Below are 518,800 nucleotides of genomic sequence, written 5' to 3'. Positions count from 1 at the left end.
ACTGAGTATTGTTAGTCAGCACTCTATCACTGTGACAAAGTACCTGAAATGAACAACTTACTATATGATGAGGAAATATTTTGGTTTGTGGTTTCAGGAGTTTCTGTCCATCGTTGCTTGACCCTACTGTTTTGACTCAGTGATAACACAGTCCATCATGGCAGAAACACATAGTGAAGATCTGTTCACTTCCTGGTGGCTGGGAACCAAAGAGAGACAGGAAGAGGCTAGAGTCACAGTATCCCCTGTTCCAGTGACCTAGCTGCTTCTCACAAGCCACACAAATTCCTGAAGTTTCTACCACCTCCCGATAGTATTGGTGACTGATGATCAGACCTTCAGCATTTGGGGACACTTATAAAACCACAGCATGGTGTTTGTTGCTCTGTGCTGAGCACAAGACCTTTGGGGTGTCTTTCAGCATGTGATAATTTTAGTTGTTAAGATTAGAAGTTCTTGGGGCTGGAGAAATGGCTCAGTGGTTAAGAGCACTGGCTGCTCTTTCAAAAGACCCAGGTTCAATTCCCAGCACCCACATGGCAGCTCATAACTTTCCATAACTTCTATTCCAGGGGATCTGACACCCTCACACAGACATGCATGCAGGAAAAACATTGATGTACATAAAATACAAATAAATAAATAAATAAATAAATAAATAAATAAATAAATAAAGACTAGAAGTTCTCAACAAACAGAAATGAAAGTGAACTTGACCAAATCTGGATGGTCTTTACAGCAGGTGACTTTTTTAAAATATTTATTTATTTATTATGTGTACAGTATTCTGCCTGCATGTATGCCTGCACACCAGAAGAGGGCGCCAGATCTCATTACAGATGATTGTGAGCCACCATGTGGTTGCTGGGAATTGAACTCAGGACCTCTGGAAGAGCAGCCAGGGCTCTTAACCTCTGAGCCATCTTTCCAGCCCCAGCAGGTGACTTTTACAGCATTAAGAAAGAGCATCTGTGGGCACAGGTAGGCAGAGAGGCTGCCGACCCCATCCTCTCCTATTGCTCACTTCTTACAAGCACACACAATAGTTGTCCAACCTGGACTCTGTGCTCAAGAAAACTGCAATACCTTATCCAAACAGGGACAGACTTATCCCTGCGCTTGTGCATTTTACATAGAGCATTGGGGAGAATAGTCTTGTTCTAATTAGGGTAGGGCTTTCAACAGAGGTCACGTGTTTATAAGGCATCTGGATATAAACTGATTAGCCTCAGGTGTGAGGCTGCAAAATGATGTCTCCTGAGTAACCCAAGGAGAAGGAAGGGCATAATGTGTATGCTTGGTCCATCCTGGGGTTGACATCTGCCACTGTCCTGGTATCTGGGCCTCCCACTCATTTTGTTAAAGTTCAACAGGACAGTGTTCCCTAAACTCTAGGATCCCACTCTGGTAAGAAGAAGGAGGAGGAGGAGGAGGAGGAGGAGGAGGAGGAGGAGGAGGAGGAGGAGGAGGAGGAGGAGGAGAAGGAGAAGAAGAAGAAGAAGAAGAAGAAGAAGAAGAAGAAGAAGAAGAAGAAGAAGAAGAAGAAGAAGAACCCACCAGTGTCCACAGTGAGAATCCTCCAGTCTTCTCTGCCTCCCTGTACACACACCAGAGCAGACCTGAAATGCCACATGCACATCTCAGGAAGCGAAAGCCCAGTAACTGATAAGCCTCTTGCTGCATCCTCTGCCAGTGGCTCTGGCTCTTCAATGTGCATGGACCACACTCATCTTCAGTTTGCACCTTCAGGATTATACACTACAAACCCAAGAGTGACTTCCTCATCTTAAGATTTGATTCTTGCCCAGGAAGGAGGAGTTTGAGCTTTTTATTTCCATATTCGAGGCAGAGGTTTAAAAGAAAATATTTTATGATTGTATTTGGTTTTGTTTTACAGCACAAGAGCTAGCTTCCCATATTCTCCCCCTGTGCCATTAAATGCTTCATTTTTCATGTTTGATTTATGAACCTGACTCACTGAATGTTGAAGAAACAGTCACTTGACATTTATTTCCCAGCATAGAACAGCTGAGCTTAGAAGACTTGGAAAGGCTATTCTGTATAAGAAGAAAGAAAACATGTACCATTGTGAATAGTACTAAATGACTGCCTGGCATGATATAACAGAATCCCAGGTTCATGACTCTGTGCCAGGTTGGGATAGAGAGAGTTATACACATTGAGTGAGTTTCCAATCCTTTAGACTTGTTCAAGTTCAAATCTCTTAGGGCCAAACGAAAGCATTCAATTTAGAGACTCCGGCAATGACAACTTAGAGTGCCTGCCATCTCTTGGGAATTGAGTTGATTGTCCAGCATAGAAAAGAGTATGTCTGTCCTGGCCAAAGGTATATATGGGAAGACGAGCCATCAGGAATTCTGGACCACACACATCAGCATGGTGTCCTATCCTATGGAGAAGTCAGAAATGAGAATGGAGTGCCCAAGAGGGGCGGAATTGGGAAGGTTTTGGTTGAGATGTCAGGTGACGTCATTCTGGAGATGTAATATGACAGCTGACACACAGAGAAATCATTCTGTTAGGGGCAGAGTTCAAAGTGAAAGAGCTGTATGAGGAAGAGCACTCATAGCATCCAAGCAGGGGAAAGGATGCCAACGTGGGTAGAGCAAGGATAGCACAGTGTGGGGATAGTGTAGGAGCCCACCAGGTAGGGAGAGCCCAGGAGAACAGCACCAGTGTGAGCAGAGCAGAAGAGAACACGGTGGGTGGGTAGAACAAGAAGAGTGCTGTTGGGAGAGCTGAGAAGAGCACTAGTATGGTACTAAGAGGAGCACTCCATTGTGAGCAAGGTGGAGCTCTGCAATATGGGTAGAGTGAGAAGGGGGAATGCCAGTGTGGGTACAGTGAGGACGGGAGCACCAGTGTGGGTACAGGGAGGACGGGAGCACCAGTGTGGGTACAGGGAGGACGGGAGCACCAGTGTGGGTACAATCAGTGAGGATGGGAGCACCAGTGTGTGTACAGTGAGGATGGGAGCACCAGTGTGGGTACAGTGAGGACGGGAGCACCAGCGTGTGTACAGTGAGGATGGGAGCACCAGTATGGGTACAGAGAGGACGGGAGCACCAGTGTGTGTACAGTGAGGACGGGAGCACCAGTGTGGGTACAGTGAGGATGGGCCATCGATTTGAGGAGTGAGGGGAGCGTGGGGAGCATCTGCACAAACAGATGTTTAAAACAGTGTCACTCATATGGGCCTTTGGGATTGGCTGATCAATTATGTTTCCTGAGCTGGGGGATGGATAAGAAGCCTACTTGGTTTTGTTTGATCTACATATACAGGAAACCTCTAGAATAAATTTTCTAAAAGCCTGGGTTGTGTTGCAATAACAGGGAATCACAGCTCATCAACCAATTTCCACATCTGAGTCAATTCCCAGATTAAAAACCCTTTGAATGAAGGGAAAGCCAAGTTCTCCTGAGGAAAGACCATGCTACAGAATAAAAGAGTTACTGTTAACCTTTCTCCTATTCTCCCCCATAAGGATCTGTGGCCTTTTACTAGGGAAACTGTGCATTGAAGAAAAGGAGATAATATTTAGGGAGGGAACTTTTGGATACTGGTTCTTAACTGGAAGTGATCTGGGCGATCCCAGAAAGCATTGTGAGTCTCCAGGTAAAGTAGGGGCTTATGGAGTCCAGTTGGTTGATGGAGCTTTGGCTAGCTTCTCACTCACAGTGGAGCCAATGGGACCTTCAACTCATGTGGTTATTTCCCTAGTTCTAGAATGTATAATTAGGATAGATACTTAGAAGGTGACAGAATCCCTGCATTGGTTCCCTGACCTGTTGAAGGCTTGTTATGGTTGGAAAAGCCAAATAGACGCCTTTGGTGTTACCTTTAATGGGTAAAATAGCGAACCCAAACCACCACCTCATCCCTGAAGGGATTAGAGAAATTAGCACCACCATTAAGGACTTAGGGGTGATAGTTCTCACCACATCTCCCTTTACTTCTCCTATTTGCCCTGTGTAGAAGCCAGATGGATCAAGGAGAATGATAGTTGACTATCCACAAACTTAACCAAGTAGCGAGTCCGGTTGCAGCTGCTGTGCCAGATGTGGTTTCTTTACTTGAGCAGATGAATACTTCTCCTGGTATTGGTATATGACCATTTTTCTGGCAAATGCTCTTTTTTCCCCTGTACTTTTCATAAGGACCACCAGAAGCAATTTGCTTTCAGCTGGCAGGGCCAGCAGTATAACTTATAGTTTTCCCTCAAGGGTATATTAATTCTTCAGCCCTGTGTCATAACTTAGTTTGAAGGGATCTTGATCACTTGTCTCCTCCACAAGGTATTACACTGGCCCACTATATTGATGGGAAATAAATCCAACCCAAATTCAAGGACCTTCTACCTCAATGACATTCTTAGGAATCCAGTGGTGTGGAGCATGCAGAGATATTCCTTCCAAGGTGAAGGATAAATTACTGCACCTGGCCCCTCCCACCATCAAGAAAGAAGCGCATTGCTTGGTGGGACTATTTGGATTCTGGAGGCAGCACATTCCTCACTTGGGTGTGTTACCCCGGCCCATATACTAAGGGGTCTGAAAAAGGAGAAGGATCTTCAACAGGTCCAGGTTGCTGTGCAGACTGCTCTGTCACTTGGGCCATCTGATCCAGCAGGCCCAATGGTACCAATGGTACTTGAGGTGCCAGTGGCAGACAAGGATGCTATTTGCAGCATGGGTGGGTCCCCACAGATAGACCACAGCAGAGGCCCTTAGAATTTGGAGCAAAACCTTACTGTCATCTACAGGCAATTATTTTCATTTTGAGAGACAGCTCTTGTGCATTAGTGGAAATCAAATCTTTGGCAATGGGCTACCAGGTTATCATTTGACCTGACACCCTTTATGAGCAGTATTATCTGACCCACCAACCCATCAAGTTGAACATGCACAGCAGCAATCTATAATCCAGGATTATTTCCATGAATCTGCATGAGAAGGGAGAAGGCAGAGAAAATATCACGTTCCTTTCTTGCCCAGAAAAGAATGCTGACATCAGCTCTGCTCCCACTGGTGATAACATTTGCTTTCTTTTCTGAAATGCAAAGTCTAAATTGGGCTTTTCAGTGGCAAACTAAAAGACCCAGGAGGGCAGTCATGTTCTCAGTGCTCACATTTGCTGCAGGCTGGCACAGGGATGGAGCCAGCTGGCCATACCTCTGGGGAAGTCCATGAGGTCAAGAGGATACCAAACATGTCTATAGACCATTAATTAAGATGCAGTGCCCTTGTTTCTGGACATTATCCCCCTACTAAAGTCATTCACACAGCAAAGGCTTGAGGTTACTAATTAACCCAAGTAAAACATCATCAGGGTGGTAAATCCAGAAGGAGCAGTCTGGCTGGCCTCTTTTATGACAGTTAATAAAAAACAGTGTCTGATCATACTGTCCACAAGAATCTCATACAACGCCAGTCAACATTTCAATGCCACCCTTCATTAACATAGAAAACAAAACGCTAAAGTTTAGACGAAAGCCCAAAACACTCTAGCACCTACCTACCTAGAGTCTAGGTAAACAAAGCAATCTGGAGCAATAAGAACAATGGTGGAGGTTTTACCAGACCTGATTTCAAGTTACACTACAAAATGACAGAGGGGGGAGCAAACACATAGATCCAGGGAATAGGATGGAGGACCCAGAATGAAGCCTGCATAGCAACTGTCTCCTGGTTTTGTTGTTGTTGTTGTTGGCTTTTTTGGTTTTTGGTTTGTTTATTTTGTTTTTTATGAAAATACCAGAAACATACACTGGAGAAAAGACAGCCCCTAAAACAAATAGCGTTGGACAAACTGTATTATCCACACACTAAAGAATGAAACTAGATAATGACTTCAAATGTGTCCCTCACTCTGTCCACAAGTCAACTCAACATGGGTCAAAGACCCTGATGTCAGACCTGAAACTTACAGGAAAACATAGAGAAAACATTTCAGCATGTGGGCATATGCAAGGAATTCCTGAAAAAGACTAGTGGCTCAGGAAATAGAACTCGATTGACAAATGGTATTGCATGAAATTAACAAGCTTTGGCATAGCAAAGGAAAAAAGGGAGTGAAGAAAAAGCCCGAAGGAGAAAAAATCTTTGCTCTCTTTACATCTGGTAGAGGATTGATGTATAGAATTTATAAACAACTTTCAAAGCCAAACAACTCATTCAATAAATAAGCTAATGAAATAGACAGATGGTTCTCAAAGGATAAATACTAATGACTAATAAAGGAAAAAAATGTTCAGCACCTTACCTATCTGTAGCTGAAAGTTTTCCTGTGTCCTGCCCAGCCCTGAGGTCCCACAGCTGCTTATAAAATAGTCATTCAGAGGCTTAATACTAATTGCAAATTATATGGCCTATAGCCCAGGCTTCTTACTAGCTAGTTCTTCTAACTTAAGTCAACCCATAACTACTAATCCATATATTGCCACATGTTCTGTGGCTTTATCTGCGGCCCATTACATGTTGCTCCTTGGACAGCAGTTTGGCATCTCTCCCCACTCTCCTTTTCTCCTCTCACTATCTCTCCTGGATTTTCCTGCCTGGCTCCATCCTGCGCTGCCATAGGCCCATGCAGCTTTATTTTTTAGCCAATGGAAGTAACACATATTCACAGAGTACCAAAAGACATCTCATAACACTATCATTAAAGGAAAAAACCCACAAATGCTGGAGGGGATTGGGATAAAAAATAGAAAGCAAAATGCAGTAAATACAATATGGGCATACAAACTATCTAGGTAAATATCAGTTCTAATAATAGCTGTGTATCGATTAGAAAGTATTTATATCGTGTGTGTGTGTGTGTGTGTGTGTGTGTGTGTGTGTGTGTGTGTTAGCTTTTCCACCTTGGCCTTTAAAAGCAGAGTTAAATATTATTCTCTCTCTGGTTCAAAGAAATGATCGATTATTTGGTCCCTAGAAACATCAGTCCTGTTTAAAGGGCCCTCGGTACTAAGAATAGAGGGGAAACTTGTGTGTCATTTGATCACACCATGATGAAGGAGAAGAATTTTGGAGACAAATGATGAGAGCAAGAAAAGAGGGTGTTAATTCACCAATTCATCTCGCTTTAGGGACACCACAAGATATTAATACCTGGCAGGCCCCATATTCATAGTCCTCCCTTCTGCCCTGTCTCTACCCGTCTTGGTCATATTTTCTCTGTAGAACAAGATCAGGACTCTCCCAGAGCTTGTGGGAACCAAGAAGAGTGTGAACTTATACACTGTATGAGATTTTATTCCATTTCCATGTGAGAGTCCCACCTGGCTCACTTAGAGTGCTGTGAGATTCAAAATACTCCTTACAGAATGACTTCAAATGTGTCCACACTCTTTGGTATTCCCTTTAGCTTATGTATGGCAATTCCCATTTCCATGACCTTAAGTTCAATTTAATGACTCACTTCTAATTAATAAAATGTGACAGAACTGACAATTAGAGAGTGTGATATAAGTCATCAGAGGCATTAAGGTTTCCTCCTTGCTTCCTCTTGAATAGTTCAGCCTTGAAGAAGCCAGTTACCATGTTGTGAAGACACTCAAGCAGATTTGTGAAGATTTCTGTTGGAAGGGGGGAATCTTCTGCCAACAGCCAATAAGCAACTGAGACCTTCTGCTAATGGCTACAAAAATCAAAATTTCAGCTGATTGCAACCTTTCACAGTCTCAATGCTATTTTAAAGTCCAAAGTCTCCACAGAGACTCAAGACAATCTCTTAACTATAACCTCCTATAAAATCAAAACTAAAATTACATATTCCCAAAACACAATGGCCCAGGATATACATTACCACTCTAAAATAATAGAGGTATAGTGAGAAAACTTGACCAAGGCAAGTGTTTAAGTTGGAAGCTCCGCCCCTGCCTCACTCTTCCCCCATTCCAAACCCCGCTCCCTCTCAGAAAGTCCACCAAGCTACAGCTCTTCCCACGGAGCTACTTAAGACCACTCCTACAGGGTATTTAAACTTCCTCTTAGAGAGCATCCACATGGCTTTTCCTGTCTCCTCTCCCTGTCTCACCTCTGGGGGCTGGGAAAAAAATCACCCCCGAGAATGTTTTGCCCAATAAACTTGGTCTGTTATTCTTAATTTGGTTTGATTTGGCTTACTGCATCAATGGACTTAATATGAGGGGTACAGAAACCTTTCAGCAAGACCGAAACCCAAAGGGCAAACTCCAAATTCTGTAGCTGTCTTGACCTTTCCAGTTTTGCTCCCTGCAACATAGTTTCTTGGGCTGGTTCCACTCACTATAAGCAAATATCCTTAGCAAATATCTAAAATCTCTCCTTAGCAACTATATCATGGCCCTGGCACCGCTAACATCTTGGGGGGCGCCACAACAATCCAGGCTTCACTTTCACAACTTCATGCTGTGGCCTCTCAGAGCTTCTTGCCCTCTCAGGGCCTTCTGCCACCTACTGCCTAGCCTCAGAAGCTCTCCTTAACCACAGAGGAAGACTCCACTTCCCATGAAGTATCCCTTATAACTCGGAGCCACATGGATGACACTGCCAGGTCTGCTGCCTGCTTTGGGACAGAGCCTGGCCCCTTTGGATCACATTTGCAGCCACTTGTCTTTGTTGTTGCTTTCTGGGGACAGAAAATTTCCTAGGCCTTTTTCTTTCACCAGTTGCCGGATTAGCCAGAGGCAGTTTTGCCTCAGGGTGCCCCTCCCTTCATCCCAAGGCAGAGCAGATCTTCTTAGCTCTTTCAGCACAAGTCTCGCTCCAACATTAACTTCCCGCTGTTTTTTCTCTCTTCAAACCATACATTTTGTACTTCTTTTTGCCCCACTTGCTCTTTTTCATTGTAGACCTGCAGAAGACTTATTACTAATAATCAAGTGACAGAGTCAATATTAGGTTGTCTTCAGATCTCCTCTACCAAAGGATCAATCCATTACTTTTAGCCTCAGGCAAATTCTCAGGACAAGGACAGAAAGCAGCCACATTCTTGGCCAAAATATCACAAGCACTGTCTCTACCCAAGTGACTAATATTAGTCCACCATTCTGAAACCTCTTGAGCTGGGCCTCCACCATCCAAATCACTCTCAGCACTACCATCTTCCCAGCTCCTCTAGGATGGCCCATGAATCTCAGCTTATCTTCAGTGTTCATCTGCTTTTCTGGTTCAAAGTTTTCTACATTCATCCAAAAAACATGATCAGGTCTGTCATAGCAATAACTCACTTCTTGGTAACAACTTCTGTCTTAATTACTTTGCAGTTTCAGTGACAAAATACTATGGCCAAGGCAACTTGTAGCCAGAAGTTTCTCCAGTCCAGCCTGGCCCTGCAGGCTGGACAAATCTCTCCCACCCACGGTTCTGCAGCCACTTATAAAATGATTACTCAAGGCAGACAGAGGTGGCACATGCCTTTAATCCCAGCACTTGAGGCCAGCCTGGGCTACAGAGTGAGTTCCAGGAAAGGCACAAAGCTACACAGAGAAATCCTGTCTCAAAAAACATATATATAGTCAAAGTCTAATATTAATTACAAATTATATGTGATGGTAAGTGGTGCTGGTGGTGGTGCTGGTTACCACGTGAAAGGGTCATGGTCACAACAGAACCTAATGTTAGTTTTAGAGCTTTATTAGGAGGGAAAGGCAGGGGGAAGAAAGAGAAGAGAGCCAGGCCTGAGGGGAGGGAGCAGAGCAGAGAGCAGGGATCAGAGAGGGAACAGAGAGAGAGCAGAGAGAGAGAGGGTGGGGGTCCATGTCCAGCTTTTTAAGGTGGGTACACAGTCGTCAGCGCCTGCTGATGATGTAAGACACAAGAACCTGAGCTGCACATGTGCGGGAATGAGGGCAGGATCCTAACAGTATGGCCTATGGCTCAGGCTCATTATGAACTAGCTCTTATAACTTAATTCAATCCATTTCTATTAATCTATGTTTTGCCACATGGCTTCATGGTTTAACAGTACTTTCACATCTTTCTTCTCATGGCAGCTGCTCACAGCATCTCTCCCTCACTCTCCTTTCTTCTCCTGTATCTTCAGTTTGACTGTACCACTTAAGCTTATTCTGCCTCGCCATTGGCCAAACAGCTTGCTTTATCAACCAATCAGAGCAACACATATTCACAGCATACAGAAAGACATCCCACAGTAGCAACTTATATAAAAGAAAGAATTTAAGTGGGCTTACAGTTTCAGAGAGTTAGAGTCCAGGATGGCAAAACAAAGGCATGGCCACTGAGAGTCCACATCTTGATCCATAACCATGGTGCAGAGAGAGACACTGGGAATGAAAGAAGGCTTCTGAAGCTTCAAAGTCTGCCTTGAAGACATACCTCCTCTAACAAGGCCACACCTTTCCAAACAGTTCCACCAATGGTGACCAAGTGTTTAAACATATGAGCCCATGGGGACCAGTCATATTCAAACCACCACAGATTCCCTTGGGTAACTGGGAAATGATACTTTGTGCAGCCTGTCACTAGATAAGCCAATGAAGAGAGATAGAATTGAACATTTAACATGTGTTGGCTCTCTAGGAAACCAGAAGACTGTCCTTTCAAATCTGCCTTCCCCTGGGACAGTTCCAGCTAGTTTATTTTATGTGGAGTCAGAGCAAAGGCAATTAGTAATTCTGAAGTTTACAGCTGTCCCTCTGGTCAAATGGGCATCCTTGTTTCTGAGATTCATTGTGTCTGTTCTCTTGCTGTCGCCTCCAACATTTACCCTCATTATCATCTGTGTATAGTAGAAGGATTTGTGTCACCAAAGTCCACTGAGTCCCTCTTCCTTCTGAGTTTCTTTTTCAGCTACATCTAAGTTAAAGGTTAACTCAGAACAAACCATTATCAGTATCTACTTGCTAGGATATTTACGACATGTATGTGCAGGTTTATAATTTGACATATGAATGTGTTCTTATAGAATATAACATGACCGTATCTGTGCCCCATCATTTGCTTAAGAACACTTGTCCCACTTTCCTGCCTTCTCCTTCTCTCTTGTGTCCTGTGTACCCTAATCAACCACTGCTACAAACTCAGAGAGCCCATCATACCCTCCTCTGGCCTCCCATTTCTGTTGCTGCCTTCTACTCTTTATGGTTTGCATGTTTTTCACAACACAAATCCTGCACACTAATTTTTCATCGCCTCTTCAATCTGAACTGTGTGCCTCACTCAAACCAAAGAAATCTAATTCCAGCAAAGCTGCAAATTGGCCCTCTTGCATATTCTTCTGCCTTTCCTCTCCCACTTTGAGTCTTGTACAGATGTTCTCATTTTAGCTGCCCCTGTTCTTCCCTCCCTTCTCTTTAAGGTTCATCGGCTTCCTCCCCATCCTACCCTCAGATTCTCCCAACTGTCCAAAAGCTATGATTTTTTCCACTTTCATCTTTAAAATCATCTGTTGTTGTATTGCCCACACATCTGTTCTATTTTCATGCTGTTTCCTAAAATATAGAGCCCCTTTCTCTTTTTTAAGATGCTCTTTGTGCCCAACATAGTGTGATGGGTGCATCTAGCGCTGGGTAAGCATTGGTCAATGTTTCTGATTCTGTAATGGTCACAATCAGAAGAACCAAAATTGCAGCAAGTAACCATGAAGCAAAATAAAGTGTAAGTATTGTGTTCGCTTAGCCTCTGCAGTAACACTGCCCCCGAGTCTGCTGCATACCAGCTGAGTCATCAAAGGCGTCTAATCAACCTCAGAGCCTTGGGAATAATGACTGTGCCTGCCTCATAGAGCTGGAATGGAGATAAAATGTGTTCAGTCACGTGAGATTCTTCCTGTTTGCAAGTGCTCAAACCATATTAGCTGTTACCATTGGCTGGGTCATGAATTTGAAATCCCAGGGTGTATGTGGTGCAAAGACACACATGCAGGCAAAACACCCATACACACAAAAATAAAAAAAAACATTTTTGAAAAATTAAAACCACATGAGATGATCAGTGTGTCTAAAGACCATTGCTTTTGCAAACACAACTTAGCAGTGTCCACACTGTTGAGGATCCTGAAGGATTTTATGTAGCTGTTTTAAGATGTACTTGAGGTTTATTGTAGTCAGATGTGGTAAGATGACAGACACGGAGCGTTTGAAAAAAGAAATTGTCACAACTCCCAAGAGGAGAACACAGTGCTGGGTAGCAGCCGAAGGAGCAGGAGGAGTATGGACAGAAGCCTTGATAGTTATAGTGGTAAAGGATGCTTAGGTGGGGATGTTCCTACTTCACCGGAAGTGAAACTGATGTTGGGATTTATAGTCATAGACTTTGTAACATGATTTCCATGTGCACTGGGAATGCAATGCATGTAATTGACCTTGGCTATTAGTTTGGTCCAGGATTTCAAGATGTCAAGTAACCAATTACAGAATATCAAGAATGATATATTAGTATTCCAAGAAAATTCTTCACTGTGGAGTCAGAAGAACAGGTAAGAGGCCCACCTGCACTCAGAACCTTCCCACACATCAGATCCCAAAGACCCACCCTGCTGCCACCCTTTCCCACCCCACTGCCTACCTCTCCACTGCCCTGCCACCTCCCCGACTTCAGGCAGATATCTGCTGCTCAGGTACAGGCCACACCAGTCTGAAGAACAGGTGCAGGCCATGCCAGCCAGAAAAACAGACCACACCAGCCAGAAGAACAGATAGGTGAACTTAAGCAGAGACCAGAGACCATACCAGCTGCCAAAACTCCAGACAGGCAGCCTACCCATGGACCTCCTCCAACCATCGCTAACCCCCACTTCCCTACTCATCACCATGTCCCACCCCCTAACTCAGGCAGAGACCCCATGCTGGGTCAAAGGCTAGCTGCCAGAAGTCCTGCCCCCAACTTGGATGAAGACTACCTGCTGGACCACAGGACACCAGCCACCAGAAATTCAGGCCACAAAGACCAGACACCAAAGAGGAAACAAACCAAGGAACAAAACACCCATCCAACAAAAACAAACTCAGAAATCGACACCTCGATCTACAATCACTCTGAACCCAGAAGCCTAGGCACCAGTGTAAGAACACAATCAGCAATAGTTAGGGCAGTGTGGCACCACGAGAGCCTAGCTATCCTACTACAAAAATCCCTGACTATTCCAACACAGCTGAAGCACGAGGAAACAACCTTAAAACCAACGTTGTGAAGATGACAGACGTCCTTAAGGAGGAAATTAATAAATCCCTTAAAGAAAGCTAAGAAAAAACAAACAAGTGAAAGAAATGAGTAAAATTGTTCAAGACTTGAAAATGGAAATAGAAGCAATAAAGAGAACACAAACTGAGGGAATTCTGGGAATGAAAAATCTAGGTAATTGAACAGGAACTAGAGATGCAAGCATCACCATCAGAATACAAGAAAAGGAAGAGAGAATCTCTGTAGCTAAAGTTTTGCCATGTCCCACCTGGCCCATGGTCAGGACAAATCTTTCCCACTCGCGTCCCCCAAGTAAACACACAGAGGCTTAAATTAATTAAAACTGTTCGGCCATTAGCTCAGGCTTACTACTGGCTAGCTCTTACACTTAAACTCAGCCCATTTCTGTTAATCTGTATGTCATGTTCCATGGCTTTACCTATTGTACCATTACATGCTGCTCCCTGGATGGCGGGCTGATGTCTCCTGACTCAGCCTTCCTCTTCCCAGAATTTCCTTATCTGCTTATCCCGCCTATACTTCCTGCCTGGCTACTAGCCAGTCAGTATTTTATTTATCAACCAATCAGAGCAACACATATTCATAGCGTACAGAAAGACATCCACAGTAAATCTCAGGCATTGAAGATACGATAGAAGACATAAATACATCAGTCAAAAAAATGTTAAGTCTAAAAAATTCCTAACACAAAGCATCCAGAAAATCTGGGACATTATGAAAATACCAAACTAAGAATAATAGAAATAGAAGGAGATGAATCCCAGCTCAAAGACCCAGAAAACATTTTAACAAAATCACAGAAGAAAAATTCCTAACCTAAAGAAGGGTATGCCTAGGTATATCCTTGTACTGTAAGGTACAAGAAGCTTACAGAATACCAAATAGATTGGACCAGAAAAGGAAGTCCCCTCATCACATAATAATCAAAACACCAAACATACAGAACAAAGAAAAATATTAAAAGCTTCAAGGAAAAAAGACAAAGTAACATATAAAGGCACACCTACTAGAATTTCACTCAGCTTCCCAACAGACACTAAAAGCCAGAAGGTCCTGAACAGATGTCTTGCAGACTCTAAGAGACTGTGGATATCAGCCTAGACTACTAGAGCCAGCAAAATTTTCAATCACCCTAGATGGAGAAAGCAAGCTTTTCTGTAAAAAGTCAAATTTAGACAATATCTATCCATAAATCCAGCCCTACAGAAGATACTAGAAGGAAAACTCTAACTCAAGAAGGTTAACTACACCCATGAAAACACAAGAAATAAATAATCTCATACCAGAAAAGCCAAAAGAAGGGAAACACACACAAACATACTACCACCGTCACCACCACCAACAACAACAAAATAACAGGAATAACAATCATTGGTCATTAATATCTGTCAATATTAATGAACTCAATTCCCCAATAAAAAGACACAGGATAAGAGGATGAATGAGAAAACAGAATCCATCCTTCTGCTGAATACAAGAAACATACCTCAACATCAAAGATAGGTATTACCTCAGAGTAGAGGGTTGGAAAAAGATTTTCCAAGTATCTTAGGGTTTCTATTGCTGTGAAGAGACACCATGACTATGGCAACTCTTATAAAGGAAAACATTTAATTGGGCCTGGCTTACAGTTTCAGAGGTTGAGTCCATTATTATTGCAGGACATGGCGACATGCAGGCAGACATGGTGCTGGAGAAGGAGCTGAGAGTTCTGCACCTTGATCTACAAGCAGTAGAAGGAGATTGTGTGCCACACTGGGTATACCTTGAGCATATGAGACCTCAAAACCCACCCCCACAATAACACACTTCCTCCAACAAGGCCACACCTACTCCAATAAGGCCACACCTCCTAATAGTGCCACTCCCTATGGGCCAAGCATTCAAACATATAAGTTTATGGGGGCCATTTCTATTCAAACCACCACACCAAGCAAATGGACCCAAGAAGCAAGCTGGTGTAGCTATTCTAATATCTAACAAAATAGATTTCAAACCAAAATTAATCAAAAGAGATGGGAAGGACACTTCATATTAATCAAAGGAAATATCCACCAAGATGACATTTCAATTCTTAACATCCATGCCCCAAACACCCATTTAAAAGATAAACATTACTAAAGTTTAAATAACATATCAAACCCTACACACTAATAGTGGGAGACTTCATTACCCCACACTCACCAATGAACAGGTTAGCTAGACAAAAACTAAATAGAGAAATAATTGAGCTAACGGAAGTTATGAACCAAATAATCCTAACAGATAGCTATAGAACACACAAACACAAAAGAATATACCTTCTTCTCAGCACCTCATGGAATATTATCCAAAATTGACCACATACTTGGTCACAAAGCAAATCTCAACAAATAAAAGAAAATTGAAATAATCCCTGTACCTATCAGAACACCATGGGTTATAGCTGGATTTCAGAAACAACAGAAAGCCTACAAACTCATGGAAAGTGAACTCTACTGAGTGACTACTGGGTCAAGGCAGAAATAAAAAAAGAAATTAACAACCTCCTAGAATTCAATGGCAATGAATATACAACATACCCAAACTTATGGGACACAACGAAAGTGGTGCTAAGAGGAAAGTTCATAGCACTAAGCACCTACATAAAGAAATTGCAGAGATCTCATACTAGCAACTTAACAACACACACCTAAAAGCTCTAGAACAAAAAGAAGCAAACACACCCAAGAGGAGTAGACAACAGGAAATAATCAAACTCTAGCTGAAATCAATAAAATAGAAACAAAGAGTTACTTCTTTAAGAAAATCAATAAGATAGACAAACCCTCATCCAAACTAACTAAAAGACAGAGAGAAAATATCCAAATTAACAAAATCATAAATGAAAAGGAGGACATAAAACAGACACCAAGGAAATCCAAAGAATTATTAGGTCATATTCGAAAAACCTGTAGTCCGAAAAATTGGAAAATCTAAAAGAAATGGACAATTTTCTCAGTAGATGACATTTACCAAAGTTAAATCAAGACCAGGTAAACAATTTAAATAGACCTATAACCCCTAAGGAAGTAGAGGCAGTCATTAAAATCTCCCAACCAAAAAAAAAAAAAAAAAAAAAAAAAAAAAAAAAAAAAAAAAAGCCCAGGGCTAGACAGTTTTAGCACAAAATTCTACCAGACTTTCAAAGAAGAACTAATGCCAGTATTCCTCAAATTATTCCACAAAATAGAAACAAAAACAACATCGCCAAATTCATTTTATGAGGACACAGTCACCCTAATACCCAAACCACACAAAAATTCAACAAAGAGAATTACAGACCAGTTTCCCTCATGAACATTGATGTAAAATATTCAAGAAAATACTCCCAAACCTAGTCCAAGAACACATCAAAAACATCACCCACCATGAGCAAGTAGGCTATGAACATCCCAGAGATGCAGGGATGGTTCAACATATGAAAATCTATGAATGTAATCCACCATATAAACAAACTGAAAGATAAAAAAAAAAACATATTATCATTTCATTAGATACTAGACAAGCCTTTGACAAAATCCACCAAGATAAAAAGTCTTGGAGAGATAGGGATCTAAGGGACATATCTAAACATTATAAGGCAATTTATAATCTTAAATTATAAGGCAATTTACAGTAAGCCTATAGTCAACATTAAATTATATGGAGAGAAATTCACAGCAATTCCACTAAAATCAAGACCAAGACAAGGCTGTTCGCTCTCTTCATACCTATTCAATATAATGCTTGAAGTTCTAGATAAAGAAATGAGACAACTAACAGAAATCAAGGGGATGTAAATTGGAAAGGAAGAAGTCAAAGTATCATTACTTTCAGATGATATGTTAGTATACATAAGCAACCCCAAAAATTCTATCAGGGAACTCCTGTAGTTGATAAACACCTTCAGCAAAGTGGCTGGATACAAGATTAACTAAAAAAAAAAAAAAAAAAAAAATCAGTAGCCCTCCTACATACAAATGACAAATAGCCTGAGAAAGAAATCAGAGAAACAACACCTTTCACAATAGTCACAAATAAGATAAAATGTCTTAGGGTGATTCTAACCAAACAAGTGAAAGACTTGTGTGACAATAACTTCAAGTCTTTAAAGAGAGAAATTCAAGAAGCTATTAGAAGATGGAAAGATCTCCCATGCTCATGGATCAGTAGGATTAACATAATAAAAAAATGGTCATCTTACCTAAAGCAATCTACAGATTCAATGCAATCCTCATCAAAATTCCAACACAGTTCTTTACAGACCTTAAAAGAACAATGCTCAACTTTGTATGAAAAACAAAAAATCCAGGAGCTAAAACAATCCTGGACAATAATAGATTTTTCGGAGGTATTACCATCCCTATTTCAAGCTGTACTACAGAGCAATAGTAATAAAAAACCACATGGTATTGCCATAAAACCAGACAGATTGATCAAGACCCAGACGTAAATCCACACACCAATGGACACCTGATTTTTTATAAAGAAACTAAAAATATACAATGAAAAAAGAAAGCATCTTCAATGAATGGTGCTGGTCTAATTGGAAATTGACATGTAGAAGAATGCAAATAGATCCATATCTATCACCCTTTACAAAACTCAAGTCCAACTATATGGACTTGGACTCAACATAAAACCAGATACACTGAATCTAGTAGAAGAGAAAGTGGGGAATACCCTTGAATGCACTGGCATGGGGACAGCTTCCTGAACAAAAACCAATATTGAAGGCACTAAGATCAACAACTAAAAAATAGGACCTCATGTATCTGAAAAGCTTCTGTAAGGCAAAGGACACCATCAATAGGACAAAGCAGCAGCTCACAGAATGGGAAAAGATCTTCACTAACCCCACATCTGGCAGAGGGCTAATATCCAAAATATATAAAGAACTCAAGAAACTAGACATCAACAAACCAAATAATTCAGTTTAAAAATGAGATATAGATCTAAACAGAGAATTCTCAACAGAGGAATTTCAAATAACCAAGAAACAAAGAAATGTTCATCTTTCTTAGCCATCAGGGAAATGCAAATCAAAATGACTTTGAGATTCCACCTTACACCTGTCAGAATGGCTAAGATCAAAAACACAAGTTATAGCTTGTGCTGGTGAGGATTTAGATCAAGGAGAACACTCTTCCATTGCTGGTGGGAGTGTAAACTTGTACAGTCACTCTGGAAATCAATATGGCAATTTCTCAGATAATTGGAGATAGATCTACCTCAAGACCCAGCTATACCATTCCTGGGCATACATCCAAAGGACACTCTATCCTACCACAAGGACACTTACTTGCTCAACTATGTTCATAGCAGATTTATTCATAATAGCCATAACCTGGAAACAACCTAGACATCCCTCAACTGAAGAATGGATAAAGAAAATGTGGTACATTTATACATATGGTATTATCCAGCTGTTAAAAGAAAAAATTACATCATGAAATTTTCCAGCAAATGGATGGAACTAGAAAAAAAATCATCCTGAGTGAGATAACTCAGACCTAGAAAGACAAACATGGTATGCATTCACTTATAGGTGGATATTAGCTGTCCAGTCTGTGAAGTAAATGTTAATCATACTACAATCCACAGACCCAGAGAAGCAAAGTAACAAGGAGGGCTGAAGGAGGGGCACATGGATCTCCCTGGGAAGGAGAAGTAGATTTTGTGGGTTGACTGGGGGCAGGCAGGGATGGGAACAGGGGGTATCAGGTGGGGTGGGAATGGAGGGAAAGATGACTGGAATTAGGGGGCATTGCAGGGAGAGGTAGAAACCTAATGTAATGGAAACTCCCTGGAATCTATGAGGGTGATCCTAGCAAAGTAATGGGGGATACACAGTCTGAACTGGCCATCTTCTATAGCCAGGCAAGGCTTTCAGCAGTGGAACTGAGACACCAACACATCCACAAAACCTTCACCCTACAATTTGTCATGCCTGCAAGATGTGCTAGGGTAAAAGTGGTACAGAACTTGTGGGAGTGGCCAACCAATGACTGGTCCAACTTGAGATCCATGCCACTAGAGGGAGCCCATGCCTGACACTTCCTGGATGGCCAGGAACCAGAGCTTGGACAGACCAGAGAAACAGGATAGAACCAAACATGACTGGTTAAAAAAAAAAAAAAAAAAAAAAAAAAAAGTCATTGAAATGATTTCTAATGATACTCTGCTATACTCGTACACCAGAGCCTAACATAATGTCATCAGAGAGGCTTCATCCAGTAACTGATGGGAGCAGATGTCAAGACCCATAGCCAAACATTAGGTGGAGCTTAGGGAATCCTTCAGAAGAGGGGGAAGAAGGATTGTAGGAGCCAGAGGGGTCCACAAGAAAATGGCCAACAGAATCAACTAACCAGGGTTTATAGGGGCTCACAGAGACTGAACCGACAATCAGGGAGCCTGTGTGGGGTTGAGCTATGTCCTCTGCATATATGTTATGGGTGTGTAGCTTGGTCTTCTTGTGGGGCCCCTAACAGTGTGAGTGGGGGTATCTCTGACTCTTTTGCCTGCTTTGGGGACCCTTTTCCTCCTACTGGGTTGCCTTTCCCAACGTTGATATGAGAGTATGTGCCTAGTCCCATTGTAATTTGTTTATGTCGTGTTTAGATGATATCCCTGCTCTCCTCTGAAAGAAAATAGAGAAGGAGTGGATCTGAGGGAGGGGGAGGTGGGGAGGAGGAACTGGAAGGAGAGGAGGGAGAAGAAAACGTGGTCAGGATGTAATATATGAGGGAAAAATAAACTAATAAATAGATGATTGATAGATGATAAATAGATGATAGATAGATAGATAGATAGATAGATAGATAGATAGATAGATAGATAGATAGATAGATAGATAGATAAAAATTCCTCACTGTGTGATGGTTCTTCAGTGACTCTTACTGCCAGTGATATTGTGTGTCTTGCTGCCTTGGTGTGGCCTTGCTGGGTCCTGGTTTTCTTTGGATCTCCAACTCTTCAGCCCATTTTGCTCTCTTCTCAGTCTCTGAGTCTGTGTTCACCATTCCTGAAGACAAGTGTGCTCAGCTTTGCACTATTCCTCTGCCTGTGTGGGCTGTTTCATATCCTAGACATCCTTGGAAAACAAGGAAGTTAAAGTTGTGTCATCATGACAAACCAAGGTAGAGCTGACTTCCCCGTGTCCCACACTGAACATTGTCACTTGTAGACACACGGGATCCTCGAAAACTTTCCGACTTAAAAAACACCATCATGAAACACAGCTCTAGTATAGGTGGGATCTTCTTCTGAGCCAGGTCTTGGTGACCACAGCCTGGGATCAGATTCAGAGTGCCCTCTGTCGTCTGCTATTAAGTGATTGCTGTCACTTTTGTAGTCACAGATCGAAACAATGACAGTCTAAATGAAAGCGCTTATCAAATACATTGCCAGAGACAATAGGTAGCTGGGCTCCAACTAAGTGGAGAAATCTCCTTTTTAAGATGCTGATGGTGTTTTTAACTTTGGGCTGGTATATTCCAAAGGTTTTAATGTGATAGATGAACAGGAGTAAGGTCAGACATAGACGTGAGCAATATGGGTATTTAGGAAACTAAAGGTAGCCCAAAATAATTCATCTCCTGATCTGCAACACTTCAACCATGAAGTTCTAATCCAGCAGTTCTCAACCTGTGGGTCGTAACCCCTTCGGGGGAGGGGTGTCACATATCAAATATCCTGCATATCAGATATTTACATTATGATTCATAGCAGAATCTCATGCCAAAATTACAATTATGAAGTAGCAACAAAATAATTTTGTGGTTGGGGGTCACCACAGCATGAAGAACTGCACTAAAGGGTCACAGCATTAGGAAGGTTGAGAACCACTGTTCTAACCAATCAACATTGTAGAATCTTCAGCATGGGTGTGGTTTTAGAGGAAGATTTCAGTTCATAAAAGCTTGTGGAGGATTTTATGAGGCTGCCTTGTGCTCCAAGATTCATTGTGTGCCCTGGTGAGATTACTTGTTCTTAAGACAGGACCCAACTACAGTCAATATTTATGTCCCTCTTCCAAGGGGATATCCATTTATATTCACACCCTGTTACTGCAGAATTGCAAGCAGCCCTGGGCTTTGAAGATGTACTTCCTCCCTTTTTCACTATTTGTAGGCTGGCCTTGTATCCTGGCGTGGCTTTCCATACTGTTCTTGGGGTGCTTCCTCCCCCGACCTCCTGCTTGAATGAACGTGAAGACCCTGATATACAGCCTCCTGTTCTGAATTTTGGGAGCTTTTTAAAAATAATCTTATTTTGTGTGTACACACTCACATGTTTGCAGGTGCCCATGTTTATTCATGCATGTGGCCGCTAGAGGACAGCCTGGAGTATTGTCCCTCGGACACCATCCACCTTAGTTTTGGAGACAGACTTCTCTCACTGGAATGGAGTCATGAATAAGGCAAGGCTGGATGGTTAGAGAGCCCCGAGGAGATCTGACTAAGCCTTTCCAGCACAGAAATTATATACGTGTACCACCATGCCTGGCTCTTCCTTAATGTGGGTTCTGGGGATCCGACTCAGGTCCTTATGCTAATGTAGCAAACACTTTATTGACTGAACTCCAGCCCACATCGATCTCTTTAACCAGAAAAATATAGTTCTGGATTTGTAAGTTTTGCTTTATTATTTTATTTTGAACCTTTTTTTTTTTTTTTTTAATTAGGAACAAAAGTCTCTTAGTAAGAACAATCCTTCCGGCTTTGATTGCTACTCCCTTTCACAGAGTTCTCCACCTGTTAAATACTTTAACATTTGTAGCCCTGGAGATGGGGGTGGGAGGGGGAGACTCCTCCTCTCCATAGGAACAGAGGATGCCCAGCACAAAATGGTTAGATATGGGAATTCTGGGCTTTTGATTTGGGGATTTTATGATGCAACAAAAGCATTAGAAATCATTCTTCAGGTTTTTTCATTGTGACTTTTTTCTGGACCCACAGTGACATGCAGTAGTTGACCATTGTTTCCAGTGCTAGGTAGTGGCAGGCTTCAGCTGCGGCTACCAGTAAAACTGTGAGAGGTAAACAGACAGTGCTCTGTGATGTGCTGTGTGAATTAACTAAGAAGGTCTATAAGTTTAGAGCATGAAGCGCATTTTGGGGCTTGCTGATTTTTGCAATTTACAATGAGACTCTCAGGATATAGACCCATCATTAATTCAAGAAGCATTGTGTGTTTAGGAAAATAGAATCATACGCAGTGACAGCCCCAGAATATGCATGATAGTAATTGTCTCCCTTTCACTCCCACTTCCCCTTTCCAAATTGGACATCCTATTATCCGCTTGGAAAACCACGCTGTTGGTCTTAGTGAAAAGGACAGAACAATGCCATGAGTGCTCACAACGTGCTCAGAAGGGTGGAACAAAACCCACCCAGGTTCCAGTGACAGTATCGATCCTAGACTGAAATGCGGCTGTATCTGGCTTCATTTGCCAGAGGGGAACGTGATCAGTTTCATTTTCTCTGTGACATTTATCAGTTTAGGGAGGGCCTGACAGAGGGAAGAGTATGAGCTACAGAGATGACAAGGTTAAGAAGCCAGGGGTCTGTTCTGAAGCATGGTGTTCAGTCGGTTGACACGTTTGGTTCAGCAATCAATCTTGACCTGGTTAGGCTTCAAGTGGGAGTAATTTCTGGAAGATTTAGCCTGCACCACAAAACGAGATAGGAGAATAAAGTGTCTGAAGCCAGTCTCCATATTTTGAGAAAAGATTCATAATTTAAAAATAGAATCCCAAGTGTCTTCAGCCAGGAAGTCATTTGATTAGATTCACACAGAAAGTATCAGCTAGCCACAGAAAGTATCATGGAGCCCAGACCCTTCTAGCCCTGTAGAGAGGAAATTGTCCTCACTGTGTATACCAAGGCCAAGAGACCCTTCAGCTAGAGGCCCTCCGTCCTGAGAAGCCAGGCTTGACATTTACACCTTATTTTTTCCTCTTATTGTCTTGCTCTGTTCTCAATGCCCAGCGAGTCCTTAGTCTCAGGAATAGAATGTCCACCAAGGAATCTTCCACAGACAGAGCCGTGCAGTTAGTGCATGACCCACCACATCCATCTCTGCTCATCCTGTGCTTCATCCCTGCACACTCTGACAGGTTGAGCTGCTTTTGCCCTTCCTAGACTGGTGATTCTGGGTTCTATAAGAAAGCAGGTTGAGCAAGGCACGAGGAACAAGCCAGTAAGCAGCACCCCTCCATGGCCTCTGCATTAGCTCCTGCCTCCAGGTTCCTGCCCCATTTGACTTGTGCCCTGACTTCCTATGACGATAAACAGTAATTTGGAAGCATAAGTCAAATAAACCCTTTCCTCCCCAAGTTGCTTTGGTCATGGTGTTTCATCACAGAATTGGAATACCTAACTTGGACAGAATTTGGTACCAGGAGTGGAGTACTGATGTGACAGACTTGATAATGTCTTTTGGGGAGGACTGTGGAAGGACTTTGGAACTTGGGCTGGGAAAGGCATTAAGTGTTCAAAGCTTACTGAGCTGTTCTGTGGAAGCTTGGCATGCTCAAAGCTTGGTGAGCTGTTTTGTGGGAGTCTGGAAGATAAGAATACTGAGAGCAGTGCCGATGATGGAAGTCTGGCTTGTGAAGTTCCAGAGGGACATTTGAGAGTCCATTAATGACTGTTATCAGGGCAATGTGTTATTTTATGTGAAGAATCTGTGGTTCTGGTCAGCTGAGACGGAAGAATCAGCTGTGATTAACAAGAGACTAGAACCACTAAAGTAAAAATTTTGTTTTTCTGGAACAATTGATGCTGGTTCTGGTGGTGATTAAGAAAAGACCAGCCCTGTTGAGGTGAAATCTTCTGGGAGGTATTTTCTCAGGGTCAACAAACAGAAGCTGTGTTCCGGGGCAGCGGAGATTATACCTCACGCTGGCAGCTCAACTTGGTAACGTAAAGGTCACCCAGGTGGTACTGGTTTTGAAGGTATAAAGGGGTCATGAGGAGCACCTGAGGCTCAGCATCGTGAGAGGCCAGGAGAGGCCATTGGTGAAGATGCAGCCTCAGAGGCAGTTGAAAGCCCAGGATTAAAGAGGTCATACAGAGAAGTTGAGGCTTGGCGTCATGAAGACCCCGCAGCTTTGGAGATGCCAGCACTCTGGGATGACTACCAAACCAGCAGCAGCCAGGGAGTGAAACCAGCTGGAGCCTAGAATACAAGCTGTGTGTGCTGTGGAGGAGAGGGCCAGCGACGTGACCCAAGCTCCTAGGAAGAACACTGCCGATCGTAAGTCAATCCCAGACATTGGACACTGAGTAGTTACACACTTTTGAAGTTTGGTTTTGCTTTGTTCAGATTGTGACTGTGTCCTGGTTCTTCTCTCTTGAAAGAAGAATGTATTTAACTTTTTTTTTTATTTTATTTTACAAGAGCCCACAGTTGAGTTTGAGCTTTTAAAGAGATTTTTGGAATTTTTACAAAGACTTTGGATTTTAAATGAGACAATATTTTAAAAAGACTGAATTTTTAAAGTGTTTGGAATTTTTAAAACTGTGGGGCTTTTAAATTTTGGAATGTTTATATTTTAATGTTGATCTGTGCTAGGGTGAGTGGTGAAGTGGAGGGCGCAGTACCGGACCCAAAGCCCCCGCTCCTTAAAAGCCCTCTGGTAGGTATCCACAGCCTCCTTAAAACCCCTCTAGAGGACCTCCTCAGCCCACCTGGACAGCACCTTCTTCAAAATCTTTGATGACTTCCTGTTTAGGGAGTCTCTTGAACTGCCCTGACCAACCTCTCAAAATGATGTTTCTCATGCCTGGCACTGGAGTTTTTGTTGAATAGTCTTTGGCTCTAAGGATGATGGCTAATTTTGTGCTATTAACTAGCCATTTTTATTTCTTCTTTTAGAACATGCTGTTCAAATATAAAACCCATTTAAAATTGGGTAAGTTGTGTTTTGACTTCTTATATATTCTGGATATATATTTGTATATTCTGGATATTAATCCTCTGTCAGATATATAGCTGGCAAAGATTCTCTCCCACTCTGTGGATTCTCTCCACTTTATTGTTTCCTTTACTGTACAGTAGCCTTTTAGTTTTTTGAAGTCCCACTTGTCAATTGTTGGTCTTAATTCCTGGACAAATGAAGTCTTATTCACAAAGTCTGTTTCTATACCTATATCATGTAGAGTGCTGCCTGTATCTTCTTCTAGCACTTTCAACATTTCAGGTTTCACATCAAGATTTCAAGCCATTCGGAATCAGTTCCATGCTGGGTGATGGATATGTGTCTTAATTCTTTCTTCTGCATGTGGACACCCAGTGCTCCCAGCATCGTTTGTTGTGGATGGTCTCTTGTCTCCAGTGTGTGTTTGCAGCATCTTTGTCAAATAGCAAGTGACTCTAATTGCACGTTCTCATTTAGGAGTCTTTTATTTTGTTCCATTGATCAACATGTCTGGTTTTGTGCTAGGACATTATTTTTATTTTTATTACTATGGCTCTGTCATATGTCTTGAAATCTAGAATGGTAATCCCTTCAGTATTTCTTTCTTTCTTTTCACGGGATTACATTTGGCCATCCAAGGTCTTTTGTGGGTCCATGTAAATTTTATGATGTTGTTTTTGATTTCTATGAAAAAATGTTGTGGGGATTTTGTTGGAGATTTTGTTGGCTCTCTAAATGGCTTTGGTATAATAATAGTTTTCACAGTGTTAATCCTACCAATTCGAAAGCATAGGAAGGTCTTTCCATTTCCTAGTGTCTACCTCAATGTCTTTCTTCAGATATTGAAATTATTCCATGCATAAGTTAGTGAGCTGCTTCTTTGTTCCTTCTCTAAACTCTTTGAATTCTTTAGTGAAGTTTGTGATTCTTTTAAATTTTGTATCTTAGGTTTCATCTAGGTAATTCTAATGGAGGAGCACTTCTGTAGGACTTGAAGGTTTGGGAGCACATACTATCTTGATCTTTCATAGTGTTAGTGTTTTTACAATGAGATATAGGTCTGCATACTTCTTTTTTGGTTCTGTGTCTTATGTGGACATGGCAAGTTTGGATGGAGCACTGAATATGCAGACTAGGTTAAGCCTGGATGTTGGGCATGGTGTGGATGGCATGCAGTCAGATGAACATAGGACTATGCTGACATTCAGGATTTGCATCCTGGCCCAAGCCTAGATGTTGGAGATGTGAGCAAGACTCACCAGTCTAGGCCTAGATACTTGATATGGGACTTGGGCTACATCTAAATAAAGGGTACATGGAGGATAGAATTAGGCAGACTCACCAGGCTAGGGTATCAACACAAGATGTATGGGACCAGGCTGAGTTTGGAGATTGGATTTAGAGTGGGAGAGATGAAGTCAGAGGTCATAGTGGGGCCTAGGCTGGCACACAGGATGTAAGTCCTGGCCCATGCCTAGAGATTGGGGATAGCACACATGGAGCTCACCAGATGAAGCTGGGGCACTGGATGTGGGACTCAGGCTAGAACTGAGGATGTGGAGCATGCACAGAAGATAGAATCAGATCATTTCACCTACCTATGTCCAAGATGTTTGAGTTCCAGCTGGGCTAGGAGGTTGAAGGTGGCATGGAAGGAGCGAGGTCAGGTGATCACAGGGGGCTTTAGGGTGGCCCATACATAGAATTTTTAAAAGTTGCTCTCAGATTAGAATGGTGGGTACCAGAGGCTGGAGAGGGTGAAGAGCAAGGAAGGATATGAAATGGCTGATCATTGGATAGATACCAAGTTATACTTCCATAAGGAATTGAGAAGTTCTGCTATGATATTTCACAGTTTAATGACTATAGATAGGATTGTTTATTATTGACATTAGAAGAGAAATTTTGTGAGGGTTTTTTCTTGCCATAAGTAACTTTTTGATAATATAGATGTCTTTAACCTGATTGCAGAAAGTATACACATATCCAACAACAATATGATACCCTGCTAATGCATATAGTTATCATTTTTATACATTAATTAAAAATTAACTTTAAAATAGGAAACAGAAGGGGTAAGAAGAGGGAGGGTAGTGAGATGCAGGAATATGCTCTAAGTATATTATATGCTTGCAATAATGGACTTATGTAACTGTATAGTAAAAATGTAAAATTTAAAAATAACCTTGTTAATGGGAGAAAGAAACAAGGAAGAAGTGGGTGAGGTGCTTGATTTGTATAATAAGGAAATAAGGCAGGACATTAAGACGGAGTCACCATGGAAGAACAATTTGGTTTGAAATGCAGTGCCAGGGCTTTGAGGAAGCACAGATATAGTTTAAGCAGAAATCATTTTCAGAGCATGGCAAGGTTTGAAGTCGAGTCATCCAGAGAGGTTTTGTAAAGAAAAATTGCTTTGCACAAAAAGTGATCTCTCCTATTTGATGTTCTCTTATGTAAGGATTTAAGTGTCTTTTGATGTTGACACCTGTAAAACTGTATTTCTTTGAATAAATGTGGCAGTGCCTATAGCCCCAGGTGTGTGAAATCCTACTTGTGTATCAATGATTATAAGCAGGGTGGCAGGCTGTGTGCAAAAGTCCATGTCCCCTAGGGAAATGTAATTGGCATGTCACTAAAGCTCATCGTGTATATGAATAATCCAGCAAGAATTAAGTTCAAAGTGATCCACGGGCCTCTCTATGTTTCACATGTGTGTAAACACGGGCTGTTTCTGCTAGTGTCATGTGTGTGTAAACACGGGCTGTTTCTGCTAGTGTCACGTGTGTGTAAACACGGGCTGTTTCTGCTAGTGTCACGTGTGTGTAAACACGGGCTGTTTCTGCTAGTTTCACGTGTGTGTAAACACGGGCTGTTTCTGCTAGTTTCACGTGTGTGTAAACACGGGCTGTTTCTGCTAGTGTCACGTGTGTGTAAACACGGGCTGTTTCTGCTAGTGTCCTCATCTGTAGCCACGCTCTTCACCCAGCTAGTGGCTCAAAGAGTAAATTAATAACTGGGAGTAAGGCCAGAGGGATGCTACTCCTTGTCTTTATTTTTTTCTATAAACCAATGGTGGAAATGTTCTTTAGAATATAATGTTAATAGAAAGGACCAGAATTCTTCTATATACTGGGTTCCAAGGGTTTCTTTCACTGGTGTAGCTCTGTTGGAACCTCTGTTTGCTATTGGAAAAGACTGGATTTTCAAGGAAACCTCTGGGTTCTATCAAATTCTAGGCTCGTATCTTCAAGTACTGTCCTAATTGTGAGAGAGAAAGTTGACACTGTCTGCTTCTGGGAAGGAAGAATTATGAATACACCCCTCCCCATAGGAACTGTAATTGCATTTAATGATAACACCAGCCAAAAATAAGACATGCAGGGAAGGAAGCTCTGAAAAGACAATTCAGTGGCGGACCATTTCTTAGAGGTCACTAACTTCTCCTGATGCACAACCCAGTCTTCTTGAATGTCTCTAAGCTTATTAACCTTTTGAGATTAAAAACTTTTCATGTTTACTAGAGAACGCTTAGCTTAAATACCGTCATTAGGAAATTGTGCCTTTGGGTAATCTTTTACAGTTTCATCAGAATTGGCCTCAGCTCTTCAATAGAAAGTACATTTTAAGTTAATTTATTAATTAGAATTTCATACATTAGTACTGTATTCACATCGTTTATGCTCCTCCACCGCCCCCCTGCAACTCCTTTCATGGCCCCCACCCCTCCCTATCAAATTTATGCCTTCTTTGTTAGTTATTATTTTTGCATATGTATACATACATGTATACGTATGTCCATTTAGAGTTGTTCATATGCATTTGTGTTTAGGGCTGACCACTTGAGATTGGATAACCTATCAAGGGGCTCGTCACTGGTGAAGCTGCTGCTCCTCCTCTCAGAAGCCATTCATTGCCCGTAGCTTTCCATCAAAGGGTGGTGGTGTGAGTTTCCTCCAATCCATACTGGCAAGTGAGCTGATGTAGTCACTGTGCAGATCTTGTTCAGCTGGCCAAATTGTTGAGATCTCATGGGTGCAGCTCCCCTCTCATATATAGAAGACATCATCTCACAGCAGATGCCCTGGTACCCCTGGCTCTTAGGACAGGTCCACCCCTCTTCTGCAATGTTCCCTGAACCTTAGGGGTAATGGTTGTGTTGCAGATGAATCAATTGGAGTTGATTGTCCTCTGCATTTTGACCAGTTATGGATTTTTGTAATGGCCTCTGTCTGCTACAAAAAGAAGCTTCTGTGATGAGAAGTGAGAGCTACATTTGTGGCTAGAAAGATAAGTAATTAGGATGCACTTAGGATTGTACTGGTTAAGGAAAACGGCAGTAGGAAGTTCTCCTTTAGAGGCTGTTACTCGGAAGTGATGGGTAATTGGCTAAGCTAACAGAACCAAGTATGAATTCCTTTCCCCTGGTGCTATGTGTCTGTGGACATATTAATTGCCTTTCTTTACTTCTGGTAAAACACAATGACCAAGGCAACTTAGAAAAGAAAGGGTTTAATTGGGCTGATGGTTGCAGAGAGTTGGAGTTCCAGAGTGGAGGCTGAACAGCAACTCTGCCAGAAGAGCAGCCGAGAGTTTAAACAGTTCCTCCAGCAAGGCCACAGCCCCTAATCCTTCCCAAACAGCCTCCAACTGAGGAGGAAGTACTCAGACACCAGAGACTTATGGGGGACAATTTAATCAAATTAGCATGATGGAGGTGCTCACATCTGAGTTTGGGCACCAGTGGAGTTCAAAAGAGGGGGTTGGACCCCTTGAAGTCGGAATTCTGAGCAGCTCTGCCTAACATGGGTGCTAGGAACCAAACTCGGGTCCTCACAAAGAGCAGTATATGCTCTCAACTGCTGAGCCATCTCTCCGATACCGAATTTATTGTTTGACTACTCAAACTTTTGCAGTTTCGTAGAAAATAATTAATTCTGCTTTACCATTAAATTTGACTTCCAAAGTTTATAAAAGACATTTATGATCTTCTCTGATTATAAGAGATTAGATGGTCATGCTGGTTACTTTTATGGTAACTTGAGACAAGCGAGAGTCATTTGGGAAGAGGAGCTCTCTATTGAAAACATGCCTCTATAAGATTGGCCTATAGGCAACTCTGTCAAGCATTTTCTTGATTAATGATTGATGGGAGGATGGGCTAGCCCTCTGTGGGTACCAACCCTGGGCAGGTGGTCCTGAGTTGAACAGGAAAGTAGACTGAGCAAGCCATGGAAAGCAAGCCAATAAGCAGCATTTTGTCATGACCTCTGCTTCAGTTCCTGCCTCCAGGTTCCTGCCTACCTGGGCTTCCCTCAATGGACTAGGACCCAGGATGTGTAAGTCAAATAAACCCTTTCCTTCCCAAGTTTCTTTTGGTCACGATATTTTATTAGAGCAATAGAAACCCTAACTAAGACAATGGCCATCAAGTATGTCATAGTGATTACCTTAGAGAGCGAATTACAGGCTATTTTAATTTTTTTTCTCTTGGGTAACAGCAAGAAATCTAGCAAGAAAACAAAACATTGTATTTTAAAATATTTCTTTAATAAGGAGTAAGAAGAGACATATTTGTCTTCCAGGGCTTTCAGAGAAAGTTAACATATATTTTTCTGGCATTTCTCACATATGTTCTAGATTGTTTATGAAAATTCCACACTAAGAGAGGGGAAAGATAAAAAGAAGCTGTGGGGAGACGTACAAAATGTTTTATCTTTGAGTACGAAAGGCCTGAAGTTGTCTTAAGTTGGGCTGGATAACTATTTGACCAACTAAGGTCAAAAGCCATGTACTACCAAAACAAAACAACCAAAAAAAAAAAAGACAATTTAAAATATTTTATTAAATCAACTTCTACTCCATGTCAGTGTAAGATTGGCCCACAGTCTTGGGGTCAGAAACAGAAGATGACCTGTTTCCTCTCTATCTTGGTGAAACTTAAGTGATACAGATAACACTGCTGGTGTTCAGTTGACATTATCTTGTGAAATTAAGGAAGGCTGACAGGGGGTGATACGTGAACAGATATTAAAAATCTTTCTTCTTCTTGGTTGTATAGCTCACGTGTGTAATGGCTCTGAACCTCTGCTCAGCTTTGACAGGGAAGTGGTGTTCTGGTTTGGCTCAGTGATGTTTACGTGCCTCACAGCTGTGAGGCACAGCAGGCAAAATGTCACAGTCTAAGGACAGTCTGTCACGAGGCAATGGACCATGGCCATCTGAGGTGCTGTCTGGTAGATTAGTGATTCATTGGAACAAATACTGAGTTTATTGATCTAAGGATAGGGTACACCAGACAGCAGCTATATTTTGAGCAAGAACGAGGAATTACACAGCATACACAGACCACAGAGAGAATTCAGGTTGTTGTCTCGGTGTAAGCAAGGGAGGGGCATTGGCAGCATTATTCTGCTAATGGCCTGCCGTTGTTAATAAAGGATGCTCCCTAAAACAACCAGGATGAGCAGATACATAAATGAAACCCACTACTATCCTTACTAAAAGGGTTTTTTAGCTAAATAGCAATTTGCTTCTAAGCAGTCAAAAGGTTCCATTTAAGGTTCATAATTGGAAAACATTTTATCAACCTAATGATGGGGAGGCTGCTGATTATGAGGAATGCCTGCACTTCCAACACAGCCTAATTGCATTCCATTTGGATGTATGTAGAAGGGAAACTCAGAAGGGTGCCCTGGAGTTCTTGATGGCATTTGTGTGAATGGCTCTCCTGGAGTTCGGCCTCAGATAAAGTGGATGGAGACAAAACCTGAGATGGGAGTGTAGATGCTGCACCCTACCACATCGGCTCCAACCATCAATGAGTGTCTGGAGCTTTTCGTTCCCAGCAAGCCAGCACACACACCTGGCATCGAACATTGTAAACACCCCAGCCTCAGAACTCCAGTGCTTGGGGAAGGCTTTGCAAAGCAGGAGAAAAGGGGCAAAAGATGGTCCCTGGAGAGATTTGATGTATGTACAAAAAATAAAAAAAACCCAAACTGAAATGAACATGAACGTTTCATCAAGCTCATGGTAATGTACAAACAGAATAATGAGATACACCAAAAGGAAAAGGGAAAACCAGCCCTTGTTTCCTGGAAGTAAACCATCCCAGACACCTTAGGACTCTCAGATGCTGTGTCCACGGCTGAGGGAAGAAATGCTAAGAAGGAATTGAAGTAGTGTTTAGGATCTGAATAACTGAGCTGATGAATATCTCAATCTTCAGCTCTACCCACACACATGAGAGAAAGGGAGTGGGGCAAGACATCTGCTTTTAAATAGAAATGGATACATTTAGTGTTATTTTTCTATCTTTTAAAAAACGTATTTTAATTGAAATAGAATTAAAACCCTTTAATTCTCCCTTTTCTCCTCCCAACCCCACCCCAACTACCCTCCCTTGAACCTCTCCCATGTCCCACCCCACTCTCAAGTTGATAGCCTCTTTTTCTTTGATTGTGTGACATATATGTGTGTATGCACAAATATATGTCAATACAGCCTGCCAAGTCCATATTTGTTAGTAGTGAGTATATAGTTTCAGAGCTGACCTCTCTGCATCAGACAGACAATAAAGGGGCTCATCCCTGTGACAGACTACTATCCTCCCAGCAGTCATTAGTTGCCTATCATTCTTTGTGTAGGAATGAGACCCTGTGAAATATTCCCCATCCCATGTTAACATCCCATTGGTACCACCGTTGTTCTGGTCTTGTTTATGCAGCCGTTTCTAGGTGAGACTGCTTCATATCATACATCCTGGTCGAACAATCTTTCCATCATCTCTCTTCTGTGAAGTTCCCTGAGCCGTAGATGCAGAAGCTGTGATACAGATGTTTCTCTTGAGGCTGAGCTCCCCCAGGATCTGTGGCTCTCTTTATTTGTGGCTCTCTCTGTGACAGTCTTTATTTGCTGTACAGACAGGTTTCTTTGATGAGGTGTAGTAGCTGCATTCACCTGTGGGTCTTAAGCATAAGATTTAGAATGTAGTCAGGAATGAGGGTGGTCTAGCAAAGTGGCAGTAGGTAGGTTCTTTTCTAAGGTCCACGACCTCACTAACCCCTGGAGGCTGGCTACATTTCTAGTCCCAGGGGTGATTTCCTTCCTATTGCGTGGGACTTGCATCCAGTTAGAAGACTGTCACCACTGACATGTGAGTACCACTTATTACACCTTGCCATTCTGGTAATTGTTATGGTTCATAGGTGTTGCAACTGAGTAGGACTGTTAATTACTTCCCTCCCTTAACAGCCGGCATAGTATTTTCTGGAACCATGGAAACTAGACCACAGAGGGAAAGGCTTTCAGATCAGACCCAGCTTGTATCATCCTACTCCTGTGTCCTAAGTGCCCAGCATCTACAGTGATAGGAGCAACCCTCCACCCCTGATAGGCAACCAGGGCTACATCTATAATCTGTATTGTTTGGGGAGTCATTTGGACTACCCTGAAGAACTCTTCCTTTCTCCTGCATGGTACTGGGGATTTTATTGGTCTATGGTTCTTGTAGGGAGCCTGTCAGCCTAAGTGGCTTAACTTCTTATACTATATATCATTTTAGATAAACATAAATATTATGATTCCTTAAGGCTTTACCAAACAATGTTGGTGTTATTTGTCCCTCATCCATCCTCCTCCTTCTGTATTGGCCTCCTTCCTTCCCGCAGTTGGAGCCCCCTCCTCATTATTCCATTACCCACTTCATGTCACCTTGTCCTGCTATTTCCCTCCCAAGCCCCTCCCCACCTATGGTCCCTTTATACTTTCCTGGTTTCTACAGTTACTCCATGTTGTATACTCACATCTGAGGATTTGGAGCTAGGGATGACAGATGAGAGAGAACATGCAGTGTTTGTCTTTCTAGGTCTGGGTTATCTCGCTCAATGTAATCTTTTCAAGATCCATCTACTCACTTGCAAATTTCATTTTTCCATACAGCTGAATAGTATCCCAATGTGTATATGTATCCCATTTTCATTATCCATTCATTTATTGAAGGACATTTATGTTGTTTCCACTTCATGGCTATTATGAAAGAGGTTGCTATGAACATTGTGGAGAAGTATCCATGGAGTAGGGTGTTGTCTTAGTTACTTTTCTATTACTGTGATAAAACATTATGACCAAGGAAACTTATAAAAAGAAAACATTTAATTGGGCTTATGGTTTCAGAGGTCAGAGTCCATGATGACAATGCAAAGGTCTGATGGCATGAACAGCTGAGAGCACACATCTTAATCCAAAAGTACAAGTCAGAGAGAGGCACACCAGGATTGAATCCGGTCTTTTGAAGCCTCAAAGCCAGTGACACACCTCTTCAAGGCCACATCTCCCATTCCTTTTCAAAAATTTGAGCCTATGGGGTCCATTCTCTTTCAAACCACCAAATTCCACTTCCTGGTTCCAGTAGGCTTTTAGCCATATCATAATGAAAAAAATACATTTAACCCAACTTCAAAAGTCTGCATAGTCTTTCACTGTCTTGACATCATTTTAGAGTTCAATGTCTCTTCTGAGACTCAAGACAATCTCTTAACTATAAGTTAGCTATAACTGTAAAAATCAAAAAGCAGATCACGTAATTCTAACACACAGTGGCACAGACTGTATGCTACCTTTCCAAAAGAGAGAATTAGGAGCACAGTGAGGAATCACTGGACCAAGCAAAACTGAAAACCAGCAGGGCAAACTCCAAATCCTGTAGATCCATGTCTGATGCCAAAGGGCTTAGACGGCTCAGCCCTTTAGCTACTGTGAGATCTCTCTCTCTCTCTCTCTCTCTCTCTCTCTCTCTCTCTCTCTCTTTCTCTGTATCTGTCTGTGTCTGTCTCTCTGTCTCTCTGTCTTTCTGTCTCTCTCTCTCTCTCTCTCTCTCTCTCTCTCTCTCTCTCTCTCTGTTTGTTGCAGTCCCTATGTGAGGTTCTCCTTACAGATATTGTGAGGGCTAAAGTTATGCTTTAAGTTTAAATTATTGTGCTTAAGAGATCTATGTCTTAGGTAGGGTTTCCATTGCTGTGAAGAGACACCATGACCACAGCAACTCTTATAAAGGAAAATATTTAAAGGGATGGCTTACAGTTCGGAGGTTTAGTCCATTGCCATTATGGTACGACATGGCAGCATTACAGCAGACATGGTGCTGGAGCTGACAGTCCTACCTCTTGATCAACAGGCATCAGAAAGTGAACTGAGACACTGGGCATGGCTTAAGCATATATGAGACCTCAAAACACGCCTCCACAGGGACACACTTCCTCCAACAAAGCCACAGCTCTTCAAAGTGTCACTCCCTATAAGCTTATGGGGGTTAATTACATTCAAACTGCCACAATCTACAAAACAAAAATGCCTCTACCCTGTAAGTCCCATTTGCCCAAGGACAGATAACATCCTAGAATTCTGGGAGCTATTATTCATGTAAGATAACAAGCCATGTGTTTTCACATCTGTACACAAGGTTGGTTGCCCCATCCGCATAAGGAGTGTTTTGATCACACATGGGCAGGAAGTACATAGGCAGGAGGTATGTAGGCAGGAAATACATCAGGATGTATGCTTGCCCCCAAGTGGACAAAGGCAGGAAGTATGCAGCCTTGTGGGTTTTACCTTTATAAGTACCTGACTAAACTTATGCCATTCTCTGGGAATCCCAGTCATGGACCTGACCAGTGTCCATTATCCTAGCCAGTATGATTGAAAACTAAGACAGGATGCTAGGCAGTGGTGGCACATGCCTTTAATCTCAGCACTCGGGAGGCAGAGCCAGGCAGATCTCTGTGAGTTTGAGGCCAGCCTGGTCTACAGAGTGAGATCCAAGATAGTCACCAAAGCTACACAGAGAAACCCTGTCTCTAAAAAATAAAAGAAAAAAAAAAGAAAAGAAAACTAAGACAGAAATTGATACCAGGAAATAGGCTATTGTTGTGACAGACTTGACCATGTGATTTTTTTTTTTGAACAAATATGAAAGACTTTGGGACTTTGGAGTAGAAAAGCAGTTAAGCACTATAAGCAGAGACTCTAGGCCTATAGGCTGAAGATGGATGCCCCAATGTTACAGAGAAACTTTGGATGACTGTCCAGGTAACCAGATATCTCTGTCATTTCTAGAATTACAAAAGTTGCTTGCCATGCACTTCCTGTTTACTCAGGTAATATTATATCCTTCTGGGGTCTTTGATGTAATTGAAGACTAGATAATTATAATTATAATTTTCCTTGGTGATGATGAAAGATAAATATAAAACTTTAGACTCACAAAAATAGGATAGATAGTAAAATATTTTCTTTAATTTTGCCAAATACAAATAGACTAGATATTGTAACTGTAATTTGTGCTTGATAACTGTTTTGTTATATGTAATTTTACTGTTAAAGTTAAAACCTTCCTTTTTGATTAGACAGAAAAAGGGAAGTGCTATGGGATTTCTTTCTGTATGCTGTGAATATGTGTTGCTCCCATTGGCTAATAGATAAAGCTGCATTGGCCTATGTCAGGGCAGGATGGAGCCAGGTGGGAAAATTCAAGAGAGATAGAGAGAGAAGAAAGGCAGAGTGGGAGGAGACACCAACTTGCCATCCAAAGAGCAACATGTAATGGGACACAGGTAAAGCCATGGAACACATGGCAATACATAGATTAATAGTAATGGGTTGCGTTAAGTTATATGAGCTAGCTAGCAAGAAGCCTGAGCCATAGGCCATACAGTTTGTAATTAATACTAAGCCTCTGAGTGATTATTTTATAAGCAGCTGTGGCACCACGAGGCAGGGTGGAACTGGAGAAACTTGTGACTATACTGGTGCCCCTTTTCTCCTCAAGATGTACAATTGTATTTTTTCCTTGCTCAGCTTGTTCTTTTTCATTCCCTTTCATTATTTGATCCTTTCCATTATAGATCTGCATAAGAGTGAACACTAAAAACTACAGGACAGTCAATACTAGGCTGTTTTGAGATTTCCTCTGCAAAAGCAATTAAGCCACAACCCTTCAATTTAGCCGCAGGCAAGTTTTCAGACAAGGGCAAAAACAGCCACATTCCTGGCCAAAATATAACAAGAATGGTCTCTAGGCCACATACAGATATTCTTCTCCTCTGAAACCTCTTGAGCCAGGCCCCCCAGTTCAAGTCACCCTCAGCACCACTGTCTTCCATGCTCCTACTGATATGGCCCATTAAGCACCATTTAAAGCATTCAACAGCTTTTCTAATACAAAATCCCAAAGTCTACATTCTTCCAAACAAAAGCATGGTTAGACCTATGACAGCAATACCCCAGTCCCTGGTACCAACTTCTGTCTTACTTAGGGTTTATTTTTTTAATGGGATATATAGTATAATTTATTTTATTCTTCTCCTTCCCATAGTATTAAATATTAAGAAGCTTTGTTTTGTTTTGTTTATATAACATTTTTATTTATTCTCTGGGAATTTTACATCATGCATACCAATCATACTTCTCAGTCCTTCCATGTCCATCCCCCAACACATGTGACCTCCCCCCCAAAAAAAAGTAAAAATAAAAATAAGAATAAAAAAAGAAAGAAAGTCCAATTTGTGCTATCAACATACTCACTGAAACATGGCCAGACTCTCAGTGGCTGCACTTTAAATAGAGCTGAGTCCTTCCCTTCCTGCACTCCTACCAGAGGCACACTTCAGCATCACCATAGCACTTCTTAAGAGTTCTCTTTGGTGGCTTCCTGTCTAGGTTGTTATTTGGGGGGGGCGGGGAGTGGGAGTGGGAGTGGGAGTAGGGATTATCACAGAAGCCTTCCACATCATTGATATCACAGTGAAAGCAGTCTCCTTGCTCTTCACAGTCAGCGGGAGCATAGACCATGAGCCTCCAGTTGGTTTCAGTAACAGCTCAGATCTCAAACATAACTCCTGGCTGCAGTGGGATCACAGACACAGACAACACCCTTGGGGGCAGCCTAGACCATGGATATCAATGTAGACCATGGCTACAGCAGGACCACAGACCCAGACATGGCCCTCAGTGGCATCACAGGCCTGGGTATCACCATGGGCTAAGATATCAGTACAGGCCACTCAGATCAGTATGGACCCCAGCAACAGCATGGCCCATGGACATCAATAGGGTTTAGGCTACAGTATAGTCCACAGACATCCACATGGCCTTTGGAGGTAACAGGGGCCATGGATATCAACAAAAACCCCAGCTGCAGCAGGACCTCAGACCTGGTCATGGCCCTCAGCAACAGTGTGAGCCCAGACATCACCATGGTCTCAAATGGTGACACAGACCCACAGACATCAGTATGATTTCAGGCTGCAGCATGGACGATGGACATCCACATAGCCTTCAGTGGTAGCACTGGTCATGGACATCAATACAGACCCAGACTGCAGTAGGACCAGAGACCCAGGAATAGACATCTGTTTGGCCCTCAGTGGTAACATGGACCACAAATATCAATATGGCCCCTGGTGAGAAATGGGCTCGACTTAGCAGTTTGGCAGTTCCACTGCGCCTTTCCCTTAGTTAGTGTTTCTCTTGCTGTGAAGGGAAGACACCATGACTCTTATAAAGGAAAACACTTAATTGGGGCTGGCTTAAAGTTCAGAGGTTTAATCCATTGTCATCTTGAATCATGGCAGCATGCTCACAGACATGGTGCTGGAGAGGTCACTGAAAGTTCTACATCCCAGATCTGAAGGCAGCAGGAAGAGATTGTGAGACACTGGGCCTAGCTCAAGCATCTGAAACCTCAAAGCCAGCCCCCAGTGACACACTTTCTCCAACAAGGCCACACCTACTCCAACAAGGCCACACCTCCTAATACTGTCATTCCCTATGAGTCTATGGGGGCCATTTTCTTTCAAACCACTATACCAAATAGATACTAAAACTCCAGTAAATGCTATCATTTCTTATATTGTCACCAAAGATGGAAAATTCTACGTGTGTGGTGAGGTGTGGTGATGGGATCAAACACAGGGTCTTGTGCACACTAAGTAAGCACTCTACCACAGCATTACATTTCCAGCCAAATCCCTCTGTAGACAAAATTCTAAATGGTCTTATTAAATAAGAAACACAGAGCCAAATACAAAGTTAAAAGCCCAAGAGATCAGAGCACTAGCGAATAGCCTTTAGCTTACCACTCGCTGCCTTCTTCCTGTGTCCTTTTTATTGCCTTTCTGATCTGCCTTATCATTGGCTCTAAAACCAACCACATGACTTCCTTGTCACTGCCTGTCTATACAGACCTCCAGGTCTCTATGGTTGGTACTAGGATTAAAGACATGTGTCACCATGCTTGTCTGTGTCCTTGAACACACAGAGACTCTGCCTGCCATGTGATCAGATTAAGAGCATGTGCTACCATTACCAGACTTCTGCTTAATGGCTATGACCTCTGATCTCCAGGCAGCTTTATTTATTAACATACAAATAAAATCACATTTCAGCACAAATAAAGTATCACTATATCCCTCCCTTAAAATTTCAGTACCTGCCATACAGCATGAATATCTGAGTCTGGATCCCCAACATTCATATAAAAATCAAGACACAAAGGCCTGTATCTATAATCCCAGTGGTTGGGAAGGGGAGACAGGGAGATCTCAGGAGCTTGCTGACCTGGCAGTCTAGACTAACCAGTGGGTCCAAGGTTCAGGGAGAGTCACTGTCTCAAAAAATAAGATGGAGAACAATTGAAGATACTGATGTTGACTTCTGACCTCCATATACAATACAGACATGCACACATGTGATATGCACACACATACACATGAACATGTACACACTGCTAAAAAATTAAATTCAGAGTAACTAGATAGCTAGAAAAACTATTTTGGTTTCAAACTGATATTACAGATAGCAATAAGAACCTCTATAGTTAGCTGAGTGTCATGACTTGAAAGACCTAACCCATCTAAATGTACAGTAGACACTGCAATCACGAAGCCCCATTCCTTATAATAAGCAACATTTCCTAGACCAGTGCATGGTCACCATAGACTTTTGCTTCACGTCTATTCCAAACAACCTCACCTCTAGAGGTTGCTCCCTAGAAGCTAAAAATGAGAAAGAAAAGGGAAAAAGAAAATGCTTAGAAGCAAGCACATTGACAGCAAGAAGCCACAGCTGATGCCTTGTCAGCTGAGGGAGAGGAACGAAAATTTAAAAGCAGAGTCAAGAATCCCATATGGTCCAGTAACTCCCAAAGGCTTCCCTGCCCATTTTGGTGACTGATGTTGAAAAAGATGATCTAGGGACCCTTACTTTCTACTACTAATGGCTCCTCCACTACCTTAGAAGCCCAGCTTTAGAAAGCCAGACAGTGACTTCTTCCTTTTCTCCCGCATGTCACTGATTCCCAAGTCACATCACTTCACTAAGATATGCATATGGAGGCTCTGATACCTGGCCACAGGGAACATTTCCCTAAATGTTTAACAGATAGTTTCTGACACTCCACTTTAACCACTTTTTTTTTCTTGGTTTTTCAAGACAGGGCTTCTCTGTGTAGCCTTGGCTGTCCTGGAACTCTGTAGTCCAGGCTAGCCTCAAACACACAGATCTGCCTGCCTCTGCCTCTCCAGGATTAAAGACATGTACCACCACTGCCCAGCTTACTTTTACCACTTTATTGAACAGCTGTACAAAGGACATTCTCTTAGTCTGTCTGCTGGGGACACATGGTAAGGGTTGTCTGGTATCCACCACATGTCAAATAACACAGGATCACCATTCTTTTTGAATGAAATTTTTAAGTCACATCAGTGTCATTATGAAAGTTTCCTATTTTACTTGAATGAAATAATGAAAGTAATTTAGAATTTGAACACTGAATTCAATAAAGAGATATCAACATTGGAGAGAGCACAAGCTGAAATGAAGATGTAATATCAGCATACCAATTAGAAAACTCAGGTGGGGGGTTTTATATGTAGAATGAATCAAGCAGAAGAAAGAGTATCATGACTCAAAGTTAAAGTAGAGGGTTAGACAAAATAAGCAAAGAAAATTTTTTAAAAATTAAGAGCAAAGTATAAAAACTTACTGGAAATATGGGATACAATCAAAAGGCTAAATCTCCAAATTATAGACAAAAAAATGAGAATACCAGGTCAATGTCATAGACCAGATCTTTAACAAGATCATAAACCAAAACTTCCCCAAACTAAGGAAAAGAATACCCATACAGATACAAGAAGCATAGACAAGACATTAAAAAAAAGAAAAGAAAAAAAAAAAAACCTCATGACATATCATAGACAAAACACTATACAGAAGCTGCAAAAGAAAAAAACATAAGTCACATATAAAAGAAAACTCATTAGAACAATACCTGATTTCTCTGAAAGCCAGAGGAGCCTGGAATAATGCACTCTAAGTTCTAAAAGTTCATGGCTGTAAACCTGGACTGTTACAACCAGCAAAACTATGGGCCATGGTTGAAGGAGAAAGAAAAACTTTCCATGATCCAAACAGCCTAAAAAAATCATATACAACAGCAAACAAAACTAAACAAAAACAACAAAACAAAAATGCTAAACAGAATGAAACCAATACTTCAAATTGAAGAGAGCTAAACAAATTAAACTATAATTTAATGAAAAACAAACCACAACTAAGAACACAGACCAGCAGAAAACATCAAAATGACTGCAACATATACACACTTTTCAATAATAACTCTAAGTATTAATGCTCTCAAATCTCCAATCAAAAGACACAGGCTAGTTAAATGAATTAAGAAATAATATCCTTCTATTTGATGTGTAAAAGAACACATTTAGCTTTTAAGACAAAGCACTACCTTAAAGTGAAAGGATGGAAAAAAGTATTCCAAGCAAATGAGATTAAGAAGCGAATAGTTGGGAGGCCCCCAGGCAGTGGAGCTGGGACCTGTCCATGGGCTGGCTTTTTGGAGCCTGGGGCCTATGCTAGAACATTTTGTTCAGCCTTGGTGTAGGGAGGAGGGGATTGGATCTGGCTGGGCTGACTCCCCAGGGGAGACCTTGCCCTGAGGAGGTGGGAATGGGGGGGGGATTGGGGGGAGGGCTGGGCGGTGGGAGGAGGGAGGATGGGGGAATCCGTGACTGATATGTGAAATTAAGTTAATTATAAAATAAAAATATATATTAAAAAAGAAAATAAAGAAGCAGTCATTGCCATCCTAATATCTGAAAAAAATAGACTCAAACTAAAACTAATCAGAAAAGACAAAGAAGGCACTTCATTCATTCTAATAAGAGATTAATTGACTAGGAAAATATCAGAACACTAAATATATATGCACCAAATTCTGGTGCACCCAATTTTATAAAAAGCATACTAATGGAATTTAAGATGCATGTTATTTAAACCCAATAATAGCAAGAGATTTCAATGCCTCACATTATCCAACAAATAGATCATTTGGACAAAAATTAGAGGAGCCTTAAAATTAAATGGCATCATATATCAAATGAAACTAACAGACATCTACAAGATAGTCCACCCAAACTCCAAAGAATATACATTCAACTAGGCAGCACATGGAAGCTCCTCTAAATAGATCACATATTGGGATACAATGCAAAACTTAACTTATAAAAAGAAGTTGAAATAATACCATGTGTTCTAGCTAATCATTATGCAATAAAAGTTAAAACTGACAACACACAAAACAACTCCAGCAAGTGTATAAACTCATGGAGATTAATAAACAGCTCGTTACTGAATGAGGAATGGGTCATAGAAGAAATAAAAAAGAAATCAAAATATTTCTGGAACTAAATAAAAATGAAAACACAAGACCACAAAACCTTCTAGGATACATTAAAAGCATTTCTAAGATGGAAGTTTATAGCCCTAAGTGCCTAAATTTAAAGAAATCAGAAGATCACAAATAATATAATGATGCAACTCAAGAATTTGGAAAAACAAAAACAAAATAAACACAGAACCAGTACATGGCAAGAAAAGATAAAAATCATAGCAAAAATTAATTAAATAGGAACAAAGAAAATACAAAGAATCAGTGATTTTAAGAGCTGGTTCATAGAGAAGGTGAGCAAGGCCAACAGACCCTTGACTCAACTAATCAAAAGAAAGAAAGGACCCAAATTAACAGGACCACAAATGAGCAAGGAAACATTACAACAGACAAAAAAGAAATACAAAATATCATGAAGTGTTGTAGAATATTATTTCAAGGTGTGTTACTTTTGTTTATGCTCTAGAATGTTTGTTTAATGATGCAAAGATGTATTTGATTAAATAAAATTCACCTGCAGTCAGGAGGCTGAGTTAGCAACTAGCTGGCAGGAAGTGGTAGGGAAGAGCCAGGTGAAAAAGGGTTTATAAGAAGTGTCGAGGAGAAGCACAAGGGCTTTTTGGAGCAAGGAGAGGAGGTGAGCTACTTGCTATTCAGCCTCTCTGAAGAGCAGAATTCCACATTATCCTTTGAATCTTGAGTTCTTTGGAGGGACAGAGGTTTAGTTAAGTTCTCTTTGTAACTTTGCAAGAGTTAAAGGCAGAGGGAACAGAATTCCTTCTGGCTATGGTCCTTGTGGCCTAACCACTGTTAGTAGGGGTGAAGTTGCAGTTGCTGATTCAAACAGCTGTGGTTTAAAAGGCAGAAACAATTTTAAAAAGGACAACAATTGGTGCCCCAAGTTGGGTGCCAGAATGTTGATGTTTGCTCTTTTGGGGGGGACCTGCTACCTAGCTCACACACAGAGGCTTAGTCTTAATTATGAATGCCCAGCCTTACCTTGTCTTAGTTTCTAGCCAGCTTTCCTTAAATTATCCTGTCTACCTTTTGCCTCTGGGCTTTTTTTGTTCTCTTACTTCTGTAAATCTTACTCTTACTCTGTGGCTTGCAGTGTAGCTGGGTGGCTGGCCCCTGGAGTCTTCCTCCTTCTCTGGCTCCTAGCTAGCTCTCTTCCCACAGTTTTCTCCTTCTATATATACTTTCTGCCTGCCAGCCCCTCCTTTCCTTTTTCCTGCCTTGCTATTGGCCGTTCAGAGCTTTATTAGACCATCAGGTGTTCTACACAGGTACAGTAACACAGCTTCACAGAGTTAAACAAATGCAATATAAACAAAAGTAACACACCTTAAAATAATATTCTACAACAATGAGGGAATACTTTCAAAAAACCCATACTCCATTAAGCAGGAAAATCTAAAAGAAATGGATGAATTTTTTGATGTATCCAAATTACCAAAGTTAAACTAAGAAGAGATCGACAACCCAAACAGATCCATGACAAAGGATCTATTTCCAACAGAATAAAGGCTATCTATGACAAACCCCCAGCAATCCAATTAATATCAGGAATGACACAAGGCTGCCTACTCTCCCTACTCCTTTTCAATATAGTGCTAGAGGCACTAGCTGGAGCAATAAGACAAAAGAAGTAATTAAAGGAATACAAATAGGAAAAGAATTCAATTATATCTATTTGCAGATGATATGATATTATGCATAAGAGATGCCAAATATTCCACCAGGAAACTTCTAGAAACAACAATTTCAGCAAAGTGACATGATAGAAAATCAACTTCCAAAACCCAGGAGCCTTTCTATACCTAAGAACAAACACACTGAGGAAGAGATCATGGGCACATTCTTATTTACAATAGCCTCAAAGACAAGAATAAAATATTTTAGAATAAGCCTAACTAAGGAAGTGAAAGACTTCTGCAATGAAAACTTCAAATCTCTGAAGAGATTAAGAAAGACACTAGAAAATGGAAAGATATACCATATTCATAGATTGGCAGAATTAATATTGTGAGAAAGACCATTCTACCAAAGACATTTACAGATTCTAGGTAATCACAATCAAAATACCTACAATGTTCTTCACAGAAATAGGGAAAAAAACTAAAATTTATATGAATCAGAAGAGACTTTGGAAAGCTAAAGCATTCTTGAGCAAAAAAAAAATACTAGAGGGATATCTATTCCACACCTCAAGATATATTATGGTACTATAGTAATAAAAACAATACAGTAATGAGTTCAAAAAATGGAATAACATAGAAGATCTAAAGTGGGAATATATAAGTTCAGCCACTTGATATTTAACAAAGAGGCAAATACCATACACTGGGGAGAAAAAAACAGCATCTACAACAAAATGTTGCTGAGAAAACTGCATATCCACATGCAGAAGAATGAAATTAGAACTATATCCATCACCCTGCATAAAAATTAGATCCAAGTGAATCAAAGATCCTAATTTGTAATCAGAAACATTAAAACTGCTAAGAGAAAAAAATAGGCAATTCCTTAAAGGATATAGGTATAGGAAAGGACTTTCTGAACACGACTCTATTTGCCAAGGAATTAAGGCCAACAATTAAAAACTGGGACCTCATATAACTAAAAAGCTAAGTACAGCTAAGGAAATAGTCAATCGAGTGAAGAAGAAACCTACAGAATGTTAAAGAATCTTTGCCAGCAATGATGGCTATTCTTGGTTGTCAATTTGACTACATCTGGAATCAACTAATAAAAATAAAAAATAAATAAATAAAAACAAATAGAGGAACACACCTGTGAGAGACTTTTGCTTAATCTGAAGTAGAAAGATCCACTTTCATTCTGGATCTTTAGAGTAGGAAGACACACCTTTAATCCAGACCTTTTGAGGTGGGAAGACCCATCTCTAATCTGGACCATACCTTCTGCTGGAATCCTATATAAGGACATGGAAGAAGGAAGCTTTTACTCTTTGCCTGATTACTCTTGCCTTGCTAGCAAGTCCATCCCTTCACTGGCATTAGAGCCTACTTCATCAGGATTCCAGTGTCTACTGAAGACCAGCTGAGACATCCAGCCTCATCAACTAGCAACTACTGGATTCTTGGAACTTCTATTCATAGGCAGCTATTGTTGGATTAGTTAGGTCACAGCCTGTAAGTGATTCTAATAAATCCCCTTTCTTTCTCTCTCTCTCTCTCTCTCTCTCTCTCTCTCTCTCTCTCTCTCTCTCTCTCTCTCTCTTTCTCTCTCTCTCTCTCTCTATATATATATAGATAGATAGATAGATAGATAGATAGATAGATAGATATAGATAGATAGATATAGATAGATAGATATAGATAGATAGATATAGATAGATAGATATAGATAGATATAAATATAGATATCTATATATATGTAGAGATTCTTTCTATAAGTTCTGTTACTCTGGAGAACCCTGACTAATATACTAGCTATACATCTGACAGAGGATTAAAATCCAAATTATAGCAAGAACTCAAAAAACAAAGAGTAAAGAAAATGAGTGATCCAATTTGTGGTAGTTTGAAAGAAAATGGCACCCATAGTCTCATAGGGAGTGGCCCTATTAGGAGGCGTAGCCTTGTTTGTGGAAGTGTGTCACTGGGGTTGAGCTTTGAGATTTCAGATGCTCAAGCTAGACCCAGTGTCTCAGAGTCTCTTCCTGCTGCCTTCAGATCCAGGATGTAGAACTTTCAGTGACCTCTCCAGTACCATGTTTGCCTGTGTGCTGCCATGCTTCCCTTCATAGATGACAATGAACTAAACCTCTGAACTGTAAGCCAGTCTCAATTAAACACTTCCCTTTATAAGAGTTGCTGTGGTCATGGTGTCTCTTCACAGTAATAGAAACCCTAACTAAGACATATGGCCTTGTAAGCACTTCATTTATTACTTGGTTCTAATACAGTAGCCCTATAGAGTGGGTAAGTACCCATTTTATAGATAGAAAATCAGAGACACAGAAGAGCTGATGTTCCCAAGACCACACAGAGATTAAAACATAGCCTGCCCCTAAGCCTCTGTTGGTAACACTTTACCACAGATTGGAAGCATAAGTGAAGGGTAGGTAAGGCAAAGGTGCTCTATTCGGTCTGATTAAAGAACAGAATGAGACTCAGTGCCTGTTCACTAGTTGTTTCTATGAGTCTTCAGAACATGAAGTCTGGCCTTGGGTAACAACACATCTTGTTACCTACCTACCTTCCTCAAGTTCATAGCATACATCCCTTGACCGTGTCAGGCCTGTCTATCATCTTCTAGCTTGACTCATGCAGAACAACACATAGACAGAGAAGAATTCAAAGGTTGAGGATGGAGGGATGTTCTGTGTACCGCTACTGTCTCGATTTCAAAGTTAACCCAAAATAATCCACCAAGGATAGCATTTTCTGTTGTTGCGTTTCTTCCTTCCCATCTATGTGTGTTTTCATTGTGATATGGGCAAAAATTGGCTACCCTCCAAATTCAAGCATCAGAGCCCCACTCTCCAAATACCTCCAAATGTGACTGTACTTGTAGATTGTATAAAGTTAAGATAAAATAAGTACAGAAGAGTGAGTCTTGACCCTATTTTATTTGTGTCAATATAAGAAAAATCAGGATAACAACCTCTGCACAGAGAAGACCCCATGAAAACCCAGGGACAGGATGGCCAGCCATCTATAAGCCAAGAGAATGTCAGAACTGAACACCATTAATACCTCTGTCTTGACTCTTAGCCTCCAATTTCTGTGATTTGAGATGAACCATGGATGGTACTCTGTTATGGCTGCCTCAGCAGCCTCACACGTTGATGGGATTTTTAATTCAGAGCCTTCAGTAAGAACTACCTGTAAGTCTCTATTGCTTAAGTTCATTGAGGAGATTACCTCAGAGATAGGGAGCAACTTAAGTTTCCTGTTAGGGAAGGCAGAAGTAAGAAAGACAGAGAGGTGGACATGACCCTCTGACACCTGAGAAGTGAGGAGGTTGGCTCCATCAAAGACTTCACCCTTATCACCTGTAAATTTCATGTCCAAGGATTATACTTGAATTGTCCCAGATCGCTGACATATAGATTCGGAGAAAGGAATTGTTTTATAGTCTGGCTACTGTCATGAATTCACAACACTTAATATTGCTGTCATGCCCAGTAGGACTAGAGTAGCACTTGAAGAAGGCCACACCCATAAAAGCAGCAATCCTCTAGCCTTGGAAATCCCTGGTGCATTTTGGAAGAATTTATCTCCCCCATACATACCAAGTGACTGGTCCTGGGTGAGTGGCAGAGCTTGACTTAACAAAAGCAAGCATTACACTTGTCTACTCCAAGTGCAAGGTGCTAGAAGGCAGCGTGGGTCCTGTCATCCCAGCTTTGGCTTCCTGACGCAGCTCACCAGACACCAGACCATGGAAGTGTCTTGGACAGTCCTAACAAAAACATTGCTGCAGGCTTCCCACATGCCCTATAGATGCTACCTCTTCCCTGAATACATTCTATTTTTGTTTATATTGACTAAAGTCCTTTTCTGTGGTTGACACCCACAGAGGCCTTGTTAGTGAAATGATTATAGTAGAATCAGATGCTGAAAGGTGAGATAGGAACAGCAAATGTATTACATGCAACACCATTCTTCTCAGGATGTCATAACCCATGTATTGAGATTTTTGAGCTATCTATTTCTTCACAGAATGGTTCATTATGCAAAGTTAAATTTATGCCTATTGATGAAAGTTAATGAATGAATTCATTCTTTTATGGATTTTAGTATTGCATCTAATAAATCTTTGCCTAGCTAAGGTCATAAAGATTTTCTTGTCCTATTTTCTTCTATAGTGTTTGTAGTATTGGGTTGTAATGATTAGAGACAAGGATACAGGTTCCCTATTTGCATATACAAATCTAATTGTACCAGCATCGTTCAGTGAAAAGTGACTTACCATTCTTGCACTGCCTTTGTACCTTTGTCCAATTGTGCTATGTGTATGTGTGTGGATTGGGTCTTGGTGCTCTAGTCTGTTCTATAAAACACTATGTCCATCTTTGCATCAGTCCCAGGTTATTTTGATCACTGTGATTTTACAATGAGAGCAACACAGACGGAGTGACTGTATGGGTACTTAAGGCATCATATTTGATCCCTGAATGCTTTAGTGTGAAAGTCTTAGCTTGCCATAGCAAAAAGAGTTGTTAGCAACCCTAGCATATCATTTATCATACAGTCCTTATCTAAATATTGTTAGTGTCTCTTAAACACCTACAGCTATTTTAAAAGTGTGATAGAGCTCTTATCAATATCACCGGCTTCCCTTTCAGAATGTGTTCCTGATTTTACTTCTAGCAATCTATCCTTCTAAGTATTAGAAGCTGTCACCGGAGCTGCTTGCCATACTCGGAGGTTATTTGAGTCAGGCCTGGATCTGTGCTCTCTTTGCCTTCCATTGTCCTAATCTTACTTGGTTTTGTTCACACTCCTCTTATCGCTCTTGTTCATCTTAATTAGAATGTTGAGGGTCCTGTCTTTTTCGTTGGTCTTTGCCAGGAATCAGGGTTTGGATAGAGCCTTCCTTCCATCTACTATGCTATTTTATTACTTTTGACTTTTGTCTTCTTTCATCCCTCTTCTTGATGCTGTTGGATTTATTTTGTTGATTTTTTTTTTTAAATGAGTCAAGTACATCCTTGGACCTTTTTTCGTCTATTTGGCAGTAAGGCACTCGCAGCTATAAATTTTGCTCCAAGCTGATATTTTTTGTGTTTACTCCTTGAAAACTGGTCATTTTTCTTTTGATTTCCTCTTTAATCCAAAGATTAGTAGCAGCTGGCTTTTTATGTCCAAGTAGGTAGGATTTGGGTCGTTTTAAAATAATTTATGTTTAATTTTATTTATTATTTATTGAAAATTTTTGGATTATGCTTATGAACTTGTATCACTTTCTTGGGGTCATTTTTATGGGTATTCTTGGACCTTTGGAAAGGATGTATTTTTCTCTTATTCAGTGGATGTAAGGTTCTTTAAGTATAAATGACATCACATTTGTTAAACATGTTTTCTATTCCTTTATATTCTTTTTCTCTCTCTGCTGAATAAGCTAATTGAAATATCAAGGAAGGCATGGTTATAACAGTAAATTTCACCAAATTTCCCTTGGCTTTGTAATGATTTTTGCTGTATCCATTCAGCTTCTGGAGTCTGGTGTGCAAAGGCAGTCTGTTCTGTTGCTTTAATAAATACCAGTTTTGTGGGTACAGTATGGCTGTCTGCATCCTGTTGAGTGCTTTTCACCCCTTCTCTTCATTTTCTATCTTGGGGTCTTTGTTTCACTTGTCTGTGGTTAGTTTTGAACCTTAATTATTCCTTTGAGAGGGGTATTATTCCTGTTTTAACATTTGCTGTTTTTTGTTGATCTGAACAAAGGGTTCTTGGGTCCTTGTTCTTTGCCTCTACCAGGTTATAACTGCCAGGGTTGCACACGAGAGGCTTAGGCCACTCTGATAGCTGTGTCTTGCTCCCCCTCTGTTTCCCCATGAAAGCATGAGTGTTTGTGCATGTGTGTGTGCATATGTATGTGCATGTGTTTATGTGTGTGCCTGTGTGTGTATGTATGTGTGTGTGTGTGTGTGTGTGTGTTCTATAGGAGAATGGTTAGAAGACAAGAAGAACCACATCAAATAAGGGTTGTCCCCATACATAGTTCTAGGACACTCCATAATTACCAAGTTTCATCATAAGCAACCCAAGTGGCTGTGACTCAGAGCCTTTCCATTCTCTCCCAGCCTTGTCATTATCACTGACAACCTGGAGTGGGTATCTAGGTATTTTCTCCAGCCCATGTATGGAAAATTCTTCCACTGGTTTTCTCTTCAAGAACTTCAATGGTTCTGATAGTCTTGGGATATATAGTAAGTTCGGGACCAGCATGTGATCTAGAAAACCCTGTCTCAAAAGATAAGAGTGAAACAGATTAGCTGCTAAGTTATTGTCTTTGTATCTATTATCTTTGTATCTACTTTGCTTCAGAAAGTAGCCATTAGGAGACACTGAGTCAGAGTGAGCAGGGGGATACAAGAGTTCCCCTAAAATGTCTCCTGTTCCTCCTCCCTTGGAGAGAACTTTTTAGTAAGACCTGCTTAGAATGTTGCCTTTGGAGGTGTGAGGCCTTCAAGTGTAGAGATCTAAATGGCAATATAGCAGTTTTACAATAAATTTAGCACCATTTAAAACAGATTAGGAGGCTTGGGTGTGCCTCGGTGAGTGGCAGGCTTGCTTAGCATGCCTGAAGTCCTGAGTTGGGTCTCCAGTACAATATGAATTAGGTATGCTGGTGGATGCCTGTCATCCCAGCATTCAGGCAGTAGAGGCAGGGGGATTAGACCTTCAAGATCATCTTTAGGTACACAGTAAGTGCAAGGCCAGCACGAGATACACAAGACCCTGTCTCAAAAAAATAAGAAACAAAGCAGATTCGCTAAGTTATTTTTCCCTGGAATTCAACGAGGTGTGTAGACACCAGTGTCTCCATTTTTAAAAAGAAGGATGTTAATTTCCAGGCTATACTTTGGTTTTGTACACAGTCTATTTTCAAAATGAGTTGAAAAGGCTGCTGGGAGCACTATGGTTTGGCAGACTGAGCACTTACACATCCCCTGGGAAATATTCCTATTCTGTGAGATGCCATCTGATTAAAAACGCGGGAGCTGTGAAATCGACGACGTGTTTGCCTGTTTCTATGTGCTTTCAGAAGGTGTGTGCTTATTGAGAAGGAAGACAAAATATAGTTCCATAAATGTGACAAGAAGGCCATAAAAGCCACCTGAAGCATTTGAAGATTTAAGGTCTAACTATTTCATTGATTGTGTAAAAGCAAAAAGCCTTGCTAAGTTGAGAAGTAATTGTCAATAATATGAGAAAATATTTTTTTCTACCTTGTATAAAACTAAAAAGAAGATAAATAGGAGGAGAGGAGAGTCAAAGATGAAGGAAAATTTATATGAGTGGGCTAGAATAAAGTAGACTTTTCTGAACCTTTTTTGTGTTGAAATATACATATGTGGTGTTTAAAACCATTTCTTACCTCCTTAGAGACACAGTCTCACTATGTTCCCAGATTCCAGACTCAAACAATCCTCCTGTCTCAATGTTGTGTGGCTATTTTCTCTAAATCAAACCATCTCTCTTTAAGACAAAGTAGCCAGGGGTGTGGTGGCTCATACCTTCAATTCCAGCACTCAGGAGGCAGAGACTGGCAGATCCCTGTGAGTTTGAGGCCAGTCTGGTCTACATAGTGAGTTCCAGGACAGCCAGAGCTACACAGAGAGACCCTGTCAAAGACCGAAAATCCTCAGTGAGTAAATGAAACCTGGAGGAGTTAGGAAGTAAAGAAGTGTCAGGACTCACTCCTGAAACTTCCGAGTGCCCAGGCCCCTCCCCCAAGGTTGTAGAAGAACAGTTAACAACTACTGGGAGATAGAGTCTCCAAGCAGCTGAATTTCCTACAGCTCAGGCAGGGCTCCAGCATGCAGCTTTTGTACGTTGTCACCTATGTTAGGGTGGGCTTTTTGGTGACACGGCTGCCTTTGAGTCATCTATGGTCCTGAAAGTAACGCCTCGCCTATACCCCTACAGGTTCTATCCCTGTAACCTCAGTAAACTCATCAGCTCCCTAACCTAGACTTGGCTAGAATTCCCTCTTTGGTATATCATTAGTCCTCTTATTTGGGACTACAAATAAAGAGATGTCTTCTCAACTCTCCTCATGGAAAGTTACACACCTAGCTTCCCGAGAAGCTACTGCCATGCCTAGCTAAACGTTTTTCAAGTGTGTGATTCTGTTACTGGTTTCACTGGCCATGTTGTATGACCATCACTACCATTTCCAAGTTGCTGCAGCACCACCACCAGGGACTCTGTACCTATCAAGCACTAACTTCTCAGTTTCCTCCTACCATCTCTAGGAACCTCTATGCTACTCTGACTCTGTGGATTCACCTATATACAGAAGCATTTCTGTGAACCAGAAACTAGTAAGGTGAGGTGGAGCCTGGTGAATAGATGCTCTTAACTGATGCACTGAGTTCTGTAGGCAGCAAAGTTTCAGAGCAAGAAGTGATACAGCCCGGAGCAGTACTCTAGGTGGCCTCGTCTGGTGGTGCTCTAGAAGAGTCAAACGAACATGGACCAATCTGGAAAACAGGAACTGCCTCTTTAAGAGGCTCTCACCTCTCTCTGCTCTCTCCTCCCTGGTTGCCTCACCTTCTCCCTCCCAAGGACATTGTGACCTTTACAAATTACTAATGGCTGGTGATCGGAACCAATGAGAGAGAAGGGAAGAAAACCAGAAGGGAGAAGAGAAGCCTGACCCAGAGCCCCAGTGTGTACTCCCACCTCTGGGGCCCCTCCCACCCCCTTGATGAGAGCGGTTTATCTGTGGTAGTTTGAATAAGAATGGCTCCCATAGTCTCATATACTTGAATTCTTACTCACCAGAGAATGGCACTATTTGAAAGGATTAGAAGGATTCAAAGGTACGGCCTTGTTGGAGGTAATGTGTCACTGCAAGTGGGCTCTGAGGTTTCAAAAATCCATGCCAAGCCCAGTCTCTCTCTCTCTCTCTCTCTCTCTCTCTCTCTCTCTCTCTCTCTCTCTCTCTCTGCTCATGGATCATGATGTAGCTTTCAGCTACTTCTCCAGCCAACTCTTGCCTGCTTTTATCTTCCCTGCCTTGATGATAATGATCTAAGCCTCTGAAACTGTAAGCAAGACTCCCACTAAATGCTTTCTTTTATGAGAGTTGCCTTGGTCATGGTGTCCCTTCTCAGCAATAGAACAGTGACTAAGACACTGTTCTATAAGCTTTGTCATTTTTTTTTATAGGTCCCTCCTTCTGTAGCTAGTACTGCCTCTGCCTCCTCTCTTCACCTGTCTCTCTACTTCCCTGTTGCCTTCATTTCCTGTGTGGGCCTTCTTTTCTCTCCAGGACATACAATTCTTTGTCCATCCCACGGAATGAACTTCATGGTACCAATGGCCACCCTTCACCCAAGAATACCCATACCATTTATGGGGACTGGTCCAGGATTTAAATCTCTCCCCACTGGGATCTGAAAGCTTCTACCTAAGGTCAGTACAATGACTGAAAATCAAGATGGAGGACTCAGAGATGGCTGTGATCCTCTGGTAGTTCATATAACCTTGTAGAGCTAGGGAACCCCCAGAACACAATTAGCATGGCCAGCTCCCTCAGTCAGAACCAAGCCCCATTTGGGGGGTGGGACTAGGAGGAGTAGGGTACCTAATCTTTGAATAACAAAGGGCTTTGTCCTCATACATCTAAACAGAGATTTCCTGCCTATAACAGGGGGAAACCACGGTGGGGTTATGCTGCCACTCCTAAAAACCGGCAGTGCAACCAACCCACCTTCCTCTAGGAAGTAGCCACACCCGCCAGGAAGGGGAGTTCTGATCCCAGCTCGAAAATATCTAGTTGATCTCTTTGTGAACACGATGCTTGGGCAGCTTTCTTCACAGAAGCTGGAGCAAGTCCATGAAAGACGCACTCTTTGTTGACTGACTCTCCCACCTGCCCTTTCTGTGACCCTTTTCTCGTGGCTCATTCCTCACTACCAGTCTCCCCTTTTCCAGATGCTTCTTTTTCACCTCAGCCATCACATGCTTTCCCAGCCTCACTCCTTTTCAACTTGACCAAAAGAATTCAGACATAAGGGATGATGTCATTCTAGTAGTTCAGCATTCTCACAGTCACTGGGGACATTTTCTATCTGATGGCCTTTCAGAATACAGACATTTATGTTTCCTAAATGAACACTTCGGGGGCCAGAAGAGATACGTTTCAGTCTTTCTCCAGGCAAACAACTATTAACTTAGGGTTAATCCAACTATTATTTCATGAAGCCTTTTCCTCAAGATATCAGATGGCAAACCTCTCATTTTAATGGAAGGTGCTTCCATAGATGTTGGGGCTTTAAGAGGAACTATGGAAGACTAGGGACCAGGGTCCTGTAGGCAGAAGCCTCATGGGCAGAAATGGGAGGAAACTGGAAGATGCTGGGAGCTGATCCATGGGTAAGAACCAAAACTCCACTATTAGGCCCCACACTTCCTTGGGACAGACTAGTCTGCACTAGTTGCTCCCTGCCATAGGCTGGACCTGCCCCTCTAGATGTCTAGAGAATGTGTATGGAGAAGGGTAGTCCCCACTCAAGATTTCTGTCTTAGTTACGGTTTCTATTGCTGTGATGAAACATCATGACCAAAGCAACTTACAGAGGAAAGGGTTTATCAGATTTACATTTCCACATCACTGTTCATCATTGAAGGAAGTCAGGACAGGAACTCAAACAAAGCAGGAACCTGATGCAGGAGGCAGGAGCTGATGCAGAGACCATGGAAGGTCTGCTTATGCACTGCTTATGGGCTTATTCCCCATGACTTGCTTGTCCTGTTTTCTTATAGAACCCAAAACCACCAGTGCAGGGATGGCCCCACCCACAATGGGCTGGAGCCTCCCCCATCAATTACTAATGAAGAAAATGCCTTACAGCCAGATCTTATGGAGACATATTCTCAATTGATGTTGCCTCCTGTCTTAGGGTTTCTATTGCTGCAATGAAATAACATGACCAAAAAGCAAGTTGGAGAGGAAAGTGTTTATTTGACTTACACTTCAGCATTGATGTTCATCACTGACAGAAGTCAGGGCAGGAACTCAAACAGAGCTGGATCCCAGAGGCAGAAGCTGATGCAGAGGTCATGGAGGATGCTGCTTACTGGCTTGCTCCAAGATGACCACTCAGCTGCCCCCTTAAACACTGGGCAGCATTAGATCCCCTGCTGTGGGATGTTCTGTATGGCAAATGTGTTGCTGATTGGTCAATAAATAAATCACTGATTGGCCAGTGGCCAGGCAGGAAGTATAGGCAGGACTAACAGAGAGGAGAATTGAGAGAACAGGAAGCTGGGTGAGAGAGACACTGCCAGCTGCCATCAGGACAAGGAAGATGTAAAGTACCGGTAAGCCACAAGCCACGTGGCAAGGTATAGATTTATAGAAATGGATTAATTTAAGCTGTAAGAAGAGTTAGCAAGAAGCTTGCCACGGCCATACAGTTTGTAACCAATATAAGTCTCTGTGTTTACTTGGTTGGGTCTGAGCAGCTGTGGGTCTGGCAGGTGAGAGAGATTTGTCCTGAGGTGGGCCAGGCAGGAAAACTCTAGCTACAAATGGTGCCCAACGTGGGGCAAGAGTTTCCACCTAAAAACTGAGAAAAAAGATTCTAAAACAGAGCTAAAAACAGTTTCTAATTGTCTCTCTCAAATGAGCGGCAGCTGCTGGCTTGAGCTACTGGTGGGTTCCTAGCGTGTGCGCTCGACCTGCAGTATGGCAGGAATGAGGCCTCTGCAAGTGGTACATTAAGCTGCATGGTGGATTTAGCCTTTGCTGGTACAAAACAAAAAAAGAGGTTTCTGGACTACACGCTGCTTGGATAAAAGCATAGACCCACGATAGCTCCCAGAGCTCGTGGTAAACCACCACCATGTTGGGAAGCTGAGGTGGGCGGAGCCAGCAGCCACAGCTGCTGCAGTTTAAAGCAATAGATTCACAATAAGACAGATTCAGATGTAATAGTTTACAATGTGTGTAAAATATACGTAGGCTTGAAAGAGACAAAAAAGGTGATATATACAGTTATATAAATACATAGTTTTAAAAAAATAAAGTCTTTAAAGAGACAGTAAAATTAATATAAAAAATAAGCCATGTAAGATGAATATTACACAGAGAATCTGGATTGTGTTGTCTTTGGGATTTTTAACTGCAGAAAAACATTTGATTACAAAAGCTGTTGAGTTATGCCAAAATGTATATTTTAAAGGTACCTTGACTTCAACATTTGGATGTAAGGATATGTTGCTTTGGAAAGAAGGCTCTGCTTTTGTTTCCACAGAAAGCCAGAGGCTATGGATTTGTTCCAGATTAAGATACATCAGGTTTGACCAGCCAAGACCCCCTGAAAGGTCTCCGATGACATCATGGCCCAGATGATCCAACATCCTGAATGGTTTGAAGGCAACTGGCTCAGATGATACACCCTCATGGACTATTCCATAATCCTAAAATTTCCTTTGTGTCCCCATAAGATACAGCGCCCCCCTCCAGCAGGAAGTAGTAGTAAGAGAAGCTACGCCCAAATTCCCAAATATACCAAGCTGACTTTGGAGATGTGTAAAGGTTAAAACCTTCCTTTTTAAGAAAAGAAAAGGGGAAGTGCTGTGGGATGTTCTGTATGGCAAATGTGTTGCTGATTGGTCAATAAATAAATCACTGATTGGCCAGTGGCCAGGCAGGAAGTATAGGCAGGACTAACAGAGAGGAGAATTGAGAGAACAGGAAGCTGGGTGAGAGAGACACTGCCAGCTGCCATCAGGACAAAGAAGATGTAAAGTACCGGTAAGCCACAAGCCACGTGGCAAGGTATAGATTTATAGAAATGGATTAATTTAAGCTGTAAGAAGAGTTAGCAAGAAGCCTGCCATGGCCATACAGTTTATAACCAATATAAGTCTCTGTGTTTACTTGGTTGGGTCTGAGCAGCTGTGGGTCTGGCAGGTGAGAGAGATTTGTCCTGAGGTGGGCCAGGCAGGAAAACTCTAGCTACAATCCCCAAAATCTTAAACAAAAGAGCATCATTTTTTTATGCCAGGAAGCCTGGCTACAATACACTCTGGGGGATGAGAAACAAACCCTCCTCCAAGGGGTCTAAATTATAATACCATCCTTCAACTGCAAAGGGTGCCTTACATGCACTCTACCTCTGGGATTACCCTCAATTAGAATTGCCAGTTAGATCCTGTTGTGCTAGCTGCTGTCTAAAAGATGAGTCTTTTTTTTTTTTAACAGTAATCCTTCCTTATCACATTCCCCATTTCTACCTTTGATTATCTCTCTCTTACTCTGGATGCTTCCTGGTCTCTGTATCCCATCTTAGCTCCTCTAGGATTGTGTTTTCCCTATCTTGGGAGCCCATTGTAGGCCTGTTTTAATGACTAGTTTTATGACAACACAAGCTAGAGTTATCAGAGTAGAGAAGCCTCAATTAAGAAAATGCCTCCATAAGATTGGGCTGTAGGCAAGCCTTTAGGGCAATTTCTTAATTAGTGATTGATGGAGAAGAGCCTATAAGAAAGCAGGCTAAGCAAGCCATGAGAAGTAAGTCATGACGAGCAAGCCAGTGACTAGCACCCCTCCATGGCCTTGTATTAGCTCCTGCCTCCAGGTTCCTGCTCTGTTTGAGTTCTTGTCCTGACTACTTTCAATGATGGACCATGAACATGAAAGCATAGAACAAATAAACCCTTTCCTCCCCAACTTACTTTTGGCCATGATGTTTCATCATAGCAATGGTAATCCAAACTAAGATAGGGCCCAACAAGATTTCTCCTAACCTCCCTCCTAAGGTAGTAGGATACTCCCTCTGCATGAGAACAAACCTCCCATGCAACTCAATCTCTTTGTAGGAGAGAGAAGACTTCTAAGTTTTCTCAGGTTGCCTACCTTAATTTGCAGACACGCACAAACTGATTGTGGATACAGGTTTTTAAACAGTTCCTCATCCCATGCTAAGCAGGAAGGATCTCAGGTTAGACTCTGGTAAAGTGTTGACCCGTCTGCTTTATACAGCTCAATCATCAGTGCAGACTGCCATCCGTCATCACCTTAGAAAGTTTGGAGAGATCAGAGCTAACATTCTGTCTCACAGCACTCTAGAAGGGAGGAAAATGCTTTCTGACTCTTGTTAGTCCCCATTCCCAATCATGGCCCAGTAGATAAGAATCTAAGCAGGTTGTAAGGGAGGCTGCTGCTTTGTGTCCAGCTAGTTGGCTCTGAACTCAAAAGCAAATTCCCTGCACAGTGTAAGCCACTGAGCTCAGTTGTCTAGAGAAGCGAGTATCTTTGGGCTATGGATACTATGGTGAATTGTCATGTGCTATTTAATCTATTGGAAAGCTGGTTCTAGAAATGGAATATGGTCCTCCCACTTCAGACTGAATATGTTTGTCACTCAAAGCTCCTGTCCTGGCTTAGGCTGACCCTCTGATTCTCACACACACAAAAAAGAGGACAACAAAACAGCACAAGAATAAAGTCAGAGTGCCCTTAATGACAGCTAAAAGGTAAATTACTTCCAATAGAAGCTAGTCTTGTTCATCCCATGACATAAAGATGTTCATAGTAAAAGCAGGTAATGAGATGTTCACCCACAGAGGAAACAGGGAGGGCTTTCCACACAGCAGTCTCTCAACCAGAGACTCTAGTAGTTTTAAGCGAGGTTTCTTTTCTGATTTGTGGAGGAGGTTGCAAGGATAGATTTGAGAACTTTCGTTGTTTCTGACCCTTCTCTTTGCCATTTGCACTCATTCAAAACCGAGAGCATGGCGAGGATGAACCAGCCTCTGCTGTACAGACCATAGAACAAAAGGCAGAAAGATCTGGAACATCAGTGTTGGAAACGAATTATCAAAAGCCATGGAGTAAAGAGGAGGCAAGCAGCTGGGCACAGTGGTGCACACCTTTAGTCCTAACATGTGGGAGGCAGAGTCAGGAAGATCTCTGTGAGTTTGAGGCCAGCCTGATCTACATAGTAAGTTCCAGGCTAGCCAAGGCTACACAGAGAGAAGCAAGCCTAATAGCCCCTGTAAGTCTCTCTCTGGTCTCAGGGAGAAAACATAAACAATTTAAAAGGGACACACAGAACCCTGTGAGGGGACACAAGGAGGAGGAGTTTGAATGAGAGTGTTCCCCGCAGTCTAGGGTATTGGAACACTTGGTCTCCAGTTGGTGGTGCGGCTGGAGGTTTAGGTGGTACAACCTTGCTAAAAAAGTGTGTCACTGGGGACAGGCTTTGAGAGTAAAAAGCCCTACCTACTTCCAGTTTGCCCTCTTGGCTTCAAGCTTGCATTTGAAGATGTGACCTGAACTTCCTGTTCCTGCCACCATGCCTGTCACTGCGGCTGGGTCCATCCCCCAACCCATTATGGACTCTTAACCTCAGGGACTATAAGCCCAAATAAGACCTTCCTTCTGTGAATTGCCTCGCTCATGGTGTTTTATCACAGTAACAGAAAAGTAAAAAGTCTCTCTGGAAAAGGTCCAACCCTACAAGTCTTGGTTTCCATAATTGGAAATGATATTAGAATGGGTAAAATAGCTTGAGTTCTGAGAGAATCCAGCCTTCTCTAACTCATTCCCTCCACCAGACTTCCAGAGGAAAATTGGAAGGTAGATTTTACCGATTTTCAGGGACGTCCTAAAACCCATCTGCTACTGGTATAGGTAGATACATTTACCTAAGGGCCAAAGCCTTTCCTTAAAAAACAGAAAGGGCAAATCCCTCCCAGATTCAGAATAACCAGAAGCATACGGAGTACAATGGACCAGCCTTCAAAGCAGAAGTCACTCAGGGAGTCTCTCATGCCCTGGGAATACAATTTGACCTTCCCGAGTAACCTGACATCCCCAGTCTTCTTGGAAGGGAGAGACAAGAAATAGACTCCTCAGAGCCAGAGGAGTCAAGGGCATCACAAGAAAACCCACAGAGTCAACTAACCTGGGCTCACAGGGGCTCAGAGAGACTGACCAACAACCAGGGAGCCTCCATGGGACTGACCTAGGCCCTCTGCATATATGTTACAGTTGTGTAGCTTGGTCTTCTTGAGGGGGTCCTAACAGTGGGAGCAAGGGCTGTCTCTGACTCTTTACCTGCTTTTGGGACCCTTTTCTTCATATGAGGTTGCCTCTTCCAACCTTAATATGAGGGGAGGTATCTAGTCTTACTGCAACTTGATATGCCATGTTTGGTTGATATCCATGGGAGGCCTGGCCTTTTCTGAAGAGAAACAGAGGAAGAGTGGACGGAGGGAGCAGAGGAGAGATGGAGAGGAGGACCTGGGAGGAGAAGAAGTAGGGGAAATTGTGGTCAGGTTGTAAAAAAAAAAAAATAACAATAAAAAGAAAAGAAATAGACTACACCAAAGTCTCACTAAACTGATGCTGGAGCCCTAATCCCCAGACAAAGTTACTACAAATAGTTTTGGTGCAGTTAAGGAGTACCCCACGGCCATGGAGATTTTTGTATGGCATGCCTTTCCTTTTGAGAGACCTGCTGAATGACCCTAAGACTACCCAGCTAGCATCCCATGTCATTCATCTGGCCAGACTCCAAATCCTCTCGGTTTTTCATACCAAGAGTCCCTGAGGGAAGAGTGCTGAGGCCTCTCCTCTTCTGTACTAGAGATCTGGTCCTGATTAAAGCCCTTGAGGATATCTCCTTCCTGTGTCTACCCTGGAAGGTCATTATCCTGTCATTCTATCTAGCTCTACAGCCTTCAAGGTAGCTATGATTCCTAGAGCAACCCAGTGGGCCAACTCACCTCTCACAATTTCTTTACCTTTTTGGCTAGATTGAGTCAAACCCAGGAGATCCATAAGCCTTCTAGGACTGATCTCACCTTGTAAGCTGGGAGTCTTTTTTGGCACACCCAGACTTTTTTCTTGCCTTGGAGCAATCCCTACTACCCTTACACTCCAATGGGATATTTCCAGATTGTGGATCTATCACTTTTACCCTGACTAAACTCAGGCCATTGTCTTCTAGAAGACCATTTTTCTGGTGGCTACCTCAGACATGGCCCAGAGAAGTGGCATGCCAAGTGTCCCCAACAGCTGTAGTATCTCCTTACAATAGGATCAGTTCAGGTCTAGGGATTGCAGGGAGAATAGAATGAACCACTTCAGAAAAGAGAAAGAGATTCATTAGAAAAGGCCTCTGTGTCTGGAGTAGAACATTTATGGTTGGTGGTTTTGTTTGTTTGTTTGTTTTGTTTTATTTTTTAGGAGGAGGGAAAGGGATTAAATGTTTTAGTGAAATAAAATCCAGGGTTAGAAGAATGAATAAGGAACACAGAATGGATTTTCCAAGAATATGACTCTACCACCACTTGGGAGAGAGCTTGAACTCAGACTCAACAAGGTCTGTTAGCTATCTTAAACGGGATCAGAGTTGTCCTGAATGTGGAGGCAAGGTCTGACAGCATCTTTTGGCATTATTTTACCATTGAAAATAGCCTCTCATAATATGTAATATGACATGCTATGTTCTAACTGCCCAGGTTCCCCAGCTGAGTGAGGAGATTAAGTTCCCAGTCATCAAACTCACAGGGTACACTTGTGTCCATGGACTATCTCTGGGCCATAACCCCAAGGGAATTATATTTCCCTCTTAGATTGTAAGTTAGAGAATGGCACCATCTCTTCCCCCGGTGAGATGGAACCCTGACTTAGCTCAGACTTGGCCTCCAGTGCCCACCACTATCAAAGAGCATGCCTGGTACATAGGAGGTGGCATTCACTGCTGAGAGAAAATGACGAAAGGCGCTTACACTCACTGATCTCTGATGTGAAAATTTTAAACATTCCCTCCACACTACAGGGCTCTGGTGTATGCTTCAGCCTGTTGCATGATGCCGTTCATCTCACTAAACAAGACACACTAATTATGACATTTGAAGAGTTCTCTTTATTAACCCCATCTCTTAATGTTTCCCATGAGGTGGTGATAGAAGACACATGGTGGCTGACCTCTGAACTTGAACTGGCTGGTGGGAGGTTTCTTAAGGTCTTGGATCAAACCAGTGGCCTTCCCCACGCTGCATACCTTACAGGGGCAAGGGCAGCAGAGAAACCATCAGCCTTGCTGCCTGCGGAGGAGGTTTGCCATGGTTTTATTGCCTGTTCTCCTTCTCTAATAAGGGCACGTCTTCCCCAGCTGATTGTCGACCATTGTCTCAACAGGAGTTACAGTTATTCTTACGGTTTCGCTCTTTATGTCACTGATGTTACCACAACAACTTAACATACTGTCATCAAGTTGCTGTCCTGCACCCCAGATCTACCCAGGCAACTAAGCTCTATCATAGCTCTCTGGGTTGTCCCAAGGGACCCAGCCTTAAGGGTCCTCCTTTCTCTGGTCAACACCCTAAAACACTGCCCTCTCTCGTCAGTAAGTAGCCAGAACAGTCATTGCCCCGTCCCTGACCACAGTTAGTGTTGATCTCTGAGAGGGGGAATGAAGGATAGTCAAGGGAAAACGGGCTGATCTTGAAAGACGTGCCCCTTGAAGAGGGGCTTCTCCTTGCTTTTAGGATTGTTTCCTCACACACATACACTCCCAGGACATTGTATCCTTTACAGGTTGCAAGCAGTACAAGTTTCTATTGGCCACCAGATGAGACCAATGAGGGACAAAGGGAGGCCAGAAAGAAGAAGTCCCAGGGAACCTAAACAAAGGCTGATCCAGGGCCCTGGGGTTTACTATACCTCTGGGACCGCTCCCATTCCCTTCATGGGAGCTGTTTGTCTATCCTAACGACTTTTGTCATGTTTATCACAACACACACACATACACACACACACACACACACACACACACACACACACGTGCACACACATGTACACGCACACAGGCACACACACACACATCTGCCCATGGCTGGCACTTTCTCTGTTCTCCACATCTGCAGGTCACGTGATCTCAGTCACTTTCATTTGTGGATGGCAGCCACTTTCACAGTCAACACCTGTGGCCTCTTCTCTTTGCCTGTCATTCCAGTTTCCTCCCAGCTTTTACTTTCCCTTCATGAGTCTTATTTCCGGGACACACGATCCTTTGTCTATCCTGTGGAATGAACTCAGTGGTACCCCTAGATAATCATCCTCATCCAAGACCCCCAGAGTAGTGGTTTAATGGGATGGATGGAGTTCTTGAGACCCATTGAGAAGTACTTTTTCAAATGCTCTGGCTAGGGTAAGGAGTGCTTCAGGTTCTACTAAAATGGAAACAAAGATTTAGGAGGCATTTAGAGAACACACAGGAGGAATCTAGAAAGAGGCCACATGACCCAGCAAAATTACCTTGAGGATGAGATATGGGTTGGGGCAATGATAAATGTTTATAGTCTCTGTAACGTGGGTGATTAAGTTTTAAAAGGCAACTTTAACACCATTTAAATTAAGTTTCTATTAAAAGTCGCAGAAATAGTCATTTAAGATATCAGCAAAGAGTATTAACAACAAAAACAATAAAGGCAGAATAGGATTGAAGTTCTGTTAGAAAAAAAAAATCCCCAATGGTTCAGAAGAAGAGAAAGCGAAGACTCCTTAAGAAGCCAATGTAGAATAACTGATGGTGCAGACACAGGGGGTGGGGAGTAAGTTGATGGACGTTCATGATGGAGGAGTGTGTGGTTATTTGTGATGACAGGAAACAAGGCATCATGGTTCGACTCGTGGAACTTAGATCCAGATGTTGGAATTCCTACTCTACTGTGTCCTACTCAGGACAGAGATTGACCTGTAGCTGATCAAGAGCCACAAAGGACCTAGGACCTGAGGACAGAACGTGCCATGTGCTGTGAGCACGGTACCCAGGAGGATAGGGAGACCTTTCCCTGCCTCTGGGTGCAGGTCTCTATGAACATCTATACGTATGATCAGAACTGCCGGACACGAGACTTGGAAAACACTTGAGCCTTTCACAGGCTGTAAAAGAGAGAAACAGGCTGTTCACTGACGTGATTTCTAAAGCTTTGTCATCTGAGAAGCTTCTCAGAATGTGGGGAAGCTTGACTCTTTGGAGGATTCCCCACTCTATCTCAGTCCCCATTCTTGGCCCTTAGGATATCTCCATTCCTAACTCATGTCTCCTCATAGAGAAGTCTACCCTTGATTAAGGACCTCCTCAGCTTATCTAATGACACCTAAGTCAGAAACTTGGCTACAGGTCTGGGGCCTCGTGTAGGGCGATGAGCAAGGGACTCATCATGGATCAGCTTCTTTCTATACTTCCCTGGTTTCTTGCTCCCTGCTAACCAATCCACTATTCAGGACCATTGCTGCATTTTTGTGTCTTGTTTACCTAGCCAAACTCCAACATGGTCTGCCTAGCTGGCCACTTCTGTGTGCTCCACCAGGATGGTAGAGAAGTCAAGACAGTGTATGCAGGGACACCTACCTCGGGTACCACTGCTCACTCCATGCCGAGAGCACCACGTTCCCTCTTCTCTTTGAAGGGAACTACTGACAGAGATTCTTTGCTGGATCATATAGAGTCATGTTCCTGTCTTAGGCCCATTGGTGCCTTTCCTAATCAAATTTAGACTTCACCTGGATCTATTCCTCAGCCTCTAGCCTACCTTGGGTGCTGTCTGATAACTCTGGACAACCTTCAGTAAAGACGGTGTTTGTCAATTAAACCCTTCCATCCACCCCTAGTAACTTCTCTTATTTACTTTTTATCCAGTACCCCAACCTGCCCCTTGGCTATCCATTTGCTCTTGGCTGTGCTATGTCAGTGATGAGCCCTCTCTCTCCCCCCCTCACAGTGGACACCCATGCCTATGGTAACAACCAAACAGCAATAATCTTCCTTAGGACATTAATGAGAATCACAGGATTTCCTTTTCTGTTTGTTTTAACACTCCTAATCTTTCCTGCCTACCCTTCCCCACCATGTGGACATCCCCACCATTTCCTAGACCCTCCAGCAGCCCCTCAGCACCCCATGTTCAACCCAGATGTCGTCTCTCTGTGGCTCTGGTCCCTCCTGAATGCCAACATGCGGTGAGGTTCATTGTCTCAAAGCTCAGACTCTTGGCATGCTACATCTCAGCCTTACTTCTTTGCTTCCTGAATGAAACAATGATCCCAACTGCACTAGGTTTTTTCTGGGGAGCCACCAACCAGCTCCCAAATGATGACAAGGAGACATCTTATTAGTTTTGAATGCTTGGCCTAGCTTAGGCTCATTTCTGGCTAGCTCTTTTAACTTAAATTAATCTGTTTCTCTTTATCTACCTTTTGCCTCAGGGCTTCTTACCTTTCTTACCTCTGTATATCTTGCTTTCACTGCTTCTTGTGTCTGGCTGGCTGGAGGCTGCCTGGCTGGCCCTAGACGTCTCCCTTTCTTTCTCCCTCATTCTCTCCTCCTTCTCCTCTCTTCTCTTGAGCCTAGATTCTTCCTCCTAATTATTCTCTGCCTGCCAGCCCTGCCTATCCCTCTTTTGCCTAGTTATTGACCATTCGGCTCTTTATTAGACCAATCAGGTGCCTTAGGTAGGCAAGGTGAAACAAACGCAACACATCTTTACATAATTAAACACGCATCCCTACATTGATAAACAAATGCAGCATAAACAAAGGCAACACACCTTTACACAGTTTAAGTAGTATTCCACAGCATAAACCAATGTAACACATCTTTGCCCAGTTAAAATAATATTCCACAACATCCAACATTTATCTTCATGGGCTGATCCTCCCCTGACCCTGAAACTGTCAATATATCTGCCCCTCAAGGATACTGATCTCAGTCTCGTCCATGTTGAGGGCTCCATGATTTCCCTTCCTGGACCTGTGCTCACCTTATACCATCTTCACCCATTCAGCCCTTTTCTATGTGGAGTGGGTCCTTCTCACTGGCTGTTCTCTTCTGTATTTGTATGACTTCCTCTTCCCAATTTCTCCCATCAAAGGCCTGACTCTGCTTATTTTCTAAGGTCAGACAAAATTCCGGGAGGTACGGCTGTAGACTCTTCCCCCATTTCTAAGCACGCAGGCCTCCCTGGAGATTCTCACCCTGGCCTCTCAGCACTGACTGTAGCCACGCCTTGCTCTCACTGAGACCTCAGCCTGCTTTCCCTGTCAGCCTCCTCCCCCTCCCCCCGGAGACACTCTGATGCTAGATAGACATACCAGCAGGTCCACCAGTATCAGGACATGTGGGGGAAAAAAATCTTCATTTCCACCATTCCTGTCCATTTCTCAGTGTCCCTCATCCATTTGCCAATTTCAGAAGACAAACATCTGAGTCGGGTTGCTTTCTACTTCAGCCCAGGCTTGGTCCAAGGTCCAATAGCACCCTCTGCTGGCTCACCTCAGAATTTCATGCTCACGGGTTAGTTCAGGTTGTCGCTGTGCCCAAATTCCACCTCTCAGCCACCTGTTCATTTGTCCTCCCCAGAGCAACATCTAAAATAAAGGTCCTGTGTTATTGAAGGTGCCAGGGCTGGTGTCTCCTTACATAAGCCAGTTTGCCTAACCTGTATGGGAGGCCCGAGGCAGTGGGTAGTGAAATCTACTCTAAAGGACAGTGCCTTACTGCATGGACAGTTGAAGTGTGCATACTATCTGGACCATAAAGCACCATAGAATCTGTTTCACCCAGCTCAGCCCATTCCTCCTCCACTCTGGCCACACTGTCCTTCTGTACTCTTTCTTGAATACAACAAGCCTTTAAAAAAAAAAAAGAAGAAGAAGAAAAGTTGTTTTTTTACATCTCGATTGTAGTTTCCCCTCCCTCCTCTCCTCCCAGTCCCTCCCCCCACTTCCCCTCTTCCCTACCCCCAACCCCTCTTCCTCTGTTCCTATTCAGAAAAGGGCAAGCTTCCCATGGATATCAACCCAAAAATGGCATATCAAGTTGCATTCTGGCTCCTACAATCCTTCCTCCCCCTCTACTGCAGGGTTCCCGAGCTCCTCCTGTTTGGCAGTGGGTCTCTGCATCTGCCTCCATCCATTTTGGGCAAAGCCTCTCTGATGATAATTGGGCTAGGCAATAATCTATGAGCAGAGCAGAATATCATTAGGAATCATTCCATTGACTTTGTGTGTGTGCCAGTCCTGTGTGGTTCTATCCTAGGTCTTTGGGATATCCCACTTCTGGGTCCTGGTACTCCAGGCAGACAAAAGCCTTTCTATACTGGGCTTCTGCTGTCCCTGGGTGTCCCCTCTGTGTGCAGTCTGAAGAGCTTACCTGCATAAGTGTGCTTGTCCACATGCACACTTGGATGTTTTTCAGGGATCTGGGCATTTAACTTTTCTCCCTCCCTGTAGCCTAGAACAGTATTTGGGGTATAGTAAATATTCAAATCTGTACCACCGGAACCAATGACCTAATGACATGGGCATATCAGGTGATAGAGTCCTGCCTTTGGCTCATCAATTACTCTACAGCAGTGGTTCTCGACCTTCCTAATTTTATACAGTTCCTCATGTAGTAGTGACCCCTCAACCATAAAATTATTTTTGTTGCTACTTCATAACTGTAATTTTGCTACTGTTAGGAATCATAATGTAAATATCTGATAGGCAGGATGGTCTTACTCAGGTGACCCCTCTGAAAGGATCATTTGACCCAAATAGGTCACAACCCACAGGCTGAGAACCACTGCTCTACAGTATTCTACTTATGATTATGCCAGTTTATCTACGCCTCATTTGAGGACATTTGACTTTCCCATTTGTTCACTCCTATAAATAAATTAGACCACATAACCTGGGATCCTCATGTCTGCATTCACATGTAAGAAATTAGTAAGACCAGGTTCTGGAATCAAGATCTATGCACATTTAAACTTTAGTGGAGAACATCAGATTGCTACTCCCGACAGCACCTTCAACTCATTGTGATTTTTAGACTATGGGAAATGCATGTAGTGAATACATTGAAGGGAATGAGCAATTGCTCAGCAGTGGAGAGTTCTTGCAGAGGACCAGAATTTGGTTCTTAGTTCCCATACTGGGTGGCTCACAACTGCCTGTAATTGTGACTCCAGGGAATCCAACCCCCTCTTCTAGCCTCATGGGCACCTTCACACACAAACACACACACACACACACACACACACACACACACACACACACACACACACACTTTTTTTTTTAAATAAATACATTGAGTTCCACCGCTCTGACTGGGACCTGAGCCTATGAAGCATTCTGGGATCTCACTAACATCTCAGGCGTGCAGGTGGGCCAGAGAAGAGCGAAGAACGCAGGAGAAATGATGTTCCAAGCAGGAAGCCTGCGCCACTGAGGCTTTCCCACCCAGGCCAAGCAGAGTTTAACCATGTGGGTGCAGTGATCAAAAAGATGTTGCAGAGGATTCAAAGAGGCCACAGAAAGCATGAGGGGAAGGCAGACAGGCCCCCAGATCGGGTCGGCTTTGTCAGTGGGAGGGAAGCTGTGGGGTTGCAGCTTCCGGCAGAGTGAGCGAGCCGGGCTCTGCAGCAAAGGGCAGCTTTGGAATTGGAGGTTCCTCCTCCGGAGAATGGAAAGAGCAAAATTGGTTTCTGTCGACGTGCCAGCTGCTCTAAGGATCAGAGGGGCCGTAAGTGGAGCCTCGCAGGCTGTGTGTGACTACAAGGAGGGTCGAGGTGTTTGTTACCAGTTAGCCGGGAGGGTCCTTTGTCCTGCCCGATTAGAAATCACGGGCCGGGAAGGAGAGGCCCTCAAGCCTGTTAAGGTAAGGTTCCATCCTCTCCGTTTGGGGCAGCTGTACCAGTGATAATAAGGGTGTGGTCGGCAGCACAACCGGTGGAGGCCTCCAGTCCGTGCCCTTCAGGTAGCAGGGCCTTAGCCTTACAGATGTCACAGCTCTTGTGTGGCCTAGGAAGTTGGGATCCCTCAACCCTCAACTGTGGCTGATGCTGCAGCCTCCAGCAGGCCAAGGTGACAGGAGTCCTCAGCCTCGGAAGCAGCCAGTTCTATAGCAGGTGTCGGCCTAGGAAGCTGGTATTCTTTTGCCTTTAACAATAGTCATTATTGTATGTTACTACACACACTCACGCTCACGTGCACCATATTTGATCACACACCTTTCCATTTTCACACACCTCTACACACTCATACATATTCTCTCATCACATACATAAGTACTCAGTTCACACTTGCACACTCATAGAAACACACAAAATCATGCACTAACATATACCAACACACTCTTGATGCTTAAATACTCATATACATCCACATCCTCACACAGTTGCACACACATAGCAACACAAACTTTTGCACATATTCATTCACATATTTACAATCACAATCCAATACCAACACACACAAGCACACTCACTTTTGTACGGTATTGCAGTTCCAAGCACCTAAACACACTCATGCACTTGGATCCATTCATATATCCATATTCAATCACACATTCACAAAATCACAGACATATACAAAACACTCGATACCACACACTATTACATACTCAATGCACATTAATGCCCATACACACCCATGCTCACTCACAATCTTACACACTCTCGCATGATAACACTCACACATGATAACACACAGAGCCACAAGCTCATAGCACTCTCAAAAACACAACTACTTTCACACTTACTAACTCAGATATCTACACGGTCATACTTACCCATGCTGAAACAGTCACGTTAATTCATACAATTATACACACATGTTGTCATGATCTCATACCTTCACATACTTTTTAGTACCTTGCACACTTATACAGCTACACATTCACATGTGCTAACACTCAGAGTCAAAAACTTGGACTCCTATTCACATAGATTCACATTCATACACTCTTCCTCCCATTACACGCTTTTGCACACTCACTCAAACATACTCTTGAACATTTTCATACACACACACACACACACACATACACGTTGACATTGACCCAGCCACACACAATCTCAATAACAGGCTCATGCGACCTCACAATTCCTCACACAATCATATAATTTTGCACACAGTTGTGCACTCTTGTACATTCACATGCACTTCCATACTCACACTTTTGCACACACACACAAGCAAATCTACAAATACACATTATTAATACAAAGTAATACCTGAATGTGACACACACACAAACACACTGACTCAGTCACATGAGTTTGTAGCTAGAGTTTTCTTGCCTGGCCCACAGTCAGGACAAATCTCTGTCACCCACCAGTCCCACAGCCGCTCAGACCCAACCAAGTAAACACAGAGACTTATATTGCTTACAAACTGTATGCCATGCCAGGCTTCTTGCTAACTGTTCTTACAGCTTAAATTAATCCATTTCTATAAATCTATACCTTGCCACGTGGCTTGTGGCTTACCAGCATCTTCACATCTTCACATGTCATTGTGGCGGCTGGCAGTGTCTCTCTCTCAGCCTTCCACTTCCCAGAATTCTTCTCCTCCTTGTCCCACCTATACTTCCTCCTGCCTGACTACTGGCCAATCAGTGTTTTATTTACTAACCAATCAGAGCAACACATTTGCCATACAGAGCATCCCACAGCACGAGTTCATACATGTCCAGACACTCATGTACACTAACAAACACTAGCTTTAACACTAACCTAGCTCTAACACTAATATTAGACTAGTCCAAACCCTAAAGCTAACTAAAAAGCAATCCCTAACCCTTATCTAAAGCTAAACCTTATTATATCCCTATCCATGACAATACCTTAGCTCTAATGAAAACATAAACCAAACAGATACCGAACTCTAACCCTAAATCTGTTTCCCCAGATCCAACCATAATCATAATGCTAACTTTAACTCTAATTCCTTAAACCTAACTCCATTTCTAACCATAATACTAATACTAGCACGAACACCTACTAAACTAATCCCAAGCCTCCTCCTAACTCTAACCCTAAACCTATAACTAGCTTGATGCTAAACTAGCCCTGACTTAATTCCTCACCCTGGCCCTGGTTCTCACCCTGCCCCTGACGCTGCTGAGGCCCTAACACTAAACCTATTCCTAGTACTGAACCTTCTCCTCACCTAACCTATCCTATCATAACCCTTACCACAGTCCTAACCCTTACCACGTTATACCTAAATCATAACCCTCTCTCTAACCCCCACCCAAATAGTAGACTAGCCTGAACCCAAACCCAAACCCAGATTTCATGTGCAAGTGGTAATCAATATAAAGTTAAAAGAATTTTTTAAGATTTATTTATTTATTATGTATAATGTATACAGTGTTCTGCCTGCATGCATGCCTGCCTGCCAGAAGAGGGCACCAGATCTCATTACAGATGGTTGTGAGCCACCAGGTGGTTGCTGGGAATTGAACTCAGGGCCTCTGGAAGAGCAGTCAGTGTTCTTAACTGCTGAGCCATCTCTCCAACCTTGAAGTTAAAAGATTTTGAGACCAAGGCCCCATGCTCATTGTGAGGCAGGGCCAAGAAGCTCAGTGCTCAGACATACAGGAAGCAGGAGGGCGGTGTGCTCCCCTGGCAAAACAGAAATGTTTGCTCCTGGGGTTTAAGATGGGACATAGAACCAAATGCATGCTAGATAATAAACACTGTCCATGAACTGTACCCCAGAGCCTTTGTGAGCTTTTTCTAATGAGTCATCAATCTTAGGGGAGGATGTTTAATATTCCAGTTTTCAAAACACACATGTAGATGAGAAGGGGCAAAGGGGCTTTGGTTAGCCCTTTTATATTTGTGGTGCTGAGAACGGAATTCAAGACCACATGAGCTAGCCCCATACCCACTAAGTTACACCCCAGTACTAGAGTATCATGGGTTTAAACATATGCAATAAAATTAAGACAGACTTAAAAGACATTATCTCCAAATAGATATGCACAAACATGTACATGTTTGTACAGATAAGCACACATAGAAGCTCACACATGCATATGTATACATATTTGCTTACAGAGTGAGATAGGCATACATGTGCTCTTGCGTGAACATGTGTGCATTTATATACACACAGGCACACAGTTCCACCTATGAATGAACACACATATACACATGCACACATATACATATTTTCACATGCTTGAAAGCACTTGTAAACATATGAACCTAGGCACTCACTTACTTACAAGCTCACATGTGCATACATGTACATATGTATAGATATACACATGGATATGTGTGCGCATACACACTCACATGCACCTATGTATATACTTATACATAAATGCATACTTAGGTTCCAAGGCATATATATGTGTACGAAATGCACCTAGACACACAGTACCTATAGGTAAACACATAAGGCCACACACATATACACACACATACATTCAAATATAGGCACACATATTCATATATATACACATGGACATACTTTTATGCAGTGGCACACATATGAACATGCAAATACACATGCATTCACCAGCATGGAGTACACAGAGACACATTTATATACACATATGTGCTCTTGTACTCCCAAGTTCATATGTGCAAATGCACTGTGCATAAGCACTCATTCACACTGTATATAAATGTGTGTGTGTGTGTGTGTGTGTGTATATATATATATATATTTGTGTGGGCTGACAAAAAGTCTCTTTACCCCTTGTCATCTACATGTGTATTTTGAAAATTGAAATATAAAACATCCTCCCCCTAAGGTAAATGTGTGTGTGTGTATATATATATATATATATATATATATATATATATATATATATGTGTGTGTGTGTGTGTGTGTGTGTGTGTGTGTATACACACATGCAGTTCACATACCAGCCCACATGGCTCCACACACAGGTTCATACTCACACATATACACATGTTCATGTGTGCATGCGTAAAGACATGGGAACTTACATGCATCCAAATCTACTCTGTATACCTATGAACACATATATCCAAAACTATGTACATTGGCATGTACACATATAAATGTCCACACTGGCAAACACAGAGATCCATATAGCTACTAACACCCATGTACACCCATGTGCATACACATCCATGTGCCCTAAACAAATACACACGCATGAGCAACATTGTAGTGCTGCTGCCGCGCACTTTCGGGTGGTGCCTGCAGAGCACAGAGAAACACCTATGAACAGGCCCTCGGTTCTATTCCCTAATTAACCAATCATAAAGCACCCGCATGAGGCCGGGGCTTCAGGTGCGAGTCAGACACCGTGACTGTAGCGGGAACCACAGGCGTCAGGGGAAATTGCTCCTGGACCTGGTTTTTGCCTCCAGGACTTGCTCAATCCCTGTCACACGTGTCACACTTCTATTTGTTGTGTGCATCCGACTCTGCGGCTTGGGTGGTCAGATGACGCTCTGATGGGCAGTTTAGGCCACGCAGTAACGTGGTTTTCCGTGGTCAAAGGTTGCATGTTCCAGGAAGGCCTAACAAGCAGGGGGGCCAGGGCTGTCTCCCAGAGGGGAAATAGTCCGCCTGACAGCGGGGTCTGACTCCAAAAGCCCCACGTGGCTCCACTGCGGTACCGAAGCTCCAGCAGAATCCCAATCTACTGATACCTTAAGCGCCATCAATTTTGCCTGATTTATGGCCCAAGTGACGCAGCCGGCTGCACAGGAGCGTGGGCTCGTGATCTGGGCCCCACTCAAAGGTGGCCGCTTTCCAGATTGTTTGCTATGTGGGCTGGAGTAACACACCCAGTGGGGTGTGTGCTGCTCGCGGGCCCACTAAACGCTGTGCATCTGTCTGAGTGGGAGGCCCTGGGTGCAACTCCACTATCTTAGAAGGAATCTCGGCAAAGCCCCACACCACTGGACTGCTAGAAATTCCACTGATACAGAAGGACCCTGAATCTTGTTTGCATTTTCTCTCATCCTCTCGTGCACGTGTGCTTTACCAACAAGTTCAGATTGGTTGTTTCCTGCTGTTCTCTTGGTCCAGTCAGAAAAATGTCATTAGGCTAATGGACCAGTGTGGTAACTTATGGGTCGAGTTGTCTGCTGTATTAACCAGGGTTCTCCTGCCACCCCGGGGTTCTCTAAGTGAACAGAGATGATAGGATGAATCTATATTCAGGGGATTAGACTGGCTTACAGGCTGCTGTCCAGACAGTTCAACAAAGGTTGTCTCACACTGGAAAGGCCAAGAATCTGGTATTGCTCAGGCCACAAGTCATCCCTATGCTCATGTGCACATACCCACTGTAGGTGGAGTCTTCTGTCTAGACCACAGACCAGCTCTGTCCCTCTAGCTGCTCCCCAAATAACCACAGAGACCCAATATTAATTGTAAATGCTCAGCCGATAGCTTAGGCTTGTTTTCAGCCAGCTCTTATAACTTAAATTAACCCATTTCTATTCATCCATGTGCTGCCCTGAGGCTTGTTTACCTCATGTACACACTTCCCATCCTGCTCACTCTGAGTCTCATGGCGTCTCCTCCCACTCCACCCTTCTTCTTCCCTGCGTTCTCTCTGCCCCAAACTCCTGCCTAGCAACTGGCCATTTAGCTTTCTTATTAAATCAGTCACAGTGACATATATTCACACAGTGTAAAGGAATATTCCACAACTCCCCACCACACACACACACACACACACACACACACACACACACACACACACAACAAAGCACACAGAGAGAACGTTTCCCTTCTAGAGGGCTGGGGCCTTTAAGTGTTCTTGTTGGCCTAGAATGAGCCCCCTTCCCTTCATTTTGGATCGGCTTAAACAAAGCAAGGGGAGCTACTGAGCCTGTGGCTTCAGATAAGCACGTGTTCGTGGTAGCACAGGGCAGGTCTCCTTCCCCTATTCTCGGATCAGTCAACTTAGACAAAAAAAGGGAGTTGATAGGTCCATGTCTTCAGCCCAACATGTTCAGGACTGGCTTGAACATATCTTTTTAGCCGGGACCAGTTGTCCAAAGAGGAGGGTCCCACTGGTGACAGAGCCTGCCAGGTCTTTGTGGTGGGTCAGGATGATGAGGAAGAAGTTCGCCATTTCTGTTATCTGTCTGTGGCACTTTCCCCATCTCTCTGCACCTAGGGATCTTTATACCTAGTCTCCCATTGCCCCTCTCAGAAGTCACCCTAACTGCCACCGGGGCCTTGGAACTCAGACCACTCTGACTGCTTCAAGCTGACAAAGGGGGTGATGTAGGGAGGGAAAACCGTTTCTCTGAGGAGGGTCAACCTAAGGGGCCATGATGAAAAGAGTTGATGACAGAGCATTTGGCGACAGTGTGCATCCTCGGAGCATGCTCTGGGGGGAAGTGACATCCGTAATGGGCAATTCGTTAGTATGGAACATTCTCTCTCCGGAAGGTTACTTCTCACCGCTGTACCATGTTCATGTAAGAATGTTCCATGGTTGGTATATATTTAGATATGACCTAGACACTAAAGAGGATGGGGCTGCTTTCCTTGGCTGCAGGTGAATGCTGCAGTATTGAGTTGAGACAAGGTCACGGCGTTCTGTATCTGGGCATCATTCTTCTTATCAAGAAGGAAATCACTAGTGAGCAATAGTTGTCTAAACAACATCTCTTGAGTCATATGTTCAAGAAGTGCAGTCCTTTTGACTGCTACAGAGACATTCGGATAAATTTAATCCTTGCTTACACTTTCCTGCTCAGTGTTTAAGACCACACAGGTGACCAAAATTAAACATTCCCAACCCTCCTTTTTTTTCCAGTCAAGGCCAGTTGAAGATCTGGTCCTCAGGAGTCCCTTGATCTTAGGAGGATACTCTAGCTCTTCTAGCCTCTCTTTATTTTGTTTTATTATTTTATGTTGTGTACTGGTGTTTTGCCTAAGTGTATGTCTGTACACTATGTCTGTGCCTGGTGTCAAGGAGGCCAGAAGAGGGCATCTAATCCCCTTGGAACTGGAGATACAGACAGTTGTGAGCTGCCATGTGGATGCTAGGATCCTCTGAACCCAGATCCTCTGAAAGAGCAGCCAGTGCTCGAACCCACCGAGTGCCCTCAGCCCCTCCTCTAACCTTTATTTTATCAGTTTTCCATCTCTGTGAGTGTAAGTCACAGGCCTTGCTTGACCGTGGCTTTGCTTGGAAGTGTAGAAAAATTCTTCCTATTCATAGACTGGACACTAGCTAAAGTCTACCCAGTGGGATCGCCTTGGGCTCCCTGAGCAATAGAACAGGCGCCTTAGTAGAGATAAAGGACATCTTGAGAGATGCCACACAGTTCCCTGAGTCCCCTTAGATGGCAAGGAGCAACATATTGTCCCTTTTCATCCCTCTGTCCACATGAGCATAGGCCTCAAAGTATGGTTATTGAACACTCAGGTCAGTTACATCAGGACGGTACTTTGAACTACTGTGTAGTATTTAGATAAAGCTTAAGTAAAAATCCAATTGTAAGTAAGCCTTGACTATACACATTTTGCTTTTTAGAAGTCAATAGTTATAACCAAGAGTAGATTAATAACTGATGAGACATCCCCTGATTTAAGTAGACGTTTGACATCAATGTATTCAACTTGGAACATAGAAATTTTAGTATCATATACATGATCTCCAAGTCTCGCCTTTTACACACCTTAAATAACTTACTCACACCGTCATAACTTGCATAAGCTTTTTAGTTTTCTTTCCCATCCCAGAAACATTTAGCCATCTTAATCTTCACGCACAAACCCATCTTTCCAAAAAAATATTCCATGTTTACATTCTTTTAACATCTTCTTGTACTAACTGTTTTAATGGCGTGAACAAAGGAATTTGTCATCTGTTGTGAGAATTTTCTCCCTGGAGGATACTATGCAATGTCAACCTCTCCCCATAAGGTCCCAGTGACAATCCAAAGCTCAGGTTCACTGAAGTTCACCCTGTGGGACCAATGGGTTTCCTAGATTTATTTACAGAGCATGGTAACCTGAGAGCAGCTGGGCTGGAAAGTCTTCCCAGCCTGGATGACAGCTTTCCCATCTCCACACAGGTCCCGTCCCTTCCTGCTCTTCCCCAAACTCCATACTCTAGTTCCTCCCCAAAGACCACGGGACTACATGGGGTTAGAGCAGGATTCCATAGACCTGGCTGGATTGAGCGGCTGGTTACTCAGGCGAAGGTTTGATCACGCTGCTCCCGCCTCTTTCTGTGAAGGAATGGCCAACAACAAGCCCGGCTGCTGATGAAGCAAACGTTGCTGAAGTCACGAAGATGGAAGCTGTTTGGCCCCTGAAATAGGGCTGTTGAACACCAACTGCATACATAGGATGAGATAACGGATCCATCTTACCTGTGTACAAACTGCTATGCCATGGAGCTTTCTAAGTCCCCAGGTAAACCACGTATAAAACCTAGAACGTTAGACATCTTGTCTGTGTGGACTTGTACTGGGTAGTTTCATGTCATCTGAGAGAAGGGAACTTAAATTGGGAAAATGCCTCCATAAAATCAAGCTGTAAGCAAGCAAGCCTATAGGGCAGTGATTCTCAACCTATGGATCATGACCCCAAGGGGGGTGGCTGAACGACCCTCTTGCAGGGGTCGCCTAAGGACATTGGAAAACACAGATGTTTACAATTACAGCCCATAACAGTGATGAAGTAGCAAAGAAAATAATTTTATAGTTGGGAGTCACCATAAAATGAGGAACTGTATTAAAGGGTCGCAGCATTAGGAAGGTTGAGAACCACAGCTATAGGGCATCTTCTTCATTAGTAATCAGTAATCCACACTGTTCATTGTGAGTGGGGCCACCTTGGACTGGGGGTCCTGGGTTCTATAAGCAAGAAAACTGAGAAAACCATGAGGAGCCAGCTTTGTGAATAAGCAGTACAGTCCATGGCCTCTGCATCAGCTCCTGCCTCCGGGTCCCTGCCTATCCGGATTCCCACTTTGGCGTTCCTCAGTGGACTCTGACTCTGGATATGTAAGTTATATAAACCCTTCCCTCCCAGAGTTGCTTTTGGTCATGGTGTTCATCTCAGCAACAGAAGCCCTGACTAAGACAGGCTTTGTGTGGTTCAGAGAATGACGGGCCCCAGCCATGTGTGGCTCTGCATGAGTGTAAGTAGCAGATAGGGACGAGCAGCATGTGCATGGCAACACACCTTCAAATCTATGTGCGATGACTAAGCTTGGTTGCCAACTTGGCTATATCTGGAATCAGCTAAAACCCACGCAGCTGGGCATGGCCGGTGAGGTCTTTACGTGGATCATTTGAAGTAGAAAGATGTACCCAAAATCTGGGCCACACCCTGTGGTATCAGCCCACATCACTGGACATGGAAGCACGTACCCGCTCCCCCTTCTACACCAGACAGCCAGGCTCAGTGGCAGAGAATTCTCTGCCCCTGCGTTTTGGGGCTGTTCAGGCCTCTCCCCGTCCTGGTCATGCTGTAAAGACATATCCTCTGAGGGTTGGATTCCATGAGCCAAAGCAGGGTAAAGGAACTGCAGGCTGAGGGAGTGTGTGAGGCCCCTCCCTGGGCAGTGTAGGCTAGGCCAGGAGTCAGGGCAGGAAAGCCCGTGGTGACAAGCAAGAGCAGACTCTCCCTGCACAAGTCCTGATGGAGGGCTTCGAAGACTCCCCCCATCCTGATGCTCAGCTTAGCCTTCCAGCTGTACTTCCACTCAGACCACCGAAGCAAAGGACCAGGAAATGCATGGCTTAAACTCTGACCCATTGCCTCCCATTTCCAGGCAGAAGCCCAGAATCAAACCCTGGGCAGGGCTTCTTTCCAGACACTGAGGGAAGGGTCTGTCAGAAGTGCAAAGGTCACCTGCCACTAGAACCCAGAAGAGGTCTGATTTCAGCCCTGCCACGCTACTTACTAGGCGCTGGATCTAAGCAGGCCATTTCCTCTTCTGGGCCTCAGTTTCTCAGTTGGAACAAATGGAGGCATCAACCCCAGAATCCCAATCCTGGCTGCTGTTGTCTTGCCGAATGCCCCTTCAACATCCTATCTTGCTTAGAAGTTGTATGTAAATTCAGAAACTTCACCTGGATTTCTGTCCCTTTCTGAGCAAGGATGCTCTTTTCCCTCAGAACAAAGATATGCTGGGACCCTTGAGCAGTATCAAATGTCTGTCTTGAAAATCTAAGTCTTGGATACAGCAGGTGTAGCTCTGGCAAGGTACCACACTTACCATGTGTGAGGTCCTGGATTCCAAGCTCAGCACCAACCGAGCAAGCAATCAAAACAAAAACAAACCGAGGTCTATGGGAAATACCTAGAGATGGGGCAGAATTCCAGAGCAAGCAAAGAAAAATGCAGGGTGGCCTTGCCTGAATCGTCAGGACGCGTTTTGGTGTGTTTCTGATGCTGGCCACCAGAGGGCAGAAGAGCTACATAGTTGTCCTGAGTGTTGAGGCAGGTTGTGGGATCCAGCACAGGATCATGGGAGCCACAGGCACCAGGAAAGCCAAGAGAATAGCTAGTGGCCATACAAGGATCAAGGAAGGTTTCTAGGAGTTGTTGAGTCGTGTTTTAAGGCAAGATTTGAGGTCTGAAGAGGACCTCCAGAGGGAGGGACAGCCTGATGTAGAGAGACAGGCAAGCTTGCACCAGAGGCAAAGCCTGGCCTGAGATTCTGACAGTCCTCAAGCCCGTATTCCAGACAAGTGCTAGAAGTTCACTTTGAATGGCCTTAAGGAAAAAAAAAAAAAAAAAAAAATACCCTCCCATGCCAGGCGGTGGTGGTGCACGCCTTTAATCCCAGCACTCGGGAGGCAGAGCCAGGTGGATCTCTGTGAGTTCGAGGCCAGCCTGGGCTACCAAGTGAGTTCCAGGAGAGGCACAAAGCTACACAGAGAAACCCTGTCTCGAAAAACCAAAAAAAAAAAAAAAACAAAAACAAAAACAAAAACAAAACAAAAAAAACAACTCCCTTGTAATTAAAAACCCAGGAGACACTTCAGGCCTGGCTACATCCAAGGCTTCCAGCTGTGACACTGTGACCCTGCCTTTTGGCTCTGACTCTGGCCCCATTCTCAGGCAATCTTCCTTCTCCTGTGACAGTATAGCCATCGGTAGGCAGCCATAAGCAGATGCCCAAACTGCCCAGCAGCCACCAGGGAGAGAGCCTCACTCTCAAGAATTCTACCAGACGTCCTGGGAGGTGCAGGGACTGTTACCCAGACATCCAGAAACTCCATGATGGCTACTCTTGATGATCTGTTCCAGACATCCAGAAACTCTTGGCTACTCTTGATGATCTGTTCTGTGTCCCAGCTGCCTATGAGAGGCAGACTCAGTCCCTAACTGAACCTGGAGGGGCAACAGTCCCCAAAAGAAAAACACAAGAGGGTGTCAGAAGGACCCACTGGTGCTGAGAAGGACCCACTTGGGACTGAAACCTGGTCCTCTCTTGTCCTAACTCTGTAGTTCTAAGCTGGCCTGTCATTACTTGCCTCAGTTTCCCTGGCTGGGAAGCTGACAGCAAAGAGGCACTAGGGTACATACAGAGGACCCACACAGCACCGGCACACAAAGGCCTCTGGACGGTGAGAATCTCCTTCCCACAGTTCCCTTCCGCAGGAAGTGCAGCAGCTCACGGCCCTTCACCGAGGGCAGCGCAGCTTTGAGAAGACACCCTCTGCACTTCTTCACCCTCGATTTGAGTGGTTTGTTTGTTTGTTTTGTTTTGTTTTGTTTTTCAAGGCAGGGCGTCTCTGTGTAGACCTGGCTGTCTTGAAACTCACTCTGTAGACCAGGCTGAGATCTATCTGCCTCTGCCTCCCAAGTGCTGGGATTAAAGTGTGCCACCACAGCCCAGCAAAGATTTGAGTGATTTTTTTAGAAAGGAGTGTAGATTTACAAGGTGGGCATAGACCCCATTATCCCTCATATTAAAAAAAAACAAAACAAAAATTCTCTTTACTGCATAGCTTGGGAGGCATTTTCAACATGACCACAACTACATTTCCCACTCCACCTGCTCTTTGCTGCATGATGGCAAATGGCAATAGTATTCCACCGAGCAGCAGGGCTTGGGTTCTCAGTCAGGGTGGCCCTGTGACCACAACACAAAGGACGTACCTTTCCAGCCTAGGTTATATTTAAGGACACACAGCTTCCACCTGGCTCTCTCACGACACTTACTCTTGGGACTCATAACACAGGAGTCAGGAGCGGGAGGTGTATCTCAGTTGGTAGAACACTTACCTAGCATGCATGAAGTCCTGGAGTTGATTCCCAGCACCACAATAAAAATAATTAATAAAAAATAAGCAAGTATTAACTAGGCTTGGTGGCACACAGCTTATTCCCAGCACTTAGGGGGCAGAGTCAGGCAGATCTCTGAGTTCTGGGTCAGCCTGGTCTACAAAGAGAGTTCCACTGCAGTCAGGGCTACATAGTGAGATCCTGTCTCAAAATTAAAAAAAAAAAAAAAAAAAAAAAAAAAGACCATCCTCAAGACCAGCCTGGGCTACATGAGACCTTGCCAAAGAAAAAAAAGATGGTGTGTGTGTGTGTGTGTGTGTGTGTGTGTGTGTGTGTGTGTGTGAAGGAAATTCAGATCTAGGACTTCTAGAACGTTCCAGAGCCTACACAGCCCACTTCTCTAGTGGGTCATGTGTCTTCTGTTTTATTTTTTTTTTAAGCAGCCAAAACTCAAGGATCTCTGAGGAAGAAGGCCTTCACTCCAGCAACATCAAGCCTCATGTTCAGGAGAGCACAGAGAAGCCCACACTGGATTCCAGGGGCCATGTCAGCGATCTAGGGATGCTAGCACTGTGATTCTGACTAGACCCTTTTCCCCGGCTACCAGCCGGGCTTTGCATTCAGTACATGCCCAATGTATGCACGTTATTCAGGATGAAATGACAACTTAGTCCCCAGCTGTCCTCCTCTGCTTTCTGTTGCTGTAGCAAACACCATGACCAGAAGCAACTTGGGGAGGAAAGGGTTAATTTCATATTACAGCATATAGTCCATCACTGAAGGAAATCAGAACAGCAACTCAAGGCAGGAACCTCGAGACAGGAGCTGATGCAGAGGCCATGGAGGGGTGCTGCTTACTGGCTTGCTCCCCATGGCTTACTCAGCCTGCTTTCTTATAGAACCCAAGACCACAGCCCAGGGATGGAACCACACAAAATGGACTGGGCTCTCCCACATCAAACATTAATCAGAAAAATTCCCCATAGACTTGTCAACTAGACAAATGTTGAGGTGTCCTCTTTCCAGATGACCTGAGCTTGTCAAGTCAACAAAAAACAAAAACAAAAACCCCAGCAGGCTGGCATTTGGCAGCGTCAGTAAGGATAGGTACAGGGGAAATTAACTAAATAATTAGACCTGCCCTTGGCTGTGACTGCAGAGGAAAGACTGTATAGGGGGAGGAAGTAAACCTCTCTAGAGCGGGAAAGTCGTGCTGGAAAAGAGGTGGGGGAGGGTGGAGAGGAAGGTCGGAGTCACCAGTGGACTGTGGGAGGAACAGGAGGGTCTTTGAAAGGAGACAGAGCTAGTGTGGCATCAGGTTCAAAATGGCCCTGTGGACCTGACCAGAAGAGCGTCATTCCGCCTTCTCTTCTGCCGTGCATGGCGGCCGCTCCCTCCTGCATGCTCTCTGGGGCCGTGGAGGTACCACTGAGTCAGGAAGGAGCCTCCCTACCAACAGTTCCAGCTCCTAAGATACGGATCATGAGGCAATCACTGTGTGTGAGAAGATATGGGGTATTCCAGTTGGCCAAGCTTGGGTCACGTGCCTACTCAGTGGTGCCAGGAACTAGCTTCAGGTCTCTGGAAGGGCTCCCACTGGCCCAGGGTCCTTTTCTGGAAGCAAGGAGAGGTCTGAGACAAAACACCGGAGTTGAGCTACCTGTGGCAAGGGGCTCTGCATCAGGCAGATTCCAGTGACTGTAAATGAGGGTGCCAGGACAGCCATAATGAAGTAGCATTGACTGGAGGCTTGACCAACACACATAGACTGTCTTAAAGCCCCAAAGGCTAGAGGTCAGTGGATCCCCACTTTCTTTGAACCTGCAGGCCATTCTTTCTGCCTCCCCCAGCATCTGTTCCTAGTCTGTGATCCTGGCATGCTTCGGTTTGTGGATACATGCCTTCCTGCCATCCCCTGATGACATGGCCAAACCCTGGTTTGTCTCCGTGTCTCTTACAAGGGCACACTGAATTAAGGATACCACTGGATGACTCCTTTTGACTTCCGTCACATATTCTACAATGGCTATGCCTCCAACTGAGATCACTTTCTATGATACCAAGGCTTAGAGCTCCATCAGCTACCTGCCACAGACTCCTTTTGGCAATGACCAGCACTGCCCCGTGGGAAGGGCCCCTGGGGCTGGGGTGAGGTGGTCCCTGTTGGCCAGGCACAGTTCTGAGACAGGACTCTAAATCATGTTCAGGCTAGTCTCAAACTCATAACCCTCCTGCTTCAGCCTCCAGAATGTTAAGATCACAGGCAAGTGGGCGCATTAGCTGTTATTATTTACTGTTTGGGCCACAGTAGACTTGAGAGTCCTTGTAAGAGGTAGCAGGACTCATCCCCAGTTCACAGACTGCCCATCCTTAATGGCTGCAAATATACCGAACAGAATTAACACCCCACAAAAAAAAAAAAAGAACATCCTGCCAAACCATCCATGACCACCTCACCATAGGGGAAGTTGAGGTCCAGCAAGGAAATTGCTCCAGTGTTAAATGGGAAATGATAAGGTGGTACTGTGGAGAAATATTTTGGAGTCTGACATACCTGGACTTGAACTCTGAATGACTCTGTGTCCATAGCTCTTCCTCTCGGAGACTTAGTCTCCGGTCTGTGAAGAGAGCCCTACCAGGCACGGTAGGGCACCTGCATGATTCCAACGTTAGGATGGGGCTGTGGCTCAGTGGGTAGGCTGCTCGCCTAGCACATGCAAGGTACTGAGTTCAGTCCTCAGCACTGTGCAAACTTAGCATGGTGGTATATATCTGTAATCCTAGCACTCAGGAGGTGGAGACAGGAGGGTCAGAAGTTCAAGATCTTAGGTAATTGAAGGCCAGCCTGGGCTACATGAGACCTTCGTGTATAAAAGTAAAATGCTAGTTGGTTGTTCTGGCACTCACTTTTCATCCCAACACTTGAGAGGCAGAGGCAGGCATAGTTCTGTAAGTTCAAGGCCAGCCAGGCCTATATAGCAAGCTCTGGGACAACCAGAGTTATGAGGTAAGATCCTGCCTCAAAAATCCATAAATTAAATAAATAAATAAAATGTCAGCCAGGGCTCCACAGGAAAGCCCTGTTTCAAAAAATAATAAATAATTAAAATTAATTTGTAAGCAAAAGAAAATCCCAGCATTCAGGAGGTGGAGGCAGGAGGATCCGGGGTTTAAAATCATCCTTGGCTACATAGTGAGTTCAAGACTGGCCTGAGATACTTGAAACCTTGTCTCAAAAACCAAGCACAAAAACAAAACTGGTGGTCTCTATAGCTGTCTGGATGCTGCTGTTGCTCTGTAAATGCTTACAATGTTAGTCCTGTGTCGTACCAATATCATGGAACATGGGTACACATTCTGGAGGGCCTGGAAGCCCCAGCCCTGCTCCTTTCTGAGGCTCTGACCCTGCCCAGCCATCTCCCATCTCAGCAGAGGCCCCAGAGTCCCCACCTGGCCCTGGGCTGTGGTCCCAACAGGAAATCAATGCCAGTGGCTGCGGTCCTCTTCCCCAGCACACAGAACTGTTTCACTGTAGAGATGTGCTACAGCCAGGACCTTGCCTGGGAGAGCCATGTGGTGGCAGCCGTGCTTGGCTGAGAGGCACATTCATTAGGGAGGCGGCTTCTATCGGGACTTCCAGAAGGACTAGGGAGCGGAAGGGAGCACGCTCCATCCTAGTAAAGCCAGCCTCGAGTGATGACAGCCAGCCTTCTCCTGGGCTTCCCGAGTGCCTCATGCTGCCCCCTCACAGACCTAATGACAAATGCCAGCTCAGCCAGCCTGGGAGATGGGTGTCATACAGCACCCTCACACTGTGCGGGTGGGCCGAGAGGCTAAAGAAGGCCTTGGTCAAGTGTGCTCAGGCAGTAAATGAAGTCAGGGACTCTCTAGCCCAGCCATTTACCCCTTTCCTGTGCACCTGTGGGTGGCATTGTGTGTTCACAGGATGGGTATGGTGGAAGGGCCCTCTACACCCACTGCTTCGTTTCCTCCCAGCTCTGTGCCATAGGACTATGCCCATGCTGCCAATGTGGGGTGCCTGCTCAGGGCCACTCAGGTGACCAAGGAATATTTTCTTTCTTTCTTTTTTTTTTTTAATTTATGTGCGTGTGGGTGTGTGTTTGTGTGTGTGAGTGTGAACGCATGCACAAGCACATGCGTGTGTGTATGTACACATGTGTGCAGGTGCCTTAGGAGGCCAGAAGAGGTTATTGGATCCTTCAGAACTGAAGTTACAAATGGCTGTGAGCCACCCATTACTGATACTGGAAGCAGAACTTGGGTCCACAGCAAGAACTCTTTAACCACTAGGCCGATGGACTGGCCCAAAAGCAGCCATTTCTATTTGGTGGTGGTGGTGGTGGTGTGTGCTTAAAATTTTTTAAGTTTTATAATTTATTTTTATTTTATGTACATTGGTGTTTTCCCTGTGCATTTGAGTGTGTAAGAGTGTTGGATCCCCTGAAACTAGAGTTACAGACAGGTGTAAGCTTCCATGTGAGTGCTGGGAACTGAACACAAGTCCTCTGAAAGAGCAGCCAATGTTCTTAACCACTGAGCCATCTGTCCAGCCATTAAAAAAAATTAATATGCACTTGTGTTTACCTGTGTGTGTGTGTGTGTGTGTGTGTGTGTGTGTGTGTTACAGCTGCTTGTGAAGGTTTGCCTAGAGCCACATAGCTCCTGAGTGTTCTCTCCCTGAGTATATGCATGTGCACTTCATGTGCAAGTGCCTGAATAGGCCAGAGGGGGGCGCCAGACCCTATGGAACTGGCATTTCAGGCTGTTGTGAGCTGCCTAAGGAGGATGCTCGGAACCAAACGGGAAAAGTAGCAAGAGCTCTTAAGCACTGAGGCACCTCACCAGCCCCATTTTGGTTTTGGAATTCCGAAACCTGACTCCAAGCCTGAGTGTTTGTGCCAGGATGGAATTCGAACTCAGGCAGGCTAGGCAAGTGAACTTCAACGGAGTAGCGCCCCGTTCACCTCCTCTGCTGCCCCAATGGCGGACGGTGTGCCCTCTTTGGGTCTCTGACTCATCTCTTGGGCCTATGAGGGAGTCTTTTTCATTCCCCAAGTCTAGAGTGGAGAGGAGGCTGGGACAGGCACAGGGAGGAAGAGGAGGCGGCTGTGGCCACTGCTATCAGCCTTTCTTTCTGGTAGGCTCCGACCACCTGTAGCACCCAGGTGTATCCTGAGAGCGCATGTGTTAAAGAGGCACTCGAGGGAGATGGGAGATGGCGCCGTTGGTAATACAGTTGGCTACACAAGCCTGAAGGCTGGAGTTCAATTCCCCAGAACCCACGTTAAAACAAACAAAACACCTAGTCCCTGTAATTCCAGCACTGGAGAAGCAGAGACCTGGGGCTGTGGGGCCACCAGCCTCGCCTACACAGTGAGGTCCAGGTCGATGAGAGACTCTGTCTCAAAACAAAAAGACTTGCAGGGAAACCGGCTGTGATTTGAAAGAAAATGGCCCCCAAGGGAGGGGCACTATTAGGAGGAGTGGCTTTCTTGGAATGGGTGTGGCCTTGTTGGAGGAAGTGTGTCACTGCAGAGGTGAGCTTTGAGGTCTCACATATTCTCAAGCCATATCCAGTGTCTCAGTTCAGTTCCTGTTACTTGCAAGTCAAGACATAGGACTCAGGGGCTGGAGAGGTGGCTCAGTGGTTAACAGCACTAGCTGCTCTTCCAGAGGACCCAGGTTCAATTCCCAGGGATCTGACACCTTCACATAGACATACACACATGCAAAACACCAATGCACATAAAGTAAAAATAATAAATAAGTTCATTTAAATAAGTTCACTAAATAAAGGTAAATAAGACGTAGGACTCGGCTACTTCTCCAGCGCCATGTCTACCTATACTCCACCATGTTGCACCATGATGATAATGGACTAAATCTCTGAAAATGTAAGACACCTCAATTATATGTTTTTCCTTTATAAGAGCTGCTATAGTCATGGTGTCTCTTCACAGAAACAGAAACAAGAGCGCTTCCTGGGGCTGGAGAGATGGCTCAATGGTTAAGAGCATTGACTGCTCTTCCAGAGAACTTGGATTTAATTTCCAGCACTCACATGACAGAGCACAACTGTCTATAACTCTGACACCTTCTTCTGGCCTCTGTGGGCACCCAAACACACATGCCCCCCAACACACACTCACACAGACAGGCACACATGACAACACAATAAGAAGCAAGCTGGGGAGCCTGGGGCGTAGCCAATGAACCACACAGGATTCAGTTGTGCTCTATTCCGATCCTCTTTGAGACAGGGTCTCAAGTAGCTCAAGGTGGCCTGGAACTCCTGAATCTCCTGTTTCCACTTCAGTGCTTTATTGGGTGTCAGAGATAAGACCCAGGTTTTGAGCATGATAGACCAGCACTCCACCAACACTCCCAGCCTCTCTACTCTGTTCTTAATTAACAAATCTTGTGAAGAGAACTCACCAGATCCAAAAGCTTAAGGATATTTTAGTCCTTTAATTAATTGATATAAAATTAAACAAGTTTTAAAAATTATAAAGATAATATGTGTTCCTGTGAAGACATGCAGGGAGGGGGATGGCATTTAATACTCTAATAACTTTCAGCTTCTCTCTCCCTCCCACTCCACTCCCTAGGGCTTCCCGGAGAAAAATACTCTCCTTGGGCACCAGCCCAGCTACTAAGGAGGTAAAGGTAGGAGGAGTATTTGAGCCTAGACATCCTGGGAGAGCCTGGGCAACATGGCAAGACCCCTATCTCAAAAAGAAAAAAGTGAAAAGAAAACGGTAGATAGATAGATAGATAGATAGATAGATAGATAGATAGATAGATAGACAGACAGGCAGACAGATATTAAAAAATAAATCAGTAAAGCAGGAATCAGTGTACCCATCTGTCGTCCCAGCATTGAGGAGGCTGAGATTGGCAGAGTGCTTGCCTAGCACACATAAGGCCCTGAGTTCAATCCCCAGCACTGCCTAAAACAGGCATGGTATTATATACCTGCCATCTTAGTACTTGGGGGTGGAGGCAGGAGAATTGGAAGTTCAAGGTCATCTGCTGCTACATAGTCCAGGTTAGCCTGGAGTACACGAGACCCTGTCTCCAAAACAAAGAGCCAAGTGTGTAGGCATACACCTTTAACTTCAAACTTGAGAGGCAGCAGCAGGCAGGTCTCTGTAAGCTTAAGGTCAACCTGGTCTACATAGCAAGTTCCAGGTCAGCCAGGACCACATAATGAGGTGCTGTCTCAAAAATAAAGCAAAACCACTCTCTGGGTGTCAATCGATTGCTCACTTTGAGCCTGGACACAGCAGGGTAGCAGACAGATGAATCCCTGCAGAATCAACTCTGGCCTTGACCGTGGCAGAAATGTTTCCAAGGCTAGGCCACACTCTCCCCTGTTGTTCCCCCAGTCCCTTCCAATGGTGTTTTTAGGACACAGGTGACAATTGAGAATGGAGTTCATTGTCTCAGTCATGGTCATCCAGGTTCAGCCTCTAAGCAACCATGCAGAAATGCTGGTTCCTAGGCTCTGATGTCCCCTACCCCTGCTTCTTGGAGAAGAGTCTGGAGCCTGGAGTTTCACACACCCACATACTCCAGTGCTTTTGAGAAGCATTGCTCAAAGTGTCCTGAGTGTGGGAGAATGAGGAGTCCAGGGGGAAGCTGAGACTTGGGGTGGTGAAAAAGCAGCCCCTGGAAGTTTCAAGAGATCAAGATGAAGCCTACCTTCCCCCCTAGGGTGGAGCGAGCCCAGGTGCCTCATCTAGCCTATTCCATGCCAGAATCTCCCCAAGGCTGGAGCCCCCAGGACTTCCCCCTCCTTCTCAAGATGTGCGATTAGCCCAGCCCAGCTTCCAGGTGAGCCCGGTGGCTTCTGTCAGTAGCTTCCTCCTCAAGTAGAACATTAATTAAATGTGAGAACAATAGTCCCAGAAGCCAAAGAAAATACAGTGATGAAGCCCATGGAAGGAAAGGGCTCTGCAGAGGCTGAAAGCCTTAACTGTAGGACCACGAGAAAGGCTGTCCCTCAGGCTGGAAAGATGGCTCAGCTGCTCTTGAAAAGGACCTGAGTTTGGTCCCCAGCACCCAGGTGTGTGGGTCACAGCTGCCTGTACAACTCCAGCTCTAGAGGACTCAACACCCTCTTCTGACCTCTGCAGTTATCTGTACACACACACACACACACACACACACACACACACACACCATTGAAAATAAAAAAAAAATCTTTTTTTTTTTTCTCTTGGTTTTTCAAGACAGGGTTTCTCTGTGTAGCTTTGGAGCCTGTTCTGGGTCTTGCTCTGTAGACCAGGCTGGCCTCGAACTCACAGAGATCCTCCTGTCTCTGCCTCCCAAGTGCTAGGATTAAAAGCATGTGCCACCAGTGCCTGGGAAAACAAATCGTAAGAACATAAAGAAAGCACTTTGGGGGCAGAAGTAGGTGAGGCTCTGTGAGTTCCAGGCCAGCTGGCCACATAGAACGACCCTGGCTACATCATGAAACCCTGTCTAAAAAGGAAGAAAAAGACTGTCACTCTGACATTGTCACTAGGACAAGTGACTCAAAACAGCTCACCTTGGTTGGGAAGGATGAATGTAGGGATGATTTGGGGATGTTGAGTCCAGGATTCTGGGAGAAGCCAGGCCATCATAGAAGTCTTTGAGAAGGCCCACCAGAGCAGCATAACCCAGGCCCCGTGGGAAAAGAAAGTCCAGACTACCTGCCTACTCAGCCCCATCCTCCCCCACTCCACTTTAATCTGGTGAACACCTATTTATTCCCCAAGGCCCATCCCCGAAGTCCCCACTTTTGAAAAGAAAATAGCTAACCCTAATTTCTTCACTTGATTTTCATGTCCTCAGCCTAAGCTCAGTCCTCTGCCTGCCTCAGCCAGACTTCTGGAAATGGTCCTGTGGCCCCTTTAACACACGTACTGGTGTCTCCCCAGACCTCTCCGATGGAAATCCGAGTCTGCATACAGAGCTGAGGACAGGGTGGGGGCATGCTGGGCATGAGGTGCAAGCGCTCAGAGGAAAGCTGGGTATGCCCCCTCCTCCACCCTGCAAGGCTGCGGCTTTCTCCTCTGCCAAGCAGCGAAGTTATCTAAATTAAACACAGCGTCGCTAACAAAGCAGCGGGAGTCATTACACACTCGGCTGCTTCCTGTCCAAGCCAAGAACTGAACCTGCCGCCAGGAGCAGGAGAGAGAGAACAACCAGTTTGATCCAGCCTCACCTTGTGGGACCAGAAGAAGCTACCACACTCTGGGGAGAGTCTGGCTACCTCATTCCTCCACCCTCCTGGAGCTGGGAAGGCTGCCTGCTTCCAGAGCACTTACACCCCCCATGGCCTGGCCTGGGCTCTCTCACTCCAGCTCCAGGCTCCACACCCTTAAGTCCTACTTGCACGGTGTCCCATCCCACTCTCTACACTTTTTTTTTTTTTGGTTTTTCGAGACAGGGTTTCTCTGTGTAGCTTTGCACCTTTCCTGGGACTCACTTGGTAGCCCAGGTTGGCCTCGAACTCACAGAGATCCACCTGGCTCTGCCTCCCGAGTGCTGGGATTAAAGGCGTGCGCCACCACCGCCCGGCAACTCTCTACACTTTAATATTCCTCCTGGTGACCTCGGTCACCAGAAGTAGGGTGGCCTCTCTCCCTACACACAGATACTGAGCCCTTACAGAAGGCTAGGCTCCATGTTCCTCTGGACCCTTAATGCCCTTGTCTCAAAAAAATAAATAGGGGGCATGGGAGTTGGAGAGATGGTTGAATGGTTAGAAGCACTGACTGAGGCTGGGCATGGTGGCGCACGCCTTTAATCCCGGCACTCAGGAGGCAGAGGTGGGCGGATCTCTGTGAGTTCAAGGCCAGCCTGGTCTACATAGTAAGTTCCGGGATAGCCAAAGCTGTTACAGAGAAACCTTGTCTCAAAAACAAAACAAAACAAAGCAAACGAACAAAAAGCACTGGCTGCTCTTCCAGAGGACCCAGGTTCAAATCCCAGCACCACATGGTAGCTCACAACTGTCTACAACTCCAGTTCCAAGGGATCTGACATTTTCTGGCCTCCAGAAATACTGCACACATGTGGTATACAGAAATACATGCAGCTAAAACACTCATACACACACACCTGATACCCTAATTGAAATATTCCTCCCAAGAGGGAGGGTGAGGCTCCTGAGACCCTAAAGGTAAACAAAACATCACATGTCTGGGAAAGCAGGAAGATTCTAGAAGGTCCCTGCCCAGCTCTACAACTGCTCAGTGAGGAGACTGAGCAGCAGAGCTGTGAGGAGATTCCCAGCCTGTGGGGCTGCCTGCCAGTGTGCAGAGAGCTGCTCATAGCTCTTGTAGGTTGTCACCCGTGCTGGGGCGGGCTCTTTGCTGACACAGCTACTTTTGACACATCCCTTTTTTTTTTTTTTTTTTTTTTTTTTTGGTTTTTCGAGACAGGGTTTCTCTGTGTAGCTTTGTGCCTTTCCTGGAACTCACTTGGTAGCCCAGGCCGGCCTCGAACTCACAGAGATCCGCCTGGCTCTGCCTCCCGAGTGCTGGGATTAAAGGCGTGTGCCACCACCGCCCGGCATCCCTGCTCCTTTTAAGAAACCCCTCACACATACTCCTGTTAGTGATGTCAACAAAGTCGTCGGCTCACCAAGTTGTACTTTGGTGTGATCATTGCCTTGATCTGTGGTGGGTTCCCTTTCTGGGGTGAATAGACATATGTGTTATGTCTCCCGGGAAAATTCTGTTACACAACACCCTCGTTTCAGATCCTGGCCTATAATGTATACGTGTGATGTATGTGTGCCCGTGTTGGGCAGCTTAGACCTGCTGTAACTCAAGCTCCAAGGGAGTTAACACCCTCTTCTGGCCTCCTTGGGCATCTACACACATGGAGCATATATTCACACAGACACGCCTAAATAATAATAACATTTTTAAAAAAACTATCAAATCATTCGATTATAGTGTTGTTTCTTTATTGTAATATGTGTGTGCGCACACACACACAAGTGTGTAGAGCCTTGGAGTCCAAAAGGGAGCACTGGATCCCGTGGAGCTGGAGTTACAGGCAGTTGTGAGCTATACGAGTGATAAGAACTGAACTCAGGGCCTCTGGAAAAGCAGCAGGTGCTCTTACCTACTTAGCCATCTCTCCAGCCCCGTTCTATCATAATGCTATTTAGTATGCAAATTGTATTGTTATACATAAAATGATTATTTTGAGACAGGTCTCACTGTGTAGTCTGGCTGGCATAGAACTCACTGTATTGACCAAGATGGCCTCAAGTTCACAGATTTCAGCTGCCTCTGCCTCCTGAATTTTGGGCTTAAAGGTGTTCACCACCAAACTCATCTAAAATATTTTGTGTTGTAGAATATTATTTTAAGATGTGTTACATTTGTTTATGCTGTGGAACATTTGCTTAATAATGCAAAGATGTGTTGCATTCTTTTATGTTGCATTTGTTTAGTTCTGTGAAGCTGTGTTACTTTGCCTGTCTAAAAAGCTGATTGGTCTAATAAGGAGCTGAACAGCCAATAGCTGGGCAGAGAAAGGATAGGCGGGATGTCAGGCAAAGAGAATAAATAGGAGAAAAAGAGCAAAGAGGAAGAAGGAACTAGAAAAGGAGGGTTCCAGGGGCCAGTCACTCAGCCACACAGCCAGACACGGCATAAGAAAAGAAAGGTATACAGAAATAGAGAAAGATAAAAGCCCAGAGGCAAAAGATAGGACAATATAAGTTAAGAAAAGCTGGCTAGAAACAAGTCAGGCATTCATAAGTAAGAATAAGACTCCGTGTGTGATTTCTTTGGGAGCTGGGTGGTGGGCCCCCCAAAGAGTAAAAAAGAGCAAAGAGACAAAAGAGTATAAAACAACCAACAACAATTTTTCTTTTAATAAATTTTTGAGACAGGTTTTCTCTGTATAGTGAGGGTTGTTGTGGAACTCATTCTATAGACCAGGCTGGCCTCAAACTCAGGGACCCACCTGTCTCTGCCTCCCGGGTGCTGGGATTAAAAGCATGCTTCACTACACCCTGCTCAATATAATTTTTTAATAGAATAACTTTTATTTGTTTTTGCAGTACTAGAACTCAATCCTAGCACATATTAGGCAAGTACTCTATCATGGAATCACACCCACAGAGCAAGGGAGTTTCTTTATTTGGGGCTGTCTAGGGTCCTCTGTGCATAAGTGATTATGTGTCTCTATGGAGTGTTCTTGTGGGTCTGTGGGTGTCACTGAGTCATCACATATGTCCTGCACATGTTTGGACTCCCGTGTGCAATTCCAGATGTGTTTACCTTGATATTTATGTTTGTGTGGATCCTTGTTTGTTCTTGCCCCTCTGGCTTGTGCCTCTGTGTCCTCAATGTCTAAGTTTTCACATGTGGATGCTCTTGACTGTCAACTAGACAGGGTTTAGAGTCGCCCCCTGGGTGTGTCTGTGAGGATGCTTCCAGAAAGGCTTGACTGAGGGGGGAAGACCTAGCCTGAATGTGAGCAGCACTTTCCTGCAGGCTGGGGTCTTCGACAGACTAGAGAGGAGGAAGAGAGTGTCACCCTCATTGTCCCTCTGCTTCCCGTGGACACAATGTGACCAGTGGCCTCATGCTCCCGACACCATGCCTTCCCACCATGGCAGACCACATCCCTCAAGTGGTAAGCAAAATAAACCCTCTCTTTCTTCAGAAGTTTTTGTCACAGCATCGAGGAAAGCAGTTAATATGGTGTGTTCGTCTCTGCAATACCGCTTCACCCACCGCCACACCTCGGGCGAGCATTCCATCCCATCCAGAGACACCAGCCTTTGTCTCTGGCACAGAACAGGCTGATGATGGCTGGGACTTGGCAGGCTGCTCCCCAGGCCCAGGAGGAAAAACGTGACTCATTTGCAAAAGTCTCCGTAAATCTCATCACGCCATCCTCCCTACCCTCCCCCCCACCCCGCCCCGTGGCAATAGTGAATCTATTTGTGACCTACCGGGATAGGAACTGAAAAATGACTCTTAGTAATTGCGGAGGTAGGGTGGGTCTGTCTGCATGAGGCCAGCCAGCATTTATTAAACTTTCTTTTTTTAATTTCTTTTAATTTCCCCCCACCTATTGAGCTCCAGAGGCTCATCAATCACAGGTGGGCCATGTGTATGCCATGTCCTCATCTTGCTGCCTGCTTAGCATCCAGCCACTCCCGTCCCTACCAAGAACAGACACCTTGCTAGCCCCATCCTCTGTGTCTAGGATAAGGCCAAGCTTATCTTCCTTCCCAGTCACAATTACATTCCCCCGCTGCAATCTAGTGGAGGGTCCAGGGCACATTTCTAGAGAGGGGTCTTCAAGTTCATTACCAGCGGGGCACCCAGAATGCCCTTGTGCCTGGCCTGTCCCTTTGGCCTTCAAAAGCCACTCTCCAGCCTTTGATAATCTGCTAAGCTGACCTTGCCAACGCTCCCTTCTCCTCACCACCACCCTGGTTTATTTGTTTTTGTTTTGTTTTGAGCCAGGGTCTGTATCCCAGGTTGGTTTCTACCTGTATTAGGTACTCATCCTGTTGCTATGGCAAAAGCCAATTAAAGGAGGAAAGGTTTCTCTCGGCTTACAATTTCAGGGTACAGTCCACCATTGTAGCTAGAGTTTTCCTGCCTGGCCCACGGTCAGGACAAATCTCTCTCACCCGCCAGTCCCACAGTCACTCAGACCCAACCAAGTAAACACACATATTACTTACAACCTGTATGGCTGTGGCAGGCTTCTTGCTAACGGTTCTTATATCTTAAATTAACCCATTTCTATAAATCTATACCTTGCCACATGGCTCGTGCTTACCAGTATCTTACATGTTGGTACTCATGGCGGTGGCTGGCAGCATCTCTCGACTCATCCTTCCTGTTCCCAGAATTCTCTTCTCTGCTTGTCCCGCCTATACTTCCTGCCTGGCTACTGGCCAATCAGCATTTTATTTATACAGAGCAATATACACAGCATACCATGGCAGAAAATCATGGTGGATGGAGTCAGAGGCGGTGGGTGGCTCAGCTGGTTTCTTCTTTTTAGGCAGTCTACAACCTCAGTCTATGGAATGGTTCCACCCATGTTCCGGGTGGGTCTTCCCATTTGATCTCATCTGTGTATAATCTGCATAACCTCTCATAGGCATGCCCAGATGCTTGTCTCTAGACCTTGTCAAGTTGGAAAAAAAAAATTTTTTTTTTTTTTGGAGACAAAAATCTCACTATGTCCTCTGGCTGGCCTGAAACTCAGTATGTAGACCAGGCTGGCCTTGAACTCACAGAAATTTACTTGGCCTCTGCCTCTCAGGTGCTGGAATTAGAGGCATGCACCACCACACCAGGCTCAAATGGGCAATATTAACCATCACCATAGCTAAACTGGCCTTCAATTTCTGAGCCTCCTCTCTCCAACTCTTGAGTGTTGGGATTGCAGGCATGAGCCCCCAGGCCCAGTTTCTGTGCTGCTGGGGACCACGCAGGGCCTTGTACATGCTAGACTAACAGTCTACCCACTAGGCTACATCCTAGCCCCTGGTTTCCCTGTAGGTTCTGTCAAGGGAAGACTGGAGAAGAAAGAGAAGTATTAATGTCCTAGCTTCCTCTTGGAGAAGTCTCTCAACTGGAGGCTGCGGTTCCTGCTAAGACCCTTTCAAGCAGCCCTCCTTTGTCTGGCTCTGGAAACTGCAGCCTGCCTCATCCTTGTAAGCTTAGGGCTTCAGCAACAATGGCTCACTTTCTCGCCTCCTTGAGACCATGCTCTGTCCATGTTTTTCTTTCTCGGTGCTAGGAATTAAGAACCTCTCTCACACTAAGACAGCAGCCTCTCACTCACTCACAGCAGCCCAGTAATTTTCTAAGCAGTCCTTTTATGAAATGATCCTCCAACTCTCCATTTGAGGAACCTTCTCTCTCCTGGAAGGATTTTGACTTTGAAGAGATGCCTTCTCTCTAGACCACAAACAGACACACTGTCATTGTTTTAATTAAAAAAAAAAAAAAAATACTCGCAACTGTAATTGTTTCTCGTGTCCAGTGGAAGTAAATTAGGAAGGCGTGTGCCATGCCAGATGCAGTCTATATTCCCTCCCTGCACTCAAGCAAGGTGCAATTTACTGTGCTCTTGGATCCAGGAGGAGTCCAAGGCCCAGCAAGGTGCCATTGCTTCCCCGAAATCTTAAAGCAAAGTAGTGGCCAACCAGGGAAACTGAGTCAGTGAGGTCCTGCTCTCTCCTGCAGCCCTGCCCTCTCTGTAGAGTCCTTCCTTCTCTGAGCATCCATCATGGCTGTCCTGAATTCATCTCTGGCTCCAAAAACAATAAAGGAAGATCCATTTGCTGTAACTAGATGGGCACCTGGAGTGCAGCACTCAGAAGCGCCCTGCCTTGGTCTTTAGCACAGCCAGACCCAAGATGCCCAGGTTGGGTGGTTCTGGCCCTCACCCGTTGTGGAATATTAATTTAAGATGTGTTACATTCGTTGATACTGTGGAATATTTGAATATTTGTTTGATGATGTAAAGACATGTTACGTTTGTTTGATTAAATAAAATTAACCTGGGGTCAGGAGGCTGAGTCAGCAACTAGCTGACAGGAAGTGGTAGGGAGGAACCATTTGTAGCTAGGGTTCTTAAGTAGGGGCAGAGCAGAAGGATGCCTTGTTTTTGGAGAGACAAGTGAGCTAGGAAAGGAGGTTAGCTACTTGCTCTTCAGCCTCTCTGAATGAGCAGAATTTCACCTCAACCTTTGCATCCTGAATTCTATAGAGAGAGAGATCTAGGTAAAGTTCCCTTTAGTGGCTGTGATAGAGCTGGTGCCTGAGGGAGCAGAATTATTCCCACCTGGCTACTGGGAGCTGCAGAGTTGCAATTGTCAATTTCGGGACAGCAGTTGCTTAAGGGGCAGCTACTGAATTTAATGAAAAACAACACTCACCTCTCTGTCCACCTGTGGGTGAGAGTTATGAGCAGCCATTCCTCCCGATTTCAGATTTCTCCCCTGGTATCTATGCCCTAGATTACAGGTGACTCTTGGCCACGTGCTGATGAAAGTGCCAGAAATAGTGAGGGCTAGGCAGACCTACCTGCAGGGAGACAATGAGTCTTCTGCCCTGGACTGGCTTCCGCGCCCTCCCACCTGCACACGGGACCCCTTTCTCTGGCTTTTCAATGCTGACCACCCCTCAGGTGTCCAGGCAGTCTCACCTTACACTTCAGCTGGACTGGACATTTCCTGTCTGTGGAGACATCTGCCCACACAGTAAGTCATCAGCTGTGCGTCTTGGCATGGAATTGTCCCCTGGTTGCTTCTGCTGGTGGTGTCTCATCTCTCCGCTGCCTTGTGAGTGTCTTATGGGCTGGGGCTGTCTCCCTTCCTCCTCATACTTCGTGCATCATTCACTCAGCCAGGAAAGCATTATCCTTCAAAGCTCTCTAGCCTCGCTTTGAGCACACGTAGATGAGGCCAGGGAAGACCTTTTGCAGTCACAGGCCTCAGGGTTAGGATGAGTCTTGGGACACTCACCTTCACCTTCACTTCTCTCCAGAGACCTAGCAGAGTACACTTCTCAAGCAGGACTCAGCTCTTCCTGCGGTGTAGATAGGTCCAAATGTGACTGATCTTGGTGCTCCTGTAACCAAGACAGAGAGCTCTGGAACCCCTGCCTGCCTCCTGGCGGCCTATTCTCTCAATGTCGGGGAAGTGGTGTGAAAAGTAACATGCAGCATGGTGAAGAAGCAAAGACTTGGTTTCCACCCAATGACCTTGAGCAGTTATCTGAACTCTAGATTTCAGAGTTTTCATCTGTTGTATAGGAATAACTGTAATATTCACATCATTCAATTTTTGTGAAAAACATAAAAACACATAGAAATAATGTAGGCACCAAGATGGCTCAGTGAGTAAAGATGCTTGCCACCGAGCGGAACAAGCTGAGTGCCATCTCTGGAACCCACATGATAGACAGAGAGAACCAGCTCCCTCCAATTGTCCTCTGACTTCCACATACATGTCGTGTCACACCCATGCCCACCTCCCTCCCCTGACACACATATTAAATGTAATTTAAAAATTGTTTTAAAGAATTTGAATGTAACAACAAATTAGTTGGTTGGGAAAAAAATGTATTATTACCAGTATGTGTTATCAAAATCCTCATGGGATAAAACAAGTCTGGGATGTGAAGTGACACAAGAGGTCCCAGGGACTCAGAGGCAGAGCTGCTGCTGAGCTAGGGGCCTCAGAGGGCCAGGAACTTCCTTGGTGGCATGCACCTTTCCCCTGCCTTCCCTGCTATGGCTCAGCTCTGGGATCCCTTCATTTCTTTAAGTTTCACCTGTTTGTCGTTGGGTTCTATATTAGTTACTTTTCTGTTGCTGTGATAAAACACAATTGTAGGCAGAGTTTCTCTGTGTCCTGCAGTCACTCCTAAATAACCACACAGAGACTTATTATTCATTATAAATGCTCTGCTGATAGCTTAGGCTTGATTTTTAGCTAGCTCTTATAAATTAACCCATTCCTACTAATCTATGTGTTGCCCCAAGGCTCCTTTACCTCATGTAATACTTCCCATCCTCTCTGCATCTCATGCATCTCCTCAGACTCCGCCCTTCTTCCCAGCACTCTCTCTGCCCCCAAAATCCTGCCTAGCCATCAGCCAATCAGCCTTGTCTTAACAATGAGAGCAACAGGTCTTCCTTGTAAAATGATTATTCTACAGCACACCATGACCAACGCAACTTGTAGAAGAGTTTGTTTCAGCTTACAGTTGCAGAGGGCTAGGAGTCCATCACAGCAGAGGAACATGGCAGCAAGCAGGAGGCGGAGTGCAGGAGAAGGAAGCTGAGAGTCTATGTCCTCAAATGAAAGTGCAAAGCAGAGAGAACAAGCTGGAAATATACCCTCAAAGCCCATCATCCCCAGTGATGCACTTCAAAGCTGCACCACTTAAGCCTTCCCAAGCAGCACCCTCACTGGGGACCAAGTGTTCACATGCCTTAACCTATAGGGGACATTTCTCATTCAAACCACCACAGGTTGCAAGTAGCAGAAATGGCAACTCAAACTGACTTGGGCAATAAGGAGCTAATTTACTAGCTCATATATCCCAAGAGTCGAACAGTACAGTCATACAAGGTTGTAGAAACACTTCTTGGTTCAGTTAACTTCACAGTAATATTAGCCACACCTAAAATCTTCTCATGAGATGGAAATAAATATACAAATAAAATAATTGTAAAAATAACGATTGGTATTCTGTCCTGATTTTATTTATTTTATTTTTATCTTATTATTTTTTGTCAATTTGAGATAAATCAGGGTCATCTAGTTTAATTTAAAATTTAAAAAAAAGGACTTTGGAGGGCTGGAGAGATGGTTCAGAGGTTAAGAGCACTGGCTGCTCTTCCAGAGGTCCTGAGTTCAGTTCCCAGCAACCACATGGTGGCTCATGACTATCTATAATAAGATCTGGTACCCTCTTCTGGTGGGCAAGCGTATATGCAGGCAGAACACTGTATATATAATAAATAAATCTTTAAAAAAAAAAAAAAAAACTTTTCTAGACTAGCCTGTAGGCAAATCTCTGGGGAATTTTCTTACTTAGTGATTGAAGTGGAAGAGCCCAGCCCTCTGGGGGTAGGGAGTGTCCCCCAGCATATGGTCTTGGGAGATATAAGAAAGTAGGCTCAGCTGGAGAGATGGCTCAGAGGTTAAGAGCACTGACTCCTCTTCCAGAGGTCCTGAGTTCAATTCCCAGCAACCACAGGATGGCTCACAACCATCTGTAATGAGATCTGATGTTCTCTTCTGGCCCGCAGGTATACATGCAGGTAGAACACTGTATGCATTATACATAATAAATAAATAAATCTTTAAAAAAAAAAAGTAGACTGAACAAAGCATAGGGAACAAGCCAATAAGCACCATTCCTTCACAATTTATGCTTCAGTTTCTGCCTCCAAGTTCCTGGCCTGTGATTTGGGTAAGCCAAATAGACCCTTTGCTCCCCAAGTTCCTCTTGGTCATAGTATCTTAATCATAGCAATAGAAACCCTAACTTAGGACATCCCGTAAGACCAGAGTGTGTAAAATACATAATTTCAGCAGAGATCTCAAGTGTGAGGCCAGTGAGATAGTTCATCAGATAAAGGTGCTTACTACCAAGCCTGACTACCTGGGTTTGATTCAGTAGCCCACATGGTGAAAGGGGAGAGCCAACTCTGGGTGGTCCTCTGACCTTCACACAAACATCACTCATACGTAAATATTTTTTAAAAAATTTATCTGGGTAAGGTGTCATACACCTCTAATCCTAGCACTCAGGAGACAGAGACAGGTAGATCCCTATGAATTTGAGGCTAGCCTGGTCTACAGAGTGAGTTGAAGGCCATGTATGGCTATCTAGAAAGATCTTATCTTAAAAAAATTAAATATTAGCCAGGCCAGGTGGCACATACCTTTAATCCCAGCACTAGGGAGGCAGAGGCAGGTGGATCTCTGTGAGTTCAAGGCTAGCCTGGTCTACAAAGTAAGTTACAGAACAGCCAGGGCTCTTAACACAGAGAAACTCTGTTACAAAAAACAAAAAGAAGGAAAAAAAATGGATAAATCTTAAGTATAAGCGTCTCATTGGCCCAGCTTGACCACAAATCTAACCTTGAACCAATCCTTGTAGCCAGAAAATTTGACACTCTCTGGTCAAGCCTTGGTCCCATGGCCTCCCCCAGGGTCAGGCCAGCCCCATCTCAAGACAGGCCCCATAGGAGGACAGGGCAGTGTTCCTTCTTAAGCAGGGTCCTTTAATAAGAGAAGTGAAGGCCAAGAGTTAGGCCAGACAAACATAAAACCATTGATATGAGGGGAAATAGAGCTTTAGTTCAAGCTTCTAAGAACTATTTGTGAATAAACAGAGAACATTTCCAACACCTTAGGCACTTACAAGTGAAGCTGGCTTTTCCTGTTGCCCTTGGTGTTTTTTCCTACAGTTGTCTGGATCCTTGGCACCTGCTTCCCTGGGACCGGAAACTCTGACTCTGCAGAGGTCCCAGTGCAGAGGAAGAGGCCTGTCCATAGCCGGGCGGTGGTGGCGCATGCCTTTAATCCCAGCACTCAGGAGGCAGAGGCCGGCGGATCTCTGTGAGTTCGAGGCCAGCCTGGGCTACCAAGTGAGTTCCAGGAAAGGCGCAAAGCTACACAGAGAAACCCTGTCTAGAAAAACAAAAAAAAAAAAAAAAAAAAAAAAAAAGAAAGAAAAAAGAAAAAAAGAGGCCTGTCCAGTCAGGACTGCAAACAGAGCCCAGCTCTGGCTGACTGTACTCGCCACATTTCCGTCACTGTGAGCACAATCCCCTCCAGAATCAACTTCAGAGACGAAAGAATGATTGCGGCTCATGGCTTCAGAGGGCTCCTGTCATGGTAGAAAAGGAAGAGCTTGGTAGTCACATCACAGTGGACAAGAAAGGAGAGAGAGGGAGGAAGGACAGACGAAGGGAGAGGTGGAAAGAGGAAGGGAGAGAGAGAGTGGGAAGGAGAGAGAGAGAAGAGATGAAAGGAGAGGGAGGGAGAGAGGAGAAGAGATGAAAGGAGAGGGAGGGAAGGAAGGAAGTAAAAGGGAGAAAGCAGGAAGATCTGGGTCCAAATATAACTTTCTTGCCTCTAGGGACCCACTTCTGCCAGCTTGGGCCCCACCAAGGATCCACAACTCACCAAAATAATGCCATTGTCGGGAGGACAAGCGATCAAAACTTGAACTGGCAGAGGATATTTTACTCTCAAACCAGAACACTGGCGTACCTTAAGAAGGGGTCTATTGGCCAGCCTTGGTGGCATGTGCCTTTATTCCCAGCACTTGGTGTAAGGATTCTGTATATGCATGCGTAGCTCAGGGTCTCATCTGGCCAGCCTAAAAGCACCCCCACGATCTCTCCACACTCTCTGTGTCTCTCTCTGCTCTCAGTCTCTCTCTGTCTCTCTCTTTCTCTGCATCTCTCTCTGTCCTATCCCCTCCTCTCTCTAATAAAGCCCATTCTAACTCTGGTAACCATGGCTCGTGACTCTTCTGCTCGTGACTATTCCACCGCCACTGCCGCCACCGCCACCAGCGCCTTACACCCTTTCACTTGGTAGGCAGAGGCAGGAGGTTCCCTGTGAGGTCTACACAGAGAATCCCAGGTTTGGCAAGAAGACCTAGTGAGGCTGTGTCTTAAACAGACAAAAAACAGGGACAGATTTATTGCTTAATGGGAAGACCAAGGGCCAACCTTAATACCAACTGGAAAGGCCAGCAGAGGTCCAGCTGGGCAGCAAGGTTCTAGTGCTATTGCTGCACATATTGCCTTCAAGAGCTCTGCCCAACAAAGCTGGCATCTCACCCTCAAGACCCTAGGAAGAGTGGGCTCTAAGCCAAGGAGGGGAGGTTCTTTCAAAACCAGGAGCAAGATACTGCCAATTGAGACAGCACAGCATCTACCCCAGATGCCCACATGGACTCTCACCGGGTGATAGAAAGGAGTGTTGGTTCTGGGGTGTGGGGTGTGGACGGCACTGAAGGTCTCATCAGCTTCGGGTAGGCCCTTCCTCCTCCATCTCCTGTCACCATGACTCATGGCTCAGTGTTAGCACACTCGTCCCTGCTCCCCCATTTCCAATATCCAGGATGCAGATACCACTTAGGTGAGGGCAAGCTCTAATTAGCTCGGAACATCAGGATCGAGCCCGCCGCGGCTGACAGCAAGATAAATACACCTAAATAGCCGAGTGATTGCAAGTTGGTTTTTTATTTTGTTCTAATAATAAGAAGCTACAGCATGGGTGGGGGGCTTGTTATCTCTGGCAGGCTTGATGGATGATGGGGTGTCTGGTTCACCAAGCAAGTGTAACTTCCTGGCAGCAAGACGTCTCACACCACCCCCGCCCCACTTCCGCCCTCATCAGAATTAGCATATGTCTTCTGGAGATAATCCGGCCTCAAATGTACACTTCAGACACAAGCCAGAGCTTCACCCCTTCTCCGCCATGAACCTGTAAGATTGTAGATTCTGTTACAAGACTTTCTGTTAAAAAAGTTTCTCTAGGGGCCAAGCCTTGTGGTGTACACCTTTGATCTCAGCATTTGAGAAGCAGAGTCCTGTGGATTCCTGTGAGTTTGAAGGCAACTCGGTCTACTTAAGAGTTCCAGGCCAGCCAGGGCTGCATAGTGTGACTTACATCTGGCCAGGGTCTCTTGGGGTAGGGTCCTCCTTTGAGATGACTGGAGTTTTCTGCGGATGAGCAGGTTCTCAGGACACCAGCTTGTGGCAGGAGCCCCTGGGGAAGGTGCTTGGGGCAAGGGCAGAGGCAGGCTGGACCGGGCAGAGCATGGGCAGCTCAGAAGTGGGCAGAGGACAGAACAAGGGGGAAACTGAGGCAGGACAGTTTCAAGAAGGAGCAGCTGTGCACTCATAACTCACCAGGCAGACCAGCTGAAGAGTATGTCAGATCAGCTCTCTCCCTGCTTTAAACTGTTCCGCTGACTGAATCCAAACTTATCTCCATGGCCACCAAGGCCCAGTGAGATCTGCCCCCTCCTATCTCCCCTTTCTCGTCTACCTGCTGATACCCCATGGGGACCCCAGGTACAGAACCCCGCCCGCAATGATGTGATCCCTTGCTAATAAAGGGATACAAGGGTGACCGAAACGAGACTGAAAAGTGTTCCTTTAGGGTGTTTTCAGCATCAGGGAGCTACAGCGCACCTCATCACGGCTTTCCAAAGGAAGGGGAGGGGCCGGGAAGAGAGGGAGAGGCATCTGAGTGGTGGGGTTACTACCGAAGCTGACTACTCTTTTTGGAGTTTTTTGGTTGGTTGGTTGGTTGGTTGGTTGGTTGGTTGGGCTTTTTTTTTTGTTTGTTTGTCTGTTTGTTTGGTTTTGGTTTTGGTTTTTGACACAGGGTTTCTTTATGTAGCCCTGATTGCCAAGGAACTCACTATGTAGAAAAGGTTAGCCTCAAACTCAGAGATTTGCCTGTCTCTGCTTCCCTAGTGCTGGAATTCAAGGCCTGCACCACCACGTCTGTCTGAAATTGACTGCTCTTGGCAGAATTCCTGAGATAGTTCTTATGGTCTTGGGCAGAAAGTATCTTCATTATTTTCATAGTAAAAGCAATTATAAAGAAAAGAACTGGCCGGGCCGCGGTGGTGCGTGCCTTTAATCCCAGCACTTAGGAGGCAGAGCCAGCCAGATCTCTGTGAGTTCGAGGCCAGCCTGGTCTACAGAGTGCGATCCAGGCACCAAAACTACACAGAAAGACCCCTAGAACTTGTTTGTTTTGATTTTTAAGACAGGGTCTCACTATGTAGCTCTGGTTGTCATGGAACTCACTATGTAGGGGCCAGACTGACCTTGAACTCAGAGATCCTCCTGCCTCTGCCTCCTCAGTGAAAACCATTCTAGGGCTGGAGAGATGGTTCAGTGGGTAAGAGCACTAACTGCTCTTCCAGAGAACCTGAGTTCTGTTACCGGCATCCACACAGTGGTTTATAACCATCTTGTCTGTAACTCCAGTTTTAGGGGATCCAGCACCCTCTTCTGGCTTCCAGAAAGGCACCAGGCATGTGCAAGGTGAACTTAAACGCAGGCAAAGCACTCCATCAAATATAAAAATCAATCAATCAATCAATAAGGACATTCCAGAGCTGGATGTGTTCGTCCGTACCTACCATCCCAGCCCCTGAGAGACTGAGACAAAAGGATCACTGTAATTGAGAGAAGTCTGGGCTACATGTTTCGTGTTTCCAAAAGTAAAATAAAAACTTTAAAGTAAGACAAGATAAACATTTTATTTGTGTGCATGTGTGTTTGCTTGTGTGAGTTTGTATGCCCCACATGCATGTTCTACTGTCAGAGGCCAGAAGAGAGCGCTGGACAACCTAGTATTAGGGTTATAAGTGATTGTAAGCCACCATGTGGGTGCTGGGAACTGAACAAAAGTCCTCTGGAAGAGCAGCCAGTGCTCTTAACCGCTGAGCCATCTCTCTAGACCCTGCCCCCAATTTTTTTTAAACAACCATTTTGTGGTTGATAAACCACATGTGTACACACACGTAGACACATACACCACCCACACATGCATTCATACATACCTAAAGAACACCCGTGATTTCTTTGTATTTTTTTCTTTTCTTTTTATTATTTATTTATTTTTGCATGGGGGAGAGTTCTGGCCCGAAAGTGGAAGTCAGAGAACAACTTGCTGGAGTCAGTTCTCTCCTTCCGTTGTGTGAGTGTAGGGGATTGAACTGAGGTCGGCAGGCTTAGCGGCAAGCACCTTTATCCACGGAGCCCTCTCACCAACCCTCTTCGCATTTATTTCTTAGGACAGTTTTTGACTCTATGATGATATTGGTATTGTTCATGGAAAAACACAATTCTCATCTCCAAGGAAATTAGAGACAGTTTATTCTGAGCTGACTTGACCGTGGCCCGGGGACACAGATTTAGGTCACTTCAAATTCCATGTTCTAATGGGGAAGCAGTTTCCCGAAAATTTTAATAGTTACAAAACAGAGAAAGGCAAATACATTGGTGGGAACAGGTGGGCTATAGCAAAGTGGGGAGAACTCTGCTAGAGGCCCTAGACACACCTGACAGCCTTCTTAGCCCTTTAATGGGTGGAGAAATTAGGGGTCTGTTCATATATTCCAAAGGATTTGTATCTGTTAGTCACAGGGTGTTAGGTCTGGCCTGGAGATGGGCAAGACTATTTATTTAGGGGACTAAAGCCGAGATAAATTGTAATTAGACCCTGGACCTGAAATGTTCCAACCTGTCCACATCACTTCAGTTCTACTGAGTCAATAAGCCTTTGCAGACACAGCTTCTTTTCCAGGAATTCTCATGCACAATATAAAAATCATAAAACAAAACAAATCATCAAAACACCCTACCACTGGGGCTAGAGAGGTGGCCCAATGATTAAGAGCATTTACCGCTCTTCCAAATGAGTTCACTTCCCAGCGGCCGTGCCAGGACCCACGACTACTTATAACCCCAGCTCCGGGTTGTTGGCCTCCGCGGGCACCCGCACACGCATGTGCATACCCCTGCACAATGAATCTGATTTAAAATAATAATAATAAATCTTGAAACAATCCTACCATCTACAAAATTAACAGGTAGGCCAAATGGAGCTGCTGCAGGCCCTTATGGCTGCTCAGGGTTGATAAAGAGTGTGCTATCTGCAAGAAGCCGATGGACCAGGGAGAGGAAAGGCTGGGGAAAGAGAGAGGTGGGGATTCTGGAAGCCAGCACTGCTCTAGTGTCTCATGCTGGTTTAGGCTCAACGGTTTAGAAAACAATGAAACCAACTCAGAAGGAAACAGGACCATTTTATTAAAAGTGGAGAGAAAATCAGGGCAACCTGGAGATCTCTACGAGGAAGGAGACGGCTCGGAGCAAGAGAGAAAGGCACAGTCGAAGTTCCGAGATATGTTCAGGCACCTGTGTGTGGAATGGAGGGATGAGGGGCAGAGGAAAAAGGAGAGGAAGAGGGAGGTGGGAAGGGAGAGAGACAGAGACCAGCAGAGACAGAGACAGAGAGAACACCCACCAGAGAGGAGAGGCCCAGTAAACATGGAAGAGAAAGGTGAGGTTTTAGCTAGAACTCAAAACAGCAGACAAGCCGGGCATGAAGGACTTGTGGGCAGCTGCAAGAAGGGCTTCCAGACTGCGTAAACAATAACAACTCCAGCCCTCCGGGGAGAGTCTTGCCCCACCCCAACCCCCCAGCATCGCTGGGTGCAGAGCTCTCCTGGCAGTAGTGGTCCAGTGGGGTTAACTCCTAGGACAAAGGACAAAAGCTTGTCTTTGCCACCTTATAACAATTTGAGTGGTTTTTAAATGGCCCATCTCCACAGGGGCCAGTAGTAGGACCCAGATTCTCTTCTTTTGATTGGAAATCACATAACAGAATTAAGGAAAATTAAACGAAGATAAAAGCGAAATCCACAAAGTAGCCATGTTTTCCCAGGAGGAAATGGCTTTTCCTTAATGCAGTTCCACAACGCCCAGTAGCTTCTTCTTCCCTTTCTTATGCTATTTGTAATCTCCTGCAGGGACAATTGTAAAGCTTCCTCTACCCTTTCTCAGGGCATTTCAAATTCTAAGAGGGGCAACTGTCTCATTGTCCTTTTTCTTCAGATTAGCATGTTCAACTGGGAAAACAAGAGGTGTGGCCCAAAGCTGATTATGAGGTGGAGGAGCCATCCTCAGGGACCTCCAGGCTTGCGGATTGTCAGACCACCACCTAAGGACATCCAGGTTTAGCATACCTGCAGAGGTGTGCTTTAGGGCTGTGGAGGTTAGAAATAGGGGCGCGTGTTTAACACTGAATAATCCCATTATTCACTTTCAAAAACTCAGCTACGTTAATCTGAGAATCAAGGACAACAGTCGTGTCCCTCACGTAGTTCAATGGGAGAGCCCTTGGCTTGGATCCTCAGGAGAAAGGGAGAAGAACAGAACACGTGGGCTCAGGACTTGCTGTGAAAATGCAGGATGTAAACCAAAGGGTACTCAGAGGAATGAAATCTGGCAGATGGATGTGTTTCACTTTGCAGAATTTGGAAAATTGAAATATGTATACCATACCATACTTATTCAGGATTTCAATGAGCAACTGCTCTGAGTTCTGAAAAAGTTGATTCTGTAATCACCTATTTGCTAGAAGTTATGGGCGTCATTGGTATACCTGAACAAATTAAAACTGACAATGCTCCAGCATATGTCTCTGATAAAATGAAACAGTTTTTTGCTTATTACAATATAAAGCATATTACAGGTATACCACATAATCCTACAGGCCAAGCAGTCATAGAAAGATCAAATCAAACTCTAAAGGATATGCTAAATAAACAGAAAGGGGTAACAAAAACCCCCAGAAATAGATTGCATAATGCTCTATTAACTTTGAATTTTCTCAGTGCTAATGAGAAAGGAACAACAGCTGCAGAGAGACATTGGATAATAGAAAAAACTACAGAATTAAATCAGCCTATATACTTTAAGGATGTGCTGACCTCAGAATGGAAACCAGGATATGTGTTACCTTGGGAATGAGGTTTTGCTTTTGTTTCTACAGGAGAAGATAAGCTGTAGGTACCATCAAAATTGATAAAGGTTCAAACTGAACAAGAGAGACTTCTTAATTAGAAGAGGTGATAGTTCATCAACCAACATGACTATCCAATTTAAACTAACTTATACCACTAACAAATGTTTTTCATTTAATCAGATATAATTTGCCAAAAGGGAACCTCCCCAAAGTTAGTCTTGGGGAAAGGTTTTTGTTTTGTCTTTCAGGAGAATGAAGGTTAAGGAATCTGAAGAACACTGGACAAATAAGACAACTGAAGAAAAGGGACAAATCATCTAGAAAAAATGTCCCAAGAAAAGGAGTAAATTGGCCTATTGGTATATCACCTATAAAATTTCATAAGTCTCCCTAAATGTTTGTTTCTGCTCTTCTCTACGGACACTTAACACAAATGGTCTTTTTGTAGTCCCAATTCAATTAAAAATTAAAGCTAGCATGGAGTTGGAGAATGGCTCTCTCCTTCTTTAAACCCAAGCGTGTTGTTAAAAGGAAAATGCAAAATCTGTATCATGCCAGAAGAAAGAGCCATCTTCAGATATGGGACAGAAGAAAACCAAAAAACTAAAGGACTATTCTATTGCCACTAATCTCAATTCTTTGGTTCTATTTTGATTCTTCAAACTTTTCTTAAGGTATGAATTTTATATCAAAATTTATAAGATTAATATATATATTTTAAACTTTGGTTATGATATTAATGGTCATATAGAGTACTAACTAATTCTAGAAAAAAGGCTTCATTTAGCTGCCTATACAAGTTTTTGTGTTGGAGTCTTTATCAGTTTTCTTCAGGGAGTCATGAGCAGGCCTAACAGCGAATTTGAAGTCTCCAGAAAGATGATGGGGCCCCACAACAATAATAATACCACTAAGCTGACAAACACCACCCAAAGATCAGCTTTGGACTACAAACTGCTCAGAACAGTTTTGAGATGGCTAGCTGAGATGATCCAGTTTCACAGACTACTTGAGCAAGGACTTGATATAAGCCCTGAACTTTGGCATTATGCAGAGATGGGACAACAAATGATATAGCTACCTCTCTGGGAACTCTAGCTGAAATCTAAGCATTCCCTCCCACCTCTGCCTTTTTGTCGATCTCCCTCCACAGGGCCCTGACTCTTACCTGTAAAGTGGGACTATCACTCCCAACCTTGGGTCTTCTTTCTCTTGCTGGTGACAAGGTGTAATAACATGACTGGGGGTGTGGAAATGCCCAGAAAGTTCTGGCCTCAGTCTACCAGGATCAGGAGTAACATTTAGATGCCTTTGTAATCCCTTGCCAGACTACTAGCATGCCCGAGGCATACACTAAATAATTATTTAGACCGGGGGATCCGCGTGTGAGGTTATCAATGGCTCAATGTCCTTCTGGGGGTGGCAGGACAGGGAGAGGTGGGGAGCACGGTCACCAGGAACACCATGGTGTTCTCAGCTGGCTGGGGTCAGGGAGATATATGGGACACTCATTTTTCAGAGAAGCCAATTTTGTTCTTTTTATTATTTATTTTTTTTTTTTATTAAACCTTTACTTCTTTAAGATGGGGGCGGGGCTTATAGGGTCACAGTCCTCACCGTGTAGAAGTCACAGGACAACCTTCTGGAATCCATTCAGGTGGTCAGCCGTGGTGGCAGGCACCCTTACTCACTGAGCCGTCTCTCGGGCCCCCAATTTCGTTCTTAACGTCTGGCTTTGATGTTTATTCAGATATTTTCAGGACCTTGTGAGAACTGAGCCAGATAGCCCCCCGTAAGCTGGTTGTAGCCATCGAGCCACTGTTGTGGAACTGGGTTCTGCCTTGCCCTCTCCCATTGCACAGAGGAGAAAACTGAGAGGGGAACTCGGCCAGTGACACAGTCAAGACCAGGTGCCGCTACCTCCTTTTTCCTGTCGCCCACACCCTGCATTGGTCTTGTCTCTGGGTGTCTGCGTGTGTGTGTGTGTGTGTGTGTGTGTGTGTGTGTGTGTGTGTGTGTGTGTGTTTGACTCTGAGTCCCCCTTTTCTTGCCCCCTTTCCATCCCCTTCTCCCAGGATGTCTGTCCCTCCCTTTGTTCCCTAGTCAGATGGTCTCTTAGTCAACAGACCTCCGGAGCTGGGTGCACCAACCTGCGCCAGACGCGCCTCCTCGCTCGGCCCCCTCCGGGTTTCCGGAAAGCGGGCGGGTCCCCCGGCTCTGCCGTCAGCGCCCTTGCCTTCGGTCTGCACCCCCTCCCCGCTGACCTCACGGGCCGGCGTCGCGAGCGCATATAAGCCACGACCCCTCGGAGGAGCGCGCAGTCAACGCGGGATCCTGGAGCTCTGCAAACTCAACCCGGCCAGTTTGCACTCTGCAGCTCAGCATCTCCTACTGCACAGCGGAGTCCCCACCTCGCAGGTAATGCCTCCGACCCTGGGACCCCGAACAGGTGTGTCCCCTCCACCCTCCCATCGCCTCCTCGGGGCGCACTGGTAGGGGCACCCGGAGCGCTGGATGGAAGAGGTCCAGCAACAGGTCCACGCCGGGACGGTCGGACCCTCCCCACAGTTCGAATGCGTACACTAACGTTAGAAGTAGAACCTTCGCTTTGGAATTAGGATGTGGGCGTCCAATGAGAGTCTTGGTTAACCTAGACACATGAGCCCAGGGTTGCACACAGAATTCGTGCAACGAGCCAGAATTTCAGCTCTGGAGTAAGGAAGGAGGTTGGCGGTGGAGGGCTGGGGTTAGAATGTAGACGGAAACTTGGGGACAGTTTTGGCCGCGATGACTTTAACTTTTCCGGCCAGCGCTACAACCTTGATGGGTACATGAGGTGGGTATCAATCCCAAACGCAGCGCTGCCTTCCCCAGCTTTGGATGTCGGGAACAGAGGGGTTTCCACCGCCTCCTGGTTTGGCTACCCTAGTGGACCATGAGAGTTGCGAGAGGCTCAGATGGACCAGATATGTGGCTGGTAATCCTGTTCTTGGAGGGGTGAGGGTGTGACCCCAGAGCACCACGGTGCATTCACTCTTGTTCCCACTGTCCTTGACTCTAGACGCCACGATGCCGGGCCCGTGGCTGCTGCTGGCTCTGGCTTTGATCTTCACCCTAACTGGTATCCGCGAATCCGGCGCCTTGCCGGAGGCAGCCCAGGAGGAGGGCGCAGTGACTCCCGGTCTGGGGAACGTCCTGATGTGGCCAGAACGTCGATCCTTGAGGAAAGACCTCCGGCGGGTGCGAGGGGACCTGGGTGCAGCCTTAGGTAAGTATAGGGGGAGGGGAGCTATGTGAGAGGGTTGGGGGAGCCGCCTTGATGCTCCTTCCAGACTTTAGTTCAGACGGGCTCAATAGCCACTTCCTGAACAGGGTGGAGAGGTGACCAGTCCTTGAGACCACAATAATTCTCAGTGCTAGAAATAATCAGAAGACAGACTTTCAGTAGATACAATTTCATATGGTCCCTATCCATGACAGTTTTAATTACTGTTTACTAAGTACTTGTATGTATCTCCTTGCCTATAAGGGCACGTTGCCATTTTGTATTGAAAATAGGTTCAGAGAACTGGAGTGGCTTATGGTCACCCAGCAGGGAAGCTGGGGCTGGAAGCCAGAGGCAGTGTCTTTGACCATCTGTGGGGGGTTGGGGGGTGGTCTATACAGCTTAGGGAGCAGACCGTGGGAGGGAGGGGCTCCTGGAAGTGCCGGAGTGGGTCACAGCCTGCAGGCAAGCGTCCCTAATGAAGGGACCAGGTTCTCCACACCGGCTTTTTCTTCTCTCCAGACTCCTGGATCTCGAAGCGCCAGCATCCAGGCAAAAGGGAGGAGGAAGAAGAAATTGAAGCTGAAGAGAGGGGGGACTTGGGAGAAGGGGGAGCCTGGAATCCCCACAAACGACAGCACCCCGGCCGCCGTGCCAACCAGGACAAGCATTCATGGGTAGACATGATGGAAGACAGTGACTGGGTGCCACGGTCCAGGTTGCCACATTTCTTTCTGGATTCCTGGTCCTTAGGTATTCCCCAAGTCAAGCGGCAGCACCCCGGCCGGAGATCTTTCCCCTGGTTGGAGTCCGATATCACCAAGAGGCAGCATCCAGGCCGGAGGTTCATAGATCCCAAGTTTCAAACAAGCTGGGAAGAAAAAGAGGGAGAGGGTGTCCCAATGCCTGAGAAACGCCAGCATCCTGGCAAGAGGGCAGTGGGTCACCCTTGTGAGCCCCAGGGGACTTGTGGCCAAACAGGCCTGCTCCAGCTCCTAGGTGACCTGAGCAGGGGCCAGGAGACCCTGGAGAAGCAAAGTCCACAGTTGGAAGCCTGGGACGGGGAGCCTCTGGAGGACTAAGCCCAGAGTCAGGTTTTAAATCTAGGATGACTGAGCCCTGTGTGCCCTACCCCATCTCCTTCACCTTTTCCCCTTAGGTATTAAACCAGAGCCCTCTGTACATAGCATCCACCCAACCCCCTTCCTTACCCACTTCAGGGATCCCAGTCAGGACGTTAAAGCCCTACTTGTCCCTGCAAACAAGAGGGGCTGATCTCATTGTCATTGTCCTTGTCCCCAACAGCCCCACCGTCTCACACCCCCTCAGCACTGATGGTTCTTCCACATCTTCTAAGGGACCTCCTCAGAAAGGGTGGAATTGAAAAGTTTGGGTGTTAAAGTCCGACTTCCATCTTCTGCCCCATGTGACAAGGCTGACCTGGTATAATTTCAGAACCCTCTCCCCCAAGGCTGGGGGCCCTGGGCAGTGTGGGGGATATTCAAACATGCCCTGGGTGAGGGGTGTCACATCTTGTATATACCCCTGCTCTTGTTAATCTCAACAACAATAAAATATATCCAGGTCATCTGTTGCTCCACTCTTTTATTTAGATGGAGGTTTTGCTTTGGGGGGCTTTAGGGGATGGTACTTACCTTGGTTCCTCTTAATTGAGGAAATCGGGACCCTCTTGCCTGTCCCCAGTCTCAGAACACCATGTTACTGTGGCAAAGGGTCTTTGATTGGCCTGGTGTGGTGGCTAGAGCCGATTTAGCTGGCTGCAGTGGAGCCTAGAGTCTACCGGAGTGGGGGAGGGGAGCGCATATTACTGTGACTAAAACTAGGGGACCTCTGGAGTCCTGGGAGGCAGGTTAGGAGGGGACAAATTGAAGTCACCTGACACCTTATCCATGAGCCCTGTCCCAGAACACGGGCTTGGGTCATGCCTCACAGTCCTCCTAGGACTTTACATAATTACTGAGTGAAGAAATTGGCTCTTGTGCAACCTTTAACTGAGGCCAACTTCTCTGTGGGTATATGTGGACATTTCCTTCAGCCTGAGACTGCCGCACACATCTTGCTCAGTAAAGGCTACTGTTAGAGGGCAGCCGCTCCACGTTTGGCAACTACATTTCCCAGCCTCCTTCATGGGTAGGACAGGGTCACGTGGTCATTTCTGACCAATGGGCTGTTACAACGCTTGAGTAGGACGTCCTCCTGAAGTCTTCCTGCCATGGTGGCCGAGGCTGCCCGTGTAGTGGCCAGAGGACGTGGTAGAAGGATTTGAGGGCCTGGTTTCACTTGATGGAAGTTAGACAAATCACCACGGCAGACTTAGGTGTGCAAGAAACAAACTTCATAAGTCACTGAGAGTCACTAAAGAGTGCTACCAGACTTAACCAACCGCGACAAACACAGCCTGCGTTTTCCCACCACACAAAAACTCTTCCCAACTTTTGTTCCCCGTCGAAGCCTCCTAGATCAGGGCCTGACCTGAAGAAGGTATTTGTTGAATATGCATCGCATGGAAGTTACAAGCTTCAAGTCACGTTTAGTTTCCTGACCCGACTTTCCACCAGTGAGAAAACAAGAGAACAGAAGAGCACAGCTTGGCATGGGAAACACGGTTCTGGGAAATGAGAAGGAAGGAGAAACTGGCTAAGCAGAGAAGCCTTCCTGGAAGGGGAGATCACTAAGCCCAAGTCTCAACAGATAAAAAGCTCCCGAGGCAAAAGGGTAGGGCATCAACCTGCGAGGGCTGTGGCGGAGACCATGTGTTCTGGGGGAGTATGTGAGATCGGAAATGTGTGGGAACCTCTCTCCCACTCTCTTCCAGCCCTGAGGGAATAAGCATCAGGTCTTCTGTCCAACCCTTTCAGGTTCAGCCCAGTTCCCACACAGAAGCTTTGAGCCCCTGGGTCTCGAGGATGACTCTGTGAGTGGCTAGTTTTGTCAACTTGACACAAGCTAGAGACATCTGAGAAGAGGGAGCCTCAGTTAAGAAAATGCCTCCAAAGGTGAGGCTCTAGGCAGGCAAGTCTGGAGCACATTTTCTTAATTAGTGATTGGTGGGGAAGGGTCCAGCCCATTGAGAGTGGGGCCACCCCTGGACACTGATGGTCCTGGGTTCTATAAGAAAGCAGGCTGAGCAGATGATAAGGAGCAAGCCAGTAAGCAGCACTCCATGGCCTCTGCATCAGCTCCTGCCTCCAGGTAACTGTTCTGTTTGAGTTTCTGCCTTGACTTCCCACAATGGACTATGACTCAGGATATATAAGTCAAATAAACAAGTTGCCTGTTTTTTTTGTTTTGTTTTGTTTTTTGGCTTTTTTTTTTTTTTTTTGGTTTTTCAAGACAGGGGTTCTCTGTGAAGCAGTTCTGACTGGTCCTGGAACTCACTCTGTAGACCAGGCTGGCCTTGAACTCACAGAGATCCACGTGCCTCTGCCTCTGAGTGCTGGGATTAAAGGTGTGTGCCACCAACCGCCCCGGCACAAGTTGCTTTTGATCAAGGTATTTCATCATAGCAATAGTAACACTAATTAAAACATGCTCATGGGGGATTGCTGCCACAGTCCTGACTGTGTGGTTTGGGAGAAGATTGTATAAGGACTTCAGGACTTTGGGCTAGAAAAGCCATGAGTGTTGAGAGCTCAGTGAGCTGTTCTTTAGCAGTTTAGAAAATAAGGATGTTGAGAGCAGCCAGGCACCTTTAATCCCAGCACTCAGAAGGCAGAGGCAGGTGGATCTCTGTGAGTTTGAGGCCAGCCTGGTCTACAGAGGGAGCTCCAGGACAGCCAAGGCTACACAGAGAAACCCTGTCTCAAAACAAACAAAAAGAATGTTGAGAACAATGCAGATGATGGAGACATGGTTTATGATGTTTCAGAGAGAAGCAAAGAGTCTATTGGGTCATTTGTGTGAAGACTACGTGGTGTCTGGTCAGCTGGGGCTGAAGAATCAGCCATGATTAACAAGAGACCAGAAACACTGAAGTGAAACTCTTGTTTTGCTGGGATAATTATACTGGTCAGCTGGAGCTGAGACGTGAGCAGTGATTAAGAGAAGACCAGCATCACTGAGGTGAAATCTTCTGGGAAATGTTTCCTGAGAGTCAGCTGTGTTCTAGAGGTGGCCTAGGCTGTACTTTGCACTGGCAGCTAGACTTGGCCATGTATAAGAGTCTCACAAGTGGCACTGGATTTGAAGGCCTGTAAGGGTCGTGGAGAGGCTCAGCGCTGTGAGAAGCCAGGAGAGATCATTGGTGAAGGTACAGCCTCAGTAGCATTTGAAGCCCCGGGATTGAAGGGGTCATGAAGAAAAGTCTAGGCTTGGCACCTTGAAGAGAGTCCAAGAGAGGCTACTTGTGAACGTGCAGCCCAGCTGCAATCTAAGACCCAAGCATTTTGAAAATACCAGTACCTTGGGATGGCCACCAAGAATAGCAGCAGCACTGGGGTGTAGCCTGCCTAAGCCTAGAAGACAAGCTGTAAGTGCGCTGTAGAGGGCAGAGCCAGAGAAGTGACCCAAGCCCCTTGGAGGAGCCTGGAAGATCGTGAGTTGATCCCAAATACTGGCCATTGAGGTTTTGGGGTTTTTTTAAATTTTGTTGAGACAGGGTTTCCTTGTGTATTCTTGACTGTCCTGGAACTTGCTCCGTAGACCAGGCTGGCCTTGAACTCAGAGATCTGCCTGCCGCTGCCTCCTGAGTGCAGGGATCAAAGTTGTGCACCACCACCGCCTGGCTGACATTGAGTTATTTACATTGCTGGAGTTGATTTTGCTTTGTTCAGATTGTGACTGTGCCCTGGTTCTTCCCTCTTGAAGAAAGTATTTATTTTTGATTTTACAGGAGCCCATGGTTTTTTAAACTTTTAAAATAGAGATATTAGAGTTTTACAAAGACTTTAGATGTAAAAACCGAGCTGTCCTGATACAGGGTGTGTATGCAGCAGCTTTCTGGTATATAAACCCCAACTTGTATAAAGAGTTAGCTGCTGCTGACAGCCTTCTGGCCAATTTCACGGTATGTGTGATTGATTGATTGATTCTGGTACTAGGCATTGAACTCAGGACCCTTCACATATAAGCACCTTACTTCTAAGCACTCTACTACTGAGCTACACCCCTGCCTAGCACAGGTTTTTTTGTTTTTTTGTTTTGGTGATGGCACACGTTTTTAATCCCAGCACTCAGGAGACAGAGGCAGGCCGGTCTCTGAAAAATCAAAAGGAAAAAAAAGAAAAAAAACAATAAGTCAAGGCTCTGGCTCAATGGGTAAGGAGCCTGATGAACAAGCATGAGGACTTGACTTTGATCTTTATGGAAAGGCTGGGCTCGCCTTAGTGCGTCTTAAGCCTAGTGCTTGGGGTGGGATTGTGAGCTGATAGGGAGATTGCAGGGGACTGGAGGGGCTTGCTGGCTGCCAGCCCAGCTGAAAAACGAGTCAGCTCCAAGTTCAGCTGAGAGACTCTGTCTCAAGGGAATAGGGATGGAGAAGGATAGAGTTGGACAGCTGACATCCCCCTCTGGGCTCTTCAGGTACATATGCCCACACATGTGCACACATGTGCACACACAGATATTTAAAAAATTCTGTGTACTACCCCAGACCTACTGAGTTAAAAAAAACTCTGAGCCAGCCGGGCAGTGGTGGTGCGCACCTTTAATCCCAGCACTCAGGAGGCAGAGCCCTAGCACAGTATTTTAAAAGTCCACTTATATTACAGCATATGTCAGTACTTCCATATATATATATATATATATATATATATATATATATAAAGAGTACTCTCTTGTGGTGATGGGTAGTCCCTCATAAAGTGTATCTACTTTAGGGCTGGGGATGTAGCTCAGTGGCAGAGCACTTGTCCAGCTTGCATGAAGCTGTTTCCAGCACTCCTCAGCACTCACACAAAAGCCATAGTGTGAAGTGGTGCATCCCTGTAGTCCCAGCCTGTGGGAGGGTGACAAAGAGGCTCCCTGAAGGCAGGAATTGGGTGCCAGCCTGGGTGCAAAGGTCCTGTAAAAAGACAAAAACAAATCACCAAACCAAATACATGAAGACTCGTGTGTGTGTGTGTGTGTGTGTGTGTGTGTGTGTGTGTGTCTGTCTGTCTGTCTGTCCACACACCCCTTTCTTTAACCCATTTTAAGTATACATTATTTTGTTTTGTTTTTTGCTTTATTGTTGTGGGTTTTTTTTTTGTTTTTGTTTTTGTTCTTGTTTTGTTTTGTTTTTCTTTATTTTTTTGGTTTTTCGAGATAAGGTTTCTATGTGTTGTTTTGGTGTCTGTCCTGGATTTTACTCTGTAGACCAGGCTGGCCTCTAACTCACAGAGATCTGCCTGGCTCTGCCTCCCAAGTGCTGGGATTAAAGGAGTGCACCACCACTGCCCGGCTTTGTTTTTTTTGTTTTTGTTTTTGTTTTTGTTTTTGTTTTTCAAGACAAGGTTTCTCTGTGTAGCTTTGGAGCCTGTCCTGAAACTCACTTTGTAGACCAAGCTGGCCTCGAACTCACAGAGATTCACTCACCTGCCTCTGCTTCCCGAGTGCTAGAATTAAAGACGTGTGCCACCACATCCAGCTTTATTGTTGTTTTTTAAAGACAGTCTCACTAAGTTGCCCAAGTGGACCTGCGTGTGTTTTTCCTACGTGTATGTCTGTGTACCATGTGCTTACCTGCATCCCACAGAAGTTAGAAGCGGGCATCAGGAACCAAATCTAGGTCCTCTGCAAGAGCAGCAAGTGCTCTTAACTGCTGAACTGTCTTCTCTAGCCTTAGTAACTTTTTGAATGGCTTTTCTAAGTGGAACAGTCACTGACTTGTCAATCATGCAACGTGAATACATTAAGGCCTCTAGACCTCTCCCCTTCTCTCCATTCCCATGGTGGCCCCTGAAGTGTGGCAGTATGGCTCCATCAGCCCCACTGCCAGTGCTACCCACTTCCCCTTGCTGCCCCTAAAAAAAAAAAAAAAAACATGACAAGCACCCTATTCCAAGGACAATAGTCAAATCACTCAGCAGACCTTAGTTGATCAGCACACATGCCCTGACCAATCAGAATGTCTAGATTCTGACTCTTTGCACCTGGAAGGCTCAGCAGTGGGAGAGTTGAGCACTGGCAGGCTGGGTTCCACTTCCTGCATGCTGGTTACCTTGCTCCACTCTAGTCCTAATGATCTGCCTGCTCCTCCTCAGCTGTCACCTCAGCCCGTCACTTTGTCAGAATGTGGCACTGCAGCCCTGAGGCCCTCTCCTTCCTCACAGTTATCACAGTCTATAATTACACCTGCCTGAGACTGGGTGTCCCCAGCACCAGTACTCAGACAAGGATTTGAACACAGTTTACATATATGGACATTGATCCCAGGAAGCAGTGGTCTGGAGTGGGGGACAGATACAGGGAAGGGAAGAATTCGGGCTGCATTGATGAACAGGTTGGCAGTGGGATTCCATCTTTTGGGGGACTCTTAGGAGACATGGACCACATCTTAGAGTTGTCCAGCTTGATAGGCTGAGGAGGTTGGGAATATGTTTCCCAGTTTCCTCCAGTCAGAGGCTGAGGGCTTCTCTCTGGTGATATCCTTCTGGCCACAGCCAGCTGGCCCTGAGAAGCTGCTTCAAGAAGGCCCATAGGTAGTCAGGCACACACACACACACACACACATCCCACCTCAGAGGGTACCAAATGGCCCTCCACTGGGCACACTGGCTTTCTCCTCTGACCTATGGTGCTAAGAAGCTACAGTGATCTGGGTGGGACCTGTGCAAGGCTCTTTCCAGCTTTCCTTTACACCCTCATGTAGTAGTTTAGACCTTGATGGTTTAAAATTCAATTGTGTGTGTGTGTGTGTGTGTGTGTGTGTGTGTGTGTGTGTAGGGGAGGGTGTGCATACCACTGCATGTTTGTAGAGGTCAGAGGACAATTTTCAGGAGCAGGTTCTCTCCTTCCATCATGTGGAGTTCGGGGATCAAACTCAGGTGGTCAGGCTTGGCAGCAAGTGCCTTTACCTGCTGAGCCATCTCACCAGCCCCCTTAGACCTCCAGTGTCCCCGAGACTCTATGTTAAAGGCACGGTCCCCACAGTGGTGCTGTAGAGAGATGGTAGAACCTTTACGAAATTATGCCCAGTCACAGGTCTTAGGTCATTGAGGGCATTGCCCTCCAAGAGGATTCTGGGTCCCAGGGCCGTCCTTCTCTCTCATTACTTCTTGAGCTTTGGGGTGCTCTATACCATGAGGCTGCCTTACCACAAGAGCAAAACCATTGAGGTTGAGGGATCATGGACCAGAACCCCCAAAACTAAGCTGAACAAACTTTTCTTCTTAAAAATGTATTATCTTGGGCGCTTTGTTACTATGAAAGAATGCTGCCTGATACCTCCTTTAGAAAGACAAATATGTGGCTCAGAGTGTCGATGTCACTTATAAAAGGCACAGCCTAAGGCCAGTGCAATGGCTCGCTGAAGAAGCTTGCTATCAAGCCTGATGACCTAAGTTTGATTCCAAGACCCGCATGGTGGAAGGAGGGGACTGACTTCCAAAAGTTGCCCTCTTACCATCATGGGCGCCTTGGCATGAGTGCATGAGCACACACACACACACACACACACACACACACACCCCAAAAAATGCAATTGATTTTAAAAAATCATAAAGGCACAGTCTAATTCTGTAAAACTTCAAGTACCAGAAGCACTTTAAAAATGTTTATTTTTGTATTACCTACATCTTTGCTTTGAGCTTCTGTGAGAAGCCAGCCTCTCCCATCCAGTGAAGCCACCACATCCTCTGATAGGTTCTGTAATTAATTCTTTCTGCAAACCTTGTTTCGATTAATTATTTGCAATCATGGCACCGATTTACTGAGAGACTCAGTTCCTGCTCCGGGCCTCTTGGGTGGCCCGAGAACACGGAGGGCTTCTTACCTGAAGGATGTCAGCAATTAGCGTCCATTTCGATTGCCGGGCATGAGCTGACTGCCCAGGAGAACATCAATTAGCTCACTGGCTAAATCGTGCTCAGAAGCACGGGTTACCAAGGGGACTGTGGTCAGTGCCAGGATTTAAGTGGTGCTTGTCTTCGGGGATCGTCTTTCCTGAATTGCGGCCACGTTCTGGGCCTGGTGATTATCGGCAGGCTGATTAGACCTCGTCCCACATGGAGAGTGACTTCCTAATCACCAGATGCTGACGAGAAGAGTGTCCAGGCACATGCAGGTACGCCCCATGTGACGTGCTGGAGGCTGGCATGGGTCCTACATTGCTGCTTTGAGCCTATGGCCCAGGAGTGGGGGGGCACAGGGCATACCCGTGACTCAGCTGGGCACCCTTGGGAAGAGTTCAAGGGGCTGGGGAGGCCCCAGGGGCACGGAACTCTGGGACCATTCCTGGAAGGTCGCAGATGCTGGCCTGGGAAGAACACTGTTCGCAGTGTCAGGCACTGGGCTCAAATCAGCCATGTGCCGTGTAAACAGAGGGGTGGTCAACCTCTAGCTGCGGGTTCTACTGTCATTCCTTCAGATTACATAATCTACAGGATGGAGGAGGGGTGCTTCAGTGGCAGAGCACTTGCCTAACAAGTATGAGGTTCCGATCCCATCCTTAGAATCACTAAATGAAGGGAAAAAGAAAAATACAAAGGATTATATCAGGGCTGAAGAGACGGCTCAGCGCTTAAAATGCTGCTCTTACAGAGGCCCCAAATAGGGTTCCCAGCTCCCAGGTCAAGCTGCTCACAACTGCCTGTAACTCCAGTTCCAGCGGGGATCTGATACCCTTTTCTGACCTCTAAGTGCACTGCACTCATACACACACACACACACACACACACACACACACACACACACACCTTACATCTATAATTAAAATAAAAAATCTTAAAAGAATGATTATATCACCTAGCGATGACTTTGTAGACATGATGTAGACGTGATGGTATCACAGTGATAAATCTTCCAGTGAGGCATACCTGGAGAGAGTCTCCACACCAATCACGCAGGACTGCAGTTACCACGTCAATGCTTACTGAGCTCTAGGCACTCCACAAAAAACTGAGGCACACTGGGCTGAGATGTAGGTCTGAGCAGTCTCCTCTCCAGGGGAGCAGCAGCTGCAGAGCTCTGGGTCTCCTGCTTTACGTGAACGCAGCAATTCCAGACTTTGCCCCAGGGCCCTTGGGGTTCCTGGATGTCTTCACTTTCCTTGTTTAGTGAGAGCCCAGGTTCCTTTCTATTCAACCAAAGCAAGACAGAAGGCTGGCGAAGCTGAAAGCAATCCCACCTTGTGCAAAGTCAGATATTCTAACAGGCTGTACAAATATAGACTGTGGTGATATATTGTGTACCCTCATAAAATTTGCCTGAAGATCAGAGACCAGAACAAGCCACTAGCTTAAACAGATGCCAGGCAGTGGTGGCACACACCTTTAACCCTAGCACTTGGGAGGCAGAGATCCATCTGGGTCTCTGTGAGTTCAAAGCTAACCTGGACTACATGAGATTGATTCAGTCTAGGAGAGAGACAGAGCCTGGCAGTGGTGGCACACACCTTTAATCCCAATACTTGGGAGTCACACACCTTTAATCCCAGCACTTGGATCTTATGCCTTTGCTACCAATATTTGGGAAGCACAGAAGCCATTAATCCCAACACTAGGAAGGAAGTGATATGGCTGGGTGGAGAAAGGTGTATAAGGTGTGAGGAACTAGAAGCCTTTTCGGCTGGACCCCTTTCGGCTGAGGACTCAGAGACATTCAGTCAGAGGATTCGTGGAGTTGGCGAGGTGAGAAGTGGCTGTAGCTTGTTCCTTTGTGTCTCTGATCTTTCAGCATTTGCCCCAATATCTGGCTCTGGGTTTTATTTATAAGACCTTTAGGAATTTGTGCAATAATAGACCAATGCCACTGTCCTAGGGTTTCTACCGCTATGAAGAGACACCATGACCACAGCAACTCATTTTTTTAAAATTTTTTTTTGTTTTGTTTTGTTTTGTTTTTTGAGACAGGGTTCATCTGTGTAGCTTTGGAGCCTGTCCTGGAACTCACTTTGTAGACCAGGCTGACCCCAAACTCACAGAGATTCGCCTGCCTCTGCCTCCCGAGTACTGGGATTAAAGGCGTGCGCCACCACTGCTCCGCTGACCACAGCAACTCTTATAAAGGAAAACATTTAATTGGGGTGGCTCTATTACAGTTCAGAGGTGTAGTCCATTATCATCGTGGTGTGACATGGCAGGGTGTAGGGACATGGTGCTGGAGAAGTAGCTGAGAGTCCTACATCTTGTAGGCAACAGGAAATGGTCTATCTCTCTGAATGTGGCTTGAGCATATATGAGACCTTGAGGCCCGTCTCCACAGTAACATGCTTACTCTAATAAGACCACACCTACTCCAACAAGGCCACACCTCCTAATAGTGCCACTCCCTTTGGGGGCCATTTTCTTTCAAACCACCGCAGCCAGTCTTGGTATCTTCATAAACATATATACTTTATGTTAATAGGTCAGGATTTATTTATTTTTAAAGTTTATTTGTTTTTATCTGTATGAGTGTTTGCGCATAAATGTATATGCACAACATGTGTGTCTGGTACCCTTGGAGGCCAGAAAAAGGTGTTGGATCCCCTGGAAATGGAGTTATAGGTGGTTGAGAACTGACATCCAGGAGCTCCTGAGCCATCGTTCCAGCCACATGGTCCTGGTTTATCCTTGTTGTAAAAGTTAAAATTCTAAGGGCTAGAGAAATGACTTGGCAGGTGAAGACACGTGCTGCCAAGCTGAGTTCAATCCCCAGGGCACACGTGGTAGAGGAGAGAACCGACTCTTGCCAGTTGTCATCTCACCTCACCGTGCTCACTGTGGCACACACGTGCCTCTGCTGGAACACACGAAAGTTTGAAGTTCTGGTTTGATTCCTAATGCGGGAAAGATCAATAGCTATCTCCCACATAATGAAACAGTCTTGAGGCCAGAAAGACCGAGAGCTGTGACATCCCTGTCTTAAGAACATGTGTTTGACATCCCCGGGGTTAGTCACTGTTCTAAGTATATTACAGTCTGTTCCCTGCCTTATAATGACATTTTAGTCCACAGTGGACTGAATCGATGGTGACAGTGGCCAGCATAGTCTTCAACATCCCATGTGTGCTTTGTCCAGACCAAATCTTTCTCCTGTGCTTGATTTAGGACAAAGGGTTCATCATAGCCCCAACATAAAATTTACATGGCCAATGTCACCAGTAAGAAACCTTGTCAACAGCTGACATGGAAATGGAATTAAAAAAAAAAAGATTAAGTGGGAGAGTCAATGAGATGGCTCAGCTAACAGTGCTTGCTACTAAGCCTGACCCCGAGTTCAGTCCCTGAAATGTTAGGAGAGAACCAGCTCCCACAAATTGTCCTCTGACCTCTACACAGGTGCTGTGGCACATGCCTCCCCAAAATAAATAAATACATGTAATAAAAATTTTAGTGATTAAGAGATTGGGGATGTGGCTCATTGAAAAAAATGCTTGCCCAACATGCATGAAGTTCCCAGCTCCACTCCCAGCACTACAAGATGAAAGGATTGATTAAGAACTGTGTGTGAGGGGCTGGAGAATTGGCTCAGCCGTTAAAAGTACTGGCTGTTCTTCCAGAGGTCCTGGGCCCAAGCTCCAGCACACACATACATGGTGCCTCACAACTGTTTGCAACTCCAGTTCCAGAGGGGTCTGATACTCTCTTCTGACTTCTGTGGCACTCTATTCATGTGGTCCACAACTTGCATGAGGCAAAACACCCAATATTACTATAAAATAAATTTTAAAAATAGGGTGTCTTTTTTTTCCTCTTAAATTTTTATTTAACATATATGGGCATTTTGCCTGTGCACCACATTCATGCAGTCCCCCAGAAACCAGAAGGCACTTGATCCATTGAGACTAGAGTTACACATGTTTGTGAGCTGCCATGTGGGTTCTGGGAACCAGCCCTGCATAATAGGGTGTCTTTTATTTATTCTTTGACAGTTTCAGATATGTGTATAGTGTATCTTGATCAGATTTACGCCCCCTAACAACCCCGTTTACCTCTCTCCAGACAACCCTAACACACCCCTCTCCTATCTTCATGTCCTCTCTTTTTTATTTGTAATTCACTGAATATAATTAGTAATGCCTGCTAGAACATTGGCTGATCTTGTTGGCTTGATGTTTTGTGGGAGGTGTAGCCACTGTGTATTCATGAGTGCAAGGGCTACGTCATGTCCAGAAGACACCATTTCACAGCTCTCCTCCCCAGCCTCAAGCTCTTAACATTCTTTCTTCTCCTATGATGTTCCCTGAGCCTTGGAAGGGGTAGAGGGAGTTGACATAGCTGTTCCATTTAGTAATGAACACACAATATTCACTTAGTCTCATCATTCTGACCGGTTATGAGTCTCTGCAGTAACTGCTAACCACTGCAGGAAGAAGCTTTTCTGCCCAAGGTTGAGGGCAGCACTCATCTATGGGTATAACTATAAACATTTAGAAGTCAGTTTGGCCGCATGTCCAATTAGCAAGAGTATACTTGTACGTTCCTCCCTAGGGCCTATGACTTCCCAAGCCATGGGTTTTGACCAGGTTTACAGTACTAGGCATGAATTTATTCCTGTGCAGCAGACCTCAAGTCCAATGCCAATGTAGTTGGCTACCCCTATAACCTTCACACCATCATTGCGCTAGGGGGCATTTCTTGCCTGGCAGGTTAGCGTTGTAGCATTCAAGGTCCCGCTTTGGATAAGACCACTGATGACTTTTTGCCCTCAGTGGCCTGCATAGATCCTTCTGGCACTATGAAAATTGGGTCACTTCCTTCCAGCTCGATTTCTGTATGTCCTGCAACCAAAGTGTGTCATGTCTGCAGCAACTGGGTCTTCCTTGACACTCTGTTGCACCTACGTTTGCTCTGGCTGGTTTAAACTGTTCAGAACTCCCTGTGCATTACACAGCACCTGCATGTATACATATAGTGAGCTGCAACAAGGGTGTCTGAGGCTTTGACATTATGACACACATTGTGTATTGAGAACTGTGTGATCCAGTTACCAAAACAAAAATTAAAAAGAAAAAAAAAAGAATCTCATGATGTTATTTCTTATTTAGGGTTTCACTATGTAGCCCTGACTGGATTGTAACTCCCTATGTAGACCAGGCTGGCCTCGAACTCCCAGATATTCTCCTGCCTCTGCTTCCCAACCATGCTCCTTTATCAGAATGTTTGAAGTTTCCAGTCATGTTGGGCTGGCTTTTTCCTCACACCCTGGGGTAGTCAGCCTCTGTGCTACCAGCTCCATATTTGCAGCTGGGACCAGTCAGAAGCCAGTCTGCCTACCCTCGACCCACACCCTGCTCCTGACCCCCATCACTGGGCTGTCTTTAGGGTGCCAGTGGGGTAGCAACTTCCTGGTCTTGGTCCCTCCACTTACAAAACGAGGACAGTAGAACCCGTGAAAGATAAGCTGAGTCAGGCACTTAGACATCAGTTGACTACCAGATGTGTAATGTTACAGGAACTGTCTGCTCAATGTGGTCAATTTGTGTTTAACGTTTGCTGGGCAAGGATTTTGAGCTTTCAACAAATTTTCAAATGAATATAGACTCAGGTCAAAAGTAATGGCTCGGGGGTCACAGGGGCTGCCGGAGGCTCTGGGCTGGCTGAGGATGCTATAATCAACAATGACCCATCTATGGGGCATATGTGAGGCAATGCTGCTCTGAGGGTCAGCGTGCCAGTGTCCTGCTCCTACGCAGCTATTTCTAGCTTCTTTACTGCTGCATCCAGGCCTGGATCCTTTTGACCCCCTGAGCTGTCCCCAGGCCTCGCGCTGACCACCTTGAGATCAGAGCGAGGAGAAGCAGTGACTCAGGGAACACCACAGCTATCAAGGAGAAGCGGCAGCTGAGGAACAGGTTCTCCCCGGGGCTAGCACTCGGCCACCCTGCCCCTGGGCTCCCTAGGCCAGCCCCAGGCCCTTGCCAAAGACACCAAGCAGCACCAACCTCTGTCATCCATGGGTCCCTCACCCTCTGGCCCTTCTTGTGGTATGATGCAAACAGTGATCTCGAAAAGGAGGGGCAGCTGGGGTTATACACTGCTCCAGAGCCTTGCATGCGTGATGCCAGTCAGCTGGCTCCACTTCCGGTCTGGGCTTGGTGTCTTTTCTACAGCCTTCCTCACTGGAAGAGACTTGGGGGGGGGGTGTAGGAGGGGTAGGAGATGAATATAATTTTTCTTGGGAATAGATTCATCCTGAAAGTCAACTCTGACCCCTATCATCCCTCAGTTGAACTCTCAGCACCTCAGGAAGGCCAAGTTTTTGCAAAGTCTTTTGTGACCTAGACCCATCTGTTGCCCTGTCTCAGCCTCCCTCACCCACAGGACTCTTCCTATTTCACTTGGAAAACCCCAGATTCACAATTATCACAGGACCTTCCTGTTGGGGAAGATTAGTTTAAGATGGGTTACATTTGTTTATGCTGTGGAATATTTGTTTGATGATGCAAAAATGTGTTGCATTTTTTTTATGTTGCATTTGTTTAACTCTGTAAAGCTGTGTTACTTTGCCTGCCTAAAACACCTGATTGGTCTAATAAAGAGCTGAACAGCCAATAGCAAGGCAGGAAAGAGAAATAGGTGGGGCTGGCAAGCAGAGAGAATAAATAGAAGAAATCTAGAAAAGAGAGGAAGAAGGAGAGAGGAAGATGTCAGGGGCCAGCCATCCATCCAGCAACAGGGTAAGAAGGAAAGAATATAGAATAAAGAAAGGTAAAAAGCCCAGTTGCAAAATGTAGTTAAAGAGAAATGGGATAATTTAAGTTAGAAAAGCTGGCTAGAAACAAGCCAAGCTAAGGCCGGGCATTCATAAATGAGAATAAGTTTGTGTATTTATTTGGGAGCTGGGAGGTGGGCCTCCAAAAGAGTAAAAAGAAAAAAAATCCAACTACAACCTCCTTCTCCAGGAAGCCCTCCCTAACTTCCTGCAATGGCACCAAGGCCTCCTCAGTATTCCCTGCAGCCACAGTTGGGGAGATCTGGGGTCAGAAGAACCCTTAAAGGGTGATTGAGAGCTGCACATCTCCAAGAGCGATCCAGCATCCCGTGGACACTAACAAGCTATCTATTCCCAGGCCCCATGTGGCAGAAGGAAGTAATTGAAAAAGAGGGCCCTAGAGGTTGAGAAGCTCAGAACTACTGCAGACCTGTGGAGCCCAGCTAGAGCTCGGAGTCTGCACGGCCCCAGTAAATCATCTGCCAGTGTTGGCTCCGCTCTTCGCGGCTCCAGGGTCTGGCCACCCCGTCTTCGGGGGGGCCTTCCGCTAATGGGGTTGAGGCAGGAAAGAATCACCTTCACCCCAGGTTCTTCTCCCACTTCCTGCACGACCAATTTCAGACTGTTGTTTTCTTTTATTGGCAAAGAAGCCGCTTGGGCACCTGCCTCATTTATTTCTCATCAGCCGCTCCTGGTCCCAATGCTGTCGAGCAGGAACCTGCTGGGTCGGAGAATCAAACCGCTGCTTGCCGGCAGGTTGTAAATTTTATGGGGCTCTTGCTAAGCACACAAAACTTGAGCTGGAAAAATACAACTTCTGCCTTCCCTTGCTCCTGTTGGGCTGTGGCTCAAAATGTAGTAAGCACCTCTGGGGACCAGATGTTCTCTGTGCCATCTTCGCCTCTGGTGGGAAGAGAACACTTGCCCTCCGCTGCTGGACTCCACTCGCCTGCCACACTCAGAAGTTCCTCTTGGTGCCTAGTCTGTTTCTTGCTGCCACTGGCTTCAAACTAGCCTGTGACATGGGCATTCGTCAGCCCCACTTTTGAGGTCTGGAAACTAGCACAGGCTAAGCACACAATAGGCACTTAATACATACGGATTTAGAAACTGGGTATGGGGGTGCCTGCTGGTAATCATAGCACTCAGGAGGAAGAACATGAGTTTGGGGTCAGCCTAGGCTACACAGTGAGACCCTTCTGAAAAACAAAACCCTAAGTCTATACACACACACACACACACACACACACACACACACACACACACACACTAGTATGTGGATGCATAAATGATATTAATTAAAATCAAAATTGATAATTGAAAGTGAACATTCATTTGGAAGATTTGTTGGGAGTAGGTGTACCCCACCTTGTGAAGCTTTCATGAGGGATTGTTGTTAATGCAGCAGCAGCTGAAACAAAAAACAAAAAAACCAGAAACATACCCGTATGTCCTCACTCTCCTGTTCCCCACTCCCTAGCAAAAACTCCCCCAGGGAGTGAAAACAGAGGGGAAGGGTAGGTCTTTGAATTATTTTGTAGTTGGAGACAAGGTCTCACTATGCAGTCCTGACTGTCCTGCAACTCACTATGTATACAAGGCTGGCTTTGAACTCACAAGAGAGCCACCTACCTCTGCCTTCCAAGTGCTGGAATTAAAAGCACCACTATGCTATGCCTGGCTTGAATTTTTTAAAAGTTTTTCTGCTTCTGCAGACACAAGAGACCTGTGACCTCATTGTGAACTTTTAGCAACTTTGGTGGGTGCAGGGTTCTCCACCCTACCCCGAACACACACCTGTAGGTTTGATTAGTCTTCCACGGTTTGTCGTATTTTTTTCCATCCTATTTGCATATCTACATCCAGCCAATTAGGGCCCAAGTGAGCCCCAGGGTGGGTGTGGGGTATCCATTTGAGCTTCAGAGCACAAGACAGCCCTGGACCTCATTGGAGGAGAAAAAGAAGCTAGGCTGTTTTTCAGTCTCTCAGAGACGGAAGCAACCACCATACTCGGTTTGTGGAAGGGAATTCGTTTCTGCAGCCCTTCCCAGACTCCAGACACGGAGACCCACTGCTTCAGAGGTCCGCTGCTCTGGCCTGCAAGAATTGTAACACTTCTCAGGGCTGTACCTGCTCAGCTAGTGTCTGTGATCCAATGCTGTCCAGCTGAGGGCTGGCTAACTTCTGCTACCTTCTGAGAGTGGCTGTGGCGGGAAGCAGCTCCCAGATGCAAGAGGGGTAGGATCAGGGAGAGTTCTTGGTGGAGCTTCCATAAAGGCTGAAGCACCTGCAGCAGAGGGATGGGGCTGGGGGGAGCTAGAGCAGGGAAGCAGACAGGAGCTGGGTACAAAGGAAACCGGTAAGAAAGGCCTATCCCCGCCACTGGGCCAGGGATGCTGTTAGAGCAGAGGTGGCCAGACCAATGCGGAGCCTGTAACTGCTTCTCTCTTTCTCCCCAACCCCTTAAGGGCTAAGGAAGCATCTTACCAAGGGGCCCTCCCCTTCTCTCCCTCCCTCCCTATCACTGTTTAATACTTTAAGTTTACTCGGCAATAAATTAATGTTGACTCATTCTAAAAAATTCCTAACATATATAGCTGCCTGAAGCCAAAACTAGACTCCCGCCTAGCCTCCCTCTGAACTTGACAATTTGGACAGGGCTGGCTGGCATCTGTCCGGAAGCATTGTGAGAGGTGACCACTAGAGGCGGAGGGAGCTGTGAAGTCATACAGGGGTGGTACCCTGTGATCACCGCCCCATGGTCATCCCTGCTCATCCCTGACTTGTGCAACATGCTGGAGGGACCCCAGGAAGCTTACCTGGAGTTGGAGCAGAAGAGGAAGGGGTTTGTCCTCTGGCCCCTCCCCTTGGTTGTGTCTGCTTCATGGAGATAGGCTGTCTGGCGCTTCCGGCAACGCTGGTGTGTGCCATGGCTCTCGGGACTTCAGAAAGTGTGGTTTTGAGTATGGAAGAGGCTTTGACGGTCGGTCGGGAGGGGTGAGGCCACAGACCAGGGGGCAAGCCAGCTAGAATGGAGGGCCTTGGTAGGCTCTGGGTTAAGGGCTGTCTCAAAATATTGGTGGCCTGCTACAGGCTTCACTCAAGGAAGGCTTGCGTGCAGCCGACCCTCTACTCTTCCCTGTAAGAGCAGCCTCCCCGGGTCCGGGATCTCCATATGGCCAAGCATCAGGATCACCGGTTGAAAAGGCAGTTAGCTCACGAGAAACCACTCGGCCTGTGCTGGCCACAGCAGTACAGTCTAGTGGCCAGTGGGGCAGACTGGCCAGGCCTCCTCCAGCAAGGACATGGTTGACGGTCTGCTGTGGCTGCTCTTCTTACAACTCTCCCAAACCTCTGGACTGTTCTAGAATAGGCAAGGCAACATCCTCCAGACCTCTGACCACACTTGGGCAAGCTCACAGGAGTATGGCCTGCACGCCTGTCTCTATTGTCTCTCACTCATGCTGCCTTCTCTTGCATATACTGTCCCAATACTTTCTATTAAATTAATTAATTACTGGGGGGGGGGGTGAGTGTGGAGGTCAGAGGACAACTTTAGGATGCTAGTCCTAGTCTTTCCATCTTGTTTGACACAGGGTCTCTTTGCCACTGCATAAGCCAGACTAGCTGGCCCAAGAGCTTGTGGCATTCTCTTATCTCTATTTATTTATTTAGTAAATGTTTATGGATATTTTGCCTGCATGTATGTCTGTCTGCAAACCATGTGCATCCTTGGTACCCAAGGAGGCCAGAAGAGGGTGTTGGATTCCCTGGAACTGGAATTAGAGACTGATGAGAGCTACCATGTGAGTGTTGGGGATTGAACCTGGGTCCCCTGGAAGAACATGTAGTGCTTTTAACCACTAAGCCATGTCTTCAGCCCCATCCCCAAGACTTGTAAATCCCCCTCTATACCTTGCCACTTCCCTTGGGTCCATAGCATGTCATTGTCCTTTTTCTTCACTGACAGAGGCCATCTGGATACTGCACAATTCATCCACACATCCTCCTGTGCATGGATGCTCTGGTTGCTGTAAATGCATCCTGGTGATGATGCCTGGTGGAGATAGGAAAGTTTTTCTGGGATGAAACAGAAGAGGAACCACTGGGGCCAGGTGTATGGGGCAGTGCTATAGTGTGAATCTGGAGTGTTCCCCAGAGATCCATGTGTTGAAGGGTTGCTTGGTCCCCAGATACTGGTCCTATCAGGAGGTGATGGAATCCATAAGATACTTTAGCTCTTTGGGTACATGCCCTCGAAGGGGATTGTGAGACATTAGTCTTTCCTTTCTCTCTTTTCCAGTCCCTAGATAAGAGGTAAACAGGCCTCCACCTCCGTACACACCAATGATGCATTATGCTGACCTCAGCCATGGACTGAAACTTCCAAAACTATATGCTGAAACAAACCTTTTCTCTTTTTAAGTTGTGTCTCGGGTGTATGGATGCAGTAGTTGAAAGCTGACTAACACAGCACTTAGTGTTTATGTGCACAAACACACATCAGGGATGAAACACAGGATCTCATGCATGCTAAGCAAGTGCTCTTCCACTGAATTATGCTCCCATCCCTAAAGTTTATAAATACTGTCCACTGCTCTATTACAGGTTGTATTTGATTTATACTCTTACCAATAACTCATGAAATTTGAGCCAGTTCACTTCTCCTGCACCATTTCCAACACTAGATAGTTTTATGCTGTGGAGGTATTTGCCTCAACCATGACCTTGGGCTATAGGGCCTGAAGGAGGCGGTGCTTCCTGCCATATGGGACCTCTTAAAAGGAGAGGGAGATGGGGTCACATGCTCCTTCTCTCTGTTCCTGCCTGTGAGGTGGATTCTCTCCAGGTCAGATCAGAGGACGATTTCAGCTGTCTTCTGTTCTGTATTTATGAGTGTATTTCCTCAATTTACCTTAATAAATTTCCCTAATACTTTTTAAACAGACTCCTGTGGATTTATCACTTAATTATGCCTTAATCTCCTACCCTACACCCCCACACCCCCACACCCCCACACACCTACCCTCAACCCACCACCACCCCCCGAGACAGGGTTTCTCTGTAACTGCCCTAGCTGAGTGTCTGTGCAAGGGTGTCAGAACCCCTGGAACTGGAGTTCTGGCAGTCTTGAGCTGCCATGTAGGTGCTGGGAATTGAACCTGGGTCCTCTGGAAGGGCAGCCAGTGCTTTTTTTTTTTAATTACATGTTTTTATTTTATATACCAACCACAATTTCCCCTCCCTCCTCTCCTCCCTTCCCCTCCCCTCCGACCCCCTCCCCCCACCTCCCTTCTACCCACTTGCTCATCCACTCCTCCTCCATCTCCATTCAGAAAGGGGCAGACCTCCCATAGATGTCTACAAAGCATGGCATATAAGTTGAGGCAGGACCAAGCTCCTCCCCACTGCATCAAGGTTGAGCGAGGCATCCCACCACAGGGAATAGGTTCCAAAAGGCCAGCTCACACGCCAGCGACAGGTCCTGGCTAGGGACCCCACTAATAGACCAAGCTACATAACTGTCACCCACATGCAGAAGGCCTAAGTCAGTCCCATGCAGGCTCCCTAGCTGTCGGTCTAGAGTCTATGAGCTCCCACTAGCTTGAGTCAGTTGTCTGGATTTCCCCATCATGATCGTGACCCCCACACACACTCATATAATCCCCCTCCCTCTCTTCAACTGGACTCTTCAGCGCTCTGCCCAGTGTTCACAGCCAATGCTCTTAACCGCTGGGCCCTCTCCAGCCCCCACCTTAATCTTTTTAAAAGTGACCTTTCTTACATACATTCTATCTAATTCAAAAGAAGCCTTGGAGCAGCTTTTACTCAAAGATATCCAAAGAAAGCATTCAAGAATGGTGACTAGATTGTGTATATCTTAGAGTCTGACTCCTTCGATTTAAAGTCTCACATCCACAAGAGCCCTGTGACCTTGGTACGTCCCTTCACCTCTCTGTGCAGTGGTTTCTTCATGGTATAATAAACAGGGCTGTGGTATTTGGCAACTGTATTCACCCCCTCCACTGTAATTCCAAGACTAGGTTTCCACTAGTTGCTACAAGCCAGCAACTGAGTGCCTGGGACTTGTAATGTAGGCCCCTTCTCCTGAGACTCAGGACCCTCTGTGGGCCTTACAGTTTCTTAGAAGCCCCACCTCCTTATTTAAAACATTTCCTGTCTGTATGAGTTTACTTTTGCTGCTATAACAAATTACCACACACTTGCTGGCTTTAAAACAACATAAATCTATTTGCTTATAGTTTTGGACACCAGAAGTTGCTTTGTACGGTTGCTAGGAACTCTAGTCTGGGTCCTCTGGAAGAGCAGCCTGTGCTGTTTTAACTGCTGAGCCATTTCTTCAGTCCTGGCTGGCTGTTTCTGAGACAGAGTCTCACAAAGTATCTCAGGCTAGCTTCAAACCCTTGATCTTCCTGCCTTGGCTGGGATTAACAGGCATGTGCCACCACACCCTGATCTGACTTAGAATTTAACTAGCTAGGTGTCCTGTATTTTTCTCTGTCAACTTTGGTACCCTTGGTGTAAGGCCTTCCCAGTTCTCCTCATGGGTATTTCTCCCAGTCAATCACAGCTAGCCCACACAGGTGTCTGCTTTTCAGAGGCAGCCCTGCTCACATGCAGTGAGAGGCATGGTCACACAGCAAGATCCAGTCTCGGTGCCTAGGACCAGGGAAGGACGTTTGTGGTCAGCACACAGACGCAGTAGACATCACCAGCTGGAACCCAGCCCACCAACTCCCAGTCTGGGCTCAGTCAGGCTCACTCCCTACACTTAGTAGGTGGTCCAGCCATTTGCTTGAAAGCCTATTTCTAGGACTGAGAAGGTAGACGGTTGCCATGGAGAGGTCCGGGATGAAAATAGTATGTGAGGGAGACTCACTTTTCACTATGTAGCCTGGCTAGCCTTTCATATTGTGCCTCACACGTGTTTTACCTACCACAAAACAAAGAACTTTTATTTATTTTTTTTTTAAAGATTTATTTATTTATTATGTACACAGCATGTATGACCAGAAGAGGGCACCAGATCTCATTACAGATGGTTGTGAGCCACCATGTGGTTGCTGGGAATCGAACTCAGGACCTCTGGAAGAGCAGTCAGTGCTCTTAACCTCTAAGCCATTTCTCCAGCCCACAAAGAACTTTTAAAGCTAACTTCACTGCCTATTTTTATCTCTTAGAGGCCCAAAGATCACGAGGGTCACATAAGAGGCCTCTGTCTGAGAGCCACTTGCTTGAAGGATGCCACCCTCCTCCACGTTGTTCAAGGTCTTTGTGGAAGGCCTTGAACCAATGTGAAACAGTCCTTTGGTGAAGATGTCTCCATCCCCCTCTCTGTGGTGCTTCTGGTCGGCCAAGGGTCTTCTTAGGGAGGTGAACTGTGGGTGTTCAGGTAGGGGGATGTCTCCCACCCTTCACATTTCCCTTCAAACAGAATGTCAGGGGGTTGGAATCAAGTGAGTACAAGTTAGAATAGGTAGAAAATTCTATTTTAAAATCATATTTACTTAAAATTATATTCATCTGGGCCTGGAGAGATGGCTCAGGAGCTAAGCACACTTTGCTTTTTTTTTCTTCCAGAGGACCTGAGTTTGGTTCTCAGCATCTATATCAGGTTGCTTACAACCTTCTGTAACTTCAGCTCCAGGGGAGCCAGGGTACCTGTACTATGTGCACATACCCAAATGCAGTCACAGACAACACGGTAATTTGAATGTAATTGGCCCCCATAATCTCATAGGGAGTGGCGCTGTTAGGAGGGTTGGCTTTGTTGGAGTATGTCTTTGTTGGAGGAAGTGTGTCACTGTGGGGGTGGGCTTTGACAGTTCCTATGCTCAGGATACCACCCAGTGTCTCAGCCAAGTTACTGTTGCCCGCGAGACGTAGGGCTCTCAGCTACTTCTCCAGCACAATGTCTACCTGCACACCGCCATGCTCCCCACCATGATGATAATGGTTTGAACCTCTGAACTGTAAGCCGACACCGCAGTTAAATGTTTTCCTTTATAAGAGTTGCTGTGGTCATGGTGTCTCTTCGCAGCAACAGAAACCCTAACTAAGACACACACCTACACGTGACTAAAAATAAAAATAAATGTTTAGAAAATGTATTTGAGATAAAGTCTCACTGTATAGCGGAACGAGCTGGTTTTGAACTCATGGCTGAGTCTCCTGACCCAGCTTCCCTAGAACCCAGAGTACAAGTGAGCTGCCACTCTCTACTTGCCCTCACTCACGTTTTCTCAGTCCATGCTTTCATGTTTCTGGGGATGGGTACCTCATTCCCTCAGGACAACCTTTCTAATTACAGCCCTGCTCTGCCAGAAATGGTTGGCTCTCTTTGGGTCCAGACCAGGTATTTTTGTTCTCTGGGGACATCCTATGGGCCTTTGCTGTGCCCTCTGGACCCCCAGACTCTGAGCTCCCTGCTCAGGAGCCTCTAAGATGCTTCTTTATAGGGCCTGGGGCTTCCGGGCCTCTGCTTGCCCATAGCCCATCTTTCGCCCAGGGCCCAGCACCCAGGGGCCCCATGAAGGCCAACCCACAGCAGACATCACCTCACTGTGCCTGAGTTCAGAGCCATCAGAGATAGCTGTACCCCCTAGAGAAAGCTGTGTCCACAGCAGAGAGCAGAAGGTTGAGCATGTCTACCAAAATACTGAGCACTCCTGTCTCAACTTAGGTTTCTCAACTTAGGCCCGAATTCTCTGGAAGGCTGTGGGTATAGCTTGGTTGTAAAGTACTTGCTTAGCAAGTGAAAGACCTGGGTTTGATATCCAACACTGTAAATAAAATAAAGTAAAAATAATAAATTATTAAATATATTAATTTTAAAGGGGAAAAACAAAAGAAAACAAATACAAGCTCAAATGAATAAAGAAAATGAATATATCTAACCTAGAATATCACACCTAGAATGGGGTTAAATTTTTGTTTGTTTGGTTTTTGTTTTTTCGAGACAGGGTTTCTCTGTGTAGCTTTGGAGGCTGTCCTGGAACTCGCTCTGTATCCCAGGCTGGCCTCGAACTCACAGTGATCCACCTGGCTCTGCCTCCTGAGTGCTGAGATTAAAGGCGTGTGCCACCACCGCCCGGTTGGGGTTAAATTTTTTTTTTTTTTTTTTTTAATTAATTGTTTTCAAGGGAGTAACAGGTAACTTGTAGATCTTGCAAAACTCTCAAGCCTGGAACCTCTGAGGCTTGTGAAAGGTGGAAAGAGGCTGAGGGATTCTCTCAGTAGCAGCGGGCTCTGATGGTGGCTGCTGAGGGAAGCTACACAAGGGAGTTCACAACCTCCCAGGTCCAGCTGTCTACCTTCCAGAACAATCCAAGCGGTTGACACCAGCATCAGAGCCCTCTTGGCACAGCACCAGAAGCCCTGACGGTCCCCGGCCGCTCTGCGCGCCCTCTGCTGGCACCTGGGAGTAGCCGCAGCTCTCTCGCTGGGGAAAACGAGACTGGGACTCTGAGCTAAGGGTGGGGAAGGCCAGTCAACTTACATAAACTGTGCTCCACGGTGCACATTAACACTCAACAAGAGGAAAGTATTTAAAGTAAGCGATCAGAAAACACGTGGGAAGCCACTAGGTCTAGCACTTGGGTGCAGGACTCAGGCAGAAGCGCTCCCAATTCTGGTCATCAGAAGTGTCACCCGGTCTCAAATAGAAACGGGCGGGAGGCAGCGGCCAGACAGCATGGAGGCGTGGAGGAGGCTTTAATTAAAGTGTTTAATGCACTCAGCAATCTTTCTATTTTTTTTTCCCAAGGCTGAAGTCTCACCCGTCCCCATCCAGAGTTCCACTAATGACAAGCAAGGGTCATTCATAACTTGTCAAGTTCAGCAAATAATTCCCGGGGCCAGCCCCTGTGCAAGCACAAAACAACAAAATGCAGGCTGAGAGGCGTGCAGAGATAAGAATAGCTCACTGTGCATCAGGCACCGTGGCCCTGCCTACATAGTTCAGTCCTCACTTGGGTCCTCACAGTCCCATATTAAAGGTGAGGAAGATATACCAGGTTCAATAACTCCCTCAAACATTCATAGCTGGAATGGCACTGGAGCGGCAAGGCTCTTTTTTTTTTTTTTTTTTTTTTTTTTTTTTTTTTTTTCCAGAAGTTTCTAGTTTCCTGGCCACAGATTTGTCTAGGAAATACACATTTGTCCTTGGGAAATCACAACCCATGAAGTACTACCTCTGGGAAGGGTCGGGGAGAATGGACACTGGAAATGGGTCTAGCCAGGTGAGGAGTGGGTAAGAGGACAGGGAGGGATTTGGAGGCAGAGAAGGGCTTGTGCAAAGACAGGGAGGTGGAGAACAGTCCATAAATGAGGAACTGTGTCGGCTGGAATGCAGCTCAGTGGTAGAGTACTGGCTGGCATTTCAAGGCCCCAGGTCTTAGCTCCAGTAGAGCAACACCAAACCAAACAAAAACACCAAGCAAAGGAAACAAAATGTAGCCTGGCAGAAATGTGTCTGGAATAGGCTCAGAGTGGTGTCCAATGGGAGCCTCCCAGTTCAAGTGTCCTACTTACTAGAAACAACCCAAGGCTTTCAGAACAAAGCACAGAGGCCTGGGTGATCCCTGTTTCCGTTCCCTCACAAGAGGGATATGGGTCTTACCCTATTCCTCACATCAGCTGGGGTCCATCCTGGAGCTGGGGACTCACCTACGGAGGGAGAGAGACTGCTTGGTAGAAGGTCTGTCTGGACAGGAAGACCAAGGCTCATGGAGAAGAAAGGGGTTCACAAGCCCCCCTCCTAACTGAGGAGCTATGAATAGTTGATGGCTCCTGGGGAAGCAGAGTCAGTTTTCTTTTTCTTTTTTCTTTTTTTTTTTTTTTTTTGGTTTTTTGAGACAGGGTTTTGCGTGTAGTTTTGCGCCTTTCCTGGAACTCACTTGGTAGCCCAGGCTGGCCTCAAACTCATAGAGATCCGCCTGGCTCTGCCTCCCAAGTACTGGGATTAAAGGCGTGCGCCACCACCGCCGGAATCAGTTTTCTTTAAGGGTTTGGCCACTGATAGGTCGACTATGCTCCAGTGTCTGGTCCCCACCCAGGAGCTTGTAGGCAGCACAAATTGGACTGAATGGATTATTTAAAAAAAAAAAAAAAAAAAAGCAACGAACAGAAAGAAGACATGAAGCTATAGGGGAGGAGATGCTGGTGTATCTAGGAAGCGTTAGGAGAGTAAGCAGGGTGACCATGACCAAGACACACTGTATGAAGCTGGGCACGGTGGCTTTACAAGGCCCCGGTGGCATATGTCTTTAACCCCAGCAGAGACAGGAGGCAGAGGCAGGCTGATCTCCATGAATTTGAGGCCAGCCTGGTCTACTTAGTGAGCTTCAGGCTAGCCAGGGCTACACATCAAGACCCTGTCTTAAATAGAAAAGAAAAGAAAAAGAAAGAAAGAAAGAAAGAAACTAAAATCATTGTATGAAATTATCAAACAGTTCATTAATAATATTTTCGAGGCCAGGCGGTGGTGGCGCACGCCTTTAATCCCAGCACTCAGGAGGCAGAGCCAGGCGGATCTCTGTGAGTTCGAGGCCAGCCTGGTCTACAGAGAGAGATCCAGGACAGACACCAAAACTACACAGAGAAACCCTGTCTCGAAAAGACCAAAATAATAATAATAATAATAATAATAATAATAATAATAATAATAATATAATAATAATAATATTTTTGAAAGAAAGAAGCAAAAAGGAGGTAATAAAAGTTATGAGTGTGTCCTAATTCTTATTAGAGAAAATCTGGACAGTAATATACATAGAAAAACCACCATGTGAAGAGATGGAGGAGGCTGCTACCCACAAGCCAAGGAGCCAGACTCAGAAGGACCCATCCTCTGGAAAGCAGTATTTTAAGTCCCTGAGCTTCAGCAGCTGGTGATGACTGACACACCACCCTTTGTGGTGTTTGGAAGGAGGTCAGTCTGTATTTCTCGGTGTTTGAATCTAGGCTGGTCTTGTGAGTTACTTTGGCCAGCAGAAATGATACTGTCATAGCTTAGAGCTCAGGTCTAAGGAATCTCATTTGCTTCTGCCTGCTATCTTTTTGTGAATAAGCCTGAGACTATGTTCTGGAACAGGCAAGAAAGAGTAGGAAATAAACCATTTGTTTCAGCTGGGGCCCTAAGCCTGCAAGAGTCTGCTGAGATTAGCAAAGGCCGTTGACTTCTCCAGAGCCTGTCAGGTCCTTTGGGGGTGCTGAACAGAGGAGGCTTGTGTCTGACTGAGGTGAGGCCAGTGAGGAGGGGCAGCAGGCAGGCTGCTGCAGCTGTCCCATAAGAGATGGCAGGGTGGCTGTTTTGCTGTGAGACTAGACATCATCCAGATCTATTCAGTGGCAGGACCTGCTGATGGATTGGAAGTAGGCATGAGCAGAGGAATCAAGATGTCCAAGGTTTCCACTCAGAGCATCTGGGTGGGCAGAGGTGCCCACAGACTCTACCAGCTGCAGGCCTAGCAGGCTTAGGCTAGGTTCTAGACAGAAAGAGATGTCTAGGTTCAGTTGAAGGCCCTGAGCCTTTACAGAACAGGACGGTGTGTCCTGCTGTGGCACATCGTGTATTGGCTGTTCAGTATGGTCATCACAGGAGAAGGAGGCTAATTTCAGGCCAGCAGTACAGCTACTTGGGGATGGGGCCTGGCTTTCCTTTGCTGGACACAGGCTGCTGACTGAAAATATGGGCTAGCCAAATCTCCTCAGCTTTTGAAACCTTGGCCATTTGAGTGTATCTTAAGTGGCTATATGTCACCCTCTGGTGGCTGGCATAGGTCTTCACACCCTTCTGATTATCCTGAACCCAGTCCTGCATTTGGATTGGGGTAACTGACCTGCCCAGAAAGCTTGTAAGCCTGGGAGATAGATGCCTCGCCACAACTTGGCTTGCTGAGTGGACCAGAGAGAGACAGTGAAACTGAATCTCAGCCGATCTATTGGTTGCACCTGGGGATGGAAGTCTGGATGAGGAGGCGGCTTGAGGGGCCTGTCCCATGTTTATCCTTTTGCACACTTTTTAATCTTTCTCACTTATCTTTTAAGCATTTATTTCTGCTTTCAGTACGTTTGAAAAATAAATATGGAAGAAACAAGCCATAGCCATTGTGAAGAGTAGGCCTCTCTCTGGCCTGGGCCTCTCAGACCCAGGGGCAATACTATCACAAGTGATGTTTCAAGCCAGAGACCCAGTGCGCACCCTTTAACTGACATTTATCTGGCAATTGGTTATGTGCTAAATACCCTTGCTATAAGAAAAATTCCTTATGTGGATGTGCCTGTGTTTATGTGTGCAGTTGTGTGTGTGTGTGTGTGTGTGTGTGTGTGTGTGTGTGTGTTTCGTGAGATTTTTTGATCACACTGTGAAACCTGATACTGTGTTGATAAAATCAACCTTGGATCAGGATATGAAGCCAGCAACTAGTTGACAGGAATTAGCCATAGAGAGGAAGGAGGAGCCAGGAATATGGATAGAGAGTCACACTGGAAGGAGTAGGGAGGGACTTGGAGTTTAGAGGTCTTTTTTGGTTTGGGATAGCTGGAGAGACACTCTCTTGCTGGATCTCTGGCCAAAAATGAAGGTTAGCTGGTTGGTTCTCAGTATCTCTGAGCTAGCAGGTTTTTACCCCAACATCTGACTCCTGAGTCTTTATTGGTAAATAGAACAATAGAGATTTAATTAAAACTATATTTGGCAGCATCAGCTGAACCAGAAGTCCTGCCAGGCTAACACACACACATACACACACACACACACACACACACACACACACACACACACACACACAAGTTTGCATAGGAAGGCTTGAGGTCAACGTTGGGTATCTTCCTTATTCACTATTGTCCACACTGTTTTTTGAGACAGAGTCTCTCACTGAACTGGAAGCTCACCAGTTTGGCTAGACTGGCTGTCCACTAAGCCCCTGTCTCTTCCTTTCCAGTAGGGAGAAGTAGGAGTGAGAACTTTCTCCACACACACTTTATTGTAGGCATGCCCCGCCACACCTGACTTTATGTGGGTGCCAGGGATCCAAACTCAGGTCCTCATGCTTGAGAGCCAAGCACTTTATTGGCTTAGCTACTTCCCGGCCCCTGTCCTTGCTGGTTGTTTGGTTGTCTGGTTGGTTTGAGACAGGGTCTAGTGTAGTTGGAGCTGAGCTCAATCTGTAGAATTGAGGCTGCACTTGAACATGGGATCTTCCTTCTTTCGCTTCCCAATTGCTTGCCACTTTTGACTTCTTCATCTTGCACTGAGAGCTCAAGGTCCCAATCCCTTGGACTGAGAAGTGTAAGATTTGCTGTTACCAATGACTGAGGGGTTAGACACTCTGAGCTGAGCTCTGCAACACTTTTGAGGACACCTAGGATTGAGGGTCCCAGCCCCCTGTGCCAGAGGCTTCTCCTTGACAACTCAATTTTCATCTGGGTGAAAAAGCCCCTCTCTGCTTATTTCCTGAGCCATACTGTGCAGCCCCCCTCTACTTCCCTTGGACACAACCTAGTCCAAGGCCCCATCGGCCTGTCCTGTAGACCAGGGCAAAGGATTTCTGTCATCAGTCATGTTTCCTTGTGCCATCAGCAGGATGTGCCAAACTCAACTCTCAGAACCACAGCATTAGGCAGAGGCCTGGGCCTGGTGTTGGGTACAGCTGCCCCCTTGGGAAGTTATGTGATGTGCTCAGTTTCCTCTGATGTAAGTTTACCCACACCACCATTTCCTCTTCAGCACCCCTCTTCTTAATACCCTGTCTATGCCTGGCCTATGGTTGATGCCCACAAGATGCTGACTAATATGGGAAGTCTCAGAAGTCAGGCCTTCACAGATGAAGGGATGTGCGCATTGGGAAAGCCTCAAAGCAAGATGACAGAGTTCTGCACTCACCAGCAGTGAGTCTTGGGCAAAGCATCTAACCTTTCCATTTGCAGCTTCTTCATAGCGTGGTACCTTATAAGAGTGTACTAAGATTAAATGAGTTAAGATGCATGCAGCCTGTCATGTACAACTCACTCAGTAAATATTAGTCCTTATTATTATTAAAAAGGAAATAGTATTGGTAGGAGGTGAGGGAGGGAATGGGAGGAGAGGAGAGGGGAAACTGGATTTGGGATGTAAAATAAATAAATTTAATTATTTAATAATAAAAATATGAAATTTCTATTAAAATTGAAAAAAAAGGAAGCAGTAAGAGAATTGTTCAAAGACCAAATAAGGAACACATTGTTTATAAACTCTAATGCACACATGCTGGTCTATTCCACTATCATTTTTTTATTTTTTATGTGTATGGGTGCTTTGCCTGCATGTATGTCTGTGTACCACATGCATTTCTGGTGTTCATGGATGTCAGAAGAGGGCATCAGATCTCATGGAACTGGAGTTACAGTTCGAACCCACAGTGTAGGTGCTGGAACCCTAACTGGCACCCTCTGGAAGGGCAACAAGTTTTTGTTGTTGTTGTTGTTGTTGTTGTTGTTTGGTTTTAGTTTTAGTTTTTGATTTTTTTGAAACAGGGTTTCTCTGTGTTGTAGCCCTGGCTGTCCTGAAACTTGCTCTATAGACCAGGCTGGCCTCCAACTCACAGAGATCTGCCTGCCTCTGCCCCCTGAGGATCAAGAGATTAAATTATATTATTAAATCATAGGATTAAAGGCATGCACCACCACTGCTGGGCTGCAACAAGTGCTCTTAATCACTGATCCATCTCTCCAGCCCCTGATTTTGTTTTTTGGAGACAGAATTTCAAGTAGCCCAGGCTGGCCTTGATCTCACTATATAACAGGGCTGTTCTTAAATTCCTGATCCTCCTTCCTGTTCCTCTCAAGAACTCAGATTGCAAGTGTGTCCTACCATGCCCAGAATGTCACTATCATTCTTAAAATATCAGTAGAAGGCTGAGGGTGCAGCTCATTACCTGCCTAATGCATGCAAAGATCCATTCCTAGCACTTGAGAACAGTAGTGGCCAACCCACTGACTTACATTCTGATTTACAAGCTGCCCAGCATGTTACCATTGCTTTTGAAGAAAATGAGGTGTGAGTGTGATGTTGGTTTTGTAAATGATGACAGGCTAAATCATGGTTGAATTAGAAGGTCATTCCCTGGCCTCAAATAGTCCTGCCTATCAGATTCTGCCTCATTCCGGGATTTGGTGGGGGGAGGGAGCACTCTGAAAGTGCCAACACAGAGGTTTGTGACAGGTAAAGTTAGGCTTGCCTCTGGCTTGATGGTAAGTCACCATCTTGGCAGAGTTCAACGTTATAGAGAAAGCAGGTTTGAGATGTGGCTCCGTGACACAGCATTTATCTAGCCTGTGTGAGACCCCGGGTTCCAACTCCAGCACTGGCAAACAATAAAGCCCCAAACCAAACACACAAAAATAGTCACCAATTTGGAAATAAAAAGAGACTGTCTGTCTTGGAGCCCACTTTACACGTGCATGTGGGAGAACGGAAGGACAGAAGGAAAGGGACACATTGAGAGTTTGAAAGTAAGGTTTTCTTGCAGTGGGAACTCGGGTCTGTGGAACCCCAGTTCTTTCCCTTTTCCCAGCAGTTGCCCCCTCCATACTCAATGCTGTCTCCAAGTTGGGAGCCCCACTGCATAAGTGTTGAGCTGGGGGCGGGGTACAGTGATCAGCTTAGGCCAGAGACCCACTGAGAGAGTCACTTCACTTTATCTGAACAAGGAGGTAGAGACTGTGACCACAGGTCACCTTCAGACAGTAATTCCCCAAGAGCCACAGCCATGATGGGCTGGGATGGTGGCAAGAGGGATGGAGGCCACCTTCTGGTTCCGAAGCCCTGGATCTTCCCTGAAGCCCCTGCTTCTGAAGCCCAGGTTACTGCAAAGTCTACATGGTGTGCTGGCTATAAAGCAAACAGACCTCAGTGATAGATAAGTCTGTTTCTACCCTGTGGTGGTTTCACGGTGCAGCTAGGTGCAGAGGCGACTGGTCTGCAACACTGTCTTTTGTAAATGCCACTTATTTTGCAGAGCTCTAGCTAATGCCATACCTTTTTTTGTTTTGTTTTTGGTTTTGCTTTTTTTTTTTTTTGGTTTTTCGATACAGGGTTTCTCTGTGTAGCTTTGGAGCCTGTCCTGAAACTCACTCTGTAGCACAGGCTGGCCTTGAACTCACAGAGATTCGCCTGCCTCTGCCTCCCGAGTGCTGGGATTAAAGGCGTGTGCCACCACCGCCTGGCTGTTTTTGCTTTTTGAGATGGGGTTTCGTGTATCCCAGATTGGCCTTGAACTTGCTATATAGTTGAAAATTATCTTCAACTTCTGGCCTCCATCCCTAGAGTACTGGGATTATAGGTATGGGAATATGGTGAAAACTGAACCCCAACCAGGACCAATCGGGTCAACTCCCAGTCCCTGACACTCCTTTTCAACCTCTCTACGCTCCTGTGGCTCTATCACATGTCTTTCTGTCTCTTCAGTGTGCTGAACATACTTTCAGTCCCTCACACTCAGAAACTTTAAAAACCTTTTTTTAAAAAACAAAATTTTGTGTGTGTTTTGCCTGCATGTATGTCTGTGCATCTTATGCGTGCAGTGTCCACGGAGGCCTGAAGAGGGCATCGGACATTCTAGAACTGCAATTACAGACAGTTGGTAGCAGACAAGCGGTTGCTCAAACTCGAGTCCTTTGGAAGAGCAGCCAGTACTATTAACCACTGATGCATCCTCAAAAATCCTCAGGGACTTTTTAATGGGCTCTAAATAAAGTTAACGTTGCAGGCAAATTATTTAAGAGTCTAAGCTTTGGTTTCTCCACCTATAGGGTGGGTGAAGGGCGAGTGGTAGGCTTCCAAAACCTGCTATACGTTGCTAGAACCTGAGAGAATTTCTCAGTCACAAAGCTCCGCCTCCTCCTCCTCCCGGGCCCACCCCATTGAGACTGCGCCTGCGCGGAAGCCTCTGCCTTCCAATTTCAGGCCACACAGTCTTGGTCCGCTCTGAGCGCTCGAGGACTCGGCGCTCGACCGCCGTGTGTCAGTCTGCCTTCCGGTTTCCCCCCAGGCGCGCCTGCCGAGCGCCGAGCCGCCGATAGCGATGGCTACCGCGAGTCTCTGAGGAATCCTGGAGGCCCAGAGTCGCGGCCGGAGGTCGAGAGTAGACTGCCGGCCGCGTTTCGGAAGCCTCAGGGCGTGAGAGACGGTGCCGGCCAGCTCGGAGCCGCCACCGAGAACGCGGCGGTGGCTGAGGTGGGTGTGACGTGTGGTTTGAGGCGACGAGGCGGTGGGGAAATGAGAGGTTCTGCGGGCCTCTGCGCGTCTCTGCCCCTACCGTGTTGCGTGGCGCCCGCAGAGTCGCGGTCCTGCGGGTGCACGTGGCCGTGCGGACCTCTGCGGTGCCCCTGGCTGGGTTCTTCACGCCAGTCGGGAGGCAAGGGTTTGCACGACTGGGCTTCTGGTTGCGGCATCGGTTTCGGTGGATTGTGGTGGCGCATAATTGACTTTATGTTAGAGTCTCTCACTTCGTCCACTCATGGAGCCCTATTAATGCTGTGCGCGCGCGCGCGCGCGTGTGTGTGTGTGTGTGTGTGTGTGTGTGTGTGTGTGTGTGTCAGACACCGCGCCAGACCGCTGAGCTCTGATGGTGATGGCGAAAATCACAGGCTCCCCCTCGCTGGCTGTGGTCTTGTATTATTTAGTCATTTCACAGGTATGCTGCCCACGGAACCCGAGGCAGCTGTTGTGAAGGCATCTTGGCCAGAGCCTGCCTTGAGTAAGGGGCGTTTCTCCAGGGTGAGATTTGAGCTGCTATGTGTGGCCAGGGTGGACGGGGGCGGCTTCTGTTTGACTTCTTGTTAGGGATGAGTGCAGGGCAGGAGGAGGAGGAAGCTGTCAACCCTCAGAGGATCCCGTCAGCCACTGCTTGGGGCGAGAACAGGTCGGACCTGACTGTTTCAGTGATGCCTCATGCCTTTCTGGGCAGACTCTGTATGTGAGTAGTCATCAGATTTATTTATTCACTTATTTTCGAGACAGGGTCTCACTAGGTAGCCATGTCTGGCTTGGAACTTGCCAAGTAATCCAGGCTGGCATCACACTTAGAGGCATCTCTCTGCTGCTTCTACCTCCCTGAGTGCTGGGATTAAAGGCGTGTGCTATCATGCTGGTCAGATTTCTTAATTTCTTAATCTAATTCTTAAGGGAAACAACAGGCCCCTGGGGTCCCATTTACTTATTTTCTGAGTTGCTGCCACCCTTCAGCTTTGAGGACTAGAGGGTGCCCTCCTCAGTGCCCTCTGCAGTCCGTCCAAAGCACCCCGCAAGTCTAGCTAAACAAACTCTCCCACTCTGTGCTGTGATTTGTGGCCCCAAGGTCTTGGAGACAGATTTCTTGGGTTTTGTCTTGGTCTAAGAATTTGAGAAACAGTTTGTTTTCATAAACTTGTACCAAACATTAACCTTGTTGTTACAAACTTGTACCTTTGTTGAACTGTGGGAAAAACAAAGAAACCTTTTGTTTGCTACTAATTTGTCTCAATCGACTTGTGTTTTTCTTAGATTCCTCCTGCTGAAGAGAGGAAATCTCATCGAAAGCCACAATGTCACTTCCGGATTATCCATTCACTGCCTGCTTAAGCTAACACTGCCAGAATCCTGCTCCCTTGGGAGGAATCAAGCTGACTTGGCATGAGGGTCCTGCCTTCCTGGGGTTGAGAGGAGCACAACTATGGCTTCTCTTGATGACCCAGGGGAAGTGAGGGAAGGCTTCCTGTGCCCTTTGTGCCTGAAGGACCTTCAGTCTTTCTATCAGCTTCAGTCACATTATGAAGAAGAACACTCAGAAGATCGTGATGTCAAAGGACAAATTAAAAGTAAGAGGCGAGGGTTTTGCTCATTTCATTTTATTAAAGAGACCTTACTTAATAGAGTAGATTTATAGGCTTCCACGTTCCCACTGGGTTAGGATGCTGATAATAATAGTTGCAAGCAGATATCCAGTACTCTCTGTTCTCTGCATTGTTGTTTCTCTTTGTGTATTTATTTACTTTTTTTTTTTTTTTTTAAGACAGAGTCCTCTATGTAGTCCTGGCTGCCCTGGAACTCAATATGTAGACCAGGCTAGCCTCAGAGATCTCTCTGCTTCTGCCTCCTGAGTGCTGGGGTTAAAGGTGTGTGCCACTGGGCCCGGCCCTTATTTATCTTATTTAATACACATGACAGCTATGCTACTGTGAGTTTCATTTTGTTGGCTAGGTTACCAGATTAAGAGAGGTTAGATAACCTACCCAAAGTCACCCAAATGGAGTAAGCCTGGCTTTAAGCTAATAAACATAGCCATTGTAATCTGTTGTCTCTTACTGGATTACTCAGATTATCTCACCCTCAGCCTGGGATGGTTTGGACAGGAATGCTTATCCTTTGCTATAAAAGTGGAGGCCCAGCTGGGCAATTGTGGTCCAGTCCTTTAATCCCAGTGCTTGGGAGGCAGAGGCAGGCAGATCTCCATAAATTTGAGGCCAGCTTGGTCTATAGTGAGTTCTAGCACAGCCAAGGCTACACAGAGAAACCCTGTCTCCAAACAAAACAAAACAATAACAGCAAAAAATAGAGGCCCAATACACACCATTTGCCTGTTACTAATTTAAGCCTTTCTGCCATCCCTCCTTCCTTGGCTAGACCCTGCCTTTTGCAGCTCAGTATTTTTCTGTGTAGCCATGGCTGTCCTGGAACTCACTCTGTAGACCAGGCTGGCCTTGAATTCAGAGATCTGCCTGCCTTTGCCTCCTGAGTGCTGGGATTAAATGTGTGTGCCACTGCTGTCTAGCATTTTTTTTTAAGCTTCCAGTTGTACAGAGAAATCTTCAAAGATAATTTTGACTGTACCTATTGTTCTAACCTCCAAATAAGTCTCTGCTCCTCTGGAGCTCACTTTTCTAGTGAGCTCTAAGTTTCATCTCTCATGTGGCAGCATTTCTGGAGATCACAAGAGTCAGAGTGTGGACACTTGATTTATAATCTGTACTGGGTGGAAAGAAGGGCTGAACCACCAGATGGTGTTTCTAGTGGACTCTGTTCTCCAGACATGTGACTCACATGCTTCTTATAATCAAATATTTGTCCCTGGACTTCCATACTCCATTTTTCAGTTCATTTAAAAAAAGAAAATGAGTCAGGTGGTGGTGGCGGCAAATGCCTTTAGTCCCAGTAATCCAAAAGTAGAGGCCGGTGGATCTCTGTGAGTTCAAGGCCAGCCTGGTCTACATAGTGAGTTTCAGGACAGCCAAAGCTACACAGAGAAACACTATCTCAAAAAACAAAAACAAACAAACAAAAAAATGCTGGGAATATCCAACATAACATTTGTTACAACTTGCATACAAGAACATGATGAAGTCAGACATTTTAGAATCCTCAGGGCTGTGATTGTCCAGGAAACTGCTGACTCCAGATGCTGAAGCAGAACTAGACTCTGCTAAAGGGAGTCCAGGAAAGGGTGGTGCTCTGTCATGTTGGCAGTTCCTGTCTGTCATATGCACTGTCATGTCACTACTCTCCAGCAACCCTACTGGAAGATGTGTGGTGTAATTTTATAGGTTAATGTGGCTCAGAGTTGACCAGTAATGTTTCCAAAGCCACAGCAATTGGCAGAAATAGGCCTGGATCCCAGATCTTCTGCCACAAGTCTTATGTAGCTTTTTCTGCAAGGCATCTCTGATGGTGAAAGACTCTTCTATTCTGATCACAGCATACTTTGCAACTTCCAGGAAAAATGAGGGGGCGGGGAGAAATCCCCAAACCAGATTATCTAAGCTTCCTGTGGACAACCAAAAGGTTTCAAAGAGCTTCCTATCTTGGCATTGCTGACCTCAGTCATACACCATGCTACTCAGAGGACTAGATGACTAGATAGGCCAGACTGTAGAAAAGTTAGAGGTGTCCTCAGACTTCCATGGTAACCTTTTACTTTTTAAATTTTTATTATTTTTATTTTATGGATATGGATGTTTTGCCTGTGTGTATGTCTATGCACTGCTTGTATGCCTGGTGCTCACAGAAGCTAGAAAAGAACACTGAATCCCCTGGAACTGGAGTTATGGGCAATTGCAAGCCCCCATGTGGATGCTGGGAATTGAACCCAGATCCTCTGAAGGGCAGCAAATTTCTTAACTTCTGAGCCATCTCTGCATCTCCTTACGGGAACTTTTCTTTCTTTCTTTTTTTTTTTTTAGATTTATTTATTTATTATGTATACAGCATGTATGACTGCAGGCCAGAAGAGGGCACCAAATCTTATTACAGATGGTTGTGAACTACCATGTGGTTGCTGGGAATTGAACTCAGGACCTCTGGAAGAGCAGCCAGTGCTCTTATCCTCTGAGCCATCTCTCCAGCCCCACAGGAACTTTTCTAATAGAGGAAAATGTTTAGACTGTTTAAAGAATGTTAGAGATGTGAATCTAGGAAATATACATAGCATGAAAATGTGTCATGGAAAGAAACTTAATAAAGATCCTCCAGGGCCGGGCGGTGGTGGCGCACGCCTTTAATCCCAGCACTCGGGAGGCAGAGCCAGGCGGATCTCTGTGAGTTCGAGGCCAGCCTGGGCTACTAAGTGAGTTCCAGGAAAGGCACAAAGCTACACAGAGAAACCCTGTCTTGAAAAACCAATAAATAAATAAATAAATATAAATAAATAAATAAATAAATAAATAAATAAATAAATGTCCTCCAGGATGGGCCTTCTGCAGAGTAGGGTATGGCTCATACAGCACTTGCCAGGCCCTGGCTTCCACACAGAAGGAAAAATACCCTCTTGTTTTTATTCCTTCTATTTCTACCTCAAAAGAACCAACATTCTTTTAACACTAGTAGTCATTTTGTTAAGATGAAATTCCTTTTTTTAATGTTTCTGATATAAACTTTTATTACATTTATTTATTTAGTGTATGTATTTATATATGTGGACACATATATACTATGGCAGTGTATGGAAATCAGAGGACAACTTACGATAATTGGTTCTCTCCTCATCCTATGTGGGTCCTGGAGATTGAACTCGGGCATTCAGGCTGTAAGCATTACCTGCTGAGCCATCTGGAAGGCCCCATTTGTTTTGTTCTGTTTTTAAACAAAGTTTCTTATAGTACCTAGGCTGGCCTCTAACGTAGTGGTGGATGTCCTTATACTGATCCACCTGCCTCCACTTAGAGATTCTTGGATTACAGGTATGTCTCACCGTGCCCTGGTTGGGTAGATTCTTAGGTTGCAGGTCTTCGTGCTTTAGTAGTCCTAGTGCTGGAGAGGCAGAGGTGGGAATGGAGCTTGCTGCAGGTTAGAAGCTGGCCTTTCAAAAAATCAAAAGAGGAAGTGAGAGAGAAAGGAAAGATTGACATAGAATTTTTTTCTTTAAAAGCATTTCATCTCTCCATTTGGTCTATTGATCCTTCAAAATTTTATGATGTTTATTTAATTTATTTTAAAATAAGGTCTCTCTGTGTAGCTCTGGCTAGCTTGGAACTCACTATGTAGACCAGGATGGCCTTGAACCCACAGATATCTGCCTGCCTCTGCCTTCTTAGTGCTGGGACCAAAGGTGTGTACTGTCATGCCCATAGGTATTATATTTGTAAACAATAAGAAATGGAACACTAAAATATTGTACATAGGTATCAGATTTCAAAGGCAGTTTTAAAAATTGCATTTATTCATTTATTTTTGTTTTGGTCCAGGGCATATGCGATGGCATGTATGTGGAGGTCAGAGGACAACTTAAGGGAATAAGTTCTCTCCCACCATGTGGGTCCTGGGGATCAAATACAGCTCTTCAGGTTTGGTAGCAAGTGCTTTTTACTTCCTGAGCTATCTCACTGGCCTCTTGGGGGCAGTTTTAAGCAGACAAGATCAACTCACCATTTTTGAAAAGTGGTATGTAGGTTTGAACCCTGGCCCTGGTCCAGCTGAGGTTAGCCCTTTTATAGTAGGCAGAGGAAAAGGTGGTTGAAAATTGATTGTAGCCTCTGGTTTGTTTTCAGAGATGTATGGATTAGTTAACTGGGCCCCTGAGAAGGCTGCCAGGCAAGTTTCTTTATCATCCAAAGTAGTTCAGTCTTGTTTGCAAAATGAAGAGGTGTGTTAGGCGTAGTAGCACACTTTTTTTTTTTTTTTTCTCCTGAGACAGGGTTTCTCTGTGTACTTTTTTTTGGTGCCTGCCCTGTATCTTGCTCTGTAGACCAGGCTGACTTTGAACTCACAGAGATCTGCCTGCCACCGCCACCTGGCTTGTAGCACACATCTTTAATCCCAGCACTTGAGTGACAGAGCTAGGTGGATATCTCTCTTCTAGTTCAAGGCAAAAGTGTTCTATGTAGCAAGTTCCAAGATAGTCAGGGCTATGTAGAGAGAGCCTGTCTCAGACAAACAAAAATCCACCATCCTGGTTCCCTCATTGAGTTTGATTTGGCTCCTTTTGTTTAGATGGACTATTAAACTTGGGAGTAAGTGCTAACTTAGCCTGTATGTTGGAAACATGAACAGCATTCTGCTGGTGGTGACTTCTGTGGGGTATAAGGTAATTAGGTGTTTCCCTCACTGCTGCATTTCTTTGGGGATCCAAATGTTCTTGTGCATTTTAAAATAAGGATGATTATTTTTATATAATCTTGGGCTCATTTGTGGTGTTTTTCATTTCTTCAAGGTCTTGTTCAGAAGGCTAGGAAAGCAAAGAACAAGTTGTTGAAACGCGAAGGGGATGATCGAGTGGAACCAGGGACCCAGGGATATGAATCATTCAGCTATGGAGGGGTTGATCCTTACATGTGGGAACCCCAGGAGCTTGGTAAGAAACTTCATTCATTCATTCAGTGCTTATGGGATAGCCACCCTGTTTTAGGTAATTTTGTTTTTCAGTTTTAAAATTTTATATCACAATCTCACAATCACACACATACACAATTTGATTATATTTTCCCTGTATTAGTCAGGTTCTCAAAAGAAACAGAACCGATAGAATATGGTCCTGGCAGTTCAATGGCTGTCTCAAGACTGAAAGGCTGGGAATATGGTAGTTGCTAGTCTCTGTAGTCACAATCTGGTGCTGTATCCTAGAGGATCCCTGGAGAGCTGCTGGTCTTCAGTCTGTGTTAGAATCCTGAAGAATTTGGATTTAGTACTGGCTGCAGCAGCAGGATAGATGAACTTGCCAACGGGAAGGAGGGCAAGCAGACTAAAAGCAAAGTTTCCTTCTTCCAGCCTTTCACATGGGCTGCCATCAGATTTAATACAGATCTTGTTTCAAATAATCTAATAAAGAAAGTCCCTCACAGGAGTCCTCAGCAGCTTGGATTTTAGTTGATTCAGATACAGACATGTTGACAAGCAAGGATTAGTCATCACATCCCCTTCTACCATCCTCTCTGCTCCCCTCCTCTCTCCCAATGAACCCCTTCTTCCCAACAAGTCATCTTCCTACTTGCATTGTTTGAGCTGATTGAGAAAGCTTCAGTAAACCCTAAGGGTTAAGCATTGTATTGGCCTTATGTCCTCACAAGGAGAGAAATGGAAGGGAAGGAGCTGAGATCTCTTTTAAGTTAGGCAGTGTGTTAAATGAGTTGTATGTGTGGTCTCCTTCAAGTGTCACTGTCCCTGCTGAGGATCAAACAGCTATGAAACTGCAGCAGGAGAATGTCATTCTGTTTTATCTCCTGTCAGCCTAGTCACAGACCCCATTGACAGATCTGTCTCCTTACAGGTTACCTGACAAGTGATAGGCACTGAGCATCTTACTTTTCTGATGTGCATAATTATGACTTCATCTGCTTAGTTACTTTAAACTGGAAGTGCTGGGGATAGAACCGAGGGCCCTGGCAAGTGTTATGCTACAGAGCTATATCCCCAGCTTTACTCTACTTCTTTTTCCCTTTTTTTTGAGATAGGTTCTTGCTATGTAACTTTGGCTGTCCTGGAACCCACTATGTAGACCAGACTGGCTTCAAACTCAGAGATCTGCCTGCCTCTGCCTCCTGAGTGCTGGGATTAAAGATGTTTTCCACTACACCCAGCTTCTACTCTACTTTTAAATTGATAAAAATAGTCTAAAATTTCTTTTTATGACTATTCAGTCTTGTGAATATACCAAACAGCCCCCCACAACAAAATCCAAACCATTGAATTAATATGCTTAGAATGACTTCTAATTTTTGTGTTTTTAAATTGAGACTGGTACTCTCTATGTAGCCTTGACTGTCATGGAACTCCCTTTGTAGAACAGGGTAGCCTTGAACTCAGAGAGATCTGCCTGCTTCTGCTTCTGCCTCTCAAATGCTGGGATTAACGACATGCAGGATTACTGTGCTTTAAATATTGAATTATATGTACAGAAATTACATGTCAGTAAAGCTGTTAACAAAAATATGCCACATTCGCTGAGCTAAAGTGTCTCATCTTACATATTCTGTAGCTGTGGATTGGATTGATAACAATCACTAATTTGTTTGCTGGAATTTAAAATTTTATTTATCCTTTCATTCAATGCTTATTGTGCATCTATGTGCCTCATCCATGCTGAGTCTGTGCTCTTGACACTGGGCTACAAACTCAGCCCAATAAATATTTTCTGTCCATAAAGTGGATAAGTAATGTTTCTTTCATAGTGGTTTACTTTACTTCCATATTCAAAACCCTTGTGAGATTGCCTGCTCCAACCACTACAACACCCACACATACACAGCATGCACACACAGACATACACATGCACATTTAAATAAAAGTAATAAAAATAAATCTTTAAAAAAAATACAGAGAAAACTAAGGCCCTAAGAAAGGAAGGGGTGTTTACCAGGGTCACTAATTGCCACTGGGGAAGGTGGCATTAAATCCTAGAACTGTGCTGTCCACTTCAGTAGCCACTAGCTGTATGTGGCTATTGAAATTTCAGTAATGAATCAAATAAAATGTAACTTCCATTTCCTCTATTACACACACTTCAGCTGTGCAATATCCCTCTGTGGTCAGTGGTCTCACTGTGAGTATACACAAACATTTTTATCACTGCAGGAGAAAATGCTTTACAAATAATGCCATTGTTACATGACTTTCTGGGGACCTGTAAAGGAAACACCTGTTCACTTCAAATAAGGAGGATGCAGACAGAACAAAGAAAGTTCCCACCAGTCCAGTTTGGTGAGATAAATGAGTTTATTAGGGTTATTTACAGGAACATGAGTGACTCATAGGCAGCTGCACCACTGAAAAACCCCAACTCCCCGCCCACAAAGCTACTGTTTTATTTTTAATTTTTAAAATGTATTTATTTTTTTAAATTTTGTGTGTCTGTGTGTGAGTATGTGCATATATGTATACAGTTGTCTGTGGGGTCCAGAAGAGGGTATCGTATTACCTGGAGCTGAAGTTATAGGTGGTTGTAAGCTATCTGATATGGGTGATGAGAACTGAACTTGGATCCTGCAAGAGCACTGTGTGTTCTTAACTGCTGAACCCTCTTTCTAGCCCTAAGTTCCTGTTTTCTATGTCTCTAAGTCTACAGCAGAGTGAATGCAAAGCTGGATCCAGAGCACTGTCTAGTATTGAAGCAGTAGTGGTGGCTATAGGCTCAGACCACATAAGGTACAGATAAAACTAGACGGATGAGGTACCATGTTTATGTGTATGGTGTCCCTGCTCTGATTAGGGATTCTGCTGATCTTAGCAAGCAGTGTCTAGCCATAGGAAGGATGACCTGTTTTGTTACAGTCAGGCACGCAGCAGCTTACTGCAAAAAGGACTTACTCTAGTCAGGATTCAGAGGTCTACTTCCATATTTGAGAAATATATCAGCAATTGTGAATTATATTAAAGCTAATAGAAGCATAAAGGAGAAATTTCAGACAAGTGAATTATAATACTTTGTGATGGCTTGTTTCCTAATTGCCATAGTCCTAATTGCTAGAGTGGTCACTGGGAAGAGCACTGAATACTGGCAAGGTCAGAGGGCAGCATTGGGAGCAGATACACTGAGGTCAGATACTACCTGCTAACATTTGTATTGGGACCATTTATGCTGGGTCTTAGATGCTAGACTGAGGAAGGCATCTGTTTAACTGTACTAAAGGCATATATAACCACTTACTCCCCCCCACTCCCCATTTTGAGAAGGGACTATTATTATTATTATTTGGTTTCTCAAGATAGTTTCTCTATGTAGCCCTGGCTGTTCTGGAACTCACTCTGTAGACCAGGCTAGCCTTTAACTCAGATCCACCAGCTTCTGCCTCCCAAGTGCTGGGATTAAAGGTGAGAGCCATCACTGCCTGGCTTTTGAGAAGGGATTGTTTTTGTTTTGATAAGAAGCTACATTATACTAAGTCACAAAGTAGCTAAGTAACTTGTCTAAGGTTACTTAGTATCTAGCAGAATTGAAATTTAAACTCAGACTAGCTCTAATAATGACCTCATCTGCTATGCTTTGTGACCTTTAAAGGTTTGGTAAGGCACTAAAATCTTGAATTTTTTTTAAATTTATTTATTTACTTTTTATTTATTATGTATACAGCATGTATGCCTGCAGACCAGAAGAGGGCACCAGATCTCATTACAGATGGTTGTGAGCCATCATGTGGTTGCTGGGAATTGAACTCAGGACCTCTGGAAGAATAGTCAGTGCTCTTAACCTCTGAGCCATCTCTCCAGCCCCAAATCTTGAATTTTTTTACTTGCTTTCCAGTTCATTGAGGATCTAGAGAGGCATCATGAGAATCTTTAACAATTCATTTATCTTCTCTTCCCTCTTAGGTGCTGTGAGAAGCCATCTTTCTGACTTTAAAAAACATCGTGCTGCAAGAATTGACCACTATGTTGTTGAAGTCAACAAATTAATAATCAGGTTGGAGAAGGTAAATTTTGTAGTTTTATTTTGCAAGTACAAATTTTGTAGGAATCTCAGTTTCTATAGTGTATGTTATGTGAGTGATGTATATCTGATACTGAGAGAGCTACAGAGGACAGGCTTGGCCAGGACTGGCCTTCCTAAAGTGAATGGCTCACACTGATAGACTTGCTGTGTGCCCACTCCCCCTTTCTGCCTTTCACCTCCACTTACTGCTTTAAAACTTCATTCTGGGGTTGTTCCAGGCGGTCACTCAGTGTGTAATGTCATTTGATAGCCAACAAGCAGTGTCCAGCTCTGAGTACTCAGTCAGGGCTAGGGCTAGTATGTGTTGTGGGGGCATCTTGGGTAACCTTTCTTGTCCTGTAGTGCTAGATTATGCCTGTGGCACTGCCATGATTATGTTGTGCGCTGACCCTAGATACACTTGCTATATATATCTGGATTGTGGGGGGGCATGTGGTAGCATTTGTAGGTATAGTCCCTTTTTTCATTTTTGTGGTGCTCTAGCAAGCACTCTTCCAACAACTAAGTCCCAGACCAGGAAAGTTCTTATAGGTATGGAGGTTTCTTCTGGATCTGAAATTAACATGTACCTTGTGAAATTGTTTGGATAACTGGGGTTGGGGCCGACCAGTGAGGCTTGAAAAATGCAAATGTGCATTGCCTGCTGAGTGTGAGTGGCAGGAGTGTGGAGCATGTCCCTTAACTGGTTAACTCTATTTGGCTTTGTGTTTTTCTGTTTAGCTCACTGCATTTGACAGAACAAATACTGAGACTTCAAAGATTAGAGGTAAGTCCAGACCTTTGCTCACAGTCATCCCATTTGGGCTTTCTCCCTGAGAACAACTTCAGAATGCTGAGCTGCTTTTTTCTTTTTTCCTTCCAAAGCAATAGAAAAGTCCGTGGTGCCTTGGGTCAATGACCAGGATGTCCCTTTCTGTCCAGACTGTGGGAATAAGTTCAGCATCCGGAACCGCCGTCACCACTGCCGCCTCTGTGGGTCTATCATGTGCAAGAAATGTATGGAGCTCATTGGCCTGCCCTTGGCAAGTAGGTGATGTGGCTGTGGGCCCTGGGCCCTCATCTCTTTTGGGACTAGTGATTGTGCCTAGGCCCTTGGGACCACTTGTTTAATTAATGGCCCACAGAATCTTCCTTCATCTATTTGTTGAGTTCATGAAGCCCACTACAGCCTAGACACTGTGCTAAGGCCCAAGGATATAGTGGCCTGTACAGCTGGTGTGCTTTTTTTTTTCCTTTTTTTTCAGAAAAGGGTGTTGGAGTCCCTGGAACTGGAGTTACAGATGGTTGTAAGCCACTATATGGGTTCTGGGAACTGAACCTGGGTCCTCTGCAAGAGCAGCAAGCACTTTTTAACCTATGATACATCTCGCCAGTCCAGAGATTTGTTGTTGTTGTTGTTCTTTTTCTTTTTTAATAGTTTGTTTATTGTTTTTTCTTTTCTTTCCCTGCTGCAAGACCAGGTTTCTCTGTGTAGCTCTGGCTACCCCAGAACTTGCTCTGTAGACCAGGCTGGCCTCTAACTCAGAGATCCACCTGCCTCTGCCTCCCAAGTGCTGGGATTAAAGGTGTGCACCACCACCCAGCCCTGAATTTTTTTTTTTTTTTTTTTTAAATAAGGAATCAGATGAAAACTATCTTAGGCTTTGTGGGCACACATGGTCTCTTCCCTTTCTTCTTAGTTAAAAAAAAATAGGAGCAACTTCTTAAAAACCATCTGGGTGTGTGCACATTTGGGAGGCAGAATCAGAGGGTCCCAACATGGTTAGTGTCAGCCTGGACTACATATTGAGGCTTAGTCTCAAACTAAAACCAAACAAGCAAAGGTAAGCCTAGATGTAGTGGCTCCTGTAACTTCAGCACATGGGAAGCTGAGGCTGGAAAACTACTGTAAGATTGAGCCTGGGCTACAGAGTGAGATGATCCTGTCTCAAAACAAAAGTAAAAAGAGTAAAAAACATTTAGTTTAAGAGCTATACACAAACAGGGCGGAGGCTCAATTGGCTCACAAGTGGTTATTTGAACATTTCTAGTCTGTAAGGCATTGCTTGTTTCTCCAAGGAAATCTAGCAGGGGAGCTAGAGACTCACACACACAATTGCTTCATCAGGGAGAAGCTGAGCAGCTCTGTGTCAGCTATGCCTAGAAGTGCAGGTAAGGTTTTGGGTCAGAGGATTTGAAAAGTGAGCCGTGGTTCTTTTCCTCTCCTTATGATAAAATTTTCAAACATCTCAGTGTCATACAGAAAGACTAATGGTTTTTGGGAAGTGCTAAGTGCCATGGAGGCTCCAGTGAAAGGAAGCATGGAGGCATGGGGTCCACATGTGATGTCAGTGAAGTGCCTTGAAAGAAAATGGGTTGTTAGCATTCTAGGCCGAGTAAAGAACATCAAGGGGTCCTGGTACTAAGTCCCCAGGGAGGTGAGCTGAGTAGCTGAGGAGGGAGAGTTGCTATGGGAAATGTGCAGGGCATAGGTGAGACCTGGAATAACAAGGCTGTAAAAGTACAAGTGGACCTGATGCTCCAGTCCTTTGCAGATCAGCTGCTTAGACACTGCTAAAGGAAGATTGGGATGCAGCTCAGTGAAAGAACACTGGCCTAGTATGGTCAAGGCTCTGGGTTCCAGAGCATGGGTTAGCAACACCAGAGTTCTATTATTTGTACACACTTGGCTATGAGGCTTTGGACAACACGGGGCAAAGTCACTTTTTGTCTGCCTAGTTCTTGTGTCTGCTTTCTTTACCTTGATACTTTCTTTTCTCCCTGGAACCTACCTCCTTTCAGGACGCTGCTCACCTTTCTGCTTTTGGGCTTTTTACCTGGGCAGATGCTATCAGGGGGCCTTGATGGCTGTGTTAGGCCTATGAGTATAAGACAGTTTCTACCCAATAGTTGCTGATTCACAGGGCAGCTCTGTATATATATATACAGCTGTTGGACAGGGAGAAAAAGGAATGTGGCTCCAAATGGATAATGGGAAATGATATGAAGGGCAGATCTTTGCTTCCTAGAGGGTATGTATCTGAGCTAAGCTTGGAAGGGGTGAGCACCAGGTGTTAGGGACTGGTGGGAGGGATACAGAGGAAAGTCTCTGGAGAATGTGGGTTGTGTGGAGAAATGGGGCAAACAGAGGAAGTGAGTATGGCATGGCCAGGTTAGGATTAGTATTGCAAGCCCCAAAGACAGGTCACAACAGGCTGTTTGGACCTGATCTGCTTGGCAACAGCATTCTTTTCTAACCCCTGTGGCAGAGGAGTAGGTCCTTCTTGTCCAGAAGTGAAGCCTGCTCTTACTTCCCAAATCACATCTGTGGCCTGAGTGCTGCAGTCGCAGGTGGTGGGGTAAGTGGCGCTGAGGGGTCACTGCTGCCTGTCTGTTATGGTTTGTAGATAAGCTCACCAGTGCCAGCAAGGACTCCCTGAGCACCCATACCAGCCCCAGCCAGTCACCTAACAGTGTCCATGGCTCCCGCCGTGGCAGCATCAGTAGCATGAGCAGTGTCAGCTCAGTCCTGGACGAGAAGGATGATGACCGCATCCGCTGCTGCACACACTGCAAGGACAAGCTGCTCAAGAGAGAGCAGCAGATGGACGAGAAGGAGCACACACCTGACATCGTGAAGCTCTACGAGGTGACGCACGCCAGGCAGATTCGGCTGTTTGCTGTACACCTGCCTGCAGGTTCTAGAGAGTGCTCTGGGAAGTTGTTCCCTTAAATCACTTTCAGTTCCCACCCAAGGGCCATGATATGATTTCCCAGCTAGGGCCCTGGGTGAGTCAGAGTCTGTCATCCTGGGTGTGTGGTAGCAAACTCATTTTCCTATCTGCCCTCACCCACTCGAAAGGAAGGAGGCACAAGACAAGCAGGGAAGAGTGGTTGTTCTGTGCATGACCAGGTTCTGTGGAAAGACAGAAGCTGAAGATGTAGTGAACTGTGGGCTGCAAGGGCCCTGGGAATCCCACTTGGGAGTTTTGGTCTTTATCAGTTTGAGCTGCTAAGTGTTTTCAGGGCTTGTCTGTTTTCTGCCTGTCAGCTGAGAGTCTCTTCTGAGTCTCAGCTACCTTAGTCTTCATTGCCTCCAGTGCCCTGGAGCACCTAAGTGGAGGCACACTAAGAGGGAGGGAAGTCAATGTGGCTCCGTGGTAGACCTCTTGCTGTAGGTTTCATCTCCAGTACACATCTAAAATCAGTTGGTATGCAAGAGGAAATAGAGTGTGTAAAGGACATCTGGACTGGATATGGTGGTATACCCTTTTAGCCCCAGCATTTAGGAGGCAAAAGCAAGTGGGTCTCTGTTAGTTTGATGACAACCTGGTTTACATAGCAAGTTCCAGGCCAGCCAGGGTTGCATAGAAAGACCCTATTTAAAACAAACAAAAATAAACAAATTTAAAAAGAAAAAAAAAATCTGGGAATGAGGGTAGGCAAGCCTCCTAATGACCAGGTGACACCTGTGGGTTGAGGAGAACTAGTTTGGGAGACAGGTGGGGAAGTGAAGGACACTGGGAGCAGGGATCAGCCTGGGCAGAGGAAGTTACTTGAGCAAAACTCTGAGCCAAGGAAGAATGTTCTCAATGTGCACTGGACGGCCATCTGCAGGTCATATTTACCTACTGTTTTGAGGAGAGCCCTGGCAGTGCCATGTGCTGGTAGCTGGCATCACCTGGCAGAGAACACAGTGGCTGATTCCTCTTCCCCGTCTAGACACATTGTACTCTGGAAGGCTGCCTCTCAAAAACATCTGGTCCAAAGGTCCACCTCTGTTCTTTCCCTCCTGTGAGATTTTCTGTTTAGAAAATAGTCTATCCATAAGGAAACTAACAATAACAAAACAAAACAAGCCAGTGTTTTAGAGGGGCCTTTTATTTATGGCTCTAGTGTAGGTTGGCTTCTATGTCAGAGTTCCTGTCTTCAGTGTAGCACTCACTTCTTCCTTTTGTTCTTAGAAACTACGACTTTGCATGGAGAAAGTTGACCAGAAAGCTCCTGAGTACATCAGGATGGCAGCATCTTTGAAGTAAGCCACTCCTCTCTGTTTGTCTGACTCACTGGGGGCTATGATCTGGCTGGTGAGGCCAATTCTTCACTAGATGAAAATGGAGATAGAAATCTTTCTACTGTTTTTTTGTTTTTTTATTTTTTCCTCTTTGGTGCTAAGAATGGAACCTAGCCTTGTATGTGCTTAGCACATGCTCTAGCACTGGGTACACTCCTGCCAAAAAAATAGAATCCTTTTTCCCCAGATTTTAGGAGATTAATGTTAATAGGTTCATTAGTATGTATTTGGTGCCAGACCGCCTCTTTGGGTTTTGTTTTGTTTTTTTTTTTTTAAAGATTTATTTATTTATTATGTACACAGTGTTCTGCCTGCATGTATCCCTGCAGGCCAGAAGAGGGCACTAGATCTCATTACAGATGGTTGTGAGCCACCATGTGGTTGCTGGGAATTGAATTCAGGACCTCTGGAAAAATACCCAGTACTCTTAACCCCTGAGCCATCTCTCCAGCCCTCCATACCGCCTCTTAAGCTCCTAACCCCCAGCCTCTTACCTCCGGAAGCACTTAAAGGTGTAAAGTTGAAAATAGAATCTTAACTCTGAGTTCTCACATTTGTACATTGGTGGACACATGTTTTTGTCACATGATTTTTGAAACTACACATAACCGTCCATGTTCATGTGTCAGGGCCATTCTGATGACGCAGATTTGGGAAGGGCCTCAGACCATAAGTGCCACTGCTCTTATGTGCAATCCTTGGAAACAGGTGAGGAAGGGCAGCCCATCTCATGCCTAGCTTGCTAAGGTGCCTCTTAACAGTGCATTGTAGTGTCAGGCTTATAACAGGTATTTCGAGCACAGGTGGTAGACAGCGGCACTGGGCAAATGCAGCCTACCTTGTACTTTCAGTGTACAGTTCAGTGATGTTAGGTAGTGCAGTCACAGGTTGTCTAGTTGTCACCGCCGTCTTAGTTGCAGGTGTTTGTATCACTCTGGCAAGTAACCTCACACCTGTGAGCAACTTGCCCTCTTCCTAGCAACCACTCATCTGCCTGGATTTGCCAGTGCGTGATATTCCATTGTAAATGGAATTACATGACCTTTTGTGTCTGGCTGCGTCTACGTACATCAGTGTTTTCAATGTTCATCCATGTTGTAGAATTGTCCTTGTATTAAAATGTGTAGATTTATTTATGAAGTTTGCTTATTCTTTTGTCAATTGATGTTTATTTGGGTCCCCTCTCACACACTTTAAACTATTGTGGATAACACGGTTTTTTTAATTCTGTTTGTTTTTGAGATAAGTTTTTATGTAGTCCAGGCTGGTCTTAAACTCACTCTGTAGTTGAAGCTGGCTTTGACCTTTTGATCTTCCTGTCTTTACCTCCAAGTACTGGGACTATATACATATGCCAACATGCCTGGCCAGGAATTCTGCACTGCACCTTTCATAATTTTTTGTGTGTATGTACGAACCTGTGTGTGTTTGCATAGGAGTATAACTTATGCTGGGTTTTAATCACAAAACTCTGCATTTAACTTTTTGGATACAAAATTATGTTCCAAAGAACTTTGTGGATATATCTTTGTCCTGGCATTTTATAATTTTGTTTCTCCACAGTCTGGCTAACACTTGTGGCCACCTGTTTCTTACATATTTATTTAGTGTGTGGGGTGCATCTTGTGTATAATGTGTGTGTGTGTGCTCTTGTGTATGAATGTAGGTTCATGCATCCATGGCTAGTGCTGCCTTTCTACATTCTGTGATTTTCCCTGGGGACAGCCATTGCTGAGCATATTTCCAAATGGTTAACTTTCAGTGTTCCTCCAGGGACCATCTTTTCTGGGTTTTATGTCACTGCATTCATTCACTGAGCAGATGCTTCATGAGCGCTACTAGTTCTGTGCACATACTGTTCTCCCTCCGTTCTGGTGACTGAGGCAGTGGTCAGAGATGATGGTGCCTATCTTATGGACCATCCTCAAGGGAGCAAGTATTGAATGGGCTAACTCCAGCCATGACAGTGCTCTGAGGGAGTAAAATTGATGTGAGGAAGTGATTTCAGTCCTCAGTTAGCTTTTTGATTTTCTGTGAGCCACCAAGATAGAGCCTTAGTCCTAGTTAGGAGTCTGAGACACGATCCTTGGAGCTGAGGTATTCAGCATAGCAAGGTTCCACTTAAAAAGAAAAACAAAATCGAGTTTCCCTGTGTAGCCCTGGCTGTCCTGGAACCAACTCTGTAGACCAGGCTGGCTTTGAACTTACAGAGATCTGCCTGCCCCTGCCTTCTGAGTGCTGGGATTAAAGGCATGGGCCACCACTGCTTTCTTACTTCCAGTCTCCTGTTTTTGCAAATTTTATGGTGAAAAGATGATGAAGCCACTGTAGTGAATCCCCTGATGATAGAACACTGCCATATTTTTTTTCTAGTCAGTTTCATACACGGTAAATTTGGTAATGCTTACTTAAGTTATAGCTGCTTCCCATAAAGAGTTGAGTAGCTGAGCCAGGCAGTGGTGGCGCACGCCTTTAATCCCAGCACTCGGGAGGCAGAGCCAGGAGGATCTCTGTGAGTTCGAGGCCAGCCTGGGCTACCAAGCAAGTTCCAGGAAAGGCGCAAAGCTACACAGAGAAACCCTGTCTCGAAAAAACCAAAAAAAAAAAAAAAGAGTTGAGTAGCTGTTGGTGAGGCTAGTTCCAGGTGAGAAAGCTGCTGAGCTGTTCTCATGATCCAAAAGTTCATCACCAAGAATATGGAAAAGAAAAGCCAGAATCATGGTACTTGGGTTTCAGCAGTCTGGCAAGTTTGGGTGACAAGCTTGCAAATGAATAATGACAACACTAGAGTTGACGCTGCTGTTGTGAGTTAAGCTGAGTCTGGTCTCTTCTGATATCCCCTCACCACCCTGGGCAGTTCGTCCCTATATGGAGCAGTTGTTTGTGACAGTCAGGGCAGGGCAGTTGACATAGCTAGGAGATCCCTCTTCACTGCATAGCTACTCCTCTTCTTCAGCAGTAGCTGAGTGTGAAAAGCCAAGTGACTTCCAGCTTTCGTGTAGTTTTATTGGCTCATTGATTGAGTCACTTTATACCTCTCGTAAGATAAAGTGGGCAACTGCTCAGGAAAAGTAGTCAGAGAGAGCTCAGCTGCATTTGTTTTGTTGATAAGCCTAAGAGCTGGTCTTTGTGGGCTGGAGTGATGCTCAGCAGTTACTGAGTGCTCTTCCAGAGCATCAATTAGGTTCCCAACACCTATGTTAGGTGGCTCACAACCTCACAACCTCCTGTAACTCCAGCTCTAGGGGATTTGACACTTCTGGCTCCCACAGGCGTATGTACTCACACTCATACACATACGTAAAAATAGTAAAATAAATCTTAAAAAAAATGGCTTCTGCTTGATTACTGCATCCCGAGGAATTGATGCATTGTCTCCATGAGTCTAAAAGCTTTAGGATTAACCATCTGTGTCTGAGGATGTAAGCACTGTGCTCTCCAGTTAGCACCATGAAACTTAGGTCAAACCTTTATGATTTCTCCTTAGTGCTGGGGAGACGACCTACAGTCTGGAGCATGCCAATGACCTTCGAGTGGAAGTGCAGAAAGTGTATGAGCTAATAGATGCTTTAAGGTGAGTTTGCTAGATCATGTTTCTGCTGCTGGTTAATAGGAAGAAGATGGTGTTTTGATAAAACGGTGAGTGGTGGGCAGCAGCTTTGGGCTAATCTAGAGTCCTAGTGACAGAACAGTGGAGGAGGAAAGGTGCCTGCTTTGCTATCTACTATAGCTCTGTAACTTCTGTGCTTATGGGTGGGGTGCAGGTCAGTAATAGAGTACTCTTCTAGCATGTACAATGTCCTGGGCTTCATCCCCAGCATTCAGGGGATCAGAGAAAAAGATTTCTGATGTTCATTAGTAATAAATAAGAGCTGCTGTACTACCCGTGTGCCTGTCCTCATGGAACAGGACAGGGTTAGCACCTCCATTTTATAGGAGAGGAGCTCAGGAACCCAGGTTCTTTGGGTGTCTGCACTCTTGAATATTTTAAGGTGATGACAGCAAGACATAAAAGTATGGGTTGTTAGTTGCCACACCCTGTGTGTGAAACCAGGCTTTCCTATGTTGCTGCTTCTGTGGCCACACATTCATCTGTGCAGTGTTAGAGGAGCCAGAGGGTAAAGAATGGGCCTTGCTATGAGGGACACCTCAGTTTCTTCCGTGTTCCACATCCTCCTGGTACCAGAGCCTGGCAGCTCTAGAGACTTCACCGTGTTTCCGAGGCTGGCAGCACCCATTACATTGGTGCCTTTGTTCCAATATAGTAAGAAGATCTTAACCTTGGGCTTGAACCAGGACCCTTCACCACATCCAAACACTTTGCGGCTACAGAGAATGATCAGATATTCAGCTACACTATTTGTGCAGGTAAAGCCATGCTAGGGTGACATAAGTGTGTGGCTTGCTTGTTTTCTGTTGATACATTTATTATTTCTTAAAATTATTAATGCTACATTTGGAGAAAAAGCTGAAACCTAGGTAAAAGTAAAGATATGTTTTAAAAATTATTAAACATTTTGACAACTTCATACATGCATAGTTATTGTGGTCATATCACCCTCATTATTCACTCTTATCCCCCTCCATTCCTGCTGACAACTTCGTCCCAGCTAGTCTCCCTCCTGCTTCATGCCTTTTATTCTACGTATGTATTTATGTTCGTATGTATGTTTTTTTTATTTAATGTGTGTGTGTGTGCATGTGTGTGGGTCTAGTGTTTTGTTTTTTAGATTTTCTTTTTAGATTGTGTCTATGTGTATCTACATGTAGGTTGATGCACGTGTACGTGCCATGCAAGTGCTGCAGAGTCCAGGGAGGGCATTGTATGCCCTGGATCTGCAGTTACAGGCAATTGTGAACTGCCTGATGTTGGCGCTGGGAACCGAATTCAGGTCCTCTTCACTCCTGAGCCATCTCTGCAGCCCCAATCTTGTGTTTAAAATAGCTTTTAATCCTACATCCCCAATACAATTGTTCTTCATTCTGGTATATTTTCTCTCTTAATTCTTTTTCTCCATTTACATTTTTATGTGTACCATTTTTAATTAGTTCATTGCATTAGTTTTCTGGTTGCTGTGATAAAATACTTTAAACTTAAGGACGACTTTATTTGGGTGACAGTTTGAATCTGTCATGGCAGCAGGAGCTTGAGGCAACAGGTCACGTATCTGAATCAGGAAACAGACAGATAAATGCTGATGCTCAGCTAGCTCTCCTTTTTATTCACTCTGGGAGCCCAGCTCATAGAACAGTGCCACCCACACCAGAGTGGGTCTCCCCACCTCAAACTTTTTTGGAAAAACCTTATGGACACACAGAGGTGTGTTTCAATTCCAAACCCATTCAAGTGGACAAGGAAGATCAAGCCTTCTTTGCATACCTGCAAATCTGTATCGTTTTAACCACTGAGTCTTCTATGCTTGATTGCCCACGGAATGCTACTTTGGCTCTGTCTGCTCTCCTCTATTGAACCAATTCATTTTAGTTGGGGAGTTGGTGGAGTCAAGTTTTTGCTGTTAGTGGTAGGGGACTCTTTCTGGCCCATTGGCTAATGGTTCAAGAGCAGACTCAAGCTAGGTGACTAGATCTGAGTTGCATTTTCCTACCTCTGATGTCCCCTGCATTGTTGGAGTCCCTGGATGACTTGGGTGAAGTAGCTCTGTGAAGACTCCTCTACCTGGCAGTTGCTTCCTGCTCAGATCGTCTGAGGAAGGCCAGGAGTCCTAGAAGTTTCATGGGTTTGCTGAGCCTGTCGTCAGCTTCTTGAGGTTTCATGACTTTAGGCCTCCAGGAGGGAATATTTCCATTGGTAGAATGTGGTTACATAGCAAGGGGTCAACAACAAATTACTAACGCATGTGGTGTGGTAGAGAGCATGAAGTACTAGGGAGTGGGCTGAGGGGGGTAAATAAGCACAATGGTGGCAGGCAGTGCTGGAGTCTAGGTGGATGTGGGAAGAGGGGGTCGAAGCACAGCCTCGGGAAAAGCTGTCACAGTCCTGGGGATACCTCGAGATCTGATGTAATCGGCTCATAAGGAAAAGGCAGCTCCATCTGAAAGGTGACTGCCAGTTAGCATGAATGTCCTTCCTGTCAATGGATGGAGTGCCTTAGCTTAAGCTTAAGTGTATAAGGCTTAAGGTCCAGCCCACCCACCTACCCCCCCCCCCCCCCAAACACTTAAGTGTAAAATTGTCTGTTACTCTCCCACAGGAAAAGTTACTGGGGTTGATGTCACTGCCAACCAAAGAACAGTTTGAAGAACTGAAAAAGAAAAGGAAGCAGGACTTGGAACAGAAGAGGACCATGGAGAGACAGGTGCATGGCGCCCAGGTGTCCAGTAGCTGTTGCCTCCCTGCTCTCATATCCCACCCCTCTACTGCTGAGTCTCCTTCTCAAGCTGGCTTCTGTTATGGCCTTAGAAAAATAGCTGTTTTTCCTACTGGTGCTCTCCTGCCTAGACCACCACAAAGGTTGGCAATTTTCCCTCTGGTAGGCTTGTAGGCAAGTTCCAGAAGACCTTGGAATGTGCACTGTTCAACAGAAAACAGCAGGTGTGGTGGTACATGCCTGGATCCCAGCCCTCAAGAGGCTGAGACAAGAGAATTTTGAGTTCCAGACCAGCCAGGGCTACATAGTGATGCTGTGTCGTTTACAAGAAAATGAGGGTGCTGTTTCACAGTTTGGTGATAGAATGCTTGCTTAGCATGCTCGAGGCCCTGGGTTCTATCGCCAGCACCACAGAAAAACAAAATGAAAACAAAGTGTACTTTAGCCTCATCTGAAATGCTAACCTAATGTAGATAAGAGTGGCAGTCTTTGAAAGTTTAAGAAAAGTGTACAGCCAGTGAAACTAAGCTGGAGGAAATCTTCTCAACTTATGTTTTATTTTTGGAAATCTAAGCCTGTCCTTCTATGACTACCTTGTTTCAGCAGTCGAATTATCCTAGTGTTGTGGGGACCATGCCACCCATGGAGGGTGGCAGACAGGGAGGACTGCTGGCTTGGTGACCATGGTGACGCTGGTGGTGTGTGCTGTCTCTGCAGGCTGCTCTGGAGTCCCGGCGGAAGCTGGAGGAAAGGCAGAGTGGTTTGGCATCTCCTGCAGCCAATGGGGAAGTGAGGTCTCTCCGAGGCATCCCTGTCCCCTTGCGAAAAGCTGAGGGCTGGCTCCCCCTGTCAGAAGGTCAGGGACAGAGTGAAGACCCTGACCCTCTCCTCCAGCAGATCTACAACATTACGTCCTTCATCAGGCAGGCCAAAGCCGCAGGCCGCACGGATGAGGTGCGCACACTGCAGGAGAACCTGCGGCAGCTGCAGGATGAGTATGACCAGCAGCAGACGGAGAAGGCCATTGAGCTGTCCCGGAGGCAGGCTGAGGAGGAGGAGCTGCAGCGGGAGCAGCTGCAGATGCTTCGGAGACGGGAGCTGGAGCGAGAACAGGAGCAGTTCCTGGCGGCATCCCTGCACACACGGACTCGTGCGCTGGACCTCCGCGAAGTCATACCCTTTCAGTTGGAGCCCAGCCGCGGGCCTCACAGCGATCTGGCCTATGCCTTGGATCCGGATTCCTCCCCAGTTCTTGGCAGCGCTGCTCCAGACACCCTCTCACCTGGCTCAGCTCGAGCACCCGTTCACTTGTGGTCTGGACCCCCAGCCCTTGGTCAGGAACTACTCCTCCAGAGCACCGAATCCCAACAGAGTGATAAGACCTCTCTCAACCCGTTTGATGAAGATCTTGCCAGCCCTACAGAGGGTGCTGCCAGCCCTGCTGCTGCAGAGGCTTTCCCGGGCCCTTCAGCTGCTGTCACCAGAGAATACAATCCTTTTGAGGAAGATGCTGAGGAAGAGGAGGTGGCAGAGCTGGGGGTAGGGAATCCCTTCACTGACTCAGACAGTGCAGCACCCAACCCCTTTGATGAGGATGACCATCCCAGGCCTGCCAGCCCACCTGCCCCTGGAAACCCTTTTGAGGAGGGCCCATGCACCAACCCCTTCGAGGTGGACAGTGACAGTGGCACAGAGGCTGAGGAGCACATCGAGGAGGAGCTGCTCCTGCAGCAGATCGACAACATCAAGGCTTACATCTTTGATGCCAAGCAGTGTGGTCGAATGGACGAGGTTGAAGTGCTGACAGAGAACCTTCGGGAGCTGAAGTGTACCCTGGCTAAGCAGAAGGGGGGCCCTAACTGACAGCAGTGGGAAGCAGGGTACCAAGGGGGAGGAGGAGATGGGTGGGCATCTGGATGCACAAGGCTGAGGGGTGGGAACAGTAGTCTCTTGCTGTGCTCTTAGAGTCGTTTCCACTACAGTTGAACAAGAGCAGAAAACAAATCGGCATTCATTTGCTGGTTTTTCTGTATTATTATTTTTTTAATGAAGTGTTCCCTTTTCAGGGGACTTTACCATTTTATTTCTGAGATACAGTTCAGTGCAACTCTGTTGGGCCGAGGCAAATGGCTCCTGAGCACCTCTTGGTCCGTTCCTGCTGACTGTTCTTGGTCATGATGCAGTATTATAGATTAGCCCTTGACGGCCCCCTTCCTGTAGGGGCTCTGGCAGAAGTCCCGATTTGGCTGCTCCCCTTCACCACCTCCCTTGCTTGGGCTGTCTCCTGGACACTTAGGGAGATGCTGCTATGAAGGGACGTCTGGACCCAGGAGGACCAGTGCCTCTTTATGGATGGTGGGGATGTTGCCGGTGTTGTCCCTTCTCAGTTAAAGGAAGTAGTTTCCAAGTGCAGGGGAGTCAGTGTGAGCTTGATTACGAGATAGGAGTGACCAGCTTTTTGGTGGATGTTGTGGTTTGGAGACGTCTCTCCCTGGGCAGTTGTCTGTCCCTGCAAGCCTTCCAGGGCTTTGGCAGAATGACTACTCTCCAGGTCACACTGAAGGGCTGTGTGTGGTTTGGGAATCTGACCAGGAAGCTTCTGTGGAGTATTGGCAGGAGATGGAACACTTCTGAGTCGGGAGATACATTCTAGTAACTTCAAGGCTCTCCAGTCAGCCTTCACTGTAGTTCATCCTGACCTGGGAAACTGGTGAGATGTTTTCTCACTACTTTGAGTACTGAGAAACAGGAATATTTTATGCACAGCCTCAGATCATTCCACAGTCCTGAAGTACTTGAACTCTGATAGGGACAGAAAGGGAAGTTATGTAGCATAGTGCTTTGGTTTACAGGACAGATGGGTTGACAGATGACATTGTAAGATCCTGGTGTGCTCAGGTCTGCATAATCTCTGCAATAATGCTCTTTAGTTAATGGGCAATAACTAGTCACTTTACCCCTGAGCCATGGCTAATGTTGGTTATTGGTGTATGAGCTGAAATTCTTTTGTCATATTCTGGTGAAGATCCATCTTGGTGGTAAGAATGGCATCTGGGTGCAAAGATCTCTGTTTTGGCAGCTGTTCATTAGTACTTGTTGGGGCTTTGACTGGGTAGGTAGTCCTGCTTGGGGCTGTAGGAAGAGTTGGAGAGGGAGGGTAATGGGGGACCCTTTGGGTTCTGTCAGCAGATGTTTACTGACCAATGAGTGCATTACCAGTGCCAGTCAGTGGCCAGCTCTGTTGGTGCCATGGGCTGTCCTGGGAGGTAGGCAACCTGGCATCCATGTTTCCTGGGGCAGGCGTCTTCTCTTCCTAAGGCCCAGGCTCTAGATGCTTGTTGCTCTAGGGTCCGGGCATACCCAGCATATCCACCCTGCGTGGACTGCCTTTTGTCTGACCGAAGAGGAGGCAGCTCTCTACACGGAATGAAACTAAACACTGGTTCCCACCACCACTTCCTGACATAGATCAGGTGTTCAGGGCAGTATGGCTGTAGACATTGCTTTTCTTATGAGACAGGGTTTCTTAATTAGCTGGTGACTAAATGTCCTCCTTTCCTGAACTCACCTTCAGGCAGCAGTCTGTGACTGAGAGTATGGAGAAAACAAATGCTTTTAACAACTATTTTTTAAATATCAATTCATTGAATATTAAACCAAGTAAACTCAGATTCTAGAGGTTTCACTGACTTTCTCATTGAATTCCTCTTTGGCCATACTCTGTAAGTAAGACATGACAGGGGAGACTTGTCTACCCTTTGACTGTATCACTTCCCAGAATTTTTGTAGGTCAAGGTTGGTTTGCAGAGGGAGTTGGCCTGGGAGTGTAACTACACAGTGTATCTTGTGTGAACACTTCATGATTCCAGAGGTGCTTCACCTGATCAGTAAAGGAGCACGACCTTGACAGAGAGTTGGCTGATCTCCTAGATGGAGGTCATGTTCATCTGTGGAAGGGTTTCTGGTTTTGTCCGCTTCTAACACACTAAGGACCTAGAGCCTCACTCACTCACCACACTTACCACTCATCATGTGTTCGTTGTCAGATGCTGAAATGTCCTAAGTCCTCATGAGCCAGGCGGCATAAACCATACATAGGCCATTCCATTCAGATTGAGGAGTTGGTCTCTGTACTAGGTCAGACTATAACACGGTGTGTTGGTAATCATGGTGACTGTTACCTTGATGGTCATTGATACGCATGCACTACACTGGGGCCTTGTATCAGAGGCTTTTACTTAAAAAATAAAATAACATGTATGTGGGTCTTTTATTAAAAAAATAACGTATTTGTGGCTGTGTGTGTGTGCTTAAAACATCTCTCCATCCCCCTTTTGTAGTGTGTATGTGCAAGTGTTTGCTTGTGTACTTGGAGGCCCGAGGACAACCTTGAGTCTTAGTCTTAGGGAAGCTATCCACCTTCCTTTAGGCAGAGTTTCTCATCCTAAAGCTCTCCAATTAGGCTAGACTGGCTGGTCAGCACGTCCTAGGGGTCCTCATCTTCCCCTCCTCAATCCTGGGATTACAAATGCATATCACCATGCTCAACACATTTGTGGGTCCTGAGGATCAAACTCAGGCCCTTGTGTTGCAAAGTGAGCACTAAAGGAGCTGTATTACACAAACAGAGCCCAGACCCCTGTCCAGTCCTGTCATCCCTGTTTCCCACAGAAACTGAGGGTTTCTGGCAATCGTGTGAAGCTGGCCTTTCTCTTAGAAGCCTTGTCTGTGTCCCCTTCTGACATACTAAGGACGCTTTGCAGTCCTAGCCCCACTTCCACCAGAAACTGAGGCTCAGAGAGGTGAGGAGCCTGGGACTGCCACATTTCACACTTACCCCAGCTCTGCCAGCAGGTCTCTGATGTGTTACTTGACAAAGGACAGGATGAAAACTCATGACTCACTTTGCCGTCAGTACCAGGGCAGGTTTAGGTTGGCTCAGGAATAGTGGAGGAGGGCTCTGCTACTGTGCCGACCAAAAAGAGAGCAGATGAGCAATCTAGAAAGAAGTTGGGTACATCTAAGCGGGTTCTACAGAGACTTCACCTGGGCCTGGGGCCTGAGGAGGGGCTTTGTATCCAGTACTCAATGGTGGGCCAGAGCTCAGTATGATTGGGGGTCACCTCACTGACTCTTCCCAGCTAACAAAAGGAAGTGGTAACACTGAATTGCTCAGAGTCGTCTCTCTGGGGTCCTGCCCAGGCCTGTCTGATTCAGGACCCCAAGCTGTTTGTGTGGGACACTGGGTTTCCTATGGATGCAGTGTCATCTATGACTGGACTTCAAGACCTGCAGCCTCCTCAGGAGCCTAGCAGAATTTTAATCATTTCAGAATTTTAGGTCAGCATTTCTGATTTTAGCTGAAATGGCTTTTGGAAGTTGTCACTCTTCTTAGAAGCAGCAACTGGACAGAATGAAAACCAGTAACCTTCCTTGGAACCATAAGGGGACTGATTTGCAGGGCTTAATTTCCCCCCAACATCTGGAGTGGTGAGTCCAGAGTCAGCCACGAGCTCATGGCTGCAGCAGAAGCCATGACTGGTCGGAGTAGCAGCAGTAGTTTGGTTGGTTGTTGCAGGGCTGTGATTGAGGATAGGGCCTTGCACATACAGGCATGTGCTCTACTACTGGGCTATATTCCTAGCTCTATTTTTTCAGGCAGGGTCTTACTGCGTTCGCTGAGCTGGCTTTGAATTCACTTTGTAGCCCATGCAGGCCTTGAACTTATGATCCTCTGTCTCAGAATCACAGGTCTGCATAACCAAACCTGGCAGATAGCCTTGTCGAGTCCTGGAGTCTGACTGTCCACCAGGCAGTGAGGCCTTGCTTCCTGAAAGGCTGCTCCTGTTGGTTCTAATGGTGAAGCACTGAGAACGCTCCTTCTATGGCTATGGCAGAGGAAGGAAAAGTTCTTCGTAATGAGAGCATCCTAGCAATGGCTTCTGCAGATGGAGAAACTTCACCAAACTTACTCATTTGGGGCAAACATAATGCTCCCACCACAGTCCCGTGCAGCCTTCTTTGTCTGAGGGAGAAGTAGGGAATTAAGAAGTGTGTGAAAGCCATGGCCTGAGAGTTAATTCTAAGATCATAGAACACGTCCATCTGTTCTTCATATTCCCCCCAGGGATCCAGGGTGGGTAGTAAGAGGATCTCAGCAGCAAGAGCCTGCAGAGGAGCAGCCAGGAATTCCAAGCTCTGGACACTAGCTACAGCAAAGTCTTCACACTGGAGACCGGGATCTTAGTTTCCACTCCCCACAGAGCCATGTCTCACCAAAGGCTACAAGCATCCTAAATGGTGAGCAAGCAACACAACTACACTGACATTGGAATTAGCAGGCAGGAAATTGAACTGCAAGTTGTGCATTACAGAGACTAACACAAGCGAACAGCATGTAAGAACCATTGGATGGAAGGTGGTTCTTTGTGCCTGCTGCACTCTTGCAGTATGCTCAACAAGTTTACCTTTCCCCTCTTTTCAGACAGGACCTCACTATGTAGTCCTGGCTGAAGCTCATCAGTGATGCACCTACACACGCAGGCAAAACACTCAAAGTAAATGAATCTAAAACAAACAAACAAACACACACACACACACAAAAAAAAAAAAAAAAAAAAAACAGGAGCCAGGGAGATGACTCAGTGGGTAAGAATGCTTGCTAACACAAATATGAGGGCCTGAGTTTGGATCCTAGCACCCATGTAAAAATCTAGGTGAGGTCATTTGTGCTTGTAACCCCAGAAGTGTTGGTTACAATCCCAGTTGCTGGAGCTTCTGGTCACCAACCTAGCAACCTAGCTCCAGAATCAGTGAAAGACCTTGTCTCAAGGAAACAGGCAGAAATAGAACTGGACACCTGTCTTTCCCTAGCCTCCTTATGTGTGCACTGGACACCCCCAGAGGTAAGAACACATACAAAACACACAGGCAAAGACGCTAAGATAAAAATAAATCTTAAAAAAATTACAGCGCGGAGTGACATATTGGTTGTTGATTCACAGTCCTAAAGAGCAGTATCGCAGTATCTGCAAAGACTCCTCACCTGCGAATGAGATAGACCCTTCCCCTGAGCAGAGTTCTTCAGAGCCGACCGGACGCTCCACAGCAAGCCACCTTCTTTCCTCCTTTGCAAATCAGTTTTCTATTGACTCAATAGCGACTTCTCAGTCGAGATCTTCATTTCAGAACTGGAGATCTGGGGAGAGGACCCTTGGTTTCTAGAAGGGCAAAACGATCAATGTACGTCCAGCGCCGGAGCCGTTGCGACCCCGGGCCGAGACTACCAGTCCCAGGCTGCCCCGCGACTGCATGGCCCGCCGGGAGGTGCCTCCCGAGATTCCGCGCGTCGGGGAGACGCGCGGGTCCGCGGCTTGAGACGCTGCTGTCGCCACCATGCCGATGAAGGGCCGCTTCCCTATCCGCCGCACGCTGCAGTACCTGGGCCGCGGGGATGTGGTCTTCAAGGAGTCGGTGAAGGTCATGACCGTGAACTACAACACGCAGGGGGAGCTGGGCGAAGGCGCCAGGTCAGTGTGGGTCACACCCCGCGGGGTTCCGTGAGAAGTTGACGCGGTGGAGGCCATCCCGACAGATCCCGGTAGAAACCCGAGCGCCACACCGTGACCCAAGGGGTGGGTTGCGGCTCCAGGGCTGGCAGCTCATAGAACACTGTGTGGCGCGGGGAAACTTTGGCGTCGGGAGGGGAGTGGTAAGGTTCCGCACCTGTGCACACCATGGCTCGCTGCAGCTTAGGACTGCTAATTGAAAGGTTTCATTGACCCGTCAGCATCCTTGAGCAGTGCTTTGGACCCTTCAGTACTCACTGAACATTTATCGAGCACCCTAAACGCCAGGTTCAGTACTGGGAGTTCCAACAGTGCGGGAGAAACCAACCCATGACTGTAGACAGGATTTGTGGGGCGAATCAGAATGAGAGAAACGAGTAATTCCTGGTCGGAGAGTGGTCAGGCCTTGACTTCAATGGAGCCAGAAGCTGCCTCCTAGCCATTTTCTCTGGTCAGGTGACCTCCAAGAGCTAGGACCTGCTGGCCTGGGATCTGTTGGGGCGAGGGCCTGGAAGGCTGGGTGCCGGTGGACCAGAGGGCTGGAACTCTGCTTTCTTGTCAGGGATTCATACTCTTAAGACAAAGCTTTCAGGATGCAGATCGTGATTATTTGAGTGACAGGCCTGGGTGGTAGAAGTCCAGAGCAAGAACAGCTGAGGTCTCTCCCTTAACTAGTTGTGTGACCTTGTGGTAGTTCGCTCAACTTCTGACTGCATTTTTCTTAGTTGTAACACCACAAAGTCAGTGTCTGGGGGTGGGAGTGGGTGGTGGGAGACAATAAACTACCTGGCAGAGTGCAATAGGTGCTGACTTTGGTCATTGGTTCTCAATAAGGACTATTCTAAGATTCTTGGTGCCAGTTTGGGTCTAGTATTTGACTATACTCTGGTCTGTTTGCACAGGGTTCTGTGACGTTGGGACATCACTCTACTTCGGGACAGGAAGGAGCAGAGAGGCCTGTTGAGAGTACCTTCTGCCTTTGAGCTTTTGGGTAGTGTGCTTTGGGAGTCTTCAGGGCTATATTTCCTCTCCAGAAGCAGGACTTGGAGCTTTTCAAGTTTTGTGTTGATGTAATTACTTACTCAAAGAGCTCTGTGTGTGTGTGTGTGTGTGTGTGGTGTGCACATACATACACCAGCATTCAATCAAAGGTCGTGTTTCTAAGGAGCTGGCAAACTTGTTTTTCTTTCCTTTTGAAATAGGATCTCTTCCCTGGGCCTCGTGGATTCAGCTAGGCTGATCAACAAGACCGGGAGAGTTTCTTGTCTCCATCCCTCCTCCTAGTGCTGAGATTACAAGTGCCACCATACCTGGCCTTTCTTTTTTAGATTTATTCTTCTCTCTCTCTGTGTGCTATGTGCCTTTCTGTGTGTTTATTCACACTGTGTGTGTGTGTGTGTGTGTGTGTGTGTGTGTGGTTTCTGTGCAGGTGTCTGGCCTGCAGAGGCCAGAGGGTGTTGGATCTCCTAGAACTGGAGTTATAGGCAGTTGTGAGGTGCCTGATGTGGATGGGTATTGGGAACTGAACTCAGGTCCTCTGGAAGAACAGTAAGCACTCTTAACTGCTGGGCCATTTCTCTAGTCCCAATTAAAATCTTTAAATTTTAGTTGAGACAGAGTCTCACTGTGTGTCCTTAGCTAGCTTGGAACTCCTACATAGACCAGGCTAGCTTCCAACTCAGAAGGGATCTTCTTGCCTCTCTCTGCTTCCTAACTACTGAGTTTAAAGGTATGCCACCACACCTCACTGGCTTTTAAAAAACTGTGTGTGTGTTTACCTCCATGTATGTATGTGTATCACATGCATTTCTGGTGCCCACAAAAGTCAGAAGAGGAAGTCAGATTCTTAGAACTGGAGTTACAGACAGTTGTGAGCTACCATGTGAACCCAGGTTAGCAGACAGGTGCTCTTAACCATTTAGCCGTCTCTATAGCCCCCTAGCTTTTTTTGTTTGTTTTTAAGTAGGTCCTGGGGTTCAAACCCTGGTCTTCCTGCTTGTGCAGCAAGCACTTTACTGATTAAGCCATCTCCCTAGCACACCGTTTCATTTTTCAGGTTAGACATTGCTTGCAGACTTGCCCTGTTGGAAGAGGAGTGTGGTTTTCATGGCCATTGCCACTGCCCACACCCACATCTGCATCCTTTTCAGCCTGTCCTCCCTAGAAGGTTACTTCTGAAGTTCAGAGAGAACATGGATTCTCTGATAACTTAAACACTAAGAATATTGATGTTACTGTGACTTTGAGTGAAAGAGAATACTATGATTAAGTTTCTGGTTTTAACAAGTACTTTTGCTTTACTGACAATTATTTCATTTTCATCACTTTATTTAACTGCAGATTCTGTCCGGTTGCGGTAGTGTCTTAAATGGTTTCAGGAGGGCTTTCTGTTGAGTCAGTTTTGTCCCTGACATCATTTTTAGATGCTTCAATCTGGATTGGTGGTGTAGGGACATGATGACCAAGAGGTTCTTGGTCATAATCACTGAGGCAAAGAATTGTTCCATGCCCTGGGTCAGGTGACTAGAAGTAGAAAACCAGGATCTGTAGCCAGACAGTGTGTCTGAGGCCAAGCTTCTATTCCATGGATCCAGAGCCCTGTCTGTGGGTGTGGGACAGACAGCAGAAATCAGGGATGCCTTTGAGTGAGGGCATTTGAGGAACCTTAATTAAGTGTGGACAGAAATGGAGAAAAGACACCTTGAGGGAAAGCATAGACCCTAGCATAGGCTGGACAGGTGAGGGAAGGAATGTCTGTTGGAGCCTGAAGATCAAGGGGTCTGTCCACAGGGGCCTTCAGGCTGGTCATGCCAGGGCTGAGCCAGGAAAAAAAGGTAGCTGCCTTTACCTGTCACTGGTACTTCCTGTCAGCCTTTGGAATCCAGAAGCCAACAGCAAGTAGTCCTTATAGTAGGCAAGCTGAGGGTGGTGAGGGCTCAGTATGCAGAGCCAGTGGTGGCCTAGATTTTACTGTGTTGTGGACAGCAGATATAATGCTTTATCGTTTTGTGGTTCTGGGATGGAATCCTGAGCCTTGTGCATGCTGGGAAGGTGCTCTGCCGTGTGGAGCCATCTGCAGTCCTGCTGTAGTTTCTTTAGCCCGCTCTCTCCTGGTGCACCATGCTGATCTGAATTCTGTAGCCTCAACATCAGCATCTTTGCCTTCTGGTCTATTTTGTTCATTCAAATGCAGAGGTATCTACAAGGGGAATGACGTTAGAGTCAGGATGCTTTAAAGCTTCTAGTCATAAACTGACTGCCAGACAGGTTAAGGCAGTTCACACACACCCTCTCCTATAGCCCAGAGTTATGTTAGTTTTACTGGTGATGTGTACAATGCTATTTAATGTTTAACAGATTTTTTTTTAATGGCTTGGAAAATGTTAATGCTTTTTGTTTGAGCCCTGTGTAGCCCAGGCTGGCCTTGGACTCAATCCTCCTGCTTCAGGCACTGGAGTGCTGCTGGGATTATAGGTGTGTCACCACACCCATTCAGTAGATGTTGAATTTGTTTTTGGCATTTTTTGCCATGTAAATATTTTTAGTGTATGCAAAGTTATCTCATTTCAGCTTTCTACCATTCCAAGTTTTCTTTCATTATAAACACTCTTGTAATACTCATGTCATTCCTTCTACACAGTGCTCTCTCTAAGGAGCCTCCTCAGTAATGTGATCACTGGACACATGGAGATGCAGGCAGCCCTGTGTGCCCAGGACTCTGAGCTTGGTGCTGGGGAGTTCTGTGAATGCTCTGCAGGGAGCATTGGTTTGTTTTCCTTAGCGACTAATCATGAGTCCTAATGCTTACAGTAGTGCAAGTGTTGGGGACACACCAATCCTCTGTCTGTTTTTCCTTACTTTTCTGGAGGCAGGTCCCTCTTACAATCTGTGACAAGTCCTGGACTTTCTTCATGGAAAAGGTATATACAAAATTTCAGGGAAAAAAACTCTTACATAGATTTACATAGTTTCATGTGTGGTGGTTTGAATGAGAATGCCCCCCATAGGCTCATATATTTGAATGCTTAGTCACCAAGGAGTGGCACTGTTTGAGAAGGATTAGGATTAGGTGTGGACTGGTTGAAGTAGGAATGACCTTGTTGGAAGAAGTGTGTTGCTGAGGGTGGGCTTTGAGGTTTCAAAAGCCCATGCCAGGCTCAATGTCTCTTGCCTGCAACTTGCAGATCAGATGTAAGCTCTCAGCTCCTTCTTCAGCACTATGCCTGTCTGCATGCCACTATGCTCCCTGATACAATGATAATGGACTAAACCCTCTGAACTGTAAACAAGCCACCAATTAAATGCTTTCTTTTATATAAGTTTCCTTAGTTATGGTGTCTCTTCAGATCAATAGAACAGTAACTAAGACAGAAGTTGGTACCAAGGACTAGGGTTTTGCCATGACAGGCCTGACTATGATGTTCGTTGGAAGAATATGGAAGACTTTGGGACTTTGGACTAGAAATGCATTTGAACACTTTGAAGTGATGCTCACTGAGCCATCCTAGCAGGAACATGAAAGAAAGTAGTGATGAGTGCACTATGAACTGTGGGGGCCCAGCTCAAGAGGATTCAGAGGAGAAAATAGCAGTTGGCCTAGAGAGCATTGTGATACTTTGACAAAGAATGTGGCTGTTTTTTGCCCTTGTCCAAAAAATCTTCCAGAGGTTAACTTGAGATTTGGATTGATGGTGTTGGCAGAGGAGATTTCAAGACATAGTATTGACTGTATCAAGTGGTTATGCAGATCTACAATGAAAAGGAACAAGTAGAGCAAAGAAAAATATAAAATGCACACTTTGAGGAGAAGAGCACCAGGATATATAATGATGGAGCCACATCCTGTGCTCAAGGAAATAAAAAGTTTAAAGAAAAGCCTGATGCTAAATGGAATTAAGGGAGTGGTGACCTCATGGCAAGACACCACTCTGCTAATCCTGCACCAATTCCTGTGAAAAGAATAAAGCTGATGGATTTCTCTGTGTAGAAACCACCAACCAAGCTGGGTGGTGGTGGAGCACACCTTTAATCTCAGCACTCTGGAGGCAGAGGCAGGTGGATTTCTGAGTTCAAGGCCAGTCTGGTCTACAGAGTGAGTTCTAAGACAGCCAGGATTACACAGAGAAACCCTGTCTCAAAAAAACCAAAGGAGGTTAAAAAAGAAACCCATCAACCAGTCAAGGCTTACGCAAATGCAAGTCTTAGAAGGGGCCAGGCTTCAGCCCAAGCAAGAAGAACTTGACAGCTTTGGCCATGTAGTTCTGGATTTAGTCAAGAAGGAATCAGGAAGGAGTTATGGAAGGTTAAGGAAAACTGTTGAAGCCAGGCTTTTGGCAGGGCAGTTCCTACATGGAGTTCCTGAGAGCCCATTGTATGAAGCTGTGAATGTGAAGCCTGGGTTGCATTGTAGACCCCAAGATGTTGGAGAGGCCAGAGTTGTGGGATACCTCCCAAAGAAAGCTGCTAACAGGGAGTGGAACCAGCCTAAGAGAAAGAAGTGTCAACAAAGCTGAAAGGAGTGGAGATCTGGAGTGCTCTGACACCAGACATGGAGATGCACATGGGTTCATTTCTAGAAGGCTATTACATGGGTTCATTTCTTACTTTTTGCAGGAAATTTGTGTTTTTCAACATCCCTCAGATCCAGTATAAGAACCCTTGGGTGCAGATCATGCTGTTTAAGAACATGACGCCATCACCCTTCCTGCGGTTCTATCTAGGTGAGTGAGGCATGGAAGATCACCTCCCCTTTTCCAGTCCTCTGTGAAGATAGCAGTTGAGCTATCTAAACAGCACTATGGCCCTTGGCTTTCCTTTCCAGGTACCCAATAGCTGCTGAGATCTGGACCCAGCTCCCTCACCTGTCTCTCTCCAGCTTATCTATCTCCTGTTCTCTGCCTATCATGTGGGTCAATTTACCCCCAGTCCTTTGCTGCTCTGTGCTGGTGTGTCTTCATTCTTTGTCCATCGGCTTAAAGAATGAAAGCAGATATCCTTGGCTGGGGATGTATGTCCATAGCTCCAGTGGTAGAGTGCACTACACTGCAGAACATCAAAACCAGATATTCTCTAAGTCTGGATTTGACCCTCAGGCACCTTAGTACCCCTCAGTGCTGACCACAGTCTCCTTTCTCGTCCCACCAGGTGTCTTGTGGGGGCCTGCTTGCTTGTCCTGATGCTGGGCACTAGCAGCCCATTCCTGGTTCATGGATAATAAGTAGAAAGTACCACAGGAACAAGGACCATTATGCATCTGTGTGTGCTGTACATATGGAATGTTGCTGAGGGGCAGCTTGGAGCCAGGTGAAGGGTAGTCAGAGTCCATGGGCAAAAAACTTTGCCCTGTGTGTGAAGGTGTTGTGTGTATGGGGGAGACAGCATACACAGGAAACCAGCAAGATGGTTGACTAGTCCTGTGGTGAAGGAAGGCAATCAGCCACAGGATTTTGTGTTCTTAGGGCCTCAGTGTGCTTTCTGGGCAAGCTTTGCAGCTTGGAGTCACAGCCAGTCCTGGATAAGTGATGAAGCCACTGCATGACAGGACGGGTCTGTAATGAGAGCCAGAATATGTCCCTTTCTACAGGGGCAGTAGGTTAGGACTTTTTGTTTGAGATAGGATTATGTAGCCCAGCAAACTTGTGACAGTCCTCCTGGCTGAGCCTTTCAAATGCTGGGGTTAGGTATGTCCACTATAAGCCTGCCTGCTTTGCCTCTGAATCTCATGTGGACAAGAATCTCTTGGGAAAATTTCTTTTCCATTTCTGGATGGTAGTGTCAGTGGGAGAAAGAACCCATCCCTGGCTAGGAGCTGTACTAGGATGTAGAGTTGCCCTCAAAACTCTGCCCATGACATAGCAAGGCCATCTGCTTGTGCTGGTAGTCCCTTTGCCAGCCATGTGCCCTGTGGGAAAGGCTGACTATACCACAGGGCTCTTTCTCCATCCCTAGGAACCATAGCCCAATGCAAGGAGGGCTGGGAGGAGCCTGGTACATTTTCTTTTGCAATAACCTTTTGCATATGTTGCTTTTGATAATCATCTTAGGGTAGAACCCAGGGTCTTTTAAGTGCTAAGCATGTGCTCTACCACGCAGCCACATCCCATCTATTTTATCCTTTCAGAGACAGGGTCTTGTTATATTGCCAGGCTGATGATGGCTGACGTCAAACTCCTGGGCTCCTGCTTCAGCTTCCTTAGTGCTAGGACTTCCAGCCTGGAGGACCCTAGCTTCTGTTGATTTGTTGCGGTGGCATATTTTCCATGATGTCAGTCTCAACTCATCCAGTCAGCTATTGATGAGCTCTGCATGAGGTTTAAAGCACTGAGACCTTGACAAAGATTTGAGGATAGCAGGGAAAGTGGCATGTGTGGTTGGGCATGTCTCTGTCTTGGTTACAGTACCTTTAGCTATAGAACACTTGGGAAGCAGACACCCCCTTATCTACCTTGAGCTGTACCCCCAGCTTTCCCATTTTTCTTTCATTTCAGAATTGTAGTTTTTCATTTTCATATGAATTGTAGACTCATTTTGTTAAGCTTCTATAAAAACTGCATTGTAGGCCGGGCGGTGGTGGCGCACGCCTTTAATCCCAGCACTCGGGGGGCAGAGCCAGGCGGATCTCTGTGAGTTCGAGGCCAGCTTGGGCTACCAAGTGAGTTCCAGGAAAAGGCGCAAAGCTACACAGAGAAACCCTGTCTCGAAAAACCAAAAAAAAAAAAAAAAAAAAAAAAAAAAAAAAAAAAAAACCTGCATTGTAGAGATAGGCAGATGTCTGAGTTAGAGGCTAGCCTGGTTTTCATAGTTTTAGGACAGCCAGGGCTACACAGAGAAACCCTGTCTGGAAACAAACAAAAACTGCACTGTGTAGGGAGGGGGGACCACAGTGATCTATAGAGAGGAATTTGTCTGTTCATGTTTTTTAAAAATGGAAAGCGGGAGGGTGTCATCAGTTATGCATTAGTTGTTGGACTGGAATGATGGCTCAGCAAGTAAGAGCTCTGACAATTAAGAGCAATTAAGGAGCTCTTCCAGAAGGCCTGAGTCAGATGACTCACAGTTGCCTATAACTCCAGCTCTTGGGGGTCTGACACTCTCTTCTGGACTCCTCTGGTACCTGTACTTTCATGTACGGATGCACATACATACATACATACATACATACATACATAATTTAAATAAAAAAATTGAATTCTACTGCAAAAAGCAGATTGGAGACCAAGCTGGTCTTGATTTGCTAATCATCCTACCTGATGAGGCTGCAGGCTTGTCACACCTGGCAGTGCCAGCCTGTTGAGACTGAGAAGTGTGCCTGAGTCAGCTCTCCTCCTCTTGTGCCTCTTGTTTACAGATTCTGGGGAGCAAGTGCTGGTAGACGTGGAGACCAAGAGTAATAAGGAGATCATGGAGCACATAAAGAAAATTTTGGGCAAGAAAGAGTGAGTTACTGGGTTGACCTGACAGGAGCAAACCTTGGCCCCAATAATGTGAGGGTGAAGGGATGTACAGGGAGGGTGTGGAGAGGGAAGGTTCATCTAGTCCCAGTTACTACAACACCTTGGGTGGCAGGATCAGTTCAGGCTTGGTCTTTCTGCTTAGCAGATGTAAGCTGAAGTCACTTTTGTTCACTCCCTTGCTGTGATAGTGGATAAAGGTGGTCCCTGACCTGACATGCATACAGCTAAAAAGAAGCTAAGATCCTGTTCCCAAATTTCTTTTTTGCTCCTTGAATGAGGAAGGACAGGAAGAAAGTGAAACCAAGAAAGTCTCTGAAGACCCAGGCTCCTTTGCTCTGCCCCTGTGGGATGCTTCCCACTGCCTTTCCTCTCACATGGAAGAGGCTGCCTGTTGTCTGGTAATGCTTTGCTACTGTGTGTGTTCCTTGGCAGGGAGACCCTCAGGGAGGAGGAACTGGAGAAGCAGCGTCAATCTCATCCAGCCAACTTTGGCCCCCGGAAGTACTGCTTGCGGGAGTGCATGTGTGAAGTGGAAGGTCAGGTGCCCTGCCCTGGCCTGGTGCCCTTACCCAAGGAGATGACAGGGAAGTACAAAGCTGCTCTGAAAGCCAGCACTTAGGTCTGAGCAAGGTCATTTGGGATGGACTGATGGAACTCTCTGATATGGAAAAGCCTGTTTGCACACCCATTTAAAGGACATGGGGAGAAGGCCAGAGTTGTCAGCTGCTAAACAGATGTCAATAAAAGATTTAGGGCTGGAGAGATGGCTCAGCGGTTAAGAGCACTGGCTGTTCTTCCAGAGGTCCTGAGTTCAATTCCCAGCAACCACATGGTGGCTTACAACCATCTGTAATGAGACCTGGTGCCCTCTTCTGGCCTGCAGGGATATGTGCAGACAGAACACTGTATACATAATAAATAAATAAATCTTTAAAAAAAAAAAAAAAAGATTTAGTCTTCCTGTACATGGTAAGCCTGGTCCAAAAACCATCTGTAGCAAAAAGCTTTGGGCTGAGGATACAAGGCAGTTTGTCAATAACAGTCCTATGGTTCTTGCATTGTCTCTTCCTCCAGTCCCTACTCTGGAAGCTCTTGAGGGCTACTTTATCTGGTTAGCCTGGAGCTGGCAGAGTGGGTGTTCTTCCATGTAGGTTCTTTTGGACTTAACAGAACAAGGCCCAGTAATCCTTGCTTCCTAGGGAGTCCACATCTGTGGGTGGAGGGGTGCCAGTGGTGCTGTTGGCTGTAGCAGGGATTTTTCTGGCCTTTAGAGTGAAGATGCCACCTTGCCACCTAGGTGGTAACTTGTGGAGCCCAGCTGATTTGATTCTCAACCCTTGCTTACTAGATTGAAAAAGAGTATGTGTGTGACTTCTTACTAAGTGCCTTCCTAGTTATTTTCCTCAGCTGTCATTGTCATTTTAGCTATGCTAGCTCCATCCTTCAGTGGGCAACAGAGCCTTTCCAGGGTCATCTTAATGTTTACCACAGACCCCTTGGCATTTCGACATATAGGTATGAATTTATGGGGCAAAGCAAAGCAGTGGTTATTTAAAAATGGCCAAGGCCCTTCAGACACAACAGGGCAGGGCCATTGCCCTTCTCTACTCAGACCCAGGTCACTCCCACTCTCCAGGTCCTCACCTCAGCTCAGCTTCTGAGGCTGGCATGCTTAGATTTACAGAATCGTGCCTTTCCGCCCTCTGCTCTGGTTTGTGATTTTGCAGCAGACCTGTGTGTTCAGGTGGCTTGAAGGGGCTGCAGTGAACAGGTGCTTGTGGCTCTAATGTATAGGGGACAGGAGTGCTTGATTTTAGTCCTGACCTTGGCACCTGCCAAAGTTGTGGCAAGGATACAGGAACATATGGGCAGCTGCTAACTTTTACAGAACCACAGTTACTGATGGCCTGGACTTCTGTGATGAAACCAGTGGCATTGGGAAAAACTCATCTCTTTAAATCTGTTTTTTCCCTATATAGGAATGACAGGTTTTTACACACATGAAACTTAACTGACCACACAAGGACTTGAGTTGACATGATGGTGCTCTGAAGTGATAGTTTTCATACTGAGGTGTCACTGGCAGTTGTGAGCTCTGTCAGGATCTGATTCGGGCCTCTGAACCCTCAAGTGTAAAGGCCAGAAGACCTAAGAGCAGTTCATAGGTCTACTGAATCTGAGGACACATTTTTTTACTCCACAGCAAATACCTAGTATGTGGGTCTGACACCTGACTGCACACCTATAGGTAAGGCCCACCATGGTCTGGAAATGGCTATGTAGGGTCCTTACCTCCATGCTGGATGGCCATGGAGAGTTTAGTCTGAGTTTTTCCACCAAAGTTCATTCCAACTGATGGAGATCACCTTGGCCAAGGTTAAGGTGTTGATGGAAGGCAGAGAATGGGCTCCGGCCACACATTACTGTTTTGAGGAAAAAATGATGAGCAGTACACATGCTAGTCTTTAATTTACTTTAATAGTATAAACCTCATGTAGGTAGTATTAAGCCACAACAACAAAGCCACATTGAACAGCATTTAGTAAAAGGCGCTCATAACCATGCACAGCAACTCTCTACACAGACACAACGATGCAGATTCTCCTTCAGGACTGAAGACATTGATTAGATAGAAAATTCAATTTAAAAAGAACATGCGGGTTTTAAATGCCATCACATAGCTCATTTACACAGGGAGAAAAGCTGTACAAAATGGCAGCTCTCCGCAGGTTTTAAACCTGGAATCAAAGGTAATGGCATCCACGGTGTTTTCTATAGTGTGAAGGGCAAAAGTTATACAACCGGTCCCAAGAAAATTCCACACTGGACTTTCTTTTAAAAAGAGGAGGAGGGGGAGGCAGATAATGCGCTGTATCTTAACAGAGAAATCCAAACTACAGGTACAAACTAGTTGGTACTATGAAAAATGTGCAGCTTTTCAGTTATAAAACTAGTTGAACACTGATTTACAAGTTAATTGGGAAAACAGACTAGAAAAATATTCCAGCACTTGAGTTGTGTGTGCATTGGCATCCGTGAATGAGCAGGCTGTTGGGATGACAACTGATGATGGTACTTTCCCGAAGAAAGGCCGTTTTTAATGTGCAGTCTATACCAAATGTTACCCAAACACTAAAACTTAACAGTGATATAATGTTGAGAATTTTCCCTACATTCCATGTATAAATACCAAAATTAACTGAAAGTGCGTATTGCTGAGCATTAGAAATGTCTGATGTTCTCCTTCCTAAGCCACTTTTAAACTCTCTTAGGTTGCTGCCAAGACAATAGCCCCCAAAGAAAATGGAAGGATTCATTTAGAGACTGCCAAGCTTCCCTGTGTTTTACTTGGAAAGCCACTTTGAATAGTGTGATTGTCACAACAGGCAATGACACAGGCAAGATTGAACAACCACGAGGGGTGAGGCCAGGGATACAAGTGGGAAGCTGAAGCCAAATGACCCATGTCTCACCAAAGGCACTGAGGACTACAGTCTTAACAATTACTTCTTCAAACACAAAGAGCAACAACAACCCGTGGGTCAGGCAAGATCTTTGCACTTGGCTTCCTCCAAGCCAGGTGCTTGCACACCATGGCCACTAGCAGCTCTGCCAGGCTGGGCCCTGGCTCCCAAGTCCCATCTCAGCCTAAAATCCCAATCATAGGAGACAAATTTCATCAGAATAGACGTGGTAGATGAGGAAAATATGCCAGCCTTAGCTTTCTTACTATTAACTAAAACTTTTATAGAGTGTAGTTAAGTCAGGATAACCCCTGCCTTGCTTCTTAGTTTAAAGGACAATTTACTATTTGTGGTTTATATGCCACAACTTAGCCATTGTTTTTAAAGAATGTTTGGTAGGCTGGTTATCTTTACCACCAGACAGTACCCAAGTCTTGCTGACAGAGCACAGGGTAAACAAGGGAGACTGCTGCAGCCCCTTGGATACCAAGTGCCTCTCTCAGCTACTAAGTTCCTTTCAGTTAGGCTAACCTGATTTGTGAAAAGCAGGTTTATAGTTACCACTTAGTTTTGGATATTAGGCTAACATCTCTTCCACTAGCTTCTGGGCCCTTCTAAACCTAGAGAACTGCCCTCCTGTCAGGACCTTTCTGGCTTGAGGCTTCCTTGTGCAGGAGTGAGTGATACCTGGCCCTTTCCAGCAGCTCCTTGTCCCAGGAAAATGAAGTTGGTAAGAAATTCACCAGTACATCCCTGTCAAGGGAACCTTGCAATATCCACATCTATTCACATTAGCAACGCTGGCATCAACTCTTGACAACATAGAAGTTTGGATACGTGGCTACATGTCTGTATACATAATGTACATCTATATACACACATTATATACACTGTACAAAGATAATATGAACACATGTACATTCATTCAGTCATCTAGGCCTATAACTCTGGACATGCACAGTGCGGCTGAGGGGACAGGTTGTGCACAGGAAGTGCACACTGGTGGGAGGCACTCAATGAGGAAGTCCAGAACCTTGTACAAAACACCTAGGCCAACCCCATCTCATTTTGGAATTGGCTTTAGAAATTGACATCAGAGTTAAGACTTTTGCAAAGAGCCACATAATTGAGAGACTGGAAATTAGGCAAATAAAGAGGTGGGGCACCTGTTCTGCCAGTGTGGGATGTTCCCAGGATCCACCCCCTGGAGAAAAGCAGCAGTCAGATGGTGCTTTTCAGCAGTACCAACAGCCCCACTGCACACCCAGCCACTGGAAAGCAGCAACAGGCTTCTAGACCCCACCGGACACCAGGTCCCAGAAGATAGATCCCTCTGTCAAGGACGCTGATGAGGGGAAGTGCATGAGCAGGACTACCCTTCAAGAAACAAGTGTGTGTAGTATAGATGCTGCTGCTCCACTTGGGGTCACACTGGCCACCCTGGTTGATGTAGTGACTACCTCAGAATACTGTCCACATCTAATACTGACACTGACAAACTACAGAGTCATCCCAAGGGCATAAGTGACTCCATCTGAACTTCAATACAGAAACCTAGACAGCACAACCCCCCACTGCAGCCTCAGGAAGAGACTAGCTGGTAAATGAGCCCCTTCAACACCCACTGCAAACTGGAAGGATGGTGACACACTGTATTGAACACTTTGAGGAGTAACTTGGGTGACTTGCTTAGGGAATTTGGTTTTTGTCTACATCTACTGCCCTGTTTTATCCCAAATTTCAACCTGAAACTATCTTAATGTTACTTGAGAGTAGCCACGTCAGTGTGTGTCTATCCACCTACCTGAGAGAGGAGTATCTAGACAAGCCTGTCCTGTTTCATCAGACTTGGGAGTTATCACAGACTTGATCAGGTGGATAACCTTGAAAACTGGAGCCCAGACACTGACTGTGGATTGGGCTCTCTCTTAAGAAATGACGGGGTTGACCTTCCTAGATCTAACTGACAAGATGGAATGGAGAAGCACTCAAAGTTTGAAATGATTTCAGTTGATGAGAACATTGTGTGGATACAAGTGTTAAAGGTAAGGCCACAAAGATCTGGACAACCAGTAAGGGAGTCTCGCCCAAAGTGGCCCTGTAAATTGGCCATTACCAATGACAGGATTTACAAAGGACCAGGCAGGTTAGAATTACCAACTTTTTTCCAAGCAAAATCTTTTCTTGCCCCTCCAGTGCCATCTAGGTTGGCACTTCTTATCCAACGATGGTCTAAATAGCCTGATGGGAGATGCCCAGACCCTGTCTGAGTGGCCTAGAAATGACTGGCATGTTCACACTGTAAAATCCTAAGAGAAGCAAAGCCAGCAACTATAAGATGTACAGATGTACTGTAGAAACCCTCTAAAGAGATGAAATAGACCCACTATACTGTACTCATGTCCAGTCATTTTGTCTTAATTTTGAATATACACATAAAAAGAAAACTTTGGGCTGGCAAAATTAAGTCCTTTCCATCATTTTATACTGGCCATCCTTACTATTTCCAACACTGGCTTCAAAATCTAGCTGAGAATTTAGAAGCTAGAGATACTATCTGCACTTAAGTCCCACTAACAGTGAATAAAGTGTCATTAACTCCTCAAAAGAAAACAGCCTGTCTAGCCTTGAGCCCCATAGCTGTACCTGTCCACTAACGGGTACGAACTTAACCTTATAGGAGGTAATTTTCTTAATTTCTGCTAATCAAAAAGTAGATACCAAGCACCTGTCCCAACCTTCCACTTTTTTTCCAGCTGCTGCAGACTTATAACCATGGGAATGCAGAGCTTTTGGTCAGGTCTAACTTTCTTGGAACTGAATTCTGCATTCTTGTTGGAAACTATGGTCACTGTAACTATTTTTGCTTTTTCTTTTTGATTTGGGTACTGGGGATGGAACCCAGGACCTAGTGCATGCTAGGCAAGTGCTCTACCACTAAGTCACCACCCCCCCACCCGCCCAGGCCCCTCTAAAACTCAAAAGGAGTTTACTCATTAAGTTGCTCAGGTTGGCCCTGAACCTACAATCCTCCCACCTCAGCCTCCCAAGTGCTAAGGTTACAGGCCTGCACTACGTGCCCTGTCTGAGGATTGCTTTTGGATCCTCTTTTGAAAGAGAGGGTGGTTTGCTTCTATTATTTCAAACGTCCTGGAGGGCTTTGCTGGACTAGTATACACCTGGGAGAACTGAATAGTATGGGGTCCCAGTACACGGAAAACCACTAATACTTTTAAGATCAGAAAGAATTTATCTTGATGCCTTTTGTGCAGCTATGTAAGGCTCACTCCCTCACCAGGCAGCAAGGATATATAGCTACCATTCAGTTGCAGGTTCTGAATGATCACAGATCCTGACTCCTCTCCAGGCACGCCAGCAACAGAAACCCTCACTGCCCCCGGACAGCATGAACGACCTCAGGTCATACTCATGAAGTGTTGTTGTCAAAGGGTGCAGATCATCCACCTTGCACTTTCTGGTCAAAGGTAGAAGGAGCTGGCACACTTTTCAGTCACTGGAGAATTACTCTCATCACATGAACTCTGACAAGCTGCAATCTAATTCTGAAAATTAGTGAAGCCCAGGTTCTGGAAGTCTGCAGATACATGTTTCTGGCTGGCACAGCAGCTCTTAGTGGGTCAATGCCAGTTGTGTCACCTATATACAATGCCAGTAACCCACATTTCCCTCACAGGAATTTAGCTTAGCACCACCACTGCACAAAGATAGAAGTGATGCTCTTTTCTGAATGTGAACGATTGTCTCCTGTACCCTAGTGAGTTTTCACAGAAATCATTAGCATTTTGACAAAAGGGACACAGCTTTCCATTTGCCCTGTCCATGGGCAAGATGTTAACATTGCAGAGCTGATAAGAAGTGCTTAGAAAGTGCTAACATTACCTTGGTAATTAGTAGCTATTAATTCCAAGGACTCTTTTTTTTTTTTTCTTTTTAAATGTATTTACATACTGTTCTTAGGTTCTTTTAATACTAGTCTCTGATATTATAAAACTTCAGCATTGTTTTTTGCCCTTTGAGAAATTCTAAATACAAATTGAATTAAAAGATTGTTCCAAAATCTGCTTCACCAAAAGGCATTAAAACATTTCCTAGGGCAGGGAAGCATTCTACTGTCTTTAGTTGTTATTGTCTGGGATGAACAGGAGGAAGTGGCTAACACACTGGAAACACCTGCACACACCAAGACACTGCTATTTCCCTTCCCTTGCACCTGCACAGTCCTAGGAGGCATCCCACTGTTGGCAGCTGCCAGCTGTGCACTATAGACTGGCTCCGGTGATCTGGCCATTATATTCTGCTGTCTCCATCTTGAGGATGTAGGGAATTATGCTGTCTATTGAAACATTGCCGATGAGACCAGTAAAAAAAAGTTCTTCTGTTATGTTGGAGCTCATGAGCCTGAGTGCTGGCAGGCGGACAAGGATCCTGGCCAATCTGGAAGAGAAGAGTAGGCATTAGAGAAATGGGGTGTCTGGCTGCCTGTGTTCCAGCCCAAGACAGCTCTTGGAGGTCCTTTTGGAACCATCCAGAACTAAACCAAACAAACCTACACTGACCTGCCTCTCTTGTTGTTGAGATTAAAGAAACAAAACAACAACAAAAAAACAAGTCTAACATGAAGAAGAAAAAGTACAAAAATGTATGTACAGGATTGGTGAGAGTGGCTCAGTGGATAAAGGCACTGGCTGCAGTGCCTGACAACCTGAGTTTCCATATGGTGGAAGGAAACCAACTCCTACAAGTTGTCCTCAGCCCTCCACAAGTGCACACATGCATGCCCACACACAACATAAGTGTAAAATGAGTTTAATAGTAAGTGTGAAGTCCTTGTGCTGTTTAAAGCTACTCTTCCCACCTGTACACAAGTTGGAGATTCATCAACAGACACTAGGTTAACATATGGAATATTCCTATAATGAACTGCTACAAACTTATTAAAGGTGGTGATGTCTATCTGCAACCATAGCACTCAGGAAGCTGAGGCAAGAGAAGTCAAAGTTGGAGGAAGGCCTGCTTGTGCTATACAGTGAGACCTAACAATCTACAGTTACTGGTAAGCAAAGAGATCCATATTGCTCAGTGCATATTTAGAAGGAGCACAGCTGTGTGTTGCATGCACATGTGTGTATAAAGGAAGCATTTGGAAGGATGCTAACCACATGCTTATGGTTGACTCCTCATGGCATGTTAGCCATGGGAAGGTAGGCAAAGTATGTCAGTAGCCAAGTGAAAAAAGGTTAAAACCCTTCTGGAATTTATGATCCCAATTACATATAAATTAAACACGTTTTGAAAGTAAATATGTACATATTAATAGTAGGTATCCTTGGTTGATGAAGTAATTCTTTCCCTCTTGCTTTCTAGAATGTTCCAAGTTTACTATAGTGCCTAAGTTGTTTATTAAAAAAATTTTTTTTAGATTTATGTGCATGAATGTTTTACCTGCATATATGTTTGTGTATCACATGAATGCCAGGTGCCTGCAGAGGTCAGAAGAGGATGTTTGATCCTTGGATACTGAGTTACAGACAGGTATAAGCCACCATGTGGGTTCTGGGAAGAACAGTAAGTGCTCTGTTGAGCCATCTTTCCAGCCCAGAGGTTCTCAACCTATGGGTCGAGACTCCTTGGGGGTGGGGTTGAACAACCCTTTCACAGGGGTTGCCTAAGACCATCAAAAAACACAGATAATTACAATTCATAACAGCAAAACTACAGTTATGAAGTAGCAACAAATTTTGTTTTATTTTGTTTTTCAAGACAGGATTTCTTTGTGTAGCCTTGGCTGTTCTGGAACTGGCTCTGTAGACCAGGCTGGCCTTGAACCCCCAGAGATCCGCCTGCCTCTCTGCCTCTATGACTGGGGGTCACCACACCATAAGGAACTGTATTAAAAGGTCACAGCATTAGGAAGGTTGAGAACCACTGCACTAGCCCCTTGTTCTTAAAAAGGGAGTAGAGAGCTGGCAAGATGGCTCAGTGGGTAAAGGTGCAGGCTGCCAACCTTGATTTTGACCTGAATTTGATTCCCAGACCTGTAAGTTGTCCTTTTACTTCTAACACATGCCCCACAGAATGTGTGCACCAACATAGATACACAAAAAGGAAGTAGGTCTCATGCATGGTGGTAGATACCTTTAATCCCAGCACTTGGGAGGCAGAGGCAGGTGGATCTCTGTGAGTGTGAGGCCAGCCTGGTCTACATAGTGAGTTCCAGGTCAGCCAAGGCTGCACAGTGAGACCCTGTCATAAATTTTTTTCTTAAGATATATACTTTCTATAAGCATATTGCTGAGGTACTACCCATTCATTCAGCCACCTTCAGTCTCTATGCTTCAATCTTGAGGGCAAAGGTGTAAAGACACCACACAAGATCTAAGGAGCTACAAACAGATCAAGTGGTCCCAGGAAGTCAGCAAGTGAAATCAGGCTGGACTTCCTGGAGCTGAGCATCAGAAGCTGAATGAGGCAGCAAGCCAGGGTACCTCAGGAGAAACAATATGAAAAAAGGCCAAAAAATGGGAAAGCCTGAAAAATGAGTTGCAGGGACTGTGAGATGGCTCAGTAGGTAAGAGTATGCCAAAGAGCCTGACCATGTGTTCAAGCCCAGGATGAAGGGAGAAAACTTCAAAGGGTTGTCCTCTGACCTCCAATGAGGTACCTAGTTACATGTGCCCACACATTTATGTATTACAAATACACAGACAGACAGACACACACACACACTCCTGGAAAGTATGCAAAAAGAATTACAACAGAATATGCTATAGATACTAAAGTCCTCCCCTGAGGAAATGCCTAAGTGGGTTTCTGATTTCTGTAGGAAAGCTTTCCTCATTTTTGGCCCCGAATCCCATGGTGTCTTCATCTCTGTCTTCTTTCCCTGGTCTCTGACTGGGCCAGGAGTGGCACACCTGCTTTCTTTAAGTTTTTCGAGACAGGGTTTCTCTGTGTAGCTTTGTGCCTTTCCTGGATCTCACTCTGTAGACCAGGCTGGCCTCGAACTCACAGAGATCTGCCTGGCTCTACCTCCCGAGTGCTGGGATTAAAGGCGTGTGCCACCACCGCCCGGCCACACCTGCTTTCTAATGTTGGAGAATTTTGGTTTTAGAGTGAGGAGCTCTTCCTGAAGTCTCCAGAACCATCTACTGATCACAAGAACTATGGGAGCACTGTCACCTCCTAAAAGAACAACCTCTTTGCACACAGGACCAGACTGGAATTGTGGGTATGTCTGCATAAGCAGACAATCTTATTCTCTATGTACTCTAGTCTTCAGTGGTCCCAGTAGAAGTTGGTTTGGGGAACTTGCATGTGGGCGAAGGAGATGTCTACAAAACTGTTTTGACTTTACACAGAAAAATCCACCAGAGCCACTGGTACAACAGCATTTCCTTTGAGAAGCACAGGACAAGAAGAGGAAGTCCTGGTGGCTTGGGGAGCCCACAGTGGAATTCTACACAGAGGATACAAGTCTGGGAAAGGCAGGCTGAATGTCTTTCTGGATTGTTGCTTTTGTTTACTTTGGGAGGAAAGGGAGAGTTAGAAAATTTGACCTGGAAAAGCTTGCCACACATTTTTTTTTTTTTTTTTTTTTGGCAGATCAACTATAATACTGTCTAAATCTGTATTAGGCCAATACACACACCCTATTGTTAAAATATTACTAATTAATTCTCACCCATATAAAAGGACTTTTCCCCCATCAGTTTTATCTAAGGGCAAATTTGCCTTATGTAACTCACTCCTCTTTATAGGGGCCAGATTTCATTTTTGTCAAGAACTCTAGTGCTGCCTCTCCCCATGGGTGCTGAGTAACTCTGTAAAGTGTGAGAACTGAGCCTCAAGGAGTTAGTTTCAGAAAAGCACTCCCTTTCTGGCTATAACCAGTAGTCTCAAACTTCCTGCCTAGCACTCCCTTATAATTGTACATTCTTACCTCTAAACCTGGAGATGTCAGTGATCAAATGGAGGCTCTGCCAGGTTGCTAGAATCTGGCCCAGCCACACAACCCACCCCACCCCTGCCCTGCCCCCTCTGTGTTGGGCAGGGCCCTGTGCTTCACCTGTAAGTGTCTTCTGAGTAGGTTTTCTGCACATAGTCCTGTAGCTCCATCTGTGCCTTCTCCTGAAATTTCTCAATCTGGTTTGTGCCTGTCAAACCTGGATGATCTAAAAACAGAAAAGTAACCCCGTTTCTCTTTGTATTTAGAAAGTGTCATAGACATCTTAATCTCTTTTCATTCTTAACTTGACAAACTTATCAAATACAAGCAATTGAGCTCTGAAGGCTGGCTCAGTGAATTGGGAAGTTGTCAGAACACTGGCTTTGCCTCTGTATTTTTCCAAGGCTAAGATACCCAGGAGGGAGTGTGACCCCTAGGTGGAACCTATCAGCCCTTGCTGTTGAGGTCAAAGATCAGCCCAACTGACCTCCAGAGGCTTTGAGAAAAGCTATAGAGATGAAGAATGTGAGGCCAGTCCAGCATCTTCTGCTTTCCACCAGGAATAATTCTGCCTCTTCAGCTGCTAGAGTCGGGCCTTTTAGTAGCTATTGCTATCCACACAGACAGTAAAGCTGAGTTTCAATCTGCCTGGATTATATATGCTCAGAGAACCTGGAAACTGACAGAGCCCAAATAAAAAGGGCCACTGGACTGTGGTTTTATTTGGCCAATGGTTTGGTTAGGGTACAGATTGAATCTATTCAGAACATGAATCCCCAGGCACATTTCTTCAGGGCTATAGAGGCAAGGATGTAATAAGTGTTGTATTGATGTTAGCTAGATAGCAAAGCACTCACTATGAACACACTGGGTTATGTAAAATATGGAAGGGTTCTCCTACACAACTGATGACAACATGGCTGTGTGCAGAAACATCAGTAGACACAGGGCAAAGTGTCACAAGTCCCTCCGCATATCTTACCGGGGCTAAAGAGAACTATAGCTTTAAGGTATGCGTACTCATAGCCGTCTATATCCAGTTTCGCCATGCTGTTACAGAACTCCTGCAGCTTCCAGATGTGCTCCATGACTTGCTTTATCCGGTCACCAGAAAGCTTATCTAGAAACAAATATCACAGAGCCCCTGAGGAAAACTGCTGAGAACAAGACCAATCTTTTAAGGAACAGACAAATGGAGTACGTTCACTTTCTAAAGAGAACCAAGTCATTTCAAGCTGGTCCAGAACTGCATTTCCAGACGAAAGTGAAGTAATAAGAGGTGCTTGTGCCTGGACAGATGGTTCAGGAATTAAAGAGCACTCACTCACTGCTCATGCAGACAACTTGGTTTCAGTTCCCAGCACCACACAGTGGATCACAATAATCTATAACGCCGGTTCTAGGAGATTAGATGCCTTCTTTTGATCTCTGTGAACACTTTACACATGTGGTGTGCGCGCACACACACGAAATAAAAACTTATTTTAAGCCGGGCAGTGGTGGCGCACGCCTTTAATCCCAGCACTCAGGAGGCAGAGGCAGGCAGATCTCTGTGAGTTCGAGGCCAGCCTGGGCTACCAAGTGAGTCCCAGGAAAGGCACAAAGCTACACAGAGAAACCCTGTCTCGAAAAACCAAAAGAAAAAAAAAAAAAAAAAACCATAAAAAAAAAAAAACTTATTTTAAAAAAAGGTACTTAAGTTAGCTGCCTTGTCCACACTGCCTCAGTAATGCAGCTAATTCACCCTGTAGTTGCCAAGGAGGTAATTCCTTTATGACAACTCATACCTCAGTGCATACAGGCTAGCCTCTGCAGGGCCATAGTGAATTTTCTACTGCCACAGCTGCTATTCCACTTGACTATCCAATATTAAATTGCCACTGCAGCTCTGACTAGAGAGTTGTCCATTCACCAAAAACAGCTAGGTCAGCTCTGACACAGGATGGGCTTTGTTATCAAGGCACAAATTGGATCGACACACTCTACTCCCATATCTCTAGGACCTACCTTCCTGGATGCTGTTCTGCAGGTGGTTGACAATAGCTGCCAGGATGGTGGAGAGACTCATGACCTGGGCGCACTGGGCCAGGCCAAGAGTGAAGAGCTCATTCCAGCAGGCCCGTACCAGGCTGGTATTGCAGTCCTGTCTGGGAACATAAGGATAAGGCTGAGTGTGGTACATGTGGCTGACTCTAAGTATGTGAGCTGTATAGGCTCAAAGACTCAGCACCATCCACCAGGTAGCAAGGGTATGACAATGGTCTATTATATATTCAGGGTCATTCCCAGGAAAATGACCAAGTCCTTGAGTAAGTCTATGAAGGTTTTAACTAAAGTCCCTTAGATGATAAATTATTCTCTTAAGACTTTTTCAGGGTTAGCAAAGTGGCCCATCAGATAAAGATGCTTGCCATTAAGCCTAGTGACCTAAGTTCTATCCCCAAAATCCACATGGTTGAGAGAACCAATTCCCCCAAATTTTCCTCTGATCTCCACATACAAGCTGCAGCATACATAGTTAAAAAAGAAAAGCTTTTTTATGTATATGTACATGAATGTATGGTTATATGTGCATGTGTACATTTGCATTCAGGCCAGAGGTTCAAAAGATACTCAGGGTAGAATGCTTGTCTAGTACACATACAAGCCCTGAGTAAAACTGGGTGGTACACTTGTCATCCCAGCACTCAGGAAGTGGCAGTAAGATCAGAAGTACAAGGTTATCCTCAGCTACACAGAGAATTTGAGGCTAACCTATGTTACATGAGATAAGTCTTACTATGTAGACCAAGCTAGCTGTGTGGTTTACATAGCTAAATCCTCCTGCCTCTGCCTTCTGAGTGCTGAGACTAAAGGCACTAAAGCCACTATGCCTGGCTAAAAACTTTAAAAAGGAATAGTCATATGAAGGTTTCCTTAAAATTTATTAAGCCAGGCATAGAAGTAGTAGTGATACACACTTAAAATCCTATCACTGGGGAGGCTGCGACAGATGGAAATCCATAGGGCTCTCTTGCTAGACAGCCAAGCCTACATGGTGAGTTCCAAGCTAGTGAGAGACCCTGTCTCAAAAAAAAGTATACAGTACCTGAGAAAAATTCCTGAGGTTGTCTTCTCTCCCACATAGGCATGTGCGCATGCACACACATACACACAACCCCTCTAAAGTTCATTTTTGTGGGGTTGGGGATGCATAAAGCAAACATTCTACCACTAAGCCATATTCCCAGCTTCCCCACTGAAGTTGATTTCCCATAACATTCTAAATCCTAATAGTCCTAGCTTGTCTCTGAGTATATGGGTGTCTGTGACTCAGGTCCTCCAGCAAAGATGAGAAGCCGGACAGATCAAATGACAAGCACTGACTACAGATTATGAAGAGCAGAAACTCCCTAACAATGTTGGCAGGCAGAAGAGCTAGTGCTGGAACTGAAGCAGCTCTTTGTTTAGTCAATACTCAGGAGAGTGACTGTAGGTGGCACACTGCAAAACCTTTTATTTCCCAAGCTGCCAGAAAGCTGGAGAAACTGGCCTGTCTAGACAGAGATGTATCCTCTAGGTGCCTCAGCCCAGCTACACGGAGCTATTCCCATGTCTCAAGTGCAGCCTTTATTCTGTTAGGATCACTATTCTGACCACTAACTTAGGAATAAATAGTATGTGATTTGTAATAAAAATCCCTTTAAAATCTGCTAGTCTGGGCAATGGAACTCTGGAGGAGGTTTCAAACTGCTCCAATGGAAACAAAAACCAACAAAACCCACTCAGGGAAGTGCGAGCATCACTGTTTAGCCACACATCAGGACATCTTCACATAACAGTACTGACAATCCTGAGATGTCAACTATCTCCCAGATTGCATCAAGGGCAGGCCAATGTCACAGAGTTCACATGAATTTGCAAATGTTTAATAGTAACTACTTGTCCAGTTGCCCTGAGAATGACAAACCAAACTGTCCATCTCTCCTTTAATAATGAAGTATGGTGAACTACTGTCACCACTACATGGGGGCTGGGGGGAGGGGGAGGCATATGCCACCGTGCCCAACCCAGTAGCACACTGCTATCTGAAGATCCCCTTGCATGTTTAGCTCTGGGTTAAGAGCTTTATCAGCTTTCACTTCTGGAAAGGATTCTATGGAGAGGAAAACTGAAGGCTCACAGAAATGAAGTGACTCTCCTACAGCCTTACAGCTGTCAAATGTAATTCTTATGATTCTCAATCCGGATCTGCTGACCCATGGCTATTGCTGTGAACCAGTGAACAACCTAATGTTTCCCACATATAAACTGTGCTGGTTACCCTGCAGCATGCATCCATTCACTACATTTCCAGTTCCATGTGGCTGTTTATGTTCCAGCAAGACTGTAAGCCACAATGATAGACTGGTCCAACTGGACATTAGTTACTTAGTACAGTAGCAGAGCTGGCATTGGAACGGACAGGGAAACAGGATCACCAAACACATGAACAAGCAAGCAAGAGGGGGCTTCCTGAAAAGAAGACAGAGGCCAGTAGTCATCACAGGCTGGCCAACACTGAGGCAAGGGGATGTGTAAACACAAACCAGTACTCTGATACACTCATACTATCAGAGGCCAGACACAGCTCCTAGCAACGAGTCCCTCGCACATACAAGAAGTACCGTTTCCTCCAGTCTACTGACTACATTAATACTCTGAATAAGGTAAATTGGAACAATCACACTGGAAAGGCCCTCAGAGACCTTGTTGGCCATTCCTGGATGGGAGAATGCCACTACTCAAGGACACCCAGGAATAAAGGCCACTTACCCAAGTGCCTGGAAGGCTGGGATTGACCTTGCCCAGTGCATGGAGAGGAAAAGCAGGCGGGATGCAGACTCGCAGATGTAATGCACATTGAGGTACTCTGGCATAGGGCTGGGCATCGTAAGCTGGAAAATAGGAGGCACTGTGATACGAGCTAAAGGAAGGGCAGGTGCCCTTGTCAACATATCCCTTTCCTATGTCAACAAAGGTTAACAGCCAAAGTAGCTGTCTCAGATCTCAAAGAACTTCCAAAGACCTGCCATTAGTGGAGTATGTATCCATCCATGTAGCCAAGGCTCCCACCAGCTCCCATGGTTTCTTGCTCAATGACTTGAGTCCAGCAGTCTGGATTAGGGTTCAGAGGCCTGTAAGACACTTTGCAGCTCACTCATACAAAGATATCTTCAACAGCTCTCACAGCTATATTGTTACTTGTCTTAATTCACTGACAAGTGTTTTTAAAGGTAACTTCAAGATAATGAAAGGGTACTGGGTGAAAGCCCATATGAGAAGATAACATCTCATTGGAAGAACAGCCTGCCAGAGTTCCAGATGCTCTGATGTCCACAAGAGCTCTCCAGTGTCTTGGGAAGCAACCTGAGAAGCAAGCCGTGGGCAACTGTAGTTAAGTGACTGATTAGATCTCTGTAGTACAGAGCACTGAGACAAGAGACTCATTCTAGAGACTATAGACTAGAAAGCCTTCTGATGCCCTGTCAGGAGGGCAGACACAGAAAGAGCATGGGGAAGACTGAGGACCTACTAGTATTCTTCAAAGATGGTGGCTAAGGCTCTAGTGGGCAATATACTTAAGATCAGAGTCAGGCTGCCTACTTGCTAATGAGTTTATCTGATGACTTCTCTCTATAGAGAGTCAACAAGGTGCCCACCTGAACTATGTTGGGGCCAGGCTGTCACAGGAAGGAAGAGGCAGAGCAGCCATTCCCTGATCCTCAATGGCTAGCACTACAGCAGTCTATCTTGGCAGTGATATGCCACACTTATTGGAGGGTCACTTCAGAACCAAAGGCACTATGAAACAGTTAAGTAAAGAAGCAACAGGAATATGCTTTGGAATTCAAGATTCTGCCACAATTAGAAAATGAGCTCACGCCAGGTGGTAGTGGCACATGCCTTTAATCCCAGCACTCAGGAAGCAGAGGCAGGTGGACCTTGTGAGTTCAAGGCCAGCCTGGGCTACAAAATGAGTTCCAGGTCAGCTAGAGCTGTTACACAGAGAAATCCTGACTTGAAAAAAACAAAAATAAATAAATAAAAATAAAGAAAATGAGCTCTCTGCAAGGTCTTACTTTTGAAATTGTAGACTAGCATTGGTACAGTACCTGGCTCCAGCACACTGGGGAGGCAGGTGGCACCCGTTAACTTATGTGTACTCACCTTAAATGTGACGTGTGTATCTGAAAGGAGGGGGCCTTCAACTTCAATGATGGGTGTTGACTGGTCTCTGCTGATGACATGGATGCTCCCTCCTCCACTAGCATCTATGCTATCTGCCAGGCTTGGAGGTGAAGCACTATCTGTGGTATTAAGTGCTTTAGCTAAGGTGTCAAATGCCCTGTGAGCAAAAAAAAATGAAGCAGACATCAATGGCAAGTCAGTAATAGAGCTCCAGCTGATTCTACTTAAAGAAGCAATGAATGGAGACAGATAATCCAGTTCCATTCAGAAGGCAGTGAAGCTCTTCTTCCTATGTATTTAGGCACTGAGCTATGTACTTTCTATCTTCACATATAATTTCTATTTTTCATAACTACCTTCCTAAGATGTAAATTATCTACACTTTATAGATTTGAGTGCTGAGGTTCACAGATGTTACCTTTTCCAATAATAGCATTCACAGGGTATCCAGAATTCTTTATAATTTAGATCTCATGTTCTTTCCCCATGCCTAAGATCTGAATATTGCCATCAGATTGAAAATTAACAGGAAAACCAAGCAGAGGACTTGTGTGGCTCCCAGAATGCACCTATCTGGCCTGACACCAAGGCTAGAATGGAAGAGCAAAACAAAAGGGCCAAGCTACAGGGAAGAAACACCCTGCGCAGCCAGCCAATGCCATCTGGAACCAGCTAGTGCTATCTATCAGTTAGCACATACCATTCAGAAAACAGGTGCAAGCCAACAGAAACAAAAAGAAGAGGTACACTTTTCTGTGCAGGTGCATTACACAGTGCTCAAGACAAAGAACATTTGTCTGGTGAAGGCCTTGGTGTAGGGAATGAACAACAGTTCTGACTGCCTTATGTCACATGATATAAGCAGGTCCTCTTTTAGTGTGGGTGCCCACAGTTAAATGTAAAAGACCAGCAATGTGTGGGGTTGTTGTGACAACTTTATAGTTCTTAATTAGACATAACTGGGGTACTTTTGAAATATGTAATTCAGTGGCACAGCACTTGTCTCGTACATAAGAAGCAGAGGTCAATTTCTAGCATCAAAAAAATAAAACAAACATTTATAACATAGGTGCCAAATGCTAGCATCCATCCTTATAACAGTGCCTGGGGAATATAGGATACCAGAGCAGCTCATACCGAGTAATCTCACTTGCAGATTGGTCCTCTGGCTGCATTTCGGAAGTGTCACCATTGTTCAAAGATTCACTCAGGTTGGCCAGAGAGGTCACTACATTTGCCAGTGTACCCAGTGCTCCTTGACTTGTTTCAGCCTATTAAGTAATAGTGATATAAAAAAAATAAACAGTAACATTAGAAAACTAGCACATACATGTGAATGACTTAAGGTCAATGAAATGAAGAAGATATCACTTTTTTTTTTAAGCCCAGCTCCTAGAAGGTGTGAATAAAGAATCACACCAGAGAGATCTTTTTGTGTATCCATTGGATCAGAATGGATCAACCTTTTTTTGTATCTTGGTTGTGGTCACACACACAAATCCACACATGTGATACAGTGATAAAATGACAGAAAAATAGATAAAGTATATTTCTGCCTGCCCACTTCCTTGCTTCCTGCCATGATGATAATGGACTAAACCTTTAAAACTGTCAGCCAGCCCCCAACCACAACTTTTTGTGCTTTAGAAGATATAAGAAAGTAGTAAAGAAACAACCCGGAAGAAGGGAGGAAATATCTTCAAGTCACATGTCTGGTAATGGTTTATTAACCAGAATATTGAAAGACTTCAATAACACAATAAAAAGACAACCTACTTTTAAAAGGGACACAGATCTGAAGAGACTTCTCCAAAGAAGATGTACAGATGGTCAGTAAGTGTGTTCAACCTCACTTGAAATCAAAATCTCAGTGACTCCTCACATAAGTTGGATGTTATAATCCAAGAAAGGAACATGTTTTCCCATATGTGGGGAAATCAGAACCGTCACATATTGTTGATGGGACTAACATATTGGTGTAGTCACATTCATAAACAGTCTGGCAGCTCCTCAAAGTTTAAATTTAAAAGTTGTTCATGGCCAGCAATTTTACATGGCCAGCAATTCAAAAACAGACAATCCAAATGCTAATCATCTGAAGAACAGACACACACCATGAGGCAGCCAGGCAGTGGCACACTTTTTGGCAATGAAAGGAATGCTACAGGAACATGCTATATCATGGATAAACCTTTTATGCTAAGTGAAAGAAACCAGCTGTGAAGGAGCCACACTTACATGATTCCCTTCATATACAATGTATTGTTAAATAATTGTTAAAAACATGGAGCCTGCCGGGCAGTGGTGGCGCACACCTTTAATCCCAGCTCTTGGGAGACAGAGCCAGGCAGATCTCTGTGAGCGAGATCCAGGACACGCACCAAAGCTACACAGAGAAACCCTGTCTCGAAAAGCCAAAAAAAAAAAAACAAAACCATGGAGCCTAAAAGTAGCTTAGTGGTTGGCCTGGCTTGATGAGTTTCTTTTAGGAAGGTGAAAGCATTCTGGAATTGGTGGTGGTTGAATCCAGAATCATAAAAATATACTAAAATACCACAAATTTATATACTGTGAGGGTGGATTATGAATTACATTCAGCTTATAAAAAAGAAAGCCAAAAATAAATAAACCAGGAAATATAAGTACAAGTCCTTCTTGTCTCTGTCTCTCACTCTCTGTGTGTATGTACAAACACCTGTGTGGGTTTTGTTTTTTCTTTTTGTGTGTGTACACATATACCCATGTTTTGATTACAGAAATGAAAAACTAAAATAAGTAGAAGTTTTAAACACAAGACTGCTTAATAAATTATGGTAGAACCACAGAACATTGTGCAGGTCACTACAATGGGAGGCAACCTCTTGGATCAACAGACATCTTTGTCTACAAGTTCATTCTCTCTGGCTCATTTGTCAGCCTATTGCAGATTATCAAATGGGAAGGAACTGGAGGTTCTGCAAAAGGCTGCCTTAGAAAAAGAAGCTATTTCTACATCATGCTGGTAGACAGCCAATATGTAGAACATTAATATTACATTAATCGAGTATAGAAGCATTGAATGTCCACAAAGCTGCCCTGTGATGGTGACTATGGCTAGTCAGCCCTGACTAGGGTGTCTGGAAAGCCACCAGCATCTTGAGAACAAATCCTAAAGTGGCTCTATCACAAGAAGCACATGGAGCTACAGGAAGCCATGCTTTCAGCATCATCTCTGATGGTCAGGAGGGCAGGTGTAGTTGGAAAAGCAGCCTGCACTGCAGCACACAGGAGGAGAGAATGTTACCTTGGAATCCGTGGCCAGGAGAACCGTACCATCCTCACGAATCAAAGGCTGCTGGATGTTCACAAGCATCCCTGGATCAAGAAGACCTGTTTGTCTATTGAAGACACAAAGAAACCCAGAGTAGCTTCTAACATTTTCTGCACAGTGTGTTCATGCTGCATTTATCTGCCTTTCCTATCTGCAAGGCTGTTTGCTAAGAGAAGAGCTCTAACACTCAGCCTAGGGTGAGTGGCCAGCTCTCTGCTCTTGCTGATGAGCACCTCACAAAGCCAGGCTACAGGCTGAGAGAGGACAGAACACATGCATATCCCTAGGCCTTCTATACTAACTGTGGCCATTTTCCCCAAAGTTAAAATTTAAAGAATTGTTCAGAGACCCTCAACTTCAGATCTTTGTGTAATATATTTTAGATCTCTGGTTTTCCTTATTTCTGTTCTCTTGAAAACCAGTTCAGAATGTGTTAAGAGAATGTACAAGCTAGTTTGTGGCATTATCTGGGCCTTTCTTCACCTTGGGCCTTTTGTCTATACTGGAAAAAAATAAAATAAACGGCCTGGCTCTTTCTGAGGGGAAGGACGACAGCGACAGCGAGGGGTAAGAAGGCGGTCTTGGTCTCAGCTCTTGGCTGCTGCTCTGACCTCTTGGGTTTTAACTCTGCATTTGGCTCTGTGATTCTTATTTAATAAAACCGTTCAGAATTATAAACAAACAAACAAACAAACAAATAAATAATAAAATAAGATAAGAGGCCTATACTCTGAGTTACAGACAGCTATTTTCCTGTATGAATGAAGCCTAAACTGCAGGATCAATTGTGCCCCAGAGTCACCCTCAGCAACATTAAGTGAACTCCAAAGGGAGAACGAGGCATGCCAGGGCTGTGGCAGACAGGTGAGAGCCATGTGTGTGCCCCTTCCAGGGACATCCGCACTTCCTCTGGCCAGTCTGGAGGCCAATCACAGTGCTGCTCTGTGTGAACAGGAGACTGACCTTGCTCCATCCTTGTCTGCCACAAACGTGGGAGTGGCTATCAGAGGACTTCTCAGGTCTTTCCGGATATAGATCTTCTCAGTCGAAGCAGCACAATTGCTTGGTTTCTCCCGTTGCACATCAAAGGGCTTCCGTTCACTTTGTACAGCTTAAATTACACATTTAAAGAAAAAGAGTAAAATGAGTGAGCACCATAACATAAAGTGGTCTCCTAGCAAATCTGTAACTCTGGTGTTTAGTTACCATGGGCTTTCTAAACAATGGAAAGAAGAGTAAAATCAAATAATCCCAATACAAACCCTAAAGGCATACAGATGGCTCAAGATGGCAGGTGCTGCCTGCTGAGAAACTGCCATTCTGGTGTGACTTGAGAAAGCCAACACAGTCCCCTGTGTTTTTACTTCTGTCACTAACCAGTTGGGCTTAGTCCTGGATAAGAAATGCCTATTTCAAGTGGACCTTTCATAGAGATTATCCCATGACACAAATGATAGAGCAACCTCTCCAGAGTCCAATTCCAGCCTAAAGTGCTTCAGCAAACTGAAAGCTGTTAATTGTATACAGCAATTTCTCTTCCAGCAACCTAGTGTAAGAATGGGTATACAGGAGCTGGAGAAGGCTCAGCAGTTAAGAACATGTTGCTCTTGAAGAGGACCACAGTTCAATTCTCAGCACTCACATCAGACAGCTCATAACTCCCTGTAACTTCAGTTCTAGGGAGATCCAAGGCCTCTGTAGCTACCTGCATCCACATGTACATAACACACATAGACACATACATATATGTAATTAAAACAAAAACAACTTTAAAAAATGACAGGTATGTTTTTGTTACAAACAACTGAAGAAAAGTAGATCTTGGGGATGGGGTGGGGTGTACAGTACATGTATGTAGAGAGGCTAGAAGTCAACAATGAATGCTTTCTACTATTGCCCTCCACCTTTGTTTTGATTCAGGGTCTCTCAATGACCATGGAAATCACTGATTGGATAGGCTGGCTGGCCAGCAAGCTTTGGTGATCCACCTATCTTCCTCTAGTGCTAGGAATTAAGGGCAGAGTGACAACACCCAGCTATTACATGGGTGCTGGAGATCAGAACTCACAACCTCATTCTAGTGCAGCAGGCACTTTACATATTGAGCCACCTCCCCAGCCCACAAACTATTCTTAAAAGAAAGCAATGAAGCCTTGGATCAAGATGCCCTACTAAGCTGAAATGCAGTTGGACCTTGAGTTTGCAACTATGCCTGTGATTGCCCAGTTTAGTCCCATCACTGCTTACAACTAAGGATAGCCTGACAATATGACAGGGCAGCCCCACCCTAAGCTAGTCATGTATGGTTACAAACATACTTCTTGTTCCCCAGTGGATTTTGTATTGTCCCATTCCTAGAATGGGAAACAATTCTGAAATCCATTGGCTCTAATCTTTCCAGGAGCCATGCAGCACTGTTAGTGTGGTGTGTGCCCTAACTCTGTTCCTCTCCATCCCTGCTATACTCTCAAGAATACAGCACTGCTCTCCTTGACTTCTTTTGTGTTGCTACTTTGGGACCTGGTTCTTTTGATTTCACCATCAAGAATTGACCCAATGGTGTGGTGGTGGTGCATGCCTTTAGTCCCAGTACTTGGGAGGCAGAAGCTGGAGAATCTCTTGAGTTCGAGACCAGCCTGGTCTATAGACAGCCAGGGTTACATGGAGAAACCCTGTCACGGAGGAAGGAAGGAAGGAAGGAAGGAAGGAAGGAAGGAAGGAAGGAAGGAAGGAAGGAAGGAAGGAAGGACCAAACCCAGCAGTGTCAGCTCTGGATCACCTGGCTGCTCCAGAAGGTAAAGCACAGTGAAGCTTGTGTATTTTCCCCATTCATTTAAAGTTAAATGTAAACACTTTACTTAGCAGGCATTTACTAACATGGTAAGGCCCTGCTACTCACATTCCATTTTCATGCCCATCTCCAGGCACTTTTTCAGCCTGCAGAACTGGCAGCGGTTTCGGTGATGCTTGTTGATGATGCAGTCTTGGCTGCTCCGGCAGCTGTAGGTTAGATTCTTCCTCACGCTCCTTTTGAAGAAACCTTTGCAACCTTCACAACTGACAGCCCCATAGTGACGGCCTGAGGGGAAGTGAGTGAGCATATGATGTGGTTCATCATGAACAGAGGTGAGCTGCCCAGCTCTACTCCCACTTGGAGTACATCCTGTCAGAAGCTGCCACCACAGGGGTTAATGGCAGCCCAATAATATGTCTACCTCATGTGTCTATATTTCTACAATAACCTTATATGGTTACAATGGAAATCCAAAGCTCATCATGATGTGACTGTCTTTGGCACACAACCATCCCAACACACAGAGCAGCTTAGGCAACACTGCTCTAGTGTACACACTACAGTGTGCTGTAGTGATGCCCACTCTCATTATGGTGATATTTTATTTGTGCTGAAATGTGATATTTTATTTGTATGTTAATAAATAAAGTTTGCCTGGAGATCAGAGGTCATAGTGAGCCATAAAGAGAAATCAGGAGGTAGTAGTACATGCCCTTAATCCGATCACATGGCAGGCAGAGTCTTTGTGTAGTCAAGGACACAGCCAAGCGTGGTGACACACGCCTTTAATCCCAGTACCAACCATAGAGACCTGGAGGTCTGTACAGACAGGCAATGACGAGGAAGTGATGTGGCTGGGCTTAGAGCCAATGAGAAGGCAGAAAAGGAAGGCAATAAGAGCACAGGTTAGACAGGAAGAAGCTCTCTCTTGGGAAGCTACAGCGTGGTGGTAAGCTAAGGTTAGTCAGTGGCTCTTCACTATTTCTCTGATCTCTTTGGCTATTAACCCTGTATTTGACTCTGTTTCTTATTTAATAAGACTGTTTAGAAATTCGTCTATACCTCACTGACAGACTAAACAGCCTGTATCATTCCCTCATTCTTGCTTAATCTCAGAGTCATGTCTTTGTCCCTAAGCATGCCTCTGAGTGAATTACTCAGGCCCTTCAAGGAACACAGTTACAAGCCACAGCTTATTTCTCTACTCTCATTTACTCATTACAGTGGTCTTTAGCCAGTGACACCTCAGCTCACCCTTCCTAGCTGACAAAGTACTGTTGAACATCAGCGGAAGCTGTGTTCATTCTGGGCTCCTCTTGCTTACAGAGCCCAAGACTACAGCTGAATTGTTAGGAAGATACTTCACAGCATCACTGTTCACATGGACTACAGAGGTAACTTGGAGGATCTCATTTTCCTTTTCCTTTAAAGTATTGTGGTGTGAAATGAACCCTGTCAATATTGCATTGACCTTCCTGGCAATGTCTCCTTGAGCTTGCTGCTATCTCTGAGTGACTTCTAATAGCTGGAAACAGTGGCACTGTAAGGCTATGTGATGAGGCCTTTTCTTGAAGCTTAGAAGAGCCCTGATCAACAGGAAAACCAGGCAGTCTTTGGCCATTTCTGTTTCTGCTTCATGTATTCCAAAAATTGCAAAGTGTGTCTCCTTGTTGAGCAGGCACAGGTTTTGCTCAAATACTCTAATGGGAAAGTTAGTGTCAATTATTGGAGAATGTAACAGATGCCTAGGATGGACTGGAGAAAGGCAACCAGTGGCAGCACTGTCTACCTGCTTCCAAGGGAAGATGGGGTTTTAAGTGGAGGACGGACAAAGAAAGGGTAGGAGATCAGCGGCAGGCACCAATGGCAGAGAAATGGTACAACCAGCTTAGAAGGGGAAATTGGAGCTCATGGCATCTTCCTAGGTCTAGGCCCCCTTTTTCAAAGAGACAAAATGAAACATCAAGGACAACAAAACTTCCAGAGTTCATATGAGTGCAACAAAGCTGCCTCAGAACTTAGATTCCCTGAGCTGAGTGTTTCATTTCCCACTGCCTGCCTTACTGCCTCACTTACCTTCTGTGGCTCCCCAACATTGGCAAGCCTCCTGTCTCCCTTCATCAGAACACTAACTGTGGAAGCCTTTGAGCTCTCCTTGAAGGACACCAGAAGCACAGACATAAACAATTCTAGAGGCCTTGGGTCTTCACCCAGTTCGAGAGAGAGCGCGCACGCACATGCACATGCACATGCACACGCACACACACACACACACACACACACACACACACAGCCTTGGGTCTTTACTCAGCAGACATCCACATATGTACACTTTCCCAAGAGGGACTGTGTGGTTCCTACTCCTCCATTATAGATGCTTACACATAGGGTGCAGTGAAAGAATAAAAAGTGACAGTTTAGATGAAGGGGAATTCTACACATAGTACACCTTGGAAGATACAAACAAGATGAAAGAAAGTTTTACTTTCTTAATAGCATATAAATACTATATAAATACAGAGTTTCCTGACTTTTCTTATCAGTTTGAATAACCTGACAAACTACTTTGCTTATTATGTGAGGTTCATGTTTTAAACCTACATATAATATTCTTTCTCAACTATCCACTTCCCTACCCTATGAAAGGTCATGCTGTTGCTCCATGATACGTGCCAGAAGCCGGGATTCACATACCAGAGGCTTTGTCACCACAGACCACACAGTACTCCACCACCTGGGGCCGCTGGACGTCTGCCTTCCCCAGCAAACGCTCCACAGAAGCAGAATCCGTGACGATCTAAGATGTCAGCAAAAACAGTGCCAATTAAAATCTAGATAACTAAGAAAAGTAACATCTGGTTGTACATTCCCAGTCTTGGGTATCTAAACAAAAGAACTCTCTGGGCAGAACTGGGTGAAAGCGTCATTCAATAGCCCCCTGGCCTGCATATGTTAGTGACTGCTCTCTTGTGAACAAGACTGGAAGACACATGGGGATCCCACATAGATTCTCTAAGATAAAGACAGGTGAAGTTCTTCAGCTATGTGTCTCATCCCATCAAACAACATGGAACTATGCAAGCTGGTGTTTGTCAGAGCTTTCCTGACTAGATCTCTTGTTGAGGCCCCTGGTAATAGATGGCCTGACTAGTCCAGATGACAGCAGAAGCCTGCTATTTCCTCTTACTTGTAGGGAACTCTCTAGATAACAAACTGTGCTATCCATCGAGGAGAAAACATAACTGACACCAATCTGAAAAAGTTTAAAGAACAGTTATTTTTAAAATGTACTTAACTTGACCACACAATAAACCTTCAAATGAATCTCACAAGGTGGGACCATAGACAGAAATCAGGTAAAATCACCTGTAAAATGTGACATCAGCAACTAGTCTTTCACAAACCTGTGCTTTTAACAAGTTAGATAGTTTTATATCAAAGGATCAAAACACACTTTGGGAGAGGGAGGATAAGACAGATAATGCTTGCTAGCTCTCATAAATATAAAAACACATCAAAAAATTTAAACAAGGAGTCCGAACTGCTGAACTGGTACAGCAGTTAAGAATGCTCTTGTGGAGGACTCAAATTCAGTTCCCAGCACTCAAATTCGGGCACTTCATACTGCCTACAACTCTAGCTCTCTAGAGGGAGCCAACACCTCTCTGCCTTCTGCAGGAACCTAAACTTAATAAAAATATTCACCTAAACATATCCCACAAAGATACTCACATGGGGGGGAGGAGGTGTGTGTGTGTGTGTGTGTGTGTGTGTGTGTGTGTGTGGGAGGAAGTTGCCAGAGAAGGGGGCTTGAGGGAAGAGGTACAGAACTCCTAACTTCTCAAATCTCTTCACTGTGGCTTATGTGTGAGAGCCCCAATAGGTACAGAGTTTCAGTTTGGGAAGATGAAAAGAGTTACAGATGGTGGTACAATAATGGTTAAGATGTTAAATTTTGTATTATGTACAATTTGCCACAAATTAAAAAACAAAAACCAAGCCAGGAATAGTGGCATGCACCTTTAATCACAGCACTCAGGAGGCAGAGGCCGAGGCAGGCAGATCTCTGTGAGTTGGAGGCCAGTCTGGTCTACATAGTGAGTTCCAGGACAGCCAACGCTATATAGAGATCCTGTCTCAAAAAGATCAAAATAAATTTAAAAACAAAAACAAAATCAGGCAGTGGTGGCACACGCCTTTAATCCCAGCACTTGAGAGGCAGAGGCAGGTGGAGCTCAGTAAGTTCAAGGCCACCCTGATCTACAAAGTGAGTTCTAGGACAGCCAGGACTGTCATACACAGAGTACACAGAGAAACTGTCTCAAAAAACCAAAACAAACAAAAAACAAAACCAAATTAACACCTTGACTATGTTGAAACATGCCCCATGCCTGGTCACTCTGGGATGCTGGCATCCAGCCTCCAACTTCACATTGAACACCGGCCCTGCTGCTTTCCTTCAGTGTCTGCTATTATTTTTGTGGCTGCCCCAATCCCACCTTACTTCTCCCTCCCAGAGTAGAGATAAATAGGACAGAGGTGGAGATAGGAAGTACAGAGCAGTTCCTGGAAATAAGTGAGATCAGAATGAAGAGCTGGACCCAGGCTTTGGCCACTTACATGAGACAGGTTAAGTGTTCTGTTAGAACCTCCAGCTTACTCCTGCATGATCCAGAAAAGCCCCAATTCTGTCTCTCTCCAAATCCTACCACCCTCTCAGAGAGTCTCCAACAACAACAAAAAGGCACCAAAAACAACAACAAAAACAAAAACAAACCAAACAAACAAACAAAAACAGTTCTGCATTCTTGGCCACTATTGCAACTTCTTCTCATTGCCACCAGCAGCCCAAGTCCCCACCTAAGCATTCAGCTTTTGACCAGCTTGTGATGGACACATCATCACCCCTCACCTACAACCTATAGAAAGTCTCCCTGCTTTCATTTGTGGGTGCTGCTTCTCCAGCCTCCATCTCGGGGACTGAAGAACTCGCCTGGGAGTTGCTTTGCTCAAATAAACCTGTTACATATTTTCAATTCGGCCTAATCTGGCTGTCAGTGGAGAAACCTATTATCATGAGGCAGAAAACCTATTAGTAAGAGCAGGTGTTGTTGTCTGACAGTGGTCAGCTCTAGAGGGTGCCTTAAAGATATCATAGGCTAATGGTTTCTAACATGTGGTCTTTTAAGAACAATTCTCCAGTGGTCCTCACTATCTCACCTTGCCTATGCCAGTGCCTTTTCCTTGGCTTAGCTTATATCCCCCCTTCTTATTGTTCTTGATGACTGTCTTCTGGGTATGGCCACTCAGTTTACTGGCTTTTACTTTAGTTATCTAAGGCAGCAATCCCGCCATGCTTGTAAATCCCCAAAGGCCCTTCTAGGGTGGATTTGGCCTCCAAGGCAGGGCAAAACCGAGCTGAGAAGCAGTTCAAGAATCAAGTACGGAAACGACCACTCATCAACAGGCCTTACCTGGATCCTGCCAGGGACAAGGTTGTCTGAGGTGGTGAATATGAGCTGTTTGGCACTGGATGTCTCTGGAGACGCCAGGATCACCTTCCCAGTTCCAGCTCCATCTGGGCTGGTCAGGATGAACTGCTGTTTGGAAGACCCAGAGGCGTCCACTGCGGTGACTATCTGGATCTTCTGTCCTGTCTGCTGGTCTGTTACAATCTACAAGATACAGCATGGAAGCCCCTTTGCATGGCATGTCTTCAGACCTGTGCACTTGCACTTGAAGGCAGAGTTCCAGGAGGTGATCACTAGAATCACTGCTGGTCTAAGATATATTTTACCAGTTGTGATGAGTAATCTTCACTGTCAACCTGACTGGAGTTAGAATCACTATGGAAAGACACCCTTAGGTATACCTAGGGGAGTCTTTCCAGGAAGATTTGACTATGGAGGAAAGACCCACCCTGAATGTGAATGGTGCCATTCCATGAACTGGGACCCTGGATTGAATAGAATAAAAAGGAGAAAATGAGCTGAGCCCCAGCAATCAATCTGTTCTGCTTCCTGACTATGTTTATCCTGCCATAACTTTTCTACCATGATGACTGTATCCTAAATCCTGAACCAAAATAAAAGCCCTTCTTTTTGTAAATTTACTTTGTCTGGAATTTTGTCAAAACAATGAGAAAAGTAACCAACATACTATAGCAGGAATCTTAGAAGGTCTTATTACTAAAAACAAACCCAGGGCCTGGTATTGGGGTGAATGCTGAATGATCAGAGAAGCAGAACAAGCCACAGCTTCCTCGCCTCACCAATTCTTCAGCTGATCCTGATTCCTCAGACTGGAAGTCTCTGAGTCCTCATCCAAATAGATCTCAGCTGAACTGATGCTCAAAAGCCTGAAAGCTTAACCAGCTCTAGTTCCTGGTCCTCACGCCTTATATACCTTTCTGCTTTCTGCCATCACTTCCTGGGATTAAAGGCTCTTGTTACCACGCCTGGCTGTTTCCAGTGTGGCCTTGAACTCACAGAGATCCAGGCAGATCTCTGCCTCTGGAATGCTAGGATTAAAGGGGTGTGTGCCACCATTTTCTGACCTCTATATCTAGTGGCTGTTCTGTTCTCTGACCCCAGATAAGTTTATTAGGGTACACAACATACAAGTGAGCTTTTCAGAAAAGTAACTAACATCTTTAGTGAGCTTTTCAGAAATTATTTTTTATCAATTACTTTCACTCTAGGATTCTATCTTTACTATTTTTAGAATTAAAAGCCCCTTTGTGAAGACAATTATAACAGACTTAAACATGAAGGAAGGAAGGAAGGAAGGAAGGAAGGAAGGAAGGAAGGAAGGAAGGAAGGAAGGAAGGAAGGAAGGACCTTTATCCTGTCATAGTCAAAAAAGGCAGCCTTAACTCTTCAAAAATCTAGAGAGGGTTGCTTTAAAGAAGTGTTACTTTTGAAGGGAACCTTGTCTGAGTGACAGAATTCACTTGGCTTACCACTGTGATTCATCATCAGCCCACTCCATTTTCTGACTCTGGGATCTTTTAGAGACCTAACTTTACTGTTGTGTGGTCAGGGCCAGAAGAGGCCTGGCACACGGAGAGAAGATAATAAAAGACAGTGGAACACACTGAAGAAGGCCTGATTCCAATTTCTCGAAGACCCAGAGCCTCTTCCTCACTGAACTCATAATTCTTCCCTCAGACTCTCAAGAACTGGGATTACAGGTGTGTGACACCACACTTAGCTTTTAGGTACCATTTCTTCTATGAGGAACACTGAGTAAACACAGAATACAACCTTGAGCTTGGTATGTTGCACAAAGTCACACCCATCCTTGTCTCGAGTTCATAAAAGACTAGAAGACAACAGAAGCAAGCTTGGAGAGAAACAGCTGCAAGTAAGCAGGGAAGCTAAGAAGGGGCTTCCTTAGACCCTGCAGCACCTCAGTTTTATTCATACAACCTGGCCTCCAGAGCTGTGACACAACTTGTTTCTGTTAAGTCACAAAGTTTGGGGAAGACTGTATTGCAGTCTTAGGAAGCCTATACTAAGAGGCAAGCCCAGATTTGCCTGCCTGAAACAAAGGGCCATGCTCTCTGCCCACCAGTAGGAGATGGAGAGGACTGAGAGAAGAGGTCCTACTCTCTGTGATCTTCTACCCATTCTGAGGTGATGGGCACTTACTACAGATTAGTGAAAGAGCTGAGCACAACACACTTTTTGTGTTTTCCTTCAGACTGTTGGTTTCCAAGGAATAAGGTGAAGGGGAAATGGATAGAAAACTGCTTTTTGAGTACAGGTGCGTGGAACTAGTTAAGGCAGGGATGACACAACAGGGCAAACAGACCACAATGCTACTGAAGTGCAATTAAATCGTAAGTTATTGATAATCACATAAATATGAATGGTCTGCATATAACAATGAAAATGCAAAGATTATTAGGTAAAACAAGACTCAACACATTTCATATATAAAGGACACAAATGAAGAGATAAAGATGTACCTTGTAAATAAAGATAAAAAAACAAAAACAGTAACTGTGAGAGCCAAAGTTACATTTTAAGTTTTAATTACTTTATCTAAGAGATCCATGAAAAATGTCTGTGATCTACAATCTCTGAAATGCTGGAGACTATTATTTATGGGAGATAACAAGCCACATGATTTTCACTCCCCTAAACAAGTTTGTTTGACCCATCTGCTCCCAATGTGCTTGATCACATGTGGGTGGGAGGTTCACAGGCAGGAAATATGTCAGTATGTATGCTTGCCCCTGATTGGACCTGATGGGAAATACAATGAATTATGGATTTTTTCTTAAGCCCTTGCAAACTGATTCAGGGCCATTTCCCAGGAACCTGGGCATAGAGCTGGCCAGAGCCCATCCACCTGGCTAGCATTTAATTAAAGCTTGCTTCAAATTTGGCTTTGAATTGTGGTAGTGGTCTTATTCTCAATCAGTGGGACTACCATAACAAAAAGATGGAGTAACTATATTCATCTCAAATAAAATAAACTTCAAAACAAGGAAACGCTCAGGCCCTGTAAAGAGGCACTGCATAATGAGAATTCAATTCTCAAAGAAAGGATGTAATAACCCAAATCCATATGCGCCAAACAACAAGGAGCAAAATACATTAGGCATCTGGTTTTAGGAGGATGTAGCTCAGCTATTGGTTAGCATGTGCAAAACCCTAGCTCCCATCACTAGGACCAAAACCCCAAAACCATCAGGCAAACAAAACAAGGCAAACCCAGACAGAACTAGAGGGAGGGATACAGAAATCCACAGCTATAGTTGGAGATGTCAGTGCCTTCCTGTAAGCACCAGCAGGCATAAAAACTAGTAAGGAACTGGCAGGCTAACCAGCACAATCATCTTGATATAAATGGCATTCATATGAGAACCCTTCTAACATCCATATACCGCTCCTTCTCAAACGTGCACAGGAGAGTCACAAACAGAAACTATATTCTGGCTCTTAAAATGCATTGTAAAAAAGTCTGCAGAGTGGAAAGCACACGTAATATGTTCTCAAACTCAATGAGACTTAAATAGAAATCAAAACAAAATTATTTCTGAATAAAACACAGGCTAAAGACACAGTTACAAGAGTAATCTTACCTTAGGCTAAGTGGGGCTTACAGCAGATGTCTTGGCTAGCTATTTGGCAGTCACTGGTGTATAATGACACCTAAAGCCATCTGCTAACTGGAGCCAATACAGAAAGTTGGAACAAACACCCCACAGTGTTGTTTGAATTTCTAAAAGGTCTTGTAATAAAAAACCCTGAACCAGATATTAGGGTGAAAGCTGAAAGATCAGAGTATCAGAGCAAGCCACAGCCACCACCTCTTACCTCACCAAATCCTCAGCCTGAAAGAGCTCCAGATGAAAGGTCTTCTCAGTTAAATAGCCTTAGCTTTTGTCTCCTCATGCTTTATATACCTTTCTCCACCCACCATATCACTTCCTTTTTAGTGCTGGAAATTAAAGGCGTGTGACTTCCCAAGCAAAGGCATGAGATCTCAAGTGCTGGGATTTAAGGCGGGTGACTCCCAAGTATTGAGATTAAAGGTGTGTGCCACCACTGCCTGGCTCTGTTTCTCTCCTAGACTGAGTCGATCTCATGTAGTCCAGAGTGGCTTTGAACTCAGAGATCCAGACAGATCTCTGCCTCCCAAGTACTAGGATTAAAGTTGTGTGCCACCATTGTCTGGCATTTTTGTTTAATCTAGTGGCTTGTTCTGTCCTCTGATCTTCAGGCATATTTTATTAGGGTATACAATATATCACCACACCAGAGTATAATTCTGTAGAACCCCAACATTTTCCATTAGGAAGAGAAGGGCAGTAGGAATTAAACGAGAATTATTCCCCATTTTACAGATGGTCTCCATACTATTTCCTAAAGAGGTCTCTCCTGTAAGGCAGATAACTCAGTTAAAGGACCAAAGATACTTCAGAGCAGTAGTTATGGAAAGGCATAGCCTTTTCATATATATGCACAAGTGCATGCATATATATGCAAAAAGTAATTTGGATTATAAAGTGTATTTAAATACAGTAAGATAACTACAACAAAAGGCCTATTGGTTGAAAAGTAAGTGGAGTAAGAATACAAAGAAGGACATAGAAAACAGTACTTTTTGTTTTATAAAACCTGAAAATACCTTTAATCCCATCACTCAGGAGGCAGAGGCAGGCGGATCTCTGGGAGTTCAAGGCCAGCCTGGTCTACAAAACGCCTGTCTCAAAAAGCAAACACAAAAAACTTGAAGATAGATATAAAAACAATAATTTTTGTTTATTATGTACATTTATATAAAAGTATAAAAGTTATACAGCACTAACAGATCATTTAGCAAACTGACATTTAAAAGTACATGATATTAATATGGGGAATAGATGCTTCCAGGCTGGATTGGTGGGAACATAAATCAGCATGCCTTCTTTAATGATGGTGCAATAAAAATGGGCTATCAAGTAGTCACTCAACAGAAACAGTTGCATCTATATGTGTGCCAGCTGGTTTTCTGTCAACCTAACACAAACCTAGACTTCTCTACGAAGAAGGAAGAGGGAAATCTTAATTGAGAAAATATCTCCCTAAGACTGGCCTGTCAGCAAGCCTTGAACCATTTTCTTTTCTCTTTTTTTTTTTTTTTTTTTTGGTTTTTCGAGACAGGGTTTCTCTGTGTAGCTTTGCGCCTTTCCTGGAACTCACTTGGTAGCCCAGGCTGGCCTCAAACTCACAGAGATCCGCCTGGCTCTGCCTCCCGAGTGCTGGGACTAAAGGCGTGCGCCACCACCGCCTTCTTGACAGTCGATATCAAAGGAAGTCAGGGCAGGAACCTAGAGGCAAGAACTGAATCAGAGGTGAAGGAGGGACACTTCTTCCTGGCTTGCTCCCCATGGCTTACCCCACTTGCTTTCCTGTACAGCCTAGGACCACCTGCCCAGAGATAGCTTAGTCCTCTCACATCAGTCAGTTAAGAAAATGGTTCAAAGCCGGGCGGTGGTGGCGCACACCTTTAGTCCCAGCACTCGGGAGGCAGAGCCAGGCGGATCTCTGTGAGTTCGAGGCCAGCCTGGGCTACCAAGTGAGTTCCAGGAAAGGCGCAAAGCTACACAGAGAAACCCTGTCTCGAAACCCCCCCCCCCAAAAAAAAAAAAAGAAGTGTAAGCCAAATAAACCCATTTCCTCTCCAAGTTGCTTTTGGTCACAGTGTGTTCTATCACAAGCAAGAGAAACCTAAGACAATATGGAACCATCTTAAAAAACAAAACAAACAAACCAAAAAAAAAAAAAAAAAAGAACAAGGGGCAAAAGATGCACCAAATGTTGATCCTTCTCTGAAACAGCAAGAGGGGCTGAGGAGATGGCTCAGTCAGTGCAAGCATGAGGACCTGAAGTCAGACCCCAAACACTCACATAAAAGCTGGGCTTGGCAAGGAATACCTGTAACCACAGGAGATCCAAGGGCTTACTGGACAGCTAGGCTAGCCAAAATTGCAAGTTCCAGAATTTATCTCATTTCAAATTATAATATAAAATTAAAAACAAATAAAATTTCTTAAACTTTTTTTTTTTAAGGAAGAAAGGAAGAGATCTTGCTCAGTTAATAGAGTGCTTGTCTGACATGCACATGGCCTTAAATTTGATCCTCAGGCACCATAAAAAAATGGGTATAGTGGCACACACCTGTAATTCCATCACTCAGGAGGCACATGGATATTCAAGGTGTCTTCAGCTACACAGTGAGTCTCCCTCCCCCAAATAAAGAAGAAAAGATCTACTGAGAGAAACCTATATCCACCCCAGTCTGTGCCTTGAATGGTAGGATTTTGGTACAGCATGCACATATTACCTCTCCAACCCCCACAGGCAAGCAACAACTCTTCTGGGTACCTAAGAGAGGACACTGGAGTATCAGAGTAAGAAAGAAACAGCAGAAAGTGGTGGACAAAGAAAACACAAAAAACAATGCTACTGTAAGTGGGAAGCACATATAGAAAGGCTATATAAAAGTCCCAGAAGCATTCTCCTAAAGATTCCAATAAGATTTCAAACTTAAAAAAAAAATCACAAAGTCATTTCTAACAAAATTGTACATGAATCTCAATATATAATATAGTTGAATATTAGATATGTAAATGTATTTTAGAAACAAGCACTTAAGTTGATCAATGATTACAATGATGCTTTCCTGAAAAAAAGGGGAGATGGAGGACCATCTCAAGAGAACCTCAAAAGAGAGAATTCTCACAAAGTCACCACTGAAGAATGAACAAGATAGAAAATCTCACAATCATCTCCAAAATGGAACACTATGCAATCCCTTTTCCCTTTTAACTTATCTTCCTTTTAAAAGCTGGATTAAAAAGTAAAAATTAAACCTAATGTTTCCTGTGTCTTCCTCCATCATTCCCCCCCAGCTCCTGCCCTACATCTCTATCTCTCAAAACAGCAGCTTTCAGCCCCAGCCGTTCCTCCACTGAGCGACTGTGTTCTTCTTCCTCCTCCTTAGAACAACACAAAGAACACCAACAATGCTTCTGGTCACCTGTGCTAACCTGCACGACAAAGGATGGTCTTCTGTGTCGCCTAGCACCTAATTACTATCATCATAATCAATAATGAATCAACGAATCTCAGAAAGAAAAAAAACTGATTAAAAAACAACTATGGAAGTTGTGGAATGAGGATTATGAGGATCCTACAAAGGCATGTTTCAGTGTTAATATTTCTTTACATAATTATGATTATGTAAAGGATTAAGAAATCTACACGACTGATCCAGTGCAGAGGAATGATCCCTGTAGTTTGTGATCAAATCAATCAAAAATATTACATATAACATACATTCAGAATTGGATGGCAAACAGTGAATCTGAGTAAAGATTGTAACAGAATTTTATTTAATATTTTCTATAAATTTGAAGCAGTATAAAAATAGGACATTAAAATCTATAGCAAGGGCTAGAGAGATGGCTCAGAGGTTAAGAGTACTGGCTGTTCTTCCAGAGGTCCTGAGTTCAATTCCCAGCAACCACATGGTGGTTCACAACCATCTGTAATGAGATCTGGCTCCCTCTTCTGGCCTGAAGGGATACCCGCAAGCAGAACACTGTACACATAATAAATAAATAAATCTTTAAAAAAAAAAAAAAAAAAAGCTATAGCACAAATCTAGGTGTGCTAGCACCAGCCTGTAATTCCAGTAATGAGGATGTGGAAGCAGGAGAATCAGGAGTTCAAGGCCAACCTCAGCTACGCAACAAGTTTATTAAGTCAACCTGAACTACAAGAGAGCCCACTGCAAAACACAAACATAAAAACAAACAAAACCTCCTATAGCACAACTGCTAACATTTCCTGGTACTCATGTGCAGAGCTGCACGCCTTATCACACTTCATCCTTCTGCACTATCTGCAGTGACACTGCAGAAACGAAGGTTTGGAAACTCTCCCTAGGTCATATAGCTACTGATCACAAGACTGGATCTTAGTTCTGTTAACTCAGCTAAATACTGTCTAATCCGACACTTTTCCCTCTTATTCTTTCCAGAGGAACCACTATTTAGGCTCTAGCATTGCTGTCAGACACTACAATATTAAAAATGCACTCTTTCCAGGCTCCAAGAGAAGCAACATTCACTGACAAAGCATGGGCTAGGAATGAGGATGCCACCGAGGCCATCTGCATTAACACTAAAAACACAGAAATTATTTATCATACATATTGAACATGGTTATGTACAAGACATAAGTACTGTAAAAGCATTATACCTGCTGATTCCTCACAAAATCCTGAGCTCTATTTTATATATATATATATATTTATATATATATATATATATATATATATATATATATATATGCATTCCAAATAGAAAAAAAACTAAGCATTAAAATTGTTATTGCCCTGATTAAAAAAACCTATTAAGTCAGGGCATTGGATGTGACTACAAGCAGGGGTCCCTGATTCTAATAGGATATATATTGCCTCTCAATTTGGAAACAAGTAAATAATAAAATGGACATCATCCAGTAGTTTGAAACAACAGTTCATACTTTCGCTTTAAAAGTAACTTAAATGAATATAAACTTTTTTTTTTAATGAATACAAACTGTTAACTGTTGTTTTCCAAATAAATGAGCTCACACTGTACTCGATGCCAAGAGGTATCTACTCTGTAGTGAATCTCTCAGGCAGGTTTGGTTGTGGAGAGAATGAAGAAATCTAGTAGAACTGACTTGAGTACCTGAATGCGCTGAGGTGAGGCTACCGCAGAGTCGGTGGAAATTATCTGGATGCGCGGGGAGGGGCTGGTCATCCCTGGAGATTCCGGCCGAGAGGTCTGTGTACGTGGTACCTATGGATGAGAACATGGAGCTTAGGAAGTGATTTCCCGAGGACTACACTTTTCTTTTTTGAAGACAGGGTCAGGTCTTCATGCTGGCCTTGAACTATTGAACTACTGACCCTCCTGTCTCTACCTCCCAAGTACGAGGATTACAGGTATGCACTACCCTGCCCAGCATGGGCATGCCTCATGCTCTTGCTGTGGCCTTGAGTGACAAACTTGAATTTTCAGGTATCAGCACAGGCCAACAAAGTAAGTAATGAGATACTGCCCATGATAGTCCCAAGAAAACACCATCTTAAAATAGCTGCTTTTGATGTTGAAAACACAAGTACAAACCAAATCAGTTCTGCTTTTCATGACCTTTAAAAAAGAAAAAAAAAAAAGCTATCAAAATAACTTTTTTTTTTTAATAGAAATGCTCTTTGAATTTTTTCCACTGTTTCCAAAGCCCACTGTAAAACCCTCCTCTGTAATGACTTTTAAAAGAAAGTCTTTCACAACATTGCAAGGGGTGGATGACAAACAGCCAGCATAGTCCTGAAAATTATTGGAAGCAGCATTATGGAAGGGTCTTGACAATGGGCCAGGCAGAACGAAGTTGGGCAAAGTTCACCACAAACACAAGGATACCTACCAAAGGTGAGGATCAACGTGCTGAGTGGTCACCTGGGTACCTGAAGTGAGAAGACAGTATTTTCCCAGATTAAAAGCTTATAATGAACCAACACCATACAAACCTGGCATGTCCCCCTTCCTGTAAAAATGATTCCCTAATTTATTCTGTGAGGTCAATATTGCTCAGCACCAAAACTAAAGATGTAATGAAAATTATCTTACAAATACAGATATAAAAACCCAACAAAAGAAAGCAAACTGAATCCAGTAGCATGCCTAACTGCAGCTTACCCAAGGAGCGCAAGGCTGGTTCAATGCATGAAAAGCAGTTCAGCAAAAGCTGCAAGATCACTTTAATGGACAGAACAGACAGAAAGCATCTGACAAAATCCAACACTTTCATGATTTATAAGAAAAGAAAGAGAACAAATTAGAAAGAAGAAGAGCACTCGATCTGATAAAGAGAAGACAAAGCTTTCCCCCAAGATGAGAAACAAGACCAGGTATGTTTTCATCACTGCATAAATGTACTGGAACTGCTAGCAGGAAAACAAGGTAGAGAGAGAAGAAAACTAAAAGGAGGAGGAATGAGAGTGAAAGGGGAAGAAGGGAAGAAAGAAGAGGGAAGCAGAATGTATCAATCATCTCCATAAGCGTGCTCTTAGATAAAATCTCACAGAATCCACAAAAATGCCCTTACAAATGGTCATAGTTCCAAAGTTGCAGGTATAAAATAATTGTATTTCTTTACATTGGCAATAAGCGATCTGAAAACAAAATTAAGAAAATAATCTCACTGATAACACAAAAAAAAGAACAAAATGTGGGAATAAATCTAACAAGGTTAGTATAAATAACCCAGGTGTGATGACTCACACGTGTGATCGCAGAAACTTGAGGCAGCAGAAAGCTTGAAGCCAACCAGAGAGACATAAATTCTGTGTACCTCTGACTGGGCTACAGAGTGAGAACTTGTCCAAAAGAGAAAAAGAAAACAAATAAACAAATAAACCAGCTAACAAACAAACAAAATAATCCCCAGAAAATACCACTGAAAGAATTTAGACAGTAGCTGGGTGGTGGCGGCTCATGCTTTTAACCCAGCACTTGGGAGGCAGAGGCAGGCGGATCTCTGTTAAGTTCAAGGCCAGCCTGGTCTACAGAGCAAGTTCCAGGACAGGCTCCAAAGCTACACAGAGAAACCCTGTCTTGGAAAAAATAAAATAAATATTAATCCTAAACTGATCCTAAAACCCTAAAATCCATGTGAAATGCAAGGAACCCAGAACAAAACAATCCTAAAAAAGAAAATGAAGATGTAGGAGGACTCACACCTCTACATTTGATTACTAAAACCTACATAATCAAAGCAATGTTGAATCTTACAACTCTCACTTCTGGTATTTAACTACAAGATCTGAAATCCGTTTATGGAAGAGATGTTTGCATTTCAGTGTAGTATTCAAGAAAACAAAGTTATGGAATCATCAAGGTGTCATTAACAGGTGAGTGGATAAAGAAAACACAGTTAGGAGTTGAGAGATGGCTCAGCAGTTAAAAGCACTAGCTGCTCTTGCACCCATATGGCAGCTCACAGCCAACCTTAACTCCAGTCCAGAGAATCTGACATCATTTTCTGGCTTCCTTGGGCATTGCACATACGTAGTGCACATATATAACACAGGCAAGCATTCATACATATAAAATAAATATATTTTTAAATGATATATAAAAAGAAAATATGGGTATACATATACAATGGAATATTTAACAATGTCAATTATGATAACATGGATGGAACTAGAGAACACTACGCTAAATGAAACATGACAAGCACAGATACCCACATTGTCCTCAAACAACTGAAAACACAGAAGAGTAGAATGATGGAAACAGGAAGACAATGTCGAGGGTTATGACTCTCACGTAGTTTTCTTGGGTATTGTTTGAGATCTCCTGCACAGTGTGGTGAACGAGGTTAATAAGAGTGTTTTACACACTTCAAAAATGCTAAGAATACATTTCAGGTGTTCTCACAAAATATTTAAAGTGCTGAATGTTAAGTAGTTTGACTTAAAAAATATTCTACAAGCTGGGCAGTGGTGGCGCATGCCTTTAATCCCCGCACTCGGGAGGCAGAGCCGGGCGGATCTCTGTGAGTTCGAGGCCAGCCTGGTCTACAGAGCAAGCTCCAGGATAGGCACCAAAACTACACAGAGAGGGGAAAAAAAAAAAAAAAAAAAAAAAAAAACAGAGTTGGGGATTTAGCTCAGTGGTAGAGCGCTTGCCTAGCAAGCACAGGCCCTAGGTTTGGTCCTCAGCTCCAAAAAGAAAAGAAAAAGAAAAAGGAAAAAGAAAAAAACAAAAACAAAAAATTCTACATTGTATTAAAAATTTACAGTTAGTGTGTATTCCACAAATATATAAAAATAATAACTTGCTAATTTAAAAGCCAAAAAGTGAAACAGTATGATAGTGATTATTGTAAAGATAAATCACACACATCAACGAAACAGAACAGAAAATTCAGGAATAAAAAAAAAAAATCAGACTTATCCACATTAGTTTTGATGCGGTGCAAAAAAACAAAATCTGTTAGTTATTAGGTAAGTACTGTTGGAGACAATCATAATCATTTACAGTAGAGAGAGGGGTAATCTGGCTCTTTAAATGACCAAATGCTTTCAAAGTATCTTGTTTCAACAAAGGCTCTCCAGGTCTGGTGAGATGGCTCAGTGGGTAAAGGTATCTGCTACTAAGCCTGATGACTTCAGTTTATCCCTAGGACCCTTATGGTAGGAGAGAACCCACTCCCTATGAGTTATCTTCTGACTTCTAGACATGTGCCATGGCAGGCACAAACACAGAATAAAAAACAAAAAATAAAAAATAGGCCCTCCAGAGAAAATTTCAAGGAAGCTACCAAAATTTTTCCAAGGCATTCTGACCACCTTAAAATATTTAGGTGGAAGCCGGGCGGTGGTGGTGCACGCCTTTAATCCCAGCACTCCGGAGGCAGAGCCAGGCGGATCTCTGTGAGTTCAAGGCCAGCCTGGGCTACCAAGTGAGTTCCAGGAAAGGCACAAAGCTACACAGAGAAACCCTGTCTCGAAAAACAAAACAAAAAAAATATATATATATTTAGGTGACTGAGAGTAACATTTGTTCATTGCCATACTAAAATTAAAACCTCTATGCAGGATGCATTCCCATCTGTCATTTTTTGAACATGCAATGAATGAAGCATGACTTCAAACTGAGCATGCTCAGAATTCCGCTTACCTCCAGGAATGAGTCTTCACAAGGAAACATGCATGGACTTTCCTGATAAAAATCCTTGCTCAGGGGGCTGGAGAGATAGCTCAGCGGTTGAGAGTACTAGCTGTTTTTCCAGAGGTCCTGAGTTCAATTCCCAGCAACCACATGGTGGCTCACAACCATCTCTAAAGGGCATACATGCAGACAAAGCACTTGTAAATAAATAAATAAGTAATTAAATGCTTTAAAAAAAATCCTTGCTTAGGGTGCAATGCTTTGAATCATGGCAAGGGCTCTCCTTACTTGCTGGAAGTAGTTATATTCCCTCCAATCTATCTTCTGGTTGTGCTGTGGGATGGTCTGTATGTCAAGTGTGTTGCTGATTGGTCAATAAATAAATCACTGATTGGTCAGTGGCCAGGCAGGAAGTATAGGCGGGACAAGGAGGAGAATAAAGCTGGGAAGTGGAAGGCTGAGTCAGGGAGACACTGCCAGCCGCCACGATGACAAACAGCATGTGAAGATGCCGGTAAGCCAGGAGCCACGTGGCAAGGTATAGATTTATAGAAATGGATTAATTTAAGCTGTAAGAACAGTTAGCAAGAAGCCTGCCACGGCCATACAGTTTGTAACCAATATAAGTCTCTGTGTTTACTTGGTCGGGTCTGAGAGGCTGTGGGACTGGCAGGTGAGAGAGATTTGTCCTGACTGTGGGCCAGGCAGGAAAACTCTAGCTACATGGTTGTGTGTATCTACTGGCTGTGCCCACTTACCAAGGGACCAAATTTGGTTATAAATGGGCAAAGAATAATCTTTAAAACAAATGGTGACAACTACACATTATAAATAAAATAACTCAGCTGGGTTGTGGTGGTGAATGCCTTTAATCAGGAGGCAGAAGCAGGTGGATTTCTGTGAGTCCAAGGCCAGTCTGGTCTACAAAGTGAGTTCCAGGATAGCCAGAACTGTTACACAGAGAAACCCTGTCTCAAAAAAACAAAATTAAATAAAACAAGTAAAAATAGACTAAAGATTAAAATACAAGAGTTAAAACATTAAAACTCTTGCAAGAAAACAGGTATAACTTGGTGATCTTGGATTTAAGTGATGGTTTTTGGATGTCACTGAGAGCATAAATAACAGCAAAAAATCTGATAAACTGCACATTTTCAAAATTAAAAACTTGTGTGCATGTGTTTTTAAAGGACAGAAAATAGTATCAGGTGTTGTTCCTCAGGTGCCAGTGACCTATGTTTAGGTTAAGTCTCTCACTGGCCTGGAGATTACCAGGTAGGCTAGACTGGCTAGCCAGAGAGCTGTAGGCATCTACCTGTCTCTGCCTCTCCAAGGCTGGAATTACTAATTCATTTCACTACATCCAGTAAGCATTTTACTGACTCACCATCTTCCCAGCCCCCAATTAAAAACTTCTACGTCCCAAAGACACTAACACCAACAAGAAAATCCATATAAGTGGGAGAATTCTTGCAAATTACTTATGAGGATCCACATATAGCATATAAAGAACTGCTTTAACTTAAAATGTAGCCTAGTGGTAGATCATGTGCCTACCACATACTAGGCTGTGGGGTTCAATTCCCAGGACTGCATCACACAACACATTCACAGGGGGTGGGTGGGGTAGGGGAGTCCTTTAACAAAATATACAAATGGCCAATAAGCACAATGAAAGATTCCATACATATCTTCAGTTACTAGGGAATGCAAGTAAAAAAATACAGTAAGATATCATTTCACATCCACTGGGATGGCTACTATAGCAATGAAAATATAGGCCAATAGCAAGTACTGGTGACAATGTGGACAGATTGGAACAGCTGCCACATAACCCTGCAATTCTACTGCTAAGTATGATTAAGAAAATATATTAACTATGGTAGGTATTTCACACAAGAGAATCCACACAACAATGGTACTACTTGGTAATACAAAGGGGTATGGGGACTATCGAGTTGACTCAGTGGTTAAGAGCATTGTATTCTTGCAAGACCCAAGTTTGAGTCCCAGCACCTCCATAAATGCTTGAAACTGTCTATAACTCTTCTAACCTTCATGGCTACCAGGCATGCACACAGTGCACATGCAGGCAAAAACTCATACACATAAAATAAATCTAAAAAAAATTTTAGAAAGGGATGTATAATGACACATGCTACAACCCAGATAAACCAGTCACAGATGACTAGTTTCATCCCATTTATATAAAATGTCCAGAACAGGCAAATCCATAAACAAAGAAAATAGATCACTGATTACTTTGGGCTGAGGCAATGTGAGACGAGGCTTCAATTTGTGTGATTTGAAAGAAAATGGTTGAGCCTTGTTGGAGTATGTGTGGCTTGTTGGAGGAAGTGTGTCAATGTGGAGGTGGGCTTTGAGGTCTCATATACGCTCAAGTCATGCCCAGTGCCTCAGTTCAAGTCCTGTTGTCTGCCTATCAGGATGTGGGACTCTCAGCTCCAGCACCATGTCTGCCTGCATGCCTTCATGTCTGGCCAACACGATAATGCACTATACCTCTGAACTGTAAGCCATCACAATTAAATGTTTTCCTTTATAAGAATTGTCCTGGTCATGGTGCCTTTTCATAGCAACTGAAACCCTAACTAAGACAATTTGGGATGATGAAATAAATTTTAAATTAGATAATGGGGATACCTGTGCCACGAAACTTTACAATGTAAAAGGGTATCCAAAACAAAAAAGTATATGGAAATGGATGACTAAGCGTATTAAAATGTTTTCTTTCATAAACCATTAACTTTACCAATACGAAGTTCAGTATAAAAGACAACATTATAGTGATATTTAGCTTAGGAATGCTTCATACAGATTCCTTTGTTCTCTTGACTAAGACAGACAAGATAGAAGTGCTTTACAGATGTGCTGAAGCTGCATCCCAAGGCCTCTCTTCTAGCACTGCTCATGCGCATAGTTTGTCACCAAGGATAAAAAAAGTTTTGCCCATTCATCATATGCATAATGAACATTTAGAATTTGGGTTCATCTAATATTAGTCTCCAAATTAATTCTGACAGCTTCAAAGATCTAAAATCCTTTACTGATAAATAGGCCAAGACATCAGTGAGGAACCTTATTTCAAAAATGATCTATTTATTTTTGTTTTATGTGCAGAGGAGTGTTTTGCCTGCATGTCTATCTGTGAACCACAGGTATACAAGGGCCAACAGAGGCAAGAAGAAATGGAGTTACAGGTGGTTGTGAGCTACCATGTGGGTGCTAGAAACTGAACTCAGGTTCTCAGCCAAGAGGAGTGAGTACTTTTAACTGCTAAGTCTTCTCTCCACCCTGAAACTTTTTTTATCTTAATTGCAACTAGTTTTAAAGCAGCCAGCATTGCTTGAGTTCCCACAGACTATGAGATCTTGGAAAACTGGCTGACACATGACCCTGAATGAGCCAGTTTATATAAGTTTCAAATTCAATAATGACATACTATTACCACTTTATAGAATGGTGTGAGGCTCAATGAACAGCAAACGCTTAGTCCACTCTCAAAGGGCAGCCATCATTACCATAAACTTCCTGAAAAATTCCTTAAGTTCATTTAGACAAGGTTGAATTATTATTGCTACAATATGATGAATTGTATTGCTGATCCTCTCAACAGATTCTTTTTTTCATTTTCTTTTCTCTCCTTTCTTTCACCACTCACTATGTAGCACAAACTGATCTTAAACTTGAAATTCTCCTGCCTCGCCTCCCACATGCTAGGATTACATTTGTGTTTCACCATGCCCAGCTCTTTTCACTCGTTTTTTTCCTGTTACAAAATATATTAAGTTCAACCTCAAACCATACACAAAAATTTAAAGTTATATTATAAATCTGTAGCTTTAGACTAGGCAGTGGTCTCCTTAAATGTGTCACTTGAAGCACAGGCAGCAAAAGCAAAAAACAGGAACACGCAAACTGCCACTATTAAGAACTTTTGGCCTTAAAAGTAAAATGGAAACATTCAGAATATCAAAAGTGATATAAAATTTCAAAATGACATAACTGGTAAGGGACTTATATGCAGAACATCATTGGAAATGCAAATCACAATCTCAATAGAAACCACTACATACCCATTGGTGTTGGGAAGGATGGAGAAAATAGAATCTCATAACTTTGCTGGCAAAGATGTAACAAGGTATAGTCACTTTGAAAAGCAGTTTGGCATTTCCTCAGAAGTTAGAAAACAAGCCTGGGAGGAAAGCTCAGTCAGTAAAGCACAAGGATCTGAGTTCAACCCCCAGGACCCACATTAAAGTCAAGTCAGGCCAGGGATTATTGAGATGAGTTTGATCCCCAGAACCCACCTAGCACCTCCCTTCACATGCTTGCTATGGTGAAGTCAGGCCAGGGATTATTGAGATGAGTTTGATCCCCAGAACCCACCAAGCACCTCCCTTCACATGCTTGCTATGGTGTACACACACACACACACACACACACACACACACACACACACACACACACACACGTAAGTTCAGCACTGGGGAGGCAGAGACAGGTAGATCCCTCTGGCTCACTTGCCAGCTAGTCTAGCCTACACTAGGCTAAGTTTTAGGCCAATTAGAAAACCTGTGCCTGGGGAATGACTCTAAGGTTATCCTCTGGCTTCCACATGTACACATAAACATGTACACTGCACACATATTCGCAACCACACATACAGATCAGAAAGCCATTTAGAAAATAAAGCTACCACTGACTAGCAACCCTTAGATACATACACAAAAGAAAACATAGGCCCACAAAAAACCTGACAGATATTATCTTAACAGTTGAAAAAAATAAAAACAACCCAACAACTATCATCTCATGAATGAATCAATAAAAACTTTATAGTCCCTGTATTATATTATTTGGTAATAAAAGGGAAGGAACTACTAGTATACTACAATATAGATAGACCTCAAATACATATACTAAGTAAAAGACCACATACTATATGATTCCATTTATGAGATGCCCACTTTAGACACATCTTTAAGAACAGAATGAAGCCGGGTGGTGGTGGCGGCGGCGCACGCCTTTAGTCCCAGCACTCGGGAGGCAGAGCCAGGCGGATCTCTGTGAGTTCGAGGCCAGCCTGGTCTCCAAAGCGAGTTCCAGGAAAGGCACAAAACTACACAGAGAAACCCTGTCTCGAAAAACCAAAAAAAAAAAAAAAAAGAAAAAGAAAAAAAGAAAGAAAGAAAAAAAAAAGAACAGAATGAAAGGCGGGGCTGTGTTGGGGTAGGTGACTATATTGGTAAACTGTCACGTGTTGTTTTGAGAAGCTGGCTCTGGAAGCACGGTTGTAGTCCTCCACCCTACTTTCAGATATGTTTGTCTCAAGATGTCCTACAAGATCCCTTGTGTGGGTATGGGCTGGCCCCCTAACTCTCTGACAGGGAGGGAAGAAAATAGCATAACAGGCCAAGGGAAAAACAAAACACTGAGGCCAGCTGGAAGGTTAACCATTTCCAACAGAGGTTACCACTGTTTATCCCATGATATAAATGTCAGAGACAGAAAGACAAGACAGAAAGTTTGAACTAGCCAAAGGAAGACTTAGCCCTCAGGGGAATTCCAGCTGACTGCCTCAACTTTTTCCGGTCTATTCTGCTGGATGCAGTGAGTACCAAATCTGATGTCACCTCTCTTTGTTGCTATGTGTTCTGATGCTTGGAAGTCTCAGCCCAGGGGGACACACTGTCCTGTCTATACTCAGTAGGGGGAACTCAACCGGCTGCCTTAAAGGGGTTCCTGGGTTAGTTTCTACTAGATGTTTATAAGCCACTGGTTTGATGTTACCTTTCTGTTATTATTTGTTCTTTTACTTAAAAGCTTCACCTCAGGGGGAACATGAAGAGAATGAGCAAGAAAGACAGAGACATGCCCAGGGCCAGAAGTCAGAGCCACCAGCCAGCCAGACAAGACAAGCAGTGAAAGTAAGATATACAGAAGGAAAGAAAGGTAAAAAAAGCCCCAAGGCAAAACGTAGATAAAAAGAACATTAAAATAAGAGTTAAATTAAGGTCAAGTATTCAAAACTGTAAGTTTCCGTGTCATGATTTGGGAGCTGGTTGGTGCCCCCACCCCCACCCCCAAAAAAAGCCTGGTAGTTACATTTGGCACTTCAATGTGGGATCCGAATTTCCACATAGGGCCTGAAATACCTGAAAGAAAAAAAAAAAGCCACCGCGTTAAGTAGAAACATTAAGTGCTGGGTAGGGATGATTGCCATAGAGCGGGGCACCAGCATACCAGAGCTGGGGTGGTTGAATGCAGTTCCCTGTTAAAAGGACACAGCTCTCAGCCAAGCCCTTGGGGAATAAAGCTGGGGTTTCACAGACTAGCAGGTAAAGATGCTCATGCATCAGAGAATGCTGCAAGTGGGCAGCTGCGGGCACTTAGTAAAACAGGTCCAGACAGAAAAAAAACAAAAAACGAAAACAAACTTTAAACAAGTTACAGTGTGCTTAAAAATGTGCATAGGCTTAAGAAAGAAAAGGGGTATTATAGACAGTCATAGAAAAAAACAAATAGTTTAAAAATAACACAGTAAAGTCTTTAAAGAAAGTAAAGTCGCCGGGTGGTGGCGGCGCACGACTTTAGTCCCAGCACTCGGGAGGCAGAGCCAGGCGGATCTCTGTGAGTTCGAGGCCAGCCTGGGCTACCAAGTGAGTCCCAGGAAAGGCGCAAAGCTACACAGAGAAACTCTGTCTCGAAAAATCAAAAAAAAAAAAAAAAAAAAAAAAAGAAAGAAAGAAAAAAAGTAAAGTAACATAAAAAATAAGCCACATAACAATCAAAAATACATAGTGAGTCTGGATCCTGTATAGTGCCTTGCTGACTTTGAATTTTTTGAATGTTGATGAGTGACAGCTGCTGAGAGACATGGGATTGTAAAAGAGATTGCTGAATTAAACCTGCCTAGATACTTTAGGGATGTCTTAAAATGGAAGTCAAAAAAAAAAAAAATACTGCGTTGGGGAAGTGGTAATGCTTTTATTTCCACAGGAAATGAAAGGCTGTGCATTCATTCAAGGTTAATAGATCAGGTTTGACTGGGGTAGACCTCCTGAACACCTTGGCCACAGACATAAAGAAATAAACCTAGAAAAACTACAAGACAGGTGACGTATATTTTACCTGCTCAAACATAAAGCAAAAAAATAATTTTTTGGCTGGCTTGTGTACAAGGCACAGCCCATACTTGTGTTAATGCAGATATGTATGTTACCTTTGAAAGTCTGTCTTTTCAGAGCAAGGAGACCAGACACCAATGCTAACGGGTGGCCCAGCTGTCCCAGCCTCTCAGAGTGCTCCTGTTGCAGTTTCCTCGGAGTTCTGCATCCAGAACAGCTTCAAGACTGCTGGCTGAGATGGTCCAGCCTCACAGACTATTCTATCCAGGATTGCAGATAAGCCTTGCACATTCCCATTGCACAGAGAGTGGACAATAAATGTTATAGCTAGTTTTCTTAGGACTTGACCATTATTTCAATTTTCTCAGGGTTCCCTAAAGATGCCTTCACCCACAGACAACAGGAAGCAGTCTAGAGAACACAACACCCATACTCCCAAGAGGTGGAGTGGTGGTTTTTGGTTATTCAATGGGTTATGGATGTTGGTCATTATTTAGAGGGAATATAGGGTAAAAAGACAACTATTAACCTCAAATATTTTACATTGGTATGGATTTTTGTATATTGATACCAATTTAAGGTTATTTTTATTATACTGTACATATGTTTCTACTCTTATTTGGGGTATTGTGCTTATGCAGCTCATTTAAAAATGTAATGCATAATTAAGAAATGCAGGTTAGCAGTTAGTCATCTACAATAATCAAACTTGTAGTTATATTAGGTATGTTTTCAAAGTTAAACATAATATTTTAGATAGATAGGTGATCTTCAAATGCTTCAGAGACCTATAGAATATGGCATTTAAAATGTTTAATAACCTGAGGCTTTTCATCACAGTGAGACACGTCTGCTCCTGGCAGCACCAATTTACTTCAGAGATGATAGGTATCAAAGAAACTCCATATGGAGTTTGCTTTCATTGTGGCAAGGTTAGACACTGGGCAAAGAAACTGTTCTTGCCTTGACTACTGACAGTATGGTGTACAAACTGGACATGCAGGACACAAAAGAAAAAGACTGACAAACTTTGCCTAAACAAGGTGGGACAGTCTTTCAAAATCTTGCTTCATAGAAAGGTCTCTAGATATTTTAGGCCTGTAGGCCAAAGATTGGATGCCCCAATGTTGCAGAGTAACCCTGGGTGACTGTCCAGATAGCTAAACGTCTCTGTCATTTTGAAGTGGCTTACACTACATCTCCTGTTTACTCAGGTAATATTATATCCTTCTGGGTTCTTCAATAGAGTTGAAGACTACATAGTTACACTTTTCCTTAGTGATGATAGAAGGTAAATTAGGTACAAAACTTTGGACTCACCAAGATAGGATTAATAATAGAGTATTTTCTCTGAAATTGTCAAATACAAATGGACTGGATATCGTAAATATAATTCTTACTTGATAACTTTTCTTTTTTTCTTTTTTCTTTTTTTTTTTTTTTTTTTCTTTTTTTTTTGGTTTTTCGAGACAGGGTTTCTCTGTGTAGCTTTGCGCCTTTCCTGGAACTCACTTGGTAGCCCAAGCTGGCCTCAAACTCACAGAGATCCGCCTGGCTCTGCCTCCCGAGTGCTGGGACTAAAGGCGTGCGCCACCACCGCCCGGCGATAACTTTTCTTATTGTATATACTCTTATTATGTTAAAGTTAAAACCTTTCTTTTTATTTAGACAAAAGGGGGGAATAATTAACTAATTAAATAAAATTAACCTGGGCTCAGAGATGTGGGGTTAGCAACTGGTTGATAAGAAGTAGCAAGGAGGAGCCTAGCGTGGGTTATTTTGTTGTTGTTTTGTTTTTTTTTTAAAGCTGGGGCAGTATAGAAGGGAAGAGTTCAGGGGATGCTAACAAAGAGAGAAAGTTAGCCAGTTGCTATTTTAACTCTGAGCTCACAGGTTTTAACCCTAAAAAAATTAATGTACAAGGCATTTTCTTTTGAGCCTACTCAGCTCCAAAATCATGACATGGGGACTTCTTATTAGTTTTGAATGCTCAGCCTTAACTTAGCTCTTATTTTAATCTATGTCTCTTTATCTACTGCTGTGGAATAATCCTTTTGCACACTGTAAAGATTTATCTCTCCAATTGGTTTAACAAAAAGCTGACTGGCCAGTAAGCCAGAAAGGAAGTAAGTATAGGTGGGACAACCATACTAAGGATGCTGGGATGAAGAAGGGTGGAGTCAGAGGAGTCACCAGCAGATGCAGGGAGAAGCAAGAAGGGCATTCCTGCTGAGAGAAGATAGAATCAAATGGCAAAGCATAGATTAAAAAAATATGGGTTAATTTAAAATGTAAGAGTTAGCTAGTAACAAGCCTGAGCTATTAACCAAGAATTTACAATGAATATTAAGTTTCTGAGTGATTATTTGGGAGTAGCTGCCAGCACAGGAAAACTCCGCCTACAATCTATGTTTTACCTCAGGGCTTTTTTTTTTTAACCTTTCCTTCTCTGTATCTTACTTTCACTGCTTCTGTACCTGGCTGGCTCTTGGCTCTGGCTTCAGGCCCTGGGTGTGTCCCTCTCTTTCTCCCGAGTTCTCTTCATTCCTCTTCTCCTCGAGCCTAGATTTCTCCTCCTCCTATTTCTCTCTGCCTGCCAGTACTGTCTATCCCTCTCCTGCCTAGCTATTGGTTGTTTAGCTTGTTATTAAACCAATCAGGTGCCTTAAGCAGGCAAGGTGAAACAAATGCAACACATCTTTACATAATTAGACAAATACAGCATAAACAAATATAACACATCTTTGCCCAGTTAAAATAATATTCCACAACAGGAACAACCTGCTTTGGAGACTGTCTCTATAGAGAATTCCAGACATCTGCCTCAACTACCCCAGTCAATTTCCGCAAGATATTTTGGGCACTAGCTTTCATAATGTCTGTCTATCTCTTGTCACATTCCCTCTTTTACTTACTCATTCAAAAACAAAAATATGGGCATTGTACATCATTCTCTAGACTATAAAACAGGCTGAAAGCTAAGGGGTTTCAGGTTTCTTTGAGGGTTGATGAAAAAAATATGTGAATTATATTATTATTGTGAACCATGTTTAAATACTTTTTTAAACAACGAGTGAACAAAATTCCCCACTTGGGGTTAGGTTTGTATACCTGTAATCTCAGCACTTAGAGGCCAAGACAGAATGATCCAGAGGTGGAAGCCAGTCTGGGCTACAGAGTAAGAAAGATTCTGTCTCAAAAAACCAAAACCCCCATTTAATTACTAGTGTAAGAAACAGGACAGAGGTCAGTTCTGAGGAGGAGAGAGGACTGAATGGAAAGGGCATCAAGAGCTTCTGGAATTTAGAAGTCTCTTCTTTCTTTTCTTCCCTGGCATCTCTTTCTGTCTTTTGGAGACAGGATATCATGTATGTCAGGCTAGCCTCAAACCCATTATGTAGCCAAGGATACTTTGAGCTTTTTCTGATCTTCCACCTCCAAAGTACTGGGATTACATGTGGGTGGTGTGTATATGATAGCCAAACACTTTACCAATTGAGCTACATCCCATGTTCTCTATTCTCAACCTGGTTGGTAGTTACATGGAAACATTCTGTGATAATTCATTGACTATTTTTTATTTCAGAAGCACAGGGCTACAGATGTAGCACAATGATACAGTGCTTCTCTAGCTACACAAAAGCCCTACATTCAATCTCATTTATATCAGAAGCCCAAAGGACTCTACCTGGATTAGGTGGGGGATTATACTGGCAGTGGGCTCAGTATTAAATTTAGGTTGAGTAAATAACTTCAAGCATCCTTGGGAGTCAGTGTTGGGATGTTCAATTCTGGAAATGATAGGCTAGTAGTCTTTAGATTCCTAGAGCCTTAGAGATAGAACCACGATCCTACATTTCACCACTTCTCACTAATGTCATCACATTATAACTCCATCAAGGGATGAATCCGTTTGTCAGGACAATGCCTTCATTTATCTAACTGTCTCTTGAAATGCTACTGCAGATACAACAGGGTGTACTTTTTACTGATTTTCCATTTCTCAGTCCTAGTAAGTTGACAATTGAGGTCAAACATCACAATGTTGTCAGAAGCAGCATAAAAATCGTCTTACTTGAAGGCAAAGTGATGTCATAACAGGACCTCTAAGAAATGCTTACAGCTGTCTGAATTTAGAGACTAGCATTATAAACAGACCTCGAAATCCATAGTATATTGGGAACCATTCAGAACAGTGATAAAAGGTCAGCTTGATTAACAAAACATAAAAACACTAGATATTTCCACCTAGTCTAGCCTCTGCTTTTTGTCTTTCCCTGTGTGCCATCTCAGTGTCAGCTAACAGTCTCTGCCTCATCCCTGGCTAGCTTCAACTTCTTAGCTTGCAGAGGACAGAATCAATCAATGCTCAAGTACAACTTCTAGGCAACATGTAAGTGTGTGTGTGTGTGTGTGTGTGTGTGTGTGTGTGTGTGTGTGTGTGTTATACTCTGGGTAGAATACTTACGCTTTAACAAGAAAACTGCTAATACAAAGAACTCTAGGTGCTGAGAGTGTGGCTCAATAGTATGAAAAGGCCCTGGGTTCCAATCCAGAGCAATACTTGTTTGGGTGTGGTGACACTCACCTATAGTCCCAGCACCAAGGAGGCAGTGGTTAGGGAGACTGAAATCAGAAATTTGGGCTACATAAGACGACCTGAGCTGGGCAGTGGTGGTGCACACCTTTAATCCCAGCTTTTGGGAGCCAGCAGCAGGTGGATCTCTGAGTTCAAGGCCAGCCTGGTCTACAGAGCAAGTTCCAGGACAGCCAGAGCTACACAGAAAAACCCAGTCTTGGAGGGGAGGGGGAGAGGAGGAGGAGGAAAAAGAGGAAGAGGAAGAAGATGATGACATTGTATTGCAAAACAAATCAAGAATCCTATAAAACTGTGTGCAGACTAGGTTATGAAGGTGTGTTTGGACAAAGACCTTATTATAGTTTGCAGCTCAGACTGAAAGGGTGAAAGCTGTTGAACTTCATTTCTTTCTAAAATTATACATGCCTTTCTGACACAAGGGTCATCTTTACTGTTTCCAGAGTCTAATAAAGCCCTGTTCCTGTGGCCTGAATGTCTCCTGAGGGCTCCAAAGTCCTGGATCTTGGCATTCTTCATAGGGCACTACCCTATCTGTTCAGTGACCTAAGAACAGAAATACATGACTATTTCTCCTCTAGGCACACAATAAATGCTTAGTGAATGAACAATACAGTCTTAGGGAAAGAATACAATGTCTCTGTGCTTTGCAGACTTAATCCTGGAACTTCGCCTAGATCTTCTGTCTGCTAATTAGACATCCTGTAAGTACAGCTCAGTGCCTGTCTTGAAGTTTATACATACACCGAGGACATGGATGGGTTCTCCTAAACGTAACGTCAGACTTTCTCACATTCTTCCATCACTGAACAGCACTGCCTCCCACACAGTAATCCGCTGAAAAACAAACGTTTAGGTTGAGGAATATCTGCAGAACATGGAGTCAATGTGCAGATAACAAGACTGCTAAACAAACAATTTATTCTGGATTTAAGTTGCAACATTTCCATTGCGGCAAAACAGTTCAAACACAAGTATAGAAAGCCAGCAAACAGACCCAGTATGTTACAATCTCAACTAGGAACTTCTGAATTCTTAACAACTAGGGGAAATAATGAACAATGCAAATGACTAAAAGGGGGAAGGGTTGCAAGCAGCCTCGACTGAAATGAACCACATTCTCCTTTTGCATCTGTTTCAAATGACCACCAAGTTAGTATGGCAAAGGGTCACTCGGCAGTGACCCCTCTTTTGCATCATCTGTGCAGCAGGTTTCTATGCAAAAGAGCAAGATATTTAAAAGCAATTTGGTACACAATCTTTTGTTCACAGGCAGATTAAGCTGCCAAAAACAAGCAATGTACTCACCACATTCTCACACTAGTTCCTAAAAAGGGAAAAAAAAAGTTTGCTAGTATTTAGCATAACAATAGATATGAATTCCTCCAAATACACAACTGGATTCTAAATATTGTGCAGTTTTACTAACAGGCTCAGAATCACATTTCTACTGAAATATAGTGCTTAGGGGCCCGGGGGTAGGGGGTGGGATAGCTGGAGAAGTAGAAGAGATTTCACAAGTAGAAAAGATTTCTTGTACTATTCCATGGGTTTGCTTTCTTCTACTTCCCACCCCATCAACACACACACTCATCAGCCAATTGTTCTGTGGTGGGGCCCCAACACAGCTTGACCACACAGCTGCCATGACAGGCTTAGAGGCCCAGACACAGCTTCTGTGACAGGCTTACTGACGGGCAACATCCACACCCAGGAAAAGGCATAAGATGACCCCACCCAGGGAAGGCCTACATCTAAGGGAAAAGTACCTGACATCCCAAACATTCCAACCATTAAGGTGGCCAGATGTCCCAGAGTCTAGAACACACCTATTTTTGTTTTACAGATACCCCTAGACAAATGTCAGCCAATCAGGGTCCTGAACCCTGGAAATCCCTTCACCCCAACCTCTGCAATGATAAAAACCCCACCCTGCCTGGACTCTGGGCTCTCTGTTATCACCACTTCATCGGATAGACAAAGAGATCAAGCCTGGGAGCTTGATGGTAATAAAGGCTCTTTGCTTTTACATGTGGGATTCAGTCTCCGTGGTGGTCTTTCGGGGGTCCCCATGATCTGGGCTTAACAGTTCCCAGCAGCTTTATTTACTTTTTCCCCCCTCAGCAACTTCCCAAGCCAAATACCAACCAAATCAGCCAGGGGTTGGTGGAGAGAGTCCACAGGCCTGTGCCTTCAAACTCTGTTGTGTAGACTCCATCCCTGCTTTGCTGAAGGTCAAGTACACTATCATTCCCTGTAACCAAAGAAGCAAAATCGAAGTTTTCTTGCTGTTCTGCCAGCTGCTAAAGCAGTCTTGACTACCATAATGACCTGCTTCTAGGGAAGATGCATACTACTTCACCAAGTCTTCCCTTTACCTAGCCCCCTGTGGCTTTGTTAAATACTCTCCCCAACACCCTTCCCTTTACAGATCACCTTCCTTTAGTGAGCTTGCAGAATGTTACCATGGAGTCCAAACAACTAGAAGCAATTTCAAAACTACATGGAATAGAAAGAAGATTTGGAGAAGATATTCTGCAAACAATATCTTTACTATGCCAAAGCGAGTATTTCTACAGATATGGAATCTTCAAGGCACAGGCAACAACATATGGTCTGCACTACATACAAAACCACTCCAAGAACAACAGAATGGACTTGTTTACCTACATTCATTCAACACATGCCCAGCACGCAAACACAGGGCACAGCTGAGGCCCCAGTCTAAAGTCTAGGTAGGAAGATGGGCAACAAATGTGTCAGAGCATGAAGGATGCCAGAGGTGCACAGATTGGCTTCAAGTTTCAGCCAACTCTTCTTCTAAGGCCACTGAGGAAAGAGAGCTCCTAAGGCATCAGTGAGTTTAGAGGTGTGGTTTTGCAAATACTAACACTGATTCTCTGGCTTTGAGACAAGAATATCTGCTATGAAGCCAGAGTATAATCTTCTGTTTGATACAAGCACACATATCACTTCAACAAACAACCAGTAAAAGTTCAAGTTGGACTATGGAAGTAGATCAGTCCACAAAGTGCTTGCCTATCATTCAGTATGCGTAGGTTAGTTAGATCTCCAGCACTGCATAAACTAGGCAAGGTAACAAAGGCTTGTAGTCCCAGCACTTGAAGAGGTAAAAGCAGGGGCATCAGAAGTTCAATGGCATCCTTGGCTACATAGTGGATTCTAGGGCCAGTCTGGGTAATACATAAGACTGCCTCAAAAAGTTTTTCTTTTTTCTTCTTCTGAAGTTTATATGTGCAATGATTTAAAACAATGTAAGTTAAACACCCATACACATTCCTCAGATTCTAGAATTCAGGTACTACAATCCAAAAGAACATTTCAGGAAAATGAAGCCTCCTTTTAGAGAAGGTAAATCGAAAGTCCCTCCATCAACAACTACTTAGAGCTCCAAGAATTCACTGCCTATATCCAGTAAGTGCCTGTAAAAGGAAAAGAGGGATATGGAGACGCAAAAAGCACGAGGATTAAACTTCTGAGGACCAGAAGGCTCTGCACAAAAATCTCTTCATGCTCTGACTTTATGATTCTACCGATGGGATCCACCATACACAAATGGCTTTATCCCAAATTATCTAAGAAATAGAAAGGGACTCCTCATTAAGGGTCTGGTGGGGAAGAGTCCACCACCAGCTGCAGAAGCAGAAAATACTTAGAGTTCCATGGAAAGAGGCAGTTCATCAGATACTCAAGCAATTAGACTAGCTCCGTAGTGTGGCTCTGCCTAGTTTTATGCAACATTTATCTCAATCTTACTTTCCATCCATCCATCTCCACACACTCAATATGAGTCATATCTTTAAATATAGCAAGTTAGTTTCCATTATGCTCTATCAGATGCTTTGACTGGTAAAGAACAGATATGTGTATTGGTGTTAATTTATAATAGAAAAAGGTTAGAATAAATTCTATGTCCCACACTAGGTAATGGGTTGGTAAGTTAAGCTATGTTCTCTTACACAGTACAGCTATGAAAAATTATATTCATGCAGGCCATGTATCAACCTGCAGACAGAATATTCTATAAAACAGCATTATGAAAACACAAAGTAGCATGCACACTATGGCTACAACTGGATAAATAGATATGAAAAGAGACCAAAAAGAATTTATTCATCCAATAAACAAATTCTACATTACTTTTTAAGACAGATCTCACTACATAGCCCTGGCTAGCCTGGAACCATGTAGATCAAGCTGGCCTCAAACTCACAGAGATGTACCTGCCTCCCAAGAGCTGGAAGTACACTACTATGCCTAGCCCAACAAGCAAAATTTAAGTGCTCACTATACTCCAAGCAAATGTATAGGGCCCAGGGAACACAACAGCAAATATAACAAAAGTCCTGGTCTTCCTAAAGTTTATTTTTTATGTGGTAAAGGGCTAGGCCTATAGATAATAAAATCATAGAGGACAAGAAGTAAAATTGGAGTGGAAGAGGTGGGTGAGGATACACAGGTGGTGGCCATCTTATCTCTGATGGTCTTATAATTAAAGAACTTCCAATGAAGGTTACCCTCCAAAACCACAGCTATTACTAAAGTTTGGTACTATGAATGATCTTGTTTTCAACAAATCTAAAATAGGCATTCTTCATATTTTCCTCATTTTTTAAAAAAGAGAAGCTTGTCTTGTAGCCCATCTAGGGAACAAGAAAATTTTTTATTAAGATAAGATATAAAAGTATTCTGTCCTCTTGACTATTAAAGAGTTGCTACTTAAAAAAACTAGGCTGTTTCTTCACCTACAAAGCTGTACAGAACCATCCTGGTAAGCAACTTAGTTTATGGAAACCATCCAAGCTAAGTGTCATGGCTCCTATGCAGCTTTAGGCCCATTCTTTGATTATTCTAAGTCTTTGCTTACTTATAAAATGGAGCTTAATGCCTCCCTGCTTCATTAGAGGATTAAATCAAGTAGTTAAGTACAAAGTGTGATGTATTTTAAAATGTACAGCATTCTTGTACTTATTTCTTATAGAAAATCAAGTGCGGCGCTAACCTAAGACCAAGAAAGATGTCCTTATCCAGCAGCAGCAGATGCTCCATTTCTGATATTTTTTGTTAACAAAATGGTTTTATTTTCTAATTCACTATTTCCTGTAACAAGTAAAAGGATACAACTTCCCAAATCTTTTTTTAAAGGACTGAACACTAAACAAAGACCTCAAATGCAGTGAAAATTCAAGACAACCGCAGTTCTATGAAAGAGCAGCATTTCTTTGGGCCAAGACATAGCACACACATTATTTTGGAATACTTCTACATAAGCTATAACTCTCATGTAAGGACACCAAGCTTCCTCATTTTCTCCAGTCTTAGAAACAACCCCCTCTAGGCAACTCATTTCTCTTATCACAAGTCTAGTCTTACTTTTTCTAATATCAGTTTTATCATAGATCCACAGTATGCATTTCATTTTCTTATTGCCCTTAAGTCACAGCTTATTTAAGGGTGTAAAACCAGTTGACCTCTCTTATCCTATCAGCTATGGTAATTAGTTATGAGCACTAAACTTGAAACACACATTAAAAATAGATTGTTTTCCTTTTATTTCTCCTGAGTATAATTATAATATATCATTTGTACATAAATGGCTATATTTCTATTAATACCATTTTTGGATAATAAAAGGATGTAAAAAATGCCTATATATAAAGAGGGCAATGGATTTGAAGGAAATGGATCACAATTCAAACTCAATGAATTATGAATTAAATCTGAGCTAACTTCAGGTCTATTTACTTCTTGAATGAAAAGCTATATAATTATGTTTTTTAAAAACTACCAAGAATAATAGCTTAGAAGACCCAACTTGACTTTCACAGTTCTTGATTTAGTAATTTTATTTTTAGTCTATAGAAATACTCTCACATGTGAGCCCAATGAAGCATACAAAGATGTTCTTTACAGGACCAGTTACATCTGAAAAATTTTAAAAACAAATACGTATCACAATGGGGTGGACAAATACAGATCCAGCCTAAGCAACATTACAGCCCGGCAAGGAGAACCAGTGTGTCTGTATCTGAGGCCACTAAAACCAACACCAAGTTAACTAACTGGCATACATGTAAGGCCCTGGGTTCCATCCCTATGACCACTAAAACAAAGCAACACTCCAACAAGGAAACCTGAAAGCTTCTAAATTATATGTGCATCCATATGTACAAGAAAGGCTAGAAGTTAATACACCAGACTAAAATGTTTAAAAAGTGAGCCGGGCGGTAGTGGCGCACGCCTTTAATCCCAGCACTCCAGAGGCAGAGCCAGGCGGATCTCTGTGAGTTCGAGGCCAGCCTGGGCTACCAAGTGAGTTCCAGGAAAGGTGCAAAGCTACACAGAGAAACCCTGTCTCGAAAAAAAAAAAAAAACAAAAAACAAAACAACAAAAAAAAAAAAAATAGAAGTGACCCAGACATATCAGATGCTGACTGTATTGTAACTAAGGCTAAAATGTAAAGATCCCTAATGTAAACTCTAGAATTATAAAATTCTATGTAAACTCTAGAACTAGAAAACTGTGGCCTTGAGTTAGGTAACAATTTTAGATATAAATCAAAAGTGTAATTCATAAAAATAAATCAATAAATTAAGTGTCATCAAAATAAAAACCGTTTGCTCTTTGAGGATATGTCAAGAAAAGTAAAAGATAGATAAGACAGGGGCTGAAAAGATGATCAGCAGGTAAAGGTACTTGCTGCCAAACCGGACAACCTAAATTCACTTGACTCCTATGGGTTGCCCTTGTACTGCAGCAAGTGTATATACATGTTCTCGAGCACACACACACAAAACCAAAGATTAGGAGAAGGTATCTCCAATTTCATTTATGATGAAGAACACATAATCCAGGCTATGCATTATGCTTTAATATCAGATCCAGGAGGCAGAGGCAGGTAGATCTTAAATTTGAGGCTAGTAAGGGCTACATATTGAACTGTCTCAAAAATCAACACACCAACAAACAGATAACTGTGGGAGACCAGCCCCCACACTTATTTACCCCAGGAACTCTTGAGGAATGAGGGATAAGAGACTTAGTCAGAAACAGAGAGAGAAAAAGAGAAAACACAGGATAAACTAGGGTGGGCCTGGATCCTTATCCATCGGCCCAGAACTTTATTCCAAAGGTCTATTTATAACAATGCTAAGGTGTGGAGCAAAAGATTGCTAGTTACAATCACCTGGTACCCAAGCCCATGGTCCAATCAACCTTTTAGGCAGTCCTGCTGGGTACAGCCACTAGGAAGCCTAGTAGTGGGCTCCAACAGATAACCAATAACCAAAAAAAAAAAAAAAAAAAAAAAAAAAAAAACACCTCTTAAAATGCAGTAAGAGAGCAACTCAAAAAACGGGCAAAAGATTTGAACAGATACATCATCAAAGATAATATATGATTGGCAAGTAATCACAAGAAAAGATGCTCAGCATCAGTTGTCAGAAGCAGGCAGCACACATTTACTACTACACATTTGTCACATAGCCTCGGATTACAGATATTGACCATATCAAGAGTTTACAACAACTCAAAGTCTCCTACACTGCTGACAAGAATGTAAAATGACAAACACTTTGAAAAACAATTTAGGACTCAAACTGCATCCTAAATATTTAGGCCTATATTTATAGATTGTGATTGGCCTCGGTCAAATGCTTGTTTTTATAGTGAATAGTGATTAATGCAGACTTATAACTGGTCAAGATGCTAAGAATAAGTGACTGTTGAGGGCTCTGCCCTCAAGAGAACCATCTCTATATTGCTCCTTTCAAGGCTCAGGGTTACACTGAGAAGAGGCAGACAGTGGAAGGAAGTTGTGAACGACTGTCTTCTAAGACTTGCACTTACAAACTCATAGCAGCTGTAGTTACCTGTGCAGGGAAAGAGCAAGGAGGGGCTCAGGGGTCCTTGGTCCTTCCCCCAGAGAGATACCAGTAGGGGATGAGTGACAGTGGTGTAGCCACTGTCAAGTTACCCAAGCACCAAAGGATTTATTTGTCACACCCATGACCACACAGTGGCTCTAGAGGAGGAGGGAGATGTCTTAGTTAAAGGTTTCTATTTCTGCAATAAGTATGACCAAAAGAAACTTGGAGAAGACAGAGTTTATTTTATCTTATACTTCCAGGTAATAGTCCATCACTGAGGGAAGTCAGGGTAGGAATTGAAGAAGCAGAGGCTATGAAGGAACTTCTTACTGCCTTGATCAGCCTGCTTTCTTACAGTACCCAGGACCACCTGCCTAGGGGTGTCACCCACAGTAAGCTGGGCCCTCTCACAATAATCATCAAGAAAATGCCCCACAGGCTTGCCCACAGGCCAATTTGGTAGAGGCATTTTCTCAACTGAGGTTCCCTCTTCCAAAAATACTCTAGCTTGTATCAAGTTGACATAAAAACTATCTAGCACAGGGATAAGGAGGGTGGGGTAGTGAGTGTAAGCAGAATTTATCATATACATGTATGAGCTTGTCAAAGAATAAGTTCATTAAAAAAAAACAAACAAAGAGACAGTACACAAAAAGAAATGAAGGGGGTGTAACTAGTGATGCTTCAAACATTAAAATATACAATAAAGTCATTCTCAACAATTATGTGCTAATAAATCTTAAAACTTAAATAGAATAGACAAATTATTTTTAAAAGGTACTTAAAAATCCTTCCGAAGAGTTTTACAGGCAAATTCTATGATTATTATAGGAGCACCAATTCCAATTTCATATAAACTATCGAAGGATAGAATATTAAGGACCACTCTCTCAGCTCATTATGAGGCTAGCAATACTAATACCAGAACTTAAGAAAAACTCAAAGTTAATCTAATTTATGGACACAGATGCAAAAAAAAAATGTGTATGTACAAAGTTCAAGTCAGATTTAGGTTACTGTGGAATACAAGACTTGAAATGCAAAGTCAGTCTAGTTTACCACATTAACTGACTAAAAGAGGAAATATGTGATCATCCTACCAGATTCTGAAAAGTGCCTGATAAAATTTAACACCCTCTAAAGTTCATTTTTACTCCAACTAGGAATGTAAGAAAATGTCCTTAATCTAATAAGGAGTAAAAAAGCTCATAGAACTTCCCCAAATCCTTCCATTTAAAATGAGAATTAGGTAAAGGAGGATACTTGCTATTACTACTTCCATTCAACAATGTAGTAGACATTCTAGCCAGAAGATTATAGTAAGATAAAAGCAGAAAGGAAAAAAAATCTGAGCTAAAATTAGTAAGTGGCTGGGAAGATGGCTCAGTGGATAAAGTACTGGCCACATAAGCATGAGGATCCGAGTCCAATTCGCACACCACATAAAAAGCCAAATGCAGTGGACATGTGCCTACCTATCATCATCCTCCAGCTGAGTAGCTGGAGGCAAGAAGATCCCTAGAGCCCATTGGCTAGCCAGACTAACCAATCAGTGAGCATCAGCTCTGTGAGCAGGAATCTTTTCTTAAAAGCAGGAATAAAGTGGTGGGGGGTGGGGGTGGGGGGGTGGGAGGAACAGATGTGACACACAAACAGGCAGATCTCTATGAGTTAGAGGCCAACCTGGTCTACAAAGTGAGTTTCAGGCCAGCCAAAATTATCATGGTGAGACTCTGTCTCAAAAATAAATAATTTATCTGGGCATGGTGGCATACACCTTTAATCCTAGCACTTGGGGAGGCAAAGGCAAGCAAATCTCTAAGTTCAAGGCCAACCTGGTCTACAGAGTGAGTTCCAGGACAGCCAGGGCTACACAGAGAAACCCTGTCTCAAGAAAACAAAACAAAACAAAACAAAAAAATCCAGAAGAATTAGTAAGAATGTTCAATTTTTAAATATCTAGGAGGCACGCCTTTAATACTAGCATTTGAGGCAGAGGCTGGCAGATCTCTGAGTTTGAAGCCATCCTGGTCTACTCAGTGAGTTCCAGGGTAGCCAGAGCTAATGAATGAATGTGTCCCTGGTCTCAAAATCAACCAGCCAGCACCAGCAAGATTACCAGTAGGTAAAGTGCTTGCTGTGCAAACCTGATGACCTAAGATTAATTCTCTGAACCTACATGATGGAAAGATAGAATGGACTCAAAACAAGCTGTCCTCTCCACTCCAATAAATAAAGGTAAAAGTCTATGAGGAGAATCACTGGAGAAAAAAGCACAAGCGGACATGCAGCAGTATGCTCTATGGGACATATGCTGCTATGTATGCTGGAAGGACTTGAAATACAAAACTGAAAGACTTTGCTATGTAAATGCTTGGCTGAACTAAGCCTGATGTTTCCAAACAACTCAAGAGTCAGTATGCAATTGGCACTTTGAACTAGAAAGCCTTATGGTTCATTCTGAAGTACTGTAAAAATTGTTACTAACTTCTCTATAATTCAGGGTTTAAGAGTTCAGTTTCAGGTTCCTAACCATATGACAGAATAGAATCCCAACCACCCAAAAGAGGATATGGTGGCATCTTTTCAGGATTTTGGATGCCAGGAACAGAACAGTAAGACTCAGGTCAGAGATTGGAGCAAAGCCCATCCAGTAAGGATGATCTTTCTTTAAGCAATCAGATTTCTTCACCAAAGTTGTCTAAAGGGGCCTGTGCTGATATATTTGTAATCTAAGAAATAAAGCTTGCCTGTAGATCAGAGGACAGAGTCAGACCCAGAGTTGGCCAGAGGTCAGGCAGTAGTGGCACACACCTTTAATACTAGCACTCAAGAGGCAGAGGCAGAGTCTGGAGTTCTGTGAATCAAGGCCACACTAGCTACTTGAGATTAATCCAGTCTAAAAGAGAAACAACCAGGAGTGGTGGCACACACCGTTAATTCCAGCACTTGGGATCACACACCTTTAATCCCTGCACTAGGAAGGATGAGACAGGAAGTGATATTGCTGGGCAGAGAAGAAATATAAGGAGGGAGGAGACAGGAATTTGCTCTCTTGCAGAGGCTATGTCTGGCTGAGGAGTTGGTGAGGTAAGAGGTGGTAGCTGTGGCTTGCTCTGCTTCTCTGATCTTTCAGCTTTCACCCTGATATCTGGCTCTGGGTTTTTATTATAAGACCATTTAGGACTTGCGCAACAGGGGTCCTCTGTTGAAGACCACAACAGTGGCATACATGGAAGCTCTGAAGAAAATCTGTGCACTGAAAATATTTGGCCTTGAGCTCAGAATGCCACTATTGCATACCAGCAGAAGCAACAAAAATGTCAGTGCAGGTGACTTAGAGTCAACCTTAGAACAACACATCTGTTGCTGCAGTACCACATTAGATTACTTTCCTAAAGATAGCCACCAAGGTCGATTCCCTTATTTGGCCATTTCCTCTTCCCGAGACTCACAACCAAGGTCCAGCTATCAAAGTATAGAAGAAGTCCAGCAATCAAAAGCCCCCTTTTGGCTACCCTAATGAACATGCCCAATCAAAATTAACCAACTCATCCCAACACGGCGGCTCCCCCTTTCCCTTTATAAATTGCCATTTGTCTGTGTGCCACATCTGTCTCCTCTCTATCCAGAGGCAGTTCTTTGTCCCTCCAGGGCAAATATCCCTCCCCTCTCTCCCTTGTTTCTTTTACTTTCTCTCTGGTCCTTTATCTCTTGAACTGTATAAAAAAGAAAAAGTGAACTGAGCACAAGCATCCAGCACTGTCTGCTTCCTGGCTATGGTTGCAATGTAACCAAGCGCTTCAAGCTCTTGATGCGTTGACATACCACAATGGCCTGTACCTCCAATCGTGAGGCAGAATAAACCCCTCCTTCCTGTACTAGTTATTTTTCTTGGCATACCATAATGGCCTGTACCTCCAATTGTGAGGCAGATTACCCCTCCTTCCTGTACTAGTTATTTTTCTGTTGCTGGGACAAAAATACCATGACCAAATGCAACCTAAGGAAAAAAGTTTATTTTGGTTTATGGTTCCAGAGATTCCATAATGGTGAAAGAGGCATTAGAGCAAGCAGATGGAGGAGAAACTGACAGATCACAACTTCAACTAAAAACACAAAGCAGAGAGAATGAACTGAAAGTGGAGGAGACAATGAACTCTCAAAGCTACTCCAAATTTGCACCACCTCCCCAAACAGCACCATCAACTGGGGACTACCAGTTCAAATATGTGAGCCCATGGGGACATTTCCATTCAAAATCACCACAATTCCTTAAGTGGCTTTTGTCAGGGAATTTTACCACAGCTCCAGAAAAGTAACCTAGAAACTCAGCCATCTCCCAGACACTCACATTAGTTTTTGTTGTTTTTTGAGACAGGGTCTCTCAACTGAGCCTAGAGCCCATGGATTCAGCTAGACTGCCTAGCCAGCAAGCCCTCAGGATCCCGTTTTCTCCACCTCTCTGTTGCTGGAATTGCAGGTATTTACTGCCCACCCTGCTTTTTATATGTGGGAATGAGGCATCTAAACTCACGTCCCCAAACTTCTGCAGCTTGTAAGCACTTTACCAATTGAGCCATCTCCTCAGCCCCAGAAACTACTACTTTAAAATGAAGTCTAGGGCCGGAGAAATGGCTCAGTGATTAAGAGCATGGACTGCTCTTCCAGAAGTCCCAGGTTTCATTCCCAGCAACCACACAGCAGCTCTCAACAGTCTATAACTCCAGCCCCAAGGGATTTGATGCCCTCTTCTGGCCTCCTTAGGCACCAGACACACATGTGAGACACACATGCATGCAGGCGACATACTCATATACATCAAAATAAATTAAAAATTTTTTAAAGTCTAAATAAATGGAGAGTTACCACAATGAATCAAAAGACTCAAAACTCAATATTTTTCAAGGCAATTATTGCTAAACGTGGTGGCACACGCCTTTAATTCCAGCACTGGGGAGGCAAAGGCAGGTGGACCTCTGGGAGTTTGAGGAAAGCCTAATCTATGTTGTGAGTTCCAGGACAGCCAGAGCTGCATAACAAAGAGATCCTGTTTCAAAAACAAACAAAAAAGCAATTCTCTTGAAATTGATTCATTAAACACTCACAATTCCAATTTCAAAAGCTAGGAGTGCTTACTTCTTTATGTATACAACCTAAAGAATTAATTTAAAATTTTATATTGAAGATCACAGGCCCAAGAAAATACAAAATATTGCTTAAAAATGAATATAGTTAGTGAAAATTGACCCTTATAAATCCTCACCTCATGAGCAAATGTCAATTCCAAAAGGCAAAAGGCCTAAATTTAAAAAACAAAACTTTAAAACTTCCATAATAGAATCTGAGAGAAAAAATCCTTAAGCAGGATACACAAACAGGGCAATATGCTCAAGTTCCAGCACCACTAAGTACTAAAGATGCACACCAAAGCATCTATTAAAGAAGCAGAAGACAGGTGAAAATAGTAACAATGAAGGATCCATTCAAGAGGGTCAACATCCAACTAATTAGCTCTTCAGAGACTAGAACAACACTGAAGGAGGAAATAACTAGAAAACCAATATAAAACAACCTCCTAGAGCACTGGTTACCAAACTCAAAGGACCCTCTGAATGCCCAGTATTGTGTACGAAAACTATACAACTAAAGGTCATTATCATGAATTTCAGAACAAACAGATATAAAGGGAAGATCTCAAGAACTTGGGAGAGAGAGAAAGGAAGAGGTAACCTATGAAGATGAAGAATACAAATGCTATAGAACCAGCTGTGGTGGCATGAGCCTATAAATCCCAGGAAGGAGGCAGAGGCAGAAGCAGGAGAATCCTGAGTTCTATGCCAGCTTGATCTGTATATTGGGACTCTGACTCAAAATTACAAAGGGAAAAAGAGAGAAATTTCAGTGGTGAATTGCTTGCCAAGCATGAACAAGGCCCTCAGTTCCTTCCTGGGACCACAATGTGTGTCAAAGAGAGGGAGGAGGAGAGGGAGACAAGAGACGGAAACAGAGAGTGTTTGGGAGACAGAGCATGAGCAAGAGTGCTTGCCAGCCAGCTACTGCTCCTGTACTCCACAGATCCCTGGGCCTGGGAGGCTGAGGTGGGAGGATCACTTGTGTCCAGTGTCCAGGTACTCAAGACTAGTCTGGGCAACACAGCTAGAACCTGTCTCAGGAAAAGAGTGAGTGAGTGAGTGAGTGAGTGAGTGAGTGAGTGAGTGAGTGAGTGAGTGAGTGAGTGAGAATGAATGAGAATGGCCTCTTCACTGACATTTTCAAAAGCAAAATTCAAAGCAGAAGACATTAATATGATGCCTTTGAAATTCTGAAGTAAAACTACTTAACAGATTTTTCCCCCTCAACTGTCACTAAATATGGGAACATAAAAACATGTTTACATGTATAAGAACAAAAAAATAACTATGATACATCCTCGTTTTGCATTAAGGCAACAAGCAAAACCAATGAGATTTCAGAGAACAAAGAATCCAAAACAAGGAAGAGATCCAGCCAAAACAAACCTGAAAAAGAGAAAGTAGGCTGTTTCACACTTTATCAAAAGGCTTCTGTGATCAAAACAATATGGCACAGTCATAAAGACAAACTGATGAAACTGAACAGAACTTAAGCCTTAAGGATATTAAGCTAAGTGAACTAACTAAGCCAGTTGCAAAGGAACAAGCGCCAACAAGTTCACATTAAATGGATGATAGGTTGTCCCCCAGGGTTTGAGAACAGGGTATTGCTGTTTAATGAATTAACATTTGTAAGATCTGTCATAAAATTTATATTGCAAGTATACGTAACACTAAGTATACTATATACTGAAAAGTCGTTAAATTTCACACCATGTGGTTTTTACCAATATAGGTAGTGGAGTAGGGGAGGCACAGAAATAAATCTCTGCAGAAATGTCAAATGTTTCTTGACAAGGATGCCAAGACATTCAATGGGAGAAAGGACAAGTTTTCAGAAAGTTGTGTTAAGAACAATATATACCAAAAGAATGTTGCCAGGTCCATGCCTTATAGACAAATTATAAAGTCTTCATGACATTGGATTTTGCAATAAATCCTTGGATATGATATCAAAATCAAGGAACCAAATGAAAAAAATTAGAATTCATCAAAATAAACCTTTGGTGTGGGTAGGTAAAGAAAAAAGGAGAATGGAAAAGGTGGGTTGATGGGCACTAAATTAATGAACAAAGCTTAAAAGAGCATTATTCAAGTGGCTCACAACCACTTGTAGTTCCAGCTCCAGAGCCTCTGGGAGCACATAAACTCACATAGGCACACACCCATACAAAAATAAATCAATCTTTAAAGGACACTACTGAGAGAATAAAAAGGCAAGCTACAGAAAATAAGCCTTATTTGCAAAGCAAATATATAATAAGATTAATAATCAACAAAATTTAGTGAGCAAAGAGATTGACTAGGTATTTATTTATCCAAAAGACAACATATATATGGTCAATAAGCACATGAAGTACTGCTGGATGTCACTAATTGTTAGGAAAGCGCACAGTGAGACACCACAGTGAGATACCACAGTGAGATACCACATCATTATTTATTAGAATGGCATTTATCAAAACACAAGACAAAACAGAAAACAAGTGCTACTGAGGACATGAAAGTAACACTTGTGTGCTCCTGGTGGAAATGAGAAAGGTGTGGTCACCATGGAAAACAGTAAAAGTGGTCTCTAAAATTTGAAGCACAGAATCATCACATGGTCCAGGAACTTCACTCCATATCCAACAGAACTGGAAGAAAGGTCTTAGATATTTCATAGCAGCATTCCAGTAGTGAAGAGGTGAGAGAAAGCAATCCAAATGTCTATCAATGAATGAACAAACAAAACATGGTATATAGCTGCAACTGAACAGTATTCAGCCTTAAAAAGGAAAGAAATCGTGACAGGTGCAACAAAATACAGCAATCTTATGGACATTATGCTCACTCAAGTAAGCCAGACACAAAATGATAAATCCATGACTCTGTTAATAGAGGTACCTAGAATAATCAAATTCACAGAAACAGAACAGTGGTTACTAGGGTGTTACTAGGCGGGATGGGTTATCAGTATTTAACAGGAACAGAGTTTTTGTTTGGGATAATGACAAAGTTCTGGAAATAGGTAGGGTACACCATGTGAACATACTTAGTGTCACTGAGCTGGACTTCTGGTTTAGATGGAACCTAGTATGTCTATTTTACAGTAATAAAGATGGTTAAAATGAGAATCTTAAGATCTGTATATTTTATCTCAAAGAAAAAAGTTCTTAAAGAAAAAGATACTGTCTAGACTTGATAAGTCAAGAAGTAACAAGGCAAAGACATTTTTATAAGCACAAGATAAATAAAAGATAGCAAATTTAGGCATAAGGATAAGGTGAGGTAGGCCTGGTTCAGGAGTCTACTATGTTTGCTGTTTTAAGTCTATAGTAATGTTGGCCTAAATTCATGTGATTTATGTATGTAATGTACTTCTTTGAAAAAAACATGGGAACTTATGCATCTAGCTCCTAAGAGGGCAGAGAAATCAAATTTATTCATAAAAGTTGGACAATCCAAGACTCAGATGACTGCTTTCTCCCCTTTGAGGATGTGTCCTTGCCAGTACTGACAGAGAGCTCCAGTTTTAAACATTCCCTTCCATGGAAACAGGAAGTTTTCTGCAATGAAGATATAAGCCCTGATGATAAAAGAGCAATGAAGGTTGTTAAGATTTAGACTTTCTCCACAGATCAAAGAGTGACTAAGAAGCTAGGAGTCGTACCTAGGGGTAAACTTTAGCTAAGCATATATGTACGGATCCATGAATGTATCTGTGGAATTAATATTAATGTTAATTTCTTCCCCTAAAGAATTCATGATGGCCTTTTAGGGCAATGTACATACATATCAAGTCAGCCTCAACAGGAAATCCTTATTAAATATAAAATAATCCTGAATACTTGAAAAAATCCACAATTATTATCAAAGTAATTATTCCTGTCACAAATTAAAGTGACAAATACAAACATTGAAGCCTCAATATTTTCATAGTTCTGATATTTCTTTTAAAATATATTTCTACAGGCTGAAGAAATGGCTCAGCAGTTAAGCACACTGGCTGCTCTTCCAGAGAACCTGAGTTCAATTCCCAGCACCCACATGGCAGCTCACAACTGTCTGTAACTCCTGTTCCAGGGGATCTGACATACTCACATAGACATACATGCAGGCAAAACACCAATGCCCATAAAATATAAGTAATTCATTTAAATATATATATTTCTAGGGGCTGGAGAAATGGCTCAATGGTTAAAAGCACTGGCTGCTCTTCCAGAGGACTGGGGTTCAATTCTTTGTACCCATATGGCAGGTCACAACCATCTTTACTCTAGTTCCAAGGGTTCCAATGCTCTCTTCTGACCTCTGCAAGCACTGCACACACATGGTGCACAGATATTCAGGCAAAACATACATAGATTCATTCACACATGTCTTTTCTTTGAATGTCCATTCTTTGGTAAATTTGTCTTTGCTTCAGAAATGTAATTCAAAAACGCAAATCTTCATTTTTTCTAAGGGTACATAGTTGTAATATAAAACAGTACAAAAACCTGGTACTCATTTCTGCTACAATAAGCTCTTGGCTAATAACACATTTTTGAGGTTTGGCTTCTCATTTATAAAATGTAAATAGTAACAGTACAACTTCAAAAAGTTATCATCAGAGTTAACCTTGCATAGGTTCTGGTTTACTGAATATTCAAGTATGTTATAAGTGATGATAGATAGACCAATGACACTTTTCAAGGCCTGGCCTTGACTACACCTTCTACACCTCATGTTGCCTACAGATACCAAGCTGTTTCATGCCTCAATCCCTTTTCTTGAGTTTCTCCTCATGTTAACCTGCCTAGAATCTGCCACAAAATTCCTCAGTCTACTTACCTAGATCTGTCTGATAAATGTTTGTCACTGAAGAGCCATCTAGTGCACATAGTGTTATAGTTACTGGTACTCCTTATCTGGGTCTTGTGAGCACCCTCGTATTTCAGTACTACAGACAGTAGCAAGTGGTTAAATAACCTGGTCTACCATTGTACAATAACAAGTATATAAGAAACACTAGACACAGCCTTAGAGTTAAAACTAGTGCACAATAAGAATCAGATTCTGTTGGCTTGGGGCTGAGGTAAAATTTCAAGTCACCTTATTGTACACAGCCATCCTGCCCATGCAGAAAAATCTTACCAACATCTGCTCTTGTCATTTTATTTTCATTTAGTGTTAACATCCTTCTTTGGATATGGATTATGTGCTGACTTCCTCGGGACTGCTTTGAAAACCACAGAGCACACTGATTTCTACCCTTTCAAAAGCAAGGGTGCCAGCTATTGTGCTAGCCCCTGACACTCACCTCAGCCACCTGCTGGGTCCCCACTCTGTGCTGAACCAGCCCCTCCATATTTGTAGCCATGGTGAAGCAAGATCATTAGAGAACCTGTTTGGAAAAATGCAGCAACTTCTATCAGGTGTGGAAAACCAGGCTACTTGAAAATTATCACTCATCAAAATTCATCGTTGATACTGTCTTAGAAGGACTATGCCTTCTACAGGAGACAAAGTCAGCAGGGTAAGCATATCTGGATATGCCATAAAATCAGTGTACCAAAATTTGTAGAAACATTTCAATTAGGAAATTTCTCTTGCTAGATATAAATACAGAGGAATGTGGGGCTTTACCTATCAGGTCTTCTTGGTTTTGACTGCTGGGTTCACCTCTCAGAGAGGTGGGAACTACACATAACTTTTTGGATAGTTCTCAGTCACAGCACACTGAGTAAAAATGTGGCTATCTGAGAAAAGTATGAAGTTAACTTTAGATAGAGTACTAGTTTGCTTGACTGCTATCTAAACTTTTATGATTAGTGGCAATATGAGAAGCAAAACCATGCCCAGCTTATACACTTCACTTACAGGCTGAAAAGACAAACAGTAATCACCAACAAAGAAACAAAGTATATGCTAACAAGAACAAAGTACCCATCAATTTATTTTTTTAATAATTTTTATTTTATGTGTATTGTTGTCTTGCCTGTGTGTATATCTGCATTGAGAGTCCCCTGGAACCGGAGTTAGACAGTTGTGAGCTGCCATGTGGGTGCTGGAAATTGAACCTCTGGAAGAGCAGTCAGTGCTCCTAACCGCTGAGCCATCTCGCCAAGCCCCTCAATTTAATAATACATATCTGAGACAGGTTCTCACTGTGTAACTCTGGCTGGCCTGGAACTCACTCTGTAGACCAGGCTAGTCATGAACTCAGAGATCCACACCTGCCTCTTCCTCCTGAGTGCTGGAATTAAAGGAGTATACCACCATACCTGTAACACACACACACACACACACACACACATATATGCCCCTAATTTTCCAATAATAGAAAAAATACATTTGATGCCATCACTTACAAATCTCGAGGAAGATCATTTAAAGATCAAAAAGCCTGCTAGCCTCCTAGGTCAGAATCATTTAAACACAGTTACTGCTGATCAAATAGAATCTTCATCTCTTCTGGCCACAAAGACAGATCCCTCAACACTTTTCAGTAACTTTACTACAGAGAAGCCAGGGTTTATTTGGGACAATTCATTATCATCTAGACAGGTCCCAGGCTGAATAGGAAAATAGGCTCTGGAAGAATTATGTTCAAGATTTGCACATAATAACTGTACAGTGTTATTGTACAATAATTCTGTTTGTAATATACACAGATGCACACAGAGCTCATTTACATGCTTGGACTAGTATAAATACAGTTTCACAAAGCACCTTTCTATAGCATTCCTACCTATAAGGCACAGATCTCCAAGCTTTTTAACTGTGGTCATTCTCTGAATTTTTCTACCCACTTTTAGGTAACTACTTCTATTACTGTTAACTCCCATTCAGATTGTTTTATTGCCAAAACAATGAGTGGTGAATGAAATGTGAAACTGTGGCTGACAACATAAAAAGACCTAGAACAGGTACTGCATCAACAGGAACATGACACCAAATCACAGGTCAGTGATTTACCTCCACATAATAAGGCCAGGTATGAGCTGTGGGGCAGTACTTTAGTCATTCCTTCTTCTTACTCCAAGTGTTTTCTTTCTTTCAGAATGTATGGGGCTAAAGACCAAATCTAGAGCCCATCACACAGGAGAAGCATATGTTCTACCAGTAAACTACATTATCAGCTACTGTGGGATGTCTTTCTGCATGCTGTAAGTATGTGTGGTTCCCACTGAATAATAAATAAAGCTGTTTTGGCCCATGGCAAGAAAGCTTACAGCCAGGTGGGAGATCCAAGCAGAGATACAGAGAGAAGGGCAGGAGGGGAGAGAGATGCCAGCCACCACCAAAGGAGCAACAAGATGCCAGCAGACCAGTAATGATACGGCTACGTGGCAACATATGGATTAATAGGAATGGGTTAATTTAAGATGAAAGAGCTAGCTAGCAAGAAGCTGAAGCCATAGGCCATACAGTTTGTAATTAATATAAGCCTCTGAGTGATTATTTTATAAACGGCTGCGGGACTGTGGAACCATGAGGCCAGGTGGGACCAAGAAACTACGGTTACAACCAGTCTGTTTATCTTTTTAATAAGTAAGTAAAACTTTTGTTTCTAGAAGAAAAAAACCAAGATGCAACACAGAACACTTGGTTTTTGTTCTGTTTTGGGCCTTGCTATGATTTGGTTCAAACTTAGAGAAACATCTACATGTGTGAAGTCTAGACTTGCACTATTCAACAAAGAAAATAACTCAGAGTAAATGATAGCCAGTAGGTTAACATATAGCAAGAACTAAAATCAAGACAGAGAGCCACTCATTTTATAATTCTGAAACATTATAAGTGTTCCTGCTGCTAACTGTAGTTTGAGTAAAAAATAAGTGACTCTGAACACATGGAATAATGTTAGAGATTTATTACTGAATACTATAGAAACATCAGAATATTCATTAAAAGGCACATCTTTCATGGAGTTTCCTATAAACAACTGTTTAAATTTCAAGCTTAGTAACCCAGAAAGCTTACTGTAATGGTCCACTTTATGACTTCTTTTTGCTTTTGTTTTATATTGTTGAGGACCAAAATCACAGCCTTAAACATGTTATCACCAAACTGCAATCCTAGCCTAAATCACTTCAAATCTGCAGGGCCAATCAACTTAAGATAGTTATGAGTCTCAAAATAATTCTAATAACCAGTATCTATAAATATTAAGTCAGAAAAGAGTACATCTGTTAGGCTTTAAAAAGCTAAGCATTCTGGATACTATTTGATTGTGTAAGTGTATACATTTGTAAATGTCTTTTCCCACTTTCTATTTACTTTCTTTAACATGTCTTGATGAACAGAGGTAGGATACTAATGCTGAATGGGTCAGTGTTTGAGCAGTTTGTATCAATTTCTTTACTTATTAGCATATGATGGGGGAGCATGTATATGTGGTAGTACACACGTGGAGGAGGTTAGAGGACAATTTGCAGTTGATTTTTTTCTGCCTTTACAAGGGCTCTAAAGATTGAACTCAGATCACCGAGCTCACAAACACCTACCTCACACCATCCTGCCAGCCCTGGTAGCCTGCATTTTTTATGTTTTAAGGACATTCTATCCTATCCTAGGGTTATAAATACCATAGTACGTATTTTTATTGTAAACACTAAAGAGTGTTATCACCCACATTTTTAAGTTCTTGATCCATCTTCCCATTGGTTTTTTGAGTCTGATGAGTGAGGCACAGATATCGATTTGCCAGCTCCATGCACTGAACCACATATTCTTTTCATCACTAATCTGTAACTCAGGTTTCCTACTGAGTGTGAATAAAATGCCAGGTTCTCTATCCCACTACTGGCTATTTATCTTTCTGTTTGCTACCACCATTATTTCACTGTTACACCTTTACAGGTCTTGAATTTTGGACCATCTCTTGAATTCCTGTAATTCTTGATCTCAACGTTGGTTTTCTACCTTCCAAGCACCTTCAGCTATCAACTGCTAAATAAAATGAAAGAGGAGGAATGTATGTCTCCTGAAAAGACAAGCAGAGACAGTGAGAGTAAGAACAAGCAGAAAAACTGCAGATAACTGTGATTCCAACAGACAGACTTATATCCAACTAGAGCAAACAAGAGAGGAGTTTCAAAACTGGTTCTTCACTTAACCATGTTAGAAAATATGTTGTCATAAACCAAATCCTATTCTTACGTATAAAAGAAAAGGAAGCTTCTCCTTGGGGATATCACAATGCAAAAAGCAAGCAAAATAAAATCTCAAGTGATGTCAGGAAGCAGGGCTGTGGGGGTATCTTTAACTCAGTGCTCCTGAAATAAAGATAATGTGAACAATATTCTCTCACCACAGACACAAAAGTCACATGGGGGGGAGGAGGTCAGAGCCTTTGGAGCAAAGTATGGAGCATCAGTTTTCAACTAGAGGGCATCTCCCTTCCAAAAATGACAAGCTCCAAAGAACAGTAGTAGTCTGAAAACTTGTAGTCACTAACTTCATAACTGAAATCTAGAAACAACAAAACACCAAAACTAAATCTATTACTACAGAAACAGGCTTTTAGGACCTGGGAGAACTGGAGGTGTGGCTCAGTGATAGAGGGCCTGCTTAGCATGTGCAAGGCCCTGGGTTTGATCCCAATCACCAAAAAGAAAAACAGCTTTTAAGGAAAACCTTCTTGGCTTATGGAGGTAAGCTTAACACCAGTTGTAATCAACAGGTGTTGTTTTATTTAATAAGCACCGTGGACAGAACAAGCTACCAAGAAATCCATTTTTCTTTTTTCTTTGGGTTTTTTCCAAGACAGGGTTTCTCCGTGTAGTTTTGGTACCTGTCCTGGATCTCGCTCTGTCCTCGAACTCACAGAGATCCTCCTGGCTCTGCCTCCCAAGTGCTGGGATTAAAAAAGTGTGCCACCGCCGCCCAACCGGAATCCATTTTTCTAGTGAGTTTTGCTCTTAGAGAGCCTATCTTGAAGGATGCTGTGCAGGGTGCCCATCAGGTATCTCCATCTGTTGGTCATTGTGTTGTGCTGCTTTCTGTTCCCAATAAAGGGTTGTCTGGTTTGCTTTCAAAAAAGAAAAAAGAAAGAAAAAAAAGAAAAAGAAAACCCAACTAATTGCCAGAAGACCTATAAAGACACAGCACTTCAAGTAAAAACTTGGTAAGTTCCAACTAGCCCCACCAACCTTTATTAAGTAACTGCTTTGACCAGACAATGAGTTGAAGGTTGAGAATTAACAAATCAGGGAGCCTGTCCTTGTTGAACCTGATACAATTTGAAGGCTATGCTGAGTGTCCCAAGGAAGAAGTAATGCCCTCTGCTGGGGGAGCTAACGAAGATCTTAAAGAGGGGTAAGTTGCCTCAGTGAGTAAAAGCACTTGCCCTCAGGCCTGACAACCTGAGTCAGAGCCCCAGGATTCACATGGTAAAATGAGAGAATCAACTTCCTCAAGTTGTCCTCCAGGTGCATGCTCCCCTTCTCGGTACAAATACAAAATAAATTAATTAAAAATCTTAATGATTTGTTTAAACTAGGATTTGAAAAGTGGAAATTTATCAAAGAAAGGGAGAATGGAGAGTATTCTAAGCCAGTTCTTAGGAAACTAGCGGTCTGACATAGAATGGGTGGGGTATTTGAGGAACAGCAGGCAATATGCCAAAAACTATGGAAGAGGTTAGAGACTGACACTGTGGATGCTGGGGGAACCACCAATAATTTTAACATGATCATATCTGATCCTCAACAAAAGAAACTTTTTTATGATAGCAGGGTGGAGGTAACAGAAAAAGGCATGTTACAGGGGGGAGGGGGGCAGTAAGGAATCCACAACAACAGTAAGAAAGTAAGAAATGAAGGTAGATCCTTAAATTTAATTTGAACTAATGAGTTTATCCAGGACAGCACATGATGACAGCAGGGCACAGTAAACAAAAACTGGTGCAGACTACAGGGTAACAAGAGCACAAATGAACTCTTCCAGACTCACAAAAGACTGACAGCTCATGAGATCCTGTCTTCAGTTAAGCTTACCCACCCTAACAGTGAACCAGGTTCTTGATGGGACCACCTGGTCTCTCTCAGCAGCCAGGAAGTGTAGCTATACCACTCAGCAACACAGAAACTGTCTTTAGTAACAGGAGACTAGGAACCTATCTTTTCCTTCCATGATCAACTGACTCAATCACTCATGCTTATGCACTGCATGCCCGATGAAGAACTTCACAACGGCAAGGATCAGGTAGTAAGACCCTAACTAAAAAAATCAGTATCTAATGAACATCTGAAAGATACAGAAGGAAGGAAGGGAGGGAAGGAAGGAAGGCCGGCTGAGATGGCACACACCTTTAATCCCAGCACTTAGGAGGTAGAGACAAGCTAACGGCCTGTGAATTGGCCAGTGTTGTCTACACAGTGCATTCCAAGCCAGCCAAAGCTACATGGTAAGACCTTGTTTCACAAAAAAAAAAATAAATAAATAAATAAATAAATAAATAAATAAATAAATAAATTAAATAAAATAAAAGATACTACTGGATAGAATTTCTTAATATATATTCTGTTAGAAAGTTATTTATGTCTATGGGACAATAAAAATCTGGCAAACACAGAACTACAGACTAGATCAGATTAGGATTTGGAATTAAGACATGAAAAATCAAAGTTTAGTATAATACAAATGTTCTTCAATAGCAAACACGCTCCTTAGATGCTTCTAAGGCCAAGCTTAGATCCCACACCCAGTCATCAAAATCCTGATGTTTTTTAAGACTCAAGATCACGTATGTGTCTGGGTCATGTGATTTCCTGCCTACCATGGCCATACAAAGGAAACTACTTTCTTCCATTAAGTAAAAGGAGAAATGATATCATGTGGAGGGGATGGTGGGGGAGAGCCAGGGAAAACAGGAGCTTTCCCAGCCATGTTGTTCCTATGCTACTGGGGCACTGCTACAGGTTTCTGTGTAAAGACTGCTCCAAAACTTTGCACATTGTGGGTGGCCTCCTCATCCTACCAAAGACCCAAGTGTAATAATGGCGATGCCAATTCTGTTTCTGTTAGTGTGGGTCTGGGGTAGGCAACTGGAATAGCAGGACAGACTTCTGGGCACCTATAACCTATTTTGTGTCAAACTAGGCCTGTTTTGGTCCTCAGCACACCTGAGCATAATAATAAGCTCCAACAAGGAAGCCAGGAGAACAAACTCACAAGTAAACTTGTTTAAAGTGACCCAGCTGCTAATGAAGTGCTAGGATTCCAACTCAGACCTCTCTGACTTTAAAACTCACACTATTACCTCTAGATCAATCTCAGTACTCTTCAAAATAACTTCCCAAGAAAAACACAAAGTCAAGGAAGAAAAACAGAAATAGTTACCTATCTCTTTCATTTATAGACTAGAACATTTAATAACTAATATAAAAAAAACTACTGATTCCTAAATGTGAAACACTTCAGTACTGCCATCAGGAATTTATGATCCAGCTCTACCATGATGATTTCTTAGGAATTCAAACATACTTTTAATATTTTAGCTATACAGTAACTATACTGACCAGAATTGTGGAGACAGAAAGTAAAACAGTGAGAATAACTTAACACTTTTAAACAAAAACTTTACTGAACTACAACATACAAATACAAAAGTGCTCAAACTGTAAACACTGTGATGACAGTCTACTAACGAAACACATAGTCACACCAGAAAAAAAAGTACCAGCAGCCTGAAGTCTCTGATGAACCTCTCCTGCTGTCATTAACTTTTCCTTTCTTCTCCTGATATCATCAGGGAAGATTTTGGCTTGTTTTTGAACTATATGTGATATACTTTGTCTGACTTCTCTCATTATTATTTTGCGAAAACTATAAGCACTCCATTTTCATTACTGTCTAGCACTCTAACATGACTATGCCACAAGCCACTCATTTACAGCTTTTGAGTGTTCAGCTTGTTTCCAGGCTGGAGCTCTTATGACCAGTGCTTCTGTGCATAGTTTTACTCATGCCTTATGGTAACTGAGATCTTGCCCTGGCTTGTCTTTAACTCAGTTATCCTCCTGTCTCTGCTGGGACCAATGGTGTAAGACACTAAGCTCACCAGGTCTTAGTTTTTATTTGTAGTGCTAAGTACAAGTTCTACCACTGACATCTACTCCCAAACCCTTTTACTTATTTTCATTTACTTTTTAGCTTTTGCTTTTCTAAGATCCTCACTATGTAGCCCAGGTTGGCCTCAAACTTGCCATCTTCCTGCCTCACACCCTAGGCAGGCCCAGAATTTAGTGTCTCTTAGTTTGTCACCAACTACAATAAGTATTACTGATTCTGTCTATGATCACTACCTTTAGTTCATTTATGCTCCTGTCACACACTAGAAGATGCAGAACTGAGATCACAGTTGTGCACTACTATACCTGATTCAATCACACACACCCCATAAGGGGCTATCTTGTACTTCTTCATAAAAACATAATAATTTCATTTCTTAAAAAACTTGTGTTAAGTCAATACATATATTCTAATCACCAGCCTTTTCAGCTGAGGAATGATATAATACTACTTGTGACAATCTGCTTTTCACCTTGATAAAACAAGACAATAGTTACAAGGTATTCACCTAATCAACCTAGTAAAACCTTGTGTTGCTGCAGAATGGGGGTGTGGGAGAGGGGACAATGGGTAATATAAAGACATTTCTGAAATGTTCTATTAATACACAATCAGATTCACTGTAGAATAAAAGGCCCTGGGGAAAATACAAACAGAAACTTTCCAGCACTGGGCAACTTCAAGAGGCATCCAATCAGCCAGGGCTTGGTAGGAATCTATTTTACTTCCTGCATAGCTGTTATTACTTGACAGAGCAGTAAAGGTAAACAAGGAGAGGTTCCCTGGAGAGTCCTCACCTATGAGTCCAATCCCACCAGCCTCCTTCTCCTCCTAACAGCTGCCCTGTTCTCCAAGCTCCAGCACTTTCTACTACATCACCCATTACCTGAACTACAGAAAATTATACTCTTGCAATGAAATTCTTCTTGATTTACATTCTAACACTTCCATAAACCTTTAGGGTTATCAGTAAATAATGACTTTCATCGACATAAGCTTCTGGAGTCTAGAAGTGCATCATAAAGTCCAGTGAAAAGTCTGCACTAACTTACTCCTTTCTTGTCCTTTACATTCCACTTCCCATCTCTCCAAGATGCCCAGATGCCAGGGTGTGAACCTGGTGGAAATATCCCTAAACAAATGCCCCATGCCAATATCCTGAGTTAGGCCTCAGACGCCCCTATATACACCTCCTTCACTGTGAGCTATGTTAGTTGAAAGTGTTCCCTGGCTGTCATGCCTTTACACAGAAAGTTTCTCCTGCTTCAACACCAGCTTTCAGGGTAACTGTAATGAGAATGGGTATCCCTGCTATCAGGGTTCGAAGAGAGTGGCAAAGGTTATGAGGAAGGAACAACTCAGCCTCTGGGCAAGTTAAACCTCCAAAGACCAAAGAAGAATCATCTCCTATAGTGTGTAACAAGAATATGAATGAATTTCAGATGATGATCACACACACAAGAAAAAGGTCAGCCAGTAAGTGGGATATAGTGACACACAACTTTGATCACAGCACTGGAGAGGCAGAGGCAAGTAGATCTGAGAGTTTCAGGCCAGTCAGAGCTACATGTGACTGTGTTTCAAAAAGAAAGAAAGAGAGAAAGAGAAAGAAAGAAAGAAAGAGAGAGAGAGAGAGAGAGAGAGAGAGAGAGAGAGAGAGAGAGAGAGAGAGAAATCATCAATAAAGCAAGACACTAAAATGGAGAGAATTTATATCAGGTGTGAGGCTGGTTTCAATGAGCTTCAAGACCACTTCCTACTGTTTTTCAAAATAGGGTTGCAGGCCTGCAATTCATTATATGGCCCAGACAGGCTCCAGTCCCCTTATTCACTTGAGATGAGATGCTAAAGTCTGTTGTTTATTTCTTGGCTCTTTTTCTGGAGGGCCCGCCACCCAGCTTACTTATGAATGCCTGGCCTTAGCTTGGCTTAGTTTCTAGCCAGTTTTTCTATACTTTAGATTATTCCATCTACCTTTTGCCTCTATAACTTCTGTAAATCAACTCTTACTCCGTGGCTTGCTACGTAGTTAGGTGGCTGGCCCCTGGAGTCCTCCTCCTTCTCTGGCTCCTAGCTCTCCCTTCTTCCTTCTATATACCCTCCCTGCCTACCAGCCCTGCCTATCCTTTCTCCTGCCTTGCTATTGGCTGTTCAGTTCTTTATTAGACCATCAGGTGTTTTAGACAGGCACAGTAACACAGCTTCACAGAGTTAAAGAAATGTAACATAAACAAAAGTAACACACCTTAAAATAATATTCTACAGCAAAGGTCCCTTTTACAGATGGTCTCTGTTGGTATTTAAGGCCACACTCTGGTTCACTCTGATGCTTACAACCTTTGGAGCAAATGGCACATAGGAGAACTCAAAGACAAATACCAAAGGTAATCCTCAGTATGTGCAGCCACTCAAACAAGACACAGGCCAGCTCCTCACCACAGGCTTACCTCTCTTGGCTGCAGTCATTGGGGCAAATCCTCGCCCCTCTCTCTCCCAATCAGTGTTGGCTCCCTTTTTTCCAAGTTTACAAATGTATAAACCTCAAAAAGGCTACTTACTCAAGTTTCTGGATTCCACAGTCCAAACTCCTATCACACCAGGTCACTTGGCTCCTTGAAGACATTAAAAATTGTCCACCTAGGCAAGGTAGCAAGACCTGCCAATAGCCCCGGCTGCTCAGAGACTAACACAAGAGGATAACTAGGGGCCAGGGTCTAAAGGCCAGGTAAGCAACAATCTCAAACAAAACAACAGAACTAAACAATAAAACCCTCAAAATTCCTAGAACTCCTCTAATAAGTGAAGAGACTACTGACACAGACCCTATCCCAACTCCAACAGAGTTCTCATTATGCAGCCCTGGCTAGCCTAGAATTCAGATACACCTGCCTCTGCCTTTTGTGTACAGGAATCAAAGTCCTGAGCCACCACCACACCTGGCTGGGTCTCTTCTTTAAGGTATGATTGACTACAGGCTGACAAGGAGTTAGACAAAAAATAATTAGGGAAAACTGCAGCTGCACATTGGTAGCTGTGTCTCCTATTAAAATGCCCTTTGTGGTTAAACAGCCTTGAAGCTTCAACTAGGCTGTTCTTGCTATATCAGAAACTAAGGTAACAGAGAACTTTCCCCACACATGTACATGAAGCAATGGTCTACATCCTCAAAAGATCTGATATTATAGTATCAATTGAATTCTGATTTTGACATCTCCAGCTTTTGGAAAGAGAAAGTCCAAAAGGAAAAGCCACCATACTTTGGGAGGGGGGAAAGGTTACCTTACTCCATGAATATTCTATCACCTCATAAATATTCAGGAAACTTTAAAATTCACAATGCAGAACAAACTGGGCTGCAAGTCACTTTGGGACAGCCTATTACAATCTCTTTTTGGTAGTCTTTGCTTGGCTTAACTTAAACTGTCTCTTGAAACATCCAAAAGAAAGAATTAAAATTGTGACTACTAATATTATTAAAAAGATACTGCTGTTTAATTTCAAATATTTGCACTTTTTTTTTTTTTTTTTTGACATAGGACCTTATGTAGCCCAGGCTGGCCTCAAACTCTCTGTGTAGCCAAGGATGACACTGAATTCTGATCCTGCCTCCACCTCCCCAATGCTGGGATTACTACACTACACCAGGTTTATGCAGTGTTAGGGATGGAATTCGAGGCTTCCTGCATGCTAGCTAGCCCTTCCTATTATGTTATATACAAATATTTTAGTTACCAAATTTTCCGATGGAAACTTGACATTATAGTTTGTAAAATTTGCTTTTCACTTTGGCAAACAATTAAAAGGAGATTTCCAATAACTTCATAGCATTCATCAATTTTATTTCTGAAAAAAAAAAAAACATGTTAAAAGAATGTCACTGAAGTCCAATTCAAATTCCCTGAAAAGTATAATGGGCATTTTATTGCTGGTTGTGCCAACCCAACTGCCAAGTAAGCATTCCTAAAAAGGAACCAACTAAATATGCAGTACTTAGTTATCAGCAGTATCACTTAGTTATCAGCAGTATCATCAATTAGCAATTGTCAGGTATTCTGCTAAGTACTAGATGCATAATGATTTGCAAAATAATTCTGCCTGCCTAAAGCCTCAAGCAATCACATAAGGGAGTAATTACCTAGTGAGATAAAAGCTATAAGGAAAAGAATATAAAGAATCTGTCCTAGAATGAATGGCATTAGGAACCAAGGAGGATGTCCCGAGAAAGGCAGGCTGTAGCACAGATCTGTGTGACTAGGGGTAGGGGAGGAATATGAGGGGCAGACATTTGATATCAGGGTGGAAGGCCTGGAGAAGATGGTAAGCCACACTGTCAAAGAAGTGGTGGGTCAGTGTGTTAAGAGAGAGAGAACCAGGAGGCCCAGAGGTAAGAAAATTATGACAAACATCAGAAAGGTTTCTGGAAAAGGGCTTCTATCACTACTGTAACTTTCAAATTATAAAGCACGCCATATTTTTGTAATTACTACTGGGTCCAAAGTTTTCTAAATAAACTTTTGTATTGGGCACTAAACACCATCTGAAAACGGTAGTCAAATCCCAGTGCTTCAATCCAGTGCCTTTGCTCCTACACCATGCTGTCTAGGTCAATGTCCTGAACAGATAACTAATTTTCATAATTTTTTATTCAATGCTTACTATAAACCAGGCACTATAAGCTCTTTATTTACATAAACTCATTTAACCCTTGATTCTGGAGAAGGATTCTATTGTTCAGATGGGAATACTAAGCCTCAAGCACCTAAGTAACTTGCCCCAAATCACAGTGCTTAGTAAATTGAGCTATTAATCACAATGGTTAACTTCTATTTTGTATGCATCCAGAGATAGGGAGAAAAGAACTCACATGTATGGACTAACGGGCACATATTTAGGGATCCATGTCTTAGTCATCTTCGTATTCCGGCCTATCACTAGGGTATTAGTGGAGCTCAGCAAATATCTGGCAGCTTCAAAAGGACATAAAAAGCTGACAAAGGCTTTAAATCTGGAAGTAAAGTGATTTTCTGAGGCTCTCCCTCCAAACCAGGCATTCATGTCCAAAGCCTTCCCTTCCCACGTTCAAGCTTGCTATCTGGAACCCTGCTCTTTCCCTGAACTCGATTCAAACATCACATTCTCAGAGAAGCCTGCCTTCCTCGTCCTCCATTCTAAACTAACGCCCTCACAACTCCTTCAGCACATCATCCAGTTTCTTCCGAGGAACTGACCACCCTCTGAGCCCTTGAAACACACACGAGGCCAGCATCCAACACTGGGAGAGAAGGGCTCCTTGACCAGCTGAATCTCCGGATGTTTCCCTAGTGCCTAAAACTAAGTGCATCTGTGTTTTATGAACGAAGGGAGGAGAATCACCTCAAGTTTTCCACTTCAGTCGGTCCCATATCGTATTTTTCCACATCACCATTTTGGAGCTAGGGATTTGTAACTCAACGGCAGAGCCGTCCCCAGCACCACAATAAAAAGCTAACACCTCCATTTGCAAATCACTTCGAGGCTCGAAGCGTAGCCTGCGCTCCATTTTCTGAGACTAGCCCCTCAAACAATGCTGAAGAGAGAGGCGCTGTTTGACAAAAACGCCTGGTGTCCCAATGTCACCGACTGAAACTGAGCCCGCGAGAGGGACTCCGTCCAGAACCGTGTGAGGAGGAACGCGAACCCCGAAGAGCCTCCGTGGGCCGGCGAGCTCTGCCTTCCAGATCGCGCCATGGGTTCAAAAGGCACCATCAGCCTCCCAGCCCGAGACCCACCGGGTTGCCTCAGAGAGGCAGGCCCGCCCGGCCTCACGCCCCTCACTAGCGGACCCCGGGGACCTCCCTCTCCCGCCTGGGCCAACCAGCACGGCCCCGGGGCGGCGCCGCCGGCCGCGGCCCTCCGGTCGGGGGGCGATTGGCCAGCCCGGCCGTCACTCAGGAGGTCGCGCCCTGCCCACGCCTCCCTCCTCGCCACTCCACCCTCCCAGGCAGGGGAAAACGGCGGTTGGGCCAGGGTGGCAGCCAACGGCAGGCGGGGAGCGCTGGGGCGAGGAGCGGGGAGCACAGGAAGAAGCCGGCAGGCCGGGCGCGCGCAGAGGGGAACCCGGCCGGCTGGCCGGCGCCGCGGGGACAAGATGGCGGCGCTGGCGGAGGGCCAGGCGTGAGGCGGGGCCGCGGACATTCCCCCTCCGCCCCCGCGGCGCGCGGCCGGCCCGGTCAGGACAGCGGCTCGCAGGGCTCGGCTGCGGGCGGGGAGGGGAGTGGAAGAGAGAGAGGGGAGGAGGGGAGGGCGCGGCCCGGCCCACTATGCAAAGCGCCCGCCGCCGCCGCCGCCGCCGCCGCCGCCACCGCCCCGTGGCAAAGGTAAAAGGCCGCGTTCAGCCTCCGCGGCCTGCCATGGCGGGCGCAGGCCCGCCCTCCGCCGCGCCGCGGCCCTGCCCGGCGGGCTCGCTCTTACCTCAGGGTCGGGCGCCACAACAGCCGCGGAGCAGGTCCCGTGTCTGCGGCGGGCGCCCCCCGGCACGGAGGGCCAGGCGCGGGCCGGGCGGACGCCGGAGGGCAGGAGCCTGGGGGCTCGGGCGGCCGGGACGCCGCGGCGGGCCGGTGCAGAGCGGGGCGGCGGGCCGGGCCCTGGCGCCGCCGGGGTCGCGGAGGGACCGCGCTTTGTTATTGTTTTTGTCAGTGAAAGGTCAGAGTTCGTGACCCCGGTGCCGCTGCCGCCGCCGCCCGCGCGCTGGGAGGAGGAGGGCGAATGTTCCTCTTCCTCTTCCCGGCGCCAGCCTCACCGCGGCGGCGGGGGGCGGGCGAGCACGCGATTGGTTGAGCGCGCGCGTGCACCGGAACGCCGCGGCAGCCGCCGGAGCTGAGGGCCGCGGGGCCTGGGCCGGGCAGGTGCCGCGGCTCCCGCAGCCTCCCCTTGCTGGCTGGAGAAACGGCCCGGGACTGGAGCCGAGCCGGGAGGTCGCAAGTGGGCAGTTTCCTGGGAAGGCACTGTGCCCCCGGTACCTTCCTCGGGATGGGCGGTAGATTTTGTGTTTTGGAGCTCCGACCAGGCAAGGGTTGCAGATGCCCCGGTGCCGTTTTTAAAATAGCTGCTCAACCTTGGAGCCCAGCCTTGAGGGGTCCCATGCCCCTCCCCTTCGTGATTTGTGTAAAGCAGCTTGGGCTCGCACTGATTGCGTTCTGGAAAGCCTCTGGCCCCCTGATCTCACAACTTCTGGGTTCTATTTCTCTAGTTAATTTCGATTGGGCTTGGGAAGGTGCCGGCGTTCCTCGGTGCCTGTCTGCAATGTTCAGCCACTCCCCTTGGTTACTGTGCTGTGTAGATTGGAGATGCTCTACCAGCTGATTACCCCTCTCCCTCCTTGCTCACTAGAAATAAATGCTTCAAGATAAATAGGTTAACCAAATTTTTGCAATAGACATGTAGGCTTTCATCAGGGTGACTCCAACTCGGAGTATTCTGCCCATAATCTTAATAGAATTTCTATTTGGTGACACGTATTTTAAACACACTCCTCTGCTCTCCCCCTCGCCTGGGAAAGTGGGGGGAGTATCTCTGTGCCCTACAGACCCTCGAGCTGGAAGGAGCCTCCACGAGATCTGATGAAATGGCAAGGAAGTTTTCCTCATTTATAGGACATGTGACCCAGAGAGCTCATGCCTGAGGTAGCCCACATAAAAGTCCTTTGTAAAATCCTTGTAAATATGGAATGCTCTGTTATATACTTTTCCAAGAATTTAAGTCTGTAATGCTAAATAATACAGATATAGTGTAAAAATTCACATTAAATGAGATTTTGGGAGGAACATTACAATTGTACAAGGTTTACAAATAAACCATAATGGATGCACCTATCTTGGCTTGTAGTTTTCCTTTTCTCCAGTTAGTATTCTGGCTCTGCAAATGCACCGTTCTTAAACTGCCAGTTAGACGCAGGAACTGGAGCCCACGTTAAGTAACCAGCCCGATGCTGTGGGTACAGTAAGCAAAACCAGGGCCTTTATCAGCCTCTTTGAGGCTACTCTCAGTGAAGTTAGCCAGGCTTCTATCGGTCACATTTGCAGGAGTGTTAAGTAGCTTTTTGGGTAAATTGTAGCAACTTTTCTCTTGAAAATAGCGCATGGACACATATACACAGATACATTGTCAGCTGGTAAAAGGAGTTTGCTGGCTGGGTTCAGCAAGGCTTTGTAACACTTTAATACATTTTAGAGTCACACACAAAATGGCACCATGTAAAGAGGATTATGTTATGTTATTTATACATTTACCTGCAGGTTTCTGTTAGTAACCATCCACATTTGAATTTGTAGTGCTTTTATTTTGAAACAAGGTCTTACTGTGTAACACTGGCTGACCTAGAACTCTATATTTTAAAAAGGTGTGGTGGTACCCTCCTTTAATTCCAGCACTTGAGAGGCAAAGGCAGGCGGATCTCTGAGTTCAAGGCCAGCCTGGTCTACATAGTTCCAGGACAGCCAGAGCTATGTAGAGAGAGACCCTGTCTCAAAAAAAAAAAAGAAAAAGGTCTCAACTCACACAGATACACCTGTCCCTGCCTCCCGAGTGCTGGGGTAAAAGGCCTGCTTCACGACTGCTTCATCTTTGCAATGCCATTAACATTAATTACCAGCCTTTAATATAAGGTTTTTCACTGGGGTGTACTTCAGAACTGCTGACCGTTTGTTCTGAAGCAGTCAGGTCACAGCATCTGTTGGGGCTGGCAACAGCACTTCTCTTGAGCACCACAGATGACACTGATGTAGCCCAGGCTTAATCAGTGATCTCATTGCCCAAATGTATGATAAGGTAATACAATTTTCTAGAATGTGTCCCAAATTGGCCTGAAAACGCACTGTGTAGCTAAGGATAGCCTTGAACTTCTGATCCTCCATCTCTGAAGCACAGGAGTGCACCACCATGTCCAGTTTAGGTAGTTCTTTGGATGTGCCCCAGGGTTTCTCTTACTGGGGTGAAACAGTAATACCAAAAGCAACTTGGAAAGGTTTTATTTGACTTACACTTCTGTATCACAGATCATCAAAAGTGGTCTGGGTAACAGGGCAGGAACCTGGAGGCAGGAGCTGATGCAGAAGCTATGCAGGAATGCTGCTTACTGGCTTGCTAAACCTGCTTTCTAATAGAACTCAGGACTACCAGCCTTGGGGTGGCACTATCCCAATGGGCTTGGCCCTTCCACATCAATCACTAATTAAGGAAATGCCCTACAAGCTTGCCCAATCTTATAGCGGTATTTTCTCAATTGAGGTTCTCTTTCTCTCAGAGGACACTAGCTTGTGTCAAGCTGCCTTAAAAACTAGCCAGCACAGGATGGAACCCAGGGCTTAAGGCATACTAGGCAAGCACCCTTCCAATTGAGTTACATCCTCAGCTCAAAACAAAATTGTTTAGCCTTTCAAGATGTAGTTTAGAAGATTTTTTTTGTTTTTTAAATTCTGACCATTTCAGTAGACTGTTCTGCCATGGCCTGGGGCTCTGTGAGGGATGTGTGAGACAGCACACTCTTGGATGAAGGTTATCTGAGACTCTGCCCGAACTTTGGGCCCTGGAAAGATGTACTCTGCCCTGTCCCTCAGCCATGATGGTGTAGTGTGAATGTGGAGGCTTTCCAACAGCAGTGTGTGACAACAACAATTTCCATGCTGTCCATCTTTACCAAGGACCTCAGGGAAACCGGGTCCAGTGACGTTCCTGAGCTGCGATGTGAGCCTGGGTCTTCTGGCTCCCTGCCCAGGGCTCTATCCATGAGTGGTTTTCTGACTCAGTGGTCTCCTGAGTAGGTCTTTTTCATGGTACCAATATAATTGGTGGTCATTGATTGATTATCTGTGGCCTTAAGAGCAGGAACCGTAACTGGTGTTTCATCGTTGAACCTAACATGAACACTTCCCATTCGGTGTTACTTTACACCTACATGTAAATGAAAGTCCTGACTAAATGAACCTCAGTTAAGCTATGGTTAAGGAGCAGACATGTAAATGAAAGTCCTGACTAAATGAACCTCAGTTAAGCTACAGTTAAAGAGCACGCTGCTTATTAACATCCTGCCTTTGTGATAGTATAGACAGCAGCTTCAGGCCACAGTACAGCTCAGTGACAGGGGCCTTGCCTAGCAAGTGAAGGGTCCCAGGTTCTCCCCCCAGCACTGCAGGAAGAAACTGTTTTCCCTTTTTTGTAATGTAAAGCTGATAGTGCCTGCATTTTCTCTGAGAGAAGCCTTAATAATTACCTTTCATAAGCATGTAGGAATGTCGGTTTTTCTGTAACGGCTTATGCTTTATTACTATGTAGTAATCATTTCAAAGACCTATCTTCATGTTGCTTGTATAATTATTACATGCTTGCAAAATAAACATGAAGCTCATGTAGATGTCATTAGGCTTATTGTGGAATTAGAACAGACAGAATAGATAGCAGACTGCATGTTCCTGGCGTGTTTATACTGCTTCATCTTACAACAATCTTGTGAAGCGTATGGCATTGTCCTGTTTTTACAGCTGGAGAGGCCAAGGCCCCACACAGGGAGGATGACTTCCCCAAAGTCACGTGTTGGCAAGCGAAACACTAATAGTTATTTCTGCCTGTGAAGACTCTGAGCAAACTGCCCCCACCTTCATGTTTTTGTCAGAGCTGGCCTCTGTCAAGGTTACCTGGGCAGGTCACAACTTCTATTTGAATAGCCAGCCTCCTTTCTTAAGGTAGATGGTGGCTCCAGAATACAGGGACATGGGAAGTGTAGCCCCTTCGTGAATTGTTTTGACCTGGGCTTTCCAGGCTTTGCAGAAGGGTGTGGGGATGATTTCCAAGTTACAAGTTGCATTTGGCTCAGATATCTTAGAGCCACAGAGCTTGTTTTTGGAGGAGGCATGAATCTTGAGATTCTAATGGAAAAATAGATTCCATTCTCAGAAAGCTGTATCTGCCCTTGGTCCCCAGCTCTCAGAGCGAGGGTGGTTGTGAAGTGGTTTTGTTTTCTTAAATGTTGTATAACTAAAAAATCAGTGAATGGAGCATCCCTCTCTGAGTGGTACAGCTCTAGCAGCGAGTTTAGGTGGAGTATGAGGCATCCAAGCTCCCAGACACACCTGTGACCTGGTCCCCAGCCTCTTGATTTCTTTTCCATAGAAAAAAACTTGCTGCTAAGTGAAAGTACAGTTGCTTGTCTTTGTGGGGGGAACAGGGTTCTGCATCTCCTTACTGACCTTGGGCTAATCCTGTCTTTGGTCCTATCCTGGCCTTCCGATAGGCCTGTGCCTCAGTTCTGAGCCTCTCTAGGGGCAGGGTCCTTTGTATGCCCCTCTGGTATTCCCCTCTGCAGACACACTGGTAACATTTCTCCCCTGCTAAGTCAGTTGCTGGGATGTGAAGTGCTCTTCCAAAATTGAATTGATATTTTCTGCATTCCCCTCCTGTCACCCTCTGGATTATGTGTTTATTCATTTGTTGTCTTTCCTGTTTGGGAAAAGAGCCCAGAAATGCACATTTTCTGGTTCTTGCTGTGCAACACCCAAGTTATATGGCCTCAGAACCAACAGTCACCTTTCTAGCAAATTACAATCTGGACTTCTAGGATCAGATAAGTGATGGCTAGACCTGGAGTCATCTGTGTCTGGCTGATGCTGTTAGTATGAACACCTCCAAGTGGCCTCTGTACATGGCCAGCTCCACCACAGCACAGTGGATTCAAACTCCATATCACTTCCTCTGTTTGCTCCTTCCTGAGGCGGTCACCAAGGCCTTTCCAGTTCAAGGCAGGGAATAGGATTGCACCACACTAGGGGAAGGTACTATAAGTCAGGCTTCTCTGAAGGAACAGGACTGATTGACGAATATGTGTGTGGTATTTATTAGAGTGGCTTACAGGCTGTGGTCCAAGTAGTCCAACCATGGCTGTTTCCTGACAGAAAGGCCAAGAATCAGGTAGTTGTCTAGTCCATGAGAATGGATGTCTCAGCAGTCCAATCTGCTGCTGGAGTCCCAGAAGATTCCTTGTAGTGTGAATTCTAATTGGTCTTAATAATAAAAACCCAGAGTCAGATATTGAGAGTGAGAGCTTCTGAAAGATCAGAGAAGCAGAGCAGTCAGCCCTTAGAGAGACTTCTTACCTCTACCAAAGCCTCAGACGGAAAAGGCTGAGCTCCTGTCTTATCACTTCCTCTCTCCAACCAGCCATATCACTTCCTGTTTCCTCCTCCCAACTGCTGGGATTAAAGACCTGTGCCTCCCAAGTTCTGGGATCAAAGGCATGAGATCTGAAGTGCTGGGATTAAAGGTGTATGCCATCACCGCCTGGCCTCTAGTGGCTAGCTCTGCACTCTGGTCTCCAGGCAAGCTTTATTTGTTAGAGCACAAACAAAGTATCACCACAATTCCTAGAGACTGGTCATCGGTCTATGCTGGAATCCTGGAGAAGTTTTAATTCCAGCAAAGGGATGCCTCAGCAGCAGGATAGATGCGCTTGCCAGTGAGAGCGAGGGCAAAGGGCAAAAAGCAAAAGCTTCCTTCCTCCATGTCTTTGTATGTGGGCTGCCACCAGAAGGTGGGGCCCAGATTTAGCGTGGGCCTCCCCACCTCAAATGATCTGTTTAAGAAAGTCCCTCCATACTTACCTGGCAGGGGAGATACCATGATCACGAAGGTGGTTTTCCCAGGGCGAGGCTTATCCATTGCACTCCAGATGTGCTGACCCCTGCGATTTCCCCAAATGCGGGAAACTTGACTGCATAATTTGTGGTAGTGGGGGACTGCGTTCGCGCTCTCCCCTGAAAAGAAAAAAAAAAAAAAAAAAGAAAAGAAAGTCCCTCACAGGCACGACTAGCTCCTTGAGTTTTAGCTGATTCCTACTGTAGTTAAGTTGACAACCAGGATTAGTCACCACAGGCACAGATCCAAGATAAAGAACACTTGGGCAACCATGTGTTCAGTTATCTTTAAACAGAGGACCAGAATGGATTTTCCAGAACTCAGAGCTGTTCTTCTAAACCATGTGAAGGCCCCCACAGTCTAGTGACTGTAGGGTGATGTCAGTGACCCTGACAGACCTGACCCATACAGCCTTTCTGAGTGTCATTTTGGGGACTTCCCTGCACTCTGCTTATTCCAAACTACCCCAGTTCCTGAGCCTGCCACACCCCTCCTTGCTACTCTCTCTCCTCATCCTACTGTCTTCCTGTAGAGACCTCTTTCCCTGTGAGGCAGCCCCCTGCTTGGTCCAGGCTTGCCCAAGCTCAAAAGTTTTACCTCAAGATGCTCCTGGCTATCCCAGGCACAGTGCAGTTACCTGTCTCCAGGGTGACTTCTCTGTTCCTGCTTGTGTTTGCCAGCTCAGAATCACTGGAGAGAGTACCAGGGTATAACCATGTTGCGAGTTCCTCAGACACCTGTTCGCGTGGCATCCACAGAGCTCAGCACTTATTCACCCTCTTCTGGGGCCAGTTGGACACTCCAACACTCAGAAGCAAGGTTTATCATGCAAAGCCCGCTTTCCAGCCAACTGATCCGGGGATTGAATATCTGTTTCAATATTTTTTCAACATTAATTTTTTTTTTTTTTTTTTGGTTTTTCGAGACAGGGTTTCTCTGTGTAGCTTTGCGCCTTTCCTGGGACTCACTTGGTAGCCCAGGCTGGCCTCAAACTCACAGAGATCCTCCTGGCTCTGCCTCCCAAGTGCTGGGATTAAAGGCATGCGCCACCACCGCCCGGCCTCAACATTAATTTTTTTTTTTTTTTTTTTTTTTTTGGTTTTTCGAGACAGGGTTTCTCTGTGTAGCTTTGCGCCTTTCCTGGGACTCACTTGGTAGCCCAGGCTGGCCTCGAACTCACAGAGATCCGCCTGGCTCTGCCTCCCGAGTGCTGGGATTAAAGGCGTGCGCCACCACCGCCCGGCAACATTAATTTTTATTTGTCTGTGAACGTTTTCATTATGATGCAGGTATTAGGATAGTCAGCATTTATTTATCAGCCAATGGTCTATCAGAGTTTCAGTCAGCAAGGGTAATTTGTAGACTAACTGAGAGTTAATGACCATTAGCCGAGGAGGATGCCCCTGGCTGGGGAGAGTCATCTGGCTGTCTTGTTCCAGAGTCACCAGCACTAGTGGCAACACTAGAACCAGCTTCAGGACTGTTTTTGCTGAGGTCTCGTGTGCCTTCACCACCTTACAGAGGATGTTCGTGGAGAGAAGTAGGTGGAAGTACCTTTGTACATGGTAAACTGAGGCACTCAAAAGCTGCATCTCAACTCAGAGCCCCTGACTCAGTCACCTTCACTGACAGACAAGCAACTTTAAATGTTTGCCATGCTAGATCAAAGTATGTGTACATGTGCATGGGGATTGAACCCAGGACCCTGTGCACACTTGGCACAACCCCAGTGGCCTAGCCACCTCTCCACTCCTTTAAACAAAACATTTTTGAGACAGGGTCTGATTGTGGAGCCCAGGCCGACCTTCAGCTCATGACCTTCCTACCTCAGCCTCCCAAGGGCTTGGATTACAGGTATGCACCACAACAGCTGGATGAAAAACTATTTTTTTAAAAGATCAACTCTTGTCAGGTAGTGATGGCGCACGCCTTTAATCCCAGCACTCATGAGACAGAGGCAAGCAGATCTCTGTGAATTCAAGGCCAGCCTGGTCTACAGAGTGAGTTCCAGGAGAGCCAGGGCTACCCAGAGAAACCCTGTCTTGAAAAACAAACAACAAAGATCAATTCTTCCCACCCCTCATTAGGACATACAGAGTCTATGTCTCGGGGAAGCACGGACTGCAGGATGACACAGTACTATCTCTGTAATTTAAAAAATGGAACATCCGCCGGGCGGTGGTGGCACACGCCTTTAATCCCAGCACTTGGGAGGCAGAGGCAAGCAGATCTCTGTGAGTTCAAGGCCAGCCTGGGCTAGAGTGAGTTCCAGGACAGGCTCCAAAGCTACACAGAGAAAGTCTGTCTCAAAAATACAAAAAAAAAAGAAAAAAAGGAACATCTTTGTGGAACAGGTGATGGGATGATATTTTTAAAAGAAATTAGTGAAATCATTTCAGTAAAAACTAGTGTCATTTTTCACCAGGCCCCACAAAGTAAAATGCAGGGTCACACCAAGTAGTCATATAGCTTTATTTCTAAAAACTGTCTAATATTTTGCCCACAAAAACTTGCATAATTATATATGTTGTAATAATCAGGCCCCATGCCTTAGGGCATGACCAACTACCACATAGCAATGTAGAAAGTCATTTGTTTAGGGTAGCTCACTGGACATCTGTGGAGCATAGTGTCCATCTGTACACATTGGACATGAGGGCCTCAGACTAAGTTATCCCCAGTCCCCTACACATTTCTCTTGCAGCTCACTGCTCCCATTTTACTCCAGGACAGGTTTAGAGACATCGGTGCTGATATACAGACCTAGAAAATTATAGCTGAATCTTCCTGTACTTTTCCCTCTAAGTTCAACTTAGGAGAGAGTGTGACTTGACTGTCTCAAGGCCTCCCCTGAAGATGAAAATACACTTTTGTTTGACTTGGTTTTCATTGTTAGAGATAGGACCTGGTGATGCCTCTTCCTTGGCTTCCCAAGTGCCGGGACTACACACACACACACACACACACACACACACACACACACACACACCCCACCATGCCCAGCTCAAAAACATTAAGATTTGCAACATTCATCTACTGGATAATTTTTCTTATGTATAAAGAAAAGGTTAGGAATTTCTCTGCTTTACTGCAGAATATGTCTCCTGATCAAAAGAACCTTTGTGTAGCTTTACTATAAATTTAAATTTCTCCCCAAACTGTGTTATACGAAGCCATTCAAAAGATAAGACCGTGGTGGCGCACGCCTTTAATCCAGCACTTGAGAGGCAGAGCCAGGCAGATCTCTGTGAGTTCGAGGCCAGCCTGGGCTACCAAGTGAGTTCCAGGAAAAGCGCAAAGCTACACAGAGAAACCCTGTCTCAAAAAACCAAAAAAAAAAAAAAAAAAAGATAAGACCGGAAACTTTTGGGGGTTGCTGGGGATGAGCATCTACTGATGAGTTATATATCCAGCCCCAAAATGTGATGACCACAGTCCATAAGTATCAATACATTTTACATGAATAATTATAGTAGATCATAGCCAAGGCTGTTGGTACAGGCCTGTAATCCTAGCTACCTAGGAGGTTGAGGCAGGAGGATCACAAGTTCAAGGCCAAACTGAACAAGTAAGCAAGATCTTGCCTTAAAAAGCTTTCAGGGGAGGCTGGGGAGCTGGAGAGAGAGGTACTGATGGAACACTTGCCTAATGTGCACAAGGGCCCAGGTTCAGTCCCTAACAACACACACACACACACACACACACACACACACACACACACACACACACCCCTACATGTATCTTAAAAATACATGTGCATTGTACATAAAATTAAAGCAAGAAAATTAATAGATTAGCCCTGAAGTACAGTGGAGGCACACAGCTAAGTTCTTTTTTCTTCACATGTATGTGTGTCAGGTGAAAACATGACACCCAGCTGCAGCACCCTTGTTGACTTCCTCCTATGGATTTTACTCCATAGCAGCCTCTCCCCTGCTCCTGTGGAGGGGCCACCTCTCCTTTCCCTACTGGTCATGTCCATCAATTCTAACAGTGCCCGAATAAGAACAGGGTGAGTCTGCCAGTATTCTGCTCTGGAGACACTCCACCTTTTCTAGTCTAATGGCATTAAAGTCTGTACAAGGAACTTCCTATGATCACCAGGATGTCGTGTCAGTGGCCAGGGGGCCACAGGAAGTGTCTCTAGGAGACAGCTGGCTTAGCAACACCTTGATTCTCCTGTGTCAACGGCAGTTACACTAGCACGATGAGACAGGAGCTTTTTTGTTTTTTTGAGGACAGGGTCTCATGTAGCCTAGGCTAGTCTCAGGCTTGCTCTGTAGCCAAAGATCCTCCTGCCTGATCCTCCTGCCTCTACCTCTTGAGTAGGATTGTAAGCATGTGCCACTGCGTCCAGTTTTGCTGTACTGGGAATCAAATCCAGGGCTTCATGCATACTAGGCAAGCAGTCCACTAACTGAGTGACAGACCGACAGACAGACCGACAGACAGACAGACAGACAGACACACACACACACACACACACACACGATGAATTCTGAAAAGTGCTCACAGTCTTGCCTCATACAACTGACACCTCTCCTGCTCTGCAGCATCCTTTTCCAACCCCCTTGGGTCTCACCTTTCTTCTGTGCATCTGAATACACACTGCTGGCAGAGGTGCTGCCCCCACTGACAGCACCGCCAAAGACAGCTAAGATTTCACGCAGGGCTCCCAGGCAGCTTAGACACTGCCCTTCTTCCTTTCCATTTTCTTTCTATCCTGCTGATATGCAGAACCTCCGAGACACTAAGAGAAGCCAAACGTGTGGGCTGCACTCTGTATCGACCTACCAGAGAGGGAACCCCAAGGGCTGGCCCTGTGTGTGCTGCCAGAGGATGTCCAGGCCATCCCAGGCCAAGCAGGCTTGTAGGAAGACCAACACAGACCAGAGACTTCCATATGAATCCTGAGGCAGTGCCCCAGCAGCTCCCTGCTTTGGTTGGTCCTCTCAGGCAAACTTGGCCCTTTGCAGATTTGTAGTATCTCCTCCCAAGGCTTGCAGCTCCGTCTTCTGTGAGTCCTCAGGCCACTGTGGTGTTCTGTGAACAAGTATACTGTTCTGTGTGGTGAGTGGGTATGTCCACTCCCTTCCCAAACCAGACTTATTAACTCTTAGAACACCTTTGAGCACAGCCTTCAGACATTTTTTCTTTCATGCATGTCACAAATTTCTAAGGGTCTGAGAACATCAAGAGGTAGTTTTATGGGGTTGGGGATTTAGCTCAGTGGTAGAGCACTTGTCTAGCAAGCACAAGGCCCTGGGTTTGGTCCTCAGCTCCGAGGGGAAAAAAATTAAAGCTAGGCATGATGATGCATGCCTGTAGTCAAAACTACGGCAAGAAAATCACTTGAACCTTGGTGTTCAAGACCAGCTTAGGCAATATGATAAGATTCTGTCTTAAAGAAAAGTAAAGAGAGGGCATTTTAAAAAGCACATTTACTTTGGGTTTTAAATATCTAGATTTCTAGATGCAGTTGAGGTAAGTCTTGGTGTTTTGGTTTTGGTTTTTCAAGGCAGGGTTTCTTTGTGTAGCTCTGACTATCCTGGAACTTGCTCTGTAGACCAGGCTGGCCTTTAACTCATAGAGACCTGCCTCTGCCTCCCAAGTGCTCGGATTAAAGGTGTACACCACTGCCTGAAGTGTTACTTATGTTAAATATGTTACTAGAAAATAGAATTGTATTTATTTTGGTAACATCTTGGATTATGTTCACAGATTTTATATTATGTGATGAAATGTCGTGGTTTTTTAGATGGCTTTGACCCTCTGCAGCTGGGTTTTTAGTTCTGTTCAGAATGATTCATACTGTGGGCATCAGAAAGTTCTCCAGCCTCCACTCACACAAGTCCAGAGAAGCACTGTGGAAGTGACCATGGCAAGGCTCTGCTTAGGGCAGATGGCAAGTGTGAGACCCTGGGAAAATGGCCCAGTTCACACCCCCAGGCTCCTCATCTGCAAAGTTCAAGCAACAACAGCGTCTGCTTTGCTGAGCTTTTGGGGAGCACCAAGAGGCCTAGCAAGGTCAAGGCATTTGGTACTTCCAGTTGCTGAAAATCACACAGACCTCAGTTGCTGATGACTGACAGTTGTTTGACTAGGAACTATCAAATCAACCCCTACAAGACACTCAAGCAAACAGAGGATCCAAATAACTGACCTCTAACTATTCTATCACGGATCATCCCCAAATCCATGGCAAGGTACAACTCTTGCATGCCTCTAATCCAAACTGGAGTATTCTTCCAGAAAATTTGGTCCAGAGGGTGAATAACTGATTTTCCAAGGACCATCTCTCTCCAGCCCCTACTGACTGGTGGTATTAGGCACTTTTCCATCACTATAACAAAATACCTGGAATCATTAACTTATAAAGAAAAAACAGTCTTCAGCTCAAAAAAAAAAAAAGAAAAGAAAAGAAAGAAAAAGAAAAACGGTTTAACTCACAGCTCTAGAGGAGGTTCTTGTCCAAGATCATGGGAACTTGTGGTTTTGGGTCTTTGGGGAGAGGACACAGGATGGCAATGACAGAAGCCCAGAGAGAGCAAACTGCTTAGAGCCAGGGAGCAGGAGAGTAAGCTCCCTTCCAAGAGACTTTACCCACGCCCTATACCACACCAGCAGCAGCAGCCTGTGGACTAAACCTTACACACGAGGCCCTTTGGGGGACATTCATGCCTGGGTCTGTGCCGCTCTCGGTGGTCCTCAAAGGCTAGCCTGATAGCCAGCAGACAACAGGGGTACAGGGAGCTGGATGGGGCTGCTGAGAGCATGCTAGCTCCCAGAAGCTATGCTGGCCTTCCTTGGTGGCTATCCACGGAAACGCCTGTAGTCCCAGGTGCGGGGGTAGTCAGTCTCTGGGAACCACCTCTGACACAGGGTAGCGAGTCAGAAACCCCAAAGGAACTCACTTCTGGTCCTTTGGGACCTGCTATTGTCAGGCTGGTTTCCCACCTGCCAATGTGAGACCTATGCTGAGAGCAGGTGCCTGAGGGTGGACACAGCTGTCCCCTCCTGACGGTGAGAATTCCAAAGCCACAGGATGCAGGCTGAATCAGTCAACAATGTATCAGCTGTGGTAACCAGCCCATTGGTGGCCTGTTCCTCTTCAGAAAGCAACTTGGGTTGCAGGCTCAGCCCTTCCGCCATCAGCCTCAGAGAGGCCTCAGTCTGTACTAGGGCGTCTCTGCTTAGTGACATTTACGTGGCCAGATCAGTGAGAAGCTGGATAAAGAAAGGATAAAGAGTAACCAGTCATGCCTTGGCTGCTGGCCCTCACACCTTCCTGCGTGGCCATGCTCCGAGATGGACCATCATCACCCTCCTCCTGGGCCTCTCCCGGATCATGCCAGGCAGGGTTTGTCTCTGGAGGTTTATCACCACCAGAAAAATTCAGAGCTTATTTCTGACACGTCGGGACTCTTGTTTCGACTGTACCCTGGCCAGCACTGCCGTTTCTGGTGTGCTTTAGCGACAGGCATAGAAGCCTTCCTGCTTCTTCAGACCAACAGAACCTACCGCAACTGCAGTATGTGGGAATCCACGAAGCCACGGCTCTACTCACCCCACCCCCAAGCAAGGCCACCTGTTTTGAGCAAAGCCTCCATGAAGCAAGCCATGCTTGAAAGGTTCTTCAAGGTACTGAAGATGGAGGGAGAGGGATGTGATGGACAGGGATGCCAGCCTCACTGCCACCCACTGTCCTGTCCTGAGAAAGAGAGGAAGGTCCTCCTGTGATTGTCCTCAGTGTTGTCTGAGCAGGGCCTGTGGATGGACTTTCATTAACGTTCAGTGTGTGCCTGTCTCCTCAGCTTGCAAGACACTGCAGAGATCTTTCTGTGACAGAAGAGAACAGCGGACTCCCCAGAGGCTCTGGCGAGTGTCCAGGGTCTGTGCTCTTCACTTCCTGGGCTACAGCACAGCCTCTCCTGGGATATGCAGTGCAGTGCAGGGCTGCTCCGTGCGGGCTGCTCCGTGCCTGCAGGAGCTTCAGGCACATTGTGTAGCATTGCAGCCCGTTGTTTCTGCACCGTGTGGATCCGGGGGACCGGCATGCCCTCGGATCTGGTGAGGTAGCCTCATCCCATGATTCTGGCCAGACTCAGTGGACAGGCAACATGGGTATGTGAAATGGGCTGGACACAAGGTCACAAGGGCCACTGAGAGTGGTCAGGAAGATGTTGGCCTGAAACCAGAACACAGAGAACTGTGGAAAGAAGAGGTAACAAAGGTCCAAACAGGCAGGGCCTGGCCCAGTCACTTAGGAGCTGGGGACTGTCATGGTGTCCCTGTCTGCTATATTTTATGGGTAATCCAGGCATTTTTTTTTTATCAAGGTGAATATCTGCACAGAAATAAAAACCCCACTTAAGTATCAGATATCAGATGTTATAGGGTAAAAATTGCCAGGGTATGGGTCAGCCTCAGAGTCCTGGCCTAACAGGTGTGAAACTCTGGGTCTCATAATCAGCACTAAATCAATGAATGAATGAATGAATCAATCAATCAATAAATGCAATAAATAGAGGTCCTTGGATGACTTTCAGATATACTATCTATCATACTTAGAACTGGAAAGGGACACTGGGCAATGACAAGGCACGTCAGGGACCCTCCCACCGCCCGGACAACAGCAGCCCAAGTGCCCCAGTGGGCACCCAAGATGGTAGCAGCACTGGGCCATGCACACTGCGCTGTTCCTGTGCACACATGGGTACTCCTGAGAATGTGTAATGCACCCGCCCATTAGGCCCACGGGAAGTTACTGACTAACAGAGTGGAACGCTAGGACTACAGCAACAATGATTGGAAACTTAGACACTTTTATTTCTGGAATTTTCCATTTAATATTTTCAGTCCACAGTTGACCTCTGGCAATTGAAATCACAGAAAATGAAACTGTAGCAAAGGGGACTACTGTACTTGAGTCCTGCTCCACTCTGTAAAGGTTCATGGGTCTTGGCCCAGTCACATGTGAGTGACTCTGAGAAGGATCCTAGGGTGGTGACATTCTCAGAAGTTAACAAAGGAACACCTCTGGTCCATCCGACCTGAATTATTAATTATGCACTGACTGCAAAAAAACATTTAAAAATAACTGAAAACTAGAAAAAGAAATCCCTGAACATATTTAATGTAAATAAGTCCTTGAGATGGTACTTTTTACAAAAAAAAAAAAAAAAAAAAATCCTTTTTGTGGGGGAAAGACAATTAAAATTTTCAGGAAATGTTGACAATTACTTTTTTTTTTTTTTCAGTTTCAGTGAGAATGAGGAGGAATCCTGTCCCTCCTCCCTACATTGTCTAAAATCCATCCAGCATAAAGAACTGTCCAGCAAGAGGCGGCTCTGCCTCAGGTGCCCAGAGGGAGCTGGCGCTCTTTGCCTTGGGTGTGCAAAGCATCTTCCAGCTCCGAGGTGGCTCAGCCTAGGTGTGCAAAGTGTTCGCCAGCCACACAGTGCTTCTGTACTGCTCAAGCCATCTCTCTGCCCAGACCATTTTCTGATGACCTCCCTTCTCTCTTCCTTCTTTACTGCTCTCAAAAAGTAAGCTGGCATGGGTGATACGGCTCAAGGACATGTGTCACAGTGAGGACAAACTCCCATCCACAGTGTGGTAGCGTGCACGGTGTGTCCACAGGAAGGCACACAGAGATGAAAGCAGATGTAGATCTTCCGTCTTTAAGGGATCCGTGCTGCAGTAGTGGGCAGCCCTGGTGTGGTGCTGAGGATTCTGGGAGGGAGGGAACCACTCGCCTGCTAAGCTGTGGCAGTTCAGGCGGCAGGATCTTAGGAAGGGAGCATGCTCCCCTCCCTCCTAGCCTGGCAAGCCATAGCAAGGCTGCAGGACTCAACTTTCCACAGCAAGTGGAGTCCCTGGATCCATCTGCGGCCAACTCCCGTCCATCTCTCGGAAGACCCGGCATGGCAGGCTGCAGCTCTACGTGATGGTAAGGTGCTTCGATGGGCCGCTGTTTTGTTCTGGCTGGTTCCCACATCACCCGAGGCACCGTATGGACATTGCAGAAAGTGGAAAGTGGTCCTATTCGCCAGGAGTAAAACCAGGAAAAGCCAGTTTCTACTAAAAAGCCCATGTTGCTAAATGTCCTTTTCTCTTGGTTTCCATGTCTTCTAGGTACTAAGTTTTAACCCACTTTTAGATAAGGGTACAGTTTGTGATGGGGGCTGGGAAGCATGGAGGCAGAAAAGAAGAGGTTCATAAATATCCCGCAGGGTTCCACCTGTGAGGGCAAAGGTCAAGCCCCATGCAGAACCCACACGTGCATCCAGATGAGCTGAAACCAGGAGCAGCTTCTGGAAGGGTTCACACATTAACGTAAGAGTTTGTTGTGAGTCCATGCGCCGAGTGACTGCTATAACACGCTGGCGTCTTCCATGGCCTCCATCCACCTGTGAAATGAGACAGCACTGGGTATCCATGGGACTGGACCAGAGCCCTGCTAGCCTAAAGCCCAAGACTGTGCCATGTTTGTGTCTGTTTCCCAGACACGTTTCCTGTATTTATAAAACAGCCTGGGATAGTGTAAAAGCTGAATGAACCAATGCCCACCCATATAAAGGAATCATGAGAATCTAAGTCCCGTGGTCCAGAACGTGAAGGCCTGCAGTTATGCTAGAACCACCCCACCTACTCATCCCTCACCCCCACCCCTGTTCCAGGGGCCTGAGTAGAACAATGCAAGGCAACACCACATTTCTCTGTAAGACAGAAGACTAGCCATTGCTGGTACCTCTGAGCAGAATTGCTGTCCTCTGCTTTGAAGCTATAAAACAGGGTTTTCTTGTGGTAAAGGTGAAAGACAGGTCCTGCCTCATTGCTGCCGGCCTCCTTTTCCGGGGCAATAGTAAAACCCAGCAGAGGGATGCTCTCCATGGCCACTTTGTCCTGCAGGGGACAGAAGGAAAACCTGATGTTAAAGCCACACCCATAACCCTCCATCCCCCTGGGCTCAGGGAACATCATAAAAGGATGGGGAGAGAAAGAATGAAAGAGCTGAAGGATGGGGAGGAGCGTTGTGAAACACTCTTCCTGGACATGGCATGGCCGTATCACAAACTCCCTGCAGCTATGGTCCCCTGTACAGGGTCAAGCCAACAAAGCAGCATCCAACAGGTGGCACTGATTGGATTCAATGTATCACACACACACACACACACACACACACACACACACACACACAAAGACACGAAGGTGGGAGGGAGCATGTTGAGGACTGCTGTGGAACAATCTTTGTACACTGTAAATATGTATTACTCTCATTGGTTAATAAAGAGCTGACTGGCCTATAGCTGGACAGGAAGGGATTGGGCAGGAGAGCCAGACTAGGAAGAAACTGGGAAGAAGAGGGGCAAGCCAGATGCAGAGGAAGCAGGACGCATAGAAAATGAGGTAACAAGCCAGGAGCTACATGGTAGAACTTAGATAAGAAATATGGGTTAATTTAAGTAATAAGAGCTAGGTAAGAACAAGCCTAAGCTATTGGCCGAACATTTATAATTAACATTAAGTCTCTGTGTGGTTATTTGGGAGTGGGCTGGTGGGACAGAAAACTCCACCTGCAGAGGGGCATTGGAAGAGTGGGGAGTGGATAAGATTAAGATACATTGTATAAAAATGTGAAATTGTCAAATAATAAAAGATTTTAAAAACCCACACTTGTATCAGCCCCTAATATTGATCCTTGCTTCCAGTGGAAGAGCGTCTCTGGGTTGGGCAGACTCTGATCACCCTTGCTTCCAGCCAGTACCAATCCAGGAAAGGAAAGGGACTTAACATGTTCTGACAACAAACTAGGGCTAGACATGTTCAATGCCATTATCTTTTAAATGCTCTACCACAGACAGAGAAAGCAATGCCCCAAGATCACACAATGAGCATGGAAGAAGAGCCAGGATTTGAACTCATAGACTTCCAGCATTCTTCCTATGGACTGGAGTAGTCAATAACTTAGTGTCCCAGAGTTTGTTCTGGTAATGCGTTTGGTACGCATTTCACCAAGCCTTTGTTTAAGGTGTCTCAGAAGAGCCCTCCAGTGTCTAGGCTATGATGCCATGAGCACTCATGAGATGGACCCAGAGAACACACAGGACACTGGAAATACAGTGCTCAGTGGAAAACCCAAGGTTTTTATGTATGAAGAAAGTAGATTTTTTTTGTTTGTTTGTTTGTTTTGTTTTTTGAGACAGGGTTTCTCTGTGTAGCTTTGCGCCTTTCCTGGAACTCACTTGGTAGCCCAGGCTGGCCTCGAACTCACAGAGATCCGCCTGGCTCTGCCTCCCGAGTGCTGGGATTAAAGGTGTGTGCCACCACCGCCCAACTGAAAGTAGATTTTTATAGGGATGAAAAGTGCATGTTTATAAATAGTGAAGACACCATAATAAAACACACCCAAGGGAGTTAATCCAGCCCAGCAGAAGGCCAGCAGCACAAAGGCAAAGAGGGCAAACCATGCACCTGCTACCAAAGGTTACTGCTCGGAGAAAGCAACCGACAGACCTCCACCCTCTGGTCAGACACCAAATCTCACCAAGCTAGAATTCCCCTAACCTGACAGATTACAAAATGCCTTGCCACTGTCCTGGCTTGCTTTTCTTTTTCCCTTGAGACAAAGCCTTACACTGTAGCCCAGGCTGGCCTGGGACTCATGGTAATTCCCCTGCCTTGGCTTTCTGAGTGCCAAGATCCATTGGCATGCACCATCATGCTTGGCTCAGTAACATGCCTTCTTAGATGTGGCTGTTTTGATCTGTGCTTTAACTTTCAGTTTGGAAAGATGAGCCCCTGTCCCCCGTGCAGAAAGTCCCACTGTAGACACATGAATAAACACATGCTCCTCTGCTGGTCTGGTGTCTGAGGATGTGACACACAGTGACCACCACAGCTGCAGGTCTGTCGACAGGGAGGCAGGTCACCCGAGACAGTCCAGCCCTAGGCTGATGGGCATGCCCTCCACCAACGGTCAGGACACATTTAAGTCTCGACTGTAAAGTGGAAGCCCCAAGGTGGTAGGACCTGGAGATGGAAACCACCTTATTGTCTGGCCCATTCAGCCTCTGCCAGCAAGATCACACCACCGCAGCCCACATCTGTCCACCCTGGGAGCAGGCTAGGCTTGTTTGTTTGTATTTTATTTTTGAGACAGGAGCTCATATTGTCCAAGCTGACTTTGAATTCACTATGTAGCTGAGGATGACCTTGAACTTCTGTACCTCCTGCCTCTCCTGCCTCTGTGCTAGAACTATAAGCTTGTACTGCCACATTTAGGCTATGTAGTGCTGGATATTAAACCCCAGGCTTCCTACACGCTGAGCAAGCATTCTAAAAACTGAGCTGCAGCCCCAGCCCTTGCTTGTATTTTAGATACTAAAACCAATATGTCCTATAAAAGTAGCAATGTGCGGCCGGGCGGTGGTGGCACACGCCTTTAATCCCAGCATTCGGGAGGCAGAGCCAGGCGGATCTTTGTGAGTTCGAGTCCAGCCTGGGCTACCAAGTGAGTTCCAGGAAAGGGGCAAAGCTACACAGAGAAACCCTGTCTCAACCAAAACCAAAACAAACAAACAAAAAGTAGCAACATGCTTTTACTTAGAAACGTCATTGGAACCCTCAGTTATTTTAGTAAAAGCAATGGACAGGCACAAAGGGAGCAGTTTTCTCGGAGCTGCTGCATGCTGTCCCAAGTAACCAAAATGGAGAACAGAAGCAAGGTTTCTCTTGTGACCTTGTCCTGGCGGCTGAGCCTGTGACATTTAAGTACTCTGTGAGTGCTCACAGCCACACTCCAACAGAAAGACTTGATTACCACCAGAAGAGGGCCCAGTATCCAGAGCTCATGCCTGCAGATACACGGAGACCCTAGCTGGCTGTGCCTCCACCCTCACCCCTACTGTCACACTCATACTTAACACAGGCCTCCCAGAGAGAATAGCCGCAGAAAGGATGCTACCTCACTGGCCAGGTAGGTGTAGAGCACTTTGCCCTTGATGACTAGCCAGAGTTTCTTCCAGCGCCGCTTGCCACTCTTACAGCGGCTCAAGTAGCCGCTGATGGCCGAGCCCTCTCCTGACGCCGCCACCTAGTGGGGAGACAAAGCAGGTAAACTGACAAAAAGGCCAGGCAAACCACTTTGAAAGCTGATCAGAACTCTGGGCTCCCGTGGTTAGCAAAGCTACTTCAGGGTCTAGGAAGCGGATGTAAAAAGTCTAAAGCTACCTCCAGGAGGGCTGCCCCTACTGGAATCCTCCACCCTCCCAGGGCACAAGATGGATTTGTCCACCTTCAGCTTAGACGGTCTTCACACTTAAGGGATCTTGTACCTATTACCTAACAGGTATGGGGGGCGGTCTCCTGCCTGGTGGAGTAGATGCAGCCCCACTGTGTCATCTGCTGCCAGTGTTTAGGTGACATCCTGCAGCACGGGCTCTGACAGTGGCTAACACTGAATGGGGCTCTGGCACACTGTGTGAGCACGAATGAGGCTCTGGGTTCCACCACCAGCACCAGAAAGCAAAGACAACAGAAGAGACCTCCAGGTTGGCTTGGAGGGCTGCCATCCAGAGTTCCCATCAGGCTCCAGCAGTAACTGTGGCTATCCCCAGGCAATTTCCTGACCTCCTGCGGGCCTGCATTTCCTTACTAGTAAAGAGCATGAGACATCCTGACAGGTACAGTGCCTGACTTACAGTGAGGGAACTGGAAAGCAACGTGGCCAAGTTTAGGGATAGTCTCTTTACCACTAAGCTATGTCCTAGCCATATTTCCAAGATCTTTAGTTTGCAAATGGAGTAAGTTAATGGCTAAAACAGCATTCATTCACAAATATTCACTCCCTAACATAGTGGTTCTCAACCTGTGGGCTGTGACTCCTTGGGGGGGGGGGGTCAGGGGGGTTGCATATCAGATATTTATATTACGATTCATAACAGTAGCAAAATTTCAGTTATGAAGTAGCAACACAATAATTGTATGGTTGGGGGTCACCACAACATGAGAAACTGTATTAAAGGGTCAGAGCATTAGGAAGGTTGAGAACCACTGCCCTAACACATACCCACTGCTTGCTTGATGATGAATATTAATGGGGACTTGAATGCAGCTGGCCATGCCTCTTGGGAAGGCTCTACTCATGGGCACACGCTGCTCGGGGTTCCTACCTGCAGGATAGACCTGTGTTTAGCCAGTTTTGAGGTTTCTTGCACAATTTCATAGTCGCAGGGAGGCTCGAACCTGTGCTACCTGCTTCCCCCCTACCTGGGAACACAGGGCTCACAAATACTGACATGGGACAATTAACCGTGACTTCATGGGGCAATGAACCATGACTGCAACTCACCAGTGACCTGAGCAGACCCTATGGGCACTGATTCTATGCTATGAGGCAGGAGAAAAAAGAAAGACAAAAAGGAACAAAAAGATGCCTCAAGTACCTCTGCAGTCCCAGAGGTCTTCTGAAGACAGGCGTATTCTTAGAGATGGCACCATTTAATCTCAATATTGGGTTCTTTCCTGGAAGCAGTTCTCCTTGTCCAGAAGAGTCTGGCCAGGCTGGGCACAGGAGGATCTGAGCCTGCCTCCAGAGGACAAGACTCTCCCAAGCCACTGTCTCCCCTGTGTGTCTTACCTCCGCCAAGGCTGAAGGGACTTTTTTCTGCTTCTTGAAAGTTGAAGGGCTAATGCTGTGGAAGACGGAGGAGAAGGTGCTGCCCGAGGAGAAGCGGGATGAGGACAGTGGGAAGCTCATGCTGACTGGACGCTCTGCAGAGGTAAGAAGCCAAGGGGAAGGGTCTCTGGAATGCTGGCTCAGGGCCCTCCGAGGCTCATGAGGGTAGGCATGGGAGCCAATGGGACCAGGATGGCTGGCATGTTCTTTCCTGCTGATGCTGTATGTAGGCTCTGGGGGTGGGGGCCGCTTTCCCGGATCCACTAGCAGAACTATGCTCCCCCTGGACACCTTGGTGTGGCCTCAGGAAGGCCCATGATACACCTGCTGTCCCTCCTTCCTGAAAATTCTGGGCACAGCTTGTTACTTAAGAACCAAGTCTCAAGGGTCAATTCAGCTTCTAAGGGGCTCTCTGTCCACTGACTCATGAGCCCCTCCTAGCGGCCTCATAAACATGCCAAAAGATTCCAAAGACAGCACGCCCGTGGAATACTCCCAGGAGTCCCACAGGAAGCTGGGGAGATGGCTCAGCAGTTAAGAGCACATACTGCTCTTGCAGTGGACCTGAGTTTGGTTCCCAGCACCCATATCAGGTGGCTCACAGATGCCTGTAACTCCAGCTCCAGGGGATCCGATGCCTTCTTCTGGCCTCTTTGGGCACCTGCATTCATGTGCACATATCCATGTACAACACATATAATTAAAAATAAATATTTTTTTTTAAAAGTTCCACAGAACATAGGCCTATGGAATACCCCCGAAAAGGTCATCCATGGTGGACAGTTGCAGCAGCCCTGCCTTCTCTGTGGCTTCACAGGGATCACAGCAGCTATCAGGTTCCCTTGGAGCCCAGGTTTTGAGCCTTGGTTTCCCCAGGGGCTGCCTTTATGCAGAACCTTCTCTCCCTTCTTCAGGAGAAAGGAGGTTCAGGATACCATAGAGGTGTCATGAGAACTTAGGGGAGAAGCCATCAGGCCTGGAAGAAGTCAAGGGCCTTGTTGAGTTACCTCTCATGGGGCCTGGGACAGGCCCATTCCTCAGCTTCAGCTCCCGGAAGCAGCCATCACAGACCTTGGCCATCCGGTTCTTGAGGCACTTCAGTGGGTACTTGTTTCGAGAACAGTTCCGGCACACAATCTGAGGCCATGTTAGGGTCACACATGTAAGCTGTGAGTCGCTCTCTCAGCATGTGCTCTCAACCTGTTAACCAACCCCTCTCTCCTCCTGGGAGTCCCAGGTTCCCAGCTGCTTTGTGCCATGTGGACTCCTGTTTTTCCAGGCTGGGCCGCAGAGTGTCTCTGAGCAGGGTGCCCTTACCCACGAAGTGACACTCTCTCCTCCAACAACCCTAACGGTGAGCTCCAGGATTCTTAACATGGTGTGGTGGTGGCAGAGGAGGCCTGGGACTGGCCATGATTGGTGGAGCTCAGTGAAATGGACAGGAGGAAGCTCTACTTCTCAGGGCGGCCTTGAACTCGTCTTGTTCTGGCTCCCCAAGCCCCACGGGCAGGGACGTGTCCTCCCCTTCCCAAGCACACCCCCGCCCAGTCTGCCACTCACCTTGCCACAGGCGTGGCAGTGGTGGCGCCTCACGGTGAGCGAGAAGTCGCATCCGCAGTTCATGCACATCATGGCATGCGTGACAGGTACCAGCGTGGGGAGCCTCTCCCCGAGGCTGATCCCCAGCCTCTCCCGGATCTGTGGCAGCCAGCAACCAGAGTCAGGAGGGAGCCAGGGGGACAGCTGGGGAAGTGAGGCCCCCTTTCTCCCTAACTCCGAGTAAAGTCTCCTGCGTGCCTTGGTCCTGGTTTGAACTGTGGTGCCACGCTCTGACTGAGCATGGTACAGGGAATAGGATGAGGGCATTGCCAAGGTCCCTGGGACAGGATACACCTGTCGTCCTGCCGTAAGTAGCCTTCAGCAGGACCCACCCAAGGAACCCTGGGGTGGCCCTCACTCACCTCCACACTGTGGTGGAAGGCAGCCAGAGCCTGGGTCTTGTAGTCCTCCGGGAGGGCTCTGCTCAGACAGTAGTACCACTCGTCTCTCTCAGCGCAGGAGCTGTAGGCACAGGCTGGGTGAGCCGCAGTGCCATGGCTCTGCCTGGCACCCTCTCTCTTGCTGTGAGTCCTTGCTAAGCAGCCTCTGGGCCTGAGTCTTGCCCAATGTCCAAACCCTTCTCTACCCAGAGAGCTGAGTACCACCCAGGAGGAAGCTGGGTGGAAATTTTCAGTGCCCAGTAGGTGTCGCTCTCACCCTGTACAGGAGCTTCCCACAGTCCGGAAAAGCCCAGGCAGGGAGAAGGGACCACTTAGGCCTGCTGTTCAGAGGGCAAATGGGTATGGTAGACAGCCAGGGTCGCACTGCTTAAAGGGGACATATAACCCTCCTCCAGCGTATGGGGTCTGGGATATCAGAAAAGCACACCTATCAATGGCAGCTGGTACTCCAGGCCACAAGCCAGACAGACAGCGGCGCCCCAGTCAGGAGGAAACAGTCAGCGTGGTCTGGCATCACCCTGCCAGGGCTGGGCACAAGGAAACTCTACCCTGAGCCCTGAAGATCTGATTGCATCAAGCAGAGACGAGAGGCCATGGAGCCACTCCGGGAAGCACCTCTTCCAGGACGTTTCCCCTCCCTGTTGTGGGACCTCCTTTGTCCCTTCTATCCTACAGGGGCTCTCACCAGACCCCAAATTGACTGGCACCTTGGCCTTGCATCTCCCAACTCCTAGACTGGGAGAAGCAGATTTTGTTTATCCAACAACTAGCTCATGGTGTTTGAATTACAGCATCCTCCTACATACTGAGACCCTCCCCCAAAGACAGAATAGACAGTGATGGGCGTTCGTGCATCACTTTCCTCTTGCCCTGTTGAGAGGAAGGTGCCAAGGCTGACAACACAGCCCACTGAACGCACGACACATCTGAGTCACCTGAGAATCTCATATTGAGCCAATCAGCTATAACATTTTTTGATGAGATACTTTCATGGGGCATACAGTTCTCTGGACATAGGAACCAGCATTTATGTTTGGTTTTGTGTGACTAAGGACTGAGTCTGTCAGGCAGGTGCTCGCCACTGAGCTAAGCCCCAACCCTCAGGATTTTTTTCTTTGGTTATTGTTCTCTCTCTCTCTCTCTCTCTCTCTCTCTCTCTCTCTCTCTCTCTCTCTCTCTCTCTGTCTCTGTCTCTCTCTGCTCTGTGTGTGTGTGTGTGTGTGTGTGTGTGTATGTGTGTGTGTGTATGTGTGTGTGTGTATGCACACATAGCTATGAATACACACATGTGCACACAAGTGTGGATGTCAGAGGTCAACATCATGTATCTTCCTCAATCATTCTTCACCTTATCTTTATTTTTAAAAAGATTTTATTTTTATGTGTGTTCTGCCTGCATGTATCCAGAGGAAGCGTTCATATGCAGTGCCCACGGTGACCAGAAGAGTGCATTGTAACTGGAGTTACAGATGTTTATGAGCTGCCATAGGGATTCTGGGAACTGAACCCAGGTCCTCCAGAGGAGCAGCACGTTCAGACAAGGGTCTCTCACTAAACCTGAAGCTTGTTTCTAATACACTGGCCTGCCTGTGAGATTCTCCTATCCCTACCCGCCCAGTGCAGGGATTACCAACATGCACCACCACACCTGGCTGTTCACTCGGGTTCTGGTTCTGGCAATCAAACTCAGGTCCTCATGTTTGTGTGGCAATCACTTTGCCTTCTGACCTGTCTCTGCTGCCCCTGCTTTTGGCTTTTTGAGACAGAGTCAGTATCTTCCCTCCTCAGTCTTGAGTGCTGGAATTATCCACACTGAGTCCTTTGTGTTTCGAGAAAGGTCTTGCTATATTATTCAGGCAGGCCTTGAACTTGTGACCCTCGTGCCTCTTACCCTGCCTCAGATCTAGGCATTTTCTTTAAGTTATATTCTACAGGGATCTGTAACCACATAGCACTCAAGGAACACTGCAAACAGGGAGAGAAAGAGCCCTTTCCAAAAGAATACCAGGATAAAAGTGATGCCATCCCCTGCCTCTGCTCCCCTGAACATCCCCACCCTTAACACTCTGCCCTGTTGCCCTTACTCCCCATACCTTGCAGACAGTGTCAGGCAGGACTCAGGAGTTTCGATCTTCAGAGCATAGGGCACTTTGTCCATCACGGGGCGGCTGACCTGCCAGAAAAACCACCAGCTTCTATTTCAGGGTTTATTGGGGGGGGGCAGGGGGTTACCACAGTCAGCTTTGTCCACTGGTAGTGGGTGGGCAGGGTTCTGACTGGCAGGGATGCTTCCATTACCTGCCACTCTGTTGTCCCTCCTTAGCATCTCCTTCTCAGATTCCATCCTCAGATGGCATCAAAATTAACTTTCCAAAACGGTCTCTGTCTCAAGAATTCCCCAAAGTGCCTACACATCCTCATGTTTGAGAACAAGATAAACCATGCTAGTCCACACACTACATATACAACAGCTGAGAGGTGTCCAGGGAGAGAGGGAGGGAGAGAGGGAGGGAGGGAGGGAGAGAGGGAGGGAGGGAGAGACAGAGAGAGAGAGAGAGAGAGAGAGAGAGAGAGAGAGAGAGAGAGAGAGAGAAAGAGGCAGACAGAGACAGAGACACAGAGAGATAGAGAGAGACAGACACAGAGATAGAAAGAAAGAGATGCACAGAGAAACAGAAAGATAGAGATATACACACACAGAGAGATAGAGAGACAGAGGGAGCTTGAACGTGTGAGGAAGCAGATGTGCATGCCTAGAAAAGGAAGAAGAACCTGACCAAGCCGCCACATGAAAATCTTGACCACAATGCTAAGTGAAGCCAGCCAGCTCCAAGTAGACAAACGCTATTGGATTCTACCTAAATGAGGTCACTCAGTCAATCAAACCCATAGCAACAGAACAAACGGTAGGTACCAGGGGCTGGGAGCAGGGATGGGAGTCAGTGTTTAATGGACACAGTTTCTGTTTGGGAAGACAGGAAGGGTCTAGAGCTGGGTGGGCTCAGCACTGGTTCATGCCACTGAGCTCTGCCCTTACAATGTGGTGTGTATATCTTACCACATTTAACAATATAAATCAAACCTGTTGGTCTGCTCCCTCCAAGTACTTTCTGCATTTATTGTTCTCCTGGTGGGGTGACCCTTCCCTCTCCATGCACCATCCAGCCTGAGAGTATATCATTGGTCTCTAGTTGTATCGGGCAACCCTGTACTTAAACCTGCAGCAGTCCCCACTGAATACTGTATCTTGGGGCCTTGGTCCTCAGTGGAGGGGAGCAAGGCTGGCTCCATCTCTCCAGCATCTCCCTTGTGATGACCTTTCCACCACTGCTGGCCCTACCCCCAGGGTACCTGGCTTTAGAGATCTACCTTCATGCTGGCCACTGGCAGTGAGCTCTTCAGACGGTACTTCCCATCCTTCTGGGGGTGTGTGTAGAGGAGTGTGTCGTTCATCTGCAGAGAAGGCACCCAGTCACACCAGTCCTAGCCCTGAAGACTGGGGCAAGCTCTAAACACAGCAGGTCCCTGTGCTCTGGGATGAAGGCACCTGGCAGTCCTCAGCCAGGGAGCAAAGCCATACTGTGAACCCATCACCACAACTCTACTCTTATGGTGACACTCAAGAGGACTTGGCACATTTGCCAATGCTCTGGTACCAAGTGTTAGAGCAGCTTTATGTATATGTGGAACAAACCGAATGTCTTTGACAGGTGATGGATAACGAACCCATGGTTCAGTCAGGCTGTGGAATATCACACAGCAACCCAAAGGAGTAGGCTGCCGCACTCTAGCCACACAGCCAAATCACAGACATGCTGGGGTGGGGGGAACCAGACATGTGAGCACATGCCCACTGCCTTTATGTGAAGGTCCAACCCAAAGTGACAGCAAGCAAGCTAGTGGGTACCCGAGTCACCTGAGAGTGGGGAAGACTGACTGCCAGTATTAGCAGAGCTTTCTGGAAGTGTTGCAAATGTTCTCAATCCTGATCCGAGTGGTAATTATACAATGGTATATACTAGTCAACAAAGCTCAACATGTAACTTAAGACGGGTGCATATAACTCTATAAACAAAATAGTTAAGAAAGGAAGTGGGGCTGGTGCAGTGGCCCATGCCTTTAACAGCAGCACTCAGGAGACAGAGGCAGGTGAACCTCTGTGAACTGGAAGCCTGCCTGGTCTTTATGGCAAGTTCCAAACCAGCCAGGGCTACATAGTGAGACTATGCCTTTAAAAAAAAAAAAAGAAATGAAGTGGGGTCCAGTGAGATGGCTCAGTTTAATCCCAGAAACCCACGACCTCCCTTGCTTCGGGGTTTAATTCAGGCAGCCTGTTCAGGAAACGTACAAGGCCCTTGTTGCATCACCTAGCCAATCCTTGAGGACAGATGCCGTGGCTTCCATGGCCTGCCTGTCTGCCACTGAGTCTTATCTATTTCCAAGACCCTCTACTTCATCTCATGATTCTTGGCTGTCAGTCCCTGTGTTTCCCTCCCATTACATGTGAAGGCTGAGAGCAAGGTTGTCCGTGATCTTTGTGTTCACGTCCCAGCACCGAGGTGTTGTTTGGTGAACATAGAACTCTAAGCTGCACCACCATCATTGCTACATAAGACTCTGGCAGTGCGGGGAGGCAGCAGAAGGGAGCCTCGCTGACAGTCACGAGAAAAGCCGTGAGTGGCACAGGAGTGAGGAAACAGAGATACCTAGCAAACAGCAGGCCTACAGTTTGGCTCTTGGGGGTCCCCTAATGGCCTCTGTGTTGAAGGCGTGGTCCACAGGATGGCACTGTTGGGAGGAATGGAACCTTTAGGGGTGGGGCCTAGTGAGAGGAAGTTAGGTCATTGGGGCATGACCTTGAGGAGACTGTGGGAACCCAGCCCCTTCCCCTTCCTGTCTTGCTTCCTAGCCGTGAGGTGAGCAATGGCTCTGCCTTGTGGTGCTACTTGGCCACAGGCCCAAAGCTTCGGGGCCACCCCATTACAGGCTGGTACCTCCAGGACTGGGAGGTAGACCCTGCCTCTCCTCTTTAAAGCCTGACTGTCTTAGATAGTTGTTCTAGTGACAGTCAACACCGAAGGCCAAGTGTTTTGGGGTCCTAGATCAGGGCAAAGAGCTACTTGTAGCATGAGGGCCTCACTACCCCAAAGGTCTTGGATACTCCCTAATATTCAAAGTGGCTGTGTGTCCTCAGACAGGGCCTATGTGCTCACCTGCACAGAGTGGTGGACCAGAGCCACAATCTGGGTACCCTCTGGGCCTTGGCCACCAACCTGCTGGGAGACCTAGACAAGTTGGTCCCCACACCCCTCTGCTGTCTCACACACCATAGAGAGTGCCTGAGTGGCTAGTTACAGTACGGTAAGGAAACCCTGGTTTGAGCTGTTTAAGGTAGGCTTGTGGGCTATTTGCCTCAGCATCAGCACCCACCGTTCAAATAACACATAAGCAATAGGGTTGTTGTTGTTGTTGTTCGTTTTTCTTTTCTTTGGTTTTAAGGTTCAGTTATACGTCCTGAAGACTGTCCTAGCTCCTCTGTTGGCCCTAGAAAGTCAACAGCGGGGCCTGGCTTATAGCCGGTGCTTACCAGGAACAGGTGCCGGGGGTGTCGGCTTTTCCCTCTCACTCTCATCAGTGTTCCCTCCTTCAGGAACTCCTGCAGGGAGAGAAGCCAACCTCAGAAGTCAGGAAAGCCTGGGGAGGCTCTGTGTCGGAAGCAGTCACCATAGCGGCCAGAGTGCCCAGGAACAGCTTCTGGAGACGCTGGGCTCAGGAACCCAAGCTGAGCAGCCCGGCCTTCTAGAGTGTTCTCATGCAGCACCAGGCCCAACACTGCTCTGGCCGCCAAGTATGTGTCCCAACTATGCATCTCTCCCTGAACGGCATCACAAAGGGTGCATTCAGAACACGGCCTTTGAAGGTTTGCTCAACGTCTGGACCTGTGAATAGTAACTTCAGCCCCATCTCTCTGAAGGATACACACACAGACTTAGTAAGAATTGCAGGGCACAGAATCTCGGTCTGAACTGCATATGAGACTTCACAGCATCCTAGACTAGCACCATCCTGCCTATGTGGCTTGATCCCGCATTCCAACTGGCAATGATCACATGTCTGGCTATTTTCTGAGCTGAGTTGTATGTTTTCCATCTGGAAGCTAAAAAGTAAATCAATCAATCTCTCTCCCACCCCTCCCTTTCTGGGCATAGAACCCAGGACCTTGCATATACTAAGCATGTGCTCCACTCCCGAGTGTCATCCAGCCCTGTTTTGTTAAGAACACTATTTTTATGATGCTTTCTCGGGGCTTGCCTTTGAGAGCTGCTCTATCTCTGCTTTCCTGGAGACTCGGAACTAAAAACACTTGATACATTTTTTTTCCTCACTGGAGAGCTACCCAGGGCAGCTATGGTGAGCAGAACTAACGGGCACTGTTTCTTTAACTGCCCTGAGAGGGCATCATGCAAGGAGGGGTGCAGACAAGCTCTAGGGTGGTGCACCATGTGCCCCACCCCTCCTAAACAGCACCTGCAGCCAGAGCCGTCTGGGGCCAGCCCAGCTGAACAATGGGCTTATCAGAGTCAAGCTGGGCCTTGTCCTTGCCCAGGCAGCACTCACCCTTCCTGGCTGGAGGAGGTCTCCTTGGCCCCGCACACTGTACTCGATGTGGACCAGCTTCTGCAGGTTTTCCTGTGGGCAGGAACAGGAGATGGTCACCCCTCTCCTCCCCCACCAGGCGCTGTGTATCCTCTGTAAGGGGACATTGCCTCCACTTCAGAGGGGGAAAAAAAACCCAAAAAACAAAAAACAGAGCTCAGAAAAGCCCAGCCCAAATCCAAGCTCCTACAAATGGCAGGCAGCATGGGGTTCTCAGCCTGGGATTTCCCAGAAATGAAAGAGGAAGGGACTGCCACACCTTTGGCCACATCAGGAGCAAGAGGAGGCTGGCAGATGGAAGTAACAAGAATGTAGGGCCAGCGGGAGAGGGCTCAGTGGGTGAAGGCACTTGCTGCCAAGCCTGATGAGCTGAGTTCAATCTCTCAGAACCCACTTGGTGGAGAAAGAGAACTGACTCCACAAGTTGTTTGCTCTCTTACCTTCAAATGTATGAACACAATAAATGTAAAGGGGTTATTTTTTTAAAGAGCAAGGCAGTTGAAATGTTCTTGAGTGTGTGAAGGTCAAGTGTGGGCTGGTAGCACATTTCAGTGTAATGAAGCTACGGACACTGTGGATAGGACCCAAGTGTCTTTCAGAACTGAGGGCACACAGGGGACAGAGTCCTGTGAGATGCCAGTGAGCAAGGTTTCAGCACTAGGGAGGCCAGAAGGCCACCAGCCCCTTAGGCACAGACCACGTGCTCTGAGAAGAGGGATCCTTGCTGTGCCCTAATACCATACAGAAGCAGACTACCCCAGAGGATGGGCAAAGACCTGTCCAAGTGCAGCCTCAGGCTCAAGGTACAATGGGGCTGCCACAGAGCACTAGGCAACCAGACATGCCCTCCCTCAGAGAAGGCACACATGGGGAGAGGGCCTTCCTGCCTGCAGAGATGTCTGGAAACCAGGAATGGAGCTGAATGTGAGAGGCAACTCAGCACTTAGAGCCCTGCAGACTCATGAGACCTGGAGGGAGATGAAGACCGACAAGAATGGAGGTCAGACTAGTACCCAGACCCATCATAACCTACGACTGGCCTGAATCAACTGGCCGCTCTCCCCACATCCTACCACACATAGCACAACCAAAACGAGATGCAAATGCTGTTCTCCACAGCCTCCACAGGGCTTATAGTCATAGTGCTGGGTATTCAACCAAAAGTCACAAGAACACTATGGTTGCAGGGCATAAAGAAACCAAGCTGGAAATGACATGGAAACTTCTTCCAGATGGCTAGCTTTCATAGGGCTGTGCAGGTGCTGGGAGAGAAAAGCTATCCAAAGAATTACTCATTTACAAACGCTGCGTGCTACAAACTAACCTTCCAGGCAAGACGTACCCACTGGTGCAATGGTGGCATGAAGGTCATGGGAGCAACCAGCCACTCTGGGGTTGGATTTACACAGGAAGGAAGTCACGTCTGTCATTGTCACCTTAGTCAAAAGCCCATGGCTAGGGAGGTGATAGGCCCAAGAAGGAATCACGACTGCTGCTTTGATAAACAGACATGTTGTCAAAGTGCGTTCTAAATATTTATGCTTATACATATAGATGAGTGCTGCCCTCGATCTTCATCAGAGAAGCTTCTCTCTGCAGTGGTCAGACTCCTAACTGTCAAAAGTGCTGAGTAGAAATGATGATTAAGTGTTCAGCCATAAGTTGAACATCTACATGAACCCCTAACTCCTAAGGCTCAGAGAATACTATGGAACGGAGGACAGAAAGAATATAAGGACAGGACGATGGAGAGGAGGGCTGTGAAATGCCATCTTCTAGACATGACATGGCCATTGTACTTATAACAGCTACTGGTCACCTGCCTAGTATCAAGCCAACAAGATCAGTCAACATTGCAGCAGGAAGAACTAATTGGATTAAAAAAAAAAGTGAGTTACAATAATTAAAAAAAAGGACAGCTGGGCCACCGGTGGCACATGCCTTTAATCCCAGCACTCGGGAGGCAGAGCCAGGCGGATCTCTGTGAGTTTGAGGCCAGCCTGGTCTACAGAGTGAGATCCAGGAAAGGGGCAAAGCTACACAGAGAAACCCTGTCTCGAAAAACAAAAAACAAAAAACAAAACAAAAAAAAAAGGACACTAAGGGAGATATATACTGGGGATGCTTGGGAGGATTAGAAGGGAGTTTGGGGTAGATATAATCAAAATACATTTTTTATGTGTATGAAGTTATCAAACAACAAATAAGAGATATGCTATTTTTTTAAATAATGAGAACACACATCCAAAACCAAAGTTGGGTTGGGGGGATGGGCTGGAAGATGGCTCAGCAAAGGACACCGGCTGCTCTTCCAGAGGACCTGGGTTCGATTCCCAGCACCCACATATCAGCTCACAACCAACTGTAACTCTGGCTCCAGGGGATTCGATGCCCTCTTCTGGCCTCCACAGGCTCCAGGTACCCATGTGGTACACAGACTTACACATTTTGCTGGCAAAACACCCATTACATAGAATCATATAACAATTAGAAAGTTTAAAAAAAAAATACAAAACTGGGGAGACAAACCCAACTTATTTTTTTCAGAGAGAAAGCAGTCGACACACTCTAGGTGACAGGCATCAGAGCTCGGAGCCAAGAACCAACGCAACTACTCTGCTGCGGGCCTGGTGCAAAGGTAGATGACATGCACAGGCAGATGGAGAGCTTCAGGGGGGCTGCTGACTGCACAGAGGAGTTCAGGGAAATTAAAAACAAAACCCACAACACGCAGTACCAGAAACGAAGACTCTCCACAGGCTTGGCTGTGAACAGAACAGAGCTGGGGAAAGGAGGAGCCAGAAGGTGTGAAGACAGATCACCAGAACACCGGGGGAAAGAAGAGGGCTGGGGAGATGGCTCAGCACTTCAAGGGCTTGCCATAAACACAAGTGTGATGACCTGAGTTCAATACCCCATACCCATGTAAAAGCCTGGGTGTGGCACCTATAATCCCATCACTAGGGAAGTGGATACCAGCCAGCCAGTGTAGCTGAATCAGTGAGTTCCAGGGTCAGTGGGGTCATAGGCCCTAGCAGAGAACCTACCACTGTCATTCTGCTAAATGGACATCATATTAAACTGATGCCTAATGACTAATTGTGATCCCCATAGATTAGCCCGTCTCTCAACTTTCACCAAAGAAGCTGCATTTAGCAACAGACATCCACACAATTGGTCAGGGTGGAGAGAATGAGAGACTGCAGAATACCCAGCTCTAAGTGGGATGACTATATCACACCTGAGCCTTGTAAGGCTCAGGGATCGATGTGGAAGAAGAGGAAAGAAGACTGTAAGAGCCAGAGGCAGTGGCTGACTACAAGAACACTGTTTTCCAGACTCAACAGGACAGCTGTGCAGATGAACTCACAGCAGTTGTGACAGCATGGGGAGAAGGAAGGTGGGCATGAAGTCCAGCTCCTAACTGAGGCGCTATTGGCAACGGACAGCTGCTGGTGGAGGGAGAGTCAGTTTTCTTGAAGGATATGATCCCCGGTATGTCCACCATGTTCCAGTGGAAAGCTACACACTCGAGAGTTTATGTATGGGCAGCAATAATTGGATCTAATGGGGGGCACAAATTAGAGTGAGGAAGGGGGGTGTTGGCTCTGGGGGAAGGGGTCGAATATGATCAAAATACATTGTGTGAAATCCTCAAAGAACTAATTAAAAAAAGAAAAAAAGAAGGTGGAGAGTAGTTGAGGAAGAAACCAGTATTGACTTCCATATGCATGTCCACATTTGTGAACACGAATACATACACAAAAAAAGAGGGAAAGGAAAGTGTGAGTGTGTGTGTGTGTGTGTGTGTGTGTGTTAGTTGGGGGGGGGGGTGTTGAGAATAGATCATCCAGAAGACTTTTCTGAAATAAATGAATGACTAACAAAGCTCAGATCCAAGCAAGAAGCTCAGACTGATGGGCCCAGCACACCCCATTCCCCTTATGTCCATCAAACTTCCCAAACCAAACAACTGTTTATTTGTTTATTTATTCATTTTGAGACCTACTCTTGCCATATAGCTCAGGCTGGCCTTGAACTTGCAGCCATCCTCCTGTCTCAGCCTCTTGACTTCTGGGATTATATGCATGAGCTACTGTGCCCAGCTAACAGAAGATACCACAGGCATTCAAAATGGAAGGATGCATAACACAGAGGGCAAATATAAACATCATAAGAGCATTCTTAGCAGACTATGTGAGTCAGAAGACAATGGTGTGCCATCTTCAAGTGACCAAGAGAGAAAAAATTTAACCAAATCAGCTTTTAATACCCAGGAAAAATATTTTTTCAAAAGTGAAGGTAGGCCAGGCAGTGGTGGTGCACGCCTTTAATCCCAGCACTCGGGAGGCAGAGGCAGGCAGGTCTTTGTGAATTCAAGGCCAGCCTGGTCTACAGAGTGAGATCCAGGAAAGGTGCAAAGCTACACAGAGAAACCCTGTCTCGAAAAACAAAAAAACAAAAACAAAAAAAAAGTGAAGGTAAACTGCTCAATTAACTACATAGGAGACAGATGGTGGGAAGCAGGTTCTCTCTCGTGGAGTGAAGGATTTTGATAAGCAAGGTGAGGGGTTAGAACCATCCAGGTGGTAGTGATTTGAGTAGACAGGCTGATTAGGTATGGGAATATCCACCCATGTGTCTACATACAGGTCAGTAGACACATGTCTTTTTCTTCACTCTGTCAATCAGAAGCACCTAACAGAAATGAGAGCACAGTAGCTCGGTGTCTAGGAGAGTGCTCTACCCCTGAGCTCTCTCTCATCTAGGGAAACTTGGAGAGACGGTCTACTATTTTTGTAGAGAAGAATGAATGCACCAACAGCAAACTACCTACACACTCAAAGGGAGAAGCACAGGTCAGCTGAAAGAGCGCCCTAGAACAATTCTTGCAATAGGAATTCTTCCATTCTTAACACTGCGGGTTTAAAAATTGTTTTAATTTGGCTCTTCTCTATTTTGAGAAATAAATAAATCAGTGTGGGTTAACATAAATGTCCACAAATTGGTACTGACATAAATGATTGGTCTGTTTTATGTAAGAGGTTGGGCTGTACCCACCACTGTGAGTGAAGACACATCTACAAATAAGATTCTAGAACATTTAGGAGGCCATCAGCTTAAAGGAAGAGGGAAGGAGTCTCTCTGTCACACTTCAGTGTGGGCTGTGCACAGTGGCTTTCTTTCAGAGACTGCAGAAAAAGCAGGGACACATGATCTCAGTCAGGGGACCAGGGTCACATCATGCCAAGACAAGATGGAATCCCCCTTTTGTGATCTCCTTCCCCTGCACCCACAAATCGGAAAACCTCAGATTCCAACAGTGGGTGCCCTGCAGTATACCTGACCATGCTCCCTCAAGACCTCCACAGTCATCAAAATCAGGGAACATCTGAGAAACTGGATCCAAGGGGAGCCTTCAAAGATGTAACGACCAAAATGATGGATCCTGGAATAGGACATGGGGCCTGTGAGAACTATGGGTAATAATGCCATTTCCAACAGGCTCTTAACACAACCAGGGCTCCGCATTAATAGAAGACATTAACAACAGGGAAACAGTAGAACCCATGAGAACTCTTCATATTATCTTCTTAAAATTTTTTTGTGATTTAAAAAATTGTTCTAAGAATAAATTATGCTCAGAAAGCAGTATGGTGGGCTCCAGGGGTTGGCTGAGGGGTGGTGTTCAAGGGGACAGAGTTTCAGTTGGAAAGATGAGGACATTCTGGAGATGGGCTTCGTGACAGCCGCACAGTTTAAAGGTGGGCTAAGGGCTGGGAGAAGTGGCACATTCCTTTAATCCAAGCCCATGGGAGGCAGAGGCAGGCAGAGCTCTGTCTCAGAACAAAACACAACAGCAGCAGGAATAACAACTGGCTAAGGCTATGAGTGGACTTCTGCAAAGACAACATACAAATGGCCGGCAGGTGTGTGCAAAGGGCTCCACGTCACCCACTCATTATTGGGAAATACAAACCAGACCCATGAGACACCACCTCCCTCAGAGGAGAGAGCAGCATTGAAAAGGAGGGGGAAAGACTCAAGTGTTGGTGAAGGTGTGGAGAACAGAGACCCCTGGGGGGATGCCAGTGAGTTGAGCCTGATGGCAATTAAGTACGGAGTTTCCTCAAACCACTGAACCTACTGCATGATTCAACAACCCTGCTAGATACCTCTAAAGGAATCAGAACGGGCCTGCCACACAGACAGCCACACTCACTCGCGACAGCAGAGAACTGGAAGCTTATATAGACACAAGAGAGTATGATTCAGCCTGACAAAGAACAAAATCCTGTCATTTAAACAAGAAAAGGAATTGGAGATCATTATGTTAAGTGAAATAAGCCAGTCACAGAGAGACAAACACCTCTGGTTCTCCAGTGGGGACTGTAGGGAAAGCTGTCCCATGGGAGATGAGTGCCGAGATGGTTATGAGACCAGGGGGTGGGAATGGGGAGGGTGTTGCTCACTGGGAACTGAGTCACAGCCAGACAGGGGCAGGCAGCTCTGCTGAGCTACTATATCATGTAGTGACTGTGGGGACACTGGTACCCTATGCTCAAGACACCTACAAGGATGGAACACTGCACCATGAGGAGGTAGGCATGTGCAGCCTGATTCAGGTACTACACAGTGTCAATGGGAGCAACCTCGCATGGTAACCCTTAACAGGTGCTGCATTTATGAGTTCAAATCCAGCCACCTCATCCATGTCAGAGTGAACAGTGGCAGCCATGTGACCAAAGCCTCAATTCTGCACCAACACTGTCCCCTCCAGGAAGCCTCCCTGACCTCATAGTCCGTAAGTATTCCCAAACCCTGAAAGTGACTTACAAGCACCGACACTTTCCAAACAGGGTAGCGGTACCATCAGGCATATTAATGCTAATATCAATAAGACCACCCTGGATGCTAGATGGAAATGGATGGACAGGGCTGGTCCAGAGCCTGAAGGCTCCTCCCAGCAGGAGGTGATGAGGCCTGGTCTGATGGTGGCAGAGCTTCACCCTAGCCTTAGGAACACAGCCTCTGAGCTCAGCTCTGAGTTCTCTAACTGTGTCACAAGCAGAGCCCCTGGTCAGACCTGCAAGCGTGTGTGTGGGTGTGGGGGGGCTCACCTGAAGTGGCTTGCCTGTGCCTCCCACTACAGCATCCACCTCACCACGACTCAGGTGTGGCTGCCCCATCCCTCCTATGGGTACTGTGCATGAAACCTCACCTTTCCCTGGGGAGGGGAGGAGACACATTCACGTCAACTTAGAGGCAGGACTTCCTGAAGCAGGATATGGAGAACAGCACCAGCTTCTACAGTGACGGGGTCCTGGCCCCAAAGCACCTCTATCGTCCAGCTGCACTGAGGAAGCCTCACTGCATGCACAGGATGCCCAAGTGACAAAGAGTGAGGTATGACATCCTCACGGTGGGAGATAAGAGGACCAGATGACTGTGATGGTTGTGATCCTCCTGGGAGCAGCCCCAGACACTGACCTTTGTCTTCAAGCCTGTTGCCTTCAGCTTCCACCTCCGCTGCCCACCCTAGGCAGCGCTAGCCTCTGTTCCCAGATCTAGTCCTACCAGCTACACAGGGCGACAAAACACAGCTGATGCATCCTGGATCCCTCATCCCCAGCCTCTGCCCTGGCCTTTCCTTCCCTGTCTTCTCATCAACATGTACATGCTTGCAGGACCCTCCCTCCACAGCAGGTCCTATTATCAGAAGTGATGCTACCTCCTCCAACCCTAGCTTCAGGACACTCCATCCCCTGAACCTTAGCCCCTCCTCTCTCACTAACCATTAACTATGGTTATTTGCATCCATGGCCACTGTTCTGAAGAGCTCAAGGCCTGACTTTTAGGTAATGTCCCCAGATGCCATTTCCTATTCTGTGTGGGTTCTCTGCTATAGCAGAGCTGCTGAGCACTGCCTTGGCACACACACCACTATCATCCCCTTCTATGCCAGTGAAAGACATGACTAATGGGTTGCTGAATTTCCCCATTAGGCTAAGACTCAGCCTCTGGCTCATTTTCAACACACAGCTCTAGTGTGGTAACAGCCTGATGAATATGTGGATACAGATGACCATAAAAACTACTCAGGTAGAGCTGGGATGTGGAAGAGAGACTGATGTCCTCAGCAGAAACCAGAAAACACCCACCCAGTGTCCAACAAACAGGATACATGTCATCACAACCAGATGTACACCCAGAGCTCAGGCACCCAGCAGACCAGTGATTCTGACTTTGGAGATATGAGGTGTTCCTAGGAGTGGAGCATGTCAGTTACTGAGACCGTGGGAAGTGGCACTGTTTATCAGGTCTGTGCAAGTCTATAACCCCACACAGTTCAAATGGAACCAGAGGCCCAAAGAGGAACACACAGGCCATACAGCAAATGTCGGGCCAGAACCCAAGGCTCTTTGCAGAGCCCCAGGAGATGGACAGTGGGGTACCACAAGGCAGATGAGCAGGATGAAGCAGGTCCTGGAGTCTCTACCCCAGAGAAGAAGCCATGGCTGGACTTACCCCTTGCTCCATGCTTTCATTGGCACGGTCTGTCACTTTAGAGATGAGAGTCAGAGCACCTGGGGAACAAAGGACAGATGGCAGCTTTATGAGGTCTAGTCCAGCTTCCACAGCCCTTACCTCTTCTTTGGCTGTGTGCCTTCTCTGTCTCACCTGTGGCGGGCCACGAAGGTGGAGTGGCACCAGTTTTTCCCACCATAGCATCAGGTCATGAGCCTAACCCCAGCTCTTCCATGACTTCCTCAGTTTCCCTGGCTGCTGACTATATTACAGTGGGACAACCCTGGTAGGGGCTGAGGCACCAGCCCAGGAGGGAGCATGGTGTGGCTAAGGGAGCCGTGAACATCTTAAAGCATCCTTCTTAGATCCCCCAGCTCCACGACCTTCTCTTCCTCTGCTGGACAGATTCCTCAGGCTCTCACAGCTAAGGACAGTAGAGGTCATCTCAAGAGACTTGAGGAGTCTGGTAGATAACCCAGAGGTATCGTATGCAGAATACACCCAGCTGGGCCTGCTCCATGTCTACACAGGACACTGGTGTAGACTTGAGGGTTGGTGGATAGAGACAAATCAGGGGGTGTAGCTTCCTCTGGGGTCTCTCCAGACTTACTCTGAGTGTTGTCATACTCGGCTGAGTCTGGGCACAGGTTGTTTAAATAGTCTGGAGGGAGAGAGAGAGAGAGACAATAGTCAGTTCTACCAGTAAGGTGGCCTCCTGTCTTCCATGGTGACCTTCCCTCTCTAGAGAAGGAAGAGATCGACAAGAATGGAGTGTCCATATTCTCACCATATCAGCCCACCCCGAGACGAGGACCCTCTTAGTGTCCTGGCCACCACTACCAGTCACTCACTCATTCAACCCTATCTATTCATGATCTGCTATGTACCTGGTATGGCATACCTCTGGGACACAGACACAAGAAAGTACTCGCTGTCTGTTGCAAGGTTACGAGCAACGACAAGCCACACAGCACTATATTACAGCGGGTCCACCCTGGTAGGGCCTAAGAGGGAGCACAGTGTGGTTAAGGGAGCCATGAACATCTGAAAGCATCCTTCTTAGATCCCCCAACTTCATAACTTCCTCTGCTGGACAGAGCCCTCAGGCTCCCACAGCTAAGGATGGTGGAGGTCATCTCTAGAGACTTGAGGAGTCTGGTAGATATCCCAGAAGTGTCATATGCAGAATACACCCAGCTGGGCCAGCTGTGGGTCTATATTACAGGATGGGGGGTATTACCCCTTGATATGGCCCTACCCCTGCTACCCACCTTCTGCCTTGCTCCTTGAAGTCTGGCCATACAGGCAGTCTTGAGCATGTTCCTACCCTAGGGCCCCTCTACTTGTAACCTCTTGTAGAGCTTCATACAGCTCATGTCCTTTCTTTGCTCACACCTCTGTTTTATGTCACCTCCTTGGAGAGGTCTTCTCTGCCACATCTAACACCTTAGCCGTACTTCCTAGTCCTGTAACCTACTTGCTTTTTTGGTAGCATTCTCAACACGGATCTTATGTATTCATACATTTTAATATGTATTTGCATACCTGGGTATAAAATCATTGGTACTAGGGATGGACCCAGGGCCTGGCATATGCTAAGCTCATGGCTTGTCATAGGGTTCGCTCTCTCCATTTTAACTGTCATTTGCCGCCACTGGCAGCATTCAGCACAGCTCTGGTACTCAGGCACGGCACGGTGGCTACTTCTTGAACTGAATGAGTAGATTCTTTAGTCCTCAACCCCAGCAAAATTTCCTTGTGACCCCTCAAACTGCACGTGCCCTATTCTGCAAGGGGAGTCAGAAAGACACTCACGGGAGCCTCAGAAACAGGATGGGGCCTGAGTCTACGTGGGAGGCTGTGGCCCGTGAGTGTGGAGCTCAGCACAGAGGCAGGGTGTCTGCAAGGCCAAGAGGGAAGCGAAGAGAGAGGGCCTAGTCCTGGGGCCTGTGAGGCTCCTGTGGTGGTCTAAGTAAGAATGCCCCCCCATAGGCTCGTATGTTTGATGCCTAGTTACCAGAGAGTAGCATTATGTGAGAAGAATTAGAAAGATTAGGAGGTGTGGCCTTGCTGGGGTAGGTGTGGCCTTGTTGGAGGAAGTCTGTTGTTGAAGGTGGGCTTTGAGGGTTCAAAAAGTCCACACCAGGGCAAGTGTCTCTCTGTCTTTCTGTCTGTCTGTCTGTCTGTCTGTCTGCCTGCCTGCCTGTGGATTAGTATCTAGCTCTCAGCTACTTTATCACCACACCTGCCATGCTCACCCCATGCTCCCTACCATGATGGTAATGGATTAACCTCTGAAACTATAAGCAAGTCCCCAATTAAACGCTTTTTCTTATGAGTTATCTTGGTCATGGTGTCTCTTCACAGCAATAGAACAGTGGTAAAGACAGTTACCCACTGGTAAGCCAAAGAGAAGAGGGAGCCAGAGCGGCCAAACGGCAGGAGGTGGGAGGGAGGCTGGACAGCATGTTGTAGAGCTGGGAGGGATAAGAAGTAGCATGCAGCAAAGCCACAGGATGTCAGCAAGCCTGAGGTGGAAAATGTCCACTATTCTCACCATAAGGGGGCCTAAGAAGGCAGCTTTTGCAAGACGTCAGCTGAATTAGAAAATACACAGTGAGAGTGTCACTAGGTTTCTGTGTTTGGGGACAGGAGGAGCCACTGAAGCAAGGTCTCCAAGGTGGCTGGGGGGTGGTGGTGGTGGCAGTGTATGTGAATCTGTGAGGTCCTGGGGATCTGGAGCTGTGCCATCTTCCTGCTTATATGCACGAAGTGAAGTCCTTATTCCCACGTTACCCCACCTCAGTCCACCGGGACCCTAATGGCTCACCAGTGAGCAACACTTGGTACTGGAAGAGGCGCTGGACTACACGCAGCATACGATGCTTCATGCTCTGGCCGCCCCCTTGTGAACTCTGCTGCTTTTGAGAAGGGAGAAGAGATGCCATCAGAGACCCCACCACCCACAGACACACTTCATTCTGCTTCCCGACCAGGTGCAATCTCCCACATTGTCAGACCCAGGCTGTCTTCCTCCAGGAAGCCCTTTTGGGTCATCCCTCTGGGTTCAAAGTCACGTGCAGTAACTCACTTCTTTGAGGCCCCATTCTGCTCCCAACATTAGTAAAAGAGATAAGCTCCCCTTTGCCCACCCAGGAGCTAGGTTTCCAGTTTGCGACCAGTGCTGGCCATTTCCTTGGTTGCCCTCTGGCTGGGCCTCAGCGTGGTTGTTAAAATTGAGAGAATTAGCTCTAAGATTCTTCCCATGTCCTAGCCACCCTCTGCCCAACAGGGGTCACTCTGTCCTGGGTTCCCCTCCTGTGGGGTGGCCCTTCTAACCCCCGACTGGGTCTCCCGATCTGCTGCCCAGTTTGGTCCTTCTGTGTGTCTCATTTTCCTCTCTTACGTCTTTCCATGTCCCCCTGCCTGGGCCCCACAACATCCTTAAAGCAGGGTCTCTAAAGACCTGGGTACCCACCTCAAATTCCCGGACGGTGGTGGCCAGCCGGGGTGAGAGCAGGCAACCCTCAGCGAGCAGCCCCAGGTACCTGTCGAACTGCAGGATGTGTGCGGCATGGTGTTCAAATTCCTGCTCGCGGGCCAGGAAGATGTCGGCCACCTGCTGTTGGCCCTCCCCACTGCTAGAGAGAGGACAGACAGTGAAAAGTCAGCCTTGGGATTAGCAAAGGCTGAGAGGAAGGGTTCTGGAAGCCACTTGGCTTGGGGTACACAACTTACCACCTCTCGCTGGGCTCCCTGTTTTTCACCCGGAGACAGCATTTTGTATTTGTGGAGGTTTTTGTCTGCCCCCACCCCAGGTGGCATAAGTGGGGTATGGGACCCCAGGCTGCTCACCAATCCCCCAGCCTCTGCTCCAGGTTCTCCAGGATGCCCTGGTGAAGGTCGCAGATAGCTGGGAGCTCCCGCAGGCCCTGCCGCAGCTCCTCTTGGGCCAGTGGCTCTCTGCCCTCTTGCTCTATGTCCTCCAAGGCCCTCAGGACGGCTCCATGGAAATCCTGCAACCCCAGAGGCCTGTTATGCACCGGGCAGGAAGGGCCCTTGAGGCTCCAGAGCCCTGACCTGAACAGTGGCAGCTGCAGGAGCTGAGGCCAGTGTCATTGCCTGCACACTGTCACCTGTGGATCAGGAAGGCCAGCTTGTACCCACTTGCTACAGGGCTGTCTTCGCTATTGTTCACACAGAGCAGTGCCACGCTGTGGTGACTTGGCCAGTGCTCTTTGTCTACAAGACAGGGAATCAGTTGGTGATTCCTTCACTAAGGAAACGCATAGTCCTTGCTTTCTAGTTCTCCAACTTTGAAGACGCTCAAGTGCTGCACTGTTTCAAAAAAAAAGAGCTTTAAGAAGCCCCAGCAGGGCCAACGAGATGGCTTAGTCAGTTAAGACACTTCCTGTCAAGTATGACGAGCTCAATCCCTGAGACCCACAGACTGGAAGAAAACTGACTCCCAGAAGTTGTTCTCTAACCTCCATATGTGTATAGTGACATGAGTGTATATAAATACACACACACACACACACACACACACACACACACACACACACACAATATTAAAAATAAAAGACACGGTAAAAATAAAAATCAAGAACCTTGATCAGAAATTCAAGGCTATCCTGGGCTATACAGAGTTTGAGGCCAGTCTAGGCTACATGCCCCCCCTCTACACATACACACTAAAAGGAAAAGTCACAGCAGGTGTCTGTGACCCCAAAGTTTAAGAGTACCAAAGTGGAAACTCACAGAGGCCGAGGAGGAGTCTGTGTAGACCCCCCACATGCAGTGCTCCGACTTCCCCTCTTGTCCGGTTAGTCCGAGGGAAGAAGGAGCCTGACAACCACCTACCTCATATTCTTCCCTTAGCTCACAGCATCAGAAGAAAAAGGGGTCAGAGGAAACTCGTAACTTTTCTCATTATTTTAGTATCAGCTGCTGCGACCTCTTGCCATGTATGATTGGAGGACCAGGCTTTGTCACCTGTTCAAGTTTACTTTCAATTACTGTGATAAAACCATGACCAAAACCAACTTGGGAAGGACAGGGTTTCTTTCAACTTAAAGCTCGCAGTCCATCATCCAGAAAAGTTAGGGCAGCAACCTGGAGGCAGGAACTGAAGCAGAGGCTATGGAGGAATGCTGCTTACTGGCTTGCTCCTCATGGCTTTCTCAGACTGTTTTCTTATATACCCCCAACCACCTGCCCAGGGGTGGCACTTGGCACAATGGGCTGGGTCCTCCCCCATCAATCACTAATCAAGACAATGCCACACAGACTGGCCTATAGGCCAACCTGAAGGAGGCAATTCCTCAACTGAGGTTCTGTCTTCCCAGGTGTGTCAAGTTGGCAACTGATGCTAACTCTGACATCATGGGGAACAAGGACAGGAACAAGCAGCATGTACAGGATGGATGGCCTGTAGGGTTTCAGGCATCCACTGGAGGCTTGGAAGGCATCCCCTGCAGACTGGGAGAACCCACAGTTATGACACTTAAGATGGTCTGTGTTTAGAGCATGGGCCCACACATGGTTTGCTGGCTGCTGTTTTTCTGGAGCCCAGAGGCACCTTCAGTGTGGGAGGAGCTTCATTCCCTTTGGGGAACCACACAGCTGCTATTTAACAGGAAAGGAGAATAAGGCTGGGGAAGCCAAGATCCGGATCCTGTCACCATGAGGCTCACACCCAAAAGCCCCACAGAGCGGGGACAAAGAGAGGTAGGACAAGGAGAGGATGGCTGGAGAGCAAAGAGGGAAGGAGAGAAAGGAAAACAGCAAGGACAGACAAGCAGACAGTGGGATGCACAGCATCCTCCGGGGAGCTTCCGGGGTTAATAATTCTGCAATCCTTTCCTGCACAGTAATTAATCCTCACTGACTGGCTCAGTCCCAACAGGCAGGGTAGCCACCTGCAGGACAAGATGGCCATCTACAGGACAGAACAGCCATCAGCAAGACGATCACAATCCACTCACACCTGTTCTTAATGCAACCAGAGAGTGTCTGCTGCACTGGCCATCTCCTGTGGAAAGGTTTCTGCTGCCTCTATCCCTGGGCATCACCACAGGGTCTCGGTAGCCATCCCCAGAGAGGAAGGCATGCTAGAAACCTCATCTTAAGCATTCAGCAAATATTCCGTATACATTCTGAGTGCTTGATCTCCAGCAAGCTCCAAGGACAGAGGGAAATGGAGTCATGTAATTCTGCCCACAAAGAGATTGTGATTAAAAAAAACGTTAAGGAGACATGTATGACATGGACCAGAATGGGGACCTAGAGCAAGCCAGAAGTGGGGGAATCTGGCTTGGTAAAGGCTGCCAGGGAGGCAAAACCTACATGGGACAATAAGGTGCTGATGGGAGACAGCCTGTGCAAAGGCCCTAGACAGAAGAGCATCTGAGAGATTGAAGATGGTCTTAGTTATGAGATTTTATGAGGATGAGTACATGCATAGTGTGCCTGTGTGTGCATGTGTGTACATGAGTATGCATGTCAGTGCCCCCTTGCAGGAAAGTACAGAAGGCTGGAACGGAATGATGCTTTAGGGATAGACCAGGGCCACTCTACTCCCTTAGTACATTGTGGAGTCCCCTCTCTAACCTGCAGGACTCCCTAAGTCAAGGCTCAGAGAAGATGCTCAAGCCCATATCTACCCAGAGGCACTTCTGCGTAACCTCAGATGACCCCCTGCATCTCTGGGCTCCAAAGTGGAGACACAAACACCTTCTTATGCTGAGTTTTAGGGTTCTGTTTCCTGTCTTCCACTGATACCTCCAGCACCCAACTAAGGAAGGTTCTTAGAGATAACAGGGACTTTCACTGAGCACACATCCCAAGAGCTGTGTGCCTCACACTTCATACTCTACCCCATGTTTGTGTGCGTGTGCGTGCATGCATGTGTGTGTGTGTGTGTGTGTGTGTGTGTGTGTGTGTACTAAGAAATGAGCCCAGGTCTTCATGCATGTAAGGAAAGCCTTTTACCATTCAGTCCCAGGACCAGTTTCTTTATTAATGTTCATAGCAGCCCTATCTGTTTGTAATTTCCATTTTCTCCACAACAGACAGGGGCCTCAGGAGATGGAGTAATTTGCTCAAGGTTCTCATTCTTGAGTCTGTTTCCCTGATTCCAAAGTGCCAGTTCCTTCCATCACTGGAGATGGACTTTGAGGTTTCAAAAGGCAACACCAGCCGGGCGGCGGTGGCGCACGCCTTTAATCCCAGCACTTGGGAGGCAGAGGCAGGCGGATGTCTGTGAGTTTGAGGCCAGGCTGGTCTACAGAGTTAGTTCTAGGACAGCCAAGGCTACACAAAGAAACCCTGGCCAGGCGGTGGTGGCGCACACCTTTAATCCCAGCACTCGGGAGGCAGAGCCAGGTGGATCTCTGTGAGTTCAAGGCCAGCCTGGTCTCCAAAGCGAGTTCCAGGAAAGGCGCAAAGCTACACAGAGAAACCCTGTCTCGAAAAACCAAAAAGAAATCTTGAAACCCTGTCTCAAAAACCAAGAAAAAAAAAAAAGGCAACACCAGGCCCTGCTGCATGAGGACCAGGATGTGGTCTTTCAGCTACTTCTCCAGAACCATGCCTGTCTTACTGCCATCACGTGCCTTGCCATGATGATAATGAGCTAGCCCTCTAAAACTATAAGCATGACCACAATTCCACGTTTTCTCTCATAAGTTGTCTTGGTTATGGTGTTCCCACACAGCAATAGAACAGTAATTAAGACACTAGTCAAACATGGATTTTCCTGTTGAGTCAACTGAACTCTGGAATCCCATGTAGCTAACGTCACACTGTCCGCAGCCATGTCCCACCTATGTAAACAGGGTCTAGGCAGGCTGTAAGCTATGCCGGGAGCACAGGTTCACTTGGCCTAACCAATCACTGGAGGGCACTGGGCATCTTGAAGACAATCTTCTGTGGAGCAGGCCACCCTTCTAAGCTAGCCACCCAAAGGACTAACAGTGCAGAAAACCATGAGGAATTATGCTTTGTAGAGAGAGATGTGTGAGCACACAGGGAAATTTGGCTGTAAAGTGCACCATGCTATTGTTGCATTTTTTAAAAAAAAGTAAAAGGTCAAGAAAATGATTTAGAATGTGAATGATATAAAAGGGAATAAAATATTTAAAAAATAAATCTAACAAAAACAGCACAAAACTTGAACTCTGAAAACACAGAACACCATTGAAAGAAATGAACCAGGACCTAAGAGCACATAGAGACAGCCCTCCCTCAGTTGTGACCACTTTTCTGACGTTGGCTCACTTTTCTGATGCTGACACAGGTTTGTCTCAGTCTCTGACAGCATCCCAGTTTCCATTTTACAGGCAGAAAATGCTGAGCCAGTCTTAAAACTCATTAGATTTGTGTCAGCTAAGACAATCTAGAAGGACAAAAATATTGGAGGAACATGCTTTTGTTGTTGCTGTTAGAACAGGATCTCTTGCCCAATACTAGCAATCCTCCTGCTTCTGTCTCCTAAGTGCTGAGATTAGAGGTGTGCACCATCACACTCAGCTCAGAGACTCATGTTTGTTGGCTTCAAAATTTACTATGAGTTGTAAAGACAGAAATACAGATCAATGGAGCATCATGGAGGGCCCAGAACTCCCTTTTACTTCTATCAAGTGGTTGTCAATAAGGGGACAGAAGATTCATCAGGTAAGCTCAGTCCTACAAGGTTCTGGGCAGCTGGATGGCCACATACGGAAAGTGAAGTCTGAGTTCTTTACACCACACGAAAGCCAGCTCCAAGGACTTCAGAACAAAACCATTCAGCTTACAAAGAACACACAGCAGTGAGTGAACCTTCCTGACGAGGCTCCAAAACCACATGCAAAAAAAACAAACAAACAAAAAACAGATAAAGTGTGACAACATCAAAATTAAACAAAACCAAACCTCTGTATTTCAAAGGACAGTGTCAAGAGAGTAAAGATGAGGCTGGGATGTAGCTCAGTGATAGAACACTTGCCTAGCATGTGTTAAGATACTGGGTTCCACCTAATACAGATGGATGGATGGATGGATGGATGGATGGATGGATGGATGGATGGAACCTCAAAAGGGAGTGAAGAAGACCCAAAGAATCAGAGAGAAAATGTTTGTAAATCACATGCTTGATAACAGGATTATTTACAGGTTACAAGAAAAAGGACTAACCACCCAGCAGAAAACTGAGTAAAGGGCTTGAGAAGACAGGTCTCCAAAGAAAAGACACCCAGCACCATGTGTCCTCAGGGAAACATGCAAAACCAACCACAGAGATGTGCCCCACACCTGCCAGGCTAGCTGTCACAGCCTCACAGTAGCCAGTGTTGCAAGGAGTAGAGAATGCGGAGCCCTGGTGGCATGAGGGTGTGCACCTGCATCCCCCACACTGAGGCATTCCTTCCAGCAGGAGGTTCATACAGCTTCCGAAACTCAAGAAACAAGACTCGGGACACTCAAGAGAGCAGAGCCAGGGCTATGCAAGCCACAGGAAAGCTGTAAATGATCGCCAGGGAGAGGAGACTCTTCCGAGATAAAGCTGTCTGCAAGCAGTGCAAGCTTTGAAGAATCATCGCCCCTGTCGGGTGGGAGTTTTTAGTGATGCAGCTGACCTTGAGTCAGCCATGTTCCTGGAAGTATCTCTAACAAACTCATTGGTGCCTCAAGCAGGACTTGAGGTCTTAGATGATGAAATAGCTTCTTTGGCCTATTGTTGCCCTCTTTATCCAGGGTGAATGGAACCAGACTCTAGGAAAAATCATGCAGGCTCCTCAAAAGGTTAGAGTCACCGGTGAAACCCTGGGTATAAGCCCAAGAGAACTGCAAACACACATGCTTCCTGCAGCTTACCATTCCACACAACCAGCGAGAACCCAAATATCCATCCTTTGGTAAAGGCGTAAATAGACTGTGCTACACCCACAAAGGAATATTATTCAGCCCCAAATGAATGAAGGACCAATACATGCAAAGATGGGTGAACCTTGACAGCATATGCTAGAGGGAAGAAGCCGGCCACAAAGACCATAGCTTAAGATTCCATTTAAACGAAGTGCTCAGAACAGGCACATTTATAGACAATACAAACTAGATGGCCAGAAGCATTAATGCACATACGCCGGTGGCCTGCTATCATTGGTAGGAACAGGAAATCTGGGATGATGGAAGTAGTGTCTGTCTCTCTTGCACACATACATGAGTTCTTTTGTTAAGATTAGTTCACTAATGACAGGCAAGCTACAAGAATATTTTTAAAGGCAAACAATTCTCTGAGTCCCCTGGGGGATAAGGGCCAAGTTGGAATACCTTATTTATTTATTTATTTATTTATTTATTTATTTATTTATTTATTTATTTATTTATTTATTTAAACACTTTCTTTCTTTCTTTCTTTCTTTCTTTCTTTCTTTCTTTCTTTCTTTCTTTCTTTACTTATTTATTTATTTATTGCCTCTATTCCAAACCCTCCAAGGATCACCTCCTTCCTCAGAGATCAGGGTCATGGAGGAAGGGCAGCATGAACATACAGGAGACAGTAACACCTGCCCAGGCCCAAGCCTTCTCCATGGATCCTGCTTCATTCCTTGCTAACCAGGAAGAGAGCAATCATGGTCCCCCATGGAGCCAAAATGTGTGCCCCAGAAACCCCCAAGATGTCAGAGAGCTCATTATGCCTTAGGGAGCCAGCAAGACCCAGAAAACAGGACTCCCCTTCCTCCCAGTTAAAACGTATCTCCTAGCAGGGTGCAGTGGATCCCACATTGGGAGGCAGAGGTAGAAGGATCACAAGTTCAAGGGCAGCTTGAGCAACACAGTGAGAGCCTGTCTCAAAACAACAAGAACAATGAAAATAACAAAATTTTCTTAATGGTATCCACAGGCAGGGAGGCAAGATTAGTAGGGGACAGCCACAGTTAGTTGAGGAAGTTGTCTGGTTTAACCTTTGCTCCCTTGAACTTCCCACTGCCACTCAACCCACCAGGCCATCCTTCCTCAACTCCCTTCCCTATGCCTGCCCAGCTGAGTCATCAGGGCACTGAGTCCCTTTGAGAGACCTGACATATGACATGAAAAGACTTCCTAGGTGGCCCAATGGCCCTATACTCTTCCCTCAGGAGTTGCCCTCCCCACCCCACCCCCTGTAAAGTTTGTTTCTACTTTCTGCTGGGCAAGACCCATCTTCTCACAAAGTCTTCCCAGGCATCACTTCTCCAGATCACAGTGACCTCTTTCCATCCCAGGGCTCTGAAGTCAAAACCCCTGGCATTACTTCACCCCAGCTATGTGACCCAGGAAAAGTCATTCCCTTTCTCTGAGACACAGTATCTGGACCTGTACCCTTCTATCTCTTAAGTATATACAGTGTGCAACAAAATGAGACGATGTGTGAAGAGTTGGCACACAGCAGTCACTGACCCTGCCATGCCTGTCACCTTGGACACTGTCTGAGGAGGAGCTGGCTGGGTGAACAGATGGGGGATGGGTGGGGCAGACAGTGCCACATGCTGATAGGTAAACTTATAAATGTGCCGACCCCAGAGCCCTGCAGATTCTGAGTTTGTCTTGAGCACTCTGAGAGGTCAGCCCTGTCCAGGAGGTTACCCATGCTTCACGGCAGTTCCCACCACCTGGGAGAGGGGACAGTGTTCTAGTTTGGGGCATACTGGGAGGACCCACAAATCCTAATCATATATCTCCCTGTAGCCTCTGTCAAAACCTCCATCCTGCCCAGTGTACCCTAATCCTGTCCTACCCGCGTCTTCCATGAGGAGACCATGCCCACTTCTCCAGGCATGGCTGGTGCCCACTTGGGCCTTCTGGAGTCCTTCACCTCATAGAGTGTCTGCTCTGCTCACATGGCCACTGCAGAGACCTATCCCCCTACTATCTGGGATCAGTCTGGCCCCTCACCTCATAGCTAGTCACCAAGGGAACACAGTCCTTGGCCTTTCCCAGAATGCCACAGCACTTCTTTCTAGAGGCACCAGCAGCCTAGCCTCTCAGATACTTGAGATCAAGCCTCATATGTCGAGAGGCTGGCTCCTTTCCCCCTTCCCTGCTGGCCTCAGCTTTCTCAGTTTTCCTGCTCATAACATCCTCCACCTGGCTGAATTTCTCTCAATTCCCAAACAGGCTAGACCTAGCTGGCCTTTGGGCCTGTGCACATGCTGATCACTCTGCAGAAAGCAAAGCTTTCTACTTTCTACTTTCTACACAAGTCCCAATGTGTTATAGTGCCAAAGAAATGCATCTTCCCACCACAGAAACCAGGAAACTAGCAGCAGTAGGAGTCTGGAAGCACACACAGGAGGAAGCTAAACAATACTGTGCTGTGAAGGAAGGCTCAAGCCAGAAAACATCCTAAAGCCTGTGAAATGAAAACCTATTGGAACGGGTCAACAAATGCGTGGGGTGGGGAACTGCCAGCCAGGAAGGTATGAGAGACAATATGATGAAGTGTGAGACAGCACAGGAGAGGGATGTCTGGCCGCCTGCCCTTGGAGAGTCTCCTGCCCATCGCTGTGGCTGTGGGGCCGAGTGGGAGAAAGGAGGTAGCTGTGGTGGAGAGCCTGTGGCTCAGAAGCACTCTGTTAAGCTACCACCATGGGGGATGAGACAGGTAAGGGGAACTCACCTGTCCTTGGGTGTTGGGCAGGAAGTGAGCATTGTCAAAAGAACACTAAACATGGTTATTAATGCTTTCAACAAGTTCATATTTTAAGTACTGCTGATGTTTATTTCCCTATAAACAAACAAAATGTTGGGGGATGGACTATTTGACTCCCTGATTGGCAGTGGGCTCTTTTCCAGCGTCCTGGCTACCTTGAGCAGAGGACGGTCAGTCAAACTGCCAGCCTACCAAGCACCAAGCACCCCACAGACACCATGAGGAAGCCATGGGATGGTTGGGGTTACAGAAGTTGAGATCCTGAACATGCAGCCACAGCTGCAACAGTCTGAATTTGTATCTTAAAGTTTACCAAAGACTTTTCCAATTCCAAGTCTCATGAACATTTGCCCACCACATCAGAGAGCGAGAACCTTCCCTGGGTTTACAGACTGCTGTGATTGGTGTGAAAGGAACAGTAAACACAATTATGGTCTGCTGTGATTGGTGCCAACACCTCTCTGGCGATAGAAACAGGCTGCTCAGGTCACTGGAGAGCCATTAGAAATGCGCTCCTATGATGCCCCATCTGTGAGGCAGAGAGAGGCAGTACGCAGGCAGCAGCAGCCCCTGTCGCCACAGAAGAGTGGGCTGTGAGGCTGAGCCCGAGAAATGGTGGAGTTCTGAAGGCATCCTTGGCTTTGGGCTTCAACGGCAGCAGAAGAGATGGAGCCACAGGATTGGCAGCAGGACCTGGAGCTGCACACTGCCTGCAAGCGTGTCAACAGAGCAGCGGTTGGGAGGGGCGGTGGGGGTGACCAATCATAGTGGTGGTAGTGGCGGCGGCAGCAGTAGCGGTGACCGTAAGAGTGAAGGGTCTTAGATATACGGAGCCAGGGGCTATCACAGCAGCCACTGACAGAAGCCGGGGAACCCCAATACCCGAGCTGCTGCCATAGGGCTGAAAATCCCCCACTGTCAGATTACAGATCAGAGATGTGATGCTCATTGTCCCCAGAGTCAGGCCACACCCCCTGCAGTCTCTCTCTCAAGGCCAAGTACAAAGAGCCACTGTGAACTTATAATTCTCAGAGTTGAGTTCTCTCTCTACCCTCAGCATCTGCTTGCAAGGTCTACCCTTTGCTGCTGTCCAGACCCAAGACATCCCTGAGTTACAGCTAAACTTATCAGTGCCTTGTGACCTGTCACACATCGGCTGGTTTGAGTGGGTTTTGGAACTTACCTCCCACCACACATACCTCAAATCTATGAGACTCAGAAACTCCCCTTGTCCTATGGAATTGAAGGCTCTCCCTCCCTTCAAGACTCAATCAATGAGGCTGCCCATGGCATCATGTGGCAACTCTCCTAATATTCTGGGAACGGAAGACCTGAAGGATCTGTCCCTCTTCCTTCAGTCCCTGGTTATACTATACGTGATGGCTGTCTCTCCTGTTGTTCTTCCACTTCAGGGTCCCTCATCATGGCTGCCTGTGGCTGTGAGCCGCTAACTCTCCTGAACTGCAATTTCATCTCTGCTGCCTTCTCATGAACCCACTATTTTCTTTTCTTTCTTTTTTTTTTTTTTTCCCTTTCTCTCCCTTTCTTTCAAGGTTTCTGTTTACTGTATGCATATGAATGCTGGTAGTCTGTGTACCATGTGCATGCAGTGCCCAAGGAGGCCAGAAGAGGGCACAGGATCCCCAGGAATTATAGTTACAGACAGTTATGAACCCCCATGTGGGTCCTGGGAATTGAACCCAGGGTCCTCTGCAACAGCAACAACTGCTCTTAACCACCGATCCATCCCCCAGCCTGAAATCTGCTATCTTTCCTTAAGACACAACACCCACTTCCTCGGTCTACACCAGAGCTGTGACCTGTGACCTGATAGCACCAGGGGGTCCACCTGCTCCTGGTCCTGCCTGTATGCTGCTGATCTTGGCTGCTGTCAAATGCTGAGGGGAGCAAAAACTGCCCAAGCCCTGCCCTGCAGGAGCCTGTTCTTGCCTACCCACAGTTCTCATGTATGTAGAGCAGAAGACCCCCGCCTAGCTGACTGGGAACAGGAAGGGCTTTTCTGGGGTACCCACTGCCCGTTCCCCACTTGAGCTCCAGAATAAACACAAAGAAGCAGAGCCATTGAGTTGCACTTGGCTTTGGCCATTGACTCCTTCTGTTCCAGCTCCCCCTGAAGTCGCAAGTGAGGGGAAGAAGCTGCCCAGTGGAACCCGAGGCATCTTCAAAGGAACAAACTCCAGCTGGGAGTCAGAAACTTCAGCTTTTCTCCTTTTCTTTTCCTTTCTGCCTGAGATATGGATAGGAAGGTTAGGGCCACAGCAGCTATCTAAGTTAATGAGGACCCCTTGAAATGCATGCAGTTTCTGAGATGTACAGGAGCCCCCAACACTGCCTTCTGGGTTTACTCCACATGAGGATAACCCCTGCGTTATTTAAGCTGCCATATTTGAAGTTTTGTTGCCAGAAGTCAAACACGGTTCCTAAGAGACACAAAGTTATTTTTTTTTAAAGGTGTCTATGGTGAATTATGTTTTCCAAAAAATGACCATTACAGTATCTCCTACAGGATATTTATGAAATGTGTGCTTGATAATCCTCCCACTGAACAGTAGAGATTAGTCCTTGCCCTTGAACTTGGGCGGACCTCTACGACTGTCTCCACAAGTGCAGTATGGTGGAAGTGGCGCTACGTGACTTCCAAGCCTGGGTCATAAAAATGGCACGCACTTCCTCCCAGCTTTCTCCTGGGACAATCACTCTTGGCACCCAGCCACCGGCTGGGAGGAAGCCTAGACTAGCCTATTTGGAGACCACAGGGAGAGGCCATAGGTAAGCTTGCTGGCCATAGGCCCAGCTGAGGCCCCAGACAGTAGCTACCATCTGCCACCAGATGTGTGAGAGAAGACAGCTAGCTACAGGAGATTGCAGTCCCCAGCCATCAAGGTACTACTGGTCTTTGAATCTTCCAGGTGAAGGCCCAGATGTTGCCAAGCAGAGATGAGTCCCCCACCAAGCCTTGAGAAAGTCTCTGGAACAGAGGGTCTGAAAGCTAAATGACAAGGGGACTTCACTGAGAGTCTGTGGGAGAGATGATGTGAGGGCTTCACTGAGAGTCTGTGGGAGAGATGGCATGGGGACTAGGGTCCCTGAGAGCCTGTGGGAGAGATGACATGGGAACTTCACTGAGGGTCTGTGAGCACAGTAGCATGTTACTCCACATCACTGAGTCCTGAACATGCTTGTTCCCTGGTGACCCCTGGGCTGAGACCCAAAGGAAGAGAAGACACTGGCGATCAAGCCGTGGAAGCTGAGAGCCAATGGAAAAGCAGACGTAGAGGCTGCAGGATACCCCACAGCACTTTAAAGGCATCCAGAAGGCAGAGAGGAAAGCTGTGGTACAAGGGATCTGTAGAAGGTGCCAAGAGGTTGATGGGCCCCACACCAGTTCTTCTAGGTTCCAGGACTTCTCCCCAGGGACCTGACAGAAGCCACTCCCCATTTGTTCCCCATTGGTAGTCTGGAGAGCCTCTGTCCAGAGGAGGGACCTCTGGGAGGAATTACAAACTTCTAATTGGTGAAAAAACAATTGTAAATGGGAAAACAGATCAGGAACCAGTGCTGTTCAAAACACCAACTCATCACATACAAGGAAAAGCACAAGCCCTCAACTGGCATTGTGGGGACTTTGCAACCTGCTAATCTTGGGTTTGGGTCCTTTCCTCAACCCCCTAGTTTGGCCTCCTGCCTCTGTGAAACAGCCACTTTTAACTACACAGTTGATACACGATTCGACATCACATATCTTCAGGCTCTGTGCACCTGCCCAGGCCAACCACCCCACCTTCTGCACCTGGTAGAATCGTTCCTTCCACATCTACCTCTGTGGCACCTCTCCTATAAGCCTTCCTGGATTCCAAAGTGAAAAGCCTCTTCCCATCATGCCCCTGTAGGTTCTGCCCCCAAATACAGCTGTGCAAATTCTATTTATGCTGAATGATATAAGTACGCCTTCTCACCACCCCCATCCTCTCTTTTCACAAAAACAAGACCTGGCAGGCTGGGGAAATGGCTCATGGGTAAAATGCTCCTGGCACCGCCTGGAATCCATGGTAAAGCTGAGCAGCTCCCATGGTCCCCTGCAATCCCAGCACTTGAGAAGCAGAAGACAAGGGAACCCTGGGGGGCAAATCAGCTAGCAAGACTAGCCAGAACTGGTGAGCATCAGGTTCAGTGAGAGAACCTGTCTCAATAAATAAGAGAGAACCTGTCTTAAGAAATAAAAGATGGAAAATGGCTCAATTTTAGGCCTATACACATGTACACACACACACACACACACACACACACTGAGACCTACTGAAGAACAGTAAATTTGAAGCCTTTTCATCTTTGGGGCTCCAAGGCCTATTTCAGTAACAATGGCAACCAAGTAGCTTAAGATATTTCAGAGTGAACTAGGGGTGGGGGACAGAATGAAAATGGGGGATTTAGGGAAAATAAATAAATCCATAGAAAGATGGATTGATAATGGATGGGGAAGGGGGCAAGCGTGGTTGAATGTATAGATAAATGGAAAGGAAGAGATGAATGTGTGCATGGATGAGTGAGTGAATAGGGGAAGAGGGGAGGGTGTGTGGATTTATAGCTGGATGGGAGAAAGGATGGATTGATGAGTAGATGGCGTAGAGGTAAAGGGATAGAGTAGTGAGCCAGTGTTTAGACGGTTGATAGATACCTGAGTAGTGGGTGAACAGAGGTGAATGGCTATGTGGGTATGGTATTTGCTGCTGTGGAGATGAGAGGGAAATGAGCGACCAGAGCCATCTAGCTGGATAGAAGGGAACATGCAGGAGGGTGGAAGCTTTGATGACAGGCTCCTGGAAGGATAGAAGAGGGCACCTTTGTCAGGGCCCAGCAAAACAATGTTCTAGGCTTTGTGGACCACACTGGTCTTTAAAGGCTCACGCTCTTCTCTGTCTTTCTTCACAAACATTCAAAAATACAAAAACAATTCCCAGTGAACAGGCTTCCAGAACCAGGGCCCCAAGTGGCAGGAATCAACCTGAACGACTTGAATTTGCAGCTTCGCCCACATTAGCTCTGCTGGCCATTTGGCAAGCATGAGGTTGAATCCCAAGCCTGGAAAACAGAAGACCACTTCCCTCCTCACAGCATGGTGGCCTTGGGGGACCTTTCCAACAGAATAGAGAACTTGCCAACCTTTGTGAGTGGTATGAGCCCCTGCGTTGGAGTGCTGCATCCTGAAGTCTATAGTTTAAGATCAGCATCCCTGGCTTGGAGCCGTGTGTCGAGGTTTCTGCCACCTCTGTCCACACAGCTCTGATGTGATAAATGCTCAGCAGCACAGTTCCAGAAAGCAGCTTCTGCACTGATTTACTGGCCCTCCCCTGCCCAGGATGGCACTGTGGATTGCCAGTAGCTTTAGCCTCTCTCCACCTGGCAGGAAGCGCTGCAAACTCGCACCGATGTCTCATAAAACAAGAGTGCCCAGCCCATGTGAGGCTGTCAGGCAGGAGCCGGGAGGAAGCAGAACTCAGGGGTCCATTCTTCTCTGCCCTGCTGAGTCACCCTTTCAGGAGAAAGGGGAGGAGAACTGGGGTACTTCAGCCCTGGGAACTTTAGGTTTAATAACACACACACAACTGGAATCCCAAATAGCTGTCCATGCTAAACCAGAGGACTGTTCTGTCCTCCACCCGGGGACTCAGCTGCTCCCTGCTCACATGGAGACACCACAGCAGCATGATCTCTAACTGGTTCACCCAGAGGTCTGGCTTGGTGCAGGACACAGGGAGATGGTCCTCTGGTCTTCTGCTCTGAGGAGTGGATCATTCATGAGAACAGTGGACTGTGTTAGGAAACACATGTCTGCCTTGGCTCCGTCACTATGTGACCTGGGCCCAGTCATTTCCTCTGAGCCTACACATCACTACCTGCCAAATGCCCACCAGTGACCACTGGTGGCTCTGACATTCTATGAGCTGAACAGATGAAGCCAAGGATCAAGGCTGAACTGCTGCAGGGCTGGGAATCCTTAGACACTTGGGAGAGCTGCCACAGGGCCTACACATCCAGTTCCTTCATCTTCGCTGCGTGCAACCCTCCCTGTGACTGACTCAGCCTGAATCGAAGCCACCTCCTCAAGGAAGCCTGCCCAGATTCTCCATAATCATGGTCATTCCTCTGCACCCTCGATGATTTCTTCCTGCATTTGTTGCCAGAGATCTCCTAGGGAGGAGGTGGCCAGGATAACTAAGAAAGCCTCTTGATTCCCTGAGCAACTGCCATTGTGCAGACACATCATGATCCATATAAGGCCCCAAATATAAGGCACATGCACAGAGCTTGGGCATGGCTCACTGGTGGAATGCATACCTGGCATGCTGCAAGCCCTAGGTTCTGTCCCCAAGCACCACAGAAACAAGCACACACAGACAGCCCTGAGTATCCCCATCTATCTTCAAATTCCCTCCCGGTGCCTTCTGCCAGAGCTCCCACCCTACCCAGGCAGGGAGTCATCCTGCCTAGTACATCCATCAGCAGACGAGGCTTCCCCGAAAAGCCTGGCCCAGAGCCTCGGCCACCAAGCCTGTTAATGTAGTCACCCCTGTCTGCTCCTTGATTTCTGCCTCTCAGAGTCCAGCCCTGTAACAGGACAATTAGTTAGCGACAATCAAAATGATGAACTCACCAGGCTTAAGTGCTGCAGCATCTGCACATATCTGTGGGAGGAAAGAGGGATGGCGCTGCATTAACTCAGCGCTGGAGAAGCCGGGAGGGGCAAGGCTTTGCGTACAAGCCACGGGCAGCTGCTGGAGCACTCACGCTTTCTCTGAAGACAGCAGCTCCTGAGCGATGACAAGGGCTCTGGACTGTCCCTCAACCTGTGGGGGGAAGAAAACAGTGGAAGCAGGGTAGGTAGCTGAAAGGACAGCCCTGAAAATGACCACGCAGTCAGAGGTGGGTCTGAGTGTTTGTCACCATCAATATGACCTTCAGCGAGTGACGTACCCTCACGGAACCTCGGTTTCCTCATCTGTACACATGGGTAGGAGGAGTATCTACCCCAGGAGGCTGCCAAACAGATGCCCTGCATGGTGCCTGCCACAGGGCTCAATCAATGTCCCAATCACGGTGGCATGAGCCTGGCATCCAGCTCTCCGTCCCACCAGTCCTGACGACCTGTGGTATCTGGACTAAGGAGTCCTCTTTTGCTCACTTTCGCATCCACTGTTCCACCAGGGCTTTCCTCTTCTCCCTGCCCAGCTCCCAGCCATGCTTAAGATTCAGCCATACTAGCTGGGCAAAGTGGTGCACATCTATAAGCCTGGCACCCAGGAGACAGAGGCAGGAGGATCATGAGCACCAGACCAGTCTGGGTTGCATAATGAGACCCTGATTCAACAAACCAAGGGCTGAGGTATGTCTCTCAGCTCCGTTCCCAGAACCTCGAAGAAAAGAAGCCCTAAAGATTCTGCCATGGCTTGGCCTCCTCCATGGAGCTTCCCCAGATGCCTAAGCTGCCCCCTTCTCAAGAGGGTACTTCCTGGGTACTCTCCTCTTGTGCCTGCTATCCATGAGAGATGGTTCCGTCTCCCCTAAAGGAAAGGAACTCCATCTCTGACCAGTGCTCAGCATACAGTGGCTCTTCTATGTGAAAGAATGAACAGGTGAGATGGGAACTCATTCTCTCTGTGGCTGACCTCAGCAGGGAAGCTGTTTAACCAGTCAAGCCCCAGGTTTGTGGGAATACACCGACTGTCCACAAACAGGAAGGATGGGTGGGGGCAGATACCAGGGGCTTCTGCCACCAGAAGTTCCACCATGTGGCCCCAAACCTGATGCCTACCAAAAATGGTTGACATTGCTGACAATTGGTCCAGAAGCAAAAAAGAAGTAGAGAGTGAGTATAGGGAACACACAGGTGTGGCTGGAGACAGGTGGCCCTTGGAGAGGTAGAGCTCACTCAGCCAGGACACTGATTTCCAGTTTCAGCTCCACGCCTGCCTTTGGGTACAATCCCATACAAGTGCCTTTCCAGGAGCGAGCCTCAGTTTCCCCTGTGCAGACAGAGCAACCTATAAATGCTCTTAGGTGTTAAACCTTGGGTGTTTCTAACCCCAAGAGGCCTCTTGTTGGGTCAACATGTGAGAAACGGGAGGCCTGCCTACAGCGGCCATGGTGTACGGTTAACACACAGCTCCGGAGTCGAGCAGCTTCCTGCCTCTGGCTCTCGCTCATTGAACAGAACATTCAATCTCATTGGGCCTCAACTTCTTCTCTGCAAAATGCACACAACGCAAGTATCTAACACGTGCATACTGTAAGGCTCGAGCAAGCACATGTGTTTGTGTTTCAACTGAAATACAAAGAAACACCCGCTGACCCCACACATTTGTCCTGACGATGCCCTCCTGACTTGGGGTCTCTGCACACACGTTCCCATCCTCTTGCAGTGTGTCTCCCTACCTCTTCTCTCCCCACTGGCTGACTCTTTCAGGGCTCTGTTCAGAGGTCACCCCCTTGTGTAACAAGCACCTGGACTGTTCGCTTTTCTCATTGCTGTCACAAAATACCCGACAAAAGCAACTTAAAAACAAAGGGTTTATTTTGGCTCACAGTTCAGGGAATCAGTCCATCTTGGTGGGGGAAACATGGCAGCTGGTCACATTGTATCCATGGCCACCGAGCCAAAAGAGATGAGTGCTGGGGTTCAGCTCACTTTCTCCTTTTCTATTCAGTCCGAGACATCAGACCACGGGATAACGACTCTTGTAGCTAGAGTGGGTCTTCCCAACCTAGAAACTCCCTCACAGACAAGCCCAGAAGTTTGTTTCTAAGTGATTCTAGATCCTGTCAAGTTCACAATATTAACCATCACAGGGCCTAACCTAGAGAACACCAGAAGTCATTCTCTGATCTTGGGTCATAGCGTTGGTTTTTGCCATAGGCACTTTCCCATGTGTCTTAGGATAATTAACAGCGGGCATGGCTTCTGCCTGCAGGAAGACAGCAACACCCCAATCCCAAGTGACACCTAAAATATCTTCAGATGCTGCCAGGCAGACGTCTCATGCTGATAAAATCAGATACAGTGTCTGGCATAGATTAGGTGCCAAATAAACACAGCCTTTCCCCAACTGCCGGTCCCTAATGACTTCCTGGAAGTTTAAGTCACGGCAGCCACCCTATCGGGGCAGAGGCTGGCCTGGGTCAGTCTCCTGTCTGTGGCACACTGTAGCCTCCAGCTGGAGTGTGGAGACAGGAGAGAGGGACCTGGGGAAGCCTCTGACCCTTGTTCGCCTCTTCCCTCTCATGGGAACCAAACCGACTCACATCCCATCTGCATCTGCAGGACCGGTGTTGGGCTCACAAGGCAGAGGCTCTAACAGAATCCAGCAGGTGGGAAACCCTCACAAGGGAAGATGCATCTAGCCAGGGCAGGCCTTCACAGCCTAGGGGACACACAACAAGGCATCCACAGACAGAGGTATTTTGTAGGCAAGAGACTTAAAGCTGTCTGTCCCTTATAAAATGAGGACAGAGAGTGAAACTGGCTTCCATCTCCCCCAAGGCCAGTAATTCACCCGTCACACAGTGTTGAGAGCCACTGCTCTGGTGTTAGAAGACCTAGGTTCAAATCCTGGGCCCTGCCTCTTCCTGTCCTTGTGCCTGTGGGTGTTATTTCTCCTCTCTGAGCTTCCCAGGTAGGGACACTCAGAAACTGCTAAGCATAGCTATGACCTATATACACTCAGTAGCTCCCTGAATCCAGCTACTTCCACCATCTTTTTTTGCAGATGTGGAAACTGAGGCACCAATGATTCCTACCCTTTGCATAGCCAGGATTCCAGCCTAGGCCCAGCTCCAGTGTCTAAGCCCTGGCAAAGAGCCTGCCCCTCAGAGGCTGAGTACATATGTTTCCCTGACACCCATGTTGTGTCTGATAAGCCCACCTTAAGTCTAGGATATGGTTAAGTCAGGATGTATTTAAGCCAGGTGTGGTAGCAGGTACCTGAAATCCTAGTCGGAGGAAGAGGATCACTTGAGCCCAGCAGTTGGGGCCAGTCTGGGAAATATAGTTGAGACCCTGTCTCCAGACAAAACTGAACAAAATAAACGCTTTTGATGCCCCAATTAGCCCATTGTTAAGTCAAAATACCCCAGGTCAGTCCACGGCACTGTAAGTGGGGGACCATCTGCACTCAGTGAACTATGCACGCCTGTGCTCACTCTAGGTGGTGAGTGATCCTGCGTGGCACCTGCCTGGGGCTGGCATTCCAGGATTGGCCAGGCTGGTGTCTTTAGACTCAGCTCCTTCTAATCCCTGACCCTCAGGGCAGCCACCATAGAGCTGGGCCTGGCTCTTCCCCAAGGCTGTGGGCAGTCATGTGACCATGGGCCAGTTGTTCAGGTGTCTTGGTTGCCTCACATGAAAAACAAGGTGTGTACTCCTCACTGCAGGGACATGGTGATGGATGGGAGAGGTTTCACTCTTCCCAGACTTTTGAAGTTGTCGTCATCACCATTGTTAGGGTCTCAGAGCGTCGGGGACAGACTTCTGGGAGGGCCCTAGCACACGCAGCTCTGCACGTCCCTCCTGCCAGACGGGCAGACTCAGGGTGGGACACACGGGCCTCTCTGCTTTAGCACTCCACGATGATGGATGTGTCTTCACCGGGGAGGCCTGCCAGGCTCGGTGCCCCAGGTTCTCCTCCGAAGCCACTTCTGGGTGGGGCCCAACTGGGCTATTTAACACAGATGTTTATTTAACCAGGAAGTGAACTTGGACGCTGACGGCAGTGTCCAGGGACATGCTTCTGGGAACAGGGCTCCTCCCAGGAGCATCGGTTTGGGGCATGAGGGCCTGCACATGGCATTGCCCATAACCAGATAGTGAGTGTTGACACCAGACACCTGCCTGCCCCTGCCCAGGGCTGTCCCAGGGCCAGCCAGTCCTGTCCCTTCTCCCCACTCCCCAGACAAATCAGCTGCTATCAGGCTCAGCTACTCAGGGTCAGTCCTTCCGCCAGTGAATCTCATTCAACAGCAGGTCCTAGAAAGAGTCCAGAGTGCCAGCTCTGTCCCCGTGCCTTGGTTTCCCCAGCTGTCAGAGCAGGGAGCACTAAGAGCCCTTGGGTCCTCCTTTTCCTAATCTGGCAGCTGTGGGAGTCTGGAAGCTCCTCCCTGAAGCTAGCTGGGACTATGATAGTAGTGAGCAAGAGCAGGGGAACCAGGTGAGCGAGCCTAGTCACCTTTCCCTCAGCCAGACACAACCGGCACGAAGAAAGACGTAAATCCAGCCGCTCTTCTTCATACTGGCTTCTGTTCACTTCAAAGACAGTCAGAGTGGTCTTTACATCAGTAAACTGTGAGTGTTGCTATTTTTTTTTTTTTTTTTTTTTTTTTTTTTGGTTTTTCGAGACAGGGTTTCTCTGTGTAGCTTTGCGCCTCTCCTGGATCTCACTTGGTAGCCCAGGCTGGCCTCGAACTCACAGAGATCCGCCTGGCTCTGCCTCCCGAGTGCTAGGATTAAAGGCGTGCGCCACCACCGCCCGGCGAGTGTTGCTATTTTTAAGTATATTACAAGATGGATTTTTTTTTTCCCTGAAACATTCTGTTGTAGCCCAGGCTGGCCTCAAACTCACTATGTAGCTGAGGATGACATTGAACTTCTAATCTCTGTACCTCCACCCCACCCAGGGCTGGTTTGATGGGTGCGTGACACCACATCTGGCTTAAGTGGTACTAGGAGTCAAATCTAGGGCCTCAAGCATGCTAGGCAAATGCTCAACCAACTGGGCCCTAGCACTAGCCCAGCTTTAAAACGTTCTCAGGTTTACATTATGATGTGTACATAAGGATGAGAAAGGGCTTGTTACAAGATTCCTTGGGGCCTCTATTATTAAAAGGGGGGTGCTATGCCCGGGGCTGTCCCACAGGAACGGCATAAGACATAAATGAACATGTCCTTATAGAGAGCACAGAGCTTCAGGAGGTGAACCCGGTTAGCATTACATCGTGACACGGGCCAGGGAGCCCAGCCTGGGGCCTGTCTCCTAGGATGGCCCAGGTATGTCCAGAAACAACCCAAGCTTCCCCTCAACATCCCTGGATGATGGACTGTAAGCTGTGAGCTGAAATAAACACTTTCCTCCTTAGTTGCTTTTGGTCGCTGTTGTTACCTAGCGATAGAAACCGTAACTAAGACCTCATGTAACCATGATCCATTCTCTTACAAGGGCAGCTCCCGCCCACCCATCCCACCTCCGCTCCTGTACCACCTGCATACCCCAACCCAAGCCTCAAACACCTCCCCAGCTATGCTCGCTCCCACACAGCACCAGGGCTGCCCCCTGCTGTCCTGCCCCACAGAGCCATTGCTGGACTAGGAAACACATCACACAGACAAGTTGGTAAGATGGGCATGCCAAGCTTAGTTTAAAGGTTGTCAAGGGAGGAAATGGCGTTCTCCAGCTGCTCTGAGGCTGGGAACCCCATTAGTGTCTTCACTGGTGTCTCCCAGGGCAGAGGGTATTGCTGAGGCTGATCTTTAGAAAGTGCACAGGGATAGTGGGCATCATGGCACTGTGCCATCTGACCGAGGTCAGGGTGGAATCTGGGATGCTGGTCATCTAAGAGGCATCGGGGCTGTGGGTATTTCCTATGCACACCGTGTACTAAGCAGACCATGGCACAACACCGGGAAGGAGGGAGCAAGGGAGGACTGTGACCTGAGGCCAAATCAAACAGCTGGGGCCACTAGGTAGGGGACCCTCAGCATCCTCGTGCCCAGCTCCCTGCCCTGTCTGCCTCTAAGCTCAGCACTGGTGTGTGACACCCAGGCATCTCTGGACCTCTGGATCCAGTCCTCCGGGATCCTCAAAACTAAGCTCTGAGTTTGCACCTTCTCCCTTGCCCACACTGCCTCTGAGTGTCCCTGTTGCAGTAGCAGGGACCACATCCTCCTTGCAGGTTCCTGGGAGCCAAGAGATCCCAGCCTCAGCAGCTGGATGGAGGGAGTTCTTCGGCATATTCCCTCTATTAGCTTGTCATGGGCAGAGGTGTGCCTTTATTGAGTGCAGGCAGGGATGGGGGCTGACGTACTCAGTTACTCATCTGTTTATCTATAGATAGTAACTGCTTTTTACGCACCAGGCCACGTGGTACCTGCCCTCCCGGGGCTGCTCTGACAGGGAAAGGCCACACTCGCACGAGTGAACAGGGACACAAGGACACGATTCCGGGACCAGGAAATGGGCAGGAACGCTGCAGCAAGAACAGCAGGAGGTGACGTTTTTTTGCACAGAGGGCAGAAAGTAGAGGAAATGGCAAGTGCAAAGGTCCTGGGGTGGCTGCAGGGCAGGTAGCACTTGGTTCTGTATCCTCACTGTGCCCGGTCAAAGGCCGGGTACTGCTTGACTTTATTTGGTATGTGGCTGAGATAAAGTGATTGAAAATGTAACACACCAGGAATCCACTTTTACCATTCACATCAGAGACACGAGAGAAGGAGCGAGCTGGTGGGCGGGAGTGAGCTCAGTTTGTGGTGTGCTGTGTCTCTCCGAATCTGTGGGTCTAGAAGGCTGTAGCTGGGAAGCTAAGGACACAGGATACAAGAAGGCACTGGGGTGGGACTGGGACTTGGGAAACGATCCACTTATGGAGGGACAAAGGGGGACAGCTGGAGAAATGAAAGGGGATTGGACAGGGCCAGTGCCAGCGAAGACCACGGAAGAGGACCTCCAAAGGCCGGGGCCACCAGGCTGGGGCCGGCACTGAGCATGGGGGCCAGTGTGGACAAGGAGACAAGGCCTGGATCAGAGAGGAGTGGGGTGTGCAGAGTGTGTGTGGAGGCCAAGGAGATGGGCACATGTGAGGACTTTGGGAAGACCCTGAGCATCTCCTCCTTCCCCAGCACCACGTGTCTCTGGCCACGCCTCTCCATAGGCCTCACTATGTGGAGCTCAGAGGCTCCTTCATCAGGAAGGAGACTGGAATCTTCTGCAATGTAGGTGGGAAAAACTGAATGAAAGGTAAAAACAGAATTATCACACAGTGGAGCAACCCCACTTCTGGACACGGACTCGGTGACGCCAGGGCTGTGAGAGACCGCCTCACTGGTCACAGTTGGGTCAGAAGGCAGAAGCCACCCAGTGGACAGACAAAAGGTAGTCTAGCGAGACAGTAGACTTCTGAGGGGCTATGACATGGCTGGACCCTGTGAAAAAAGACAGGCCACAAGAGGCAACACCGTCCACTCCTCACATTCACGGATGCTGGAGGATAAATTCACATTGTCAGAAAACAGCAGCGTGTGAGCCAGGGCCTGGAGAGAGGGAATCTCATGAGGAAGGAGCGTCTGTTTGGGAAGGTGCAGAAGTTCTGCGAAAGGATGGTAGAGGAGGCTACACAAACTGGGTGCGCTTAGTATCACTGACTGTACATGCTTAGGAGGCTAAGCCTGGGGCATGGGGCTCAGAGGCAGAAGACCTGCCCAGCATGCGCGAGGCCCTGAGTTCAACCCCTAGCACCACACACATAAGTTAATGTGACTTGTGTTGTGCATTTTATCATCACATTTTCCCAACACTGAAAGAAAGGAAACAATGTATCAGGCTTCTCCTTCCTCCCTAAGATCCCCAAATCTCTACCCAGGAGCTCCTATCCCAGGAGCGTGGTTTGCCTGGCCCATGTCTAAGCAGAACGAAGTAGCCCAGCCTGGGAAACTCCACCAGGCCCACCACCAGTCAGCCTTCAGCAGGGTGCTGGCATCCAGCAAGTTCCGAGTGTTCAGTTAGCACGCTGTGGTCGAGGAAGATGGGGGGTGGGGCAGATGGGGCAAGATGCAGAAGTACCCAGCAGGCGCACACCTGAGCTCCGGCCAGGTCTGTGTGAGGACTTATGGGAACCATCAGGGTTCAATTGGCCATGAACTTGGGGAAGGGGTAAAGATGAAAGTGGAAGGGCCGGGAACAAGGTCAGCGCGGAAGGAGCCATGGTGTGGGCAGGAGGGGGCCTGTGGGCCCAGCCTCAGGAGACCTTTCTGCCAGCAAGGTATGTCTGGGAAGGGCCCAGCCCTCGGGGAAGTGTGACTAGATGTTGCCTGTCTGGAGGAGGTGTGGGGAGGAGGTGAGTGGAGGTGCCAGCTCTGGGCTGGGCACTAGTCTCCTGGGAGCTGGTATTTTGCCCGAAAAGTCCCAGTTAGCCTGCAAAGCACACTCATTGTTGGGCAGGCGGGGTGCGCCAGGCTGTGGCCTCTGAGTGCCTCTTACAGCAGAGCTATTTTTATGTCCTTCTCCCTTTTCCTTTCTTCTTCTCTCCTCCTTTCCTTCAACCTACACGCTTTGTGTGTCTGAGTAGGAGAGGGTGAGGCCAGACACGGGGGTGGACCAGTTGGACTTGGCTTCCTGTCCTGCGCCTGCCTCCAAACATCTGGGAAGCGAGGAGCTCACCACTGTACCCCCAAACCGTCCCCAGGGTCTCCCCAGGAGTTCCTACGAACTGCTCAGTCCTCTTCAGAGGGAGGCCTGCTTCCGTCTTACCTCCTGCATAATGCCACACAGGCATGGAGATGGGGTGGGGGCCTCTGCCTGTGGAGCCCAAAGATTCTCTGACCTAGGTGAGCACAGAGGACAGGGAACAAGGGAGCCCCTCCCTGAACTGTGAAGGAGTGGGGAGATGCCCCACTTGGAGACTTCACTGCCTGTCACCAGCCACAAGGCCTCGGGCCTTTGGGAACTTGGAGCATGGCCAGAGTGGGCTGCACAGCCTCTGGGGACAGCATAGCAGCGCGCAGGAAGATCAAGCGCATTCAGCTCATGAGAGCTTCTCTAAAGGGTTTTGTTTGTGGTGCTGGGGATGGACCCCAGGACCTCCAGCACAGGAGACAAGCACCCTTCCACTGAGTCACACCCGAACCTGCACTTGGGTATGAGGAGGTGAGAGAGCAAGTCACCACGATGCTGTCAGGTGAACAGCAAACACATCGCACACTGTAAATGTCCTCTGCCGTGGTGGGGCCAGAGAGGGCCGGCACATCTGCACAGTGGAATACTAACTACACAGTCAGGAAAATGTGTGATTCAGAGTTCTGTGTACTGACATGGGAAGACCTCTGAGGTAGTATGAAAAAAAAATCAAATGAGCCATTTCAAGATCCTGACAATTTGATCCAATTTCTGTAAAAGTAACTCTGCCAACAGTACACGCTACTCCCATTCACAGAGATCTACATGGGAGAAGTGAGGGGAACCGTTCTAGAAGAACGAGTCTTATGAGAGTGGGGGAGGGGTTTGGTTCAGGACCTCAGGGCGCCAACTCCTGTCTGTCGTGATGCTAGCCATGCATTGTGCAAGGGAAATGAAATCGTTCGGTTGTTTGTTTGCCCTCCCTGTGTGCACATGTGCTCACTGGGGTGCATACATGCTGCCTGTGAGTACTCGTGAGTGGAGGTCGGAACAACCCTGTGTCTATCTATTCCTTGGTCCCTCTCCATCTTGCTTTTTGAGAAAGAATCTCTCACTGAACCCGGAGCTCACTGATTTGGCCAGGCTGTCAGGCTAGTGAGCTTCAAGGATTCACCTGTCTCTGCCTCCCCGGTGCTGGTACTGGGGTTACAGATGTGTGCCACTGCATTTACATGGGAACCGAGGATCAAATAGTCTGACAAGGAAATTATCCACTGGGCCATTTCTCCAATCCAGGAAAACCTAGTTTTAAAGGTGACTTCTACTCCGGGATGTCTTGTAAGCCTCACAAAGGACAGCAGCTGAAGCCCAGGGATGCTCTGCAGATGAGGAGACTCTGTAAAGGGAAGAGGTCTTCTGGAAGAGCTCAGCCCTTCGGCTCTCAGAATAACAGGATGCTCCTGGCTGACTCGGCCTGGCCTCGGCTGCCCATTGGCTCTATCTGGTATAACCCCAGCCAGATCAGCCAGGGGTCACCTGACCTTGGCAACTGTCACTGTCTTAACTGTCCTGATCCACAGTGTCACCCTCCTGAGCTCTGACCTCTGTGTGTCCTAACCAGCCCCGCCTGTGCAGCAGCCACAATGGTTAGTTCAAGTTCACTGACAGGAAACCGAAGGACACGGCAGTTAAGAAGTCGTCTGTCCTTTAGCTGGCCAGTGGCAGAGCTGGGTTTGAACCAACCCTTGGTTGCATGTTACCCTGCTTCCTGCCTCTGAGTGTCCAAGAATGCCCAGAGCTTTGGGACTTCACTACTTCACAGTGGTCCCAAGCAGGCCAGCCCCCTGTCTTCATCTCCTCCATCCTGTCTCTCTCCTCCTGTATCTCTCCTCCCTGTTCTTCCCTCTTTGTCCCTCTTTCCTCCTCTTCCTTGGATTCAGTTGACAACTGCGCCCCTGTCCCCTCCATGGCCTGTGGCCACGCTCCCACATCTGTCTGGTTGGACCCTCCGTGGCCTGTGGCCACACTCCCACATCTGTCTGGTTGGACCCTCCACGGCCTGTGGCCACGCTCCCACATCTGTCTGGTTGGACCCTTCGTGGCCTGTGGCCACGCTCTCACATCTGTCTGGTTGGACCCTCCGTGGCCTGTGGCCACACTCCCACATCTGTCTGGTTGGACCCTCCACGGCCTGTGGCCACACTCTCACATCTGTCTGGTTGGACCCTCCACGGCCTGTGGCCACGCTCCCACATCTGTCTGGTTGGACCCTCCGTGGCCTGTGGCCACACTCCCACATCTGTCTGGTTGGACCCTCCACGGCCTGTGGCCGCACTCTCACATCTGTCTGGTTGGACCCTCCACGGCCTGTGGCCACGCTCCCACATCTGTCTGGTTGGACCCTCCACGGCCTGTGGCCACACTCTCACATCTGTCTGGTTGGACCCTCCACGGCCTGTGGCCACACGCTCACATCTGTCTGGTTGGACCCTCCACGGCCTGTGGCCACACTCCCACATCTGTCTGGTTGGACCCTCCACGGCCTGTGGCCGCACTCTCACATCTGTCTGGTTGGACCCTCCACGGCCTGTGGCCACACTCCCACATCTGTCTGGTTGGACCCTCCACGGCCTGTGGCCACGCTCCCACATCTGTCTGGTTGGACCCTCCACGGCCTGTGGCCACACTCTCACATCTGTCTGGTTGGACCCTCCTATAGACCCAGGAACATTCCCATTTTAGAGACGGGGGAAGCTGGTGGGCCAAGGTGACACAGCTGAGGAGGGGCGGCAGGTAGCCTGAGTGGCAGCCATCAGTTCCAAATCCCTGCCATTGGTCTCCTCCATTGGCTTCCAGACCCCACAATACCAGAGATGCCTAGGAAAGCCAAAGGCATCTCTAACAGGTACCAGCAATGACTCGGGGATTCTTTCAGGGGGAAGGAAGTGCGGAGGAAGAAAGACAGATGCGAACCAGTCAGACGCCTGTCCGGGTCCCCAAGCCCTTCAACCACCAGCAGCGTGACCCTGGGCCAGTGGCTTGATCACTCTGAGCCTGTGACTTCAACGGTGAAGCAGGGAGGGAGTTGGCAATGCCAGTTATGAGTCTCTGGGACTATATGCCACCGCAGCTCAGCAGCAGGAGGGACAGACAGAGGCAGGGCAGGGGCAGGAGGAGGCAGGGGCAGGGCAGGGGCAGGGCAGGGGCAGGAGGAGGCAGGGGCAGGAGGAGGCAGGGGCAGGAGGAGGCAGGGGCAGGAGGAGGCAGGGCAGGGGCAGGGGAGGCAGGGCAGGGGCAGGCAGGGCAGGGGCAGGAGGAGGCAGGGGCAGGCAGGGCAGGCAGGGCAGGGGCAGGGCAGGGGCAGGCAGGGCAGGGGCAGGGGCAGGCAGAGCAGGCAGGGCAGGGGCAGGCAGGGCAGGGGCAGGCAGAGCAGGCAGGGCAGGGGCAGGGCAGGGCAGGGCAGGGGCAGGGCAGGGGCAGGCAGGGCAGGGCAGGCAGGGCAGGGGCAGGGCAGGGGCAGGCAGAGCAGGCAGGGCAGGGGCAGGGCAGGGCAGGGGCAGGGCAGGGGCAGGCAGAGCAGGCAGGGCAGGGGCAGGCAGAGCAGGGGCAGGCAGGGCAGGGGCAGGCAGAGCAGGCAGGGCAGGGGCAGGCAGAGCAGGGGCAGGCAGAGCAGGCAGGGCAGGGGCAGGCAGAGCAGGCAGGGCAGGGGCAGGCAGAGCAGGGGCAGGCAGAGCAGGCAGGGCAGGGGCAGGGCAGAGCAGGCAGGGCAGGGGCAGGCAGAGCAGGGGCAGGGCAGGGGCAGGGCAGGGGCAGGCAGGGTAGGGCAGGCAGGGCAGGGGCAGGGCAGGGGCAGGGCAGGGGCAGGAGGAGGCAGGGGCAGGAGGAGGCAGGGCAGGGGCAGGAGGAGGCAGGGCAGGGGCAGGCAGGGCAGGGGCAGGGCAGGGGCAGGGCAGGGGCAGGGCAGGGGCAGGCAGGGCAGGGGCAGGGCAGGGGCAGGGCAGGGGCAGGCAGGGCAGGGCAGGCAGGGCAGGGGCAGGCAGGGCAGGGGCAGGGCAGGGGCAGGGCAGGGGCAGGCAGGGCAGGGCAGGCAGGGCAGGGGCAGGCAGGGCAGGGGCAGGGCAGGGGCAGGGCAGGGGCAGGCAGGGCAGGGCAGGCAGGGCAGGGGCAGGCAGAGCAGGCAGGGCAGGGGAGGCAGGGCAGGGGCAGGCAGGGCAGGGCAGGCAGGGCAGGGGCAGGCAGGGCAGGGGCAGGCAGGGCAGGGCAGGCAGGGCAGGGCAGGCAGGGCAGGCGGAGGCAGAGCAGGCGGAGGCAGACACAAGCAGATTTTTTTTTTAAAGCCAAAGTCTGGCTACAAATTGTTCGCTTCCCAGAAGCTTGGTGAGAGCCAGGCCCCAGCCCAGCTTCCATAGCCACCATCTTCTCTGGCCACTGGGAGACCCTGAACTGCACTTAGAGGGGTAGTGAGGAGAAAGGGGAGACAGACTTGGGAAGGGCTTCTGGGGAAGATGGTCAGACAATCACCATGGCTACTGCAGATGTCCAAGGCAGAACCTCCTGGCTCCTGGGGGGGGGGGGGGGCTGGGAAGACTGAAGTGTGGCAGTGAAGGGGGGGTGGAGCCACTGTGAGCACCCCGTGGAGCATGGCACTGCTTCTGTCTACACTGATGGACCAAGCCATGAGTGACTCCGGGCTCCATCAGGACAGGGTCACTCTGTGTCCCTTCCAAACAGCTTCTCCATCACCCTCTTCTGCCACAGGCTTGCTGCTCAGGGAGGCAAACCCAGTGAGCGCCCTAGATTCTGTTTTCAGTCAACAGCACTCTCCCCGTTCTCCTGATTCCCACCCACCTCACAGACGAGGAAACTGAGGCCCGAACACACTAGAATCCGCGTTTGTCTTGATTCAGAGCATGCAGCTCCACTCTGTATCACCCACGAAGACTCCGGGAAGCCCCAAACTTCTTCAGACACAGGAAGTGTCTCCAGACACTGCCCAGGGACTAGGGGGTGGCTACAGCGAGGGGTGGAGTGTGGTCTTTCCCAGTCTCTCCACGTCCGCATCTCTGCCCGCAAACCTCTCCCCAGCCCCTCACCTGAGGGCGCCCTACCTTGTGTGTGAGGCTGGGGTCTCTTGTAGCACTGTCCTCCTCCTCGGAGCTTCCCTGTTCTTCGTCGGATGTGAGGTCCTCTCTGGGAGCCGCTGAGATGGCACAGACCTTGTAGGGCTCCGTGTAGGCGCTAGGCAGAGCAGGAGAGAGGGCTACAGTTGCTTGTCTGGCCCGTTTCACGAGCCCCCAATGAGCACTCAAGGGTGACCCAGGGCACACTCCCTTCACCCTGGCCACAGCAACTCCCTTTCAGTACATCAGACAAGCTAGGCTCTCTGTGGCCTCGGTGCCTTTACACATGCTGTCAAAGACATCCATCCCCACATCCCTGTCAGGTCCAGGCAGGCTAAGACATGAGGGAAGATGAAAGCAATTTAACCTAAGCTAAACCAAGGTTTCCTCCCAGCAGGTCAGACCTTTCTGTTCTGCATTTCAAAATATTGGACGTGTGCCTCTTCTTTTGAACTGTGAGAGCAGTGTCTCTAGCCACAGGTTCTGAGCTTCCTGCTATGGCACAGGAGAAAAATACCCCAGACTAGGTCTGTTGGATGCTGGAGCCTCTCTGCGTCTGCCCTCTTGTCTGTGGTGGCACTGTGGACATCAGTGGCATAAGAATGCATGCACAGCCTGGCGGTGGTGGCGCACGCCTTTAATCCCAGCACTCGGGAGGCAGAGGCAGGTGGATCTCTGTGAGTTCGAGGCCAGCCTGGGCTACCAAGTGAGTTCCAGGAAAGGCGCAAAGCTACACAGAGAAGCCCTGTCTCAAAAAAAAAACCCAAACCCCCCCCCCCAAAAAAAAAAAAAAAGAATGCATGCACAGCCACGTGGCCGAGCCCAGGTCTTGTCTTCCAGAGCCACCTGGGAAAATGTGTAGCCATTTGTCTCACAGGTAGGTGGCAGGGAGTCTGGGGCACTCCCTCTTAGAGAAGTGGCCATGGTTGCCCAGCAGAAGCCTGTTATGGCTGCACAGGACCGCTGGCCATCAACAGTGAGGGCAGGAGTGGTCAGCTAAGCTTCAGGACTTTCGTCAAGGAGCACAGGGCAAGGGCAGGCCTTTTGGAGAATGTCCTGGGGAGGAGGGGAAAGTTTCCGGCCAGCTTCATGGGCATCAAGCTACTCCCACCTCTCCATAGGTTCCCTGAGTCCATGGTGGCTCCATCACATCATCTGTGGGTCAGACCACCTCCTCCCTCAAGGTCTGTGACATCCAGTTCCATCCTCACTGTCCACCTGTCTGTTTTTCATCCACTGGAGAGAGGGACCTTGAAATCCACTCTGGTCATCTGGCCCTTTTGCTGAAAATTCTGTAAGCATTCTGACATTGTCTAGATTGGCTCCCACCACTCAGCCTGTCCCTCGTGAGCATGCTGATTAAGAGGGTGGGCAGGGCTGGGGGGCTGGAGCAGTGGGTAAAATGCCTGCCATGCAAGCCTGAAGACCTGAGCTCAGAACCCCATCACCCAGATAAAAGCTGGGCATCGTGGTATGCATCTATAACCCTAGCACTGGAAAGATGGGGTGGTGGCAAAGATTGGCAACCCCTCAAACTCACTGGCCAGCTAGCCTGGCCCAGTGGACACGGTTCATGTCTAGTAAAAGAGTCTGTGTTGAAAAGAACTAGAGAGCAATAGAGGAAAACCCAGGGGCCAAGATGGTGACGGGTACCTTAATCACAGCACTCAAGAGGCAGTGACAGGTGGATCTTTGAGTTGAAGACCCTCTTGGTCTACATTGCAAGTTCCAGGCCAGCTAGGACTACACAGTGAGACCCTATGTGAAAAAAAAAAATGAGAGGAAGACACCCTTGTTGAGTTCTGGTCTCCACACACATGCACATATACACACAGGAGCACAGGCCCACAGGAACATGGCAACACATGAGAAGGGATGTGGAACGCACACCTGCTGTCCTGTCTGGAACCCTGACTCTATCACTTCAAGCAAGTTATTTCCTTCTGTGGCTCGTCTGGTTTTCTATTTTCATCCCTAAATGGATGTAGGAGGTGATGCAGGGGTTCAGGGCATTCTGAGGATGATGAAGAAACTGCACAAAGGTCCTCAGCAGAGTGGTGAGGACACTCACTGGATGTTAGGATGCTGTCCCACAGCCTGGCAGCTGCAGATGGATGGATGCCTTGATCAGCCTAGCCGCTTAGTAAAGAAACCACTGCAGGCCCATCCCCACGTCGGCTGGCACCTCATTTGCTCTCTCGTGCCCCACTCTAGGTGGCCGCCATCTCTATAGCAACTCAAGGCTGGGTGGAACAGTATGAGGGTCAGGTGGTCAGGTCAAGTTCAGTTGACCGAGAGGCCTGGAACCCACACATCGGGAAGGAGGGGGTCTCCCTGAGACCTTGGGTGAGTCACTCAAGGTGAGATCAGCCTCACTGTCTGCTGGGTTGGGTTTGTAAGGGCCTAGGAGATTTGCAGCACATACAGGAGGCTGTGTCTGAAGCCCTCCAGAGAGGATCAGCAATGGACTAGAACCACCGCGGATGCGGGCAGCACCACCACAGAGCCTGGAGGCCTGGGGGGTGGACAAAGCGGGAGGTCGCTGCCAGCCTGGGGAATTCTCCGTCTCTGCTTCCTGGCCATTATGAGCTGTTTCATGACACTCTCTCCTCCATGACAGACTGAAACCATGCGCCATAGTCAATCTTTTCCTTCCTTGAGTGTTTCTGCCAGATGTTTCGTTACAGCGATGGAAAGCTGACCAATACACGCAGCTTGTTTCTAGTCTGTCAAGCAAGGGTCGACAGGTACTGCTGGGTCACATAAGAGCACCAGGGAGAAGACAGCCGGTTTCTAGCATGAGGGGAGTCCTTCTCAGCCTGTGAAGAGCCAGCTTCTAACTTCCAAGCTGTATCCTCCCTCTGTGTCATTGTAGGTTTAAAGAGAGCAGCATTACAAGCTGCCCAGAGCCGTTACCTTAATCGACCCGCCAATTGAGCCCGGGGCCTTTCCAGCAGCCTGGAGTCGTAAAGACATGTCTCCTCTGTGACTGAGCCTCACACTGTCCAACTCTGACCGTTAACTTCCATCTCTAACAACACAGTCCAAAGGGCCTCATAACTTATCAGAACGCATTCCCCCTTGGGAACTGCTAGTGTGAGCTTGAGCCCACAGCTGGAGCTGGACAAGTGTGGCTGAGGCCAGCCTGTCAGGGAGGGGAGGGGGCTGAGGCAGAGCACTCCGCAAGCTGGAAAAATTGAGATGGAGACAGTTAGCAAAATGTGACGACTGCAATTAGTAGAACAGCTTGAAGAGCCAAGGAGCAGACAGAACAGACGGGGAGGGACGAAACTGGGATTTCCCAACATTTGGCCTCCACTTCTGACCATTGTCTGTCTGTCCCTGTTGGTTGTCCATCTGTCCATGTCCTCCCGCCCCTGCAGCAGACAGCACTTTCTCAGCATGCAGATAATCCCTCTAGGGCCTCCCCAGGTGGCCTCTTCTATGGAGAACTAATTTCTCTCCTGTCCCACCCCCTCCAACAAGCCACTGAGATCTGTCACCTCCCACTGTTCTGAATGAGGAAATCTAATGAGGTGGAAAGAGGCTTGAAAATAGCCTCAAGCCAGGGCACACTCAACTTTGTGGCTGCCACAGCTTGAGCCTCGGCTTCCACATCTGTGTAATGGAGGTGGAGGGCTGATCATGCCTGGGCTGAGGCCAGGCTGCAGGCATCTGCATCCTGGCCTGCCTGCTACAGCCTCCCATCTGCAGAGAACTCTGCTCTATTCCTCCTGGGGAGAACGCCCCCTGCACCTGGGGTCAGCCAAGGGGTAGATAGCCTTGTAACGTTTCCCAGAATGGGCTCCAAGGAGAGGCTTTTTAGAGAACTCTATTTCCATTTCTCGCTAAGTAAAAACAAGCTGTCTTGCTCCCTGACCTGTGACGTCTCCAACACAGCACTGGGGGTTGGAGGGATTGTTTTCCACTTAGGAAAGCTCTTCTGAGCTGTGACTCACAGGCCATGAATTTTACCCTTGCACCAAGCACGACTCAGTGCTTTTTAGTGTGCTCAGAGGGCTACTCACCTGCCACCATGTCTAATGAGATGAAATTTTCATCACCCCCATGCCCTTTAAGTGTGTGCAAGAGGTCCCTGGGTCCTGGCAACCTCTAGCCTGTTTTCTCTATTTTAAACCTCAGGTCGATGGGATTCACAATACAAGGGCTTTTGTGTCTGGCTTTTCTCACTCAGTATGTTGTGTTGAGGCTTCACTCACACTACAGCAGACATCAACACTTCATTCTTTTGCATGGCTAAATAGTATTCCATTGAATAGACAGCCCATAATCTGGAATGTCTCTGGGTTGTGCTGTTGTTACTAAGGCTTCTGGGAATGCTGGTATACCAGCCTTAAGCAGCTGTGCATGTTTCCTCTAAGCTGTATACACACATGTGGGACCGCCAGACACATGGTCACTCTGCGTTGTGAATTTTTAGGGACCACAGGACTATCTGCTCATGATTTGACATAAAGCATGCAGGTTCCTCCCCATCCTGGCAAACACTTGTTATGGTTGGTCTTTCATTTTAAAGGGATTTTCCAAGAATTTCCTGACCGTTGGGCCCAGCTCAACCTTTTCTTAACCCACTCAAATTCTGTAGCCTCTTCTGGGCAAAGGGGTAAAAATAAAACCAATCATGACCGTGGCCATTAAGGTTTATTTTTAGATCATTGATGAGGCTCGAAGTCTAGTGACATAACACATTTTAAAGATCTGCAGAACTCATAAAATGACAGACTGGTCTAAAGGGAGGTAACATTCTAGAACAATCCACGAGCCAGAGCTGTGAGCTTGCTAATCCAGCGATGCCTTGAGCTCCAGCCTGGGCAAACAGCAGTCTCTGTTCCCATCAGGTAAGTGTCCCCAGAGGCCTTAGGGCTCCTAGGCTGGTGCTACTAGAAGGTGCTGGAACTTAAGAGAAGAGGCCAGGTGGAATGGAGTTACACTAATGGGGAAGGGGCCCTGGCACCCTCTCCCTCCCCTCCCCACTCCCCTACTATCCCTAGCTGAGAAGAGAGCAGCTTGGCTCCCCATCACGCTCCTATCATGATGTGCTACCACAGGCCCAACCCAATGGGTCCAGCTGATGGTGGGCTGAAAGCTCCAAAGCTGTGAGCTAAAACAAACCTTTTCTATGTGTAAGGAGGTCCAGTCGGGAATTCTGTTCCAGTGATGAAAACCGACGAACACATTTAACTCAGGTTCCTGGTGTGGGCAGTAGACAGGGCTTCCGTTTCGGATCCTTAGAAGCAGCTACACTGTTGGTACCCAGGCCTGGCCTCTAGGCTGGCTCAGTGGGAAACAGCAATTTATCCACAGAGGTGTGGTCAGCCAGTGCTCTCGGCAGCAACAACACCTGCTAAGGCCCGTCCTGCAGGGTGGGAGCCTCTTAGAGCAGACTCCTTTCTCGTCCCCAGTGGAACTAGATGCCCAGAGTGGAGGTCGGAGCACATGCTATAGAATCTGCCTGCCTCAGGCCAGACCTGATTCTGTCACTTAGCAGTTCAAGGACCCTAGGAAAGATACCTAGTCTGCCTCCCTGCCTCAGTTTCCTAGTCTGTAAAGTGGGGGTGGTAATGATGCTCCCAGGGTTTATGTGAGAATTGGCAGCAGGGATATGCAGACATGGATGGCTCAGAGAAATGTCTGATTTTATTCTACTTCAGGGTGATCAGAAGGCCAGGATGAACCAGGAGGCAGACAGAACTCTTAATACCGACAGATTGGCTTTTAGTCTGCACTCGGTCGCCAGCTTGCTAGGTGACATCATGTGGGCTCCTTACCCTCTCTGGGCCTTGGTTTCCTCAACTGTAAGATAGCAGGCCATTTCTCCTATGGTGTTCTGTCATATTCTGTGATCGTAGCTGCATGTTTCTGTAACAGTCACCGGCACCATTAAGGGAGGAATCGGGGGCATGTGATGTCTTTCTATGTCCCCCATGGCAGATGCCCAGCAGACTTGTATTTGGTGACTGTCCTCTTCTTCCAGTCAACTGACCTGACTCCTCCTGCCCCTCCTGCCCCTCGGTACAGGCCTAGGCACACTCTGGGAGGTGCTGGTGAGCTGGGCATTATCCGAGAGGCTCCCACTATCTCTGCTGGGGCCCTCGGTGAGTGCTGCTTCTGTGGAGACCACTATCGTCAGCTGAATCTCCATGGATACATTGCTGCTTTCCCACAGAACCTACCCATCTCCCTAGACTTCAGGTACAGAGGCAGGGGAACACCTGGTGTGGGTTTGCCTCACTGGTGCTCAAACTGGAAGCTGGTGGGGGGGGGGGTCCTGGTGTTCTACCCAGCTTTCACCACTGTCCTGGGCCAGAGCAGGAGGAAACACGGACGCACTGGTCTATCATTTTAGAATAACCCAACCACAAAGAAGCAGGGAGGGTGTGAGCTATTCCTCTCGCTCTGGCAGCTGGAGAGGATACCGTGGCCTGAGACGGCAGGGCACTGCACAGAGCATCTGAAGCACTAGGAGCAGGAGAGGAGTGGCTGCTGGGTCACTGTGGAGGCCAGAAAGCCCACCCCTCCCCACAACACAGCCCATCAATAAAGCAAGCAGCAGCCTGGGAGAGAGAGAAATTGCACTCTGAGTACTTCCAGGTGCCAGGTGACCTGTACTAGGCAGCTAAGATGAAAACTTTGTGTAAAAATAAACAAGTACAGCATCTTAGGATGTATGTGTGTGTGTATATATATATGTATATGTATATATGCTCTCATCTTTAATAAATGGTAAAATTATACATGCATATCAAAGAATCTTTAAAAATAAATTCCTTTATGATTTAACATTGGTATTTGATTTGCACATCTTTTAAATATGCCTATATAGCCAGAGTTGTATAAAAATGTTTCAGGTGAAAAAGGGTCTTGAGAGGGTGAACTGGATCTCAAGGGAGGGCATGGCTTCAGAGACTTCCTCGAGCCCTCCTTCCCTCTCAGGGCCCTCGCCTTGTAGAGCCCTCCTCTCAGCAGAGCCCTCCCATCTGGCACCTGGGTGCCACTCTCGGCTGGGGAAGCTAAGGCTCTGTTCAGAGCACTCATTTGCCCTGGCTACTCCTCCACGCCAGCACCCCGCTACTCCACGCCAGCCCCCAGCTGCACTGTCCAGCCCCCTGCCGTCCACCTCTCAGACACGAATGGAGCAGATGCCTTGCAGTCAGACCTACACCCCTCCACATGGCCCACTGTTGCCTCTTCTGTCTTGGACAAGAGAAGGTGCCTTAGGCAGGTTGCCCATCCTGCAAGGTATGACAACCCAGAAGGTGCCAGGGTGCACAGCATCCAAAAGCAATTGGCATGAAGAGGGCAGGTGTAGGGGGTAGCTGTTCCAGCTTTGACCTTGAAGCACTGCCCCTAGTGAGGCAGCAGGTAACTGCCACACCTGCCTACCTGTCCCTGGGGCGTGGCCAAGATGAGACCCTTTAAGACCGTGTACGTGCTGGCTCTCTTGGCTCCTTGTAATAGTGGATGCTGGGTTGCAGACCAAGTCAGAGTTCTCCAGAGAACCATGTTGGACTGCACCTCACCTCTCCCAGATCCTGTAGCCAACCCTTTATTGGCTGTAAGTTGCCCTGAAATAAACCTCTTTTAATTACCAGATAAACTACGTGGAATTGCCTCATTAATTGCCGCTATAGGCAGGTACCTGGGCACAAGAACACGTGAACGTAAGAGTCACATGTGGTTGGAGTGTGACGGCTGAGCAGAGACAAGGATCCATCACACTGATCCAACAGGCCCAGAAGGTAAGGTGACTTCAGCAGGGCACAAGCTCTTGTCCTAAGACTCACTGTTCTGCCCGAGAATGGACAGACCTTGGGAAATGTCTGCTGACTCAACTCCACCACCAGGTCCAGCTCACCACCTCCTCCAGGTAGCCCTCCTTAGCCAGACTATGCTGATGAAACTTAAGCACTGCCCAGCTCATGGGACCAGGTGTTGCAGGTTAGCTTACGTTCTTACTTATCTACCCCTTTCTTTACAATAACCCACCACACGGTAAAAACCTTAAACCTACCAACCACCCCTCCCCGATCTGCCAAGTTCTGCTCCTCTCAGCAGGCCTGAGTTCCACAGTGTCCCTCACACAGAGCATTCTCTTTCAGCCTTCCTCACAGGGCTCTGAAATCTGTCTTGCTAGTGCCTAGTGTTCAAATCCCACAATCCCCGGCACACACCAGATGTCCAGAGATACCTGTTAGCTTTAACCAACTTGTGGCAACACACAGCTGCCTGCACTGTGCCCCCAGATACTCCTGCACCCCTCGCCGGGGATGTATAGACAAATGAGCTGCATCCAGCCCACATGGCCTACAGGAGAGCAGACAGCAACACAGACAGCAAGGTGGAGCCACACCCCAGGGAAGCACACCCCCCACAGCTCCCCCAGTACTGGGTCTGGGAATGACTAGGGGGATGCGATGCCCAGCAAAAGCACAGCTTAGTCAAAGGAGGAGGACATTCCGGGGAAGACAGGTGGAGGACAGAGGGAGAGCACCCACTCTAGATGTTAGCTGGGATGAGATGCTAGTGAGTGTCAGGGAGGGAGTGGGAGACTCTGTGCAACTCAGGCCCCTGCCTCTGTAGCCAAGGGAGGACTGGCCTGGATGCTGGTCCTGTCATATTCTGGACCCTGCGATAGGAGAATAGGAACAACAACAACAACAAAAGCAAACACCACCAGCAAAAACCTAATCAAGATCAGGACGCGGAAGGGCACTTTGCAGAGGAGGCCTGGATACCCTTCCTTACTCCGGCATCATCTAAGGAACAGAGCATGTGCAAAACCAAGTCCACAAAATACAAACTGGAAGGGAAGTGGAGGTATTAAAAGACCATACATCCTGAGGGGGGTTGTGGGGGAGGTTCTCTCCTCAGTCCACTTTCACTCCTGGGAGTGTTCTTCCTCAATATGCTGTCTGCTACTACTCCATGCCTACCTTGAAGACATGACTTCTCCATCTCTCTCTTTGGCAGCCGCCAGGATTTCCACATCACCTGTACTATGTCTTTCTCCTAAACTCTAGAAAAATTGTCCTTGATTTTATTCCTCTTTTTTTTATTAACAAGACTAAGAACCCTAAAAGGCAGCCTCAGTTTCCATGGTAAATGTCGTCATGTTCTAGCACTGAGTCTGGAAACCTGGAGAGCAGCCCCAAGGGGAACAGGTTGGAGGCTGGCTGACGTCCAGGCGGGGCACAAAGAGTTGTGGGTTCAGGAAAGAAGAGGGACATGAATGGAGTGTGGGAAACAAAGCTGCCATAGCTTAATTCAAGTCTGGCCTCAAACGTGATGCTTGTTTTTCTCTCTTTTAACATTACTTTTAATTTTAGAGGGGACATCATGTTGCCCAGGCTGGCCTTGAACTCGCTATGTAGCTGTGGATGGCCTTGAATTTCTGATCCTTCTGCCTCCACCTCCCCAGTGCTAGGATTACAGGAATTTGTCCCCGTGCCCCATTGACGCACTGCTAGGGATCCAGCCCAGGGTTTCCTGCATGCTTAGGCAAGCACATTATTAGCTGACCTCCATCCCCAGCGTCATTTCTCTTGCGCTATGGCTCTGGATATGTCCAAGTAGCTGAAGGCATTGTGGCCTTTACACTTGGGCTTTAGGAAAGCCTGTGTGTCACGGCTACCGGGCCTGTTTTAGGTTTTCTGGGTTTTTTTGTTTTGTTTTGTTTTGTTTTTAAAGGAAGTTTCCACATTCACACCCATCTCAGGGAACTTCTGGGGCGTAAAGTCAACCTCACCCCTCAGGTGCCGGGGTTACACAGAGCTGGCCTCGCCTTGCTGCCCTCTAAACAGTGAGGAAGGCAAGGCACAAGAGCAGGGGCACAGGTGGCAGATCACAGCTCCCAGGAGGGTCCACTGCGGAGGTGAGAGACGGTGCTAGGGTGCTGTCCTCTTGGAAGCCAGAGGCGTGGGAGAGGGGCTGGGCTGTTTGTGAAGTGGGATTTTTCCTTCCAGAACAACAAAAAGTCTGGCTCATCCTTGGGATGGAAGAGGGGCACCCCGCCCTGGGCTCCAGCAGGGCCCCCAAGGTACCTCCAGAGCTCAGGGTGGCTGGCAACCTACCCCTCCTCCACCTCCCAGGCCTTGTCCTGCATTTCCTGTAAACACTGACACTTCCTCCCTTGGGACTGGCCTGGCAGCCCTGGGGCCACACCCAGCCGCCTGACAGAGCCCAGCACACAATGGCTGGCGGGGGCTCCAGATGGCCACTCCTCATCCCAGGCCTTTCCAGGGATCCGATACCGCCCAACTCTATGCTCCGATGTTGTGTGTACACTGCCTGCAGCTGTGAGCTCTGGCAGGGGACAGCAACAGCTTAGACCACAGTAGGAATTGGGTGTCCAAAGCCTGGTCTCTACAATGTGCTAGGCATGCCATCTCAGGCAAGCTTTCCCACCTCGGTGTCATTATTTGCCTGTCTTGCTTACTGGGTCACTGCAAGGAGTTAGTTGAGGACATGGTGCTTGCTAGAATTCCTGATTTTAAGTGTTAAGTGTGGTGAGCTCTATTCATCATAGACTCAGGTCTCCAGGCCATCTTCCTCCAGGGATTCATTCATCTGGGACCTCTAACCTCAGAGAAGCTCATGGACTGTGTTGGGTTGAGAGGCTCTTTGTAATACTCACCTAGTGACCTTGGACAACTACATTTCCCTGCTCTGTTCCTCTGCTTCCACCTCTAATGGAGCCTGGAGCCTGGAGCCTGGAGCCTGGAGCCTGGAGCCCCTGCTCTGCCTGCTGTACCAGGAGCTAATGGGAAACATGCAGGAAAGCTGATAGAAAGCTCCACTCTATGTGCTGGTATGTAGGCATGGCCAGAATCTCCAAACCAACCATCAGCCTCGCCTTCTCTGCCAAGCCTGAGTCCCCTTGAGTACCCTGTTAATACAGGGTCCCCTAGAGTTTCTAGGCTCTAGTCCTGGCCACCACTCACCTGCTTGGTTTCGTTGCTCCTTGTGACTCTGTGGGTTGGACATGAACTGATTCCTGTGTCACCAATGGCATGATATGGATTTGAGTTGGTTCTTTAAGTTTGGTCTCCTTTGACTTCTCTTAGACCCTAAGTACAAGGCTAAACAGGATTTCCTTACAGTCTAAGAACTGCATGGTACTTTGCAACTTTTGGACACTTTCATGCACCTCACTTCTGCTGACTCTTCTGGCTCGAATACACTACAGGCACCATCATCCCCAAGGAGAGAGATGAGCCAGACAGGCCTGCGTAAACTAGACCAGGACCCAGACCAGCCAGAAGCTGCCCCCTGTGAGGGGTAACTCCTATTCCCTGCCTGAGCCCCAGAGGACCCTGGACAGCACCCAGACGAACCTCCCCTGAGGACATGTTGGGCCACTCTCCCTCTATCCCAAAGGAGTCCTGGGAGCATGTCCTGGGGCTCCCAAGGCTGGGTATCTGGAAGTAGTTATGAGCTGTGTGGCTGAGTCTGCTTTTTTGGTCAGTAATTACTTTGAAATATGGGTTCTGAGAATTCAGCAACTGTGCCAGCTGGCAGGGTCCTGGCCCCACACACCCAGGACAGACCATGACAATGCACGGCGGGGGAAACCACCCATCCCATAGAGAGCACGCTGGCTTGTGATGAAAGAAAGTGTCAGAAGAAAGGCAGTGAGCTGAAAAACAGAACCCCGGGGCCCCACCCCGCCCCGCCCCCCAGCCTTGCCGCCCAGTCCCATCTTCCCACCAGATTTGGAGGACCCCAAATCCCACATTCTCCTCGATCTGAAGATCACACCACATAGCCAGGTCCACCTGAGGAAGCCAGGTCAGTCCTAGCTGGTGACCCAAGAGAAAGCTATGTGAGCAAGCCCAAAGCATGAGTCGGGAGAGCCTCCCTCACAGAGAGGTGCCTGCCTGTAAACAAACAACAGGATGGTGGCTCTGGGTTCCCACCTCAAGCCCTGCCCCATCCTGCACCTCTCCTTTGTCCTCTGGACACCACTTCCCAAGATCTGCCCTACTCTGATCCTTCTTCTGCCTGCGGAACCCTCAGCCCAGGCTCTCTGCATCCTCTCCAAGGCTCTGGGACCCTCACTCGGAAATCTGGGATCTGAACAGGAGACTTCTTAAGGTAGTTTTCCAACTGTCAGCTGGATCACAGCACAGCTCGGCACTCTGCCTTGAGTGACACCATGGGACCAAAAACCTGAGGACACTTGTGGTAAAAAGCCTGCCTTCAGGTGCCCCCAACTCTAGCTCTGAGCCTCGGTCCTGATAAACCCCAGCTGCAGTTCATGGAATCTCTTACCTTTCCATCAACCTGCTCATCTCTTCCTGAACCTCCCGGTATGAAGAAACTTCTAGAACCTTCTGGGGTGAAAGAAGAACTACTGGATAAAAACTACGATGACACAACTGCCCTGTGTGTGGAGAGCAAGAGTCAGTCCCTGCCGTGCTGAAGTACCAACTTGTTTGGAGGTGAAACATTCAGCTAGCTGAGCCCAGGATCCAGCACCGCATGCTGCACTCAGCCTCCAGGAGAACCACTTCCTCCACTCCATTCAAACCCCTGGAGCAGAGGATGGAAGAGAAGGCAGAGCCAGCAGAGTGCAGCTGGACCAAAGCTTGCCTGCAACCCAGCCCCTCACAGGACACAGCTACACGGTCGGTCCTTCTGCCTTTACAGTCTTCCAATGGAAGGGACAAAGGACGGGTGGGGAAGCAGGGGGATTCTGAACAGGGCCTCGGAGGGACAGGAAAGGAGAAAAACCAGACCTGGAAGTCCCCGGCCTTTCTGGAAGAAGTAAGGACTTTTCTGGTGTCTACCATGCCCCAGGAAACCTGTACTAAGGACATTTGTCCACAACTGAGGAGGCCGTCCTTGCTTCAGCTAAGAAGGTTATGAGATGTGGGTCATAGACTATGGCAACTGGCCAGACCACAGTCCTCAGTCAAGAACTCCCAAGAGACAGAGACCAGCACACATGCAGCCTCCTGGGGACAATCTGGGTCTCTGTGTCACTCAAGCACTGCACTGTGCCATCTCCTGACACATACTGCCAACTCGACTCTCTGAGAGTCTTCCTCTCACAGACGAGGAAACTCATGCACAGAGACAGAGGTTTTGCTTCCTCTGTTCATCAGACGGCTACTTTGGCGGACGGCAGTAGGATCAGAGCCTGGCTTCCCAGCAAATAGGGCTGCATGGCTGGTGGGTGGTGTTCTGCAGGCCAGGCCTGATGTAGAGCCCCAGGCAGAGGACAGTCAGCAGTGGGGTACCTCAGCATCACCCCCCAGGAGGTCGTCTAGAGCGGGGATATTGGGTTTCAATGCTCATAAACAAAGAGCCCGGTGCAGTGGGTGCCTGGGCTCAGCATGGCAGGTCTGTCAGGGAAAGCCCCATGAATGCACACAGAGGATGCTTTCCAAGCTGTGGGGACCCAGGTACCATGCTTCTGTGCATAGTGCAGTTCAGCTTACTATTTATGGGGGTTCTGCTGTGGCCAAGTTCTGGGGTAGGTTTGGCATGAAGACCCCTCCCTTCATCCAGAGCCACAGACTAAAACAATAAGAAAATCAATCAACTGAGCTGTGACACCCAAGAAGGAAAGCCACCAATTTAGACTCTCATTCTTGAAGAGGTACCAAGAATTCAACTCTTGGGATTTTCAAATTAAGAAGGAGCACGAAGCTATATTTATATTTATAGTATTTATCGCTTGATAAATATAACAAATACCTCAAACACATATACACAGTGCCCCTGTTTTCTGTCCACAGAGGGGAGGAAGTAGACTGGGGGGGGCATTGCTAGAGCAATCTGTCCATGGTCCTATGGATGGAGGGATCAGGCTCTGACACCCACTGTCCACCTACCCCCTGCCTCATCAACAGCGTTCAAAAGGCAAGGCACCACAGAGTCTAAAGGAAAGAGGGCAAATCTCTGCCTGAGGAGTTTATGGTCTAGCTGGGAATGGTAGCATGGGAATACACCCACTGCCACAAACCGAGGAGGATAGTAGAGCTTGCAAAGCTATATGAAAAGGACAGACAGATTGCTCATATTTGAGAAGGGCCTACTGTGCATTTTGGGGAGTGTGGGACACATAGAAGGGAACCCAGGCTCTTGGCTCAAAGTATAGTCTTAGGGAGACATTGACGAAGATGCTCAGGGTATGCAAAGGAATGAGATGATCTCCACTGACTGGTTCTGAGAGACTGAGGGGTGCAGAGAGGCAGGAGAATGGACGAGTGAGGAAAGCCTTCAGGGTGGCTCTAGCGCCCCCCCTCCCCCGTCCCCTCCTCAGGTCCCCTCTCCGGAAGAGTAGATTAGGGAGGGAGTGAATGTCCTCATAGGCTTGAGAGGGGGTGCAGCAGCTTAGGTTAAAGCCTCTGCCTTCAAGCTTGTTTCTGTTTCTGTGGGGGACAGGGCCACGCTCACATATTCCTGTCCCCCAGGAAAGCCGTTCTAGTCCAGGGCTGCTGGCCCCGCCAGGGGTCAGGTAGTCAAGGCTAGGGATGCCATCCTGAGTTCTGGAGCCTTCCCACAGGGGTGGAAGGCCTAGCTGGGAATACTGTGAGTTGCGTTGAGGACAACTTGGTTTGTTAACCCCCCCCCCCCCGAGTGTGTAGCTACAGTTCCTCAGGTCCCACAAAACTGCAGCCCGAGCAGAGACACCACGAAACAAAAGCACAGCCCACACTTGCTCTCAGCTGAGCACCCTGCTGAGCAGAGGCCTGAGCCAGACATCTGGCTTTCAGCATCACTGATGTTCTTCCCAGGAGGACTGCAGAAGGCACGGTCTGGAGCCTGGCACCCCGGAGCAGGCAGGGAACCGCTAACGCCCACGCCAGGCAGGAGCATGTGGGAAGAAGGAGCCCTCAATCATCCTGGCCCAGGACAGCGGCTGCCCTCAGAACCCTTCCCCATGAGTGCCCTTTCTAGACAAGGGGGAAGGACAGTTCTAGCCATGTCCTTTGGTGTGACTTTTCTTCTATCTTTCTGAAATCTTATCTTTAAGAAAGCTCGCTCCTTATCTAAGCCTGCTTATCTCCTCTCTCCATCCTTTCTGTGTCTCTAAATTATGAATTATTCACACAGTCCAGCTCTGCTCATCAGTCTCCCATGATTCCACAAAAGCCAAGGCAGGGCAGGGTTTAATCCAGCAGCTTTGGCATCCTTAAGCACACGCCAACCCCGTGGCAACAGAGGCAACCCAGAAATGGAGAACGGCCATCTGGCACACACATGGTAGTGCCTCACAGTGGCAATTCCCTTGTCGTCATCGTCTTTTTCTTCTTTTTCTTTCATTTCTTTTTCTTTTTTTGGTGGGGTGGGGACATATGGTCTTAATATGTAGCCCTGTCTAATCTAGAACTTGTTACGTAGACCAGGCTGGCCTTGAACACACAGAGACCCACCTGCCTCTGCCTCCCCAGTGCTGGGATTAAAGCCACCCTGTCTTTCTGCTTATGAATGATCTAGGTGTAGCAAAGTTCCCCTCATAGGAGGCCCCGACTGAGCTTCAGGTGATCACTGGTCATCAGCCCTTCTAAGAAGCATCGTGTCAACATGGGTCACCCTCAATCCTGCCGTCTCACTGGTGGAGACAGCCCAAACACAGGATAGGCAGAGGCACACTTGAGCACTCGGAAGAATAGCAAAACTGCATCTGTATGAAGACACGAGGAAGAGGCTGTGAGAGAACCTGGCACTCAGCTGAGCTTGGCAAAGGGTCACTAAAATGTGAGCATGAACTCTAGGCAAGGCATTGCTCGGTGTGTACCTGAGGCTGTGCTGGCTATGTGGCAGTGTGCCACAGCCAACTTGTAGAAGAATCTGCACTCTAACAGTAAAACGGTATAGTCCAGAAAACATACAAACCAGGAGGTAGCCACAGATACCACTCTAAGCATTGAGCTCTGGACAGCAGCATGCACTGTTCACACCAGCACTGTCTCAGACACAGGAGTGATAATGTCATGTTAGGACAGCCATGGTATACCCAGAGAGGGAACTTTCCAGCTCCATTAGAATCTCAGGGGGCACCAGCATAAGCGGGGTCCTTTACTGTCCATCTTCCTTTACTGCAGGATGTTTGCGAATTCAGTAAGTGTTCTGGTTGGCTTTTCTGTTGCCGTGATGAAACACTCAGGCCAGAAACACTTTGGAGAAGAACGGGTTTATTTTATAGTTCATCACTGAGGGAAGCCAAGGAAGGAATCCAAGACAGGGGCCCGGAGGCAAGAACTGAAGCAGGACCCTGGAGGAAAGCAGGACCCTGGAGGCTTGCTTCCTCTTCTGCTCAGTGGACTTTCTTAGACAACCCAGTGGGCTGGGCCCTTGTCCTTCAGTTAGCAGTCAACAAAACGTCGCACAGACATGCTCATAGGCCAATCTGTTGGGGGTAATTTTCAGCTAAGGTTCCCTCTCCCCAGATGTGTCAAGATGACAAGCAAGAACAGCAGTCGTAGGGAGTTCTCTACCACAGGCGGAGAAAAGAGTCAGTTGAAATAAACCAGTGAAGACCCTGGATGCATGGCACAGCCATGTCCATCTTAAATGTCCCATGTACATGCACACTCTACAAGAACACCTGGTGGGTGTGGCTGCTTTTCACGTTCAGCGCCAAATACACTTTGTGTGTTAGGTATTGGGGGTGGAACCCAGCGCTTGAAAAATGCTAGGTATAACACCCGTCACTGAGACATTACATCCTCAGCCCCTTCAAGGTTGTTTGTTTGTTTTAGTTTTCTTTAAAGTTCTGAGACAATGTCTTACTCCGTAGCTCAGACTGGCCTTGAACTCACTCTGTAGCCCAGGCAGGACTTGTGATCAGTGTCTAAGCTTCCCCTAGTAACCACCAGTCCCAATCCAAACATACTTTTCAATGTTTACAAATACACTGGAAAGCTTTAACCGGGGTGTTTTAGGGCCGTGTCAGCCTGGAAACAAGTAGATAGCCATGGGTATTTAAGTCAATGCTAGACTCCAGGCAGCCGCTAAAAAGGACAGGGCAGGGCTATGGGGCCTAAGGAGGAGTGAGTTCTACAGTGACAGTCAGCTCCACCAAGAGCACCCAGAATGCCTCTGTCTCCATTAGTGTCTAGAAAAAAGGGAAAGGATGTATATACCTAAGAAGTAGGGGTACGCACGTGCACAGTGTCAACTCCATGGCATATGTATGGACATACGGAGATCAGAGGACAACTCTGGGAGTCAATTCTCTCCAGCTACCTTGTGGGATCTGGGATTAAACTTTGGGCATCAGGTTTACACACCAGTGCCTCTACCCACTGAGCCAGCTTGCCAGACCACACACTACCTATTATAAAGTATTTAAAATGTTTTCTGCACCAAATGGGCTAGCTTGATGCCATACTGGACTATCTCAATTGTGACCCTGGGCTATGCCCACTCCTCCATGTCTTGGTCTGTTAATCAGATTGTCACAGGACGCCCCAGAAGAGGATCTATCCTCATGGCAACCAGCCTTCCAGGACCCATAGATGACATCTCAGGGCTCAGGCCATAGCCACTAACAGTAAGTAATATCGGGACCACAGATGCCCTCCCCTCCAAGACTGTCCCATCTGATCCTCATGGTGAGCCCTCAAGTTCCACAGCCACATGGTCACTTCCTAGCTGAAGAGACCATGACTCAGAGAATTCCCTTGGCTGCCAGCTAGGAAGTGACATAGAATATCCCTGAGGTCTTCTTACTCTGGTACTGAGCAGGAGGGGAGGTACTGGAAAGCCAGGTCTCCTTGGTACAGGCACAAATCCTCTTCAACTCCCTCCTGCCTGCATTCTTTCTGCTGCGTGTCTGTCAGACACAGAGCATGCTGCCATACTGACACAGGATAGGACAGCCTGCAAGTGGTTTGCTTACAACTAATATTGGTTGCTGAGATGAAGAGGGACTGGGTGCTTGGGAGACTGTTCCTCACCTCTCAGGGCGGGCTGCAGGGGAATCTCAGGTAGGACTGTCTGACTACACCCTGGATCATCTGACCGCACTGTGTCTTCTACCTTCTCTTTGGGCTGGAACATTGGTGACTGGCCATCACTCCCTTTGGGAGACAGGAATTATGCTCAGTATGGCTTAGGCCCAGCACCTCACCTGGGCCTAGTCTCAGTGATTTAAATAATAGGATTCAGATGAGTCTTGATGCCAGGAGACCAGCACAAAGAGAGACCTTTTGGACAGTATTATTTTTTACACTGAGGCTGGGCATGAATCCTTGGCCTAGGCAGGATGGCAGTATAGGCTCCTCTGGGGCCCACAGAGTTGTATAGGCCAGATCAACCACACAGGTCTTTAAAACTGAGAACTTGTCAGACACGGCGGCTCACATCTGGAATCCCAGCACCCACGCCCAGATGAAGGTACCTGCTCACTGATACCTTGACCCTAGACCAGTGAGACCTTCCCTATGCAGTGAACCAAGCTAAGCCACAGATTTTCTACAGAACCAAGAGAGGGAAACGAATGTGGTCTTAAGCCGTTAAAGGTATGTAAGCTGCAGCAACTGGAAGAAAGTATGCCACCCAAGACTCAGCATGAGACTCAACATGGCCCTTAGGGTCGCTTGGCCACAAACCCTCCACTGTGTAAATAAGAAAACAGAACCCAGGAAGTGGGTGGGACCCAGCAGAAAGGGTTACCAGGCAGGCAAAGGAGAGCCACGGTGCCTTGGTGTAAGACAGGGCCAATTCTGCCTCTCAGAGGGAGACCCGAGGCTCTTAGCCTAAACCCAAACAGTGGACCAGAAATGACACCTTATGAATGATGATAATTGGTCACTTCAGATGCCTGAAAAAAGAAAGAAAGAAAAATCACTGCCTCCATTTCAAGGACAGGACTTACATGAAAAGCAGCAGGTCTTCGGAGCAAAGAGAAAGGGATGGACAGGGGCAGGCAGGAGGAAGGCTAAGCCTCAGAGAGGCTACAAAATGCAAGGGAAGCTGAGGCGGGGCCCCTTCAGTACCACCCTGCCCCCAGCTATTAGCTCTAATCGGCCCACTCAAAGGAGGTTAATACATGCCTGTCACCAAGGCATTGTGGGTTAAATGCAGCTTGATGAGGCAGCCTTGGGGTGAGCAGTCCCCTCTCCCGGGATAACTGGGAGGCCAGCCAGGCCCCAGGCTCAGAGGACATTGTCTTGCTGGCCCCTCCACTTTCTGTAACTGTCGGGGGTGGGGGGTGGGGGGTGGAAGGCTCATAGTTAATCACATGCGGTTTCAGTGGAGACGGGAAAAGGCCAGGACAATTCAATCATTCTATGAAGCAAGGGCAGGGGGTGGTGGAGGCTGGAGTAGGTCTGGCAGGTGACATGCTGGTCACCCCCAGCCTCTCCTCCTCTAGGCAGACTATGAGCTGGGGCTCTCAGTCTCCCTCAGTCTCTCCCCGCATAGGGCAATCTGCCACAAAGCCCTTGTGCACGCTGCTGCTCCTCCTCACATTTGCAAAACCCTCTCGCCCTCATCACCTTCCGGATTCTGAAGTGTCCCAAGAGTAGCTCACATGCCAGTAGGAAGCCTGGGAATGCCTCTCGGAAGACATTCCTTCATGCCTGACTACTTTCCCTGCCCAGGGTGCAGAGCAAGGAGGAGAGTCAGATCTGCTCTGGCAGGAAGCATAAAGATCCCTCAGTACCTCGGTTTCCTCAGTACCTCAGCTTCCTGCCCATTCAGGGCAGGGCTGCAGTGAAATGCACCGGACTGGAGTCAGGCAGATTAGTTGTAACCCTAGCTTCCTTCTGCTCTCAACACCAGGAGCGCCTGCCTGGGAGAACCAGATTCCTGCTCTAAGCCTGTTTTCTCACGTGCACCTTGCTTCTAGGGACCTGACTCGCAGGCTGCTCACCAGCCTGGGTCTTCTTCCTGCCACCCTGCCTCTGCCAGCCTTCTCTGCCTCGTGACTCCTTTATCCTGCTTTCAGCGGGGATTTGCAGAGGGGCCCAGGAACAGTCTTTGAACTCCCCACACTTCTCAGGACACGCAAACATGGCTGATTTGGGCTGAATGAATGCCATCAGACATTTACAACTGTCCCTTCCTGCAGACTGAACCCACCAGGGGCGGGCTGATGTTTGGCAGGGAGCTTCGGGGTGAAAGTCTGACAGGTATAGGATGTGTGTAGGCCGCTCACAATACAGCCTCCGGAAGACACCAGTTGATCTGAAGGTCTTTTACCCAGCACCAGCTGGGCCCCAAACCCTCCTCATAGAGTGCCAAGGACTCAGTGGTGTGTAGGGAAGAGACTCCATGAACACACGGGTGGGCAGGATGAGAACCCAGGTGAGGAGAGGAAAGGACTGAGTACCCCCCACCCTCCGTGGAGTGACCGAATGCCCCTTTCAGATGGCAGACTTCATGCGTCCCCCTCCTGTCCCGCCTCCCCTCTGCATTTACAGAGCAGCCCAGCTCTCTCCCCTCTCAGGGCCTCAGACTTCTGTGTGCAAGGGTGCAGACAGGTCACAGAGTAGCTCTGTGGTCTCCTCGTCACATCCTTTAACGAAGGCGGGGGGCCTTCAGAGGGACAAGGCTCTTCATCCCAGAAAATGAGCAGCTGCCTGAACTCTTGATCCCAAGAATCTACTACTGACTCACTCTGCAGCTCGGAACTGGCCTTGACCTTTGGCCTCTGGCCAGCAAGGAAGTTTGCCTTTGGAACAGGGACCTCCTTGGAAACCAGATGGAGCATCATCTATGAGGGGCTTCCCAAGAGGGGCATGGTCAGAGACTCCCAGCACTGACATCATCTTTCTTTCTTCCACGACCACCCAGAACAGCTCCAGGTGTGGCTGAGGCCTGCCACACTCTACCCTAGGTCGGAGCCGGGGCCTGTTCTCACTCAGATGCTGGAATCAAGGCACATGGCACAGTGTCTCTGCAGCCCTGAGCTCTCAGTCCAGTGCCACCACCTGTAAGCAGTGGGACCCTGCTCCACACTCCAGGAGCTTCGGGTCCTTCCTGCTGTTCCCTGTGGAGTCTTAAGAAACCCTCACTTCTTCAGGCCCCTCTTTAAATGCACAATCATAACGACAGCCATTAATTCACTGAGAGCCAACCACATGCCAGGCCCTGCCCCAAGCCCTTGGCACACACCCTACGTTCCCCAGGGAGCCAGTGAGGAGTCTGAGGTATTCTAGGAGAGTTGCTCACCTGAAGCCTGGCACAGAAAACAGACTCCTGGCCTGCTGCAGGCCACAGGAATATATCATAAGAACTCAGCTGGTTATGGCAAAGTCACTACCTGGAGGGATCAAGGAATTCCTCCAGAGGAAGCCAAATCCCAAGGAGTTTTTGGTGTTACTTGGCTTGTTATATATCAGCTGTATTCTGTTATGAAAATCATGTGTGCCTTCATAGTTTTCCCAATTGATTTTTCCCTAAGAAGGGCTAACAGTATGGACTGATCACTCTCTGGACATACACATTCCAGGTATTTGGAGAACAGCCTCAGGAAAGGCTTCCTCTGGAATCAGATATCTCCCTTAGTCACTTTCAAGGACTAACAGTAATAACAGTCCACATGCAAGTCTCCTGATTTAAGGTAAATTCCACAAGGAGACACCACCTAGGTCAGGTGGACATTAAGTAATAGCTTTACACAATTCAGCTCGGACCCTCCTTTCTTAACAGCCTTACTAACTTTATAGACCTCTAACTCCTTACCTAACCACTTCCTGGAATATTTAGATAACCTTCTGCGCTGACAGCTATGCTCAGCCAGAACCCCAGTTCAAGCCTCCCTGTAATTATCATCATTGGCAGCATCCAGCCAGGTCCATCCCCAGATGGAGGAAAGTACCTTATCAGAGATACCTCCGTACTCTCTAAGAACAGACTTAAGCATCCAGACTACCCATTTGAGAAGGCCTGGTGGATGTGCCAATTAAGCCTTACTTCCTCCTTTCCCAAACCTTACCCCTGGTTCCAGATCTCCCTTTAACTATCACCAGAGGCATCTAGCTGTACACAGGTTGCCTAGTGACCGAGCACACTTTCCCCCACCCTGCAGAAAAACAGCAGATAGCTTGGACAGATAGGAGCCACAGGAAAAAAGAAGACAGTTTTATTTTCTCCCATTGACCTAGCAACTTATAGATTCTTAACATTTTCTACCAATCACATTTAAGGTTATAGTTGAGCACATAAGAGTCCCTCTTCTTAGATATTACCTGAATTTAGCCTTTAGTTAATTCATTAGTCACTTCCCTTTAGGTTGCAAATGATGATTAACAATTACTGCCCCTCTATGTGATTCTTATCACCCCTCCATTTGACCCTGGAAGCCTGGTGGTCACTGCCTGAGGAAAATTCTTACCTACCTTTATGACCCTGCAAAATTCAAGCCTGGTGACCTCGCTTGACCAGGGGATTGCTATGGCTTGGGTTTATAACTGGACTCCTGAGAGACTTGGGGAATGGAGGGACAGAGAACGGAGAGAGAACGTGGGGACAAGATGGAAGATGAGGAAGAGTCAGATAGGGAAGTACTAGCTGGGTAAGAACGAGATGAAAAGGACCTAGATGAGGCAGAATTAAGACGAGGGAATTAAGACAGAACTTAGAGGGAGCAGTAGATAAATATAGAGAGAAATCAGGCAAGAAAGGAGCTAAAAGAGAATAGGAGCTTGTAGAGAGAGAACTGACACAGAATAATAAAGTGTATGGACTAAGGAGTTTCGCGTACATAGATTCATTTCTTTTCATCAAAGATTAATTATCAGCTGATTGTAGATTCTTCCCAGACCCTGGGAGGGGACTATCGAGGGGCTGGCCCTAATGTCCTCTGTCTGTCTGTCCCTGCTGGCTCCTCACCCTCACTGGAGTCCTGAGCAAGTACTTGTAGAATCAGCAGTTGAACAGCATAGAAATGCTTTCCAAACTGTAAAGCGCACAAGGATGTGCCGCTGCCCTAAGGTTGCAACTTTCTGAGCATTCTAGGTTTTCTAGTCCAGATTCGAGTCATGAAAGGGAGTCCTTGGGTGCCCTCTCCTCATCCTCATGGCAAAGGTAACTCAGACAATCCAGGGCAAACGGGGGGATGGCTCAGTGCTGTGGATATTTAGTCTGCTCATCTGTCTCCTCCACCACAGGATAGCTCAGAGACTTGCTTTTCTTACCTGTGACATGGACTGGGACACTAGGACCTCTAGGAAGCGCAGTGATTGAAAACAGCTAAAACAGCCACAGGTGTCGTGGCCACGGCTTGACCTTTCCCCTACACATGGATCGCTTTATTTTCATTCATTTGTTTGTTTATTTATTTATTATTGGGTGACACGTGTCACAGTGCATGTGTGGAGGTCAGAGAACAACCATGGGGAGTCGCTTCTCTCCTTCCACCATGTGGGTCCTGGGAATCTAACTCAGGTCACCGGGACCAGCTGTGAGCATCTTCACCCGCTGGGCTATCTCACTGCTGCCCCTCGTTTGCAGCAGGAGGTGAGGGGAGCATTATAGTCCCGGCACCAACACACTCGGGACACACCTATGAATTCTCCCATACAGAATGCAAGGCAGGAGGCCAGGCTCTGCAGACCGCTGATGTGTTCCCAGCTTGTGGCTCTTCTGAAAAGAGGACCGCCCTGCTCTTCTGAGACAAGATGGGCTGTTCCAACTGCACCACTCAAACTCAGAGGAGGAGTCCCAACAAGAGTGTCACCCACAGACACCGGAGCAACACCAACAGTAGCTGAAATGCAGAGTGCAGCTTCCACACTTTCGAAACATCCAGCAAGGGTTCAACCCTCAAAACGACTCCTGAGATAATGTCATTTCCCGTTTGTCACAGATGAAGAGACTGAGGCACAGAAACGTTAACTAATTGACCTAAGGACACACAGAACATCGGGGGTTTGAACTCGGCTGGCTGCATGGCCCTAGAGACCACACGGGTGGCCCCGCACTATGAGAGCTCACATGACCACGGCCCTCCTCAGCAGCTACTTCAGCCCTGCAGCCCTCGCTCCCACTCTACAGGGTGGCTGCTGAGTGGGGGTGCAGGCCTGTAACCCCAGCTACTCAGGGGCTGAGGCAGGAGGACTGAGGGGACAAGGGCTTCCTGGACTACAGGGTCAGTCCAAGGCTCTTCTGTGCAATTTAGATCTTATCTCAAAAATGGAAAGAAAAAAGAAAAGGCAGGGGAGGGGGGCTTGGGGGACACTTGCTCTACAAGTCCAACTGCCTGAGTTGAACCCCCAGGACCCACAGTAGCAGAAGAGAACTGAGAGACTGTCTCCTGAACAACACATGCGCTCTCTCTCTCTCGCTCTCTCTCTCTCTCTCTCTCTCTCTCTCTCTCTCACACACACACACACACACACACACAATAAATAATAAAACTTAAATGAAAAAGAGGGTTGGGTTTATGTCAGCAGTAGAGTGCTTGCCTAACATGTGTGAGACCCTGGGTTCAATTCCTAGTATAGGAGGAAGGGAGGGAGGGAGGGAGGGAAGGGTGAACTTATGAAATAAACTGCCCTGGCCTCTGTGCTCGAGAAGCATTCCAAGCAAACCTTTCATTTGGGAAAGGAGTCTGTTGGGACGCAGAGCTTGAGCCCCAAGAGGTGAAATGTGGAGTCAATCCCTTCCCACCGCTGCAGTTTGCAGGGGACTCCAGAGGGACAGCCCACTAGTCCCGTCTGAGCATGCTTCCCATGCTGGCTGGCATTTCAGTGAGTCTGTAAAGTGGGCATTGTGGATGAGAGGGACTTCCTGTGGCCCCCTTGGCCCCTCCTAGGCTGCAGGGCAGGTACTGCTTCCTTCACCCCATCCAGTGAGATCCTTTCCCTTCTGCTTGATTCCTGACCATGACGGGGAGCTCATCACCTCCCGGGACAGCCCAGCCGGATACGTCTAATATATCACAGTAGAACTGAGGTCCTTGAGTAGATTCTACCGAGAGGCATGATTTAGGGTTTTGTAACTTGTTTTCTTAATTGATCATGGAAGCAAGTCTGGAAATTTCAAGTTCTTAGGTCACGCCTTGACCTGGAGAAATTCCCCCTGGGATCTAGCCAGGGTTTGGACCAACCCTGTGTATGTGGAGAGCTGGTCTGTTTACATGGAGATCAGCCACATCATCACAGAACACAATCTTTGCCCAAGATGCTCATCCACAGGAACAGGGCCAGAGGCCCAGGCAGTGCCTCCAAGCCCAGGGAGACTGGTCACTTTCTGCAGCAGCTGACATGTTTCTTGAGCTCAGGGCCATCTGCATCCTATAAAGGCCATGGCTCCTGGGTGTTCTCAAGGAGCCATTTTTTCCCCAAGCAGAAAGATCTGGAAGACATGGGTAATAGCTATCCAAGGGCTTTTCCCAAGCATAGCCAGGCACTCTGAGGAAGGTCACTTGCACATAGCCTGTGCCTTTAACCCTATGATGTTGGGTTACAGAGATGTTCCTCTCTCTGTATTTGGATTTTGGGGGAATGGTGATTCTGAGACTTGAACCCAGGGCCTTGCACGTGCGCTGAGCCTCAGCTTCTGCCTCAGGTAGGAACAAAGTGAGTGCAGTGATTGTAAGTTGCCTTATTCCGAACATTGATGACATTCTGGAGACTTGAACTCCACTGCAGCACCCTCCCCTCACCCAAGTGAGTGGAGGTCAGTTCTGGCTGGCAAGCTTGCAGAGGGGTAAGCCAGAAAGAGGGGGGACCCCAGATGTATAGGTATACCCACTCTGGTCCTAGTTCTAGCACTCACTGCCTTACAAATCCTGCCACTACCCAGAACCTCAGTTTCTCCCTCTGCTATCCCCACAGGACACTCAGCAAGTTGACTGAGATGAGACCCAATGGAGTGAGTAGGGTCCTTGCCGTGTACCTAAGAGTGTGATGCTAGAAACTGCAGGAGGACATTCTGGCCCTGCTGTGGATCAGCTGAGTGACCTTGGCTTCTTTACCCGACCGTTTCATGCCTCAATTTCTCATCTGTTAATACAGATTCAAAACAGTCTGTTCCTCAGGGTGGCAGTTAATATAGAACCATCTACAGTGTTAGGGTACATCGTGAGCTCCACAAGGCCCACACGTACAGCAGGCACCCCTGTAAAGCACAGGCTGGCAGAGCTGCCGTTGGAAGCCGAAGACAATGCTTGACATGTGTCCTCGACAGCTACTCTGGCAGCCCAGAGACGAAGCAGAACAGGAGGGCAAGTGGGGCTCAGGTCCCACGAAAGGTAGGGTCGGAGCCGATGTGAGCTCACTCTCTCCTCATATCGTGCTGCCCACCACCATCGGGCCATGGGTGGCAATCAAACTCCATCAGCCACCCTGAGCTCCCGCACACTGGGGAGCTCAGACTCAACAGAGCTCTGGGTCTCTCTTCTCTAAGTCATGGCTGCCGCTGTGGCGGAGCACCATCACACCACACAGGCCGAGTCAGCTGGCCCTGCCGCCGTGCCTCAGTTCCTAGTCCTTTAGACACTTCTCTTTGGAGGCTTCTCTTTCTCCATAGACAATGATGGTGCTGGCTCACTCTTGTTTGAAAACCTTGCACAGCTCCCTACTGCTCACAGAGCAAACTGTTTCCTACAGAAGAGTCCCGGTTCAGCCACATTCCTTTTCAGACTCCTCCCAGTTTTTTCACCCCCTTCACCTCCTCTGACAGAGTGGCTGAGTCAACACTGTCTATAAAGTCACTCAGAGTGACTCAGAACTACTCACCCCAGAGTGGTCAGAGGAAGGAGAGGGACCCGAGGCCAAAGCAACACAGCCCAAGACAGACCCGAGGCTTCAATCCATGTTGCACAGAGCAGAGATCCGCTCTGGATGGCAGACGCTCTACGGTAACTTCAGATGATCTGCCAACAATGACGGAACATAGCATCCCCAGTAAAACAGTCCCGAGTGCCAGTATGATAGGGACAGCTTCGGATTCTGTGAGCCAGCCTTCCCTCACTGTAATAGGTACATGAGAGCACCAACTTATGAAGACAGAGGATTACTCTGGCTCGGCTTTGGGAGATGTCTTAGTTAAGGTTTCTACTGCTGTGAAGAGACACCACGACCATGGCAACTCTTATAAAGGAAAAACATTTAATTGAGGCGGCTTACAGTTTCAGAGGTTTAGTCCATTATTTTCATGGTGCAACATGGTGGCGTGCAGGCAGACATGGTTGGTACTGGAGAAGGAGCTGAGAGTCCTACATCTTGACTTGCAGACAACAGGAAATGGTCTGAGGCACTGGGCGTGGCTTGAGCATATATGAGACCTCAAAGCCTGCCTCCACAGTGACATACTTCTTCTAACAAGACCACCCCTACTCCAACAAGGCCACACCTCCCAATAGTGCCATTCCCCTGGGGGGCCATTTTCTTTCAAACCACCATAGGAGGTCTAGTCCATGCTTCATTGGCCCCTTTGCTGTGGTGAGGCAGGAATCACAGCCCTTGTGCAAGGTGGAACAAAGCTAAGAGGAGAGAGAGGAAGGGCCTGTGTGCTAGAAGGCCTTCCATTGGCCCCACTGCTTGAATTCCCACCACTGGGGCTGGGCAGACATCAGTGGGTAAAGTGCTCACCACGCAAGCCTGACAACCCAAGTCTGGATCCTTAGGATCCGTGCAAAAGCTGGATAGAGTAGTGCTAGCATCTGCAATCCCAGCGCTCCTAAGGGAAGAAGGCAGAGACAAGGGAGTCCCCGGAGGCTGACAGGCCAGACAGCATGTGGCAACAGTAAACAAGGAAGGACCCTGTCCCAATCAAGGTGGACGGTGAGGATGGACACCCAAGGTGACCTTTGATCTACACACACACACACACACACACACACACACACACACACACACAGAGTCCACATCACTTCCCAGTAGCACCAAGCTGAGGACTAAGCCTTGAATGCACAGTGGTCACCCGAAATCTAAAGGCCAGCGGAACCTCATGCCCCTGCATGAAATGTCTCACTCAGGTAAAATCCAAGGCCCTGTATCCCAGCCTCACTCTCCCTGCTGCTTCTCACATCCGGGTCCAGCTAGCCTCCTGCCTTCTCAGCCTCAGGATCAAGGTCCTCCATCCCTGCTGTTTCCTCCACCTGGGGTGCCCCTTCCTTGAGGACAGGTGACCACTGATTGCCCTTCATCCCCTCAAGCATCCCCTCCTCAGAGAAGCCTTCCCTGACTGCCTTGCTGGGAAGAGCTGCTCTCTATGTCCCCGGCAGCAGCTGCTCTCTATCTAGCATACGGCTCCTTTCTCTTTCTCAGAAGCTATGATGGTCTTGGTGACCTACGGCGTGCATATTTCTGGCCTGCCTCTCCTGGGGGACAGCAGCAGCTCCACCAGGTGAGACCCTAGTCTGTCTCCCCCCCATCCCCCCTGCTGCCTGGAAGTTCAGACAGTGGTAGCAACAGCAAGACACTGAACAACCACCCAAGCTACCATGGACTTCTCTCTCTGGATAGGTCTGGTGCAGGACAGGCTCATCCCATGGAGCAAGTGGGGACAAGGGAGGGCCACACAAACACAGGCTCGAACAAAGCCCCTCTCCTCCTCTGGGGCTCAGCTGGTCACGGCAACCATTCTACTACAAAATTGTCTGCTATTAGCTAGAATGATTCCTGCTTCTTCCCACAGGGAAGCCCCGACTTTATGAAGTGAAAATCACGTCGTGATTAACAATCACGGTTTCATCTACATTACAGTTTAAAAAAAAAAAAAAAAAAGAAAACGGTCAGGGGGAGGGGATTAATATCACACTAGCGATGTTCCAATAAGTGTGTTCCTGACACAATTTTCTTATTAGGGTCGTTCCCTGTAAATTTTATTGCATTTAATTAAAAATTATTGCTAAAAGAAACAGCTGCAGATGGTCTTATTTTAAGTCAGAAAATTAAAAACTGAATATTCTCATCCGTCAATTTCAACAAGCCGCATGGCCGCGTGCTCACACGTGCTGGTCTTGAGGTTCTGATGATCTCTAACGGCAGTTCCAGGTCCCTCCAACGGAATTTAATGAAAGCGCTGCATGAGTTCATTTGTCAAAACCATAATGATAGTGGAAGGCTGCCGAGGTAGACGGCACAAGGAGAGGCGAAGGCCTGCCACGTGGCTCTTAGCACCACGGGGCCATCAGCAGGAGGCCGAGCCTCCACTCTGGCCTACTTTCACTCAGGCTACAAATCACCTTTGTTTACAGGGACACAGGGAACAGCAGTGGCTGCAGCCCTGGTTGTGGATGTAAGAGCCAGAAGTAGTCTGCTGTTACTACAGTGCACGGATGCTGCGGGTTTGTGGCCGGGTGGGCTGGGAGGGGTCTTGCTGGCTTCTGTGCCCGACTTCTGCTGTCTGCAGACTCACCTTCCCTGACCTCAGGGTTATTGTTCAGCTCGCTCTTTTAACTTCCATGTTAAAGACTTGAGCTCTTAGGATTCCTCCCTCCGTCCTTATGGGAAACAAACCCAAGCCTTATTTATGTGGGACTGGACAGACTGTCCAAGATTCACAAGAGGAGAAGAAGACCAGGGGCCATCTCCGGGGCACCAGAGTTGATTGCTGCTGACGAATGAGGACTTCGCATGTCCTGGAGACAGAGCCCCATTCCTACCCTACGCTTCCCACACCATAGGGAGCTTTGTCTTCCTCACCTTGTGAGGCAACCACAGTAACAGCCCCGACCTAACATACCTGTGCTGTCCCTTTCCTCCAGGCCCTACTCGACAACAAAGCGCCGACGTCCTGCATGAAGCCCACCGTGGCCTTCCTGTGCCCAGAGGTGCTCACAGATACAGCCTGTCTTAGAGGTATCCTCAGCGGTCCCACACACCTGACATCCCACCTCACAGCCACATCCTTGGCCCTCCAGACTCAGGGCCAGGCTCCGCTTTCCCCCAGACCTCCTATGTCCATCACCATCCTACTTCTCTACCCAGAGCCACCTGATGGCTCCCCAGGTACAGGCTGTTCTTCCGGGAGTGGATCCCCCAGCCTCCAAGTGTCCCTCTGCCAGTTATACCACAGGCACTGAGGGCAGGCTTTACCCCACAACCTGGACAGAGCTGAAGGGACTAGGGTCTCCCAGGTGTCTGTAATAGGGTGACCCCACTGAGCCCTATAGGAACTGGACGTTAGAGAAAGCACACATGTGAGTTTGATCCTTTCAACCACCTCTATGCATTCTCCATGTCCACCATCAAGGTAAGTGTTTTCCAGAACAGAGGCCTTGAGGCTGCTTCTGAGTGGAAACGAGTTGTTTCCAGGGAGTCTGATGTGTCTTGACTGTTCTCTCCTCTGTCCATATGTGGAAATCTCACTGTTCCGTGCTATCCTTCAAGTTCCTCCTTTTGCCTGATCCACCTTTCTCCTGCATATTACTTAGCCTTGGGTCTAGTACGGAACATCTTGCTTCTCACATGGGTACCACTAGCTAGTCAAGGCAGGCCCTCCCTGGTTGTCCCAAGCCTCCTCATCCACATGGAGTGTGACTGGAGCTCCCTGTGACAGGCGAAGCAGAGTAAATTGAGCCTTTTCCCTCAGAAGTCCCATGACTCTCTTTGCAGGCACAAACACACAGACTCTGCTCCTAAAACTCCCCCAGTGATCAGGAAGACCCCCTGCAGGTGGCAGGCTCCAAAGCCAGAGCTCCTGGTTGTCCCTCGGGCACAGGTGGCCACCAGAGGCCAAGGGTCCCCACCACGGTCTGGAGCAAGGAAGGATGTCTGGGCACATCATTAGCACATCACCAGTGTCTACAGAGTAGCTGCCAGAGGCACCACAGTCCCATGGGCCATCAGACAGGAAAGCACATCCCTTTTCTGCATCCCCTGGAGTCCTCCAGGTCACCGAACAAGGGTACCACTGGGAACGGGGCCGGAGGAGCACCCTCTCCCCTGCAGGGAGCCCTTCAGCAGGTGTCAGGTTAGCAACACCAGAGTGTGGCCTTCTCACTATGGAAAACAAATGGCAGCAGAAACAGCCCAGAATGGAGAGTCAGGCGGGCCTGGGTTCCAATTCTGGTTTGGCCACTTACTCTCTATGTGACGGAGGACATTCAGTGTTAGTTCAACAAGCCTCAGTCTTCCCATCAGAAAGTGGGATCTGGTGATTGCACCCTAATTGCATGCTACAGGATATAGCCCAGCTCTGGCCATCGCCATGGTAACAGGCACTGGCTCCAGCGCAAGTATGAAATCATGACCCCTGGTCTCGGCATTGGTGTCAGAGACAGTGCTGCTGACAGTGTTAGATTAGTCCTGCCAGGCTGCTATCTGCAGCCCTGGGCCTTCCTGGGAGCACCAGAGGAGATAACACTACACTATGTGGCCAAAGTTCCCCAGTCTCCGACCTTGCAATAGAAATCTGAGCACCAAGGCATACATAGGCAGAAAAGAGGAGGGAGAGAGAGAGATAGAGAGCCACATCCATGGGGAAGGACCCTGATCCTCCCTCCCAGATGCAGCATCTCTCTGGAATCAAGTCCAAATCCTCCATCCACAAGACTTGACCTTGATTCTCCACCACTTAACAGCAAACGCTTGCAGATCACTTGACTGTGATTCAGACTCAATGTTAGGAGGCTGACTAGTACCAGGAGGGCCGCGGAAACAGGATGGCGTGGTTGAGAAGTCTATATGCATAGCAGCAACTCCCGGGTATCTGTGTGGACAGATCAGTGTCCCCAGAGCGGAACACTGTGTGACAGACGGACAGAGGGAGAAGAGCAGCCAACAGCACAGCAAGGGTGCTGCAGGACCTAGGGAGTGGGCACAAGGACAGTCACTGTCAAACTTGGAGCTTTGGAGTGACTTGAATATTTCCACAGTAAACCTTGAGGACACATGACACACAGGCACACAGCAACCTGTTCTGAGGCACAAGGCTGAAGGAAGCCAGCTAGCTCTTCAACACACAAGAAGCAGAAAGACCAGGCAGGCTGAAATGGGGCGTTTAGGATAAGGTACCAGGCCGCATGTTGGGTCATATCGGCCTCTGAGGGTATAGAAAAGCATCTGGGACTGTAATCTCAGACTGGTCACTTAACAAAGGACCAGTTCTTTTCCAGGCTCAAAAGTCCCATGTCACCAGAGAAAGCCAGCTTAGTTCCTAGCTTGTGAACCACAGGTCCTGTGGGAAAGATGTACGTCCCCAACAGAGACTCCTGACTGCTGAGGTCACACAGCATCTTGTTAGAAAGAGAGTCTATTCAGGAAAAAAATGTATCCATCGGGGATACATTTCAAATTAAGAGCTGGGAAAGTCCGTTACAAATGCCCACTTGTACTTGGTGAAATAACAAGGGACTCCTATCACTTCCCTGCTCAAACACTGTCTGTGCTTGGGAGCCGGAAAGAAGCAACTGCAGAGAGGAAACTTTCCCATCTCCCCTGGCCCAGGCCGTGCCAGCTGCAGGTCTAAAGCCATGTCCAGGTCAGCCTGGTTTCTTGGAGGAACACACTTTCTATGGAAAGCAGCTTGGCTTCTAGGTGACAGGTCCCAGTACCTTCCAAGTGCTCTGACCCCTCTGACTATGGTTAAGTCGAGTCTGAGTGGTCAGAGCCAGCCTCCACCTGATTCAGAAACTAGGCCTGAAGTTCAGAGCTGGACAAGTAACAATCTCAAGCCAGATTGCTCCTAAGTTAATTTATTTTTCTTTTATCTAATTTTCACAAGTACTTTCTATTTATAGTCATGGGTACATTCACTCCACCCTCCCCTCCACAGTCACACCAAGTTTCCTTCATCCCCTTTTGAGGTGAAGATGAGCTGACCTGGACAAGAACATCCCCCCTGGACAGAGGCAAATGGGACCCACAGCCATTTCCTAAGCACACAGCTCATTCCGGGACCTTGGTCAGGATGCATCTGCAGAGGCTCTGTCCTGTCTACTTTCAGAGCTCTCAGCAACGACTCGGTTTCTGACCCTCGCTCTAAACAAGGCAGGAGGAAGTGCCTCTCCTCCACCTGCCTCATCTGCTCTCCAACCCCAGGCACCCAGCTGTGTTCCTATGGCCTCTGCCTCACTCACAACACCCATGCAGGTGAAGCCCCACACCATCCCGGGCCCACACCTGCCCAGGCCCGCTGTGCCTGGGGCAGGGATTTTCTCCTCTGTTTTCATCTGTCTCCCAACAGGAAGTGAAGAGAATTAAGCTCTCTGACTGACTAGCATTGGGAGTCACCCAGTCAGGGCCCTGGCGGGGCAGTAGCCGAGGGGGCTGGAATGCTCCTGCAGTTCAGAATAGGATAGTTCAGAACCCTTCAGGCCAGGCCCTGGCTGCAGTCTCAGATGTAAGCCAACAAGAAAAGCAGCCAGCACAGAGCCTGACCAGTGGACAGCCAACACCCAGTACCGTTAGCATTTCCTTGCATACTTTATTCCCTGTTATTCCTTTTCTGTCTGGGGGAGGAGAAGGTACAGAAGGCGGCAATGGCCCTTTGCATATGGCCAAGCGCCCGTGTACTGCACGACCCCATGAGGCATCCATCATACACAGTTAAGGGGAAGGAGCTACCTGTGGGGTTCTGAACAACCCAACCCAGCTCCCCTTGGCATAACTCACTGCAAATTCTTAAGTCAAGAATGAAGAAGTCAGATTCCTCCCAAACGTGTTGTGAGATCTTAGGCGCGTCCCTTTTCCTCTCAGACCCTCAGCCTTTCCCTTCCATAGCAGGACTCAGTGATGTCGCAAACCTTCTTCAACAATAAAATTGTGATTTCACGGAAGTGTATCTTAATCTTTGAAAGGCTGTCACCCCAAAAATGAAATCAACCAACTCATCTGCCTCAAGTGAAGAGGTGATGTGAACAGGGTAGGGGTAGGAAACGGGGGACAGCTTTTGCCTCAGTTACAAACAGGCAGTGGTGGCGCAGGCCTTTAATCCCAGCACCCAGGAGACAGAGACAGGCAGATCTCTGAGTTCGAGACCAGTGTGACCTACATAGTGAGTTCCAGGACAGCCAGCGCTACACAAAGAGACAAAGCAAAACAAACTTCCTATTATTCACAGCCCAGGCGAATGCTGGGAAGTGGTGAGATCCCAGAGGCCAGGGAAAGTCAGGAACCAGCTAGCTGGGGAACTGCATGTTTCACCTGAAGATTTTGTCTTTCCAACTCGTTTTCTCCAGTGCTAAGAGGTGGAAACAGGGCTGGACCTAGTCGGGGCCATGTGATAATCATTAACAAAATAGACCAGTCAGGTCCAGTTTCTACCCCTCTCACTCTCCACATTAAACCCAGTCCCTCTCCAGGGCTGGTGTCTAGTGTCATTCCTGTAAACAAACCTCCTCCATGTCGCAGAAAGAACTGATAGAGCCCTCATTCAGCCTGGGAGGAGAGGGAACCCATGCGGGGACCACATGGACTACTCCTGAGGATGAAGCTGGTAAATCTTGCCTGTCTACTCCAGGCCAGCAGCAGCCATGTCTCTTTCTAGTTCCCTTGCAGCTCCCCAGACACTCCTGGCAGCAGTCACCAGACAGGCAGGCAGGCAGGCAGGTTTAGTCCCCCACATAAGAAAGAACCCTGGGGCTCCTCGATTAAACTGAACCATGGGGACTGTTGATGACTCAGATCAGGGCCCCCCCGCAGGGATGCAAGCACACAGGGTAAAGTGTGTCCTGTGGAAGCTGCAGCCAACCCAGGTAGGCTAAGGGAGCGGTTTTCAGCTAGAGGGAAGGGAGGCAGAAAACCCCGCTATTGTTTGATATCCACAGTATTCCACTCCCGCTTTCAAAGTGATCCGGGATTTTTTTTTTTTTTTTTTTTTTTTAAATCAGCTTAGGTATACCTCTTCAAGACTTCTATTAAGAAATTCAGCTCGAGGCGCTGTGAGCTCTTTGGACAGTTTAAATAAATTGTCTTTTCTAGTTCTATGTGTACACAATAAGAAGGTATCAATCAATTAGGGTATTTTCCTGATGGTGAAAGATATTTAGTTTGGCAAGCTTCCAGAACCTTCTCTCTTAGTTGCTTTGTGTGTGTGTGTGTGTGTGTGTGTGTGTGTGTGTGTGTGTGTGTGTGTGTAAGCAATCTCCCTTAGACATGAGAACTGTCCCCTTAATAATTAGCAGTTTTATATTGTAATCTAACATGCTAGTGTGAGAAACATGAGCCCCATTTCGCAGGTGAAGCGACAGTGGTTCAGGGAGGTAGAGCCACTCACCCCAAGTCACACAGCTAAGAAGCAGCAGAGCCTACAAAGCATGTCCATCCCACCCCCGTACCTCAGCTGCCTCCAGCAGTTAGGCCCACACTCTGAGAAAGGACCTGTCCCTCACATACCTCTCGGCTTCCTGCTCTGAGCTCTGTTGCTTGCTCTCGAAGGCGTTGAAGCTGCTCATGTCCACATAGCCATCATTTTCATTTGCAGTGGACAGGGCTCGACTCTGCTCTTCAAACAGCTTTGTGAGAGTCCCAGCCCGCGCCGGCCTGCGAGGCGGGATCTGGATGTTCTCGTAATCCGAGTTCATGGCTGGAATGTTCTCATAGTCCGAAGTGTCAGCATTGGGAAATGAAATGGACCGTGGCTTGGTGAGCGGCAGGGGCAGAAAGGGCGGCCGGGAGCGATCTTCGAAGGACTCCACCCTGGACACCGTCCTGCTGAAGGGGACGCCTTTCCTCTTGCCGTCCCTGTAGAAGATGAGGGAGGCAGGGGAGTCAGAGGCCCGGACCTTCCCAGTGCGACACTTGAGCTGGGGTGAGTTGCTGAGGCTCCTGCGGTCGAGTTCCAGGACCCTGGCCGGGCCGTGGTAGCTGGACTCGGAGGAGGACCTGGAAGAGGACAGGTTCATGTCCATGTGCCCCTTGCTCTCCGTCTTCTTCCTGAACGTCAGCTCCAGGAGGCGTTTGAAGGAGGACTTCTTCTTCTTGGAGGCCTTGTCCAGCGTGTCGCCATCTATCAGGAGTGAAGGTGAGCTCTTAGTGATGGGTTTCTTCGTGATGCAGGCCAGGTCGAAAGGGGGCGGGATGTCAACCACGGAGGACGGCGTGGAGGTGCCACTGGAAGGCAGATGGCTGCGCTGTGAGAAGCTGCCAGAGGAGCCAATGGCGCCTGGCAGAGAGAGATTGTCTTCTTTCCTCCTCACTCGATGGCTGTCCAGCCCAGCCCCCTCTGGCTCCCGGAACATGGACAGGGGACTCTCACGGCCCTCCACGGAGAAGGACCTTGGGTATAGAGTGAATGCTCTGGGCTTGGCTGGCAAGGCACGGCCAGACTCAGGGGGCTTCCCCTCTGGCAAAATAGCCATTTTTCTCACCTCCTCACTGGTGTCTCTGGTGCCCACAGTTGATGAACAGCCTTCTGCTCCTGTTTCTTCTAGAACGGTTTCTGGAACATGACCAGCTACCTTCCCAGAGTGGGGCCGGGCCCTTGTGGCAATATTCTTCCTATCCACTGGGACCAGGCCACCCTCAGAGTCCCCTTCCTCCCATGCACTGTACCCACTCCGAGTGCCTGAGGCAGCCTGAGTGTCTGACTGTGTTCCCTCTCCAAGGCTCAGCAAGCCAACTCCCATCACGTAGGGACTGCTGAGTGCATCATCCACAGCATCCTCATCCTCTGGCACAACCACTACGTCAGGGACAGGGGGTGCCTCTCCAGCTCCATCGTGCAGGGAATCGTGCTGGTTGGGTGAAGGGTCAGTACCAGGAACCTCCTCTGTGCAGACCTCATGCACTGGCTCCTGCCCCTTGGCTGACTCCGAAAGGGAATAGATGTCATTGCAGAAGGAAGTGCTCTCAGTCGGGAAGAGTTCATAGGGACTTTCTGGGAGTGTGGATACGAAATCCTCCTCCACGCTGTCGCTCTCAAAGGGTATGATCTGGCAGTTCTCTTCAGCAGGGTCCTCCTGCGCTGGGTCTCCACTCTCTCCAGGGTCCTCCCCCACCGGCATGGTGGCTGCGGCAGTTTCTCTGTTGTAGGCTTCCTCATCGCAAGTGGGTGGTTCCTCCTGGTCTACCTGGCTCCCACCTTCGGCAGCATCTTCACAGTCCTCCTCAAAGACCTCAGGGCTGTCAGGTGCCACCTCTTGCTCCTGGACATCTGGGGGCACCTCCCCATTTTCAGGGGACCCCACGCTGGCATCCTCTGTGTCCTGTCCAGTGTACTGGTTAGGCTCCCCAGGAGTCTCAGGGGGCCCTGGCTCCCAACAGGGAACTCCAAGAGACTCAGAGCAGACATGTGTGAGAAGGATCTCTGTGTGGGAAGGCTCCTCTGCATCCGGGGGGTCCCTATCATCAAGGTTGTACACGTGCTCCTCCTCCTCCTCCTCCTCATTCATGGGCTGCTCCTCCACACCTGGGCCCTGGTCACAGTCCTCCTCACCTCCCTCACGGTCTCTGCTTAGCATCTCTTCATCTGGGGGTGTTGGGGTCTCATCTCTCTCTGGATCGTGATCACAGTCTTCTTCACCCTCCAGAGTGTGGCTCATGTCTTCCTCACTGTCTCTGCTTGGTGCCTCTTCATCTGGGACTGCCAGGTCCCCCTCAGTCCCCATCTGCTCTGCACCATGCTCTTGGACTTCCTCCTCCAAGCCCTGCTCCCCAGTAGCCCCATCCCTGGGAGCATCCTCTCTCTGTGGAGCCCGGGGGACCATGATGTACTCCTCATCAGTCTCCGACTCAGAGCAGTTCAGGGTGGAGTGGTGGCCATCATACAGGCCCCGGTCCTCACAGAGCAGCCTCCCATTGCTGCATTTGCTGAGGCTGTTGCTCAGGTGCACACCAGCTCCGAACTCACTGGGGCCAGCCAGCCTAGGCTTGGGAGCGATGGGAGGTTTGGGGCCCCTGGACATGGAGTTGGGACTGGGGAAACTGTCAGGCCTAGGTGAGGGGGGAAACTTGGCTGCTGGCGAAGAAGGACTGGTGGTAACCTTTGGCTTGGGAGCAACTGGTGGTTTGGGTGAATCTAAAAGGTGAAAACAAAGAAAAGGAAAAAAAAAACAAACAAACACACAATTAAATTCTACTCAGCCTCTTTTTCCACAGCCTGGTGAAGGGAGGAGGGAGGAAAGTTCCCAGCTCTGTGGCTTGTCTCAGACTTTCATTTCTTCTACCACATCCTCGAAATCCTTTAACGGGGCTAGGGATGTAGCCTCCTTAATAGGTGCTTGCCTAGCGTGCAGGAAGCCCTGTTTGATCCTCAGCACCCTATAAGCCTATAATTCTAGCACTGGAGAGGTAGAGGCTAGGGGATCAAAAGTTCAAGGCCAGCCTGGGCTACATGAGACCCTATCTGAAAGCCAGAAAATCCCTGACACTTAGTTCATTCTGTGAGTGGGGGAACAGAGCTTTCGCCACAGTTCAGCTAACAAGAAACCAGCTGAACGAAATCCTGTGAGCCTTGAACAATGTGCCAAGATCTTTTCATTCATTCACCAAAAACTACTTATTGAATGATCTCTGTGTGTCCTGCCATTATGAGAAAAAGATGAACTGGACATCTAGGTCCCTAGGGTCCTCACAGAGCTGGTATTCATCAGCACCCTAACCAAGTAGCTAGCACTACAGATGAGGGGCTTTCATGGGCTCCAGCAGAGAATCCATTGGGGAGTTAGAAGAACAGAGAGAGCTGTAGCCCCTTGGGATGCTATGGCTGAATAGCCATTATTTCATCCCTCCAAGAATGACCCACTAAAGACATAAGACTCTGTTGTGAGCTTTGACTGAGAAAGTTTGCATGTTTCCAGAATGTCCATCCAGCACCTCCAAATATCATGGAAGAAAGGAAATGGTATGTACCAACATGGGTAGCTGCAAAAGTCTATATCCCTCAAGGATGCTGAGGCCTGCAGACGGGTAGATAAAAGATATGTGCAGAGGACACACACATCAGGAATTAGCCAGGAATAACTGTCATGATTGGGAGCCTCTGGGAGAAGGTGAAGCCCTGTTTTGAAGAATGATATGTGACATGTTAAGACAAGAAACAGACCAATGGCACAGCTTCCGAGGTCCAGGTCCTGTGTCTCTCCTGAGCAACTAGCAGGGCCTGCTTCCCAGGCCTCCTTGTCTGGTCCTCACATCTCAATCTATACTTCAGCAAAATGAACTTTTCAGGCCTCATCTTCCGTCTATCCTTGCTGAGGTCTAGGTGTGACAGCAGCTCCAGATGCCAGTCTGGCTCCTGACGCAGATGTAGCAGAGGACTGGGGTTCTCTCAGCAAACAAGGCTCTCCCTCAGCACTGGAGCCCACTTATAGCAGCTACTACCAGCAGCTCTAATCAAGGACCACATTTGTCATTACATGTGATAGATATACGTGATACATATGAAAGCCTTCCTATATAGCCTAGGCTGGCCTCAAACTCACGATCCTCCTGCCTCAGTCTCCTGAGTCTGAGATTACAGGTGTGTGACACCGTGCCCAGCCCCATAGATATTTTTAATCTTCTCACAGCCGTATTATAAAATAAATGTCAGGTGTGGGGACCCATCCCCAGAACCCCATCTACTCAAGAACCTAAGGCAGGAAGATCATTTGAGCCCAAGAGTACAGCATCCAGCTTGGATAACACAGAGAAACCTCATCTTTAAAAAAAAGGATGTGAAAGTCATTTTCACATTCTAATTTGCCCAGGTGGACATAGTGGTGCACACCTTTAATACCAGTGCTCAAAGGCAGGTAGATCCATCCGTTGAAAGCTGGCCTGGTCTATATAGAGTTCCAGGCCCCACAATGTTACATAGTGAAACCCTGTCTCAAAAACAAAGTAACAGCAACAACAAGGTTACATAGTGAAACCCTGTCTCAAAAACAAAGTACCAGCAACAACAATAAAAACACACTATATTTTACTCAGCTCCATATATCCAAACATCACAGGGCATAATCTCGGAACTTGAGAGGCAGAAGGATCAGGAGTTCAAGGCCAGTTACATAAGACCTGTCTCCAAAAAAGTGGGGGCCTGGGGAGATAGCCCTGCTGATATAGTGCTTGCCACGCAAGCATGAAGACCCAAGTTAGATCCCCAGAATTCACATTAAGAAAAAGAAGCCAGATGTTGGCGGTGTGAGCTTGGGATCGAAGCTCCGAGGAGGTAGAGACAGGTGGATCTCTGGGATTCATTGGCCAGCAAGCTTGGCCTTCTTGTCAGTTTATGTCAGTGAGAGATCCTGGCTCAAAAGACAAGCTAGATGGCGCCTGAGGGACGGCACCTGAGGAATGACACCTGAGGTTGTCCTCTGATTTACACACACACACACACACACACACACACACACACACACACAAATATTATTATTTGAGTAAAGTTCAACCTAACAATTGTACTTTATGGTGGTTTGAAAAAAATCCTCTGTGTCTCACTTCCAATACAGTATCTAGTGAGGTTGTAAGTATTAAGTGGTTTTTGTGGGGGATGATTCAACCCAGCTACAGGCAAAGGCAAGGGTTCTGAGCACAGTTGAGCTAGCATGGTTGGGAGACTAAGTGTGGGACATGCACTTCTGACAGGGTATTTCTGACTTACGATGACTTTATGGGGATGTAAGTCCATTGTAAATTAAGGGGTATCTACAGTCATTTTGAATGAGCTAGTTGGCGTTCTTTTTTCACTAGATGACCTTGAAATGGAATAGAGTATCTCCATTCACCAGCCACAGGCCTGGGGCTCAGCACTGGCAACTAAGCTCTGACTTGGACCACTCTGTGGCCCTGTCCATGGGCACCTCAATGCCAGGATATCTGGAGCCAAAGTCAGTATCATGATCCACAAATGTCAGGACCCTATCATTCGGAGGACAGGGTGGTACATTCAAGACTGCACAGACCCTGTGATGCTCAAAAGTGTCTAATGGGTAGTCTGCTCCCTAGTACAGGGTACAGGAAGAGGCTGAAGGCAAGAAAGAGAAAAAAGACACCACTATCAAAGACCTCACCAAATTTCACCAACTCCAACTACCCCTAGGTCATCCACATCAATCTCCAGTCCTGCCCAGGTGTCAGAACTACCAAGTTATCAAGCCTAGATGATTTCTACTTTAGAAAAAAAAAAAAAAAATCTTGTCGGCATTTGCATGAGAAAAACTGCTCGCACAGGAGTACCTGTTGCTGTGGGGTGGGGGCATCCTCCCCGCCCCCCTCACCCTTCTATCATGAGTCCAGCCATATCCAGTATACTACCTGATAGCAGCTGCCAGCTCACAACATCAAGTGCCAGATGTTGGTGTGACTTATTCTTCAGGGGTAGGGACTCTCATTTCTCATCCTTAACAGGTGGCATTTCACATGGGCCACCATGAGACATGACCGAGGAACAGACAAGCTGTGAAAAATGACTGTCACCCCGGCTGCATTGCCCCCATTCCCAACCCATCCTTCATCCAATCAAGCTATTGATCTGCGGGCGCCTGTGCCTTGAGAAAGGTTGTGGTAGGGTCTGAGGCGTGGTCCTGCAAGAAAATGCCTTCTGCATAGGAGCCCAAGGAGTGACAAGCACACGGCATTTTTTTCACTCCTGCGCCAGCGCTGAATGAAGCCACAGTGCTTCTGCATGTCCCCTCAGAGACCAAGAGATGCTGGCCCCAAAGACACTTTGTCTTGCCACTCACTGGCAGTTGGCTGGTGTGAGGTCACTCAGTGGATGCAGATCAGCCCTGGAGAGAACCAAGATTTCATACTTCCAAGTCCAGCCACCCAACCCTCTGCCTCTTCGTTTCCCACAGAGCATTTCCCCTACAGTGGAGCCCCAGGGGCCCCCAGTGTCAGTGAGAAGGGTAAAATCCATGGAAACTAAGACAGAGAAACTAGGAGCAGCTTGTCAGGTGAAGTGTGTGTCAAAGGCAGGGTCTGGGTCTGACCACAGCGTATAGAGTGCGACTATATGACTCCAATCTGTTCCCACTCAATTTTCTCTACTCCGGTTCCATAAGGTAATATTTACTGTCCTCCTATCCTGTGTGGGGCCCTAGTCTAGAGTCTCTAGATGTACCAACAAACCCCTCTGGTCTCACTGAGGGGACATTAAAGTTGTAGAGAAGAAGGGAGAAGCTGGGACTCATTAATGTATCCAGGAGACGGGAGGAAAGCCAGAACTTTGGGAAGGGAACAATGGAAGTTGGGGGGGGGGGGGGCGGAGATGAGGCTTGGGGATACTCCGGCTTTTTCTCCAAGGGCTTAAGGAGCAGGGTGAACAGCAGGGCTTAAGCATGAGGACCCGTACATGCAGGCTAAACATGCTGAAATGGATGGGAGGGGTGAAGGATGGAAGAGTCTAGAAAAGGGGTTCTCGAGGTCCTTCAAGCAGTAGTGATGGAGCCTGGACCAGGCAGGGACAACAAGGAATCCGATTTCAATGATGAAACAGAACTGAGAGGGGGGATGTATGCATGGAACGGACATGGTGTGGAAGAGAGAAAAGTTCCCAGATCGTGCTGAAGTTTAACCCTGAGCACCTAGAAGGGTAAAGTTGCAACAGCCAAGAAGGCCAGGGCTGGGACGGAAGACCCAGGGTTTCAGTGTGCACAAGTCCAAGTGAGTTACTTTTCACACACCTTGTGGAGATATCCAATGGGCTCTGGGCTCCCGGGGCAGGCCTGTTAGAGGTGGACAAGGTGGAATGCGATGGAAGTCATGGACAGGGAGAAGTCCAGGAAGGAGTCCCAGGGCCCCTGATCAGCAAAGGAGACTGAGGAGGGCGAAAGGGATGCAAGTGTGCACATGAAATCAGCCTGCCTTGCTCTGCCCGCCGCCCTGGCTGGTGAAGCGCATGCCTCCAGGACGGGGTTCGCTATCTTGAGCAACACTGGAGGACATGCTAAGGGAGGACATGCTAAGGGACTGGGGTCACAATGGGAGAAAACATTGAGACAGAGAAGTCAGCAGAGGTGACAGTGTATGCAGAGACCAGAGGCATGGACAAGCCCAGCTGCTGAGCTTTAGGGCCTGGGAGATACAGGGGTAGCCAGCGCTGGGACTGCTCCTCTGGGCTGAGCTTGACTTCCTGATGAGAAACGAAGCATGGACCAGGCTGGTGCACCCTCTGGCTGCCTAGAAGCCTTCTCTCTCCCTACGAGTAATATGTCCTGACTGAGTCACCAAAGCCCATGTCTCCTGGTAATTTGCCACTCTTGGGGATGAGACGAATGCAGAGCACTCCTTTAGGCAAAATGCTAACTAAGGGATGGGCGCGGGAAGAAAGAACATTTCAATAGCGCCTGATGATACAAATCACTCGCAGCCCGCTCCTGGTACTAGCTGCTACTTTCTCTCTCTATTTTAATTAAATATCTGTCACTCACACATTCATGCTTGCTGCTCCCTCACAGCCACGCAGGAGTCAGGTTAGATGAAGTCTGGGAAGGAGCCTTGGACGGGGAGCCAGGAGCCTTAACCTCCCTTCCTGGCCAAGCCACTAACTAGAGGTGTCACCTTGGCCAAGCCTCCCCCTTCCCATGCCTCAGTTTCTCCACCTGTAGAAGGAAGGGACTGAACCAAAAAGTTAATTTCTCCAGCTCGTTCAACGCAGAGAGCTTCTTGCAACATCCTTTGACACTCCGACTCCCGTCCCCAAGTCTGTTTCACCCGCCCGCCCTTCCCTCCACTCCTCCTGGAACACTCATGACCATATGTTGCAAGAGCAATTACCTTCCAATTTCACCTTGCAATGCATCTTAATTTAACATCCATTCCTAGGTGCCTGCTGGAGAGTCCAAGCTAAGCCTGCTGGTTTCTAATTAGGCTGCTGTTAAGCTTGTCCAGTGATCCACAGCAGGGCACTTCCCAGGAAGACAGTGGGAGACCGAGTAGGGAGAGGCCGGGGGTCTGGTACAAGCCCTTCCACATACAGATGTGTGGTCTTGTACACATCTCTGCCTCTGGAAGGCACAGCGTCCTTTTTGGAGAAAGGAAGAACTATCCACCTTTTCATGGGACCATTGAGAGTTCAAGGAAACTAACAGACAAAAAAAAAAAAAAAAAAAAAAAAAAAGCACTCAACAAAGTCAAGAGCACCAACAAGTTAGGCCTGGATTAAAAAAAAAAAAAAAAAAAAGCTCTGAACAGGTAGGTTGCTGTGGATACTAACTAAACTGATAAACTGATAGAAAGAACACATCCTAGTGGTAACTAATTCATTGTAAGTTCCTGGGAAATATGAATTAGTGTTCATTGGTTGCTCATGATGGACACTGTTTGGTCAATTTATTGTTAGTTAATAGTGACAAGTCAGAGATAAATCTTTACTTGTCAGATAGACAAACTGAGGGACCTGCTCAAGGTCACATAAGCATACGGTGGCTTTGAGATCCAGCCTCAGGGAGTCCCAGAGCTATGAGATTGAGGGGGTTGGGGTGGTGTATGGCATCCACCAGTCATCGTGTGAGGCTGTCACTAAAAAGGGAACCACGGCGTCTACAGAAGCAAATTACAGGATAGCTAGATCTAAGTGCCCACTGCAAAGGCTTCCTGGGACCAAACCTACCTCTAGATTTGTTCTGGTGGCCTTCATCCTCCAGACTCTTAGGGAAGGAGGGCCTGCTCCAGCCTCCTGCAGGAAAATGTGGGGAAGCTAGACTGGCTCTCTCCATTGTTACCAAGTGGTTTTGTTAGGAGGGTAGGGAAAGCCAACCTATGTCCCAGACCATGCCAGCACCACACAAGACAATCTTCCCCAGACAACATTGGGCGGCCAGGCCCTGGGACCCTGTTCTCCTCCCCTCCACTCCCATAAAGGGACACTCCTGCTCATGGCCCCCAATTCTGTGACCCACATTAATTACCATACACCCAGCAACCCAAATCCTGGACACAGGGAGGTGGCTGCTCTACTCCTCCGACCGTTACAAGACCAGCCCAATGTCTCTAGCGGTACCTTGCTCCCAAGACAATGACTGTTTTCAGTTAAACAATCTTAAAAAGAAAAAAGCCCCAACACGCAGCAGCAGCAGCAGCACCAGCAGCAGCAGCAGCAGCAGGATATGGTTCCAAGACAGCCAAAATGGTGGCTTCCTGTTTCTTTGGGGATGTGTGTTGGGAGTGTGGTATTGGACAGGGTGCTGGGTGGGGAAGGGGCTTCCCTTGTGCGCAATGGTAGCAGTAAAAGAAGCAGAGCTGACAGCTCTGAGCAGGTGGGTCTCCTTAGCTAGGATTACTTTCTAGCTTTGAGAACTTTCTGTCTTCCTCAGGCACGCAGCTGGGAATCCAGATTTCAGGCACCGCCCATCTGGCTGAGGCTCACTTTCCCAATCTGCTAAATGGCACTCCTCGGGCAGAGATCGCTAAATTTCTTAGAGAACACTTGGGTTTCCCGGAATCCCTGACCTGGTGAAGTCTGATTCACAGAATGGGACGCGAGGGGAGAGGGGTGGGAGGGACGCCGATGAGCCTGGGTAAGGGGTAACCCCTCGGTCCCCGCCTCGGTCCGGTAGTGAAGCTCCGGCAGGGAGTTTTAAGAGGGGTGAGCCCAGAGAACAGCTCAGGCTTCCGAGCTCAACCACAGAGCTCTCGGCGTCTGATGGCAGAGCGGGGTGTGTCGAGCCCTGGAGTACCAGAACAGACTCCGGCGTCGGGGAAGCGTAGCGGATGCGCCCCGGGGCCAGGCGCGGCCACCAAAGGGCGAGCGAGAACCTGCTGGGACCCAGAGGACAGAGAGGAAGGACTGGGGGGTGGGGGGTTACGATTAGGTCTCTTTGGAGGGAGGGGTGTCCTCGGTTTCCAAGGGGACCTTCTTCGGGAGACAACGGCGGGGTGCCTGAAACAGGACACCCCAACTCTTGGGCTCCTAGAGAAGGGACCCTCGGTTCCGCAGGCTCCACTTGCAGCGCCTGCCGCCGGTGCGCAAAAGGTGGCGCGGCTTCTTACCTGCTCTGTGCATCTTCCACCGTGGAGCCCGAGGCTGGTCTCTGCGTGCCGTGCGGGTCCGTCTGTCGGAGTACCACTGCCGCCCAGTCCACCGCACCCGCGCCCGCCCCGGCCCGGCCCGCCCCGGGCGCAGCACTCCGCGGCAAGGCGAGGGGCGCTGGGCGCGGGGCTTGGGCTGGGCGGGGCGTCCGCTCAAGCTCGGGGCTCTAGGCTCTGGCCGCGCCTCCTCCCCCTCCTAGATGTTTCCTCCCGCTCCCGAGAGGAAGGCTTTTTTTTTTCCCTTTTCTTTTTTTTTCAGTGCTGTCAGAGACCGAGGGTCCCGGCGTCCCCACGCACACTTAAAGGGGCCGGGGCTATGATCAAAGAGACCTAAGGAGCTGTACAAGGCTTAGGGACAGAGGCCATTTATCCCTTTATTTTCAGATTTGGATGTTCATTCAGTCTGAGCTAGGCGCTGTGCTGACCACGGAGCATGAGAGCCACAAGTTCTTGTCCTCATGGAGCTCAGATGGGGCGGTCGTTGGGGACGTAAGACAAATTAAACCGACAAACACCATAGCAAAGCACTCTGTCTGCGGGGAAGATCTGCTGAGGCTCCCCATTGCCAGAACCCATGGGGAGTGTGTGAAATGCGCATTTCCGGGCCCTCAGCCGACTCACAGAATCAGAGCAACTGCCAAGATTTTTCGAGGAAGCCGAAGTCAGAATCACTGGGACAGAGTATGGCTGTCTGGTCGGCCATCGCCTCTTCGAGGTGACTGGAAAGGCTATCTGGCCTCTGAGGAGGCTTGATTCACACACTGTACAGGGGCCCAGTATCTCCTCAGTAGGGCCCGTTGATGGCCACATAGATGGATGTCATTGCCCTTAGGGAACCCTGTCTGACTATTTACCCTGACATACACAGTCCCGCTACTTGGGACTGGAGCTCAGAAGAGGCCCCCAGTGAGAGGGGTCAACCACACCAGAGGCAAAGGAAATAACTTGGTCAGACCCAGAGGCATGAAGAGGCATGGCAAGTTGGAGGAGGACCAACCAGTGAGTGTGTGGGCTTGGCATTGAGTAGGCCTCAGTTTCCCCAATTATACAATTAAGGACTGAATTTGAATCTTTCAAATGACCGTTCCATCTCACACCAGACTCCTCAGCCTCCAGCCTTTTGGAGAGGATCACTATGACTCTAGAATAGAAAATTTACAGCTGGGGTCAGCAAGATGGCTCTGTGGATAAAGAGCTTGCTGTGTAAGCCTGGTGACTCCAGTCTGTGGAACCCATGGAAAGGTGGAAGGACAGAGCAGATTCCAAAAGTTGTCTTCGGGCCTCCACAAGGACACCATAGCTCATTTATACACCCCAGCTCCCCACATGCTAACCGTAAATAGATGATTAATTTTTTTTTTGAAAGAAAGAAAATATCTGGCTGGATTTTGGTACTGAAACAAGTTCTTGGTAGACTTGGATCCATGCACAGTAGTTAGCTGGTGATGGAGGTGGTAGAGATGATACTAGACGTGGATGAAGTCGAGGTGGAGGATGCAGCAGTGAAGCAGGAGGAAGACAGAGGCTGTGCTGGTCGTGCTGCAGGTAGAGAGGTGGTGGGGGCACTTGTGGACATCTTGGTGAAGATGTGACATGTCCTCAGAGTGTGTGGCAGAACAGGGGAGGAGGTGGTCCGCAGGCTAGAAGTGAAGGAGTTGGTGGTGGCAGAGGCTGTGGAGATGGAGCAGGTGATCAAGGTGGTGGAAGATGCGGAGCTGAGGCAGCAAAATGGTTGAGGCGATGGAAAGGGTGGTAATGATGGAGATGGTATACAGGATAGGGATGGTTTTCCAGACGGCAATGGAGGTATTTGGTCAAGTGATGGAGTTGGGAGTGATACAGGCGGTAGGGGTCGACCGTGTGGTAGACAGGGCAGAGATGGTGGAAGTCGTTAAAGTAATAGAGATATAGCGGGGGTGACAGAAATGGTGGGTGGTAGAACTGGTTGAGGTCATAGAGAGGATATATGTGATAGAAGTGGTAGATTTATCAAGATGATGGAGACAGCATGGGTGATGGGGTTGATGAAGATGGTGGAGGTGGTCAAGGTGATGGAGGCAGTAAAGATGATATGGGTGATGGAGATGGTGGGGTTAATGGCAGTAATCGAAGTGGTGGAGACGATGGGATTGGCTGAGTGATGGAGATGGTGTGGGTGATGGATTGGTGGAGACGGAAGCAATGAACTTGAAGTAGGTGATGGAGCTGGTGGTGGGGAGGGTAAGGAGATGTCTATGTCTGAAGGGGTGTGAAGCTGAGTGAGTGGGTAAATCCTTTCCATATTTCATGCAAAAAGAAATATATTAAGAGTTAGCTTGTTTTTTTTAGAGTATGCAGTCCCAAGAACACAGCTTCAGCAGGACCGGGGAGGGAGGGAGGTTCCAGGGACTCAGCTGCCTCCAGTGCTGCCTTTGCTCTGGGGTTTGGGGAAGGGGTTCAGGGTGGGGGCAGGAAAATACCCAGATGCTTTACTAAACTAAGTCCGACCCACCACTGTTGGATGTGGGATCTGTGGGCACAGCCCCAAGGCCAGTGGGGAAAACCTCACAGGATTCAACATGTTCAGCTTAGGCAGAGGGTGGTATGGAGTGATACGCCATGAGGGGAAACTTGAACTCCTTTGTTTTCCCTGATGAGAGAAAATGGATCCCAATGCCTATGGCTTTGCAATCATCCCGCCCAGGGTGATGACCACTGTGGCTACTGTTTGAGCCTTAATGAATGCAATCTTGCCAGGAATCCCAGTTACTGTGTCCCCATTTCACAGATGGAAACTGCAGCCCTTACAGTCTAGTCAGTTCCTTTTTTTGGGGGGGGGGAGGGGTGGATTTCGAGACAGTGTTTCTCTCTGTAGACCAGGCTGTCCTAGAACTCAGAGATCCACCTGCCTCTGCCTCCTGAGTGTTGGGATTAAAGGTGTGCACCACCACACCCAGCTTCCAGGCTTCCAGTTAGTTCTTAAATCCTATCCATCCGTTGACTGCTACTCCTGAGTTGCCTTGTGAGGGCATGAGCCCGTCCCCACTTCTCTAGAGGAGTTTAGCAGGGCACCAACGGTACCTTAAAGGCAGATGCCCATGAGGCAGGGTGCTCCGTCTCCCCAGCAGACATGTCTTCTTACTCTCTGTTTCTCTTTCCTTCCCTCTTGCTCTTCCTTTCTGAACCTCCTCGTGGCAAAGCATTCCACCTCCACAAGAGTGTCAGACATCCAAAGGAGCCATCTTTATGCCTCTAAAGTATTCGAGTGACAGCTGGGAGAATGGGTGCGGAGGTAACTGGGATAGATGCCCAGTGTACCTGCCAGGTGAGAAGGCCATGGCCGTGGTAACTAATGCTGATGCCTCGGTGCGCACCCGCCCATATCTTACATCCTTCCCATGGCAGCAGGAAGGGCCAGCTGTAGCTCTCCCCCATGTGTGGATGAGAACTGGAGACAGAGAGGCCAGGCTGCAGCCAGAACGCAGAGCTGGAGTAGAGCTGGGTCTAAGTCAGTGTAGCTCCCAGGCTGGTGCCCACCGCTTGCCTTCTGTCTCCTTCATTCAAGACACCTTGGCAGAAGCAGAGCCAGAATCCTAGGCCCACCCTCCCTCTCACCCTCCTGGCCTCCTGATTACTTACCCAGCCAGGCCCTGGGACAAGCTACAAGGCACTCCATGCGCACCAGAGCTCCAGGGAAACTGAGGCAACAGATGCTCTCTGACACAGCACTAATGTGAACTACAACCCCATCTCCCACAATAGATGGCCAGCAGACCCCACTGTGCCATGATGGTTCCCTGGGCTTCGGAGTCCAGTCTCCCTCACTTCAAGGTCCCAGGGCCCTCCTTCTCCCGGTCAATGCTCTCCATCCCTGTCTCACACTCTTCTCTACAGTAGCAAGCATCTTCATTTTTTATATCTTGGGACAATCTGAGGCTCATAACACCCACCCCCCTCACAGGACCAGGGTAATGCAGCCTAGATCCCAAGTTCTGAAACCTACCTGCCTAAGCCCCCGCCTGCAGCCCCCACAGTGCCAAGCTGACCTAAGGCAGGGCGGGACCATTCTCCACAGATAAGCATGCACCCAGCCTTTCCACACACTGGAGAGTACCTGTCACCAAGCTTCCCAGACAGGCAATGGAATCCTGCGGGTGACCCCAGGCCACTTACTCAGTTTCCCATTTTTTTTTTACTCAGAGTAAAAAAATTGTAATAGCTAATATTTGCTGAGTACTTGCTTTGTGTACTCAGTAAATTCTTGGTATAGATTAATTTATGCAGGCCTTTCAGTGACTCCCAAAGGAAGGCACTGTCACAACCTTTTGTTACACAGGGACTATCACAGCACAGAGGCCAAGGCACATACCTGGTAAGTGGGGGAATCTGGACCCTGACTCTGACACTGATCCTTCCCATCCAGTGCTCAATAAACGACTACCGTCACAAAACTGTCCAGTACATCACCCCGATGTTTAATAAATGCTTACAGACAAGGAGGAACTGGGATACACAAACGGCAATCAGAACACTCAGGGAACAGAAAAGAGCACTTATTGAGCACCTTCTGAATACTTGAATGGGTCGAGTTGGGGGTGGAGGTAGAGGTCACTCTGGGAGCCCAGCAGGAGATACAGGGCCTGGCCTGGGCTCCACTTCCTGTCCCCATTGAGAGGAGGTGACAATCAACTTCATTTCCTGCCAGGACAGAGGCCCTCCCCTAAAGGCCTCCACCGCTAGTTCCTCTGCTTCCCAGTCCTGTGGCAGGGTCCCCCTGGGCTTCCGGTTTTCCCTGAGATATGCCTTTTGTCACCAGAGATAAAGGGTACCTATGAAATAGAAATTTCTCTGGCCCTACAGCCTCTAATTCAGTGGTTCTCAACCTGTGGGTCGAGACCCTTCTATGGGGGTTCAAATAACCTTTCACAGGGGTCACATATCAGATATTTACATCACTATTCATAACAGTAGCAAAATTACAGTTCTGGAGTAGCAATGAAAATAACCTCATGGTTGGGGGTCACCACAACATGAGGAACTGTATTAAAGGGTCACGGCATTAGGAAGGTTGAGAACCACTGCTGTTCCTCAGGCCAGACTGCAGGCTGTGGCATCATCAGCCTTCCTGGCTCTAGAAACATAAATGCAAGCGAGATACCTGCCAGCAGCGATGGAGTTTTAGCAAGGCCACCCTTCCTTCCAGTGCTGCAGATATGGGTGGGGGCACCAGAAGTTTGGTGGGGGGGGGGCGGGGGGGCGGTAATCCCGTCACTCCTTTGCTTACCTAGGCCCAGAGAGGAACAGGAGACTTGGATTCCCCCAGCCCCCACAGCCACCGGTTCTGTGGTCCTGGGGCAGGTGACTTTGCCTCTCTACCCTCAGTTTTCTTCTCTGTACAATGGATCAATAAGGGAAAGAGTAGGGGGATGTAGCACTTTCTTCCCTCCCTGCCAGGCTCTGGATTGCTCCAGCTGGGTCAGCTACTGGTGGCTGGTGGGCTGGGCTGAAGCTGGGACTAAATGGAGCTTGAGAGGCTGGAGAGGAAGAGGCATTAGCCTGGGCCTTAAACACCACATGACATTTCCTAGGAAGCCGAGTGGAGTGGCCATTCCAGGTAAGGGCCCCAGCTGGAGTCACCACCTAGGAGATGGGAGGGGAAGGCAGGCAGGCCCAGTGAGGTGTGTGTGGTAGCCACAGCATGAGACACACACCAAGAAAGCACTCCAGTGACAGACAGTTGGGATTTTATCCTCCGAGTGATGGGGAGCCCTAGAGTGTTTGGGGGGAGAGAGTGACATGGCCAGACCTAAGTAGAAAGCTGTGAGGTGCTGGTGTGGCCGGGAAGGGGCATGCCTGGAAGTGGAGTGACCCCCATGAGGTGGAAGCAAGGGGTGCCACGGAATGTTAGATCTGAACTTTAGAAATCCTGCCTTCTTGTAGTTATAGGGGCTCAGACGCAAGCTGGGAAGGCTGGGTGGGGGAGGGGAGGTTTGCGCTCTTGTAAGGAAAAAAGAATGTCTACCAAACAGGGTTTAGATGGGAAGTGGGGCCTCTTAGCTGGAGTATCTAGTATGCAGACGAGATGCATTTTGGGCCCCAGGGGCAAGGCAGGGGCCTCGGTATTTGTCCAGTAGGCCCTCTACTTGATCTCCAGGGCAAGGCGGAGCTCTGGGCAGGAGGGGGTTGGGGGCTGGGCAAGGTCCAGTTTGGAGTTTTTATCACTGGGTGGGATTTTTTATCACTGGGTGGGATTCAAGGTCTGTGGAGGAAGTGGCCACCCCCTTCCGGCCAGGCATTTTTTTTCCTTGCGCTGGTGCTGGCCACGTTGGCTTTTTCCCCGAGGCTTCATTTCCACACACCGCCCCTCCTGGCTGGCCAGGCGTGGGCATGACTCCACCACATACCCACAGCAGGGGCAGCCAGGCCCTAGGCTTCCTGTCCCTCTCTGGGCAGGCCTATTGGAGGAAAACAGCACTCAGGCCTTCTTCAAAACAGGAAACTGCTCTCCCTGCTTCCTGGAGGACAGGAACTGTCCCCATGGCAACTGTGGGACAAAGAGGCCACATTAACCCTTCCCAGGGCAGGCCTGGCTTGGAACGGCTTCTCACTAATGTCTCGGGGTATAGCGCCACACGGGGGGGGGGGGGGGGGGGCTGGGAGTCAGCCATAGTGACCCTTCTCACGTCTTGCTGCCATTCTGAGGGCAAGGCAGAGCTGGGAGTTTGTATGTATTGGCTATACCCATCGGCCAACACTCAAACAAGCTAAGACCAGGCCACAGGATGACGGAGGGCCACAGGAGACAGCTATGGGGCTGACATGGACCGCTTATTTCAAGTGCTGGCACTTTGCTAGCTGTGTACCTGGAGCAAACGGTTTAGGCTTCTCAGAACTCAGTTTCTCTTCCTGTGAAAGGGTGGTCACCTCAAGGGGCTGTTGGGAGTGTTGACAGAGGCCGCACATGCAAATCTCTTTCACAAATGCTGATCCCAACTGTCTCTGGCTTTCCCCTCCTCCCGCTGTGGGAAGCACTGTGCCCAGGACAGCTGAGAGACTTGAGAGGATGGTGGATCTCAGGGAAGGAGGCCAGGGTATGACAAGGCCTCATGAGCTGCTGCTGAAGGGAACCCATGAGAGTATATACTAGGAGAGGGGACGGTGAGGATACCTGACCACCATGTGGGGAAGGGCCTGCACTCTCTAAAGGACAAGGTGCAAGGAGAGGGGGAAATGGAGAGAGGTGAGGGAGGGCTTAGGGGTTTCATCTGGGAGCTGTGGAAAGACCCAGGGGAGGAGCAGAGAAGGACAGATTCAAATTTGCATTAGGGCTGGGGGTGTGGCTGGGGGGCGGAGCCCTTGACACACTTTGCCTGTTTAAATCTGGGGTTCAATTCCCCGACAAGTGGGAAGAAGGGACAGAGGGATGGTCGGGAGAGGAAGGAAAAAATAGAGATGAGGAAGAGAAGAGGCAGAAGAGGGGAAAGAAGAGAGAGAGGGAGGGAGGAATGGAAGGAGGGAGGGAGGAATGGAGGGAGGGAAGGAGGAAGGTCAAACTAGTTCTCTGATTGTGGGTACTGGTAGATTCAGCTCAGTCATAGACTAGGGACCCTGAAAGGTGATTTTTCTGGAACTTTGCCCAGAATTCGAACCCTGGAGAAACCTAAGACAAACCTTGCATTGTGGGAGTCAGTGAAGACTCTGTGACCCTAACATGCCACTACTCAGGAGCCCAGCCTTTCCCTGCCTGGCCCAGCCTGCCAGAGCGCATTGCCTTTCAACGCTTCAGGAATAAGGGCTGCTGACCACCAGACTCCAGAGCCCTGCACACAACCCATCCTCCCCAGCTCAGGCCATGCCAGCCTCCTCTCTTCCCAGTCCTGCTGGCCTCTTTCATCCCCAGGACCTTTGCACCTTAGAAAATTATTTCCTGAATTTTCACATAGGATGGCTCCCTTTACATGTCCAGTGTCACCTCCTCCCTGACACCATTCCGGCTCTGTTCTATTCATCACCCCATGTCTCCTCTTCCTTGTCCTTACATCCTTTGGTTTTAAAAGCACCCCATCCCTTTCCTCACCTGTGGACAGCAGCTCCCTTTTGCTCAGGAGCTTGGGTTCCAAGATCTTTCACAGAAAGCACCAAACCTCATACTATTAAACGGTTCTTCCTACACTCACACACCTGTAATAAAAATAAATCTGCAAGTTAGGCACACGCACACAGAGTAGTGACCACAACTAATTTTATTTAACAGAACAATGACAATGAACCACAATGCATTTTTTATTAGTTAATTAATTAATTATACTTAGGAACTGCTCATGCCTGGAATTTTCCACTTCACGGTTTTGGACTGTGCTTGACTCAGAGCAGCTGGAACTATGAGAATGAGACTTTGGGTAGGGGTACAGCGAGACCAGGCTGTGGCCTGTGCCCCCAACAGAATGGCAGCCCTAGCAGACAGGGTTGAAGCTCCCTTGCTCCTGTCTCTCCAGCCCAAGGCCAGAGTCTAGCATGCAGAAGTGTCCATGGTGGCACCTGGTAAAGCGGGATGAAAGGAAAGCCGCACATCTGACCTCAGACTTCTATCTGCTGAAGGGGCTGGTGACCTTTTGCTGTAGGCTATACTCTCGAGTGAGAGCAAAACCTCAACACTGTGCTCTGGAAGACAGAGCCACTGATTTCTGAGTAGGTCAGTTTTCCACCACTCTGGTAATCGACTCAGAAAGAGGATGGTGAATGGGGCTCATGATTTTGTGGTTCAGGTTCATGATATGTTCACTCTGTTGAATATTATGGCAGGGGTGGGTGACAGAGAAAAACCTACTCACCTCATGATCAGGGAGGGAAAGGAATGAAGAGCCAAGGCCAGAGTCCTATATCAAAGCACCCCCTCAATGACATGAAGACCTCCTGCTAGGCCCCACTGCCTCCCAGTAGACTTAGCTGGAGACCAAGTTTTCATTTAATGCACAGGCTTCTAGGCCTAAACCATAGCGAGTGTGGTCACCAAGAACTGTGCTCAGAGGAATATTATGAGACTCAGAAGAAAACCAGCACATACCTTTGTCCTCTCCCACCCACCAAGCCAGCAGGGGTGTACAGATAGAAAGGAACAGGTTGATTTGCTTTATGAGCGTTGACAAGGTCACTGCCAGAGTCCCTTCCCTCAGGGTGATGTAGGAATCCACACTTCCTGTTTGACGAGTTTGCTGGGTGTTGTGTAACAGTTTCCTCAAAGATTGGAACATTCCATTCTTCAGGGAAGCTCCTTAAGTAGGAAGGTAAAGAACTCAAAATAACTTCAGGAAGTCCCTGAAACTGACCAGACCCACTAGGCCCCGCCTGCCCTGCCAGAGTAAGCAATAAAAGCTGAGAGTCCTTCTCAGACTCATTGAGCCAAGCTGCAAAGAAGTCTCTCAGACAAGCAAAGCTTCAAAGATGACTCTTGAGACGAGACGAGCACCTGGAAGAAGCAGAAACCAGCTCAACTGCCTGGAAGAGGTTTAGACCAACGGAGGCACACGGTAAGGACTCTCTCCAACCTGTTGAGCTTCCTGCAGGCTGTTCAGCTTTTGTGAGCTGTCACCTGTGCTGGGGTGGGCTTTGGTGACACAGCTTCTCTGAGTCCTCTCTGCCCCTGTAAGTCACCCCTCATCCATACTCCTGTAAACAAAATGCACTGGTTCACCCAATTGGACTTTGGTGGTATACATGCACACTTTGTCTGGTGTGGGTTCCCTAACTGGGATGAGTAGACATGTGCTGCATCTCCCCAGGAAAAGTTTTGTCATATAACACCAGGCAGGTTAAACTACAAACTCCAAGGCTACACCAGGCAGGAGGAGTCTCTCTGGGCTGAGAGTCTTCATTCTGGGAAGCAATGGGGTTCACTAAAGACAGTGACCTAAGGGGTTCCCCTGAAATTTCAACTGGCCACCAGATTAAAGCCCAATGGCCAATAACTGGCTAAGTGCGTAGTTGTACCTAGAGGTAGGATCTAGGCACACCTTGCACGCTCAGCAGATAGCTGAGGCAGTGGGATGCCTAACAATGTGTTGTGGCCACCAGCCAAGAATCCTCCGAGGGACAGGGAACTTAAGTCTTCACAGGGTCAACTCTTTCCTCGAAGGCTGGGTTTGCAGGAGGGAAGTGGCAATGTCACCTTCCCCAGTGAACCAGGAAGGTGGTGGCTCAAAAAGGAGCCCTCTGATGAGCCAGTGGACAGCTCAGATTTATGTACACAGGGCCGATGCTGAGGGGAACAGCTCCAGAGAAACCTTCTTCATTAGCTTAACAAGCCTCTGTGTGTGTGTGTGCAGCCGTGTGCATATGCACAGAGGACAGCAGACAAATGTAACACCTGTCATGGGGGTCATTAATTGCCATGCTCCCCTCCCACACAACACACACTTAGAGAAATGAACTGGGCCCCGTCTGGAGACATCATTAAGGCACTGGTCCAGCCATCACCCTGTGTCTGTAGAAACTCTGCCAGAGGAGTGTGGGGAGGGTACTTTCCTCACAGATCCCACCAGGGTCTGTGTTCAGGAACCCACTGAAAATTCACACAGTGTGAACTTCAGACAGTGCTGGGACAGCTTGGGGCGCTAGGTTCTGAGCCACAGCCCCACCACACACCAGCCAGAGTTCCAGGTCAGTCTTTCTATTTTGGGGACCCTCTCATCTGTAGAGGCATTTCTAGACCTACTGCACATGTGCTAAGAAGGAAAGCTAGAGACCTCACAGCCTCAGCCTAGTTCCTGGCACTTAGTAACTCAGTAAGCATTAGATACTGCCATAGGAACAGAGCTTAGCAGGTGATGAGTTAGGATCCGACCTGTAGCAGGTGGAAAAGTCTTAGCCACGCGCTGCTCTTTCTAGCTTGCTGGTGTGTGGGTGTGTGTACACATGCATCTTTGTGTGGGCATGTGCACAGGTATGGGTGGATAGACATGGTGGACAAAATAGCATGTTTGTCCCTAACTCTGTGAGGTATACAGGAGAATTTGCAATTAGGTAAACTCAGGCTCTAGAACTGCAGTTCTCAACCTGTGGGTCGTGACCCCCCCTTGCATAGCAGATATCCTGCATATCAGATATTTACATTACGATTCATAACAGTAGCAAAATTACAGTTATGAAGTAGGAATGAAATAATTTTATGGTTGGGAGTCACACAACATGAGGAACTGTATTAACGGGTCGCATTAGGAAGGTTGAGAACCACTGCTCTAGAAGTTACCTGTCTCTCCCAGCATCTCCCCAAGCCCAAATTCCTGCCTCCTTCCCCTTGCCTTGCATACTTGCCCACTCATCCACATTGACCCCAACTCCAGCCTTTGTTTTCCTGCTCCCAGCAAAAAGCTTGCGTTTTATTTTTGTTTGCCAATAATTGATTCCCACTGTTCCGACAGGCATGCTGCTGAGGGAAAACATGTTTTGCTCACTCAGCCTTCCACTTCCTTATGGTGCCGCAGTGCCGAGAACCCACTGCTCCGAGGAAAGCGTGGGGTGACTTTTCCCTTGGTTCTTTTCTTTTTTCCATTGCACGGTGGGGTGGGGGAAACAACAAAACATGTTTTCCTTTTTTTCCAAAGGAAATCGGAGCTTCGTGTTGACGACTCCTCTCAACCTCGTTTTCCTTCTGCCATGGTCTCAGACGGAGGCAGTCTGAATGTGAGGGTTAATCTTCATGATCAACTTGCCTGGATTTAGAATCACCATGGAAACACACCTCTGAGTGTGTCTATGAGAATGTTTCCAGAAAAGCTTAACTAGGGGGGAAGACCCGTCCTGAATGTGGAGGGCAGCATGCCATGTTCTAGGGTCCTGGACTGAATAAAAAGGAAAAAGCGAGCTAGGCTTCAGCCGTCAGCGCCCTCTGCTTCTTGGCTATGGATACCATGTGGCCAGTCGCCTCACACTCTTGCAGCCATGCCTCCCTGCCCTGATGGACTGTATCCCCTTAAACTGTGAGCCAGAATAAATTTACCCTTCCTTAACTTTTTGTTTTTTTCCCGTGGGGGGTATTTTGTTGCAACAAGAAGAAAAAGTGACTAACACATTGAATTAACACCAAAATAAAGGAATGGTCTTCTTCTCACTAAAAGGACGACTATCCTGACCCAAGTTGTGATCACTTGGAGCCACTGACACCACAGAATTCATGTAGCTTTGTTGGCAGTCTGTGCATATTCCAAGCAGCTTCACTGTCCCCATTTCCCATGTGTGTTGGGAACTGGCTGTGCGTATGCGTAGCCAGTGTTCTGGGCATGAGGAATAGCTGCCGAGAAGTCACGGACACAGCAACAGGTATAGAGTGTGCAGCTGCCCTCCAGGATCATTCCTCTCCCGTGACTATCCCGTTTCCCTGCACTGTCCACTCTACCATCACCCTTTACTGTCGTCCTGCAGAGGCTTGCTGTCATCCGTCCGCTGATTCCAGTACTGGTCTAATTCTGGACCTTCTGCTCCTTTTTGAGACTATTTGTCTCCCTTTGCACCAAGATCTCCCCATCTTAATTACTAAGATATCCGCTAAAATGGGTAAAGCCTACTTGACTTAGTGACTCCCTATTATTGACTACTTACATTGTTTCCAGTGTTTTATTGTTACAAGTTGCATCATTCTAAGGCATGGTAATTAAAAAAGCAATTGTAGTTGAGACAGACTGTGCCAAGCTGTAAATGCTTTGTATAAATCAACTCATTTCATCGTCACAGCAGCCCTCGGAGGGACACAGCTGCTGGAAGCTCTGACACCTGGAAACTCCAGGCACAAAAAGGGTGAGTGACTTGTATAGAGTCACACCTTCTCCGTGGTGACAACAGGTTGTGAGGCCAGGCAAGCTGACAGGCAGTTGCACTTTGGTCCAAGAGGCTGAGAGGGGATGGCATTGAGGAAGAGCAGAACAGAGGTGATGGTGCCTTCCTTGTCTCTCAGACTTAAGTAGCTCAGTTGCTGTGGAGCCAAAGAAACCCGGACCCCACCCCTGCTCTGCTCTGTGACTTTAGGCAACTCTTAATTCCTCTTTACACCCAAGTGTCCACATCCATAAAGAGGGAGTGACAGATCTTCTGGACTGGGGCGTCTGGATCAAGACAGAGCCTGTTGGCTCAGAGGATGGTCCCTGCAGTCTTAGACCTCCTCCTAAAGTGCTCTCTAGACTGTGGACCTTTTTCTTGTGATGGAGGGAACTTCTCAGGGAAGGAAACTGAGGCTCGAAGAAGCCTAGGGCTCTCTAGTAGGACCACCCAGAACCCACCAGTTGTCACAAGCCAAAGCTGAGCTCAGAATGCCTTCCCCGCATGGCAGTCCACGTCCCCCCTTTAGGAAAGTCCCATTTTTCTACCTCAGGGGCCTCTCCTGACCCACAGACTTGAGTCATCATCTACAACATGACTGAAGTAGGACAAGGAAGAAACTAGCTAGTCTTGGCTCTACTGACAGAACCTGTACAAAGGAAGGCCAAGGAGTGCTTGCTGGATGGATGCATGGATGGCCATATCCTAGCGTGATCAAGCATCATGACTGCCAAGACTAGAGGGCTCTTGGAATGTACGACTTCTGATATAAAGACCAGGATGTTCCAGGTAAGGGATGGAGTTATTGGGCTCATCTTGGTGTTCACCATTTGATTGAACCTCTATGGGTTAGGTCCCAGTCTCTAGGAGCAGAATCAGAGCCAGAAATCCAGATTCACATGAGCAATTAAAAACCTGCCCTCACTGGAAAGAAGGGAAGCGGGAGGGCAGGAGGAAGCTATATCTCCATATGAACCTGCCTCCTCCAGTCCCCTAGAAACCCTGGGGCATATGGACCCACAGAGTGCACCCCTGGAGAAGGAGTCATAACTCCAGCAAGGTGCCTGCTGACCACTCAGGAAATGCTCACAGCTATTAGTGGATGCCACTGCAACAGGGAAGATGTACCCAGTGTTCTTCATATGTCACAAAACCCTTCAAGGGAGTGTTAGGATGACTGCAGCCTGCCCAGCAGCTCCCCACTGCACTGAGGATTAAACTCCAAGTCTCACAAGGATCAACCTAGGACAATCCTATACCTGTCTTGTGCCTCATCCCCATCCCATTCAGCTCCTTCACTTGTGCCTCTGGACCACTCTGGGCTCTTTCCTATTATCACACTGCACATACCACCTCTACTTGACCCATGCCCTTCATCCTTGCCGTTTATTCTTCCTGCCTGAGCTCCCCTGTGCCCGGATCTTTCCGTGTCTGCATCCTTCCTGTCACTCAAGCCTCAGCTCAAATGTCATCTCCTTTGAGAGGACACCCTGCCAATGCTGCCCTAACACTCCCAGTAACCCTCGATCACAGTGTGGGGATAATTTTCGTCACACTCCACACTACCTGAAATGGCTCTGCTTGCTTATTTTCACTAGTTGCTTTGTGTCTGCCTTCATCTTTACTGGCTCCTAGGGACTAAAAAGTGCCAGGCACACAGTTGGCCATACATATTTGTTGACTGACAGAATGCATCTTCATTATATAGATGGCAAACTGATTCTCAGAGAAGTCACATGACTTACACACAAGGTCATCAGCTGCTGAGTGGCAGAGTCAGACTGCTTATTCCTTGGCCCTCTGAGCAGCCCTGGCTGATGGAGGGGGTTCCTGATGGTGCCAACCAAAGGGTCTGCAGAAAGGTGGGGAGGAGCAAATGTCAGGGTCTGAGATTAGAAACGCTTTCTGGCCCCTTGGAGGTTGTGTGAGTCATCTGTATTTCCTGGAGAATCTGGGGGCAGCAAGCCCCTCGCCTGAATCCCTGTCCTTCATCAGAATGCACTGGCCAGCTATGGGGTGGGAGGGCGGGTGCTGTCTGCTGGGTGATCAATGTTAATAATAAACATTTAGAGTTAATAAGCTCGGGTTAACTTCTCTCGCTTGGGTGACTAATGGGCTTCCCGGAGCCCATAACTCACACTGTCTGGCCACATCTCCTTTCCCTCCCTGGCTTCGGGAATCCCAGCCTGCTGTGAGATGTCTCGGGATCAGCAGGGAACCTACTAGACTGAAGCCTTATTTATGGCAGTGAGCATGGCACTTTGAGGCAGTAACAGGCGCTTTTCTGGCTGGTGTTTGGTTCCAGGAAAAGGAGACAATGCATTGAGGGATACTAGCAGGAGGAACTTGTGTGAATTCTGCCCCCATGCTACAGCTTCTTACCAGTCAACCAAGTCCATCTGAGCTATTCTAAGAATCAGAACTTATGATGGATTTAAGAGGTGAAAAAGAAAAAAAAAATAACACCGGACACGTGCCAAAGGTTGGTCACTTCTGTTTGCAAATGTATAAGACGTTGAAAGAGACAAGAAAGTACCTGTAAAAGACAGCTCCAAGATTCTTGTTCCTTGTCCTCAAAGGGTGATTCCAGGACCAAAAACATTGTGTGGCTGGGACTTGTCAGGACAGCAGACACTCAGGCTGCCCACATTTGCTAGGCCAGCGTCTGCATGTTAATAAATTCTAAGTGACTTCTGTGCACGTTTGGTCTGGGAAGTGCTGACCCAGATGTCCATAGCCAGTCAGTAACTTGAGCATTTCTCTCATTGCTTTCCCAAAGCAGACATCACTAATCAGTCACAGTACTCTTAACAGTAAAGGCTAGAAATGGCTTTAGAATTCATTTCTGCATAGCACTACCAGGAACTCCTCCCGTGTTCAGAGCTGGAGTGCAAAGTAATAACTGACTGATGCCCTGGATTAGAAAATCCAGCCCAGTCCCTCTGCAGAGTTTCTGGAACTGATTCAATTCACAGAACAGATAGGATGAGGCATAAAAAATAAAACTATAGAAACTGTGGCAGAGAAAACTCACGAGGCCCAGTGAACTGTGGGATTCCTGTTAGGATGAGGGCCACTGAGCACTTGAGCATCTGTGAGAAGAGCAGGGTAAAGCTGCCCCCCTCCTCCAACTGGGCAGGGAGAGGATGTCCTTCCACCTGGTCCTTGAACTGGTAGAAAGACAGCCACCGTGTGGATGTCTTACAACTGCATGACTGGCAGATCACCATAGGAACTGCTCAAAATGACTTTTCAGGGCTAGGGAGACGGCTCAGTGGATAAGGTGCTTGCTGCCCAAGCACAAGCACCAGAGTTCAGATTCTCCAGAGCTTGCATAAACGACATGACAGCCACTCTGTAATCCTAGCTCTCGGAAGGCAGAGACAAGGGCTCTCCAGGGTAAGTCGGCTACCTGGACTAGCCGAATTCAGCAAGCTTTGTGTTTGTTGAAAGACTCTGCCTCAGTAAACAAAAGTGACTGAGGAAGACACTAATCTCAGTCTTTGGCTTCTGCACACACTTATGCATACATACATGTACAACTACACACGTGCCCACACAAGTGCCAATGCACCTACACACATGCTTGCACTCCACATACATATGTTGAAGACAAAGAGACTCTCAAGAGGAGCACATCCTGCAGAAACTGTTAGAGCTCTAGAATGCTCTAGAAACTTGGGTAGGTCCATCAGTGCTGATGTGACAGTGACTGCCCTATCACCATCACTCTACCATCCACATTTGCATTCACCCCATTGCCCCGCCCACCCATATTTGCATTCACTCCACCATTGCCCCACCCATCCACATTTACATTCATTCCATTGCCCCGCCCATCCACGTTTGCATTCACTCCATTGCCCCACCCATCCACATTTGCATTCACTCCATTGTCCCACCCACCCACATTTACATTCACTCTACCATTGCCCCACCCATCCATATTTGCATTCACTCCATTGCCCCGCCCACCCATATTTGCATTCACTCCACCATTGCCCCGCCCATCCACATTTACATTCACTGCCATTGCCCCACCCATCCACATTTGCATTCACTCCACCATTGCCCACCCATCCACATTTGCATTCACTCCATTGCCCCACCCACCCACATTTGCATTCACTCCACCATTGCCCCACCTACTCACATTTGCATTCACTCCATTGCCCCATCCACCCATATTTGCATTCACTCCATTGCCCCACCCACCCATATTTGCATTCTCTTGTTTTGTCATCAAAGCTTCTTGTACACGTCTTCTGTGCCAGTAGATGGCTTTGCAGAATCACATCTCTAAAATGGAATTTCAGGATCAAAGGGCACACAACATTTTAAACTTTAATACAGATGACTGTCCCCAAAGATTGTGTGGCTCACACTCCAACAGCAGTGTCAAGATTGCTTGCTGGCCCACTCCTTGCCGATACTGGATGTCATCAATATTTCATATTTTTTCCAACCTGATGTGAGAAAAATGGCATTCTATTGTTCTTTTAATTTGCATTTCCATGACTGCCTGGGAGGCCCACATCTTTCGCTTATTAGCCATTTGCATTTCTGTGTCAATGAGCGGCCTAATCATATTCTTTGACCATGTGCCCTTTATTTTTGTTTTGGATTTTATTACCAATTTCTCTTTGTGGGTTAAGAATATTAACTCATTTTCTTATGTGAGGTCTACTTCTGTGTCAAAAAGACATCTGCCAGCCTTGTGGATAGAATGCCACAGGAAGAAACCACAAGAACAAATGCAGATTCTAACTCTTGGGTCTGTGAGCTCACACTGTCCTAGATGAAGGAGATGGGGTGGTTGATCAACGTGGTTAACCATAGATGACATCAGGTTGGTGAATTTAGGGGACTATGGCATGCAGCTGCTAAGACAGACGGGACCTGAAGGTGCATTCCATAAGATGAAGGGTTTAAGGTGGTTGCTTTACCTGCCTCTGGGCAAGAGATCAGTTCCGGGCCCCTGGAGAAGGGTGATAGGGCTGCTCTTGAGGAGCTTGGTCCTGCTTGCTTGGAGCAAGGAGATGCCAGGACACTGGAGCCGATGGGCCTATGAGGGGTCAGCAGGGGCTGTGACACAAAGCAGGAGGGCAGGTCCAATGAGAGGGAGGAGGGAATGCCCTCCTGACCATTGCACCCAAACCCTCTTAGCCTGCTCTCTGCTTTATCTTCTCACGGTGCCCTCCATTCCCAACAGGCTGTGCGTGTTACTCATTTTGTCCCCTCAGTGTCAGCTCCACAGGACCGCCTTTGCCGGCTCTCTTCACAGCTCTGTCTTCTCCATAAACACTCTTACCTTTCCCATCTGCTTTGCCGAAGCAGAACTAGTTGTGTAATAGACAGCACCCCCTAGGAGAGGTAGGCAAGCAGAACACGCCGGGCTATGTTTCAGGCTTTCCGAGCAGAGGACCCGTTTTACCTGAGGTTCTCCCCATCAAGGTGAGGTCTGGAACACAAACCTGTGGGACTCTGGGGGCTGCAAGCCAGCAGCATTCTAGATCACTGGAACTCTCCAACTGGGTCAGCTCCTGTTTACATCCAGGCTGGTCCTGCACCCTGCCCCACCTCTGGTCAGTCCCAGCCCAACTTCAGCCCTCCCTACACCAGGAGATACCCGTGTTTTGGAAAATCAATCGACATCACACTAGACTGAAAATATCTCAAAATATCACTGGCAACTTCCTCTTGTTCCAGCAGGCCCCCACCCAGGAATGCAGCAGCCTTTCCCTGGCTGTTGATTTTTCTAGAAAGGCTCTTCTATCCCCGGACACAGGGAATTTCCAGTATTTTTCTTCCTCCAGTGTTTTTCTTTCTTCTTTTTTTCTTTCTTGCCTTTGGCTACCCACATTGTGTTGTCCTGACAACAGCCAGCAGTGTCGAGCGGCGGCCTTGGGCTGGCCACTGGGCTCGGAGCAGCAACACTGGCTCCTTGGGCTCGGGAACAATGCCTCCATAATTCATTGAGCACTCCCCTTGGATGACTTTTTCCTGTTGCTGATTGTCTGCGAGTTCCAGGCCTGCACAAACTGCTTTTTCCTGCAGCTAAATTTAAAAGGGCCAGACCCTGGAAACAGTGTACCAGACTGGCCTTATTGCGAGGGCAAAGGTGGTGTGATGGCTATTCTTGGTTGTCAACTTGACTACATCTGGAATTAACTAACATCCAAGCGGCTGAGTACACCTGTGAGGGAATTTTCTTGATTGAATCTTTTGAGGTAGAAGACCCATCCTAAATCTGGGCCAGAGCTCTGGCGGCAGCCTATATAAAGGAGAGGGAAGAAGGAAGCACTTGCTCTTTGCCTGCTTGCCCTCGCTCTCACTGGCAAGCTCATTCCTTCACTGGTATTAGAGCCTGCCTTTTTGAGATTACAGCATATACTGAAGACTAGTCTCCCATAGACATGCTCAGAAGTTTGTTTCCATGATCATTTGAAATTCCATGAAGCTGATGATCAAGAGTAATCACCATATTATCTTATTCCCATTTTTTCTCTCCTCTTTCCTCATTTGCTGTTTTAATCTAGGTCCCAAACGCAAGCTTTGTAGTCAAAAGACTGAATTGCAATGCTTTCTCAAGTGGCTGCATCAGCTTGCATTCCCACCAGCCGTGAGAAAGGCTGCCGACTGTGTGGCTTTGGACAAATGACCTAACGTCTTGGTACCTTAATTTCCACTTCTGAAAAACGACAGAACAACAAAGCTTGGAGACACCACCACCCCCCCCCCCCCCCGACTTAAAGACATACTTACTGTATCACGGCTAACTTCAAGTCTCTGTGGCCACGGTGAAGGACAAGCAAATAGATCAATGAAACACAACAGAGAACCCATAGCTAAACCCACAAAATGAGGTCAACCATCCATTCATGGAGGATCAAAGGCGCCATGATGGAGAAAGTGTGAAAGTAGTATTGGGCAGGCAAGTACCAAACAGTGAATCTGCACAGGACTGAAGCTTCTCACAAAGGCTAATTCAGGATGGAGCTGAGGCTGCAGCGTCAAAAGCAAAGCTACAAAACTCGAGAAAATCCAAATAGCATTGATCATGACAACGACGACGGTTTAGTTACAACAGCAAAGTGTGGCCCATGACAGAAAGAGTTGCCAAGCTGGACTTAATTAAACTTAAGCTTTTCTGCTGTGCAACACACAATGCCGAGACAATGAAAAGACAAGCCACAGATTGTAAGGAAATATTTGTCGAAGCCATGTCCAGTAAAGGACTGTTGTCCAAGGGCTGAGCCAGAAGCTCAGAGGTAGAGCACTTCCTAGCATGCCCAAGGCCCAGCCATGGGGGAGTTTATACATAAACACGAATAATATAAATATAGATAGTATGAATATAAATATAAATACTGCTGAAGAGAAAACACCCTCATTAACAAAACTGACCAACCAACCACCCAAAGAAACACTACACTTAAGAAGAGATATGGAGCCAGGCGGTGGTAGCTCACACCTTTAATCCCAGCACTGGGGAGGCCAAGGCAGGTGGATCTCTGTGAGCTACAGGACAGCCAGAGGTACACAGAGGAAATCTGTCTTGAGAAAACAGGAAGAGATACAGGTGGCAAATGACTTGTAGAAAGATGCTCGTTAGGGAGACACAATTTAAAAGACAATGGGGTACCACCACATGCCCATTAGAATGACCGAATCTGGACTGAGGAGATGGCTCACCAGCTGCGCAGGCAGGCACGAGGACCAGAGTTCAAAGCTCTTAGGACAATGGCCACCAGCCTAGCTCTGGGTCAGTGAGAGACTTTGTCTTCAAGGGAATAAGGTGAAGCATGATAGAGTACCACACCCCATGTCCTCCTCTGGCCTCTCTGTATGCACAGCTGTGTACACTCACCCACGTGTGCACATAACACCACACAAACTCTTAGTTTGCTTTCTGTGTCTGTGGTAAAGACCATGACCAGAGGCAACCAGGGAAGAAAAGGATGATTTGGCTTACACTTCCACTGTCTGTCATCAAGGGGAGTCAGGGCAGGAACTCAAGGCAGACACCTGGAGGCAGGAACTGAGGCAGAGGCTATGGAGGAATGCTTACTGGCTTGTTCCTCATGGCTTGCCCAGCCTGCTTTTCTATATGACCCAGAACCACCTTCCCAGGGGTGGTACCACCCACAATAAACTAGGCCCTCCAACATTAATCAGTTTAAATAAAGTACCTGAGGTCACAGGCACAGATGGCTGGGGTGAGGGGGTGGTGTGAGCTTCACAGCCTGTGTCTCAGATATTATACTCAGGGCAGCTGAAATCAAGCCTGCCACCTTTCTACATGCACTGTGTCATTTCCTTTAGTCCAGCTTTCTTCCTCAGAATGTGGATCACATCCTCTAAATGGATTTTTCAACTCATTAGTAGGCCATATAATCTGCAGTGGAAAGCCCCCTGCCCAGATCCACAGGATGAGCTAAGACCCAGGGCACCTGGCCTGTGGATTCCTCAGCACCTGTTCTCCACCCCAGGACCACTCTCAGCCCCCCTTTTTCTGTTTTCTTCCCTCCAAACGGGCCAGCAGTGGGTACAACCCAATCTTTCTCCCACATGTGAGCTGACAGCTTCAGGGCAGGCAGCTCAGGGCTTTCTTTGAGCTGGGGAGCTGAAGGAGCTGAGAGGGGGTACCCTCTCTCCCTGGTGGAGATCATTAGGATGCAGCAGGCAGAGGAGCCTCAGCTAGGCTGAGCTTTCATTTCCAAAGGCTGGGCTGGGGGCCGGGAGATTGCACAGATAGAGGGATGTTATGTCGCTCAAGGCCAACACTATTTCTGCTTGGCTAGTAGCCAAGCTCATTAACCCTTGCTGATGCTGGTCCCTGGGAGACAATCTACACGTAGGTGGGTCCTGCTGATGTGGAAAGTGGCAGTGGGGGTGTGTGCTTAATAATTTAAATAATTTGTTCTCATATACATTTTCCAAGCCCAAGCTAAAGGCTTTCTCTGCATTGTATCCGGTCCAGCCCAGATCCTTGGAAGGTTACTATGCCAGAACATCACATTTTATGGATGAAGACATGGAGACCTAGAAGCCAAAAGTGGCTTGCCCAGTTTCAGCATAGCTGGGCGGGAGAGTGCAAGGAGTGGCTTTACTTTATGAAAGAGATACTCAAGGGTCCTGGATGAGAGGCATCAGGGACCTCTGTATCCAGGAGCATTGGATTCATGATGTGTCTTGTGGCCTTGGGCAGGCATGCTGGGCTTCTTCTCTCAGCTTCAGTTCACTCTGGGATCAAAGCATTGATGGATGCCATTCTGCTTAGGACCCCATATCATTGCTCCTGCACTTTGGTACTAGGCCTTTGGTGGTAAGAAAGTGGCTTCATACTTTTATCTAGTTATCAAATGGCTCTGATGTTTACACATTGATTCTGTTGGCTTTCAGGGTAGACAACGGAATCACCTGCAACAGCTCAGTTTGATCCTTTCCTCTCAGGTCCTAGCCCCGTGCTTCCTTTGTGTTTTGTCAATGGTGGTGCTGGTGGTAGGCTTGTCTTCTATCTAACCTCACTGGCAATGCATCTGAAGAGTCACTATGAAGGAAGTGTTTGCTGAAGTTTTTTCTTATCAACCTTTTGAGGTTAAGATGTCGATCTTCTATTTTTGGTTTGCTCTATTTCTTCACCAGTGCAGTTAGTTCGAATTTGGTTTCTCTTCTTTAGTCTATTATATGGGGAGTGATGCTGACTAGTGTTTGATGTTGGACCAACTTTGTATCCTTAGGACAAACCTTACTTGGACATAATGGATTATTTTAAAATTTCCTGGCCATTTCTAAAATGGCTCTAAATGTATTTCTGCCACTTTATGCTTATATAAAGTAGCTGATGATTATAAAATCAGAATAACTGTCTGCAAAGTGTCATGATGCTCTAACTTTTATTGCATTGAATATTCAGGCAAGATTTAATTCCTTCCATAAAATACACAAGCAATTCATCGTGTAAGAATGCAAATTTGCTTTTATTCTTAATAAATGAAAAATCATATATATCAAAGAATTGTTTAAAATACATTTCTTTATTATTTATTATCAGTAAATATTTGATTTGCATACCTGTTTTACATACATGTAAAAATTATGTAAAATTTTCTTACTCCTAAGTAGGTAAAGTTTAAGAAGCCTTGTGCTAATCAAGAGATAGCTCAGACACCTAGCTTCCTGCTTAGTGAGAGCCATCGTGGAGGAAAGCCTACCTCTCTCTCCTGGCATTTCCATAGAGAGGGACTTTCCTCTCCTCCTCCTCCAGGAGCAATCTGACAGTGTTGCCCTGGACATTCACTGCTTGCTCTGCCAGTGGGAGGTGTTCCTGTTCACAGGCAGCCCTCCAGGGTGATGAGCACCCTGCAGGGAGCCAGGACCTGGCCTGCCTCTGCTCCTGGTGCACACAGAACTGACTGCTTAGCATATTTGCTTGATTGAGCATAGTTGAGCACATGGCCTAAAGGTCAGAGAGGTGCAGGTCAGAGGCTTCATTTCAGACTCTAGCCTGAGCAGAGGCCTTGGTTCCAACCTTCACCGGGTATTGGGGTATCTATCTGTGAGGACAGAACAGAACTTTGGCCCCTTGCCTTCTTGCTTCTGTCTTTGTGCTTGGAGGGGAAGGATGGGGAATGCTTAGAGCTCTAATCCCCCTAACAAACATCAAGGCCTGAAAATATCAACATATGAAGCCTAAGAACAGGGCAGACCACTTCAAATATACTTCTAGGGGAAGAAACATATAACTCAAAAAATATCTTTCAAGCTACAAAACAAAATGAAAAAAAAAAAAAAAAAAAAACCAAAACGAACAAAGAACAAAACTAAACCTTAAAAAATTTCAGATAGAAAAAGCATGTGTTACTGAAGAAGCACAAATGGTTATCTGTGAAATACATCACCAAATGCTACCTGGAGTTTGGGGCCTGAACTCTATTCTAGGCGCAAAGACCAAGGCAGACCCTCCACAGTCTTTGCTCTGGGGACACAACTCTTATCAACCACACAGTGGTAGGAGATCCAGCTCTCTCAGAGGTAAGGGACAAGGCAGCACTCCAGAAGACTGTTGCCTGGGGCCTCTGGATGTTGAAAAGGATACTCCAGGCCTGCTCCAGAAAAAGGAGAATCCAGTCCAGCCCTATGTTCCATTGCTGAGCTAAACGGTGATGAGAGCCTGCAAGGTGTCCACTGGACTCTGGCCTTCAGCCGACTCCTTCTGTCTTTATCTCTCACTTCCTTAGTCATCCCTTTCTGCCCCCTCCATCCTCATTCCTGCTTGCTCTCTCATCTCTTTCCATCACTCTCTGTCTCTTCTCCCTTTCTGTGTCTCCCTTCTCATCTTCTTTCTATCACAAGTCTTAGAAGTCTTTCCCACTTGACAGAGGGCGAGAGCCACAGTCTAGCCCCTTCCGAGGCTCCCTAGGGTTGCTGAATGGTTGAGCAGGCAGGACCTTGGCCATGAGACATGTGTTCACCACAATGGTCGATTCAGGCTTACTCCTGGCCACAGAGGAAGCTCTGAGTTGGGGGTAGCAAGTTTCCAAGAACCTGGCCTGAAACTAGCTGTGGGGGTCCTCTGGCCTTCTTGGATTCAGAGCTGGGCCTGCCCCACCCACCACCGCCTCACCCAGACACTGGAGGCATGTATGTTTATTGAAGGGTGGTGGGAGACCAGGAGGTAGGGCTGGGTGTGGGGAGGGCATCGCTGGCTCTTCCAGCATCACTTCTTAGAACCTGACTTCTTCCAGTTACTGCCCTTCTTGCTGCTCCTCCTGGTCTTCAAGTAAGGCTGCAGTTCCACTTCAGGCTGTTTTGACCTAAATATGCAACAGGAAGAAGCAGGTGCTGGGCAGCAAGCGAGCAGGCAGGGAGCCTGGCCCAGCTGATGAGGGCATGGCCCTAGAGGGAGAGTGCCAGGGGACAGCTCCAACTTGGGGGCCCAGTGGCATCCATAGCTTGATCTTAGCACTTTTCCATCTTTCTGGAAAGAGTGACACTACAGAATTTTGATTTGGTTCCCTGTCACCATCACTAAGAAACTTGCTGGAGTCGGGGGTGGCCTCCATCCTTCTGACAGGTGGGTCTGGACTCTAGGGAGCCTTGCTGCAAAGTGTATCTCCTAGTGCACAACCCTGACACCCAATGAGACAATGCAAGACAGGCTGGAAATCAGGGGCTGATCTGTACTCGGAGGGACACAGATTTCCAAGGCATAAGCCATGCTATGGTAGCTGTAGTGGCCTGTGATTAAGCTAGGGATCCTATAATGAGCCATTCCTAATCTGTCAACTAGAGATATAGGGAAAACATACTTTTCAGGGGGGGTAGAAGGTGTTTTATCCATTTTGTCCCCAAGCGCCAATGAAGAGGCACTTCCTTCGAAATCTTCAGATGGCACTCTTTTAGCTGACTCAGAATCATCCAGGTTTGTGATATAGGTTGACATGCTGCAAGGACAGGTGGTAGGAAAGCATAAGATAGGGGGTCAGAGGTGAGAGCCCAGGGTTCACTTGGTGCTATCCTACCCTGTTTCAGACCCTAGACAGACTAGCAAAACACTTTGACCTCCCAGTTGTGCCAAGGGAGAAACTGCCTGCTCTGAGAACCTGGAAACCACTGGAGGTCAGTTTCTTGGCATCTGTGAAAGGTTGTATAGCCCTCATTCCCATGCTACCAGCTACCTGGTCCATGCTACACCGAGCATAAGAACGCCCAGAGGATACAGAGGGCTTTGCAAAGCAGCAGTGGAGAGCCAAGTGGAGGCCAAGGAAGTGATGCCATCATACAGTGCTGTGGACTGAATGTATCCCCCAAACTCATATGCAGAAGCCCTAACCCTAGGACCCTAGAATGTGGGATCGGTATAGATCTTAGTTGTAATGCAGTCATTCTGGAATGAGGTAGGCCCCTAATCCTATGTGACTAGTGCCACATCAGAGTAATGCTGTCACCAAACCTAAAGAGAGGCAAGAATACAACTTGAGAGGAACTATGGCCCTCTGATATCTGGATCCAAATTCCTGCCCCCAGAACTGAGATGATCAGCAGATGCTGCTTAAGCCATGCAGTTTGGCTATTCTGGCTGCTCTAAAAGTGCTGGGCCTACACAGCAAACAGATCACTGACACAAGCGGCACTCACTTCTCAAAACTGCCAGTCCATTACCAAGGTGCCAGGAGAGTCAGTGCCTGGTAACACTCACAGATGATAGACTCATGGATGGCAGCCTCTCACTGTTCTCACATAACAGAAGGGGTGAGCAAGCTTCTAGCTATTAACTCTACTCATGAAGTCTCTCTACTTGTGACCTCATCACTTCCCAGTGCCCACATTCCTAACACCATCACCATGGAGCAAAGGATTTAACCACACGAATCTGTGGAACATGGCACCTGGCTGCAGCCACCTCTCCTCACTAGTCCCTGGCCTCCTCCTGTTGTGACTCAGTTGGTTCTGCCCCTTCTAAGGTGAGTGGGCAGAAGACAGGGGGGCGGTACAGTGGCCCAGGGGTGAAGAACTCTCTCACAACTGGTAGCACTCACAGCACACCAAGCCGTCACTTGACGTTTATAAAGATCACGACTATTCACAAACGCTTTGAGATTCTCATGCCAGCATTTGCATACCATATTATCTTCACAAGGTGTCACTCCAGTCTGTATGTCACAGGGTACCCGACAGGTTAGAAGATGCTTTGTCCTTCATAGATTGCCATGTAGTTTACCAAGTGCTGTGCAGTAGAGGGCACTGCATAGATAGATGACTGGGAACTCTGCAGAGCATGTGACAGCTTGCAAAGCTGCTTAGCAGGAGGCGGTCTGAGGGGGAGGCCCAGCAGTTTCTGAAACTCTTCCTGGTGCACAGGGCATTCAGCAGCTCCCCCTGCCCATTGTGACTTATCAGGGATGTGGCAATTTACAAACGGACTTTGTCTCTCACAGAGGTCGTGACCATTTGCAAGGTCCTCTGTGGTCCAATGAGCACATCACAGTTTACACAGCATTCAGTTCATGGGGCCAAGACTGTTTCCGAGGCACTTTCGTCACTGTAGAATGTGGCCATTTCTGACAGATTTTTATTGTCTCCTGTAAGAACAGCCCTGAAAAGGTCATGTCCCATTCCTTCAGGACATGGCTGAAGACAAAGGTCACGGTTGTGGTGTAGCCTGGACTTACTTCCTATTCAAAGCATATTCTTTTCCTTTCTGGCCCTCAGGGTCCTGGGTTGCTTTTCTGTACACAGCCACCCATCCAGACTCTAGCAATATAAAACAGAGAGCTTGGAGCCACAGTTCCATACTCCTCTCTCTGATGGCCATGTCATGTCCTACAGGCAACAGTGGGCCACAGGATGTCACAAGCACACTTGCAAGTGTTACACAATTGTACATTTTGCTGCCACAAAAGAAAAAAAGAAGCCTGACTAAAATCTCCCCACTGAGCTCCTGTAGCAACCAGGGACAGACAAAAACTAGTTCAAATGTCCCTGCTTCTGTAGACGGTCTTCTCAACCTGATTTTGAACTTTTAGCAACTTTTTGGGGGAGGACTAAGGGTCTTCTTCCTCCCCAACCAGGTTTAACAACTCTTCCCTGATTGGTCCTATTTTTCACTTTATTTGCATACCCACATCCAGCCAGTCAGGGTCTAGCGGGTACCCAGAACATACAATTGGCTGTTCTGTGGGTTGCAGAGATAGAACTGCTGCAGGAACCAAGAGAGGAAGAAGAAAAGGAAGACTTCAGGTTGGGCTCCAGCCAGTTGCTCATCTTCACTGAAGGAAGGCTGCCTTTAAGACAGGCAGGGGACAGAATTGTTCCCATGCAGGAAATTCATTTGAGCCAGCCTCCAGGACTTGACCAGTAGCCGCAGGCAGGAGTACTCATTCCCGCCTCAGCCTCCGAGACTCTACTTCTGCTGCAGATGAGAATTCATTCCTGAGCTGCTTCCAATCTGCATGACCTCCTGCTCCTTGTGTTCCTGGTGTTTGACCAGCAGCCTTGTTCTGCAGGGGGCTGCTCTAGATTGGCATCCTGAAGCCCTCCAAGAACTTTTAAGCTGTAACACTTTTCAGAACTGAAACAGCTCTAAGAGGCTATCATCCTTCTGCTACCAAGAGTTCAAATCTGATCCATTTAAATCGTCAAAACCTGTGTGCCAACCTGTTTAAAGTTGTTTTTAATCCCATTTTAAGCTGTTAATCCCAAATTGGCAATAAAGCAACAAACCAACCTCCTGTTGGTTGTCTTCACTGGCTGCCCACTCCATTTTTGGAGAAGGTAAGGTAAGAACCCAGGTGGAAGGAGACGAGGTGTGTCCACTAGCCATTTCACTGCTACATGGGGTGGGGGACATATACACGCCTACCTTCTGGGACTGCTACAGGCTAAATCCCTTTGTGTTTCCAGGGGACAAACTATTTTCTCTGTTTGCTCTGCTCTCCCATCCCTTTAGCCTCCCTGGATATCTCACACCTCCCTATCCTGGTCCCTCTTGTACCTAATCCTCACTGGAGTGTGAGCATGGCAGGGTAACACATCTCTGCTCACAGACATAGGTAGTGGGGCCTGCAAACCACACATGACTTCCCTTAGCTGTCCCCAACCCTAGTGAGGGAGGCAGGGGCTAAGTGTGAATATTGTGCGCAGGTGGACACAGTTTCACTCAGGGCTGCTCATGTCAGGACCACATTCTGCATGTGTTTCCCACTGAGACTGTCTAGCTACAGGTCTGCTGTGCCCTCCCTCCTAGGACCCAGAGGCTTGGTTAGGGGGCTGAACTCTGGGCTCACAGGCAAATTTTCATATATCATATCCTTTGTCTCATAGCTTTCCATAAACTATAAGGTGGCCACAAGCATGGTAGGGGATATAATTAGACATCTCTCTATTTGTTCAAACTGTAAATAAATCCATCTTCCTTTGCAGTTTCCTAGTATCTTTTAAATACAGGGAATCTAAGGTGCTGAGTTTGTAGACATAAATGCCCAGTAAGACCCAATGTATGTCTGGTACATTCTTTTTCAACTGTAAACAGCTCCCGAAACACAGCTTTGTAACTCCCTGGACCTGCCAATGTCTGGTTTCCAGTAACTCCACCCCCTTCTCTTAGTGTTCTGAGTGATGGGGACTCAGAACACTCAGAATTTTCTGTCTGCCCTGTCTTATCCCCGTAGGCTCCTCCTCTTCCAGCCTTATACACTGAGTACTCCAAAATATTGGGGTTACTTAGTGTGACCTCCATGGACTTTGCATGAATGTATCCCCAGCCTCAGGGTGAAGCAGACTGACAAAAACTCAACCCAGCTCCCTGTGGTGAGCTGGCATCAAGACAGAAAGCTGCAGCCAGGCATGGTGGCACACACCTTTAATCCCAGCACTTGGGGTCTCTGAGTTTGAGGCTAGTCTGGTCTACAGAACAAGTTCCAGGACAGCCAGGGATACTCAAGAGAAACCCTGTGTTGAAAAACCAACCAACCAACCAGACAAACAAATAAAAAGATAGAAAACTGCAGGTCTGCGTGGGAATGGCATATTTAACTTGGTGCTATAAGGGTGTGCCACAGGTAGCTCAGGTCTGCAGACAGATATTACAGATACTATCCTGGGTTTCATCATTGTTTACCTCATTTATAGAGCTTGTTAATAACAAATACTCTTTTGTGAAATCCTTACAGTCTTGCAAGATTGAGTATTATCTTCATTTTAAAGGCAAAAAGCTAAAGATTGGGAGCCCACCTGATCAGTCCACCTGACAGTCACCCAGATAATGCCAGAAAAAGCCAGGGCTCCAATCCTGTCTTAGGACCCCCAACCTAATGGGTTTCCTGGGAACCTGCACTGCAGAGTGTCCTGAGCTCAGACTGCCTTCTACCACTCACCAGATCCAGCCTGGAAATGCTTAGTAGGTGGCAGCACCTTAGTTGGATGCTTACACCCAAGCCTACTCCTACACCAAGGACTGTGTCTGTGGGACCCACCTGGCAACCCAAGAGAAGCCAAGCTGAATGTGCACACAGGTTGGAACTGACGGGTGTGCTGGGCCTCCTGCCCCTGAGACATCTTTCCACTATTTCCTGCTGAGCAGAGCACTGTGCAAATGAGCAGTGCCTTCTTTTCCCCACACAGCCCTTTATCCAAACTTCCAGCTCAAAGAGAAAAACGGCATGACCTTGCTCACCTCTTCCTGCCTGCTCTCCCTCTTCACCTCCCCACCAGCAAAACCCTCCTGCTGTAGCTTTTGCTCAGGGGACTGTAGGAAGAGGCCGCACCCTACTTCCCTGTCGCTGGCTCTTCCCTACCTCACTCCTTTGGCACCACCTGCTCTCCCACCGGGCCTTCCCACAGCCCAAGTCCCCTGCCCCATTATCCCTCCCTGTGGGATGCCTTGTCAAGTTTTACTTGAATTTGTAGTTGTCTGGCAGGAAGTAGCCCATCTTGCAATCCTGTCGAGCCCTGAAGATCTGTTTCAGCAGATTCTGCTTGCTGAAGCCATAGCCATTTAGGACACAGCCCCCAAAAAGGAGCTTCCCCCCAGCAAACATCTGTTGGAAAACAGGAAAGAAATGAAATAAGAAACACGTCAGTATACTGACGTAGTGGCATGACTGATAATGGCAGCCAAGTTCCAAATCTTAGTAGGACTGGCCACAGGCTCCTCAGAGCTAGGTTAGGGCTCAGGCCCTTGATAGCATGGGAAAGTATGCTACTCTCCTCAGCAACCCAGGGAGACATGATTGACCCTAGCCCCTGCACAGGCCCTCCTGAGTTAGAGGGCAGCCCAACCTGCCCAGCTTTTGGCCCTGTCAGATATACACTTCATATTTCCCTTAGGGTGGAAGGAAGGTCACGTTCTACCCTGCACACAAGACTCCTACATCTGTCTGGCCCCCTCTGCTTCAAACCCACATATCGGGATGTACCATTCAGCTCATCCTATGGAATGGGGGTCTCATACCCTCTACTCTCTGTGTCTATCACTCTCCACCATGGACAGCTGTCTAGAGATGGCTAGGCAAGGGTATCACCATACCATTATTATAGGGGAAAAGAAAAACAGCAAGAAAGGAGAGAGGGAAAGAACCTAACTGTCCAACAAAAGCAGCATGGATAGTGATAACAAGACAGACTCACGTCCAGTGGTAAAAATTCTGGTGCTACCAACTGAAGATGTGGGACAGTGCTCTGTTACTTTATTGGAAAGACAGTGCCCTAAAGTATGTGTGTAGAGAAAGACAACAAAGGCCAGATACTACAATGTCAGGTGGATGTGGCCTAGCAGGGGCTCCAGAACTTAAGTGCTGGATAGATGAGTAAGATCCTGGGTAGTAGGAGGGTGTCATTATTTTCTAGATTGTATACCTGATTTTTCAATGAACATACATGGTTTTATAATATTTTAGTATAATTTAATAACAATCAGATGAATAGAATTTGATTCTCTGTGCTAACGTCACCCAACCCTTCCATCTCCTGGGAAGGGGATGGGAGTCTTTTGGGTGACTCTCAGTAAGTCCTGCTCTCTGAGCCTCAGCATGGGTGGGAGAAGATCTTCAGGTTTTGTTTTGTACCCCACCCCCCTCCCCAAATCTGGCTGAGACAGTAGTGGCTGGTGATAGATGTCTAGCCCTTTACAGGGCCCCTGCTCACCAAAACCATCCCATGTACCACAGCAAACTTCTTCACCATTAGGGGTGGATCCTTCTGCAGGGGGCTGTCCAGGTCATACCGCAGCAGGCGGTAAGGGTCATGCTGGCACTGCCAAACAGAGATGTGGGAACTGGTCACCCTGGTGCAAGAAGGCACGTGTTAACCCCCCGCAGCCCTCACTTTCCTTCCCCAGAGCAGGTCTCCAGATCTGCTCTCAGGCCTCTGTGGGGAAGTCACCACCAGAGCGACTCCTCTTCATGTGACAGCACTAGGTTTGCCCTGGGATCTGTGGACTATCATGTCCCTCACTCTGGAAGGTCTCAAGACAGGAGTCCTGCTCCACATGGACCAGACTCAGGAAGCTACACTGCACGGCCCAGAGGGGCCTTTCACCCCACCTTTCACTTGGCTGCCCCTCTTGACACCTTTGTGGTGTTTAGCCTTTGTGGGATGAGAGTATTAATGACCAGCTATTGGCCAGAGCAGAAGCCAGGTCTTTGGGAAGTTCACCACTACTCCCCAAGCCCATCTTCAGACATACCGCCATTTCCTCCACCCCCTCCAACTACTGCAGGTCAGATCTTGGCCCCATTCACACTGTGTGTGGTTGGAGTAAGACATCTAAGCATTTTATTCCTTAGCGAACAATTAACAGCCCCCAGATGAACTACAGCCAACTGTACATTCCCATGAGGACAAGGATTATGTCTGCCATGAACGAGGTGAGCCCAGAGCAGGTTCTCAGGGAACATTCTCTGGATTGAAGTAAGCTGGAAATGAGATGCATGAAACAAGTGTGGCTCTGCTGCACGGCTGGGTGAAAGGCTTGCGGCTGGCTGCTCTCTTGGAAGGAGTCAAGAGAAGGGCGCCAGCGGGGGAGGGGACATCTGATTTTACAAGGGCCCTTTGGCTGCAGCACTCTTAGAGAGAAAGGCTAGAAGGGGTGTTCAGGCAGAGCCCACAGATTTCTCACACAAAATCAGAACTCTGCAGCAGCAGGGAGGAATAAGGCAGGGATAACGCAACAGGCTCAAGGGGAAGGACAGCTTGGGAGAAGTCACCTAGCCCTTAGACTTAAATTGGGGCCTCAAACTGTCCTCATCCTGCACAAGCCACTGCCAGGGATACTCAGTTGCCTGCTAAAGCCCCGAGCATCCTAGGAGGCTCATCCTGACCCCAGGAGACAGAAGTCACCTATTCCAGATCTGTCCTGTCATGGCCCTCTAGAGGGCCTGCTGTAGCTGCAGCCATACTGGGAATTCCTTCAGGGACTGGCTGAACCAGCGGTAGGCTCTTGAACCACTGAGACAAGGCCAGCACACGGAGGGACCTGGGGACAGTCCACGAACATATACTGAATTGTAAGAACATGGGTGATGGGCACCGTCTTTTCCTTGAACATTCACACCAGTTGTGGCCACAAACTGTGCAAAGTGCTCTGAATGAAAAGGACCTTGCCTTGACCTTGTCTCAAAGGTCAGAAGAAGCACCTGCCCTGATGTGGTGACATTCATCCTGGGAGAGGAGATGAGCAGAAGACAGAAGATGGAAGAAAAGGCTGCAGACAGAAAGGGGAGTGTTGGCCAAGGCCCTGGAAAGACATGGAGCTGTCAGACACCTAACCCATCCTCATACAGCGGAGGTTATAGTTGGTTCTGCTCCCTGGCCCTGGCCCAAGGGACCTCCTCACCGGGCTCTGGACCAACCTGGATGCACGGTGAGGAACGGCCCTGCTGCCGATGGCTATACAGCGTGTCCAGCAGCCACTGTAGCTGTGCGGTACAGTTGGGATTCTGGCTCGACATTATCCCAAATACCAGCACTTGGTTGGGGTCTCGGGGTGCAGACAGGAAGCGCTCTAGCTCCAAGTCGGACACCAGGGGTGCCTTCACAATACACTTGCAGCCGGCCCGGATGTCTTCCTTGTGAATGAGCCTCCGCAGCACCAGTGGACAGTCATAGGGTGAGGCTGCCCACCGGGTGGGGCTGCGTACCTCTCTCGGCTTCCCTCTACAAAGAGGAACACAGTGGTAGGAGCCTGTGGGCAGGCTTCAACCTCTGCCCCTACAGCTCTTGTTTCTACACAGAAAGAGGCCCACTGCAGTGCCAGGGCTGTAGGCAGCTCCTGGTCCAGTCCTTCAGGGGAGGGACCCCTCACCACTCCAGGCCCACATTTCTGCATGTGCAAAGGAGGCATAAGAAGTCATTCAGCTGACATTTCAGAGCCATCCACGACTCTCACTCCACACCCACCATCTCACCAATCCCACCCACAAGCCTCTTTCCCAGGTTGACAGATCCAGAATCTAGCTGCCCTCCACTACCAGCAACATAGTCCAGCCTCCAATCATTTCTGAAGTAGTTCCTAAGGGTTAACGCTTTCCTCATCTCTCTTGGAGCCAGTGAGGGATTCTGTCAGAAACTGAATCAGTCTCTGGAACCTCCTTAGGCTCTCTAGCTTAATTTCAGTTAAGGCAGCAAAAAGCAGCAGGCTGTACCAGATCTAGCTCCTGCTTCTCATTCCCCTTAAGCCCAGCACTCTCACCCTGCTCCCCAGCACTCTCCTCACCCTGCTCCCCAGCACTCTCACCCTGCTCCCCAGTACCCTCACCCTGCTCCCCAGCACTCTCCTCACCCTGCTCCCCAGTACCCTCACCCTGCTCCCCAGCACTCTCCTCACCCTGCTCCCCAGTACCCTCACCCTGCTCCCCAGTACCCTCACCCTGCTCCCCAGTACTCTCCTCACCCTGCTCCCCAGCACTCTCCTCACCCTGCTCCCCAGTACCCTCACCCTGCTCCCCAGCACTCTCCTCACCCTGCTCCCCAGCACTCTCCTCACCCTGCTCCCCAGTACTCTCCTCACCCTGCTCCCCAGCACTCTCCTCACCCTGCTCCCCAGCACTCTCCTCACCCTGCTCCCCAGCACTCTCCTCACCCTGCTCCCCAGCACTCTCCTCACCCTGCTCCCCAGCACTCTCCTCACCCTGCTCCCCAGTACCCTCACCCTGCTCCCCAGCACTCTCCTCACCCTGCTCCCCAGCACTCTCACCCTGCTCCCCAGTACCCTCATCCTGCTCCCCAGTACTCTCACATGGCTACACTGACTTCTGCTTATGCCATTGTTTGTTCCCCAGAGCCACAAGCCTATTCTCTTACCACTTTTACATCTATTGGAATGTCACCTTCCTGGTGACTTTCTAAGCACCCCATTGAGTGTTTCCACCATAACACTCTTTCTTGCCAATTTTACCTTTCTCTCAAGCATTGCTTACCGTTTAACATATTCTATATTCCCCTTATTTTTATTAGTATACTTTTCTATCCCACTACAGGTCCCAAGAGATTAGCTACTTGCAGTGTTTCGACTGGTGGAATACAATAGGAACACTTGGCAAATCAAAGATGCAACAGAGAATTGGTCAACACTGCAGCATTTATCAGCCACCTGTTATGTGCTGACACTATGCAGGGCCGTGGTGCTTAGTCTAAATAAGCACCATCAGGTGTAAAGTACTCCTTTTTTTCCCACTCTTTTCATCATTGCTGTTTTACACATTTAATATTTTACAGGATCTATGGCCCTTGAATAGGCATTTCCTTGGTTAATTTTGTAGAAACCCCATAGAATGGGCAGGACAGAAACTGTTATTACCATTTACAGGTCAAAATACAGAAGCCTCTCTCCCATGAGGGTAATAGGTTGTCCAAGGTCAATGAAGCCTCTGAATTAGCAAGGCCTCAGGTTAGAACCAAGTCATCCCAAAATGAGAGCAATGCCCATGATTTATCACACATTGCTCAGTTAGTTCGTTTACATATATTCATTTTATTTTATATGTGTAGAGTACACAGAAGAGGACATCGGATCACCTGGAACTGGAGTTACAGATGATGCAAACTACCATGTAGGTGCTGAGAATCGAGCCTGGTTCCTCTGGAAGAGCAGCCAGTACTCTTAACTGATGAGCCGTCTCTCCAGCCACTTCTTGGTTTGTTTTTCGAGACAGAGTTTTTCTGTGTAACAGCCCAGGATATCCTGACTTTATTTTTCTGACAGGGTCTTGCCAGGTATCCCAGGTTGGCTTTGAACTCATGGTAATTTTCCTATCTCTGCCTCCTGTGTGCTGGGACTGTATCCATACACTACCATATCTAGATTTACAATTCACAATTCTTTAGAAGAAATTTAATGCTGGTAAATGCTTGCTGAGCAAAGCTAGTAGGAGAATCTGTTTGGGGAAGAGGGGTGGAGCACAGTGATGGAGCACATATTCAGTGTATGTGAGGTCCTGGATTTGATTCACAACACTAAATAAATAAAAAAAGTAGAGCATCTCTTGTTTAAGAACCTAAACATCCATGGGGAATGTTGAATCTATTTATCATGAATTATACCAGAGTATATTCAAAGTGATTAAGGCTTTTAATGTGGGAGAATCTGACTTTACAATTTCCTACAATTTGTAATAGTGGCAAATAGAACAAATCATTCTGGAATTTTGGAGCAAGGAAGCCTTTTGCGACTGATTCAAAAGTCCAGAACTCAAACTGGGTATGGTGACACAGACTTGTAATCCCAGTTCTTGGGAGGGAGAGGCAGGAGGACCAGAAGTTCAAGATCATCCTAAACTACATAGGGAGTTCTGGACCAACCTGGGCTAGAAACCCTGTTTCAAATGATTAAACAGAGCAAATGGAAAAGACCTCTGGGGTTAAAGTAGAAAATTCAAAAGAGAAACCAGGGCAGGAACTCCTAGTCCAGCTATAGTGAACAGTAGGCTGCTATGTGAAGAGCCAGGAGTGGATTAGAAAAGTCAACATTTGGGGCTGGATAGATGACTCAGTGAGTGAAGCAAGTTGATGCAAATAATATTTATAAGAAATCAGGAGAGTTATACTAATACCAGAAAACAAGTAAGTAAAAAGATCATTATAGCCTGGGACTAGAGAAATCACTCAGCAGTTAAGAGTATAAACTGCTCTTGCTGAAGACCCAAGCTTGGTTCCCAGCAGCCATACTGGGTGGCTCCAGGGGATTCACATCTTTAAGAGGATTGCCCATCCCACCTGACACCCCTCTTCTCACCTGCACAAGCACCTGCACTCATGTGCACATACATGCACACATACACATACATAAATAGTAAACTAAAAATTGATAGTAAAGAAAAAGGAAAATGATAATCAAGAGAAGATATTCCATCTAGAAACACAGTGATTATATCTGTATGCACTGAACAGTGAGTCCTAAATACATAAAGCAAAAAATGGCAGAAGTGAGGAGATGCCACTAGAGATCCTACAGACATTAAGAAGGTCATATAGGGCTCAGCCAGTAAAGGCACCTGCCAGAAGCTTGACATCCTGAGTTCAATCCCTGAGACCCACCCACCCACATGGAGGAAAGAGAGAGCCTGCCTCAGCAAGAACCTTCCTGTCCTCTGACTACCCCTTGTATGCCAGGGTATAAGTGAGTATGCAAAACACCAAATAAACATAAAAAATTTTCAAAAGAAGGTCCCCAGGGAAAACGAGGGACAACTCCATGTCTATAAATTCAGTAACTTGGATGACCAATCCTCTTAAAGATGTGAATTACTAAACATTCATTCAAGAAAAAAAAAAAAAAAACAAGTGGCCTAACTAGCTCTATATTTATAAAAGCAATTTTGTTTTTAAAAACTTCCCTACAAAGGAGACTCTGAGTAAGATGGTTTCATGGTAAATCTTAACAGTTAAAGGAAAAGAGTTGGATTCAACACAAATAAAGGAGATATACTTCCCAATTCATTTCATTAAGCCAGTATTGCTCTGATAAGCCAGACAATGACATTACCAAAAAAGAAAAACTATTCATAAATAACCCTCATAAATATATATATGCAAAAGCTTCAACAAGATTTTAGCAAGTTGTGCCTAGAAATACAGGGGAAAGAACTTCATAACTGAGTGAAGTTTATCCAGAAACGCAAGGCTGCCTCACTATTTGAAAGTCATAGGATCCTATTAACAAAACAGTACAGAAAGAGAACCACACAAACATGACCCATCGCTTTTCTTCAGAAGGGTGCAAGAACAAGTTAATGAAGAAAAGGATCTTTTTTTAAATGCTGTGGAAACAAATATATAGCCATGTATAAAACAAACAAATTTCAACTCATACACTGTACCTTATACAAAATTATCTCAAAATAAATGCTGGGTGAAACACCTGATACAAAAGTATCTCAAAATAGATGCAGCATGAAACATAATCTAGGGGCTGGGGGAATGGTTCAATAAGTAAGAGTGCTTGTTGCACATGCATGAAGACCTGAGTTAAAATCCCCAGCACCTAAATAAAAAGTGAGGCATGGCCACAGGCTATGAGGGAATGGAGACAGGATTTCTGGGGTTTGCTGAATGCCAGATGAACTCTAAGCTCAGTGAGAAACCCTGTTCCAAGGAAATAAGGCAGAGAATGATAGAGTATTCAATGATAGGACATTCAATGCCCCCCCACAAGTATGCATATGCCACCACACACAGACACAGACACAGACACACACACACACACACACACACACACACACACACACACACCATACTCTACTTTTTTTTTTTTTTAAGAGAAAGAAGAGCAACATCCACTGGTAAGAATGTGGACCAACTGGAGCCCTCACACACTGCTGCTGGGAGCTGAGTTTGCTGGAACCACTGGAGAAGACCAATCTATCCAGGAAGCTGAGCCTATCTATACATACTCTGCTTCAGCAGTTTTACACCTTAGCATTTGCTGATCACATAAAAGACAAATGCCAACAGCAGCATTTTGCAGCACAAAAACCATGAACAGCCAAACATCTATATCATTAGAATGCATTGTTTGTGGCATGATAACAGAATAAATTGTTATAGTGATGACAAAGAACAAATGAGTGCTGTGCATAGGACACGGGTAAATCTCAAATCATAACACTGAATGAAAAAAGTCATACACCAAGAAAACAAACCACATACATCCATTCAAATAAAGTTAGAACAAAAGCTAGTCTGTGGTGTTCACAGTGTTTGGCCCAGGGAGGAAGGAGCCAAAGACTGGATTGGCATAGAAAGACTTTTAGGAAGCGGGTAAGGGTCTGTTCCTGACTTGGTGGCTACAGGGTGTGTGCACTCGAGCCATGCGAGTAGAATTTTCTCATTCTTTTGTGAAAGTTTCACATTTTAAATTATACTTATCTATTTATTTTGTGGACATGCATGTGCCATGGCACACACACATGTGGAGGTTAGAGGGACTTGTGGGACTCAGTTCTCTTCTTCTACCATGTAAGTTCCTAGGGATTGAACTCAGGTCTTGAGATTTGATAACAAGGCCCCCTACCCACTGAGGCATCTCGCTAGCTCCAAAATATGCCTATTTTAAGATTTTTAAAATAAAATAAATTGATGAGCTTCCACTTCCACATATGGGACGGCATCTCTAGCACAGCAAGGTGACTTGATCAACCTCCTGCTTGCTCCTGTGTTCTCAACTAAGATCACGGCTTTATTCTTTAAAAAAAATTTTAAAAGTTACATTGCTCGTGTGTGTGTGTGTGTGTGTGTGTGTGTGTGTGTGTGTGTGTGTGTGTATTTGTGCCACGGCACATGTGGGAAGGTCGGAGTAAATCTTTTAGGAGTCGGTTCTCTCCTGCCGTGTGGGTTTCGGGGATCAAACTCATGATGTTGGGCTTGGAAACAAGTCACTCTACTTGTTGAGCCATCTTGCCAGCCCCATGGCCTCCTTTGTGACATCCCAGCACACTGCTTTTACTAGCTCGCACACACACCAAGCTTGTTCTTGTCCCCTGGGGCTCTGTGATGTTCCTTTCTCACATCTGTTTGGGCTGCTTGTTTTTCATCCTTCACCTCTCCATTTATGTATCACTTCAGAACAGCTTTCCTGGCCTTCTTATTGAAGGCAGCCTGCCTGTCAGTTAGTCTGCTCCACAGTCACTCTGTTGCAGCGATGGGCTAGTCTTTTCCACAGTGGTCTAGAAAGTAAGTATCCCATCCGTCAGAGGCCTGATGAGTTCTGTCATGAGGACTCAACATTTCCATGCTATGGGGAAGCTGCTATAGATGATGGGAAATGGTGGATGTGGTTGTGCTCCAATAGAATATCATCAATGAATACTGATGAGCTGCCTCTCACTTCATATATCATAAAATAGCCTTCTTTTGGTTTCCCCCAAAGCTTTTAAAAATTGGTAAAAATTAGTCAGCCAGGCTAGATTTGGCCCATGACCAGTTCCTATTATGCTACACTGTTCTGAAACCTTTTCTTATTAGCCCCATGGCCATCTGAAATGACATCATGACCAGTGAGATGGCTTATCAGGTAAAGATGCTTGTGGCTGACAACTCAAGTTCAATCTCTGGAACCCACACAGTGGGAGGAGAAAACTACCCTTGAGGTGTCCTCTGATCTCCACATGTACCCCATGGCATGTGTACATCCATATGCATGCACACACATACACAATAAGTGTTCAAAAAATAAAAGATACCATTTGAATACATTTGTATCTCCTATCCTTCTCCACCCCTAGAGTGGGAGCTACAAATATAGGGGCTTGTGTGGTTCCCACTCCATTTGTACTGCCCATCACATCCCTTGGCTCTACAGAAGAAATGAAGGATTAAGCCAACCTTGGTGTGACTTTGGCCTGGACTCTGTTGCTCTTCTTTTGAACAGGGATCAAGAGCGTGTGTATAGACTCCTCCTTCTCTTTGTCTTCAATTAAGGAATCTGGTCGGGCTGAATGGGATCGTACAAGAGTTTCTCCTTGGTAAAAACTTGACTTACGGCTCCGATCAGGATAAGACCCAGATTTCACCTTGAACCGACTAGCTTCTGTGTCTTCCCTCATGGCGGGATATTCTATGGTGAATAGACCTGTCAACAGGAAAGCTGTTGTCACTTTCCCAAACTACCAGGTCACCTCTGTACCTGCTTCTTGGCTCCTACCAATTGGACCACTTTAGCTCACGCTCACTGACCCCTCACTGGCTCCTGTCCAATCTGCCTTGCTTTGCATCTAGCACACTGTCCTAGTCAGTGGTCAGCACAAATAAACACATCTCATTTCTACTTGTTCTGCAAGACCCAGCTTCAGTCTTACTTTACTCAGATGCCCTGTATTTCACTCAGCTCTATGTTCTTCATAGCACTCAACAATGAGGTTAAGTACACCATGTGTTCCCTTCGCTAAGAATACTGTCCTGAGGCTGATTTCATCCTCTTCTTTGTTTGTGCTGTGGGATTTTTGGGGGTTTTTTGCCTTGCTTTTTCTACTTAGTCCAGTAGAAATTTCTGAGGCCAGAGACCTAACATTCCTTCATTCACTTAGCAAGCATTGAATGAGGATGCTAGGCATAAAGACAACCCAAGACAGGCTCTTTGCTGCTGAGAACAGAGGGGATGGGCAGACAAGGAGATAAATATTCACAAAGCTAGGTAACAAATTTTTTTAATATATAATTTATTTAAATTTAGTTTATGTGCATTGGTGTGAAGGTGTCAGATCCCCTGGAACTAGAGTTACAGACAGTTGTGAGCTGCCATGTGGGTGCTAGGAATTGAACCTGGGTCTTCTGGAAGAGCGACCAGTGCTCTTAACTGCTGAGCCATCTCTCCAGCCCTGGTAATGAGATTTATAACTAGAGCAGTGTTGAGAACCATCAGAGCAGCCATGGGAATCATCAGAACGGGAGAGGGAGCCCCACTTTGTGAGGGAAGTCAAGGAAGGCTCACAAAGGAAGGGCATAATTGAACTAAGCCTCTCCTCGGGAAGCTGTGTGGGTAGCATGGCTGCAGACCCAGCCAGAAGGTGACAGAGTCTGATTTGGTAGCACCTTGTTTCCAACGGCTGTCAGTAGAGCAGAGAACACAGACATGGAAGGCTCCTGAAGCCTCTCACAAGAGTGTTCTGTGTCTAGCAGGGACAGTTTTGTGAAGAGACTGGATTTTTCTCTTCTTCTGAGATCATCCACAGAAGAGAGAGGAGCAAATGCCAGTTAAAAAGGATGCCAGATGGTACAGGGGACAAAGCAGAAAGGGCCCAGAGGGATGCACAAAGTCTATTAGAGATAGGAAAGTAATATAATTGCATGGAGACACTAAGGACACATGGGGGAGAGTTCAGAAATTAAAGTTTCTCAGTCTACTAGTCCCAGCGTGTGTTCTCAGGCAATCCTCTTAAATACTGGGGGCCCTGACCTCTCAGGAGGCTGAAGCTCACGAAGTGAGAAGACTAAACTTTGAGACAGGTGACCCAAGATTTAGGAGGCCTTCTAGTAGGCCTAAGCACCTTTCTGCCCTTACCTGCAGCCAGCAACACAGAGTTCATAAACTGAGTCACAGTCTTCTGAAACCGCTTCTTGATCTCAACCAGGGCTCTGTTTATCTTTAACATCTTGTCATCCATGGTACTGATTCTGCGAACTGACTGGAGGAAGGCAAAGGGGTTGGGGACAGTGGTCACCTGCCTTCAGGGAGCTGTCTGCATGTTCAGCAGAACTGACTCTGCTCTGAAGGTTATGTGGCTATCCCTTCTGCCTAGAATACATCTCTGGTCCTCTTGGCCCAGTCCTTTCTGAGTCAGAGGCAGACCTGACTCAGATTCTCCCATTGTGAGGGCTTCTCTGATTCTACTGTGTAGAATTAGCCCTTGCCTTGCCTTCCACTGTGCTATGTGACTGCAAGACAAGTCAGCACTTAACTAAGCCATTGGTGCATTTGTTCTGTCCCCCCACACTTCTGAGGGGGGGGGGAGGACTGTGCCTTGGTGTCCTCTGATTTCATGAGAAGGTGCTCAGGAAATGTTATTGCTTTCTGAATGACTGGATGCAGAGAGGCTCCTCTGGAGTGCCCACTGCCAGTCTCTTCCTGGCATAGTGCATATGCATCTTTTAGAATGCTTCTACCCAGCCAGCTACTGTGGACAACTTCTAGCTGAAGAGCCATGCTTGGTCCAGGTTACAGAGACCAGCAGGTCATCCACAGCACAAAGGCCCCAGTCTTTCACTTGGAGTTGGGATTACTCTGATGGGTCATCTGGACTCCTTGTGGTGTCCCAGAGACCTATGCTTCAGCTTCTCTGAAATTCAACCTCTCTCTTCTCTAATCCTCAAAGCAATCATTTCCAGTAAGCTCCTGTGTGCCAGTCTCGTTTTCTGAAGAAGCTGCTCTGCATAGTGCCTCCATGGAACTGCAAAACCATGTTCAGAATCCGGAGTTCACTGTAGTCAGTCTTTCCCCCAGGAAGCCTTCCCTTGTTTCCTCAGCCAATGGCACTTGCTCTCTACTAAATGTCCACATCTACCTATTCCCATCATGTTTGCCTGGGTTTTGTTCATTTTTTTCACTTCCTTTATCCCTTAACTTGGCTGACTCCTAAAGAGCTGGCTCTATGCCTTTTCTATTGTCCTCTTAAAATAGTGGAAGTATGAGAAAGTTTCTTCTGTAGAATTTAAGCCTCAGGTGGAGTGAGTAGGATAAGGAGTAGACAGATATTCTGGACAAGGATTAAAGCTGGTCTTATTCCTCTGCAGGCAAGAACCCTGTAAAGGATGGTTCCAGTTACTAGCAAAGTCCCAGCCTCCTTCTGAGCAGTCCCAGCCATTGCTTCTGGGCTAATTTTATTTATTTATTTGTAATTTATATCCACCCTGGTTCCAAAAAGGATCTGAAACGGCACTCTGGGCTAATAAAGCATTTAAGTCAAAGCATTGCCTCGCTTCCAAAGTGCTGCCCAGATAGAAATATTTAGTGAGAAGCCAGGCCTCAGGGCTGTAAAAGCTGGATTGCCATTCTGCCTGTCGCTATGATAGGTGGTTCTCTCTGGGATGGGTGTCTGGGGAAACCATTTAACAAGCTTCCCAATGACAGAGACACTACCCTCCCCCAGTCACAGCCTTTCTAGGTGGCCATGTATTTTTACAGAACCAGAGCCAAACAAGCACATATAGTGTGTTTGAGAGGACTATAAAACTCCCAGGATAGACTCAAAGTCAGATTGGCCTGTACACATCATCACTATACAGATAGGGAAACTTGGGCTCAACCAGAGAAGTGCCTGGGCTAAGGCCCTGTGGGCTCTTCCTAACCTGGGCTCTTTGCCAGACCCAATACTCTGAAAGTTTCCTTGGTTTTCAAAACTTTGTTAGTTCCAAGGATCTAAGATGACCAGTTATCTAAGCCTGGGGAGTTCATGCAAAAATAACTTGAAATGCTGAACCTATTGTTCAGAACAAAGTTTGGAAATTCTGTTGCTCACAGGAAATGATTACATTTATTCATTTATTTCTGCTCATCTAGTTATAAATATACATTATAGAACACACCGTACATTTTTAAATAGAAACAATTACAGACAATGCTTTTTTGGCAAGCCAGCCTTCTCTGTCACCAGTGTTTGTCATCTATAATGCAGCATGTTTTCTGAGGCCATTTTAATGCATCGGCCTGTTTCTCCTTATGTTAAATGCCCCCAAGATAGTCATGTTCTTTGAGTTACTGTGTCATTTTAAATAACTTTTCACCCTTCTACTACACTGTCAGACTGTGCCTTTGTGAGCCCCTTGATGGAGACGCTACCCTGGACATTTAGCATGGTCTAGTAGAAATACAATATGAGCTAGTTTAATGCTTAGCAGCCACATTCAAAACATCCTAAAGTTATAATTAATTCTAATAATATATTTATTTTACCCAGTATATAAAAATGATCATTTAACACACAATGAAATTGGCAATTACTGAAACATTTTATATTCTCTTCCCATTAAAGTCTTTGAAACACAGAATGCATTTTTACTGAGATCTCCAATCAATTTGTACTCATTGCTCTTCAAAGGTTCAACATCCCTGTGTGACTTACTTTTACTTGTGTCGGTCATATTGAACAGCACAGCTTTGGGGATCTAATTCTGTCTCACTACAGTTGTACTAAGGTAAGGTAAAATCACATTTGTATTACTTAGTTTTCCCAGGCTTAGAGTGCACATGCGCACACAGACTTGAGAGTCATTTCATTCAGCTCTTTGGAATGGTCTTTAAGTTGCTTATGGTTCTCAGGAAACACTCAAGAGATCGTCAGACATGGTATGCATTTAACAATGACCATTAGAACAAGAACCTGGAACCAAAGGAACATGAGAGTGGCATAACATGCAAGTGTATTCGTCTCAGCTCATTCATCTAGCCTACCTGCCTGCCATCTTTGATTCCTTCGTCCCTTACTTCCTTTTTGCTGGGGATGGAACTAGCCTCCCATGTGACACTAGTTAAGCACTCTACTCTGTACTGCTCCTAAGCCCATTGCAGTTATAATTCTTGAAGCTGATATGCTTGAACTCACAGGCACCTGAATGTCTTTGGTGTTTCTATGAGAGCCTTGATGAACACTGTCTTTTCTCGTGTCTCAGCAGTTCCCATATGCCTCTATAACATGATGCTAACCAGGCTGGACTCATAATTGGTATATGTTCTTTTGTCCCCTCCATTAGACTGAAAGTTCTAGAGACTAGAAAGAGGCTTCATTTCTACACCTCCAGTAGCTACTGTGGCAGATTACAAGTGTTAATGAATGTTTGCTGAATTATTTAATAAATCAGTGAAGAGAAATGCTGCTGGAATGAAAGTGCAATGGGTAAAGCGGGCATAATGCTTTCTTCTGAGGACAGCATGCATCTGCTTCATATATTGTGGATCTACAATGGATGCCTGCCCCATGTCTTTGTGTAACTCAAGAGTAGTCAGGTATCCCTGAAAGCCTGAGGGCTTATGGCATACTATGGTAATATCCCATAGCTTAAGGGCCTCTTGCTCAGGTCCTTAGAATTTATCATCCAAGCCAGGACACCACTGAAGGGGAAAGGGATACTATTTGTAATTCCCACAGGTAGACAGGTGTAAACAGGGACTGGCACTAGGCAAACTGCTTCTGGTCCTAGGAACCAATCCCAGCAAAGCATCGACAGGGGAATTACAGTGATCTGCTGCATTCACATGAGCTCTTGGTTACCCCAGTTTAACTTCCCATGCCAAGTGTCGACTTTTAGACACCTCGAGATTTAGGGATGGCATCCTCTTCATTTGCTTGATCTTTCCCATGATGTTGATTTGGCCTAGGCCACAGTTGGACCAATGAATGGAAAGATTGGACTCGAAAAGGTTCTGTTGAATTTCATCCCCTCAATAAACAATGGGAAATACAGCCACCTCTCTTTGCTTGTGAGATCTACATTCTCACAGAGTGATCATCTCCACAGATACCTCAACCTGAAGGTGTTCAAGTCCCTTGTACAAATGGTGTGGGATTCACCATCACCTATGGACATCCCCTGTGTCTTTCAGCCATCTCTTGATTACTTGGCATACTAGTACAGTGCAGGTCTTACACAGTCATTGTTCCACTATGTTAGTCAGGGAGTGAGGCATGGACAATCTGTGTGTGCTCAGTTCAGGCACAGTACCTTTTTCTGAGAGTTTTCCATTCACAGCTGCTTAAATGAGGATACGGAAGAGCCTTGCATAGCAGGGAGTGGGGGAAGTCCCTGAGCTATGACACGGCAAGCTTTGCTGAGACACCCTGGGTCAGGGCTGGATGCCCCACCTGCTTTTCTCTACTCATCTACTTTGCCTTACCCGTTTGTCATGCACCACGCCATGGGGACAGCTTTTGGGTGACACACTGAGTGTTACCGACTCATTCAAGGAGGTGAAGGTGACGGTGACGGAGTCCTGCCCCAAGACTGTTAGCTTCATTTGTTCATTCACCTGCAGATAAAGAAACCAGCGCTCGTGGATTCCCTGCTTCCAAGCTCAAGGCACAAACCCTTCTTGGCTTGGAGCTGAGATTTGTAGGCTCTTCCTGGGCCTTTTGCTGGACTCTAACTTTCATGGAGAAGACAGAATAGCAGTGTCCTTTTGGAGATTAACCAAGAAGGTAAAGAATGCCTTCTTTTCCTGTTCCTTTCCTTCCTTCCAACCCACTGCTGGGAACAGCTGTGAAAGCAGCGCAGGTGTCAAGCAGGAGTCAGCTTGAGTCCTGTCGGCTGCCCTGGGATGCCAGCTTGGAGCCTGGGTCAGACAGCTGTGGCTACTCTGGCACCAACTGATTTGAGTCTTTTTCTGTTAGCAAGCTGTTCAGTCCCTCTGAATCTCAAACTCTTCAGCATGAAGTAGTCATGGGCTGAGGTTTTTAATGACAGGAGTGTCCTTTTAAGCCATAAATGCTCCTGCCCCTCATAAGAAAATGGTGTCAGAAGATGTAGATCAGGGCAGCTTGCTTAGTTCTGAACAGTTTGCCAATTCCAAGTGTTATTCATCCAAGGCCACAGAGTGTACAGCCCTCCACCACTGTATTCCTCCCAGTCTTCAGTGTTCTGACCTGCAACACCTCTTTACCTACAGACACCCCAGACTGTTCTGAATCAAGAGAGTTTTCTCCTTTGCCCCTCCCACTTCCACTAGTCCAGATGTTGGCCCAGTAGCCAGGGCCTCAATTTCTCATCACTGAGTTTCTGCCTCACACACTGTGCTATCTGGATCAGAACCATCGGTATCCAAAAGATAATAAACCATGATGTGCCAAGTCTCTGGACATCTTCAGACTTGCTGACCACTCTCACTTAAGAGAAACTACCCACTGCGTGTCTTCTAGAGAAATGTAGAATGGAGATGTCTTCAGGAACTCAAGCTTTGCTTGAGGGACCAGATTCTATTCTAGTTTTGCCTCTTATCAATTGGGCAATTTAGGGAAGTCGTTTGCCTTCTCTGAGCCTGGAGACAATAATTCAGCCACTCTCTGAGGGTGCTGAGCATCCTTTGTGGGCTAAAACATGTATAAAGCTTAACATAGTACAACTATTATTTATTTACTATCCCACTTCCTGGGGATGTGCCCTCTCCTAAAGCCTACAATATGGATGCTCTATAAACTCAGTCAAGGTTCCTCTTCTTAAGAGATCATTTGCTACCTGACATGTCTGTTCTTTTAAGTTCTTGTCCCAGGTCAGGTATAAGGTCATAGGTACCCAGAGAGGCATTCTACTGAGTCAAATCAGCATATCTAAAACTGTAAGGGGTATAATAATATATATGTGCAAAATGTTACAACAAGCCCATTGCTTTGTTTGCTAACTTAAAAATTAATTTTAAAATGCTCATATTCGTTTCTGAATCCCAGAAATCTTGCAATATCTTCATTCGCATCTGTCTCTACAGCTCATGCCTGGATGCTAGCATTCATCTGTTGAAATGGCTCCTGTTAAAAAACACTGCCAACGTCTTTAATAGACATGTTAAGTCTAGCTAGTAACCTCACTAGTCATTCCACTCACTCATCTGCTGGTATTTCCTTTTCTAAAAAAAAAAAAATGTATTATTTTTAATTACGTGTATTGGGGGGCTATGTGTATGTGAGTACAGGTGCCCAGGGGAGCAGAGCCTTCGGATCCCCTAGAATTAGAGTTACAGGTCATCGTGAGCCATCCAATGTGGGTGTTAGAAACCAAACTCAGGTCCTCTACAAGGGCAGTACACAGTCTTAAGCACTGAGTCAGTTCTCTGTATCTGGTCTCTACCTCTTGTTGACCTATTACATTGAGGCTGAACTGAGCATTCCAACTCTCAGCCTAAAAACTAAGCAGCTGGCCCTACTTCTAGTAGAGCTGAACCAGCCCTTAACAGGTTGACCCTCCCACAGGTAACTAAAAAGTTGAAGAAGAAAACAAAAACAAAACTCCCCAAAACAACTACTTAGTGACTCAGAAGAATGAGCAAATCCAGGCAGATTTTGAAGAGCTAAAACTTAAGGATGAGCATGAGAGGAACTTCCGTCTCAAAGCTCTAGCTTAGAGGCCACAGTCATGGCTAAAACTACCACCTTCTGGTGAAGGAATCCAAAGAACAGAACATGGGCAACAGAAGAGTTCTGGAAAGGACTGAGTCTGCAGAAAGCCTAGAATTATATGTGCAAACTTGCCCACATCTCCGACCAGTCCCTGAACCCTGCATGAGAAGGCAGTTTCAAGACAGCTCACAGGTCGAGCAATTTAAAATGCTGTGATCTGAGTTCAGTCTACTGCCGATAAGGAAAGGTTCATAGCTTCAGCTTGACCAAGTTTTTTGCCTCTCAGAACAAGCACAGTCAATTTCATTCTCAGAAAGACACCAGGATTCCAAGAGTCCACAGCATAACAGTGGTAGTCTGTAACCCAAAATTCTATGTAGAAGAGGGACTAGTAAAACGTGAGCCATTCTCAAGGCAACAGGTTGTGTGACTGAAGCTGACCATGTTTGGCACAACCAGGACACAGAAATCTTCACACATTATACTCTGAGACACCTGATGTAACAATATGCAGTGATATAAGGGGAAATAATCTTGTGAATTGTTAAAAGAGAAGTTCTCTGCAAAAGGATAAAAAATATAAAACTAAAGAGAATTCTAGAACACTGAAATTTAAACTTTTTATAACATTATCATAAAATCAAAATGGAGATGACAAGGAATTTAGAGAACTTGGAGACAGATCAAGAGAAATCACACAATTCTGAAAAGCAAAGAGACAAAATTAGAAACACAACAAAAAAGAACTTGAAAGACTCATGGAACAGTCAGGAATTAAAAGCATTTTCTACTCTTCCAGGGGACCGGAGTTCAGTTCCCAGCATCCATATCAAGTGTCTCACAATTGTTGGGGGATTCCAATGCCCTCTTCTGGCCTTCATGGGTATTTGCATACATGTGGCACACAAAGACGGACAGACAGACAGACAGACAGACAGACAGACACACACACACACACACACACACACACACACACACACACCTTAAAAGTATAAACTATAAGCCGGGCGGTAGTGGTGCACACATTTGATCCCAGCACTCGGGAGGCAGAGCCAGGTGAATCTCTGTGAGTTCAAGGCCAGCTTGGGCTACAGAGTGAGATCCAGGACAGGCTCCAAAACTACACAGAGAAACCTTGTCTCAAAAAACAAAAACAAAGCCGGGCGGTGGTGGTGCACGCCTTTAATCCCAGCACTCGGGAGGCAGAGCCAGGTGGATCTCTGTGAGTTCGAGGCCAGCCTGGGCTACCAAGTGAGTCCCAGGAAAGGCGCAAAGCTACACAGAGAAACCCTGTCTCGAAAAACCAAACCAAAACAAAACAAAAACAAAAAACAAAAAACAAACAAACAAACAAACAAAAAAACCAAAACCAAAAACAAAACAAAACAAAACAAAAAACCTACATATAATTGGAACCTCCAAAGAAAAGGAGAAAGTCTAATACACAGTTGCATTTTGTATTGTTTATACATCTAGGAATGATGTAAGAGATTTTCCAAATTTGAGTAAATGAATTTACATATGCTTAACAATTTTAAAAGGCTCAAAAATGAATAGAATAAATATGACAATCATACTTAAGCAAATCATCAAACTTTAAGTGTCCTAGTTTGTTTTCTATCCCTGTGATAAAGACCACTTTGACCAAAGACAAATCTGGGAGGAAAGGGTTTGACTTACATGTCCCCATCACAGTCCATCCCTGAGAGAAGCCAAGGCAGGAACTCAGGTATGGCAAGAACATGGAGACAGAAACTGAAGTAGAGGCCGTGGAGGAATGCTACTTACTGCCTTGCTCCCCATCACTTGCTCAGCTCTTTCCTTTCTTTTACTGATTTTTATTTTCTATGTATGGGTGTTTTGCCTGTATGTATGTCTGTGTACCATGTGTATACACTGTTCATGGAGGTCAGAGAGGGAGTTACAAATGGATGTTAACTGCTGTAGGGATGCTGAGAATCAAACTCAGATCTTCTGGGAGAGCAGCCTATGTTTTTAATCAATGAGCCATCTCTCCAGCCCCTCAGCTTGCTTCCTTATACAACCCAGGACCATCTTTCTCAGGGGTGACACTAATTACAGTGTGTTGGGGCCTCCCACATCAATCATTAGTTAAAAAAAATACCCCCACAGACTTGCATACAGGCCAATCCGATATGAGAGTCAATTCCCCAATTAAGATTCCCTCTCTTCCTAGATATGTCTAGGTTTGTGTCAAAGTGACAAAAGCTAACCAGCAGCCTAGAAACCAAGAGAAAACCTTTAAAAAGTAGCAACCAGAGAAAGCAAACAGATTTTGGTAACTACAGATGCAGACTCTCATCCTAAACTACAGAGGGAAGGCATAATGGAACACTATTTTTAAAATGTTAAAAGCAAAAAAGAAAGTCAACTCAAGATCTCATATCTCATAAAACTATCCCTTAACAATGACATTTTTCACATGAAAACAACAGCAAACTTGTTGCCAAAAGATCTGTGTTTATAAAACTGCCAAAGAAGTTCTTCAAGTTGAAGAGAAATAATAGCAGTGAGTAGCTTAGATTTGGATGGCAGAGTGAAGGGAGTTAGAAATAGCCAGTATCTGAGTTAAAACTGGTTAAAGACAGCATGCAAACTCCCCAGAGCCTGACACCTGGTGCCTGTCATTCCACCCTATGTCATCTACTCCTTTTGTCCCCTTTCTTCTGTGGGAAGAACATATGAACTCTTAAAAGGTGCCACACCAGGCCCTCCAACATAAAGCCTTTAGGAGTAATGTTTATTCTTTCATTTTATCTAGACTCCTCCTCTCTCCCCAACCTCTGAATCATCCTACACTGTCACTCCATGTTATAACTCATGGGCCACTTTCTATTCCAGACTACTTCTGATTGCATAGACCTTTGCTGTGCAGCTCCAGGGTGAACTAAAATAAGGCACAATGCTAAAAAGTTGAGCATGATGGTGCACACCTGTAATCCTAGCACTCAGAAGACTGAGCAGAAAGATTATGAGTTCAGTGCCAGCCTGTCTGCATTATTGCCACAGATAGGCATTATTGTGCAGCAATTTCCTCTGCACTGGAACACTGTCCTGGAAGAAGGAAGGAGGCTCCTAATATTTAGGAAATAAATAAGCTTGCAAATCTAGGAAAACTGAAATTTAAAAGATTCACAGGGCCTCTGCCTAGATTATACAAGAGATAAACAAGTTCTGGGGAGGAGACTCTGGGACCAGCTAAGCTGTCTGGAGAAACTCTAGGACCTGTCTAGCTGCCTACAAGCTGTGTAGAGAACTCCAGGGATACATCTTTTGTGGATTATCAACCATGACAAGATAGATGTCTAATAATGCAGCTAGTTGCTTTTGAGTCATTCAGGCTTTGCAAGTAACTCTCATTCATAGGTTGATAAGTAACTCCAATAAACTTGTTTGTCAAGCTAGACTATGGTAGAACCATTTCTTTGGTCATGCATTCATGCCCTATCTAAGGTGAAATAGACATTTGTTCACATCTTCCAGGAAAGTCACACAGTGGGCACTATAAAAAACAAAACAAAACTATAAGGTCAGCAAGATGGCTCAGTGGGTAAAGGTGCATTCTGCCAAGACAGACAAGTTCAAGTCTTGGGACTCGCATGGTAGGAGAGAACGAACTCCTGCAAGTTGTCCTCGACCTCTGCATGTGTGTTATGACATGCCCTCATGCTCGCACGCGCATGCACGCATGCACACATAAATAAATAAAAATAAATAAATAAATAAATAAATAAATAAACAAATAAATAAATAAATAAATGCTGTACGTTTATTAAGTATGTTCCTTACTTAGTCAAATTGCTGTCTCACACTCTGATAGCTGAATAACAATTTTGGCTTAAGAGTTATAGAGCTACAGAGACAAATGAATTAAAGCCTTGCTTCCAGCATACGTATGCCAAATCCTGTTTCTGTGCCCCTGCTGGCACAGCTAGCTGTCTGGTTAGACAACAAGTCCTGCTTACTCAAGGTAGACTGTCCTAACCGATACCCATACTGCTCGCTTTTGTACGCATGCTTAACCACAGTGAAAATTTCCCTCCGTGGTCATGAAACACAAAGACTGCCTGCAAACAGCCATGCAGGCAGGAAATGACAAGCCCATAAAAACTGTAAGCAACTACAAGTGGGCAGTAACTAGACTCACAGAGCACGAGCTCAGTCCAGGCCAGCTAGCACAAAAGGAGCCCAAGTTCTCCAACTCTTCAAGTATTGCTTAGTTCTTTACTAGCCAGTTTTATATAACACAAAATGAATGTAATAAATTTCTAAAAAACTAAAAATATTAAAAATTAAGTTGTCAACTACTATAAATGTTGCTTCATAAAATGAATATTTTACAATAAAATGGAACAATATAAATAGAAATCAAATAGGAAGGAGGTTACCATGAAGGATCAGTAAAGTAGCCCACAGTTGCTATAGGCTGGTGAAAAGCAAGTGAGTCTACTCTGGACCACTACTGATTGATTGATGACCTCTGAACAAGATCATGTGGTCACTGGGGCAGTGCTGTCTTACAGTGCTTGCCTTTTGATGCTGAGTAGCCTGTGGAAGCCACCCCTACCCATGATGCCCACATACCTTGTATTCCAGAGAGAGCAATGTCTCAGTCTTGTTAGCCCAGCTCCACTTATGGACTATGTAGCCCTTTTGGTCATTTGTGATTCCACCTTCCTCATCCAAAACCACGACATATGGACAGCTGGGAGATACACAGAAGATAGAAACTACTTATAGGCTCTGAAAGAATTCCCTCATCACTTTGGCTACAGGCAGGTAGGGCTGGGAGAGTCTGGCCCAGTCTGAAGGAATGTTTACCTGACATAAACTAGAGGAAGGGAAGGAAAGAATCTGGACTCGTGTGACCAGCTTCACCTTTCCACCCACTGCAGTCTAAGACTCCTTACACCAACTGAGGCTAGTGGGGCATCTGTGGAGAAGGCACAGGCTGAGGCAGATAATATAGGCTCAAGCAAAACCCAAAAGATGAAAAATGATTGTTTTCCTGTAGTCCAGAAAGGATATCACAAAGATATCAAGCACCAAAATGTGAGCTACAACATCTAAATATGAAAGGAAGTAACTTCTTCCAAAACAACTTATGAAAAGCTACATAAAGATTAACTCAGCTGTCAAGAGTATGTGCTGCTCTTAAGAGACCCCACCCCATGTGGTGGTTAATCTGAATTGTCAATTTGAGTAGCTTAGACATGCCTAGATTAGTGGAGCATGCCTCTGGGTCTATCTGTGCTTTCAGAGATGAGCAGATCTGGTCCTGATCAGTAGGTTAATCCTTTGATGGGTTCATAATATGCTGGCATCATTAGGAAGTGGTGAAAGACAAGAGGAAGCCTAGGTGGAGGAACTTAGTCACTGAGTTACATCTTGGGGAGGGCTGTATTTTGCTCTGGTCCCTTGCTGTAAGTCCCTTTCTCTATTTCCTAGGTCACCATGATGTGAACTTCTCTAATCCACTGTGCTATGACAAACTAGCACCTCTGAAACTGTGAACCAAAATAAATCTTTCCTTCTTCAAATGGCTAATGTCAGGTATTTTGCCACAGTAATGGGTAAAGTAATTAATACACCACAAAAGTGGTATTCACACATCTTGTTTACCCGTTCCTAGTGTAAGACACCTTTTCCACTAAAGAATTCTTCCAGGGGTGAGAATTGGGGATATGGCTCAGTGGCAGAGTACTTGCCTAGCATTTATGAGGTTCTGGTCCTCAGCAATGAAAAACAGTAACAACAAAAACCCTGTGTATCAGCCAGATAGCTGTGGTGCACACCTTTAATCCCATCACTTGGGAGATCACAGAGAGGAAGGCAGATCTCTGTGAGTTTGAGGCCAGCCTGTTCTATAGAGTGAGTTTCAGAATAGCCAGGGCTGCACAGAGAAACTCTTACTCAAAAAACAAAAACAAACCAAAATAAACCACCCTGTACATCTGACCAAGAATGGAGATCTGTGTTCTGGTGTACCCAGTGGTGGATTTAGAGTGGGTTTCTTCTCACCATGGAAAGTGCAACATGTACCCAACAGCTGGGCCTCAAAGTACCACAAGTTTCACAGGCACTGCTTCCCCTGCCTCAGTGCCTCCCTAGACTCCTTTAACTAGGAACTTTTAGTCATCACCTTATTTATGGAACCAATTACCTCAAGGGATACTTCATGAGGCTAGACTTCCCTTGACCTACTCACCTGTTCTTCAGGTTGTAGTAAACACAGCCCTGGCCGTCAGAATTGAACAGAGCCAGGAAGGTGTTAGGTACGTCGTTAAAGAGGCAGGTGATGGGTTTCCCTCTGCAGCATGTGGGAATCTGAAGCATGGCGATGTTTCCGGAAGGATAGCTGGCAGATTCAGTCAAGTCAAACTAACAGAGAACTCTCCAGGAGCTGGCTATCAGAATCCCCACAGCAACAAGCCTCCATAGGAAAGGATTCTTCTGCTGTGCATTGTCCCCTTTCTTCAAAGGTCCTGCCTGTGTTTTGCATGGGTCACAACTAAACAATTATGGAACCCAGCCATGCCCCAGGGCCTTTCTCCATTTCACATGTCCGGGTTTTCACAGGTCTAAATGGTACTGGGAACATAGACTTTTAGTGCTCAAACATGAAGGTCTTGGGAAAACCAGGGTGAGGAGGTCACCCCATGCCTTGTCTCATCTTGTACCACAAGTGAGTGACAAAGCCAGGGCATGATCTCCAGAACCAGCAGTATTTCTAGTACTGTCAGGCTGCCTCCCCTTTTGGCCAGTCTAGTAGAAAAATACATTCTCTCTGCTCCTTCCCTAGCTCAGGAGGCCCCAAGAAGCACTAGTCCTCAGAAGAACAGTGTCAACAGCTACTTCTCTATATAGAATTGCAGAAGCCAGTGCTCCAAGTAGGAGGACTATAGTGACTAGTACTACAATTTGTCCTCCTAAGTCTTTCCCACCAGCCAAATAAAAACAGAAATGGAAATAGGGAAGGTGATAAGCAGGTAGAGATGCCATAGAGTGACCCATCAGAAATTCTAGAGCTGGATAGGTAGTACAACAATTGAAACAAAGATTTCATTAAACAAATAAAGCAGCAAGTTAAAACAATAGAAGAAAAAAATCATTGTCCTGGAAAACCAATGAGCTGAAATTATCCAGACTGTACATCATATAGGAAAAGAAGGAACTAGATATAATAGTTCATACCTAGCATCTCAGAACTTTGGAGATTGAGGCAGGAGAATGACTGTGAGTTCTAAGCTAGCCTGAGCTACATAGTTTCTGGTCAGCCTGAACTACAATGTGAGGTACTATCTTAAAAAAAAAATCCAAGCAAGAATAGAATCTCAGAGCCTCTGGAAAGATCATTAGGCATACCAACATATGTACAACCGGAGTCCCAGAGAGCCAGGAAAAAGAGGAGACAGAAAGGATATCTACAAAAGTAAAATACACTGAGTGAAGCTAGGCATGGTTGCACACATCTTTAATCCTAGCATTTTGGAGGCAGAGGCAGGTAAATTTCTGTGAGTTGTAGGCCAGCCAGGGCTACACAGAGATACCCTATTTCAAAAAAGAAAGAAAGAAGAAAGAAATCTCAAATAATTAAAAAAAAAAAAACAACGAACAAACAAATTGGGAAGACTCACAACACTTGTTGATTTAAAACTTACCACAAATCTTTAATAATTAAATCAATGTGGTCTGCCATAAGGATAGACACCAAAATTCAAACAGTGGATTAAAAATGAGTCTAAAAATAGATCCTTCCATCCATAGTCAATCTATTTTTGCCAAGATCTCCAGGACCATTCCAAGTAGAAAGAAGGGTCTCTTCAGCAAACTGCACTGGGACAACAGGACACCCCTGTGCAGAGGAAGGAAACCAGGCCCTGAGCTCATACAGGATGGAAATGCTGACCCTGAATACCTCAAAGACTTCTCTTAAGAACTTCACCTATAAAGCTGATATAAGAAAACACAGGCAAATCTTCATGACCTTGGATTCGGCAATGATGTCATGGATGTTGAAACCAAAAGCATTAGCAACAAAATGGGACTTCGTCAAAATTAACAACCTTTGGGGTTAGGGTGGTAGAATGTTTGGCACATTTGAGGCCTTAGGTTCAAGTTCTAGCAACTCCCTCGCCAAAACACAATCAAGGCATGAGCAAAAGACTAGAACACACATTTCTCCAAAGACCACTTGCCAGAGAGAAGCAAACGCAAAGTTGTTCAGCATCACTGTCATCAGGAAAGCACAAGTCCAAACCAGGGGATTCCAGCCTATTTCTGTGAAGAATGGTGACATGAACCCAGAACTGGTTCTGAGGGCTGCACCAGGAGGTTCAAATCAGCTATAGCTTGCAACTGGCCAACTTGGCCACCATGAACAAAGACCTATCATTTTTATCTGAGCTCTGTGTGTAAAAACAGAGTTGGTGGCTAAAGCCAGAATTCTGAAGAAGCCAGGAGGTGAAGAAAAGCTTTCCAAACATGTTTCACTCAGGAGGGATCCAACAGCTGGCTGGTGCACCTTAGCCTTTGAACACAGTGAAACAGAACTTCTTCAAGACTACTGGATCCAGCTCACTCATCATGTAACCAGGAGAAGTGAGACACACAGATTGAATAATGTGTGCAGGGTCACTGTGATGGCTAATGTGGTGTCAACATCATGATATTTAGGATTATGTAGGAGACAAGCCTCTGGGGGTGTCTGTGAGGGCATTTCCTCCAAGAGGGATTTAACTGAAGTAGGAAGACCTATCCTGAATGTGGGCAGCACCATTCTATGGGCCAGGATCCCAGGACTGGATAAAAGGAAGAAGCAAGCAGAGAACTGGCATTCATCTGTTTCCTGGCTGTGATTCATGTAATCAACCGCTTCACACATCTGCCACCATACCTGACATGAAGGACTATACCTTCAAACTGAGGGCCAAAATAAATTCTTCCTCCCCATAATACCTGGTGTGGTATTTTGTCACACCAACCAGACAAGCAATGACTATAGAAAATAAGTGAACCTGGCCCCTGTAACTCCCAAGGAGAAAATGGACTAATCGTCAAGATGTCGTCACTATTGGAGTAGAAGTCAAGTGTTCCTGCAGCAATGGACAAGAGGTTTGAGGTGGTTCCACATAGGACACCTCAGAATTCTGGGACAGGCAGGAACACAGATCCAAGGCAACCCCTTTCTGGTCCCAGTGCTAGAAAGCTAACTTGTAAACACGGTGTTGAACCTGGTTAACGCAGTGAAGAATCAGAAATAAGGGGTAAAGGCACACCACAGCCTTCTCAAGCAGCAGCTGCCTTGGAAGGAGTTTGCTTCTTCTGTATTGGAAGCAGGAGAGGCAGGGCTGGAAAGATGTGAAGAAGGGATTCATTTATGGGCAGAGAAACAATGAGACTTCTTTGACATGGCACTTAAATCCTGAATTCCCAGTTCAGTCAAGAGGAGGCAGAACAAAGTGAGGAGGCTGTTGCTGGGCAAGTCTGTTTGGTGCCATGGCCCCAGAAAAGTAGCTGAGATAGTTCAGACACCTGCCCTCTGCTCCAATGGGAGAAGATCTGAGAGCCCAGGGCCCTTCCAAGTCTCCTTTCCATGCTTTCTACTATGCAGAATAATCTTTAAGGGCATAACATTGGTATCTGAGAGAGGACCAAAATAGAGGCACAAAAGCCCCTTTTCTCTTGAGGCTTTGCCACCAAGTTCCCTTTGTGACATTTAGTAGGTCACACTGTCTCTTTGGGGCTCAGTTTCTCTGTTTCTACAACAAAGGAGTAGAACTAGATGACTCTGTGTATCCCATCCTTGAAATCAGTGTAGCTCAGAACCTGGAATAAGTGCTTTACCTCCAATGGACTCAGAGTTCACATTGCCTTAAGGCTGGGCATCTGGATCTGGTGTAGTTCTAGAAGATGCTGGGGAGGGAACAAGTGAGAGATGCCTGAAAGGCACAGTGTCTGAGGGGACTTTCTACCTCCATGTTTTCCGCAGGGATCTCTCTTTTTCACCCTTATGGTCAAATTCAAATTCCTTTCCTAATTTTAGAAGATGGCAATCAAACTAAAGTTGCTCCCTCTGAGGCTCTCATGAATGGTCTATCCAGTTCATTCTAATGATCCACCATACATCATAGCTACTTGTTACATCTCTGTGAGTAGAAAAATCAGCCAACTCAACCTACCAAGGCATGCACAAACCGTGGGCTCACCCTCTGAAGGGATCTGCTTTTTCAGCATCTGAGCTTTCCTGAGCTGGAATTCAAGCCCAGGCAGAAAGGCAGTTTTTCACTAGCCATAAGTTCCCTGCAGCTGCAGCTCACAATTTGCACGTGTGTGGATATACACACATGTGCTATTTCTAGAAAGAGGGTCTATAGTGCCCATCGGATTCATATGGGAAATGTGTCCTCTTCTGCCACTTCTGCACCCAACATTCGGATTCAGCCACACCAAGGCAGACCTCAGCTGCAGATCAAACAGATGTGCAGCAAATGGGATGAGTGCTTAGACTCCAAGCACTTGGACCTTGGAGGTGAAGTGCAAGGACCACAGGACACAACTAGTGAATAAGGGTCCAGGAAATATCCTCCAAAGCATTTAGGGACACCTCACTTTTTCTCTCAGCTGTAAATGAACCACCCTGTCTGTAGCTTCCTCTCTCCTGGCAGAGTCCTAAAGGCAGGGGCCCACCTACACAGACGAGCTTCTCACAAGTATCAGGGGCTTGATGTACTCCTGCTGATCTGAACTACACTGAACTTGTACTTAAACTCTGAATTTAGTCCCTCCAGAGCTTGACCTGGACCAACCAACACTTACCCCTGGAGCATCCTCACTAGGCTTCTCTAGTTGACCAAGAATCCCCATTGAACAGTTAGCTGTTTCAAGCCCTGGAGTTCTCTGGGGCTGAGTTAGGGAGAAAGAGCAACACCCATCAAAAGGATATTAAATGAAGGAAGAGCCATCATAGAAAGTGTAATGCAGCTTGACAGGCTTCTTGGGCCCCTTCCACTCTTGAGAATGGCGGCCCGCGTGAGCATGGTGGCTGGAAGGCTGGTGAGGAGTGGAAGTAGTAATCTGAGTCCCCGCAGTGGGAGGATGGTGAGTGTCCCCCTTGGAGGTCAACATTAAATGAGAGGATATCTTTGCCCTGTAGTTGCGTAAAATCATGGGGCAGGAGATATTCCTCCCTCTCCACAAGATCCTTTCGGCTTCTCTGTGGGAAGGAGATGAACGCATCTTCTAGGCGCTCGGTTCTCACTCTCCAGAGAGGTTCTCTGCAGCCCCTTCCCAGCATCTAAGTCTCCCACCCCAGTCCCCTTGTCCTGAAGTTTCATCCCCTTCCTGTACTTCCTCATATGCAAAGGTAGTATATTTAGGAGGAAATAGGAAAATGCCTGGAAAAGGCCAGCTGTGTCTGAATGTCTGTCTGGACCTATGGAATGGAGCTATGCACAGAGGGAACTCTGGAGCAGCTGGAGACAGACTATCCCCTCACTCACTCATCCTGAAGTTCTAGGTGGGCTCCTTCTAGAGGTGAACAGGGTAGCTGTTGCCTACCTGTGCCCTGGCCCGGTGATCTCAGGAGATATATATGACTTAGGTGTGAAATGGTTTTAATCTTTATGAGCTGGACCCTTAGGAGAAATAGGTTTCTGCTAGGCCTCACGGTGTTCCCAAATAATATACTATGAATCACCAATATGGATGAAATATTTTGTTTGGGGAGATTTCTTTTTCTTGAATACTTAGCAAATCAGGCCAAAAAATTATCACTTAGGGCACAAAGCTTATGAATTGCCAGGAGCCACACAAAGGACTTCCTTGGGTGAAGGAGGATGTTGTAGAGGCAGAGAGCATTGAACAGGAGTTGGGCTGACAGAGCTGGGTGAGCTCAGGAACTGCTTTACTTTTCTTATCTGTAAATTGGAAGGACCATGGACTTGTGCGCACGTGTGTGTGTGTGTGTGTGTGTGTGTGTGTGTGAAGGACACAGCTGGACTGACATGGGGAGTGGGGAGTGCACTTACTGCTGTGACACCCATCTATCCTTTTGTCCAAGTCCTGTGGATGCCATCCCCATATCTAGGCACTCACATGTGGCGACACATATCCTGCAGCTTTTCCCGGGCCTCAGGGCAGGGGTCCTGGATCTCGAAGATGATGCTTTCAGGAGGGGTTCGAACTCGAGGGAGTGGGGATGTGATCTCATCTATAGCCTTTTTGCCTGTAGTTAGAGGTGAGGATGAAATATGGTGGGCTTTAGAGGTGAGTTCTTGAGCATCACATTCTCCTGGAGGAGGGCTGCAGAACATATTAGGAGGCTCTTTTGTGCTCTGCAGCAATGGGGATCATTGGCTGCTAACTCAGCCAGTCAATAATTAAAGGTACATCAGAGACTGTGGAATACAGTGATGAACAGCAACAATAGCAATGAAGTGGGGCTTAATGCTGATGCCTCCATAGTTCCCTATAACCAATCCCCTTTTACCAAGGAGAGTGAAGCATGAGGAAAGCAAGTCATACAGGCAGCCAGGAGGGGTGAAGACTTGGCTTCAAGCTTCTCAACTTCCAGCCTTACCTCCAGTGTCTGTGGGAATCAAAGGGGGGAAATGAGTCAACCCTGCCCTCCTTCACTACCCAATCCTCCCCTGCCTGTCTGTCTAGTCCATGCTGTCATCACAGTTGGCAGGGTGGGTGGAAGGTCCTGAGGCCTCTCTGACTCCCAGCAGGTCCCTCTCCACCAAACCTTCCCCTCGGAGCTTCTTTCTCTCACCTACTCTTGTTCCCAAAGTTCCATCTTGTGAAAGACAAGAGCCTGTCACACACACACACACACACACACACACACACACACACACACACACCTCTCAAATTCATAAAGAAAATGGTAAACTCAACCTCATTAAGTAGGCAAAGACTATAAACAGACGGCCTTTCTGTGTGGGCCTTTCTCCACAGGTCAGGGGAGTCTTTTGTGGCTTTGCTTTCTGCCCACACATAGTAGCCCCTTCTGGAACACAGAACTGGAGCCTGCTAAGTTTGGGATACAAATACCACTATTTTCCCACTGATGGTATGGCTGGACAGAGCTGTCTCACTCACAGGTATCACAGACTGTCTGGACTGAAGGAATGGATTGTGTGGAGTATGCACATGGGAATGGAATGCAATTCTGATTGCAGTGACTGGATATGCTGCAGCTCTGGGGTGCTTGTAAGGATCCGTGTCACAGGCTGCTGAATCTCAGTGATCTGAACACCCTTCTATTAGACATAAGACCTAACCAGTCACCAACTGCACAGGCTAGATGCAGATCCATCATTCATTTCTCCTCCCAATCCACCATCACCAAGGATAGGGGCGTATGTATAACACCCCCACCGAGAGAGAGAGACAGACAGAGAGACAGAGAGACAGAAAAACAGAGACAGAGACAGACAGAGAGACAGAGAGACAGAGACAGAGAGAGAGAGAGTGTGTGTATGTGTCTGGCTGGAAACACTACTGTCTTCCTTACCTTTCTTCTTGACTTCCTTTCCTGTGGAGAGGGAGAAGCTCAGACAGGCTGTGGAAGTCTGGTAGACCAGCTGATAAGGTGTGCTCACTCCAATGGCAGAAATGTTCGTGGAGGATTCTAGGGAAGAAGAATGAATCTTTACCATCTCTTAAAATTTCAGTTCAATTGCAAAAATGTAATATAGTTTTCTTGTTTAAACAAGATAGTGGGCCAGATATTACAAAGTTACCTGTAGTCATAACCAGCCAGGAAGTCTTTTGAGGAGAGACTTCTAGATGTATAGGTGAGCTCAGAATAGCAAGGGACATTTTAGGGCTCTCCTTTACAGGCTTCCCTGCCCCAGCCCCTTAAGGGTGAAGAGCCTCTCACACTTACATAAGAAGCAGAAACCAAGCACAAGGTGAATTCTTCTAAGGGCAAATGCAAATGTCAGTGTGGCACTAAGTGTGGACAAAGCTAAGCAGCAAGGAGGAAGGAATGAGAGTGGGCTCTCCCTATCTAATGCACGGGAATCAGATGTTCTTCCAACAGTCTCTCAGTCCCACAGTATCACACGGTCTTCTGTGCCACCACCTGAGAGGTGGCTGCTTAGTTCTAATTGGCCACATTGGGAAGAGGAATAAATAAAGAGGTCCACTGACCCCTGCCAACCCACAAGACCATCTTCTTGGTACTACATGAGGCTTAGGTTTAAAGAGAGGACAAGAATTATGTATTACTAAGCAGTCCTACCTAACACTGACAAAGCATTGCTTCTGAGCTATGCCCTGCAAGTTTTTCGCTCTGTGTGAAATCTCTTCCTTGGAGACAAGTTTCCCCACTGATTAGCAACAAGGCCCAAGTCTTTCCCTTCCCAAGCACAAGACTCCTGGGGCAATCCCAATTCTTTGGGGTTCATTATGTCAGTAGTCGGACAGCCAAAGGGAAGAGCACAAGTGGTCTCTGTAGGATATCTATCTGTACTCCTAGTTACAATCTTATACGAAGCCCACTGCCTCATTCACTTGTTATTTCCCCAGATACAGTTATGTTACTAGTTGGGCATGAAACCAGTGCTGGACAATGCTCAGAAATTCACTCAACACACTCAAATTCATAAAGAAAATGGTAAACTCAACCTCATTAAGTAGACAAAGACTATAAACAAAGGCCCCACCCTTGATGATCAAAATACAAGATCAATCACTTTTGCTAATGTTTCAGGTATTAAAATGAAAACAGCTTTCAGTACCTTCTACTCTAGTTCCAAAGAGAAAAATGAGTAAGAACTAATACTTGTCAAGCTGTCCATGTAGAGAAAAGTCATGTAGAAGTTATGCACAGACTGTGACCCTCTGCCCTACTAATCTCTCACCTGGGAAATTAATCTTAATCAATACACCAGAAGGAAGAAGTGATGAGCACACAGTTGCATATAGAAGTAGAAGCAAAAAGCATATGAGGTTAAGCTCTTAAATATGAACTTGAGTGTTGGAGGGAATCTGTCCCCTCTCACATGCAAACCATTCAGCCACCCTGGCAAACATTTTCAGTTGACCATGTAACAGAAACTGAGAGACAATGACAATACTATCAAAACATGTATGCATGAACCAAGATAACAAGAGTGCTTTCTTTTTGGATATTTTACTCAGTAATGTCACTGTCAGATGAGAATAAAGGAGCAGCCCTGTGTTTGTCTGTGACAAGCCTGGAGGGCAGGTGTCAGGACAGGAAGACAAGCAGGAAGCAGTCTTATGAACATGGAAATGTCACCTTAGCAAAGGGTATATTCTGGCTAGATTTAAAGAGATATGCCAGGCATACTTACTAGAATGCAGCCAATAAAAACACAAATTTTGTAACAAACTATCATACTTAGAACTTAATGCACTGGGAAATCTAGCTAATTAAAATCCTGAGTCAAATGAATGCTTTCCCAAAAGAAATAAATGGATCATTCCTTCCATTGTATTTGACTATTTTGACACCCCCCCCCCAAAAAAAAACCTTCAAACCTTTTTAAAAGAGAAGACTATCTTAGGCTAGGGAGATAGCTCAGTAGATAAAAACACTTCAAAAGCCTGATGAGCTGAGTTCAATCCCCAGAACCTGTCTAACGATGGAAGGAGAGAATGGACTCCATAGAGTTGTCCTCTGACCTCCACATGTATACATCATAAACACATATACAATAGCAATAAAAATTTTTAAAGTGGGAGAGATGAACATCTGTACCAAGTATCAGCCAGTGAGAGATTTCTGAGTGAGCTCCATGATGGGAGGGGCTTCTTCATCTCCACCCCCACCCCCGCCAATGATGCTCCAGGTCACAGTCCAGCTAAACTCTCTTCTCACTGTTACCCCATGAATCATAAGCTCTGAGGGATTCAGGAGGTCTGTACCTGGGAGACAAAAGCCTGTCATTCTGAAAATATGCTTAAAGTACTTCATGAGACGAAATACAACTAATCTTTTTTTTTTTTTTTTTTTTTGGTTTTTCGAGACAGCGCCTTTCCTGGGACTCACTTGGTAGCCCAGGCTGGCCTCGAACTCACAGAGATCCGCCTGGCTCTGCCTCTCGAGTGCTGGGATTAAAGGCGTGCGCCACCACCGCCCGGCCACAACTAATCTTTTAAAGACAGTAAGAATTATTTCTCAGAACAGAATCATCCTTAGTATCCACAGGACACTGGTTCCTCTTTCTCTCCTCTCTCTCTCTCTCTCTCTCTCTCTCTCTCTCTCTCTCTCTCTCTCTCTCTCTGTGTGTGTGTGTGTGTGTGTGTGTGTGTGTGTGTGTGTGTGTGTGTTCATGTGTACTCATGCATGCCTGAGTGTTGGTGCCTGCAGAGGCCACAGGCATCAGATCCTCTAGAACTGGAGTTACAAGAATTTGACATGGATGCTGGTAGGTGGACTCAGGTTCTCTGCAAGAGCAGTAAGCACTCTAACTCTCTCTGTCCCCTTCCTCTTGTTTTTGAGACAAGCGTCTCTGAATTGGCCAGTAAGCCCCAGGGATCCTCCTCTCTATCTCCTGAGCACTGGCATTACTAGTGATTTGACTCAGGTACATCACTAATTGGGTTATCTCTCCAACCAGTACATTTTATTATCCTCAGATGGCTCGTGACACTTAACACAATATGAATGTTATGCCAATGGCTGCCATGTGTCATTTAGGAAAAAGCAATGAAGGAAAATGTATACACTCCAAACAGAGGCAATATTTGTTTTTTCGAGACAGGGTTTCTCTGTGTAGCCCTGGCTATCCTGGAACTCACTCTGTAGACCAGGTTGACCTCTAACTCAGAAAACTGCCTGCCTCTTCCTTCCAAATGCTGGAGTTAGAGGCATGTGCCACCACTGCCCAGCCAGAGGCAAAATCTTTAAAGTAATTTTTAAGTTTTTATTATTATTTTATGTATATGTGTATTTTGCCTGCATGTGTATCTGTGCACAACATACATGCCTGGTGTTCATGGAGACAAGAAGGCATCAGATCCCCTGGAACTGGAGTTACAGGTGGTTGTGAGCTGCCATGTGGGTGCTGGAAACTGAACCTGGGTCATTATGAGAAAGCAGGCAGTGGCAGCTCTTGGCAGCTCTTAACTGTCAAGCCATCTCTAGCCTCCTTAAAAATGTTTTTAATTCTGTGGTTGGTTTGGGCAGGGAAAATTTTAGTGACATGAGAAGAGGACCCCTGCACCCTGGAATGAAGTTGAAACCTCCCACCAGCAAAGCAAGAATTCTCTAGCACAGGTGACCGTGCTGCTCAAGGCCTTGCTCTCTCCCAGATGTGAAGTGGCACTTTTCTAGGGACCTCATCAGAATCCCCATTAATGGGGAAAGGACATAACAGTGGCTTCTGGTTTTACCTCCTCAGGCTATAATCTCATCCTAGGCACGGTTGGAGCCACCTCACTATCTCATCAAAAGAATAAGAAAAGGGGAGGAAAACTGTAGTAATCTCTTGAGATGTAACTTGAGAGCCATCAAATGGTATATATGGCCAATACTAAGACAATTAATTGTGTCTCTCCCTTGAGGAACCCCTGTCCATGCTTGTATATATTATTTTCCCCTACTGTCCCTTGGAAAGCACACCCCCCAACACACACACCTGAGTGTGTCTTACTTTCTTCTTACTGGCTCTCTTCTTCTAAACCCTCATACTTAAGACTGTGTTCAAATATCTCCAATAAAATTTCCAACTCTGCTTACTCATAAGCCAGCTAGTCCTGAACCTCTTTTGAGCAGCCATGACTCCCAGTTCTGTTGGAGTTGAGGTCCCTAACAGTGTAAGCATCTCCTGCCTCAGGCTGCTGAGGGTGACAGCTGAAGCTGTGTCTCTGCACCCTCACTGCCGATTGGCTGAACCTACACATCTGTGGATACAGGGCTGCCCTTACTCGGGTATGAAAATCTCAAGGATTTGCCTGGCTCCTATGAGGTCTTCTGACACACTCTCACATTCATGTAAAATGCCTGGAGCCCACAGAAGTGTGTAAGCCCTGAAACAGAACACAGAGTCTAGAATTATCCCTGTGTCAATCACTCTCCACCCAGTGTTTACAGCAACACTGTAGGACTTGAGGCACCAGGGCCTAGCCGACCCAATTCAGACTAGGCATCAAGTAAATCCCTTAAAAAGGACACCTCTATTTCTTCTTCCTCAGAAAGAGAGAAATGTTCGCCTGGAAGTTAATCTTAGGAAAAGAAACTTAAACTTATCAAAATAGCCTTATTTTATCTTGTTTAGCAAATTGATTGATACTAATTCTACGCCATGTTGTGCTAATCTTACAAAATTTAAGATGGTGTCCTGAGTTTTTGTTTGATTTTCTTTTCCCTGAATAATTGTGTAAAGCAAGAAAACATGGGTCTGCCTGGGGCTTTCTTGTTTACTCCTAACTTTTCGGTTTCTCTGACATCCTTCCTTGTTGTGAGATCTCTGTGTAGCCCTGACTATCCTGGAACTTCTTCATCCCCTCTTCATCCCACCACAGCATGCACCAGCAGCTTTCATGGGATTTCCACATCACTTTTGTTAACTTCTATGAAGTCCTGTGTTTTTTCCCCTAGATATGGAATTTTACTATTTAACTGATTTGCTCTAGATGTGTCTGTCATTATCAGGTATTTAACCCCAACCATCAGGAGAACTTGACAAAGTCACCGCCTTGGTGGCAGGGAGTAGTGTAATGGTAGCTGACTGCAGGTGACAGAGCACGGGTATAAAATTTGTTCTGGGGCTGGAGAAATGACTCAGTGGTTAAGAGCACTGGCTGCTCTTCCAGAGGACCTGGGTTCAATTCCTAACACCAACATGGCAGGTCACAACTGTCTGTAGCTCCAGTTCCAGGGAATCTGACACTCTCACACAAATGCACATAAAATAAAGTTAAATAAATTATTTTTTTAAAAAAATTTGTTCTGAGGTCTAATGACAGTACTGCTAGCATTCAAATGAACACTAGTGTACAAACCAAGCTGAAGATAGAAAACATCACAGGGGGAATTAATTGAAAAAAGGGACCAAGGGTCAGAATGGATATTTGCCAAAGACATATAAATGGCCAACAATATATGAAAAAATGTTTAAAGTTATTAATCATCAGAAGAACATAAATCAAAGCCACAATGAAATATCATATTGTGACTTTTACCAAAAATAAAAACAATAGCCGGGTGATGGTGGCACATGCCTTTCATCTCAGCACTCGGGAGGCAGAGGCAGAAGGATCTCTGTGAGTTTGACGCCAGCCTGGTCTACAGAGTGAGTTCCAGGACAGACAGGGCTACACAGTGAATCCCTGTCTCAAAAATAACAAAATAATAATAATGAACAAAAAATAAAAACAATAACAATGCTAATGAGGGAATGGAAGAAAGATTTTTGTAATTGTGGTACCATTGTAACTGAATATAGCCATAGTAAAGATTCCCTGAACAATTAAAATTGCTGTACAGAGTGGCACACACCTCTAATCATAGCACTTGGAAATCTAAGGCAGGCAAATTATAAAGTAATGGCTACATAGCAAGACCCTGTATCAAACAAAACAAAAAAGAAAAAACTTAAAAATAGAACTAATGTATGGCAACTCCACTTGCAGGTATGTATCCAAAGGTAATGAAGTCAGTGTCATAAAGAGATGTCTGTATAACTGACTTATGACTCCCAACAACCAAATGGGATCAGCCTGAGTATCCATCAGTGGGTGAACAGATAATGAAAATGCAATACAGACACAAAGTGGGATAGTATTTGGTCTTAAGAAGTAATGAAATCCCACCATTTACACCAAAATAGAGGAGTTTAGAGGTCATTGTGCTAAGTGAAATAAGCCAGGCACAAAAGATAAATCCTGCAAGAGCTCATTTGTGTGAAATCTAAAACATTCAAAAGAATAGAAAGAATAACAGTGGTTGCTGTGGATGTCCAGGATGATGTTGGTATTGGGTAAAAACTAGGATCAAATGAGCAGCGTGGAGGTGTTGTCACTTTTACTGTATAGTATACTTGAAGGTAGGTAGAACTTAGCTGTTCTCTTCACACACAGGTAAGTAAGTGAAATGAAGCCATATGACAAACATTGAACTGCTGACTTGAGTGAATTGTGGTATTGCTGATCTTGCTCCCCTACTTCCCCATCTCCAAAGATCACTTCTACTGTTTCTCCTCCTGTTCTGTACACCCATACTTTATGATACATTCATAAACAACATCTCTTGGCTTATATTAAACTATTAAATAAATCACCACAAACACATTCTTTCACACCTTTTTCTTTTGCCAGATGATATTTTTTGAGAATTACTTACACTTCTGAGTCACTTAATGCTTTAGGGTAGGGGTACAGGGTCTCATGTAGCCCAGACTGGCCTAGAACTCATTATGTAGCTGAGAAGGATCTTCAACTCCTAATTCTCCTGCCTCTACCTGAGTGCCAGGATGACAGGTGTGTGTTGTATGCCCAGCTTGATTTATTCATTTTTGTTGCTCACTATGAAACAGTATCTGCATGAACCATAATTTATTCATCATTGATGGACAGCTTTTTCTAATCTTTTTGCCTTTCCAAAAGATTCTGTAATAAGCATTCTGGTAGGACTGCTTGTATGCATGGGGCTGAGTCGTGGCCAGCAGATGGGAGCTGATTCCCATACGCCATGAGCAGGTGAGCTCAGACACAGAGTGTCAGGATCTGAGTAGTGACATCATTGCTGTGACATCCTTACCATGTGTACTAAAGGGCTGGTGTGCAACAGACTGGAAATTTTAGAAATTTTACCATAGACTATTGAGAAGCATACTCTAGAAGGACCACAAAAAGGGGCTACACTGTGAGTTGTGAGGTGCAGACATTTCCACCAACAAAAATCTAGGCTACCCTCCACCAGAGGTGGATGAGCCCTCCTTGTCAGCAGCATGGCGTCTACAGATCCTGCTGCTCCACAGCCACCTAAGCTTTTGGGAGCTTTGGCCTTTCAACTGTAGCTTTTGTCTTTCTAGTACCTTCTTGATGGCTGTTTGCACATTTTCCCTACAGGAGGGCACCCACCTTTCCTCAGCTGTCCTGTGCGGAAGCAGCTTTTTCCGACAGTGCCAATCAGGCAGTCAAAGGCCATCTCCTTGGCATTGAGATGGAGGAGCTGGCTGGCCTCCACAAAGCGCTTGGTGATGTCCAGAGGATTGGCACCTGCTGAGGGAATGAGCAAATACAAAGTGTTTTCCTTCTGGCATGGATGACTCTTCCAGAAAAAGACCTTTGCAAATGGCCCAGAAATAGTGAAAAACTAGGAAGGCCCAGGAAAAGGTGAAGACTCACTCATGATGTAAGGATGAGGAGCTCCTGACATGCACATTCGATTGAGCAGAGAGCTCAAGATCCATCAGGCAGCACTGGGAAGTCCCCCTGCCTGCCTGCCCGCCTGCCTGCCTGCCTATAGCTGAGCACTGAGGCCTCCAAGAGGCAGCTGCTGACACTGCTTTAGGTTCTTCCTCAGCCCTGGAATGATGCCCTCAGTTTGGAGGCACTGGGCTCAGAAATTTCCTTGGCATTGGCTGGACCAAACTCTTGGTTCACAAATTCTATGTCTTCACTCTTCAATGCAGCTCTGCCTACCTCTGCACCATCACTGTAAACCCTTCCTTCAGTGTCTATAACTTCTCACTGCCACTACTGCTAACTTTCAAATGAGCACTCCAGAGATGGGTGACTGGGAGGGAAGTGGGAGAGCAGAGGGTGCAAAAGGAGGGTACTGGGCAGGGAAGAGGGAAGCACTGCTCTTGCAGCAGACCCATGGCCACCACTCCCATTCCCAGTGCATACTTATACAGGTTAAGTATCCCTTACCCCAGTGCTTGGGGCTAAAAGAGTGGAGCTTTGGAGAGATTGGGGTTTGGGAATGTCTTCCTGTACATACTGAGATATCTGGGGATGGACTCAAAGACATGGAATTCTCTGATGTTTCATGTGTATCCTGTATGCAGACTGAAGATTGTCTTACATGTAAATCATCATGCATCATCAGCTGTGGAATGTTCTGTGGCATTATGTGAGCACTCAACATCCTCAGACTGCAGAGTATTTTAGATTCTGGACTGTGGATGCTCAACTCTCTCTCTCTCTCTCTCTCTCTCTCTCTCTCTCTCTCTCTCTCTCTCTCTCTCTCTCTCTTCTCTCCCCTCTCTCTCTCTCTCTCTCTCTCTCTCTCTCTCTCTCTCTCTCTCTCTCTCTCTCACACACACACACACACACACACACACACACACCCCTGTGCAGAAATGGAGGGGAATCTGTGAGCAGCCTTACCAGAGGCAGACTCCACCATGGCCTTCATCTTCAGGGAAAGCAGCTCTGTCAGCAGGTGGATGGACTGCCGCTGGAACTTGTGCAGGGTATCTTGGCCAGGGGGGACCACTCGAGCAGAAGCAGGGGTGGGGGCCGAGTGCTTGCCCCCGCTGGTGGCTGTGAGAAGTATTGGGGGTGGTGGTGGTGGAGCTGGCTTCTTCTGGATGGGGGGCTGCACTGGGATCACTTCTGCAAGCACTACTGTAGGAGCCCCAAAGGTGATTACCAGATCCTGGATGTCAGATGGGGTGGGCACTGCAGGGTCGCTGATGAGCTCCTCCCAGGTGAACTCAAAGATATTCCTGATGCCTTTTGGGATGGAAATGCCTGCGTTTCGGCAGACAATGAGGAGTTTGGAGACGTGGGCCAGCAGTTTGGGAGCTGTGGCTGAGTATTGTAGGAACAGTTCTCGGTTACTTTTGACCTGGTTCATGTCGTCTGGGCAAGCATACTGCTAGGTGATACTGTCCATCTCAGAGGAGAAGGACCTTCAGCTGTAAAGACTCAGCAGTCTGAGAAGTGAAGTGACTAGGGTCAGAAGCTCTTACCTACAGAGAAGCCTTGGGAAAAGATGGAGTGCACATGCAGAAATAACCCTCACAGGTCATCGAGCCAGCAGTTTGTCTCAGAAGGATAAGGAAGTTGCTGGTCATTTTTTCATGCTAGAACAAAGCATTGTTCCCTTCCCTCATCTTTCCAGGAACAGCAATGAGTGAGTTACATTGGGACAGGCCTGCTGCTGAGGATGGGCCCAGAGAAGTTCCAGAGAGGGTCACAGAAACTGAGTACCTAGATGAACAAAAGGGCCAGGGCAAGGAGGAAAGTCTCACCAAACCTTTTGTAGTTAGTGACCTGAGGGTGGAAGATCTGCCTGTGGTCTACTGATAAAAGCCTGCAAAAACAAAAGGATGCCATTGGCTCTCTCCAGAGACAAGGGACATGGGAGCTCCTGGTTACAAACCTGGGATGGGCATTGGATTACTCAACACATACAACCTAGGCCAGGTGGCAAAGCATAAAGGATAATGCAATTCCACAGTTCAATATCTGATACCACAGGCCACATTCCACCAAGTTTAGGACAGCAACAATTGGTAAATGCACTGTTAGAAGGATGCCATTGATGTAACACAACTACCAAGAGGTTACAGTGTGAAAAAAATGCATACCCTTACATTAGTGGACTGTGGGAAGCATTTTCCCTCTTTTTTTTTTTTTTTTTTTTGGTTTTTTGAGACAGGTTTTCTCTGCGCAGCTTTGGTGCTTGTCCTGGATCTCGCTCTGTAGACCAGGCTGGCCTGGAACTCACAGAGATCCACCTGCCTCTGCCTCCAGAGTGCTGGGATTAAAGGCATGTGCTACCACCGCCCGGCAGCATTTTCCCTCTTTAACAGAGCTGCCTGAGGGCTCTCAGTGTTCAAGTAAGCATGGGTGGGTGGGGGGTGTTGGGTTTAGCCTATAACACATCTATGAAAATATAAATCCTCCTTTGGCCCTTATGCTGGACAAGAACAATGCCCAACAATGCCTGCTTATTTCTGAGGGCCTTCATGAGGATATAAACCTGCGCAGGAGGGCAACGTGCAGGACTGTCCATTTGAAGGAAGCTCAAGCAGGATTTTCTTTCCTCTTGTGGCCTTTCCAGCATCTCTCTGCAGTGCTGGCTCATCTCTGCCATCTATCTAGAAGCCAATCCAGCACGTTTGCCATGATGTAACCACAAGAGCAGAGGGCAGGCTGCTGGCTGCACCAGCAGTGAGTGCAGCTGTCCAGCCATCTCTTTTTCCACTTTCCATCCTGACCACCACTTTTCCACACAGGCAATCCTCTTCCCCTTTTCAAGCTCTGATCTTGGGGGCCACCCCAAGTTCCAGGACCATTCCAGGACAGCTCCTCAGGCACACACCTGTAGCACTTGCAGAGAAGGTCCAGGCCCACTAGCTGTGCACAACCTGTCGTGAGAAGACTTTTCTCTCTCCTAACTTGCTGATGAGGGACCAGAGCTCTGGATTGGGAGATGTCTATCCCTAGAGTCAAAGCATGGAGGCTTTTGCAAATACTATACCACTTCTCCCTGGCCTTTGAGTTATCCCATCTATCTTTGCCCATCTATCAGGAACAAAGTTCCCAAGCAGCAAGAGTCCAATAGCACAAAGCTCCTAACATTCTACAGAATTGAAGACAAAGTGGCTTCCTGTGTCTATCCGCTGACCTCTGGCATTGCCATTTCTTAGCTTTGCAGACTCAGAAAAATAGATTTGTTCTGGAATGGTCAGTCCACAGAACAAAGATACTACTCAGAATCTCAGGGATTAGGGCAGTTAATCAAAGAGGTCTGACCCTAACTGTACAGGGCAAATGATGATGACAATGACATTTCTTCTCCCATCACCCTCACCATCCCACCCTCCTCTTTTTCCTCCTCCTCCTTCACTTAGGATTCAAATGAAGAAAAGAAGATAATTAAGCAATCCCTGGAATCCTTGCAATGTTAACTGATTGGGAAACTTCTCCCCCATCCTCCTAACTAGTTCCTACCATTTGAGGTTAATTACAAAGATATGCCATACAAATAGATAAAAGACAATTCTTCAAACAGGCTTACTGAGCTATAACACCCACACCATATGCCTCAGTTTTTGTAACATGAACATTTTTGTGTCATATATTCAGAAATGCAGCCAATATTACTATGTATTTTAGAGTAGTTCATCTAGCCTGTCTATATAGACTTATCTGTTTTTAAGATTTTTTAATTATTTTAATTAGGTATAGATGTATATGTCTACATGTGGGTATGTACACGTTAGTGCAGGTGCCTGCAGAGGCCAGGGGCATGGGATCCCCTTGGAACTGAAGTTACAGACAGTTGTAAGCTGCCTTTCATGTGTGCTATAAACTGATCTTAGGTCCACTTGAAGAGCAGTAAATGCTGTTAACCACTGAGACATCTTTCCAGCCCCAGATTTGCCCCTTATTTTTTATGTATGTGTATATATACATTTATGTGCATGTTCATGTAAGCATGTAGAGACTAGAGATCAATCTTGGGTATTGTTTCTCAAGAGCCACACACACTTTTTTTTTTTTTTTTTAGGCAGAGTCTTTTACAGGAGCCTGGGAGTCACTTATAGGCTAGACCAGATGATCAGTGAGTCCCAGGAATCTGTCTCTCCCCAGTACTGGTATTACAATACAAACTACCACACATGGCAAATATGGTACTGAGGGTCAAATTCAGGCCCTCATGCTTGCACAACTGCTGGGAAAGTCTTTTTGTATGCTGTGAAGGTTTTGCTCCGATTGATTGATAAATAAAATGCTGATTGGCCAATAGCCAGGCAGGAAGTATATTGTAGGTGGGATAAGGAGAGAGGAGAATTTTGGGAAGCAGAAGGCTGAGTCAGGAGATATTGCCAGCTGCAGCCACGAGAAGCAAGATGTACAGATACCGGTAAGCCACGAGCCACGTGGCAAGGTATAGATTTATAGAAATGGGTTAATTTAAGGTGTAAGATCTAGCTAGCAAGAAGCCTGCCATTAGGCCAAACAGTTTTAATTAATATAAACATCTGTGTGTTTATTTGGGTCTGAGCAGCTGCAAGCCAGGTGGGACCAGGAAAACTTCTGGCTACACACAACAAGCAAGATATCAACTGAGCTATCTCCCAATACCCCGTGTTTGCCTTTTCTGGACATTTAATATAAATAGAATCATGAATTATGTGGTCCTTCCTATCCCTTTAGGAGATGTTGGCACTTGATGGCTACTGGACTAAGAAGTCATGTTTGTTTGAAAATATGGCCACTGGTATGGTGCCTATGTACCAGCTGATGGACCCACTTCCATGCATATACCAGCAACACTAATTGGACTTGATAGGCATGGTGGTTTAAATGAGAAATGTCCCAGGCTCATGTATTCGAACACTTGGTCCTAGACTGGTGGCACTATTTTGGGAGAAGTTATGGGAACCTTTTGGAGATGCAGGCTTGCTGACATAAGTATCACAGGGGTTGGCTTGGAGAATTTATATCCTTGCCTCACTTCCTATCTTTCTCTCTATCTCTCTCTGTGTCTCTGTCTCTCTCTCTCTCTGCTTTGAGTATATAAAGTTGTAATTAGTCAGCTTCCTGTTCCTGCCATCATGCCACACCTTCTTGGACATTACAGGCTTTCCCTCTGGAACTGTGAGCCAAAGTAAACTCTTGCTTCTGTAAGTTGCTTATGGTCATGGTATTTTAATCACAGAAAAGGGAAAATAGCCGATATAGTGGGCTTTAAAAAAAAAAAAAAAAAAAAAAGAAATGAAGAAGACATGGAGTTACCAAGTGAAAAGATTAGGGGATTTTAGAGGGGATTAGTGGGAAGGAATGGGGTGTGTGTGTGGATATGGTCAAAATACATTATATGCATGTATGAAATTCTCAAAAAATAAAAACATAAATATATATGTGGTCCTTTCTGATGGTTGTTTTGTTTGCCATGATGCTTTTAAAATTTATCCATGATGGGCCAGGCATGATGGCACATGCCTTAATTTTAGCACTTGGGAAGCAGAGACAGGCAGATTTCTGAGCTCAAGGCTAGCCTGGTCTATAGAGCAAGTTTCAGAACAGTCAAGGTTACACAAAGAAACCTTGTCTCCAAAAAAAAAAAAAAAAAAAAAAATAGCCATGACCTGGAGACATGGATCATCAGTTCAGAGTGACCCAGGTTCAATTCCTAGAACCCACATGGTAGCTTACAACCATCTGTAACTCCAGACCCAGGGTATCTAATGCCCCTCTTCTGGCCTCTTCAGGCACTGCACACATAGTGCACAGACACATATGCATACAAAACACTCATATACATAAAAACAAATAATTTTTAACAGTTCACTCATATAACAGCATTTATAAGTACTTCATTACTTTTTGTGTCTTATTGCTGTTTGTTGAGACAGTCTCACTGTAGATCTGGCTTGCCTGAAGCTATGTAGACCAGGCTGGCCTCAGTACTTCCAGAGATCCATTTATCTCTGCCTCCTTAGTGCTGGGGCTTAGTGCATGTATCATGGGGCTGGAGAAATGGTTCAGTGGTTAAGAGCACTGGCTGCTCTTCTAGAGGACCCAGGTTCAATTCCCAGCACCAACATGGTGGCTCACAGCCATCTATAACTCCAGTTCTAGATTTGATGCCTTCCTCTGGCCTTGAGGGCACCAGCCATGCATATGGTGCATAAACATATATGTAGACAAAATACCCATACATAAAGCAAACAAACAAAAACAAGTCTTGTTTTTTATTTTATCATTATGTTTGTGCATGTGTGATGATCAGAGAACAACTGTGTGTAGTTGACCTTCTCCTTCTACTTTTACATGGGTTCAAAGGGCTGAACTCGTTACCCAGGCTTGCACAACAAGCACTTTACCTGCTGAGCCATCTCGCTAGCCCATATATTATTTGTGGGGAAGGGGGAAGGAATTACATGTGTGGGAGGGTACATGTGCACGTGTGGGTGTAAATGGAGGCTACAGGCTAATTTTTAGTGACTTTCTTGATCATTCTCCATTTCACTTTTGTTTTTTTTTAGACAGTGTCTTTCTCTAAAACTAGAGCTCACTGATTGGCTGGACTGGCTGGCCAATGAATTGTAAGAGATATTCCTGTCTTTGTCTCTCCCCACCCCCATTCACTCTTCACACCACACTGGGGCTATAGCTGTGCCAGGCAGGAGTGATAGGGATCAGAACTCAGTTTCTCTTGCTTGCACAGAAGACACTTTACTGATTGGGCCATCTCTCCAGTGCTCAATGTTCACCTTTCTGAAGAACTGCCAGACTTTACCAAAGCAGCATCACTGCTTCACAGTCACCAGCAATGTTATGGAGGTCCCAATTTCTATATGCCTTTGTGGACAAATCCTATTATTATTGTTTTGATTCTTGTATCATCACAGTGGATATGAAGTTAGTAATTTGATTTACAATCCCACATGTCTAGTGATGCTAAGTACTTTCCCGCATGCTTACCAAGTATTCTGTATACTTGGAAACATATCTACTCAGACCTAACAACCAATTTAAAAAGAAATGTTATTTTAATTAAATGCACAAATAACATTACTACATCTCTTCAAAATTTGCCTTAAAAAGTGCCTTACTACACTCTACCTATAAGATGAAGGTGAAGCTGTTGGGTAGAGGACCTTGAGACTTACCTTTAAAGGAGGCTGCCTTTATGGGATGAACACCTTTCAGTCACTCACTGCCCTTCTCATATGTCTTGCCTGGAAGGGATGAGATGGGTATATTCCCAGCAGTCATTTTGAACCATGAGGTTACCTTGAAGAGGGAAGCCATGAGCTAGGGGTAACCATACAGAACAACAGAACCTGGACTCCTAATAACATTATGGAACCCCCACACCATCATTTTGCCTGTCTCCAAACTTCTCTCACAGGGAAGATGGGCCTTTTGTGTTTGCTCCTAGTGTCTACAAGCCACTTCTTCATTCACATCTCTATTCTTGCTATCAAATGTGATTTCTGAGAAGTGGCCATTTTAGGTCACCCCCACTCTCTTCCTTGTCTAGCCAATTTTATTCTGCCATTCACTTTTCCAGGATTGAGACATGAGTCTTGCCCTTGAGGAATTCAATGACAAAAGGAAGAATGCAATGAAACTGGCTTACAATAGGAATCACACTTCAGAAAAATGTGCAAAGGCCATGGACATCTGTATTAGTTATGTTTCTATTGAGGTGAGAAAATACCATGACCAAGACAAGTTATGGAAGGAAGGGTTTACAGTTCCAGAGGGATAAGCATCATCGTCACAATGGGGAAACATGGCAGCAGGAAGGCATGGTAGTAGGAACAGCTGAGAGCTTACATTTCAAACTTCAAGCAGCAAGCAGAGAGCAATCTGAAAATGGCACAAGTCTTTAAGCTCTCAAAACCTGTCTCAATGACATAACCCTTAAGCCACACACCCCAACAGTGCCACAAACTGGGGGTCCAAGTATTCGAATGTCTGAGAATATAGAGGGACATCCATTATTCAAAACTACCATATTTCACTCCCTGGCCCCCATAGTCTCATGGCCATATCCTAATGCAAAATACATTCAGTCCAACTTTTAAAATCCCTGTAGTCTTTTAGTCACAATACTGTTTAAAAGCCCAAAGTTTCTTTTGAGGCTCAAGGCAATCTCTCAACTGTAACCTCCTAAAATAAAAAAGCAAATTATATACATCCAAAATACAATGGCATAGACACACATTACCATTTCAAATAGGATGACTGAGGGCATAGTGAGAAAATACTGGACCAAAGCAAGACCAAAACTCAGCAGGGCAAACTCCAAATCCTGTAGCTCCATATCTGATATCAAAGAGCTTATGTGGTTACATCTCTCCAGCTCTGCTGCATGCCTCGCTCTTAGACTGGTCCCACTCCCTATGTTCTTCTCCTTTGGCAGATGTCTCACAGCCCTAGCATCTCCAACATATTGGGGTCTCCAATGCAACACTAGCTTCACACAATGGCTTTTCAGGGTTTCCATACAGGGACTCCCCAGCCAAATGCCTGGCTTCGGCAGCTCTCTGAAACCACAGAGGAAGATTCCACAACCTCTTAACTAGTGTATCCTTCATGACTTTAGAACCAGCACCACACAGGCAATATTGCCAAGTTCAGCTGCCATATTTGGATGAACCCTGGCCCCCACTGAGGCGCATTAGCTGTACTTTTGTTTATTGTTCCTTTCTAGGAGCAGAAAATTCCCTAGACCTTTTCTTTCCACAAGTTGGAAGTTTAGCTAGATGGAGTCTCTCCCCGAAGGCACTCTTCCCTTTATTTTACTATAGATCAGACCTCTCTTTCCTATCTCTTTCAGCACAAGATTTGACTGCAACATTAAGTTTCCTGGTGTTCTTTTTCTCTTAAAACTACATTTTGTATTTTTCTGCTCCACTTGCTCTTTTTATAAGGTTACTAATAATTATGCAACAGAGTCAATACTAGGTGGTCTTAATCTCCTCTGCTAAAGAAATTAGTCCATGGCTTTTAAATTTAATCAGGCAAGTTCTTAAGAAAGCAGCCACATTTTTGCCAAGATATCAATCTTGCACACTTGTTAATAGTTCCTCTTTGAAACCTCTTGTGTTGGGTCTCCACAATCCACATAGCTCCCAGAACTACTGTTTTCCAAGCTCCAACTAAGATGGCCCAGTAAGGTCTGCTTACAGTCTTCAACTGCTTTTCGAATCTAAAGCTCCAAAGTCTTCCACATTCCTCCAGAAAACCAGCATGGACAGGTCTGTCACAGCAATACCCACTTCTGGTAACAACTTGTTACTTTTTTATTGCTGTGATAAAACTCCATGACCAAGACAACTTATGGAGGGAGGGGTTTATTTGGGTTTATGGTTCCAGAGAGATACGCATCACCATCACAATGGGGAAGAATAGCAGCAGGCAGGCATGACAGCAGGAACAGCTTAGAGCTTGAGTTTCAAACCTCAAGCCACAAGCAGAGAACAAACTCAAAATGGTGTAAGTCTTTAAGCTCTCAAAACCTACCTCAGTGACATACCTCCTCCAGTGAGGGCATATCTCCTAAGCACCCCCCACACACACACACACACACAAACAGTGCCACAAAATGGGGGCCAAGCATTTAAATGCCTGAAAATATAGAGGAACATCTATCATTCAAACTACCATAACACCCAAAGAAGTGTCAAAGAAAGCAGATCAAAGGATGTCCCTGACGTTAAGAAGGCACCAAGCAGATAGGAGAGAAAAAACACATTATGGAATAACAGAGCCCTCTGAGGCACAGGGGACCTGGAGAGAGCCACAGATAGAACAGGATCATGCCTGTTGAACTAAAGCTTATAGTTACTGTATGTTCAAACCTTTCATAGCACTGCCAAGGGCACATGATGACAGAATGCATACTTAGCACTTCAGGTCATAATGGAGTTGAAATGTCCCATCATTTAGTGACATCACAGCTGTCACAGCCATGGCAGCACAGTGCAACATATTACTCCTGTTTTTTTGTGACAATGATGTGAGCACACATACCACAAAACAGCAAGGCACATATGATAAGAGGCAAATTTGGGTTGAGATTTAAAAGAAAGGACACACATTCTTCCCTGTCGTGGCACTGAGCCAAGAACACATTTGAGTAAAAGTGCACATAACAATACTCAAAAGGAAAGCAGGCTTTCTCAGGTCATCTGGCCCTGCCTCTCTAATTCCTGGTTCCCTCTGGCTTTAGTTAGAGATGATCTATAAAGGGTTTGGTTGCATAAGGGGATTCGTGTGACTGCCCTATGTACAAGCATGGCTTCTGGTGATGGAACATAAATGCTCACCCTGCTGTCCTCTGAGCTGCCTGGCACATAAAGGTATCTAGAGAGATGCTAGAGAACTCTCTAGCACGGAAGAAAATAGGTCACACAGAGAAGTGCATCTTAGCACACATGATGAGATAGTATGCAGTCTGCTTCCATGTTATGCCAAGGCTCAACATGAAACCCTGGTGATGCAGTTTTGGGGTGCTAACACTTCTAAATAACTGGCTCCTCTGCAGGGACATCCACTGCAGTGTCAACAAGTCCCCACTGAGATGAATTTCCTGAAAGGAACAATCAAGAATGTCTGTCCATGTGACCTAGTGATGTCACTTCTCAAAGTGATGTTCAAAGGGACATTGCGAAGGCAGAGGGAAGGCGGTAGTATAAGATAATAATTGTTAAATCAATCTGAAAGATGCCCTGGCTGGTGGTTCCTTCCTACTAAGTCTGAACGCTGACCTGTGTTTGTGTTTGTGTTACTTTGATGAACTACTAAGCAACAACTAAAAATAACTGGGCAGCTCAGTTTTAGAAATCTTAAATGAAAGCAAACTGGTCCCATGGTGCTTACATTACACACTGCACTGACCACCATTCTCTGGAAATTCAGAATAGTATCTATAGAACTAGAGAAAGACTTAACAGTACAGATTACCTGTGGCTGGAAAACAAGAAACCACATGTCCTGCACAGAGTACCTGTAAACCATAAGACCATGTAGGGAGGCAGAGCCAGGTCTTTTCACAAAACCGCAACCACAATGACTGTGGAATGAAGAGGGTGTAGCAGGTGAGGAAGGAAAGGTGGATACCATGTTCCAGCTCAGGGAAGCTTAATGCTGACAGTGAATAAGACACAGAAGAGGACAAAGTATAGCCTGGAGAAAATGCTTGAAACCAGGCCACACTGACAAAAGCATGTGGGCTTTTGGAGCTTGGGAAAACACGGCAGTTAAAAATGGATTTAAGTGAAAAAGGAGAGGAGGGAGAAACTTAAACTGAGAGTGAAAAGGAAATAAGATCTTAAATGCTCCTATTGGTGGACACTCGTTTATGGTACACACACATGTGCACCTGGATATAAGAAACTACTGCAGAGCACCAATGCTCTGCCAGAGGTCAGAGTTTGTTTAATTGTTTTTGAGACCACATATCACTGAATAACTGTGGCTGACCTGGAACTCACTATGTAGACTAGGGTAGCCTCAGAGATCTGCCTGCCTGAGTGCTGACATTAAAGGCATGTACTGCCAACACCAGCATGGGGCATGGGTTCTTAAGAAAACATGGTTTCACATGAACATCTTGACTTTCCAGTTTCCCAGACATTAACATCAACCCCACCACACTGAAGTCCTCACCAGTACACATGCACCACACTTGCCCACTCTTCAAACATAGAGGCAGATGTTCATAGCCTCTACCAGTACATGGTCCTCATAGCCAGCCAGCATGAGTCTCCTCTCACCATTTCTAAGTCAACAAGTCATTTTCAATATCATCACTCACCTTGGCTATGTAGCATTTTATGTGATCAGTCTGACATATAATTGACTCAGCTTGCCTCACTGGCTCAAAAGGAAATGAGCCACATATGCTGTGGCTACCCTGTTGTGTTAACTGTAAAGACCAGTACCCACCCCCCATTCCAGATTCTAAATTCCATTGCCTCATCTGTATGTCACAACCAGGCCAGCTGAACAGCAACCCAGGGGAATGACCCAAGTCTCTGGCAAATATATAGCTAAGTGCAGCAGGCATCTCATGTATATGGATTTGAATATTCTCCTTTGGGAATTCTGCAGGCTAGCAGAATGATTCACTGCACCAATTCAAATGAACTACACCGATACACACAAGGCCCAGAGAAGAGGTTACAGTGAAAACAGGGAACTCAAAGCAGTCTCCTCTCAAATGTCTGTTTTGTTCTCCCAAGACACCAATGAAACACAGGGATGTTCTTCTGTAGGTTTCACTACTTCCTGCTCCCAAGTTAGACAGTCACCGAATGTCTTGGATGTACACCTAGAAGAAACTAATTTGCCAATCCTTTGGTCACTAATAGGAATACAATGTACAGGGGCCACAAAACCAACAATGATCATTTGGAGCAGTCCTACTCAGAAGAGGTTAACACAGCAAAGGAATTAAACTTCAATTTCACTAATTCAAATTTAAAACTGGTGGGGAAGGAGGCCAGACAACTGAGTCAAGGTGCTTGCCTAGCAAGCCTGGCAACCTAACTTTGAACCTGGAACTAACTCATGTAAAGGTGGACCAGGAGAACCAACTCTACAAAGTTGTCTTACCTCCACATGCATGCTGTGGCATGTACATTCCACACACAAATATACACAAAATAATAACAAAAATTTGAACTTAAAAATTGAAGCTGGGGCTGTAGCTCAGTGACAGTACACTTGACAAGCATGTACAAAACAAAACCCAAAATCTCAAAAAACAAACCAACAAAAATTCTTAAGTTTAAAATTTCACTCAATTCAATTATCAGAAAACTTACGTGTATGGGACAACTTGGATATGAATTTAATTTTTTTCAATTGCTTTATGACATCTAAATACAGATAGCGTTTCTGGTGAAAACTGAGTATGCAAGCCCAGGTACATTGTGGGCTACAGTGCACTCTGGGGACTAAATATGAAAAAAGAGGGCTTAGCAGTTCTAAGTGCTTGTTATCCTTACCGAAGACTCTGTTCCCAACACCCATATAACAGCTCTACCTGTAACTCTAGTTCCAGATGACTCCCTCTTCTAACATCTGAGGGCACCAGGCACACACAGTACACATACATACATGCAAGCACTCAAACATACACATAAAAACAAAAGTGGGTGTGGTGGGGCACATCTTTATTCCAAGCACTCGGGAGGTAGAAGCAGACTTATCTCTGAGTGTGTAGCCAGCCTAGTTTACATAGCAAGTTTCAGGACAGCCAGGGTTACTTAGAGACTCTGTCTAAAAATAGAAAAGAAAATCTTTTAAAAATCCCCCCCCAATTCTAAAAAAGATAAAAAAAAAGGAAACAAAGTATCTCTTCATGGTGCTTGTATCCTGACTATGTACTGAGATGTTCTGGATATATTAAGCTCAATAGAAAAAAAATAATTTCACTTTTTAAATATGGTTATAACAAAGCTAAAATGGCCTGGGAATGTAGTTTAGTTGACAGAATGCTTATCCAACATGCACAAAAGCCCCAGGTTAGATTCCAAGCAAAGCATACACCAGATGTTGATAGTGTACACCTGTAATCCTAGCACTCTGGAGATGGAGGCACAAACAGGGGATCAGAAATGCAATATTGACATTTTGGTCTCTCTGTGACTAGGCATTCCACCACATGGTGCTCAAGGTTCTGGGAACAAGTGATGGCTGAGTGCCCATCCCTCTAGGCTCAGGAACACCAGGAAAAGGAACAGAGTACGTAAAAGCTAGAAGACAGAGAGGACTGTGAAATGCCATCTTCAGGGCACAACACAGTCACTGCACACATGACACAGCACATATAATCTCACAGCAGTTTCAACTACCTGCACGGGACCTCCAAAGGACTGAACTGTCAAGAAGCAATCATTGATTAGGGAGGGGATCATGGGGCCCCACCTCTCCTTGCTGAACAACTGACTACAATGGATTCTGGGGGAAAAGTCATTGTCATTGTCCAGGTTCCAATAGACAGCACTAAACTCATGGTCACACAGTCTCAGATAAAATCAGTGGATCATAGGACAACAAAATGAAAAGAATGTGAAAAAAGGGCTTGTGAGAAAAAGGAGGAGTTGACAGGGGTGGAAGGAAAATAAGGGTAGAAGGTGAGGGGAAAAGGAATGCATTACATACATACATGTATGAAACTGCATAAACTACAAAATGTCCAAGATCATCTCTGCTACACATCAAGTTTGAGCTGCATGAAACTCTCCCAAGAAGGAAAGAAACAGAACTGAAAGTGACCCTTCTCAGTGCATCCCTAGAAGCCAGCACTGAGAGCAGGGATCTGCACTCTCACGAGTCTGCTGACATCTGCTGGACACCCTCACACAAAACTAGTCCACGAGAAACAACTCTCTCAAGTGGATTTCATGCTTGATCTAAGGGATGGAAACACGAAGATAAGCTGGCTTGCCAAAAAGCTTTATAATTGATGTGGTAAAGAGGGGATAAAAAGAGACTTACAGTCTTCAAAATCCCAGAGAAAATATGGCCTGCAGTTACTAGTTGACAGTGGTGAGTGGTTGTACTTGACTGCTTCTGCCCACCAAAGGACTTGTGGTTGCTAGGTCCTCCCATGCCCACTGGCCCACTCAAGGCTCACTACTGCCTGGCTGCCCTCCTGCCTTCTCCTCCCTATCTCACCACACTCTCTTCTTGGTGCTCTGCCTTACAAATGTACTTTCTTTCCAGCATTCACATCATTTGTTTTCCTTTTATTCTGCTTAGAGCTTGCTATGTAGTCCAGGTTAGCCCTAAACTCATTGAGATCCACTTACCTCTGCTCTCTGAGTGCTGGGATTAAAGGAGTGCACTACCATACCTGACTCTTTTCTGCTTTTGCTAATTGTTGTGCCATGTCTACTAATTCTACTTCTTTTTTTTCTCCTCTAAGCTGTTTCATTCTGTTGGCTGATTTTATAGTTTCAGCCCTTACTTTTGGGTCTCCGGTTCATCCTGAGTTGACTTTTACATATGGTTTCAGACCAAAGTCTAAACTCATTGCTTTGCCCTGGACAGTAAATTGTGAAATGTGCATTCCTTCCCACTGGATAGTTCTGGCACCCTCATTAAGAGCCAACTGCCCACAAACCCTTGGCTCTATTCTATCCTACTGACCTATGTGCCTGTGTTCTTGTGCCAGTACCACACCATTTGTACTGTGATAGCTTTGCAGTAAGTCTTGAATTAAGAAGTTTGGTCCTCCAACTTTTTTCTGGCTATTCTGGGTCCCTGGCATTTCCATATGAATTTTAGGATGCATTTGTTATTTCTGAGAGAAAAAAAGAAGCAGCTAGGTTAGAGTTTTGATGTATATTAAGATATATCTGCCTGAGGAGATTGACAGGATGACATTATGTCTAGCTTTCCCTTTGCTGTGGAGTGGTGGGGAATATTATTTTAAGGTGTGTTACTTTTGTTTACGTTGCATTTGTTTAACTCTATAAAGCTGTGTTACTGTGCCTGATGGTCTAATAAAGAACTGGCCAATAGCAAGGCAGAAGAAAGGATAGGTGAGGCTGGCAGGCAGAGAGAATATATAGAGGGAGAAAACTGGGAGGAAGATCGAGGAGTCAGAAAAGGAGGACATCAGGGGCTGGCCACCCAGCTACATAACCAGCAAGCCACGGAGTAAGAGCAAGATTTATGGAAGTAAGAGAACAGAAAAAAGCCCAGAGGCAAAAGGTAGACAGGATAATTTAAGATAAGGAAAGTTGGCTAGAAACTAAGTCAAGCTAAGGCTGGACATTCATAAGTAATAATAAGCCTTTAGCCGGGCGGTGGTGGCGCACGCCTTTAATCCCAGCACTCGGGAGGCAGAGCCAGGCGGATCTCTGTGAGTTCAAGGCCAGCCTGGACTACCAAGTGAGTTCCAGGAAAGGAACGCAAAGCTACACAGAGAAACCCTGTCTCAAAAAACCAAAAAAAAAAAAAAAAAAAAAAATAAGCCTTCATCCGTGTGTGAATTTATTAGGGAGCTGGCTGGTGGGCCCCCCAAAAAAGAGTGAAAAACAACCAACAATAGTGGAGCTCAGAGGTAACTTTCAAAGAATGGAATTTATCTAAACTTTCTTGATACTGGGAAAGAAGACTGGGAACAGAAGGTACTAGAAAAAGCATGAGTCTAGAGCTTAGATATAAGTTGTTTAAGTCCTGGACCTGACACTTAGATGCCATATGACCTAGAGTCAGGTGTTGACTCATTCCATATTCTAGTAGGTCATCAGAGGAAGAACCAGGCACTGCAACTCAAAATGCAGTGTATGTGACACAAAGCCATCAAGGAGACCCTCAAAGAGGTAAGGTCTTCCTCAATTCCTCTTTCTATTCCTTCAGGGCACTACAGAGACTTCCCTTGAGTGGAAAGGACCCACTGCTCCCAAAGGCTTGGTGGCCAACTCATGACTGCCTGTCTACAGTTGCATGGGCAAATCCTCTGAACACACCGACATAGCAAGTGATGTCCTTTAGATTCCTGTGCGCCAAACATCCCCATTCAATAAGGATACAGGCAAGGACCTACCTACAATGGGGTCCAAGTCTGACCCACTCAGGCTACAGAGTCAAGAAGCCTCAAGCAATGGAAGCACTAGGAGGCAGTAAGGCAGGAGAGAAAGACAAGGTCAAAGCTCTAATTGGTAAAACTAAGGAGCACTGGTTTCTAACCAGGCTCAGTGGCCTTCAAGAATGCGCAAGTAATTTAGCACAACTCCAGATGTCCGCAGAGACAGGGATGTAGGTAACTGGGTAACATGTTAACACAGATCAACAATCAACTTTTACTTCTCTGAACTGTAGGTGCTCTTTCTGACTTTATGGCTTCAGATGTGACTGCTTAGCTAGTATTCTACCAGCTTCCTTTTTCCACTTTGCCTCCTATAATAGACCCTTATTTGCCTGTTGGACAGGTAAAAACTCCTGATATTGCTCCATCACCTGTCTGGGAAATTGAATCTGTGGAGTAGACACCTGCATACTAGCATGAATGGAGCTCTGTAAGCGAAGTTATGGGTGAGTGTGTTTGTGAAGCAGGATTATAAGCTCCTCAGCAGGGTTATATCCACCTTGGAGAGATGGATCAGTAATTAAGAGCACTGGCTGCTCTTGTAGAGGATCAGGGTTCAGTTCCCAGCACCTACATGGTGGCTCACAATTATCCATAAGTCCAGGTCTAGGGTATCCAATGCCCTCTTCTGACCTCCTTGGGCACCAGGCACACACGTGTTGCACATATACACATGAAGGCAAAACATTAATACACATAAAATAATCTAAAAAAGAAACAAGTTCCTCAGTATCAAATTTCAGATTAGTATTTACCGTTCACACACCTGGAAATCCAAATGAGTTACAACGAGGTCAGCATGGAGGAGAGGAGATAAGTTCCCTCTATACCAAGTGATAAAAAATAAACAGCCAAGTAGCCAATGAGCTCCCATGGGTACACTCACTCCTCCCTGCCAACTAATCTGGCCTCAAGCCTGTGCATCCTAGGGAAAGGACAGGAAGAAAGACATAAAACTCAGTCCTGTCCTGACTTCTGATGACACAAATGCAACCAGCATGCTTTTCAAGGTCATGTGACTTGTTTATAATACGATATCATATCATCTAGTGTTTGGAAAGTGACTGTGGATGCTTGTGGTGGGTTTTCAGGGGCAGAAGTGGATGTGTGTGAAGAGCTGGGTTCCTGGCTCTGGCCAGAGCAATGCCCCAAGTCACTCGGTGCTGATCCCAGTCTGCTCCATGGCTGGCTACTGAAAGGACCAGTTCGTTTTTGACCCACAAAGTAATTTGATGGTGGGGCAAACTCAGGATCTCGCTCAGCCCGGAGTTCTGACTGCTTCTTCGACCAGTAGCCAAAGGAAAATTCTAGTGAAAATAAGAAAGAGTATTATTAGAAACAATTATGAACCAGTTTAATTTACTATAATTATTTTTCAGCTCTTATATGCATTTAAAAGCTACCACAGATTCTCCAAGAACAAGGATAGCAACAAGAAACCCAGCTAAGAAATGGAGTAGCTTTACAACAAGGAAAGGTTAGAGGAAGGTTCTGTGGAGAGGCTGACAGGCTCTGGACCACACTGCCTAAAGGGTACTACAATTACAGAGAAATGAAACAATTATTTGTTGGTGTTGACATGGTAGGTGTTTCACATCAAAGCAGTCTGTCATTTGTTGAGTTCTGGAGGACACAAGGGACTCATCCACTTTGAACAGTGGCTCTTAGATGTCTCTTGTCAGCTCCAACAGCAGGAGCTAATGTTCCACTGAGTATCTTTGAAAGAGGCATAAACAAAGTCTGGGGCAGTGAAGATGGTGGTGGGCACCTTGGTGGAAAATTACAGAAAGATGTGCACGCACAGTGAAGCTCAGGTAAACTTTCAAACAAACAGAAAGGATGGCTAAAGACAGAGTACTTCAGAACACCAAACCTCCATCACACTTGAAAAACAGTTCCTGAAAAGTTACATTCCAAAATGTAAAACCACACCTAAAAGTATGGATTTAAACTTTCTAAGTACTTTTTAGAAATTTACTCTGTGGACAGGATGTCTTTGTAGATTCTGGTCTTTTGTCATCATATTTCCTCATTTCCCTGTTTATAAACTAGTGTCCAGTATGGAGAAGAAACAAGTTCGGAGTCCTGGAGACTTCCTTAAGCCTCAGGAGCACCAAGACTTACTATAGGGCTGATGGTGTAAGGCTCTGGATTCCATCTCTACACCATAAAAATAAAACAAAAAACAATATCTCACCAGAATCTCACTTTGATTTAAAACAAAAACCACCTTTACAAGGGCCTCACTAGGAAATTTTCAAACCTAAAAGCCCCTCCCTACCTTTTCCTCGGTCCCACTCTCGGATGTGTGGCACTCCAGGCTTGGTATCCTTCCTCTCCTGGATGATGACTTCTACCTTGCTGTTCTGGACCACAGGGGTTGGAGCAGGTACAGCCTTTGGTTCTGATGGCGAAAGCTCAGTAACATCTCCATCTGGTTTTGTAAGGAAACAAGACCTTATTACCATGGCTTAAAAATTTAACATACTAAACCAGGAGGTGGTGGTACACGCCTTTAATGCCAGCACTCAAGAGGCGGAGGTAGGCAGATCTCCAAGTTTGAGGCTAGCCTGGTCTATAGAGCAAGTTCCAGGACAGCTAAGAATATACAGAGAAACCCTATCTTGAAAAACCAAAAATAAAAAATAAAAATTTAGCCGGGAGGTGGTAGCACACGCCTTTAATCCCAGGACTTGGGAGGCAGAGGCAGGCAGATCTCTTATGAGTTCAAGGCCCGCCTGGGCCACAGAGTGAGTTCCAGGAAAGGCACAAAGCTACACAAAGAAACCCTGTCTCAAAAAAACAATAAATAAATAAATAAATAAATAAATAAATAAATAAATAAATAAATAAATAAATAAATAAAAATTTAACACACTACTTTTGAAGTAAAACTAATCACTAGTGCTAATAGGAATAGCAAGTATGTCTTACTAGACAGGAGTGAAGTAGTTTGACACTACTTATTTCTCTATGTGAGTGGGTGTAAATGCCATAGCACATGTAGAGGTCAGAGGACAACTTTGTGCAGTTGGCCACACCTTTACCTTGGATTTTTATCACATAATATATGCAGTTATCAAAACATCACATGGCACCCCCCAAATATGAGTAGTTTCTATGTTTCTGTAAATATTTTTAAATTTAAATTTTAAAACCTTATTTCTTATATATGTATACAGCCAAACTTTTAAGTCTTGGTTTATTAAACTGTCATTATAAGAAGCAACTCAATGTGTTATTTATTAATATCCTTGTCTATTGCCTAAAAACATGAGACTGTCATTCTGAAACATTCTGATGACCTGAATCTGAACCAGGGATCTCACAGAGAAAGCAAAAAAACAAATGATTGAAAATTGTCCTCTGACCTCCATACCTGTGCTATGGCAGATACTCATCCACACTGATTCATAAGCCACATACAATAATAAATAACTAAATGGATATATCTAACAGCAATAATAAAAAACTGCTCCTGGTGGTACTTCAAAGGCACATGCTATTTAGAGATAAACTAAGTTGCTGATTCCTACACTGCAACCCTATTGGTGACACGTCGATAGATTTAAGATTTCCCTGTTCAAGTCAGAAATTTAAGTCATGATATACCTCTGTTTTCTTCTTCAGTCCCATCTTCCTTTGATTTTTTCATTTTTTTTTGTCGAAGTTTGGCAAGTCTTGCTTCTAACATAGCCTTTCGCTTTTCTTTTATGTTTTCTCGTTTTATTCTCTGATCTGTTGTCTGCACAGAACAAAAAGTCAAAAAATTATTTACTCGAAGTCAAATACATAACATTTCTGTTTAAAATAATGAAATAATTCTCTTTAAAAATTGCTAATTAATTTTTACAGCACCTCTAAGCAGTTCTCCCCAAGTGCCTTATGAAGAATGTCACAGACCTCTGATGCCTTAGGAAGCTTAGTGAGAACTCACAGAGCACTACTGAAGCCTCCACATGGAAGAAAACAGTCCAGTTCTCTTCTACTCCTCAATCCCTTAACACAACTTCCTATTTCCTCACCCAGATCATCTAAAAATGCCATGTTTGAAACTAAATTTAAAACAGCAGGGCTGAGGGCTGGAATCAGTGGTTAAGCATACTTGCTGCTCTTGCAGAGGACCCAGGTCCAGTTGCCTACACCCACATGGTGGCTTAAAAACCATCCATAATTCCAGTTCTTGGGGATCGAATGTCCTCTGCAGGAACCATGCATGCATATGATACACATACATAGATGCAGGAAGAGCTTACACACAAAAAAATGATAAAAGGAATAATAAAATACAACAGCAGGGCTAGCAAGATGGCTCAGTGAGTAAAGATGCTTGCTGCAATGACGCAAACCTGGCAACTTGAGTTCAATCCCTGGAATCAACTCCATAAAGTTGTCCTCTGGCCACCACACATACCATGACACATTATACACACATATACTACTAATAAGGACAAAACAAAACCCAGCAAAGTACAGGTTACTTTCAAAACAGTTACAATTTTAGAGTTTGACAACCCACAATAATTTGATAGTTACCTATATGCAACCAACAATGGCATTCTGAATATCAATTTTCATTTTATTTACTACATCTTTTTATTCTTCTCTCATACAAATTCATCCTGACTGCAGTTTGCCCTCTTTCCACTCCTCCCAGCCCCAAGCCCAACTCCCTTTTCCCCCAGATCCACTCCTCCTGTTTCCCTTCAAAAAAGAGCAGGCCTCTTATGGGTAAGACTAGGCACAAACCCTCGTATCAGGGCTGGGCAAGGCAACCTAGTGAGAGGAAAAGGGTCCCAAGAGCTGGCAAAAGAGTCAGGGACACCCCCCACTCTCACTGTTTAAGAGTCCCACAAAAACACCAAGCTAACAACCATAATCTATACGCTGAGGACATAGTTCGGACCCACACAGGCTCTGTGATTGTTGCTTCTGTCTCTATAAGCCCCTACAAGTCTTGCTTAGTTGATTCTGTGAGCTGTGTTCTCCTGGTACCCTCAACCTCTCTAGTTCCCATTCTTCCTAACTGTTCTTCCCCCTCTTCCAAGGGGCTTCCCAAGCTCCAAGGGGAGGAATCTGATGGATATCTCCAATTTGGGCTCTCTCTCTACCCAATGTTTGGCAATGGGTTTCTGGATTTACTACAGTTTTTAAAGCATGGCCCATCAATAAAAAAATCATTCAAATCCATAACAAAAACTTTAAATTTAACTTTTACCTGTTCACGAAGCATCTCTAAAGTTTTCATTTGCTTGTTTCTCAACTCTTTGTCTCGAGCAAAGGCAAAATACCCAACACCAAGTTGCCGGGCCTCTGAAATAATCAAAAGTATCAAAAGATTAGATTTCTCTGATTAGCAAACCACAAATACAGTAAGTTCCCTAACAAACCAAAAGAGACACACAGTGATATTTGCACAATTAAAAAAAAAGATAAAAAACAAAAAAGTCAAACAGCTTTACTAAGTGACAAACACATAGACAGGCTACTCGGCCCTGGCTGTCTCTCTTCTCTCTGGGAACGAATTCTTGGGCTAATAGACATGTTAGGAAGAAGTTCCTTAGGCTATGGACAAAGAGGATGGTTTCACCCTCTAAAGCAATCTGACCACGTCAGAGCTGCTGCTCTGTCAGCACCTGGCTTTGTGCCTGCCATTGGCTAGAGCCTTTTAAAAAAGATTTTAAAAGTTGCAAAAACAAAACAAAACAAAAACCACACACACACAAATAAAAAAAACCCTTTCCCCCAAAAACCACAATACCATTTTCCCGAATGTCTTCATAATGGATGGGCCCCATTGGCTTTTTCAGGGCCTCTCTTTCTTCTTCCTCCCATTGCTGGCGCTGAAGTTCTTTCCTCATGTCTTCAGATAATAAAGTTTTTTCATTAGCAGGACTAACGAAACTAGTAGAGGAATAGAAACCTATGTTCAGGTGAGTGCCATGAGACAGTTAACACTTAGTACAGTGGGCAGACCATGGGTAAGTAACACCATTTGGAGCAACAACAGCTCCTACAAAGGTTTGTGACTAAGAAGTCAATACAACTGTTTTAATTTTTTTTTAACATTCATTTATATACTGTGTATATATATACACAGGGGCATCCATGCACACATGTACATATGTCACAGCATGCAAGTAGAGGTAAGGAAACAACTTTTAACTTTCAGGAGTCTATTTTCTCCTTCAAACATTTTGGGTTCCCAGAATTGAACTCAGGTCATTAGGAATTAGCAGCAAGTACTTAAGCCTGATGAGTCATCTTGCTGACCCTATTTTATCATTTCTAAATACTCATACTTACATATGAGTATGATAGGATCTTGCCTCAGTGTTCAAGATAAATGACTTTCCTTCCTACACTTGTCCTGGTTGACATATGGGAGGTGGCCTAGCCAGGAAGGATAAGCCACTGGACTTCTCTGAATGGCCTCTTGTCTGGAGAAACGGATATTGCTAGGGTTCCTCCTGTCCCAGTAGGTGGCCATGGTTTGTGTTGTGGCCTCTATGTGCTTACTCCAGGCCTACCCACAGGATGCCTAAGATGGGAGGGCTCACACAGATGGAGCTTCACCAATACTTCTCCAATAAAGGCTGACTATATAGAATTTTAATCACCAAGATACTTTTGAATGTTATTCCATTAGAAATGCAGTCATGAAGCCTTTGCTTCAATATACAAAGACATATAAATAAAAAGTGAATAAAAGCAAGTGAGCCTTCTCAAATCCCTCTGTCCATAAAGGCTAGTTTGTTAGCTAGGTTTGGGCTCATTCTACATTTGCAATCTAGATCAGACATCCTTCCACTCAACAGTCTACTCGTCCCTTTCAACAGTTACAATGCACATGACCAGAACAGAGTGCCTGCCTGGGAAGCTAAGTCAGAAGAATCACTTAAAGCTAGTTCAAGGCTAGCCCAGGGAATAATGTGATTCATTCTCCCCACTCCCCCAAAAAATGGGTTTCAGAAAAAGAAAATCAATAAATAAATGATAATGACATTCAGGTTGTTTCCTGAGCACAAGTTATGAGCGTCTGGACATATTAACCGCTACAGGCTTCAGTGTATAGTCTTACACATTAAAGATCTTTTTTTTTTTTGTTTTTTTTTTTTTGTTTTTCGAGATACGGTTTCTCCGTGTAGCTTTGCACCTTTCCTGGGACTCACTTGGTAGTCCAGGCTGGCCTTGAACTCACAGAGATCCGCCTGGCTCTGCCACCCGAGTGCTGGGATTAAAGGCATGCGCCACCACCGCTTAACAGAACAACAAATAGTCATTAAGCAGCCTCTCTAAGACAATCCCTGTGGCTGCGTTCCAAACAAAGGTCACATTTCACACTTACAGTCTTCCCTGAAGATTTTTATCCATCTCCAATAGATCTGGCAAATCCTTTCTCATGCAGCGCCGGGATCGGCCCAAAGAGTCCACATAATCCACCCTGAAAGTGAGAAGTTGGGAAGTCAGTACAATGGGCAGATCCCTATGTCAGGAAGTTGGCACTTAAAGAAGTAATGCCATTACAGACCTTGTTACCAAGAAGCTGAGGGACCATTAACACAGAGAAAAAGCTTCTTAATTAGCAGATGACATCCAATAAACTTATTGTGCCCTCCACAAAAACTTCAGTTTTAGAAACTGAAGGAAGAAATTGATCATTTATGTCTCTGATTTCAAAGACAAATTACCAATACAGAAATTGCTGTGACATGGAAGAACTTACTTAAATATAATTGAGACAACTCTAATGTTGTATCTGCATTTGTCCACTGGACTATGTACCCTAGATTTTCATTACTCCCCTCCTCACAGTGCACTGAGGTCTTACTTTCTATTACTGCTCTACTTCTAATTGACATATTCTTTCCAGCAATCTTAGGAGTTTCTTAATGTAAGTCTTGGTATTTTTTGGACCCACTTTAAGAAGAAGACAAACAATATACACTTTTTTTCATCTTTGCCCAAAGCAGACAGTAGGGACAGGGCAAGCTGGGCACCCAGTAAGGTTAAACAAAACACTGAGACTTCCTAACAACACAAAGTATGGGCAGGTTTTCACAGAAAATATCTCCTTTGCACTATGGTACAATAGATTTTTCATATTTGTTATCACAGGCAATGAATCTCCTATAGTCAGGAGCAGAGTCTACAACATACAATTAAGGCTGTGAAACAAGTTAGCAAAGCAACTGAAGGTCAGACTCAGCTAGCTCTGCTATTGCTTGCAATTTCTTTCCTCTCAAGGGATGCCGATTTCCTTTTTAGCCCATGTTTTAAAAACAAATGCTTGGGAATCCACTGCTATAGTCCTACAGATGGCTGTCACAAGAAATCAAACCTGTAACTATATAAAACAGCATCTTTTTTTTTTCTTTCTTCTTTTTTTTTTTTTTAAATGAATGGGAGAAAAAACCATCTAGCCAGATGGTCCATGTAATTATTTACAGTATTTTTGCAGAAAGATTTTCCACCACCTGGAATTTAATTACCAAAAGGATTTATAAGCAGTCACAATTCTGGAGCTTAATTCAAAAACAAAAAAAGTGTGGGAATTGCTTGCTGTTCGTCTTACTGCACCATATGGTGTCATGCAACACCTTCAATTGCCCTCCAAACTCCTCAAATTGCTGACAAATTGCTTGTAATCATACAGGCATTAATAAGAAAAAAAATTAAGACATTAGACCATTCAAAAGAGATGAGAGTTCTGCCTTGAAAAGCAATCACAGCTATTCTGTTCTGGAGCAAGCTTCCAAAACACACAGAACACCGGCAAAGATTTACAGTAGTCAGCAATGGCTCTAGCTCATCAGCAACTGCTTACTGAGCAGTTCCAGCCAGCACAAACCTGGAGAAACTGGGTGATCCAAGGAGGGCTAAGTATCCTAGCTCTACAAGGCTCTAGGGGTATAGGTGGGGTATATGCCAGAAAACACAATTTAGGCAGATTATAAAAACAAGCAATCCGGGCAGTGATAGTGCACACCTTTAATCCCAGCCACTTGGGAGGAAGAGGCAGTACGTTCAAGGCCAGTCTGGTCTACAGAGAGAGCTCCAGGACAGTAATAAGGCCTAGAGTGGATCAACTATAAATAAAGGGTAAGACACAAAAAATAGTTCAGATGAGGAAATAAATATTTAGACTACAAATGATATAGAAAGGCACAGAGAGGCTGTGTTCTTTTCTGTGGTTCCATGTGGCATACAGCCACGTGCCTACCCTTACAAGAGTCTCTAACTTTAGATATAAGTTATTTAAAAGGTAAGAAAGCGGGCTGGAAAGATATAGCTCAGAGGTTAAGAGCACTGGCTGCTCTTCCAGAGGTCCTGAGTTCAATTCCCAGCAACCACATGGTGGCTCTATAATGAGATCTGGTGCCCTCTTCTGGCCTGCAGGCAGAATACTGTATACATAATAAATAAATTCTTAAAAAAAATAAAATAAAATAAAATAAAATAAAAGGTAAGAAAGCATGGACCACAGTAGACACCTTCTATATTATGAAGACAAAGGTTCTCCGCCATCTACAGTAGCAAAATCTTCTCTCTTTATGCATAAATACCTGTCCAAAGGTGCTAGCAAAGGCTAAGAAATCCACAAACAGACCTAAGCAGCTTCTAAGAAATCCCTCAGAACAAGAGTACATGGTCAGGACATCAGTGATATCTAAGCAATGGCAAGCTCTGCTGAATGAGTGTCTAAGTGACATAGAAGACACTGTAAAGGAATTTGCACTCTGATCTGTATAAGGCTGGGTTCTTTCATCCTTTATGTACATACAGGTAAAATTCAGGAAAATGTCAATAATGGAGCTCTGTAAAGTATCTGCTTGTGCTCCCAGAATGAAACACACTTGCTTCTAGGAGAGAATTTAAGGGACATAGTTGTGGCACTGAAGCACTGCATCTCTACTTTTCATGGAAGGAAGCTAGGCCTCAGAGAGACTGCAAATTTATTAGGTCCACACTAGCAGAAGGCAGTACTGGAACCCACACCTCAATACCAAAAAACAATTTAGTTAGAATACAACTTACTGTGCCTACTCTGCCAGTTTCTTTTGCAGGACTCAAAAGGGACCACTGCTGTGGGATGGTCTGTATGTCAAGTGTGTTGCTGATTGGTCAATAAATAAATCACTGATTGGCCAGTGGCCAGGCAGGAAGTATAGGCGGGACAAGGAGGAGAATAAAGCTGGGAAGTGGAAGGCTGAGTCAGAGACACTGCCAGCCACCACGATGACAAACAGGATGACAAACAGCATGTGAAGATGCCGGTAAGCCACGAGCCATGTGGCAAGGTATAGATTTATAGAAATGGATTAATTTAAGCTGTAAGAACAGTTAGCAAGAAGCCTTCCACGGCCATACAGTTTGTAACCAATATAAGTGTCTGTGTTTACTTGGTCCAGTCTGAGCGGCTGTGGGACTGGCAGGTGAGAGAGATTTGTCCTGACTGTGGGCCAGGCAGGAAAACTCTAGCTACAGACCACTTCCTAGGACCTGACATCAGTGCACACAGGTAAAGCAGTAGCATGGTAATAGGGGAGCAGGACATTGACGCACTTCCCAAATATTCTTGGGCCTGGTACCACACTGGGCACAGCAGATGCTCAGTTCTTACCTGCAGTCACTGATGTTACCTTTCCACTGGTGCACTTAAATCTATACAACTGATACACTAGCTTATCCCAACTTAAAGGAGTGTGGTTCTTGGGAGACAGAAAACTCAGGCAGAATAAGAAAAATGATGTGAAAACCATGAAGAAGAATGATTCTCAAAAAGTCAATGCAAGTCTGAGGGGATCACTCTGATCTAATCCCCAATATTACCCACCATTCCTCGCTGGGGTCTTGGGGAGGAGGTATGTCTTTTTCAGAAAACTCTTCTTCATCATCTCTCTCTTCTGCATTTCGAGAATCTCTAGTGGCACCGAGCACCTCCATTTCTTTTCGCTTGTCTATGATCTTCTGTGTGAAATCCACAAGGTACATATCCTCCACTTCCTCATCTAGGGCACAAAAATCAATTTACAGATTCTTTACATTAAAGAAGAAAACTATAGCTGGAACTAAGAAGTGGCCTCACTGCCTGACTGTTCACCTGAGACAATTTACAAAGACACAGCCACCAAAGCACCTGATAGGAAGCTTTAAATAGGTCATCTAAAACACAGACCACAATACACTTTAAAAAGCCTTGAGTTTCCTGCTATGTCATCAACACATTGTGTAAGTAATAAGACCATTTAAGACAACACAGCCATCCGATTTTGAGCAACTCACAGCTAACAACATATAAGAGAAGCAGAACAGCATTTCTCCCAATCAAGATAGTGGACCTTTCTTGCTTTGGTGTAACAGGCCTTTCTAAACACATGAGTTGCATCATTTAACTCTTACACTGGTGTGTGATAGGAAGTGCTTGAAAGGTCCTAACACAGGTAAAGAATGTCCTCTGAAGCTGAGGCATGGTGTGCACACCTTTAATCACAGTGCTTAGGAGGCAGAGGCAGGTAGATCTCTGAATCAAGATCAGCCTGGTCTATAGTGTGCCCAGACTCACACATACTAACATACACAGCCACACACATCATACACATAAACACACACATGCATAAAAATGCGATAAAGTGCCGGGCAGTGGTGGCGCACGCCTTTAAACCCAGCACTCGGGAGGCAGAGGCAAGCGGATCTCTGTAGGTTCAAGGCCAGCCTGGGCTACAGAGTGAGTTCCAAGAAAGGTGCAAAGCTCTGTCTCGAAAAACAAAAAACAAAAACAAAAACAAAATGCAATAAAGCAAAAACATGAAGTTACAAAAAAAAAAAAAAAAAAAAAAAAAAAGCCCATCACAGAAATAAAACTGAAAATACACAGACAACAGGAAAAGGGGCAGTATAACCCCAAGTGCCTACATGGGACCACAATTCCACATACCTTACCTTTTCCATACACATGGCTGTCCCTACATGCAAGGCTGGTCTATTTAAACTGTTTCCTGGTGCCGTGCCTCCTCCTCCAGATGAGATCTGCTGTGAGGGCAGCAGAGCTGGTTCCCTATACTCTCCTGGCCCTTCCTGGCACCTAACAAGCTGCCTGGCACCCAGTGGACCATCAGAATATTACTGAATATTTTCTTGTCTCTATGTAGCCACTGAAAGTTTTGACTTGATTTTTTAATTTTTAATTCCTCCCTCTTAGAATCATTCAAAGAAGTAATCTAATACTGAGGAAATGTATGAAATTATAGACAATAAAGAAATATAAATAAACTTTTGTTTACCTGGAAAATCTCCTTTAGTCATCTTTTCATATAATTTGGCCTTTTCTTCCAATTTCTCCCTAGAGAAAAACAAACAAGTATTAGAAATGGTTTTACAGCTGTCTCTTCTGCCACCAAACTATCAGCCTGACAGTTGCCACCTCCCCTGAAGCCAGTCATGAAAAGATGGGCACAGCATGTGCTGATTGCCCTGCCCTGAAGAGACCTCAGACCCACTTTATCTACTTCATTAGGGCAAGCAGGACCTAAAGCCATACCTGGTACTGAGTAACTGCTCAATAAATATCTGATGAGTGAATAAATGGGATGCACTGAGTTAAGGCTCCAACAATCTAGCTGCTAAATGCAATTTAAGTTACATGTGAAAAGAGAGATGTACCCAAACAACATTTTTCTATTAAAATCTTCCAAAAGGATCACCAGATTCAAGGCAAGCCCCTTTGCCATAGTGTTTTTAGACCAGAATCCTGGTCATTTGTGGCTTATTACACCTTTTTATACCAACATATTTGTTAAAAACATGACAATATCTATTTAAATGTCACAAATAATATACTCACATACTAATATAAGACAACAACCTTGGCATGTCAACAAAGCAGCCTCTCTGCTCACAAAATGTTGGTGGCATTTAGTATGTAGTGACAAGCTAAAAGGGCCAGAAATTCTCTAATTGCCTAAAAAGAAAAGTCCCAAAGAGGCTATCTGTGTCATGATCTCATTAATCACAATAGGAAATTTAACTCCTAATGGGACAAAGAGACTACAAAGTCACATGATTATGACAAGTTACTTAACCTTTCTGTGTCTTAGTTCCTATAAGACTGATGGAAAAGCAAATTCTTTTTATTGCTTCTATGGGTTGTCACAAAAATTAACTTGATAACACAAAGTAATGTCGTCTTCTCATCTTCACTGTTATGTAAGTTAGCAAGGTGGTTCTGTGCGTGTGCGTGTGTCCCTTTAGGTGCCCATGTATGAGTATGCATGTAAAGGCCAGAGGTTGACCTCAAGTATCATTCCTTAGGAGTTAACCACCTTGTTTTTGAGACAGGGTCTCTTAGTGGGACCTGGAGCTCCCTAAAAAAGTTAAGCTGGCTGGAGAGTGAGCCCCAGAGATCTGCCTGTCTCTGCTCCCCAGCAGTGGGATTATAAATCTACAACAACATGCCTCTAACTCAGGTCCTCATGCTCAGCAATCACTTGACCAACTGAGCCATCTCCTCAGTCCAATGAATCTGCAGAGTTCTTATATGTACAAAAGCAGATGGCTATCACGGAAGATGTTACAACATGGAATTCTCCAAGCACAGAAGAAGACTGCTGCTGCCTTTTCTTTACAAAAGAATGCTAGCTAATAAACAGAGGAAACCCACTGATAAATCAGCAGCAGCAAGGCTTACCAACAATACAAACCACATATGGAAATATATTAATGACCAAGATACTTAGTCTCAAAGTTTCCCATCCCAAGTTACTATTAACCACATAAGAGAACGGGCATCTTCATAGTAGAGAACTCTACCAGACTTTTTCTAACCAGTGATCAAACTCATCATCAATAATGACTCAAACTGACAATTATGAGCCTCTAGATAAGATGCACTGTAAGACACAAAGACTACACAGTATTCTTAACAAAGAACTTTAATGTAACCTCACTCAGATATGGGACATGGCAGAAAAAAAACTCACCTGGACCCTTTAAAATGTCAGCAGGATAACTGACAACAAAAGGGAAAAGAATTGGAGAGACTTGAGAACTAAAGGCATGAATGGAATTTAATCTTTGAATCCTGATTTTTCAAGATAGGGTTTCTCTGTTATATCAGCACTGGCTGTCCTGGAACTCACTTTGTGAATCCTGAATTTTTACAAAACCTATTCAGGACATAGTTTGTGCTGGGACAAGTGGTAAAAATCTGAACTATGAGCCACACAGTAGTATTAAATATTATAGTATAATATCCTTGTTCAGATAGATATATACTAAAGTATTCACAGGTAAGTTATCATGACACTTGAAGTCTTCCTCTACAGTTGTGGGGGAAGAACAGAGGAAAGCAAATATGACAATATGCTAATTAGTGAATTTAGGAGACGGGTAGTGTAATGTTCCTTTTACTCTTCTTTTAATTATACTCTTGGTTTAGGAGGAAAAGTCTGGGGTCTCTAAATAATAATATCCTACCATTTAGCCTAGAACACACCACAGGACACTTCTTTTATTTAAAAAAATAAATAATTTTTTAAAATTTACTTTACATTCTGGTTGCAGTTTCCCTTCCCTCCTCTCCTCCTAGTCCCTGTCCCCTTCTCCCCCTCTGTTCCCATCCCCCAATCCACTCTTTTTCTGTTTCTGTTTAGGAAAGTGCAGGTCTCCCATGAGTATCAACAAAACATGGTATATCAAGTTGCAGTAAGACTATGAACCTCCCTATGTATTGAGGCTCGGCAAGGCAACCCAGTATGGGAGTAGGGTCCATGGGCACTTCTTAAGAATGTGTTAAGTTGAAGATGTGGCTCAGTGGACAAAACCATGGGATTCCTTCCCTAGAAATACAAGTTTTAAAAAATTTTGATATAGGCCAGGTGGTGGTAGCCCAAGCCTTTAATCCCAGCACTCAATAGGCAGAAGCATGTGGATCTCTGAGTTCAAGACCAGCCTGATTTACAGAGTGAGTTCCAGGACAAGCAGGGCTATGTAGAGAAAAAACAAACAAGCAACAACAAAAAAATTGTTGCTATAGCTTTTTCTTTTTCTCAGGCTGCTGGAAAGATGGTAGACATTCAGACTGAGTGTGCTTACCAAAAGCAGCCCATGGTCTTTTAAAACAAGAAGTAGGGTCTACTGGCAAGGAAAGAATCCCTTAGTACTACAAGAACATCAGTCTAGGCTTCAAGATGCTCAAAGAGGCCATCGAGGGCACCCAAACAGACAAGAATTGCCTCTTTACTGGTAACATCTCCATCCAAGAGAAGATCCTGTCTGGTGTTGTGACCAAGATGAAGGTACAGAGGACCACTGTCATCTGCTAGAACTAGATCCTCTATATCCACAAGTACAATCGCTTTGAGAAGGACCACAAGAACATATCTGTACACCTGTCCCCTTTTCGGGAATGTACAGACTGGTGACATTGTCACCATGGGAGGGTGCAGGCCCGAGTAATGCAGTATAGTTCAATGTGCTCAAAGTCACCAAGGCTGCCAGCACCAAGAAGCAGAACCACAAGTTTTGAGAGGATGCTGGTCAACTCCCAGAACAAATAAAGTTATTTTCCAAATTAAAAAAAAAATTTTGTTGATATATTTAGTGTGTGCTAAAAGCATAAAACAGGACCCTATTTCATCTTCTAAACTGAAATTGTTCTTTTCTTTTTGTAAGACAACAGATACGTGTAAATTATAGCATTTTTAGAAGACAGCTGGCCCTCCATATCTAGAGTCCACATCTCCAGACTCAACTAAAGAAAAACAATATTCCAAAACAATGTTATATTGTTGCTAATGTATACTGTGTACCTGTCTGTACAGCTTTTCCTTCTTGGCATTATTCCCTAAACAATACAGAATGACTATTTACAAAGCATTTACACCATATTAGGCATAGCAAGTAATCCAGAAATGACCTGAAAGTAAACTGAATGTTTTCACAGACCACACACTATTTTATCTATTTTGAGCATCCTTGAGCTTTGGTATCTGAGGAAGAGTAGGATCCTAGAACCAACCAACGCCCCTCAGATATCAAGGGACACTGTATTTACATTTATAGAGCATTTGGCTAGAAGGATGTCTATCAGATCTGTACATCAGGAAGAGTAACAGCTGGATGTCTATTTCTTGGTTTGGTAACTCCCCTTCCAGGTGTAATACCTTGCTTTGTCTAAAGTCTTCTGCTCCTCAAGCTTTTGTTCAGCATCCTTCTCTGCTCGACTGGAAACGCCGGAATTCTGCTTGGTCCAGATACTTGGCTTCTGGAGAATGATTAAAAAGAACAAAATAAAACCACATGATCACAAAGCAATCTCAACTTGTGCACATCAAAAAGGAGAGAAAGTCCTTAGATCTCAGGAATCATCGAAGAACTACTTATTCTGACAGCTAACTTACAGCCTACGACAGATGTGACATGCACATGACACAGCTGAAGCTGAAGAAAGTCCTAAATCACGTAAAGAATTTCTTCCTGAACTTCACAGAGTTGCTTTCTCAAATGACTTTATCCATGACTGATTACAGCATCATTCAATATTCTAAAGAACATGAGCAGAATACAAAGAAATAGATTACTACCTATAAAAAATTTAAAACTCTTAAAGTCTTTCATATTCTAAGTCTATTTCTACATTTTACAATTGTTTATCTCTGTTTGGACACAAAATACATGCTAATCTTTCATGAGAATGTAAACAATCCACTTATTGATAGCATGTTAAAAAAGAATTTGGGGTCTGGAGAGATGGCTTAGCATTCATTATGAGGGCTTACTGCTCATGCAGAGGACCTTAGTTCAGTTCCCAGCATCCACATTGCTTGGCTCACAACCACATATAACTCTAGTTCCAGGAAATTCAACACCCTTTTCTGGTCTCTGAGGGCATACACACATGACATATGTACGCACACAAGCACACACACAACACACATATGTAAAGTAAATCTTTTTTTAAAGAGTATAAAATAATATTACTAATTTTAATAGTTAACAAAGTTTATGCAAATGTTTATGCAAAAGTCAGGGATTGTTTTTAACATTTACTTATTTAGAGATAACCACTGACACTTTTCAAAAACTTAAAATATAATGTAATTCTTCCATGTTTGGAATCAGTAGAGATATTTTTACCTTATTAGTTGTCTTTGGTTTTCCAAGAACTCCAGAATCTTTTAGAAGTTTTTCTTGTTTGAATTCTTCTTGTTTTCGGAAGAGCTCAGCCTTAAGATCTACCAACTAGAATAAAACAAGAAAGTAAACAAAGATTTCAGCTTCCTGAATATGGACAAGAAACACAAGTCTAAATCTAGAACACCATACAAAATTAAACAGCATTGGGTTTCATTGTAGTTTTGCTACAAATAGAGTTCTACTCCAACTTTCATCACTCAAAGCTTTTTTCTGCCAAGGGGAGAAGGACATAATAGACAAATGAAATCTCCATGTTCAGATTCAATTAATTTCTGAAGCACTTTCTGTTGGTGGGACACACAACCAGAAGTACAGGGTCAAGTTTTACTTGTTAGGTTGTTTTTTTTTTTTTTTTTTTTTGGTGGTGGTTGTTGTTGTTGTTATTTTTGTTTTGTTTTGTTTTGAGACAGGGTTTCTCTATGTAGTCCTGGATGCCCTGGAACTTACTCTGTAGACCAGGCTGGCCTCAAACTCACAGAGATCCACTGCCTCTGCCTACCAAGTGCTGAGGAGATTAAAGGCAAGTGCCACCACTGCCCGGTGACTTAGTTTGTTTTAAAAAGGTTAAGTTTAACTTTAACTGAATCACAGGGTTTGAAAATAGGATAGGGGAACACAGGTGAAGAGAATGGGACAGCTGGGTAAATACATGCACCTACTTCTCAGCTGTATTAGTCTTAACAGTACAAGTGGGGGAAAAATGATATAATGGCAAGTGGTTATATGTACAGGCATTTGTAAATCAGACACTAGTGGCTGACAAGGAAAATAAAAATGACTGAGCTCAGGGGCTAAAGAGATTAGTTAGCAGTTAAGAGCACTTGGTGCTCTTGCAGAAGAATCAGGTTAGGTTCCCAGAACCCACATGTGGCGTACAACCATCCATACATAACACCAGTTCAGGGGATCCAATGCTCTCTTCTGGCTTTTGAGGGCACTGGCACACTTGTGTTGCACATACGAAGGTACAGGCAAAACAGTTATACACAAAATAAATCTTTTTTACGATTCCTTTTATTTATTTATTTATTTATTTATTTATTTTTTGGTTTTTCGAGACAGGGTTTCTCTGTGTAGCTTTGCTCCTTTCCTGGATCTCTTGTAGACCAGGCTGGCCTCGAACTCACAAAGATCCGCCTGGCTCTGCCTCCCAAGTGCTGGGATTAAAGGCGTGCGCCACCTTTATTTTTTATGTGCATTGGTGTTTTGCTTGCACGTGTGTGTGTGTGTGTGTGTGTGTGTGTGTGTGTATCTGTATGAGGGTGTCAGATTCTCTGGAACTGGAGTTACAGACAGTGTGAACTGCCATGTGGGTACTGGGAATAAACCAGGGTCCTCTGGAAGAGCAGCCAATGTTCTTAACCTCTGAGCCATCTTTCCAGCCCCATAAATCTTTATTTTATTTAGCCAAAGGTTAGGCAATTTGTTCTGAGGTAATAGAAAAACAAGCCTTTTGCAGTCAATCAAACTAAATAACCTGGGTTCTCACCCGACAAACCAGTACGTAAACTGGGGAAACCAGGATTCAACTTTGGGTGTCAACTTCTTCATCCGTGAAGAGTGACCATTAATAGCATCTACATCTTAAGGCACTTCTGAGGACTCAATGGCAGCATGCATGTGAAGCCCTGGTACAAAAATGTGTACAGTAGTTACACGTTTTCTGCTCAAAGTGGTTAACAAAACTCCTTACATCCTGTCATCCCACACGGCCCCGGGCAGCCCATCCCACAAGGCACTAACTAACTTGTCTGGGTCCTGCTAGGGGGACCCGCGGTACTCTGGAGTCCCGGGGAATCGAATCACACCTCAATGTTCTAGAAGGCCTTTGCTGATCTCTGGACTGGAGAAGCCAGGAAGGGCACATGTCCTTCCTCCAGGTCCCCGCAGGCAGCGAGGCCTGGCTGAGCTGTGGCGGCTGACCCGCAGGCTGCACCCTGAGATCTCTGGGAGGACGGCTTCCGGGGCCTGTCTGTGGGGGTGAGCCTAGTCCAGGTGCCTGATGAAGCCGGGTTCAGGATCCTGTGAATAAGGAAGCTGTCGAGGGTCCCCGCGGGGAGAAAGCCAGTCAGAGTCCCTGTCAGGCCGAGAGTCCAGGCCCCCCTGACCTGGGTAAGGCTGCAACAGTTGGGTCGCCATTCTGACTGAGAAGAGCGGGGGAAACGGGGAGCACGTAGCTAAGCCACACTCGAACTCACCGAGGAGGCTGTAACGTCCAAAGGCTTTTTCTTTCGGTCCATTGTCTCGCCAGGCCGCCCGGTCCGAAGACCTAACCTCCCAAAGGTCTCTGTCAGGCCTTATGAGCCCGCCCCGCGGCGGAACCGGAAGTGTCTTCGTAGCGACGCTGAGTTTGCGTAATTTCGCGACACAGATTTACGATCTCGGCGCCATCTTGAAAGCGTCAATATGAGGTACGGATCCGCTTCGTCGCCATTTTGAGAAGGTCAGAGGGTGCCCTAGGGTTGAAGTTGATGGTTGTGGTCGTCTTGAAAAGTGCAGAAAGTGAGGCGAGAATGGCTAGTGTTGTCGTCGTCTTGAGACGGACGGAAAATAGCTTTCATTGCAACAGATATCATATTGAGTGGAGGGTCCCGAGTGAGGGTCCCGAAAAGAATGGCGCCATCTTGAGGAGGGCTAAGTAAACTCAAGTGTCTTCATGAAAACAAAGGGGATTTAGTAAAACTGGGAAAAAAATATATTATTTGAAAACGGGCTGTGAAAAAAAAAAGCTGTCATTTTATTTTCGTTTTCTTTGGTGGTTTTTTGTTGTTGTTTTGTTTTTTGGTTGTTGTTGTGTTTTTGTTTTTGTTTTTTTTTTTTTTTTGAGACATGGTTTTACTACATAGCCAGCTGGCTATGTAGACTTGGCTGGCCTCAAATTTGCAACAATTCTGCCTTTGCTTCCTAAATGCTAGGATTACAGGTGTGAGCCACCATGCTCAACAAAATATTCGATTTTTAAATATCTACCTATCTGTCAGTCTGTCCGTCCAGCCATCTGTTTATGAGACAGAGTCTCACTGTGTATTCCTGGCAGGCCTAGAACTTGTTTTGTAGACTAGCTAGGCTGGCCTTGAACTCACAGATACCTGCCTACCTCTTTCTCCCTAGTGCTGAGATTAAAGCTGTGTGCCACCACAACCAGCCTCCAGAATACTCTTATTTTTGAAATTGCTGTTTGAACTGCTAACTTATTAAAAGAATTTTGACCTGGGATTAGAACAGAATTTCCAACGATTTCTAAAATGGCCCTAAACATGCTTTTGCTGTATCTCTGCAAAGCAGTGTTCTCAGCATTTATGATGATGATAAAGTCAAAACAATCTACTCTGAAAAACACTGAAGATGCTCTGTGTCCTGTAGTATCAAATATTTAGCCAATATTTAATTCTTTATGTTAAAAATAAACATATCCACCAGGTGGTGGTGGCACATGCTTTTAATCCCAGCACTCGGGAGGCAGAGCCAGGCAGATCTCTGTGAGTTTGAGGCCAGTGGTCTACAGAGTGAGATCCAGGACAGGCACCAAAACCACAAAGAAAAACCCTGTCTCGAAAAATAACAACAAAAAAAGAAAGAAAAAAAAAAAGAAAAGAAAAGAAAAAGAAAAAAAGAAAGAAAAATAAACACATCCACCTCATTAGGATGCAAATTCAAATTGGTTTTCATCTTTAATAAATGGTGAAAATATACATATACCAAAGAATTGTCTTAAAATAAATTTTGCTATGACTTGTACACCTATTTTATATATCTATATACCTGGAGTCATGAAAAAAATATTGGATAAAAAGGAGTTGTGAGGGCTGGAGGGATGGCTCAGAGGTTAAGAGCACCAACTGCTCTCCCAGAGGTCCTGAGTTCAATTCTCAGCAACCACATGGTGGCTCACACCATCTATAATGAGATCTGGCGCCCTCTTCTGTCTACATAGTAAATAAATAAATAAATAAATAAATAAATAAATAAATAAATAAATAAATCTCAAAAAAAAAAAAAAAAAAAAAGGAGTTGTGAGTGGAAAATTTTTAAGAAGTTCTGCCCTAGAAGACTGCCTGTGGGGAATCTCTGGTTAACTCCTGGTTAGCTATGCAAGCTTACACCTTCGAAATTCTCACTAAGATTGGCACACCACTAATGGGAATACCTCCCAAGACAAAGACAGTACTAGGAAAGGATGGGATGTAGTTCAGTGTTGTAGCACTTCCTTAGCATGTACAAGAGCCTGGGTTCCATCCCTAGCAGGGGGGACGCAATAGAAATAAGCTACTGAATCTCCTTTGTTCTCCCAGCTATCATACAAAATGTGTGACATTGGCCAGAATGCTGCCCTGGCAGGCCCACAAGTTCTCATACATCCTGTTTCCAAAAGCTCCTTCTTCCATTTGATGCCTTCCCAGCAGCTGGGTCTGGCTGGAACTGCTTTCCCCTATCGAGTCCCAACAACGCAACAGCAGTCCAGTGCCCTTTTCCAGAGTGCTATTTTCTAGGCCAGACCTTGGACCAGAGTCTCTCGAAGGGATCCAAGTTTGCTGCAGAAGACAGAGGAAGAAAGGGACTAGGACTGGTGAGAGGGACCTGGGTACATCTCACACCCTCTGAACTTCAATTCACCTGCCTGACTGGGCACATGGGAGCTTTGACACCATGAAATGAAAATGGCCCTGTATTAATTATTTTTCTTGTTATGACAAATACCCGACAAGAGCAACTGAAGGGAGGAAGGCTTATCTTGGCTCGTAGTTTGAAGGGACACAGTCTATCACAGAAGGGAAGGTATGGTGGGAGGTTACTCCATTTCACAACTCCAAGCTCTATCCAAGCTTCACTTCCTTGGCACCCTTCACTTCCTTGAATTTTGACCAGCCTGGAAGGAATGAAGCTATTCTAGAGACACTGTCTTCACTTTGGCTGTCAACTGAAACAATGGATCCCAAGAAATTGTAATTTCCCCCATGCAGCTCATGCTGGCAGAAGACTGGCTGTGCTTCCAGAGGACCTGGCTTTGATTCCCAGCACCCATGTAGCAGCTCCCAACCATTCATCTGTAACCCCAGTTCCAGAGAATCTGGTATGTTCTTTTGACCTCTGCTGGCGCCAGGCATGCATGTGGTATGTGGACATACATACAGGTGAAATATCCATAGACATAAAGTTTTTAAAAAATTAAAGAAAATGAAAAGATTTAAAGCTTGGGCTAGCTAAAACAGAAACTTTTCTCCTGGAAAAAAAGGTTTGCAGGCTATCCTGCAAGAGAGTGCAACCAAAACAGTGATAGGAGGACCACACCTTGATCAGGATTGCTTAGCAATGCATAACCTGGGCCCTCTACTTAACACTTAGCCTTGCCTTAAGACTCCTAAGAGGCACTTAAGTGGGGAGGGATCACTGTATTGCTGTCTCTCTTCCCAATGTGGCCATATTGAATAAATCTCCTATTTCTTTTTTTCACTATTAATTTGGCTCTTTTAATTGGCTTTTCAAGGATGGGTGGTTGAACCTGGCTTATTGGGGCACAGGGTGTGACCCTAAACCCAGTAATAATGTCTACATGGAACAGAAAGTTAAAAAGTGGAGAGGGAGTAGATCCCAGATTAGAATATAATGCCTTAAAGATTTCTTCACAGTGATCCACTTCCTCCAGTGAGGCTCCACATCTAAAACACACCATTCGCCAGGGACCAAGTGTTCAAATGCATGAGAGCACAGGGGACATTTCATATTCAAGCTACAGCCACGTAGAAACAGCTGTGTGCACACCCCTCGCAGACTCAGAGCTGAGGGTGACAACAGTCTGTATGATGACGCTGCATACTTGACAGTGTGTCTCACGCCTGCTGGGCCCCAGGGGTGTGCAGCGGGTGGCAGGTAGATTCTCTTCTTCCTGCTCATCCCTATGGGATGTGCACTGTCCATGAAATCTCCTATTGGCTTTAAATCAAAGTGGAGAAAGGAGACCTTCCAAAACAGTCAGCAGTCATCTCCCCCAGGAGCTTGGCTACAGCCAGGCTCCTTTTCAATGACCTGCAGGGGGTTTCCAGAAAGGGGGCGCCCAAGAGCCAGCCTCACCCACTACAGGGCTGCCAAGGCTGCCGTATATGAGATTCTAATCAGCTGTGAAGTCTACGGGCTTAATTGAGTCCAGGAAGCCTTTTAGCATGTGAATAACAATTTTTTTTAACATACCCTGTTTCCTCAAAGGAAAACTGTGTTTCCCCTCACTTGCCCAGCCCACAGAGCCCTCTACGAAGAAATTGCTCAGCAATGGATGAATGAACTGAGTCCAATGTGTGCAAAAAGATTAGGTTGGGTGGAAGAAAATTGGGTTTTCAGTAAGGGCACGGGATGAGGCAGGAGGCACAAAGATAAGCAGAGTGGGACCCTGGATGACAATGCAGCTGACCTTCCTGAGGATCAGGCAAGACTGTCTGAGGTGTTACGGCACTTCATTTCTCCAGCAACCTCCGGGGGCAGGTGCTAGCATTCATTGTTCTTATAAGGAGCAAACAGAAACACAGAGAAGGCAAGCATGTATCCAAGGTCACACAGCTTGGAGTCAAACCCTACTGGGGAAAGGAAAAAAATTCAGCCTTTTGTCCCAAATTGTTTCTGCAGAAGGGATCTGTCACTGGGTCACTCCAGTGCTGATGGGGTGACAGTCCTCAGCTTTCCTGGGCTTTCAGCCATCTCTTTACTCCTATCAACACACCTCCCTGTGTGTCTGTCTTTGCGTGAGTCTTCAAGTAAAGACACTGGCGCTGTGAGACAAAGGACCTTCTGGAATCCAGGGTGACCTCACTTTAACTAATGACCTCTACAGTGACACTATTTCCAAAGAAGGTCGCAATCTGACTGCATTTTGGGACTTACATACATGTTTTTTCTTTTTTCTAGTACCTGTCTTGGAAAGAATCACTTGAGATCCACAGCACTGGTGGGAAGAGGAGGGGACCTGAGACCCATGACTGAGAAACAGGGCCTGCCAGCATTAAGAAATGGCAGCACTGAGTGGCAGAGAGACCAGACAAGGAGACCAGAGATGGACAAAGCAAATGCCTACGCCACTCAGGTCAGGCTGCTGGGAAGCAGGCCTCCCCTTCTGGGCTGGTCAGTGCATGCTATCACCCCTCCCCAGCAGCAGGGTATGTCCACCAGCTTGTCACTGTCACGAATGGTGAAGTACCAACTTACAACGAGGAAAGGTCATTCAGGCTCGTGGCTGCAAAGACTTGAGTCCACGTTTGGTTGGCTCCATGGTGGTAGGCCCATGGTGAGAAGCACAGCTTTGCAGGAGCAGATGGTGGCGCTAAGTGGCCAGGGAGGGAAGGGAGGAGGAAAGGGAAGAGAAAGAGAGTGCACATGCATGTTAGGGATCAAGGATCCCACCGTTCCCTTTAAAGGCACACCCTCTCCACTTAAGGACCTCCCTATAAGCTCAGCTACTTCCCCACCACACCACCCTTGGTAATAAGCCTTCAGTGCATGAGCCTCTGGGAGATTCCAGATCCAAGCATTAGCAAGGAACAAGGAAACCCACGTTGGTGAGAGCCACATCTGGCAGCAGGTAGGAGGTGAAACGGTGACAAGGAGAACACTGGACGCTGGGGAAGGCCATGGTGTTGAATAGGACTCTGAGGAGATGCTTGACTGTGGGGCTGGGGTGTCCAGGCAGATGAGGGACAGACAGGCAGGCAGGTGTCCAACAGCCACTACAACAGGGAGGAGGTGCTTGTATCTCCTGGTGCTTCACAGAGCCCCTCAAGCCACTTTGGTGTCTGTCCCGTGTAAGGCAGGAGCCATAGAGGGTGCTGGGCAGAGGAGGGATGTGGTGGTCCAACTTAGGGCTTAACAAGATCCCTGTGCTACTGGGCTGGCAAAGACTGTTTTCTAATAATGAGGCTAGCTCCCTGCTCCCTGCTTTCACAGAAATCAGAAAAGGCTCCAACACGTCTGTGTTTTAAGGTAGACGTATGCCTAAGAGGCCAAGAAGAACACCTGCGAGTCCACTAGCTGTGAGCCCATGGGAGTGCCTTCTACATGCCAGGCTAAGTTAAGTGTATTTTAAAATAAACTTTTCTATTTTAAGTTTTTAGATTTATACAAGTATTCAAAGATAGCATGGGGAGTTCCTACATGGCCCTTGACCACTTCCCTCTGTTGACATGTCACTGCAGGACTTTTGTTACATGCAAGAACCAACTTTCATGCATGCTGTCCAGGAGTCTGCTCTTCCTTCCCAGTGTCGTCCATCCAGGCTGCCACAGTACATTTAACGGTCAGTTTTCTCCCTCCAGTAAAAGTTTCACAGACTGTATTAGTCTACTTTCTGTGGCTGTGATACCTGAGCTAATCAACTTAGGAGGAGGAAGGTGTGTTTGGCTCACAGTTTCAGAGGTTCCAACACATCTCTCTTGGCTCCATGGCTCTCTGACTATGATGGGGTGGTTCATCATGGTGGGAACAGATGTTGAAGCAGAGCTGCTCTCTCGTGGCTAGGAAGCAGAGGAAGACGGCGAGGGAAGGAGGGGAGAGAGGGAGACTCAACCTAATCCTAACCCCATACCCTCTTCTAGGGCATATCCCCAGTGACCTAACTTCTCCCTCTGTGCCCCTCCCCTTTAGGCTCCTCCACTTCCCATGCACGTGGATCTTTGGGGGCCATTCAAGCTTCAAACCACAGTACAGATTGTCCTTGCTTCTGGTGACCTTGGCAGTTTTCCGCAAACCTGGTCAGGATGTATGTGTGTGTGTGTGTGTGTGTGTGTGTGTACTCCTGCTTGAATGTATTTATAGCATATACCTGCAATACTCGGGGAGGCCAGAAGAGGGCATTGGATTCCCTGGAACTAGAATTACAGGTGGTTGTCATTACAGATAGTAATAAACTGCCATATATGTGCTGGGAACTGAACCTGGGCCCTCTGCAAGAACAAGTGCTCTTAAATGCTCAGCCATTTCTCCAGCCTTTGATTTTTTTTTTTTTGTTTGTTTAATAGTAGATTCCTCAATTTGGATTTGCCTGACTTTCTCAGAACCCGAATGGGATGAGTTGAAGGGAGGCGATCTTAGGGCATTCGCCTAATAAAGTGCATGCTGTTAAAATTACTTAGGAGTGGGAACCTCAGTCCCCTGGCATGAAGTGGTCCTTGTCATGTGGCTCCATTGAAAGCTACTTCCCCACTTGCTCTTTCTTCAGAAGCAGCTTACCATTACAGCAGCCCACTGTCAAGTGGTGCTTCCTGAATTTTTTTCTTATGTGTTTATTTTTATTTATGTGTATATGTTTGCCTGCTTGTCAGTATGTACACTGTGTGCATGCAAGATCTACAAGAGGATGTCAGATGCCCTGGAACTGGAGTTCCAAGGGGCTGTGAGCCACCACATGGGTGCTGGGAATCAGCCCAGGATCCTCTGCAACAATAGTAAGCACTTTTAATGGTTAAGTCATCTCTCCAGCCCAAATTTTTTTAATTTTAAATTGACAAATAATCACATATTTATAGGATATGTGATGTTTTGATATATTTATACAATGTGTGATGATTTTATCAGGCTCATTAACAAATCTGTCAGCTTGTTTTTTTGCTCTTTTGTCATTGGGATGTTTAAAATCTCTTTCAGCAAATTTGAAGAGAATGCTGCATTATTTTTAGTTCAGTCACCACTTTGCAGTACAGTGCTGAACTGTGTCCTTCTTGCCCAGCTTACACTTTGTGGCCTTTGATAAATACCTCTCCCATCTCACCCTACCACCCCTTCTGTAACTATCACTCTTCCCACTCTTTGATTTTATGATTCAGCTCTAGAGTCCACCTAAGAGTGAGATCATGTGGTCCTTGTCTTTCTGGGCCGTTTGTTTCCCTTCATGTCATGTCCTCCAGGCTCACCCAGCACATCCCCAACAGCATCCTTTTAAAGGCTGTTGTATATCTGCACAACACTGTTTGTTCAATACCTCTTGCAAGGTAGCCCAGGATGGCTTTGAAGTTGTAGTCTCCTTGACTTTACCTCACAATTTCCGGGACTGCAGGCGTGTGCCACTGCTCCTCATGTGACAACGTTCTCTGTCCGTGTGTTGGCTGATGGATGCCTAGGATCCTTACATCTCTTAGCTAATTCGAAAAGCTCAGCAATGAACAGAAGGGAAATTTACAGCTGGACATGTCTACATCAAAACAGGGGGTGGAAAAGAAGATCTTAAATAGACAATATTCTGGTGCAGGCATGGTGGCGCACGCCTTTAATCCCAACACTCGGGGGGGCAGAGGCAGGTGGATCTCTGTGAGTTCAAAGCTGGTCTGGACTACAAAGCAAGTTTCAGGCCAGCTAGGACCACACAATGAGAGCCTGTCTCAAAAATAAAATAAAATAAAGTACATTCTACCCCAAGGAACTAGAAGAAAATATAAAAGCAAAATAAAGCCGGAATCAGTAAAGAAAGACCAGGGCACTGATGGATTTGATTTATTTAAATTTTTTTGTTTTCTTATTTTGGCTGTTTTTTGTTTGTTTGTTTGTTTTTGAGTAAGGGTTTCTCTGCGTAACCCTGGCTGCCCTATAATTCACTTTGTAGACCAGGCTGGCCTTGAACTCACAGAGATCCACCTGTCTCTGCCTCCCAAGTGCTGGGATTAAAGGCATGTGTCACCATTGCCCAGCTTATTTTTTGTTTTTAGAGACAGGATCTCTCTTTGTAGCCCTGGTTTTTCTGGACCTTTCTGTGTAGACCAGGCTAGCCTTGAACTTGCAGAGATCTGCCTGCCTTCACCTCCCCTCCTGAGTGCTGTATTAAAGGGGTGCTTCACCATGCCCGGATTGACTCATTTAATTTTAACAAGGGCCGCCTGGCAGGCTCGTCACTGTCCCTACTTTAGAGATTAGGGAGCTGAGGCTCCTCAAAGAGGCCTGGAACTTCACTCAAGGCCATCGGGGAGCTGTTCACCCATGCTCTCCAAAGGCATGGGCTCCTGGACAGATCTCTCTTTCTCTTTCTCTACTTCCTCCCCGCTGAGGGGAGATAGAAGTAGTCTGAGTTCCCCTGTGGCCCCAGTGCCTGACATGTGGCTGATTTGAAAAAAGGTCCCAGATCACATTCCTTTTTGCAGACAGGAGCCTCAGGGCTGAGCTATTTATTGCCAAGGTCCTGGTGCCCACTTTAATTTCCTGCCTGGTCTAGATGGATACAGATAGAGACAGCAAGCTGGGAGGTATGGCTGGGGCGGGGGTGGGGGAGACTGTGGTTGTCACAAGGACCACAAGGACAACTGCCTCCCTCCTGGATTCCTCCTGAGAGACTATCCATAGCAGAGAGGGTATCCGTGCCTGGGACCATGACTCCGGCAGGAAGGCAGCCAGGGTCACAGCGCTAAAGAAAGACTGGGGATTTGCTAGCCCCATGGTGCTATAAGAGGGAGACCTGGCACCCTCAAAAGTGACAGCACCAGGACTTGACAGCACCACTGGAACCCATGCATGGGTGACCTTATCTGCCTAATGCTCACTTGTGAGTGGCAGTGCCCATCCTGGAAATCAGGCCCAATGCCCTTCCTCCATGGCTTCACACACATTGGCCCTCACTCTATGCTGGCACCATGCTCTCGGGCTTCCCAGTCCCCAGAACCTGAGCAGAGTAAACTTCCAGTGTCAGATATTTTGTTGTATCAATGGAAAGCAGATGAAGACAGGGAGCCAATCTCCTACACACTTCCTCTAGCCGAGGGTCCCCATAACAGTTAGTGGCAGGCTGGAGCCTGTGGACGCTTTGCCACTGCACCTGCTTGTGTGGACCTGTCCCTGGGATTTGTGATGTGTCACCTGAGAGTATGAAGCTGACATCCAGGAAAAGACTAAATGCCTTTTCTATCAGGGCAGAGAGGTCCCAGCATGCCACCCTTAACTACCATGCTTTAATGATGAGATGTTTATTTCTTTGTGTGTATGCATGCGCATACAGTTGCGTGGACACATGCGCATAAGTGTTTGGAGGTCAGAGGTCAGGAGGTCAACCTCAGCTCAGGCATCATTCTTCAAAAACTATCCAGTTGTTTTTGTTTGGTTGGTTGAGTTTTTTGTTTGGTTGGTTTTAGACCAGAGAGAGATCTCCCTGTCTCTGCCTCCCATGTGCCACCACATTGGGCTTCACCTTTTGGTTTGTTTTTGTTGTTGTTTGTTTATTTGTTTAAGACAGGATCTCTCATTAGCTTGAAACTCATCCATTAGGCAGGCTGGCCAACCAGTGAGTCCCAGAGATCTGCCCATCTCTGTCCCTGGAGTACCCCAGCATGATTGAGTTTTCATTTTTTATTTTTAATTTTTTAGATTTAAAAAAAGTTATGTTTACATGTGGGGTGTGTGTGTGTGTGTGTGTGTGCGTGTGTGTGTGTCTGTCTGTCTGTCTGTCTGTCTGTCTGTGTACCACATGCATGCCTGCTGCCTATGGAGGTCAAAAGAGGGCATTTGATTCCTTGAAAGTGGAATTAAGGATGGTTGTGAGCCACCATGTGGGTGCTGGGATCTGAACTCAGGTTCTCTGCAAGAGTAGCCAGTGCTTTTAGCTGCTGAACTCTTTCTCCAGCTTCTGAATTTTCTTGATATCCATCTACACATGGGTTCTGGGGATCCATCTCAGGGCCTCTTGTTTGCAAGACAAGCACTTTACTGACTGAGCATCTCCACAGCCCTGAAATGCTCATCTCTTTATGGTCCAGCTTGGGGACTGGTTAAACTTGTCTTTACCACAACCCTAACAGGGAAATTCCTCTGAGAGCCCCATTTGACAGATGAGAGGCTCAGAGACCCCAAGTGAGTAACCCACCATTCCACAGCTTACTAAATTGTAGAGTTAGAACTTCAACCTGGTGTATCTGACTCCATAGCCCAGGTTTGTTCTATTTGTTTTTTATATAAGTTCCAACATCTTCCCGGTTTTGTTTTAAAAGGTAAAGTCTTGGCCTGGGGAGAAGGCTACTGGTACAGTGACTTTCATGAAAGAGTGAGACCTCAGCTTGGATCCCCACCCAGCACCCATGTAAGCAGCCAAGGAGTCGCCGTGCTTCTGTGACACCAGCGCTGGAGGTTGGAGGGCAGAGACAGGGAGATCTCCGAAGTTAACTGATCAGTCAACATAGCCAAACTGAGGAGCTTCAGGTTCACTGGTGGATGCTGTCTCCAAAAATAAACACATAAAAGTGGGAAATGATCAGGGGAAGAAACCTATCGAACTTGGTCTCTACATGTGTGTGCACCCACATGCATTTGCACACATGTGTACACAACACCTACACAACTCAAGCACACACACACACACACACACACACACACACACACAAAGATAAAGCTTATTGGTTGCAGTGGCATATACCTATCATTCCAGCACCTGTTGTTCCCATCCTTCAGAGGCTGAGGCAGGAGGATTATCTGAGCATTGTGAGTTTTTCCACTATTGTGTGTTATAAGCAAGGGATATCTACACTAAGTGTCAGTAGTGGGACTGTGCCTGGGAGTAGCCACCACACTCTACCCTAGACAACATACCAAGACCCTGCTCTTAAAGATAAAAGGGGGCAGGAATACAGCTTGATTGACAGAGAACTTTCTTAGCATGCACAGAAGACTGGCACCACATAAACTAGGCACGAGGATTAGGAGTTCAAGGTCATCCTCAGCTACATAGAGTCTAAGGTCAGCCTGTGCCACATGAGATCAAAGAAAAGGAAAAGGAAGAAAGAAAAAGAGAGAGAAAAGTTAAAAACCCATCCCTCTCCTCCTCCCCCAGATCTGTGTTGGGTAACACACGCCTTCTATAGCAAGCACATATTTAAGCATTCCCAGGGCACACAACATCTGCTGCTGTATGCGCGCCTTCCCTCTGCAGGTGCGTGGTTCCGAGTGGGTGAGACAGAGTGTGTCAAAGACACTATAAATGCCAATGCGATATTCACACTCAACTGTCTAAGAATTAACAAGCTTTGCAGAACTGTGAGGGGCAGACGCGCCTCCTTCAGGCACTGTCGTCTATGCAGCTGGCCTGGGGAACCCTGAGGCCATGTTGAGCCCTGTGTGAATGTGTGGTCTGTGGATGTGATGGCACACTCATCTGTAACTGACTCGCAGTGAGAACACAGGGGCTTTGCCTGGTGGAGCTGAGGAGTGAGTCATGAACAAGAAGCATAATGGTGGCATTGATGGACTAATGACTTTCCTTCAGATGGGATGCTGCTTCCCATTACTAAAAGAAAAAAGTCCTTTTGGTAATTTAGAGAAGAAAACCAAAACCAAATCAAACTCCACCTCTTCCATGCTATAGGGAGACTCGTTAGTGGAGAAGTTATTTCATTAGAGAAAACAGGCTCTCTCTGCATGGAATCAACACAGAAAACTAATTCACACCATCAATCCTGGACAACTGTCACAGTCCCAAAGCCTGGGTTCCTCAAATTCATGTACTGAAATTCTTACCCGCTGTGTGACTGTTCTAATGACTCCTGGGCTGTGATTAGTTTCTAAGTCACTATGTTTATGGTGTTCTTCTACAGAAGCCCAAAGGCTCTCACCCAGCATAGGGCCCTATGCCTTCCTCCCCCGGCCCTTTGGAAGAGGCAGCTCTGATGTCCTCATTGGAGGGTCTCAGCTACCCACTACCTAACAAAAAATGAGTGTCTTCTGGGCACAGATTAGGGACAAGCCCCTGATGGCCAGATGAAGGGATTCTGCGGAAGTTCCCATCCTCCTTTCTGGTCATAGTGCCCTGATGTATTATGGGAGCCATCACCTCCTCCTTAGATTACAAGGCTAGGCAAGAGAAAACTTGCATTATAAAAGCTGAGGTCAGGAACTGAAAAAGAAAAGGAATGCCAGGATTTGTGGACTGAGGAAGGTCCTGCACTTTCTAGCTCCCTCGAGGCAGTGCTCTAGAGATTCCCGTGTGTGTACTGTGTGTGCACTGACCCCACGGAACACTCACAGCTGCCACTGTCTGGCTCTTCCTGGCAAACGCTGTGGTTCTGCCTGTTCATGCTGTTCAGCTGCAGGAACACTTAACGACACAATCCAACCCGTGAGGGAGGGGAAGCATGTGTGGAATGTTACTGTGGTAGACCCTGTATTACTCAAAGCTCAGTGGCAGAGCACCTGCCCAGCACACATGAGAAGGCCCTAGGTTCATTATCCGATGCTTCAGACAAAACCAGTCACCCCTCAAAGCCAATGTGGACGGGACAGAGACATCTGGATGTAGCTACCATGTGGCTCCATGACAGTTCTTCTCACCTGCCTGCTGAGAGACAGGACGCCTCCTTTGCTCCACTTCTTGAGATGCACCTGTGCTCATGGACTGGGGGAAGGCAGAGGAAAGAAGATCTAGATCGTTCCTAGTTTTACCTTTAGAATGAGACTTCATTAATATTTTGTCATAGCAGCTTCTCACAGTCATGTGGCACACACACCCTTCAGCAGACTGAATGAGCAAGGTCCCCATGTGGTGATTTGAAATAAAATGGCCCCCAGAGGGAGTGGCACTATTAGGAGGTGTGGCTTTGTTGGAATAGGTATGGCCTTGCTGGAGGAAGTGTGTCACTGTGGAGGTGGGCTTCGATGTTTTATATATGCTTGAGCCATGTCCAGTCTCAGACCACACTTCCTGCTGCCTGAATATCAAGATGAAAAGCTCTCAGCTCCTTCTCCAGCACCATGTCTGCCTGCATAGTGATAATGGACTAAACCTTTGAACTGTAAGCCATCCCAATTAAATGTTTTCCTTTATAAGAGTTGCTGTGGGCATGGTGTCTCTTCACAGCAATAGAAACCCTAACTTAGACACCTCACAAATAAGAATGGGACAGATGGCCACCCCCTGAGCTCTCACAAGTCCTACAAGCTACTGTGTTCACTTGTTCACACCCAGCACTCTCAGAAGGATCATCCTGGGTATGGAAACATATAGCCAGAGAGTCTGTTTCTTGGCACACATGCAATGTGCCCCACAAACCCAGAGGGCACCCTCCATGTTACAATGCCTGGGGCACTTCCTCATCATAGTCAAGTACTTGGCTCTCAGGTTCCAGGTAACTCACATCAGTTTTGAGTTGGGGGTCTGAGACAATGTCAAGGACTATCTAGTTAGTCAAACAATTGATTCATATTTGGGGAGGCATTTACCACAGGCTGGTGTATCGTCCCTGAATGAGTCCATGGAGCATTGTCTGGAAGTTGCTGTCCATGCCCAGTCTGCACGGGACATCCATACGGTAGATTTGGGACAGTGAAGAAATACAGACTCTGAACACTGGTCTTCCTTCCTCGCCATTCTTCCTCTTCTCTCTGTTCAGAAGCACTTTGGAAATCAGCTAAGAGTAATGGCATCAGAGACTGGCTGGCCACTTCCGTATGTTCCCCACTGTGCTGGAGCCATTGCATCTGTGGCTTCTCTGGGCTCACTACCCTGTGCAGTGTGACTTCATGGCTCTACCTGTTGACAGAGGCAACATTCCTCTCCACCTGAATGTTACCTAGCCTCATGATTTACTTTGGAGGAAACAAGAGTGTCTGGTTCTAAAGGACAGGCACATGCTTCCTATAACCTTCCATGACCTCACCTGCTAGGAGATGTTGGGGAGACCCAGGAAGCCCCATTTACATCCTGAAGAGGTGGGTCCAGCTTGCAACAGCCAAGCTCTGTCTCCAGCCTGGGACGGCACCGTACACTTAGAGTGGTTCCATGTGGATGTCCATTGAACCACTGTTTCTCCCCTTGGTGAATCTAAACATTTTATCCTGATTCTGTTAAAAGCAGTGAGAACTAGCTAACCTGATCTGTCTCCCAGCTCTCAGGAGGCTCTGGCTCCAGCTCCAGGTACATTCATAAAAGACAGAGGGAAACAGCAGGGGAGAAAACACAGTTAGTCCTGGCCCTGCCAGCCTCGCCTGCCATGTGGCTCCTCGGGCCTTGAAGCTACCATAGGCCTCATGGCCTCTGCCTCTGGAATCCACCAATACTAAGCACTTAGGATGGCCTGATTTTCAGTATCATGCCCTCCTTTCCTACAGAGATTGGTTCGCCCGAAGCTTGGGAGGAAAGCCCTCTCCAGCCTCTGCCCACCCACCATTAGACCCCCTCACCCTCGGCGGGCCACAGAGGCCCGTCCATCTGGCAGCGCCTGAGGCTTCCTTCTCACTGCTAGACTTGCTGGCAAATCACCACCCCTGTGGAGCAGCTCCAACCAATGGCTGACAACAGTCAAGGCACATGCATGCCAGCTCCCTCAGCATTCAAGTAGGACAACTCATGAGTGCTTCTGCCCTGGGTCTCCAAGTCCCCGGCCTTCTGCTCCAGTTGTTCAGACAGCATGTGGGCTCAGTGCTCTGCACTGGCTGCTTGCTCTCTGTTCTCAAGGCCTCTCAGTACACTGTCCCCTCCAAACCACAGCTGGACCTCCCACCTCTTGGGTCCACCTCTGAGGAGAGCCAAACTAAGAGGTACACTTCCACAAGGTCCCAAAGGGGTGTAGTAGTATAAATGAGAATGTCCCTCATATGCTGAGACGCTTGAGTACTTGGTCTCTAGTGGATGGCACTGTTTGGGTATATTGAGGAGGTGTGCCCTTGCTAGAGGAAGTATGTCACGGGCGGTGGACTTTGAAGTTTCAAAGCCTGGTATCATTCCCAGCTTGCTCCCTCTGTTTGGTGCTTGCAGTTCAAGATGTGAGCTCTCAACATCTAGTTGCTGGAACCATGTCTGCTACTTGCTGCCACACTTCCCAACCATGACAGACTCTTATCCCTCTGGAACTGGAAGCCAAAGAAACCTTACCTTTTAAAATCACCTTGGTCATGGTGTTTTATCACAGCAATAAAAAAAATAACTAATACAAGGTATTGTAGATCTTTCCTCCTTGACCCTTGAAATTGAGAACCCCCGCCCCCTTAGCAAGCCATCAGAAAGTCCCAGAACACCAGCCTCCCTACCCAACAGCACAGGGCTTCAGAGAAGGGATTAAGATTCTGCTGGGATAAAAGCCTTGAAGTCCCTGGACATTGTTTTCCTCACTCATCCAGATAGAAGTCCTACCCTGTAGCATGAATTGTTAGAAGGTCTTATCAATAAAAACAAACCTGGAGCCAGGTATTGGGGTGAATGCTGAAAGATCAGAGAAGCAGAACAAGCCACAGCCACCTCACCTCACCAATTCCTCAGCTGATCCTGTTTCCTCAGACTGGAAGCCTCTGAGTCCTCATCCAGAATGAATCTCAGCTGAACTGTTGCTCAAAAGCCTAAAAGCTTAACCAGCTCTAGTTCCTGGTTTTCACGCCTTATATACCTTTCTGCTTTCTGCCATTACTTCTTGGGATTAAAGGTGTAAGTCACCATGCCTGGCTGTTTCCAGTGTGGCTTTGAACTCACAGAGATCAGGATGGATCTCTGCCTCCCAAGTGATAGGATTAAAGGTGTGTATGCCACCATTTTCTGGCTTCTATGTCTATCTAGTGGCTGTTCTGTTCTCTGACCCCAGATAAGTTTATTAGGATGCACAATATATTGGGGGACACAATATATCACCACACTACCCACCCCCATCCACCCTCCCATGCAAGATGTGCAGAGTCTGTGAAACACACAGGTGCTCTCGCACTGACACAGACGCTGAGCCAGCCTCAGCCGGTGACCCTCCAAATGTCAGGACACATTCCTTAATACACGTTGTCACACAGAAAGATCTCTTGTCACATTCTGCTCCGATTTGCTCCCTAGGTGACCTACATAGCAAGTCATTTGCATCAAAAGTAGTTGATGGTCATTTACGAAACTCCTCATCCCCTTATCTGGAATGATATTCTGGAATGACACACTGGAAAGACATGCTCCCTGCATAGCTGGAGGAGAAACAGACACTAGCCACAGTCATGGGAAAGTTGTCTAAGTAACTTCCCTGGTGGCACCTGTGGGCCTTGGCTTCCAGAACTTGACCTCCACTTAGAATCCCTCTGGCCCCAGTAGTAGCCATGTGAGCTGAGCTGGGCCAGTGAGGGCTGTTGATTTTCCTAGTCACAGCAATTGGCATAAACATCAGCACATGACCCAGAGTGGACCAAAGATACTCAATTCTGGCATTTTGCTGGGCTGCTGGGGAAGTGAGGACGTCTGAACTTGAATCAGACTTCCCTGTTGTATATTAATTCTCCCTTGTTTTGGTCCTAAGCTTATTGCTCCAGAGCACATGCCTTATGTATGGTGAGTTCAAGACAAGTACATGATGAGGTTAGCCCTTGTAGCTAAGGGGCTTGAAGACTTGTGAAGTAGAAGGTCTGATCCAGATTCTGAGGGATGGAGGGAAGCTGGTTCTGTAGGGATCACAGCAGGGAACAACAGCACTTGAGGCTATTACTGTTGGACCTGAAGCATCCCTCTAAGAGACTCATGTCCTGGAAGCTTGGTTCTCAGACAGTGGATCTAATCATTGAGAGGTAGTAGGATCATGGGGTTCTCATGATCAATGAATCAATGCATCAATGGGTTCACGACCTGTGACATTACCAGGAGGTGGAGGGAACTGTTGGAGGAAGTGGGTTACTTGGGAGGGGGGCACGAAGGATATATATTGTGCCTAGCCCCTGTGTGATCTCTGCTTCCTGGCTACAGGGAGGGGACCACTTCTGCTCTAGCACACCCTCTCTGCCACGATAGTCTGCTTTACTTCAGTCCCAAAGCAATGGAACCAGAGACTGTAGCCTTAAATCAAGAGTCAAAAAAAATCTCTCCTTCCTCAGGTGTTTTGTTATGGTGACAGAAAGCTGACCAACATAGAGACAGGACAGATAACCTAGAGGTGGGATCTGGAAGTCCTTCAGCTCAGCTGGAACCCTGAAGATAAAGCAAGGGCATTCGAAGGGGCCAGGCCCTGGTTGGGTAAATGCCAGGCTATGTGGGTGGGCAATAGGCAGGTGCTTGTTCATGGTAAGCGAGAGAGCAAGGTTAGCTTTGCTGGGGCCCCAGAGAATTAATAAATAGGTGCCCCCCCCCCCCGCCAGGTAGATATTTGTAGACTTAGAATGGAAGATTTCAGTGGAAACAGGCAGTGAGCATAGACTGCAGCTGAGGTTAGCAAGCTAGTTATATGACCCACCATAGTTGCTAGCCTAGTTAGCTTTGATCGTCAACTTGACACAGCCTAGAATCATCTGAGAGGAAAACCTCTACTGAGCAGTTGCCTAGATCAGATCGGCATGTCTATGGGGCATTGTCTTGACTGTTAATGGATGTAGATGGACCCAATCCACCATAGGCAGCATCATTCCCCAGGCAGGTAGTCATGAGTTGTGTAAGAAGGCTAGCTAAGCATGAATCTGAGTAAGCCAGCAAAGCAGTGTTCCTCCATGGTTTCTGCTTCAAGTTCCTGCCCTGATTTCCCTCAGTGGTGAACTGTGACCTGGAAGTATAAGTCAGATAAACCCTTTCCTTCCCAAGTTGCTTTTGGTCAGAGTGTTTTATCACAGCAACAGAAAGGAAACAGAAGCAATAGCCAACCTAATTAAACATGTACCGAGCATTCACATGGGTGCTGCAGGAGGAAGGGTGAGGAAGGTGGGGGTCAGCGTGTGCATCTACAGCACATTCTGAGCAATCCTCTGAGGCAAGCTTGAGTCCTGTAGTGCTTGGATCTCACTTCTCGGCAGTTCCTGGGGCCACACTCCTAGGAAACTCCCTCTGGAACAGTCTCCCACAGGTCCCCTGCTTTAGTGGCCTCACAAGATTGCCCTTCCAAAGCCACCCAATTCTCCCAGTGGCACTGCAGTGGTACTTAGACACCCGCTGACTCTGGCCCTTTAACTCAACTAGAGATTAACAGGACCTCCCTAAAAACCAGGATTCACAGGGTCAGACAAAAGCCCTGAGTGGTTGCCTGAGGCCACACAGCCTGGCATTGGTCAGGCTGGGCCTGGCTCACTCTGAGCTCTGAAACCACCTAGCACACCTTGAAGCATATCAGATATCTGCAATCCCAGTGACATCCAGACCCACTGAGCCACGAGTTGCATTTAAATAAATCCCTGGGGACCTGTGTGCACATCCACATTTGCAAAGCGGCACTGCGCTCACACTGCTTGGAAGCAGCCCAACAGAAAAGTACCACAAACCTGACTGCAGTGGGGTTAGAATAAGAACATTATAAAGAGTTACAATTCTCTTTTGCACATTCCAAAAAGGAGTTTTACGACTTTCATAATGAAAAAACAAACACTTAAAACTGAAGAAAGTCGAAACCACAAAATTATATGATGTTATAAAGCTAGTAAATTATGAAATGCTTATTTGTATTTAAAAAGTAGGTCCATTTACAGTTTGTTATTGCTTTTTGTTTTAATTGTTCTTTCTCTGTCCCCACCCCCATTCTTTTCTTTCCCTCCCTCTCTCTTTTTTCCTGCCTCCACAGCCTGAAGCTTGGGTGCTTTTTGAAGGCCGCTTGGGCCTTGCTCTCCTGAGACTGGTCAGAACAGAAAGACCATCTTCTGCCCACACAGGGAATACATTAGAGCATAGGTCTTACCATAGTTGGATACAGATGACCGTTTCCATGTTTACTGAAACTGAACGCAGAGACTGACATGAGCAGTGGGTGTAATTGTGACTGGCCTACCCCCACGGTGACTCTGGCCACAAAGAATGAATTCAGATATTCCTGAATATCTCACGATTTTCAGATCCCCAAACTACTGAGTTCACACATGTCTCTTATCTCCTTCTCTTTTCCTTGCCCTTCAGTGCTCAGCGTGAATGTCCTGTCTCGGGGTAGCCTTCCTCGACCCTTTAGTCCCCTAGATTCAGACTAAGCTCTCATTGCAATTGATGGGTAAGCAAACCTAGCGAGACTCAAGTCAGAAAGGGTGATCGCTGGTTCTGATAACAGAAAAGCCTGGGGGACGTCTGGCTTTGGGTAATGCTGCATCTAGGATCTCAAAGGGCACTGCCAGAGTCTGCCAATGACAGGTCTCTCACCTCCCCTCATGGGCTCCGGGCTTTGGTGAACTCTCCCTTAGGGCCCCAGAGTGGCTCCAGATTTTTGACCTTCCACTTTAGAACTTCCAGCTGAGTAGGATCTTCATTTTCTCTCAGTTGTCTTTACAAAAACCAGATTTAGTTCCCAACTACATCTCTGACCAATCATCAGATAGGTCATGGAGTGGAGTGCTCTGATTTGTTAAAGTCTGTGCTTACCCAAAGTGGCCCTAACTTCATCGTGCCTGGGTCATGAGGGTGGATGGAAGGCAGAAGTGTCCCCAGAGGAAGATCCAAAAGGTAAGAACATGAAGCTAGGTTGGTGACAACAATAGCAGTTGCTGGGCTTTGGAGCACCCGCAATGTGCCTTGTAAGGTTGGCTGACTTTGAAAGATGTGTACTAATTCAAGCGGTTACTTCATCAACATCTGTCTCTCTAGCTAGACCAAAACTCAGCACAAAGATTCTGTGTGCCCACAGATAATGGCTGCCATGCAGTAGGTGTTCATCAAATATTGAGCTCTCTCCAACTGCCTTCCCTATAGCTCTGTTCACCGGCCTTTGCCTGAGGCAAGCTGGGAATGCTGGTGAACAAGCTTCCCGTTCTGAATCAGATATTTCTTGGATCCAGAGCCTCTGCCGAGCTGTGCCCAGGGACAATCTATGCCACAGCATTCTGTCCTGCAGACAGAAACATCTGTCTAATGGCCAACGGCAACTAGGAACTCCTGTCACATGGCAGCCTTGGGGTAGCTAGAAGAAGACAGACTAGGGGCCTGGGGGTTATAAATTCTGCCACACTGTAGGCTGGGCATCCAAAACTGGGCAAACTCCAGCCTTATCATCCTCAAAGGACAGTTAGGTCTGCCTATTTCAGGAGAGAGTCTGAGGTTTTCACGGCGGTGCTCAAAGTCTCCAGGCTCCCACACAACAAAGCCAGTTCAAGTTGAGCTTTTACTGAGCTATCTGGTCAACCCCCAAATCAAGTCTTGCTAGTCAGAGAGAGAGAGAGGGTGGGGGGAGAACCTCTTTCCTCTTTTCTGGAGTCACACTCATCCCAACATGTGTTTGGCAGGGAAGAATAAAGAGCAGGAATGTAGGTGGTAGTAGGGGAGGGAAGCCTGGAGGGTTTTTGTTTGTTTGTGTTTAGAATTACTTATTTTGTGTATGTGTGTGGGTGTGGATATACTGCAGCATGTGGAGGTCAGTGAACAGTTTTCTGGAGCTGATTCTTTCTTCCCATCATGTGTGTTTGGGGATCAAATTCAGGTCATGAGGTTTGGCAAAAAGCACCCTTACCCACTGAGCCATCTTGCCAGCCCTGGAATCTCAAAGGCTGGATTTTTCAGATTTCAATGATTTTCAAATTATAGGACTTTAAGAACCAAGGCCAGGTTTTGTGGATAAGATGCCATTTGATTTTCCTGAGTCTGGCCTTCTGGGTTTTGGAATTTGAAGCCCTGGATCTGCCCAGAGGCTCCTGTACTAGGCAGTGGGCTCAGCCAGAACAGAGAAGAGCCATGCAGAATATAGAACAATTTTCTAGACTGAGGAAGCATGAGGCGGGGAGGCCAGGTCAGTAGATTTAGACAAGGTTCTTAGTGAGGACCACTGCTCACAAGTAACAGGAAAGACACTGTGCTCTGGGACATTTATTCTTCAGCTCCACGACTTTCCCTAATGACATTCCAGAGCCCCCTCCTACTCCCTGACTGCCTCTGAGGTCAGAGTGCATGGTGGTTTTCAAGTATGCTGGGCTCCTGCACTAAGGAGGTTCTGAGCAGTAGGGAGCCCAGTCACTCTGATTGGACCTCCACATGCAGAACATGAGGGCCAAAGGAGCCTGGGGGGGGGGGACACACAGATTTGGAGGCAGTACAGTCAATGCCTGAACTCAGTTTCCCCATTTTGGTGGGGCACAGTCACTAATTCATTCAACAAACAGACTCCTTGAGCCCAATTGGGTGCCAGGTTGCCACAATCGCATTTTGTCACTTCTTGGGGTAAATTGCCTCAACCTTTTATCATTTAGTTTTGTCATCCTTAAAATCAAAATGAAAGAGCCATGCAGTGGTGGCCCATGCCTTTAATCCCAGCACTTGGGAGGCAGAAGCAGGTAAATCTCTGTGAGTTCGAGGCCAGCCTGGTCTACAGAGCAAGTTCCAGGATATCCAGAGCTGTTACACAAAGAAACCCTGTCTCAATCCCCACCTCCAAAAATAAATCGGAATGAAAGGAAACCTACTTCTTAGAGTTATTTTGATGCTTAGAAGAATTAGCCCATGTTATATGTCCCTGCTTCTTGTCAGACCAGGGACAACAGGGGATGAATCCATTAGCCCCACAGAGGCTGTACCACAGTAACAGAAGCAAGGAAGGAAGGAAGGAAGGAAGGAAGGAAGGAAGAAAAGGAGGAAGGAAGGAAGGGAGGGAGGAAAGAAGGAAAGAAGGAAGGAAGGAAGCAAGGAAGGAAGGAAGGAAGGAAGGAAGGAAGGAAGGAAAGTGAAGCAAGATAAAGCTTCACTCTGGGAGCATTGGTCTGTAATCGGTCTTTCTCTTTCCCACCTGCAGCTCCCAAATAACCACACAGAGACTTCTTATTAATTATGAAAGCTCGGCCAATAGCTTAGGCTTGTTTCTAGCTAGCTCTTAATATATATAACTTAATTTAACCCATTTCGATTAATTTACTTTCTGCCTTGTGGGGTTTTTTTTTGTTTTGTTTTGTTTTGTTTTTGTTTTTGTTTTTGTTTTTTTGTTTTTCGAGACAGGGTTTTTCTGTGTAGCTTTGCGCCTTTCCTGGATCTCGCTCTCTAGACCAGGCTAGCCTCAAACTCACAAAGATCCACCTGCCTCTGCCTCCCGAGTGCTGGGATTAAAGGCGTGTGCCACCACTGCCCGGCCATCTTGTGGTTTTATTACCTCATCTCCATAGTGTCCATCCTGCTTGCTCTGCATTCCTGGCGTCTCCACTTTTTTCTTCCCAGTCCTCTCTGCCCCCAAAATCCTGCCTAGCTATTGTCCATTCATCTTTTTATTAAACCAATCCAAGTAACACATCTTCACAGTGTACAAAAAGATTATTCCACAACATTGGTCCCTGGGTGATAGGAGGTCCATGGTGCTGTGTCCAGCACTGACCTGACACTTGGCTGGCACTCACTGAATTGCTCTCCCCAGTATGCTGTCATGGGACATGGGACATGGCATTTCTAGATGTTCCCTTGGAATTCTTTGTGAGAGGTGAGCTACAACAAGCAATGAAAGTAAAGAAGTAGCATGTCACCAAGGGACTGGTGGCAGGCCCAGGGTCAGCAAAGGGGACACAGGGCCAGTGGGGGAGGTGGGAATAGCCACTCCTAACTCATACCTCTTCCCATTCCCTTTCTTTATCTTTTAATTTTGCAAGACATGGGGTGTGAGATGTGGGCAGATGGGACATCCTCAGAACCCTAGCATCACTATCTCCTGGTCCTCCCAGTGGAGGATGTGAGCCACACAGAGCCATCCTAGACCAGCAGTCATCCACCCCATCCCACCCCACGCCCAGCCACAGGCCTGAGCATGGGGGTGTGATGACCTGATGACCAGCTGTGTCCCTGTCTCCTCCTTCCATTCAGATCTCAGCTGAGGGGCCATGGGGCTGATTCCTTTGCCTGGAGCACAGTCTCCTTCCCCAGCCACTCATTTTTCTCAAATGATGTTCAGTTTTCCCCCCATTCTCCTCCCCATGTCCTTGGGAAATGACCAGCTCAGGGGTGTGGAGAGAGCTTAGATATTCTAATTCCTCACCTGTATCAGTCACTTTTCTGTGGCTATGATCAAGGCAATGTATAAAAGAAAGAGTTTATTTGAGCTTACAGCTCCAGAGGGAGAAGAGTCTGCCATGGTGGAGAGGTATGGCAGCAAGCAGCAGGCATGGGAGTGTGAGCAAGCTGAGAGCTCACATCTGGAACCAAAAGCATGAAGCTAAGAGAAGTCATGGGGAAAGACAAAGACAGAGACAGAGAGAGACAGAGACAGAGACTGACAAAGAGACTAGGAACAGAAACACACTGGCAATGGTATAAGGGTTTGAAACATCAAAGCCCACTCCCATTTGTTAGTCTCAGGCTGTCCAATACCCAGAAATGACCTCAACCTGGTCTATGGAGGATTTCTGGTGATTGGATAAAAGCCAGCATTCATCAGGAACTTGTGAAACCTGAATGCCAAAAGGAGTCATTTCCCTGATCACTGGAAGAAGGGATTCATGGCTCTCCATTGCCTACACACCTGTGGCTGCATATCAAAGCCCAGGATGGCCTCCAGGCTCCCTCAATCCCTACTCACAAGTACTTTTATACATTTCAAAGCCCCCATGCCAGTCTCCTGGTCCTTCCTTCTTCCCCACAGCTACTCACTCTCCTTATAACCCACTAGTCTCTCTCTCTCTCTCTCTCTCTCTCTCTCTCTCTCTCTCTCTCTCTCTCTCTCTCTCTCTCTCTCTCTCTCTGTGTGTGTGTGTGTGTTTGTGTGTGTGTGTGTATGTGTGTATTGCTATCCACTTTCTCTTATTCTATTACAGTCCCTCACTATGCTCTATTCTCTATCTCTTGCTATCTCCACTATTCTCTCCCACTCTCCCACTCCCCTAGCCCTGGCTATGTCCAACCAACTGGCCGTGTTCAGTCTACTTCTTTCTCGTTATGCTCTGGACTCTTCAGGCGCCTCTGACTGTTCTCTCCCTCATATCTACAGTACAAACCGTAACCATATCACGGAGCAGTCATGTCAGCAGTTTCTTCACTGCATCCTCTCTCAAACCCCAGTGACATACTTCCTCAAGCCTGTCTCCACTTTCCACCCAAGCTTCCTCAAACAGCACCACCAGCTGGGGACCAAGCGCTCAAGTGTCCTTGAGAGACATTTCTCATTCAAACCTCCACACCACCCTTGGAGCCCCTGTCTCCAA

General features: G+C 46.1%; 7 protein-coding genes, 3 long non-coding RNA genes, 1 other non-coding gene and 1 pseudogene across 19 annotated transcripts; 6 read left to right on the top strand and 6 right to left on the bottom strand.

The window, feature by feature from the left end:
- Positions 1 to 111,740: 111,740 nt before the first annotated feature.
- Trh (thyrotropin releasing hormone) lies at positions 111,741 to 113,519 on the top strand. Its single transcript, XM_059256799.1, has 2 exons — positions 111,741 to 111,940; positions 112,460 to 113,519. Exons 1-2 carry the CDS (start codon positions 111,742 to 111,744, stop codon positions 113,017 to 113,019), a joined length of 759 nt encoding a protein of 252 aa, XP_059112782.1. The 5' UTR covers position 111,741; the 3' UTR covers positions 113,020 to 113,519.
- On the bottom strand, positions 112,122 to 115,744 carry LOC131906006 (uncharacterized). Its single transcript, XR_009378090.1, has 4 exons — positions 115,648 to 115,744; positions 114,431 to 114,566; positions 113,149 to 113,192; positions 112,122 to 112,808 (listed from the first exon to the last, which is right to left on the bottom strand). It is a non-coding gene; the product is annotated as an uncharacterized LOC131906006 (long non-coding RNA).
- A 149-nt stretch (positions 115,745 to 115,893) lies between these two features.
- Rbsn (rabenosyn, RAB effector) lies at positions 115,894 to 172,300 on the top strand. Of its 4 annotated transcripts, none has more exons than XM_059258231.1 (12): positions 115,894 to 116,020; positions 147,279 to 147,592; positions 152,416 to 152,556; positions 156,507 to 156,607; positions 157,348 to 157,393; positions 157,492 to 157,653; positions 160,014 to 160,255; positions 161,571 to 161,641; positions 165,168 to 165,254; positions 165,946 to 166,048; positions 167,893 to 167,997; positions 168,727 to 172,300. In XM_059258231.1, exons 2-12 carry the CDS (start codon positions 147,448 to 147,450, stop codon positions 169,870 to 169,872), a joined length of 2,349 nt encoding a protein of 782 aa, XP_059114214.1. In that variant the 5' UTR covers positions 115,894 to 116,020; positions 147,279 to 147,447; the 3' UTR covers positions 169,873 to 172,300. The 4 variants fall into 4 exon arrangements, with proteins under 4 accessions (XP_059114214.1, XP_059114215.1, XP_059114213.1 ...); XM_059258232.1 differs by lacking the exon at positions 115,894 to 116,020 and adding an exon at positions 116,030 to 116,207; XM_059258230.1 differs by lacking the exon at positions 115,894 to 116,020 and adding an exon at positions 145,752 to 145,970.
- LOC131907219 (uncharacterized) lies at positions 168,550 to 175,340 on the bottom strand. The gene is made up of 3 exons (XR_009378331.1): positions 175,055 to 175,340; positions 172,847 to 173,008; positions 168,550 to 170,811 (listed from the first exon to the last, which is right to left on the bottom strand). It is a non-coding gene; the product is annotated as an uncharacterized LOC131907219 (long non-coding RNA).
- Mrps25 (mitochondrial ribosomal protein S25) lies at positions 175,340 to 184,790 on the top strand. The gene is made up of 4 exons (XM_059258234.1): positions 175,340 to 175,538; positions 181,191 to 181,297; positions 183,925 to 184,012; positions 184,463 to 184,790. The coding sequence occupies exons 1-4, from the start codon at positions 175,405 to 175,407 to the stop codon at positions 184,647 to 184,649; spliced, it is 516 nt and encodes a 171-aa protein (XP_059114217.1). The 5' UTR covers positions 175,340 to 175,404; the 3' UTR covers positions 184,650 to 184,790.
- Positions 184,791 to 186,486: 1,696 nt separating this feature from the next.
- Positions 186,487 to 270,359, bottom strand: Nr2c2 (nuclear receptor subfamily 2 group C member 2). Of its 5 annotated transcripts, XM_059258226.1 has the most exons (16): positions 269,197 to 269,822; positions 256,064 to 256,147; positions 222,753 to 222,792; positions 222,014 to 222,124; positions 213,249 to 213,449; positions 210,469 to 210,571; positions 207,880 to 208,059; positions 205,944 to 206,091; positions 204,954 to 205,047; positions 202,808 to 202,941; positions 201,650 to 201,827; positions 200,255 to 200,376; positions 197,468 to 197,607; positions 196,443 to 196,580; positions 195,581 to 195,686; positions 186,487 to 191,949 (listed from the first exon to the last, which is right to left on the bottom strand). In XM_059258226.1, exons 4-16 carry the CDS (start codon positions 222,083 to 222,085, stop codon positions 191,775 to 191,777), a joined length of 1,791 nt encoding a protein of 596 aa, XP_059114209.1. In that variant the 5' UTR covers positions 222,086 to 222,124; positions 222,753 to 222,792; positions 256,064 to 256,147; positions 269,197 to 269,822; the 3' UTR covers positions 186,487 to 191,774. The 5 variants fall into 5 exon arrangements, 4 of the variants coding, with proteins under 4 accessions (XP_059114209.1, XP_059114210.1, XP_059114212.1 ...); XM_059258227.1 differs by lacking the exons at positions 256,064 to 256,147; positions 269,197 to 269,822 and adding an exon at positions 270,274 to 270,359; XM_059258229.1 differs by lacking the exon at positions 222,753 to 222,792 and having other exon boundaries at positions 269,197 to 269,825.
- Positions 270,360 to 276,441: 6,082 nt separating this feature from the next.
- Positions 276,442 to 276,605, top strand: LOC131907573 (U1 spliceosomal RNA). Its single transcript, XR_009378475.1, has one exon. It is a non-coding gene; the product is annotated as a U1 spliceosomal RNA (small nuclear RNA).
- Positions 276,606 to 286,408: 9,803 nt separating this feature from the next.
- Fgd5 (FYVE, RhoGEF and PH domain containing 5) lies at positions 286,409 to 380,367 on the bottom strand. Its single transcript, XM_059258224.1, has 20 exons — positions 377,750 to 380,367; positions 342,525 to 342,654; positions 328,832 to 328,890; positions 328,698 to 328,728; positions 313,207 to 313,367; positions 312,830 to 312,989; positions 312,182 to 312,269; positions 309,962 to 310,012; positions 309,352 to 309,410; positions 300,784 to 300,855; positions 299,753 to 299,821; positions 297,535 to 297,618; positions 296,259 to 296,338; positions 294,127 to 294,226; positions 293,726 to 293,863; positions 293,173 to 293,302; positions 292,127 to 292,260; positions 290,453 to 290,581; positions 287,237 to 287,391; positions 286,409 to 286,895 (listed from the first exon to the last, which is right to left on the bottom strand). The coding sequence occupies exons 1-20, from the start codon at positions 380,257 to 380,259 to the stop codon at positions 286,859 to 286,861; spliced, it is 4,377 nt and encodes a 1,458-aa protein (XP_059114207.1). The 5' UTR covers positions 380,260 to 380,367; the 3' UTR covers positions 286,409 to 286,858.
- A 32,361-nt stretch (positions 380,368 to 412,728) lies between these two features.
- Positions 412,729 to 470,600, bottom strand: C3H3orf20 (chromosome 3 C3orf20 homolog). Its single transcript, XM_059258223.1, has 18 exons — positions 469,871 to 470,600; positions 465,210 to 465,333; positions 458,962 to 459,789; positions 457,708 to 457,848; positions 450,164 to 450,280; positions 449,213 to 449,233; positions 448,741 to 448,870; positions 447,590 to 447,859; positions 442,853 to 443,002; positions 441,229 to 441,349; positions 434,415 to 434,546; positions 430,089 to 430,212; positions 428,414 to 428,660; positions 421,447 to 421,750; positions 419,741 to 419,848; positions 418,493 to 418,635; positions 413,407 to 413,541; positions 412,729 to 412,911 (listed from the first exon to the last, which is right to left on the bottom strand). Exons 3-18 carry the CDS (start codon positions 459,431 to 459,433, stop codon positions 412,815 to 412,817), a joined length of 2,712 nt encoding a protein of 903 aa, XP_059114206.1. The 5' UTR covers positions 459,434 to 459,789; positions 465,210 to 465,333; positions 469,871 to 470,600; the 3' UTR covers positions 412,729 to 412,814.
- Positions 470,601 to 475,387: 4,787 nt separating this feature from the next.
- Positions 475,388 to 494,187, bottom strand: Ccdc174 (coiled-coil domain containing 174). Its single transcript, XM_059258222.1, has 11 exons — positions 494,056 to 494,187; positions 491,798 to 491,902; positions 490,825 to 490,925; positions 486,946 to 487,004; positions 485,499 to 485,673; positions 482,010 to 482,105; positions 480,423 to 480,565; positions 479,880 to 479,974; positions 478,274 to 478,406; positions 476,943 to 477,095; positions 475,388 to 475,968 (listed from the first exon to the last, which is right to left on the bottom strand). The coding sequence occupies exons 1-11, from the start codon at positions 494,095 to 494,097 to the stop codon at positions 475,673 to 475,675; spliced, it is 1,398 nt and encodes a 465-aa protein (XP_059114205.1). The 5' UTR covers positions 494,098 to 494,187; the 3' UTR covers positions 475,388 to 475,672.
- On the top strand, positions 489,725 to 490,187 carry LOC131907210 (small ribosomal subunit protein uS17-like; annotated as a pseudogene).
- LOC131907211 (uncharacterized) lies at positions 493,700 to 498,881 on the top strand. 2 transcript variants are annotated; one of them, XR_009378328.1, is made up of 3 exons: positions 493,700 to 494,268; positions 496,819 to 496,928; positions 498,752 to 498,881. It is a non-coding gene; the product is annotated as an uncharacterized LOC131907211 (long non-coding RNA). The 2 variants fall into 2 exon arrangements; XR_009378329.1 differs by having other exon boundaries at positions 493,700 to 494,300.
- The last annotated feature ends 19,919 nt before the right edge of the window (positions 498,882 to 518,800 follow it).

Source organism: Peromyscus eremicus, chromosome 3 (genome assembly GCF_949786415.1).
Source record: "Peromyscus eremicus chromosome 3, PerEre_H2_v1, whole genome shotgun sequence".
Taxonomy (NCBI): Eukaryota; Metazoa; Chordata; class Mammalia; order Rodentia; family Cricetidae; genus Peromyscus; species Peromyscus eremicus.
The sequence above is the reverse complement of the archived record's forward strand: the minus strand, read 5'-3'. Positions and strand labels throughout refer to the sequence as shown.

Bases quoted from the DNA above. Each gene is read 5' to 3' on its own strand.
- C3H3orf20 (XM_059258223.1), bottom strand. From the start codon at position 459,433: ATGAACCAGGTCAAAAGTAACCGAGAACTGTTCCTACAATACTCAGCC. The intron at 447,860-448,740 runs GTGAGTGCCTAG...TCCTTCCCACAG, and splicing joins CAGGATATGTGTCGCCACAT to AGAAGCCGAAAGGATCTTGT. The intron at 413,542-418,492 runs GTAAAACTTGAC...CTGTCCTTGCAG, and splicing joins CCAGACAACTACAAATTCAA to CATGTCAACCTATATCACAA.
- Ccdc174 (XM_059258222.1), bottom strand. From the start codon at position 494,097: ATGGACCGAAAGAAAAAGCCTTTGGACGTTACAGCCTCCTCG. The intron at 491,903-494,055 runs GTGAGTTCGAGT...GTTTTATTCTAG, and splicing joins TGGACGTTACAGCCTCCTCG to TTGGTAGATCTTAAGGCTGA. The intron at 490,926-491,797 runs GTAAAAATATCT...ATCATTCTCCAG, and splicing joins AACCAAAGACAACTAATAAG to AAGCCAAGTATCTGGACCAA.
- Mrps25 (XM_059258234.1), top strand. From the start codon at position 175,405: ATGCCGATGAAGGGCCGCTTCCCTATCCGCCGCACGCTGCAGTACCTG. The intron at 175,539-181,190 runs GTCAGTGTGGGT...TACTTTTTGCAG, and splicing joins GAGCTGGGCGAAGGCGCCAG to GAAATTTGTGTTTTTCAACA. The intron at 181,298-183,924 runs GTGAGTGAGGCA...TCTTGTTTACAG, and splicing joins CTTCCTGCGGTTCTATCTAG to ATTCTGGGGAGCAAGTGCTG.
- Fgd5 (XM_059258224.1), bottom strand. From the start codon at position 380,259: ATGTCCAGGGGCCCCAAACCTCCCATCGCTCCCAAGCCTAGGCTGGCT. The intron at 300,856-309,351 runs GTAAGTCCAGCC...TCCTGCCCACAG, and splicing joins ATGAAAGCATGGAGCAAGGG to GAAAACCTGCAGAAGCTGGT. The intron at 293,864-294,126 runs GTGAGTGAGGGC...TGGCTGCCACAG, and splicing joins CCTTCCACCACAGTGTGGAG to ATCCGGGAGAGGCTGGGGAT.
- Nr2c2 (XM_059258229.1), bottom strand. From the start codon at position 256,123: ATGGCTACAAATATGGAGGGGCTGGTTCAGCACAGAGTGGGGACCCAG. The intron at 202,942-204,953 runs GTAACATTCTCT...ATTACTTAATAG, and splicing joins TCCTGGCCACGGATTCCAAG to GCTGAAACAAGTCAAGGAGC. The intron at 201,828-202,807 runs GTATGAGCTGCT...TTTTGCTCACAG, and splicing joins TCTGCAAGTGAGATTACTCG to GGCATTTGACACCTTAGCTA.
- Rbsn (XM_059258231.1), top strand. From the start codon at position 147,448: ATGGCTTCTCTTGATGACCCAGGGGAAGTGAGGGAAGGCTTCCTGTGC. The intron at 156,608-157,347 runs GTAAATTTTGTA...TTTTCTGTTTAG, and splicing joins TAATAATCAGGTTGGAGAAG to CTCACTGCATTTGACAGAAC. The intron at 157,394-157,491 runs GTAAGTCCAGAC...TTCCTTCCAAAG, and splicing joins TGAGACTTCAAAGATTAGAG to CAATAGAAAAGTCCGTGGTG.
- Trh (XM_059256799.1), top strand. From the start codon at position 111,742: ATGCCGGGCCCGTGGCTGCTGCTGGCTCTGGCTTTGATCTTCACCCTA. The intron at 111,941-112,459 runs GTAAGTATAGGG...TCTTCTCTCCAG, and splicing joins GGACCTGGGTGCAGCCTTAG to ACTCCTGGATCTCGAAGCGC.